Consider the following 576,716-nt stretch of genomic DNA (forward strand, 5'->3'; position numbering starts at 1 on the left):
CCACAGCGCGGATGATATTCAGAGAGGTGTAGGTGAAGCTGAGCACCAGCAGCAGTGGCAGCTGGTTCTGGATGGCCAGGATGAAGACGTCGTAGATGAAGGCTGGGTAAGGGAAGCGGGCCAGCAGCACTTGGGCTCGCTTGAGGAGGGCCGCCGCTGCCGTGCTGTTGTAGGCCTTCATGATGGCCCGGTCCACCGCGTGCTGCACCTGCAGGAAGCCCTCGCGGTAATATCCTGTCCAGAGATGCCAGAGACACACACAGTACTCATGAGATTCACTCAATCAAACTTATGAGGGTTTTAATTAAATCAAACTAAATTAGGAGAATATTCTGGGTTCTGTACAAGTACAAGCTCAATCGACAGCATTTGAGGTTTAATATTGGATACCATAAATATTAATTTCCACTTGCCCTGCCTTTTCTTTAAAAGAGCAAAAATCTGGGTTACAATGCAATGCAAGTGAATGAGGCCAATTTGTACATGTTAAAACTCACTGTTTCCATAGTAAAGCCAGTAAAGACAATATGTGTGACAAAATGTATTCATCTTTTGTGTGTCTGAAGTTACATTCAGTTTTAAAAGTTTAACACTACAAACTGCCATCAACAAAAAAAAAAAAAAAACAACTAAAAAGACTGTAAAAATTATTTAAACGAAACTTAATACAGAGCAACAAAAAAATAAGCACAACCTAACCTACACAAAAACAGAAAAATGTTGATTTACAGCGAGGCACTTACAATGAAGCACCATTTAAGCAATATGCATGATACAATATATGATACAATTATTTAAATGCAAAAAACTTTTTAAAAATCACTTTAAAAAAAATATCTAATTTTACAGTGTTGTCAAGACTATGCAATGTCATAAACAAATAAAACACAATAAACGGCTGTAAAATGATGATTTAAAGCAAAACAAAAACAAAACAAAAACAACCCGGAAGAATTAATGTAAATGCTTTTATAAAATTATAATTTAAATAATTATCTAATCCAATCTAAATGCAAAAATATCAGATACTGACCTTTTTATGTGCAAAGTAAGATATATTCCATTTTAAAGCGTCGCAATGGCGATGCAATGTAATGAACAAAAAACAAAAATGACAGTAAAAATTCAGAATTTGCAGCTTTTAGGTAAAAAAAAAAAAAAAAACATTTTTAACAGAAGAATTAATGTAAATGTTTTTTCTAATATTATAAGCTCCACATTTTTGCTGTTGCATCCTCACCCAAAAAAAAACAAAAACAAAACAAACACATTGTAAATACCTCACCGTAGCCTCAATCTTTGGTCATTTTAGACCATAAATATTTAAGATTGTCATTTTTTTATTACAGTTTCTCTCGATTGCTAAAACACTATAACCAGGCTTTTGAACTCAAATTTAAAAACCATATCGCCGTTTTTCAAAAAGCACACCCATTTTGCTGAACTATAAACATTATTCCCTGCTTTGACACACGAGTCAGATTTGGTGAACGGTTACTGTAAAACTCTACACACAAATCCCTACATTTCTCAGTGCTTACACCGTGTGATCATTTAGAAAGCACTAGCTTTCAGTATTGTTCACTCAAGTCTGCACAGTTTGTGCTCAATTAGCACACAATTACCCAAGTGGAAACACTAGGAGTCTAAATTTATCACACACCAATCAGAACCGTCGACAGATAAAGAGCCAAAGTCAGCTTACAGTGTTTCTCAGAGGCTTTGGTGCATTTCTCGAATCAGAAATTAAATTCTCAAAACTACTCGTTCAACCTCCACATCATCTAGTCACTTGTGCACATCATAAAAATGTATCATTCTTTTGAACAAGTTGCGATTGCTTTGGTGCATTCAAGCAACTGATTACTGCATGTACATTTGTCTGCGGTTTCCTACATTATCAGTTGCTAATGTCATGTTGCTCAAAATGTATAGTTCTCTATGCTATAGTCTTACCCCTCAAAACCCATTAAGTCATTAGTTCATCGTATAAATCATTACGGTAAATGCAAAATGGTTGATCTAGTTGTCAAACTGTCAAGCATATTTTCTACACATTTCTATTAGACTTTTTATAAATTTGCCATGAATTGTTCAAGTGAATCTTGACTTTCACTAATGAAGAGAATATAGATCAGCCAATGACAAGCCAGTTCTCTGAAATAGCTCAAAGGTGCATCTCATGAACCTTCAATTGGAAAGCATATATAGACAGATTACAACACAAGACTTACAAATTCTGATAGTGGACTTTCTCATTTTTATTTTCGTTTCTGTGCACATATTTCTTTTTTATATTCTATTCATAATGACGTTGTAAATTTTATTTTTTTTTGGTCAGACCACTAGTAAGTGTAACTGTGAATCATATCCTGTCTTTTTCAATCAATATCCCACATACAGTAATGAGTAAATTTGTACTTTTGAAAGGATATATGACATACAGAAGAAGTGCAGCCTTCTGCATTTCAGTACAGTAACTGTCATCCAAACTGTTGCCATAGTTTACATCAGGTAATACTGGGGCAGAATAATTATTTTAGTCGTTTGCTGTATTGTACTGTACTCTACAGTACATTAAATTGAAGAATAAAACACTTGGGGAGTACCACAAGTAACACTTATTGTTTTGAATTGCTCATCAGTGTGTAAAACTGTGTTGTAGTGTGTGTTTTTGTCTGTTTGTGTGTCATGTCTGAGAGCAAAGTTTGGTTTTTCAGCAAGATTGAGTTGTTTTGAGTGGATAGCTTCATTTTGACCTGAATATAGGAAGTTTGGGGAATTGAGTTAGAAGTTATGGATTCGTGTTTACTGTTTTGAGAATACAAGGTATAGTTTCAAGAAATGTGTTTAAGCAATTGAGAAAAACTGTAAATGTTTCAATGAATCAGAATAGTACAAAACTTTTGAAATACTTGCTATATGAACTCAAACAAAAAAAATTGGACATGACTTGGAAAGGCATAATTATCTTTTAAAAAAATAGTCACACTTATGTTCTTAATGGTCAAAAATGACCATCATAGGAAATTAATGGGCAAAATTAAAAATACTTTGGGTTACAATCTTCAAATCACACAGCAATGAGGGGTTGAATTCTAAAACATAGGGCTGCACGATTAATCGAATGCGATTGTTATGCACATCTTGTCAGCAGTGGCGCCTCCATGGGGCGGGGGGGCCACGGCCACCCCTAAAATGACACTGGCCACCCCATTGGTCCCCCCAACCAGAAAGAGTGGAGTTTTTTAGAATAATTATTTTATTTTATAAATTAACACGGATATTGACAAAACACTATATTTTTTGGTGTATCAAGTTTGGGGAAGTCGTGGCCTAATGGTTAGAGAGTCGGACTCGTAATCCGAAGGTTGCGGGTTCGAGTCTCCGACCGGCAGGGATTGTAGGTGGGGGGAGTGAATGTCCAGCGCTCTCTCCACCCTCAATACCACGACTGAGGTGCCCTTGAGCAAGGCACCGAACCCCCAACTGCTCCCCGGGCGCTGCAGCATAAAATGGCTGCCTACTGCTCCGGGTGTGTGTTCACGGTGTGTGTGTTCACTGCTGTGTGTGTGTTCACTGCTGTGTGTGTGCACGTTGGATGGGTTAAATGCAGAGCACGAATTCCGAGTATGGGTCACCATACTTGGCTGAATGTCACTTCACATATTAAAAACAAATATAATAAATTTGTATGATTGATGTGTACTACTGTAGAATACGCTCTCAACCCCTCCCCCTCTTTACGTGTTTTGCGGCGCCTTCGTGCGTGCACTCACACGCACAGCCGCACTACAGCAAAGCATACTGCAGCTGCACATGGTCTGTTCAAGTTCGTAAATTTCGAGAGGAGCAAGCAACGCTGGAGAGGAAACTTACAATGTAAGTAAAACTTAGTTTTCTTATGTTATATAAAATATTGTGTCAAACATAATACAATACTGTTTGGCTAACAGAGATTAGGCGTCACTAAGGCATTTAGAAATGTATCCGTTTCTGTTGCTCACATATGGATCGAATACTTTAAGTTTTTGGTAGATTAATATAATATTACTCCATCAGTTGATCTGTAAATTAGTGCAGATTTGGGCAACATTTAATGCATTGTTTCAACATTCAATCATTGGCTCTTAAAGTCACACATGTAACAGTTAGCCAGTGTTTACCTGTGACCCGCCCGCCATAATTCTTCCGCCAGTTTTAAAACAAGTTGTATGTCACTCACACGGTCCCTCATGGTGCGTTCACACCAGACGCGAATGAAGCGTTAAGCACGAGTGATTTAAATGTTAAGTCAATGCAAAGAAGCGAATAGACATCCTGCGGCGCGAATTAAGCGTTTCGGGCGTTTGCCGAAAAATCTGAACTTTGGCGGATAGTTCACCGCCGCGCTAACCAATCAGGAGCTTGCTCTAGTAGTGATGTGATTAAGAGGGGAGGCAGAGACATCAGAGCCAGTGGCAAATGTCAGAAGGACTAGCCAAGGTTATGCTCCGGTGATCGCCTGGAGCTCACGGCTCCGAAATTGGCGAAGCACATTTTCAAATTGGCGCTGTTTTTATAAATAAACCGCAGATTTGAGTTTTAAACAACTACATTCTCGGCTGAAATACACGCGTCCAGTGTTTCCATAGCACATAAAGGGCTGATTTTATTCTATATATGCTCTCTGTGGCAGTCATTGTCTGTGCGTCATTGCACTCGCTGTGCGGTCTCTCGCACTATAAAGCAACTCAATGCAATTACATGCAGATGAAAGGACGACGGTGAAGCGTGAAGAGTGGTGCAAGCAGAGATCAAGATGTAATTTGTAGCACTGTGCCAAAAATAGAGGTCGACAGTCATCAAAGTTCAGAGCCGATGCCAATGCAACGCTCATGATTAATAACAGACACGCTACAGGCGTTTGAAGCCGCTGGCAGTACTGTAGGCCATCAGACGAAGAGAGCGCGGACTAATCCAAATCACTTCCTAATCAATAGCTAGCACTGTCACGGGAAATCTCACGTACAGGAAGAGATTATTAAGGAAGCAAAAGAACAAGCTGGTTTATCTCATCTGTTGACGGTAAAAGACAGCTGGTGTATCACGTCTGTTGAAGGAAGAAATCGATCGCAAATGAAGACGCTACCAGGTCCAATTTGCACGTTGATGGGCGATTTGATTACAGAGGGTTTTTTTTTAAAGAACTGATACTATTTTTTTAGCCTATAATTGTAGTTTTGCAGCTGTTAGCTTTACCATCATCTATATTTTAATGCATAAAAATTCAACATTATGCACATAAATTTACAGACTCACTCTTGGAGAAATGTAGCATTACATCAGTTGTTCACCAATGGATCCTTTGCAGTGAATGGGTGCCAACAGAATGAGAGTCCAAACATCTGATAAAAACATCACAATAATCCACAAGTAATCCACACCACTCCAGTCCATCAGTTAATGTCTTGAGAAGTGAAAATCTGTGTTTGTAAGAAACAAATCAATCATTAAGATGTTTTTAACTTTAAATTTTCGCTAATGGCTAAAATACAAGTCCTCTATAATATTGCTTTGTCCAGTGAAAAAGTCATCTGGTCTGAATCAGGAGAGAAATATGCACAGATCAAGCATAGTTTACAAGTGAAAACAGTCCATAATATTTCTAAACAAATATGTGGGTGGACTTTGGTGTGAGAGACAACAGAGGATAAACAGTTTCACTGGATGAAGCATTATTATGGATTATGGACAGACAAAACAGTTTGAAGTATAAAAAAAAAACGTCTTAATCGTGGATTTGTTTTTTACAAACACACAGCATTTCACTTCACAAGACATTAGCTGATGGACTGGAGTGGTGTGGATTATTGTGGTGTTTTTATCAGCTGTTTAGACTCTCATTCTGACGGCACCCATTCACTGCTGAGGATCCGTTGGTGAACAAGTGGTGTAATGCTAAATTTGGCCTGAGGGTGAGCACATTTTCTGCAAAGTTTTGAAATTCATGGCCTGTAATTTTCTTATACTGGGTTTATTGGTACTTTACAGCAACATTTCCCACAATGCATCAGTGCGGACTGACCTGGTGTGCCCCCGCGTGGCTCGTGTTGTTCTCTGGGCCCGGGCATCTGGATCAGAGGAAACAGTCTGAGCGTGTGCCAGTCCAGATCATTGTTGGGGTTGAGTTCGGACTTCTCGCGTGCCGGAGCATTTCTGGGGCTGTACGTGAAGCGCAGATGATAGCTGACCTGCCACACACCAGATCAACGGTTACTTAGCAAATGATTTTCATATGACGTGAATCAATATTTCATGTAATACAGGGTCAAACCTCAAAGTAACATGAGTGTCTTGATTAATGGCCCAATAAAGACTGAATAACTCTTGTGAGGTTTGAACCTACAACCTTACACTTACCATACCAGATAATACTGAAAATTACAGAGCCTATAAAGGGACATGGTGGTGAAAAATGGGGGGGGGTGAAAAAAAAATGTGTTCCCTCGCTAAACCAGTTGAGTTCGGACAAACACTTCCTGTTTACTTTACAGCTTGGTTCATACAGCTCGTACGTTCACAATGGAGCGTTTCATTGAGTTTTATTTTAAACTTGGACACAAGTACAAATACAGTCAGCTTTGCTTTTAGTTTAAGGGACGGTTTCAGGACATTCTAAAACTCTTACCGTGGCTTATTGTACTATAACAGTGACATTAGAGGCCTAATTCGGTATTAAGGAATACTATTAATACTAATAGCATTTGTAATATTAATAACCTTATTGATAGCATTGCTATCAGTAAAGCAGATAGCCATGAGTGCAACGTTAAGCTTTTTCTCCCCCACAGAAAACCGTTAGGCTATAGAAAACGCTTAAGGGAGGCTAATGGACAAAGACGCTATAAAACCAAAATATGGTAAACAATTTATTAATAAATATTATGCACAGGAAAGAAGACAAGCCCAGAATAGGTAAAAAAACAAGCCAAAACCTGATTTTGTTTCCATATTCACAATGTATCTGAAGCTAAACCATTATTTATTAAATTAACTAGGCTTTGTATGTTCCAATATGGACAGAAAAAAAAAATCATAATGAACAAAAATATGCCGCACTGGAGTGGACCGGGCCTGTAGCTACGGCACAGACTATAAGTGAAGTGAAGTGACATACTGCACATAATTTGTGCTCTGCATTTAACCTGCATTTGCAGTTGGGGGGTGGGGGTTCGGTGCCTTGCTCAAGGGCACCTCAGTCGTGGTATTGAGGGTGGAGAGAGCGCTGGACATTCACTCCCCCCACCTACAATCCCTGCCGGCCCGAGACTCGAACCCGCAACCTTTGGATTACGAGTCCGACTCTCTAACCATTAGGCCACGACTTGCCCATATAATACAGACTATTTCAATTTACTGTGTAGCATTTTATCTGTATTGGTGATTTTATGTTTTATTTTAATAAAGAACCGGCCGCGCTGTTTGCGCCGGCACGATCAAATCGCTGAAACAAAATACTCTGTCACTTACAGTAGGGTATAATTTGGTCTTTTTTTTAAATCACCATCTTCATTAAGCCACATTTTCTTTATGGGAGGAAAAGGTTTCTATTCATATTCTGGGTTTACCTGCTTTCATGTATAATTTATTAATAAACTGTATACCGAATTCGGCCTCTTAATCCATTATTTAAGCATTTTCTTTCTATGGGGGATACACTTAACATGCAATTTACCGTGTTACGTTCATATTCTGGGCAATTCTGCTTGTCTGTATGTTTTATTAATAAGGTGTGTACTGAATTTAATCCTCCTGTGTTTTAAATTAAGGCCCAGTTTCACAGACGGGGTTTAGCTTAAGCCAGGACTAGGCCATAGTTAAATTCAGATATTTAAGCAGCTTTTATAAAAATGCCTTAGAAGAAATGTTACATGTGTGACATCTTGAGACAATGGAACTGACATATTTTAGGATATATCAGAGCAAGATATTTTCAGTTGAGACAGCTCAAACATGCATTTTAGTCTGGGACTAGCCTTAAGCCATGTCTGTGAAACCGGGGGAAAGCGTTTTAGAATGTCCCAAAACCGTGCCTTGATAAGCATGCACTGACTATTTCGTCCATGCTACTAGTTCAAAATAAAACTCTATGAACCGCGTCATTATGAACGCATGGAGCTGTATGAACCACTGCAATCTGTGAAGTAAACAAAAAGTGTTTGTCCAAAAAGTTTTGCGAGAGAACGCAAATATCTTTGCATGAGAACACAAAAAAATCTTTTTTTTCCCTCCCACCCCAAATTTTTTAACTCACTCTGATTTTTTTCCACCACCATGTCCCTTTAGGGGCTTCGTAGAATATAGTGCAATATACATTTGTGATATTTAATTTGACATTCAGAAATAAAAATTATAAAAAATAAAATAAACAAAATAATAATGAAATACTTAAACTTTAAGCCCTAGGTTTGCTGTGGCAGTTTGTAGGGCTGCATAATATGGTCAAAAACTGTCAATATATCAATATGACTATGTATTATTATTATTAATATTAATTATAATAATAATAACTTTTGTTATTAAATTTAAATTTTACACAAGCATATTTTAACTGTAAAGTCAAGTGTTTAATAATAAGAATAGCAAAATATGATTTTTTTCTGTTGTAATATTTCACAGTAAAATACAAAAATTTATTAATAATCATCATCATTAAATATTACTATTATTAATAAATAAAAATACTATGCAAACCAATTTTACTATAAAATAAGTTAAGTGTTTAATATTAATAATTAAAACAAAATAAGAAGTATTTCTGTTGTAATATTTGACTGTAAAAAAGAAAGTGAATAGTATTAATAATAATATTAATAATAACAACAGAAACAACAATGATAATAACAATAATTATTATTTAGTTATATATGAAATTTAATATATTGTTAATATATAATCAATACACGATATTATCATCATTATTATGAATACGAATAATAATAAATTGCACAGGTGTAATTATTCACCCAATAAAAATTTATTTTGTCCACTAAAAATATGAATCTCCAATGTTTCATGTTTCAATGTTTCAAACACTGACAAACAACCTGAAACACTGAATGGACTTAACACACAGCCTCGTTTTTTTATCTGCATAAAATTCAGTTCAGCAACCGCTCTAAATTTTCATCTGACAAAAGTCATCTGAGAAAAATGGATTTGCGGAAATCCATCATATTGGGAGAATCAGGTGTCATTTTGGGCTTTATTCATGACATGAGGAAAACTAATTGCTGTGCATTTTAACCCATCCAACGTGCACACACACAGCAGTGAACACACACACACCGTGAACACACACACAGCAGTGAACACACACATACCGTGAACACACACACAGCAGTGAACACACACACACCGTGAACACACACACACCGTGAACACACACACACACTGTGAACACACACCCAGAGCAGTGGGCAGCCATTTATGCTGCGGCGCCCGGGGAGCAGTTGTGGGTTCTGTTCTTGCTCAAGGGCACCTCAGTCGTGGTATTGAGGGTGGAGAGAGCGCTGGACATTGACTCCCCCCACCTACAATCCCTGCCGGCCCGAGACTCGAACCTGCAACCTTTGGATTACGAGTCCGACTCTCTAACCATTAGGCCACGATTTCCCAAATTTTATGAAGGATTTACACAGAAATGTGCTCTCTTCCTCGACGCGGATCCAGGACCTGCACTGGAGTTGTGGTAAACTCATTACAGCGTCAGTGAAGGACTGCCGTGAGTGAGGGCTGAGAGCTTTCATCACGAGAGATGATGATTCACTTGTGTCCTCATGAGGAGAAACCAGAGCGGACCTCAGCTCTCCATTAGCCACATGGAGAAACCTCAGCAAGTGCATCTCAAAATGGCTGAAACTCTTCAGTCTGAAGATTCAGTGGTTCATAAACACAAGTGCAGGCGCCGGAGTCATGAAAGCAATATGGCTTGAGGGTATTTGCTGCCAGAGCACTAATGGCCCGATTCCTCCAGCTAGATTCGACTGCACTCTTGATTTCTGTGGAAAACAGGTTATTTTGTCCTCAAATGCTCAGAAAAGAACATTTCCTTCAGGAACACAGGCTTTAAAGGTCCACTGAAGTGCCTTGAAGCATGCAGTGTTATTCTATGTGGTGACGTAATTTCAACTGAAACAGGAAAACAGGGCGGGACATATCGATCGGCCCTGCCCCCTTTTTAAAATAGCCAATAGCATTTCATTTATATTTGACAGCTTATGACAGCCACAGTCTATTACCCATAGATTAAATATGAAACTCTTACTAAAACAAAACAGTGATCATAATCATGCTGAGGCTGTGTAGTTTTAAGTGTTTAATATATGCCGACTCGTCTCTGGACCGGAGCCAAAGTCCGGATCAGACTGTGCGCGATGCCGCGGTTCGTGTGAAACAAAATACTAACACTGTGAACAAGTGACTGATCTCAGCCGCAGCTTCAACATCTGTTTACAGTGTAGGGGCGGGACGCTTCAGATTCTAGAGGGCATCTGATTGGACAGAAAGTTTGCTGAGAAACTAAAGTGCAGGGTGATGTCATCAAAATCGTTGATTCATATTGGCAGAAGTGAGAGACAGTTAAGTTTTGAATGCTTATATCTTGTAACTGTGAATGTTGTCATTATTTAGGAGCACACTACCTTATAGATCACCTTAAGGCAAACATTTTCATACTAAAAGCCAAAAAACTTTCATTTTGATTTCATGGGGACTAGTAACAGTTATCGTAACTGGACGACTCTCTCACGAATGGGTTTAATATCATGCACATTGATACAAATATTGTTAGAATGGAAAAAGCTTCATTTTCTTTATGCAAAATATAATTTTAATATAATAATAATAATAATAACATTTCAATCATAATTAATTATAAATTGAATACATTTAATTATTGTATTTAAATAATTAAAAATAATGAGCATTATATATTTTGTGATGCAAGAGTGAAATACATGAACATTTCTTCACGAGATTCATCCACATAATGATTTAAAGCGTCTGCTAAATGACTTTATCCTTGTTCAGACTGTCAGCCCAAATCCGATTTTTGTGCAAATCCGATTGAAATCCGATCATATTTAAATAGTCTGAACAGCAACGAACTACATGAAATCCGATTTGTGCACATCCGTTTCAAGCTACATTCGTATGTGGCTTGGAATCCTATTCAAATCGCATTTCTGGAAATCCGTTTCAGTCTGACCGGTCAGATCGGATTTAGCCTAGCTTTTTCACGTCCTCACGTCACGTAAAACGTAAACACATCAGACGTATTTGCAGAAAACATGCTGAACATCTTTGCAAGTCGCAGCACGGAATATAGCCGCACATTTAAGCTTCCTGCGTTTCTGTATAGCAAACTGTATTGCTGTTACTGTTGTTTTTAGCGTAGGCATAACAACACAATGGCATTACCATAGAAAGCAATGCACATTCAGTAAAACGAAAGAGCGCTTATGGACACACAAATCGGATATGAACAGTTACGATATGCTGTGTGAACAGAAAGTTATTCAAATCAGATTCCATCCGGATATGCACAAAATTGGATTTGGGCTGACAGTCTGAACGAGGCTTAAATGTAATGTAATGTAAACTGTTAAGCATTCAGTTTTATAGGTTAAAATAATGTTGTAATGCTTCACTATAAAAGAAATGGAGTAATTAATAATAATAATAATAATATAGAATGATTTTCTTTACTGTAATACTATTATTAGTAAATAGCTCATGATTTATACCCAAATAAAATTTATAGCTAAATAAAATAATAAAAAGTGAAAAAATAAAACTTTACTTTTAATATAATAATAATAATAATAATAGTAATAATAATAACAACAACAATTAATATATTTAAATTATATTCAAATAATAATAATAATTCTATATTGTTTTAATAATGTTTTGGGTTTTTTCAGCTGATGCTGGAGTGAAAACATTTCTTCACAAAACTCATCTACATAATGATTTGAAGTGTTCAGCATGCAGTTGATCAGGTTGATCTCGGCTAACAGGAGGAGGTAAACAGGAAGAGGGTGATTGGGAATGCTGATGCATTAACACACAGGTCTGTCCGGTTCGTGACATCTCACCTGCAGAGGAAGTGGCTCATCGTCGTGTGTGAATTGGTGCTCAAACACAATGGCTGCCAAAATCTTGCCCGACTCAGGGTCAGTTTTCACAAACTCCTCAAACTGCTCCTCTGTTTCAAAGCCACGCACTGGAAAATAAGATCAAGACACATCATTAATACCTCACTATTACTGTTACTATAGCTCATACGTGAACAAACATAAACAAAACTTGAATCTTTTCACTCCTGACATGAAGAAAACACCTAAAAGACTTGAGCATCATGACAGCAAAACAATCATTCCTCAGACTAATTTAAAATGTTCATATTTTTGTGAGCAACTCAATGCACAAAAAGTATAAAATGCAGTAAAATGATTATCATGAATTTTGCCATAAAACTTCATTTTCTTTATGCATATAATTTCATTTTTAAAATAGAAATAATTAATAATAATAATAATAATTATTATTATTATTATTATTATTATTAATCATTTTTGCATCATGGACACAAAATTGTTAATTGTAATATGAACTAATTGTTCATGTTTTTGTTTAAATATGCAACCAATGCATTGCACATTTATTTTAATTATCATGTAACCAGTCCAAAAAGCACATTTTCTTTGGGAAAAAAATTATTTACATTTTAGCATCATAATTTTACAACCCAGACTGCCTTAGCAACACCATAGCAACCACCCACAACATTTCAGCATCATGGCAGCAAAGAATGCGTTACTCCAACAAACACAAATTGTTCATATTGTTACATGCGATCAATTCAGTGCGCAGAAAGTTTGAGGGTTAAACTGATAAAAATAGATGGATCGATGAGATATGTAACCATTTAAGCAATCATACGAAACAATGGGACCTTTAAAGCAGATGTGTGGACACTGGCTCACTGTTTGACCTATAAAATAATCAATTTTAGGATTTGTCAGCCTACTGGAAGCATATGTTAATGATATCACCATCACCGGTGGGCTTTTTTTTTTTCCAAGAGAAAATAATGTAATTTTCTAATTACATTATTCTAATAATAAAAGGAAAAGCTAATGAGACACTAGGCAACACTGGGAATTCAGCCAGGTCACGACTGGGATTTACAAACTAAATCCAATTAAACACACACACACACACACACACACACACACACACACAAGCATGCTTTTGACCCCATAAAGCGAGGAACTTTAAAGCAATATTTGACCAAAAAAAGAAAAGTCTGTCATTATATCACCCTCGTGTTGTTGTGAACTCATATTCTTATTTATTTCTGTGCAAAAAAAAATCAGAAATAGAAAGTGTTTTATTATTTGGATTTTATAAGGTAGGCCTACTTTTTATTGTCATTTTACTGCTCTTTGTTGTTCCACAAAACACATAACATCATAAATAGTTTGAAATATGTGAGGTGGACTAAATAATAAGTTTTCATATCTGGGTCAAAAGTTGGTCTAACATGTCACCAAGTCCTCACATGATTCTTTATTGTGAGCTACAGTATCTCTCTCTATGAAAGCAGGAGTTGTCGGTTGAGCCGGTTAAACCGGCTCAGAGAGTGTGACACCGGTCTCCTGTAAGGTCTGCAGTGCTCTGTCCTGTCCTGTCCTAGTTCAAGTTCAAGTTCAAGTTCACTTTATTTATATAGCACATTTAAAACAGCCACGAGACTGACCAAAGTGCTTCACAAAAGATACAGCATCATAAAAGTAATTAAAACAAGCAAACAGATTAAAACAAAGAACCCAAAATAAAACAGTACCAGAAAAATTATAATAGGCAGGAATAAAACCTAATAAGCCAATGAAAACAGATGGGTTTTTAACAGAGACTTAAAAATGGTCAAGCTCGGGGCCATTCGAATTTCCACTGGCAGGTCATTCCAGAGACGAGGACCAATTACAGAGAAGGCACGGTCACCTCTACGTTTAAGTCTGGAGTGTGGTATTAAAAGAAGATTCTGGTCACCAGATCTTAAGTTTCTTGAGGGGATATACTGATGCAACAGTTCAGATAGGTAGCCGGGTGCTTGATTGTGCAAAGATTTAAAAACAAATAGTACAATTTTAAAATGTATTCTAAATTGTACTGGCAACCAATGAAGGGCCTTTAAAAGTGGAGTAGCGTGATCCCTTTTTTTCTTTTTCAAAAGAAATCTTGAGGCAGCATTTTGGATCAACTGAAGTCGGGCAATTTGGGCTTTAGAAATGCCACAGTATAACGAATTGCAATAATCAAGACGTGACGTGATAAAAGCATGCACCGCCATCTCCAAAGTCTTATCAGTGAGGAAATGTTTAATTTTTGCAAGTATACGGAGCTGACGAAAACTGGACCCAATTACTGAAGAAATTTGTTTGTCGAATTTTAATGAGTCATCCAAGATAACTCCCAGATTTCGTACCTGTGGAGACCTAAAAGCCGATAGGGATCCCAAGTCAAAATTAAGTGCTTTCACATGTTCTGAAGGGCCAAAAACAATTACTTCCGTTTTCTCCTTATTTAAGGATAAAAAATTTTGAGATAACCAGGATTTAACCTCACCTAAACAGGATGAAAGAGCAGTCATGGCCAGTGGATCATTTTTTCTAAAAGGTAGATAGATTTGAGTATCATCGGCATAAAAGTGAAACGATACCCCATGTTTTCTAAAGATAGATCCCAGAGGTAACATGTATAATGAAAATAGAGAGGGGGCCAAAATCGAGCCTTGCGGAAGGCCACAGGGGAGAGAAGCAGTGGAAGATAAAAATTCTCCTAACCTAACCACAAATTTCCTATCAGATAAAAATGACTGGAACCACTTTAGAACTGTGCCAGAGAGACCCACCCAAGATTTCAATCTATTAATTAATACAGAATGGTTAATGGTGTCGAAAGCAGCTGATAGATCTAAGAGAACGAGGACCACAGAGTCACCCGTATCAGTTGCTAAATAAATGTCATTTAACACTCTCAGAAGAACACTGTCCTGTCCTGATCTGATCTGATCTCCCCGCACCTTGAGGATCAACAAGCAAATTCAGCGTCCTCAATAACAACACACAACCAGGAAGCATCTGTGCTACACATGCCAATGTAAACACAACAGCGAGAGTTAATAACAATAAATAAGCAATTAAGGCACTTTTGAGGTCCTGCTGAAACTGATTATTGTGTCTATGGTTAAAATAGGGAACCAGTTCTAATTCTGAACCATTCTAGTTTTTAAATATTAGAACAAACTACCAAAAAGACAATGAAAGTGTTGTTACTGTTAACTACCAAAAATATTCATCTGTTTTGTTAGTGACAGAGTTGCCATTATTCTTAGACTAATTAAAACTACTACTAATAATTTATTAAAATAAAGCTAGAATAAAATTGAAATTAGGGGTGTGCGATATGACGATTTTTGATCGTGGACGATAAAAATGTCTCCACGATCTGCTTTTTAAGAAATATCGTAGTATCGCGCTACCGCGCACATTGTCAAATACAGTTCTGGCGCCGCCGTATCTATATACTGTACAACACGACATACAGCAATAGAGTTACTCTGACAGGACACTGCACTTATTCGCGATCGCAAAAGTACATTATTTGCACACAAGCCTTGCTGGTTAAATGTTTAATTCGCGCGCTGGTCTGACATGCGCTTGTTCTGAGCGCATACACCTGAAGCACGCGCACTAAAACGCCTGTCTAACAGCGCCTGATTACTCAACTAAGTTATATTTACTGTCAAAACACACAAGGTTTACATACAGACTGAGTTGGTTATCTCTAAAATGAAAGTAAATAGTTAAGAGAGAAACGGATGCGTGCCTGTATATTAGATGCGTGCAGCTCTTAAAGGGACAGGACACTAAACGTGCTGTCGACTGTCATTAAAGGGATATTTCACCCTAAAATTTAATTTCTGTCATTATTTACTCAGTGGAAAACCAAACAGTTGCTGGTCCACATTGACTTTGATAGTAGGAAAGAAAAATCCTATGGAAGTCACTGAGGACCAGCAACTGTTTGGTTTTCCACCTTCTTCAAAATAGCATTTATAAATGTTCAGCAGAAGAAAGAAACTCATTCCGGTTTAAAACAACTTTTGAGTAAATGATGGTATAAAAATAAAACATTATGACAGAATTGACAGACAGATGACAGAATATTAATTTGTGGGGGAACTATTCATTTAACGTTAACAAAACAACAAAACGCAAAGAGAAAAATCCCTCACTATTCTTGACTGAAAAACTTTAATACAGTTGCTTTAGGAATCAGTCTATCTAGTGTTTTATTTTTATATTTGTTCATTCAATTTCATTGAATGCTCTGCTAAATACACCTATTGTACCTGAAAATAAAGCACTGTTTGTTTTATTTGTATATTATGTGTATTTGTAATGTGTATCTTTGTTCTTATTTTTTAATAAGAAAAATAAAATAATGACAAAGATTTTTTATCTTCGCCCACTTTGGCCTAAATATCTGCCATGCATCTTTGTCTTTCTAGTTTGGCTGTAATGCTCAGACAACTTGTAAAACCAAAATAATAAAACTAACAAAGAATCGTGATAAAAATCGTGAATCGTGATATTTCTATAAAAAAATCGTGATATGATATTTTTCCCATATCGCCCACCCCTAATTGAAATATTAGATGAAAAACTTAAGAAATAACGAAAATAAGGAAAGTAAGGAATAACATCACTAAAATGAAATACAAATAAATTAAAGCTAAATAAAAATGTAAAAAAACTAATAAAGATAACACTAAACTGAAAAAATATAAATAAAAGCCCATTTAAAAATCACATAACATTACTAAAACATAAAATAAAATTAAAACTGAAAATATAAAGAGCAAAATCTAATAAAAAAAAAAAAAAAAAATCACAAAAAAAGAGAAAAAAACTGAACAAATGAAAAATTAAAACTGAAAATATAAAAATAAGTCAATTTAAAACATTAATAAATACAATAATAGAATGAAAATAATACTAAAATAACATTGGTTAGTGATTATGAAAGTTCTGCATTCTTTCTGTGTTAACATACTATAAATGTTTTGCAGTCTGAGCTGCAAAATATTATAAAGACAATAAATAGACAAAACGTATTTCTAGTTTGTTGTTTTTGAACAATCACACAGTGTGATTAATGCTGCTCATGAACAAATGACCTGGTTATTATAAATGAAACAGTCCAAAAAAATCTGTCAAAATGATCTGTTTGCCTCGGTCAAATGAGACGTCACTGAATCAGAACCTGCATTTATCCTCAAGACATCACTTTCATCATCACATCCATCTAGAAATGAACTGCTACTTAAAGCTCTGTAATTTCCTCCTCATCTCAGTCTGGGTATAAAATGTCCAAATCGCTGACTTTCATTACATCAGCCCTGCTGCAGACTCTTAAAGCAGGATCTTCAGGCAGTGAGTCATTTGCGAATATCACACAGGACTTTAACACCATCAAGCTGTTCATTTTACAGTCAAAGTTGAGGCATCAGATTATGGATCAGCTTGCTCAGAGCGACAGGAGGAGGCAAACAGTGTCTGGCATGAGTCACATGATCAGGACGCAGCCCAGAGAATCGTTTATTACGTGACTCATCACCTGCATATTCCCCTGCAGGCCTTTATGACAGCACATGAACACAAGCACCAGGGCAATTCAAGGGTCAAGCAGAGGCTATTTATGTCAGGAAGCGCAGCCATGAGGTTTCTGGCAAGGTCACGATGCTCCTTATTCACAAAACCTCAATATATGCTTTCATTTCAACTGCAAACTCAAACATATTGTAGAGCCAACAGAGCAGTTACACAAACGGCAGGCTTTACACTTTTGGACCAATGAGCTTCCATGACTTATCTGGTAATGCGTCATTTCCGAAAAGTATTATTTTTGAGATATTGCACCCACGAGGTGCAACTTCTAGATGTTGAGTGTGAGAACATTAATTTATAATCATTATAGAAATATTTTTTCAAAGTTTTTGTTTTTAGTAGACATTTATGATTTCTGGAAAAGGAATTTAAAAACAACTGCCTTCAAGAGAAGCAATATCTATACAATTAAATATTTTAGAAATGAGCATAACAAAAAAAACTTAATACTATAGAAAAATGTAATACTATATTTTTTACATTTTTGACAGCATCAATAAAATGCAATAAAACATTGTTATTTTATTTAATGGTTTTTTTTTATTGTTTTATTTTTATGCATGTTATATATACTACATCTTTGTTCCGTTTTTGGAAACTAATTAAAATTCTCTATTTCCAACTTTTATATTTAGTCAATTTGTTGCATGTTTGCGCATATATTTTCATTAGTGTCATATTTGACAAGATTAATAAAATACAATAATAAAAGATAAAGCATGAAATAAAATAAATATTTGATGTATGTTATGTACAGTACAACTTAGTTTTTTGCCATTTTTGACTATAATTAGAAAAATTAAATAAAATAATCTATTTCTGCTATTATTAGATTTTCCATATAGCCAATTTGTTGCATATGTTTGACGTTTATATATTTTTTGTCATTTTTTTGACAGTATAAATAGAATATTATTTTCCATGTAGCCAATTTAATGCACAAATTATATTTGCTGTATGCATTTATCTTTGTCATTCTTGACAATATTATTGAAAAAATGTAATTAAATACAATAATTCTTTGCTATTTCCATGTTTTCTGCTTTTCTCCATTTCATTGTCCATATGGAGAGAGGTGATAACGAGATCGGCCAATGATTCGAGGCACAGCTCAGACGTGTTAGCTGTCTTTATGAACACACTTCCACACTTTAGATGGTTAAACAGCCCAAAAGCCAAAGCTCTCACCAATTCTGATGCAATTCTGCAGGCTCTGCTGCACGTCCTCTGTGATCTGCCGCACCACGCTGGCATTTGCAGGCACGTAGGCCAGCTGCAGGTCCTGGAAGCACAGAGGGAACGGCAGGTCGCTCAGAGCGAAGCTGTGGTAGTGCGTTGCATTGGGGTAGTTGATGGACGACACGTTCTGTCGCAGGACGATCAGGATGGCTGAGAAGAGCAGCGGCAGAGCGATCTCCACCAGAGTGACCACGATCTGACGCTTCTGCAGAGCAAGAGAAAGAAGATGAGTGGATTGTTGGATGGATGCCTAGTTAGACAGCTTGATATGCATGTATGGAAGATGGTAAAACGGGATAACGGTTACGTACATAACGATGGTTAAATGGTTAAAGTAACAAAAGACAAAACCAAGAAAATAAAATATAATATACCAAGAGAAAGCAGGAACTGATAAAATGTAAATGTGTATCTTGAATGCAGTGCATGCCGCTTTGGATAAAAGCATCTGCCAAATGCATTAAAGTAAAGTATAAAATAAAATAAATGTACTACTCGCTAAATCAGGGCTGTCCAGACTCGGTCCTGGAGGGCCGGTGTCCTGCAGAGTTTAGCTCCAACCCAAATTAAACCCACCTGAAGCAGTTAATCAAGCTCTTACTAGGCATACTAGAAGAAGAGGTGTGTTGAGGCAAGTTGGAGCTAAACTCTGCAGGACACCGGCCCTCCAGGACCGAGTTTGGACAGCCCTGTGCTAAACCATAGCTTTTAAGCTATGCTTAAAAAAATAAAAATGCTCCAAAAATAAAAAGTTAAATTTAATGAACATCTTGCTTTTAAAATTCTTGACAGAGGATGTACAGTACTGTAAGAGTTTTAAATAGAATTAAAAAAAAAACAAATTAATCTTATTTAAATGAATTATTATTGTGGTGGAATTTTTTATTTTACAATGACGTTTGCTGCATTTTTATGATTTAATTTAGATAATTTAGACTGTTATAATGAAAATTTGTAATTTTATTTATATTAAAATAAAATAAAAAGTAAAATTTCAATTAATTGTTTGCGGTACAATTGAGGATTTTACAATCATGATACTAGGCCACAGCTCTGTAATGTTAGCTGTATTTCTATTAATATACATCCATACTTATAAAGTAAAATATAACAAAAAGTATAATTAACAAATAAATAAATAAATAAATATTTTTGTGTTGTACAAATGATAAATGTATATATATATATATTAGGGCTGCAACTAACGATTATTTTGATAATCAATTAGTTGGCTGATTATTTTTCCGATTAATCGGATTAAAAAAAAGCTACATGTTCTTTTTTTTTTTTATTGACAAAAAATTCTGCCCAATGTCCTTCAAACAAATGTGCCAATTGAATGCTATGAAAACATACAGTGCTTAATTTATTAGACCACCTGTCATAATAAAGAGAAAACTAATATTTTAGGAATTTATCAAAGAATTGTTTCTTTATTTGATAAATTCAAGAATTGTTTATCAAAGAATTCTTGCTGGCATCGTTTAGGTCATTTTTGACTGTAATTGGGTATCTGAAAAAATCTTTCATTCTTTCAGATACCAGAAATAATTATATTACAGCATTAGAAATAGCCTACTGTTACTAAAGAGCTTATGCGTATTGAAGGACTAACAATAGATAGCAAAAAAATGATTTTAGTAAACACCAATACTGTTAGTTTAGAGCAGCAGTGGCACAAACCTTACATAATTGTTATAAACCTTACATAAATTTGTTAAGCACTGTATATAGGACTATAGTTTAAATCTCTTCATCAAAAATAAAGATAATAAATATAGACAAACACAAACTCAAATGTTACCAACAGGTGAGAGTAATGTTCTGCAAGAACACGTTCACTTTTTGATCACAGTCACGTACTGTAATTTCTTTATCCTGTAAAAGGCGGTTATGAAACGTCTGATATTTATATTCAGAAAATGACACGCTGTTATCCCTTTACAGTTCCTACTCTCATAAAATACGTGCACTTTCAACAACAGATATTTCATCACGTTTTTACGCTGAATATTGTCTCCCTCTCTGACGCGATAATGCAAAATCTCATTCTCTTTCCACCACTATTTTTAGATGATTTTTGTCCATAGAAATGCGTTATTCAGTGCTGTAATTTGACGAGACTGGCTGAAGTTGGACATGCACTGTGGGCAGACCTGACTAATCGATAACGAGAATCATTGTCTATCATTTCATTATTGATAATAATCGATTTTTTCGATTAGTTGTTGCAGCCCTAATATATATATATATATATATATAAATAATGAAAATGGTGTTTATTGCATATATTTGCTGTATATTTTAATATTTGGTAGTATTAATTGATGGTTTTACCATCACGATACTAAAATAAAACAATGCTCTCAGCGTTTATCAGCTTCCATGTGCAAGCATATGCTAACAGGTGCATTAGTCACATTCATGTTGCAGATCTAGTGTCAATCAATCAATGTGTAAGCAAGCAGGATCCCACACAGCACCTGGGGCTCGATCTCGATCGATGGAGAACTTTAGACCTCTGATCTGGGTCAGACAGGCAGCGCTGTGTGCCATGATGAGGCATGAACGGCCCAGTGTTTACACCTCGGCTGGGCTTGGGTTTCCTAGCAACAGCTGGAGCCCAGTAGTGTGCAAACAGCCCTCTATCAGGAGGGAATTGGGAAGCTTCCCGCAGCACTTTGATCCAGCTCAATTGACTGTTTAGAAAGTTCACTTGTGATAGACTTCAGCTGCACACCATCGCACACAAGACGACAAGTGTGTGGAGCAAAGGTCCGGCATAACGAGAGCCAAAAACACAGGCAAACACGACCAAAGCGATGCATCAGCATTAAACAGAGCTCCTGTTGTCTTGCGTTTATGAAAGAGAGTCTCAAATCTAATCTAAATACGGGAAGGAGCATAGAAGTCATTCAATACAGACGAGTTAAATGATTATAGGAAGTAAGGTGAATGGGGTAATGATTAAATTCAACTCCACGCCTTTGTTTTGCTTGTGCGTTTTTATTTGCCGCAAACTAGTTGACATTTCCTTGTTTCTTTAAAAGGGTAAAAGAGATTTGATTCTGTGTCTTGCTGCTCAAAGGCAAGGTTTATAACATTTTCAACTAAAATATGAGGTTTCTTTAATTGAAATATTTGATCTTTATAGATTTACTCTGACAATTTTCACACTTTAAAAAGTCATTTTTGACCATAACTTTGGATTATCTTGTTCCATTTTTCACATCGTCCATACTTTGCCCTAAATGATTCATCTGAGGTAAATTCGCATTACTATCTGCATACTTACAAGGTTAATCAACATTAATTTGATGAACAAAACATGCTGTGGTTGTCTTAATTATTTTAAGACGTGCTACAGTGGCATGCGAACGTTTGGGAACCCCTTGCAGAATCTGTGAAAATGTGGATAATTTTACCAAAATAAGAGAGATCATACAAAATGCATGTTATTTTTTATTTAGTACTGTCCTGAGTAAGATATTTTCCATAAAAGATGCTTACATATAGTCCACAAGACAAAAAAAATAGCTGAAATTATTAAAATAACCACATTCAAAAGTTTGGGAACCCTTGGTTCTTAATACTGTGTGTGGTTACCTGGATGATCTACGACTGTTTTTTTGTTTTGTGATGGTTGTTCCTGAGTCCCTTGTTTGTTCTGAACAGTTAAACTGAGCACTGTACTTCAGAAAAATCCTCCAGGTCCTGCAGAATCTTCAGTTTTCCAGCATCTTTTGCATATTTGAACCCTTTCCAGCAGTAACTGTATGATTTTGAGATCCATCTTTTCACGCTGAGGATGATTGAGGGACTCAAACACAACAATTAAAAAAGGTTCAAACATTCACTGATGCTCCTGAAGGAAACACGATGCATTAAGAGCCGGGGGGGTGAAAACTTTTGAACAGGATGAAGATGTCTAAATTTTTCTTATTTTGTTGAAATATCATATTTTTCCATTTAGTACTGCCCTTCTGATGCGACAAAAGATACTTGCATGTTTCCTGGAAGACAAATGAAGTACAATTTACCTTGATCTTCAAATTCAAAAAGTTTTCACCCCCGGCTCTTAATGCATCGTGTTTCCTTCAGGAACATCAGTGAATGTTTGAACCTTTTTTAATTGTTGTGTTTGAGTACAATACGTGAACGTTTAATGAGGCTAGTTTGAAGGAAGTTTATAATGTGGCTGCCTGAATCTAATTGACATATGATATTTCAGCACTGCATTTCTTCCACACACTTCACCTTCGGCAGCATAATTTGTGGGCTTTATAACCAAAGGGTTAACTCAATACATTGCAGGTTTTATGAAGATACATTTAAGACGTTTTTGAGACCAAGTAAAGAAAACGTAAGCAATAAATTCAAGGGAACACAAGTTAATATGAATACAATAAATAAAAAAAATGTTCTCCAGTGCAAGATTCTTAAAACAAGATACATTTATTTGAGATGCATGATGACATAAGATGTCTTGTTTTGTGGGAAAAAAAAAAAGTCTGATCAAAATAAAGACTATGTTTCTTGATTTAAGGACGTTTAGATACTTGTATTGGATAACAAGACAAAAATAATGAAGATGATATTATTAATTGTTTTAAATATTATTAAATTATTATATACACCACTGCCACTGGTCAAAAGTTTGGAGTGTGTAAGATTTTCTTTTTTAATGTTTCTGGAAGAAGTCTTTTATGCTCACCAAGGCTGCATTTATTTAACCTGTTTTGTATTTGAATATATTGTAAAATGTAATTTATTGTGATCAAAGCTGAATTTCCAGCATCATTACTGCAGTCTTCAGTGTCACATGATCCTTCAGAAGTCATTATAATATACTGATCTGCTGCTCAACAAACATTATTATCAATGTTGAAAACAGTTGCGCTGCTAGTGTTTATCTGTGCTCTAAAACCCTTGATGTTTGTCTAGAATCATGACACAACTGAGCTTAATACGATCTAACATCCAGCAAAAAGAAAGATACCAACACATACATTGCAAATATAAGACAAATACTCACTTGCTGAATATAGTTCTTCCACAGAAGCAATCCAAACTGCTGCCAAACGGCCATTTTCAGATTCACAGAGCTTCAAGACCTGGACGAAAATAAAGTTAACATCAGGTCACAACACGAGTCTTTAGAGAAACTTATCAGAGCTACTCCAGGAATTTCACATCGATTCTGAGTTGAGTGTAAACAAGAGCGTTTTGCAACTCCATCCCGAGACAACTATACTCGTGCTTCCCATAAGAAACAAGAAGTTCAAACATTTATTTCACTTCTGATTGCACAATGTGATCAGACTACTGAAAGTTACTTAAAGTGATAGTTCACCTAAAAATAAAAATTTTGGCAATCATATACTAACCCTCAAGTTGCTATAAAACTGTATGAGTTTCTTCCTTCTGTCGAACGCAAAAGAAGGTATTTTGAAGAATGTTAGAAATGAAAGAGTTGCTGGTAGCCATTGACTTCAACAGTAAGGAAACAATACTATGGAAGTCAATGGCTTCCGTCAACTTTTTGGTTACCAACATTCTTCAAAATACCTTCTTTTGCGTTCAACAGAAGAAAGGCACAAGTGCAGGGAGAGAAATTATGACAGGTTTTTCCTTTTTGGGTGACAAATCGCTTTAAGATATTTATCTAAATGAGTATGACTACAATGTCATTTCCAACTAGGGCTACAAAACGATTAGTCACGATTAATCATGTGCTGTGTATAATTATGTATATATATATATATATATATATATATATATATAAATAAAATACATAATAAATAATAAACAAATGCATAATAAATATACACAGTACACACACATAGTATGCAAACATAACTATTTCTGAATCGATTAATCGTGACTAATCTTAAACACCATTAAAGGTGATTAATATTCAGATTCAAATATTAGTACTATATTATGAGCTTTCCTCATATAATGATCACAAAATAGCACATTTTAAGTGTCCCAATTCACCTGCTTTGACCCCAAATAAACTGCTTGTTTGTATCTGTGAGTAGTATGTAGGTGACTATTTTGCACCTGTCATCTTTGCAGCACAGCTCGTGAATGCATGTCAATATTACACAGACGGCAGGGTTAATATTAGCGTCGATGATACAGCTTTGGAGCCTGTTTGTCTGTCTGGTGACTTTATGCCATTTTTCTGCATTGTCTGCTTTTATTTACGTCGTGTTTGCATTCGCTTATTTTGAAATTAAAGCAGTGTTTTCTATCAAACGTCTCCGTCTTATGGTTTTCATTTGCTTAAACGTTGCAGGGGTCTTGTGATTGAATCAAGAACTTGTTTATTGACTCAAATCCGACAGAAAAGCACAAAAGACGACGCGCAGCTCACCTTTCACTCGTCTTTCTGTCCCGCACAGGGCTCCAACTGCGGCTCTTTCAGGCGGGAAGCATTGAATAAATGTTCGCGATCGGCTCGGCCCTGCCACGGATGCGTTGCGTCGGGAAATATCGCTCATAAGGGCGATAATAATGAGGAATATGGTGATGGTGATGACATTGCAGCGGACGCAACAAACGCGGTCACGTGATCTGCTCCATCTGGGCGGCTGCCTGCGGTCACGTGACCGGCGCTTTGCGTGAAAATGCCAGTACCTCACCTTCCTTTTTATTTGATATATTATTATTTTTAATTTACCATCGTTTATTATTATCATATATACATATACAAACCATGCATCTTCTCATCAAACGAATACAAAATGCATTTATGTGTGTTGCATTGTGCCTTTATCAGCTGAATTTTTAAAACCATGCAAATATATACCCATTTTATCCGTAAGGATTTGAATAACACATTTGCATGTTCCAATATTATATAATTTTGAATTCAATACCGTAATCAAAACATAACAATCTATTTTTTCCTATATATATATATTCTTTACTAGTTTCAATTTTTTAAACATGCACATTTTGGATCACATTATTTATGCAAGCATTCAAGTGCAACAGACCCAAAAATACCTTTTTTGTGTGTTTAATGTGACCCACAACTGTTAATAATTGTTGACTAACATTATTAATCTTTTAATGAAACCACAGTTTAACCAGCAACATGCTCATGAGGTCACCAAATCACAGATAAAGTGTGATCTTTAGCGATACTAAATCAAAATGGTGTAAAATATGCAGTGAAAGACATGAAATGGTTGCAAACCACAAGTTCCCATCTGTATGCAAGAGAAACACAGCGGTCATGCAAATGTAACTACTGCATTGTTTTATTGTGGTTTTCAGAATATAACAAACGCGTCTGTTTTTAAGTTCACATGGCCTTTCACAGCTTCATACATTTATATATTTACACGTAAACACAAGAACTAATTATTTACAGTTGCAATCCTTAGTGATGTTCAACATACAGTACCAACAAGACCTGCGCAAAAATAATAACTTAATGCTTTTAGTGTCATAACCTCAAACAGATGAACACGATCGAACACTCACAAATATATACGTACAGTTGATTGTTCAAGCATATACAAAGATAAAACTTCGAGACTCATAAAGTTTTGGGTCATAAAAAGTGCTCGGAATCTCCAGAGGTCATTACGAAAAAGCATGGCAAACGATCACATTCATCGGCTGTTGCATCGGATCTGTCGTAAAAGTATGTGAAAAATTCATACAGATTTACTGTACGTTTAGAGGTTTCTATGCAAGCTCATTTCCGCCACAGGATAAAAAAAAAGGCCAATTGCAACTTTTTATCCCACTATTCTGACTATTATTTTTTTCTCAGAATTTTGAGATACAAGTACGCAGTTGCAACTTATAAAGTCAGAGCTGCGAGATATAAACTTGGAATTCTGACCTTTTTTTTCCTCGTAATTGCGAATTTGTATCTCACAATTTGGACCCTTTTTTCGTACAATTGCAAGTTTATAGCAATTTGGACCTTTTTTTCCACGCAATTATGAGGTTACATCATGCTATGCTGACTTCTTTTCTTGGGAAAAAAAAAGTCAGAATTGTGAGATATAATTTCATTTTTGTGAGGGGGGAAAAAGTCTGAAATCCAGAGTTTTTTCCCTTCACAATTGCAAATTTATATATCATAATTCAGATTTTATTACAATTTCGAGTTTATATCTCGCAATTCTTTTCCTTGCAATTGAGAGTTTACATTGCGCTATTCTAACTTCTTTTCTCAGAACTGACAGATATAAACTCGCAATTTAATTTTTTTCCCCCTTGCAATTGCAAATTTCTCACAATTCGTTATTTTTCTTACAATTGCAAGTTTACATTGTGTAGTTCTGATTTAGATTAGAAAACTTACAATTGTTCTTAATATAAACTGACAATTGTGAGTTATAAAGTACAATTCTGAGGAAAACTATTTATCTAAATTCTGATTTTCTTAAAATTGCGAGTTTACATCTCATTCAATTCTGAGAAAAAGTCAGAACTGCGAGATGTTAACTCACAAATGTGAGAAATAGTTGCATTTTTTTACTCTGTGTCGGAAACATGCTTCCATAGGTTTCACAGGTCAAAACATCAGTGGTATCAAGCAGAAAAACAGTATGAAAGTCGTTAATGCGAGAACTTTGGCAGATTTGTGGCGAACACAAAGCAATGCGCAAATATAAAAACACTGGAGTCGTTCAGGCCAGTTCCAGATAAATAATCAAAATACGCGACGAGAAACATCCACGTAAATGAACCAGTTTTGTTCAGACAGCGCATTTGTTAGCATGAAACTTCATGGACTGAGTGGGTTTTCTCCATAGCTGCATGTAACTTCGTAAAAAAACATATTTGATAAACTTTAAGTTCTTTTATGTAAACAGTCCGCTTTTTAAATACGAAGACGTAACAATGTACAAAAGACTTCAAAAACAGCAACAGTTCCAGTGATTTTAACACACTTGAGGCATTAATCCCTTTGCCTGTCAACAGCAACAGTCGGGCGAAGGCGCTCCCGCCATCGGGAGCTGAGGTGAAATGCATTATGGGAAGGAAAAAAACATGACTTTGTTCTTCTAATCGTATTTAAAGCTCAGAAATGGACATTTCAGCCGCTTTATCTCACTCTCGCTGCTCTGAGATAAAGACCATCAGCACCCGTGAACCAAAGTGCTCCTGGCAGGCGGCCAGGAAGTGATGCATTAAGGGATGACAGCTTCCTGTCAATCAATTAGAGGCTAAGAAAGGCCACGTTGGCTGCGTCCTCATCACGCTCTGCCTCTCCTCCACTGTGTGCCGCCGTGTTTTTCCTCTTCACCTGTCGGCGAGTCCTTTGCGCGGAAGGTAGCAGGAGACAGAAACCGGCGGGATTTTGGGGAGAGACCAGAGAAGAAGAGACGGATGGACTGGGACCGCTTTGGATAGACGAGTAGCCCGAGCTGCAGCGGTCTGTGCAAAAGGTGCTCGAGGAAGAAGAGGATGAGGAGGAGGATAGGTGGCGTGTCCAGGGTCTATCGCTCCCGCCCGTTGCCGCCTCCTCAGTGGGCTCTTCACAAAGGTTGTCGTCATCGCTGGAGAGTGCGCAACAATGCATCTTTCTGTCAGCGGACTCGACCGCCGGCTCCATCTGCACCTCCATAGCCGATACTGTGGCAGAAAGAGATTCAATTACTCATCAAACTGCCTTTTCAGACTTAAATGAGTGGGACCGAAGAGGTGCTTGGACTATTCAAATATCATGAAACTTAAAAGAAATAGCCACGAAAATGTACATTATTTATTTTTGCTCACATTGTAGCATTTTCTTTTTGTACATAAGGCACAAAATAAAGCAAAAAAATATAATATAATAACAAAAAACTAAGTCTGTGCTTCAACAAGATTCTGTAATATTTGACAAAACAGCATAAGTCACCCATACATGCTGTGTGCTTTATTTCAAATCTTCTCAAGCCGAGCTTTGTGCGAGGAACAGCCACAGATTTAACTGTCATTTGATTATAATAATCACATTTTTAAACACTTTCTTGAAGGTAAGAGTTTTAATAATTTAATTAAAATTATTATATATTTTTTTAAATATAACAAATTAAATGATAATATTAATTAGTAATACATTGTCTAAACAATTTAACAAATAAAATAATCAGTTTAATGATTTCAATATTAATTCATGTTAATTTAATTGGGAAATAATCAATTTTAATAATTTGTAAAAAATATTTTTCAATGAATGAAATATTAACAATGTTATTATTAAATTAATTAAATAACGAATTTCATTTATTTAATCATTTTAATTAAAGAGTAATTCGTTTTTCAGTTAATTTAACAATGAATGAAACAATTATGATTTTATTTTTCAATGAAGACAAATGTTTTAATAAAAAGTATTAAGTTAACAACAAATTATTTAAGAATTTCAATAATTAAAACTTTTTTAATATTTCTAATAAAGAAATTATTTTAATAAATCATTTAATGAATTCAAATTAATTGAATACATTTTTAATTAAGTTTGTTACACGTTTTAGTGGGAAAAAACAAGTTTCACAGAGTAAAGGAAATATAGGATTGGAATGACACGAGGGCAGTTTCTAGGTGTACTAGTCTTATTTAGTGAATGAGCACTGTGCTATGTTCAAACTGATTGCTCTGTATTTTATGTATCATCCTTTTCTATTTCTATTTTTAAATCCTTTCAAATTTTTAATTCCTTGCTTTTATTGTTGTGATTATTTTAATTCCTTTTATGTAAAGCACTTTGAATTACCAGTGTGTATGAAATGTCTATATAAATAAACTTGCCTTGCATTAAAAATTATATAATGTATATGCAAATTTTTAAATATATTCTATAAAAAAAAGAACTAAAACTGAAGTGGCTGCTCAGAATCCATGCAATATGAATCTCAAGTTGATGAACTCAAGATGTCGTGACTCATGCATCAATAACAACTGGTTTTGTCTAATTGTTTTTATGGAAGATGATTCAGAATATGATGTACATGATATATGAGCCATTTCCCCCCACTCACTTTCTCCGTCCTTCTCGCCCTCGCTCTCCCGGTCGCCCTCGTAGCCGGAGCAGGAAGTGTCCAGGCTCCAGTCCAGGATGTCTCCCAGCAGCATCTCCTCCTGAGTGGACAGCTCGGCTGTGGGCGTGGCCAGGAAGCTGCCCCGGTGCTCCTGCATGCTGTCCTCGCGCCTCCTGATCAACAAAAACATTATAAAAAACTATGCATTCAAATAATCTGTTCTCCACCCACATTTTACAAAACAACATCTTAAGGATGCAGAAAAAACATCAGTATTAGAAATGCATTGATATAAATATTTTGGCAGACAGAAATCTGGAAGAATTTTTTTTTAATGAACAGTAATATGTATGATGGCTAATCTTCAAAATGTATTGTTTAATTTTTTAACAGCATTCACTCTAAAACTGTCATTTCACATGCGTCATCTGACATCAGCCATAAAAACATTTTAAAACAAACAAGTTAAACATTAACTTCAAAAATATTGATGCAGGTTAATCAATTCATAACTTGGCACAGAAAACACTTTTAGAAAAAAAAAAAGATTATTACTTTTAGAAATAATCAGATACTTTAACCCAATCTTTCAATACTTTGAAAATATGTAAGCATTGATGCAGGCAAATATATGTTTGGGTCAGTAAGATGTTTAAAAAAAATAAATAAATAAATAAATTATGCTCACTAAGGTTGCATTTACTTTATATTTTTAAAAAAAAGTAATATTGTAAAACATTATTTCTAATTAAATTAAGCAGCCTTGATAATTTACTTTGAATAAATAAATATTAAAAATAAATACTAAAATAATTTTAAATGTTTTACAATTAATGCAATTATTATTTAATAATAAAAAATATTAATTACTGATAACAAATAATATAACTAATAATTCATACAAAAACATACATTTAACTAAGAATACGGATTATATTATATATACCTAATATAAAATAAAAATAACATGTAAAAAAAAAAATGGAACGAATGACATAACCAATTAACTAACATTATATTAACAAACAATCATTTTTAAATTATCACGATTTGTCTGTTTATATATGACATACAATATTTTCCCTATTATCGTTCAGGGTCCTAGCACATGGAAAAAAAAGAAAGAAAACTTATGCAAAATGTAGAAGAATAAATTGTGTATACAATCGTGGCAAATTTCAACCATTAGAGTTACAGAATTTAAAGGATTTTCTTAAATTACAGCGCCCCCTACAATCTGAAATGAATCAAATTTGATGTTTCTTCAAACGGTCTTGGTGTTCATGTAGTAATATTGTGACTCCAAGATAGTGCTCACAAGATGAAGACCGTTACTCACTATAGGCTACACATGAAAAATGTAAAAAGTCAGGGTTCAAACACTATCGTTATCCTGCATCTCTAGACGGATTCAGGCATATGTACGTTAGTTCCCACCTCTTGCTGTTGCTGGTGGGAGAGGACAGGAAGGTGTGCATCTCTGTTAGCTGACTGCTAGTGCTGGGCGCCTCCACCTGCGGCTCCACCTCTGGGACCTCCAGCACCTGACAGAGCTCCTTAAAGCCCATCACCTGACACAGAAACAAACTTCACGTCACACACACTTCACTGGATGAACTACAGCGGACTCTGAGAGGAGTTGAGCACACTCACCGCATCTCTGCTAATCTGATGATACGCGTCATCCTCAAACCGCTGCTTGACTCCGGTCAGAGACTCGTGTCTGTAGTCTTTGGGCACATCCTGACCGAAACTGTGAGTGGAGAGAGAGTCACGTCAGTGAGACTGAGCATAAGACTCTGATTCGATTGAAAGCTATTGATTTTTGCATTAGCTGTAACGTTGTAAAGATGCAGACCACAGAAAATGATGAAACAATAAACATTTTGCTAGATTTTGGTCACGACTGATGGGCAATTATCAGCCACTGATGAGCTTGTCAAAGCAAAAACACAAATACTTTCTGACTAGCAAAGTATTCTTAGAAATCAAGAGGCTTTAAAGACACCATTAAACCAAATCATTTACTTTGTAAATAATAATAATAATTTAATATAAACTAAAATTACGACAAATTATCATTAATAATATAAAACCACAAACTATAAATTTATACTAAAATTGTAATAATAATATAACTAATATAAAAACAAATAACAAATTAATAGCTAAATTAATAATGATGAAAAAAGTTATGTAAACAAGATGTTATAATATTAAACTAATAATAACATTAAAATAAATAAAAATATATTAACTAATAATAGATTACAAATATTCTAAAATAATAAGTGTGTATGTATGTGTATATATATATATATATATATATATATATATATATATATATATGTGTGTGTGCATGCACGCACACACGCTAAATATAAAAATCAAATGCATAATAAATAAAATATTTAATAACTAAATTAATAATAAATAAAATTATATAACTAGTTATACATATAAACAACATTAATTTTTTTTACAACTCATAATTAATAAAATAAATAGTATAATAAAAAATATTACTAACATTCTAATATTAAAACATATAATAAAAATTATATTTCATAATAAATATTCTGAATATTACAATATTAAAAAATAAAATATTTTAAACTAATATATAAACATAATAATAATAGTAATAATAAATATTATAACATATGTAAACAACAATAATGAAAATAATTAAAAAATATAACTAGTAATGATAAATATAACTATATTAATTGTCATGAATCTGGTCTATGAACTTCCGTTAACTCACCACCAGAGGTCACTCACTGGACTTTTGCACCACATTAACTGTTGCACGCCACCTCAGACTACAATTCCCATCATCCATTGCACTGACGACACACAGTTGATTGCACTGATCACACACCCTACATAAACCATGGACTTCCTCTTCCTCTCTGCCGAGTATTGTTTAGCGTATATCCTAGCGATAGCTACTCTACGGAGCCCACTCAGTTGTTATAGTCTTTCCTTGCCAGTTTTCTCGTGTTTGATACCTGCCCGTGTTTCCTGGATTTACCCTTTGCCTTGCCGTTCGTACTTTGTTTGTACCTTGTTTGGATTATTGCTGTGTACCTGGATTATCTCTCTTTGCCTTGCCCGTAATATTGTTCGCCGATCTAAAACCCACGCTTGCCCTAGGACTACTCTTTGTCTTGCCATATATATTCCTGTTTGCCAATGTTTGACCCATGCTTGTTTCTGACCACTCGTTTTAATAAAGCCTTGCAAATGGATCCCCATGACTCACGTGTCGTTACACTAATTGATACAAAAACAGACACATTAAATGAATTATACGATCACAAAAATTAGAATACAAAAGCACTATTAGTAAATATTAGAATTTGTAATCATTATTTATTGAATTATTGGATATAAAAAAAATTTTAGTTGCAGTTTATAACCATTATAATTTATAATAATTATCATATAATGTTTATTAATATTAATGTTATATTAGCCTAGATATATTAGTAATTAATTTACATCTTACAGGCCATATATAACCATAAAAAACAAATCCTATCATAATATTATTATTATTTTAACATTTTTACTTTTACATTCACAGTTTCATAAATGTCAAATCATGCAGATTTCAAGCATTTCATGTAACTTGGAAGCATTTATTTTTATAAAACAGAAAAATAAAAGTTTAGGGTCAGGAAGTGAGTCACAGCTGAACCTGAGACAGAAGTGTTTCATTAAGACTGTAGAGGGCAGATCAAAACTCGCTCGACTGCTCAGCATTCATCTCCACTGAGAGAGCAGACAGCTCAATCTCACCCGCATCCTCAACCAAACTACATTAACCTGCTCCTCACGATTTAGGACCCCACTGAGCTCAATATCAGTGTGACATCGGCTCATTATCCCGCTTCTTCAACTCAAAAGATCACTCAGAGAGAAACCGCTGTAACTTGTCTCAGCTTGTGAGATCTGAAGACAATGGCAGAGCAATATATAAAAGTCAGCGCCGGAAACGTAATGTACAAGAAAACGCTGAAGACCCACAAGAAAAGACAACGGCATCGCTACAATTTTTTTAAAGCATCAAGGTCTAAACCAACCTGTAGGCAGGAAAATTACGCCTTGTTTTGGCAAAAGCCATTGTCCTTGAATGTATGCTCAGTGTAGAAAACAATCCCAGCATGCACTGCAAGCTCAATGAACACTGAAGACGGCAGGAGGAAACAGGAAACGAGAAATATATTTCATTAGAAACTGAAAAGTTCTGAGCGGCCATACATTATTATAATTTTTTTCTTTCTTGTTTTCTCGTGATCTATTCTCAACATGACAAAAGTTGTTTTCTCGTTATCACGACTTAATTTTCTCATGATTTCGACATTACCGTTGCTACAGTAACGAACGCAACCTTGACAGGAACATTCTAAAATACTTAACCTGGCTTAATGCGTTAATTGAGTGTTTTTAAAAGACAAAACTCAGTATATACACACAGTAATTCATACAGACAAGAAAATGAGCCCATAATAAGAACGCAATTCGTTTAATTCCGCGTTAACCGTTTTCTTCCCATAGAATAGGCTTAATGCGTTAAGGCAGTGTTTTTAAAAGACCAAACTAAGTAAACACATCATTAATAAAGCATTCCATGTACAGACAAACAAATAAGCCCATAATAAGAACGCAATTCGTTTAATTCCGCGTTAACCGTTTTACCCATAGAAAACAGTTAGGCAATAAAAAAAACGTGTTGCGTTCGCATCCTCGACTCATCTGCTTGTCTGTACATAGGCTATTATAATTTATTAAAAATGTGTTTACTGAGTTTGGTCTTTTAAAAACACTCTCTTAACGCACCGAGCAACGTTAAGCGTTTTGGAATGCCCCCTTTGAGGCGCAAATGATCGACAGATAACCGTGCGCTCTTATACTGTATCTTGAGGATATAGAAATGACGTCTACAATAAAATAAATAGGCTAATCAAACACTGCTGATTTTGTCCAGAGTTAGGCTATGCTAAACATTTTGTGTAATTAACATGCTTAAATGGTCCAACAACAAAGCATTTAACGCCGCAAGCGCAGACGGAGCACCTTAGAAGAACTATTCTAAAACGTCTTGGATTAAACTCACTTCATTTTCCTCGTTCGTTTAAAATTATATGTAATAAAATTAAATTGTATATAAGATTATAATAACTTGTTTGCGATTTTAATTAGTCATGTAGGATATGCTGTGATATCATGTGCGTTACAAGCTTCGTGTGTGTGTGGTTCACAAAGAAATGTAGAAAATACTAAATATTACAACACTGTATAACATCACTGAACTAAATTGTATATCTTATTAATATACATTTATTAACAAAAAAGATAAAAAATAAGAAAGATGCACATTATAAATGGGCTACGTCGTTGTAAATGAGAAACAGTGATGAGTTTTAATGTCGAGATCACGAGAAAACAAGAAGGAAATCAATAATAATGCATGGCCGCTTAGAACTTCCGTAGAAAAGTAATGAAAGAAAACAGGTTTTTGTTTAAATGCTCTTGCAGACAGTATTTGTGTACAGCGTTTTACTTTTGCTGATTACAGAATAACATTTTTATCTTAGCAATAATGCTAACAATTAGGGGTGGGAGAAAAAAAAAAAAAAGTTTACCTCAGAATCGATTTATATTTAATTTTTTGATATACTGATATAAAACAACACATAAAACAATATATAAATTATAATCAGTGTTATTTTAAAATAACTGATATTTGTTTAATATTTGAATGATATTTTCTGTTAATACATGTAAACAACAATTTTATTAGAAATAAAAAATAATCATTATAAATATTATAACTAATAATCGATACAAAATATAATATACAAATTATGATTACAAATATTATAATAATAACAAATATGAGTTTATATTAGATTACTTGTAATTATGATTTGTTTATAATAATTGTTTTCAAATTATTAGTTAAATGTGTTATTAGTTATAATTTATCATCGTATGCTTGTTTAGTAATGTTGTTGTATCGGTTGTATTATTAATTTAGGTATGAAATTTCATATTAATACATTGCATGTAATAATACATTAATTTTAGTTGTTTAGTAATGTTTTGCTTGTCATTTTCATTACTTTGTGCTTTTTAAAAATGTGTTTTTTACTAGTTACTTTAGTATTTCAACTTAACAAATTAGATAAGTTGACTTATAGATTTTATTTTAGTTAGCATTTTTTTCCAAGTAGCAATTTTTTGATGGTTTTGGGTTTAGTTTAACAGCAAATATTATAACTAATAATCTAAAATAAATAACTAAAAATTCATGACGATAGCAAACATTATAACAATATAAAAATGAATAATAATAACAGTCCATCACATGCTACAGAACAGCGTTTCAAATCAGCCACATATAAGGTTCCTCTTCAGCGAAGATGCTGCCTTAGAAGGGAGCTGTCTATGTACAAAGCAAGGCTGCTTACTAGGGTTGAAAAAGGCCGATGTGTGCATCTTCCCGAGACGCTGCGGGACAGGAGTTTAATCTCCCTACAGCAACAAGGGCGCGACTTCTCAAACCCAGGGGAGCGCTAAAGCAGCCGCTGATTGTGTGCCTCAAAGGGCAGAAGCGGCAAGCACAGATAACTCGTTAACACCTCGTTAACATAACGATTGCCTGACTGCACATTACTGCCTCGATGGAAACACTGAGGAGGAAACAGACCAGCCGCGATAAACGACAACAGAGCAATGCTGTGAGAACTCTGCTTCTCTCAGGCTCAGAATAACCATAAACGTCCTCTGTATGAATTAATTAGACGGATAACGATTGACACGGACACTCACCACTTGACATAGAGCAGTAAAGCGCAGGAGACCAGGTCGTGCTTGGAGAAGCTGGTGTTTTCCTCCAGCTGGACAGGCCACACGGGAACTGTTGAGAAACACACATTAGAAAACCTCGAATAAGGCTCGTGGAATGATTCATAGGGATGTAACGATGAACCGCGAGCCGGTTGAAAATCGATTCAAATAAGTTGAGATGCCAAACAAATCACGATACGATTGGAGTAGGAGTTTATAGGAGGGGAACTGACTGTCTTTAGAAAAGTTTACATGGTATTTTCTTTTCATCTTGGCTCTGAACGATGCATATTAAAATCGTGTTCATATACTTGTTTACAGCGGTAACTCAGGAAACACTGTGGGCCCTATCATACACCCGGCACAAGGGTTTTTGCTAGATTCAGCCCGACGCATTTCTAATTTTCCTGTCGTGCGCCACGTTGTTTAAATAGCAAATGCATTTGCGCCCATTTGTGCACTCATGGGCGTGCTGGTCTAAAAAAGAGGTGTGTTCAGGCACATTGTTGGCACGTTGCTATTTTTCTGCAGCTCCTGGACTAAATTGTTGTAAGGATCATACTGTTTCCTTCCTGTATAATGGTGCTTTTCCACTGCATGGTACGGCACGGTACGGTTCACTTTTGGGGGGGGTTTTCCACTGGGTACAGTAAAAAAGTGCTTGTCAAAAAATAAATTTTCAAGGTAATTTTCAAAAATCCATAATTGGGGCACTTTAAAATTTCAATTTAGTTTTGTTATATTTCAATTTCACAAAGAAACGTGCTGCAATAGCCTAGTAAAAGAACACCTTCTCATTTACTGTATATTTTGTCTTCAATCTCATTTTGTTAAAAAAAATCGTGAGAAAGCCGAATCGTGAAATCAAAATGTGAATCGAATCGAATCGTCAGTTGAGTGAATCGTTATATCCCTAATGCTTCATGTGTTCAGTGTGACGGCAGCAGTACCGTAGTTGTGTAGCGCTCGGGTGAGCAGCAGGATGGCGCTGGCGAGTCGGGCCGGTCCCGGGACGGTGAGGGGCGAGCAGAGCAGAGAGAGTTCACAGATGTAGCTGAAGAGGTGAGAGCTGCGCCGCTCCACAGGCAGCAGAGACTGCAGCACCTCCCCATAATCCAGCACTGTGGGGGTCTGTAACACAACATTAACATCTTCATTAGTTAGTCAATACAAAAGCACCATTAAATAGGTAATCTAAATGAAAAAAGAGCCTCTTTTAAGGCTCAGAAAGCCTGGCTTTGAACATCTGTGAGATAATCTTTTATTAGAGACAGACTGATAATCTGTCTTCCATGTAATTAGTTCTTAAATATCTGTATTACAGATAAAATGGCACCATTTGGTACTTTGTCATTGCACTGCTGTGCTTTCAACAGGAAGTCACATTGACTTTTTATTATTATTATCAAATGCAAAATTAGTCTTAAAACACTGATTCTGCATATCAGTTATTGGAAACGTAAACATAAGTATCAGATATAAAGACAAAAATTAATCTTAATTGACAAGTGTTTCCAGTTTCTTTTTGTTTTATTTTAGGATGCAGCTTAGCACTCTAAATAAAAGTCTGTTTGTAGCAAGCCAACAATACATAGTATGGGTCAAAATTATCGATTTTTCTTTTATGCCAAAGATTATTAGGATATTAAGTAAAGATCATGTTCCATGAAGGTATTTTGAACATTTCCTACCGGAAATATATCAAAACGTAATCTTTGATCAGTAATATGCATTGCTAAGAACATAATTTGGACAACTTTAAAGGTGATTTTCTCAATATTTTTTATTTATTTGCACCCTCAGATTCTACATTTTCAAATTGTTGCATCTCAGCCAAATATTGTCCTATCCTAACAAACCAAACCATACATCAATGGAAAGCTTATACATCTCAATTTTAAAAAAATCACCCTTATGACTGGTTTTGTGGTCCAGGGTCACATTTATAAAATGTTTTAGTATATAATACTCCAATAGAGTAATATAATTCTATAATAGATGAGGTATATTAATACAAATGAAATAAGTAAAAAATTATATAATATTATATTAAATACTTTGCTATATATTTTTTATCAAATTTATTTTAAAAACTATATATTTTAGTATAAAATACTAAAAAATAGAGTAAAATAACCCATTTGTAACTATAAATATTACAAATGTACATATATTTTATATGATTTAATATCCAAGATTTATTAAAAAATATATATATTTTAGTATATAATGCTCTAAGGGTAAAGTTAAATAATCAATTTATAATTATAAATAATAAATTATTATATTACTATATAAAATAATATTTTTTTATAATATTTTAGTTATATCTAAAAAAACTATATTTTATGATACCTATAATAAAGTTTATATAATATTTGTATATTCCTGTAATTTCAGTTAAACTGCTTGTCAGTATTGAATGAAATGCATATATTTGACATCCCTCTGGTCTCATTTTTTTCTTAAATGCATCGCAATGCCTTCAGGAATAACCGTTGCAATGGCCAATGTGCTCTTAAAATGCCTCGTAAGAACACAGCTCTCTCAGTTTTGGCACTGAACTCTGAACTTCAGACTCAAGGTTATGTTAACTGACCCGTATCTTCCCGTCCAGCACAGAGATGACCTCCCCCATCATGCGCACCAGGTCCTCGTACTGATAGGTGTTGTCTGTGAGCCACACGGCCTCGCGGATGGTCAGGATTTCTTTGCTGATGTATCTGAGGGGTCAGACGAGTCAGAGAGAGTTCAGCTGAGCACAGAAACAGCGTTCACAGGGCGTCTATGTGGTGTGTGTCGGCTCACCGTGTGCTGATCACCATGCAGGCGATGCCCAGCAGCTGCAGCTGGGCCTTGGGTACCGAGCGCAGGCTCAGATAGCGATCCACACAGCCGATGGTCACGTGCAGCACCTGACTGGAGAAGTCCTTCATAGTGGTCACCTCCACCAGCCAGTCCACCAGAATATACCTGCCAAAATACAGGAGTGATGAGGGGGAAACATGGATCCAAAAAAAAGCAAAGGATACAAGGATTTGTTCAATAAATCTGATTTAGCTTTTAGCATTTTTAATAGTATTTCAGTATTTCTATAGTAATTTAATGTGCTTTTGTCCTATTTTGTCCTATGCTTTTGTCTTATTTTTAGTTAAATTTCTATAGCTTTACATTTTCGTAATTTTGTTGTGCGCTTCTGTCATTTTTATTGTGTTTTTATTTTATTATTTTTATATATAAATATATATATATATAAATATGTTTAGTATTATTTCTATTTTGCTTTCAATTGTATGAACTGTTAAGTGCTTTTGTTATTGTATTAGATTTTAAAATAATTCTAAAACATTAAGTTTTAGTATTTTTGTTATAAACTTTATTTTATGTTTTACATTTCTATATAGTTTAATTCTGTTATTTGTTTTGGTCATTTATATTTAAATATTTCTGTAGATTTAAGTTTTAGACATTTTGTTATGTGCTTTTGTAATTTTGTTTGTCTTTATAAAATATTTCTAAATATCTTTGTTTTAGTAATTGTGTTGTTTAGAAATTTTCATTTTTATTAGTTTTCTTTTTTGAATATTTCTATATTGCTGTTGTTGTTTTTTAGTAATTTAGCCACTTATTTTGATTAGTTGCTAAAGCAACATTTCTAATCTTTCTATTTAATCTTTATTTTAATTTCACTTCAAAATATTACTTATAATAATAATAATAATAACACTAATAATAATAATACACATTTCTAAATCTTTTAAATTTGAGGAAAACCAAAACAATTTATAAAAAATCTGCAACTGTAACTTTTCAATCCTAGAAATTAGGGACGCTCCGATCAGGACTTTTGCAGCCGATACCGAGTACCGATTTCTTGTCATGGTGATCGGCCGATACCGATGCCGATTCTAATGCTTCAAGCTTTATATAGCATATGTAATAATATTATATAAATAATCACAAAAATTATTCCTTATACAGTGAATTTTAATATTCCTTTAAAATGGTGTTTATTCATAACATGTGTATCAAGATACTCAATATAAAACAAAAATAAATGCAAACAAAATGTTTCTGATGCAACCCAAGGCAGAGATGGGCTTGGACTCGAGTCGCATGTTTATAGCCTTCAGACTTGACTTGACCTGAAATGACTCCAGACTTTACTCGACTCGAGGAAAAGGACTTGTGAATATTTAAAAGCAACCCGGCATCCGTCCGGACCGCGAGCCGTAACAGCAGCACCATTTTAAGTGAGCAGCATGTCAACAGCAGAGCGATTCACATAACAAGCGCTCCGGGTTGTTTATGGTAAATATCTTTCTGCGCTATATACTCTAGTATTTTTTATCTAAAGCTAAACACGCTTTATTCGAGCCCTTTCAACTCCGTGCACTTTCTCTCTCTCTCCGGACATGCGTCGGCACCAAGTTCAAGAGCTTCCGCAGTTATTTTAACAACGACAGAAACATGGCGAGAGGCAAAATTATAGATTACTTTCACTAAAATACAGCAACAAAAAAAAAAACAATGCTGCAAATATAGTTTTTCTTACTATCTATTTATCTATCTATTCTATAACCTACGACTCAAACCAGATGTAACAAGACGTTTCTGATCTACATTTAGCATCATTAATCTGTAGGCTAAGTACATTTATATATATTTAAACACCAATATGGAGAAGTCTGATGTAACTTATAAGGTTTAATACTGTTCAATATAAGACTGAAGAGGCAAAAAGAAATAGAAACATTAAAACTACTGAAAGAACAAAACGGAGTAGTTTGATCACGGTTATCCACGGGCGCTGCGGATAATCCGCAGGTCGGGTAATAAAAAATGCATTCTGATTATTTGCAGGTGGGTCGCGGGTGGATAAAATAAATCATAAATGATGCAATATTAACTACATTTTTTTAAAATACATTTTTTCATTAGGCAGATGATTTCATTTTTGTGTGTGAGTGTGTTCGCCTGATCGGGAAGTTGCAGTGACAGAAACAGTGACATTCCAGATAAAGTTTAAAAGGAGTAAAGCCTCTGTTAATGCTATTGAGTAGGCTAATATGGCCAAAGAAGATATTATGTTTTATAAATAAATGTTCATGGAGCAGCCGCGATCAGCTCCAGTGCCCGTGCCGTAAAGCCTGGGCTCTGCAGACACGTGCAGTGATGCGCAGATCAGCTCTAACGTCACTGAATCTGCTGTTAAAAATGAACCACCCATTCATCATATCATCATGCAAAACATACACGACATAACAAATTTTTCATTGTTTCTCGAAACGTTATAGCATTTCCACACTGGAGATGACTTGCAGCATATGTCCCCACGCATCATATACATCGTCACGCGTTGACATCATCAAATTGCGATCGGTTCGTGAGATCGGCCAAATGTATGAGTACCAATCGAGTCATAAAATGTGATTATCGGCCGATACCGATCTCCGGCCAATCGATCAGAACATCCCTACTAGAAATCACAAAATGCTCTTTTAGTTCCAGGTTTTCCATGTCTATTAACTACAGGATAATTTTGAATCAGGAGGTCATCTGAAGCATTGATGTTGTACCTCTTAGTGGTGATGTCCTGTCCCTGCAGGTTTTGTGGGTATCTCAGGGGCGACGGTCCGGAGTGGAAGAACTGGGCCACGAGTTCAGCGCAGGCCCGCGGCTCCAGACCCAGAGGGTTTGTGGTGCCACATGACTTCGCAAATGCCAGCTGGGAGACCAGAACAGGCAAATTAGACAAACAGAATATGTGTGTGTTCAATATGGCGTCACACATGTACAGACTATGGCATTAAAAAGATCACTCTTCATTTGAAGCCCCCATTCAAGCTTATTTACACACTCAGAGTGGCATTCAATCTGGCACAGCTGCTGATTATTATAAATAAATGTCAACAATGGCAGAGAAAAGCTCCAGATGAGATGACAGGAATTATGACGCAGCTTTCCCAGGCCGTGCACTTCCATTATGAGCTCAGAGAACAGGCATCGTGAGAATGGAGGTATAATGGAGACGGATGATTGGTAATGACTTCACCAAACACAAACATGAAAATAAACTGAAAGCTGAGCTGTCAAACAAAAGACAAGATGTTTGTTTACAATTCAGCATCATACCATCTACCATGGCTTTATTCATGCTAATAAATACAACAAATCTGATAAAAGTGATAAAAAAATGTTGTTTTTTTTACTAAATGCAGTCCACAAAAGACTAAATAAATATATTTTAATATATAAATTTTACATAAATGTTATTCGGAACATAAATGGCTGCCCACTGCTCCGGGTGTGTGTTCACGGTGTGTGTGTTCACAGTGTGTGTGTGTGTGCACGTTGGATGGGTTAAATGCAGAGCACAAATTCCGAGTATGGGTCACCATACTTGGCCGTATGTCACGTCCCTTTCACTTTCATATACTTGAAAGAAATATCGTTTAAAATATTTTTATACATTTAAAAAATAAAATCAAGTAACTGTTTTCATTCTCAATGATAATGAAATGAAATGCTGAACAAAGTCTAAAACTAAATCTGGTCCACACAATATAAATATATTTACACAATAATGTATACAATTATGTAAAGAAACATTTTTCCTTAAAATATTTACATACATAATTTGTTTTTGTTTTAAATCAAGCAATTGTTTTCATTCTCAATAATAATAATGAAATGGTGAACATAAAATGCAAAAGAAAAGAAAATAGAAGGTAAAATTTGGTCCTCAAAGGACAAAATAAATATATTTTAGTATATATTTACATAATATATACAATATTATTTTATATATTAAAAATAAATATTTATTTTAAATATTTTATTCATTAAAAACAAGTAATTGCTTTGATTCTTAATGAAAGTGAAATGAAGAACATGGAATGAAAAAAAATAATTCTGGTCTACAAAAGAGAAAATAATATTATATACATTACTATGTAAATATATATTTATGTTACATATTTAAAATAAATATTTCTGCAAAAAATAAAATAACTTTATCACGCACATTAAGATTAAAAATATGCATCAAAAAACCAAATGAGGTCAATTTTGAATGTAATTTTCTATGCACATGACATTTTCTGCAGTCACCTGAGCTTCCCAGCATCCTTTGGCAGAGTAGTCCCTGAGCGTGCGCATACATTGCAGATACCTGCCGGGGTCAGCCGTCTGCAGACAGATTATCAAACCAGCCATCAGCGTCAATAGCAGAGAAACAGGACTATCAATGATCAACAAGTCCTGAGGAAACTCTTACCGACGTCCCGCGGTTCATTTCCCACAGCAGATACGAGCTCTGCACACTCCCGCAATGCGCCGACTTCCTCAGCATCGCCGTAGCCTCATCACGCTTCTCCTCATCCTGATAAACACAGAGTCACAAACCGTGTTTAACATTTGATATGGATTCAGTCTGAGGGGTTTTGATTAGAGAAGTTTAGGACCTTCTGACTGTAAGAAGTACAAATGATAAAACCCCTTCACAGAAGACATAACATGAGCAACCCAAACCCAACATGACCAGGTTGTCTATAAGCATCTCGTGGATCTCGACTTTGAGAACAAGCAATTCAGTGATGCTACAAATAAGATTCCATCTTTGAAGTCTATTAGAATCTTTTTACACAATCATTCTCTTAACAGAATTGCATTTTAAATCGAGTTTTAAATCGACACTCACGTCAAACAGCTGAAGGACTCTAGCCAGACAATACAGTAACGTCCCTCTCCGGCCCTGGAAAGACAAATTAGCAGAAAGAGAAATTAGAATATTTATAATGAGATGGTAACAAATCTTGCAAATATAATAACACATTTTCTTTTAATTTTGTAGAAAGAAAATTACCCAAAATTGACAAAATATATATTTTAAAAAATTATATATATATATATATATATATATATATATACACACACACATACACATTTAAAATTTTTAATAAAGATATAAATTTAAATATAAAATGTAAACCAAATGAATAAATCATTAAATATGGAAGATAAATATTTACCAATTATTGTGTATTTTATTTATATAGATATACACATTAACATTTAAATGTTCATCAGTAATTTTTTTTTAGATAAGTCTTTAATGTTCACCAAGGATGTATTTTATTTAATCAAAAAACACAGTAAAAACAGTAATATTGTGAAATATTACAATTTGAAATAACTGATATTTGAATAATTTTTCAAATGGAATTTATTCCTGTGATGCAAAGCTGAATTTTTGGCTTTTTTTTTATTGGTGCTGTATTTAGTTTTTTTTTATTAAAAACCTTTTATTATCAATGCTGAAAAAAGGTTTTTGCAGCATAAAACAATGTTTTTTTTTTTTAGGAATATTTGATGAATAAAAAAAGTTCAAAAGAACAGCATTTATTGTAAATAGAAAAGTTTTGTAACATTAGAAATGTGCATATAAAATGCAATTCATATTTAAAATGGGAAGTCAATTAATAAATACATTACATGCAAAATAATCATATATTATATATATATATATATATATATATATATATATATACACACACACACAAACACACACATAAATAAATCAATGAAAATATTCTGGTTATAGTTCCCAATCAGAATTTTGTCTGATTAAATATCCCTTTTAAAATGTGAATAGCCATTTCATATTGAATTCAAGTAAGTTTAATGCTTACATTAATATCTTAAAGGGATAGTTCACCCAAAAATGAAAATTCTGTCATTAATTACTCACCCTCATGTTGTTCCAAACCCGTAAGACCTTCATTCATCTTCGGAACACAAATTAACATATTTTTGCCTTGTGTTCAACGTCATCACGCTGGATCTGGATCAGCGCTTGCGTCATGTACTGTCATAAACGCGTGTCCACAAGAGAAACAGCAGAGACGAAAATGTGGAATAAAATCATTATATTTGGCTTTGGAAAATTACAGTTGACAGACTGATGTCACATGGACTACTTTGTCGATCATCTTGGCACTTTTCTGGACCTTGATCTTGTAAGGACCCTTGCTGTCTATGGGAGGGTCAGAGAGCTCTCAGATTCCATCAAAAATATCTTAATTTGTGTTCCGAAGATGAATGAAGGTCTTACGGGTTTGGAACAACATGAGGGTGAGTAATTAATTACAGAATTTTCATTTTTGGGTGAACTATTCCTTTAATAAAAGAAAACAGAAACATTGGTCCCGGAGGAGGTGTAGTGGCTATGAATGCTGGGATATTCAGGCATGACTCACCAGGTTGGTCTCGCACTCAGCTTCGAGTCGGTCGTACACCACAGCCTTACAGCAGCCGCCAGACATGGACCACGGCGGCCGGATGAAGAGCCAGATGAACGGGTCGGAGAGCGGGGACCTTAGGCTCTCGGCCAGACTGAAGAACCGCGACGCCATGTGGCCGCACAGATCGGCACGTCCCTCCTCACTGAGCGAAGCTGCAGAACATTCACTCGTCATTACAGCTTTGATCAGTAGTCAGACAATTAAATCAACCAAACCACACCTTCAATCAATCAATCCATAAAGACACAGGAACACTGGGAATGAGAGCAGAAACTTACGTCCTTCATTGTACAAATACGCAATCCCTAGTTTCACAGCAGCTTCGAAGTTCCCTTTCTCCGCAGCTCTGGATATTGTCGAAGACAATGAGAAATATTAAATCAAATGACATTAAAAATAAAGTCAAAAACAAAAAAACTTGTACTAATCTGTCTTGAAAGTAATAAGTTTTAAAATATGGATATCAAACAGGCACTAGCAAGCACAATTTAGGCAAAACTAAAGAATTTTTAACATAAAATAATATTAAAATAATAAATGCTATAATTATAAACAAATCACACTTTAAATTATATATATATATATATATAAAATCATCTTTATTTATTTTTATTAAATCATTCTATTCTCTACTTTATTTCTTGTGCATCTATTGTGATTATTTGAATTCCTTTTTAATGTAAATCACTTTGAATTACCGTTTGTTATATTTAAATAAACTTGCCTTGCCTAATCATTTTACATTACAGCTATTAAATAATAATACTAATCTCTCTCTCTCTCTCTCTAAATATATATATATATATTGTCTTAATTATTCATTTTAAAATGTTAAACCACCAAACTTTTATTTTGAGAAATAAACTCATTTTTGAAACACGCAGCACATATTTATTTAATTAAATAACAGTCTTTGTGACTCAAGCACTATAAGCTATAATGTGATTTTGGTTTTATTTGGATTTATCATGCAGCCCTAGCTCCCACAGTAATTTAAAACCTGGAAATATAATTGAATTTGAAAAAAAAAGTGTTTGCCATGCCTGAAAATTGTTCAAATCAAACCATTTCTACAGTGAATCTATCTACACGAGGTCCTTTCGATGCACTTGCTTTGAATAAATTTCACAAATTAATGTGAATCACAAGCAAATTAATTTTAAGGTCCTCATCTGTGGTCACAAACAACTGAAAACAGGGTGGAAACTGGTGAAAATGTTGGTATATATCATACCTCTCAAACAACCAAACGGTATCAGGGGCCGGCCAGCGGTCTTTGAAACTCACTCGTGCCCAGACGCTTGAGTTACTATCAATAATGTCTCGAAGATGAGAATGAACCTGTGGGATCAAATGACATTCACCATTAGAAAACCACTTTTTGGTAATGGCGGCTTTATAATGTTAGATGCTTGCATCTGGCTGGACTAACAGCTCTGACGGCGAGGAGATCCTCAGCGGAGAGGCATTGGAGGACACACAGGAGCAGCTCTTCAGGAAGAGACAGCAGCGTGATGGCAGATGCACGCTTTCGCACCCGCTTCCGGACAGGCAGAGAGAAACATTTGGCACATCGACAGTGGAGCACTGGAGATGAGGAAGAAGAAATTCACAATTAACACAAGCACATTGCATCCAAAATGCAATAAAGAAACTGAAAATGCAATTACAGTCTTCATGAACTGCAATTTTGCAACTGTTTCTTTCATCGCCGTTTCATTGGCCTAGCCGATTAACTGGCCATTTTGAGATGATCGATATTAATAACTGTGTCTCTCGTCAACAGAATTATTCATATTCATCAGCATTAAACTGCATTTTATATGGCATGTCTTCTAAATATTGGTCAATCCGCCCACTAGATATTGAAATTGGCCATTAAATATAAATAAACACAAAAGATAATTGGTTGAGCAATGCAAAAAGTGCTTTATTAGTAACATACTTGTATAGGCCTAGAGATGACAATACCATATTGTCACTATATTTTTCACTATAACATTGTACTTAGATGCACACTATGGTGCCTATATAGCTCTATAATCATAAGCAATGATATTTATGTTATACCAATGTACTTCAAAGAATATCATGGTATTACCATGGTACAAGACCAATAAAACAAGGTATTACCGTGGTACTGGCCTGGGATGATAGTAAGTTACACTGGGAAGCTGCATTGCGAAATATAAGTCACCCAGAGAGATTATTTACATCGTTTTTGAGTCTAAAATGCTTTAAAGCTTCTTAATATTACTAGGAAACACACATTTTATATAATAACGATGAGTTTTGTTGCTTTGCAATGGCAGTTTTGACATGCTCGCTAAGGTTAGCCAGTTTTCCCTCCTTATTGATAAACCAGTCATGGGACAGAGGATAACTGACCAAAATTTAGGAGATATTATATTAGTATTTACTAAAAACAACTTCACCAACATTGTAATGATTCATAGAATATTAATATTTCGGTAAATAAAGTTTATTCCAAATACATAACTTACTGGTTAACGGGTTAGTAATATATCTAACTAAAGTCTACATTTTTCTAGCTATTTAATAAACTTCAGCTCTGATTATGATGAAATAGAAACTGAAATGTTTATAACTGTCGACGAAATATGTAATTATACACTTATTAGGGTTGAATAACTGAAAATCAATCACTTAGTAAGTTAGTTACTTACCGCCCGCTTTCATTTCAAGGAGGGATCTGAGAAGTCAACTTACAGCAATAAAGCTTCACAGTGAACTGAAATTAATGTTTAAAATCTTGAATACTAGACCCTAAATGAACAGAATCAGCTTTACTGATTAACCTACTAAATTACTGTTAACTAATAGTGTTGTACAGTTTAAAACACAACTCCTCTGACTCGACCACGCAACTTCCACTAAACCCCTCCCCCCGAGCGCGTAGCCACGCCTGCGCGGACAGTTTAAACATCAACTCTGAGCGCTCACTGGCCAGAAAACAGATACGCCCACCGCGACCGCTGCTGCGTTCTGATTGGCCGTCGTGCAAAGCTCGAAGCGCCATTGGTCCGTTTTTCTGAGCGGATAAAAGGCGTCGATGTATTGGCTGCAAAGATGCTATTTCGAATTACGCGCTTACAGAGCTGTGGGACAGGACTGGTCGAGGGGTTTCACTCGGTGGATTCTGGGAGACGTAGTATGTAACATTAGCTAAATAAATCAGAGGAAATGTATCATTTTAATTTGGTTAATACCTATTTTTTTACAGTCTATGGTTAATACTCATACACAATGCAACAATCCTCCAAACAAGCTTGTAATGCAACACTAAACGGAACATGCTAAATTATTAAACAGTAAATTAAGAAAAAGTGTGTGTGTGTGTGTGTGTGTGTGTGTGTGTGTGTGTGTGTGTGTGTGTGTGTGTGTGTGTGTGTGTGTGTGTCACTTACGCCTTTCTGGTTCTCACCCCTCGATATGTTTAAAAAATATATAAAACATATATAAAATATGACACACTTTTTTAGCCAAAATAAATTAAATATATATTTTTACTTTTAAAAAAGTGTTTATTCCATTCCTCATTTGTTGTTAAATTTTTTTAAATAATCTAAATGAGAAATAATTTATTTGTAACAGGTTGCATATTTACTGATGACAAACTTTTATCACCAGCGAAAGACAAATAGTCAAATATATAGCTATTAATTCATTTGGTTGCTGTCTTTTTGTAAAATCAAAACAAACCAAATAGATGAATAAATGGAAATGAGATATTGATTCTAGTTTAAATTATTTTGAGAATATATGTGAGAAGAAAGAGACTGCAGAGTAATACAAAAACATAAAAATAATGTGGGGAATTGATTGCTTAAGTCAACATTTGATGCAGTTCAACAATCATTTTCCACAAATATTGAAAGTGAAATGCTGCAAATGAATAATCAGAATCATGTATTGCAGTGAGGAAGGAGTGTAGGTTGAAGATGTCACAAACAAGACCTTTGACGCAGCTTTTTTCATTTCATGAAGGCAACGTCTTTTTCTGTTCATCATATGTCCAGTGTTTGGGCGGCACTGTCCCTAAATGTCAGACTTCTACTCAGCCTGTTATCTGCTTTGAACACAGGACTCAACCACATGTCAGGCCATAATGAGACTTTGTCATAAATGGGGGTTTTGTATTCATGGTAACCATCACAAAGTGCTGACGATTCACTTTCATCAAGCCTGTCACATCTGACAGAGTGGCTTTCACTACAGACAAAGAGAAGAGGGAAAAAAGCAATACATACAATGTAACGATTATTCAGTTGAGTCATGTCAGATTTGTTTGGTTATACATGATGAGTTTCTCAATATTCAAAGAATGGTTCACCCAAAAATAAAAATTTCCTGAAAATATTCTCATCCTCAAGCCATCCAAGATGTATGAGTTTGAAATTGATTTGATGAAATTTAACATTACATCACTTGCTCACCAATGCATCCACTGCAGTGAATGGGTGCCGTCAGAATGAGAGTCCAAACAGCTGATAAAAATCATCACAATAATCCACAAGTAATCCACCAATCAATGTCTTTGGAAGCAAAACCTGCATGTTTGTAAAAACAAATCCATCATTAAGACATTTTAAACCGTCACTCGTGTCCATAATCCAATAACACTTCCTCCAATGAAAAAGTCTATTGTCGTCTTAAATCAAAATCCCCTGAAGTATTTGTTTAGAACTGTTTTTGCTTATAAACGGATCTGTGCATCTTTCTGATTCAGGCGAGGCGATTTTATAACTGGAGAAAGCAATATGAAAGAAAATATCTCTCATTCTGACGGCACCCATTCACTGCAGAGGATCCATTGGTGAGCAAGTGATGTAATGCTAAATTTCTCCAAATCTGTTCCCATGAAGAAACAAACTCATCTTGGATGGGCTGACTTTTTTTTTTTTTTTTTAACTCTAACACTAATATCACAAAGGGTGAATGAAGTGCATGCAATACTGTTTGAAGTGCATACATTATATTCAAGTCATATAAAATGCTTCCATCTTATTAAATAAAGCAACTTGGATGCATTTGTCCCTGTAATCTGCTCATGTAATCTAATAAGGTGACTATGTGAAGAGCCAGAGGTGCTTTAGGTGGCGAGAATTAGATTACTGGTAAATGAATGAACAACACTAAACAACTGCATTTAACTGAGTTATTACAGGTGCAGAGAAAGCTTGCGTAGATAGTAGTGAGTACCTTTATGTGATACAATATTTTTATCTGTTCATTGCTTTTCTCTTTGTAAGATGTTTTTTGTACACTTCAGTGTTTGACTTCACTTAAGCCTGAACGAATGTTTGAAGGTTTTTGAACGGGTGCAGAGTTAACAGCCTCAGTTGACGGCATAAAGTAGGCTTACAGAAAGCCGCAAGATAATTGAGAAAAACACTTGCCATTTACAGAAATATGCCTAAGTGATCAGCATTAAATGGGAGTGTATACGCACCTGATGAAGAATGAAAGGGTCCAAATGAGGTGTGGGTTTCCATGGCAACCTGAAACAATAATATAGTTGGAAATTGAGCTGTAACAGATTGTGGCTGGTTCCAGTTGATCGCCAGTGTTTATTGGCTCTCGTTTGTGAATTCACAACAGCAGCACACTTAAAATTCTTCATACAGGTCATTCAAACAAGACTATTGAACTCTGTAATCTATAGAAAAATAAATATCCGTGGTAAGTAGTTAAACAGGCTTTCAGTAATATGCTCAGACACTTTAACGTTCATAAATAAAACCTTGATTATTTACACAATGATGAAGAAATGGAAACAGACTGGAAATAAATCTGTGAGGGACTGATAGTTTGCTTACATGAGGACATCAACTTAAAATTTATTTGATATTAGACTTATATCAAACAGCAACTGAATTATATACACAAACCAACTAAACATTACAAAATCCATTGTCTCCACTGTTAATACTTACTGACATAAAAAAAATTCAATTAAAAAAACTTACTGTGCTGTTGTGTTTTGCTCCAAAAAATTATTTCACTTCCTGGACGATGATGTAATCGAACAACTGGCTTTTGCAAAAGACCTAGGATGGACACTGAGGACACAGGAGAATAATTATAATAATAATAATATTATTATGAGAAGAATTTAAAACAACATTCCCCTAAAAAACATGCTTTGTTTAAAATGTTTCATTTAAAATGGCAACCAAAACAATCAAAAATACTGAAATTATTATTGTTCTAAAATAAGAAATATATATTTATAACTACTATTTAGGCCTATTATTACTTACAAGTATTGTAAAAAATAAAATCTAATATGATTTCCATCTCCAAAAAAAGTGCTCTTAATTATTCAGGCACGCTTTACACTTTTTACCAATGGTGTAGGATCACTTTTCCCTCTGAAATTGCGAGCAAATTTCCTCAAAAACAAGTTCAAGGAACACTCCGAACATGACATTTTGAAGAAAAAAAATACAGTTTTCTTGTAAAATATATATTATAATTTTTGTTAATGAAAAATAATTTTTACATTGTAGAAACGTGATTCAATAACTTGCACAGTAAGATTCTTCAAACAGCTGCTCCTAATAAACTGCAGAAGAAGAGTTTATATTTATGCAAACTACGGCGCCTATTGGGGTAATGTTGAGAATGTTCTTGCAATCATTTGCAATGCACTGATCGATCTGTACCTGCCAAGTCGTGGCCTAATGGTTAGAGGGTCGGACTCGTAATCCAAAGGTTGCGGGTTCGAGTCTCGGGCCGGCAGGGATTGTAGGTGGGGGGAGTGAATGTCCAGCGCTCTCTCCACCGTCAATACCACGACTGAGGTGCCCTTGAGCAAGGCACCGAACCCCCAACTGCTCCCCGGGCGCCGCAGCATAAATGGCTGCCCACTGCTCCGGGTGTGTGTTCACGGTGTGTGTGTGTGTTCACAGTGTGTGTGTGTTCACAGTGTGTGTGTGTGTGCACGTTGGATGGGTTAAATGCAGAGCACGAATTCCGAGTATGGGTCACCAAACTTGCCAGTATGTCACTTCACTCACTCACTCACTTAAAGTGTATGTGTCTGAGCTATCCTTTTTAATAAAAATATAAATGTTATCATCAGTTAAAGCTGGAAAACCTTTCATCTTTCCATCAATAAGCACGTTCATGCATTTCCTGCATTTTTATGAAAGATTTCATGCTTATTTGTAATGCAATAATCAGAGCACATTTCAGCAATCATGCATTGATCCAGCTGGTTATTTCAGGCGCACTGACCCATATTAGTCCAAATATTTGCCTTGTTGAAACAGGAAATGGATCATCCTTATTTGTTTTGACATTCCTGCTGTGCAGTTCCTGCCGTGTGAGCTGAATCTGAGGATAATTGAAGAACCCCAAGCAGGCGGTTTTCCAGGAAACTCTCGCTGCTTAATTGGTGGATAAATGATGGGGAACATCTGGTAGAGTTCACCCTGCCATCTGATGCTACAGTCAATTTAGCGCCTCCATTTACCCTGCTCAAGTTCTCCTCACAGGGATTATTCACCCCCCGCCCCCTCAGAAAAAAGATTGTTTGATGGAACAAAATGGGACGTCTAAAAGCCATGCAGGGATTTCTAAGACACTGTAATTTCATTTGCTGAGAAAGATTATATCAAAATGCAGTTTGCCTCCCTTAGCTGTCACTGTGCGTTCAGGGACAGAGATGTTGAATGTTCAGGTGATAAAAACAGAGAGGCACAGCTGTCAAAACACACATCCTGCATTTTTATCTTAATCGTTAATGAAATTATCACATGCATTTCACCTATTCAGCTTCGGGAAGAGAATCATGGACTTTTTTTTATATATATATATTAAACAGGATTTGAACTATATGTAGTGATGGTTGTGGATAAAAAAAAATCCTCAGACTGATGCTGCAAGGAGGGAACCAAATATGTATGTATGTGATGTCTATATTTTTTTATTATTTTTAATTTATTTACACATTTTTATGATGCATATAAGAGCTAGGAAAAATTTAATAAAAATACAAAATAAATATAAAATACAATAATAAAGGACAAAATAAACGAATATGTATGTAATGCAATTTTATTATTATTATTACTAGTTTATTTACAATTTTTTTATGCATATAAGGGCTAGGAAAAATACAAATAAATTAAATAAGATTAAATAAAAATTTTATTAAATTAAAATACAAAAATACCAAAAAAATAATAATAAATGAGTAAATAATATAATATTTGTATATGTAATAAATATTTGTATTACTGATTAATTAACAGATTATTATGATGCAAATAAGGGCTAGGAAAAATAAAATAATAAAAAATAAAATAATAAAGGAGACATTAATAGAATATGTATATAAATTAAATTTAAATGCATAATATGTAACTTAAACAAGTGTATAAAGAAGGCCAGTAAGCAACCAGTAACTACCCAAAAACATCCCTAGAAATCTCCTCCCTACACCCTAGTAACAGTTTAGAACATCTTAATGCCCTGGAAAGCAGCCAGACACTCTAGTGATGCCCTAGCAACCACACAGAATATACAAACAGCAAAGAAATACCCTAACAACTGAATAGCAATGCCCTGGTAACCAAACAAAACAGCCTAACAGCATAGCAAACACATAGCAACACCCTAAATACTGCATACTGGCCCTAGTAATAGGGGCTTATTGCTATAATAATAAGGTGGCTTTTTTAATCGCGATTCTTATTTATCTTGTAATTCTGACTTCTTTTCTCAGAATTTTGAGATATAAACACATTATTGCGAGTTATGAAGTCCAATGGGGGGAAAAAGACAGATTTATTTTTTCTCAGAATTGATAGTTTATATCTCACAATTCTGAATAACTTACGAGAATTGTGAGGGAAAAAAATCAGAATTGCGAGATATAAAGTCGCAAATTGTTTATATCTCATAATTCTGACCTGATAACTAACAATTGTTTGTTACAATGTCAATATTGTGAGATAAACGCGCAATTGCTAAAAAAAAAGCCTGCATATTTTTTTTTATATCTCGTAATTCTGACCTGACAACTGCTTTTTTTTTTAATGTCAACATTGTGATATATAAACTCGCAAATTCAAGAAAAAAGTCAGATTGAGATTTTATATCTCGTAATTCTGACCTGACAACTTGCAACTGCTTTTTTATAATGTCAATATTGTGATATATAAATTCGCAAATGCGAGCAAAAAAAAAACTGAATTGCGGGTTTAAAGTTCTAAGAAGAAAAGTAAGAATTGCGAGTTTAGCCTATCTTGTAATTCTGAGAGAAAACGTCAACTGTGAGATATAAACTCGCAAATGCAACAAAAACGCAAGAATTGCGAAAAAAAAACCCCACAAAAACGCAATTACCTTTTTGGCCTAAACGGGCTTCCATATAACGGTATGTATCTTACTGCCACTCTGAGCAAAAAAGCAAGAATATTGAGGGAATACTCTAAAACCTTTTTTCATTTTTAGGAAAAAGGAACGGAAAGCAAAAAACGTTGCCTTTTATCACTACTCAATTAACAACTTCGAGTTCACCGAAGCGTGACCTATTTTTTCCTCCGCGCTGGGAGAGGAAGCAGGCGTGCTGAAGCGGCGCTGAATCCATCCGCGCGCCTGTGAGGAGGCAGGAAAGGGAGCTGCTGTAATCGATCGGAGAGTTCAGCGGGAGCGGGACAGGTCAGCGCCGGCCGCCTCTGAGCTCACTGGGTGGAGCGGAGAGGAAAAGCTTCACTGCCAGGATTTCTGTAATCTAGCCTGACCATCACACGCCCAGAGTCGCCTCCTGTGGCCTTTCCCCTTTTCCCTAAATCAACCTGTTTCCTTCTCAAACATTTAGGGCTGAGGGCACGCCGTTTCCACACGACACGCTCCGTTACCTGCGGTTTGGTAAGTGCTCCGGTCCATTCGGGAATTGGAAAGCGAGAGAGGACGTGGCTAGAAAGAGTTCGAGGTCCTAATTACATAATAAGAACAGCACTCTCGATCCTGAAGAAAAGATGTTTGTGTGATCAAAGAGTGGATATATCGCGCAGTCCGCACTTCTGGAATTTCCCCAAACAAACACGAGGCCGAGATTGGATTAGCCAGGGCAAAGGTCAACAAATTAAGCATAATAACTAGCAATTTCATTAGTTGAAACAAATGAATGAATCAAATCAATCAATAAGTATTAGGCTATGATAATTATAATATCATATATTTATTGTATACCAAGGCTGCATTTATTTGATCAAAAATAGTAATATCGTGAAATATTATATATTTTTTAAACTGTTTTCTAATATGCTGATTAGATTTTTTTAATGGAAACTGTGATGCATATTTTCAAAATAATATTTATAAATGAATTAGTAATTTTTATAAATATATTTAATATTAGATTGAATATTGATCAACAATTACATTTAAATACTTTTATATATAATGTTGCATATACAAATGTTTTAATTTATTTTTCTATAAATTAATGTTTAAATATGACCAATTATTAACTTTTCTGACCAATTGCATCTTAATTTAAATGTAATTTATTACATTTTATTTCTGTAGGCTATACGTGTGTGTACCCTATGGAAAATAAATATAGTAGATAAATTATATATTTATATTAATTATATATTTTTCCTCCTTTCTTACAGTAAAAATAGGCTATCATATTAGTCAAGTATAGTCAACATTTGATGTGGATAAAAACCTTTCATCAAAGTTATCCTAAAAACCAAAATGTGTTCTTGTTTTAGGACAACTTTGATGAACGTTTTTGATCCACTTCAAATGTTGACTTCTGTGTGTTTGTGTGTGTATGTGTATATATATATATATATATATATATATATATATATATATATATATATATATATATATATATATATACACACAGACACACACCAAATGAGAGAGCAAAAGAGATTTTTACTGGTTAGTAAAGTGTAATGATTGTCCATCTGCGCCCAGTAGATGTTGTGTCTGACTGGAGCACTTCAGCTGACTGGAGGGATTAATCAGTACATGCTTTTGGATTTACATATTGAGATTGTTTTTCCATTGGCACTGACTGTGACGTCCAAATCAGTTATCTCAGATTTAACACGTCTTGTCTGAGATGCTTGCAGTAACCCAGGAATTCCTGGCTATTGATAGTGTAAAACTTCACAGCTGCTTGATGAGGTTGATAAAACATCTTCATCTGTGAAAAAAAGGCATCTTCAGTAATTTAAATTTGTAAAAGCATCAAAAGCGTCAGTATTATTTCCTTGCGGTGAAGCGAACACCAACAGCCAAACAAAACAATGTTCAAAGCTCAAATTTTTCAAACGATTTTTCAAAACCCCTCCCGTTCATGAGCACACATGCAGAGAAAGCCAGCCTTTAAAGAGAAAAGCCCTGTGACTCACTCACTTTCTGTCTGTGTCTCTCTCTCTGAAGATATTTATAGATCTGCCCGCAGGGGCCAGAGTTCCTTATAGAGCTATGAGAATCAAAAGCTGGAGGGTGAAGCTATAACAATCTTCCACACAACCCCCCCTGATTTGAACGTATAGGCTTGGCATATTGCTTCTATATTTCTCAGAACGTAATTGTTCTTAAACTAGTGTCTACATTAAAACTTGCTACCCAGTTAACAATATTTCTAGGAATGTTTTGCTGATGTATCCATTAAGTTATGAAATCGTTACTTTTGAATGTTCAAATCATCCAGTTTTTTAAAATGTTTTAAAAACGCTTCTTTCGTGGTTATTCGAATGTTAAGGGAACGTTCCATTTTAGAATTGTTTCCTAACATAATGGGAATGTTAATTTTGAATGTTTTGTGAACGTTCTGAAACAAGCAACAGTTAAAAAAACCATTAATGTCCAACTAAAAAAATAGTTCCATAAATGTTTTTGTGAGAACGCTTTGAGAGCATTATCAAAGACCAGACTGCTTTGATCTAACCTTTAATATCAGAGTGTAATTTATGTTTAATAAAGTTAGACGCACGTCAGACTAAATTATTTCAGAAAAAAAAGTGTTCAATGAACGATGTATTAATGTATTTGTGCTAACATTTTGAGAACATTATTAAAAACCAGATTCTATTAATGTTACCATGTAACATGGTACAATGGTACATTACCATGTGCCATTGTACCATGTTATGTCATCATTTAATCACCCTCAAGGTGTTCCCAAACCTGTATGATTTTCATTCTTCTGTTGATCACAAAAAAAAAAAAAAAAAAAGGTATTTTAAAGAATTTTGGTAACCAACATTTAACGGTAGCCATTGACTATGAAAAAAAAAAAATACTATGCAAGTCAATGGCTACCGTCAAATGTACTGTTCTTATATAACCCTGGAACAACATATAAAACTACCAAATTTAGCTAAATCGCAACGTTTAATCGCAATCGCAAAGTTTAATCTCAACATATAATCATTGCAGTTAATAGTGTTCACGGTCTGCTCGATTACGTGTAATTTGTAACTAACTGCATGATTCTTACTGTACATTTCTGCCATAGTCACCACTAATAACCTACTCCTAAATATAATGTAAAAACATAATATTTTCTGTAAAGCTGCTTTGCAACGATTTGTATCGTGAAAAGCGCTATACAAATAAATTGACTTGAACTGAATTGAATATATTTACACCTGATACAAAAACAATGGATACATAAAATGTAACACTCAATTTGTGTAGTATGATTACCCTAAACTGATCAATTTACACTAAACAAAACTAATATTGCATAACTGAGAAGCATTCAAACAAACTAAAAAGATTCCTAACGCTATACAAGAGATAAATTAAAATCTTGCTAGTTTGAAAACAGCTAAACTTTCTCGTTACTCAGAAATTTAGTTACAGTAAGTTAGTAGCGTTCTGCTACTTACTTTTTTAGTAAAAGCTGCTGTTACTTTCTTCACAACACAGGTTACCACAAAGTAAAATGACACAGTGATAAACTATTTCACATAAGTTCTTTAATATAACTTTTCAAAAGTATTTTTAATATGAATATAAATGTAAAAATATAAATAGCTACTATTTACATCACATAGTTTTACACAGAATACAGATTTTGGCATTTGTTGCCTCCAGCTTAAAGAGAAAAAGCATTCTGGAGAATGTAAGGACGGCGAAAACACGCTCTCAGAACTAGAGAGGTAGATTTACTCTTTCTCATCCCATGATATGAAACAGCAGAACAGGGATTCATTCACGACTCCATCAGTCCACGTTTGACATTAAACAAGAACAAAACCACATGGACAGTTTAGTACATTGGGGGTTCAGATGTGGATTTATGTACAGCAGAAGACTGCGAGGTGATAAACGAAGCCAAGCACATAATATATGAGTCCAGTATGTCTGCGATTGTGCAGCCGTGACATTCCACTCACGTATTTTCAATGAAATTGCACAACTCTGTGTGTTCACCCTCTATAAATCTCCCTCCTTCCAGCTCTCGTAAAAAGGGCTGAAGAAAATCTGAAATCTGGAGGAAATCAAGCGAACAGCTACTTCCAGATATGCATGGAAACAATCTGTGGAAGGCCAAAAACTGGATTATAAAGTAATAAAAAAGAAACATTACATGTTTGTGTTTATTTACCCTTGACTATCTTTTCAGATATCAAAACATAAACTGCACTCCACTTCTTTAAGTATTTTTGCAAAAATATCTAAAAATCCTTTACTTTCAATGATAAAGATTTATATATGTATGTAGAAACTGTAAGATTTAAAGATGTATTTTATATATATATGCTTTATGCTTAAAACAATATATACATATAAGAAATATAGAATAAATTTATTTCAAGATACATTCTTTGCCAAGACATCTTTAAATCTCACACAATTTTATTTTTTAAGGATTATTAGGTATTTTTCCTGAAAAATGAGGCAAAAAAAACATTGCATTTCTTGTTTTGGGGGGAGCAGCACCATGTTTTCCTGCTGACTCAGATCTGAACGTCTGATCTTGATTTGCTCATGTAAACAGCTATGTTAGATTACTGGCTTTCCATGATCCAATCAGATGCTCCATTAGGGTCGGTCACTGATATCCCAACTGAACTCATCTGGTCCCTTTTCCCACTCAAACACTTCATCCCTGATTCTAGTCTGTGTTGTTTGTTAAGATCATTGTGAACAGTGTTTAAAATGCAGTCTGAAACTCTAGATGCCCTCCCTTCGCTGCTTTTCGTAGCACGCTGTGGAAAAACACAAGAAGGCAATCTGTTTCTGTTAAGGGACAAAAACCACATTCTGGTGTGAAGCAATAAAAATGCTAAAGGAGGCACAGGCAGCTTTACAGCACGTACATCAGTCGAGAAAAAGGCACTGTGTTTATCCATAGCCATGTAGTCAGATGTCACTGTTAGAAATCAATTACACCTGAACATGCCCCAAGCGCAGGACTGCCGTGTTGGATGCCATGCGCCCACGTTCACTTTAGAAACATGTTTTTAGTTACAAAAACCATAATCTCAAACTTGCATCTATTTAATCACAAATGAGATCTTGTTAATATCTTAAAATGTTTCTCCCTGACAGCAATGAGATTAAATGAAGGTCAAAATGAAGAAAAAGAGCCAGTAATTTCACACGCGTTTTCTCAAAATATGCAACCAAATGTCAGAGATTGCAAAGAGAACACAGATGTTTTCTTGCGAGAGCAAATGATGTCAGATATCCAGATTAGTTTTATAGCTCTATATGTTAGTTGTATTTTAGCAGTTGTCTGCATTTGTGTCCATTTTAATTTTTTTTAAGTAATTTTAGGAGAAACATCTTAGACACAATTGAAAATGAAATCTCCTGAGCTATGAAAGAGCAATAAAATCTTCCTCAGGGCTCAAACAAGTCCAGAAAGGCGAGCATAGCACATTTGCTAACAGCTAAATGCTTCAAAAACAGCCTTTTTCAAGTACTCAAGGTTGTTAATCCTGTCTCTTTTCTCTCTCTCATGCACAAGGATTCTCAAATCCACTCCTCAACATGGTGGAAATATCTCGATCGATAAGCTTTTAAGCGAAAGTAAAAGGGTGTTAACCTCTGAATTGGTATGGATTTTTGTCCGTCTCTGAATTTTAGTCTTCACACAGAGTTTTCTGAGTGTTAGCCGGATTTATGAGACATCTGAAGGCTAAACTTTCCCAAAAAGGAAAATTCTGTCATTTCCTCACCCTCAAATTGGTACGACTTCCTTTCTGCTGTGGAACATAAAAGAAGATATTTTGAAAATTGCCAGTGTTTTTTTTTTTGTTTTTTGTTCATGCACAGAACATCAAAAGTGTTGTTTTGGATCTCACCGAGTTTCAAAACACATTATTTTGTCTTCCTCAGAAGAAAGTAAGTCATACAGACTTGGAACGAGACAAGGATGACAGAAGGTTCATTTTTAGCTGACCTGTCCCTTTAATTCATTATCTGTTACCCACTCACTGTATCCATAACAAATCGTGCCAAATGCTTTCCTGCTCAAGGCAGTGTAAATAAGCAGTATTCCCATTGTGAAAACCGATGTAAGCTCCAGCCTTTGTGGGCTCTGACCAGGTCAAAGTGACAACGTATTCATGCGTGTTGTTTTTGGGGGCGACGAGACTGCTAAAATAGCTGAGTTTGAGTTTTAAAACTGGCACTGTAAGAGGAAAAGAGAGATGGAGGGGTAAAACATAGCCACTAGCTATAGCTACCCCCCAGTAATCCTGCTTATCTGTCAGACAGGAAATTAATTTTCTTTTCTGGCTGTCTCGAACAAAAGGCTCTTCGGTTTGCTTGCCTTTCTCTGAACCGTGTCCATTATAAAATTCCTCTGCGGTTGTTTTTCCAAATACCAACTATATGAGATCCTTGAAGAGTCCTGGATTTGCCAGATAGAATCACATACACTCACTCGCACACACACAGCTAACACACCAATGCTAAACTCTTTCAACACACTGTGCACTGTGTAAAACTCCCCAAAAAATCAAGCTTGTGTCTTTGCGTCCTTCATATCAGGTGCTGCACCCCTGTCCTAAGTCATTAGCGTCTACGATTGACGGAGGGCTGACAGCGAAAGAGGCCGAACAGGTGTCTTGTCTCTCTAGTCCATCCAGCACACATATTACACACACATGCAGATGGACACATTCTCGACCTCTCCAGTCCGTGCTTTCTTCCTGCCGGTTCTAGCTAGCAGACGCAGGTTCAAGTTCCACTCCGTAAAAAAGCTTGTGCATTGCTACGGTGTCACCGGACGGGCGAGTGACAGTGACGGAGGTGAACTCCTCTTTCGTCGCGGTGTCCGGTTGCCGCCGCTGGCCCACTTCTTCTGCGTCACAGGAATGCAGGAGACTGACAGCAGCGTTGAAGGCAGCAGAGGCTCCGCGAGAGGCTCACGGCTAGTGTTAATTGTCCTGTGGGAGTGTGTGTCCCTCTCCCAGCTTGTTTTGATACCAGACACCTGCTGAGCAACGGTAAACTGCATGCGTGACTCCGGTGAACCCTCATGCCAGCCTTGCGCCGTATTTTCCATGGGATTCTCAGAGAGGACCTGTCCTTCGCAACTTGTCCACCATGGATACCTGAGTGGACGGAGATCCCGGTCTATTATCCGCCACCGTTGTTTTTTTTTTTTTTTTGGGGTGGGGGGGTGCTCTCACAAGGGACACTGTTCGGAGCTGAAGGAACCCCCTTCCTTCTTTTTCCTGCGCTGCTTCTTATGGACCGTCCAGCAAGTGGTCGCCATTAGTACCAGGACCAGCCCAACGATCAACAGGATCACAGAAACCACCTTGGTCTGCGGGAGATCGTTGTACGTGTACGTCACCCCCGGTTCCAGCCACTCCGATCACCAATGAGATGATCCCAAATGGAAAGATGCAGCGGTACCAAGACTTCTCCATCCCTCCCGTGGCTTGCGAGAGCCTCTCTAGGGACGACAGCACATCTGGGACTTTGGGTGCTCCTTGCGGCTGACCTTCCAGGGTTGGGGCCGCTGTCGTCTGCGGTTGGCAAGTGAAGTGCCCCGTGGTGCATCCCATCTTGCGACTGGATGCTGGGAACACAACAATAAATATGCGCTCAGTATGAGCAAGACGCTCTGGGAGGAAAGGCAATTTAGGGAAGGAAACGTGGAAATCCACTCACAATGTCTGTGGGTTTGTCAGTGCCACGGCTCTCTATCTCTCCAGCCCACAGCAGCACGTTGAACACTCGAGCAGAAAGAATGAGCACTGCTATATATGTGGCCAGAAGGAGGGGCGGAGTCCTGCTCCTGATTGGCTGCAGCTGCACTCTGACGTAAAATGCCATAGTATGAGACTGGGCAGCGGAGAGCAAACAGGAAGGAGGAGGGGTGGAGTTAACCATTCAAGCACCGTTCACTAAAATCCACCCACTCCTTCTCTGTTCTCCTGCTTGAGAATGAGTGCATGCATCCTATAGAGGGGATGCCGGGATGGGAGCTGGACTATTTTAGTGCTCATTAAATAAGGAGATTGCCAGATTATTTTATTAAGTAATGCAGCCACGGGAGTATGTGATGCAGCATTTATTCATTCAACCCGACAGCATGGCAAAACGCATGCCGGCAGATAACTAATGAATCCAGTGACTCTGCTTGTGCATGTGCCTGCTGTGCACCCACGCACTTTTGGCCTCCCACGTCTCACTAACACAAAACACTGCCAAACGCTTGATAAGCAGGCTCTGAGCGGATGTCCATTTTTAATCCTATCGAGTGCTTTCCCCGTCACGAATTGTGCACTGGAGGAAAAATCAATTTGAAGGAGAGCGAGCGAGAGAGAGAGAAAGATCATACGCGCTCACGGCAATGCCGATGTAATTTATCACTCGGTCTCGTCTATCACGTGAAATCATTTCTCCATTTACAGTGAGGCAGTATTGATAAACAATGAAGTGTGAGGATTTGTGATTATTTCAATAGGTGATGACAACAAAGGGTGAACCACACAAGTCACACACTCCTCCTCGGGTAAAAAAAAAAAAAATCAATTTGCATTGTAAATGGCTCTAATACCATGTCCTAACAGAAGGCTTTCAAGGGGAACTAATGCGTCCGTCCACACTAAGAGCAAAAATTAAGCACAACATGATAAAATCAGCCAATCACAATGTACTTAAGCAGGATTAAGGATTCACTTTGGGTGCAAACCCTGCATGACTCCCAGGGGCGGACTTAGTGATTTGGGGGCCCTAAGCAAATTTCAGGCACGAGGCCCCAACACAATAACTATGTGCTCTTTTACATGTAACCCTTATTTTGCTCGCTAGCTCTCTCATTATAGCTATAACTATTATTTATTATAACTATTAACCTACCCCTTGACAACTTAAGTAGCCTAAATAATTAGTCAACCTGATGCTATTCTAAACCATATTAAGCTACCTTATTTTTTTCGGATCACAAAAGAATACAAAAAGAAAATGCTTGCACTTGTCCATTTAATGAATTGTAAACAACTTCAATCAATTTACTAAAAGGATTAAAATGTCATAAAAATTATCCCATGCAACTTGTTCTGTATTCCAAGTGTTCTTAAGGCATACGATAGGGTTTGCCGAGAAACAAATCGAAAATGTAATCTATTAAGCGAAAATCTCCATTCATTGAATTCGTGCATTTATACGCGTTTTTATAGTTCATTTGCATTTATAGTTTGTGCTGGCATGCCTAGGAAAAGCACAAAAGAGAGTCATTTTGGAACATCAAGACAAATTAAATTGACTTGAAACACAATTTCTACTGAGGTGAATATATCTGTTCTGAGACAGTCAAAACAGCTTAGAATGCGCGCAAAGAGCGCTCCATCTATAATCACTAAAAGCGGTCACTTCAGTTCATCGCGATCTCACGACGTTCCGTTAATAAGCTCTCTGCACAATGAATCTCTTATTTACATCTTATCTACACGTTGTTATAATGAGAGGATTCACAAGCTTGCAGAACTCCGCACCTGATAAAAACTCGCCTTTTTTAGTGGTGAGTGAACATTTGACTCTTTCCATAACACAAATACATACTGGTGCATTTGCCAAGTATGTTTTGCGAACATCAGACTGGGCCCCCTTGATTCCCCGGGGCCCTAAGCGGCCGCTTACCTCACCTATTGCTGACTCCACAGAAATCAAAACCAGGTGGCTGGAATTTTTGGGTTTGGACAGAAACTCGGATTAACATGGTAATGCATCATGTTTCACTTTATCTCGCTGTGCCTGGTTAGTGTTCCTGTAACTCAAACTGAAGAGCATGGTGTTCAAAATACATGGTCAAGGGTTTGGACAGGAACTAAGAATGCGCAAAATTCCACACTCGACCGAATTCCGAAACTGGCTTCCTTTCAGCTCATGAGTTGGAATTTTAAGTGAATTAGATACAACACATTTTGAGATTGTGAAATTTGAAATATCTATCTATGTCTGTCTGTCTGTCTGTCTATCTATATAAATTACAGTTAAAATTTCAATTTGAATTCTACTTCCCTACATTCAAATCTGAATTGGAATTCTGCATCCTGTTTGCTATACCCTCAAATCAAATGCAGGAATTTAGAATATGCACAGAACGCACAACCCTGACAGAAATGAGCAGTAGCACGCAAGGCATATATTGTATTACAACTGTGCATCATATCTTCATCCATTCGCAATATAGCACAGTCTTTCACCTTATTGATTAAATAAGGCTTAAAGGATCAATCATTGATCACTATGTCTTTGTAAGTCAGACATTACTGATGCTGTCTGCTGTAGAAAACCCCATCCATTCTGCTCATGCCATCAATTAAAGACAACAAAGCCTGAAAAGACCATAACGACGGTTTATGAAAGCCATTGTCAAATACACTCAAAATGAGTTCAAGGAATAAGCAATGAATCCAAGCCTGTCCTCCATACACAGCCAAGTATTATGTCTAATAAGACTCTGACATTCATAATAAGTGGTCCCCGCTCGGTTTATCCCACTGGCCAAATGAGTGGGGTGAAACCAATTGAGGAGCGTAAACACAGGGTTAACTGATGTCTGGTGACTCAACACTCGCTGATGTAGCCCCACGCCAGCACGGACATACTGTTGGGAGAAATCAAGACGTAGGAGAGAAAGAGAGAGACTGGGTGGGAAAGATGGTTAATAAAGAGAGGGGGTGGTGAATGAGTGAGACAAGCGGACAGAAAGCGTGACAACTGAAGGACTGCATTCAGTAATGTTTTTCTCCTGAGCTGTTCATTTACTACTCTGCTAGTACTGTTGGTTTATGTTGTAAGATGAAATCTGCTGAATGAATAACTGTAATTGTGCCGCAAACAATTTCAGCTCAATAAGTTGTTTAAATGAACGGGAAACCCATTTACTGTAATATACTCACTGTCTCGTACAGCTCAGGAGAGTTGATGAGTCTGGGACTGTAATCAAAGACTTTCAGTCATGTATTAAGGCCTCCTTGTGCAGTTCCTCCACCTAAAAGTACAATTTTATACACTTTCCCGTTTAAGAAACTTATATTGTGAAGAATACCAGTTCACTAAAATAAAGCTTTACCTCCCATTCAGCTGCTTGCTAGCTCTCATCCTAAGCAAACTGTTAATGCATTTCCTGTTCGGTTTTACCAAATGATTGATGGAAATCAACAGTGTGCAATCTGTATAGACTTCAAGTTAAAAATTACATAAAATATTCCTCTAATAGCATCTTTACAGGAGAGAAAATATAAAAGTAATATAAATCGGATCATAAAAATGTGCAGATCAAGTTGATCATCGATATGCACTAAATACACAAATAAAACTGTATAATTTAGACACTTTGCTGCTCAATTAAAGTTATATAAAATACAGCAACATTAAGTATATGTACTGCTAATGTTTTTCTTATGCATTTTTACAAAATGATAATTTTCTTTCATAAATCAACAGTATGTAATCTATACGCAGACTTAAAGTTGAAAACAACAAAATATTATTATAATAGCATCTTCTACAGGTGATTTGTCTCAAGATGTCCACAAGATCCAGGGAAGACGCATAAAAAGCACAGAGACCTTTGAACGTGTGCCAGTCTTTATTACGTCCACCAGATTTGAAGATTTGTCTCCATGCGTGGACAGGGCAATTTAAGGATTGCTATGTGACTTCACTGTTCCTTTTCCTGAACATTAGCATTGTTTTTCCCAGGAAGGGTCAATGGTATTCCTGGGAAGCTTAGGATGAATGTTATTACTGGACTTACATGGAACAGACTCTGTAAACCTTGGGAATTCATGCTCTGGCATTTCAATGATCCCAAACAGCTCACGCACAACCTTTTCCTTTTTTGACAACACTATTTATTCTGTTCTGTTCATTATTATTCCTTCCTTTCTCAAAGCATTGTACAACGAGGAAGACCCCTGGGGCTCCGCTGAATGAAGGCCTGTGTGAATGAGAGAGCAGAAAATGTTTTATTGACACGGTTTGAGGAAAAAACAGCAGAATGTCGCTTTAAAGCTGTTGGAAAGGCAAATGTGATGCACGGAAAAGCTTTAAAGTCAAGAGCTGATAAGCCCATCACTCTGCAATATGGGTTCAAGTCATGCATTTGTAATACTTCTTGGCTCTTATGCTGCAAATAATATTCTGCACAGAGTGCAGTCATTCTGTTAAATAGCAAAGAAAAATGAAAATTCTGTCATCCCTTACACACCATTATACAATTTCATATTGTATGACTTTCTTTTTCCTGTGGAACACAAAAGAGGTCAAGGTGAATGTCTGAGCTTTTGTCAATGAAATAATGACGAAAAAAAACAAACAAAAAAAATACTAATTGAAACTGTCATTTCAATTGTATTGAATAAAACCTAAATATGTATATATATATATATATATATATATATATATATATATTTTAAAAAATGTCTTTATCTGCTGTTTGTCTCAATTATTGCTCCTTGTGTTCTTTGTTTTTTTAAATAATTTGTGTTCATTTATTTTACGTTTTTCCTGGAGGTTGTGTCTTACACTATTAGATATTCCCTCCTGTCTTGTGTTGAACAATAAAATAATTAAATAAATATAAAAAACATGTTTTAAAATAATATAAATCAGCAATCAGAGCGTTTATCTAACACAAAAGCAGTAAGGATCTCAAACAGGTTGACGGCATTTGAATAGATCAATTTACACTAAATACCAGGGTTGCCAGGTTTTCACAGCAAAACCCTCCCAATTGCTACTCAAAAGTAGCCCAATTGCTTTTCAGGGGGATCCCCTGGTAAAAATCGTATTCCGTGGGGTAAAATACACATTTTTTGGTGGGGTTCCCCTGGTAAAAGTCGCATTCCAGGGGCCAAATATCATAGTAATGGGGTCGCCTCAACCCGTGGACATGAAAAACATCCCGCGGAAAGAGTGTTAAAGTAGACTTTGCAACACTGCTAAATACCACCAGTGAAAATAAACAAAATAATCAATTTCTGATTTTTAAATCTGATGGATGTTTCAAAGTGCTTAACTCAGTGTTACATTATATAGTATTCAATATTACAACATTATTTTGTATATCCCCATAGTAAAATACAATGAAATAAAATAAAATCCCATGCAGGTGACTTGTAGGGACTTAAATGAACTGCCATTTTGAAGTGGTTAATTTAAATAATATAATACTAATAATAAAAATGTATTTAAGTATAATATTTAATATAATATATATATATATATATATATATATATATATACACACACACACATTTCAAAATATTATGAATCAGCAATCATAGAATTTATCCATCCCACAAAACTAATTTGGTAAGTAATTTTTAACAGGTTGAATGCTTCTGAACAGGCCAATTTACAATAAATACACCAATAAATCTAAAAGTAAAATCAAAATCAAGAACAAATTAAATATATGACTATTATTTTTTTTGGAAAACAGCTTGTTACTCACATCAATCAGTGACATCAAACTAGGCCTCGTTTACTTTCATGTGTAAAATGTAAAAAGAGCAGGATGTTCTGCCTCACATTTCCTTTTGTGTTCTGTGGAAGAAAGATGATGACAGTCTGAGTGAACCACGATGCCTTTGTTCCAAATCCAAACCGTTGAGAGTCTATACAGGCAGCATCCCAAATGATGTAACCTCACAAATAACTTACTTGGAGCGCAATACACAGGCAGCGGCTCAAAAATATCACTTAGCATGAGAGAATCAACCACAATGCTTTTTAAGAGAAGTCAGTTCACTTGGTGGCCATCTTGACATCACCTTCAGGCAGCTGTTTTGGTTTCATATCAACACTATCTAACATAATCTGTCTAGTTAATGTTGTTTCTTACATTCAAATAGCAGTTAGTTCATAGACTAGTTAGGTATTCTCACTATATCATACTATACTACCATAAAAGCCAGATGCATCAAATATGATACTCAAAAACACATGCAAGGTTTCTGTAAATATATTTCTAAAGTTTCAATTTGACAGCAAAGACCCACACTACACTTAGGGCGAATTCCAAACGGCTTTTTTGCGCCCTTGAAGGGCACTTCGGGAAGGGGACGCCATTAGTAGGGAGTAGGGACGTTCAAAATGAAAGTGAACAATTGAACCCCTTCACGAAGGGCCCTTTCAGTAGTCCGTTAGCGAAGGGAACATGCGATGGTCACGTCACAGGAAGTGATTTCCGTTTGTGATCATGTGATCTTCGGGTTAGGAGATTGTGCGATACATTTTGGGCTTGATTTCGACTTCACATACAAACGAAGTAGAATAGGCTAATTAAATTTGTCTTTAATTTAATGTAATTCAAAATATTTTTTGTCAGTGACAGAAATATGATTTAAAATGGTAGTGAAAGCAAGTTTAGCTTGAAAAAGTGTAATAGTAATAAGACAATGAGATAATATTTGAATGAAATAAGAAGAAATATTTGCAACAACTGTTGAAATTGTTGAATGCTGCACGCACGCGCAGCGGTGTCAAGGTAACATTTTGTCAGTCATTCCCTTCGCCAAGGGAGTTCCAAACGCTTTTACAAGATAGTAATGCCCTACATCCTTCAAAGAACACGCATCAAGGGCTCTACCCTTCGAAGGGAGTAGGGCACTTCCGTTTGGAATTTGCCCCTCATGTTCTCACAAACTAAAAACTATATCGCGGAGCTGACAGACAAGGTTGTGACCAGGTTACTTCTGGTATGAAACAAAGTCTCAGCTTTCAAATGTAATTTTTGAAGAAATTCAAACAATAAATACTGTTTTGTGTCTCTGTAAATGTGTCGTGACAGATTGCTGTATTGCTTCAGTTCAAGTGACATATGAACCAATCGTCTTTTCATAATTACTATAAAAATTAAATAAACATGAACATCAGATGGTCATTTATTTCAACTGAAAGACGTCAATACAAACAATTTTTCAAGTTTAAGTCCACCGAAGTTAATCTGCTCTTCTGTCTGATCTGTTTATCAGACAAAATAGTGGATTCAGCGTAATGATTGGTCAGATTGCCTGTCAATCAAACTCCCTGCGAAGAGTCAAATTAAGTGTTCCATTTCCAAAAAATATATTTCTAACAATAATAATTAAAACTTTTGTCAACCATCCATATTGTCTTTAACATTTAGGTTCTTTTTTTATTTTAAATTGCACTTCTGCTCATGTCTCAAATTTCAATTTTTATTGTACGTGAGTGTATTTATATCTATTTAAATATGTATGTGTGTGCATGGATGGATGGATGTGTATGCATATGTGTATCTTTATTATTTTTTGGTTTAATATTCTTGATTGTTTGGAATATTTGTTTTTATTTTCCTGTGTTTACTTGCAATTTAATCCTTGAAGTAAATAAACTTCAAACATCTTGTTAACAGAGCTCATCGCAGTGTATTCTGGGATACACGCACAGCTAAGACGACATCTTAAAAAGCTGCCAATGGAGGGAGCACACTAGGTTTTGGATCGAAGTGAACATGTCCTGGTTGAACTCGCTCAGACAGACGCCCAATGCACTCATCTGTTGTTTTTTACTTTTTCCCATGATGGGAGCTTCAATCCGTTGAACGTGCTCCCGGGTGAGTCAATGACATCAGCGTGGAGTGGGCGGGGGCTGGAGGAGGACGCCCACCCACGGCCCGCTGTGTGAACCCAGCACCACCTGTCTCCCAGTCTGTGCTTGTGCCTCCTGTCTGTGGTCCACCGTCTCCATACTGGCCCCGTGGAGCCTCTTCATCGCAAAGTTTCACACGCTCTGCTTGAATCTGACATAAATAAACATTTTTAGCACTCTAAAATGAGGTTTAGAACATAAATGAACATCCCGAGCATGCATACCTCACCGCAGGCGATCCCGGAGCGCTACACATGGTGGGTTGCACGCAAAAATTAATGTCCGCTCATCAATTTGCCTTTCCAATGACAGCTTTGTGCTCCTGGCCTGTGTGAAAACCATGTGGGACTCTAAAAGTGAGATGAAATCAATGAGAAGTACCTCCTTTGTTCTCCACTTGTGGTGACTCAGAGGTTTGAACAGTCAGAGATGAACTATCAACCATCCCAACCACACAAACCAATGGCATTTTACATAGTCAAGGTGGAAAAGTAATACTCAGTGTGACTAATGCAGCTCGTCTGACATAATTTCAAACTTTGATATTCATGCTCTCATCATAAGTTTTAGAGAGCATTTGGCTTTTTTTTTTAGTTAACTTCATACTCACTTTGTTTAGAAAAGCAGCTGTTTTTGCTGTATCTGACGGAGTCTGTAATCTTAAAAACTCTTGATTGGTATATAACATCAGTCTGAACTGAAATCAGTCCTACATTTAGGGTTCCCCAAATGTTTTTAGATTTAATGAATGTTCATGATTTTTTAAATAAATATTTATATACATTTTTATATAAAGCAATTTTAGTTTGAATTTCAAGCCATTTTGGAGCCAACCTTAACTAGAAAAATGTATATTTACTACATAAATTTCCATGACTTCTCTATTTAAAAAAAAAAAAAGAAAACAAAATTCCATTACTTTTCATGAAATTACAACTGGAGTATATAAATCTTTTTTTTTTTTTCTATGAATGTGGAAACCCATATCCATAATTAATGTGGATACCAAATATTACATTTTATGCTGATTTTTAGTTATACAGAGATGGCTCGAGTTCTCAAAAAAAAAAAAAAAAATTGGTAAAAAGTGGACAAATGGTCCAGTTGGAGTTTGAAAAACTAGGTTTTTGTCTCAAAACTCAAAGTAAAAATAAACATGGAATATGATTCTTACAAACAGTATTAAAATAAATATATAAAAAAAAAACAAAAAAAACATGTAATATGGTTCTTTGAAAAAATACAAAAAATATAATAGAAATAAAATAAACAAATGGAATATGATTCTTAGAGACAATCCTAAAATAAACTAAACTGGAAAAAAATAAAAGAGATCACATTAAAACAGATTTTTAGAAACATGTTTCAGTCTGATTGGTCAGATCAGATTTCTTGTTGTTTGACTTTCTAACATTATACACAAGGAGCAGTAATAGGATTGATTATGTTCTGAATATTGAATGAAGAAACTATTTCAGTCACATCATATAACAGCACCGCTGCGAGATGTCACGATGGCCGTGATCAAGAGCAAAATTTGTCTTTCCACAATGACAGCTACTCTCATAGTCACTATGGCAACTGATGCAGACACACCAGATATTGACTACAATCTGTCTGAGGCAACAGATGCAGTTTCATTCCTGTTCAGGCAGTCCTAAAGACCAGATTTGATTGTTACATTCAACTCAGACCGTTTGAATTTCCTACTTGGGGAAAAACGTGCAGTGGAGCAACTCAAAGTCAGATGAGATGGATTTAGATTGAAAACAGCATAAGTGATTCAATTTCATTATTAAATCTTTTAGTCTTCCGAAACACTGGTAATTGCTTGAGGACAAAAAACCCCAAAAACAAAACAACTTTCAATTCTGAGTTCATATCTCACAATTCAGACATTTTTTCCCCCTCGCAATTCCGAGTTTACATCTCACAATTATTTTTTTTAGCTTGAACAACATATTTTTGTACATACAATGTGGCTCCAGAGTGTTTAGATGTTCATTATACATAATTGCATTGGTGTAAACACAACTTTTGCTTGTTTTTATAAACAAAGGGACGAGTCTAAATGACTTTCTGTCCTAACAGACGTCATGCCGCAGATTCAGAAAATTTTCATTGCAACAATCCACATAAAACATTGAGTTTTGGCCTCCAAATCTTGTACAGTGTACAAGGTTACAAGACTAGACTGTTTGCAAAGACGCAAATCCAAACACAGGAACTGCGTCAGTAACACTCACAACTCTAGATTCACCCCTAAAAGCATGATTTAGACACTTAGCTCGAATAACACATTTTTTATACGTACGACGTGGCTCCAGAGTGTTTAGCTGTTCATTATAAGTAATTGCATTGGTGTAAACACAACTTTAGTTTGTTTTCATAAACTGAGGGACGAGTCTAAATGGCTTTCTGCCCTAACAGACGTCATGCCACACACGCTGTCAATAGTGGCTCTGGAAGACATTCAGGACAGCATTAACAACACATCACCCTCTGCTGGCACAAACACCACACCACAGGCTTCAGCACATGCTACTCGTATGCAAAAGATGCCAGTGGTTTGGCGCATTGAGTAATGAATTCAAACAGGAAGAACTCATCAGAGAGCCAAATAATATATGCGGGATGGAGGAGCATGACACGAAATGAAATCCTGACTCACGGATCACGAGAGACGTCAACTGGAAGCTTTATTTGAGTTTCTTAGCAGAAGCTGCACTCTCCAGTCACGTGATCGATTTTTAAACTTCCGAGCCAAATGCACATGCCAAACACGCTTAAAGTTTTTCGCAGGAGAAGAGTTCTGGAGAACAGCTTTGTGTCAGTTCACAGGAAAACTTCCCTGCTGTGCTTCAGGGAATTCAGTCCACTAACCCTGAAATACAGTCTTGTTTTCGCTCAGTCTGACTCAGAATCCAAAATCAGAGATGGGAACTGAACCCCTCCCTCCGCCAGCAGCGAGTACAAGCCACGCAGAACCACGGCACTGGGTCCAGCGGATTCGGGACCAGAGCTCCAGTAAGACGCAAGGCTATCAGACATCGCCTAAAAACAGAAAACATGGCAACATTTGATTACTGCTCTGCTATTAAACTAAGAATGAAACTGGAACCATAAATCATTACATGAAATAAAATAAACACGGACTGAAATAAACTAAAACACATAACAAAAAATATATTTTATTTCAACAAGCAGCTTATTTAACATTTGTCATTTTAATTTCGTTTAAAAACATTCAAAACGTGATGCACTAAAACTATTAAAACTGAAAAAAAAAAAAAAAAAAAAAATTATATATATATATATATATATATATATATATATATATATATATATATATATATATATATATATATATATATATATATATATATATATATATATATATATATATAATAATTATAAGTAAGATAATTAAGATTCTTCTGATCACCAAGGCTTTATTTCTTTGATCAAAAATACAGTAAAAACAATAAAATTGTGAAATACTATTACAACTTCAAATAACTGTTTTCTGTTTGAATATATATTAAAATGTAATTTATTCCTGTGATCAAAAGCTGAATGTTCAGCATCATTACTCCAGTCTTCAGTGTCACATGATCCTACAGAAATCATTCTGATATGATGATTTGCTGCTCAAGAATTTTAATTTTTTTTATCATCATAAATGTTGGAAAAACTGCTTAAATTGCTAAAACTATAACAACAGAAATGGATTTATCGCTATTTATTAGGGCTGCAAAATTATTGCATTTGAAATAAAGGTTTATGTTGACATACTGTATGTGTGTGTACTTTGTATATTTATTACGTATATATAAATACACACACAGGTATATACTAAGGAAAAATATGTTAGATTTCTATATAAAATATTTACATTTCTATATAATATATATTATATACAAGCATAAATATATTTCCAAACAATTTCTTTTTAAATATATACATGTGTGTGTATTTACATACACAGTACACACACATATCATTTGTAAACAATCTTATTTCCAATGCGATTAATCGTTTTGCAGCCCTACTATTTATATTTCATCGCAACTTTAATTCTAACCATTTTTAGTATTGAATAAGACAGCAAGTTCAGGATCCATGCAATGCATTGTGGGACTTGCTAATGAGGGATAAATGCAATGCTGCCTTAAATTCCAGCCAAATTAAGGTATCGTACAGCAGAATAATTTTATGACTGCTGTCTAGGGTTTAGAACAGAAGCTGATGAATATAAAACAAGAAGAAAAAGCTACTTCCTGAATATAAGAAAGAAAGACAAAGTATATTAAACCTGCTGAAGACGAACGGCCTGCTGAAGTTGTTCTACTCTGAGCCTTTGGCTTTCCAGCTCTCTCAGTTCAGCTTCACTGCTGTACGACAGGATGGGCGGCAGACAGGAACGGGCCGGGTCACCCCATTCACCTCTCCTCCGGACGGGACACAAAGCTCCAGAAATCCTCATATCCCATCTCTCCCTGTCTGAGAAACACAGGGAAGATTTGCATTAGAACTACAGTTTATCACCCCATGTGATCTGGATGAAGCTGTATGAACCGCACAGTGAACCAAATTCACAAATAAACTGCAAAATCTGTAATATGATTTTAATAAATTAGAATATTAGTGCTGTCAAATGATTAATTGCTAAATAAAAGTTTGTTTATGTAATATACACTCACCTAAAGGATTATTAGGAACACATAATAATACTGTGTTTGACCCCCTTTCGCCTTCAGAACTGCCTTAATTCTACGTGGCATTGATTCAACAAGATGCTGAAAGCATTCTTTAGAAATGTTGGCCCATATTGATAGGATAGCATCTTGCAGTTGATGGAGATTTGTGGGATGCACATCCAGGGCACGAAGCTCCCGTTCCACCACATCCCAAAGATGCTCTATTGGGTTGAGATCTGGTGACTGTGGGGGCCATTTTAGTACAGTGAACTCATTGTCATGTTCAAGAAACCAATTTGAAATGATTCGAGCTTTGTGACATGGTGCATTATCCTGCTGGAAGTAGCCATCAGAGGATGGGTACATGGTGGTCATAAAGGGATGGACATGGTCAGAAACAATGCTCAGGTAGGCCGTGGCATTTAAACGATGCCCAATTGGCACTAAGGGGCCTAAAGTGTGCCAAGAAAACATCCCCCACACCATTACACCACCACCACCAGCCTGCACAGTGGTAACAAGGCATGATGGATCCATGTTCTCATTCTGTTTACGCCAAATTCTGACTCTACCATCTGAATGTCTCAACAGAAATCGAGACTCATCAGACCAGGCAACATTTTTCTAGTCTTCAACCGTCCAATTTTGGTGAGCTCGTGCAAATTGTAGCCTCTTTTTCCTATTTGTAGTGGAGATGAGTGGTACCCGGTGGGGTCTTCTGCTGTTGTAGCCCATCCGCCTCAAGGTTGTGCGTGTTGTGGCTTCACAAATGCTTTGCTGCATACCTCGGTTGTAACGAGTGGTTATTTCAGTCAAAGTTGCTCTTCTATCAGCTTGAATCAGTCGGCCCATTCTCCTCTGACCTCTAGCATCAACAAGGCATTTTCGCCCACAGGACTGCCGCATACTGGATGTTTTTCCCTTTTCACACCATTCTTTGTAAACCCTAGAAATGGTTGTGCATGAAAATCCCAGTAACTGAGCAGATTGTGAAATACTCAGACCGGCCCGTCTGGCACCAACAACCATGCCACGCTCAAAATTGCTTAAATCACCTTTCTTTCCCATTCTGACATTCAGTTTGGAGTTCAGGAGATTGTCTTGACCAGGACCACACCCCTAAATGCATTGAAGCAACTGCCATGTGATTGGTTGATTAGATAATTGCATTAATGAGAAATTGAACAGGTGTTCCTAATAATCCTTTAGGTGAGTGTATGTGTGTCTACTGTGTATATTTATTATGTATATATAAATACACACACATACAGTATATTTTGAAAATATTTACATTATTGTCATTACAGTATATATTTATATAATTTATATGATACATAAACATATTTAATATACAAATATACAATTTTTCTTAAATATATAAAAAATAAACTAGACGTAAAGTAGAATAAAGTTGTCACAAAAAATGGTTTTGTATGTTGGTGTTCTTAAAGAACCCTAACCAACATACAAAACCATTTTTGTGACAACTAATTTGTGACAATGTTAAAACATTCAGTTTTTAAGTAAAATTACAATTATCTGTTGGTGGTGTAATATCTACCTTTTTATTGATTAACAAATTAAACCAATAAAACCACACCAACATATTCAGACAAGAATCCACTATATAATAAAGGCAGATTTCAACTGAAAGGTTTAATTGTGACAAAATAATTTTTCATAAATGCCAGGTTGGGAAAAGCTGACATATGTGTTAAATAAAATTATAATTTATTTAATAATAATAATATTAAAATAAAAAGTAAAATATCATTAAATTACGATTTTATATTAATATTATAATTTATTATATAAAGATTATATTTATAAAAAATATTACTAAATAAATAAAATTACATTCTATAAATTAAAATGTATTAATTACAGTTTCTGCTGGTAAAAAAAATGGTTTAACATTTCGTAATATTTAATATTTGTTTTGTGCTTTATAATTGTTTCACATGTAAATATAGCTGAGAAGCTATTAAATAACCTATAACTGTTACAATTTACCTGATGTTACATAATTTGCTACCGAGGCATGTTGTCACAAAAGGTCAATGTGTGTTTAATAACTCTTTAACACACTACTTTTTTCTTGACCTGCACACTGAAAAGGTTTTGGTAAATTTGCAATATTTATAAAGCAAGTGACTATCAAATGAATAGCATCAAAAGCAAGGAACCCTGACATGACAATGACGTCAAATGTTTTGTGCAGCTGGAGATTCTGAAGTACCTTTCTTCTGATGATCAGCACACGCAATAAATTCTGTCGTCATCCTCTCCAAACCCTCAAGCATCTGCAAGGACTCATATTCTCTCTCACGCAAGGTCCCTGTGACACACACAAACACACATATCTTGGTCTCTATCTACTCTAAATGAGCTTCCTGATTCTGAAACGTTCTGTGACTCAGATGAATAAAGGCTAGATGACAGTGTTATCCTTGGAAGGATCCTTATTGTCCAGTTGCTCATTTCTCAGCCCCCTACTTCCACCCACACACTTCTGTCTTCCTGCAGCCCTCCATCTTTCTGCCCCAGGCGCTGGCACCTGAATTTGAGTCCTTCTGGGCCTGTAGCTCTGCGCTGAAGCAGTGCGTCAGGTCAAGACAGCGCTGTGTAAGCACGTCCAGCTCTACTGTGATATCAGCAGGACATACAGAAGGCAAATCGGATGGAAACTGATACAACAGCAGCTCAGGAACATACAACAACAAAATACTACTAAGATGTAGATGAGTTTGCTTCTTCCTCAGAACAGATTTGGAGAAATTTAGCAATTCATCACTTGCTCACCAACAGATCCTCTGCAGTGAATGGGTGCCGTCAGAATGAGAGCCCAAACAACATCACAATAATCCACAAGTAATCCACACCATTCCAGTCCATCAGTTAATGTCTTGTGACGTGAAAAGCTGCATGTTTGAAAGGATTTGTTGCTTACAAACGCACTTTTTTTTGCTTTAAAAAACAAACAAACTGATGGACTGGAGTGGTGTGGATTACTGGATTATTGTGATGTTTTTATCAGCTGTTTGGGCTCTCATTCTGACGGCACCCATTCACTGCAGAGGATCGATTGGTGAGCAAATGATGAAATGCTACATTTTTCCAAATCTGTTCTGATGAAGAAACAAACTCATGTACTCATCATCTTGGATGGCCTGAGGGTCCACAACAACAGGAGTAATGATAATTGCACGGATACACTGATCATGTCTGAGTTGATACTGATCAAACTTAACAGGACTGATCTGAAAAGGATACAGTGTCTCGCAGTCTCTCTGTGAATTTGGTTCTCTCTGGTACTGGCTTTGATTGCTGGGTTAACACTTTCTTCCATAATCTGAAAGAAAATGCATTTTTTTCTCTCATCAATAAGTGTAATTCATTATATTTATATATTATAAGAACTATTTTGTGTTTAATGCAAGTAAAGCTCTATCAACATCTGTTTAAAGTGAAAATCATGGTTATGAAGGTACAACTGAAGTCAATGGAGCAAGGCATTTACATGAAGCACTTGCATGAAGTCTTCCTTACAAATGTGTGTTATTCGAGTTATGATGCTTTCTAAATTATAACTTGGCACTATAACTATTCCTCTAGGCAGTTAAACCTCTACTAATAAGTCACTGGCATCATTTTAAGATTTTTCTCAGTTTAAAAATAATACTTGTGTGTATTGTGTGAAAAAAAATAGATTTACCTGCTTCATAACAAGACTAAAAATACTGATATTTCAGACAAGATGAGCAAGTGATTTTTAATACACTAGTTTCATGCTAAAATGTATGTCCTGTGACTTTAATTTCAAAACAGTATTTTAAGGTTTGAGTTGTTTTATTTAGAATGATCCATTGTAAGTGCCTTTTTGTGACACGATTTTAAAGTATGAATTATTTACTAATTAATGTTATGCCTCAAACGCTACTGAAAGTGCTCAGCTTGTAGTGAACCCACAATATTCCTTTAATTTTTAAAGACAATTTCAGACTAACCGCTTCTGTTTTGTTCTCTGTGCTCGGCAAGCTGGTAGCAAAGGAGATGGTATCCTACAACAACAACAAAGAAAAGCCAAAAAGCTACATTTGAAAATATTTAATATTTATACAACACATTTACCATACCATTCAAAAATTTGTGGATGGTAGATTTTTGCATTTTTAAAAAAATATTTTTTTTATGATCAAAAATTTAGTAAAAACAGTAATATTGTAAAATTTTATTACAATTTAAAATAACTTCTCTATTTAATTATATATTAAAATGTCATTTATTCCTGTGATCAAAGCTGAATTTTCAGCATCATTACTTCTGTCTTCGGTGTCACATGATCCTTCAGAAGACATTATAATATGCTGATTAACTGCTTAAGAAACATTACTTATTATTATCAATGTTGAAAACAGTTCTGCTTGACTTTTTTTTGGATGCGATGAATAGAAAGTTCAAAAGAACAACATTTATTTAAAATATCAATCTTATATAACATGTCTTTACGGTCACTTTTGATCAATTTCATGCATTCTTGCTGAATAAAAGCATTAATATCTTTTGAAAATATAGTGTATGCATTTGATTAAAGAACAATTTCATGTTTGCACACAACAAAGATGATCTGTTCATATACATACCATTGCTCCTTAGACTGCACACTTCCTGTTGTGACTTTCCCATCTTTACCAGATGCTGACACTTCTTGGCAGGAGACTGATGGGGAATTATCTTCAGATGACTCTTTAGCATCTATGGCTTTGACACACACCTTCTGCTGGGATCGTGTGGAAGTGATCTTCGCTGAAGTGCTCTTTGGGACTGATGCCCTTCCATGGACCAGAACCGGCCGCGTCCAGGGGGCCTCATGGGTCACATTCCCTCCGGCCCGTCTGTGATGAATGGGTTTTTTGTACGTCTCAGAGAGAGGGACAGATTTCACCAGCTTTCTTTTATCTTCCTCTTTAACAGTAAAATTAATGAGTGTTTTATTTTTTCTCTCATTAGGGTGTTTACTGTCAGGGTGAACTTCTTTATGAGCCTCAGATGTGCTGCGGATTTTCAGTGCTTTTTTTAAAACCCGCTCCAACAATTCAATTTTTCGTTTTTCTTCAGGCAGAATATCTGCTTTAGAAGGCAGACACAAAGATCGATTGTGTAATTTATGATGTGGCATGATATGACAACTAAATTTAAATATATAAATGATTTTCCTCTAACCATCTTTAGTACCGATGGCTACTGCAGTTTCCAGCTCACTGGTTTCTGTAACACGGGTTCTCCTGCAAAAATATGGCATAAATTAAGCTTTTCTAAATAAACTTGAACTTACAACACAAGAACATTATAACAACAAGATAACCATTTAGATCACCGCACATTGAGCGTAAAATCTCCTTGCACCGTCGGATGTTTTCAGTGAGTCTTGATTCTTCAGCTTTGCACATCTTGACAGCTTCATCGACAGCATGAAGAAGAGACATGCTCAATATCTGGGAAAAATACACAATAAACAAGATTTTAGATAAACATGTTTATGAATGTTTGGAACTATAGATGCTACATATTTGGGATCCGTTAATGTTTTTAATGAAGTCTTCACATTTTAATGATGTGAAGAAGAAAAAAACCCCCAGTAATATTGTGAAATATTATTTCAATTTCTAATGGTTCTGTATTATTAATATACTTTAAAATATAATTTATTCCTGTGAAGCAAAGCTGGATTTTCAACATAATTACTCCAGTCTTCAATGCCAACATTTATTCAAAATAGAAAATAGAAATCAAAATAGAAATCTTGTTTCAGTATACACTACCATTCAAAAGTTTGGGGCCAGTACATTTAAAGTAAAGACTTATATTGTTTTAAAAAGATTTATATTTTAGATAAATGCTGTTCTTTTAATTTTTTATTCATAATATAATACTGAAAAAAATATCACAGGTTCCAAAAAAATATGAAGCAGCACAACAGTTTCCAACATTGATTATAAATCAGAATATTAGCCTGATTTCTGAAGGATCATGTGACACTGAAGACTGGAGTAATGGTGCTGAAAATACAGCTTTACATCACAAAAATAAATTATATTTTAAAGTATATTAAAATAGAAGCTGTTCATTTAAATTGCAATAATATTTACCAAAATTACAGTTTTTTTCTGCATTTTTAATCAAATAAATACAGCCTTGATGAGCAAGAAACTTCGTTAAAACACATTAAAAATCTTACTGATCCTAAACTTTGCAGATGCTTTTGAAGCACAAATGACTCTAAGTTCAGTTAGAAATCCACTAAAGCGTATTAAAGTACAGTAAGTCTACATTCAGTCAGTATAACATTATATTTATGAAGATTCAAGACTCTTATCATGGAGTGATTCAAGTTACCCGTCAGGAAGCGCACGTTAGCGTCTAAAAACACAGCTTTCGCTTTCCTTTAGACATCCTTTATGTACCTCCAGCTCGTTGTGGGATTTAAATGAATCCTATGTAACTCAGACTGTCAAAATAAAGTCTGACAAACGGAAAAATTTGCAAACTTCCGTGCGCTCCATGTTGTTCACAGCTCGACTTCTCACATATCGCGAGATTGACGCGCAGCGTCGTTTCTATGGAAACAAGCGAGAGCTGAGCAACAGTTGTTTAGCGTTGAGGAGAAAAGTCGTTTTGTCTGTCAACATGGAGAATCACAGAGAGTTTGGGAGAGCTGTGCCGGTGCAGATCAGTGTTCTGTCGGGAAATCATTTGGTAAGAAGTCACTAAAATCATTAGAAATGTTACAATCAATCATTCAAATAAAATAACTATCGAATAATGGTAAGCTTAACCGGGGCTAGTTGTCACACGAGGAACTGCTATATAAATGTAGAGTTTCTGTCTCTAGCTATATGGTTTAAAAATTCTTGAATTTTAAAAAAAGTTAAATTTCAAAAATAATCCTACCATGAGAAATAATATTCACTGAAGTGAACAGTGTGACAACTTGCCCCGGTCTCCACTACAACTGTTGCTGCAAAAAAACTGTGGTAATATGAATCAAATCTAATATAATAATAAAAAAACAACCTTGGCATTAGCCACCACTGACTTTAAGAAAGTGAATGTACAAATATACAAAACAGAGAGATTATAAAAGCCTCTTGCACTGTTTGAATGTGAATATTAATTTATTGTTATGATTTTCACACTAGTGATATAATAAAATCTTTGCTGTTGTGTGTTTTGGTGTTATAAGTACATTTTTACGCTCATTTTTGATTATTTCAGAGGGGCAGTAGGACTGATAGGTGTCTCAGTTTTGTTCGGGTGGAGTTTAATGGACGTGTGCTGGGAGACTCACAAAAACTGGACGTTTCTGTGAACAAAGATGTGGTTTACAACTTCACCTGTAGTTTCGAGTGCTCAGAAGTAGCACATACACTGGATGATGTGGCACATGCACCTGTCATATGTGAGTATTTTTGTCTCGTTTTCTGTTACAAATATCTAAAAATTCTTAAACCAAGCTACATTTACTTGAGGGGCAAAATGACTTCTCGTTTCTAAAAAAAAAAAAGATCAAAATGAAGTGTTTTTTTCTTGTTTTAAACATGCAGTTAACTCACTTCTGATCATTTTTTTCAGACAATTATTTAAGAGATTTTTTAAAAGTCATTTAGCTTCTTAAGCAAACACATCCTGGATTAAGAATTTTTAGATATTTGTAATGGAAAATATATCCAAATGACAAAAATAAGAAAAAATTTTGTGCAGTGTAAATTTAGCAACAAATTAAATGATGAATATTCCATCTATCTATCCATCCATCCATCCATCCATATATACATACAGTATAGGCTTGATTTTAAATGTTAAATAGTTCATGGTTAAATTTAAACAGAAATGTGTATTCTCAGTAACGGTGTTCGAGAAAAGAGAAAAAAAACAAAAAGAGGAGAAAAGCACTGTACTAGGACAAGCCGTCATAGATCTACTGCCACTGCTGCGAGGTTAAACTATTTCATTTTACTCATTTGATTCAAACTTTACACATTTTAAGGCACTTTTTATGGATTCTCATATTGGTGATGTTTGATATCGGTGATATCACCTAGGTCAGTGTAGCTTCTCATCCACTGTGCTTCTTCACGCGGTGCCCGAATCACCGGCAGACCTTGCCGTACTTGAGGATGGTGTAAAAGTAAAGACCACATTTTTACACCACTACATAAGTACTGTATGTTTTGATATAAGGTAACGTTATATATTTTGTATGTATTTCAATGCACAGTCCACAATCGATGTGACGGTGAATGTTCCTGAGCCGTTGCTCTCTGATGCCCAGCGCTCTGACTCTAATGTGCTGATGGTCACTGTGGAGACGGCGTATTCTGTTCCCGAAGTCTGGAATCCTGCCTCCACACCTCCATCCCACTTTGTAGCTGCCCTGCAGATGCCTGTCTCAGCCATGGTAAGAGACAAGTGTTTGTTTTTATTGTATTTTTAATCAAATAAATGCATCCTTGGTGAGAATAAGATTTTTCCCCCCAAAAAAACATGAATGATTCCAAACTGTTGACCAATTGTGTTTCAATAAGATTTATTCTTGACTGTTTTGTATTTTGGGGGGATTTCATGGTACTAGACAATATTCTTCAATATACCTGTAAATTACAAACCATTTATTCTTTTCATGTAAATACTTTTTATATAAAATAATTAGTGCTGTCATACGATTAATCGCATCTAAAATAAAGTTTTTGTTTACATAATACATGTTTGTGTATTGTGTATATTTATAATGTATATATTCAAGAAAAATATCTTACGTATATATATTAAATATATTTATATATAATATAAATTATATGAATATATATACACATGTAAATATTTTCAAAATATATACTGTATGTGTGTGTTTATATATGCATAATAAATATACACAGTACACACACATATATTATGTAAATAACTTTTATTTTGGATGCGATCAATCACGATTAATCGTTTGACAGCACTAAAAATAATTAAAATTCTATTCATATTTTTTTCAATTAATACATTGCTTAAGTTGTTCATATTGCAAGTGCCAAAAAAAGTAAAAAAAAAAATGTAATTAAAAAAATTTTAAAGCGTAAAATTTGTTGGTCTAAAAATAACAGATGCTTAGATATATGCAAAATATTTTTATGTCTAAAATAATAATTCGCCTAAAAGTAAAAAAATTTTCATTGTCTGTTCATTGTTTTACAGAAAGAGCAAGTCTTGTTATTCTCCAATGGCGTCTTAAAAATGGGTGGTGAAAAGGAGCCAGTGCCAAGACCCAAAAAATGGCCCTTGGTGTCTCTTCTCGCACCAGGGGCCGAGGTCATTCAGGGCTCATTGATGCAGAACCCACAGACATGGATCACGGAGACCTTACCGACATAGAGGTGACTTGAGCCATTAATGGACACTTCAGTGATGGATGTGGAAGGAATATGTCACCACATTGATCTGTTTGCGTGTAATAGGACAAGGATTTCAGAGCAGATGCTGACTGTAACCAGAAAAGAGTGAGCTGGGATATGGCACGTCGTTGCTTTATTGATGCAGGAGGTGTGACCTGGTGAGCAAACAACACTTTTAATCAATGCACTCACTCCTGTGTCCTGAAATTCATTTACTCCAATCACGGCTTCCTATTTTTGTCAGTCTTTCCCGCAGGATTGCAGAATGTAGAGTGTGGCCCATTGAGATCATGAAAGCCATACAGACGGCACCAACCAAAGGTGGGAAGACAAGACAGATGAGAAGTATCCTGGACTTTTAACATAAGCGATAGTTCACCAAAACATGAAAATTTGCTGAAAATGTACCCTCACCTTCAGCTCATCCAAGATGTAAATGAGTTTGTTCCTTCCTCAGGACAGATTTGGAGAAATTTTGCATTTCATCGCTTGCTCAGCAATGGATCCTCAGCAGTGAATGGGTGCCGTCAGAATGAGAGTCCAAACAGCTGATAAAAACATCACAATAATCCACAAATAATCCACACCACTCCAGTCCATTAGTTAACATCTTGTGAAGTAAAAACTATCGCTGCGTCCCAATTCGCATACTATCTAACTATGTCTGTTAACTGTTAAAAACTCATCTTTTCTCCATGTGCTTTTAATGATAGGTGATTGGGTTGTTTTAAGGTTATATGGATTTTACTGTTGTATTCAAGCCTATGCAATACTAATTGCTGCGATTAGGTCTGTGCATTTTTTAAATGTTGTAATTAGGTTTATGCTTTATGTACAGCACTTTGGTCAACTAAAGTTGTTTTAAATGTGCTTTATAAATAAATTGAACATTGAACATTTTTCCCTATAGATTTAGGCTATATTACAAGTGTGCCATGTTGTAGCTAAATGTGCAGGCGGTTGTTTCTTCATAACAAATGTTATATTGATTAATTTAAAAAACTCATTATTGGCCTGGTAATGATTAATAGGCTAGTCTTATTATAACAAATACTACAGTTAAGAGCTATGGTACATGACCTTCAGATATTCCAGAAGATGGCATAGATTAAATCATTAAGAGCCCGATGAACTGTTAAGGAGTAAGAAATAAACAATATCAATATATTGATGTTCCCATGGCATGTTGAATTAGAACATTCTGTCAAACTATAGCCTATAAGTGCCTAAATAATATAAAATACATTTGATATATATATCCTATGTAAACAAGTAATTGTTAACTATGATGCTAGTGATGAGCAAGTGATGTAATGCTAAATTTCTCCAAAACAGCTTGAATGGCCTGAGAGTAAATTCTCAGCAAATGTTAATTTTTGGGTGAACTATTCTGTTAAATGGCACTCAAAACCCAAAACAAGACAGCAATTAATTTAGATTACATTATTGTGCTTGCCTGTTTATAAATCACAAATATTGCTTTTGTGTGTTGTAGGGAGAGGATGAGGTACAGATCTCATTCCACGGAGTGGTTTACATGGATCTGGTGCCGTTATTGTACCCTGGAGTGCGGCGTATACACGGGGTGTACAGAATCTACCCGTTACCCGTTAATAAAGTGAGAGAATATGAGTCACAACCACATAAAATGATTCATGTTTCAAATCCAAATCAAATACACTTTCAGATCAATGCAAAAAATTATTTTATTTTATAAAATGACTCAAGATATTAAATCTTGTTTTAAAAAATGAAAATTAAGTTTGTGTTTAAAACAAGAAAAATATCTGCCCACGAGGTAAGAAAAATAACTTTAATTTAACTTTAAAAATAACTTTAAACGCTCACATTTTTAAAAGAAGGATACATAATATGCTGTGTAACTTTACTTCTCATCTCAAGTAAATGTACCTTGATATAATAATGTTTAGATATTTGTACTGTAAAATAAGATAAAAATAGTATTGATTAAGAAAATAATTTTTGCTGTGAAGAAGCTAATGTCTCCAGTATCATTTTAAGTCTGGGATGGTGCTTAGAGTTGCATTAAATTAGTTTTAAATTTGGCTTCTTGCCATTGTTGCCTCTGTCTTGCTCAGTTGTGGTTTAAAATACATTTCATATTCAGTAACATTATCGATTTAGCTGCACTGACACTATTGGATGAAAGCCAGATTCGAACTAAACTGAGCTGGATAATGAAACTTACTTTGCAACACTAATGCGGTTATTGAACTGAATTGAGCTGAATAATGACACTATTGATTTCTGCAGAGCTGCTTTACAACTGAAATGTCATTTCTTTTCATAATTGATTTGACATTAATAACACTGTGATTTTCTTGTTTATTAATGTGAAGCTGCTTTGAAACAATCAGCATTGTGTTTATAAATACTGCAAATGTGACTTGACTACTTTTACAGTAACAAAAACATACATACTATCTTAAGACTGATGGTTTGACAGTGAATCTTATCTTCTGTGCTGTTCCAGACTCAGAGGACCTACAGTGTTTTGAAGGAGTGCAGCAGAACACCGGGAGCACTGGGCCGAAATCGAGCCAATTCCTTCATCAACTCCTTAAAGGCTTTTCAGAGTAGAACCACGGAGAACCAAAGAGGAAACAACGATGTTTCCAAAAAGGTACAGAGAAAAAAATAAAAATCACAAGTCAGATCGTATTAATATCCTAATTACTTCTTCTTCAGTGTTAATATGTATTCGGAGATGATACCTACTGAGAACCAGTGTTATTTTAGTATCATTCACTACAGAAAATTATTTTCTTACTTTTACTTTTTGTCTTTGTTTTTTTAATACCAATATCTACATATATGCACTCAAAGCATACGTTTTTACTCAAATGAGACCTGATAAGAGTTCATGCCGTTAAGATCATTTGGAGCAGATGCCATCTCTTCCCCTCTCCGTGCTGCAGTGGGGCTCATTTTCGATAGCCCCCTAATTAATTCCGGATCTGTGGCTGAGAGACGCTTCCCAAACTAATTAGCAGTAATAGCAGCAGATTGCTGGGTGAATCATCTCCTTTGCTCATCTGCCCCTTTCTGACACCCCGTGGCTCCACAGCAGATGGAGAGAGGCGAGGAACACACAGCCGCTCCACCAACTGAGCATCTGACGCCGCAGCTGCCCGCGAGACAAATAACAGTCGCTCAGTCAACACACACAAACACACACACCTTTATCCTAGTCCCAGAAGAGACACTCAGATGTGTTTCGGTTAAATCAGCCATGTCAGTGGAGAAACAAGTGAGACACCGGTATGAGTTTAGAGTTATAAAATTAACATCGATTATTTGATCTTGAGAGACTTTGATGAAAAAGTTTGTATTGAGATCTCAATACAAAAACTGAGCGCTGTTTAAAACACTGAAATTAAAAAAATATATATATTTTTTATAATGTCTATTTACTCTAATTAGACTCTATGTGTACTAATTGCTGTCTAGAACAATTGAGAACATAAATCTCAGAATGTTTGGATTAAGTTTTTTTATTTAATCAAAAATACAAAAAATACTGTAACTGTAAAATAACTTTTTTCTATTTGTTTTCAAATGTGATTTATTCCTGCGATCAAAGCTGTATTTTGTGAAAAATGTAGGATGTAATTATAGTATCTCATGCATATACAATGAATTCCTTTGAAATGGCATGTTCTAATGACAGTGTGGTATTTCAAACTCATCATTTGTGACATGATAGTATCATTGGATGTGAGTCACGTCTCTCTCTGTAGTGTTTGATTCGAGAGCGCAGCGAGCCGTCCCACTGGTGTGATTATGGGGCATTTCACATGCTGACCGCTGACCACCTGAAAGCAGAGGAGTGCTTTCAACAGGCCTTATCCATCGAGCAAACACACATACCGAGGTCAGCAGACACAAATGACTCAGACTAGATTTCTAAGTGTGTGCTTTGACTCATTCTTCTGTTGTGTTCGGTGCAGTTTGCTCATGTGTGGCGTGCTGTCAGAGATGAACAGACCTTATGAGGACCCCGAGACCTTCTTTGAAAGGGCGACTTGTGTGGAGCCCAACAATGTGATTGCCTGGGCTTTGTTTGGTGAGAATAGATTATACAGTACATAAAAATTTGGGGTTAGTAAGATTTTTAAAAAAGAAATTAATACTTTTATTCATCAAGGATTCAATAAATTGATCAAAAATGAAAATAAAGACATTTAAAATGTTGCAAAAGATTTCTATTTTAAATAAATGCTGTTCTTTTGGACTTTCTATTCACCAAAAAAAAAATATATATATATGGAAAAAAAGGTTTCTACAAAAAAGCAGATAATAATCAGAAATGTTTCTTGAGCAGCAAATCAGCATATTATAATGATTTCTGAAGGATCACGTGACACTCAAGACTGGAGTAATGATGCTGAAAATTCAACTTCATCACAGGAATAAATTACATCTTAAAATATATTAAAAAAAAAACAGTTATTTGAAATTGTACTAGTATTTCACAATTTTACTGTTTTTAAGGTATTTTTGGTCAAAAAATGCAGAAGAGACTTTTCAAAATACTTCTCTCTTTTTTTTTTGCACAATACTGTAAAAATGTGTGTCAAATTGTCCTCAGGTATATTCTGCCAAACTCAGGAGAAGTTCATAGAGGCAGAAATGGCTTTTCGGGAAGCCAATAAGTAGCTTAATGCAGTCCTGCAGAATGAATCAGCATCTAGACCAGAAATAACCTCAGAGACTCAGTCTGGTCAGAAGAAGGACCAGAAAGATAAAAGCAGTGAGACTCCAGCTGGAAACACAGAGGAGACAGGTGACCACCTCATGTCCATCTGCTCTGTGACAAAAGCTTATCATTTATAGCTGATCTGGGATCATTTGTTTAAAGGTGGCGATACTGTTACGGGGCTGACGAGACGTGAGACGTGCGGATCCATTTGCAAAGCTTTATTGTAAAACATGGTCAATACAGGCAGGGTCGGGAGACAGCAAACAGGTATGGCAGAGGCAAGACAGAGCAATCCGTGGAGCAAGCATGGGTCGACGATCGGCAAACAGTATCCAAACAGGGCAAAGCAGAGAGAATAATCCGGGAACACAGGCAGGAATCAAAACACAGGAACTCTAACTCGGAAAACAGAGACCGCTTTGTAAAGAGACTAGGCTAACAACACTCGGCGGTGAGCAAGAGCAAGTCCCAGGCTTAAATAGTGAGTGGTGGTGATTGTGAAATGATGATCAGGTGTGGGCGAGATAGTGAACAGCTGTGCATGTCGTCAGTGCAATGGATTGTGGGAAATGGAGTCCAATGTGTGTGAGTGAAAATAGTCACTGTGGTGAACGGGTGACCTCTAGTGGTGGTTAACCGGGAGAGCATGGACCAGAATCGTGACAGATACAGAAGAAGACCCGCCACAGAACAGCCAGGAGAGCAAACAGGACGTACAACAGCAAATTCCCCCAACCAGCATCCAAACCACTATCTACATGGAGACAGTGTGGTTTCTCCTGCAGAACTACGCATTACAGGTCACGACAATAGATCACTTTTACATTAAAGGAGACATTTGTTTTCACAAATGTATATAGAAGGTTTCTTGCACCAAAATTTTGTGTCATAATTTAGTGTTTTATGGCTATTTTACACACACACACTCTCTCTCTCTCTCTGACACTTTAGTTGAAAAGGCTGTTTTTGCTGCTGTTCCTTTAAGACTTCTTAATATAAATTACTTACACTACCATTCAAAAGTTTAGTGTCCGAAAAGACTTTTAATGCTTCTGAAATAAGTTTCAAGGCTGCATTAATTTGTTCCATGAAGATATTTAGTAAATTTTCTACCATAAATATATTAAAACTTTCTCAATATTTAGATTTTTGTTGCACCCTCAGATTCAAATAGTTGTATCTCAGCCAAATATTGTCCGATCATAACAAACCATACATCAATGGAAAGTTTATTGTTTCAGCTTTCAGATGATGTATAAATCTCACCCTTATGACTGGTTTTGTGGTCCAGGGTCACAAATTCTGTAGGTTCTGATTGTTTAACCTCTGTTTACTTGTGTAATTCAGGATCGAGTTGCAGAATGTGGCTGTTACTTCATATCTGAATTATCCATTTTTTTGCCGTTCATTCAGAGTGGACTTCAGTAGTTTTTCAACATAGCATACCAAACTCTTTGATATATCAAAAGAGCTTTTTTTTTAGCTGAAGGCGTAGTAAATGCTGGATTGTGTTTGTGTCCTCAGATGGCCCAGCGTACTCTGGCTCTAGAGCTGCTGTCTCCAGACAGAGGCAGCATCAGCTCATATCATCTCGCTCTCGCCAAACTACACCTGCTGAGAGGAGAACATGACAGCGCTGAGGCCAGCCTGAAGGAGGCGCTGACCGACAACTTCCAGGTCTGCATCTTTCCATTTCCTTTCTACAGATTTCAATTGAGACACACTTCAAATTCATTACTTTCGCCTGCGATTTGATCCTCACAGAATCCAGACATATGGGCCCTGTGGGGTCACTTGCATTACGAAAAGGACGATTACGCTCAGGCTCAGAGGTGCTGTGAACGGACGCTGGATTCTGTGCTGGACGCCTCAGACACACACTCCATCTACCTTCGCTTGGGCTCCATCTATCTGCAGAAAGGAGAAGTGAGTTCAGATCAACTGCTTTTGAGTATTTGTAGTTTTCATATAACAGTTTTCATGTGTGCTTCATTCCCTCTGTAGTATGAAAAAACCAAACCTGTATTCCTGCGTGCCTGCAAACGCTCACCGTCCTGTCTGACTTGGCTCAGACTGGGAATCGCCTGCTATAGAGTGAGTACAAACCCATAATGCATTTAGAAAAGCTGGACATCTCTGGCTTGTAGCTTGTCAGCATAAGCAGAAGAGCTTTGCTGGAGCCACAATAGAAGGAGAGTCAAAAGTCAAAGTTGACCCTAGTTACACATCCCTAGTTACACTGCTCCGGGTGTATGTTCACGGTGTGTGTGTGTTCACTGCTGTGTGTGTGCACGATGGATGGGTTAAATTCAGAGCACGAATTCCGAGTATGGGTCACCATACTTGGCTGAATGTCACTTCATTAAATGCACATTCCTGCTCTTATTGTGAAGATGCATGTAATTTTTAAGAAAAAAATACATAAAATTCATATGAATATCAGTTATATAATGTCTTAGTAAGATGATATTCAAATGCTTAGTTTTATGATCAAAGCTCTGTAGTTTTGAAGCATTTAAGACAATAATACTGCATTTCAACAGAAGCATTATTTTGACTGTAGTTTTGACTTTAGTTGCTTTGTACTTTCAGACTGGCAAAAAAACTAGAAGCAGAGCAGTCATATAAATATGCCATAAAGGTTTGTACTGTTTAATATCAATGTGTTTGAGAAGTCTGTGGTATCTAATTAAATGTTTTTGTTTTACAGATGAAATTACAAGAGGAGTCACTTCTAGAGGAGATTCACGAGCTGCAGTCACGTGTTGGGTTTGGAAACCCTTCCTTCTGATCTGTCTTATCCACACAAATGTCATTTTCAACTATAAAAAGGTTCATTGTTTAATCCTCTTGATAAAAAAGGTGTAAAGGATAATAAAATGTCATTTTAACCATAATCAGCTATAGTCTTTTTTTGTTTGTTTTTTGTTTTGGCCTTGGTGAAAATGGTTTCACATTGAAGGTTCACACCAAGGATGATAATATACAGTATTAATGTTATTAAAACTATACAGTAATCATTTCAACTCTGTGAGAATAGGGAAGTCCACAACTATGATGTACAAAATCAGTTATTTCCAACTAATAAACGATAAAAACACTGACAGCCAAACAGAATCTATCTGATAGTCTGTTCAGGGATAAAACAAAAATTATTAAACTTTACATAAAATTCAAGTGAAAACAGGAAAACTAAACAAACAACTATACTGAATCAAAGTGAATAATTGGCAACAAGTCAGAAATCCATTTTTCACATAAATATTTTCTTGTATTGAACAGAAACGAGAAGTTACAGAAGGACGCATTCTCATAAAGTCTGCAGGGGTCTTTCTTATGGTCTGTTCATGTGTGGGTCAGGTACATAAGAACCATGTGGTGCAACCTTGAATATAGATGTTTGGATTCCCTTAGAAAAGTAGTTTAGGAAAGCCCTTTGCTCAAAGGGAGAAGTACTGTAGGTGATCACTGATCACATGCCTTATCTTGGCCATATCTCCGAAGTGACGACCCATTGTGCCAAGAAAGCTGATCTGGCTGCACCCTTGGATTCACATTAAACTGTTTTTCTCACAAAAAAGGCTTGAATTTAATGGTCGCTGCGCCTTTAAGCATCAGCTCTGACAGACACGTGGTTTCATCCGGCAGCTTCCTGCTTTCAGTTCATAACGGAGAGCCTGATCTCCGCAGACAAAAGCAACGAGAATCCGACTATAATCAGATACCAGTCTGTTATCATTCCTACAGCCTGATCGGACCAATCAGTATTATCATTATAATCTGATCTAACAGGATTCGCCGAGGAGCTGGATCGTAAGTACTGGTTTCAGTTCTCAAGTATGCAAATGAGAGCGCATACTTGTGCTATATGAGGGCTAGTGTGTTACACTGATGTCTAACGTAAGCAATAGTTCATTTGTTTAATGACAGCTGATTATTTTGATTCGTTTGAAGCTGCTTGTGCATTTGAAACGGATGCTGATCACAGGACTGTGAGGTTAGGTGGCATTTTCTCTGGCAAACACCAGAACGCTCATGACTGCTCTTTTGTTGGGATTGCACACATCTGTGTTTTCATTTCCCTGCAAACAAACGTTGAACAGCCTCTGTGTGTGTGTGTGTGTGTGTGTGTGTGTGTGTGTCATCAGGAATTTAGCTGTTGTCATCTCTAACAATCATCTGTAGCAGTTACAGTCTCTGGAGGTAAGAGGCTTTGTTGGTTACATTTCAGTGGATAATGTCTTCTTCACAAACTTTAAGACTTTAACCCCCGGTTTCACAGATAAGGCTTAAACCTAGTCCCAGACTAAAATCTAAATCTGAGCTGTTTCAAAATAAAGAAACTTGCATTGACTGATCTTAAAATAAATCAGTGCCTTTGTTTTGTCTCAAGATGAACCCCAGTAAGTTAATGTTTTTTTCCAAGGCATGCTTATAAAAAGTACTTAAATGTCCTAATTGAACTATGGCCTAATCCTGGTTTAGGCTAAACCCTGTCTGTGAAACCGGGCCAATATCACATTTCCATAAGAACAATGAAAACATGAGACAGCCTTTTTGGAGGTCATACTTCAAATCTTATCGAATAGATTTGAGAATTATTTTTACGTAACGAAAAGGATAAATGAGTTTTCTAATTTGTGTTATATTGATTGTGTTGAACAGAAATTTGCCTAGATAAATAGGTAGAGAGAGGTATGATAGTTAGGCAGCAGTGTTATTTTTACTTTTATTCATTTACTATTATTGTATTTATTAATAAATTGAATTAGCTTTTATTTTTTGTGTTTCAAGTTTTCATTTTAATTTCATTTTAGATTGTTGTAGTCATTTTGTTGTGTGCTTTTGTTGTTTTTCATGAAATATTTTTATTTAAATTGTCATTTGTCAGTTGTATTTTTTAAAAATTTAGATTTATCTTTTTCATTCATTTTTTAAAATATTTCATTTAATTTATCTTTTAAATAATTTCAGTATTTCTACCTAAACTTCAGTTATTTGCCAAGCTAACAATTAAATTTTTTCTTAACTTTTTACAAATAGATAGATAGATAGATAGATAGATAGATAGAGATAGAAAAAGATAGATAGATTTCAGATAGATAGATAGATATAGATGGATAGAACTGTTTGCAATTTTGATGTTATTTCTAGCTAGAAATCAGTATTACAGTAATTAAATATTTGTTTAGTTATCACCAAAACTCGTTCTATTTTGTTGTAGATTATTAAACCGCATCTGGCGTGACGTTGTGAATGTGTTTGAGCAGTCAGAGATCAGATCTACACAAGACGCTGGGATGAGTGCTATGAGGACAGAAGATGCTGCTGACGGGAAGAGCACAGCTAATGGAGGAGGAGTCGTGTGTCAGGAGGGAGGTGTCACCGTCCTCAGGTACACCACACACTGAAGAGTGCTTCCTCTGAGAACATGCTTGAATTGTGCTCGGTGCAGGGGTGTTATTGGTGACTAAAACCGTTAAAAATGTAAATAAATAAATAAAATGAAAACGTTAACTGGAACACTTAAATAAAAACTGGAAAAAAAATGTAAGGAAAATATAAATATTAAAAGAAACTAATAAAAATAAAATAAAACACAATTACAAATTACTAAAATAAAAAAAAATAAAAAAAATAAAGCTAATTCAAAATACTAATAAATACTATAACAGTATATAAATAAAACTAATGTAACCGTTTTTGTTTCATTACTGAACGCTGAATGTCATCTGATCCCTACAGTCCTACAGATCTCTCAGAGATGTTGGCGGCAGGAACCAAAGAAGTTCACGAGAAGGCCGAAAACACTGAGTTTGTCAAAGACTTCCTGAGGGGACGCATCCGCAAAGAGCTCTTTAAGGTATATGAATTTTAAAGACCATTTAGAAATGCCATTCACAACACATTTCACTTTCATAATGTGCCATGTTTCTGATTAAAACAGGACATTTAGTGGCAAAAATGTGCTGGGATCTGATTTATTATTTTATCATATTAAACTTTGGCATGTATTACTTTTGATGCATGTTTTTTGTCTGGCGGACAATAAACTTGGGAAAAAATCCTTTATACTTATAATAATAGACTTAGACTAGTTAGCGTCCACATACCCACGGTTATTATTGTTAACTAAAAATAAAATAAAATATTTTTGTTACTTGAAATAAAATAAATGTGAACTGAAATACAACCCGAATTCTGGAAATGTTGGGATGTTTTTAAATTTGAATAAAATGAAGACTAAAAGACTTTCAAATCACATGAGTCAATATTTTATTCACAATAGAACATGGAGAACATAACAAATGTTTAAACGGAGAAATTGTACACTTTCATCCACTAAATGAGCTCATTTCAAATTTGATGCCTGCTACAGGTTTAAAAAAGTTGTCACGGGGGCTGAAAAGGAAGAAATTTTGAAAAGATTCAGCTGGGAGAACATCTAGCAACTAATTAAGTTAATTGACATCAGGTCTGTAACATGATTAGCTATAAAAAGAATGTCTTAGAGAGGCAGAGTCTCTCAGAAGTAAAGATGGGTAGGGGCTCTCCAATCTGTGAAAGAGTGCGCAAAAATATTGTGGAATACTTTAAAAACAACGTTCCTCAATGTCAAATTGCAAAGGCTTTGCAAATCTCATCATCTACAGTGCATAACATCATCAAAAGATTCAGACAAACTGGAGAAATCTCTGTGTGTAAGGGACAAGGCCGAAGACCTTTGTTGGATGCCCGTGGTCTTCGGGCCCTTAGACGACACTGCATTACTCATCGGCATTGACATTACTAAATGGGCCCAGGAATACTTCCAGAAATCACGGTTGGTAAGCACAATCCGCCGTGCCATCTGCAGATGCCAACTAAAGCTCTATCATGCAAAAAGGAAGCCATATGTGAACATGGTCCAGAAGCGCCGTCGTGTCCTGTGGGCCAAGGCTCATTAAAAATGGACATTTAAAGTGGAAAATGTTCTATGGTCAGACGAGTCCAAATTTGACATTCTTGTTGAAAATCAGGGACGCCGGGCTAAAGAGGAGGGAGACCTTCCAGCGTCTTATCAGCGTTCAGTTCAAAAGCCAGCATCTCTGATGGTATGGGGGTGCATAAGTGCATATGGTATGGGCAGCTTGCATGTTTTGGAAGCCACTATGAATGCTGAAAGGTATATAAAGGTTTTAGAACAACATATGCTCCCCACCAGATGACGTCTCTTTCAGGGAAGGCCTTGTGTATTTCAGCAGGACAATGCAAAACCACATACTACAGCTATTACAACAGCATGGCTTTGTAGTAGAAGAGTCTGGGTGCTGAATTGGCCTGCCTGCAGTCCAGATCTTTCACCTATAGAGAACATTTGGTGTGTCATTAAGCGAAAAATACGTCAAAGACGACCACAAACTCTTCAGCTGCTGGAAACCTATATCAGGCAAGAATGGGACCAAATTCCAACACCAAAACTCCAGAAACTCATAACTTCGATGCCCAGACGTTTTGAAAAGAAGAGGAGATGCTACACCATGGTAAACATGCCCCCTTCCCAACTATTTTGAGACCTGTAGCAGGCATCAAATTTGAAATGAGCTCATTTTGTGCATAAAATTGTAAAATTTCTTTTTAAAATGTTATTCTATGTTCTATTGTGAATAAAATATTGGCTCATGTGATTTGAAAGTCTTTTAGTTTTCATTTTATTCAAAATTAAAAATTTCTTAATTTCTTTTCAGCTTTGAATTTTTTCATTTTTTTATTTAGGTTATTTGCCAAGGCAACATTTTTCTTTTATCAATTTTTCTTTATTTCATAAAATATTTCTATTTTACTTTATTTCAACTAAACTAAAACAAAGAAATCGGTTTAGTTTGTCTTGATTGTGATATCTTTACCTGTGTTTGCGTCGTCAGCTCGGTCACGTGGCTTTATACTTCACATACTCCGCTATGGAAGAAGAGATGGAGAGAAACAAGGAGCATCCTGATTTGGCGGCGCTCTACTTCCCTCATGAGCTGCACCGACGGGACGCTCTGGCTCGGGATCTGCGGTACTTCTATGGCGAGGACTGGCAGGACCAGATCAGCCTCTCTCCCGCCACTCGGCGCTACGTGGAACGCATCCAGCAGATTGGTCGTGAGGAGCCTGCGCTTCTGGTGGCTCACGCTTACACCCGCTACATGGGAGACCTCTCGGGCGGCCAGGTGCTGAGGAAGGTGGCCCAGCGCGCCATGAAGCTGCCGCCCACAGGAGAAGGCCTGAACTTCTACCAGTTCGATGGCATCCACAGCGCCAAGTCCTTCAAGCAGCTCTACCGCAGCCGGATGAACGAGCTGGAGCTGGACTCGCACACCAAGCAGAAGATCGTGGAGGAAGCTGTCTTGGCCTTCCAGTTCAACATGGAGGTGAGCACTGCTGGAAAAAACAATCAGTTGTGATTTAAAAGGGTTCAAATCATATTTGCCAAACTTATATATAAAATTATGTAATTTACTTTTATATAATTTTCATATTTTTTAATTATATTATTAATTTTATTTAAAAAAAAATCATTTTCAGTTTTGAAATTTAAGACAATACATATAAATATATTTGTTTATTTTATTATTTTCAATTCAAGTTTATTTGTATAGTGCTTTTTACAATACAAATCGTTGCAAAGCAGCTCTACAGGAATTTAAGTTTCCACAATATATTTATATATTGCAGAACCTTAATATATTTAACTTATGGCAAAATTTGGTAATTCTGTATGTTGTCTGAGCTCTGGCATCCTCCGAAGTCCTCTGAGGGGTTGGCATCATCTTTCTCAGGTGTTCGGTCATCTCAGATAATTTACGGGTTTGATCCAGACTGAAGCTTCTGTAATTCCTAGTTACCACTGGATGTTAATCCCGTGGCAGAAACAGAGAAACAAATATAGACATAATTAGCGTAGCTGCTGTTCCATCCAAGCAAAAATTATTTGTTCAACCCAAGCTAAAGAATAATAATAATAATGGACATTTGATCAGATATAACTGCAGTACAAGATTATAAGATGCATTATGTGTATGCTTGGCTAAAGAGATGTGTCTTTAATCTAGATTTAAACAGAGAGAGTGTGTCTCAACCCCGAACGTTATCAGGAAGGCTATTCCAGAGTTTGGGAGCCAAATATGAAAAAGCTCTACCTCCTTTAGTGGACTTTGCTATCCTAGGTACTACCAAAAGTCCAGAGTTTTGCGACCTTAGGGAGCGGGTTGTATTGTAGCGTGGTAGAAGACAAGTTAGATACGCAGGAGCTAAACCATTTAGGGCCTTATAGGCAAGTAATAATATTTTGTAAATGATACGGAACTGAATCGGTAGCCAGTGCAGAGACTGTAAAATTGGGGTAATATGATCATATTTTCTTGACCTGGTAAGAACTCTAGCCGCTGCATTTTGGACTATCTGTAGCTTGTTTATTGAAGATGCAGGACAACCACCTAGCAGTGCATTACAATAGTCCAGTCTAGAGGTCATGAATGCATGAACTAGCTTTTCTGCATCAGAAACAGGTAGCATGTTTCGAAGCTTGGCAGTGTTTCTAAGATGGAAGAATGCTGTTTTTGTAACATGGGAAATATGATTTTCAAAGGACAAGTTGCTGTCTAATATAACACCCAGATTTTTTACTTTAGAGGACGTAACAGTACATCCGTCTAGTTGCAAATTGTAATCCAAGAGATTCTGTGTACTGTTTTTTGGTCCAATAAGTAATATCTCTGTCTTATCTGAATTTAATAGGAGGAAATTATTGGTCATCCAATCTTTTACATTTTTTACACAATCTATTAGCTTTAGTTTAGAAGTTTCATCTGGTCTTGTTGACATATATAGTTGAGTATCATCAGCATAACAATGAAATCTAATCCCGTATTTTCTAATAATATTACCAAGGGGCAACATGTATATTGAAAATAGCAGAGGACCTAGGACAGATCCTTGTGGTACTCCATACTTTACTGGTGATAATTGTGATGACTCTCCTTTTAAATGAACAAAGTGGTAGCGATCGGACAGGTAGGATCTAAACCATTATTTGTATTTTTTTTTTTTTCTTCAAATAGCAATTTATTTATTTTTGTTTGTTATTTACCTACATTTTAAAATTCTGATTTTTTTTACATTTCTGTTTAAAATGATTTATTATTATTAGGGATGCACGATATGAAAAATTTTAACGATAATTAAGTCCTTCTCATGGCTGATACCGATACCGATAAATTCATATTTTTATATTATAATTTTCATATAATCTGCAGTTTGTGCACCCAGGAGAATACAAAATCTAAGATTCACTGATTAAACTGATATTTTAGTAGCTCTGGCCTAACTATAGCAAACATCAGTCCTGACTCTTCAAATGTTTTTTATTGTTTGTGTAAGGCACCACAATACTTTGTAACAGAAATGGTTTAACTGAATTATGACAGAACTATGGTTTATCTGCAATTAACAGCTCATTAACAAATTTATATTCAAATATTTCATGCATAAAGAAATGCATCTATTCAATGTTTTTAGTGTACGAGGATGAGAAAGTTATATAGTCTTTAAGCAGTGTTGGGAGTAAGGCGTTACAAAAGTAATGCATTACAGTAACGTATTACTTTTTTGCTGTAACGCAGTAGTGTAAGGCATTACTAATCAATTTTCAGTAATATTTTACTTGGTACATGTTCAGTAACGCTTGCATTACAGCACACTTTTAGCCCCCAATTATTATTATTATTATTATTATTATTATTATTTAAAATTTAATTTAAAGTCGGGCTCCTACTTTTTTATGTCCCTAGGGCCGGGCTTCGGGCCAATATTCACGTCATAGTTCAGACGCAGGCCGGGCCTCGGGCCTGTGTTAGGCTTCTCCTTATCTTTATATTTTAGACATCCATCAATTATTGATGAAAAAATTGCCGCGCTGGTGGAAACAACATGAGTCTGTGCCGTGACTGTCAAGAGCGACTCGACGGTATTTAGTGTCCCGCAGCAGCAGCGAGCCGTCAGCACAGATGAAGAGAGATGCTTCAAATACACACAATAAAGTAAAAGCCCCAGCAAAAGTAATTACCATGAATGTGTCCGCAGGAAATAGTAAGGATTCACCATCTCCTCGTTAGACGCGCCTTTAGATAGAAGTGCATCTTCACGGATAACGATTGTATTAAATAGTTTTTGTTTTCGTTTTTATTTATTTCGTTAAGTAGCAATTTAAAGCTTTCTTTAGATATATTTATCATGTCTGTAAGGCATGTATTTCGGTTCATTTTTGTGAACAAACGACAGTCGCGCATCACAGATCAGATTTCATTTATCACCTGAGGAGAGTGAGTCGATCTGACTGACAAGAGTGAGGTGAAAAAGACAAGACGAAGACAAGCATATTTAAAATTTGTAAGTTGTCTATTTTATATTAGGCATATAGCATGGTGCATTTTTATTTGTTTTGTTAATAAAAGTTAGCTATATGTTGTATGTTGTAATTGATGCTACATTGCCGTTAATTTAAAAGTGAAAATAAAATACGCACAGAGCTTACAAGCTATTTAAAACCGAAGGAAAGCGAGGAAAAGAGAGAAGACTCAAACGACGTCCACCCCCCATCCACCGAGGTGATACCGGTAAGGTGTTGACACACGTCGATTAACCAGTGGGAAAATTTCCTCACTGTCACAACCCTAATTGATACCTTTTTTCCTCCTTTCGGAATCCTTGCTGAACATGCGTTGGAAATAGCAATGGCATTGTCCTCCACCGAGAAAAACTTCCAGACCGCCGAAGACATGTTCGCAAATGATGATGTAATGAGCACAACACATGCTGAGAGTCACTGCAGTTTAAAGCTGCAATCACTTGCACTCGGAAAGAAGATGAATCTCAGATAAATCAGACTGATTGATTGATTTACCAACAAGCACACTTTATCGGATCTAGTTATCGGATATCATTTATTTATCGGAGCAATAAAAATGACGTCATTTTCCTCTCATATCGGTTGAAAATTTATCGGTCCGATAAATATCGTGCACCCCTAATTATTATTATTATTATTATTTTGTTTGTTTTTTGTTTATTATTATTATTATTTTTTACATTTTTTTTTTACCATTTTATTTGCAAATGCAGAAAGGTAAATGCAATTACATTTAAAAATTTCATTGTATTTAATTTAGTGTTACATTTAACTACATTTTAAAATGAAAAGTTATTTATTAATGATGATTTTTATTTTATTTTGACATTTTTCAATTTGAAATAATACATTTGTCATTGGATACATTCTAAAAGTTGAACTTTTATTAAATAAGGTAAAATTCGATTCTTCTTGGTAAGACTGCTTTAAAGGATGATGATGATTGATTCAAGGTCTGCTGTTTGTGACTCAGATCATTATATCGGCATTTACTCTGAGGTTTTCCACTAACACTGAATGAATGAAAGCATGAATAATCATTCTCTCTGTGATTACCTGGAGTCTCTCTATTAGACTGATCGGTTCGGCTGAGCCTGCTGTCACTGTGTTAGTATCACTTCTCTCTACAGTGAGCGTGTAATTAAACGGGAGAGTCTCTCTGCTCTGTGTAATCTTTGTCCTCACAGAGGATTACAGATGAGTGCTGAAATTAAATGGACAAAACTGGGTCAAAACAGTATCTCGCATTTTGCCAGCATCCTTTAACAAAGTGTTTGGTTGTTTGCAGTGAGATGTAATTGAATGTGTTTATGTAATGCCGCACACATGACAACAAGCTTTTCATTAAATGCTTGTCATTTCCTCATTGCTCGCTCATTGTTTCCTGTCATCTGTTACTGTAAATGTCCTTTTGTGTTGCCTGCAGATTTTTGGAGAACTAGAGGATGTTGGAAAAACGCTTCAGGACGATGTTTTGGATGCCGCTCCTGCTCATGGCGAGATGCAAGGAGACATCAGCCAGTGTCCGTATTATGCAGCCAAAATGGGTAAACATGATCAGATTATTTAATCCCCATATAAATATATTTAATTATTTCTTGTTTAATTTTATTATTTTTTATTTCTTGTATTTTTTGTTCTTTTTCATATTTTTACTTTTTTTTTTTGACGAGTTTAAAATAAAAAACTGTGTATGTATATATATATATATATATATATATATATATATATATATATATATATATATATATATATATATATATATATATATATAATAATATTTTTTTTTTTTTTTTTTTTTTTTTTTTTATATCATTTTTTGTATACAGTGCCTTCCAAAAGTATTGGAACAGTAAGGCCAATTCCTTTATTTTTGCTGTAGACTGAAAACATTTTGGCCACCAGGGCAACAAAACACACCTGTCAGTCACATGTTCCAATACTTTTGGAAACATGAAAAATGGGTGGGTTCAAACAAAAGGTGCTATCTTCTAAGTTGTGTATCAGATCCAGATGAAAATACCTGTAAATAAAAGCTGAAATGTTCATCTCTCATCTCATATTTATCTTTTGATGTCAAACCCAAATGTTTTCAGTCTACAGCAAAAATAAAGGAATTGGCCTTACTCAAAATTGCTCTGTTGGCTGTGGAATCAAGACATTTAGAAATATGATTAAAAGATGAATATGAGACAAAACTACAGAATGTCACATTTTATTATTAGTCGTTTCAACACATACTGTATATGTTTTACCAGCTAAGAAGTTCAGCACTTTTAGAGTTGTGTGAAAATGTGTTGGGCCCCATTCCTGATATTTTTTAATTTTTTTTGCATGTTTGTTAAACTTTAGTGTTTCAGATCATCAAACAAATTTAAATATTAATCAAAGATAACACAAGTAAACACAACATGCAGTTTTTGAATTAAGTTTTAGAAACCGTACATTAACCTAAGAAATGAAACTGTTTCTATATACATTTTATTTTTTCTATTTCAGCTGCCAGCGGTGGATCGTCTTACATCTGTCAGATGGCCATGACCATGCTTAAAAATCCCTCCGGTCAAGTCATATTGGCTGCCTGGATTGCTGCACTAGCCGGATTGGCAGCTTGGTACCTCATGTGAGCTCCTGTGATCCAATGAGAGGAGCAGATAATAGATGAGAACAAATGGTTTGCTCTGCTTTAAAGTTGTGAGGCATTCCAACACATTTCCCTCTTAGTGCATCCCATTTGCCCCCCCGTTCTTGGGTAAATGTGACTTATTCTTGATGTATGAAAATAAACTGTTTAAACGCAGGATAGCATAGTTTATGCATAGACTTTTACTGTGGCAGGTGTTACTATTGCACCTGTCAGTGTTGATGAAGTTAAAGGAACAGATCACCCAAAAATGAAACTTTGCTGAAAATGTCCTCGTCCTCAGGCCATGCAAGAGGTTGTTTGTTTATTCACGGGAACAGATTTGGAGAAATGTAGCATTTCATCACTTGCTCAGCAATGGATCCTCTGCAGTGAATGGGTGCCGTCAGAATGAGAGTCCAAACAGCTGATAAAAATCCATCGCCTGTTGTCCTCTCACATCAAAGTCCACCAACATATTTGTGTTGGACTGTTTTTCGCTTGTAAATGGTGTTTGATCTTTGCATATTTCTCTCCTGATTCAGACAAGATGACTTTTCACTGGAGAAAGCAATATTATGAATTATACTAAGTTAAAAATGCAAGTGATGAAATGCTACATTTCTCCAAATCTGTTCTGATGAAGAAACAAATTCATCTACATATTGGATGGCCTGAGGGGGAGTAAATTTTCATTTTAGGTGAACTCCTTTAAGGCTGGAGAAGAGCTGCAGAAATATGCAGAAAGTATTTTTATAGTTTATCGCAGTATCAAATCAACTTATGGGCCGAAACATACTCTAGCAAGTACGTGAATGCAAACGCTTCTGGCTACGCAAGCTTGATTTCATGCGTCTTAGTAATTGTTGCATTCTCATTCATCACCATAAGGGGTGCTATAGTGGGCATTAGTGCAAATTGATGACTTCTAGTCAGTTTCTCATGGTAAGGAAACTCCATCGTCCCCTTAAGGTATGATATCGCAAAAGTATAACAAATGTGCATGTACAACAGAACGAGGCACATTTGTGCACTTGTACATGTTCAGAGTATGTTTATACAGAAAAGTAGATGATTCCATTGGCACATTTGTCAAGCATGCTTTCAAACGAGATATGCTATGCATACATGCAGCATTTACACAGAAAAGCAGTGCTTCTGCAAACCAGACTACTGAGACGCTGCGTCAAGAAATGACTGGCACAACGGTTCATGAAGGAAAGCCTTTTAGAAGAGGTTTAGAATGTAAAAGATGGAAGACTTGCACATTAAAGTCATTTTTGTCTCATCACACATGATATGTTACAGACTCGGCATTAAGGGTTATTCTACACAGATGTTAAAGCACAAGATTTTAGATTCACTGATAACAAATATCTGAGCCAAGATGAACTGTTTCCTATGGAAGCCCGTTTCTGCCACTGAATAAAATATAAAGTCGCAATTGCGAGTTATAAGGTCAGAATTGTGGGAAATAAACTCACAATTCTGAGTTTTTTCTCGCAACATTGAGTTTATATCTCACAATTGCAACTTCGTTTCTCAGAATTGGGGGTTATAAAATTTTCTAATTTTTTTTGTTATTATTATTCAGGGGCGGAAACAAGTTTCTGTATTTTTCATTAGTGGTTGACCAGAAATTAGTTTTTAAATGGCCAATGATATCGAGAGGGCATATATAACCAATAATCCCATATAATTAGGTTATTTGAAAGCAATTAAAACAAGGGAACAATGCTGAATTAGTATACTGTATTTGTACAAGCTAGAATTTAAGTTTTCTTTTAGGTGATTCATTCATCTGACTTAGCGATAACTATAATATTAGTATTTATGGATGCAGTAATTTCATGAAAATGTTACATATTAACACACTAACATGTGCAATGTTCACAAAAGCACTGTGACACGATGCATTTGAAAAGGATTGTGGGGGTGTGTGTATCCGTCCTCATTTACTGAGGCATGTGTTTGATAACTAATGGTATTTTTCTCAGAAAGGCATATACTGTATGATTTAGTTTTATATAAGAACTAACACAATCACTTCATTATACTGATGAATACTGTTCCTGAAGAGTGTTACATGTAATACCGAATCCTGAGGGACCGAACATGAACGGTTTTGAGCAGGACTTGGACTATTTGAACCAAAGGAATTGTTACTTATAATAATAAGATCATAAAATAGACCCCCTGCATGTAAGAATGAGCATAATTGGTTGTGTTTGGGTTTTTATGAATATTTTGTGTTTTGAGTTACTGACAGCTTTATTTTTTATAAAGCACATTGAGAGCAATGGTGATGATATACAGTAATGTTTTAGAAATTTCCTTAGTATTATATAAATTTTAAGGTTTAGAAGAGTTTTTTTTAAAAATCCTTTTCTCAGATTTATGTTAGAAAAATCCCTCCAGCTCTGTTCACTGTAATAATAAATTCACAAATGTGCTGCATTCACTATTTGTTCATGTTTTATTTGAATCAATTTAAGTAGCCTTCACTTTAAATAGTTTAAAATTCAATTCAAACGTTACTTTTCATTTCTTAATTTTGAATGAGTTTTGCACACTGATGTGTGTTCTGTCGTATTTTTTTTTTTTCATATGTCATCCTTTTCTATCAGAATACTAGCTATGGATGTGAAAACAGAACATTTTATTTTAGTTTATTTTTTGATTGAGACAAAGTGAGATCGTTTTATTTTTTAATGTGCAAAAATTTTGGTCATGAAAGCTGTAATTCCTTTCATGACCAACATTTTTGCACGTTAAAAAATAAAACGAAATTTTGGTCATGAAAGGAATTTTGGGCAAAGAAGTGACTTTATCGAGTTAGTCTCATATTAAATGCATAATTTTAATATATTTAATGTTTATATGCAGTTCAGAGTCCTGTCACATAAGCTTCCATAAGTGTGTTAGTATAAACACGATTTTTGTGTTATTTCTTACAAACTGAAGGATGTTTAAATAATTTTCTATGGCAAATGACAGTATATCATTTCTATGATATACAATAGCCTACAAACCAGGAAATGTCCACTTCTAATCATTCAGGATGTGGTTACAGCTAAACTTGCTATTACTTTAGCTTTATATATAGCTGTCCTACTATAAATATTGACAATTTTCTTCTATAGCAAACACATAACTGAGGGAAAAAAGCAATTTAGAAAGATTATGGTCAGTAGTTTTAAACCTGTTATTTGGTTAATCTTAAGTGTAAAATTTTATTTTTTAAAAGACAATGTAATTTTTTTTTCAGTAAGTACTAGCAACATTTACCAGTTTGAGTTTCACAAACTTTGTACTAAAGCAAAAACAGTTTATTTTCTGTGAATAATGCACCAGAAAGTTAAAAAACACCATATATTCAACAACAAAGTCATTTACAGTTGTCACACAGAGAGTTTATTCATTATTGCATATTTATCTCTACCACACCACATTAAAATGATTTAATATTAACAGCTGTCTATGTACACTGCTAATCAAGCAGAAGGATGTAACGTTCAGCACAAAGATCTTGAACATTGGACTTTATTATTCTGAAATGATATTGTTACTGAAGTAAAGATTTCCAATCTGTTTGTGAATCGCTTCAAAACATCAGAAAAGGAAAGACCTGACTATGTAAAACCTTAATGTAAAATTACAGACCAAAGACAAGATCTATGGTTCATGTTGGTGCTAAGGCTGATATCACAATGTTTCAGGTAAGACGGGTAAATGTGTGTAGATCATATTCCTCTGGGATCTGGAGGGATCTTCTCTTAGAAATCAATAATGCATCCACAGATCTTCCTTATTTGTCGTTTCTGAGGAGCGTTCAAGATGAACTCAATGCTGCGTGTGTCCACAGAAGAAGACTCGCTTCCTTCTCCCGTATGTCCTTCAGGATTACTATGAATCTCAATCTCCACTACAGTCTCAATTTCCAGTGGATCTTTTACCTGTAAAAACAAACAAATACAAGAATGAATCCGCGATCCAATAGGGTTTTACAGTCTTTTAAATGCCACAGACGCTCATCTGAGAGCAAGAGATCCGTTTATTTCACACAATTTACACTGAAAAATTAAAATGTAAAAACATTAATATTTGACCATTTTTATAGTACTGTATTTATTTACTCATTTTAATATATTTGTATTTACTTATTTGCTTATTCATGATTTGTTTTAATCTAATCAATCTAATGTTTAATTTAATTTCTATTTTTTTTATATTCTTACTGTGTTTATTTATTTTTGCTGTCAAACAATTAATTGTGATTAATTGCATCCAAAATAAAAGTTTGTTTACATAATGTGTGTACTGTGTATATTTATGTATATATAAATGCACACACATACGGCATGTATTTTGAAAATATTTACATGTATATATTTATATTCATATAATTCCTATCATATATAAATATATTTTTCTTAAATACATACATGCATGTGTGTTTATATATTCATAATATATACACACACACACACACACAATACACACATACTGTATATTATGTAAACAAAAATTTTGACTGGATGCAATTAATCGCGATTAATCCTTTGACAGCGTATACATGTATACATGTATACATGTAATCAATTCCAGCAATCCTTTGAGGTCCCAGTATACAAAAACCCCTAATTTGATATTAAATGCAGAGCTGACTATATACCATTAATCTACTTATTGTTAATTTTATTATCTAAAAATGTATTCAAACATTTGTGTCTAACTACTTTTTTGGAGGCACTGAATTCACAAACAGCCACAAACCAGATACTGAACCTCGGAAATAGTGCTTTATTCAGGTTTTCCCAATTCTTACAATCATTAAAAAGGATTTAAGGGAGTTATATCTTAAAACAAATCATCCTACCTACCTGGCTTGTGGCTGTCAGGAGGAGCTAAACATTCTCTTTAATTTGGAAAAAAAGCCTTGGTCTTTCGGTTTGTGCCCTGTGACGGTCTGATTACTGCCCCCTCCTGGACAGAGACAGGAACCGGTTGTAACATTAGCACCTCAGACTCTAGATGTGACTAATCTACTGATGACTGTACCTGTGGTGGTGCTGGTCACTCCATTGACTGTTCCCTCCACATCGGTCTCGTCCTCTGCGTAACTCATCACGAGGGCTCGCTGCCGGTCTGTCAACATCCTGGACAGAAGACATACGGATGGATCAGTTTAACCTTAAACAGCAGCAAAACAAGTCCTTATAGCCCCGTTTCCACCGCAGGAACCAGGACCTAAATAAAGTTCCGGGTAAAAAATTGCCCCTCAGAAGATCCCTGCTAACAAGGTATAACTTTTTCAAAGGTTCTGAACTTTTGGGGGCAGGACTTGGGTGCTGAGCATGCTGATTGGTTGAGTTCACGCAGCATTGTATTTCAACCACCATTTACTAGCATAATTTTCAAAATATTACAGAAATGTAGTTTTAAAAGTATTTCAGGCGAGAATGTAGTTGTTTAAAACTCAAATCTGCGGTTTATTTATAAAGACGGCTCCAGGCGATCACCGGGCGCTCAGTGCTCATGTATCCCACTGAGAAGAGCATAACCTCGGCTAGTCCTTCTGACATTTGCTGCTGGCTCTGATGTCTCTTTAGTGGTAAAACATAAGATATAATTCGTTTTGGGTAAATGTAAATCTTTGGTCTTTATTTTTTATTCTATTAATATGTTAAATTGAAAATGAAGAGAGGCAATTGTTCAATAGAATCTTTTGTTTTGTAATGTATGCCTATACATACGTTCCCTAAACTACATTTCTGCAACTATTAATATTTTTAAATGAAAACGAAAAGCGGCAGTGGTGTTCGATATCATATTTCGTCTTATCGAAAATACAAAAATTGCAGTAGCCGAGGCGAGCTGACTGATGTTATCAAGTACGTTGCTTTTGCAGAATTACCGTACTTGCGTCCCCGGGAGTTCACACTCCCGAGTCGAACATACATGGTATTGAGAAATGCACGCAGATCTACATCACCAGACTATTTGCCTATTCTTCATGGTACTTTAGATAGCAACAGGTCTGGGGGGAAAAAAAGTTCTGGGACAAATTGTTGCAGGTAATTTCGGTGGAAAAGCGGCTTATGTCGTGTATAAACTTACTTTGGGATTTTGATCTTGACGTGGACGTAGTGGTCACCACAACCGTAGCCACTGACCCGTGGAATACCTTTACCAGAGAGCCGGATCCTCTGGTCGGCCTGGATCCCAGATGGGATCTACAAAAACATTCACTGAGTGAATAACTGTTTTTAAATGCAGAAGAATATCTAAAATTGAGTAGTTCACTCAAAAATTTAAATTTGCTGAATATGTACTCACTCTCAGGCCATCAAAGATGTAGATGAGTTTGATTTTACGTTTGACAGATTTGGAGAAATTTTGCATTTCTCACTTGCTCATCAATGGATCCTCTGCAGTGAATGGGTGCCGTCAGAATGACAATAATCCACACCACTCCAGTCCATCAGTTAATGTCTTGAGAAGCAAAAACTGCGTGCTTATAAGAAATAAAACCATCGAGACGTTTGAACTTTGCTTTGGCCAAAATTTGAGTCTATATCCATAATAACTTTTCTTCCCATCAGTGAAAAAGTTTATCCCTTGCTGTCCTCTCATATCAAAATCCACCAACATATTTAAGTGGTTTGGACAGTTTACACTTGTAAATAGTGCTCGATCTGTGTATATTTTCTGTATACATTTGTGAACAACTGATGAAATGCTACATTCCTCTGAATCTGTTCCAATGAAGAAACAAACTCATCTACATCTTGAATGAGCTGAGGGCGAGTACATTTTCATAAATTCATTTTAGTTGAACTGCTTCTTTAATTTTACAATATGGTCATGTTAAATGTCCCACCGACAGATTGATGGTCTCATAGAGTCCTTGTGCTCTGACCGTGCCGCCCAGTATGGCCTGAGCCACAGAGATCATGACATCAGAGTGAATGTCAGCACCGTCTCTCCTGAAGATCGGACTTTTCTGGACCTGAGAGTATCAACACAGACAATGAGTGTCAAATATACAAGCATGTATATACATGAAATATCAAATATATACACATGATCACAACGGCCAACAGCCCAGAATGTTCCTGCATAATCCAGTCCATTCACTACAAAGAGACGTCAGTCTTCAAACAGAGAGACTAATTAAGTACTGATAGTCCTTATATAGGGACAGAAAGCTCTGCCAAGGGCACACAGCAGATCATTTAGATGGGTACATAGACATGATAATCTGAATTGTTAACAAATATTAGCTTCATTTTCATTGTCAGTCTAATTTGAGAAGCAAATAAAATAATTTCCCCAAATATTTCAAAGGTATTAAACACTTCTCTGCTGTAAATTATAAATGTTTGGAAACTTTACTGGTATCAAATAAAATTGTAAATTGGAGCTATAGTCTGATTATTATTAATAACTATAAAGAAATAAATCTGTCGAAACAGTACATTTTTAACACCAGTTATCAGCAAAGACAGATTTTTTTAATCAAATTGTAGAAACACTATTGAGAAGTACTAATACATATTTAAAAATATTTATGTTTTTTTTTATTATATGTTAACAATGAAAATATGTAAAATAACACATTATATATGTATTATATGTTAAAGGGGTCATATGCCAATTTTCCAAAAGTTTTTTTTGGTAGTGTAAAAACCACCTTTTTTACCGTGTGGGTATTTGCATAAGGCAATCTGATTGGCTGACGCCTGCGTTTGGTGCTTCAAAAGTTGAAAAGTTTTCAAACTTCTGCCGCGAGCAACGACCCAACGCGACGCGATGGACCCACAATTCAGTTCGGCAACGCTTGATATCACTCCATTCAAAGTAAATGAGAAGCGTTAATGCTGATGCCCCGTGTGAATGGGGCGTAAGACACCAGTGCAGTCTGTGCTAAAACGCTACTGTCAATCAAACTATTGTGGGATGGGCTTCGTCCGTGTGATGTCACACAGACAGACGGCTGGATATGAGAAAGGGGTAAAGATTTTAGTAGATTTATAAAAAAACACTGGGTGGATTTTTATCATTATAGGGTGGTTGTGTACACACACTGCCAACACATTTCAGTTCAAACAACTTGTAAAAGTGCATGCAGCATTATATGACCCCTTTAAAGAAATGTATTATAGTACAATAATATTATAAACACAAACACATTTTCAATATGGACTTTGACTTTTGAACACAACTGTACCTATATACACTCTTATATGTGAAGTGAAGTGAAGTGAAGTGACATTCAGCCAAGTATGGTGACCCATACTCGGAATTCGTGCTCTGCATTTAACCCATCCAACGTGCACACACACAGCAGTGAACACACACACACCGTGAACATACACCCGGAGCAGTGGGCAGCCATTTTATGCTGCAGCGCCCGGGGAGCAGTTGGGGGTTCGGTGCCTTGCTCAAGGGCACCTCAGTCGTGGTATTGAGGGTGGAGAGAGCGCTGGACATTCACTCCCCCCACCTACAATTCCTGCCGGCCGGGGACTCGAACTCGCAACCTTTCGATTACTAGTCCGACTCTCTAACCATTAGGCCACGACTTCCCCACAGGGCTGTAGAATTATTCATTCTGATTGGTTGACTTAAATGTAATCTCTACAACGAATGCTTCTGAAACCTGAAAACAGTGGTTATGTACTCACTCTGAATGTAATGAAGATCTCTTTCTTCCCCACAGGCATTCGGACCGTCTGCCCATCCTCGATTCCTGAACGTCACAGTAAACAAACCCTCAAAACTCAATCCATTCCCTCCAGCCAGTATCTCTTCACTGAATAGAAGCAGCTAACTCACCGGCAGGAACTGGCACCGTGACGGCCCTCCTCTGTTTGGTCTGTCCCGTCCCCCGGCACGCTGTACAGGGCGAGGTGATGACCGAGCCCCTCCCGCTACAGCGCCGGCATGTGGAGCGCATCACGAAGGGCCCCGTGTTCACCGTCTCCTGCAGGGAAAAAAACCACAGATGCCGAGTCATCAGACACGTCTAAATGAGCTGATGCGCTCGAGGGCGTCACTTACCATGCCCGTCCCGTTGCAGCTGCCGCAGTGCTGGACTTTGGATCCGGGCTCATGGCCTCTGCCACCGCAGCGCTGACACATGTCCTCGATTTGGACCGTTATCTCCTTATTCACTCCTTTGGCAGCCTGAGCGAATGTGAGCTCCATCACATACTGTTAGCAAACAGAACAGAGGAGAGGGATTTCAATAATGCAGACAGAAATGCAGACAGAATTTCCATGACATCTGTATAGCGCAGGATGTCATGGAAATTGACGCATTTTGAAATAAATTAAGCAACGCTACACAATAAATCACATTCGAAACCGTGAAAGAGCATCAGTAATTATTAAATTCTTGAATAGATAATATATATATTATTAAAAAGGACTGCTATTTAAATGTCATGTTCTGCGTGTCTCGGCACAGTTTTAAAGACCATTTCACCACTGCAGTTGAATAAATCATAATGGCATGTCAAACAAAGAAATTCAATGGTTTTCATGACAATCAGCAAAAATAAAATTCCAGTTAACTAGGAATTATTATAAGATTCTACTAATATATTGTGCATTAATTAATATATTACGAAATCTATTACTATTGTATAGTAAAATTTACTTCTCAAAGAAATATTAATAAAAATAGCTATTGTTATTATAATTATTATTAGTAGTATATAATTATATTATGGAACATTAAGAGATTTTAACATCCACGTTTTAATTTATACAGTAAAGTTCCAATGTGTAGAACTTTATTTGACACCTCCAAAAATAAATTAAATAAATAAATAATGCAATGTTTTATCATAAATTAATGGTCATTTTAAAGGATTGATTAATTTGTGAAGTTTTATGAAATCAATTAGACATCTTTAATGACAAAAAAATTTAATAATAATAATAATAAATCTATATTTATACGAAAGATCGTAACTCGTTAGTGTGTGAAACTGAGAAAAATTACTTTTAATTTTTTTTATTTGTCCAGCCAAATTAGTTATAGGTAGGACACTGGAAATTTGGCAATTAGATGTTTTAGTAATGAAAATGATCTACATAAAAAAAATTTGTGGGCTCAAACTAGTTTTTTACCCTTATTTTGAAGTTACTGTACTCTGCTTTTGCATTCTCTGCAAAAAGTGAGAAGTCACACCGAGGCAAAAGGCAGTAACTTCCACATTATCAATGTTTGGTTGCTGATCACCATTTACAAAATCGTTATAGTAACACCTGTATAAAATCTACTGATCATGGGCTGTCTCATATTGGCTATTGAATAGTAATGTGACCGTTTTAAAGTTTTTTTTGACTAACAAGCAGACTGAAAGTAAAACATGTGACCGTTTTGCAAACAATTTATTTGCTATGCTCCGCAACGTAAAAGAATGCTGACATAGCATAATTGCTTTTATTTTGACTTGAATGAAATAGCCTAATGAACGACTTGTGGATTTATGTGAATGTCAGCAAGCAGGAATAATGCTCAGAATGCTGATTAAACATCTGCAATGACGTTCATCGCCATGGATTGATTTTATCTGGTTACAAGAAAAGGTAGGATTTGGATTTAATTGCGAACTGTTAGTAGGCTACTGATTTTATAATCGATCATTCGATCATTTCAAATGAATATATAACCTTGTATGAAAATACCACATGAACCGTTAATGCAGGATTTGAAAATGTTTTACAAGACGTGAGGGCACAAATTTAGATGAAAAAGTGAGGCTTTCCTGGACAGAGTTCTCAAAAACCGCTTTTTTTCAACATCGCATCATATTACGTCACATAAGGGAGTCGTGTGCCGCACTCTGCTTTGAGCGCGCGCGAGTCAGTGTGTTTTCGGTAGTTATTTTTATTTCAATTTATCATTGTCATGGTAAATTATTGTGTTTGTGGAGGTTGCAAAAAAAATTAAGAGGAATTTATTTTTTGGGGGGGGGATACAAAACAAAATTTTGTATAAAAAAAACTAAGTTTGGGAAAAAATAAAAGGGAGTTTGGGGAAAATAAAACTGATTTCATAGAGCCCTTATTGTCCAGTGTATACCAAACACAGACCACATCTGACCTCTTGTGGCTGATCAAAGATGGCGTTGAAATCCCCAAAGCCTCGAGCTCCAGAAAACTCGCCAAAGATCTTGCGGAAAAGCTCCTCGGGGTCGATGCTGCTCCCTCCACTCCAGTACTGCTGATGTCCCGTGCCGGCCTGACCCGCGTCAAACCCAGCAGAGCCGTACGTATCATACTGTTTCCTCTTCCCCTCGTCACTGAGCACCTGAGGACAAAACATTCAGTCACTTATTATTCCACACCGATGCCAGAACAAGCTTTCACAGAGCAAACGCTTCAAACCTCATAGGCCTCAGCGAGCTGTGCAAACTTCTCCTTCGCTTGAGGGTCGTCTTTGTTAGTGTCGGGATGATACTTCTTTGCCATCTGAATGAGGGAAAACAATAACACAAACTGTCAAATGCAAACAAATTAGACTGGAAATAGTCGTCACACTTTTTACTCCAGTGAACATTTCATCTAAATGTGGAAAATTCATCTAACACTAGAAATCTGCTGTTTATAAGCTTTAGTTTGAATGCTGTAAAAAAAAAGAAAATAGTAGTATTTATACATTTATAATACCAGCAAACACAGTTTTTTTTTTTAAAGTATAATACTAAAAATTATTTTTTATTACAAATAGATTTAGTACTAGTAAATATAATTCAAATATATGAATTATATGAGCAATAGTTATTATATATTAATACAATAGTATTAATGTTATATATTAATGTACTTTTATGCAATATATTATTATTAATCTATTTTATATTATAAAATAAACAGCAAACATTTAGGGGAACCTATATTTGCGAAAAGAAAATTCGGAGCTGAAAAACGTACATAAATTTGAGATGACATTTAGTTTTTCCTTCATTTGCTTTGCAAACCTGCTGTTTATTAACAATGATTTGAGAACAATATTCTTTTCTTATATTATAAACTACCATCTCGAGTACAGCAGTCATTGTAAGGTATTATAGACTATTTTTAATTACAATTTAAGGGCCATGTTTTATCTGTTTATTGTTGTATTTATAAATAAATTAAAAAAAGAATTATAGCAAAAAAACAATACAGCAAAAAAACAAAACCATTATGGCCAACAGAAAATATAAATAATTTATATGTATAAAACATGCATCACTGCTAATTATACTATATCTGACTCAAATCATAGTTACTAAAATACATCATTTTTGTGACAACTAGCCCCGGTCGCTATTCACAATAAGATGCCAAACACACAGTAGTCAGGTGTCTAGCATTACCTGGTAATAAGCTTTCTTAATCTCCTTCTGCGTAGCTGTGCGTGGAACTCCTAGGATCTGGTAGAAATCCTGTTTTCTAGCAGGAGAGCTGGTGTGGAACGACATCTTACAGATGATATGAGCAGAAGGGCTCAGCGCTGTGACACACAATAATATCATTACAATTATGAACAGCATACTCACTATTGTTTTAATATAGCAACATTTCATGTAGCAACTACAGAATTTTATAACAAATACCACAGACAGAACCCTTATAAATCTGATACACTGCACACTGAAGAATTTAGTAGTGTTTCCCACATTAAACACAAGCCAATAAATAGTGAAATACAATATTCAATGTAAAGCCAGTACAAGTGCAGCTAAGAATATGCTTTAGAAAAATAACTGCTGAAGTCAGCCCCAATTTGAATTAATTAATCAATTCATGAATTACAAATATGTGGATTACTATTATTATTATTGTTGTGCTAATATTTTAATTATTAAAGTATTAATTATAAAATCAGTAGTTAAGTAATTAAATTACTAAGATTATTATCATCAATTATACATTATATTATTTTTAATATACTTTATTTTACATTAATATATAATATATAAAAATAAAAATAAAACATACCGTGTATATATAGGGGAAAATATTAGCAAAACATTTTTGGTAACAAGTAAAGCTTACATACATTTGAAAATGTAATTTTAGCTCGTCCTCCATTTACTTAATTCAATAATAATAATAATGATTAAATAAATAAAAACCATGGATGAAATTGAAATGAAAATGTTTTGATTACTTTTATTCATAACAGGACTAATAAATAAGATTAGGCTGCTCTTGATCAAAGTGATCACGTGTGCATGTGTTGCTTTAGAGCTGAATGCAATAATATAACGTGTTTGCTTTCTGACCTAACGTTACAAGTGCGCGTTTAATGGCTTCATCATCATATCATGTCATCTATCACATGAAGCTGAATGTAAGTCAGCCCTGATTTATAAACGCATATGTTGAACTCTGTGTGTGGTTTGATGCTCAGGCCTCGGTCTCTCACCTGTCATGCCTCTCAATGTCACCGCAGTCCCGGCTCCTCCGCCGCGCTGCGTCCACACCCAGCGGCCCAACAGCGTCGAGAGACTCCTGTGCGCTCCATCCGCGCTGGACAGGAGAGGAGAGCAGGCCCGTCTGTGGCCGGAGGACACCGCCGCCGCGATCCAGCGCGCAGAGCTGCGAGCCGCGGAACACGCCATCTTTGCCACTCACAGACACGAGAGCGACTGCGCATGTGCAAGCAGCAAACGCATCCAAGTAGGGCTCGCTGCAGCCCACAAGATCCAGGGGGCGGGGTTGGATCCACATCTAGGGGGTGGAGATGGGTAGGTTTATGGGAGAAGATGGGTGGGTTTAGGGGATCAGGAGTTGGATCTGGACCCAACCACGCCCCCTGGATCTTGTGGGCTGCAAGCGAGACACTCCTCCACGCATGCGCACTACTGTTAAGAGTGCGCTTCTTGGTTAGTTTAGCCAATCCTATCCTGATGAACGCGTGTGAGCTGAAGTAGAGTGGACGGGCTCGTGAAGATGAAGTTGAGGAATTTATTCCAGCATTAAACACAATATAGTGAAATACCATATACAGTGCAAAGCCGATATAATTCAAACGCGTTATACAATTCAAGATTATAATAACTTTCAGACTGACTATTTAATGAAAAGAAAAATAAACAGGAAATAGACTGAATAATAGAAATAAATTACATAAAAATACAAGTACAGTGCAGCACAGTTCTTATTTTTTATTATTATTATTATTATTTTTAAATGCACAGATATTATTTCACACATTATGACTACCATTTTTAGACCATTTCGTTTTTTCTCCAACAAGAAAGGTGGTTGTCTTGACTGAAATAATAATAATAATGAAATTCCAGAAAATCGATGCAAATATAAATTAGCTAATACATATTATATGTTTATTTGATACTTGAAATAAATACATTTTAACTGAAATAAAATAGACATAAAAAGAAACATTTTATTTCAGCTACATTTCACTTTTAGTTTAATGAAATAAAATTAATCAAAATTAGAAAAAGAAATAAAAGAAAGAAAATATAATAAAAACTATATATACATGCATTTTTATAAATGCAGCAAAAACTAATGAAAATGATAGACAAAATAAAATGACTAAAACTTTAACTAAAAGTTAAACGAAAACAGAAAATATAAAAACAAATATCAAAATATTAATAAAATATGTCACTAGTCATACTAAAATAGGCTAACACTGGTTCAAAGTGTTTAGTCATGTTTATTTTTTATTTTTTTTAGAAATATGTATTTTTTCCAGAAACACATGTATTTAGAAATATACTGTTACTATTATTCGTATAAAAAAATGTAGTATGGTATTTCCGTGTAAACACTTTACTGCCAATTTAATGTAGCCTGGCGGAAACTACGGATCCCGGCAGCGTTTTTATTTCGCAGACGCACACGATATATATAGACGGCGTGGTTTGCTGCAGCGCCTGTAGAGAGAGTCGATGGTTTGTAGATCTGAGCTCTGCGTCACAAGAAACGCACAACGCACTCATTCAAACGCACGCGTCGCGATCATCATCACAACACCGAGACACCCGGAAGGTTCAAACGCGCGGCCAGCAGCTCAGCATGAATCGCTTCAAGACCTCCAAATATAAGAACACCACTCCCAAAATCCCCAAGAAAGATGTGAGTAGAGCTCTGCGCGGCGCGGAGTGTCTGGTGTTTTGGGCTCCGAGGTGAAGGAGTGGTGCAGATGCACTGATCAGCTCCAACTTCCTCTATCCTCAGCTAGACATATGTGAAGCTTCATACACTTTGATATGCACGATCATGAGGCATTAGATGCATATGAATGTGTGCGATATGAGCGGGGATCATGCTGTCATTCGTCTTATGAGGATGCATTCAGTACAGTTGAATTGGGATTGTTTAAACTTGATATGGGTTCGCTCTGATCTGCACCGTATTTTACGTATATGATTGGAAGAAGGTAAACAAAACGGCGTAAATGCATAGAATAAATTCACATGACAAACAGGGCGTTAGGAAAATATGGGAGAAATGCAAAAAAAAAAATCATTAAAAATTAAACGTTGTATATGTCATTTGGTGACCAGCTTCACTGCGATAATCAAGGACCAAAGACTTCAATATGAAATAATTAAATGAGTTAATAATTACGTCATAAATTATACCAAAAGTTAAATGTTCTAATTTATTTTATGAATAATTAAAATTATAAAATGAAATCATTAAATAATTAAATCAATTTGTCTCGCAAGACTATGAAAGCACAGAGTACGCCTTAAAATATTAACACTTTTTTTTTTTTAAATCGCTGCATTTTAATAATTTTCTTTGCATAATAATTTTTGCCTCCTTTTAATAATAAAATACCACAAATGTCAACACTGTAAATAAAATCCACCTACTTCAACTTAAAAACTAGCTTGTAATTTTTAGCATAAAAGTCAAATTGGAGTCATCTTAACCAAAATTATATTTAAGTGACTTAAAAAAAAAATGATAGAAAATGATATAGAATAAATAAATGTAAATTAAATATGCTTCCAAACCATGATTTCTAAGAACTTTTTTAAATATTTATTTTAATTTAAATTTGAGTAATTTTCTTATGTGCTTTTGTCATTTTTACTTTTTAATATATTTATATTTAGCCTCAATTTGTATTATTTCAAGTTTTAATCATGTTGTTTTTAGTACTTATTTTGCCTTAATTTGTATTTATTTTAGTTTAAGTTTTAGTAATTTTATCTGCTTTTGTCATTTTATTTTTAAAATGAATATTTAGCGATTATTCAAGTCAACATTCCAAGACAAATGGGTGAATTTGAATGATTAACTTGTTTAATTATTTATTGTTTTAATTGTTTGACAGTAAATCAGAACATTTGACTTTTGGTTTATATAATTATTAATTAATTTAACAATTTTATTCGGAGCTCTTCTGCACATTGGTTTATCATCTTGGCACTTTTTCACCTGACTGCCTAGTTTTTGGCTGATAAAACTACAACTTTGCATATTCAAATCAGATGGAGTGCTCTGCAGTGATTCTGGTTTTTACGGGGACAAACAGGTTATGTGTGGTGTTGTTAAATAACAGCCTGAGGTTCACAGTGAATGCTTCACATGCCTGAGCTTTATATGATCACATGTGTGCAGTGTGCAGTGTACACATACAACGGCCCTAAAGATACTGAAGCACATGTGGAAGTGTGTGAATGCATTAGATATAGACCAAATATATATATATTTTTTTTCTGATATAGGTGATTTATTATATATTTATCAGTCGCGAAACACTGTGATTGTCATCAGGTTTTTGCTTTATGACCCCAGAAGTGGCGACTGATGATCTCTTATGAGAAATGCAAGTGCAGTTCACCCAAAAATGAAAATTGTCATCATTTACTCACCATCCACTTGTTTCTTCTGCTAAACACAAAAGAAGACATTTTGAAGAATGTTGGTAAACAAACAGTTGATGGTACAAACAGTATTTTTTTTCCACACTATGGAAGTCAATGGGTGCCGTCAACTGCTTGCTTACCTATATTCTTCAAAATACGAAAGAAACTAAGGATTTTCATTTCTGGGTGAACTGTCCCTTTAAGACTGAACGGTTGAGTGGATTGATGTTACAGTGTTGGATGGATTTGGATCTCACTGAACATGAATATAGCGTACAGTATATTATGTAGTTGTTGTCATTGGTCTTCAGCTGTACTGTATGTCTTCATTCTGTTTTGAAGAAACACACGGTGTAAGTCACATGACACACTGTTAAAGATTGACAGTACAAATCCAGCGGCATTAAATGTCAATTTGTGGTGCAGAAGTTTAGCCGAGTGTCTGGATGCAAAACGCTGACCGATGCCACTGTAAGCGTAACGTGAGATCACGGCAGGATGGAGAGTTTTTTTGCCAACATATATTTTCATTCAACAAGGATGCATTCAATTGATCAAAAGGGACAGTAAAGACATTTATAATATTAAAGATTTTGGTTTTAAATAAATGCTGTTCTTTTGAACTTTGTTCATCAAACAAACCTGAAAGATAAATATGTTTCGGTAGTTTCCACAAAAATTATAGGCAGCACAACTGTTTTCAACATTAATAATAATAATAAATGTTTCTTGGGCAGCAAATCTTCATATTATCGTGAATTACGAATTAGCCACCTCGTAATATACATAAGAATTGGTCGTGGTTTTTACTGTATTTTTGATCAAATAAGTGCAGCATTGGTGAGCAGAAGAGACTTCTTACAAAAGCATAAATAAAAATAATAATAAAAAAAATCTTAATTGTTCTTTTTTAGCAGTTTTGTCATTCGGCAGGGGAAAACTGTTTGGTCCGTGTGCTTTGTTAGAACTGGTTTTGGATGGTTTGGGGCTGGATTTCAGGTTTAGGGTTTCAAATGCATATTCTCTGTGTTGTTTAAGAAGCCAGAAGGCCTTATTTTCATGTTTTATTTGTATCTTGTCTCGTAATGCACTGGCTCATCGCCTCTGGTGTAGGAGTGAGTGTGATTCTCTGTAATGCATCACGAGCAGAAGAACTCAAACCAGAGCAGGCGTTTGTCTCGGACGCCTGAGTGGAAGGGTTTGAAACCGTTCGGCTGTTCTTCTGCATTTCCTCAAGTGTGTGTTGCACTGTTGGGGAGAGAAAGTGCTGTATTTCTATCCGTTTCCTCTTTCCTGTTTGTGATGAAGTCAGATGTTCAGTCAAGAGGCATCAGCTGGTTTGATTCAGTTGTGATCAGTGCCATCTTTTGTCAATATCTCAAGACTTTTGGTGTGTTTCAGTGTTATTTTAGTATAGTTTATGAACTAAAATAGTATTTAATAATGTTTTAAATGAGATTTTCATATTTTCAGTAAAATTTTAGTTTACTGTGTTGTAATTTTTTTATGCTTTTATATTTAGCATTAATCTATATTTATTTTTGTTAACTTTAGTAATTTTGTGTTTCAGAATTTTTATTAGGCTTTTTTGTTTAATTTTTCTATTTAGCTTTAATATACAGGTCCTTCTCAAAAAATTAGCATATTGTGATAAAGTTCATTATTTTCTGTAATGTACTGATAAACATTAGACTTTCATATATTTTAGATTCATTACAACACAACTGAAGTAGTTCAAGCCTTTTATTGTTTTAATATTGATGATTTTGGCATACAGCTCATGAAAACCCAAAATTCCTATCTCAAAAAATTAGCATATCATGAAAAGGTTCTCTAAACGAGCTATTAACCTAATCATCTGAATCAACTAATTAACTCTAAACACCTGCAAAAGATTCCTGAGGCTTTTAAAAACTCCCAGCCTGGTTCATTACTCAAAACCGCAATCATGGGTAAGACTGCCGACCTGACTGCTGTCCAGAAGGCCATCATTGACACCCTCAAGCAAGAGGGTAAGACACAGAAAGAAATTTCTGAACGAATAGGCTGTTCCCAGAGTGCTGTATCAAGGCACCTCAGTGGGAAGTCTGTGGGACGGAAAAAGTGTGGCAGAAAACACAGCACAACGAGAAGAGGTGACCAGACCCTGAGGAAGATTGTGGAGAAGGACCGATTCCAGACCTTGGGGGACCTGCGGAAGCAGTGGACTGAGTCTGGAGTAGAAACATCCAGAGCCACCGTGTACAGGCGTGTGCAGGAAATGGGCTACAGGTGCCGCATTCCCCAGGTCAAGCCACTTTTGAAGCAGAAACAGCGGCAGAAGCGCCTGACCTGGGCTACAGAGAAGCAGCACTGGACTGTTGCTCAGTGGTCCAAAGTACTTTTTTCGGATGAAAGCAAATTTTGCATGTCATTCGGAAATCAAGGTGCCAGAGTCTGGAGGAAGACTGGGGAGAGGGAAATGCCAAAATGCCTGAAGTCCAGTGTCAAGTACCCACAGTCAGTGATGCTGGTGTTGGTCCACTGTGTTTTATCAAGGGCAGGGTCAATGCAGCTAGCTATCAGGAGATTTTGGAGCACTTCATGCTTCCATCTGCTGAAAAGCTTTATGGAGATGAAGATTTCATTTTTCAGCACGACCTGGCACCTGCTCACAGTGCCAAAACCACTGGTAAATGGTTTACTGACCATGGTATTACTGTGCTCAATTGGCCTGCCAACTCTCCTGACCTGAACCCCATAGAGAATCTGTGGGATATTGTGAAGAGAAAGTTGAGAGACGCAAGACCCAACACTCTGGATGAGCTTAAGGCCGCTATCGAAGCATCCTGGGCCTCCATAACACCTCAGCAGTGCCACAGGCTGATTGCCTCCATGCCACGCCGCATTGAAGCAGTCATTTCTGCAAAAGGATTCCCGACCAAGTATTGAGTGCATAACTGAACATAATTATTTGAAGGTTGACTTTTTTTTGTATTAAAAACACTTTTCTTTTATTGGTCGGATGAAATATGCTAATTTTTTGAGATAGGAATTTTGGGTTTTCATGAGCTGTATGCCAAAATCATCAATATTAAAACAATAAAAGGCTTGAACTACTTCAGTTGTGTTGTAATGAATCTAAAATATATGAAAGTCTAATGTTTATCAGTACATTACAGAAAATAATGAACTTTATCACAATATGCTAATTTTTTGAGAAGGACCTGTGTATATATATATATATATGTATATGTATGTGTATATATATATATACACACACACACACACATATATATAATTTTAGTAGTTTTACAACTCAAACATTTTCACATTTGTCATAAACTCATAATAGTTTAATAGTTAAAATTATTGGGGGGGGATCACGTGATGCTTTCATGAGCCAAGTCGCACATTAGCTAAGCTCTGTGTATATTACTGTCTTTTACTGTTGTTTGTCTTTTTTTACATTTGGGGTAGTTTTTCATTTGTCGTTGGTCTGGAGATATCACGCAGTCGGAAACTCGCTTATCTTTCACTATCATCCTCGCCAATTAAGAAGAAAACAAAACCAGCAGCCGCGGCGGGCCGAGCCGACATTGAAGACAACATGGCGATCACTATAAAGCGATTTGAGGACATTTTGAAGGCTGAATTAGCAGCAATGCGCACCGAATTTTCTCGAATTTTTCTCTCCCACGACGGCAAAGAAGCGGAGCTCCTTCAGAAAGAGGCAAGTCTGCAGACCTTCTTCAGTATCCTGCTACGCTGAAGATCGTCATGAAACACGGCGAGACCAAACTAATGCACTCCCCGGACGAAGTGCGTCAATTCCCGAGCTCCAATCCCGCTCCTCACTCTCCTGGGATGGACGTGGCACAAGGGTTTGATAATAGCCTACCGAGTGACTGGACTTCTGATTTGCTGATCTAGAACTTCATGTGACAATCGCTACTGGCAGTTCTTCATGTAAGCTAGGAAACTTGGTATCACTAATGTACAGTTTTCAATGTACATGATACAATTATTTATGTTTGTTTCCTTGTTATGGAAATAATATTTTTTTTTATTACTTGTGTGAATTTGAAGTTATTCTGTTCTCTTATAAAAGGGCTAATGGCGGGGGTTCTAAAGAATGGTACTGGCTGTCATGTTACTGTCACTGATTAAGACAGGGGAGGGTTTTCACCCCAGTCTGTAAAAGTTTGATGGGGTGGGTTTTCTTTATGTTAATGGCTTTTTAAAGGCAGACTTGAGTTAATTCATTTGCAGTGGTATAACGTTCTCTCATTTGTTCAGTTCACTTATTTATTTGATAGAAATTACTGAAATTAATATAATAAGTTGTAATGCCAATGGTTTAAATGGCCCCCATAAACGTACAAGTTTTTTACAACTACTGCGACAAAGAAAGGTTAATGTTGCTTTGATCCAGAAAGCTCAATTGTGGAAGGATGATGTTCATAGATGCAATAACAAATATTACGAGGTGGTCTCTTTTGCTGCGACTGACAATAAAACTAAAGGTGTTTTGATAACTGTTTGAAGAAATTTAAATATTTTCATTTTGGACAGAAATGGTGATAATGCTGACAGAATTGCCTGCACATCCCTTGTGAAGAGTAGTTCTCCCTGATCCTAACTGATAATTCTGTTGTTTCTATCTCAGTTGTTTGCTTTTTCTCCTCGTGCAATCATGCAGACCATTGTTGTTCTTGTATTCATGTATGTAATTTTTTTTTTGTTTCTTTTAATGTACAGTTTGCCTTTTAAATAATAAAAAAAACATAGTATAGTTACAACACAAAATAGTTAAAATTATTTACTTTCATTTTACTGTATGCTTTAATTTTAGTGTTATATTTTAATTATTTTAATTTTAAACAATTACTCATTTTAATCCTACAGTTTTTATTCTAAAATTATTTCAATTTTACATTATGCTTTTTAATTTATTTGTGATATTTTCATTATTGTTTTAAAATGACTTATTTTAGTTTTACATAATTGTATTTTTGTTGGTTTTAATTTATAAATGGATTTGAATTGAACATTTTATGATTTAGATTAAGTTTATTTTAAAATTTTGTTTTCATTTAAAATTGATTTTTAATGTCCTTTTTTAGCCATTTTTTACTTTAATTTTTTTATTTGAAATTTTATGATTTAAATTTTTAATAAGTAAAAATTTTTTTACTTATTAAAAGTAAAAAAGTAAAAATTAATAAAAAGTAATAAAGTAAAAATTTTTACTTTAATTTTTTTATTTGAAATTTTATGATTTCAATTTTTAATAAGTATATTGAAATTATAAAAATGTAAAAGTAAGGTAAATAATTTTATAGTAAAGACACAAAATAAGTAATTTTAAAAAATACTTTTTTTAAAAATTATTTAATTTGTATGAGTTTAATTTTTAGAAAATGTATTTTAAAGTAACTTAATTTTAAATTTTTATGCTATTAATCTTCAGTGTTTTTATTTTGAAATGATTTTTCTGGTTTTCTTATTTAGTGACTCGAGTGAGATGTCTAGAGATGACACATGTAGATTTGTCTGTGCTGTAATGAAGACATGTTGAATATTTCTGATCATCTTCATGTTTTCCTGCAGAGATTTGTCTTTTTTTGAAGATCCCACTGATTTACCGATACTCCTGTGTTTCTGCACAGGGCTGGATTGCAAATGTGCGAGGAGATTCCTTCTCTTCTCAGGGCAACCACATCAAGTCCAGCTGCAGCCTCGTGGCCTTCAACACCGATCATGCTGGTATGAACATCTGAGCTCCTCTGACAGCATTCACACATCAGATTAAACACCAGGAGAAAGCAGTCTGTTTTGCGTTTGTAACCGTGTCTGTTGTGTCTCTGGAGGAGGTGGGATGGTCGGTCTGTCTTCTGTGAACGCCGCCGCGTCTGACGGGAAGTGGACCGTGACCCAGATTTCATGCCATGCTGGTGAGATATTAACAATTACAGGTCTAACACACTTGGCTCATTCAACTTCATTTGGGGCAAAAACGGATGTCCGTGAGGATGCTTGGAGCAAATAAAAGCAGTGTCCCGCTGCGCCAGGCCAATGTCACGGACTCACAGTTAACTAAAAATAAACCCCAATGCTTGCGACCCATATGAGTTTGTCCTAATTCTCTTTCTCTTCCTGTCCCAGACCTCGTGACCGACATGGACTACTCACCGTTTGACGACTATCTGCTGGCGACCTGCTCGGCTGATGAGACGGTGAGTCCCCATAAACCAGTGATCGCTTATTCTGAGCAAAACCTGACCGCTTCAACAGGAAGGAGATGTCTGAGTCACATGGAAGATGAACAACCTTGTTTAGGGATGAGATCTGATACCACATTCCAATACCAATTTAAAAATTTTTCTTCATTTAAAATATTTTTTATTTTGTAAAATCAAATAAATCCATAAAAATAAATCAGTAAATGCATACATTTAATATTTTGATATTTATTTTAAATTTAATTTTAATATTTTTTTTTTCAAATCAATTGTTTTTAGTTTAAAGCTATTTATAAGTCAATGTATTTATTATTAAATCAATATAATTTATTAGTTTATTTTTAAAATTCTGTTTTTTAAAGAGCTTTATATATTTATTGTTTAATTTATTAGTTTTTTATGCATTTTAAATCAATTAAACTAATAATTTATTCATGTATTTATTTTAAATCTATTTTTATTTTTAAATGTATTTCTTTATTTAAAATGTTTATTTTGTAAAATCAAATAAATCAATCGAATTTGGTTAATTATTTTTTTTTATTTAATGTTAAAGATTTTTTACTACTTTTAATTAATATTTAAATCAATTTATTTAAAATATTTAGTCCACTTATTAATTTATTTTAATTAATAAACTTAATTAAAACACTTAACCCTCATCCATAAGTGTATGTACAGATGCATAGGTTTTGATTTTTAGGGCTTTTTATCTTCAAATATTTTTTTCTTCCTTTCCTTCATTCGATGTGCATCGTTGGCCATCAGCAGTGTGTTTATCTGTGTACATCTGCTGATCTCTTCAGCTGTTTTGTCTGTTCAGCTTGACTACAAAACAGCAAACACACACAGTCACGTTTAGTTTTGGTTCAATAAATAGTGTTTTTTAGCAGCTATATCAGGCTGTGCAGAGGTTGAGGAGGTTGCTCAGGTCAGGGTTTGAAAGCTCAGCAGAATGAAGAGGCAGACCGTCCTGACGAATCATATTCCAGCACATCTGGCCTCCACCTGACATCTGCTCCAGCGTTTGTCTCTCTCTGAGCTTGGCTTTAGCAGTCTGCTCACACAGTGAGAGTCGCTCAGTTTGGGATGTTTCCCAGGGTAACCACGCTTTCTGCCAAAATACCATGCTAACATTTATTACTCCAGTTGAACTGCTGTATTATTGGTATCAGTCACTTCTGACAGCAGAAAATACATTCAAATCACTGTAAAAATTAAAACTTCTTTTACTTCTTAAAGATCCCATGTTTCTTTTTTTTTTCTCTCTTCCTCTTTCCTTTTCTTTTTCTGTTTTCTTTCTCTTTCTCTTTCGCTTTCTTTCTTTCTTTCTTTCTTTCTTTCTTTCTTTCTTTTTCTTTTTTCATTCAGAAATACATCCCATTACAAATACCGAAGAATAAATAAATAAATATTTTACGCATTGTTTCATTCAGAAATAAGTCAAATCATTTTATATATTTATTTATTTATTTATTCATACTTCAATTTTGTAATGGGATGTATTTCTGAATGAAACAATATTAAGTGAAATCAAATCAAATGTAGGTGGGACTACTTGATTTTATTTATTTTAATTGCATCTTAAAAAGTAGGCTGTAATATTATTGTTTTATACATATATAATATTTTAGCATGGCTTTGAATACATCAGCAGAAGGAAAATGTATTTTTTCTTTTTTTTTATTAAAATCATAAAAAGTATATTATAATTTTTTTAATAAGTACACATTGATTAATTAAGCACCATTAGACCAGGGACATTTTTTAAAACTGTAAATTTTGATGTCATGTTGTGTTTAGGGGTATACCAATGATTTAATGGATTAGAAGATGTAGTGGATTTATTTAGGATCTGGCCCAGTGCAGTGTTCGGTCATGTGACTCTGTGTTGGTTCAGGTGAAGCTGTGGCGCGTGTGTGATCCGGATCAGGAGCAGCCCAGTAATGCGGAGGTGACTCTTAGCGCCGCAGACGGCCGTCTGGAGATCGTCCTCTTCCACCCCACGGCCTCAGGGCTGCTCGCCGTAGCGTCTGCGAAGGGCGTCCAGGTGTGGGACGTCTCACGGGACACCGCTCTGACAGGTACACCTTCTGCATCATACCTACAGCCATCACTATCAGATTCAATCTCGTCTTCAATTACTTTACTTTAAGTGTTCACTTAAGCCCTATTCAAACGCTAATTGTTTTTCACGAGTTAACTAACTGTTATTTGTTTGTTTGTTTTGTTTTTATTGTATTTTATAAATTTTTATTAATTAACATTTTTTCAAATTTTTAGAATTTTATTTCTTTATTTTTCAACCTATCTATCTATCTATTTGTCTGTCTGTCTATCTGTCTGTCTATCTATCTCTCTCTCCATCTCTCTCTCTCTATTTTTAATTTAGCTGAATTCATTTTTTTTTCTCCACACAAATATGAGCCAAATTACTTGCTGTTTTTTAACAGGCAAAAAGATTGTGTTGATTCACATCCAAGCAGATTTACAAAGACTAAAAATCAATTTGAATTTTTTTTGTTGACTGTTTATGAATATTTTGTTTATTGGAGCTCTCAAGAAGAATAAGAATCCAGACGGGTTAAATGTTGAAATGGTCTCGTCGTCTGAATCGATGAGTTGTAATTGGCGTCTGAATAAGGCAGTTCATGAGGGTTTTGTCTGCAGCATTTTTGTCTCTGCTGTGTGTTTTTGTTTGTTTTGTTTCTGTGTTTTTCACTGTTTGGTTTCATCTGCAAGCCTCTGGTGGTTTCCAGGGCTGTGTTTGTTACGGTCCTCTGGGGTCTGGCGTGGAGTGGCTGAGGTAAATGTTTGAGCTCAGGAGCCCCTCAGAGCTTTGGGCCGCGTGGCCATGATGGCTGCTGGCCTGCTCAAGCTCACATCACTGTCTGCCTTCATCTGCTCTCATGCGCTTGAGTCCCTGCTAGCCTGCATTCACTCTGTCTGTCATTGTACACCAGTCACCTCAAGCAAAACCAATTCAGCGCCACATAACTGGATCTCTGAGAACAGGAGAAATGTTACATTGACAAATAGCTGAAATAAAATGTAATTTAATTTAATTTTATAGTAAAGTTTATAGTAAAGTTTTTTTTGTTAAATATATTTTTTTATTTAATTAATCAATTAATTAAATTTATATTTTTATATAATTTATAAAATGTATAAAACCAATAAACTACCAGTGTTATTTTAGTATTATTTGCATACTACTAATCAATCAATCAATCAGTTAATTAATTAAAATGTTTTTTATTTGTTTATTTTTATTTTGAGATGTATTTATTTCATACATTATATTCATATGTTTAATTTTTTTTATTTGATATATTTATATATTACATAACTGGATCTCTGAGAAACTGAGAAATGTTGCATTGGCAATTGACTTAGCTCTTACTTTTTATATTTTCAGTTTTGTTTTTTATTTTAGTTTGTTATAGTAATTTTACGTGCTTTTAAAAAAATATATTTCTTTCAGTTTTTGTTTTTATTTCAGTGATTTTAGTATTTCAACTTATTTCAGTTAGTTGCAAAGGCAAGATTTCTAGTGTAATTTTCAATTTTTGTAAATGCCTAGTTTCTCCTCAGCGGCTCTCTGAGATGTGTTTGAGCTTCACAGCAGCTTTTCCCAGTGCATTGGTTTGCACCAGCAGACTCTCCTGACATACACGCGTGTGTGTTGAGCTCAGATTCCCAGCACTCTCATGCTTTTCTGTGTGTGTCCTCCCTGATATCACGTCTGAGAGTTTGTGATCTTGCATTAAATGTTGATCTCCTGAATGTGTGTGTGTGTGTGTGTGTGTGTTCGTTCAGTACTGCAGCAGCATGAGGATCAGCTGCAGGGTTTGGCCTGGAAGGAAGACGGATCTCTGCTGGCTTCATCCTGCAAGGTAACAGCTCTCTACAGCACCGGCTCTTCTAGATACTGTTTTAAAATATGGGTCACACGTCTGTTCTGATGGCTCTTAGACAGCAGGAATAATCAGTGCTAAATGCAAAAAAATGAAATGCAGCTGTAATTGTGTGTAGTTGCAAAATACCTGTGTAAGTAAGTAGGCTTATTCACTTGGAAATGGAGATGTTTCTGATGTTTTATAATGTTGTGAATATTTAGAATAAAAATAATTTATTATTATAGTATTATTTTAGTGACATTTGAGATGCTGTTATAGTTTTCATGAATATTTTTAAATGCATCTAGTTTTTATTTCAGTTTTAGTTGTTTAAGTACATCAAGTTAAACTAAATGAAAGTGAGATGTTGCATTGGCAAATAATAATAGATGAGATCAAATACGTTTTCAAACTTAGAGATCAAACTTTTTTTTGTCATTTGTTTTTCAGTTAATTTATTTTATTTTTGACTAGTTTTATTATTTCAGCTTCTATTTATAGCTATAATAATCTTGAAATTAATTTATTTTAATTTTGGCCATTATTTGTACATTATCACTATATTTAAACAATATATTTATTTATTTATTCAGTTTATTTTAATTTTAGTTGGGAAGTTTTAGTAATACTTATGTGCTTTTGTAATCGTAATATTTAGTTTTTATTTAATTTTTAGTCATGGTGGTAATTAATTATTTAATATATTTATTTATGCAGTTAGTTGTTCCGGTAACATTTTTTTTAATTTCAGCTTTTTTACAAAATGAGAACATTTAGCTGTTTTAGTTTAGTTAACAGTAACAACACTGATTCAGTTAAATTTTTTTAACAGTGAATTTGCATAAACCCAGATTAGAATATATTTGAATTGATTTAATAGTAGTGAACATCAGAACCTCAGACAGCAGCACATTCTCATCAATAGATGTCGCCAGAGCATGTGTTTTTCCCATCATGCGGATCATTGCACTGATTGGTTTTATTAGAGAAACACACATTATCACGTCCACAGGGTGAAACTCTGCAGAGCGTCCTTTACATCTAATTTGAGGAAGTTGATTACATCTGGCCTCTGAAAATCTGTTAATTGCACATCAGCTGCTATTTCATTATGCAGGACAAACTCTTGCTGTAGCCAAACGTGTCAGTATGACACATGTCTGTGACTCATCTGAAACGTTAAACCACATGGCAGAAGAGTTTCTATTTTTGGGCACAAAGGTTTGTTTGGCAGGAGCAGTGTTTTGATTTTGAGTTTATGAAAAGAGCTTTGTTAAATCAACTGGAGGGACTCAGTTTAGTGATGGAAATGGAAATTTGATGACGTTATTTTCCACTTAAATCTTGATACTGCAGTCATCTTACAAAAAGTGTAATATATTAATATAAATATAAAATAAAGATTTTTATATTCATGTATTATATTTACATATTTATAAAGTTAAACATAATTTAATAAATAATATACAATATTTTAAAAAATATTATAAATTGATGTGATATAAATAATTTAATACATTTTAATATTTTTATAGAAGTGTATTAAATTATTTTAACTTAATTTGTTTTAAAAGTAAAATATTTAAACCTACAGTGGTGTGAAAAAGTGTTGGCCCCCTTTCTGATTTATTTTTTTGCATGTTTGTCACACTTTAATGTTTCAGATCATCAAACAAATTTAAATATTAATCAAAGATAACAAGTAAACACAACATGCTGTTTTTGAATGAAATTTTTTATTATGAAGGGAAAACTAAATCCAAACCCACATGGCCCTGTGTGAAAAAGTGCTTGCCCCCTAAACCTAATAACTGGTTGGCCCACCCTTAGCAGCTACAACTGCAATCGAGCGTTTGTGATAACTTGCAATGAGTCTGTTACAGCGCTGTGGAGGAATTTTGGCCCACTCATCTTGGCAGAATTGTTGTAATTCAGCCACATTGGAGGGTTTTTAAGGTTATGCCACAGCATCTCAATAGGATTCAGGTCAGGACTTTGACAGGCCATTCAGAGGTGGATTTGCTGGTGTGTTTTGGATCATTGTCCTGCTGCAGAACCCAAGTTCGCTTCAGCTTGAGGTCATGAACAGATGGCCGGACATTGTCCTTCAGGATTTTTTGGTAGACAGCTGAATTCATGGTTCCATTTATCACAGCAAGTCTTCCAGGTCCTGAAGCAGCAAAACAGCCCCAGACCATCACACTACCACCACCATATTTTACTGTTGCTATGATGTTCTTTTTCTGAAATGCTGTGTTACTTTTACGCCAGATGTAATGGGACACACGCCTTTCAAAAAGTTCAACTTTTGTCTGGTCAGACACTTTTTCACACAGGGCCATGTGGGTTTGGATTTTGTTTTCCCTTCATTAAAAAAAACCCTTCATTTAAAAACTGCATGTTGTGTTTACTTGTGTTATCTTTGATTAATATTTGAATTTGTTTGATGATCTGAAACATTAAAGTGTGACAAACATGCAAAAAAATTAGGAAGGGGGCCAACACTTTTTCACACCACTGTATATACTCGTCAAATTGCCTCAGAATATATTAAAAAGATCAGTTGATTGATATATATTAAGATAAATTAAGACTGCCAAAGTTAACGTATAACTTTTGAGAATAATTAATCTCGTTTTTCATTATTACAGTTATTTATGCAACATAATCGCCACATCTACCTAATATGAAAAACGCACATCAGTCTTTAGCCAGAGCTTCATTAAAATGATGGAGAAAAACTTTTTAATGACCAATTAATTTACAAATCTAATTCAAATGGACATTTAATAAAATAGTTTAATTGCTGTTTATTTATTTGCTTACAGTAATTTAGTTTATTTATTTTTCTGTTTATTCTATTTATTTATTACTTAATTTAATGTATTTAATGTTTGTTCTTTTTTTGATTATTATTTTATAATTGTTTGTTTTTTGTTTATACTTATTTAAGATTCTTTTTTTATTTATACTTATTTGTTTTCATTCTTTATTTATTTATGAGTCTTGAGACCATTCACAGTTTGAAACTTGTGTCATGTCTGCTGAGAACTGAAAGCACACCTGATTTAGGCGGCATCTACAGCTAGACTTTGTTGCGTTTGAAGTATTGCAGAGAAAGGAGCGTTTTACCCGGCGCCAGACCCCCAGAGCGGCTGATTTAGCACCCTAAAACACAGAGTCTGACCCGGGTACAGAGAGTTACGCTCAGCCGCCCCGGTGGAGGAAATGGGGTGCGATCCATAAAGAAATAATAACAGAGCTGCAGAGCTTTTCCATCAGCCTGTTTAATGCTCTCAGAGGTGCAGAGCCAAAGGATGCTGGAGTTTATGGCTGCATGATGGATTTTAGGATTACTTTATGAGGAAAAATGAGGCCGTCTGTGTTTGCATTGAATGCTTTGTGAATTTTATTTACTTTTTTTTTCTCTCTCTCTCCCTCTGCTTCTAGGGTAGTCATTCCTGTATTAACACGTATCATTTATATTGTGCAAAATACTGGACAATTATATACATATTATTTATATTTAGGTATTTTAAAAGTTTCTACATTATTTTTTATTTAATTTCAAAACAGTTTCATATTAAATTTATATATTTTAAAATTTATATATAATTTTATTAAATGAATTTTAAGCGTATATGTTTCAATTAAAATAGTTGAATGTTAATTTAATTTTTATTTATGTATTTTAATTTTTTATATTAGTTTAATTTGTTTATTTTTATATTAAAGTTTAAAATGATTTTTAATGCATTTTAAAATAATTTTATATTGTTTTATTTATTTAATTATTTATTAAACTGTTAAGAATAATAATGACAGTGTAATAGTGGACCAGAATTCATCCTAAAATATCAAGAGAGAAAAACAAAAACAGGGCAAAGTGGAAATGTGAGACCGCATCACAGACTGAGCTCAGAGGTTGTGGCCTCAGTCGAGTCTAGCTGTAATTTAAGCAAATAGACCCTTTAATCTCCCCAGATCCACCTTATTAAAGCAAACCAGCAGCGCCGCCAACATGTGCGTTCAATTGCAGCCGTTTTCCCCCGTTAGGTGAACAGGAGAAGAGAAGCGCGGCTTGTGACAGGCCTTGTTTGGAGGCATGGACGCGCATATTTTACAACACCAAACATTCGCCACGTGAACACAGACGCTTTCATCCACTGGGACTCGGTGGACGGTTATGATTAAAACACAAAGCATTAAAGCAGGTGTTGATTTATGGGCTTGTGTTTTTGAATGTACATACTGTAGTATAACATTTATTTTTTGCTAATTTTTCAGTTTATTTTCTTTGCAACTCGACACTTTCACTAAATCCCCATGTTTAAACCAGTCAGTTAGTGGCATTTGCTAAGTTAAGCATCATTATTACTATTGCTAATATATAAGGTTAATTTATAAATAAACGTCTTAAGTATTAACTAGCTGGAGGAGAAGAAAAAATGTATCTGAAGTAAATAATAATAAAAAAAAGATAACATGACGAATTTTAGGATTAGTTTGAGGAAAATTTATACATTTTAAAAAATTTTATTTTAAAAACCTCCATTTGCCAAAATAGAGTTTTCTCCTATAATGCCTGATGAGGTTAGAGAACACCTGATAAGAGATCAGAGACCATTCCTTCATCCAGAATCACTCTAGACCCTTTAGATTCCCAGCTCCATGTTGGTGGTGCTTCTCTTCAGATCAGGTCACTCATTTTCTACAGGGTTCAGGTCAGAGGACTGGAATGGCCAGCAGAAGCTTGGTTTTGTGCTCAGTGACCCATTTTTGTGTTGTTTTTGAGGTTTGTGTTTGGTTTATTGTACGATTGGAAGATCCAAACATGGCCCATTATAAGATTTCTAACACAGTCAGTCACTTGTTGATTTTTTATCTGTTGGTATTTGATAGAATCCATGATGCCATGTGTCTAAACAAGATGTCCAGGACCTCCAGCAGAAATATAGGCCCACAATATCAAAAATACAGCAGTATATTTCATTGTACACATGGGGTACTTTTTATCCCTGTGTTCACCAAACCCATCTTGAGTGTTTGCTGCTAAAAAATTTCATTTTATTTTCATCTGACCATAGAAGCCAGTCCCATTTGACGTTCCAGTCGTGTCTGACAACTGAATATGCTGGAGATTGTTTTTGGATGTAATAGGAGAATTTTTCTTGAAACCCTCCCAAACAACATGTGGCGATGTAGTGCTGTTTGACAATTTTTTTTTTTTTTTAAGGTTTTCTGACCCCAAGACTCAACTATTTTCTGCAATTCTCCAGCTGTGGTCCTTGAAGAGTCTTTAGCCACTCAAACTCTCCTCCTCACCGTGCATTAGGACGATATAGATACACATCCTCTTCCAGGCAGTTTTGTAACATTTTCTGTTGATTGGAAAATCCTAATTATTGCCCTGATGGTGGAAATGGGGATTTTCACTGCTCTAGCTCTTTTCTTAAAGCCACTTCACTAATTTGTGAAGCTCAATTATCTTTTGCTGCACATCAGACATATATTCTTGGTTTTTCTCATTGTGATGGATGATTAAGGGAATCTGGACTTTGTTTTCCGTCTTGTTTATATTTCTGTGAAACAGGAAGCCATTGCTGGATAATTTCAAGTTCATAATCACCCTGGAGCGCTCAAAATTGTGAATATCAGGACTTCTAGGGGTACCAATAATTGTGTCCAACATGTATTTGAGAAAAACATTTATTTCATAATGAGATTTTCCCCCTTTTTAAATACTTATTCTCCAATGAAAGGTTAGATTTTTGTGATTTTAACAATGCACATTTATTTTCACAGCCTTTGATCATTCTATTTTTTTTTCAATAAATGTTTCTATTTTAGATTTTTATTTATATTTAGATGGAAACAGACTGTAAATGGAGTGTACAGTATGTGTAATACTAAGCTATATTCCACCCTAAAACCCTAAAGAATATAAGACCTCATGACCAGACAGTGTAAGAAGAAAATGCCCATTTTTAATGAACAGTTTTAGTGAAGTTTCTAACATTTAAACAAACTGCTGGGATATTATCTTACTAATTCATTAAATCATTGAAGTTTTTTTTAAAATTATTATTGAAGTACTAGAGCAACAAGGGCTGCCGTTCAGTTTGTTGGCAGCAAAAGAGGATTGTGGGATGTTTACTTGAGCAGGAATGAAGCTCATTTAAATGAATGTGAGCTGAAACGACACGCACTGATTAAACGTTGCAGGGGTCGGACGTGTAATAAAAGCCTCCTCTCTGTTTAAAGCCTCACAGACTCTGCTGTGTGTTCACACTGTGTGTTCACCCAGCCGCTGCTCTGGGATCAGTGCGGTCTACTCTGAGTGCTCAGGGGTGAGTCTGATCTCTCTCGGGACTGCAGGGCATTGTGGGTGGGCTGAGCAGCGTCAACCTATAAACAGCATAACTGCACAGTGCATGACATGACAGATAATTTCAATAACAGACTCTATACAGTGAGGGAAGCTGCTAGTCGCTGCTGGTTTCACAATACGGGTTTGCTGAAGGCCACTATGTAGACTGTTCAGAATGGGACAGTAGCTGACTGCATACTGTGTAGTGCACACTCAATACGCAGTCATAATTATTATTATTATTTTATTATCACACATTTGAAATACTACCGCAATGATGGTCATCATACAACCTCAATACTACCATGTTTAATGATGTAAATAAGGTTTTAAATGCAGTTTGTGATTAAACATCAACTTTTGGTCATCTGATCGACTCGAGTGTCAAATTAAGAGTGTTAATTTACAGTTGATATTATTATAATAATAATAATAATAATAATAATATTACAAATAATAATTCATAATTATTTAAAAAGAATGTCATAATAATAATACTAATAGTTTATTATTATTATTATTAATAATAATAAACAGTTAATTATAATTTTTTAAATTATTTTAACAATTATAATAATCATAATCACAGATTTTTTATTTATTTATTTATTATTATTTACAAAACTACCAAACCTGTTTTTGTTTTTTTACTTTGAACGACAGTATATGTAATAATAATAATTTTATCAATGTTATATTATTATTATTATTATTATTATTATTACAAAAATGATCTAAACATTTATTCTACTTTAAACCAAATAATAAAAGCTATATTTAATATTTTTATCAGTATCAATAAGTCACAATAAGTCAAGTAGTATAGTAATGTAGTATGGTAGTATCCTGTTCCAAGTAATGTTAGTTTTCACTTTATAAAACTCTCAAATCCATTATTACTCATTTCACATGCAAAGTCCTTAGCCAGTTATAACAGAGGTCAGAAACAGCTAAGAGATGTGAAATAATGACCATTAACCTTGACTAAGATCAGAAGAAGAGTACAGTAGTGTTTGAAAACCTCTCCATCGTTGGTGCTGCTTGTGCTCTTTTATTTTTTACTAGTCGCAGTGAAACTGTGTGGCTCTTGTGTGTGAGCCCAGCGACTGCTGTTTGTGTTTACGCTGTTGTCTTGGTTTGGATGACTTGTGTCTGCTAGTGGTTATTGACGATGTCTTATGGGTGCATTGTGGGTAAAAAACATTATTCCCACTGTCTGTCTCTCGGCACTGAAACCACACTAGTGAGCTGCCTATGTAGGTGGAATTTAAAAGCTAAAAATAAGCTTCTAAGCTAAAAATACACTTATTTATTGTGTTAAAAGAAAAGCATGTCACCGTAATACTAAGAATATTCACAATAATTGTTAATCCCGATTAGAAATGGAGTATTTATCTCATTGTCTGTGTATTTTCTGGTTCTTATCTGTATTGATGTGGTGTGTGAGAACATGTCAGTCTCTGCTCTTCATTACGGATCTGTTGTGTCGCAGCCTGTTCCCATTAGCGCTCGTTTCCTCTTGCTGATCCCGCTCTCCGTCCTGATTGGCTGTGTTTGAGAGTGACGGGGTCGTCTGATGGTCACTGATTGACTGAACTGATTTTGACGGCGAGCTCAGTCTGCAGCAGGATTTACGCTGCCAGTTCTGTTGACAGACTCATAACAAATCCCACATGAAGCTATTTCTACCGTATCATAATAATCCAGACACAGCGGACTCAAACAAATGCTTAAAGAGTCACATTACAGTCATTAAAAAAGGCTTATAATAAGATTTGATGCAACAGTATCACGAGTGTGAGAAAATGTGGCATGGTGTTGATGTTAGAGTGTATACTTGTATAATTTTTTTTGATATTTATGTAGTCATTTTGACATTTGATTATTTATATATATATATATATATATATATATATATATATATATATATATATATATATATATATATATATATATATATATATATATATATCAAGTGTTAATAAATAATATTTTACATAGTTAAACTTAGAAAACGGACTTTTTGAAATAACATTTCTTCAGTCAAATGATTAATTGCATTAATTGCATGTCAAATGTTTTTTTTGCATAATATAGATGTGTGTGTGTGTGTGTAATGTGTATAGTTATGTATATACAAATACACAGGCATGCATGTATATATTTAAGAAAAATGTGTTAAGTTTATTTAAAATATTTATGTATTATCAATTATATTAATATAAATACATACATGGAAATATTTTCAAAATATATACTTATGTGTGTGTATTTATACACATAATAAATATACACACATTTATTATGTAAACAATCTTTTATTTTGAATGCGATTAATCACAATTAATTGTTTGACATCACTATTATTAATGCTATTTATTTACCTTTGCGGGTGTTTTGTTTATGGTATCTTTTAATCTGTTGTTGACGGACTCAAATCCAAAAGAAATGCCACATTAAGCCATGTTTACCATTATCATAATTGAAGCCCTTCAAAACAAAATCATAATAAATCATTTTAGAAATGATTAAAGTGTTATATTAAAGATTTTGGACCAGTTTAATGCAACATTATAGGGATTGTGGCATGAAGAAATCTAGATATAGATATTTTTATGCTATAATTTAGTTTAATGGTGGGAAATAAATTATTCTATGATATGTATAATCTATAATATCTATAATATTTTTAATAATTGAAGAAACAAGCTTTTTTTCTTTAATATTAGAAAAATATAAGCAAATATTAAATATTTAAAAACTTATTAGAACCCCTCCCCCCCATTATTCCTCTCTAATATTGCCTTAACTGTATTATTAATAATAAAAAAGTATTTATTTTTGCTTCTATTTCTCATGCTATAATAATATCGTTCTGTTTTATCCTCTGTGTTTTTGTTTCCTCAGGACAAGAAGCTGCGTCTCTTCGACCCTCGGGCCCAGCCGTCAGCGGTTCAGGTAACGTTCAGACATCATCTGTTAAACTCTCACCTGCTTCTGCTCGAACACTCAGAGACTAGATGATTATTGTTTTTATTCCCATATTATCTGCTATACTACTGTTTACAGGTGAAACATCAGCACAAACACACTGGTTAGGGATCTTGATGACCGTGTCTAACGTCTATTTATTTTTGTATATCATTTTATTTCTAACTACTACGTTTCATTTAGTTTCTTTTTTTTGCGATACTTGCATGAAAATGTTTTACATCAAAAGCACCTTTTGTCTTTGAGTTAAGTTTTCCAGCACTGTGTGGAGAGCTGTAAAAAAGGTGCCAAAACTTTTGACCAGTGAACTTTTTCTGTCGTTCTTTTCATTTATAAATGAAATAAATCATTTTATAGAAATGGGACTTAAGATAAGTGGTTGTTACTTTATATTATTATATTCAGAGCTGAGCATAGGAAACATTATATAAATATTGACTTAAATAGAATGTGAATAAGTGTACAGCACCTTTCAAAAGCCGGGCATTGGTCCGATTTTTTAAAAAATGTTTTTGAAAGAAGTCTCTTCTGCTCACTAGGGCTGCATTTATTTGATCAAAAAACAGTAATAACAGTAATATTGTGAAACATTATTACAATTTAAAATAACTGTTTTCTATTTGAATATATTTTAAACTGTAAATTGTTGCTGTGAATTTTCTTCAGTGTCACATGATCCTTCAGAAATCATTCTTATAAACTGATTTGCTGCTCAAGAAACATTTCTGATTATTATCAATGTTGAAAACAGTTGTGCTGCTTAATATTGTTTGTGGAAACCGTTATACGTCTTTGTTCAAGATTTGATTAATAGAAAGAACAGCACTGATTTGAATGTCTTTATTTGATCATTTTAATGCATCCTTGCTGAATAAAAGTGTTAATTTATTAAAACAAACAAACACGTTCGAACACTCCATATGTAACACTTTATTTGTTAGTTAGCCTACTCTATTTGCTTCTTTTTTTTTTTTTGCTGCATTCACCCCTCAGGTTTCATATTCTATATTTATCCAATCAGATCAGGCTGTTGCTTCAGCAGCTCATTCTGATTGGTTGATTGATTCACTCATGAGCCGGTGGGAAACCGCTGAACCCTGGGAATCAATGCAGCACGATGCCCGTGTGAACATGACTGTGATTTTGACTGTCGAAACCTGTTGAGCGTCTGTTTGAGAGCCCATCAATCCCAGCCATTTAAGCAGGAACGAGGAAGTTGGGGTCAGATCAGACCAAACATTCCCACAGTCCTCAGCGGAGGTTTCTCTGTGTTGGTGCTCATGGATTAGATATTACCCTGCTCTCTGAGCGAACAGCGGCAGCTCTGACACGTCTGGATGTGGCGTGATCTCTGACACACACACTCGTGTTATCTGCTGCTGGATGTTTCCCAGTCTTTACTGTCGGGCTCTTCTCAGGTGTGTTGTCAGATTTGAGTTTCTGATGCTTGTCCTGTTCAGAGTGTTTCCTTTATACCTCCTGTCTTCTCATCTCAAGCTCAGTTGCTTTGGATGTATGTAGTGTGCATGATTTGTGTTGAGGCATTTTAATGGTAGTCAAGCCTGGAAGTCTTGTTTGTGGACTTTCCCAAAAGGTTAGGATGCATTAAAGACAATGCAGCTATATTAATTTCAAATGATTGCTTGTAAGAAGAAGTTGCATAATTTTGTACTTTTACATGTTGTAGGCATCTGTTGACCAAAGACGACTTTAGAGGCACTGTTGGAAATCCAGCCCACTTTATGCATTTTTGAATAACTTTAAATGTGTTCTGATTGCTGGATCACTACATGCATTTATACTTTGTAAATAATTCAAACATTTTTCAAATAATTTTAAAACAATTATTCATTCATTTTAAATAATTAAGCAAAAATCTAATTTCTTTGATTTATTCATTCATTCATTCAATTAATGAAGTAAAAATCACAACTATTTTATTTTTCTTTTTTTTACATTTTCATGAAGAAAATTTATTTGTAAGATACTGCATACAATGATGACAGAATTTATTTTTTCCTTTTAATTCCATATTCATTCATTCATTCATTCTTTCTAAATAAATAAATAATTAATCAAGCAAAAATCACAATTATTTTATTATTTGATATTTATTTTGTTACATTTTTCACATTTTCTTGAATTTGTTTTTAAGATATTGTTTTAAATAATTTTAATTTTCCCCTTTCAGGATTTTTCTTAAATTTTTTTTAAACACATTGTCTTGTTTCGAGCATAAACCTCACAACATTTAGTTAGTTATATGATTAAAAAAAATAAAGATATTCTCTAAAGGGCTAAGAGAAAATGAATTAATTAAAAGCAGTAAAATAAAGTTAATTCAAGATCTTTTAAAACAAGTTCTAATTTCCTACACTCAAAACAACAACAACAAACTATTTTAGCTTCTTGTTCTTAAACCAGAAAAGTATATGTACTTATTCACTTCATTAATTTTAAGTGAATTATACTTGCAAAATGTGCAAAAATGGGGGAAAAAGTACATTTCAGGTACTTTTTTGCAGTTTTGCTTTGCAAGTGAATTTATCTTGTAAAAAAGACAAAAACAAAAGTCTTTTTTGTTGTTAGTTTTCCTCTGCACTCTCAGAAAAACATACAACTGTAGTGGTACCTTTTCAAAAGGTACGTCTTTGTACATTATTTACCTCTAAAGGTGTATCTAAGTACCTTAAAGGTACATTTTAGTACTAATGCACATATTAGTACCTAAATGGTATGCCTACCTGTTTGAAGGGTACTGCTAGTGATAGCTTTTATACTTTTAAATCTTTTTTTTTTTTTTCTGGTCAGTGATGGATTCTGGATAAAAAAAAAAAGAAAACACCTCAGGGATCTGAAACTTTGCAAAAACATGAGATGAGAAGTCTGGCTTAGCATCTCTCTCTCTCTCTCTCTCTCTCTCTCTCTCTCTCTCTCTCTGTCTCTCTGTCTCTCTGTCTCTCTCTCTCAATTCAATTCAATATGTGCTTTATTGGCATGACAATTGTTACAATGTATTGCCAAAGCATAGTGTTTACATTAAATATAGAACAAGTATGTAAAAATAAATAAATAAATAAAATAAATAAAAATAAAAAAATACATGCATGTGTATATATAATTAAACAAAATAGAACAAATCAATTCTAGACTTCTGTGAACAGTTTAAAAGTGTGTGAGTGTGTGGGCGCATCACTGATTTGTTGACTCCTCCCTCTTTTTGTGACAGGCATCAATGTATCTTGCTGCTAGTGAGATACAATCTTGTTTTTCACCTAATAAATACTGAAGTTGTGTTTTCTTGTTTAACATTTTGAAGTCAGGGTAAAGTGTTTCAAATTTGGGATAAAATGCCTCTCTCTCTCTCTCTTTCTCTCTCTCTCTCTGTGTCTCTCTGTCTCTCTCTCTCTGTCTCTCTCTCTCTGTCTGTCTGTCTTGACCCCTCCAGCCTCTCACACTGAGTCTGATTCCTGACAGAGTGGCTTGTTTTCTGACCACATCCAGCTGGCACCACAAGAGCGGCGTGTGCTCCACCGCCCCCATTAGCATCACATTCACTCCAGCGCCTTTAATGAGCCGTCACGGGCCAACCCTAACAAAACACACAGCCCGACCTCTGTTTACTCACAAAAACGTGAAACGCCACAGCCACGCTCCTTTACTGACAGCTCCACAGCGATGATGCATGGGCCACAGTGTAAACAGAGATGCGTCTGATCGCTGCAGTGTTGTTTATAGACTCCAGCTCAAGCCGAAAGCAGCCGTTTGTCATCGCAGAGCACGTATAACAATGCTTTCATGCGCCGGGCGATGAAAACTGTCCGTTTATGGAGCAACCGCCGTTCTTCGACAGATCATCTGATTTAGACAGGTGGGGTAAAAATAGAGGCTAATTGTACATGGTATTTAGAAAACTGTGTAATTTGCGCTTTTGGACGGCACGAGTGCGATCTGTAATCAGTGCTTGTGTACGCTCGAGCACACGGCTGTATTTAGGTGGCTGGCACGAGCGACTGTGCTCCAAACTGTGGTTTCCAGTGCCGCTCGCTTTGAGATTTCCTGCTGCGTCTTGATTTTTAGATGATAAATGCATATTTAGGGGCCTCACTCGCACCAAACCGCTCCAAGCTCAGACTAGTTTTTGTTTTTTAGACTTTGGCTTGTGGTTTGGTGCATCCTTAACCTCCTCATCACCGTGAGATGCATCTATCCATTTTTAGTTATGTTTATGTTTTAGATGTAATACAACGTATAATAAACAAGATACAAACTATGTGAACAGCATATCTGACACTATTTCTAGAGAAAATAATATTGATATTATTCTTCATAGTAGGCCCCTATGTTTTCAAAATATTAATTTATTGTTTGTTTAAATAATGCCATTATATATTTTTATTTTATATATAATATTCATTTTTCAAAATATTCATTTATTCATTTGAAAAAAATAGTCAAGTTAATATTAATTTAATTTTTTATTTTAATGTATTTATATTTTAGATTTAAACTGTTAATAAAGGTGAAATCATAAGTATTTACATATTTATTTAATTGTATTTATTTTATTTAGACATTTATAGGAGACATTTTATTATTTTTTTAATATTTGTCAAAATATCAGAATGTAGCACAATTTACCAAAATCAGTTTAATGAAAAAATTATTTTAGATGAAATTTAATAAATAAACATTTTTAGTTTTTATTTTATTTTATTAATATATTTGTCAAATATCACAATATAGCACAATATATCAAAATCACAATGTTTAATTTTATTCACATCATTTTGTTAATTTTTAATTTTAATTTATTTATTTTTATTTTAGATGTAATTTAAGTATACATTTAATAAACATTTTATTTATTTTTTATTTTATTAATTTTATTAACATAATTGTCAGAAACCACAATATAGCATGATATTTCAAAATCAATGTTTAATTTTATTTAATTTGAATGTATTTTAGATTTATGCGAGATGTAATTTAATTAAATAATAATAATAATAAGTAGCCGTTATTAATCAATTAATTTATTTATTTATCCATTAATACATTTGTCAAATAAGTCACTATGTATTTACTTTTTAATGAATTAATTTTATTTTATTGTATTTTTAATTTAAACTATTATTCAAGTGAAATGAAAATCATAATTATTTACTTTTTTATTATTCATTTTTGATTGTAAATAAGTAAACATTAAACATTTTTTATTCATTTTATTTAATATATCTAAAATCACAATGACGGTTATGCACATAGAGTGGGTAAAATTGCACTCTATATTGCACTTATAGCCATAACAGAAAAGTTACATAGAATTTTAAAATTCATGACTCTGTAAACCTAATAACCTGATAATTTTCCCTCATTTCCCTTGGATTCCAGCAAGGGACTTGACAAAACTATCCATACAGCATCTGTTTTCACCATTTCAGCTCTGCAATTGTCAGTAGTTCATCCATCTAATCAGTCCCACCGCTAAAAGAGCAATTTAGACACTTCACAGCTCGAATAATAAACAGTCGTTTACTGAATGATTCATGTAAGCGCTTTAACAGAAATGGCCAAAACCATGGCCGCTTGTCTTCCTTTGTACGTGCATTATTGTTTATTTGAGGGATGAATTTAAATTTTCTGTGGTAATCCATATTAAATATGAACGGCTATCATCAGAGCTAGTATCTGGAACATAATTCATAACCTCTGAAGGGTCACCGGGTTTGATGAAGTTTCATTCCCAGCATGCTTTGCTGTCACGTTCTGCGGGTCTTTTGCAGTTTGCATTCATTAGGGGACTCATGGTGTCACGCAGGTCTTTAGGAGACTCTTGTTTTCTTGATGCATGTGTCTGTGTGTGTGTGTGTTTCAAATTACAGAGCTGAAAATACTCCTCATAGTTTCAGGCCACGCTGGTGCGGTGCGGTCCCTGGCAGCGAGAGGAAACAGGAAAGGGAATATTTTCTGGACACAGGGGCCAGATTTCTCGATTTCGTCTTCGGTTTCTGCTGCATTTTGTGAAATCAGAGAAGCTTTGGAATGGAGGGGGCAAAAAACGCAGACTGAGCGACTGCAAGGGTTTGTGGGAGACACACACAGACGCTTCACAGAAGAAGGAACAAGTACACTGGGTTATATATAAGTCCCGCAGGTTACACTTAAACCAGAATACACTGAAAACAAGTAGTGTACGCTTCAGCAGGAGAATGGAAGAAGTCCATAATTCACAGCAGATAATAGGAGAAGCATCATTATATCCAGATAAAGTATAACGGAAAGTACTTTCAGTAGCAACATGCTAATTCTTATCATTTGAGACCGTCTCAATGGGACCTTTTGATATGAGCGTCTTAAAAGAAGATGTTGGACTACTGCATTTTGTGATTAAAGACACAGCAGACTTGTGGTGTGCCATGGAGCGTTTGCTATGGGTTTATTTCCATATGTAATGTTGAGCGTTATTAATATATATAAAGATGAAAGTTTTTTTTAGTGTTTCTGAAAGAAGTCTGGCTGCATTTATTTAATTAAATATACAGTAAAATTAGTCAAATTGTAAAACAAATGTGAAATTTAAAAGAACTTCTATTTGAATATATTAAAATTTAATTTAATATATATGCTCAAGAAAAAAAGTAAAAGTAAAAAGTAAAGTCATGACGTATTGTCAAGTATGGTGACCCATACTCGAAATTGGTGCTCTGTGTTTAACCCATCCAAGTGCACACACACAGCAGTGAGTAGTGAACAAATGCACACACACACACACACACAGCAGTGAGTAGTGAACAAATGCACACACACACACACACACACCGTGAACACACACCCGGAGCAGTGGGCAGCCCGGGGAGCAGTTGGGGGTTCGGTGCCTTGCTCAAGGGCACCTCAGTCGTGGTATTGAGGGTGGAGAGAGCGCTGGACATTGACTCCCCCCACCTACAATCCCTGGCGGCCGGGGACTCGAACCCGCAACCTTTCGATTACGAGTCCGACTCTCTAACCATTAGGCCACGACTTCCCCCTTTATGATTATGCTCAATGTTGAAAACAGCTGTGCTGCTTCATATTTTGGTGGAAACTATGATGCATTTAAAAGTTTGGGGTAAGTAGGAGTTAAAAAAAATACTATTATGCATTAAATTAGTCAAAAGTGACGGTAAAGGCATTTATAATGTTACAAAAGATTTCTATTTCAAATAAATGCTGTTCTTTTTAAATATTATTTGTAAAATAAAATCTCAGGAGAACGTCCACAAAAATATAAACTGTTTTTGATAATAATCAGAAATGTTTCCTGAGCAGCAAATCATCATATCAGAATGATTTCTGAAGGATCATGTGACACTGAAGACTGGAGTAATGATGCTGAAAATTCAGCTTTACATCACAGAAATAAATTACATTTTTAAACACACTCTCATAGAAAATGGTGATTTGAAATTGTAAAAATATTTAACTTTTTCCAGTCTTTACTGTATTTTTGATCAAATAAATGCAGCCTTGGAGAGCAGAATCTCTATGAAAACTTTAGTAGATTTTAGATTACTTTTAATGCAAGATGCACTCTGTATTTGTATTTTTGTAGACTTTACTATGATGCTGAAACGTAATCATGCGGTCAAATTTATGGGTTAGCAGCGTAGGCTCGTGGTTCATGAAGTCCTGCATCTTTTCTGATTTAAAATGATGAGTAGCTGTTGAAGTGAGCAGCTGGATCTTAAGGCAGTCTTGGACAAGTAACAGTTCCAGTGTTTCTGGCTTCTAAACGTCTTTCTGTCGAAGTTTGAGATGAAAACAAATGTGAAACGTTCACAGCTCGAGTCATTCCCAGTGAACCTGGCTGTGCAATTTCCATATGGAGGAAAAAAAGTGTTTACTGTTAGGGGATGTGTAATACAAACATTACGTTCTATACTATCAACATTTGTAAATATGATATGCAACATTTATTGTTTTGCTTCAGGAAAATTTTACTGCATTGTGCAAAAATGTGACGTTGATTTATGTGGAAGGGGATGTTTGCTGGTAATGGTTTATCAACTATTAAATATAGCCCATTTAAGAAAAAAAATATGTTTATAAAATTATAAGTTTTTATATTAATTGATTGATTAATGCTATGCATTTATTTTTGTACTTTTTATGCATGTATTTATACTCTTTTTTTTTTTTTTTTTTTTTTACATTTACGTTTACTTGTATGTTTTTATTTTTAAATGTTTCATCATTTATTTATTCAATAATTTCACTTATTTAATTACTTATTTTGTTTATTTATTTACCTAGTTGTATTATTTATTTATTTATACATTATGTATTGATTTGTTCTGTATTCCTTACCCATTTATTTATTTAAAGAAATAAACTAAATTGGTATGAGTAAAATATATTTAACACATTTATTTTTATAATTTGTTTTTGTTTGGTTTTTGTCAATTTATACTTATTTTCTGTTTTACATATAGTTAGTTTTAATTATTTTTCCTTTTTATTTTGACTTATTTATTAATTCTTTAATTTATTTTTACTTATTTTTGTTTATTAATACATTTTTATGTATTCAAACATTTCACTTAATTACTTATTTTATGTTTATATGAACCTATTTTCATTTATTTATTTGTTTATTTATTCATTCATTGATTTTAATTAACATACATTTTTTATGTATTTATTTGTTTTGTATTTTTTTACCTGTTTGTTTGTTTGTTTTTCAAATTTATTTAAAAATATAAACAAGGAAACATATAGCTGTTTACATATGTGTTTATTTATTTTTACTTTCTATTTAATTATGGATTTAGGTATACTTTTTTTGTTTACATTTAATCACTGACTTATTTTTGTTTTTAATTGACATTTATTTTTTTACATTTTAATTTATTAATTTTCTATTTTTTTATAATTATTTACTTTTAGTTATGTTTATTTATATATTTTATTATATATATATATATATATATATATATATATATATATATATATATATATATATATATATATATATATATTAATTTATTTATATAATCTCAATGTTTTTTAATGAATTTGTTTATACTTATTTTGTATATTTATTTAGTTTTATTTTTTATTAATTATATTTTCACTCACTCACTAACTTTCCTTGAGTCTAGTATCCATATAGTGTTATGTATATGTGACCCTGGACTACAAAACCAGTCTTAAGTATCAATTTCATTGGTGTATGGTTTGTAAGGATAGGACAATATTTGGCCGAGATACAACTATTTGAAAATCTGGAATCTGAGGGTGCAAAAAAAATCTAAACATTGAGAAAATCTCCTTTAAAGTTGTCTAAATGAAGTTCTTAGCAATACATATTACTAATCAAAAATGAAGTTTTGAGATATTTACGGTAAGAAATTTACAGAATTTAATGTCCTAATGATTTTTGTCTTAAAAGGAAAATTGATAATTTTGACCCATACAATGTATTTTTGGCTATTGCTACAACTATAACCCAGTGACTTAAGACTGGTTTTATCGTCCAGGGTCACATATGTATATTGATCCTGTGACAAAATAATCAGCCGTAGGCCCGCTATCACAGTGTTTAACAGAGTAATTGCATGAATCTATAGCTGTGGATATATTTCTCTGTAGTGATGCAGAGCTCATGATTTACTCTTTAACATCTGTCATTGTCCTTGCAGATGAAGCAGGCAGTTTTCATAAATACTCGACTGCCAGGCAAATATGTGATAAGCGGATAATTGTTTTACCAGCACTTTCTAACCACTGACCGTCTGTGTCGTCCAAATCGCCGTCTCAGCCGTAGTTTCGCACAGGCATGTAAATATTGATTCTGGATCAGTGTGATGTTTTTTCCATCAGGTCTGTTTGAAACGGCTCCTTTAGCTCGTGTGAATTCAGAAACAAGCAGGTATTCAGCGTCACCTGCCTGCTGATCTTCATCTGCTCACGGCTGAGCTGTTTTCTCATCCTTCTCCACACTGTCTGCAGTCGTGTGCTGTGTTTTGGGGTCTCTCAGGCCGCTGTGTTTGCTATGTTAGTGTTGCCCGTCAGGTACAGGCCCGTGGCTGACCGCCAATATGACACACATGCTTCTCATTTGTCTAATGATTTCCAGCAGTTAAAAAAAGCGCATGTAACACATTGTGATCCTACATATCTGAGATCTGTCTTGTGTAATTTTGGACACCAATGCAAGCTTTTTTTTTTGTTAAATTGGTAAGTTAGCAGATTGTATAGATAAGTATTTAGATATACAGTGCCCTCCAAAAGTATTGGAACAGTAAGGCCAATTTCTTTATTTTTGCTGTAGACTGAAAACATTTGGGTTTGACATCAACAGATGAATATGAGATGAGAGATTAACATTTCAGCTTTTATTTACAGGTATTTTCATCTGGATCTGATACACAACTTAGAAGATAGCACCTTTTGTTTGAACCCACCCATTTTTCATGTTACCAAAAGTATTGGAACAGATAGAATTAAGAGATTAAAGTGAAAAAGACTTAATATTTAGTTGCAAATCCTTTGCTTTCAATAACTGCATCAAGCCTGTGACCCTTTGACATCACCAAACTTTTGCATTCTTCTTTTGTGATGCTTTTCCAGGCTTTCACCGCAGCTCTTTCAGTTTTGGGGGGTTACTCCCTTCAGTCTCTTCTTTAGCAGGTAAAATGCATACTCTACAGGGTTTAAGTGTGGAGATTGACTTGGCCAGTCTAAAACCTTCCACTTCTTGCCCCTGATGAACTCCTTTGTTGTTTTGACACCATGTTTTGGGTCATTATCTTGCTGCATGATGAAGGATCTCCCAATCAGTTTGGTTGCATCTTTCTGTAAATTGTCAGACAAAATATTTCTGTAGACTTCTGAGTTAATTTTGCTGCTGCCATCATGTTACATCATTAATGAAGATTAATGAACCCGTCCCAGAAGAAGCGATGAAAGCCCAAGCCATTACATTACTTGTGTAATATGTACTATAATGTACACCTGTGTACACTGTGTTTCAGATGAGCTTGTATGTTTGGGATCATGAGCAGATCCTTTCTTTCTCCAAACTTCTTTCTCCATAAAACCTTGTCCCAGAATTTTTGATGCTCGTCTCCTATTCTTCTTGCTAATGAGTTGTTTGCATCTTCTGGTGTAGCCTCTATACTTTTGTTCATGAAGTCTTCTGCGAACAGTAGATTGTGATACCTTCACTCCTGCCCTCTGGAGGTTGTTGCTGATGTCACTAACAGTTGTTTTAGGGTCTTTCTTTACAGCTGTCACAATGTTTCTGTCATCAACTGCAGATGTTTTCCTTGATCTACCCGTTTGAGGTGTGTTACTTGGTACACCAGTGGTTTCTTTCTTCCTCGGGAGATTCCAAATGGTTGTACTTGCTATTGCCAGTGTTTGTGCAATGGTTTGATTGAGTTTTCATCTTCTCTGCTTCACAATTGCTCGTTTTTCACCAATAGACACCTCTCTGGTTTTCATGTTGGTTACACGTCTAACTAACTATAAATGCAGTCTGATCTGAAACTGAGCGCAGACATTCAGTGCCATTTATTGTTTGAATAATCAATTAATAGGACACACCAGGGCAACAAAACACACCTGTCAGTCACATGTTCCAATACTTTTGGTAACATGAAAAGGTGCTATCTTCTAAGTTGTGTATCAGATCCAGATGAAAATGCCTGTAAATAAAATCTGAAATGTTCATCTCTCATCTCATATTCATCTGTTGATGTCAAACCCAAATGTTTTCAGTCTACAGCAAAAATAAAGGAATTGGCCTTACTGTTCCAATACTTTTGGAGGGCACTGTATGTATGTGTTTTTATATATATATACATATACATATACATATACATATATACACATATACATATATACACATATACATACACATATATATATATATATATATATATATATATATATATATATATATATATATATATATATATATATATATATATATATACATACACACACATATATATATATATATATATATATATATATATATATATATATATATATATATATATATATATATATATATATATATATATATATATATATATATATATATATATATATATATATATATATATATATATATATATATATATATATATATATATATACACACACATACATATTAACAGTTTATATGAATTCTGTTTTTCTTTGTATTTGTAAATATAAACTTTATATAGAGAAATTGTCATTTTATATAATTACTCATAATGATATATATACATTGCATACATGATATTCCATCCATAATATAGATTATTCGAAAAAATAAATTATGCATATTTTAATTATATAATATTCTATTATTTTATAGAATATGAAATAATATTTTATATATAAAATATTAAAACTAAATTTTAATGTTATACCATTTACTGTATAATTATAAAATAACAAATATTGTAATATTAATATAATTTTTTTATATTATAACATTTTATATAATTAAGTAAAAAAGAATATACTATACACATGATTTACATGGTATGCATAATATACCAATATACATATACTAAATACATATTAAATATAATGTATTTAGTAAATACATATACTTTTTTTATTTTATATAATAAAATTAAATTCTGAATAAATGAAAAAGCATACATTATGTACATAGTGTACATGGTATACATTGTTTCTTTATATGATATAGTTTTATTTAAAAATAAATCATACATTTTGTAATATTTGATATACTATATTAAAATAGAAGTCTGAATAATAAAAAAGCATACATTTATTTAATTTAAAATATTATCTAAAAATAATGTTTAATATAATATTTACTATAGTTTCCCATGTATTATTCATAATATTTTATTTTTTGTTTTTTAAAGAATGCACTGTACACAATTTAATTTGTACAATAGTTTACTTGTACATCAAAGCAATTCTAAAGATAGAAGGACTGAATTATGTTTTGGTCCTTTAGAAATGTGGTTTAATTAGTTTTTTGAAGTTCATAGACTCGTTTGGCTCTGTATGTTTCTCTCATGTTTTGTGGTAGTTTTAGTGCATTTCCTCTTTTTTCACTGAGAACATGTTGAGCTAACTGGTAAAATTGCTAGCTACTGTATAAACAAGCATATGGCAGTATCTGCATTCAAGCTCATCATTTACAAAATTATGCACATCCACTTCATAAATCAAACAGATTCCACTGATTTTCCCGCCAAAATCAATAGAGAAAATTCTTTAAAAATCTGGAGGTTCTGTACGGGTTTGAAGCGGCTAAAAATCTGGAGGTTCTTTACGGGATTGAAGCGGCTGAAGGAGTCTGGAGATCTTTGCTATGGTGGTGCTAATGAAGAGGCTCTGTGAAGTCTGTGAGTTGTGTGTTTTTGGGCCAGCTGGCAGTGACTTGTGTTTTTCAGTGCCGAGGCCTCATTAGCAGAGCCGTTGCCCAGAGACGTTCCTCGTCTAGCTAATTATCCCAGCGCACACATGTGTCCGACACCTGGAGCCAAGATGGAGGCTGTGCGGCGGAGCTCTGGGAGGGAATCCTTCTCATCCCACGCCACGCCACACGTCCCGAGGACTCTCAATCATCCACTGGGGCCTGAAGATGACACCCTGAATCCCTAGGGAACCGGAGGAGAAGAGCAGACCAGATCAAGACCTGTGGTTCATGTGAACTCCAGCTCTTCCCAAGCCTGATCTCAGTGGCGTTGGTTAGAGTTGAGATTTTGAGAGGTTTTGTGACTCGGGGCCTGAATGTTTGGGACACTGTTTGCATTCGGTCAAACTTCTGTGATGCATTACCAGAGGAAATTATATCCTTGTTTTGCTCTGAGAACGCATTGTACTGTACACCATCTCTGTGCTGAATAGTGTTCATGGCATTGCTCTGTTACTGCAAACACTTCAAAGTAGAGATGTAGAGACACTGAAAGAATACAGGACACACGGAAGAAAAAAAGATATATTTAAAATATAATAGAAGTTTCTATTTATTTATACTTTCTTTCTTATTTTTGTTTCTTTATATTTGTTAATTCTTTATTTATTTATATTTACTTATGGATTTATTTATATTTTACATATTTATTAACTCTCTTATTTATTATTTTACTTTTTCTTTATTGATTTATTTTGTACTTTTTGTTTACATATGGATATATTTATATTACTGTTATTTGTATTTATTTTGCTTATTTAATTTTTTTGTTTATTCATACTTATTATTTATGTATATTACTTATTGTTATTTATTGGTTATGTATGGATATTTATATTTTTTACTTTTTTAATTTACTTTTTAATTTAGTTTTTTTTCTTATTTGTTTATTCGTTATTGTGACGAGTGGGGCGGGGCCGAGAGCCGTGGGACTCAAGACCGGTGAGTGGTGCAGGTGTCGCTCCTTATCATTAACCCCATCGGCCTCACTCTGTTCCCACGGCTCTCGGCCCCTCTCCACTCGTCACAGTTATGTATTCATTTATTTATATGTACTTATTTTTATTTATGAATTTGCAGTTATGTATTTACTTCTACTTGTACTTATTTTACTTAATCTTTATTTATTTTTATTAATTATTTTTACTTTTTATTTGTTCATGCTTATGCATTTATTTACTTTTTATTTACTTTGAGTTTAAATATACCTATTTTTGTATGTATTTACGATTTTATTTGTACTTATTTAATTTTACTTATTTTATTATTTTATTAATTTCTACTTGCATAAATACAAGTACATCTCAAAAAATTTGAATATCGTGAAAAAGTTCATTTTTTCTTGTAACTTATTTCAAAAAGTGAAACTTATCACTATATATTTTATATATATATCATATATTTTAGATTCATTACATGTAAAGTAAAACATTTCAAAAGTTCTTTTTGTTTTAATTTTGATGATTAGAGCTTACAGCTCATGAAAGTCAAAAATCAGTATCTCAAAATATTAGAATATTTACATTTGAGTTTCAATTAATGACCATCCCTACAGTATAAATTCTGGGTATCTCTTGTTCTTTGAAACCACAATAATGGGGAAGACTGCTGACTTGGCAATGATCCAGAAGACGAACATTGACGCCCTCTACAAAGATTGTAAGTCACAGAGGGTCATTACTAAAAGGTGTGGCTGTTTACAAAGTGCTGTATCAAAGCATATTAAATGCAAAGTTGACTGGAAGGAAGAATTTGGGTAGGAAAAGGTGCACAAGCAACAGGGATGACCCCAAGCTTAAGAATACTGTCAAGCAAAGCTGATTCAAACACTTGTGGACTGAAGCTGGAGTCAGTGCATCAAGAGTCACCACGCTCAGACGTCTTCAGGAAAAGAGCTACCAAGCCACTTCTGAACCAGAGACAACGTCAGAAGCATCTTACCTGGGCTAAGGAGAAAAAGAACTGGACTGTTGCTCAGTGGTCCAAAGTCCTCTTTTCAGATGAAAGTAAATTTTGCATTTCATTTGGAAATCAAGGTCCCAGAGTCTGAAGGAAGAGTGGAGAGGCTCAGAATCCATGCTGCTTGAAGTCCAGTGTGAAGTTTGCACAGTCAGTGATGATTTGGGCTGCCATGTCATCTGCTGGTGTTGGTCCACTGTGTTTTCTGAAGTCCACAGTCAACGCAGCCATATACCAGGAAATTTTATAGCACTTCATGCTTCCTTCTGCTGACAAGCTTTATGGAGATGCTGATTTCATTTTCCAGCAGGACTTGGCACCTGCCCACACTGCCAAAGGTATCAAAAGCTGGTTCAATGACCATGGTGTTACTGTGCTTGATTGGCCTGCAAACTCGCCTGACCTGAACTCCATAGAGAATCTGGGGTATTGTCAAGAGGAAGATGAGAGACACCAGACCCAACAATGCAGATGACCTGAAGGCCGCTATCAAAGCAGCCTGGGCTTCTATTACACCTGAGCAGTGCCACAAACTGATCGCCTCCATGCCACGCCGCATTGATGCAGTAATTCATGCAAAAGGAGGCACAACCAAATATTGAGTGCATAGAAATCAACATACTTTTCAGAAGCCTGACATTTCTGTTTAAAATATCCTTTTTTTATTGATCTTATGTAATATTCTAATTTTCTGAGACCCTGAATTTTGGGTTTTCATTATCTGTAAGCCATAATCATCAAAATTTCAAGAAATAAAGGCTTGAAATGTTTCACTCTGTGTAATGAATCTATATAATATATGGGTTTCACTTTCTGAAATGAGACAAAAATATTTACCTTTTTCACGATATTCTAATTTTTTGAGATGTACCTGTATAACTAAACATAACTAAATTAATAATGTAAATATAAATTATAAAGTAAATATAAATGAATGAAAACATACAAAAATAAAAAAAAATATTTATGACATTTTTTATGCTTACATATTTATTTACTTTGACCTCCTTTTATTTATTTATGCACTTTATCTTTTCCTGTTTTTTGTATCTCTATAGTGTTATGTCTATGTATGTTTAGTGAGATCATATGGCCGTTATCACAGTGTTTAATAATATAACAGGGTGAGTTGATTAGCACTGATGGCCTGAATGATTAGCACTCATGATTAGCACTGATGGCCTGAATGATTCGGACTCTGTTTTCAGTCTGTCCTTTGCGGGAAAGCCGTTGACGGCCGTATCCATCATGAAGATGGAGAGGGAGGTTCTCCTAACGAGTCTTTTCCTCAGCGGTTTATTTGTGTGACGTGTTTTCACAGGCTGTTCACACTGATTATAGCTGATGCTGAGGTTGTTAAAAGTCAAGAAATGTGTTACGCTTTCATTTAGAGTGATGAAGTCTAAGACTTTACTCTGCGCACAAATCTGATTTGGTTTTCAAATCCAATTTTCAGGATTAGCTTTTCATTATGCAGATGAAATCTGATCCTTTCACACAGTGTTGTCAAGATCAGATGTATCTCCAGGTGTAGTTTCTTCATTAATCACTGCAAAAATGACATTTTAAAGGTTTTATTTAGTATTTTGTTTTTACTTTATTTTCTAGTTTTTTTTGTTTTTTTTGTTTTTTAATATAAGTGTATTTTGTATTTTTAGAATTAAACCAAATGAAGCAAGTTGCCAAAAATCTAACTTTTGTGTTTTTTGTTTTTAAAAACAAATAAACAAGCCCAGCCCAGGTGACAAAAAGTAACGCAAAAGTAACGTAATGCATTACTTTCAATAAAAAGTAACTAAGTGACACAATTAGTTACTTTTTCATGGAGTAACACAATATTGTAATGCATTACTTTTAAAAAAAAATCACTTTCTCCAACACTGATAGTGGGCCCTTTGTTTGAGTCTTCACAGCCACATAAAGCACTACTGCGGATGAAACCAATACTCTCTTCCAGTTCTGGTTTTGGATAGGAAAGCGTCTGCTAATATGACAGATTTTCCGTTGGCGGTGGCGAGGCCAATTCAAGCCCATCAGAGCTCATTTGGAGGCGCTGGTCACATAACGCACCGCAGAACGGCTGGACTTCAGCTAATAAAGCGCTGGCTGGGGCATCTGTGCTCTGCTGTTGAGCAGGATTGTGAGGTGGTGGCCAGATGCTTACTCGCTCCCCTGCAGGAGTCACATGGTCGTCAGGTGTGCGGCCCACAGCCGAAAACACAGACAGTCGGGGGGAAGATGCGGTTAGACCAGATAAAGTGATGATGATGTTCAGCCAGAATTAGCAAGTTAGCGTCACCTACTGGGGAGTGAGCTTATTTAAATGTCCATTAAGTTCTATTGCCAACATTGCTTGTTTGCTTATCTATTAAGTAATTTAGTGATTTATTTTTGTATTTATGTATTTATTCTAATCTTGATCTCAAGAGTATATTTTTTCTTAAATATATAATATTATATATATAGTATACAGGTCCTTCTCAAAAAATTAGCATATTGTGATAAAGTTCATTATTTTCTGTAATGTACTGATAAACATTAGACTTTCATATTTTCGCAATATTTCCGGCAGAGCAGACCCTCCAATTATTGGTTCATAGGGTCAAAATTAACAGAAAAAACACAAATAAAAAGTATGACAGACCATGTCAGGTTCAACCCATTTTTGAGACTTTGGCTCCCCGACTATATATTTTAGATTCATTACACACAACTGAAGTAGTTCAAGCCTTTTATTGTTTTAATATTGATGATATTGCCATACAGCTCATGAAAACCCAAAATTCCTATCTCAAAAAATTAGCATATCATGAAAAGGTTCTCTAAACGAGCTATTAACCTAATCATCTGAATCAACTAATTAACTCTAAACACCTGCAAAAGATTCCTGAGGCTTTTAAAAACTCCCAGCCTGGTTCATTACTCAAAACCGCAATCATGGGTAAGACTGCCGACCTGACTGCTGTCCAGAAGGCCATCATTGACACCCTCAAGCAAGAGGGTAAGACACAGAAAGAAATTTCTGAACGAATAGGCTGTTCCCAGAGTGCTGTATCAAGGCACCTCAGTGGGAAGTCTGTGGGAAGGAAAAAGTGTGGCAGAAAACGCAGCACAACGAGAAGAGGTGACCGGACCCTGAGGAAGATTGTGGAGAAGGACCGATTCCAGACCTTGGGGGACCTGCGGAAGCAGTGGACTGAGTCTGGAGTAGAAACATCCAGAGCCACCGTGTACAGGCGTGTGCAGGAAATGGGCTACAGGTGCCGCATTCCCCAGGTCAAGCCACTTTTGAACCAGAAACAGCGGCAGAAGCGCCTGACCTGGGCTACAGAGAAGCAGCACTGGACTGTTGCTCAGTGGTCCAAAGTACTTTTTTCGGATGAAAGCAAATTTTGCATGTCATTCGGAAATCAAGGTGCCAGAGTCTGGAGGAAGACTGGGGAGAGGGAAATGCCAAAATGCCTGAAGTCCAGTGTCAAGTACCCACAGTCAGTGATGCTGGTGTTGGTCCACTGTGTTTTATCAAGGGCAGGGTCAATGCAGCTAGCTATCAGGAGATTTTGGAGCACTTCATGCTTCCATCTGCTGAAAAGCTTTATGGAGAGGATGATTTCATTTTTCAGCACGACCTGGCACCTGCTCACAGTGCCAAAACCACTGGTAAATGGTTTACTGACCATGGTATTACTGTGCTCAATTGGCCTGCCAACTCTCCTGACCTGAACCCCATAGAGAATCTGTGGGATATTGTGAAGAGAAAGTTGAGAGACGCAAGACCCAACACTCTGGATGAGCTTAAGGCCGCTATCGAAGCATCCTGGGCCTCCATAACACCTCAGCAGTGCCACAGGCTGATTGCCTCCATGCCACGCCGCATTGAAGCAGTCATTTCTGCAAAAGGATTCCCGACCAAGTATTGAGTGCATAACTGAACATAATTATTTGAAGGTTGACTTTTTTTTGTATTAAAAACCCTTTTCTTTTATTGGTCGGATGAAATATGCTAATTTTTTGAGATAGGAATTTTGGGTTTTCATGAGCTGTATGCCAAAATCATCAATATTAAAACAATAAAAGGCTTGAACTACTTCAGTTGTGTTGTAATGAATCTAAAATATATGAAAGTCTAATGTTTATCAGTACATTACAGAAAATAATGAACTTTATCACAATATGCTAATGTTTTGAGAAGGACCTGTGTATATATATATATATATATATATATACTATATATATATACTGTATCAGAATTAGCTTTATTGCCAGGTATGTTTGCACATACGAGGAATTTGTTTTAGTGACTAACTCCACTGTGCGACAGAATGACAGCGACAGGACACAGATAATAAAAAAATGTACAAATATACAAAATAGACAATTCAGTATGTACTGGTATGTTAGGTGCAAATTTGAAATGTAATAAGTATGTGTGTTAAATAAAAAAATAAATAGTATGATAGTGTTGTGTGTTTCATGCTGAACCAGACAGTTATAGAAGTGCAGAGGACGGATTCAATGATGGCGGAGTAGAACTGTTTCAGCGGCTCTTGTGGCAGGTTGAACTTCCTCAGCTGGTGAAGGAAGTACAACCTGTGCTGGGCCTTTTTCACAATAGAGTCAATGTGATTGTCCCACTTCAAGTCCTGAGAGATGGTGGTGCCCAGGAATCTGAATGACTCCACTGCAGTCACAGTGTTGTTCATGATGGTGAGTGGGGGGAGTGCAGGGGGGTTTCTCCTGAAGTCCACGATCATCTCCACAGTTTTGAGCGTGTTGAGCTCCAGGTTGTTAAGACTGCACCAGACAGCCAGCTCTTTAACCTCCTGTCTGTAGGCAGACTCGTCACCGTCCTGGATGAGGCCGATCAGTGTGGTGTCGTCTGCAAACTTCAGGAGCTTGACAGAGGGGTCTTTAGATGTGCAGTCGTTGGTGTAGAGGGAGAAGAGCAGTGGGGAGAGAACGCAGCCCTGAAGAGCTCCAGTGCTGAAGGTGCGGGTGCTGGATGTGTATTTTCCCAGCCTCACTAGCTGCTGCCTGTCTGTCAGGAAGCTGGTGATCCACTGACAAGACGGAGGTGGGGACAGAGAGCTGAGTTAATTTGGGCAGGCGGAGGTTTGGAATGATAGTGTTAAAGGCCAAGCTGAAGTCCACAAACAGGATCCTCACATAAGTCCCTGGTTTGTCCAGGTGTTGCAGGATGTAATGCAGTTCCATGTTGATTGCATCATCCACAGACCTGTTTGCTCTGTAGGCAAACTGCAGGAGGTCCAGTGATGTCCTTCAGATAAGCCAAAACCAGTTTTTCAAATGACTTCATGACCACAGATGTTAGAGCCACAGGTCTGTAGTCGTTAAGTCCTGTTATCTTGGGTTTATTTGGGACGGGGCTGATGGTGGATCGTTTGAAGCATGAGGGGACTTCACACAGCTGTTGAAGATCTGTGTGAAGATTGGGCCAGCTGGTCAGCACAGGATTTCAGACAGGCTGGTGTCACACCATCTGGGCCTGGTACCTTCCTTCTCTTGTTCTTTTTGAAGACCTGGCACGCGTCATCTAAAATGCCGGTAAATCAAAAATGTTTACAAACATTATAAACACAGTTATTAGTTTCTCTCCACAACAAATCCTCTAAACTTAAGGATAGCCTATAGGCTATAAAAACGTCATTCCAAAAACAAATTAAAGGTGAAACTGATGCCTACCTCTCTCACTCGGCACGAATCCAAATGTTTCCATATTCTCGACGTATACTAAAATATTATTTATTGGCTTTTACTTTCATCGACGTAAAACATCATCCTTCACATCCTGCGGCAATAACAGCACAGTGAGGTGGTGGTCACGCTGAATGCAACGGATTGGACAACGGAACACTAACTTTTTACATGTTTCTTTAACTGTATTTTATGTTGATAATGAACTTGCTGCAATGTCACAAAAATATGTGTCTTAGTCTGAATATGTTTTTAAAAGACATAAACACTAAAAATATTTTGATAAATTCTATCTTCTTCACTAATTAACTGCTGTACTGTTAGTGAGTTGTTATGTGGATGAAGTGTTCCCTGTCTGTTCCCTCTGGGCCCCTGCGTCCCGTCTGAGACAGCTGGTAGTGCCAGGTTCTCCCTCCACATGTGACCAATCTGCCGTCCCCCATCCTGAGGTCGACCGCAGTATGGCAAACACTTCCTCAGAGCGATTCAGGACGATTAGTGTCGTGGCAAAATAACGAGAGGCTTTTCTTCCACTTTTGTGCTGTTTCATTTTACACTGATCCGTTCGGTTTCACACTATTAAAGCCTTAAATTTAACAGCTCAGGACAAAGAGCACTAATGGATGATATACTGTTTTATACTTTTATATTTAATAATTAATAGTAGATATTTATAATATTTTATTGTACTTTTTTATTATTTTATTATTTTTATTATTATATTAAATTGTATTGATTTTATTTGTATATTTAATACTTAATTTTTTACTGTTTTCCTTTCAATTTCTATTATTATTATTATTAATATTTTGTCTGCCAGATTACAGATCTAATACATTTATTTGAGATTTTATTTTATTTTTATTCAAATGACAAACAACTCGTATATACTTCGAAGTTGACAGTCAGTCTCTGGTTTGGATTAGTTTAAATGAGGTATTCCCCAAATCTTCTGTGTTGTGATCTGCTGTTTCTGCAACCTGTCCTGATTTGGGAAAACTGTTCTTGGCTCTTCATGATCATCGGTATGCGATGTGTTGTTTAAATCCAGACTAGTTATCAGTTTTGTCAGTTTTACCGTTTTCATCCCCCCCGAGCAGCTGCATGAGAGTTATATGAGAAAGTTGTTTTTATTGTCCCCTTTTAAAGCTGTTGAGCAATGTAGCCTCAATGAAAATTAATTCTGCAGCCGCTGGTGGTTTTTCATGACTCGATATGACTTTCAACGACTTGGCGTTCGCGATCGCTAATGCTTTTTGCACCGTGACGTTTTTCCCAGCAATCACAGGACCTGGATTGAGTTACTTTCCCCCTCCATTTGCGTCAGGCCCCGCTGCCCCGGACACCCTGACCTCCTCTTGGCAAAGTGCTCGTCCATCCATCGTGATTCGATGCTTGTTCTGGAAACACGGCTTTTAAATAAAACCAGGACTACCTTTAAAAGGTTGATGCTGAAATCCTCAGGTTACTTGTTCTGTTTAAGGGTATCACTTGTGACGTGTTAGCTGTGTGTGTGTTTGTGTGTTATCTTAGCACACAACCTGTGATGGACTATTTCTGAAAACGCTGCGTCAGCCTACGTGCGAACAGCACACGTCTGTGCTAACAGAGTATGACTTTCCCACCGGTGTTTGTTATCAGAGAAGTTTCATGAATGCTAATCTGTATCTTCTACTTTATAGGTAATTTAAAAGAAGCTGACATTATATGCTCTGTGATTATGCTCACCGGACATGTTTACTTATATAATGTAACTGTATTGGTTGTGGGCCTTGCTGCTGGATGATAAGGTATAGAGATTTTCAGGAAGTGAGCGAGGCCGCAGGAGTTGTTTGGACGTCGAGTGCCAGGCGCTGTAAGTCAACACCGGTGAGAAAGCATCTCAGAGAGTGAACGTCTGTTCAACCTCTGTCTTTCTCTCTGTATTTTTAGCCTCCCTCGCAGGAGACATGGAGCTAGTTAAACGGCAAACCTTCTGCCTGCTCACGTCTGACCCCTTGACCGATAGATGGAGTAGGTAGGAAGATGGATAAATAGGCTGTTCGGTAGATAAATGTGTTTATGGGTAGGTAGATATATAAATTTTTTTAAAGTTCAATGAAGAAAAAACAGAAGTCATGATATTTGTACCTGGTAACACATGTGACCCCCCCCGGATTTAGATTTGAGTATTATAAAACCATATGTAAAGCCAAATGTTAAAAACCTGGGTGTTATAAAGGATAGTGATTTTAAATTGGATAAATTAATTCAGTAATTAAATAAAACATTTTCCAGTTGAGGCAATTATCCAAAGTGAAGAATCTTTTTTGTCTTTTAATGATTTTGAGAGGGTCATACATGCTTTTATCTCGACCCGTCATGACTTTTGTAATGGCCTGTATGTAGGTATCAATCAGGCCTCCCCAATCAGACGTTTACAGATGGTACAAAGTGACGCTGTTCGTCTGTTAACAGGGGCATGCAGATTACACCCATACTGGCATCTCTTCATTGGCTTCCTGTTCATTTTAGAATTGATTTTAATGTTTGCATTAGTATTGCACACCTGAATATAAGGAGTTTTGACTTCTAGCCTTCATGGACAATTATATATCACTTATAAATGATTAAATACAAAATGAATAGTAGTTATTAAGACTGATGTGGTTTGGAATTGGTAAAATGTTCTTGGAAAAAAAAATATGACCAGAATATCAATTTAAATCAGCCTAATAATTCTGCATGCGGTGTAGATAGATATATGGGTAGGTATAAATATTGGTAGGTAGTTGGATGGGTAGATATATGGATATAATGTATTTAGATGGCTACGTTGGTAGGTAGGAAGATATGTAGTTGGTAGCTGGATGATCGATTGGTAGATATATACATCGATTGGTAGATAAGTAGTTTGGTAGTATAGTTTGATGGATTGAGGGATTGGTTGGGAGATATAGAAATGGATAAATAGGTAGATGGGTAGACAGATTGACAGTAGATAGGTAAGTAGGTACAGCGGGTTGGTAGATAGTTGGGTAGGTAGATCATAAATCATAGCTCTGGTTAGGCCTCTTTCTGGTTCCGTTACTGATTTGATTCCCATCACTCTCTGTCTGCACCTCATAGTCAAACTTTTTCCGTTTCCTTATATTATTCCTCTTCTGTCTTTTCTAAAGCACTCATTTGATCGGTTTTTCCCTTCTTTTTGATTTTTCCATCTGGCAGTTTGAGCCCGATGCCAATATTTGTCTTTCTTTCCGACAGCAGGCAGTGACGTCTGTGTGGTGAGCGGTTATACACCAATCAATCTCAAAGGAAGAGCAGAGTTTAGAAATTGAGCCCTGTGTCAGTCAAAGAGCGCAGACCTTTAATCCACACAAGATGCCTTTTCAAAATAGTCCACAAGTGGCTCCTGCTGTAGGTGTGTCTGTGCGTCTGCATCAACACACGTGAAGAGCCATAGCATCTCAACAATTATTAGTTGTTTCCAACTAAGATCAGCAATGTTGTAGAGGTGGCTGGTATTTATTTATGGAAAGTTTCTTCAGCTGTGGACTGTTCTGATCATGTGGACGTTCAGAGATTAAATACTACTTGTGCTATAAAAAGGGATTTTTCTAAGTTGTAAGTAAGATGATTGGAGTACTTTTACAAAAAATACTATTTTTACTATTTCTACAATTGCGTGACACAACTTGCGAGTTAAAGGGGTCATATAATGCCCATTTTCCAAAAGTTGATATTATTCTTTAGGGTCTTAATGAAACGTCTGTAACATAGTTTGGTTAAAATTTTTCATTGGTAGTGTAAAAAACACCTTTTTTATCATGTCAAAAACAGCTCTTGTCAGAGCAAGCTGTATTGTGTCATTCTCCTTTAAATGTTAATGAGCTCTGCTGACCCCGCCCCTCTCTTCCAAGCTGCTCTCTGAGGGATTGTTTACTTTAGCCGCATTCATCGTGAAACTTTCTAATTAGCACATTATTAGGAAAGGCGATTTGCAAAGATTCATTTGAAAAACCTTGTACTCACTTTTTCTGGATGTGAAGCTGGATCTCGAATGATTCGCGCGAACATAGACGCATTTAGGTAGATCGAGGGCGCATTCCCTTCAGAACCAAACATAATCCTCTTCAGCTGCTCAGATGACGGGAGTAAATGACGACTGCTATGTTCATTATTACATCCAACAACAAAACACCTCAATCGTTTAGGAGTCGTTCTTGTCTACATCTGCTCCGGCGGTGAAACAACTGATGACAGCTCACACCAGTGCAGTCTGTGCTAAAACGCTACTGTCAATCAAACTATTGTGGGAGGGTCTTCGTCCGTGTGACGTCACACAGACAGACGGCTGGATATGAGAAAGGGGTAAAGATTTTAGTAGATTTAAAAAAAAAAAAAAAAAAAAAACACTGGGTGGATTTTTATCATTATAGGGTGGTACACACACTGCCAACACATTTCAGTTCAAACAACTTGTAAAAGTGCATGTAGCATTATATGACCCCTTTAAGTCAGAATTGTGGGGGATAAACTCGCAACTGCTTTTGCAAAAAATCTAAACTCTTTGGTCATTTTTGAGCGAGATGCTAATGGTCTAATCCAATTCAATGATCTATGCTAAGCTACGCTAAAAGTGCTACCGCCAGACCTGGAGATCGGCTGAATGGATTCGAAAACGGTAAAACTCAACTGTTTAACTCTTGGGGAGTTGGAAAATTAGCCTATTTCCAAAAAAGTGGAAGTTTCCAGAGTGTGTCCCAAGCTAACAAAAAAGGTCCCCAGGACGTCCCCTAAATGGCCTTTGCTAACGTCCCCTTGACGTCGAGCGGACGGTCACGAAGATGTCCTCCGGACATTCACAGGATGTGCAGCGGCCATTCGGGACATTTAGGGGACTTTTGCTTTAAGTCCTCTGATTGTCGTTTTATTTTACTTCTAGGCTAATCAAAGACAACAGACATGTTGTATGGAGCAAAATATGTTTATTTTAATTGAACAATTGTAAAGGTGTGTGTGTCAGCTGTGGGGTTAATCCGATGCAATTCTTCCCGTTGTCTTCTAACCTAAAAAAAATGAACTCATTAATTATGATATATATGTCTGGCAGATCGTTTTAACATAAAAAAAAGATTTGTAAAGATTGTTGACACATTTGGATTTAGACCAAGCTGTCCAAATTTGCGCACATATGAAGATGGGCCGTCCCAAGACTTTTTGCTGAATATAGTGTGTATTTTTACCATATGGAAATTCAATATTTCAAGTTAAATATTTGTCAATATTACATTTAATCAGTTCAGCTTTACGTGCTAACGTTAGCGTCGCAAGTGTTCAAATAGGCTAATGGTGAACAGCCATACGGACAACTTCAACAAGCTTTTTAAAAGGTAAACTTTTCGTAAAATGTAAGCATTACGAGATACACAGTGGTTACGCTAGATAATGTTTATAAATATAAAAGTAAAAATACCTTTTCGGCCGTGTGAGAAAATCTGCTCGCATGCGTGTGAAAAAATCTGGCCGCACGTGTGATAAAATCTGGCCGCACGCATGCGAGAAAATTCAAGCCAAGTTTCCTCATAAAAAGGCAAATGAGTCTCACAGTTGTAACACACAATACATATATTTGTCCATACCTCTGCATTTTCTCTCAATTAGAGTTTTGTATTTGCAAATCACTTTGCGTTTGTTTGAAAGTCAAGTTTTTCTTTGCAGACTGTGCAGATTGTGTTTATTTGCAAAACACTGGATTTGTTTGATGAATATTGGCACAAAAATCACTCCATAGAAACACCAATTATCAAAATACAAACTCATGGGAAATTCAGTCATCCAAGAGCAGCAGGGTGGGAAACTTTATTTAATAATTTGAATATACAAAACAGCTCTCCATTTATATGAATGTGAACAAATGCTCTGAGGTTCATTTCACGGACTGTTGAGGCACATCTTAAATGAGTTTCATGACAGTTAAGTTGATGGCAAGTGCAATTCTCCATCGCATTTGTTACTCCACTGAAATGTTCCTGGCTGGTGCGGTTTATGAAAATATGTGCTAGTGATACATGCACATCTGCACTATTGCGCACACTGAGTTCATATGAAAATACGACTTTCTGATTTCTGCAGTATTCATTTTCCTAGCCGACATAAATCAACAAAATAATGTATTTTCGTGATGTGCATCTTCATCTCCAGATCATCAAATTTAGTGTTTAAATGGACTCGTTTGGCCACTCCATCTGTCTAGCTGTCTAGTGGGTTTGGCGTCCTGTGACTCTCCGTTGATCTTTCTGGGAGGATGGTTATCCCAAAGTCTTTCCTGCTGTCCCATCTTTATTTTCCGTCTCTCATACTGTATGTTTATTCTTTCGGTCTTAATTCTAGGTTTATTCATATTATAATCAGTGTCAGTCCTTCTTTCCTGATAAGAATCATAGAAATCATTAAATGAAATCATGTTATATTCCTTAAGTACTATGGAGAAGATATCAATGCTATATACTGCTATAAGTAAAAGATAAAAATAGCTTCTGGTAACATTTCAATGTTTTTTTTTTTTTTTTTTTTTTTTGCCATATGAACAATGTCAGTAATTTTTACTGATGTAAGTGCACATAAATCAGTTCAAATTCAACGCTTGCTGATTTTGACTTTCATACGAGGACATTAATGACTTCATGTACATGAAGTGAGTCTGATTCACACGGATAACTCTGATGAATCTTTCTGACCGATTCATTAAATGAACCAGCTAATAAGAGTCATTTGTTCATGAGTTGTTTTAGTCTTGCTCTACTGTTTGTTTGTTGCACACCAGTGAGGTCATTGCACTTGAAAGGCATGTTGTCTATTTATTCTCATAAACGTGTCTTTGCAGAGTGGGTGAATCATTTTCTAAACTGAAATCAGTTGAACAGTGTTGGGAACTATGATATATATAAAAAATAAACACATATTTACTTATTATAATATACCAGGGGTGGCGAACGTCGGTCCTGGAGAGCCGCAGCCCTGCGGAGTTTTGCTTTAACCCTAGTCAAACACACCTGAACAAGCTAATTAAGGTCTGAAGAGTTATTAGGAAGCCACAGGCAGGTGAGTTTTTATTAGGATTGGACCTGAATTCTGCAGGGCTGCAGCTCTCCAGGACCGGAGTTCGCCACCCCTGTAATATACTATTACATGCTGCTAAATAATTTATTTATATGAATTAATTGTTATTTTTGTCTGTATTCAGGAGGGGGATCATGTTTTATTCAGTCCTTGTATTCTAAATAAATTCTAAATATTTATTTATTGTAAAATATTTAAAAACAAACAAGTAACTAAATAATATAATTATTTGTTATATTAATATTTATTTATTATTTGTAATTGTTCTTTTTATTCAGAAGGGAGCGTGTGTTTCGCGTGCTTACTAAGCAAATAGGTCAAGAGTTTCTGCCACAGGCGCTCGATCTCAGAGAAAGCAATCTCTGTTACAGTACAAAGCATGATCGGCTCAGATCCTGACCCTGCTGCGTTTGCATGAGTGTATGTATGTGTCCCCACCTTGAGCCAAAATCACATGTTGGCACGACCCGCCATATACTGTATAGAAGCCTACAACAAGTAGATGCTTTCACAGCTGTTTGCTGTAGTTTCTGATGCTCCTGGAAAGACTTGCAGTCCGTTATGCTTTCTGAATTTTCCATCTGTGCCATCTTTCTTGACAGTGTAGTTTTGGTTGGGGAAAAATAGCAGCGGACAGCAGGAAGATGGTTTTAATCATCAGGCAAAGTAGCAGTAGACTGTACAGGAAATGGAGGAATTAAATGGATGGTTTGCATTTTGTCTGTTCCTCTCGAATTCGGTTTTCTTCATTCCGTCCGTGTTACGCCAACTGAACATTTACAGAGGGAAGGGGTCGCCATTACTGCAAATAGTGCTTGAGAGCAGCTTTATCCTAATTAAACAAACGTTGAAGAAAACATCAAGGACGTCTGATTAGAAGAAAGAAAGAGGCCGATGGTTACAGCGAAATAAGGCGCAGGTTGATAGGGAAGGACAATCCCAGATGCAGCGCGAATGACGTACACCAGACACGCCGTCCAAATCACTTTGGGACAGGAAACAGTCTCTTTAATCAGGACGTGGATCAGGTGAATAAATCCCGCTCTGCTCATTAACCCTGACAAAGCACAAGCTCATGTTACAGTCCCAACAATAATCACATTTTCTGGGGAACGCAAGAGAAGACATTAGGCAAAATATGTCCATGCAATAAAAGTGAATGAGAATGGATGCCATCAAGCTCCAAAATATACAAAAACAACACTTGTCTGCTCTTTTGCAAGTCTTATAAAGAAATGTACTGCAAAACATGGCTTTTTAATGAGCTATTAATTCATGTTTTTGTCATTTTCCTGTAAAAATGTCTAAAAATCATTAAAATAAGATAGATATTTGTCTTACTGCCTTGATCGTTTTTTTTCAGTTGTTTAAAGTTAAATCTCATTAACTCATTTACAACCTCTGAAAACAAATCTTCTCAAGTACGTTTTCAACGTTTTTTTTTTTTCCTTTTTATTATTTATGTTTTTGAAAGAAGTCTTTTTTGCTCACCAAAGCTGCATTTATTTAATCCAAAAACAAAACAAAAAAAAAACCGTGTAAAAATAAATATTGTCAAATATTTTAATAATTTAAAAGAACTGTTTCGTATTTTAATATATTTTAAGATGTAATTTATTCCAGTGATTCAAAAATATATTTTTAAGCCTCATTACTTAAGTGTTTAGTGTCACATGATCCTTCACAAACTATTTTAATATGCTGATTTGAATAATTTTTTTTAGGAATATCAATGTTGCATATCAAGTATATGAAGAACAGAACAGTTAATATCCTGCTTTGTCACGTCAGAAAGGGATAAACTGGGTTTTGATCAGTAAGGTATTACATTTCAGTAAGGGATTAATAAAAAAGTATTTTCTTTTCAATAACATGCACTGAGAAATCGCAATAAGACCAGAAGCATGTATAAAGACAGTGAATAGGGTCGGTTTTGTTTTCATCTTGACTTCAGGGTTCAAAAACACAGAGCTATTTAGCAGCAGAAATAGCTGTACTACTGTTACATGTCAAACAACCCCATTATGCTGGCATTTAGCAGCATTTTTCTTAAGCAGACCAGCAGAAAGGAGTTGTTTGGAAACCTCATGCTGAATCAGTTTGACGGAGTTCAGCAGAAGCAGCAGCAGCAGCATCAATGACAGATGCGATACACGACTGGAAAAGCAATGAAAGGAGCGATATGGTTACACAGAGGGGAAAATATGAAGTCGCACTAAATTTCTGAGGCCTGCTGCTCACTGATCTCTCTGCCACAAGTGTATGAAGTGCGGGAGAAGAAGAGAAGTCGAAATTGCTCCCACATGTGCTGGAAGACACCTGATAGTCCTCTCGCTGGGTGGATCGACATTTCTCTGTCAGTGACACAGCTGCGTTCTCCGTCTGTTTAACCTCGCCACGCAAAAAAAGCCCTTCAGCGGGCCTTCAGGTTGTTTTGGTTGGGAGCGCAGCTCTACATAAATCCCCGCTCGGCCAGGAGCTGACTTTGAGCTTTGGCTTTCTCCTGGTGTTCAGGTGTTTTTCGCTGTTATTTTTATCATCTCGGGTTCTCCTGTGTGTTTTCTCAAACACTCTCCAAACGGTTTCTGCGTGGATTTTATTTGATCTCGGCTCGTTTAGCGTGAGCTGAATTCTGGATGCTGTGCTTTGTTCCTCAGTTAAAGAGAAAACAGCGCTCTCAGGCTGCTTCGCTCACATGTGTTTCTGAAGGGCCATGAAGATGAATCTCAGGGACACATTGGATGTGTCAGAGTAGTTTGTAATTGAGTAGTGAGTTGAAGACCCATCAGGGCATCTTGGTAGCACCTCGGTCAGCTGTTCTCTAGTCTTGCGATGGGATGTGCGATATTTAGTCTGTTGTCTGCAATGATATAGTAATTGTTGTTTTAACGCTGTGCAAGCTGATATTATCATGTATGTCAAGTCCAAAAGCATTCACTGTGTGATGAAACCTATTAGAATGCAGTTAAAATGCACCTATAATTCAACTTATCGATCGCTGTGATTATTTTATAAAACTGTCTAACAAATAAGAAGTTTAAAATTGAGTGAATAACATTTTAAGGCCTTTCCACACTGAGTGCAAAAAAGCGAAAAGAATATCGGATGCGATGACACGCTGGAATAAAACAACAGATTCCTATGGATGCTTCATCATAGACCGCGAACATTCGCGCACCGAAAATGCGAATGCTTTTTTTCGAACCAGTCTGACGAATCTTTTCAGTTTCGCAAAGTGAAAACACGGGCCGTCCAATACGATTTGAGCTTTACACCATGTGCCTGGAACAGCTGCTGTTGCACAAAAGGCTGAGAGTGGTGGCGCTATTTCGAAAACCAGTGTAAACAGGCAACAGAAAAGAGTATTACGGTAGAGAGGAGAGAATGGATTCTGAGTTCTTGTTATCTTTGGTATCTGAGAACAGAATTATTCTTACATGTTCTTAATAGAATTTCTATTAATTCTCCACTGAATTACGTGATCTGAAGAGCACTGTTAGCTTTCTTCCACGTGCGCGAGTGTTATGAGTCAGTGCGTTCACTCTCTAGATCTTCCGTATAAAAACCCCCCGAGTGAAACATGTTTCTACACCTGAAATATTAAAGCAAATAGACACATGAATATGATGATACATTTTCTGTATGTGTTTTGTATGCAGCTCATGGTATTTTTTTATAACAAAGGATGATTATGACAATGTTAAATCGATATACGAGATACATATCTGAGGAAAAATGCGTTTTTGGTTGGCGCCACTTAGCGTGCAGGCGTGAATTAGCAGAGGGTGAACAATTGTTTCGCGCTTGGTGTGAAAGCACTGATTCGCCTCGCTTTTTCGCATTGCGCTCAGTGTGGAACGGCCTTTAGACCGCTTTTCACCAACGAAAATAGTTGTAAACAAAGCTGGAGAAGATTATTTGTGCATATCAGAGCAACACTGCGGTGTTTTGTTGAATTTCATTCTCATTTTGAATGAATAATTTCAGTTAATGATTAATTTAATTGTTTCTAAATTAATTAATCGTTTGAATGAACGATTCAATGAATGACTCATTAAGACGGGGGCTTACTGCCACCTACTGGCAGTTTTTGTGTCGTATTTTGTATTGGGTTTTTTACGTTTTTAAAAGTGGTCTCAGCACTTTGTTTCAATAAAATCATTGGCCAAATTTGTTAATTTGTTGTTCTAGAATCTTTGAGTATTGATAATTTTTGTAGCGTCTTTATTTTGTAGTATTTGATATGTATACTTTTTATACTATATTGATAAGCATACTTTTTTTTCTAGTTTACTTATTCACTTTGAAAATTACCACTAACACAACGGCTCAATCCCAAATGACACGCTTGAAATGAACTGCCAGCCTTGTGGCCTTTGCTCACATTCGTAAGCTTCATAAGATCGCAGGATTGATTGTAGATTTAGGTTTCAGAAGGGTTGCCGTGGTTTCTTGTTTCACTTTTTAGTGTACTTTTCAGTGAGCTTTAACAAATATGAGGTGCCGTGCATGTAAAGGCTGATATGTGCACTTCTTGCAAGTCTCTTTGGTAAGAACTCCTGAACTTGAACAGAAATAAGACTGAACATCTTAGGATGAGTTACTGCGGATACAGTATCAAGATTGATTGATTCCTGTGATGCTATTGACGGCATGTCTGTAAAGCACATGTGAAGGAGCTAATAGTTTACCACACACACACACACACACTCCAGCTGTCCAGATGTCTTCAGCTGAGGTGTCATAAGGCACAGGCCTCACACCCTTCATGTCAACCACTGTTTATTTGGTGCATAAAGCCAAACGGGATGATAAATGGCTCTTTCTCTTCCTGAGCCCAGCTGCAGAAACACTCGCCATGACATCATCCTCCAACGTCTTTATCTGCTAAACATTTTATGGGTGTATTTATGCTTATATTCTTAGCAGGTACATTCGTATGCATCTTACAGTGAAGTACTCACGATAAGACTGTGACGTCAACTTCATGTGCTGCTGTGTAATACAAAAAAACAAAAACACAACAAACGCTTGCATGAGCATTTCTAAACTAATGCAACAGGCTGGCATCAATTATTCACTTTATACCACAAGATGAACATATGTGCATGTGGTAACAAAGATATTATTCAGGTTTTTTCTCCAAGTATGAATGCATAATTGTAAGGAAGTACTTTAAAGCAGCCTAAGCTGGCATTAATACACTAGAAAAAAAAAAACTTGATAAATGAAAACAAGAAGCAACACTGCATAAGATATTAAGACTTGTTTTCATAGACTGTATTTTGAATACTTAAGTGCTTTAAAGTGTATTGTTAGTATTAAAGAAATGTAAGAACTTGAGTGTCTGAATGTAAAACTTGTGGAACTGAGCAACTAAAAAACAAAAAAAACAAAGAAATTGTTACTCAAAATAAAAAAACTTTAACCAAAATAAAATATAAACAAAATTGAAGCTTATTTAAAATGTAATTTTTTTTTTATTATTATTTTTTTTATTTAGTTTACCTTACTGTACTAAAATAACTAAAACTAAAAATTAATGTAAATTAATAAAAAATTATAAAAACATGTTAAAAAACTAAAAGTAATAAAAATGAGATGAAATAATAAAATATTACTACAACTAAAATGAAAATTATAAAAATATTTTTGGAGTATTAAAATATAAAAATTTCAAAATATTAATACAAACTATAATTATATAAAATTATATATACAAATTATATATATCTGTGTACAAATATCCAAAATATTATTTTTAAAATAATATTTAAATATAAAAATAAAAAAATTAAGTTTTTAAATGATAGTATTATATATATATATATATATATATATATATATATATATATATATATATATATATATATATATAGTATTATAATAATAAACTAATAGTATTTTTGTGATACTAAAAATAACACTGAAGTGCATGCACAATATACAGTGTATATATAATTAAATACAATTTTAAATTATATCTATATTCACTTGCAGCTTTTAAAATGATTGATTTTTATTTTATTATTCATTTATTATTGGAGTGCCTGCCAGCCAGTAAGAATCAATAATTCCACTGTGTTGTGTTATAAGATGAATGCATATTGTTAGAATCATGATCAGAAATGATGTTATAGTCACAAAAAAGTATGTCCGACTGTTTAAACAGCATTATCGATAACGGAAACTTAATCAGACACACAATAAATCTCTGAAAGAGATCATGCCTGGTGAATGATCCACTATTATCGGTCACCTCGGTGTGTTTTCATTTGTAATCACGGGTTCATTTGTGCCGTGTGGTTTGGTTTGGCAGGACGTTGATGGATGTGAAGCGTGAGTCAGCTCAATCTCCAGTCCTAAGTTTCATCTTTTCCTGAACACTGCAGTCAGACTCAGTGCCAGCAGTCTCTCTCAGGACGAGTCCTGCCAGTGTTTGTTCTAAGCGTTGCGAACACAATGTTGCAGGTCGTTTGGAGGCCTGGCTAAAGCAGTTCACAGAGGGAGGACAAAAAGGACGAAAGGGAAAGGAGGGGGACTGGAGAGTAAGAGAGGTTGAGAGTTCACACAGACTGATTAATGTGTGTGTTCTCAGCCATCGATCTGCAGACAACACACTCAAACGACCTACCAGGGACTCCTGCCACGTCTGCTGTCTTCATCTTTTGTTCCTTCTCACTTTCTTCTAACTGTGATTTGTCGCTCTTTAAGGTTCAGACTCTTATTCTCAACAGGGGTACAATGGTTTTATAGTATGTATGTATGTGTATATGTATATAAATTTAACTTAATTTGTCTTCTGGAAAACTTGTAATTATCTTCTGTAGCTTCTGAAGGGCAGTACTAAATGAAAAATGAAAAAATATGATATTTAGGCAAAACAAGAAAAATGTACTCATCTTCATTCTGTTCAAAAGTTTTCACGCCCCGGCTCTTAATGCATGGCTTTTCCTTCTGGAGCATCAGTGAGCGTTTGAACCTTCTGTAATAGTTGCAAATGAGTCCCTCAGTTGTTCTCAGTGTGGAAAGATGAATCTCAGAATCATACAGTCATTGTTGGAAAGGGTTCAAATACACAAAAATGCTGGAAAACCAAAGAGTTTGTGGGACCTGAAGGATTTTTCTGAAGAACAGCAGACAGTTTAACTGTTAAAGACAAACAAGGGACTCATGAACAACTATCACTAAACAAAACAAACACAGCTTTGGATCGTTCAGGTAACAACACAGTATTAAGAATCAAGTGTATGTAAACTTTTGAACGGGGTCATTTTTATAAATTCAACTATTATTTTCTCTTGTGGACTATATGTAAACATCTTTTATGTGAAATATCGTATTCAAGTCAGTACTAAATAAACAACAACATGCATTTTGTATGATCCCTCTTATTTTGGTAAAATAATTAACTTTTTGCATATTCTGAAAGGTGTATGTAAAGTTTTGACTGTGTGTGTGTGTATACGCACAAACATATAATTTATTTTTAATTATTTATTTTTTAATTTAATTGTATAAGTTCATTTCCATTATTTTTAACGTTTAGACACTAACTGAAAAACAAAATAAACATACGTACACTGTGTGTTTCTGCTTTTCATTTATTATATTTTTATTTATTTTTATTCTTTCAATGATTTATTTATTTTTATGCAATTTTGCTCATTTCCACTATTTTTGCATTTAGACACGTAATGTTAGTTTTTAAAAATACTAATAATTTAATAAATGATTTAAACTTAATTTTTAGCAAATCACAAAATATGCATATACATTTTTCACACTGTATATATTTAATGCCATGATGCCTAAATTCACTTGTCGCATTTAAAAGGACAGATTTTTGTTTTAGTGTTTTGTTTGTAGTTTTTTAAACAATTAATTGTGCACAAAATAACGTTTTGTAAGTACATTTTAATATCTGATAGCTTATAGGTATTAATGTATTATTATTTAAAAGTTATTGGCCACTTGTCCAATCCAATATCCAATTTATGCAGTATTTGCAGAAAACTGGTGCATGCCTAATTTTCACAGCTTACAATGTATAGTCAGTTAAACAATGCGCAAAGAGCATCTTATGTATCAAGCTTAAAAAAAAAAAATCCTCTTATTACTTCAATTGCGAGCGATTACAGATCTGAGCCATGTTCTGCGATTATCTCCTTGCACATCCTCGACCCTGAGCTTGACTATGTTTGGTCCTCATCCAGCAAACATATTTCTTCCTGGATGTGAACCAAAGACCTCCATACCTTCCAGATGAGGTCCGATGGAGCACAATATAGCCCGAGAGCTACATCCCCCCTGAGGGACATATATTGAGAGCGTTTTTATGTGCTGGGCGTGTGCGCGGCTGATAGATGCCTGTGAACTCCAGACCGCATCCATGAGGACCAGAGATTCAGGGCGTTTCACACCAGAGCTCTTGCCTTTGACGTCAGTGCTTTGATTGTTTGGCGAAGTTGTTTTGTGAAGTCGGGTGCTCGAGGAACAAACCTGAGTCTGTCTGAAAACTAATCTCAATGACATTAAAATAAGGCTATAGTGCAGGGATCCTCAAATCTGGCCCACGAGATAACCCTGATCAAACACACCTGAGCATGCCAATCAATGTCTTCAGGATCGTTAGAAAATGACAGACCGGTGAGTTTGATCAGGGTTGGAGCTAAACTCTGCAGCGCATTGGACCTCCAGGGCAAGATTTGAGGAACCCTGCTATAGTGGAAAACAAGTTTCTTTTGTATTTTATTCATCTTAACATTCATTTTATTCAAGTAGTGAAAATACATGTTTTACTTTTAGTTTCAGCTTTAGTTAAATATAATAACCATGATAATAAAAAATATAAAATAAAAAAAATTGAACTTTACCATTTTAACTGTTTTGTTTGTGTTGTAAGAATCATGAGAGTATCAATTTCTATAATTTACTAATATTATAATTTAATATATTACACTGAATTTCATAAATCAGCTTCTGCAATAATTCTCTTTTGGTGTTTTTTTTTTATTTTATCTTTTTTGCAGCAATGCAATGCATTTTTGGTTCCTCATAAAACCATTCAGTGAACAGTTCTTAAAACAACCTTTTTTTTTTTCTTAGAGTGAAGAACATTTTTTAAATCTAAACAACATTTTTCTACTTTAAAGAACCTTTTGTGAATTTGAAAGGTTCCATGGATGTTTACTGTTCTTCCGGAACCATCAGTGCCAATAAAGAGCCTTCATTTTTAGGAGTAAAGGAGCAATCAGATGTGGGTTTGGTCCAAGCAGACAAATGGATCTTGTCTTTCAAAGTATAACATTACTGAGTCTTTTGTCCAGTTCAGATTTCCAGAGTCAGATTTGGTGATTCAGGTCAGGGTGACTAAAGCTGCAAGAAATGATTCTTACTCTTGTGAATGTGTGTGGTTTGACTCCTCCTGAACTAATGAGAGTGGAGATAAGATTCCATTCAGATGAAATCAATAAGTGCTCACATCCAAACTCAGATGTTCACCTCCGCACCCAAACTCACACTAACCCTGCTCTGACACCTCCTTCCTCTTCTGTCATTCTTCAACCCGTCCGATCAATACTCCAGCTTCAAAAACACTGTGTAGTGCTTTCAGAGACATCAGTCAGGCTGTTTTTCTGTGCTACAGTGTGAGAAATCCGGAAATAGATGTTAAATGGATAAATACAAGTTAAGATCCCCTTGAACTCTTAAAAAAAAAAAAAGCTTCAAAGGGTTTTCATTTGTAGTGCCTTCAAAGAACCATTTTGGGTTTCTCAAAGAACCATTTTTTTCTTGGTCTGATGAACATTTTAATAATCCAAAGAACCCTTTTCCGCTGTAAAGAACCTTTTGTGCTTTTGAAAAGCTCCATGGATGTTCATGGAACAATCAATGACAATAAAGAACTGAGAATGTAAGGTAAAGGTTTCAAAGGGTCTTTAAAAAAAAAACAAGAAAACATTCAGAACGTTCTTTCACACGCTCTATCAAACTCTGTTTTCTTTTCAACTTTCTTCCACTTTGTGTTATTTGTGTCAGATCTTTCTTGCGGTCTGTTGTAGTCATGGTAGTGTGCGTTTGTTATGTATGTATTGTCTCTGTCAGTGCTGTTTGTCAGAAATTCCTGTTTTTCTCTGTTCTGTTGGTGCGGATCGTCCTATTCTGAGTGTCTCTGATCATATTCAACACAGACATCTCAACACACACCTGTACAAAACACTGACTGACTTGTGTGGCGATGTCTGAGGTGATGAATCACCAGATGACGGTCAAACATCTGATCGAACTATGAATTTTCTACATTTGATCCTGGTAAACATTTATGTTTACCAGTTTATTATATGTTTATTATATTTCCCAGCATTCAGTTGACACTTAATGAAACCTTGCCATCTGTGCAGTGTTGTTCTTCCATAAGTTCACAGATATATAGTCTTGACGTGTGTCATTTGCATGAAAACATTACTGTAGTCTGCTGTAAAGAGACTATACAGACAAAAAAAAACGCATTGTGAACACTTTTTTAATTTCATTTTATAATATGTATTTTATAATTATTTTCCTGAATCTTTTGCTTGCTTATTTATTTATTTTAGTGCTGTCAAACGATTAATCGCATCCATAATAAAAGTTTTTGTTTACATAGTGTTTATACTGTGTATATTTATGTATATATAAATGCAAACATGTGCATGTATATATTTAAGAAAAATGTTTATATATTAAATACATTTATATATAATATAAAATAATATAAATAAATAAACGTAAATATTTTCAAAATATATACTGTATGTGTGTGTATGTGTATATATATATACAGTACATAATAAATATACACAGCACACATACATTTCTAATGTAAACAAAAACTTTTATTTTGGATTATTTATCGTTTGATAGCACTCATTTATTTAAAATTTCTAACTTGCAATTTTGAGTTAGATAAACACGTAAATGGTTTTTATGACTCTCTCAATCCACCATCTAGACTGGCAGAGTTTGACCTTTGACCGTTCAGAGTGAATGTCATAGTAGTGCCTTTAGAAATCTCTGCATCAAATACAGACAGACGTCATTTCCCAGCGTCTGAACTGTGTTGTTTTGCTGTTAGTGATTATGGCAGCATTGTTTCAGAAGTGTCGTTATGATGTCAGAGTGATTTAGTCGTCTGTCATTCACATCACAGACAGGCCCTGATCTACTCGCCATCATACAGAGTCAACTTTAAAGGACAGGAAGAGGAGGTATTTTTAGATGTCATTCGTTCAGTCATCAGGGTTCAATACAGACTGCTGTCACACATCTGCTTTCAACACAAGCCATTCATCTCTATACATCTCTCTGTTCTATTTCATTGGAAAACAGCTTAAAAGCATTTTCATTTTTTAAATAAAAAAAGATAATGTGTCTCTCTGTGTCTCCACAGTGTGTCCAGGGTCATCAGGGTAATAGAGACTCACGCATCCTTTGGGTCAAAGATGACAACTTACTCACTACTGGCTTTAACCAGGTAATTCTGAAGTTTTCTACATGCCTAAACATACAGTTTTAGGAAGAAAAAAAACATGATTAGGTTTGATGTAAATGTAATAATTCACTAATTTATAATGGGCCTGTGTTTGCAGATGAGGCAGCAGGAAGTGAGACTCTGGGACAGCAGGAAGTTGAGCTCATCTCTTAGCTCGCTGTCTTTGGCCACCTCCAATGCGTAAGTCAAACACAGCAAACCGATTCATGTGCTTTACATGTGACAGGATTTGATGGATTTTGCAGTCTGCAGGTGTGTGAATGTGTGTGCTGGACAGAACAGAAGCCTGGTCTTTGGGAGCATCAATGACCATGTTTACATGCATATAGTTCATTAATACTTTATTCTGAAAAAAACATTTTGGATTGTTAGTAACTTAATCAATGCATTGATTCTTTAAAACAACATGCAAAAGTGCAAGAAATTGAAAAAATGCATGCCATTTTATGATGCTTACTCCTGTATGCATATTGACTAATGGTTATTTATTTTAATATTTAGTTTGGAGTCATTGTATATATATATATATATGCGTGTATTTTTTTTAAAGAAATCAATACTTTTATTAATCGATGATATAAGTGACAGTAAAGACATTAATAATGTTACGCAATATTTCTACTTTAAATAAATGCTGTTCTTTTGAACTTTATAGTTATCAAAAAGAATACATATTTCACAGTTTAAACAAAAATATGTACAAGCACACCTGTTTTCAACATTGATAATTATCAGACATGTTTCTTGTGCAGCAAATCACATATTAGAATGATTTCTGAAGGATCATGTGACACTGAAGACTGGAGTAATGATGCTGAAAATTCAGCTTGGCAACACAAAGATAAATTACTTTTTAAAATATATTAACATAGAACATGGTTATTTTAAATTGAAAAAAAATGTTGCATTATTAGTTTTTACTATATTTTTAATCAAATAAATGCATCCTTGATGAGCATGAGAGACTTCTTTCAAAAAAACAATCTTACTGGCAACTTTATGATGAATTCAAAATCTGAATATGTAGTTAAAATATAATGTAACGAAGTATTCAGGAATATACTTGTGCATGTGAATGTGGTCGTTGATGGAGCTGGTTGTGAATGAGCTCTTGAGGAAACAGAAGTCTTTCTCCAGCTTCTGCGTTCTGGAGTTTATTTGTGAAGCGTGGCTGTACGCTCTGATTGTGATGGCGGAGATTCAGGCGGGCAGCGCTCGTGTGAGGGATCCCATATGCCTCGGCGCTCCTGCAGCCGTGTTTACAGTAGAAACCCTGCAGCGGTGGCCCAGTGAAACGCGCTCTTCACACGGCTCTGTTGTAGCAGCACCTCTAGACAACGGTCCGGCGTGCCGCTCAGCCGTAGAGGTGTGTATGGGAGCGATCCAAGAGGGGATTTTCCAACAGGAACACCCAGAAGTTATTCTCTAAGAATAATGCTTTGTTTGCGTGAGTTTTACACAGTAGGGTTTTAAACACCCAGCTCTCTGGTCAGGTGGATAACAAACCCTCTGTGTGGATCAAAAAATCCCCCCTCATAAAGAAACTGCTTACACTACACTTTTTTTGCAGCAATGCTATAGAAGAACCATTCTTCCCAGAAAAGGACCTTGTATCGATCAGTTCTTAAAAGAACCATTTATCAGAGCACTGGCTGTTGTCAGATAAAAATCTCACTGGATTATTACAATGAATGACAAAATCAATGTTTGGAAATGTAAACTGATATTTCCTACTGACACACTATAGCAAAAGATAGAAATAACTGACTTTAAACCATTTTTTTAGCTGCTGAATATACTAGTGTTCTAATAATTCTGACCACCACTGTATGAAATAGTTGTAAAATATTATTAGTTGTATCTAATGTAGAGTTATGCATTCAAGTGTATTGTAACTCTAAATGAGATATGTTTTTTTTTTTTCTTTTCTTTTTGGTGCTAGATAAATATAGTTGCATCATCTGATATCTTTATATTAAAAAAAAAAAGCATTTAGAAGATAGTTACTGTTTATATATCAAAGTAACATGGTATTATAGGCTTCGCATAGTTAATTTTTTATTTAATTTTTTATATTTAACATTAAAAATAATAGTATTACTATATATACAATAGTTTTTTTTCTATCTAGATCTAGTTTTGCATTCAATTTATATTTGTATATTGATAATTAATTATAGAAATGTCGGTAACACTTTAGAATAGGGAACACTTGTTCACTATTAACTACGAATTTTCCCTCAATAAATTCCTAATTTGCTGCTTATTAATAGTTAGTAAAGTAGTTGTTAAGTTTATGTATTGGGTAGGATTAGGGATGCAGAAAAAGGTCATGTAGAATAAGGCATTAATATGTGCTTTATTACTACTAAAAATGGCTAATATTCTAGTAATATGCATGCTAATAAGAAACTAGTTAAGAGACCCTAAAATAAAGTGTTTGCCGAAATGTCAGTCTTTTATTTATTTATTTTAATTTAGATGAATTTTTAATATATTTTTTGTATTTGATAAATAATAATAGACATTTTGTTTTAACTATATATTTTTTTGTATCGTTTTATGTGTAGCTTGAAGTGTTGCTACTGTAATTACACATTCAAATGGCAGCTTGACGGCTTGTCAGGCTGAAGTTTCAACACAGATCCAGCTTCCCTGAAATGTCTTTAATATCTTGGCCCGTTTTGTAGAGTGAGCTTTGGCATAATTCTCATGTCTTCTGACTTTTTTATGTGCACAGTGTGTATGGCTATTTCAGAGACACTTTTCATGCGCTTCTGCTCAGCTGAATTGACTCCAATTTATGGTGATTATAGTGGCGGGTCAGTTATCTTTAAAATCTGATGCCAGCAGATGTGAGCGAGGGCTTTATTTTCACCTGTCCGAAGTCTTTCCCTGTTGCATTTGCCTCAATCTAGTCCTCTTCAGCCGTACGTGAGATCTTGGTGCTGTGTTCCTCTTAAAACTTGCCTGCTGTTTCATAATCTGCTCATATCAGAGTGGATGGAGTGAAAGCCGATCCTCCATCAACTCTATTACTCTTTATTTCCCGAGTTTTATTCTCCAGAGCCGAGTTTCTCTGTGCTTAATTGCGCAACTGGTCGCGGTCCAGGACAAACTGGAATCAAGAAGTAAATTGGGGGGAGAATACAATCCCCACGCTAGCAAAAAACAGGAGGTCAGCTGTTGTCCGCTATCTAAAAATGTGTAGCGTAACGAGCCAGGAGAGATACTGCTAGATCCTAATCTCGGTGTCTGGCACTGGCTGCGACGCAAACTGATGTCTCACCGCATTACCGCTGAAATACCAGCCAGATAATCACCGCATTACCTCTGAGACTGTTCACGCTGCTCTTGTGCTTTATTCAGATTGCAGGAAACCTCCTTTAAAGTCGCTAGAGTTTCACTGAACTGATGATCCATGTACTGGCTTTAACAGTCCTGTTTGCTCACTTGTTGATAAAGCAATTAGATGTGGATTTTAGCAATAATGTGCTGTAAACGTCCGTTAAGGCAAGATCATGCTGCTGAACCTCTTTGTGTTTATAAATGAGAATAGCCACAAGTAACTGCGCTCCTGTGGCTCCTGAAGAGGAATTACCCTTTTGTTTGCTTTGTTTAATAACGATTTTATGGTTCTTGCCTGTTTTGTGTTGTGATTTACTTTGCAGCCAAACGTTGTGGTGCGATTGATCTTTCGTTACGAGCAGTTTCTCAGAAGGATGGAAAGAAGGCTGATTATGCGTGTTTGTAGTTCTGCAATTAGTCTGGATAAATTGGTGTTTGCATAAATATTAAGTCATATTAAGTCCTGGATTGAAAAAAATAGACTACGTACGTACATATATATATTTTACATACTTTTATTATATTTTAATATTATTATTATTATTTTTTTAATCAAAATAATTTTTTTCAGTAAATGTATAGTTGTATATTTATATAATTAATTATTGAAATTGCCATAATTTATATTTATTTTACTTGGTTATATTTTATTTTATTTTATTTTTTGCATTCAATTTATATTTTTATATTTGATAATTATAAAAATGTCTATTTTTCTTTTCTTTTTTATCGTAATTGTTTTAAATTTGTATATTTAATAATTCATTATAAAAATGAACATTACTTTTTAATTTCATATTTATATTTAATAATTATTAATAGACATTTCTAATAATCTATTATTATAATTTTAACATAATTGTATTATTTTATTTGTCAAGTGCTGCTCATTTCTTACATGCATACACACGCAGACACTTCCCCCCACCCCCTTTTTTCCATATAGTGACTTTACCCTGATACTGTATTATTTATTTATTTATTTTTTCTGTAATGAACGCATTGCAGTCTGCATATTCCATATGTAGGGCTGAAGTTTGACTTGTTGTGGGTAAATGGATGGGTGTTTTAATTGGTATGGAGTATAACAGTCCTCATGCTTGTTTTCCATATTGAACTGATTTTAATCTCAATTGGGGCTTGTTGCGTCCACACCCCCACCTCATAAACATAATTATGATTACTTTAATTGGACCTTCTGGCCCGGTTGCAATCAGCAAACTTTACAATTTCACTCAATTGCAACCAGCTTTTTGAGAAAACATTGGCAGTGTAGTTCATGAGACTCACTTCCTCCAGGACTCAAACTCAGGTGGACAATCACAGGCAGTTGATCATGGATATGGGGTTTAGTGACTGTTTGTTGCTTTATAGTTAGTCTTGCTGTGGGGAATTGAGGTCTGTCTGTTACGGATGTAGCTCAAAAACCGTAAACTCTGCAGGAGGCTTGAGTTTCGCTTGCTAATTGTCCGCAGTTGTTGCAAATATCCACAAATATATGCATCCATGTGTACTGCTATCATGCAATCGCATGAATCTGTGTCCAACTGTGAAGCACTGGAGATGTTTAAATGTTTCTCGCCGTGCTCTGATTTAACATAGTCTACAGTCTGGAAAATGAAGGTTCTTTATTGGCATCCATGAAGAACCTTTAACATCCATGGAACCTTTCCATTCCACAAAATATTATTTAAAGTGCAAAAAATTCTTTAGATTGTTAAAATGTTCTTTATACGAACCAAAACGCATCACAGTGAGTGTAGAGGACGGAAAGCCCGTAGCTTTTTCTCCACTGAGGACGTGTTGTCCAGCTGTTGACAGTGAACAAAATAGTCAAGTCCTGGATCTCCACGGGTCTTTTGTGTTTAACAGGGTCTCAGGGGTTTGGGTGGGGTTGCTTTATTTGACTTGCCTATTCATTCCGCTCCTGCTCCGGCCACGGCACGCTCAGGCATCTGCTGTAATCCATCCAAACTCGCTTTAATCAGCCGGATTGAGGAGCCTGGCTAATAAAGGCCCCCTCTTCCTCCCCTCTTCTCAAATCAAACCCAGATGAAGCCGGCAGGCCTGGGTTACCGGCAGCTGTACTCCAAGTACCAGCACTGCAGAAAGAGGGGGAAACGCTGTGCTTATGTTTGGCGTGTGTTGGGCTGTACAGTAGTTTCATTTTCCTCCCTCGGTGCTCTTTTCTGCTGTCAGTTCCTTTTCTTCTGAGATACTTTGTGTGGACGGATCCAGAGCTGCGGTCGCGCTCCGATCTGGACGCGAAGGTCACGTCAGGTCAGAGTCCAGGTGTTGAGGTGAAACGGCCCAGTTTTGAGGTCAATGGAAGCTGTTAGTCATTTAGGGGGCTTTAGTTTGGAGAAATAAAGAGTTTGGGAGCAATGGGGGGTGATGGGAAGACGTTTTGAGGTCAAAAACTCGCCGCTTTTCCTTCACGTCTGCGCTTTTTACCTGGTGACCTCCAACTCAAACGCAATGGGATTCCAATTAAACGGCGCATGCCGAGGACTAATAAAGAGCTCTCGGGCCTCTCGGAAAGATGGATGTGGAAATATTTGACAGCTGGCGGTTGAAATCCCCCATAAATCTCCTGTGTCTTTGTATCCGTCCTGCAGGTATTTTCAAAGTGCCTGTGGAATAAGTCCCTTTTTGTGCCGTCGAAAAAGAATAACAAAGTAAAAGAAGAAAAATGCTCCCTTTTCCACCTTTTTTCCCTCCACAAATATGGTTTTAATTAGGAATTTTCTTGTTCTTCCATCTGCTGGGCTGCTGTTATTCTTATGTGGCGTTTTAAACTGCCCTGCCGCTGGTTTTGTTTGGTACTGGAAATTATTTTGTATTGTTTTGTTAGTGTTTTGGCTGTCTGTTAAACGGGTTTATTATAATATTGGCTTTCTTGTTTGTAGTCGCATGTTGGAGAGTCTGGCAGAGTGTAAATGTGTAAGAGCACCTCCCTGCTGCACTATATGCAGCCGTTAACGGCCATGTGTTGAATACATCTGCCGTGATCACATTCATCCATTTACTGTACTGCGTAATATAGTTGATTATAAATATAAAGTACCATGAAAAACCTGAAATATTGTGATATATTATTTATATATATTTAATAGTTAATTTTAATATTGTGTTTTTATGGAAATTGATCCATAAAATGTTTTCATATTTTTATGTTTTCATTGTGTTTTATGTTTTTCCAATTCCATATGGTTTTACCTTGGAAAAATATATATATATTGTAAAGATTATTTATGTAAATATATATATGCAGTACACACACGCACACACATATATATATATATATATATATGGAAATATAAATGTATCTGGAAATATAACATATCTGAAATTAACCAGTAGCAGATCTATACAGGTGGAGCTGGGGAAGGTGGAGGGTTTCTGAAGTGTGCTGCAACTGCTACAGCAAACATATTTGAATGTTGAGTAGCGAACTCATTGGCTGCTGATACAAAAAGATCAGCTACTTCATGTGAATAATCATATGATTGAGTTAGAATCTACCGGCCTGCGCCATCTACACTTTCATGACAGAAATTTGTATTTTGTTTTCAGTAAAATATATATCAAAACTTAAAACAAGATAAATTTACATGAGAAGCAGCTCTGCTTTTTTTAAGTTTTAGATTTCAATTAGGTAAAAACTGTTTGAAAAACAATGTAAAAAAATGTGCTATTGCAGTAAAAAGTTTTAATGTTGTTGATTCATACTGTTTAATGATTTTTAGATATTTTAACTAATTATTACAATTATTCTTAAAGAGGATCAGCAAAAGAATCATCAGAATACAGAAAAAAATTCCCTTTAAAAAATATATATATTTATATATATATATTTATTTACCATAAATATATAAAAATTAAGCAACAAAACGATCAAGTTAAAAACACTGATTTTATGAACAAATTAAACTTTTTTATATATATTTTTATTACATTTTCTCAGAGTCAGAGATGATTGGCACTTATGAAATTATGAAATAAATGAAATTATTTATTTAAAAATTGTTAAAATTATTTAATTAAATTTTCAATTGAATGTCATTCCACAACCTGTATTACATTCTTTCTTTCTATGGAACAGTTTTGTTGTTGTTGTTGTTGTTTTTTCAAACAACTGAAATCAATGAGCTCCAGTGTTGGTGGACACCAGTGTTCTTCAAAGGATGTTCTTGTGTGTTCCGCAGAAAAAAGAAAAGGTGATAATGTTGGATTATAAATACTAGCATTGGTGGTCAGTCACTCTATCACACTCTTTCAGTTTTGCTGGTGTGAGTGTTCCCCGTCACTAGGTGAGGAAGATGACTGACTGCATGGGGTTTGGAGAGTGTTTGACCTCTTAGTGTGTGTCTATCACACTTCACTAGCGCTGTGTGCTCCTGCGTCACACATGAGCTCTTTACACACGCTCAGATAAAGACAGTAGCTTTAATTCACATCTGTCTTCAGGACCTCCAGAAATCAACAAACGGCTTTTGTGTTGTACTGGATTCTGTTTTGTTTTGTTCAAAGTCCATCATCCCGCAAGTGCATATTATGTCTGAGCTTTCTCCTCACTCCTGTTCAGCGGGTTTCAGTCATGCTTTGGGTCTCTCAGAACACCTCATGCATCTTTTCTGTCTTTGAATTTATTCTTCAAACCAGTTTTGTTATAAGTTGGTTTTGTTTTGACAGTTTAGTGATATTTCTATCTAGCAGCATTTTCATGTTTAATTAATTTGTGTCGGTTTATTATAAATAGTTATTTATTATTTTAATATTATTATTTTTGTTTATGTATTATTATAAATTTTATTATAATTATTCATTTATATATATTAAACACTTATTATTTATATATATATATATATATATATATATATATATATATATATATATATATATATTTATGTATTATTAATTTAATTATAATTGTTCATTACATATAAAAATATATATGTTATTAAATGTCATTCCAATGTACTGTACGGTATGTTTCAGTTTGCTCCAGTAATGTTAGGTTTTTTGACAGTACGGTTTGACGTGTTAATCTGTCTGTTATTCTTTGTATTCCAGCAGTGATTTGCGGAGATTGGTGCTCATTTGATGTCTATTTCGCTCTGACGCTCCTTTACCTCGTTTGTGAATGTTGGTCTTCCTCTGGTACTTTTCCCTGTACATAACGCTCTTCTTGTGTGCGAGCAGGCGGTGAAACCACAGCCTCCTGAAGCCCACCGGAGCAAAACTGCCCCTCAATTTGAGCGTGATGGAAAACATGAGAGCCTAAAAAAGAAAGGCTTCTTTTGAAAGCAGCAGAGAAACCGCGCACACGCACCAACACGACACGTATCTCAACTCATACTTCACAAACCACCTTTCTGGAAGCGATCCTGAATAAATAGACACCTATCCTTGCGAGAGAGGACGGCCGCTCCAGTGTTGACCTTTCTGTGGTTCATTTTAAATTACATCTCTTCAGAGGTAAAAATGCTGTGGCGAGGAGCAGAGTTTCCCCGGCCCTCCTCTCTCTCTCAGGAGATGGATTTAGAAGCTGTTGTGGTCGAGTGCCCGTGAGCCTGTGAGACGAGGGGCATTAGGGCTGATCTGCATTTTCCACTGGGGAGTGGATCGGCGTCAGGCAGTGTGTGGACGCTGGTATTTGTGTAGCGCAGTGCTGCGTTTGGCGGGTTCATTACAGAGAGAACAGACGCTTTGAACCGCACACTCATGAGCCAGGCCATGCTGTGAGCTGGTGGAGCCCACGGCCTTGAGCTCGTGAACAAAAACCCTCTTAATGCTGGATAGTGGTTGCCATTTTTGGCCGTTTGGCCGTGTTTAGAGATGGAGATGTTCGAGAGAGGACTGCTCAGTGTGTGCTGGACACAAGGACGCACTGCAGAAATGAGTTTTAGGAGTTTTAATTAGACATAAGCTGCATTTGCTGAAGAAGCAACAGTGCATTAGATATAAAGATTTGTTTTCATAGATCGTATCTTGAATTTGAATGGATTTCAACTTATTACAGATTGTTTTTCTCTTATTTTTTTGCTTGAATTCCAAAATAATTGTTAGTTACGGCCCTAGATTACATAAAGCATTTCAAAATACAACTGCATTGTTTTACTTTTTGTGAATAAAATAAATATTTTGTCATTGAAAATTTCTTAAAAATAGTATTAAAATATTGTCTTGTTCTAGTGAACCAATTATCTGTTTTCTTGTCTCATCTCATGAGCTAAATGTATTGTCACATCCCTAGTGTCGATAAGCGGTGAAATAGCTTTCCAAGTGCATGATATAGCTTTCGTTCTTGAAGTCAGTCATATATTCATTAAAATAGAAAATCAGTTTAGAATAAGAAAAGCGATAGCTTTGCCATAGTATCCTTTCAAATGTTAAAGATGCCACAGTCATTGCATGCTTTGCATATGCTGCACTTTATTTATACCTTTTTGTTTTATTAGTTGATTTATTACAATTTGAAAGATAATAATGATATTGTTTGAAACAATAACAATATTGTTTGTTGATTGGTGGTGGATGAGGGGATATCCCCTGACAATGTAAAGTGTAAAAATGCTTTCAGTGCCTAGAAAAGTGCTATATGAATGTAATTAATTATAATTATTACTATAAGTGAGATCTCTGATTTCAGTCCTTGAAAACCAAAAAAGTAGTGCTTGAAAAGTCCTTGAAAGTCCTGGAATTTAATTTTGCAGTATCTACGAACCCTGATACATAAAGTCATATATATATTTATATATATACATTGTAATATTATATTATATATTATTATTATTATTATTATTATTTGGTGACCAAAATTTATCATTTTTATATAGTAAATAAAGCAGAGTATGAATTCTGTCATTATTTGTTGCCCTCATTTCATTCTAAAGCTGTTTGTTTTTCAATTTAACACAAAAGAAAAAAATTTAAAGAAACAAATGACTATTTTCCAGTTCATGCAACAGTGACTGTAGCTATCAAGTGCTTTAAAAAGCATCATATAAGTAGTCCACATGACTCATATGCTACAGAAGAGTCAGAAGTCACACGATAGCTTTGCGTGAGGAAACTAAAACGTAAGTTAACTCACGATACACTGACAGTCTTCCTAAACTGTCACAGCTCATTCACAATTGTGTACTGTACAAATAAAAAAATGGCCGATTTTGATGCAATTAATGCCAAAACTGCATTGGTTTTCTCATGTGCTGTAAGCAAACACGACATGTCAGTTCAGATTTGCAGATGGAGAATGAGATTTGAGCACAGACAATTCATCTGCTCCTCACACAAAAGCTATTGTATGACCTCAGAAGACTTCAAATATATCATTGTGTGGAAATGAGCTTTGTAAAGATTATTCCTTTTGTGCTTCATGGAAAAAATATCAACATACGGGTTTGGAACGACTCGAGGATGAGTAAAACGTCCATTTTGAGTGCACTTTAACTTAATTTAGTTGATTTTTGGCTAATTTTTAGCGTTTGTTTTCTTCTTTCTCCTCCTTTTCCCCATCAGTGTCATTCTTGTGCTCGTGTTTGATGGTTCTGCTGGTTTAAACTGCTTCTTAATTGGCCTGACAACATCTCATAAAGCTAATGTGCTTCCTGAGCTGCCATTCAGGCTCTCAGTGCGAATCAGACTCGGACAGCATGTCAATGTCCAGACTCTTCCTGCAATTAAAGTCCAGCTCATGCGTCTCTCTGAATAACTACCTGCTCTGTGACTGCATGTGAGCGTCTGTTTGTTGAAGCACTCGTCGAGGTCACGCCGGTCAGAGGTTACGTCTCCTCCTGGCTCGCGTATATAAGACTCTTTATGAGCAGTTCAGCGTGGGAGGGCCGTGCATTTGTTGAGTTTGGGCTTTAACTAGATTTGATGTTACGGCCCACCCAAGCATGTGTTAGTGGAGTTAGTTTGACTTCATTTCGCTTGAAATGAGCAAATCTTAGAAGATCCTTTTAACTGTTATGCAGTATTGTGTGCTTCAGAAGAAATTTGAGTACTTGATACTTAAATGGTCACTGATACTGAACATCTGTCATCTGATTCCTGAACAAATGACTCCTATGAACTGGTTCTGTTTAGTGAATTAATACACACTAGGACTTTTTAGTGACTTTTTTTCAGGCATAATTTTAAATCCAATAAATTGGCCTTGGCCATATATTAAACATTTGTTTTACCAAATGTGGTAACACATTTCATTGATTATTATTATTTTTTTTTTTTTTATATAAAATCCTACTGACAACTCTGGACTCTGTATTATGAACAGCCAGTGAGTAACTACACTGATGTAAATTTGTAAGCTGGATGTGTTTGATTCACTAAAAAGGAAAATCAAAGAAAAGAGATGCTTATAAGTGTCATTTGTTTAAAATTTAGTTTTCATTTGTTTTCTTTAAAAAGAATCAGCTCATAATTGAATTGAACTATACTGTTTGATTCATAAAAAAAAAAAACAGTTGGTTTGAAGAGAGACCCCCCCCCCCCACACCACAAGATTGTAAAGTGCTTTGGGAGTACAGCAATACACAATAAAGCACTATTTAAATGCATCATTCATTCATTCGTTCATTCATTCATAAGAGTCATTTGTCTGGGAATTTGACTCCACTGATTATGCTGCATGTTTTTGATTCACCAAAAAGAACTGCTTCATAAGAGTCATTCATCTGGGAATTGGTCTGCAATTCATATTCGTTTCTGAATCTACTGAAATAAACTGTTTGCACGGTCTGTTTTTGATTCAGTGAAAGGAACCGACTCCTAAAAATCATTTGTTTGGGAATCGGCTATACTGGTTGTGCTGCATGGTCTTGATCCTCTAAAAAGAACCAGCTGACAAGAGTCCTTTGTTCAGGACTTGAACCTCACTGGTTGCATGGTTCAGTATGTTTTTGATTCATTAAAAAGAACCAGTTCATAAGACTCATTCACTTCTGAATCTAAAGTTACTACTTGGTTGACTACACTACACACAACACATCTTTTTTTGTTCGGTTCCGGTTCTAATATTGTTTTTAAGAATGGGACTGGTTCTGAATAAAACCTGGTTCTCCTCCCTGATGATTTCACAAGCTTCCTGGATGGTTTTGTATGGTCAGTTTTGACACACAAGAAAATAGCCCTTTTGGTGAAGGCAGTAGAAACACGAAGAACAGACCCATTGTAATTCCCAGGGTGAGTCCAGTCTTGGGCGTAGGTGACCAAAGATGTGTTTGTGTTGCTGTCAAACTAGTGTCTGTGTGGTCCGACACAGCTGCTTCTGAATCCCGCTCAGGCTTTGTCTGTGAGGGACAGTGAAGCACGAATGCACACACACACACACTCGCAAGATATTGTGCTTTCATGAGCAGAAGCGATGACTGCAGGCTGTGTTTTTGGGCCATGTTCCTACTGTCACGCTCTGAGTCCCTCTAGCTGCACTTCTTTATGAGGCCTGTGTTTGTACTTCCACACTGTATGTGTGTGTGTTCAAGTCACCCGCAGTGCAAAAATGCATGCTCTCGGGCTTCTTGTTGGAATTCAAGGTAGGCAGCAACTCTTGCCCTTCACAGCGTTTCTTTGTCTATTAATTTTTCACTATGAGACTAGAACTGGCTGAAGCTGCATGTGGTAATGAACTAGCCATGCAAAAAACGCACAAGGACACTTTGTACAACAGAAATGAACCGCCTGTTCCTGTAACAGTTGATTTAAAATGACTGTAAAATAAATTTGCAATAACTACTGCAATATTATTATTTAGATGTAATGGAAATACTGTGCTATAAGTAAAAATTTGTTAGCATTAGTTAATGGTGTATGAATGACATCAAACAATGTTTTTACAGTATTTATTGATCTAGGGTAATATTAATTTATCAATTCACATTTACATTCCTTTATGTATTTGAGAAGTATACACATTTAATTAATTTAAATAATGTTCAAATTAAATGGTTAAAATAAATAATGACTATATTATATTAAACAAAATATAAATTTAATAACATTTATATTTATTTATTAATCACATATTTATTTATCTTGGTTAATGTTCATTTATCAAGTAACAATGCATATATATATTATTAACATTTATATATGCATTTAATAAATGTATCCATTTGATGAATTTAAATAATAATGTTAAAATTAAATAGTTAAAATAATAATAAATAATATATTAAATTAAATATATATATTTTAGATCCATTTAAAAAAATATAGAAATTTTAACAATTTTAAAGATAATACTACTACTACTAATAATAATAATAATCAGTAATTTAAAAAATATATTATAATACATAAAACAATAAGTGATTTAATGATTTATTAGTTATTTATTTATTGATCTAGGTTAATGATAATTTATCAATTAACATTAACATTCCTAGAGAAACTAGATCAACCTAGATTATTATTTAAATGCATTACATTTATTTATATATTTAATAAAGAAATTGAATGCATTTAAATATATTTACTATTATAAATAATATATTTACATTTATATTTACTATATATATATTTATTTATTTTTAATTGTGTATTTTTTTATTTGATTAATATATAAATCTAATTAATTGAAATAATAATAATAATAATAAATATAGTTTTATTATTTAACTGGACTACATTAGACTACAAGAGTGTGGTTTTGTTGTTCTGGAGGTGGTCTTTCTCTGCTTTTAGGTGAAGGTAGAGGCAATTAGCTGATGTTTAAACTTCTGGTCTGCCAAGACCACATTCCTCACCCAAAACCGAAGCAGGCCAGAAGACGTCTGTGAGTGTGGCGTGTGAATCAGCTCTCGGCACGGTCGGCTCTGTTGATATAGGTCCAGGTCATTAGGTTGCAAGATGTTCTAAACATTGACTAATGCGCTTTTGTCATTTGTTTTCAGTTCAACTTTGTGAGCTCACACTTGCTTCATCTTGCCTGGCACTGATTTGCATCTAAACCGCTAAGAAGCTGTGAAATAATGCCGATGCAGATGTGCGAAATATTCAGCTCTTGTATTTCACTGCCTGTCTTTATTCTAGGTCACGTTCTGCTGGCTGACGGTGCATCGAAAGCTCTCCGTTTTGGGCCAAACACGTAACCAAATTGAGAACGAATGTCTGATAACGAAAAGCAGGCTTTCCCACGCTAACATGAACATGCGTTTGCAAAAGCTGCGGTCCTCCAGGTGAGAGTGCTGTGTTTTGGGTTTTAGACGGGCTACGCCTGGAGCTGGCAGCAGCACTGAGCTTTATTACGTGTGGGCCGTTAATGCTTTTATTCCTTGAGTCACAGCACCTTTTCCAGCAGTGCTTTGCTCTGTATCCTGACAACAAACACCCTCAAATCGCTTTTAAATCATCCTTTATAGCGTGTGGAAGATGTTAGACGGGTGTTAGTGATTTAGAGCAGCCGTGTAGTTCAGCAGAACTGTTCTAGTCATCACTGACCCCGACTATCACTGGACTTAATGTCCGTCTCAGCTCATTCAGTCTCTGGTGATCCGGTTTCAGGTGATCCGAATTCAGGTGATCCGGTTTCAGGTGATCCATTCTCAGGTGATCCGGTTTCAGGTGATCAATTCTCAGGTGATCCATTTTTAGGTGATCCGTTCCCAGGTGATCCATTCTCAGGGGATCCATTCTCAGGTGATCCATTTTTAGGTGATCCGTTCCCAGGTGATTCAGGTTACGTTCACACTGCAGGCGAATGTGGCCCAAATCCAATTGTTTTGCTTACATGTGACTCAGATATGTTTTTGTCATGACAGCGTGAACAGCACAAACCACATGGAATCTGATCTTTTCAATTCCGATTTGTGCCACTTCCATATGTGGGACTAAATCTGATACAGGTCAGTTGTTTTGCAATGCGACCGTCAACAAATCATGTTGGATTTCATGCGACTTATACATCACTCTAGATCGACATTCGTCACAATTCCGCGCTGACGGGAGACGCTTCAAAGATTTTACATGCCCAAAGTTATCAAGACAGTTGTGAAAGGTAATCAGTGGAAGTGTGATGTGTTGGAACTCATAAGTATTACAGTGACAACTCTATATACAAGCAAAACATGAAATCATAAATGTTTCAACTCTGCTCTCTGTTATCACATCCTTGGCTTTATTTTTCAAACAGTTTTTACAGCATTTATTGATCTAGATTAATTTATAAGTGTACATTTATTTATTTATTTAGCTAGTTTATACTTAAACATTTATATATGTAATAAATATTTACAGCAATATAATTTAACTAATAATAGTAATATTTCTAAATGAATTAATTTAGATTAAATGTATGTAAAGTTAATTCACATTTGTCTATTCATATCTATGAACATTTACAGATATATATATATATATATATGTGTATATATATATATATATATATATATATATATATATATATATATATGTGTGTATATATATATATATATATATATATATATATATATATATATATATATATATATGTATTTGTGTATTTATATATTTATTGATAGAAATTAATTTTCTTTATAATTATTAAGTGAATAATGAACTATTTAATTGTTCATTATAATACAGCTGCTTATAATTTATACAAAAAGGTTTTTAAAGTAGTAGTATATTAAGAAATGAACAATAACCAATATTATTAAATGCTGTAAAAGTAGTGTTCATTGTTAGCTCATGATACCTAATACAACTTTATTGTAAAGCTTTACCAAATTAATTGTTCTCTCTTTTAAGGAAATGGTCAAAATGTCAGAGAATTAACTAAATTAAAATAGTATAAATTTGATTTGATTGGACACCCATTTTTATGATAAAATTGAATAAAACCATAAAGCACTGAATAAAAAAATGCCTTTAGAGGAAAACTGATCTGGAAGTTTGGAAAGCCTGTTCATATAGACTTTGTGGAACCGTTTTGGTGTAAAAGACATCAGCATATATAGTGACACGATGAGATGGCTGTTAAAACCAGGTATAATAGGTCAATGATTTCTCTATTTGATGCATAAAATTATTGGCCAACACTCAAACACAAAAATTATTGGAGCATGTTTTCAAAATTGTTGTTAATTCAGAGGCTGGAAACCTTTGTCTGCTAAAAGTGGACGTCCCTCCAGAAGCATCTCTGGGATCCAGCACCTCTGAGGTTTGAGCATTAGTATCCCAACTTGTTTTCCTCTCATGCCTTTACTCCTCTCCATTGTTCAGTGAAATCCCCCTCCATCCTCCTTTCACATTTGCGGTTCATAACATCCATAGGCCTCATGCGGAGCTCAGTGTTCACTGCATTCTTCTGTCATTATTCTTTCACATTCCAGTCTTCCCAGTCCCCATCTTCTCTATCTGCGATGCTAGCGTCAGCATTCCTGTGGTCTGTGGCCCCGGGGCCGGATTCAAACCCAGCAAGAGGACAATCTGTACAACTCAAGTGCCTTTCAGAGTCTATGCAGGGTGTATATATGGGGGAAATATCTTTATTTGAGAGAAGTCTCTATTTTGATATCTTCAGAACAGCTTGAACTGCTGAGGAACTGGCCTGTGGGGTTTTGCGGCAGGATATCTGATAAGAGCAAAGGCAAAATCTCCTCCATGACTCTCTATGACTCTCCTCCAGCATAACCGTGAGTCATGTGATGTGGTGGGATGTTGATGGTCTGTTTTCCCGCTACTGTATCACACACATCAAACAACAGCCTCAGGTCACAAAGGGCACTGTATATATATATATATATATATATACAGAGCTGGGTAGTAACTGATTACATGTAATCTGGATTATGTAATCAGATTCCAAAAATTAAGTACTTGTAATCAGAGTAAATTACATTTTAAAATACTCGTAATCAGACTACAGTTACTTTTTTATGGATTACATGATTACATATTATTCACACAATAGCAATAAATTATTCATAAATCATTGATTCCCCTAATTTCTCTTTTTCATCTTTTAAATTTTCCTTTCTAAAATAGCCTACTGATTATATACTTATTATATATATATGTATAAATAGTCCAGTCTTGCGGACATTCACACAAAGATCAGTCATTAGTCGGGTGGCGACAGCGTTTGAGCACTGGATTTCCAAAAATCATTTCAGGTTTAAGAAGGGTTTCAACATTGCATCAACTACTGATGAACACATTCATTTTTATTTGAATTATTACTCTGTAGGTTTTTTAACCATGTATTATTAATTATAACTAATTAAAATGAACATATTCACGTTATTTCTTAGATACATGTAATGCAGGCATTCCAAAACTTTTTTTTGGTCATCTAAACCTTATTCACCAAATATATTTGCTTTAAGTACCCCTGAGATTTTAAAATAAATATTTCAATAATTAAGTATCACATTTGCATGTTCACGGTTTCTTTGATTAATGATCACATGGCATGCAGGTAAATACAAATATTTAATCTTTTTTAGTAAGTGTTTTATTTAAAACAAAGACTATAGAAACACAAAGACGGTTCACTCCTATACTTATGAATGGGAGAAACTGCAACACGCAATATGGAGGAATAGTCCCACCTTCGAAATGAAAGAGTCAAATTTCCCATAGAAACCTGACTAGACTAACCAATGCATATGCACAGTATAAGCAGGTTATGATTCTGCATGCGCATTGCCTGGTCTAGCCTGAAAAAGAAGCTTTTTAAACGCTATTTGAGCATAAGAAACAACATTCATGGGGCAATTAATTTCAGATTTTTGTTGCTGATTCGACATAATGTGAGTTCAGCGAGCAGTTTTTGAGATTTCAGAATTCCCCTGTTCATTAAGATTGTATTGTATGAGCTGACTGGAGGCGTTGCAAATATGGCCGCTAAGTGAAGAGACTTTCCTCAAAAGGGAAAGATTTAAATAAAAAAAGGGAGTTTGTTTTAAAATGATTTATTTAAATTTTATTTTTTATGATTTAATTAATTGTCAGCTTTTCATTAAACTCACAACCCCCCTGCAGTTCCTTTACGAACCCTAGTTTGGGAAACTGTAATATAATGTTTAATGCGCTTCATGTTGTAAATTACAATGAAGGGAACAAGTTTTCTTACTCTTTGCATTTTTTACATCATTATGGTACAAGATAATGCTATTTAAATCAATGTGATAAACGAGTTAACTCAAAAGTAATCTAAAAGTAATCTGATTATATTACCTAAAATGTGTAATGTAACAGATTACGTTACTGACTACAATTTTTGTCATGTAATCTGGAATCAGTAACGGATTACCATTTGTAAGTACTCTACCCAGCTCTGTATATACAGTATATATATATATATATATATATATATATATATATACAGTATATACAGTATATAATTGGGACAGTTGAACATAAGGCAGATATAAAAGATTAAAAGTTATTATTTAGTTGCAGATCCCTTGCGCACAATCACAGCAGTGAGTCTGTGACCCATAGACGTCACCAGACTCTTGGTCTCATCCTTTGAAATACTTTTCCCAGCCTTTAATGCAGCCAATCCCAATTGTTGCTACCTTTACTCTCCCCTCCAGCTGGTGAAATTCATGTTCAATCGGATTTAAATCTGGAGATTGACTTGGGCAATCTAAGACTTTCCATTTCTTTGCCCTTATAAATTCCTTGACTGAACTGGCAGGGTGTTTTGGGTCATTGTCCTGATGCAATATGAAGCACTTCCCAATGAATCTGGTGGCATTTTCTTGATTATTGGTAGGCAAGATGGCTTTGTACCCTTCCAAATTCATTCTGCTTCTGTCATCATACTTTAAGTCATCAGTAAAGATAAGAGAGCCTGTTCCAGAGGCAGCCATGCATGCCCATGCCATGACACCACCTCCACCATGCTTTACAGATGAGGGTGTATGCTTGGGATCATTGCAGTTCCCTTTTTTTCTCCACATTTTTGCTTTCCCATCACTTAAATAAAGGTTGATTTTTGTCTCATCGGTCCATAAACACAGTTCCTAAACTCTTCTGGCTCACCTTTGTGCTTTTTTGCAAACTCTAACTTTGCCTTTCTATTTTTGGTGCTGGTCAGAGGTTTGCATCTTGCTGTGTAGCATCTGTAATTCTGTGTCAAAGTCTCCTGAGGACAGTAGATTGTTAGAGCATCACCCCAGCTTTCTGGAAGTCGTTGGTGATTTTACAGACACGTCTTTTAGGATTCATTTTTACAGCTTTTATGATTTGTCTGTCATCAACTACTGTTTTTTCTCAGCTGATCAGGTCGTTGTTGGTTGCTGGTGTCTCTGGTGGTTTCCAAACTCTTGATTTCTGCATGCCCTTTGTTTTTGCTATAGCTCTAACTGACTTCCTCTTTTCTTTTCTTTTAGCATCCAAATCTTCATCCTGGTTTGTGTGTGTCATCATCGAATGCAAGATTTAGAATGCAGAAGTAATGGATATAACTGATACAACACGTTCCCTGCTTTTAATATCTGAAGAATTAATGCAACAGGACACAGCTGATCACTTAGAAAGACCTGTGAGGCAACTGTTCCAATACTTATGCTCACATCAGATAGAGAGATGAAACTCTAAAAGTGCTGAACTTCTTAGCTGGTAAAACATCTATGTGTTGAATCAACCAATAATAAAACGTGACATTCTGTAGTTTTGTCTCATATTCATCTCTTGTCTCTTTTCATAAGACACACGAACCTGTGTTAAGGCCTGGCGTCATCACTCTAGAACTGAGTTTGGAAACAAAACCTCTGCAGCTTGACTTAAAAAAAAAAAAAAAAAGGAGCAGAACAATATTTACTCAGCAGTAATTTTCTGTGGAATTTTTGGAAGATAATTTGAAAAAGTCAGCTCGAGTGTCTACAATAGGCCCTTTGAGCCGCTCAGTTTGTGTCTGGCTTTGGAGCGCGGCCAAAGGACCAGCTCTCTTAAAATCACAGAATAAAGGAGGCCTTTTATTGAAAAGCTGGAAAGCAGACGCACACACACACACACGGCTGTTTCTCCCGTGACTGACGTGCGCTTGTACGCTTTCTGGCCCAATTTGCCTCCATCTGATGCCTTGGCTGTTGTTCTCTCACTGTTTGAGCTTTTTTGTTGTTTTTAATTGTTTGACATGATTGCGCTCATTACAAATGGAAATGCTATTAGTGCTGGACAGCGGTGGGCTGTTTTATGTGTTTGTGTTGTTAAACGGGTTTAATATACAACAGATTGCAGCTGGATGCTTGCAGATAAGCAGACTTTGGAGGCGGTGTGTGTGTGTGTTTGTTGCAAACCCGTCCAAATGTACCTGTAAAACAGGTGGGTGGTCAGTCTAAGGATTTGCGTATTAACAAACAATGCTCATTAGGTTCAGTCCAGTGACGTAAATGGAGGCCAAACAGCACCTATTGAATTTGGCAGTCGTTTGTTTTTAATAAAAAATCCTGTTTACCTCGAGCTTTCTCCATAAAGGGAAAATCTATTACCTTTCCCTGGCACTCAAACTCTAAAATTCCTCATAAAAGTTTGCTTTGGGTGGCGCGCTTGCAGATGGTGTTGAGGATGCTAGTGCTCTCTTTCTGTGTGCAAAAAAAACATTTGTTTTCATCTATTAAATCGTATTAAATGCATACAACGTCAGTGAATCTAATTGACTCTGCTGTTAATCAGACCAGCAAGCTTGAGCGAGAAACAGAATATGAAACTGTAGTTTAATTTTTTTTTTTTTTTTTCTTTGCAGCTTTTTGAAAATACATATCATACATATATACACACATCTCCATATAAACAAAAAAAGTATAAAAAAGAGCTTCCCAAATTAAACAGGGAAAATTAGAGGCAGATCTAATCAAAAATATTCACAAATATTTTCAATCTTTTTTTTTTTTTTTCCCCAGTTTGGATATTCCAACAACAACAACAAAAATATTTGAAATTGCAAATCCTCCTCCTTTTAAGCAGGTTTCAGATGCACTAAAACAATTTATTTTTTAATTTGATTTATTTTCATTTTATTTTTGGAAACACCATTTGACAGGTTTGTAGAACAAGTGCTAAAATAATAACACATTTCCTCACAGAGGTAAATCAGCACAGCTTCCCACTGTCTCTTCTGAGTTTGGCAGTTTTTGGTACACTTAAAGATTCTTAAATTTCTTAAATTTAACAGCGTCATCAATGGCTGCCTGGATTGTTTTTAGGTTGTTTAATGCTCTTTCATTATATCTTGCACTTGAATGGTAAATTCTGGATAGTTGGGAGTTAGAATGCGTGTTTTTACACTGGTTTAAATATGGTAGACTGCTAATATTAAAAGCTATCTAAACATATGCTTTAGTGTTTTTGAACATGTAAACCTGTCTTGAGGCAAAATGGTGTTGACTGGAAATATCTGCCAAGCAATGTAAATATTAAAAAATCTAATTTTGCAGACTGGTCTAGGAAACAACCCCTTTTTCGGTACATAAATAATTTAAAAGATCCCACCAGTTTGTAGCTTTCAATTATATATTTCGAGCATAATTTGTTAATCTGCTTTTGAATTAGCCATCTTCCTGTTTGAACTTAGTTTAGTCTCTTTTTCTGAGGGCACAGGGGGATATGGGCTACAACATAGAGGAGGGATTTAGTTTCAAGTCTGGATAGACTTTCAACTGCTTAGACTGTTTCCAAACTAAAGCCTTTGATTCACTTGGTGGTACAAGTAAATTTTAATCTCCAACGTTTTTAATCTGGTGTTTTGTCTGCTTTTTAAGTCACGAGATATGGGGGAAGAGCAGGCGCCTGGGAACAGTAACATATTTGTACAAAAACATTTACAAAAAGGGTACAAATATAAAACAAAGAAACAATACGTATCAGTTAGACAAAGCATCATAAGAGTCAGCCTCGTAATTTAAATCCATAATCTTCAATTACCCACTCACATGTAGGGTTTACCGTTCACAGTTAGTGCAGCTCCTAAGAGTTGCACACAGGTGCTACACATCAAAATTTCACCTACATTTTTTTCAGTCAGCCGTATGTCCTTTGTGCAATTGGCAGCCATTGTAAAATGCACCAAAATCTTTGGTTGAAAGTTTGGCATGTAAAGTCTTTCAGATCATAAAAGGCACTTAGGAAGATGTCATTTTGACAGAAATGCCCTTACAGGATTGCACCAGGAATCACCTAAATGCCACCGTCTCTTTACAAAGAACCTGGTGGCTGATCTCACTGTCCATAGTGGTACCATGTAAGGCCGTATTGTTCATGCTTTAGTATGCAAGTAAGTCACAAACCTTTTGCAATTATCAGAAATATGAAGGTTTCAAACTGTTCTTGTTGTTGTTTGCAGTACAGTGATCCTGCATGAGGGGCATCTCGTAGTCCAAGCCACCGTTCTGTGTTGTTGACGGACAGGAGATAATCTCTTGCTTTTGGGGTAGCTCCCCATTTTCCAGACCCTCCAGCTCCAGCTGTGATGGATCACATTCTAAGTCGAGGTGTCCCTTTGATTTCTTTTTGTGCATGTAGCAAGCTATCCCAACAGCCACGGCTACTAGGACTAGCAGAAGAAGGATGGCAACTGCAGGGATGAGCATTGTAGTGAGCTTCGGGTCCTCCAATCGTGCTCCAGTGGGAGTTAGCTGCTGACTGATTGTCTGGGTTTCTATGCATAATCTGTCCACATCCCCAGGTTCACCCAGCGGACTGGCACATACAGAATACGTAGAGTTTGGCTGAAGTCCACGGATTGTGTATTCCAGGTAACTGGCCAGAATGTTGAGGTGCTTGGCACGTTTATCCAGACCAGAAAGGTTCTTGTAAGTTAACTTTACACCACGGATGTTGGGGCGTATATCGATATACCGGTGAAAGTCTAAGAGTATTGAAGAGCTGGTTACCAATGTTGCTGTTATTTCAGGTTCTGGTACAGTAGGGTCCTCTGTATGGTCCTCATGGGGTAGTGGGTCTTCCTCTTTTTCACAGTATCTCCCCGATGTTCCTGGTAGACAAATGCACTCCAAACGTCCTTTGTTGTCCAACCAACATGTTCCTCCATTTAGGCAGATATTGGGCGGGCAAAAGGTTGACCTTAGGTCAGGGTCAATAGTAGAACTTGGGGTGGGAGGTGGAGGGTCATTGCCAGTTTCCGTAGAGGGGTTATCACTAGGTTTGGCAGGGAGGACTGCATGAGTTGTATTTGGTAAGTTGGTGAGCGGGGCAGGAGGTACTGCAGTGATCTTTACTGTCCGAGTCGTAACAGTTGTGGTAATCGGACATCCAAATTCTCGGTGCGAGAGCCTCTCCACCACCTTACCAGAATTGAAAGGAGGAAAGTGGCAGCGTGTCTCTTCCGTCCTACCCAACTGAATTTGCTTGATTCGAAGCCAACTAGGAAACCAAGCCAGATTGCAAAGGCAGTTGAAAGGGTTTTCCGCAACGGTCAGTTTTTGTAAGTGAGGAAAGAGCTGGGTTAAGGTCTCCGGCAACCCTTGCAAGCTTAGATTGCTGATATCCAGCTCCTGAAGCTCTGAGAGTTTCTCAAAGTCCTCCCATTTCACAGGTCCCATGGGATTCCCAGCCAAACTCAGAGAAACCAAGACCCTTGCCTCCCGCAGTACCCCTGGAAAAGTTGTTAACTGGTTGTTGGAGATGTCAAGCTCATGGAGGTTCTTGAAGCTTCCCAAGAGCTCCTCGTCCAGACTACTAAGCCCCAGCCCACCCAGTTTCAGTGACTCCAACTTGGGTGTCTGGAGGTCATTTGGCCCCGGCGATGGGATGCTGTTGAACCGTAAGTCTAGCAGAAGCAGATGGGGCATTTTCAGAGCAGGCATTATTGTCAGTTTGTTACCTTGCAACTTGAGCTCCAGCAGCTGCTGTAGGCCATCAAAAGCAGCAGGATGGATGCTCTCTATGAGGTTGCTGTAGAGATATAACCTCTCCAGATGCTCCAATCCAGCAAAGCTGTTCTTGGATATGTGGACGATCTGGTTAGCAGACAGGTCCAGGTTGTGGAGAGAGGACAGGGGTTCAAACACATGATCTGGCAGTTCGGTCAACTGGTTCTGGCTTAGATCCAGCATTTCTAGGCTTTCCAACTCAAGAAAGTCCTCTTGGGAAAGGGACTCAATGCCGTTCTTGAACACATAGAGATTCTTAGTCGTTGGGGGTACTTCGCTGGGCATTTTAGTGTCTTTGCGGCTAAAGCAGAATATGGAGTCTTGGACATGGCAGGTACAGTCCTTCAGACAGGAGTTGGCCAATGCCGGGGACCACAAGTGTTGATAGAAGAGGAGGGGCAGCAGTAGAGAGAGGCAGAGCTTCATGTTGCTGCCTACATTCACCCCTTTCAAGCCTGCAATGCAACAAGAAAAAAAAAGTAAACATTTGCACGATTAACTTCACATTGTATTTATTTTTTTACTATGAAACATTTTAACACATCTGTCTTGAACTTTGACTTTGAGTTTAGAAATGACATGAATCAATGATCAAACCTTTAAAGTAAATTGTCAACGGTTGGTAAAGTTACTATTTTGTTTCTAAATTCCTTTTAGCAAATTCAAAGCATACTGCAGTACATGCCATGGTGTTTGTTTCTCTGCTCTTCTTGACTCTATGAGCTCAGCCTTTTTATGTGGCCAAGCAAAAGGCTTGCTTTAGACCAAGTGCTTTCAAAGGGTAATCAAAGGCGAGGTCTTTTGACATGGTTGTACTCAAACAATTGGTTGTGGTAGTGACGTACTGTCCTGCTGGAGCCTCATACTGGACTTAAAGGTGATGTTGACTTTATTTTTCTTTATCAAAAAATAGCATTTTATAATTTAATAATATTATTTGATGTAACCTTTAGCAGATTTTGAAATGATAACTCCATTTTTCATAATTTATGATGCTTAAATTAACATTTAAAACAATTGATTCGAGTTGGGTTACTTGGACTCGGGACTTGGACTTGAACTGCAATTGTGAATGAACTTGGACTTTGACATTTTTTCGGACCAACGCTACAATTGATTGTAGTTCTTAATTCACTTTAAACAAAATTGAATAATATTTGAAAATTAGTGCATCTCTAATTACAGCTGTTTGTTGGACATTTAGTTCCATCTTTGTTTTCAGCACACATACTGAATCATTGTTGAACATTGTGGCCTTAGAGAGGCTTTTTGGGAGTGATTTGTACACTTTGTGTCTTTCTACAAACATTCGGTCATTTCATATTCATCAGTTCCCTATCAGTCGGTCACTCCGAGTCACGTCGGTGACCGACGAATTGGGATCTCGCTTAGAGAGACCAATCCCCTACGAGAGTATCTAAACAAGCCAATGGATATTGGCATGCGATTATTGCATCCAGCTGCCGCTAATCACAGCGTGAGTATAATTAGGCAGCGGGTGCAGCGCATATTCAGCTTTTCGCTTCGGAGCCGAGCGTTCTTCGTTCTGCTCCTGACCAAATCTTCAAAGTGTCTGCAAGTCAGTGTGTTGGTGTGACGGCGCGTCAGCGGTGGTGGTCTCCCTTTGTCGAGTGGGTTGCACACATCGGATTGCACTACCCTCTGATCGTGCTGCAAGCGGCCATCTCCCCTGTGCGCTTCAGCACACTAAAAGAGTGCTTTTCTCTGAAAGAGCATTCACGGGTGGAACGTCTTTTTAAAGACGCGTCTTTTTCAAGATGCCTTTCCACCCGTGCGTTTCTGGATGCGGTCGTTACCTGGCGCCGGGTGATGGTCACGATCGTTGCCTCTCGTGTCTGGGCTTTGATCACGCTGAGGCAGCTTTCGTGGATGAGTCATGCTCTCACTGCGGGAGTATGAACATCGCGGAGTTGCGGACCAGGCTCCGTTTCCTGCAAAGGGGCGGAGTGCCCGTGCCCCTGCCTAGATCTAGGGCTCCCCCTGGCGGCAGCCGAGGGACCACTACCTCTGACAGTGGCCGGACTGGTCTTACGGTGACAGTGAGGAATTCCCCTCAGGGGGGGGTCCTTCCTGCCACCGGCACTTCGCAGCCTGTGGAGCTGCCAAGGGAGCATGCTGGACCCTCTCATGGAGTACCAGCTGTATCCTTTGGTGCTCCCCTCAGTGACCAGATGTCAATCGCTGCATCGGAGGGTGAGTCTGCCCTCTCTGGAGATGATGATTCGGCACCGTTGCCACCCTCTGGGTGGTCAGCGGTTCCGGATTCGGATCCAGAGATGGTGGCTATGCTTGCCCGGGCCGCCGAAAGGGTCGGGCTCGAGTGGAATCCTCCACCGCGTCCCGAACCCTCTAGGTTGGACGATTGGTTTCTCGGGGTGGCTCGCGCTGGTTCTCAGGGCCCCACCCCGGTGCCTTTCTTCCCGGAGGTGCATGATGAGCTCACTAGATCATGGAAGGCACCTTTTACTGCCCGAAACCGGTCTGGTGGTTCGTCCTCCCTCACCACCCTTGATGGTGGGGTAGCGCGGGGGTATGCGGGCATCCCGCCGGTGGAGCGGTCAGTTGCGATGCAACTGTGTCCAACTACTGCTACCACTTGGCGTGGGGTTCCGTTGCTCCCCTCCCAGGCCTGTAGGCACTCGTCGGCCCTGACCGGCAGTGCGTATACGGCTTGTGGCGAAGCTGCTTCCGCCTTACACGCTATGGCGTTGTTGCAGGTCCATCAGGCTAAGGCACTGAGAGACCTGCACGAGGGTGGTCACGACCCAGAAGTTCTCAGAGAACTTCGTACCGCCACGGACCTCGCGCTACGGGCGACGAAGGTTACGGCGCGGTCTCTGGGCCGTGCGATGTCCACTATGGTGGTCCAGGAGCGCCATCTCTGGCTGTGTCTGGCGGACATGAGGGAGGCAGAAAAGAGACAGTTCTTGAACGCCCCTCTGTCCCAGGCCGGCCTTTTCGGCGACACAGTGGAGAACTTTGCCCAGCAGTTCTCCGCTGCACAGAGACAGACTGAGGCCATCAGGCACATCCTGCCCCGGCGTGCAGCTGCTGCCTCCACCCGGCCGCCGGTGGCAGCGCCTCAGCCTGCTCGTCGCCGAGGGCGGCCGCCTGCCGCCGCCCCCGCTCCCGCGCTGCAAACGCAGCAGCCTCCAGCAAAGCAGCGCCGTGGAGCCGGCCGCAGGGCAGCCGCCCCGCCCGTCCAGGCCCCCGCCAAACCTGGTGGTAAGCGTAAGAGCAAGCGGCCCTGAGACGGGCGACCCGGAGATGGGGGGGGATGCTCTTCGGGAGATGGTGAACGCACCACTCCCTCCCCCGGAGGAGGGCCGGGCGGAGAATCTTTTGTTTCTTTTTTCCCCGCCACTGACCTCTCGGTCAGTGGCACCCAAAAACTCGACAAAAGAGCAGTTTCCTCTATCTCTGGGTCCCCCGAGGGGACGGGAAGTTGTGGACGAGTCAGTCTTGATCCACACTATCCCGCCTCTCTCGCCAGTGAGCAGCTGTGGGCGGTTCGGGAGTGCGGTCAACCGTACTACCCACGCACCCTCTGCCAAAACGCAGGTTGGTGTTCCACACACGCTGACCCTGCTTCGGACCGGCAAAGAGACGCCCGAGCACGGTCCCTGCGTTTCTCCTCGCTGCCCCGCCGCGGGTACGTCAGTGGTCCCGCTGGTGCCACTTGTACGGTTTCTGGGGGCCTGGTTAGGGCTTCCCAGTCTGTCTCGTTGGCTCCGCCAGACCATCAGACTCGGCTATGCGATTCAGTTCGCCCGGCGTCCTCCCAAGTTCAGGGGCGTCCACTTCACGTCAGTGAAAGCGTTAGATGCTCCTGTCTTGCGCGCGGAGATCGCAGTCCTACTGGCGAAGGATGCGATAGAGCCGGTCCCTCCAGCCGATATGAGGTCGGGGTTTTACAGCCCCTACTTCATTGTACCCAAGAAAGGCGGTGGGTTGAGACCGATCTTGGATCTGCGTCTCTTGAACCGGGCTCTTCACAAGCTTCCGTTCAAGATGCTCACGCAGAAACGCATCTTCGGGTGCGTCCGTCCCCGAGATTGGTTTGCAGCGATCGACCTGAAGGACGCGTACTTCCATGTGTCGATCCTTCCGCGCCACAGGCCATTCCTGCGGTTTGCGTTCGAAGGACGGGCATATCAGTACAAGGTCCTGCCCTTCGGGCTGTCCCTGTCGCCCCGTGTCTTCACGAAAGTTGCGGAGGCAGCCCTAGTTCCCATGAGAGAACAGGGCGTTCGTATTCTCAACTACCTGGACGACTGGCTCATACTGGCTCAGTCTCAGGACCAGTTGTGCGAACACAGGGATTTGGTGCTCTCACACCTCAGCCAGTTGGGCCTTCGGGTCAACTGGGAAAAGAGCAAACTCTCCCCGACGCAGAGGATCTCTTTTCTCGGTATGGAGTTGGATTCGGTCAGTCAGACAGCACGCCTCACGCAGGAACGTGCTCAGTCGGTGTTGAACTGCTTGAATGCGTTCAAGAGCAGGACAGCGGCCCCACTGAAACAATTTCAGAGGCTCCTGGGGCATATGGCAGCTGCAGCGGCAGTCACGCCGCTGGGGCTGCTTCATATGAGGCCGCTTCAACACTGGCTCCATGGCCGAGTCCCGAGGTGGGCGTGGCAACGCGGCACTCACCGGGTCCAAGTCACACCGGCCTGTCGCCAAACCCTCACCCCGTGGTCAGACCTTTCGTTTCTGCGGGCAGGAGTGCCCCTGGAACAGGTCTCCAGGCATGCTGTGGTTTTCACGGATGCCTCCACCACCGGCTGGGGTGCCACGTTCGACGGGCTTGCAGTGTCGGGGGTTTGGACGGGCCCCCAACTGCACTGGCACATCAATTGCCTAGAGTTGCTAGCGGTACGTCTGGCCTTGATCCGTCTCAGAAGGCGCTTACGAGGCAAACACGTACTGGTCCGCACGGACAACACTGCGACCGTTGCGTACATCAACCGACAAGGTGGTCTGCGCTCCCGTCGCATGTCGCAACTCGCCCGCCACCTCCTCCTCTGGAGTCAGAAGCATCTGAGGTCGCTTCGTGCCATTCATATTCCGGGCTTGCTCAACCGGGCAGCCGACGAGCTGTCACGAGCTGCGCTCCCCGGAGAGTGGAGACTCCATCCCCAGACGGTCCAGCTGATTTGGAGACGTTTCGGACCCGCTCAGGTAGACCTGTTTGCTTCTCTAGAAACCTCTCATTGCCAGATGTTTTACTCCCTGACCGAGGGAACACTCGGCACGGATGCACTGGCACACAGCTGGCCGCGGGGCCTTCGCAAGTATGCATTTCCCCCAGTGAGCCTTCTCGCACAAACAATATGCAAGATCAGGGAGGACGAGGAGCAGGTCCTGCTCGTGGCGCCGTACTGGCCCACTCGGACTTGGTTCTCAGAACTAATGCTCCTCGTGACAGCCCCTCCTTGGCAGATTCCTCTGAGGAAGGATCTACTGACTCAGAGACGGGGCACCTTATGGCACCCGCGTCCAGACCTCTGGAAGCTACATGTCTGGTCCCTGGACGGGACGCGGAAGTTCTAGGTGACCTACCCCAAGGGGTAGTTGACACCATCACTTCGGCTAGAGCGCCGTCCACGAGACAGGCCTACGCCTTGAAATGGAACCTGTTCGTCGAGTGGTGTTCTTCTCACCGAGAAGACCCCCGAAACTGCCCGATCAGAGTCGTGCTTTCCTTTTTGCAGCAGGGGTTGGAGCGAAGGCTGTCTCCCTCCACCCTTAAAGTCTATGTGGCTGCGATTGCTGCCAACCATGACCCCGTGGAAGGGAAGTCGGTGGGTAAGCATGACTTGGTCATCAGGTTCCTTAGGGGGGCGAGAAGGTTAAATCCTCCACGGCCCCCCTCTATACCCTCTTGGGACCTGTCTCTGGTGCTCAAAGCACTACAGCAGGCCCCATTTGAGCCTTTGCAGTCAGTTGAGCTGCAGTTTCTTTCAATGAAGACTCTGCTCCTGCTTGCATTGGCCTCCATCAAGAGGGTAGGGGACCTGCACGCATTTTCGGTCGACGATTCGTGCCTAGAGTTCGGGCCGGCTGACTCCCAGGTAATCCTGAGGCCCCGGCCTGGCTACGTGCCCAAGGTTCCCACTACTCCCTTCAGGGACCAGGTGGTGAGCCTGCAGGCGCTGCCCTCGGAGGAGGCAGACCCAGCCCTTGCTTTGCTTTGTCCCATCCGAGCGCTAAGATGCTACGTTGACAGGACACAAAGCTTCAGGACCTCAGACCAGCTCTTTGTCTGTCACGGAGGCCGGCAGAAGGGGAAGGCCGTCTCCAAGCAGAGGATGGCCCACTGGATAGTGGACGCCATCACCCTGGCTTATCAGGTACAGGGTGTGCCCTGCCCGTTCAGGTTGAGAGCTCACTCTACTAGAGCTGTTGCATCCTCCTGGGCGTTGGCTCGTGGCGCCTCGCTGGCAGATATTTGTAGAGCTGCGGGCTGGGCGACCCCTAACACGTTCGCTAGGTTCTATAGCCTTCGTGTGGAACCGGTTTCCTCCTGTGTTCTCACCTCAAACGGGTAGAAGCACTGAGAGGTTCCGTTTTCGGGTCGGCTTGCTAAAACTGCTCCAGAGAGTCCGTACTGTAGACCCTGTCGAGTTCCTCCGTCCCCTCGGCAGTCAGATGTGGCGGAGCATCTGACGCCAGGCCCTCACTCGCTGAATCCATGAGAACCGGTAGAGGGCTGGGTTCCATATGAAAGGCCTTTTGGACCCCATATGTGTATAGTCCACGGTATAGCCTGAGAGCCCGTGTTTCCCCGGCAGGTCTTCTGCCAATCTCCATGAGGTACAATTTCCTCTAATTCTCCATATGCGCCTAAGGTTGATCATATGCGTAATTGCTCCGAACCTCCTACGGGAAGGGCGAGCTTCCGTAGCGTCCGGTTCCAACTAGAACGGGTACGTTTTCCCAGTGTTATCCAGTCTTACTGAGTGGGTAGTGCCATGGCAGCAGTAGCTGGTCTTCTGCGGTAGCCCTGACCTGCGCCAAAAAATAGGGGCTCAGGAGGCTTCCACAGGACACTGGAAGGGGCAGTACCCGTGGCCTTTTGGTAGGGATCCCAATTCGTCGGTCACCGACGTGACTCGGAGTGACCGACTGATAGGGAACGTCTCGGTTACGTATGTAACCCTCGTTCCCTGAAGAAGGGAACGGAGACGTCACGTCCCGTCGCCACGGCTGCTGTACCACCGCTGAGCGGCCGGGTCACCGGCTCGGCTCCTCAGCGAAAACCTGAATATGCGCTGCACCCGCTGCCTAATTATACTCACGCTGTGATTAGCGGCAGCTGGATGCAATAATCGCATGCCAATATCCATTGGCTTGTTTAGATACTCTCGTAGGGGATTGGTCTCTCTAAGCGAGATCCCAATTCGTCGGTCACCGACGTGACGTCTCCGTTCCCTTCTTCAGGGAACGAGGGTTACATACGTAACCGAGACGTTTCATATTAAGATCTAGAGATGCACTGGTGTGTGCCAGTAACAGTCAAGTGTGACTCAAATTTTACAAAGGTTTGACCTTGAACACCAGATGAGCTCAGACACCTTTAAGGAGGAACGTGAGAGTCAGGGAGGAGAGCCAGAACAAGAAAGATAAAGAGCTATGAAACCAGGAGACTGAAGTGAGCTGGGGAAACGGTTTATCATCTGCTGAGAGATCAGTCGTTGCTGTATCTGGCCTTGAAAAGCGGGGTGGAGATGTTTCGTTCTCCCTCATGATTTTCCTCCTCCTGTTTCTCTCCGGGACAGTGTGGGGGGTTTTATATTAGAAGTTCATTCTGAGGTGAAATTCCCTCACTTGGTTTTATTGGATAGTACAGAGAGATAGTAGGATCATTATGTTCCCTCCTGCTGCGTTATTGAAGCATCACTCTCGTTGCCCTGCTGCTGATCCCTGTGTTGTTCTGCTGTTATTTACAATAGGAAATGTCTCAGAATCAAGTTAGCTTTTTTAGGCGTATTTTATTCTGTGTTGGCTGACAGAAATTTGCTAGTCTTCTTGTGAGGTCAGTGCAAGTTTCTAAAGTGTAGTGTTATTTTTAGTATCATTCAGATACTATTATAGCATTTATTAATGAATTTGAATCATTTAATTTTGAATTAGCTTTTATTTTTTAGTTTTCATTTTTATTTAAAGTTTGAGGAATTTTATATGCTTTTGACATTTTTAATAGTTTTTAATATTTTTTATAATATTTATAATATTACATTATTTCACCTTTATTTCCTAATATTTAAATAAACAAATATTTTAAATAGTTTCAGGGTCATTATAGCAATTAAAACCATAAAAAATGTTAAATAAAAACCTCAAATTGTGTCAGCTTGGTGCCAAGGCAACATTTTTTTTTTTTTTTTTATCATTTAGTTTAACTTGATCTACTAAAAAAACTAACTTGAAATTCAACTAAAATAATTATATATATATATATATATATATATATATATATATATATATATATATATATATATATATATATATATATATATATATATATATATATGGACATTAAAAAGCAAACAAACAAACAAAATCACAAATAAAAAGACCAAGAACACACAACACAATTATTGAAACTGAAAAAAAAAAAATATATAAAATATTCAAATAAATTATAAACACTATAATAGTATCTCAATAATAAAAAATATATATAATGATTTTGTTAATCATTTATTTATTTTTTATTTATTTTTTTATTTAATTTTACAGTGATATTATGGTACTATATATATTTTTCTTTGTTTTAACTGTGACTCCCCCAAACCTCACGATACCAGTTTGCATTTGTTGAGGAAACTGTAATCCTTACATCACCTCTGTCAGCAGCACATGGTTTCGTATGTTCAGCCAGGGACAGTCATCCTGAGAGAGAGATGATTTGCTTGTCTTTTGTCTTTTTTCTCCTCTCTGTTTAAAAAGCAGTGGAGCAGGTTTAGACATTCCTGCTGCTGCGTCCCATTAGCTTGCTGGCTATGATGCAAGCGTCTGTCTTTCGACACTGGCTGTAGTTGATGCTCAGTGCAAATAAAGCAGGAAAAAAAGCTCAGGCCTGCAGCCAAGCACACTTATACTTTTCTGAAACTAATCCTCGGCTTATTACGTGTGTGCTGCTTTGGTCTGTCTGCCTTTTTTCCTGTTTAATGAAACTTTTTCTCGGCACAAAAGCGAAAAAATGTGTCTGAAATGTCAGTACTTGGAAGGAAGGTCACATAAGGTTCAGAAGGGCAGAAAGATGGTGTTTTGTAATGTACGTTAACTGATATTGATTCTCTGGCGTGTTTTGGCACCATATACCTGTTGTTGTAATAATCTCTAGCTGTGATCTGTCTTGTTGAAATCGACAAAATCTTACAACAGGGGGTGGGTGAAAGAGTAACACATGCACCGTTTCCTTCACTCACAGCTCTCTATTCAGCGATGCATGGCGCTTCACAGTCCGTGAGAGCTGATTAGTTGTTTTACTGAAGGCAGTGATGGGGAAAAAACACGCAGACCTTCCAGATAACCCGATAACAGGTGGAGCGCAGTGCTTCATGGGCAGTTAATCATGAGTGGGTCAGAGGTCACCCCTGTCCCATGGTGTTTGGCTCTCAGAGTACCGTGGGAATGTCCTCAATTGAATTTGTGCGATATCAGAGGAGCAGAAATGTTTTTAGAATTGCTATTGCTAATTTTAGGGTTTATGATATTCATACAGTGGGTACGGAAAGTATTAAGACCCCCTTAAATTTTTCACTCTTTGTTATATTGCAGCCATTTGCTAAAATCATTTAAGTTCATTTTTTTTTCCTCATTAATGTACACACAGCACCCCATATTGACAGAAAAACACAGAATTGTTGACATTTTTGCAGATTTATTAAAAAAGAAAAACTGAAATATCACATGGTCCTAAGTATTCAGACCCTTTGCTCAGTATTTAGTAGAAGCACCCTTTTGATCTAATACAGCCATGAGTCTTTTTGGGAAAGATGCAACAAGTTTTTCACACCTGGATTTGGGGATCCTCTGCCATTCCTCCTTGCAGATCCTCTCCAGTTCTGTCAGGTTGGATGGTAAACGTTGGTGGACAGGCCGCATTCATTTTTCCCTCGATTGCAACCAGTCGTCCTGTCCCTGCAGCTGAAAAACACCCCCACAGCATGATGCTGCCACCACCATGCTTCACTGTTGGGACTGTATTGGACAGGTGATGAGCAGTGCCTGGTTTTCTCCACACATACCGCTTAGAATTAAGGCCAAAAAGTTCTATCTTGGTCTCATCAGACCAGAGAATCTTCAGGTGTTTTTTAGCAAACTCCATGCGGGCTTTCATGTGTCTTGCACTGAGGAGAGGCTTCTGTCGGGCCATTCTGCCATAAAGCCCCGACTGGTAGAGGGCTGCAGTGATGGTTGACTTTCTACAACTTTCTCCCATGTCCCGACTGCATCTCTGGAGGTCAGCCACAGTGATCTTTCGGTTCTTCTTTACCTCTCTCACCAAGGCTCTTCTCCCCCGATAGCTCAGTTTGGCCGGACGGCCAGCTCTAGGAAGGGTTCTGGTCGTCCCAAATGTCTTCCATTTAAGGATTATGGAGGCCACTGTGCTCTTAGGAACCTTAAATGCAGTAGACATTTTTTTGTAACCTTGGCCAGATCTGTGCCTTGCCACAATTCTGTCTCTGAGCTCTTCAGGCAGTTCCTTTGACCTCATGATTCTCATTTGCTCTGACATGCACTGTGAGCTGTAAGGTCTTATATAGACAGGTGTGTGGCTTTCCTAATCAAGTCCAGTCAGTATAATCAAACACAACTGGACTCAAATGAAGGTGTAGAACCATCTCAAGGATGATCCGAAGAAATGGACAGCACCTGAGTTAAATATATGAGTGTCACAGCAAAGGGTCTGAATACTTAGGACCATGTGATATTTCAGTTTTTCTTTTTTAATAAATCTGCAAAAATGTCAACAATTCTGTGTTTTTCTGTCAATATGGGGTGCTGTGTGTACATTAACGAGGAAAAAAAATGAACTTAAATGATTTTAGCAAATGGCTGCAATATAACAAAGAGTGAAAAATTTAAGGGGGTCTGAATACTTTCCGTACCCACTGTATGTAAATTGTAATTTATTTAAAATGTTATTATTTTGTTAGGCATTTTCCCATTACGAAGCATATTTCTTAGGCCTCTTGTTTTTTTGTGGAGACCATGATAGTTTTAATTGAAAATTTGCACATCCCTAGTAATGACTCTCAACATCTTTTTTAAGTTCCCCCTTTTGGCCATCAGGTGTCGTTCGACTGGCTGGTTCATTCAAAGAAATGTAATTGCCATTGAAAATGTGTTAATAAAAGCTGGTGATAAGGACGTTAGTGCTCAAGGCTTTAACCAGAAAATAAATCTAAAGAAAAGTTGCCGGGAAAGGAAAAGTCTTGCATTTCATGCTCTCTCGCTTGGCAAAAACTAGGAGTAAATATTGGCTGTAGGAAACAAAATGTAGTTCATCAGTAACTTTTTGCAGTTATTAATAATATATATTTGATATTATAAAATAAAAGTATAAAAAAACTTGATATTGACAAAAAAAAATTATTTAAATTTTTGTATTTAATTTAAATTGTTAAAACAGATTTTTTATATATATATATATATATATATATATAATCTGTTTTAACAATTTAAATTAAATAAAAAAATTTAAATAATTTTTTTGTATATATATATATATATATAGAGAGAGAGAGAGAGAAATTGTATAATTTTTATACATTTTATATTTTTGTGTCTGAGTTGTTTATATAATTTAAATGTGTTGTTTTCATGTGTATGTGTGTGTAATTTTAAATATTTTCAGAAATTCTATTTTATATTTTAGAAATGTTATCCATTTTATACATTGTATACCTTTTCACATTTTACAAGTATAATTTCATATAAATTATTAGTATAAAATTAGTTAATTTATCAGCTATAAATGTTTAAATATTCTATAAAATATTAAATTCTTATTAACTGCAAAAAGTTAACGACAATGAAAAAATGAGAAGTAATTACACAATTTACATTATATATGTAGTTTAAAAAAAAACGACTGAGGATAAATATATTTGTTCTCTGACAGCATCTCATTTCATTGTCACATGCACATCAGCTACTATAAAGATATTTTTATAGTTTACAGCCACTGAGCTCTTGCTAGAGTAACATACTTGAGGGTTGATTCTTTAATCCTAAACACCCACATCCCTGTCTCTGTGAGATGAAACAAAGACTTCCTGTTAGCCGCCTCACCTGTCCACAGCTGGACCCCATTACCCACAATGCACCACTACATCCCTCAACCTGACAGCATGCAGCCATAAAACACTGATTCATGGCAGCAGGAGGGAAATGATCATCGTCATACAGAAACATGTCAGTTTGCACATGCCCCTTTAACAGCTACTATTGACGGGAAGAGTTTCAGTGTTATGTAATGTGACTATACCTGCCAAACCTGATGTTGTGTGTTTTTCCCTTTGTTGTGGACTGTGTAGTAATTCAGTCGAGTAGAGAGTATTGTGTTTTGAATAGGACAAAGAAGGCTTCAGTTCAAGTTCACTGGGTTAAACACTCACTCTGATATATTCATGCGACCACAACAAAACAGCACACATCAAAGCTGAAGGTATCGCTGAGCGATTGATGATGACTAGGACGGTTTTGTTTTCACCAGAAGAGACGTCCATACAAACGCCTGTGCTCTACTGCTCTCTTGTCAATGTTTTTGTGAACCGTGGCTTTCATTAGTTGAAGAATGCTTTCCTTTGGTTCAGGATTTACAGCTGTGACCTGGATAAGAACGTGTCTGCGGTAAACATAAAAGATGGTGCTGTCTGAATAAAACACTGTACTTTTTCTGCATTGTGATGAGAGTTAAAGGAGTAGTTCACCCAAAAATTAAAATCCGTCATTCATGTTGCTCCAAACACATATGACTGACTTTCTTCAGTGGAAGATGTTTTCTTAAGTGTTTACCATTTCCCGTACCGTGACAATTATACAATGACCATAAAACTAGTTCAGATTACTCATTCGCTGTATTAATTTTATGATATGGCCTTAGAAGACTTAAAATAATATATTCACTCTTGGTGTGACAGAACAAAGTCCTTATGTGATTCAAAATCACATATATTCAAATACAGTAAGGTCTAATCATAAAGTATTTTTAATTGATAAATGTAAATATACTTTAAAAATATATATATTAAATCAATAGTTTAAATTGTTTTAATTTATTAACCTTTTATTTAGTCAGATATATTAAAGGGGTCATATGAGGTTGCTAAAAAGAACATTATTTTGTGTATTTGGTGTAATGCAATGTGTTTATGCGGTTTAAGGTTAAAAAAACACATTATTTTCCACATAATGCACATTCTTGTTGCTCCTCTATGCCCCGCCTTTCTGAAACGCGTCGATTTTTACAAAGCTCATCGTTCTGAGAAGCCAGGCGTGCTCTGATTGGCCAGCTATCCAGTGCGTTGTGATTGGCTGAATACCTCAAGTGTGTGATGGAAATGTTACGCCCCTCACCGTATTGTGATGGAATTTCCCGGCGCGACGAGACTAAAACAGAAAAACCCATTATAAATGAGGCATTTGTTGCAACCAGTGAGGACATAATTACTGATTATAATGATTGTACTGTCTTTTTATGCGGTGCGGTGCGCTGCGCCACGTAAACATAACACCATGTCTGCATTTGTGATCAGAGAAACGACAAACAAGCACTACTCTACACTGCTCAAAACTCGCGTTTGAACAGTCAGTAGCAGAAATGTACTTACAGGCTGTGAGTCAGAAGCGCCAGACTGTCCTTGCAAAGTTGGAATTGCCCCACTTTATGGAAACAGCCTTTGTGCAAGCCAGCATTGTAGGCTACTATTCCAGGTTCAGGAAATAGTCCTCCGTAAAATTGCACACACTCAAATAATTGGGTTGAAGTGTTCTGGAACAGTGTTTGTAAATACAAATTAACCACTGATTTCTAGTTGTGTCCTCTTTTGGAAGCCCAAACTAAGTACTTTCGCTTTCACAACGAAACACAGCGTCTCCACAACATGGCGCCGGTGGCAGCAACAATACAACAGCGAGAATAAAAGTTACGCCGCCTTTCATTGCGTATACATTTGGGCGGTGTTTTGCAAATCTTCCTACACCGTGACGTAGACATGTGGGGGCGTGTTTAAATTAGCTGTTTTAGGGGGGTGTGGTCGAGTCTTAACTTTTATAAAGAATATCTCTTTGGGTTTGAGCCTTTAGTCTTTGTAACTTCAGGGATCTTATCTATGCACAAACAGCTTGTAACCCTCCAAAGAGAAAGGAAATCTTGAAATCGCATCATATGACCCCTTTAAAATACAGAATGATCTAATAATAAATATAATAGGCTATTAAATGATAAAATAAAATGACCAAATTGGTATATTTAAAAAGTATATTACATTTTAAATATACATTTAATTAAAATGATATTTTGTCTCACATTTAAATACAGTAAGAGCTAATAATGAATAGAATTTTCATTTAAATATATTTAAATGAATATACCTGTTATTTATTACAATTATGTATAGTGTCATATTAGCCAAATTGACATTTAATAAATATGTAATTGTTTTTATGCAACATTTAATTTACATTTTGAATTTGTAATTTATTAAAAATTATATGTAGTCACATATATTCAAATAATAAATAGTACATATAATTTTAAAGAAATATTTTTAAATCTTAAAAATTATATATTCTTAAATTTAATAAATACATTTGCTTGAGTAAACTATTTCTCATAAATCCAAGCTAGCTATAATTACCTGGACAGGGACCATTAGACAAGACATAAAGGATTCATTCTACATTTTCATAAGAGTTTGGAATTGTTGCATAAGCCCTTAACGGTTCAGCTTCAGTCATAGTGAATGCATTGAAAACGATCCCCCAGATCTTTCATGGTGGTGCTGATAGCATCTTTGCCCATAACCTCAGCCTGACACACTCATTTACGAAACAAAGAATCGACAGTGTACACCGTTCAATTAGCTGCTCGTCTGCAGGCTGCAGGAGGCATGTCTGGACCCTGTGTTTTGGCTGCAACCAGATCTCATCAGGCCCTTTTGTTGGCGATGCCTCCGACATCAGAGAGATGTTTCGCTGCAGGTACGATCCCGGGCACGGGCAGGTGCTTTGAGCCTGTTGCCGCCCTCAGGCTGTGCTGAAACACAACACTCCAGACGTGTGCCTGCGCAGACGCCCCGGCCCGTGCCAGACTGCAGCCGGAGCGCTGCGTGCTTCTCCTGGGACCAGCCGTGTGGGCGGCCGGAAAGGAAGGGACGGACAGACTGCAGATGTCTGCCGTACACTTTGGAATGAGCAATCCAAAAGGAAATGGATTTACAAGTGCTCGCTCTGAGGAATTAGCATTGCGTCTGCCACTGAGGCCAGATGTCAGGCTTCTAGCAGGCTCGCGCACTTTTTATTTCATGTTTGTGTAGGTCTTGATGCATGCCTGGCCCTGATGTCCCCCATCAGCACTGATTGATCAATGATCTCAAAGCTCTGCTGTCAGCGCACCTCCATTTCACAGAGATTCTTCAGTAAGATTAGCTCTCTAAGAATCTGCTGTGTATGGAGAATATCAGAAAATGTATCATTTCTGCCCCGGTAAAAAAAAAAAACTTATGCTTTGATAAATCAGAATTATGAAATAGAAAGACATAATTATGGCATAAAAAGTAAAAAAAAAAAAAAAAGAGAAGTCATTACTATGATAAAAAATGAAATTGAGATAAAAAGTCTAAAATTTGACAACCTCAATTATGAGATTAAAAAGTAAAAAAAGACACAAAGTCAAAATTGGAAAAGTCATTATTATGACAAAAGGTTGAAATTATGAGATAAAGTCATAAATATGACATAAATTGAGATTGTGAGATAGTCATTATGACAAAGTTGAGATTTTGAAATTGACAAATTCAGTTATGATAAAGTCAAAATTGACAAGTTGAAATGATGAGCTAAAAAGTCATAAGAGAAAGTTTAAATTACAACAAACTCAATTATGATAAAAAAATTATGATAAAAAGTCATAGGCTAATTATGAGTTTAATTTACGACAAACTCAATTATGAGAAGTCATAATTATGGCAACTTTAAATTGAGATAAAATCAACATTGACATTAAGATAATATAATCACAATTGTGAGTTTAAAAGTCTACATCGACAAAATTATGATAAAAAGTCATAATAATGAAATAAAAGGTCTAAATTATGACACTGAAGAGAAAAGTTAAAATTGAGATTTAATTGAAATTACAAATTTAGTTATGAGATAAAGTGAGATAAAGTTATGAGTCTACATAATGACAAAAAGTCAAAATTATGAGTATGTCATAGTATTTCATCATTTTATCGCATCATTTTTTCTTTTGTGGCTAAAATTGTTTTTCTATAGTTATGAGACCCACAAGTCAGCATTCTAGGAATTATTCTTGATGTAGATCGTTAAAATCCATTTTGGAGTGTCTACACTGCCAGTTGCATGGTCTGCAATCTGATTGGAGATCATTTGAGTGGGGTTCAGGTTTGTTCCTCAGGTCTGCAAAGGTCACAAGTCACTCAATGACAGGTAAACACAGGACCTTTCAGGTTTGCTCAGGTTACACAAGAACACTGCTGATCTGTGGCCGCCTTTGAAGTGCATCTAGCGAGCTAGCAAAGTTTGCCAGTTATGTTATTTTTCTCTCTTAAAGGACTGACAGCTTTTTGACGTGCCGATATGAACGGGAAGCAGTCTTGAATATTGGCCGACATAACCGTTAATGAAGCAACAAAACTGAGCAGATTAAGTGAAAACAAGTTTGTTTTTCTTAGCCCACTGGTAGTTATAGATGTATTTTATATATAAAATGCCATCTTCAATTGTTTGAATGCCAAAAATAAACCTTTTGATGTCGTTTCTTCTCATGTCCTTCCCAAGTCCTTCAAAATCTTCTTATTTCTTCCACTTAAGAAAGTAAGTCACACAACATATGAAACGACATGAGTGTGAGTAAATGATGACAAACGCTGAGCTGTCCCTTTAAGTGTCAGGAAAGCGGCGCAGTCTTGAGGTCTGAAGTGTTAATGTGTGTGAGGCCGGCACCGGGTTTGTGGTCCCCACTGGACCGAAGAGGAAGTAGAGGCACTGTTCTCTCTAACGTCCACAGCTGTGATGGCTTTAATACAGAGAGACAACGGCCAACTAGAAAGTTAACAGAGGATGAACTTACGTAACCCACTGTGTGCTAAATTCCTCTGTACCTCTGTGACTTCCTCGCAACTCCAAATATTAGTTTGAAGTGACTCTACCTGTTCTGTCATTCAAACAAGCCATCGCACGCGCTTCCTATTTATCAATTGTTTTCTGATTGTGATCGCTTAAGCAAATTGCAGCTCATGTACTTGCAGCTTCTGTGGGTTGCAAACACACAAATCAAACAGAACCTTCACCTTTTCGGCCATAATGTCGCTTGTGACGGACATCATAAAAAGTCGCCATCAGGTGAACACTTGGCATTCTTTGTCGTGGATGTCATGTATGCCTGTTTACACATGCAAAGACGTTTATTGTTGGTGCAGCAGGTAAGAATGCGTGGAATCTGAAGGTGCACGAGCGTCTGAATCTCTTGTCACACTGAGAGCTCCTCTTTTAGACGATCATAAGCCCACCATCTGCGTTATCTGCTAGTCGCACATACAGGTGACAGCTACGCTACATTTAGCGTCTTTTGGGTCACTTCGCATGGTCTTTTGTGCGTGCCGTGAATGCTAATACAATCCCCTGTCAAGAAATATCGCATTTTGCCCCAAAATCAAAAGGCAAAAATTAAGAAATTATGTTTTGCATAAAGATCATTTGATCTTCTAGGAGCCTTACAATTTTATTTGCACTGTGATATTATCTCAGGTCAGTTAAGCGCATTTTTCATTGTTTTAATAAGGATTCTCATTATTGCGATACTTTTTTTTGTATCATTTTTATTTAAATTATTATTATATTTTATAGGGGTTTTTATATTTAATTTTTATTTATTTAATTTTTTTTTTAATTAATTTTTAAAGACAACAAATGATACCATGATGTAAAAATTATTTAAAAGTTATATATTAATAACCCTTTTCATGTTACACTAAAGAAAATTAAAGTATTTTGTGTAACAGGGGTTGAATGAGCTTAAATGTCTTGAAAATAATGCCACAATGTATAGAATTTCCTAACAGTAGAATTATAGTACAATATTCTTAAAAAAAATAAAATTATATTAGCATAACATTCTTATTCTATAAAATATTTAAAGTATTGTATTGTATTATATTATACACAGTTTCTAAAAATATCAATTTATCTTTTAAATTTGACCTGCACTGCGTCTTCATGAGATCTTCAAAGTCACTTTTTTAAGTGGAAATTTACTTTGTGTCTATTTTATAAATGTCACCGATCTGAAGACAGTGTTGCAAAAGTCCGTGGGTTTAAGCAACCCCAATAACGTGATATTGGAATTAAAATTTTACCAGGTAAATCCCACCAAAAAAAAGTGTATTTTACCACTAAGAACGCAATTTTTACCAGAGGACCCCCACCAAAACACGATTTGGCTAGTTTTGGGCTAGTTTCGAGTTCCAGTTGGGTGGGTTTGTTGTGAAAACCTAGCAACTCCGTATGAAGACCACACTCAGGACTTGTCATTCTCCAGATTGTCATCAGAAGCACGTTGGCCACAGCACACGAGCGCTGACTGGTTTGTTGAAAGCCAGGAGCTCATCACGACATGTAATTGTCTAGGAATGTCTTTATGTGTTACCGTTGACAGCATCGGTAAGGCTGCGTTTTTCCTCATTCCAGCTGACTGTGATGTTTGCCCACCGATAACCTGCTTGTGTAACTTGCCTTTTTTCCGTTGGTGATTTTTCGAGTCTGGTTGCCCTGGGGCCATTTTCCAGAACTCACACACACACACACAAACGTCTTATACTTGAGGAAAAGATAAACATGCCATGCATAAATGGCACAATAAATGGCATTGTTTGACGTGAGACCACGCAGACAGCCGAGACAGATGACAGATGCGCCACCAGTACGGACTGTTGTTACCATCCATGCGAGAACATCAGGACTAACATGTTGCAACCTGTAACACTTTCTAGTACTCCTGTATCCTAAAGAGCACTCACAGAACCACAAAAAATGGCTTTCTATAACGGGATTTTCATTTTTCAGTACATATAGCTAAATATTCTTAAATAAAGATACATTTATTTGAGATGCAAAATGACTGAAATCAAGTGAGTTTAAACAAAGACTATAGAATACCCAAGACGTGTCATTCGTATATAGAGTTTTGTATGTGAAAATTGCAACACTCAATATGGCCACTCTATTGAACGAAGCCCCGCCTTCTGCGCCAAAGAGCCAAACGCTAATCGGTAAAGCCAGCGCATTTGAAGTCGCGGTTGCTATAGAAACAGTCAGCGCTCTGAGACATGGGCTCAGGACTGCACATGCGCACTGGCTGATCTAGCCTGAAAAATACGCTTTTTATAACGCTATTTGAGCAAAATAAACAACATTTATGATACAGTTGTTGTCAGATTTCATTGGTGATTTCAAATATGCAATTTAATCGTAAGCTCGGCGACCAGTTTTGGAGAATTTGATGTTTTCCCATTTATAGAGCTCTGCACTTGCATGCCCGAGAGGCGTTTCAAAGATGGCTGTCGAGTGACATGACTTGCCTTAAAGGGACTTTGGTTTAAATCTACTAATGTTGTCAGAACTTAATTCAAAGGGGAAAAGAGTTTATTTTTCTTACAGCATTGGCAGATATGTTATTGTTTTATCTCGTTTGCAGTGACTTTTTTTAAATTCTTCTTTTTGTTTCATTAAAGAGAGTAACAACTTCTATAATTTTGTATAAATAATGTAAATATTATAAATTAATCACCTTTTTCATGTTACAGTAATGAAAATGACATTTGTGGTTTAATCTATTAATGTATAAATATACTAAATATATCATTTTATATATATTTACATTTATTCCTCTTTATAAATAAAATAACTATTAATTTTTTTAATTTGAAAAATATTTAATAAAAATGTTATAAAATATTTCAATGTTTATTTATATACATTTGCATGATGTATATAATTTCATTTTCAAAATAAAAATATAAATTTATTTCATTTTTTACATTTTAATACCTTTATATATATATTTGCATATTTATTTTAAGCAGAAAATCACTGAATTCAGTTTATTTTTTCAGACAATAACTTTATCTTGTGCAATTTCATCTTATTTAATTCTTATGCAAAATCTCAAGTGAATGATTTAAGAATGTTTAATATTTGGCTCGTTTTTTCTGTGAATATGAGTATTAATTTTTTTTTTTTTTTTTTTTTTGCAGTGTGCTTTAAAGCATAAAGGTGCAAAGGGAAAAAGGGGTCTCTTCCTTCCCAATATCCTCAGACACGCTAACCAAGTGCTCCATAAACATTCTACCCTGCTTTAAACATTCAATTTGAGCAATCCCACGAGCCCCTTCATCCATCAGCACACACACACACACACACACACACACACACAAGCGGCCTCTGGCTCTGCTTCAGCGTATAAGGGTTCACGTATCCGTCACACATCACTGTGGCTGGTGTGTGACAGTGTAAACATCAGGTGTATATGCAGGGTGTGTGTTCACGTGCACGGCTCCGTTGTGTGTTTTTAGGTTAGGTCAATCTTCATTGTACTGTAAGTCTGGTCTAATTCAACACCTTCGCTGTACTCTTGCGCAAACGGTGGTAATGCATCGAGACAAACTTTTAGTGTTGCTCAAGGAACTTATCCAAACACCAACACACCGCAACGTGTACACACGGGAACTGGATATGTAGCAGAACACTCGCAGGCTTAGTGTAAAACAAATACGAGCAGGATGTCACTATGTGCCCGAGTATCGAGTATCGCCGCTTCAGCTTTTATGCTAAACCCAAAGATGTCCTGTTGACACAGATGCTTCTTCCAGAAAGGGAAGAATTTCAGACCCCCTGAGACAGAATTCCTTTAGTTACAGGAATATTGGAGTGTTTGTACATGAACCTCACAACACATAATCGCCTTGTCCCTCTCTTTCTTTTTGCCGTCTCTCTTCACTTGCAGGACTCAACAATATGGTTATTTTAATTTATTATTTAATTTTTTTCCCATTTATTTTCATATTTGCTTGAAATAGCATACATTAGCCCACACATTAGCCCCAAAAGTCTATAACTTTTGTTTTTTAAATTGTTGTATAAAAATGTATTACTAAATTACTAAACAGAGCCGTAGTTTACTGACAAGCTAGGCAATATCGCGTTCAAAATCGAATGCGATTCATCTGCGATTTTGAACACGATATTGCCTAGCTTATCAGTGAACTACGGCTCTGTTTAGTAAATGCCACTCCATCTGAGAGCAGGTGATGGCGATTTAATGCCAATTATGGAACCGGCTTTACTGACGAGATTCGCGTGACAATCACATGTGATTAATTGCACAGCCCTACAGTATACCTATACAAACTATTTAGATACTGTCAACAATAAAGTTATTCATTTATTTCATATTTGCTTAAAACAGAATACAGTCTATGCTTAAAATAGAATGCAAAAATATCTATATTAGTTTTATAAAAATGTATTTATTATTATATTTATTATACACTTAGACAAACTTTATATACTCTCAACAATAAAGTGTATTTATTTATTATATTTCATATTAGCATATATATATTGTCTACAAATTAATGATATATGATGCAAAACTTATTGTTGAGTCCTGACTTGTGTTCAGGTCAAGAGGGAATGGAGGACACACAGTAGTGTGGGACCCCGGGCTGTTGGGACATGCCATGACGGTGAGGGGAATTAGTTGTTTTATAAACCCTCGTCCCACCTCAGGCAGTACAATACAGGAACCCCCATCATCTAAATGGGCTCAAGGCTTGACTGGTGCTACACGCTCGACCAGGCTGTGAAACGCCTCTTCTGCACTCGCTTATATGCTTGACTAAACACTCACTTGCCTTTATACAAACACAACCACAGCTGGAGGCAGAGAGGGGCGATTATAGCCAGCTCTCGCTATTGACAACTCCAGTGCACACTGGGCCTTTCAGTGCTCCACAAGTCACTAGTCTTGTTTCTGGAAGTCTAGACTAATTTCAATTGAAGTGAATTGAACCTATGGCCATGGTCTAAGCACTATAATTTTTGAGTTACAAGACATTTAGTAATATTCAGTTATAGAAAATTACTGAGGAATGCAATTCAGTTTAAATTTTAAATGTATGAATTGAAAAATTGTAAGTTAACAATGAATAATAATGAATTTTGATGTTAACACTTACATACAGCAAGTTTGTGGTATCAAATTGGAATTTTATGGCATTGTAGTTTGTGCCGGTATTTACAAGGTTTTGTAAATAATGTTTTCATAACTTAATGGTTCTCTCAACATTATGAACAAACATTCTATCCAGTAACATTAATAGAATGTTCATTAAATGTTATCTTGTCTTTAATAACATTCTCAAAACGTTTAAACATTGTTCATGGAACTTAAAAAAATATATATATTTTCTTAACATTTTTAAATGTTACTAATTGCTTGTTTAAAAAGTAACCAATGTTTGCAAAAAGATGAAATGGAGCATTCCATTAATGTTTTCTTTAATGTAAAAGAAAAAAATTGTCTTTTAAAATATTTAAAACAAACTATGTCAGACATAACATTTTCATAACTTAATGGGAACTTTAGCAAAACATTTTTAGAACATATTTCTGTTAGCTGGGTTGTTACTTTCATAACCAGCAGAGTTATGTCCTTTTAGCACCTAGCATAAGTATGCAAATTCAGAGCGAGTGCGCTGTATTTTTCCACTGAACCCAAAGACCCTGTATGGCTGGTTCAGGTGTGTTCGATTAGAGTTGGAACCGAAGCTGAGCGTCGCGGGTTCAAATGTTTACCTCACACTTGCATAGCTTACACACACATGTACTTACTAGATGACTTTTCATTAAGCTCTCAATCTGATTTCAGAGGGGGTTTTATTGAGACGGGATGTTTTGTGGTTTTTCGCTCCAGCTCAAGCCAAATGTGTGGTTTTGGAAGCTGCAGCGCCAGATTGTTTATGCATCTCCTCGATTCTGGCTCCTTAGTTTGTCTCGAAAACATATCATGTCAGCGCTATCTCACGACCAATTCGTACGTATTTTACGAGGGGGCTAATTCGTACGAATTCGTACAACCTCACTCGTACGATTTTGTACGATTTGTTTAACCCCAGTGACGGGTATGTAGGAATTGTTGTGAGATCGGGTTGGTCATCTGCACTCAAGACAGGTAGATGTGAGATGTGAGACTCACCGGGGTGTGTGATGGGACGCTGTCTTGTCTCTCCTCTCTGGTCGTGTCCTTCTCTCTGTAGGCTCTGTAAGAGTAGGAGAAGGCCAAAGGCTCAGTAAGCGTCACGCAGCTGTTTGTCCGACTGTAGGTCGGGGCTGGAATGCTTCAAGAAGTGTCTTTATGGGGGAGGAGAGGGTGGGCGCATGCACTGGCCTGTCTGCACGTTTGTGTCCCGCAGATAGATGACCACCTCCCTCGCTTTATAAGCGCGGTTTGCATCATTAGTACTAGATTTAAACAGACCCCTAACCTTAAAGGGATAGTTCAGCCAAAAATTTAATTTCAGACATTGTTTACTCACACTCATGAGTTTTTTCTTCTGCTGAACACAAAAGAAGATATTTTTTTGAAGAATGTCGGTAACTGAACAATTAATGGTCCCCATTGACTTCAATTGAATTTTTTTCCAAACTACGGACAAAAAGTAAAAAAAATAAAAATAAATAAAAAGTCAGTGTGGACCAACAACTGTTCGGTTATACACATTCTTCAAAATATCTTCTTTTGTGTTCAGCAAAAGTAAGTCATACAGGGTTTGGAAAACATGAGGGTAAGTAAATGATGACAGAATTAGCTTTTTTTTTTATCTCTTTAAATGTTTATGTTTTAGTGCATGCTATGGACATGAAGGTTTTTGTCTTGTGGACAATAAAGCAGATGTAAAAGTCCACTTTTTAGCTGTTTTATTATGCATTGGAATAAAATGGTGTAGAAACAATTAAATAAATAAAGAATTGGCAAGTAACACATTGAATTAAACATGACATTTTGAAGAAGAAAAAACTGAAATTGTATTTTCTTGTAAAAAGAACTCCAGTAACCTACTTAAAACAACACTATATATATATATATATATATATATACATATACGTATACATATATGTGTATATATATATATATATATATATATATACATACATTATATATATATATACATAATGTGTGTGTGTGTATATATATATATAGTGTTGTTTTAAGTAGGTTACTGGAGTTCTTTTTACAAGAAAATACAATTTCAGTTTTTTCTTCTTCAAAATAGTATATATGTATATGTATATGTATATATATGTATATGTATGTGTATATATGCATGTATGTATGTATGTATGTATGTATGTATGTATGTATATATATATATATATATATATATATGTATGTATGTATGTATGTATATATATACATATATATATATATATATATATATATATATATATATATATGTGTATGTGTATATGTATAATTATTATTATTTTTATTTTTTATAGTGCACGTGTACTTCATTTGTGTTGTGCAGCTTCTTGAATTTGTTTACAATTTCTCACTTGTGGTGAGCAGTTTTGGAGGTAACGCATTACAAGTAATGAGAGTTATGTAATCAGATTACTTTTTCAAGTAAACAAATAAGCAAACCCATTTTGTTAGAAAACAAATAAGCAAGCCCAGCCAAGGTGACAAAAAGTAATGCAAAAGTAATGTAGTGCATTACATTCCACAAAGAGTAACTGAGTAACACATTTCGTTACTTTAGTTATGAAGTAACGCAATATTGTAATGCATTGCTTTTAAAAGTAACTTTCCTCAAAACTGGTGCCAAAAGCACAGATTTGCCTTTGTTCTGGACAAAAGCATCTTATAAATGCGCAAATTTAAATGTGATTTGGATATTTTAGGTAATAGAGGGCCGTGTACTAAACTGTAGCATTCTGCTGGTAAAGGCAACATCAGTGTTGTATTTGCAATAGAACGTCTTTAGTGCAGATTCTAGAGGTGTTGAATGCAGTCGAGTGAAGCATTGCAGGCTGTCCGGCATGTTTATCTTACACACACACACACACACACTTAGTTCAGGAATGCAGGCTGACGGCTTCACTCGCAGTCTCTCCTGCAGTATCGATTCAGACGAGTAAAAGTATGTGTATTCATTTTGTTTCTTTCAGCTCTTCATGTTCAGCGGCTTCGGTTTTATTGTTATTCTGCATGTTTGCATTCGCTTAACTTGAATTTGGTTACAGAACTGTCCCCAGAAATGAGCTAAATCTAACAAAGACATCCAGTCTTAAATGTAAAATATTATTTAAAATAAAAATATTACTACTTTATGAATTGTTTTCACCTAGTTTTATGTAAAAGAAGGTTTTTTAAAGAAGTTTCTAATGCTTGCCAAGGCTGTATTTTTTGGGGGGGACAAAAAATACCATAAAAATAAAAATATTGCTAAATATTATTGCAAATTTTAAATAGCTATTTTCTATTTGAATATATGTTGTGATGTAATTTATTTCTGTGATGTAAAGCTGAATTTTCAGCGTCATTACTCCAGTATTCAGTGTCACATGATCCTTCAGAAATCATTTTAATATGCTTATTTGCTGTTCAAGAAACATTTATTAGTATTAATGATGAAAATAGTTGAGCTGTTTTTTAATGCATTCTTTCTGAATAAAAGTAATAATTTCCTAATAAAAAAATCTTACTGGATCTGACCTGCATCTTTTGGAAATATGACACCTAAAGTCATTTGATGTTTGAAAGGTTGGGGAAATTTATATGACTTTCATCGATGAGGCCCATGATAAATTCCTATTTACATCTGATTTGTTTGTGAAGTATGCAAGTGAAATAATCACACAACCTGGTCATCAAAGATGTGTTGAAAAGACTGTCAGAGAGTCACACATGACGAGCCCTGAGGAAAGCTGCGGCGCTCAACAGGTTGTTTGTGTATTTTGGACACGGTTTGATCAGATAACACAGAAAATCAGACAATCGCTGCTTTTCTCACTACATGTCAATTAGAGAACAGTTATCAGCTTCTGAGTAATAACGACACTTACATGGTATTCTTTGAAGTAACTTGGAACAGCATGAAAGAATGAACCTCACAAAACAAGCCTGGGTCATATTTCATACCAAAATAAAAATTTAAATAAATTCTGGCTACTATGAGATAAACAATTGCATATGATAATTGTAAATTCATGTATAATGATGATATGCTTTGTTCAAATGGAAAAATATGCTGAATTGTCATAAAAAATAATGCAAAGATTACTTATTTTCTTTGAATTTTGGGCTGAAATATGCCTTAATTTTTAAAACTGAGATTCAACCATAATTGCCATACTTTATGAATATGGTTATCGATCAGTAGTATGGTCTATATATATATATATATATATATATATATATATATATATATAAAAATAATATAATTTTCATCTCTGTAACATGGTATAACCACTGTATTTTTAAAATCACTCTCTGCCTTTATTTATTTTATAGTTTAACAACGTTTTATGACTTTTGAAACATATGATTGTGAAATGTGCGTCTGAAGTCTCCTGAATGAATGATTGCGAATGAATGTTACGGCTCAACAGAGGCTATTTAAGAGCAGTGATTCACTGTGGTATTTTAAGGAGGTATTGTGGTATTGTTATTTGATGATTATTAACACAAACACATTTTCTTAGTAACGTGTGTCAGGGTGATTCAGTGCCTTGAGTATTAAATATGAGTCGTTGACGTGCCTTTGCACTTCTGCAACACCTGAAACTGGATATTTGCACAAAGTGTGTCTGACTCGACACCAAAATACACTCCACGCTTCAGGCACACTCGCTCTTCGTTGCTTTAACTAGGTCATATGCTGCGGCTGCATTATGTTTCTCACTATATGATTAGCTGTATCTGTCAGAGACTCGCACAAGTTTGTTATGCGAAGTAGTAGTTTTCAGTTTTGGACGGTTCTGTAGTGATTTGCTGACAAGATGGCCAAATTACAGATGTAAACAACTTAAACTTGCTAACTTGTGTTTACAGATGCTAATCCTGTTGGAGTCTGTTTAATATCTCAGTTTTGTTTTTCTCCCAGAAAGCAATGAGAGTAAATAGAGACCTCCACAGTATTTATGTCTCCTGCTCCTCAGACATTTATCCTGAGGTAAAGAACCTCACATCTCATGAGATTGAGACAAGATCTCAACAATTTCACCTCAAATTGCACTCAGATTTGCCAAGATCCTGGAGACTGCAGACAGAAGTTAAATTTTCATGAAATCATATCAAGACCAAATTATTTAAATCTATATCTCTGTAGTCTTATATATGGCAAATGAAATCATATCAAGACCAAATTATTTAAATCTATATCTCTGTAGTCTTATATATGGCAACAATTCACTGAAACTATTTAGATAAATTAACATTAAATATAATATAATATAATTAATAATAAATATAATTCATAAATTGTATATAAGATAGATAGATAGATAGATAGATAGATAGATATTATAAAAGTAATTTTTAATTATTTAGATAAAATTACATGTAAATATAATCTAACATCTAATATTTAATTTGTTTAATGTTTTGAATTTATTTAAATTATTTAAATTGTGTTTTATATATATATGTATACACACAATTGGCATTATTTAAATAAAATGATCAACTGAAAAAAACCCAATGCCTATGACTAATTACATTTTATCTGGCATGATACTTTGAATAACTGCCATATTCATATCCCTGCATATCTTAACATGGTACAGAAATAAAACATGTTAATACAATGCTACTTTATTGCAAGTACTATAGCCGCACATTTTTATCGTATAACATGAATAAAGCTCCTTCAGTGCTGCTAATGCAAACTAGGTTTTGCAAACACACGCAGATCCAGAGCATCCGTGTCACCCATGCTGGCTGAAAGGAGATACGAGTGCCGTTAACCTCTGCTGAAATAGCTGCAGAGGAACGGCCGCATGACGGGACACGCGTCAGAGATACGGCCCGGCGTCCGCATGTGCTGTAGATGGACTAGCTGGATGGACTAGCTGGATAAACTAGCTGGATGTGTGTTTGCGCGAACTCACAGTCCATCGACACATTCCACGTCTCGACGCCGGCCGCTGACCCTCAGGCTCAAACAAACAGTGACACCACACACATCTTCTGCAGTACACGGCCCGAGTATAAACATTTAAACAAGAGCAGAGCATCTTAAACTAACACTTATTCTGCACTTATCGGTTTTTGAGTGAAGTCAAAGAAGTTAATGTTCATCGGGTGCTTTGTTTGAATTCACATTAGCCATTAATGGTGTCTTTGACCTGGTGTAGAGTTCAGGGCCGCGGTTGCTGGAGCTGCTGCTGCTCTGCATCTTCGGTTCAAGGCTCATTTCCTAATTACAGTTCAGTCAGGAGGTAATTACAGCCTTAGATTAAAGTCATTTTCTTTTTCTACTGCCTGGCGAAAATGCTGCAATTTGCGGCGACTCGCGCGGATGTGCTTGCTGATTTTTGACGAATGCCGGTGTTTTTGAGTTTTGGGGGGTTTGAGCTGCAGCTGAGAAGCCTGAAACCTTCGTGTGTGTGTGTGTGTGTGTGTGTACATATAGCGAGGTTTGATGTGGCTCTCCAGAACGCATCATTTGGCTCCATCCATCAAGGTCTTCTTGGGTTTGGTTTGGCAGCGGTGACGGGTGAGTCGGGCTGCATGGTCAGCACTGCTCTGCGGTTCTTTGAAGCCTGAGGATTGATTTAAGAGCGCCAAAGCCACCTGGAAGATCCTGAAAGCTCCTGTTTAAAAGCTCCTATCAGACATGCCATGTTGCATGCATACAATTAGAGATGAGGTTTGGCCTTACGCTGCTTTCCCTTTGCATTCTTTCACAAGTGTTGCTTTTTCTGCCCTGTCGACTCGGTCGAGCCGCCCGCTGTTTGAATAACCCCGTCTCTCCGTCCTCTTTATGGCCCTTCACCCCCTCCCCTGCCTTCACCTCCTGCCTGACTTTTAACCTCTTAATCCCGCATTGTGATGGACGGGCCGGCAGAGAACAGCCTGATAATTGGTGTAAAAGGGAACCGAAATCAGCAGGACGCCATAAATCCGATCATGTGGGAACAAGAGCACTGAAACACCCTTCAGATTTTGCCCATTACCATTCCAGCCCTACTAATAAAGCATTGTCATTTAATGGGTTTATTCTTTTATTTTACTATCTTTTACTGTAAAATAGTTTAGAATGTTCAATGTGTTCAAACTTTCAGAATGTTTTAATGTACAATCTTTTACAGTTGATTGTAGAATCATATAACATGTTTTGTTGCACACTATTTTAATCTTTTATTTTACAATGTTTCAAATCTTTTATTGTAGAATCTTTTAGAATATTTTCATTTTGAAACTTTTAATATAGAACTTTGAAATATTTTAAATTAGATTTTTTTTTAAGAGTTTGTGGAAAATTTTAGAACATGATTTTTAAAATATTTTATTATAGAATCTTTTCAAATCTTTTAATTTAAAATCTGAATCTTAGAGTCTTAGAATATCTTATTGAAGATTTTTAAAAAATGTTTTCATTAATCTTTTAGAACCTTAATCCTTTATATTAGAATTTTTACATGAAGTATCTTTTAGAATATTTATGAATATGAAAGTGTCATATTTCAAGCATTTTGTCTAGGTCTAAGTACTAGTCTAAGTCTAGCTTTCTAGGTAGTTTCTATTATATTTTGATATCCTTATAGATATGGATTTAATAAACCTGATTTCTAAGTAAGCAGCACACTTCTCCTTATTCAGCTGCATGATGAGAGATTATTCATGTCAGTACCACAAACTTTGTGAGACGAGTTACATACTGACATTTAGTACTTGGCAATGAACGCAACAGTAATTGTGACTATGAGGAGCCTTATAAGGAGAGACAGACAGAAGTATTATGTCCTGCATTCATGACACGATTAAGAAATACCGCAGCACAGAGACTAGGAGGTGGTCTTCAAGATAACTTTTAGATGTGCATGTTTGCCTTGGCAGAGTCATGTGTGTGTGTGTGTGTGTGTGTTTAGCACGAAAAGCCTGTGGTTCTGTTCTGAGCTGTGAGTGATGATGTTTGGACAGAACGGTAGGGAAATACTATAGGGATGTTATTTTGACACTGCGAGGAAAGCTGGCACGAGGAGCTTGATTTGCCACATACACAGCCTCGTCTGCTGTCAGATGCACATTCTAGTGGCGTATCAGATGATACCAAAACAGGAGCTTATTGTTTTACGTTATTGCTTTATGGAAGGTTAGTTTAAGGTTAAAGAGACTTTTATTTACAACAAGAAGTGCAGGTCTTGTAGTCGTTGTTTATGTACATGATGACAGAATTTTCATTTTGACAAAATAATTGCCTCAAGCTTACCACATTTATTTGCATGTTGGAAAAATTATCTTGTAAAGTTAATTTACAGTTAAAAGTTTTAGTCGTGCGCCCACCCTGCTCAAACCATCCAAGATGTAGATGAGTTTGTTTCTTCATCAGATTTAGAGAAATGTAGCATTGCATCACTTGCTCATCAATGGATCCTCTGCAGTGAATGGGTGCCGTCAGAATGAAAGTCCAAAAACACAGTAATCCGAATGACTCCAGTTCATCAATTAATGTATTGTAAAGTGACAAGCTGCATGTTTGTAAGAAGCAAACTGTTTTTATCAGCTATTTGGACTCTCATTCTGACGGCACCCATTCACTGCAGAGGATCCATTGATGAGCAAGTGATGTAATGCTACATTTCTCTAAATCTGTTCCGTTGAAACATCTTGGATGGCCTGAGGGTGAGTACATTTTCAGCTAATTTTCAATTTTGGTGAACTGCTCTTTTAATAAAGTTTCACAGAGAGGAATATTTGCTTTTCCCTCTAGTTTCATCCTCTCTCATATCCTCTCACCTTCCGCTTTGTCTTCTCAACATCTACACAATCTCCTCTCTTCTGGCCCTCTCTCTTTGACATTTGCAAGTGCCAAGGAATTTAGGAAGCCACTAGAAAGTATGAAACCTTGAACTGCACGCACACAGGAAGGTACTCTGGTCTCCTTCCAGTCTGATTCGTATTCGTTTACACTGTTTCACATATGCATTAAGATATTTTATGTATTATTCGTAAAGCCTTCAGCTAGGAAAGAGGATGCAATCAAAACAAAACTTCTCATTTTGTGCAAGAAAAGTAAAGTAAAGTTCAAAGTCCAGCCTGGTGCTCAAAAAAACTCTTCTCTGTGACAAAAAAGCATTGAATGGGGCTTTCAGTTGTTTTCGAAGGATTTTATTGCTTCTGAGTATAGTGTCGGGCTTTCCGCTGAACTTAATTAAATGCAATTAAATACTAAACAGCGTTCTGTGCCTGTTTCGAGCCACGCAAAGATGATTATCACATGTTTGAATGACACCGCTCACGAGGCGCCTGCTTTCCATATCAGCTTGCTATCATAAACTAGCGCTGAAATCTGCAATTACACCAGCAGAGATAAATATACAGAATATAAGACATGTGTTTCACATTTCCTTCATGCTCTTAATGGAAAGATCTCTGACAAACTGTAATATGTCACGTTTTGGTCACTTTTTGGTCTGAAAAAGTGTTTAAAAGTCTTATTCTTCAGGAATAAAGAGATTTTTGCAAAAGAAACTTCTTAACATCAGAATATGTCTAATATAATTGCAAGATTTATGGGTAAATTGTCTTTCTTTTTATTTATAACCTAAATGTATTACTTGCTCTTAGAAGAGCATCTGTACTTTGCTTCTGCCCTCAGTTCTGTTTTATATTAATTTTATATCACATAATTTATTATGTGACAGTTTTATGAGCCAGACAAGATAGTTGACGGCTTCCTCCCTCTCTTGGACTAATCACTGACACGCCACTGAGTAAGAATTAGAAGCACGAAATAAAGTCAGTAAAACCAGAAATAATAACATTTAATCTCCTTTACGCCTATGTGACTAAACAGATTTGTGTTTGAGCCGAAGCACTACCTTTGAACTCCTGTTGAGCGGACCAAAATAAACCTGTTTGTGGCCATTTGTTTACTGAACTTTTTGACTGCCAGAGTTTGATGTGGAACCAGCTCCTAAAAAAAAAGCAAACAGCACCAAAATATGCTTTCTCTGAGAGAAATAGAAGCCGGCGCGGTCCAGACGCAATGCTTTTGTCTTGCTGCGGTCAAACACTTGAAGTCACCGGCGTTTGCATTGGTCGTTCAGAGCTTTTAATTTATTCCACAATGATTATATAGCATTTAAGAGTGTGTGTATGTGTATAAAAGGCATATACAGTCTTAAAAATAAGGGTTCTAATTTGAAATAAACAGAGTTTTGCAGCCTGATTGCATAGAAGAACTGTTTTAGGTTCTACAAAGAATCTTTAGTTCTTTAGAAAACCATCTATGCTTTGGTGCCTTAAGGAACCCAGAACCCAAAGTACTGGCCTGTAGAACCTTCAATGAAGCATTAAGAACTTGTTTTAGTCTCCATATAGCAACTTAAGAACCCTATTTTAAAGCGTTTAAATACAGACTTTTGCTGAATAGTTGTTCTTATGCTTGTCTACAATGCTGGTAATATGCACAACATTACGTTACACATGCACAAGCATGCACACTGTACACTCAAGTGCACCAGCATCAAACCTTTTGAAACGCTCTGCACCAATGCAGTGTTTGTAAAACCGTAAACGGAGGATTGAAGTTTCAGTCTAACTTTGAAACTTTATTGCGGCGCATCTAAGATAACTCTTAGAGATCATTTCTTGTGTATAAAAAGCAATAGGGTTATTGCTCATTTGCCTGCTAAATGAATACATGCGTAATGTAAACACGAGCTGTAATATACATAGACTATGAGTTGTTAGTCTACACAGGAATTTGAGATCGGTAATGTAGGAATTTTCACACTAACACTGTGAAATCAACATCCAGATGTGTTAAAACACAACACAAGTGTTATTGCTCGTCTTTTTCACTCTTTAAACTTTGAGTTTCACTCACCAGCTCGAGCGCATCAGCGGCGCATTGGCGGTAAACGCACCGAGCGCGTTCTGTCAGTCCTGGGTTTATTTATCCAACAATTCGCGTTTCTTTCCGAACGATATGAAACGGGCTATGTCTCGTGTGCTCGAGTGGAGTTGATATGCAGTGGTTTTGATAGAGAGTCCCTTTGTAAAGTTCAGCCTGAGTGTCCGCGGAGAGACTCCGGAGCTCTGTGCTCGCCTCGCGCTTTAACTTCACTCTGGGAGGAGCGGCGGGAGCGCGCGAGCGCGTTAAACGAGGCGACGCTTATGGACACTCCTGTCGTGTTTTTTTTTTATATTTATTTATTTATTTATTTATTGCATTTCAACTCGCCGGACCGGTATTCGCAGACACGCGCTGACATTTGTGCTTTTGCATACCCTTCATTTACATCACTGTAGTATTTGTGTTAAAAATATAACACATTATTTAAAAGCTTTCGAGATGTAGGCTACTACATATTATTCATGCGCAGACACACGATATTTGTGCTTTTGCATACCTTTAATTTACCACCATTTTTTAAAAGCTTTTAAAATATGCTACATATTAGGCTATTCTTACATTTAATCATTTAAACTATCTCTCTCTCTCTCTCTCTCTCTCTCTCTCTCTCTCTCTCTCTCTCTCTCTCTCTCTCTATCTATCTATCTATCTATCTGTCTATTTCTCTATCTATCTATGTCTCTATCTATCTATTGTTCTGTCGTTCTATCTATCTAGCATTCTGTCTAGTTCAGTAGTTTCTGGCTCTTAATGGAATCAACAAATATCTCTTTGTTACTTGTGAATGGATTTAAAGGATATTGTTGAAGTTCTGCAGTCTCCATTACAGTCAGTGCATCTTAGGTCATGTGTTATGAACCCAAAACCACAGAAAGCTGCTGTCAAGACGTGATTCTCATGCTGAAATCTTCCCTCGCAGCTCTTGATGGTCCAGTAACTGAGCTATAAACCATCAGCTGTTGTGTGCATGCGAACAGTTTACAATAGTAACAGTTACTCTATTGAGACATGCATTATAGTGATGAGGCTGCTGTCTTATTCCATGTAGTTTTTAAAACTACAAATGTTCTTATTAATTTGAACATACAAGCTGGATGCATAATGATGAAATTACAAAATGCTATTTAACTATTTAATAAGTTTTAGCATGTCGGCTTCTCAGAAATATGTCATCCAGCCCTATATATCCTTTCTGTGATATGTATTTACAGTAGGCTATATGAAGCGCACATGCAGACAGCACATCTGTAACACATTACGTTGAACGGCAGGAACAGATAAACGATTTTATGCGTGTTTAGCACAGATCCGATGCACAGATGATGCGGGGCTGAACTGTGTGTATTCACACTAAATAAATCCTCATGCAGATAGAAGAACAGAGCGTCTCTCTCTGGCTGTTTGGAATAGCGTACTACCATACTACCCATACTAGTTCAAAGTATAGTGTGCACGGTATTTCTATGACTGTTTGAATTAAACATACACAACTGGTTTTTGAAATGGCGCATGCTATTTTTTGACAATAGTATGCAGTTTATACTCTGCATTAAGCGGAACATATCCATCTGATGTCACTGATGATGGATCCTTCATCCTGTTTAAGGTGTGTTTACGTCTCGAGCGCTCAGATGAAAGCTATTGGCGCTCGCCAGATTGGGTTTTAGAGCAGTAAATCTCGTAAGATCAGGGGAAGTTTAGACAGTACAGACAGGCTGTTGATGATACTGAAGGATTCAGTATGTGACAGGTGACAGCAGGACAGAGCAACAATGCATGTGTTTATCAGCTCAGTATGCAAGTGTGTGTGTGTTGTTTCCACATTCACATCCAAACACTCATCACTAAAATAAACATTTGAGGTTTCTTCCTCCTGCACCAGTGCTTTAGTCCTACACATCATTCTCTCATTCTCCGCATTTCCACTTCACTCAGTTTCAGTTTTTTGGCATGACAAATATTTTTCGCCATATTAAACATTTGTATTACCAAATAATTTGCATACTAAAATACAAATTAAACTGTGCAAAACAGTATGCAAGTAGTGTTTTACTGTATATTTTCCTTTTTTCACTTTTGATTTTTTTCTTTTCTTATTTCAATTGTTCTATTTTAAAGTCCATTTATTAATTTATTTATTTCATAAAAAGTATAAAATTAAAAACTGCAAAAAATAAAACAAACAAAAACAATATATATATATATATATATATATATGCTAAAACATACCATAAGATAATTTTTTTCTTCTTTTTTAATTTTCACTTTGTAAAATGTATTTATTTATTCTTTTCTTTTCTTATTTTAATTTTCCTTTTTAACTTCATTTATTTAATTGTTTGTTTGTTTATTTAATAAAAATATACAAATAAAAACAGTGCAAAAATAAAACAAGCAAACAATATTTGCATATGCAAAAACATACCATTAGATCATTTTTTTCTTCTTCCTTTTTAATTTTCCCTTTGTAAAATGTATTTTATTTATTTATTTATTTAAAGAATGTTCATACAAAGATGAAAAGAAAAAAACTGCACAAAAATCATTTCATTTGTTTTCTTTTCTTTTTCCGGTTTTAAATTCTACATTTGTTTGTTTGTTTGTTTATTTATTTTACAGTTCTGACAATGAATTAATATAAATTTTTTAATTAAATAGTCTTTTATGTCTTATTTGCTTTGTCTAAATTTAGTAGCTTTGTATATTTTAATTGCACTTTTACTTTAACTTGCATACTTCTTGTTTACCATTTTTTCCATTATTTCTACTTGCTTTACTCACATTCTTACTTAAATTACTCTATTTTGCTGTACTTACTTGCTTTGCATACTTACTACCTGCATCTTAACAAAGTTCTCAGTAACGTGGTAAAACATGTATTAGTTTATCAGTGTTTTCTGGATTATTTTTGTTTTGGTCTCTGCTCACCTGGTTCTTCAGAGTCAGTCTGAGGCTTTGAAACTCACAAAGGGGAAGTTTGGAAGTGCTGAAACATATTTAGTGTTTTCAGAGACGGCCATTAGCATGAGCAACAGAAATTCATTTGGTTTTTATGGCCATAGGCTGACTCGACTTTATAGCGCCAAGATTGGTTGGCCCACAGCGGCGTACTGTAAAAACCAGGTGTTCATGTCCAGATGCCAAACTCCTGTCTCACCCGCTCATGTGAAGACGACAGTATGTCAGTATTTATAGAACTGACTCCTATAATGACGTTTCCACCTGGTCCTCTCTGCTCATATAATGACACGCTCAATTGTTGGCGATGCTTTCTATGGCGTATTCATTGATAAATGTGAAATAAAGAGCTCAGACAGAGATAGAGAGCTTGAGGAAAGCCTGCTAAGTGCTGATGGTTAAAGAAGTGGTTTAAACAGAGGCAGACGCTCCTGCTGATAGACCCTGACCCCGTAACCAGAGCCCACTGAGCCCATCAACACCACGCTTTTGGCCTGGGATGTGTCAGATGTCATGAGATGTCACTCAGGGTTCCCACAGTCCTTTTAGAGACTTGGGTTAATGCTTGTAAGTGGGAGAATCTCATGAAAGAATTGGTTGTAAAATCAAAATGACTTGAAATGTATAAAGAAAATAAAAAATATTTTAGAGCATTTAAGATTTTATTGCATGATTGCACATTACATTATCCTTATGTAAAAAAAAAAAAAAAAAAATCTCATTCTTCTGTCTTGGCATAGTTTATTTTGATTAAAATGTGCATAAATTCTGTACATAAAATATGATATACGCTTAAAATTGTACTTAAATGTATTTTATGATTGAAATATATTTTTTGCAATGCAATATTGAAAATTGGAATGAAAATGTTCTTAATCATGAAAATAATGTCACAATGTGAAAATATTCATTAAAAATATGCTTTCTGCAAAATATATTTTCCTGTTTATAAATTCCTCATATATGCAAATGTATATTCATTCATTTTACATATCTAACAGTTGTTTTAATATTTTTTTCACATTTTACTTACTTGTTTTGTTTGTTTATTTACATTCTACCTTTATGTATTGCTTGCTTTATAAACTTAAATTGTAAAATTGTTGCCACAAAATATAGTTGATCTATTTCTTATGATTTAAGCATTCCATGACACATCCTTAAAACTGTACTTAAAATGTGTTTTATAATTTAAATAATATATTTTTGGAATATAAAACTGAGAATTGGGTGGGAAAATGCACTTACAGTAATCCTAATTGAAATAATGTCACAATGTGAAAATGTTCCTATAAAAATAGGCTTTTTACAAAAAAATATTTTCTTTTAATGTTCCTTTAAAAAAAAAAAAATCCTCATATATGTATTCATTCATTCATTCTTTCATTTTAAATATCTATCAGTTGTTATAATTAACTGTTTCATTAATTGTTTTAATTTAAAATAAACTCACAATGCAAAAAATTTCCTAAAAATAGGCTTTCTGCAAAATATAATTGATCTTTTTCTGGAGTGAAATATGAGCCTGTCATGTTCTTGATGAGTTTGGTGAGATTTGAGTGAGAACTCACACTGAAGCAGATAGGATGAATTAGCCTGACAGAGAGGAAGCCCTTTATCCGTGTGGATAGGACTAGTGTGAAGGAACGGGAGAGAATTTGAGTGAGAAACGCTGTGATGACAGTCAGAAGAGTTATGTCATGTTGCCAGAGAGAGAGAGAGAGAGAGGAGTGGTTTGTTCCCACGGGAGAGGCTGGGAATCTCAGCTTTTTCCTTCATTTCAGTGGTTCTCAACACTCAGTCACTGCACATGTTGACTGGCACATATAGGGGGCGCCATTGAGCACCTCTTTTATGTGGACCCCGGGAACTCAAATAACACGATGCACACAGAAGACTTGACTCATTTGATTTCAGTAGAGTGTCACATTAATAGAGTATGTTTCTAAACTAACAATATAATACTCTGATATAATGCTCAAAAAAAAAAGACAAGTATTTTTTTAATTTGATTTCAATTAAGAATTTTTAATTTGATTAATTTTAATTAAAACAACATTTTGAAGACATTTTTATTGTTGCAAAAGATTTCTATTTCAAATAAATGCTGTTCTTTCTATTCATCAAAGAAATGTGGAAAAAAATAAATCACGGTTTCAAGCACAACAACCATTTTCAGCATTGATAATAATAATAAATGTTTCTTGAGCAAATCGGTATATTAGAATGATTTCTGAAGGATTCTGCAATACTGAAGACTGGAGTAATGATGCTGAAAATTCAGCTTTGATCACAGGAATACATTTGAACATCTATCCACATACAAAACAGCTATTTCAAATGTTAAATATATTTCACAATATTACTGTTTTTACTGTATTTTACAGTACATCAAATAAATGCAGCCTTGGTGAGCAGAAGAGACTTCTTTCAAAAGCATTTAAAAAATCTTTTTGTCACCCTAGTATTTATAATTGACTTGAATATGCATTTGTAAGAGTTTTCCACTCGATCTGTAAATTTATGGAATCACCCAATGCGATTTACTAAGATTTGCGCTTGTCAATTTACTGGTATTTGCGTCATTATTTAATGGCCAAAAAAGCATGTCTTAAAAAAGGCGGTAATTTGCGCTGCTCTTGGTAGATTGCGCTGGTCATTATGGAAATGATCTGGCTGCATCAGTGTTCTTTAATGTGCATCTTGACAGTAAAGCACACACAGAATTTTCCCCTCCCATCGACGCTTTAATGGAACATAGTACACATAGTATGTAAACAAAAACTTGTATTTTGAATGCGATTAATCGTTTGACAGCACTAAATTCCATTAAAGCGTCGATGGGAGGGGAACATTCTGTGTGTGATTTACTGTCAAGATGCATGGAATTGCGTCTTTAGTAAATCTGGCCCTTAAAATCCAGTCTATGTAGTCAGCACACCAGTGTTTGGATGAGATCTGCTGCTTCTCTCAGTGTTGTGTGGTATGTGTGGAATGAGCGGCCTGATGTTTGTGGTTTGTTTGAGGTATGATCTCAGCAGCTCTCAGCAATGATCGCTATGTGCGGCCCGATGTCTTCGCGTGTGCATCCAGGTATGATGAACACTTGACAGGTTAGTGAGCCGTGCTCAACTGACTAATCCGGTCTGCTTTAGAAAGAAAAGACAGGAATGGAAGGATAGGACAGAGACAACGGGATGGAGGACAATGTGGTGTGTGTTTGTCTGTCAGACCTCTATGGCAGACAGCTGAGGTGATGTTCATAAACACACACACACACACACACACACACACACAAGCTGCACACATGGTGACCTTATCATGCACTCTTCCAGAAACACACACAGATACTGCACAGCAGATAGAGACAGATGAAGAGAAAAAGAAACTGATAAACACTGATAGGAGCAGTGGGTTATGGAGAAACTCGGTTTATTTTATTCGCTCAAGCTGTATTTTGTTTATTTCCAGTGCTGTTGCCAGTGGTTTTATAATGCCAACCATGCCTGTTAAACGTGAATACAAGAGAGACCCAGAAAACAAACAAATGAAGCTGATGAACAACCACCAGAAATGCACACATGCTGCAACAAATTGCTGAATCTGTCATTTGTGACTACTAGTGTTTGTGTAGCAGTGCTTGTTTTTGTGTGATGTGGTATATGAGTCTAGTAAATTGTACTTATTGTACTTCGGTGACTGAGGTTAACTGAGGTGTTCATTGGATTAACACGTTGCTATACAGTTGCTCTACAGAGGCCGAATTCACAAAACATTCTCAGGAATAAAATTTTTCAAGAACTGCCTTTGAGGTGTTTTTGATTGAGCTGATTTGTGACTCTTTGGCAAGAACTGCCATGTAATCAGATATGACCAAATCCTTTGATTTCCTTCTTAAGAAAGAAAAATAATTAATAGAGGTTCGTAAGAAAATCATTGAGAACTTCTTAAGAATTTTTCAAAACTTGCACTTTGGAACAAAGTTCTTATCATTTAGCTTAAGAAATTGTTTAACTTCTTTGTTAAGATTTTTGTAAATCTGAAGCTGAATCTGTACTGAGCAGTTTCTTGAGTGTCTTTGTCCCCAGCATGTGTTTGCAGGGAAATCATCATCATCACTCATCATAACTGGAGCTGGACTGTCTGTGTATACAGTTATTGATTTAGTATCTGAGATATGATTTTATCAGTTCCAGTGTTATCTGAAATCTGACTGGAGTAATTTGTGCAGGTACAGATAGACTGTGGTTTGAAATATGAGCTGGACCAGCCCACCAAAACAGACCATACAGTACATACAAACACATAACTAGAGTTAAGAAATATAGCCTAAAAATTATATTTTTTATGTATGGCTTTTATGATATCCAGTATATTTGGATATTTACGTGCAAGACTGTTCACTGTTCATCAAGGCTGCATTTATTCGATCAAAAATACAGTAAAAACAGCAAAATTGTGAAATAATTTTACAATTTAAAATAACTGTTTTCTATTTGAATATACACTCACCGGCCACTTTATTAGGTACACATGTTCAATTGCTTGGTAACACAAATTGCTAATCGGCCAATCACATGGCAGCAACTCAATGCATTTAGGCATCTAGATGTGGTGAAGACGACTTGCTGAAGTTCAAACCGAGCATCAGAATGGAGAAGAAAGGGGATTTAAGTAACTTTGAACGTGGAATGGTTGTTGGTGCCAGACAGGCTGGTCTGAGTATTTCAGAAACTGCTGATCTACTGGGATTTTCACGCACAACCATCTCTAGGGTTTACAGAGAATGGTCCGAAAAAGAGAAAATATCCAGTGAGCGGCAGTTGTGTGGACGAAAAAGCCTTGTTGACGTCAGAGGTCAGAGGAGAATGGGCAGACTGGTTAGAGATGATAGAAAGGCAACAGTAACTCAAATAACCACTCATTACAACCAAGGTATGCAGAATACCATCTCTGAGCGCACAACACGTCGAACCCTGAAGCAGATGGGCTACAGCAGCAGAAGACCACACCGGATGCCGCTCCTGTCAGCTAAGTACAGGAAACGGAGGCTACAATTCGCACAGGCTCACCAAAATTGGACAATAGAAGATTGGAAAATCGTTGCCTGGTCTGATGAGTCTCGATTTCTGCTGCGACATTCAAAGAGTAGGGTCAGAATTTGGCGTAAAGAACATGAAAGCATGCATCCTTCCTGCCTTGTCTCAACGGTTCAGGCTGGTGGTGGTGGTGTAATGGTGTGGGGGATATTTTCTAGGGACACTTTGGGCCCTTAGTACCAATTGAGCATCGTTTAAACGCCACAGCCTCCCTGAGTATTGTTGCTGACCATGTCCATCCCTTTATGACTACAGTGTACCCGTCTTCTGATGGCTACTTCCAGCAGGATAATGCACCATGTCACAAAGCTCAAATCATCTCAGACTGGTTTCTTGAACATGACAATGAGTTCACTTTACTCAAATGGCCTCCACAGTCACCAGATCTCAGTCCAGTAGAGCACCTTTGGGATGTGGTGGAACGGGAGATAGACATCATGGATGTGCAGCCGACAAATCTGCAGCAACTGCATGATGCTATCATGTCAATATGGACCAAAATCTCTGAGGAATGTTTCCAACACCTTGTTGAATCTGTGCCACGAAGAATTAAGGCAGTTCTGAAGGCAAAAGGGGGTCCAACCCAATGCTAGCAAGGTGTACCTAATAAAGTGGCCAGTGAGTGTATATTAAAATAGAATTTATTCCTGTGATGCAAAGCTGAATTTTCAGCATCATTACTACAGTCTTCAGTGTCACATGATCCTTCAGAAATTATTCTGATATGCTGATTTGCTGCTCAAGAAACATGTATCATTATTATCAATAGTTGTACTGCTCCATATTTTTGAGGAAACTGATACATTTTACGGATTTTTTTTTTTTTATGAATAGAAAGTTACCAATTTCATGCGTAGTAATTTGACCCCTACACAAAAGTTTACACAAGATTAATCATGATTAGTTATTATAATAGCTTTAACGTTGCAGAATCTTTCCAAGTACACTCTGTCTGTATCCTGAGGTTGATAGTCACTGTTTTGGAAGTGTATTGCTGGACACACAAACACACGTGTGTGATGATCTGCAGGCGTCTGTAGGACCAGTTGTCAGGATTATATTGTTTGGTTGGTTTGTCTCTCTGTGTAGGTAAGCAGCTGATTTACGGTTTGCTGTTGTTAGGGGAAGGGAAGGGTAGATGGGAAAGGGCACAGTTTGCAACACTGACCTGACTCTGACAGAGATAGACACGCACACTATACACTGCAGCTTATTATATGCACTGAAAAAAATTATTTTCCAAAGCCGTCAATAAAATGAAGATTACTGCAGTACGTTTTATTAGAAAATACTATTTCAGTCTTTCAGAATCTCAGAATTAAAGTGTGCCTTTTGAAAAGGTGGCCCCATGACAGCATTTGTACCTTTATTTCTGAGAGTGCACTTGCCGATTCTTAGTGATTATTTGTGAAATTTACTAGCAATTTCTGAGTGAAAATTGTTGCAGTCAGTGTACTAATACAGTGAATGCACTTTAATGCACTATACTTTTAAAAAATCTGTAAAATCTACTCTAAAAAAAGGCAGCTGTGGTTGCCAGAACTTTACTGTAAAAAATACAGTAGCAACATGTTAGGTTTTATGGATTGAACTTAAATTTACAGTAAAAACAATTACTGTTTACTTACTTTACTTTTGTCATTTAGCAGACGCTTTTGTCCAAGGCGACTTACAAATAAGAAAAAGTAACTAAAACTAAAAAGTTACAACTCTATAAATACTATATACCCACATATTTAAGAAAATAAAGAAACTAAATAAAATTGACACATGCATATAACAACATTTCAATAATAAACATATAAATGAAAAAATTAAATAAAAAGCGATACTACTATCCCTTGCCGGTGTCCCTGCCCGGTGGAGTCGCACGGTAGAGTCGATGGTCTTTACACTCTTTAAAAACTCTTTACACTCTTTACACTCTTTTTTTTCAATTATTAACTGATATACTGTAATGTTAATTTACGAACCTAAAACACCATCACGATAACACACACGACACTAAAATAATGTGATAAGTGTAATAAAATAAGATATAACATACAGCTGTAATGTGCATTACTAAAACTGAGAAGAAACGTTATTTAAATGGAAAAACTAAACAAAAATTTAAGTGATTTCACCATAAAAAGTGAAGAATTTCTGGGAATTTTGATTTGTTTTTTCACTGTTTGTTTTTTTAATTATTGTTCTTTTATACTCCAAAAACTGTAAATTTGATAGTATTTTAATAGTATTTAGGTTATTATACCGCGGCAGCGGTCGCGGCAGTCGTCGTGTGAAGCCCTCCTAGTGTGAAGACCGAAGAGTGTAAAGACCATTAACTCTACCATGCGACTCCACCGGCAAGGGATAGAAGTATCGCTTTTTATTTTAGTTTATTAATTTATATGTTTATTATTGAAATGTTGTTATATGCATGTGTCAATTGTCTTTATTTTCTTAAATATGTGGGTATATAGTATTTATAGAGTTGTAACTTTTAGTTTTAGTTACTTTTTCTTATTTGTAAGTCGCTTTGGACAAAAGCGTCTGCTAAATGACAAAAGTAAAAAGTAAAGTAAAGTATTTTAATTTACTTCAGAACAACGTTAAATGTCTATTACAGTAAGGAAACTGACGGTTAGTAGGTTTTTACCGCAGCATTTTACAGTCTTTTGGCATTAATTTAAGCACAAAACAACTCTCTAACTTTTCTTGTTGTCTAATATCACCTGTGTAACGCCATCTTACCCTACTAACTCAAAACATAACTATATCTGCACTATATCTGACCATAATATGTCCCGATTTGACGTTTTACTCATTTGTATCTGTTTTTTTAATATACCAGTTTTTTGTTTGCGTTTAATTTACGTTCTTGCTAGACCGTTTTTGCTCTTTTGAGCCTTTAAAGAGCAATTTACCACAGTACTACTTTAGCTTGCCTGTTTATGTTAGTGAGATATACACAATGAACCTCAGCTGAGTAGATGTCATATTTAATTTGTCGCAAATGAAAGAAATACACACACAGTCTGCCGAGTAGGTTTTGCTGTTGTGTACTTTGGGTTTCTGCAGACAAAACATGGAAAAACATTTCCAAAAAATTTCCAGGGGACAAACTGGAATAAAGACCAAACCTTAAGACTGTATGACAGCTTTGTTGTTACTCCAGTGAAATTAAATATGACATCTACCCATGCATTTGCGAGTTATTTTGGCATGTTAGAGTGGTAAATGTAAACCTGAGTGCGATCTGTAAGAGTATCCGGACATGCACAGACATGACTCATGTGTGTTTGCAGCATGTGTGTGTTCTGCATGTCTCAGGAATGTGTCCATGCGATGTGTTTCCTGATCCTGCAGAGAGAGAGCAGGAGATATCAGCACACGACCCTCGGAGAGCAGAGACAAACACATGCGAATATGGAGAGGAAACTTTGCTAGTCCAGTCACACTAAGCATTTCACAGGACAGAAGATAGTGATCAAACAGAGCAGGAGATCGTATCAGTGTTAAAACATTTGTGGTGTCAGATGATGAACCTGCACCTTGCATCTGTTTATGTCTCTTTATCCATCTCTTTTTCTCGTGGGGGTTAGAAAAACTTAAAATAATATTAGAAATGTTGCTTTCTACAACTATCTGTAATTAATAAGTTGAAGAACTAAAATTAATAACTGAAAAAATAAAGTTAAATAAAAACTAATAACAATGACAAATGCACATAACAAATTTACTAAAACTTAAATTAAAATTAAAATATACAAATGTGACGATTAGCCATGGCTAATACTTTAAATCCAAACAAATCTGAAACAACTTTTCTTTTTCACCAAACAAAGAAAAACTCAATTAAAAATCCTTTTTATTAATTGAAGTAAAGCTGAAATAAAATAAAAAATAATAAATATAAGATGAAAAACGTAATCTTAAAAAATATTTATTAGAACTGTTGTTTTGGCAACCAACTGAAATAAAACAGGTTGAAATGCTAAAATTACTAAAACTGAAATAAAATGAAATTAAAGCAGAAATATTATTTAAAATTTAAACTAATAAAATATATATAAAAAAATACAAATATAAAATTAAAATAAAAACTAAATATAAAATTAAAATCTAATTCAAAATATTAATACATTCTAAAATAGTCTATAAATAATACTAAATTACTACCCCTGAGACCTACTTTCCATAAAAACTTATTTAAACGTTCATGGCAAATATTCAGTCTCGATTAAAAGACCTTAAAGTCAACATAGAATATCAGTTGCAACCCATTTTATGTGACGAGACATTTTTATGAGTGAAACACTAATGTAGTCAGGGACTTTCTTTCATCCACTGGGAAATGATTGGATAGAGCAAGAATAGTCATTTGAGGAACATTGCACCTAAGGTGGATGAAGTCGTTTTGGGTTTTTTAAAACATTTTTGACGTTGTTTCTCTTTCTCGAGTTAATCATGCACAACATTGGCTTAAAGACATTAAGTAGGGCCAATTTTGATTTCATTTTGAAGACATGTTCTATAAAGCTCAATGACTGCTTACTTGCAGACTTTCTCCATTACGCGCTGAGTGTCATTGTGCCAAAACAAAGCCCATGGTTCAGCGCTGGTGTACACACTGATGACGTGTCCCCTAATTCACCCTCTTCCTGGGCTTGTAACAGTATGAGTTTATGATGTTCTTGGCACAGCTGAGCTGCGCTGTTTTCCTTTCTGAGCTTGTCTTCCTGGAGAAGCGCCACGCTCCGGTATTTGCAGACTTAACCGGTGGCCCGTACTTATACGTTAGTCTCTTTTAATTTCACACTGAAATGAGTTTGGCTTTGGTCCTGTTGGCGAGAAACGGGCTTAGCGTCAGACGAGGTTCCCGAAACGGCGCAGAAAGTAGTGATGTGACTTTATTTAAGTGTCAGTTCAAACGCTTGACTGCACTGAAGATATTTACAGGACGGATCTCGTGGAAAAGATCCCCTTCGCTTGTTACTCCATCATCGCCGTGATTTTCAGGCCTGCTTTGGAGGGAAGATTTATGACGTTGCGGTCGGCCGTCTGTAATCGAAGCCCGACTGGTTTTAACCAGACCTGAGCGCTTTTAGCTTGTCGCATCAAAGCTGAAATAATGCAACAAACTGCATTTAGATGTGTTTAAGCATCTCAGAAATAGGCTTTTCTGTTTATACGAGTGCGTTTTATGGTGGTATATGCGTGACTAACAAGTTCACAGCGAGTAGATGGGTCTCTTCCTGTGACCCAGAGCATTGGGGGTTGTTCTGGTCGTGACCTCCCATCTACTTCCTCCATCTATCCCTGGTTCTTGTCCTCAGCTCTCTTCTAACTCGCTCGTCTGGTTCTCAAGCTCCGCTGACAGGTAGTTTAACGCTTATATCCTGCTGCCCCTTGAAGTCGATTGCCATCTGGATTTTTACCACTTAGCTGCTCGTTTCCGGGACTTTCTGGGGTTAGGCCTTAAACTCTGAATGGTACCACACACACAGGCAAACATGGCCATAACAGACCATTCACCCCATTATTTACATATTTATTTAAATTAATAAGTTTTTGTCATTTATTTTGATTAATTTTTCACACTGTTATTAATTAATTCATTAAAAAAGACATAACAATCATAAAAAGACAAGTTTGAAGACCTAAACTTGTTTATTTAAAAAAATGGCTATATGCATTTTAATTTAAATGGTAATTTAAACTGTTTAATTTTTTTTTCCGACTTTTATTAATTCTATAAAAAAAGAAATAAGACATGAAGTTTGAAGTCCTAAAGGCATGTTTACTTAATTTAAATAATTGAAGGCTACATGCCATTTTAATTTTATTTAAATATAAATTTAGTTTGTTTTTTTAAATATTTGAAATATTTTTCTTCTTTAAAATTATATATATAAAGCCCGCCGCCGTCCGTGGCTCTCTCAAGCTCGCCGGCTCCAGCCCCAGACCTCCTGGATACGGCGTTACCCTCGGAGTTCAGCGCCCATCCTCACTCCAGTGCCTGCTCCTCCAGTGCCCGCGCCTTGAGAGCGCCTTCCAGAGCCCGCTCCTTCAGAATGCCCCCCAGACTTCTTAGATTTACCCAATAATTTTTTTTGGGGGGGGGCCATATGCCCGTGGCCAAGCCGGCTAGGGCCACGGTGGATCCACCAAGGTCTCCCAAGTCCCCAGACCTGCCATGGCTCCCTGGACTCCCTGACCCGCCCTGTACCCCTTTTCCACCAAGGCAGTTCCAGTGCTGGTTCTGAGCCAGAGCCTAGTTTCAAACCGGTTCTTTGTTTTTCGACATACAAAGCACCAGCTCCGAACCAGAAAAAGCGTTTCGTAAGTAGCACCAAAACATTGCTGGGCTAGAAGGAAGAACCGCTTGCGTCAGGGGCTGGGGGCGGGGTTACCGTGACCAACAAGACAAACAGAAACTTGAACCACCATATTTGAAATAGCAGCTAAACGCTAACACGTTTGATTCCCCGTGTTTGGATGCCGATGTAGGTTTGCAAAGCCATGAACATCAATAGCAACGCAACGTCCGCCATTGCTGATAGTTTGTTTAGACTTGTTCGGGATAGATCGGCGCTGCGTGGACCGGTCGGTGCGAGGCATATCGGGGTGCATATGCGGGAGCGACTGAAAAGCAGACTGCTCTTTATGCTTTTGGATCGCTCTCGTGGTGCTTTAGTGTGTTGTGTGCTGATCGATCGATCTGCGGGGCGCTGATGCACCTCGAACAAGCCTGTTGTGCCGCACTACCGAACCGAAACATGAAACGTATTGTGACGTAAGACCTGGCTCTGTATTGGCTCTCTAGCCTGTGGAAAAGCAACCGGTTCTTAAAGCGCTCGCCAGTCAAACCAACTAAGAACCGGCAATAGCACTGACTCTGAACTAGCACCTGGAACTGCTTTGGTGGAAAAGGGGTACTGGAGGCCTTCCTTGGCTCCCTGGACTCCCTGACCCGCCCTGGAGGCCTTCCTTAGCTCCTCCCTGTTCCTGCCCTGCACTGGCCTCCAGGCCCCCCCCTCCCCGGTAGAACTGTTGCTGCGCGAGACACGCCTTCCGGGAGGGGGCGATATGTTACGTGTATGTGTTCCGTTTTTTTCCTTATTTGGTTCTGTCCCTGTTCTTATTAATTCGTTGTCTAATTATCATTCAGTCTTATCACCTGTGTTTGATTAATAATTTCGTTTGCTCCTTGGTTCCCCTGTCTTTTATAAGCCTTCAGTTTCGTTATGTTCTTAGTCTCGGTTTAATGTTATTTCAGTGGAATGTGTGTTAATGCTTATTAAAAACTCCTTTCGTCAAATCTTTCTTTGTGCGCTGCTTCTACCACCACGTCCCGTAACACTAGTTTGTTATTTCTTGGTCATTTTTAATTAGATTGTCATTTGCAATGCTTCATGGGATTGTAGTCATTTTTCTCATTAAAGCTGACTTATTTCCGAAACCAACATTTCCAAAAAAGTGGGTGACTGTTGCACTTTATAAATTGGTATCAAGCATCATGATATTTGAATGGATAATCCATTTACTAAGGAGGCACTCATTTTGAGTGTGTATCCAGACGGTTTTTACTCCATCAGTGTGTGTTTATGAGGTCCGTCATGCTCCATTAGTTTATGGGACAGTCTGGGACATGTAAGCTGCTGTTTACGACGTTTCTTGCAGAGGTTCTCCACTGGTTTTGCTTCAGAAATCATATTTATGTTGAACATCAGATGACGTTTCAACACAGTACTAAAAGTGCTTATTGTATCAAAGTAAAAATCAATATGAACTATTAATATGATATGAATATTAATATGAACTGCACAGAACCAACATTATGCAAAATTATGAACGTGACAGAATCAAAAGCAAAATGGACAAGGTGTTAAGGTCAATACTGTTGGACTAAAATCCATTTACAAAAAGTCGCTATTTGGAGTTTTATGGTTGAATGAAATGACAGTTTGATTTTGCATTTGTTCCAGATAAACGTCCAGAGCTGTTGTGTAACATGAGGGACATTCAGACTGGCCGAGTTTGATTCCCTTTTTTAGGGTTTTTTGTCTTCTTGTATAAATAAGAGTTTGGTATTTAATTTTGCCATCAACATTATTTGAAACAGATTTTTGTTTTCTGATGCGGTTGCGCTGAAAGCTGAAGTGGATTGAATGGTGTCAGACCAATAAGGCCCGTTTAGTTTTTGTGAATTTTATTACATTAATTCTTTGAGATTCATAAAGCATTGTGGACATGAAGGCTGAGACATCTGTTCATCATTTCTTTGTTTTTTGTCGGTGTGTGTTGTCAGGTGTGTTGGCAAGGCCACCCTCCAGTTTAATTAAAAAGCGAGGCCCGTGCGTATGTTGGGTCGGCGTAAGTGGAGATCAGTGGCTGCGCTTGTCACCTCATCTGATGCCGCCGCAGCTGTCCGCATTCTTCCCTCCCGCCGCCTCGCTGCCTCTCTAAGCTTTTTTAAATGAAGTGCCTGGCGGATCGGAGCAGCCGCAGATATCTGAGGATTAGCAGAACTACTGAACAGCCCGGCAAACTCTTACAATGAGTTTCTGAGTGTGTCGAGCATCAGTGCAACTTCCTTAAAGGTGCAATAGGTAATTGTCTTCAGAAACATTTTTTGTAATGCTGGTTGAAAGTCTCTTCACATCCCGAAGTTAAGTGGTCTAAATATATTTATATGTAATTATATATTCTGTGGAAGGTATAGGACCAAGAAATGTTCGATACATGGCAGCAGGAAGTTCGAGGAGGAGTTATATGAAACGTAGTTTGCGATTCTTCCTATTGTAAAGTCATGCAGTGTGTAACCTCCTGTCGCCGATCCATCGTGCAATGTGAACAGCATATTATCATGTCACAGTAATGATGCTAAAAATTCAGCTTTGCATCACAATAATAGATCACATTTTAAAACATATTCAAATAAAAAAATAAATTATAATATTTTGCAATATTACTGTTTTTACTGTATTTTTGATCAAATTTTTTTAAACCTCTAAATGATCAAATTGTCAAAACGTTGCTGAATAACCTGTCGTACACAATCTAGTACATGCTTTCTGTCGCCTGATTGGTACTTTTTTTTAGCAGTAAAAGGCCCTTTAGAATAACTGTAAAAAAAAAATTCAAATTTCAATGCATGAAAAAAAAAATTTCACTGGAAAAAAAGTTTAAATGTTGATTATCAAAGATGAGTTTTAAGGGATAAAAGGGGGGACTGTTGTAATTTATTTATTTAATAATTTTTTTTTTATTATTTTAAGAGCAATTTTGATTGTCAGATTTTTAAATTGCTATATTGCTTTATGGAGATTAAAATAGTTTTAGATATTTCATGTCAGGTTCTTCAGATCAGTGTTTTGGTTATTTTAGGCAGCAATACCCAGAGAATGAAAAGCTCTTGTGATGGTTCTGTGTTTTTGGTCTGGTTTGGATGGGTGTCTCAGGCTGCAGGTGGGCTGTTTGTTCTCAGTCTCCTCTAATCAGATCTGGATTTGTTTCCAGAAGTCTTGTCATGGTTATCCCACGCACACCTGTTTGGCAGGACTAATGCTGTGTGAGAGAATCACGTGTTCAAGGAGCCTGTTTGTTTCTGATTGACCCTCGTCTGTCCCAGTGGATGAAATTTAAATTCCACCCTACATTTTCTACTGAATATTCTGTTTCTCGTGCAAATGTGTTACGTTACAGGAGTCCGTAAAGTAATCAAGGTGTCAGGCTACAAATCGACCGCTCCTGGAAGAGGACGTTGTCGTGTTCTCTCACGTAGATGATGATGGGGATTTACTGCTGATAGTGACTGAAGCGGTTCAACAAGTGTTACACGCGGCACTCAACAGCCCACGTCCTTCCCAGACACACACATGTACACGGGCCCTGAGGCCCAACTCTTAAATCATACAGTAAAGTGTTCATTACAGCAAATAATTTACTGCAAAATACAGTGAATGATGCTAGTGAAGAGCTTTTTCATTAGCGTAAAAGTATGTTATTGACGACTCACAAGCAACGTTGAAACTTTAATGTAGAATTAAATCAATGTGATGTTTGTGACTTGAAGCATGGCTCATCCAATCATAATTTACAACTTTTTATTTTATAATATGTGATTTCCGAAGAAAGAAGAAATGTGCAACTTGTGTGTTCTTCATGTATTGTTGTGTTGTGGTTGAATTACAGAGGTGTGTGTGTGTGTGTGTGTGTGATGGGACAGGCTGAGATCCGGTGACTGAAGGCAGTGGACTGTAGCAGTGACTTTCTTCAGCTCTGTATAACCTCCAGACTAGCCTTATTAACTTCCTCTATTACTGTGCTTTGTCATGCATACTACACCACTTTTTCGGCTGTGTGTGGAATGAAACACTAGCATACTACTTACTGTACTGTATACTGCCTGCTCTATTTTTAAATAGTAGATTAAATGTACACTTTTTGCAACAACAAAAGTTTCAAACTGTAGCTGTCACATGATGTATTTTTATATACATGTAATTCAGTGGGTTGTTATCAAAAGGTTATGTTGCATAGTAGTCCAATTTAGTGTAAAAAGGGCAACTTTTCACAGTCTGATTAAATCAGTAAAGATATAGATAATTATACCCTACCCTAACCCAGTGCTTAATATTTTTTCCATGATTCTTTGATGAATAGAAAGTTCAAATTAACAACATTTATGTGAAATAGAAACCTTTTGTAGCATTATCTGTCTTTACTGTCACTTTTTAACAATTTAATGCATAATTTCATGATAGAATTATTATTAATAATAATAACAATAACAAAAATATTATTAAATTAATTACAATTATTATTATTAATAACACCAACAGCATATTAAACACAACATAGTGAAGTTATGTGACAATTAATTTTTGTTTTGATAATTATTTTACTATTTAGTCATTTAAATTTTAATTAATTGCTAAAGAATTAATAATAATGATGAAATAAAAATTATAATAATTGTATTTTTCATGATTAATATTATTAACAACACAAATGATAATTAGTATTATTACATTGATTAATAGTTAATTATGACCAGTTTGAAAATGACTGTCATGCTCACTCTGGGCGCAGGGAAAGGCAGAGGCAAGGAACTTCTCTTGAACACAGACTTTAATTTGGCAAACTTCGAACTCCCAGGAAACGTGGAGACAGCAACTGAAGATAGGGGTTTGACGATCAGACTGGACACAGAGGCAGGGAAACACAGGGTTTAAGAACACTGGGAAATTAACGAGGAAGAACAGAAACAGGTGCGGAGTAATTAAACACAGGGCTGGGGACTAATTAACTAATGGACAGGGAATGAGGACAGCCAAATAGGGACACGAGAGGAGGGGAAACACAAGACAAGGACTGACAATTACATTATGCTTCATTCATCACAGTGGAAATTAAAGGCATTAATATTATTTATTATTTATTTAGTCATTGAGCATACACTTTTATCCAAAGCGACTTACAAATGAGGACAACAGAAGCAATCAATTGTAGTATTAAAACAACTAAAAACAGATCCAAAACTAAAAGCTAAAACTTTATAAATACTACCTATACACATTTTAAAAAATAAAGAAATTAAATAAAAATGAAAATTTCAAAAATTTCAAAACTTAACATTTAAACTTAACATCGTGCAATGTGAACAGCATATTATCATGTCACAGTAATGATGCTAAAAATTCAGCTTTGCTTCACAATAATAGATGACATTTTAAAACATATTCAAATAAAAAATTTAATTATAATAATATTTTTCAATATTACTGTTTTTACTGTATTTTTGATCAAATAAATGCAGCCTTGGTGAGCAGAAGAGACTTCTTACTTTATCATATTTGTTACATACATTTTTAAGCCTCTAAAAATTGTCAAAATTAAATAATGACAAATGTATACAACAAAATTTAAAAACTTTACATTTAAATAAAAAAATAAATAAAAAAAATATAAAAACAATTCAAAATATTAAAGAACAAAAGGTATGAGTACAATAATGATTATAACATAACACTAAGCCCAAACACCACAAAAAAACTATATATGTATATGTACGACCACACACACATACATACATAAATATATATACATACACATTTATAAATTCAATATATATATCATTTCATTTCCATTTAGTTTGTTGAAGTATTAAAATAACTCAAATGAAATAAATCTAAAACTTAATAAAAGACCTATACAGACATAATAAATTTAACTAAATTTATTCAGACATTTTTTCAGACATTAACTAAAATTAAAATAGATAACAAATACAAATCACAACAGTATAGTTTATCAGTAATCCTAAGAAATAACACTGCCAAACACACATGCTAAAAACAACAACTTAATTACACATAGTAAGAAATGGTTATAAAAACTGAAACAGAAGTGAAACAAGTAGTAGAAAAGAGGAGAAATCAAAAATTATACTAATATCCTTTGCCAGTGTCCTAGCCCGGTGGAGTCGCACGGTAGAGTCGATGGTCTTTACACTCTTCGGTCATCACACAAGGAGGCCTTCACACGACAACTGCCGCGGTAAACTAAGCTTTTTTATACCCATCTAACAAAATACTAATTGAATTTAGCTGGACACACTTTCCTTATTTTTCCACAACAAATGGCCAAGCAAGCGCAGACACTGACAAGATACGCGAGACAGAACGAGACCAAATGCATTTTGCATTATGCAAAATTAATTATGCATTACATCATAGGATTTTACTACGGAACATTTAAAAATTCTCTAAAGGTCAAGGTAAAAAGGTAATAATGTTTGGTCACACCCACAGCACTTCATCACAGATTAAAACCCCTCCCACACTCCTGTGTCACACAGCTGTCTGTCCATCTCTCTATTCCACCTGCAGATCCACACCAACACACGGCTGCTGTGTTCAGACCTCAGGGCCTGTAGTGTAATCATATAATCCCAGCCTCCATCATCATAATGAGAGTAATAACGTAGCTTTATCTGCGGATCTTGAACGCACCTGCAGGTTTTATCATGGCTGAATTGGAGTTTACTGACAGCTATGATGCTCCTGAGGCCACTGCTAGGATGTTCCTGCCAAAATCCTCGTACCTTTCTGATAGGAATGCTGCGCTGTGAAGAGAAAAACACATTTCACCCTCTGACGCTCACATATTTAGGGCAGTGCTGGCACGCTACTTGAACAGTTTCTGTGGTTTGTGGTGGGCGGTATGCAAAATTTCTGTATGCATTGAAAAAATACATAGATGACCTATGACATTTGCAGAGGAGCGCAGTACACACACTTTCCAGGTTCAACTTCCAGTTTCAGCTCCAGTAACAGTGAATGAACCGTAATATCAGCTCTGATTTTTATCTCCTTCTTGACAGATTACTTCACTGAACATACAAAAGCTAAATGCATTTTTACACAAAACTGTTTATAAAAAGTTGTAAAAAAATAATATATATTTTTTTTTAGTTTGAATTGATAATTTAATTAATAATTAATTTTGCAGTATTTTATTATTAGTAGTAGTGTTATTATTATTATTATTATTATTATTATTATGTAAAGTAATTAATAATTATTATTTAAATTATTTAAAGTAGAAACAATTAGCTGTCAAATAACTTCACTATGTTGGATTTGAAATATGTGGCATTCAATTAACAAAAATGAAAAAACTAAAGAAAAAAAATGAACTAATATTTAAATAAAGAATATTATTATTATTATTATTAATGTAATTAAGAATTATTATTTAAATGAAAAAATTTTAAACAAGAATTTATTGTCAAATAAATTCACTATGCTGCATGTTTAATTTGAAACTTCACTATGTTTCACATTTAATAATGTGTCATCCAGTTAGCAAAATAACTAAATATCTAAGAACATTTTTATTTTATTTTATTATTTTGCTTACTTGTATGCACACATTGAGGTATGTGACAATGTATTTAAGACGATTTGATGTGTTTTTATAATTGCACATTTTAAGTATACAGTATATATACTTACTACAAGAGGCTGTGCTATACTGTAAATATAATCACAACTGAATATAAGGTATTGATTATGACTATAGACATATAGAGAATATTAAGGGTTTACAGACATTCTTCTGTTCGCAGGTAGTTTTCCATTTAAAACAAAGCCAAAAGCCTGTGCTATTTGAAATGTTCTCTCTCTTTCTTTCTCTCTCTCTCTCCCCCTCCCTCTCCCTCTCCCTCTCTCTGTCTGTGTCCAAAGACGGCTTACATCTGGATTAGAGGCTTTGTCATGCGTGACGTCCCTCCGGCCCTCAGTGCAGTGGCACACGTGTGTGTCGTTGTGTGTGAGTGCTTACAGCTTTAGCCACTCAAGAATGACGTCTCTGAGTGTTTTAGCATTCATTCATGACCGGACTACTGTCTGGAGCTCCAAACACACACACGGCATCCGCAGGCATTCGCTGGTGTGGGAAAATCTGTCCTGCGTGGGTTTAGTTGCACTTGAGGAAAGCGGTGAAGTGAGGCATATCTGCCTTTATGTGTGCAGTTATTCGTCCCACAGGACAGTACAGTTGCTCAGAGGCTTCTCTTTCATTGCTTAGGCTTCATAATAACTCTCACATGTGCTTCATTTAAATATCAATTTGTGGCTGATGTCTCACCTAAAATTATTCTGGAAAAAAATAGACATGAATTAAAGAATAGTACGAGTATAGACCTGTAAAATATCAATAGTGTATGATGATCATTTCATAAATAATGTAATTAAGCATCTCAGATCGTTTGGTCTTGGGACGTTGGATGAAACTTTTGATTGCAAACTTAATTTGGCAAATCGGAGCATGGTTTGAGATGTTGTGAAGATCTTGTCTTGTTTTAAGGAGAAACTGAGAAGAAGTAGACTTCAGCAACAGAGAAATATAATGAATTTGATGATGTTTACATTTCTATTGAAATCTTTGACTTTTGTTTGTAGACTTTGAAAGCAGGAGACTTCTCCGTTTGCTGTCTGTTGCTGTTTAGGAGAAATGTTTGAGTTCATATTGAGATCTCTGACTTTTGATTGAAAATGTTGGTAATTTGGCAAATCTGAGCACAGTTTAAGGTATTGTTGAGCTCTTGTTTTGTTTCAAAATCGTGAATCGAATCGAATCGTGAGTTGGGTGAATTGTTACATCCCTATGATGAATTTGATGAGATGTTTGTGTACTTAAAAAATCTCTGTTTGCTCTCTATTTGATCCATTGCTGTCCAACTAGTTGAGAAATTAAGGAATTAAAGAATATTGTCTATATATATACACTCACCTAAAGGATTATTAGGAACACATACTAATACTGTGTTTGACCCCCTTTCGCCTTCAGAACTGCCTTAATTCTACGTGGCATTGATTCAACAAGGTGCTGAAAGCATTCTTTAGAAATGTTGGCTCATATTGATAGGATAGCATCTTGCAGTTGATGGAGATTTGTGGGATGCACATCCAGGGCACGAAGCTCCCGTTCCACCACATCCCAAAGATGCTCTATTGGGTTGAGATCTGGTGACTGTGGGGGCCATTTTAGTACAGTGAACTCATTGTCATGTTCAAGAAACCAATTTGAAATGATTCGAGCTTTGTGACATGGTGCATTATCCTGCTGGAAGTAGCCATCAGAGGATGGGTACATGGTGGTCATAAAGGGATGGACATGGTCAGAAACAATGCTCAGGTAGGCCGTGGCATTTAAACGATGCCCAATTGGCACTAAGGGGCCTAAAGTGTGCCAAGAAAACATCCCCCACACCATTACACCACCACCACCAGCCTGCACAGTGGTAACAAGGCATGATGGATCCATGTTCTCATTCTGTTTACGCCAAATTCTGACTCTACCATCTGAATGTCTCAACAGAAATCGAGACTCATCAGACCAGGCAACATTTTTCTAGTCTTCAACCGTCCAATTTTGGTGAGCTCGTGCAAATTGTAGCCTCTTTTTCCTATTTGTAGTGGAGATGAGTGGTACCCGGTGGGGTCTTCTGCTGTTGTAGCCCATCCGCCTCAAGGTTGTGCGTGTTGTGGCTTCACAAATGCTTTGCTGCATACCTCGGTTGTAACGAGTGGTTATTTCAGTCAAAGTTGCTCTTCTATCAGCTTGAATCAGTCGGCCCATTCTCCTCTGACCTCTAGCATCAACAAGGCATTTTCGCCCACAGGACTGCCGCATACTGGATGTTTTTCCCTTTTCACACCATTCTTTGTAAACCCTAGAAATGGTTGTGCATGAAAATCCCAGTAACTGAGCAGATTGTGAAATACTCAGACCGGCCCGTCTGGCACCAACAACCATGCCACACTCAAAATTGCTTAAATCACCTTTCTTTCCCATTCTGACATTCAGTTTGGAGTTCAGGAGATTGTCTTGACCAGGACCACACCCCTAAATGCATTGAAGCAACTGCCATGTGATTGGTTGATTAGATAATTGCATTAATGAGAAATTGAACAGGTGTTCCTAATAATCCTTTAGGTGAGTGTATATCTCTCTGACTTTTGGTTGAAAATGTTGGTATTTTGGCAAATCTGAGCACAGTTTAAGATGTTTTCTAAAACTCTACTGGAGTCGTTCTTGCAGAAGAAACATCTAAGAACAAGGAAACTTTATCAAAGTTCCCAGTTTAATCTTAGTGGTGTCTATAAGAAACAACTGAGAAATATAATGCATTTGATGAATTGTTTCACTGTGAAATCTTTGGTTTTTGAAAACTTTTCTTGGCAAAACTGTTTGAGAGTTGGTTGTTGAGATCTTTTCTGAAACTTTGTAGACTTTGAAAGCAAAAACACCTGTTTGCTCTATAGCAGTCTAGGAAAAGCAGTTGCGGAATTGAGGAAGTCTTAAGATTGTGATGAGAAATGTGACTTCATACTGAGATGTTTGACTTTTGTTTGTAGACTTTGAAATCAGAGAAACAGTTGAGAAATGGAGGAATTAGAGAAGATTTAAGAATTTGATGAGAAATGTTTGAGTTTATATTGAAATCTCTGACTTTTGTCTTGACAAATCAGTTTGAGATCTTTTCTGAAAACTCTTCTGGAGTTTTATTTGCAGAAAAAGCATCTGAGAACAAGAATGTTCTTCATTTGCTCTCAGTTTAATCTTAATGCCGTCTAGGAGAAACAACTGAGAAATAATTAATTTGATGAGGAGCTTGAGTTCATACTGAAATCTCTGACTTCTTTGTTTGCTCTCCGTTCAATCTCTTGCTGTTTAGGAGAACCGGTTGAGGTATTAAAGAATTTAAAAAGATGAATATAAAGAATTTTATGAGAAATATTTGAGATCTCTGAGTTTTGTGCAGATTTGCCAAGACAGTTGTTTTGAGATTTATTTCTTTTTTTGAGGAGCTAAATCTGAAAAGTCTCCTGTCTTTATGGGCTGTTGCAAAACCATTGAGAGAGATTTTTCTTTTTCTTTTTTTTCCGGGTCTCTTGTATCAGAAGTCTGCGGAGTAGTTTAAAACAGCGAGGGACGTTGTTGAAGTGTGCTGATGTGTGGTAGTGCATTGTAAGAGGGAACACTGTGGGAACGCAGGAGCTGTTTGTGTATTTCCTGCAGAGAAACTTCGACATGGGAACGCAAAGTTGCGCTAACAAAGCGTGGCAACCCCTTACCGACTTCAGAGGCCCGGGGCGAAGACGGGGGAGGGGTGAAGTCAACCGTCAAGAACCACCCCACCAATCACTGCAGCCAAGAGAGGCGCAGGAGGCAAAGCCTGCCGATCCACTGCAGGGCTCGGATCCAAGCATGCCATTCAGCTGATAGAGATGAGCGTGGCCTGACATGTCGAGGTCTTCATCGCTAGCTCACTTCTGCTTGACACACTGTGGGAGAGATGAGAAATTAGTAATTCATTAGTGAATAAACACGAGGAATAATGGTCTTCATGAAGTCCTGTAGGTGTTTTCTCATCCTGCGTGTTTGCTGAAGGTTTAGTATCCGTGGATTGCGCTGAAGGTCACAGTCGTGTTGGCTTGTAAAGTTTGTGTAGTATCACATGACTTATAAAGATTATGAGCGCTTTCATACAGGGCACTAGGTCTGCCAAACTGTGAAAATATAGACAAAAGCATCATAAAAGTTGTCTGTATGAGTTGTGAGGTATATATCAAGCCTTAAGCCATAGCTTTGTGTAAGGAACAGACCAAAATGTCAGTCATTATTGCATAAATGTCAGGTTTTCCTTTGTTTAAATAATATATATATATATATATATATACACACACACTCACTGGCCATTTTATTAGGTACACCTTGCTGGTACCGGGTTGGACCTCCTTTTACCTTCAGAACTGCCTTAATTCTTCGTGGCACAGATTCAACAAGGTGTTGGAAACATTCCTCAGAGATTTTGGTCCATATTGACATGATAGCATCACGCAGTTGCTGCAGATTTGTCGGCTGCACATCCATGATGCGAATCTTTCGTTCCATCACATCCCAAAGGTGCTCTACTGGACTGAGATCTGGTGACTGTGGATTTTGGTGAGCCTGTGCGAATATCAACAAGGCATTTTCGTCCACACAACTGCCGCTCACTGGATATTTTCTCTTTTTCGGACCATTCTCTGTAAACCCTAGAGATGGTTGTGCGTGAAAATCCCAGTAGATCAGCAGTTTTTGAAATACTCAGACCAGCCCGTCTGGCACCAACAACCATTCCATGTCATATCCCACGCTCTGAGCTGATTGATGTGGGTGAAAGGTTTGATCTGGTTTCTTCAAGCGAAGCGGAAACACGCCCCGCTCCCAGCAGCATGTGACTCCAAATAGACGCTCGTGTTCTTGCCGTGATCCCGGGCCCTGTGGCGCCCATCGGTGACCCCCGCTCGAGCCTCGGGCTTCAGAAAGCGGACGGATCAATGTGGCTTTGTATGTGTGAAAGGGTACCAGATTCCAGTCCGGGGGCAAACAGACAGGTTTAATGACTCTGAAGTGAAGTTTTCACATGTTTTGTGTCTGATCAATGCAATATTTTGTTGAAGAGCTGATGCAGATTTCTGTGTTGATGTGAGCTCATTTCGCTGCTTATTCTACCACTTAGTGGAGAAAGGACATAACTGTTTATTTTCCCACTGCAAACATACAGTACATACGCACTTTAAACTTCAGACTTGTTGGATCTACTTACGTTTTCCTCACACTGTCTTCATTGTCTTCTTGAATCCTCTTTGAGCTGGACAAATTCGTCCTGTGTTTATTAGTGTATAACATATTAAATTTGGTGCATAACAATGTACTACAAACATTATTCCTCAAATTATTGTCTTGTTTAAGCGAGATGTTAATTTGCTAATTGAACAGTCAACAACCACATAGCAGGAGTCTTGCAAATGAATAGCAACACACTAAAACTAACCAGAACACCTTAGCAATTAGAAATGTATTTTTTAACATCGTCTCTTTTTTTATCTAAAAAAAATAGTTCATTTTTAAAAATGATAACATTGGATGAAAATTCAAATCAGTGGTCTAGAAAAAAGCAGTTATATTATGGAGTGTGTCGCCCTCCCATGGTGGCTGCCATGTTGAGTGTTTGAAACGGCAAGACACTTCATATAACACTTTAAAAATTATTTATTTATTGGCAACTAATATGTCTGCATATTAGTTAAATACACAAACAGCTCCTGCGTTCCCACAGTGTTCCCTCTTACAATGCACTACCACACATCAGCACACTTCAACAACGTCCCTCGCTGTTTTAAACTACTCTACTCTACTTAAATATATCTATTTTCTATGTGAATATATTTTAAAATGTAATTTTTATTATAATAGCAAAGCTGATTTTCCAGCATCATTATACCAGTCTTCAGTGTCACATGATCCTTCAGAAATCATTCTATGATGATTTGCTGTTTAAGAAAAAAATATTATTATTATCAATGTTGAAAACACTTTTTTTCTCTCTCTCTCTATTGATCTTTAATGAATAGAAAGTTTTTTTTTTTTAAAAACTGCATTTATTTGAAATAGAAATTTAGAAACATTTTAAATGTTTGTTTTTTAAATCAATTTAATGCATCCTTGCTGAATTAAAGTATTAATTTCTTTAAAAACCAGGAGTGTATAAGAAAAGTTTAACAAACTGTTTGCTTTGTGAGAAATATGAGTCCTACAGCATCAGTAGCCTAATCATTATTTGCATGTCTGTTTTTATCCGCAGGATTCTGATGCCTCTGTTTGATCCAGACTCTGGACTACTTATTGTGTCTGGAAATGTATGTGACCATTTATTAACATATTTTAAGATATTTTTTAATGACTGGATTTCTTTATCTTCAATATGAATACTATTATTAATGCTATTTTCTCAGGGTGAGAGTGTGATCGACTGTTTCGAGGTGAACAGCAGTGAGCCCTTCCTGTCTCAAGGTAGCACGGACTCTTTTTCTTGATGCTCTTGCTCTTTTTCATGTTTCATGAAGCTGATCTCTCTCTGTCGTTTTCAGTGAGTCACTGTTTGACGGATGTGTCGACTCGTGGCGTGGCTCTGGTGCCGAAGCTCGCTCTGGACGTCAGCTGCTGTGAGGTTTTGCGTCTGATGCAGCTCACCAATAACTTCATAGTGCCCATCAGCTACCAGGTGCCTCGCAAGGTGAGAATGAACACATCCAGGTCTGCTAAACTGACTGTAAATGTAAAAGCTCCTAATGTACTTTGATTATCTTACTCTGGTTATGATTGATAAGCTGAGAACATGTAGCAGGGAAGTGATTTCCGTATTTTCCGACCTGTATGATGTACATGAATTGCGTAATTCCACATTTGTAATGAGAATCATTTATACAAATATCAACAAAACTGAATCTGTAAAGTCTCATAGTGGTTTTCTGCTTTTTTATGGTTAAATGTTTGACAGCAAATTGAATCAGCTATAAAAGTATTGCTATTTTAATTTGACTATTCTGTAAAATAAAATATTTTTCTTCTTAATCAATACTTAAATTTTTTTACAGTAGCATTAATGCAATATTAATATATTTCTTTATTAATTTGCTTAAGTTTTAACATTTAAATAGTAATCAAATAAAACAAAAAACATTATTATTATTATTAATAATATAATAAATTATTATTATTAATACAAGAAGTTGATATATCTATAAAAAATAATATTATAATTTTCCTATTGTTTTATTAAAAATATATTATTTTTAATTATTTTATTTCAGTACAGTAGTATTTTGCAATAGTAATATATTTATTCATTCATTTGTTTAATTTTTAGAATTTAAATAGTAATAAAATGAAATTATAATATAATGATTTATTATTATCATTAATATTATTTCTTTATTATTATTATACTTTTTTTATTTTGACTACAATATTATTATTGCAGTAGTAATATATATCCTTGTTGAACTGTTTAATTTAATAATTTAAATACTAATAACACAAAACTACTAATGATATTATTATTATTATAATAGTCATACTGAATGAGTAGGTAAAATAGTTTTTCCTTCTTTTTTTGTACAAAATCAGCGTGTCTGAGCATGTTGAATGTTTTAGTTGTTTTGTGTGTATCAGGCAGGACAGGACTTCCATGTAGACTTGTATCCGGACACTGTGGGTCACACTCCGGCCATGACGGCAGAGGAATGGTGGAAAGGAGAGAACAAGCAGGTGCTGACCATTTCTATTTTAGTCATGGGGAATTCAATGGATAGCAAAGGATTTCTTACGGAAATTATAGTCAAGCTATATTAACTTTTTAAGATATGCTTAACTCCTTAACACTTTTACAGGTGGAGCGAGTCAGTCTTCACCCAAGCAAGAGGCCAAAACCGGCTGCTCCATCAGCTCAGGAGACAAAACCAAAGGATCTTCCCCGTGGCAAGAGCAAAGAGGTCTGTGGGAGGAACATGAGGAGAAAAGTTTACTTTACAGAAATGATGGTCTTACAGTGTATTTCTGTGTTTTTCTCAGGAGGCCTCGACCTCCAGCAGTCCCCTCAGCACCCCCAGCAGCAGTGCCGCCCCGTCCCGCTCCCCGTCCTCCACCAGCGGCCTGTCGTCCGGCTTCCTGCCGAGCCCCAGCCCCAGCCAGAGCTCCCGCGCCATCCAGAGCATGCTCGGTCACTCACACTGACTTTATATGCATTTGCATTTAATTAAGTTAAAAAATATATGTTTTTTTTTTTTTTTAAATTAATAATAATATTTTGATAGTATGTCTTTAAATAATAGAATAAAAGTTTGTAGTATGTAAACCTCAGTAGCAAAAATTGCCAGTAGAGGTGAGAATGTTCTACTATACAATATTATTATCACACTTGTAAGATATTACTTTATTAGTTTGTTTCATCATTTCAGAAGTGATAAGAGGAAACCATAATAATGATAATTAATAGTAATAATTTTTTTTGATTCATTTCTGTGAATCATTTCTTTCGCGCTGTCCATTTCAGTCAGTAGATTTTATAATGATTGATGTGCATAATCTCCCTATATATTAATATACTCTTATTATTATGTCTTTTTATATTATTAAAATTATTCAGTTATTAAATATGCTTATTATTAAATATGGATATAGAAATACATTATTACATATATATAGTATATACACACACACACTATTATAATGTACTCTTATAATATAAAAGTTATCTGATGAACACACAGTGTAAAAAAACAGCCATTTCTGTAAATTTTGATCAATTTAATGCATCTTTGCTAAATATACAAAGTCTTACTGCCCCCAAAGTGATGCCAAATATCATCAAAAAGCTGAACCATATCAAGAAAGAATGTTTTTGGCTGTGTAAATCTCCCAGCTCTTGTAATGAATGGCTTTCTGTGATTCTCAGGCCCGAGCTCCAAGTTTCGTCACATCCATGGGGCCATTTTGCACCGGGACACTCACATCACCAACCTGCGCGGGCTTCATCTGACCACACCAGGAGAGTGTGACGGCTTCTGTGCCAACGGCCAGCGTGTGGCAGTGCCTCTCGCCATCGCCGGAGGGCAGATCGCTGTATTTGAGGTGCATTACTGCATTCACTTCACTTTTCTTCTAAGTCTTTGATTCGTTTACAGTATCTAACTGCTCCGTCTGTCTGCTTCTACAGCTGTCCCAACCTGGAAAACTGCCGGACACCGCCCTGCCCACCATCCAGAACTCCGTCAATGTGGCCGACTTCTGCTGGGACCCCTTTGACACACACAAGCTGGTTGTGGGTGAGTTTTCATTGGCCATTAAAAATAACTATATAAAAGTGATTGCTCTGATTCTGGATTCTGATTGGTCAATACAGAGTTACAGCCGTAATGCTATATAGTAACAGCTATTCACAGTGCCTGGTTACATCATGTAATCTGGGTTAATCATATTCCAAAAATTCAATACTTGTAATTAGATTATACAGTATTACATTTTAAAATCCTCATAATCAGGCTACAGTTATTTTTTTTTTATTGATTACATGATTAGATATTATTCACACAATAGCAATAAATTATTCATAATTTATTGATTCTCCCTAATTCTTCTTTTTCATTAAACTCAAAAAACCCCTGCAGTTCCTTCACAAACCCCAGTTTGGGAAACCTTGACGTAATATAATATTTAATGCACTTCATTTTGTTAATCATAATGAATGGAATATATTTTCTTTCTCTTTGTATTTTTTATATCAATGTGGTACAAGATTATCCTGTTTAATCAATGTGATAAATGTGTAAAGTAGTCTGATTATATGACCTAAAATGAGTAATGTAATGGATTACGTTACTGCCTACAGTTTTTATCATGCAATTTGGAATCAGTAACGGGAATACAATTTGCTTGTAATTTACCCAGCACTGGCTATTCATCTACATGTACCTCCGTGATTTTCAACCAGGGATACATGAGTTTAAATCTTAGGAACACATCCAAGTCATAGTTTTCCTCAAAATCAAAAGAAAATGTACAGTAGTTTGTAGCAAATTAAGTGTTTTAAGAACAGTTGTATCTTTAGGCGTCTCTTGAAAAGAAACCTAATTACCTGCTGTCTGAGCACTGAAATCTGAATGTCATCACTGCTCTCTGATGTGTCTGTCTCAAAGCTGGTGATGATGCTAAGATCCGCGTATGGCAGATTCCCAAAGAAGGCCTGACCGAAACCCTGACTGAGCCAGAGTGTGTGCTGCGTGGTAAGAAACTGGCTCATGTGACCTCTGAACTGTATAAGTAGTCATTCTGTAGTGTTTGATTGACACACACCTTGACCAATTACAGGACACACGGAGAAGATTTACTCCATCAAGTTCCACCCCCATGCGTCCGGCCTGCTGGCGTCCTCCTCCTACGACCTCACAGTGAGACTGTGGAACCTGGAGACGGGAGAGGAAGTCAAACGACTCAGCGGACATCAGGACCAGGTCTGTCTGTCTGTCTGTCTGTCTGTCTGTCTGTCTGTCTGTCTGTCTGTCTGTCTGTCTGTCTGTCTGTCTATCTATCTATCTATCTATCTATCTATCTATCTATCTATCTATCTATCTATCTATCTATTTGTCTGTCTGTCTGTCTGTCTGTCTGTCTGTCTATCATCTGTTTGTCTGTCTGTCTATTGTCTGTCTGTCTGTCTTTCTGTCTATCTATCATCTGTCTGTCTGTCTGTCTGTCTATCATCTGTTTGTCCGTCTGTCTGTCTGTCTTTCTGTCTATCTATCATCTGTTTGTCTGTCTGTCTGTGTGTCTATCTATCGTCGTTGTCTGTCTGTCTGTCTATCTATCTATCTATCTATCATCTGTTTGTCTGTCTGTCTGTCTATCATCTGTCTGTCTGTCTGTCTGTCTGTCTGTCTGTCTGTCTATCTATCATCTGTCTGTCTGTCTGTCTGTCTGACTGTCTGTCTATCATCTGTTTGTCTGTCTGTCTGTCTATTGTCTGTCTGTCTGTCTATCTATCATCTGTCTGTCTGTCTGTCTGTCTGTCTGTCTGACTGTCTGTCTATCATCTGTTTGTCTGTCTGTCTGTCTGTCTGTCTGTCTGTCTATCTATCATCTGTCTGTCTGTCTGTCTGACTGTCTGTCTATCATCTGTTTGTCTGTCTGTCTGTCTATTGTCTGTCTGTCTGTCTATCTATCATCTGTTTGTCTGTCTGTCTGCCTATTGTCTGTCTGTCTATCTATCATCTGTTTGTCTGTCTGTCTGTCTGTCTATCTATCATCTGTCCGTCTGTCTGTCTATTGTCTGTCTGTCTATCTATCATCTGTCTGTCTGTCTGTCTGTCTATCTATCATCTGTCCGTCTGTCTGTCTATTGTCTGTCTGTCTATCTATCATCTGTTTGTCTGTCTGTCTGTCTATCTATCATCTGTCTGTCTGTCTGTCTATCTATCATCTGTTTGCCTGTCTGTCTGTCTGTCTATCTATCATCTGTTTGTCTGTCTGTCTGTCTGTCTGTCTGACTGACTGTCTGTCTGTCTGTCTGACTGTCTGTCTATCTATCATCTGTTTGTCTGTCTGTCTGTCTATCTATCGTCGTCGTCGTCTATCTATCTATCTATCTATCTATCTATCTATCTATCTATCTATCTATCTATCTATCTATCTATCTATCTATCTATCTATCTATCTATCTATCTATGTGTCTGTCTGTCTGTCTGTCTGTCTATCGTCTGTCTGTCTGTCTATCTATCATCCATCTGTTCATCTATCGTCTGTATGTCTGTCTATCTGTCTTGTCTAGCCAATTTTGTAGACATCAAGGCAGCTTACAATGTTCTCTCTTAGATATTTGGCATGGCTTGGAGTCCAGATGGGAAACTGCTGGCCACTGTGTGTAAGGACGGAAAAGTGCGGCTGTACGACCCACGCAAGTCCACCTTGCCCGTCCAGGTTAGTTCAGCATCCGATTAATAATATTAAACTTCAAAAGCAAACTAAATTGTATCTTTTTGACAAAGTTTTACCTTCTTTTTCTATGCAGGAGGGCCCAGGACCTGAGGGCCATAGAGGAGCCCGTGTAGTGTGGGTCTGTGATGGCAAGTACCTGCTGGTTTCAGGATTCGACAGGTACTATATACCGCAAATTTAGCCAAAATGATCATAATATTGTTGCTAGCAGTACCTCTCTGGCGCTAAAAGAGTTTTAATGGCTTATTTCCTTTACAGCCGCAGTGAAAGGCAGCTGTACCTGTTCTCCACTGAGTCCTTGGCATCCGGGTCTGTGGCTTCAGCGCCCGCTGATGTGTCTCCCTCGACCCTTATCCCATTCTACGATCCCGACACCAGTGTCCTCATCCTCACTGGCAAGGTGTGTGAGTGTGTGTCTTTGCTGAGCATTAAAATTGGCTATTGGTTTATAGTAACAAACAGATTCATGCAACAGTTTGTGTATTTGTCCTTTGGTCTTTCAGGGTGACACACGTGTTTATATATACGAGATCGTGCCTGAAGCGCCGTACTTCATGGAATGTAGTAGTTTTCATTCCTCTGAACCACACAAGGTATTATTGTTGGTGCTGTTGTGATATTATTGATGATACGGAAAGCAGACTGTTTAACTAATGTCTTACCGTGTCGTCACAGGGGTTGTGTTTCCTGCCGAAGGCTGAATGTGATGTGCGTGATGTGGAAGTGGCTCGAGCCATCCGACTTGGCAAGACCACCATTGAACCCGTGGCCTTCAGAGTGCCTCGTGTCAAAGTAAGAGTGACCCTCATACCAGAATCTGAAAACTAATTATTAGTATTATTAATTTTATTATATTTTTAAATTACATTGTATCTATATTTCTGGAAACCTTAAGCTTGATCATTTTTAAGTACTTTTTCAGCTTTATATATAGTGTTTGTTTCTCATGCTGAATGAACAAATGTAAACATTTGAATCTGTCTTCGCTCTACAGAAAGAGTTTTTCCAGGATGATGTTTTCCCGGAGACTGCAGTGTGGTGGGAAGCATCTCTGACCGCTGCTGCCTGGCTCTCTGGATCCAACGGACAGCACCGCAAAATCAGCCTGCGGCCCAAAGACATGATGCCCGGTACAGCTCAACATCCCCAAACACAACTCAAAGAATACCTGTCCAAGAATCTGCTCTATGCATGTAGTGTTACAATACCCTTCCTTATGATCTGTTTTCTTTCAGTGAGTGAAGCACCAAAAGAGGCTCCTGTTAGGAAGTACCTGCCCTCCTCTGTCTATCTGGAGGAAAAAACTGATGAACAGAAGAAAGAGGAGGTATCTCTGTCTGTCTGTCTCTCTGTCTTTCTATTATTTGTTTGTTCATTCACTCTATATACCTGTCGTTTGTTTGTTTGTCTGTCTGTCTGTGTCTGTGGGTCATTCCATGAAATCGGTTCCTTTTCCACTTGGAAAAATTTAAAATAAAATAAGCTTAATCGATATTTTTAAAATAGCCACGAAATGAAGACACCTTAAAATGACAAGAAATCGTATTGTGCTTCTCAGGCTATGTAATTTATTATTTTATGACTATTTTTCTACCTCATGTTTTGGTATTTTTGTCGACCCTGTTACAGACACAAGCGTCACTAGATACGATAGTTTAATTAGAACTCATATGCCACTGAATGAAAAAGGCATTAGCTCAATAATATACAGAGGGTGACCTTTAAAAGGTTTTACACAGACATCTTTAACAAAAGTAACAGGTTGACAGTAACAGGTTTGACGATTTCAAACTAATTTGTTAATTGCTAGCTAATAGTCAAGTTCACAAAAGCACAATGTACAAAGGATTTTACTTGCAGATATTGATTATATTAAATGTAAAAAATAATTGTTTAAATTTCAATTTAAAAAATGGTAACAGGATTGACACTGCATGATGCCCCCCCCCCCCCCCCCCCCCCCTCAGTCAAGCCTCATAAATCATCAAAAACTGAACATTATAGAGGAGTGAGAAAAACATGCTTGTGTTTTATGTGTAGGAATCCTGGTTGAGAGATGATGTAACCTCCTAGAAATGTCACTTTAATGTACATTATTTTACAGTTTTTTTCGTTGTTTTTTTGATGAGGGTAACAGGGCTGACATGAAATAAGGGGACACCAATAAAATGATTTATATTTTATAGAAAAAATGCACACTTATGCCAAAAACATTGCTTAACAATGATACTATATTTAGAACAATATGCTAATGTGATTTTTATATCATTTTGCCTTCATTTTGCTAAATAAAAGTCCTGCTGAAAAAGAAAAATCATAGTCAAGGACAGGCCAAAAACCTTACCCTTACCAGCATACATGGTATTTAAATTATTTAAAATAATATTTAATTTACTTTTTTTTATATAATATTGATGAAAGCATAACATAGTATTGTTATGTTTTTAAATTGCACATTTATTTGTTGTTATATTAAGTCTATGTTTGATTATTTCTTAGGGATGCAAAAGGCACTAATTTCGTGGAATGACCCCTGTCTCTGTCTATCATTTGTTTGTTCATTCTGTCTGTCTCAGTCTATCGTTTGTGTGTGTGTGTTGGTGTGTGTTTGTGTGTGTGTGTGTGTGTGTGTGTGTGTGTGTGTGTGTGTGTCTGTCGGTCGTTTGTTTGTTCATTCTCTGTCTGTCTGTCTGTCTGTCTGTCTCTGTCTATTGTTTGTTTGTTCTATGTCTAGTTTGTTTGTTCATTCATTCTATCTGTAGTTTGTTTGTTCTGTCTGTCTGTGTCTGTATATCGTTTGTTTGTTCGTTCATTCTGTCTAACGTTTGTTTGTTGTCTGTCTGTATATCGTTTGTTTGTTCGTTCATTCTGTCTGATGTTTGTTTGTTGTCTGTCTGTATATCGTTTGTTTGTTCGTTCATTCTGTCTGATGTTTGTTTGTTGTCTGTCTGTATATCGTTTGTTCGTTCATTCTGTCTGTCTGACATTTGTTTGTTCTGTCTTCCAATCAATTGTTTGTTTTTTCTGTCTGTATGTTAGTCCTTTGTTTGCTCATTCTGTCTGTCTCTGTGTCTATTGTTTGTTCTGTCTGTCTATCATTTGGTTGTTCGTTCATTCTGTCTGTCTGACATTTGTTTGTACTGTGTGTCTTTCAATCATTTGTTTGTTTGTTCTGTCTGTCTGTCTATCATTTGTTCGTTCATTCTGCCTGTCCATCATTTGTTCTGTCTCTCTCTCTCTGTCTATTACTTGTTTATTTTATTTGTCTGTCATTTTTTTGTTCTGTCTGTCTATTGTTTGTTTGTTTTGTCTGTCTCTGTCTGTCTGTCTGTCTGTCGATTGTTTATTCTATCTGTCTTTAATTAGTTTGTTCTGTCTGTGTGTCTCTCTCTGTCTATTGTTTGTTCTGTCTGTCTCTATCATTTGTTTGTTTATTCATTCTATCATTCTATCTGTCCATCTGGCGTTCCTTCATTCTGTCTATCTATCTGTCTCATTTATTTGTGTGTATGTGTTTATTGCAGTTGCTCAGTGCCATGGTGGCGAAGCTGGGAAACAGGGAAGACCCTCTGCCACAGGAGTCATATGAGGGGGTGGATGAAGACGAGTGGGTGAGTAAAGAACTGACCCTACAAACATACACACACCAGATGATTCATGGCACACTGTAAACCATCTAAATCCTGTCTGTGTGTTTCAGGATGACTAACACACAAGCCTTGCCTCGCGGTCCAGTCAGGGTGCCAGCAGCAGACATGGGACGTGCCTGCTATATTTGAATCTTGCCATTCCAGGGTGCCAACGTACCTCTGAACCTCCGAAACGCTCCTCATCCCATTGGCTTCATCTCCATACAACCTGCTGATTCACTCTCACACACTCCTCCATTCGTCTTTTAGATAATCCACCCGTCATCTCTCTGCATTGGTTTAACTGGAGTATTAATATCTGTTATTAGCGGTTAAAATGATTCTTCACAGATTAACACATTCCTATGTATAGCTCAGACGTTCATCTCAGATGCATGACACACATTTACAATATGACAGTTTTAATGATGGACATCAGCTTTGTACTGCTGTAATTGACTGTATAATGACTGCATGATAGCACATGCCTTCCTCAATCTGTAACACAAAACCTCTCTAGATATTTTCATTGGTGAAAAGTGCATTTAATACAATCATTTGACTACTGAAATGGTTAAATATACGTTTTACCTCTATATTGTGGTAATTTGTTGGATTAAATGTCACCTCCTTTAGATTCTTAGCAGTGTTAGATATCCTTTAATAAGTCTTGAGCAAAAATGTAGGTGTACCTCTAAATGAATGATCTGGAGACTGTTGAAAACACTCCTTTTTAAACTGGAAAATACTCCTTTCTGTATATTTCCTTCTGCTCAACCTCATCAACAGTATTAACACAAATCTACTTGACAAGGGTATTTTCTCCAATAATCAGGTCTATCACAAGGCAATAAAACTAATTTTGTTTTTTTAACAGAACATGTTTACATATGCCAGGTAAGGAATTGTGCATGTTATGGCACTTGTACCGTGTCCACATAAATGGTAGATGTTAATAGACATGGTAATGATCTGCTAAGTGTTTTTTAAATGTGAGCTCATTTTGTTACCAATCTGATGTTTTTGGGATGCTTTTTCACAGCACTTGTAATCGCGTGCATTTTAATACTTTATAGGCAATAATGTTTTTCACTCCTCTTTTGAATGGAATCAGTCTTGTGGGAATGTTGCCTCAAAATAAAACCTTGAGAGCTAAGACATATGCAATTGAGTGGTGTATTTATTGATGATCATCACAATCATATTGTAATTGTTGCAACTGTAAGTGGTATTGTTGCATTTATCATCATTATTATTTTTATTATTATCATAATCATCATTATTATGCACTGTATTATTAATTATATAATTATGTATTTTATATATGTAAATATAATATACATACACATTAATAATACAATATTATACAATGTATTGTTAATACAGTATTTTATTATTATTATAGTTGTTGTTTCTCTATATTGTTTATATATTCAAGAACTGCTTATAGACAATTCTTATCTGGTAATAATAAATATACATTTCTTTTGATTATTGTTATTATTATTATTATTAGAAAAAGTAGTCGCATTTAATGTATTATTAATAATATATATTCTATATATATTATTAATATTTCTCTCTATATATGTATATTTTATTAAATAACTGGATATAGCCAAGATTCCCATCTGGTGATTTTAAATATATTCCATTACTTATGTTTCATTATTACTATTGTTGTTATTATTATTACTACTACATTTACAAGCACAATAAGAATAAACAAAATGTATAGATTTACAATAGGCTACGAGAAACTATAAATTAACTAATTTGACTAAAATGAGTCTTTTAAAGAATGTAAATATAGATCATCAATTTTCTTAAAATGTATAATGACTGTATTTTCTTATTGGCCACCTGGATTTGTCCTGCGTAATGATGTCTGACCGTACGCCTCCATTGACTCAATCTGAGCAGATCAAAATGAACTCCTCTCTGCTTAAGCATGATGAATCGAAGAAAATAATTTCCTTTTTGATTCAATAATATTGGGCCAAAGCTTCATCTCATAAAAAAAAAAAAAAAAAAATTTAACTGGGAGTTATTAAAATATGAAATAGGATTGTGTGTTAGGCATTTCAGCAGCAATTTGGCAAAACGGAGAAGGTACGAGGAGGAAAAGGTAATCTTAAAGATCATAACACTTCAGAGCAAAATTCAGGAAGATTTAAGTAATGCGATTTAACAGAACTTGCAGTGCTTCGATCTAAATTAGATAGTATCTATAAGTACAAAGCTGAAGGATCCTATGTTCGTTCTAGGAGGAAATGCTTAGAATAAGGAGAACAAAGCTCTGCTTATTTTTTTTTTAAGAATAGAAAAACATAATTCTAGGAATCTTACTCTTAATTCATTACAAGTTAATGGTACTTTGACAGATAATCCAAAGGAAATTGCCTCTTTCTGTAGTAACTTCTATTCAGAACTCTATAAGTCTAATTATTGTAAAGAATCTGCTTCTCTTTCTTCCAGTCTTTAAAGAAAATTGATCTAATATCTAGAGATGAGCAGTTTGCCTGTGATAAAAAAATAAATATTACCGATATAACTGATGGTATTGAAGGCCTTAAAAATAACAAGTCTCCCGTATGGATGGCCTATAACGGCTGAATTTTACAAATGCTTTGAGGAAGAATTGGCACCATTCCTGCTAGAGATATTTTCGGAGAGTATTCAGTCAGAAAATCTGCCTCCAAGTTTAACACAAGGACTACTAACTCTTAATACCTAAACCCAAAAAAGATACTTCTTTGATAGATAATTGGCGGCCTATCTTTCTGCTCAACGATTATAAAATATTAGCCTGGATTCAAGCTAAAAGACTTAAGAGTGTTTTAAACTGTTACTGATGAGACTCAATCAGGATTCAAGCCAAAAAGACACATAGCTAATAATATCCGACTTGTTTTAGATTGAATAGGTTATTCTGAGTTAGTTAATGATGACAGTCTTATTCTCTTTATAGATTTTTACAAAGCGTTTGATTCTCTCAATCATGAATGTATCTTCTTATCTCTCAAAAAGCTTGGATTTGGTGATCCATTCTGTAAATTCATAAGAACTCTCTACAATAACGCCAATTGCTCTATCAATCTTAAATGGGGTACCTCTCCTAGATTTCAGTTGTCAAGAGGAGTTCATCAGGGTTGCCCTGTCTCGCCTTATTTAGTTCTTATAACTTCTTTCCTCCTCCCTTTCAAGTAGTGATCTACAGGATATTACTGTTGCCAATAAGCATCTACTTATTAGTCAGCTAGCCGATGACACTACTTTGTTTCTTAAAGATAAATCACAAATTCCAGTCGCTATCGACCTCAAGTTTGTCTAAAGCTTCCAGTTTAAAGCTAAATCTTGATAATGTGAATTATTAGCTATTAAAACTTGTTCTTCTCCTCCTCTTTAAAGTATCCCAGTTAAATCACATGTGACCTATCTTGGTGTGTCAATATAAGAATGATAAAGCCAGATGCAGATTAAACTTTGACCCAGTTGTTGGAAAAGCTAAAAGGAAATTCAATTCATGGTTACAGAGAGATTAATCATTAAGAGGCCGAACCCTCGTCGCTGAAGCTGAGGGTATTTCAAGAATGACTTACCCCGCTCTTTCTTTATACGTAGATAAACCTGAATGTGCAGACATTGATAGAATGTTATTTGACTTTCTGTGGAAACATAGGTGACGTTATGTCGAGAAATCTATTGTTATAAATATGAATAAGAATATGGTGGTTTATTTTGTTTTTTAGATTTTGCCTCTTATAAATAATACTCTTAAGATAAATTGGTAAAAGCAGTATTTAACAAATCCTGATTCATTTTGGAATATTCCTAATATTGTTTTCTCTGGGAGGTCTTCCTTTCTTATTGTTATGTAATAACAATATCACTAAATTACCCCTTAAATGATCAAATTTTCATAAACAAGTGCTTTTGGCGTGGCATCTGATTTATAAACATAATTTTAGTCCTCACAGTTATTTTATTTGGAATAATGGTGATATTCTTTATAAAAGTAAATCTTTATTTTTCCCAAATTGGGTCAATAATAATATTATTCTAGTTTCTCAGTTATTAAACTGTGATGGTTACTTATTCAGAGTACCTATTATATTCCTATTTATATATAATATTTATAAGTAAGTCTTCTCAAGACCTCTGCTAGATCCAAGTTTTCTTTGTCAAAGATTCATCCTTTTGCTTTTCCGGTCAGAACAAAAGAATTAGACAACTGTTTCAGACTGAGATCATTTCTCTCACTAGAATGGCCTATACGAAAACATTCCATGGAAGAAAGTGTGGTCTTTTTCATCTAAATATTTAATAACTAATAAGGTAAAGGATGTTTCTTACAAATTACTTCATCTTACATATACATAGTACATATATTCATTTATTTTGGAAGGATTTTTGTACATGCTTTCTCTTCACAGAGTTTCTTTTTGTTATATAAAGATGTTTTATTTGGTTGTCATAACTTTACTAAAGAAGACCAGGACAAATATTGATATCTGATAAACTTGCAAAATTCTTTTTACACAAATGTAAGTTAGGTGCTAATTAGCTCTACTTTCCTGTTTTCTGTACCTGGACACTCTTCTTACATCCAACAATTCCAAAGCCCTTAAAACTGTCTCATTGTGTCATTTTCATAATATTTTCTTATAATAGCTGTATTCCCAATTGCACTCACCCCTGGCATTGGTTGTTTAATTTGTACGTTCTTTATGGCAATTAATAATAACAACAACAAAACCACTCTGAGCAGATCGTGCATGTCCTCCAGCCAGCAGGTGTCAGTGAGTGCTCGTCTCGTTTCTTCGCCGGTTTCATCAACCTTGATGGAGTTACACGTGAAAACATTTGTCCTGAACAGAGCTGTTTAACATCATCACAGCAAATCAGTATGGTATGTTCATATATTTACTTATAGATCATAATCGTTTTATGATTTTATGTCGGTAGCTCTGTATTTCATCTCTAGAAATGCTAATAATGGATCATTCCATATCAGATGATCTTATGCAACGACCTTGCATTTCATGTTCATAGTGGGAGAAATGTCATATTAACTTATTAATAACAGTTGAATGAACGATTAATGAAGTGATCTGAAGATGATTTAAAGAGGCTGTGTGTTTGTGAATCAGTGAATTAAATATGTTAGCTCAAATACATGTATTTATTATTTAATGTCATTTATTTCATTCATAACGACACATGATTTATCATGAAACTTTTGTATTCAAACGTTTTTTTCTGAAAAGAAGGCGTCAGTCTAAAATGTGTCTTTGCCTTTGTCTCACATGCAATTGTTTATGCCACTCTCTTAATGTTCTGTGCTCTACTTTGTATATTTCTTGTGTTTTTGTGTTCACAGGCCAAGTATCTGGCTCAGATCATTGTGATGGGGGCTCAGGTGGTCGGACGAGCTTTTGCAAGAGCGTTACGTCAAGAATTTGCAGGTCAATTCAAAGAAATGCTATATTATGTTCATTCATTTATTAATAATTAATAGCATATTAGTAGTAGTAGCATTTATTATTCATCAATTTCTCACCATTAGGTAAATGGTATTTGTTCTTTTTGTTAATATCTACTTGATGCATACATTAAATAAATGCATTTATACGTGTATTTATTTATTCTTATTTAACAACCAAATATTACAACGTACTTATTATTGTAAATCTTCTATTTTTCTTATTTTAGGAGCATTGCAATGTCTTAATACTCAAATGTCTTACCATGACTGATGTTAAGTTAGTTAGTTTAAACTTTATTGTCCACCACTGTGGAAATTTGTAATGATTTCCAATATGAGGAATACTCTTTATGTGAAATATGACTGTAGTATTTGAATATGAATGCAGCCAGTCAGGCGGCTGCTGAGGCTCGGGGGCAAGCGGGCAGACAGTCTGCGGCTGCGTCTAGTTTCACAGGAATGACTTTACAAGAAGCCCAACAGATACTGAACATCTCCACATTAACACCAGAGGAGATCCAGAAGGTGAAAGTCTGTTTTCACAGTTTGTAATATAGGGCCTAATTTGGATAAGCATTACAGTATTCACCCTCTAAAAAAGAAATGTGTTTTTATTTTCTCCTCAGAATTATGAGCATTTATTTAAAGTCAATGACAAAGCTGTTGGCGGTTCATTCTATCTTCAATCAAAGGTAAGCAATGAGACAATCATTCGGTCTGGTCATTGTTGTTGTTGTCTTTTTGTTAACATCACAATAATGATAAAGCAGGTTTGTGGTCACAGAAACTCTTGGTTCAGGGTCACTTATGGATTTTCATCCCACTGAGCCCAGATCTTTAGATCAAATAATAATTATATGTGTGTTTGTCATGGACATGTTTAGGTGGTACGGGCTAAAGAGCGTCTGGATGAAGAACTCTCCATTGAACAGCAACACCAAACCAAACCACCAGACCAGCAGCAGCAGCAGCAGACATGAGCTCCATCCTCACACCCCTCCACTTTAATTATGACCCAGACCCACAATAAAACTTCATCTTTTGTACATTGAAATGTCAAGTCATTTCTTTATTCATCCGTCAGAGTGGAGAAGTATTTTCTGGACATTACTTGGAAGGTAATTTATCCTGAGGCCTTGTTGGACTTGAGCTCATGGAACTTTCTAACATGCTTTTACTCGTCAAAAGAAAAAAGATTTTTGAAAGAAGTCTGTTATTTTCATCAAGGCTGCATTTATTGGATCAAAACTACAGTAAAAACAGTAATAATGTGAAATATTGTTACAATTTAAATTACCTGTATATATTGGAAAATGTCATTTATTAATTCTACAGTCTTCAGTGTCACATGATCCTTCAGAAATCATTCTAATATGCTGATTTGTCGCTTAAGACATAGAAACCTTTTGTAACACATGAATGTATTTACTGTGTTTTTTGATCAATTTAATGCATCCTTTTTTTTTTTTTTTGGCTGACCTCAAGCTTGTAAAAAGTTGTGTATCCATCCATTTCTTCATGTTGAAAGGAATGATCTGGATTTAATATAAGGTATGAACTTCATAATGTATATTACCACAGAAGTCATTTAAAACTGTCAAAACTAGGAAAATGTTTGCAGTAATTCAACAAATTAAAGTCTAGGCAAAACCTTGGATATAAAAACTTATGAAAGGAGATGAGAGATTGTCCAGACAAGGTTAATAGGTGATGCTATCACACCTGTCATGGTGTTAAAGTCTTGTGGCTGTACTTTAGGAACAGTAATTTATATTTATCTCAGTATAATAAAACATGCTTTTCCCAGTATAATATTATGCCCCATAGACTTCTGTGTAACTGTAAACAGTCCAGTCTGGATGATGCTTGTCTGTGGTAATCAACAGTGCAGCAGATGAAGTATTTATTTATTTTTTTAATCCGGAACTTTCTGTAAAATCTTGATACACTTATAGTCTTCATTTAAGGTCATTCTTTTACCTTCATTTACTACTGTCAGATTCACACCATAAATACTGTCAGTGAAGCAATATACAACATGTGTTGCTATTTGAGTCATCAATACATTTTTGCTGCTTGGTTATTACTGTAATTCATATATTTAAATATTAATATAATATGTATAGATATATTTGTTATTGTATTTAAAATTTTTGCCCAACCCTAGTATATGTATTATGAATGTAGTCTGTACATTAAAAAAAAAAAAATCACACTGGATCTTTAGCAAAGAAAATGACTGAATATTGTTCAAATTATACAGTGTTTTTTCTTCAGGATTAAATATCAAATGTTAATGAGGATTAGGTCATAAGTACTGACTACTGAAATTTGTTTTGGGATCCTCACAAACACTGTATTTACACTAAAATGACTGTTATGTATATTTCAGTTATTCAAATGGGTCATTCAGACAAGTCGAGCAAAAGCAAACAGATGAAAGAGTCAAGAAAAATAGTTCAACATCTCATCCGAGGCTAAGACCCTGATCTGAGTTAATACTGTAAACATTTCAGCCCTCTGTACATGAATAAACCCAAACATTCAGCCAAAAACCAAAAACAAAACACCGCAAAGTGCAATATATCAAATGCAAATTTATTAAACATTTGTTTCTTTTATTGTCATTGACATCCATATCAATATCGTAATAAAAATCCTCTAAAACAGGAGCACACACCTATGTTGTACCAACTGGAGACTTTTACAGCTCTAAAATTCTGCATGTTCAGCTTCAGAACATAGTGCTGGGGAAAAAAATATATATTTATTTATTTTCATATACTGTATTACATCTACATTTCAACTATAATAAAAGGCACTTGGAAAAAAAAATTAAATACTGATATTAAAATATCTCAAAAATGTGCAAAAAAGAAAAAAAAAAAATGGATACTGGCCTTTCCAGGCCATAGTCTTTTTGTTAACCCTTTGTGCATCTCTGTGGCACTTCAAGAAAGTATCCTATTATTAGTTAATTTTAGAAACATATTTACTTTTAATGTGAGCTTTTTTCTTTAGATTCTAAAATGGTGCTTTATTTATGTATCATATATAGTTTCTTGCATCATTGCATGTTTTACTGGAGTGAATATCTAAATTGAAATATCTAGCTCTGACATCTTCCCTGCCCTTCAGTTTATTGCTTAAGTCTCTCACATACAGTTGCAGTAAATTCAGAGTCATTGGGGATGCACCATTGCTTTGTTAAGGCCTTTGGAGTCTTCTGTGTAAAACAGTGTGGCCGTTTTCAGAGTGCTCAAAGGGTTAAAGGTTCAAACAGCTTATCTGATATTGAACATTGATGTAGACCTTGACAGGTCTGTGTCAGTATCAGCTTCCTCCAGCCAACAACATGAGAAAAGAGAGTAGGAGAAGGTGGGCAAAGATATTTCCAACTTGTTTAAAGATGCAAGGGTTAATAAACGTCATTACCGGTAAAGCCTCCTAAATACATGCTGATGTCAAAGCTCTCCAAACCTGAGAGGATTGTGTTTGATTACTGCATGTATTTGCATGTTATCTCTACTTAAAGGCTTTATAGAAGCACAGGGTTAACCTTTTCTTGGCTTTAACCGAATAAATAAAAATAATCTGGGGCCGTGTAAGTGTCAGTGACCTACTTTTGAAACTTGGCGCACAATCAAGATGTGGACAGTGGGGACTTGTGGACATGTTGATTGCTTGAGTGTCCATTATAAAGAACATTATACAGTATGTAAACTTCAAAAATCGCGTTATGAATATGGGCTAAATGTAAGGGCTTCTTACTCAAACCCTTCCCACAAACTTGTACATCACCTCCTGTCATTTCTCCCTCTTTCCTCGCGATTCATCTGCTGGAGAAAGCTGAACACAGAATAGCGATAGCACAAATGAAGCAACTTCAACATCAGGAAATGTCACGTCCAAAAACAAAACAAAAAGTCAGTAAAACAAAACAGCATTAATTGTATAGTTTCCACAAACAATAAAACTAAAATAATTATGGAATAAGACTCTGAGTGTACAAATGGTTTGGAGGGGAGGGCAGGGTACATGCTTTAAGGAAGTGCGATTATTTCAGTCGGAATGTTTTTACATTACATTCGTTTGTTATATCATTTTTTTTCTCCCAATCTATGAGTAATGGACATTATTGAAAGATGCTCTAAATATGTCATCTCTGTTACAAAAGTACTTCTCCTGAGAAGACAGAAGCTGTTGCGTGCCTGAGTTCAGGAGAGAAGACTTAATCAAGAGCGTTATTTTAATCTGAATGAGATCGTGATTGCTACATTTTTATCATCAATGGAGGATGACAAAGACTGTGTAAAGTCTCTCACATGACCCACTTCAGAACTTCAGTGCACCTTTCAACACAAGAATCATACGCCGCTTTAACGTTGTAGATTGCATCAAAAAATGTACAATATGAATATCTGCCTTAAAGGTTGTTGTACAACTTGATGTGCCTAAAATCTAGCACAGAATCTGTCTTTTGAGTTTTGATTTTCAGTTTGTATGATGTACCACATAATGACACATCATGCAGCTGGGGAAAATCAGAACCAAATGGGGTCAAATGTGAAATTTTTAGTATTTGGAGCGTCGCATACAACTCCATTTGTGTAAGGTGGCGTCAGGAGTAATGCTGAAACTTGATGCCTCGCTCTAGAGTTTGATGCATTGGAGAATGTTGATGTGGATCATGAGAAAGGGTCTTAAATGAAAATGCTATCTTTTGGCCACCTGAATAGTGCTTTCTACCCTTTATTATTAAGTCCCTACTTTAATCTCTAATATTTAGCACAGTGATTTAACGTGGGGCAATCTGTGAAAGCAAAGTTACTTTATCCAACTAGGCCCTTAATCATTGCAGTACACTTAAACTGGTGTATTGCAAGTGTCAGCTTGCAAGTGTCCACTGGGTTGTGGAAAATGGTTTAACATTCCACTATTATGCATCAGCCAATGGTCCTTTGTTTTACCCTGCCGTGCTAGTATACTGCAAAGCAGGACAATACTGTTAAATCTGGCCCTTGGTTCAGCTAGTAGTGTGCAGTACAAGTGATGAACATAAGATGGCACTATTTACCAGAGTGCCATGTCCTAAGGGGCATTAGCATGACCGTTTGGTGAGTTTGTGCCCTTGTATGACTTAAGACTCAATCAGTCTGAGCCTTGTGTCTGTAAATTTCTTATTCAACAAAATAGAGCTAGTCAAGGTTTCTATTTCCTCCTCCTCAGAGGACAGATTGTCGTTCATACTTTGTCTATTTTTTATTCAAAGATGTATGCTTACATTGCAGTGACACAGCTAGCAGCAAATGCAAGATTTTTCATATAGCTTGCAATAGCATTGAGCTAAGGAAGTTCACTTGCAAGGGAACCCGCTGACCGAGGTGGGACTCGGGACAGTCTGAAGCAGTGGTGTCCATTCCGCTTCTAAAGGGCCACCGTCCGGGAAAGTTTAGCTCTAGCCCTAAGTAAACACACCTGTACCAGCTAATCAAGTTCTTCAGGATCACTAGAAACTTGTATGTAGGAGCTGAACTCTGCAGGAAAATGGCATCTCAGGGCCAGAACTGGACACTACTGGTCTAAAGGGTACATCAGATGTTGATTGACGGCAAGTAAAGAGCTGCTCTCGCCTGACCTATGACCTCAGCACCCCTTTTCAAACCTGACCAAGCCCATGCGATTTAGCCTCAAAGATCTCAAGCTCGCTATGCTCAGAGGTCTTTTCATAATGCACGGAATGGCTTGAAAATCAGTTCCTGAAGAATAATAGCATACATTTGTATCTTTAGTGTGTTGCGTACACTGGCGTCCAAAAGTTTCTCTTACACATAAATACAATTGTCTTTTGAAGCAAGGGCACAGATTCTGAAGTCTGCCATTTAGATCAATGCTCTTGTAAAACAGAAAGCAATGTGTATAAGACTTAGGGTCCAATCTTGATTCTGGAGAGCCACCAGAGTTTAGACCGGGGGGGACTCAAGGTCCACTGTCCTGCAGAGTTTACCTCCAACGAACTCACCTGGCTGTAATTTATCTAGTAATCTTATAGACTTTGATTAGTTTAGTTTCTGTTTAGTGAGGGTTGCAACTAAACTGCAGGACAGTGGACTTTGAGGGCCAGATTTGCCCACCACTACTTAAGCCCCAACGCTAATTAAACACAGTTAATCAAGCTCTTCAGGATTACTCAAAACTTTCAAGCAGGTGTGTTGGAGCAGGTTGGAGCTAAACTCTCCAGGAGCAAGATTGGATAACCCTGGTAATAAGATAAGCCAGAAAGAAAGAGAATGGAATGGAGGTGAGTGTTTGGCCACTTTCTAGATTGTTACGAAAATTTCGCTTCAAGATACCATCCCTATTACCACAAGAAACAGGTAGCTGTGTCCGACCATAAGGTACAAATTAGAACTGAAGTAGCGCTAAAAGTTGAAGATGGTATCACCTCCAAGCAGAAACGCATTTGCTTTGTGAAAACCCCCCATAGGCTTGCCTCTGACCTCTGACCCCTGTTCCACCCCCACCCTTCCCCTGCCGTTCCTCTGGAATGTGGCGCTCAGTTGACCACAGCTGGCTTCAGCACCACCGGCCCAGAAGGGATGACAACCCAAGACAGGGGGTCGTGGGACGCCCCCCTAGACAAGTTGAGCACTCCGCCGTGGATCTCGTCCTCACCCTCCTCGCCTCTGGCCTTGCCCTTGCCATGGTCCTTGCGCTCCGAGCCCAAAATGGGCACTATGGGCAACCCCAATGTGGAAGATGAGAAGGTATGAGACAGCAAGGGTGACTTGGCCAGGCCAAGCGGGGAACCACTGAAGGACAGGATGGAGGTCCCCCCAAGCCCAGCTGGAGGGGAGCTTGGGCAGCCCAGTGTGCTCAAATCCAAGGGGCGGGGACTGAGGGAGGACAAGGGGAGGGAGCCTCCGAGACCTTGCAGACCGTGACCGCCCAAGAGAGCAGCGGCAGCACCAGGAATGATGATGTGGGCCCCACTGACGTAAGTCAGCTCAGATTCTTTCCCTGCCCCTGCAATCTGCCCTGGCTTCATCAGAGAGCCCACCCCACCCGGACCTCCCTGCTCCTGGGCTACAAAGTGCCCGTGAGCCTTGATATGCTTCCTCAGGGAGCTGGGGTCCGTGTAGCGTTTTAAGCAGCCCACCATCTTGCAGTAGTAGGGCTTGTCCACATAGTGCGTGCGCGTGTGTTTGAACCGGTCACTGGAATTGGAGTAGCGCTTGTTGCAGCCCTCGTAGGGACAGATGTAGGGCTTTTCTCCTGAAATACAACCACCAAGTTAGCCAGGTCATGCAATCTTCCCGTATCTATCCATACAATTAACTTGGTACAGACCTGTGTGTGAGCGGTTGTGAATCTTGAGGTTCTCCAGGCGGGAAAAGCTCTTGTTGCAGGTGGGACAGCGGTGAGGTTTCTCATTGGTGTGAGTACGGATGTGTATCAGCATCTTGTACCTAATGATGCAGACATTAGATTTAAGGTGCATGCTTTAGAATTAAAGGGTCGGTTCACCCAAAAATGAAAATTCTGTCCGTCAAACCCGTAAGACCTTCATTCATCTTTAGAACACAAATTAAGATATTTTTGATCAAATCCATAAGCTTTCTGTAGTAAGGACATAGATAATATAGTCCATGTGACATCACTGGTTCAACCGTAATTTTATGAAGCTACGCGAACACTTTTTGTGTGCTAAGTAAACAAAAATAAATATTTTATTCAACAATTCTTCTCTTCCGTGTTAGTCTCCGCTGCGCATTCACAAGAATACCATGACGCATGCGTATGATTGTGCTGATGCAGGAGCCGGCGTTCTGATATAGAACCCGGATACACTGCCCCTTGTTCGCAAGCAGAGGAATGCACACATCAAAGTCTGACACGGAAAAGAAGAAATTGTTGAATAAAGTTATTTTTGTTTTCTTTGCGCACAAAAAGTATTCTTGTAGCTTCATAGAATTAAGGTTGAACCACTGATGTTACATGGACTATTTTAACAATGTCCTTACTACTTTTCTGGGCCTTGAATGTGGTAGTTGCATTGCTGTCTGTGAAGGTTCAGAAAATAACAAAAAACAAAATCTTAATTTGTGTTTCGAAGATGAATGAAGGTCTTACGGGTTTGGAACAACATGAGGGTGAGTAATTAATGACAGAATTTTCATTTTTGAGTGAACTATCCCTTTAAGGTAAATGCTTACATTGCCACTAGCTGTAACTGCAGAATTTTCCTTTCCAAGGAAATGAACCTAAAATTTGTATTTTAAAATTTAAAAAAAGACTTGTTATACTAGCAACACACCAGTATTTCTCCATTAGTATCTTTGACGTGTCAATATTCAGTAATACAATATACCTTTAAAATTACAATTTATTTGTACATTTCAGAATACCGTGAGATAATCTATTAGCCAAATTGTTTACTTTTTTCTAAACACACCATAGCTTAATTTCAATCAAGGAGTCAAGATTAACACAACGTTCTCCTGTCTAGCTTTTAAATGTAGCTTTCTTTAAAATGGATCATAACTATTTTTAAGTCTGTTACAAAAAAAAAAAAAAAAAACGTAGATTGGCTGAATTTGAATCCAAAAAATAAGACTCGTTACCCCTTGGATAACTGCTAATTGAGTTTGTTCTTAAGACTAAGTCTTGACATAGAGGCTAAGTTTATGCAACTGGCCCCTGCTGGTGCTAAATGATTCATAGACAGCCTGATTTAGAGAATGCAGTAAACACACCTGGCGTTGAATCCCCGTCCTTTGCGTGCACATCCCTCCCATTGGCAACAGTACCCAGAATCCTTCTCAGGCTTCACATGGAAGTCATTAACGTGATCCACCAGGTCTTGCAAGGAGTCAAAAAGTAGGTGGCACTGTGACAAGAAAACATGCACTATAAGCTCAGGTAAAAAAAAAACACATTAGCACCTGCATTAACCTGCTTCTATTTCTCACCTTCCTCCAGCGACAGGCCAGCTGTTCATCTGCAGAGAGGTCTGGAGAAGCTCGTGTGTCCTTGGGCTGCCGAATGAACATCGAGGATGGCAGGTGAATCCCCCCTCCTCTTCCAATGGGCACGAAGAACTGGAACGCTTGAGACATCGCCCCTCCCTCCACGTAACGGATATGAGCCGAGTCCTGCGGGAACAAAACCAGAAAAAGCAAACATAACTCAAGCCTCTTTATCACCGATTCTAGTAATAGTTGTTAAAATCAGTAACAGGAGCTACAGGAGGTCCGTGTTCTGTAATCGCCCTCTCAGCGGGAGACACTTATGAGCGTTTTGCTGGATGTGGCGGCTCGTCCTCTCCATGTTTCTGCCCCCAGCTGTGCTGATCTGAGCTAATGCCCTGCCAAACTTTGCACTCCACCACAGATGTGAGACTTTAATGAGAGAAAGCGAAATGGCAAGGCACCAATAAACGTAACACAATAAGAACATACAATCTTATACATGGAGCTTGATTTTGCACAAGTGCCCTATTATGAGCACTCTGATAAAAGTAATTTTAGATAGCATGACTACAGAGTAAATTATAAACTAGAGATTGTTTTGAAGGAAATGTGAGTAGGTGGGAATCAGCAGGAACCTGGTGATATTATGTTGACATTTGAGACACGTTTTGATAAAATTGTGAGTAATAATGCCGTGTTATACTCAAATGTTACATTTTCATATGTTTGTTAAATTCAGTTCTTTGTGAAATTAAAATCTAAGTTAAGAATATGAGCAAGTAAAAATAATTGAATATGTGTTGGATTGATGACAATATTTTGCCCTACTTGGTGGTCAGTTGAAAAAATGTAATTTAAATAATTTAAATTCAATTATATTTATTTAATACACTTAAGATTAAATATTTTTTCCATTTCTAGTGGTTTTGTTGTTTTCAAAACTATTAAACTGATAAATGCTATTAAATTATTTATTAATTTGTTATTTGTCGTAAATTTTGAAAATATCTTAATATATAATAACTGTATACGTGTAAATATTTTCCAAATATATACTGCATGTGTGTATTTATATATACATAATCCCATAACATCTGATGTACTTGTTACGAAGAATGGCATCTATGCTAATATTAGTCTGTTTCTTTCTTATTCCGAGATCACCATAGCCACCCGATCCAGTCCATATCCAGATCAAATGGTGGATCAGCACCTAGAGATGGCCTCTACAGCCCTGAACGTCAGCGGAGTTTAGGACACCTAGATGAGCCCCAGAGACAGATCCCCAGTGAAGACCTTGTCACCTAGACAGCCATCAGGAAAGACCACTGGAACCAGTTGAGCCCTTATAATCTGACTTTGCTGCAGTTAGAACAAACTGCTGGTTCGTCTGGCCAGAGGAGAACTGGCCCCCCGACTGAGCCTGGTTTCTCCCAAGGTTTTTTCTCCATTCTGTCACCGATGGAGTTTTGGTTCCTTGCCGCTGTCGCCTCTGGCTTGCTTCGTTGGGGACACTTCATTTCCAGCGATATCGTCGACTTGATTGCACAGATACTATTTAATCTTGTCATTTTACATTATTGATACTATTTTCCTATTTTGATATTGGAAAGTTGCTTTGGCACAATTTGTATTATTTTATTATACAATTTTTTAAAAGCGCTATATAAATAAAGGTGACTTGACAGCACACATACATATATTATGTGAAAAAAAGATTTATATTTATAAGATATATTTATATACTTCTTTAGTATTTATTAATTAGTTTTTATTTTAGTTTAAGTTTTAGTAATTTTATTGTGCTTTTGTCATTTTTATTTTAAGTTCTTTTTAAAAATATTTATATGTAGTTTTCTTTAGTTTTAGTCAATTTATTAATTCAACGTCAACTTATATTATTTCAGGTGCCAAACCTTTAAAACTAATTTTTAACAAAGATTTTTAGGTTTAGGTTTTTCATCTAATATTTATATTTCATTTTATTCAATCTTTGTTAAAATGTCAATTAACAAAATTGATATATATATATATATATATATATATATATATATATATATGTGTGTGTGTATTCTTGTCATCAGAATATTTACAAAATGCCATTAAATAAGATACTGTGATATGATAAAGTATATATATTTCTTTATTTTACCCTCACTAGTTTTTTAGTGTTTAAGGGTTTGTTCATGTTTCTGCCCCTAACTATGAGCAATAGTAATAGTGATGCTTAAGGGTCAATTAGAGTAGAGACAATGATGGTTTTGACTGGACCACAGTGTCAGGGCTGTCTGGGAAGGTTTCAGCTATGTGAGAAATGTGCATAGAAAATCATAGAAAATGAGGCTCAGCGGTGCCATCATCAAAGACCTGGCTGTTATTCATTCATTGGCTTAAAGGAAGGGTGGCAGGCATCAGAGTCATACACATAAGCACACAAAAAGCCATGCGTCTCGCTCCCAATTCAATTTTGAGCGAATTAAATTAAGCAGAAAGAGCTCTGTGTGGCTGTACTTCGCTGTAAATCTGATTTAACCTCACGTCCCATCCGTCAGCCCCACAGACAGCGAAAGAGAGACACTTTTGTGAAGGGACACAGGGGGCATTTGATAAGAAACACCAGTTCTGGGTCACTGAGGGTAACAGATCTGAATGTCTCGTTTTGAGGGAAGATGGGGAATGTTCCTGTGCATTTAATGACCAGTCTTAAGTCGCTGGGGTATATTTGTAGCAATAGCCAATAATACATTGAATGGGTCAAAATGATAGATTTTTCCTTTATACCAAAATTATTAGGATATTAAGTAAAGATCATGTTCCATGAAGATATTTTGTAAATTTCCTACTGTAAATATATCAAAACTTAATTTTTGATTAGTAATATGCAATGCTAAGAACTTCATTTGGACAACTTTTTTGTAATCAGATGGACTACAGGACACAACCCAAAACATCAACATAACATATCATTAAACTGAAAAAAAGGCTGTTTATGCTTGCATTTTAGAATATTTAAGCTTAGATCACTGTAAAATATTTTAAAGTTGTACTTCTGAGTGTCCATGGACATGTGCCGTTCCCTAGTGTTGAGGACTCACCCCGGGGAAAACAGGAGCTGAGCCGTTTCCATTGGAGAGATCCGGAGAGCAGGCGGTGTTTCTGGAGGACGGGGACATGCTGAGGTCCACGGCAGGCGGTGTGGGGGTCTCCGATTTATCCTGCAGGACACCTGTGGACATACACACCTCTGTTATATTCTCTGCAATTACAGTGTTGTATACGTCACGCTGTACTGATTTGTTTACCTGTGTGTGGAGAGGCAGGAGACGCTGGAACAATGACTGCGGTTCCGTCGTCTGCCATGCGCAGTTGCCCTGCCCCCTTGGCATGAATGGGAGAGGGAGTGAGAGTGGGCGGAGACCTGGCACCTCTGTCCCACCCACTGACCCGCCCCCTTGGCACTTTCAGGTCCAGTGGCTCGTCTAAGGACAGCATGACGGCATGCGGTCAGGAGCCTGCAACCTGCACAGACAGACACAGAGAGCAATTTAGGTGAGAACTCTGAAACATTCACACAGATCCTGTAACAGCAGGACAGTTGCATAAGAGCAGTGAGCATTCATAACACCACCATGACTTTCATGCTGGAACGATTCATTCAGAAGTAGCTGCCTTAAATGGACCAGAACCGTTCCATAATTTAATGGTTGTCATTCAGATGGAGAGGTTGTGTTGTGGATTTCAGCATCTCTTTACTGACTGAGGCACATTTGCGTATTTCACTACAATATTATACTTTTATTACTATTTTGAATTAGCTCTAAATTTAATATTTTCCGTTTACATTTTATTTGCAGTATAGTTTAATCTTCAGTAATTTTGCCATGCTCTTGCAATTTTTATTAGTTTCAGATGTTTTTAAATATAACTATTTCGTTGGAATTTATTTTAGTTTCAGTTTTAGTTTTCATCTCCCTTTTTTTAATTTTAGTCATTCAATTTAAACTTGTTTTCAAATTCCAAATTTTCATTTCCTTTTTTATTTTTTTCATCTAATAACTCAGATTTTATGTCAGATATGAGCATTAAAACTAATAAATGTTAGGGATGAATTTAGGAAAAAATTGATATCAGATTATTTAGAACAATATCTGCCAATTCTTATATTTTGGTGCTTCTGCTTTTTGTTAATAACTTATAGATCACTTATAATTAAATTGCACAGCTTTGGAAATAATGTTTTTTTTTTTTTTATAAACTGGTGGTGGTTGAGGAGATTCCCCCCATGTAAAGCGTTTTGAGTACCCAGAAATGTAACAACTTATTATTATTATTATTATTATTAATATTAATAATTACAAAATCAGCTCTGAACATGAGCTGTTTTTAAACAATTGTCTGATGTTTTATTACTATTTAAATTGATAATTGACAATTTAATATTGAATATATTGAACATATATTGAACTTTCTATTCATCAAATAACACTGTTTCCACAAAAATATGAGCACGAATGCTTCCAACAGAAATCCAGAAATGTTTCTTGAGCAGCAGCAAATCAGCATATCAATATGATTTCTGAAGGATCATGTGACACTGAAGACTGGAGTAATGATGCTGAAAATACAGCTTTCATCACGAAAAAAAACCAACATTTTACAATATACTTTAAATTATAATAATATTTCACAACATTACTGTAAATATTACTTGTAAACCTCTTTCAAAACCATAAAAAAATAGCATATATGTGTTTATTATTAGTACGTTTAGAAACAAAGTGTTTAGGTGGTACAAAGTTAATTCAGCGAGCACTTTTGAGGTACTCTAGGTAGTTTACATGGAAGCAATTTGCATTCTCTACATAGTATGCATATACAGTTCAGAAAGTAGTGTGACAGAATGCAGCTGCATACAGAAACACACACACAAAAGGGTTTAGATGCTGTTGTCCTGAATTTCACTTGGCAAGAAAGTTTTTCCCCTTTTGCTCATTGTCTTTCTAAACACCTCACACACACACGGTCAGCCCGTCTGAAAAAAACATCCCCGATCTCACACAATTACTTCCACTAGCTTCCCCTCATTCCCCCACACAAACCGTCCTCACAATTACAGCCATTACAGCTTCCACATTCCTGCCGACTGCATGCGAAATACAACGTTCACTGAGCTCCACCTCAAAGCACAGTTTCACATCTCTTTTTGTGTGACATACATAAGCGCGTACGCATGCTTCCAGCCGCGCTGAATGGCTCTTTGAGAGTGTTTAGCTTGAGCCAACAGCAAGAAGGACAGCAAGGTGAAGGCAGCGGGTCACTGAGTTCAACAGCCCAGCCAATAATCAGCAGATAACCGCACACAGAGCTGCATTATCTAGCAGATCTGCATCCTCGGCCCCCTACAATGTCTCAACCGCGTCCTGAAATTATCTGTGTCCTCGGAAAGATCTCAAACGCTCCAATTTTTGGTCTTTGATGCCATGCCAAAGAAGCAGACAGGCAGTTTTACAACAACTAGCAATGATTGGTCAGAAGAATAAACAGGTTGCATCACGGCAGGAGTTAATGTGCAACCTGAAGTATCTCGAGCCGTCTGGTATGTAAGCGTCCTGTGTGGACTGAACCTGTGCTATCTCAAGCCGGGGTGGGGTTAGAGACGTGATATGTGTGGTATGTTAAGGGGTTAGTTAATGATTTTCACATAATTGTGTCTCAATACGGCGGATAAAGACTCATTGCTTTGGTACTCAACTCTATTGTGTGGTCTGAGCGTTCAGTCAGAACCTAAAAACAGCATTCACAGCCCATATTACTTTCATAATGGCACTTATGCAGGGACTTGATTTTATCTATTAGGTTTACTCCATCAGGTGGCTGAACAGTAAAAGGCATTGGGACGTCAGTTAAAAAGGACAATTGTTTCAGACTATGAAGGTTAACATTTATTTATTTTGGAATAACATGCACTGATGAATTCTGAACAATAGAAACAGGAATGTTTTTAAGTAAATAGGGTGAGTTTTAGGAATACACAATAGCATATCACTTGTCATTTTATTTTTTTATTTTATTTTATTTTATACTGATACTGAATATTGTCCAGTATTTAGTACTGAACAGGGCATGTTCATTTCTGCCTATTATTGTTATTTTATTATCACTGATTACCTATTATACTTTTTGTTAATATTTTGAATTCGTTGATTTTGTCTTTTCATTTTGTTATTTTTTGCCATTTTTATTATTTCTTTATATTTCGTTATAGTGTTTAAGTTTTAGTTCATGTAGTTTTAGAACTGCAAAGTAAATAAAAAAGAGAAATATCGCCTTTGCAACTAGTCAAAATATTAATAAAACAAATTTTTTAATATATATTTTATTTAATTTCAGTTAATGTTTTTTTAAGTAACAAAAAATTAGTTTTTATGGTTTTAATTAAAAATAATCACCCTGCTGCCTATTTATATATCACTAGTAATTTCATAATAATAATAATTACTATTTATAATTTGAATATTCAAAATGAATATTCATCTTTTATACATTTAATTATAATAGTGATGTCTAAATTCTCTTGTGCCATTTTGTTTTAATGTTATTCATTAAAAGTATCATTTTATTTATTACATTTTTAACACAAAATACTAGCATTTTAAAATGAGCCATTTGTTGGTTATTGGCCATAACACTAAATTCATTATCCATGTGAGCTAGAATTAAAATATCAGTGCATCTTCTAGTCCATTTTGTTTTATATTAAGTCTGTTTAATAGCCGCCATAAGCATCAAGCTATTAAAACTACTTTTCTGAAGATTACAGTAATATGCATGAAGTGCTGTTCGTTTCTTGTGATGGAGAAGAGGGAGCTCAGCCCTGGTCCTGGTTATCAGCCTTCCTGCTGTTCAGTTTACTGCTAACACACCTGCTTGTAATTTTCCAGTGAACTCAAAGACCTTGATTAGCAGGTGTGCTTGATTAAAGTTGGACCTAAAATCTGTCAGAAGGTAAGACCTCCAGAGAGTTTGGAAATCATATTTATAATGTGTGCTCAAGTCATTTTGGTCAGTCTGATATAAACACGTCAGCCAATTTAACATTTCCTTCTCTCTCTTTCACCTCCAGATAAAGAAAACATTTGGAGCACAAGAGCAAAAAAGTGAAGAACAAAGCATGTGCATTATGCATGCAATATCATGCATAATGCACATATAAAATGCGTATGTGCTGCCACAGTGATCAAGCTAAATGTGGTTGCGCAAACCTGTTGTGGCTAAATGAATTCACACAAACTCAACTGTATACAGTTAAGAAGATTCACAATGAAATCTTATGATCAATACCAATTACAGTAGCTTCTGCATGAGTCCTGAGCTCCCACATGGTTCGGTCAGGAGAGCCAGAAGTTTCCATAACAAAAGAGCTCCTTGCGCTGGTCACAGCTCCATGTGTAAATCATTACTAGTCCATGAATAAGGCCAACTGCAATAAATCATCTCTTCCTTATTTTAATTAGCCCCCCAAACGGTCCACGTCTGACCCTCCCACATTTCCGAGAGACTGTTCGGGAACGGTTTGATCCAGCCTGTTTGAGGAGAAGATTCGTGTTCATTTTTGTGCTGAAAGGTACTGATTGATAAATGGCTCTGAGGCATGAGGCAGGTCAGGGTTGTGTGTTTTTTGACAGGATACAGATATATAGTGCAAGACAGTCATAGGGCTTCATACATGCTTGGATCAGCCACATCCCATCTGGGGTTAAAGATCAGTCATAATGCTACACAAAAGCAATCCTTTCTATGAAAAACTTGGAACTTGACATGATAATCTCATTTATAACATTGCGGGGAAAAAAGCAGCATATTAAGACATAATGTGTTTTTTAGACACAAATACAAGAAATTTAGAATTTCTTTCAACCTGCATAAAAACCTGTTGATTATTATAATCTGTGATAATTATGTAATAATTATGATTATTTAGCTGTTTTCTTACTTTAGGCTATTGTTTTTGTAACCACTATTATTTATTGTTTGTATTTTTACTGTTTTTATCAAGAATTATAAAATTTCACCGTTATCAAAACTTTTATATCATAGCAAAATACATTTGATATATATCCGTATTAGATATGTCATATCCCCCAGTCCTCGTTATTAAATAAGTGTTTGCAGTATTGACCAAAATAATTGTGATTATGATTTTTGCCATAATCAAGCAGCCTTAGTGTCTATATGCCTCTTTCAGAAGAATCGCTTGATGCATTCCCCATAAGTTGCTTTGGAGAAAAGCGTCTACTAAATGAATAAATGTTGTAATTTATGTATTTGTATGTACTTTCTAAGGATTTTATTAAAATAAGACAAATTTCCTTTGGCTCTCTCTCTCTTTTTTTTTTTGGAAAATTAAAATGATAAATTTAGTGGCAATATTTTCCCACTTATAAACTGTTTTTAACTTGTTTGTACTTGTTTGGAACTTAAATAATAATAATAATCAGCAGTAAAACATACATAAAGAGTGTTAAGATATTTTATTTTAACATTCTAAAATAATTTATTAAGAATAGGATGTTTTGCAGTGTAAGGTAAAGTATTACATACTGATATTTGTTGGTAATATTTGTTTTTTGAAATAAGTCTATTTTATTATATATTAAAATGCCATGTATTCCTGTTATGTAAAGCTGTATTTCAGCATCATTACTCCAGTCTTCAGTGTCACATGATCCTTCAGAAATCATTCTAATATGCTGATTTGCTGCTCAAGAAACATTTCTGATTATTATCAATGTTGAAAACTGCCTAATATTTTCATGGAAACTATGATCAATTATTTTAGGATTATTTGGTGAATAGAAAGTTAAAAAGAACAGCATATCTCTTTACTATCACTTTTGATCTACTGAATGCATCATTTCTGAATAAAAGTAGTTATTTCTTTCAAAAAACATCTTAATGGCCACAAACTTTTGAATGCATGTTCACAAGATGATTTCTCTGTCAGAGGTTGAAGAGTTCACTTTCTGTTAAGCGTCATATAAAGCCATAAACAGTAAAGTAATGATTACGGGTGCTAAACCAGATGTCTGTGTTCGTCTTGATTAACAAATTTAAACTGGCAAAACACACTGGTTTTAGTGAAGACTGTTATTAAGACGTCATGATCTTTCTTCTCAATTTCTCTCTCGCAGTGCACATGTGCCGACTGGAGAACGTAAATATTAGCCTCAGACGCTACGAGGGCTGTGCTATATCTTTCAAGCTTTATACATCTCAGGTTTTGTTATGTCTACATCATATTTAAACACTGCATTTGTTTTTTCACCTCAGAAAACCTCTGAACGAACTCAACGGTTTGTGTCGCGGGGAGTTCTTTCACTGTGGAGGTGCTGGGCTGAGACGGAGCCAAGCAGTAGCGCTCCAATGTGAAGTTTTGGGAGAAGGTGTTGCTCTGCCCCATGCAGACTTCTCCACCCCACCATGGGTTTGGCAGGGCTTTAAAAGGCAGCATTGTCCGTGTCCCGCCACCCCCTTGCTCCTATCCCCTGCAGAGTAAACATGGGCCGCAGCAGCTGAAGGAGAGCGTTTGGAACGGGACGCTGGCTTTCACACGGTGCACCGCTGAATGAAATGTTTGTGCCTCCGCTGTAACCCCGGCGGCCAGAGGCCTCGCCGCCGGACCCCCTTGCCCTCCTCGGCCCCTCAGCGGAAGTCACCAAATCTGCTATTTCCTGGGTAGAGGCGATGTGGGCAAAGAATGGGATCAGGATGAGGCTGGGTCAACGGGAGGGTATGGGTTTCATTGGCCCTGTGAGGTCAAACCTCTGAGCTGATCCTAATTAACCCAAGATTTCAGACAGCCACGGGTCACGACATGCTCAGCGTGATGTATTTCTACTCTCAGGTCATGTCGAATGATCGTTTTTGTGAGCTGAGTGCACCTACAACTAAATTACAAGTGGGAAGTTTTATGTCAGAAGCTTTATTTGTAAATGTACAGCTCAGCTTAGTGATATTATTGTTAAGTACAACTCCAAAAAATAGTATTCGTTAATTAAAATAATACAATTTTGCATTTTGCCCAGGCAACTAACTAAAGTAGTTGAAGGCACTTTTAGTTGAAGTACTAAAATTACTAAAACTTAAACATAAATAATTCAAGATAAATACAAATATTATTATTCGTTGAAAAACCTAATCTAAAAAATGTACGTGAAAATTAGAAATGTTTCCTTGGCAAGTAAAAAAAAAAAAGTTTAAGTACTAAAATTACTAAAACTAAAATATACATTAAACTTCAATAGAAATATTTATTTAAAAAATGACAAAATAATAACTTCATATTTAGCAGATCTCAAAATGAATGTTAATTTTTGTATACTTTTACTTAAAATATTGTGATGTCTAAATTCTCTAGCTTTTAAAAATATTGGTTTGATTTAATTTTATTAATTATAAATGATTTTATTTGTTTTATTTTTTAACACAAAATATAATAGAATTTTAAATTCAGAAAATAGAAAAATTAGAAATACAAATAAAACAAACAAAGAAAAAAAACTACTAAAAAAATTTATTACTAAAACTTAAACATAAATTATTAATGGAAATAATAAAAAAACAAATAAAAAATATTACTTACCTGAAAAATACAAAACATTTCCTACTAAAATTAAAACTTAAATATAAATTAAACCTAAATAGAAAAAAATAAAAAATACAGAATAAAAATGCCAAATGCACATAAGACCTACTAAAACGTAAAGCTGCAGTCCATAACTTTTTTGGTTTAAAAATGATCATAAATCAATATTTGAGCAAGTACATAACCAGTCAGTGTTCAAAACTATCTCCTTAATTTAGCCCAATTCACAACGGTTAGTTTATAATAATGTTTTCTAATTTGAGTGGTACGGGTAGGTTTTCATAGGAAATTTGAGCATGGCACTGCGTCATTACGTCACGTCTGGAAACATAAAGAAGTGTTCCCAGCTACTAGGCTATCGCATGTGAGGATCCTGCAGGTGGCGGATCATTTATAGCCTTATCTTACAGCAGCTGGAATAATTAAATGTATCATTTTGATGCCGGATTGTAATCCATAAAGGATTACGTGTTTATGAAATACATGTGACTTAAATTAAATTATATTTCAATTTTAAATGTGCATCTGATTACAGATAGCCTACGTGGGATTACAAGAATTTACAAGGATTACTTTTTTGGATTAAAAGAATTTCTTTATATGAAATTTGAATGGTATGACAATTAGAGATTAGACTGTACAGAAACTGAAATCTACATGTAATGCTAATACACACTACATACACGCGATGCTGATGTTAACATGAACCATTTGAGAAAAAAGTATAACAATAATAATAATTTACACGGTTTGATGTACTTCTATAGATGACATTATTCTGTGAAAATTCTTATTTTGCTCATATATTCCAAGATGTATGCTAGAATCTGTGATTTCGAACAAAATAACACTGATTTAGCTTTTGCATTGTGATACAGCGATGAGGTGATAAGCTGATGTAACCAAACTACATTTCCCATCATCCTCTGTGACTGCAAAATGTGGATTAAATAATAATGCACCAATTGTGCACTAAATGCACATTCTTTGCTTTTAATTTTTTTCCATTGGTGCTAAAAATATTTAAAATGTTGTAATTGAAGTTTTGAACTTGTAAGTTTGAGCTTCCCAGGAGGACTTGAGTCTGGGTAATGGCTGTACTCGTTGGTGAATGGTGGCCGGTTTGCGATTGTGTGTTTTATGAGCCAGCTGTTGGGTGTGAGTGTGAAGCGCATATGTTTTAGAGTTTGAGTTCCTTTGTACTGAGCTGTGGGTGTAACTCTATATTCCCAACGCTCAGGCCCTGGGAGGTCGTCTGCAGGAGAGCTCCTTACCCCTACAAACACACAAACCAGATTGGACACATATTCCGACATCCAAAAACCTTACATCACAAATACATGTAGAAACATGTTTGAGATGCATTCTCTCATCACTGCCACACCAATGTTGTAAGGAAAGCGGACCTGCAGGTGTTCAAGGACTCCAGTTCACCTTCCCTCAGATACTGTATAATGTGCATAAAGAAAGCATCGCCTTCTATGTGTTTGTGATATTAATGTAACTGCAAAAAAATTACATTTGCTGAAATGTGATTCTCAAACATTAGCGTTGTATTAGACGTGTAACGAAGAATTTCAATGGCTTGGTTTTGTTTTAGCACAACATTTAACCTGCTAGACGTAGCTAGAGGAGATTGCATTTTAGGTTCAGTATGTAATATCGACAGCTAGTGGTTGAAATGCAATCCAAATTCAAAATATTGGAGAGAGTTTCTCCCGGCCTCCTCAGAGCAACAAGAATGCAACAAGAACGAGCGCAACTGACAATGGAAGGCAAAGAGCCCTACACTAGAGCCCTGCGTGGAACTGTTTTCTTAATCCCGCACCCGCCCACTGATTTTCTGACCAGGACCGCAACCTGCGCGCCTGCGCCTGCAATGTTTATGTCCACTCCCGCCCGCTCCCGCAGACTTTCTCTCAGAGCTTGTAAAAAATCAGTGCTACACAAATACTCAGACTAAACATTCGTTCAACTTAACATCCAGAATAGCAGGCTTTAAAAATGATTGCGTTTAAATAAGATGAAGTAATGTTAAACCAAAACACCAAAAGTGGCAAAACATTTTTTTTTTTAGCGTTATAAAACATTAATTGTTAAAAAAAGTTTTTAAATGTACTGCATGATACACAGGCACCAAACAATTAACTAAACAAACAGTTTAACTGTTAACAAACAGGTTTAAGTAAATAAGCCAAAGCACAATATGAAATAACCTTAACTTATTAAGTAAACAAACACATAGAACTTAGAAAATAGGTATGTCGCCTCAGGGCAGGGGTGCCAGATTTATGTCTGTTGTAAACTAACACTTTTGCACATTTATCGCAAGTTACGAAGTTGAACTCTTTCCCATTTTTTTCAGTGACAATTGAGAATTGTTCCAGATGTCTGACTTGCCTTGCTTTGCTTTTGTCAAGTAAACAGCTGCTTTAATTTTCTTCTCAACTTAATGTGTTGACTCCATTTCAATTACACAGCAAATCCCACCATTTCCAGCGGGTCTCCCGCAAAATTTTCTGACCGCCCACTCCCACCCACAGCAAAGGTAAAACCGCCCTCTCCCGCAAGATTTGCGTTGGGTCCCGCGGGAGCCCAAACCCAGTGCAGCCCTCTACCCTACACTGTAAGGTGATGAGTTGACTTATCCGTGTTTTAATATATCTCAGTTTATAGATCTTTTTAGATGAATGCCGAGGCTTTTTGGGTCGGGTGGAATCTGCGATCACTGACCCATTTCATACTATTGTGTAAACTATCAGTGGGCGGAGTCACACAGACCAAAACAAAAACGGCCATTCCGACAAAGAACACACATTTCAAAGTAGAATAACTGTCTGTAACATTGTCTTTCGGAGATACAATGTAAACTTGCAAGTTTATGCTTTAGTACAGTCAAATTGGTACAACACAACAGAACAACATATATTAATAAACACCCTATTATGAGATACAAAATAAGCTTATTAAATAGCGTAAATAATTAAAATTTATTTAAGAAAGAACACAGCAGCTGAAATATTATACATGTGTAATTTAGTGGAAAAGTGTCTGGATCTGATTTGTATTCATAAGGCTACCCACACAATAATTCCATGTCTGCATTGGCATTAGTACCGCTGCGTTTTGGCCAGATTTAATGAGCATGTGGCCAGCTGGTTGAAATGTTGGTTATAAATGCAGGCGGTCAGCTGGTCGTGTTTTTTAGTCACCTGTATGTGTCTGCAATCATGAGTTTTCATGAGCGACCACCAGCAGGTGATGAAACCTGCTGAAATTCTACACCGCTGCTAAAAAAAAAACACACCCTTCATCAGAAACAAGAGTTTTTGTTTTTTTCTCTTCAGAGATGTCCCGCACCTGAAGGGCTGTGTCTGGACCTGCTAGATGGTCTGGCTTGGGGGTTTAGTATGGCCATTAAAAGGCCTCAAAGAAACTGCCATTTGTTTTAGCAGATTTTTAGACTCTGAGGCAACAAATTATTAATTATTTAACAGCAAATGTCGACACTCTTAAAAATATCGGTTTCTAAAAGAGCCTTAGAACCCAGTGCCAAGGGATTTTTTTTAAATACTCAAGATTTTGCCATAGACTTATAGACTGCTATTGAAAATAATTCCTCCAAAAATTATATTTCATCATTTACTCACTTTCATTCTATTCCAAAACTGTGCAATTGTGTTTTTACATTTTTACAAAATCTTTAAAAAATGAAAAACAGTCTGCGTTTGACAACAAATGGCATTGTGTCTCATAACTGAATGTAATGCACCACTTTAAATGTTTCAAATTGCAAAACAGATCTGAGAGATACTTTGGAAACTGATGTTTATCTGTGAATGACAACTTGGGCCTTTTATTTTGCTTTTTTGTCCTTATGAAGCTCGACTTCACCTAGTCATTCTATGCTTTAGTTATATGGGAAAAAAATCAGTGTCAACATTAAAAATGTCTTCTTTTGTGTTCTACAGAATGTACAGGACAGAGAGGACAGTGAGTAAATGAACTTTTCAACTTTATTTTTTTTTAAATAATATAAAAATGGTTTAAAGCATATTGCTAGAGATGACAACTTCATTGATCCTTTAAAATACCTTCTGTCTCTGAGCATCATCTTTCCTGCTAATGCATAATACCAAGAACCTATATAATGTATACTATATAATGTATTGATTTTTTTTATCTCCAATATAGCAACTCAAGAACCCTAAAGAGAAAAGCCTTAGTCTCCGAAGAACATTTATTCTCTAGTTCTTTGGAAAGCATCTTTGTTCTGGTGCTTTAAACAACCCAGAACCCAAAACACTGATCTGAAGAGTCTATTCTGAAATGAAAAGAGCCATTCAAGATACAGCCAAAAAGGTGTTGCAAAGAACCCTTGAGGAACCTTTAGGAGGTCTTATCGCTTTAACCATATTTCTCTCTCTCTCTCTCTCTCTCTCCCTCTCTCCTTTCCTGACCTTCCCTGCGGCAGACTGACCCCACCTCTCCTGACACACATACACCCAAACCATAGTACCCCTCCTCCCCTGGCACACACACATAACACAGTCCCGAAGCTGAGAGATTTTTTCCTGCCGCCCCTCCACCTTCAGCCAGCCGCCTTCTCAGACAGGAAACCTCAGTTTCCACTCCGCCTCCACAGGGCCCCTCTCCCGCTTTCCTTTCTCTTTCTCCATCTCCCTCTTTGGATTTTCTTCTCCCACCCCTGCTGTTTTCCCATCATCTCTCTCCCTCCCTGAAAGTGTTTCTTTCTCCGTACAGTTCACAGGGTGCACAAACGCATGGCCCCTTTCTCTCCCCACCTTCTTATTTTCGCAAAACACGGCAATCGATCTGTTTCCCTCAAAGGAGCTCCTGCTAATGGAGCCTGAAATCTGTTGAGTGCGGCACTTTTTTTTCGTTTCAAGCCCTCCACAAGCCCTCTTCCTGTAAAAAAATGCTTTGAGAAACTTACACAACGTTATGTAATTACCCAAAACGGAGCGGGAGGGAGAAACCAAGAATGGATGAAGGAAGGAAAAATGGTGAGGAGAGAGCCACATAAATCGTGGAAGGATCTGAGGCGAGCGTCAGCGGGGGCTATGCACGGAGAGCTGCCAAGCAGCGAAAGTGGTCCAATTTCTAAAAAATGTGTGAGAGAATGGGAAAAAAGGAGAAGAGAAGAGAAAAAAGATGCAAAACAGAACGAAATGCTCTGTTCCTAAACCTAGTGAGCTGCCTTGCTGTCTATACATGCAGCTGTCTTCTAAGAAAGCATCATTAGTGAAGCAAAATATCACAAATAAATGATTAAGAACACAGGCAGCTACTCTAAATAATGCTCCTCATGCAAAGTTGAGACTCAATTGCAATCAAATCTGTTAGCATGTTGCTAAGCTAACCATGTGGTACTCTAGAAGAAATAAAAAGGACCAGCTTTAACCAGACTAAAGTGAAGCCAAATATCATAAATTACTGATTTACAACATGGGAAGCAACTCTGTATAATGCTACTCAAGAGATTCAAATTACAGTTGATTCCAATAGAGTTTGCTGCAGTGCATTCTGGGATTGCCTTATATACAACGACTTAGAAGGCAGCATAATATTATTGCCTATATTTCATAAGAGACTTCATGTTCAGAAGCATATATGATGCCTTGAATGCTGTCTAAGTAGGGAGCTCAAGAGAGCAGGAGGGAAGCAGGCAAGGTGAAGGCCTGCAATAGGAAGCTTCTTGCAGCCTACTGATGGCTCTCGGACAGAAATCTCAGACACTAAGGAATTCCTCACAGAGGGTTGGAAAAGAGAGAAGGAGGGAGAGAAAGACAGAGCGAACTGCATGTGGGAAGAGAGTGTGACCTGGGAAAGACCCAAAATGACCAAAAAAGAAGCAATTAAACACCACTTATGCCAACCATACAATCCTAAATGCCACTGTAGTGCTGTTGTTACAGTGCTGACAGACCATTAAAAAATGTGAAGATTTCTAAAGCTAACCGATTCAACATCATAACAAACTAGAACTGAAGCGATTCGGCAAACTATTCTCTCAGCTTCTGTCTCTATCAGCACTCCTGAGAACGGATGTTATATTAGAATCAGCATGAAATTTCATAATTTTCAGGTCAAAAGTATATGTAAATGAGACCGAATTTAAGGCAGAGGTTTATTTTATTATTTAGAAATCCACTGGATTGTGAAAATGGGTGTGGCTTAACAGAATCAGTGGTTGGAAGGGAGGAGTCAAAAAACTAGGAGGGATTTAAGTTGTTTTAGAGATGGATCAAGTTGTTATAAATAATTATGAATACAAAAGTATGGGCTTTTTGGTTATTTACAGTTTTCTGAACTGCCATTGCTTTGGAAAAGACCTCCTTTTGCATTCCACAAAAAAATAACAGCATGCAGCAACATGATGGTAAGTAAATGAAAACAGAATCCTCTTTTGTTGGGTTGAACTGTTGCATTAAGAAAGTAAATATGCTAAATTTTGATCTATTTTTTTGGGTTTGTTTGTTTTCTTTTTTTCCCCTTCAGCAGACTAAACGTCACTGGAGGACTGGAGACGTGTGAGGAGCAGGCACAGAATAAGACAGACGCTGACGGTTTTACACTCTGTTTTTATCGTTCCTGCAGTAAACAGAGTTGAGGGTGGGATTGCGAAACACAAGCTGACCTGACGTGACTCGGGGTCTGAGCTCAAGGGTGGATGAAGAGTCACGCTTGGGGTTTTTGTGTCTGTCACAAGATTCAACAGCTCTGCTACATGCTGTTCTATATTACAGTCTGTCCTACCGTTTCTTTTTTCCCTCATCGGGAACAGTCTCAGATGTAAAAGAAAACACTTTGTCCCCTAAGCTCATAAAATGTTTAAAACCAGTTGTAAACTACAAATATTAACATACAAATCTTGACTCAACAGCTCCAGAAAGTGATATTTACCTTTTAAAGCATTTTTACATTGTATCAATCGAGGTTTAATGTTTCGTAATGAGTATTTGGTGACAGACTGGATATAGGCCATGTGTTTGTGGAATGTCTGATGTGTTTTCAGGGCGTTTTTCCATACATTGTGTGAGGCCATGTAGAATTAAGGAAACAGGAGGTATTGTGGGACGGCTTTGGGTTCAGCTCTTTGGCAGAAGAAGTGTAAATGCCTTCCAAGCAGCAGGGAACTTTTATATTAGACTCTCATAGCTGAGTTCTGACATTTAACCCTGTCCATGTATGTGAATTGTAACTCAGTTAGTCTCTCATATATTGGTCTTCATGATGGAAAAATGTCAGCAAACGATATCAGATATTTGATTTCTATCAATCTAAATATTTAAAAATCCTTTATACAAAATGAGTTTACTTGAGAGGCAGCGCTACATGAGAAATTAAGACTTGTTTACCGAGAATGTGCTTGTATCTTATATAAAAAGTGTATTTTGTCTTACAAAACATCTTACAGTCCATGGAAATAATATCCTATGCAGAGTAATTATCTGGAAAAAGGATTTTTAATTTTTTTACTGAAAAACAAACAAGCTAAAAACTACTTAAAAGCTCATTAGGAAGTCGTTTGTGCAGTGTATTATAATAATTTGAATAATCAACTTTTTTCTATTACTACAAAATCTCTTTGGTGGCCATCTTTATGACACAACCAGAATGCAGCTTTTAGTTTAGATAGTTAGTTAGTATATTTATGTAGTTTGTTTGTTTGTAATAGCCATACAGTTTAAAAAAATGAAAAAAAAAGACTGTAATTCTTCACTTTTATTAATTATCTTCATCTATCAAATCATTGCTGGTGTTGTATTGCTGAGCTTAAAGGAATACTCCACCCCAAAATGAAAATTTTGTCATTAATCACTTATCCCCATGTCGTTCCAAACCAGTAAAAGCTTTGTTCGTCTTCAGAACACAATTTAAGGTATTGTAGATGAAAACCGGGAGGCTTGTGACTGTCCCATTGACTGCCAAGTAAATAACACTGTCAAGGCCCAGAAAAGTATGAAAGACATCATCAGAATAGTCCATCTGCCATCAGTGGTTCAACAGTAACGTTATGAAGCTACGAGAATACTTTTTGTTCGCCAAGAAAAGAAAAAAACCTTTATTCAACAATTTGTTTCCTCTGATTCAGCGTAGTGCCATTTTGGAGAATATCCGCTGGACGCAAACTGCATACGCCGCACCACACGGATACGTCTTCTACGTTTGTTTACGCTTTGATTTGAACAAAAACAGCGTATCTGTGGGGTTCGGATGACACAGAACAGCATACGCAGTTTGCGTCCAGCGGATACTCTCCAAAATAGGAGTAACCCTTTAATTGCTGTCCTTTTGAAGGCCAATATGAGTAAACAAACTCTTTCAAAAAGAAAGTAGCTTTTTAACTGAAAAGCTCAATTGCTACAACCACCATAACAAGTGTTATGATTTTCTCCCATTTGTTTTTATGCATGGGCCCATTTTTACTGCTTCTGATTACTATTATTTACTGATTTTTACTGTTTTCTTCTTACTTTAAGTGCCTTTTATAGTCAATGAGGGGATTTCCCTTAAAATTACATAACAGAACTTTAATGCAAATACAGAACAAAAGGAAAGTATAGAGTAGAAATGAATCATTTATAACACCGTAATACTTTTACTTGCATGACAAATTAGTCACTTTGTTTATATCTTGTCCTATTTCACAATAGTTGTTTAAACATCATCACTTTCAATTATCACAGCACTGTTATGTGATTTGTTACGACCAGCGTGCGCATTGGCACTTAAAGCTCGTCAGAGGAACACACAATCAATGCGCCTTGGCAACAAAGATAAGATTTCATCAGAGCAAGCTGTGCAAATGCAACAATTCTGTAGCTCACTGCATGATTGCCTTATTAGCTGAGATACAATGCACCACATACACCTGATAATGGGGCTGTTTGAACTGAAATCAGTGGGCTAGCAAACACACAGAGCCAGGAGTAGCCAAGGTTTATACTGAACAAACCGCCTAGAATCGGGGAAATTAAAAGGAAGAGGATTGGATAAACTATACAGATGAATCACTTTCTGACAATGGTTAGCAGCATCATTGGGCTTTATTAGCAGAGTATGTCGACGACTGTGGCATTCTTAGGCGTTTTTTGGTCCATTTTACATATTACATAGAGTATGATTCACATTTGCTGCGAAAGCAGTCCATATGCATTTACTATTGATGATGTATAATTAATAACTTTGCATTCTCAGTCTCAATGTAATGCAGTGTTATATTAGTATGATTGATATATTATATTAGTTTTGTTAATATTTTGATTTAGATTTTATTTTTCATGTTTTCTGTTTTCATTTTCACTTTAGTTCCAATTTTGTTTTGTTTGTTTGTTTTTATTTTTATTTGTTTGTTTTTTTAATATGTAGTTTATATTTTGTTGTTTTTTTTTTTTTTTTTTTTTTTTTAAATATGTCATTATTAGATTTATCTTATTTATTTTTGTTAATATTTTAGAAATTACATTTATTTGAAATCTATTCCTACTACTAATAATAATAATAATACACTTTCTTTAAGTATTTCATTTAATTTTGGGTAATGTTTATTTTATTTCAAGCAAGAAAATGTTTTCAGTTTTTAGTTTCAGTTAACGATAATAACCGTTATGCATTTCTTATAGCTAATATAATTAGAGTAATTAGTAACCAATCACACTAAGTAATGCAGTGTTATTTTAGTATTTTAAATTAGATTTTATTTCTATATTCGGATTTATTTTTAATTTAAATTTTCAAATTTAGTTTTTTGTTAGTTTGCTTGGTTTTTGCATTTTTATTAGTTTGCATTTTTTAAAATAAGTTTTTAGTTTATTTAGTTTTAGTAATTTTAGTGCTTAATTTTAAATAAAGGAAAACGAGAAATGTTACCTTTGCAACTAGCTGAAATAAAATGAAAATAAAAATACAAAATAAAAAATGGTTTTGTATGTCTCATTTTATTTCAGTTAATGTTTATTTTATTTCAAGCTATGTTTTTATTTTTTATTATTTAATTTTTTTTAGTTAACGACAATAACCCTGGTTTAGTGCATTTCTCATTGCTGCTTATCTCTGAAGAAATTGCCTTCGGAGAAAACAGTTTGCAATCTTCATGTCTCTTGCAGACAAGAGTTGCTCTGTTAGTGAAAAACATTTGGTGGTAAATCCAAAGGGACAAATACTCCAGTTGTAGATAAAACTATATTTGTGAATGTGGAAGAAACCCGCAGTTTAGGGGACGAAATCAAACCTGGGTTTCGAGTGTGAGAACAGCCTAAGTCTCTAGTTCTCTCTCTGCTTATGTAATAAACCAAAAACATCTATCAGAGCAATGGGCTTGCTTTACGTCAAATATATTAAGCTTCGCCACTACAATCTCTCAAGCAATTTGTCTAAACAGGCATTGGTCAGCCCCTGACTTATGTTTTTTCCAACTCTGTATTATTTGGGTCTGTTTCTCTCTCCCTGCTCTCCCCTCCCTCGATCGGTTTTGATTCCCGCCGCCTACAGCCACAAACAGTGATGCAATCGGCAGACTCCTGCGTGCAATAACAGGGCCTGGAGAGCGCTAGCGGGGCAGGGCGCTCTGCATTTCTCTCGCTGTCTGCAACAAATAAAAAGAGAGCACACAAGAGCAGGAAAAGGAGAAGCAGAGGTCTGGGATGGAGAGAGCCAGACAGCAGAGAGACATCTCACATTAAGAGCTCATTGTTTGGTTGTGGTCAGGCTTTCTTTGCTAATTTGTGCTTTTAGGACAGAAGCGGATGGTTTCCAGTGTTTAAGCATGAGGGTGGCGTATTGTCAGTGTTATTTGCTTTTCTTCAAAGTTTGACTTAATCTTAAGGCATCTCCTAAATAGGCTAGACAGGAATGTAATCTTGGAGAAGTGGAAAGCACAAGAAGATCCATTCCTGACTAAAAGGATCTCCAGAAAATGTATATCCCAGTCTTCAGTGAACTTTACTTCAACTTCAGTTTGGAGTAGATGTTCACAATGATCCTCAAAGCTTCTTCTAACCAGTCTAACCAGTTATTTTAGCATAAAATATTTTGGTATTGTGTTAAATGTTGAGTATAGTTGTATTAGTATTACAGTTGATGTTTTTTTCAACTGCACACATTTTCAAAACATTGCTTCTTTTTATCAAAACTTTACACACAAATCCAAGAATCGCACACACAAAATGCAAAATCTTTTGCAAAATGAAGCACTGCATTCAAAATATCACAAAAAAATCTCAAAAGCAAACATTTGCAAACACCTTTGCCACCTTGTGTTGCATAGAGAATTTTGTGTTGTGTTTTGCAAAAAGTGTTTTATGAAATTGAAAACTGAGTCAAAGGCCGAGAATTAGTGTCTGGTTTTGCAGATTTGGTGTGTGCTTCTGGTGTTTGAGTGTCAGGTTTCAGAAACTGTGTGACAAGTAAAGATTTGTGTGTAAGCAGTTGAAAAAAACTGTAATATTTTGCATTAGCTTTTATTTGATATTTTCAGCTTTCTTTTTCATTTTAGTTTAATTGTTTAGTAATTTTGTTGTGTGCTTTTGTCATTTTGATTCATTTTTGTTTTTTGTTCAAATAGTTTTCATTATTTTTTTTATTACCGTTTTTTTCAGTTGGTAATTTTAGTACTTCAAATTATTTTACTTAGTATTTCTAATTATCATTTAGTTTAAGTTTTTAATGAAATATTTATATTAAATTTATTACAGCGTTACTTAAAATAACAAAAATGTTTTTTTAATAGTTTTAGTTTCAGATAGCAATAACTTTTCATGAATTGAAATAAAGATGAAACAGAATAAACTATAAATATTTGATGTAAAACTTGAATGCAAATTAGATATGCTGCCTTGGCAAATATACTTAAATAAAATAAATTTAAGCTAAATAGAAATATTAAAAAAATAAAATAAAAATGGCAAATGCACATAACAAAGAATGAAAATAAATGTTATACTAAATAAATGCTAATAAATTAAAATGTACTTAAAATGTAAATTGTAATAATTTACATAAATAATAATAGTAATAAATAATATATATATATATATATTATTTGTTTACGTGACCATTAACCAATGCCAGCGAACATGCAAATGTGTTCCTAAATTATACTAAATATTAATTTAAACAACTAATAAACAATTAAAAATGAATCAATTAAAATATTCAGAAATAAATAGTACCTATAATATAATATTATAATAACACTGAGTCTGACTGAAATCAAACTTTTAAAGTTCATTCAAATACAATTCCTGTATTTAAATCATAGGGTACTAGATTTCCTATTAGAATTTACTACAATCTGGCTGTTTAAGGAAACGATGCATATTTTTTTCAACAAAGATATGTGTCAGTGTGCTTGTCGGCTTCATGCAGTTGAAGCAGAACCCATTTATTCCATCCTACATTTTTGCAGTTTACTCTCTAAAAACAGGTTGTGAATGGCCTTTGACTGCATAGACCTTGTCTCTCCACTCACCGGTGAACTCTAATGGACCTCAGCGTAGATGGCGAGAACGATTATGGTCAGTTTATGATGGTGTTTGTGCATTTTTCTGCTGATTGTTCCTCCCTGGACGGGAGTCTGGCCCGGCTGGCCGTGCTGAGACAGACCTCCCCTGGAGGCGTACAGGGTCAGCGCAGGAATGCCGGGGGATTGGCACCTGGCTAAATCCTACACACGCTCACTTTTTCCACTCTCTTCTGAGACTCCACGTGGATCCTACCTATGAAAACATGGCATTCCTGTGCGTGCAGTCAAACAGTATTCCACAGCCACAATACAGCATGTGCAGACACGCAATACAACGCGTCTGTAAAATCAACAGGTCAGTGAGTGCGTGAAAATGCCAGTCGTTTAAGAGAAATTGTCATCATTTAGTCCCCATCATGTCATATTGCTTGCTTTCTTTCACAGAAAACAAAATCTTTTTAAGAAAGGAATTAAGAAATTTAAAGCTAAATTTAAACAATAAAATACATTTTAATTTAAATTTACGTTAAATTCTAACAAGTTTGTGAGAATGTTGAAAAATTCTTAAGAAGGTCTCAAATATTAATAAAGCAATCCTAACTTTAAGAAATTATTTATTATAATTTTTAGTAACACTCCTAACTTTAAGAAATTATTTACAGTGATTTAAGAACAATCCTACCTTTGTTATTTATGATTTTTAATATCAACCCTAACTTTACGTTATTTATAATGATTTTTAATATCAATCCTTAATTTGTTATTGATGATTTTTAAGATCAACTCTAACTTTATGAAATATTATTTACAATGATTTAGAACTATCCTAACTTTAAGAAATTATTTAATTATTCAAATTCTTCTAAATTTTTGTCTTTTGACAAACCACTAAATTCATTAAATCTTCATATTCATAATATCTTCCCTTTGAGGGTTTAAGACAAGTTGGAGATTTTTAAGAAAATTATTTTCAGAAATTCTAATTCTTCCTCAGTTTGCCTTCCTTAAGAAAACAGATAAGAACATTCTCAAGAAATGTTTTTGATGATACAAATATTCCTCCCTTTATTTTAAAGTTACAAAATAATTAATTTATTAATAATTAATTTTTCGTGAATCCAGCTCCAGAACTTTGAAGCTCTAAAGGGATACGAAGATAGTGTGAAATGAATTCATATGACCTGACCGCTGTATTGTAAGTTTTCTGAAGCGAAACGGTCACTCTGCATGATGAACAGATCAAAATCGAAGCCTTTATTCACATTCAAATCAAACCAAAACACCGATCAGCACATGCATACAAAGACTGCACTAAATATGATGACACAAACCTCAAAGGTCGTGACATGTGAGACATTTGGTCATGTGACATGCCAGAACCAATGAGATTTAATTTTAGTTGACATTTAAAGTCGCTGCCATTTTGGTTTAGTCTTTATATATGTGCAATGATCAGTTATTTGATTCAAAAATGAATAAAGGCTTAAATTTCAATCTGTCCATAATACTAAGTGATTGCGTATAGAAAAGAAGACTTTTTGGAGCTTGAAAGTTTCAGCTCCCTTTGATTTTCACTGGATGGGCGAAAACTGCTGAAACACACACATATATATATATATATTTTTTTTTTTTTTTTTTTTTGAAGAAGAATCATATGTTATTTTGTATGGACATGAGGATGAGTAAATCATTTTTCAGTGAACTAACCCTTTAAATACAAATGAGATTATCAGGAAACTCGAGAGTTCCCACGTTTGGTTGGGGTCTGTTTGAGACTGTCCCGTCTGGAAAAGCAAACCCATGCCTCAACCCTTCGTTCTTTGGGTGGAGTGGCAAACGTCTGGGCATAGAGTGAGGGTCTGGCGCTCCCTTCCATCCCACAGCGTTAACAGACTCCCGGCCACAGATTTACGGGAGCTGACGAGCGCATGGAAACTCGGCACGCTGGCCGGCGACCTTCTGCCATATTTCAGTTCGCTGTAGCGAATATCGTGACAAATGCGAGCCTAGCCACTCAAGGGGATCTCGCTTTCATAAGAGGCATAAAACATCCAGAAGGCAGGCTCCGCTTTGAGTTCGGGCCAACACTGGGCGCAGTGGGTATACTTCAAATTTTAGGAGTTGCCGTCTCAGACTTGCACTCATTTCCTGGATCCGAAATATTACGGCAGCGCCACATGAGAGGCTCAAAAAAACCCTTTTCTTGGACTGAAAAGCCCAGAATGGGTGCACAAAGCAGTTAAACTGAAATCAGGCATAATTTGATAGGAGATGTGACTCTCAGCCGCTCGGCCTCGAGGGACGCCAGTATGATAGGATCCCGGCAGTGCATGTGATAGTGTGCTGTGTAGATTTTCTCATTTGGCCAGGATTCCTCTGTTGATGGACACCTGTGTGCCGGGCTGGAGCCGACGGCACAGTTTCTGGGAGCAGGGAGCTGGTCAGGAGCAGGAAGCGGGACCGCTGTTCAGTTCTCGAAACCCAAACACATTGCGGTGGAAGGAAAACAGGAAGACGAAGGAAACTCAGAACAGAAGAATGTAATTAGTTGACAAACTGAAGTAATGGTAAATCAGGCACTCTGGTGATTGTTCAGACCAGGGATTCACAGTCGTTTTTGTCAGCCGATCCCCTTCGAAGTTAATATTTCAATTATTTAAAAACATATTCATATGTTCACAGTTCTCTGTTGACTGTTAATGGTCACATGACATGCAAGTAAACAAACTATTTTTTTTATATTTAAAACTATTATTTACTGTTTTTTTTTAGTGTTTTATTTCAATTGTTTTTTAATTATTCTTCTTCTTATTTGTTTTTTTGTTAATTTTACATTTAACCATAGTGACAAGTGCTAATTAAAATATTAATTAATATGTGGAACACAATTAATTTTTATTTTATTTTTTTAACAGAAAGAAATAAAAACATATATATTTAAAATATGGGTGTTCATCTGTCTTTCCTACACTTAACAATATTAGTTTGTGTTTGGAAGTATTAGTTAGTTTGTGTATGAAAAAAAAAAAAATTATTGAAAAAGTTTTTCTTTGAGGTTATGCATCTAAATAAAATGTATAATAAAGGGTATAAAATGTTGTCTTAATACAAAGAAAATATTTAAGACATTTATTATTATGTATTTAGATTTTTAAATATATATACTTAAATATTTATAAATTAAAAATATTTATGAATGCATATTTATAAATATTCTCAAATATATGTTATATAATATATGTGTTTGTAATTATATGTAATGTGTAATTATATTTGGTAAGTTGATATTCTGGTCATATTTTTTTCCAAGAACATATTACCAATTCCAAACCACTTCAATCTTAATAACTACTACTGACTTTGTATTCAATTATTTATAAGTGATATATAATCGTCCATGAAGGCTGGAAGTCAAAAACTCCTTATATTCAGGTGTGCCGAATTATTAGGCAGGTTTTGTTTTACAGATAAAATGAGCCAAAAAAGAGATTGAACTCAAGAATAAAAGTAAAACAAAATATGAAATGCCCATGAGAAGGATGCAATACTAATGCAATAGTAGAATTAGCAAAGTTAAGGCATGACCATTGGGCAGCGAAATGCTCACTGGGTCAGCACGGTCAGAAAACACAGGTGGAGAAGAAAAGACACATTAACTGCAAAAGAATTAAGAATTAATGTGAAGAATTAGGTGAGAAACTATCAGGAACCATTTATTCTCCAGCACCATCATTTTCCAGAACTGCAACCTTCCTGGAGTCTCCACAAGTGCAATGTGCCAGGTTCTCAGAGACTTTGCTTGGGCAAACAATTATTTAAAATGGCCCTCACTTAAGAATATCATGCTGAAGTGTTGTGAAATACATGAAAACTGATTTTTTTTATAGATTTTATTGACAGATAAGTTGAGAGTGACTCTTGAAGAACCAGCATCACATACATCCTCTTGTGCCACTGTTTGAAGAATTTATCAGAATCTGGCAGTAAGTTTTAGGAGCTCATTTTACTTCATCTCCTATCCTGAAAAGTCTGTCTTGCAGGATTGATTAAAAATGAGCTCCTAAAACTTACTTCCAGATTCTAATGATTAAATACAAAGTCAATAGTAGTTATTAAGATTGATGTGGTTTGGAATTGGTCAAATGTTCTTGGAAAAAAATATGACCAGAATATCAACTTGCCTAATAATTTGGCACACAGTGTGTATATATATATATATATATATATATATATATATATATATATGTATTTTATCCTTAAAAAATATATAGCTGCCTTAATATTTTCTCCCTCACAAGGGTATCATCAAATTTGGGGGTCCTTGAAATCAAAAAGCTTGAAAACCCCTGGGTTGTACCAGCATCACAACTTTTTAATTTATATCAACATGGTTGGACCATGAAATGATTTAGCGGAGCCAGGGCCGTCAAAACTTCAAACCACACATTTCGAAATGGCCAAAAGAAGCTGAGGCTCCAAAATGTGTGTCTAGGGACTAGGCAGGACCACGATCTGGCCCTGAAAACCACAAATTAATGTTTATTGTCTTATAAATACATCTTTACGAGTCGTTGGAGGACATAATGGACCCTGGTAGTTACTAGACCTCTGCTGATGTTGCCCGTCGTTGCTCCTCTTTTCCCTTTCAGACACCTGCACACACACACACACACACACACACACACACACACACAAAAACACACTCTTTTCTTTTCTCTGCCTCTGTTCTTCTTCCCATCTGTGTCTCTGCCAGCCTCACTGTGTGCCTGTGTTCTCTTGTTCCCCTCGCATGGGGCGCCTGTTTTCTCAAAGCGAGGCCGCCCTCCCCTCAACACTCGCCCCCTCCGAGGCCTGGCAGCCAGACAAGGTCAACATGACAGGATTTTCCCCCCTCCTTCCCTCTTTCTCTCACCCTTTATCTCCATGCGTTCCTTTGACTTCGCTCAGCTGAGCGGCAGGCTCCTCCCAAACACAAAGGGCCTTTCATCTTCTGTCTCCGTCAGAAAAAGCAAATAAGGGACAGAGCCATAGAGAGATGGGAGGAGCGCGTACGTATAGAGCTTCATCTCAGTGTGAGGGATGGACTGATAGTTTGGCATGCAAAACAACAAATAATGCAGCACAGTTGTTTGTAGTCGGATGTACAGTTCAGAGGCAAGCAGCTAAAATCAGAGCCACATTTATAGAATATACAGGTACATCTCAAAAAATTGTAATATCGTGAAAAAGGTTAATTTTTTTTGTCACTCATTTCAGAAAGTGAAACCCATATATTATATAGATTCGTTACACATAGAGTGTAAGCCTTATTTCTAAGCAATAAGCCTTAATTTCTTGAAATTTTGATGATTATGGCTTACAGATAATGAAAACCCAAAATTCAGTGTCTCAGAAAATTTGAATATTACATAAGATCAATAAAAAAAGGATATTTTAAACAGAAATGTCAGGCTTCTGAAAAGTATGTTGATTTCTATGCACTCAATATTTGGTTGGGCCACCTTTTGCATGAATTACTGCATCAGTGCGGCGTGGCATGGAGGCAATCAGCCTGTGGCACTGCTCAGGTGTAATAGAAGCCCAGGCTACTTTGATAGCGGCCTTCAGGTCCTCTGCATTGTTAGGTCTGGAGTCTCTCATCTTCCTCTTGGTTCAGGTCAGGCGAGTTTGCTGGCTAATCAAGCACAGTAACACCATGGTCATTGAACCAGCTTTTGGTACCTTTGGCAGTGTGGGCAGGTGCCAAGTCCTGCTGGAAAATGAAATCAGCATCTCCATAAAGCTTGTCAGCAGAAGGAAGCATGAAGTGCTCTAAAATTTCCTGGTATATGGCTGCGTTGACTGTGGACTTCAGAAAACACAGTGGACCAACACCAGCAGATGACATGGCAGCCCAAATCATCACTGACTGTGGAAACTTCACACTGGACTTCAAGCAACATGGTTTCTGTGCCTCTCCACACTTCCTCCGGACTCTGAGACCTTGATTTCCAAATTAAATGCAAAATTTACTTTCATCTGAAAAGAGGACTTTGGACCACTGAGCAACAGTCCAGTTCCTTTTCTCCACAGCCCAGGTAAGACCCTTCTGACGTTGTCTCTGGTTCAGAAGTGGCTTGGTAGCCATTTTCCTGAAGACATCTGAGCGTGGTGACTCTTGATGCACTGACTATTATTGTGGTTTCAAAGAACAAGAGATACCCAGAATTTATACTGTAGGGATGGTCATTAATTGAAACTCAAATGTAAATTTTCTAATATTTTGACATACTGATTTTTGATTTTCATGAGCTGTAAGCTCTAATCATCAAAATTAAAACAAAAAAACTTTTGAAATGTTTTACTTTACATGCAATGAATCTAAAATATATGAAAGTTTCACTTTTTGAACTTTTTCACGATATTCTAATTTTTTTAGATGTACCTGTACATAACATTTATATAATAGAGATATAAAGTTTTAAAATTATATATCGCAGCTATGTTTATTTATTTTTTTGCTAATTTTATTTGGCAATTAAGTTTTCTTAAAGACATAAGACTAGTTGTGTGCCCCTTCATTCATTTTAAGACTGAAACATTTTAATAGACTCCCTGATTTAGTGAAATTAGCGGCAAGTTGGATTCATTCCTGTGAATCCCTTCAAACCAATTGTTTCAATGAATCAACTGAACTCTGATTCGATTCATTTGCATCAAAACATAAAAAAAATGTTCACAGGTTTTCACATATTTAACTGTTTTCATTTAAATATGTCACTCAATATTTCTATTTAGCATTTTTTTGTTTTGTTTTATAGGCGGATATAATGAAAACATTGAAACAAACACTTTAGACTAGATATTTTACTGTTTTACTTCTTTATAAATACAGTAACTATGAGTAAATACATAAATATGACATTCAGTATCATCAAAAGGCTGAAAATATCAATATAACTTTCTGGCTGGTTTTTGGGGAAATGCAGTACTGTTTTTCAATACTGCAGTGGTTTTATTGCACATTTTTATTTGCTCATTAAATTTTCTTAAAGACATGAGGTTCGTTTCATGACCCTGCTGTCAGCAGATAGACATGGGACACAGAGGTAAGTACAATACAAACAACAGGTTTATTGAAAAGCAGCAGAGGGGAATGAGATGAGCAGTAAGTCCGGGTAAGCAGACGGGCAATGGGAAAGTCTCTTGGGGCTTATCTGAGTGTTAATGTACTTGTTTCTTTATCCAGGGGATAAAGAACAGTGGAGAGTGGAGACGGTGGAGCACAGGAGCGATGGAGAACGGGGATAGGAACACAGGAGCAACTGGTAGGTAGACAAAAGGTAAGTGGGTCAGGTTAGTCAACATAGAATGTTTGAGACCAGACAGTGAGTGAACAGGAGGAGTGCAGGGATATAGTGCTGACAGGTGGCGGTGATCAGAAATCAGGGGATTGGGATCTGGTGAGTGTCATTGGTGGAGACTGCGGTGACTGTGGTGACTCTCTGACAGTACCCCCTCCTCCAGGGGTGGCTCCTGATGCCCTATTATGGCGACGGGGTCGGCCACGGCCTCTGGGTGCGGAACGGTCAGGGTGGTTCTTGTGAAACTCAGCCAGGAGAGAGGGATCCAGCACATCATCCCGGGCCACCCAGGATCTTTCCTCCGGCCCGTATCCCTCCCAGTCAATAAGATATTCCAGGCGACCACCCCATTGCTGAGAGTCCAAGATGTCCTGCAGCCTGCAGACTAGGGGCTCCTTGATGATCTCGTGAGGAGGAGGTACTGCAGGCTCGACGGGTTCTGTGACAGAGGGAGAGACAGGCTTGAGGAATGAGACATGGAATGCTGGATGGATAAGATAATGTGCAGGGAGTTGGAGACGGAAGGTGACCTCATTGATCTGCCTCTCGATGGTAAAGGGGCCGATGTAGCGGGGACTCATCTTCCGGCAGGGCAGGCAGAGATGCAGATCCCGGGTGGAGAGCCAGACCTTATCTCCAGGACGATAGACGGGGGTGGCAGACCGACGGGCATCTGCATAGGTCTTGTGTCTCTGCACTGCCTGCTGGAGTTGGACATGAGCTGAGTCCCAAACTCTCTTGCTCGCTCGAAACCAGTGGTCGACAGCTGGAAATTCGGAGGGCTCTTCTGTCCAGGGAAACAGAAGGGGTTGGTAGCCGAGTATGCACTGGAAAGGGGTGAGGCCGGTGGTGGTTTGCTTGAGGGAATTGTGCGCATACTCAGCCCACGGGAGGAAGTAGTTCCAGCTGTGCTGGTTGTCATGACAGTAGGCCGAGAGACATCTCCCAATCTCCTGAATCTTTCGATCAGTCTGGCCGTTAGTTTGGGGGTTATACCCTGAGGTGAGACTGATGGTGACATCGAGGAGTTTGAAGAATGCCTTCCAGACACGGGAGACAAACTGTGGCCCATGGTCGGAGACGACATCTTACGGGATGCCGAAGGTACGGAAGAGATTATGGAAGAGGGCCTCTGCTGTTTCGAGGGCTGTGGGTAAACCCCGGAGGGGAATTAACTTGCAGGCTTTGGAGAATCTGTCAACTGCAACGAGTATGCAGGTATAACCTTCTAACTTGGGGAGATCTGTGACGAAGTCGACTCCGACGTGGGACCAGGGGCGACATGGAATGGGTAATGAGACTAATTTTCCGGCGGGTAAGTGATGTGGAGTCTTGGAGATGGCGCAGACTGAGCATCCACGAACGTACTGGGAAACATCCCGGGCAAAACCTGGGCCACTAGTACCGAGCTTGGAGGAGCGAGAGAGTACGCTGGCTGCCTGGGTGTCCAGAGCCCGGCGAAGCATGCAGGGAGCCCATAAGGGAAGTCCTCAAGGAGGTGGGCACATAGGTTTTGCCCTCTGGGCCTCCCAGCGGAGCGGGTTTGGTGATGGAGGCGATACGGATCTGTTCATCCAGGGCCCACCGGATGGGGCTCACAAGGACGGCTGGAGGGGAGTATGTGTTCAGGTGTGGAGGGTTCGATATTTCCAATATCGTAGTTCCGCTCCGCTGGGGAAAGCTTCTGGAGAAGTAAGAGCAAGGGTGGAGTCGGGGAGGCTCTCCATGGTATTGAGACAGCACTGCTCCCACGCCGGTGGTGGAGGCATCCACTTCCACTATGAATGGTAGTTGGGGTTCGGGATGTGAGAGGATGGGAGCAGTGCAGAAGGCCTCCTGGAGCTTCTTGTAGGCGGCTTGAGCTTCGGAGTTCCAGGACAGAGACTTGGGTTTCTGACGGAGCATGGAAGTGAGGGGGGCTGAGAGGAGACTGAAGTTCCGAATGAACCTCCGGTAGAAATTTGCAAAGTTGAGGAATCGTTGAAGTTCCTTTACTGACTGAGGCTGGAGCTAGTCCCGGATGGCTTGGACCTTCCCCTGGTCCATCTGGATCCCATCCGCACTGAGGATGTAGCCGAGGAACTGGGCCGTGGGGCGGTGGAACTCACACTTCTCAAGCTTCAGGTAGAGGTGGTGTTTCCGGAGTTGGCGTAGGACCTGCATCACGAGATGGTGATGTTCGGCCAGGTTCCGGGAGTAGATCAGGATATCGTCTATGTACACGATGACAAACCGGTGGAGAAACTCCCGGGAACACCTCATTCATAAACCCCTGGAAGATGGACGGAGAGTTGGAAAGGCCATACGGCCTGACCCGATATTCATAGTGCCTGAGGGGGTAATGAACGCCATCTACCACTCGTCACCTTCCCGGATACGAACGAGGTTATAGGCGCTCCACAGGTCCAGCTTCGAGAAGATGCGGGCCCCACGGAGTTCCTCGAGGGCGGCCGGGACCAGGGGAAGAGGATAAGGGAGCTTGACAGTGTGATCATTGAGGGTCCGGTAGTCGATGCAGGGCCGCAAGCCTCCTTCCTTCTTGCCCACGAAGAAGCTTGAGGTCGCCGGAGAGGTGGAAGGGGGCGAATGAACTGTTGTTGGAGAGCCTCCTTGATGTAATCCTCCATCACCTTGCACTCCGGGATGGACAGAGGGTATACTCGACCCTTGGGGAGTACAGCTCCAGGCAGCAAGTCGATGGCACGATCCCATGGCCGGTGCGGTGGTAACTTCGTGGCTGCCTGTTTGCTGAACACATCCTAGAACGCCAGGTAGTCAGATGGGATCGTCGGAACCTCACGAGGTTCGGGGTTCTCCACTAGGGTGGAATGAACTTGGAGCTTCAGGTTACTAACCAGGGTTACAGGGACGTTGGAGAGACAGTTTTGGATGCAGGTTTAGTCCATCGGAGGATCTCTGATCTGTGGATACAAGCCCTGACGGTAAGTAGTGAGTAGCGCTGCCTCGTTCCATCCACACGAGGCCACCAGAGTCCGGAACTTCAGAGTATAGTCACTGGCCGAAAAATCTCCCTGGCGGAGGCGGATGAGTTGGTCATCAATGGAGAGCGAGCCGGTAGATAGGCCGAAGACCTCCTTGAAGTGGGAAGAGAAAGCATCGAAAGAGTTAATTATAGTGGTCTGTGAGTTCCAGATGGCTCGTGCCCAGAGCAATGCTCGTCCAGTTAGCAGGGAGATCAGGAAGGCAACTTTAGCCTGTTCGCTGGAAAATTTATGGGTTTGCAGCTCTATGTAGAGTGAAACTTGGAGTAAAAAACCGCTACATTCAACCGCCTCACCCGAATAGTTTGCTGGGATGGCCATGGGACTGGCAGAGGCAGACTGAGGGTGTGTGACCGGAGAGAGAGCTGTTTGAAGAGCGCTGACCAGCTCTTCGAGGGGATCCGCAGCGGCGGGGTTCGGGAACTCCATCTCCGGTCGTCGGTTCTGGTCTGGTCTTCTGTCAGCAGATAGACACAGGACACAGAGGTAAGTGCAATACAAACAACAGGTTTATTGAAAAGCAGCAGAGGGGAATGAGATGAGCAGTAAGTCCGGGTAAGCAGGCGGGGAATGGTAAAGTCTCTTGGGGAGTGTTAATGTCCTTGTTTCTTTATCCAGGGGATCCAGAGGGAACAGCAGAGCGTGGAGACGGTGGAGCACAGAAGCGATGGAGAATGGGGATAGGAACACAGGAGCAACTGGTAGGTAGACAAAAGGTAAGTGGGTCACGTAAGTCAACATAGAATGTTTGAGACCAGACAGTGAGTGAACGGGAGGAGTGCAGGGATATAGTGATGCTGATTAGTGCTGACAGGTGGCAGTGATCAGAAATCAGGGGATTGGGATCTGGTGAGTGTCGTTGGTGGAGACTGCGGTGACTGTGGTGACTCTCTGACACCTTCTCTGTTTTGTGACTCATTTTAAGACTGAAACATTTTAATAGAGTCTTTGATTTAGTAACAAGCGGCGAGTTGGATTCATTCCTGTCAGTCACATCAAACTGATTGTTTCAATGAATCAACATGACTCTGATTTGATTCATTTGCATCAGAACATAATATAAAAATATAAGTTGCTAAATATTTGTTTAGTATTTTGTTGTTTTATTGGTGCATATAACAGAAACGATGAAAATAATGTCTTTGTGTTCATTTATTTATGCTTTTTAGATTGATATTTAGGCTAGATATTTCACAGTTTTATTTCTTAATACTTACACTAAATATGAGTCAGTGCATATATATGTCATATTGAGTACAATTCAGTTACAGTTTTTTTTATGTTTATGAAAACATCTTTTATATGCTCACCAAAGGCTGCATTTGTTTGGCCAGTAATACAGTAAAAACAGTAGTATTGTGAAATATTATTAAAATTTTAAATAGCAGTTTTCTATTTACTTTAAAATTTAATTTATTGCTGTGATCAAAACAGAATTTTCAGTCTTCAGTGTCACATGATCCTTCAGAAATCATTCTAATATGCTGATTTACTGCTCAATAAACATTTATTATTATTATCAACAGTTTTGCTGCTTCATATTTTTGTGGAAATCGTGATTTGTTTTTTTTTGACTAGAAATATTATTTATTTGAAATAGCAATCTTCGGTAACATTATAAATGTCTTTACTGTCAGTTTTTATTAATTGAATGCATCCTTGCTGAATTTAAATATTAATTTCTAATCTTACTGACCCCAAACCTTTGAATAATAGTAGAGGTATGGTCTAGTCCCTAGTTTCCAAAACAAAACATCTAAAAGCATGGTACTTTCTTGTAAGGCTAAATTCCTCCTAAGTAATCAATACAATGTCTCTTTATCTCATCAGCTCTTGCACAAAAGCAGTTTCAGTGAAGGCATTGAAACTTTAACACTGTTTTTCAACCATAAAGCTACTTACAGAAACACTCCTCTTGCTCACAGTTGAGTAGACTCTGATAATGAGCTACAATTCACTGTAGAATTAACAAAAAGTACCAAAGATTCCCATTCAAGCCATGTGCCAAAGTTAACAGAGTTACGAGAGCAGCGGGACAGGAAGACTGGAAAAGAGTCGTACCCTCTGATCACTTTATAATGAGGCAGAACGCACAAATATTCGGTTCAGCTTTCTTTCAAACTCAAGACATGCCGCTCGTGATGAACAGCTGCGGAGTAACTGCAGGGAACAGCGGATCATGGAAAGAAGGCGGCAGTCTCGGGCTCTCGCACACATTGACGGGAATGAATTTGCCCAGACACGGAGCCAAGCCCAGGCCCAGACTTGAGAGAGCCTCTTTTCTCTTTCTGAAATGCTTTACCTCCCACCCTGCCCTCTTTCTTTTCATACGACAGTCTTATGTGCTTATTGTGTTCCAGTCGCGTTATTGTGGCTGTACTGGAAGATCCAGGCTGTTGGTTTTGCAAGTAAATAATAATAAAAGCCAGCTGTGCTTCCAGTTTAACTGCTGAAGCCCTTGGCCCGTTACGATCCAGCGCGCTGCTTATTGCTAACAGCTTACAGTTGGAAAACAATGGTGGTGATGTTTTATTGATATATGACTGATTTTATGATATTTTAGCATTTAAGCATTTCAAAGGGTCTTTAAGATAATGAGGAACAAAAATTCAGACAAATATTTAAAAATTAAAGTATACACACACACACAAACACACACACACACACACACACACACACACACACACAAACACACACACACACACACACACACACACTATATATATATATATATATATATATATATATATATGCATGTGTGTAACTATTTAGTTTAAATAGATATTTATTTATTAATTTAAAATTTTAAAATGAAACTATATATATATATATATATATATATACACATATATATACAGGTACATCTCAGAAAATTAGAATATCGTGAAAAAGGACAATATTTTTTGTCACTCATTTCAGAAAGTGAAACCCATATATTATATAGATTCATTACACATAGAGTGAAATATTTCAAGCCTTTATTTCTTGAAATTTTGATGATTATGGCTTACAGATAATGAAAACCCAAAATTCAGTGTCTCGGAAAATTAGAATATTACATAAGATCAATAAAAAAAGGATATTTTAAACAGAAATGTCAGGCTTCTGAAAAGTATGTTGATTTCTATGCACTCAATACTTGGTTGGGCCTCCTTTTGCATGAATTACTGCATCAATGCGGCGTGGCATGGAGGCAATCAGCCTGTGGCACTGCTCAGGTGTAATAGAAGCCCAGGTTGCTTTGATAGCGGCCTTCAGGTCATCTGCATTGTTGGGTCTGGTGTCTCTCATCTTGACAATACCCCATAGATTCTCTATGGGGTTCAGGTCAGGCGAGTTTGCTGGCCAATCAAGCACAGTAACACCATGGTCACTGAACCAGCTTTTGGTACTTTTGGCAGTGTGGGCAGGTGCCAAGTCTTGCTGGAAAATGAAAAGAGCATCTCCATAAAGCTTGTCAGCAGAAGGAAGCATGAAGTGCTCTAATATTTCCTGGTATATGGCTGCGTTGACTGTGGACTTCAGAAAACATAGTGGACCAACACCAGCAGATGACATGGCAGACCAAATCATCACTGACTGTGGAAACTTCACACTGGACTTCAAGCAGCATGGATTCTGAGCCTCTCCACTCTTCCTCCAGACTCTGGGACCTTGATTTCCAAATGAAATGAAAAATTTACTTTCATCTGAAAAGAGGTCTTTGGACCACTGAGCAACAGTCCAGTTCTTTTTCTCCTTAGCCCAGGTAAGACGCTTCTGACGCTGTTTCTGGTTCAGAAGTGGCTTGGTAGCCCTTTTCCTGAAGACGTCTGAGCGTGGTGACTTTTGATGCACTGACTCCAGCTTCAGTCCACTCCTTGTGAAGCTCTCCCAAGTGTTTGAATCAGCTTTGCTTGACAGTATTCTTAAGCTTGGGGTCAACCCTGTTGCTTGTGCACCTTTTCCTACCCAAATTCTTCCTTCCAGTCAACTTTGCATTTAATATGCTTTGATACAGCACTCTGTAAACAGCCACCCCTTTCAGTAATGACCCTCTGTGACTTACCCTCTTTGTGGAGGGCGTCAATGGATCATTGCCAAGTCAGCAGTCTTCCCCATTATAGTGGTTTTCAAAGAACAAGAGATACCCGTAATTTATACTGTAGGGATGGTCATTAATTGAAACTCAAATGTAAATATTCTAATATTTTGAGATACTGATTTTTTACTTTCATGAGCTGTAAGCTCTAATCATCAAAATTAAAACAAAAAAAACTTTTGAAATGTTTTAATTTACATGTAATGAATCTAAAATATATGAAAGTTTCACTTTTTGAAATAAGTTACAAGAAAAAATTAACTTTTTCCCGATATTCAATTTTTTTTAGATGTACCTGTATGTGTGTGTGTTTAATTATATATATATATATATAATTAAAAATTAAACTATAATTGCATGTATGTGAAAGACCTTTCTCCACAAAGAGTCATAAACTCCTGACCTTTGACCTAGGGACTTTTTTTGGGCCTCTTTTCCTGTTCTGTTAATAATTTTTCTGTCAAATTTCCCCTCATTTTGTTGCAGTGGTTGTAAGGAGAATGTAAGTGGCTGAAAGACATAAAAAAAGACATAAAGTGGAAAGTGTGTGGACGCAGAACTCGGTCTGTTTATTTTGGAGGGCTTGCACCGGAGCACCAGGACTTTGGCGGCACAGAGGCGCAGGGACGGGTGGCGTGGACCATCCTCGCGTGTCCCGTGAAGGTGCCGAGGGGGAGAGAGAAAGAGAGCGAGGGGTCCTCGGGCTGGGGCGGGACTGGGCTCTGCACAGCAGGGAGGACGTGAGCGAAACGTTCCAAGAGGAAACGGTGAGGCCACGCTGTGATTAGTGGTTGCAGTTTAACTGCAGAAAAATGCATGGTCCAAGCCCAGCGAGAGAGGGTGGTTTCACTGGTCTCAGCGAGCCCGTATGACTCAGGGTCTCTGCACTACTAGCAGCCCTGGTGAAAGTTTGTTTACGCAGCTCTTTTCTGCACAACTGTCTTAAAACAACGTTTTGTGGCATTTCAAAGCATAAAAAAAAAAAAAAAAAAACGGCTTTTCCGGAACTTCAATAAACAGTCACATTTATGTATTTAGCAGATGCTTTAATCCAAATGGACTTATAGCACTGGAACAAAAGCCATTTGTCAAAGTGCCAACAATATTTATGCCAGGTTTATTAGACCACAGTTTTTCCTAGACTATTAAAATAAAGGTTTCACAAGGGAGTTTTCATAGAACCATTTTTGGTTCCTCAAAGAACCTTTTTGTGAACTGTTCTTAAAAGTGTTTTTCTTATCTTTTCCACTATAAAGAACCTTTAGTGTATTAAAAAGATTCCATGGATGTTAAACGTTCTTCATGGAACCATTGATGCAGAAATAGAACCTTTACTTTTTTTTTTTAAGTGTAAAAGCTGGAATTTTACCGGAATCTCTGATCATTTCAGTCTGGAATTCCACGTTCCGGTCTTTGTTAAATTCCCAGCCGAACTGACCTCCCCAGGCCCTCCTCCCACCTTTTAGCAAATGCTAAACATTTATTCCAAGTGGATGTCAGCTGTCTCTGTCCTGAAGTAATGCAGAAGACCATCTGAAATTCCCATCACCGAGACCATCTCATACTCTCAATACTCTCGATTCCATTGCCGAACCCTTCTGAGGTTGTAAATCTAGCCCACGTGGAGGATCATGGGTGTCAGTGTGAAGGCTGAATGCCCTGTATGGGTTGCAGCCTCTAAATACCTTAAGGGTTGTTTAATTGTGGCTTCAAAAAACCCATAAAGCAAATTACTTGGTGCTACTAGATATTTAACAACCACCAGAGACACCCAATAATGCACTTTTGGTGCACAGACAAGTAATTACCAACAGAAAATGGCACAAATAAAAAGTAACAGTTCACTCAAAATTCAATTCTGCCATTGTTTACTCATGTCTTTCCAAATCTGCTTTCAGAAGATGTTATCAAGAGTCCAATTCATCGTAATGGCGAAAGTCCAAAAAATGCTCTGAATAGATTTAAGTTTAATCTGATGGACACACAAAAATAAAGGTTCCAAAAGATGGTTTTCACAGTGATGCCACAGAAGAACCATTTTGAAGATCCACATTTTTCCAATTATAAAGAACCTTTTGTAGAATGGAAAGGTTCCATGTTTAAAGGTTCTTTATTGGCATCAGTGGTTCCACAAAGAACCTTTAACATTCACGGAAACTTTCCATTCCACAGACCGTTTTTTATAATAGGAATAGGTTCTTAAGATTTCTAAAATGCTCTTCACACTAAGAAGAAATGGTTTTCACCTAAACATTCTTTAGGGAAGCCAAACTGGCTCTTCTATGGCACCTTTTGGATAGAACATTTATTTTTAAGAGTGTGGATGTTAAAATTAAAATTTTGTCATCATTTACTCACCCTCATATCATTCCAAACCTGTATAACACTTCCGCCACCTCCCCACCCCAACCTTTTCTATATATATATATATAAAATGGTATTCTAGTGTTATTACCTTTTTAATTCCATGTAATTATTTTTAAACTAAACAAATTCAAGATAGACTTTAACATAGTGTTCTATAGACCCCTTTTTCTGTTAGTAAACATCGTGACGTTTTTCTGTGGGCTGAGCTTAGCTGGAGGCAGGAAGATTAACGCTAGCTATGAAGTCAGTTTAGCTTGTTATTTTTAATAATAACTGGAGAAGTTCCGATTTTACCTGCATATGTAAGGTATAGCTGCACTATCCAGAACCGCGATTGTTATTTGAAAAGGTTAACTTTAACGGACGAAGCCAGATTGGCCGACCCTCAAAGGATGGACGATCTGACAGGATTCCCTTAAGGTGTATAGTTAAGACAAACTCACAGTGTCTATCTAGTCATGAAGATGTATATATATTTCAATTTCAGCAGGCAACTATTTTTACAGCTACATTATTATTCCAAGCCACAGTTAATCACAACAATGTATATGCAATTACATATGATTAAGTATATAAATCGTCAGTTTGTTGTTTTACAGACATGCACACAGACATTATTTCATACACGACATAGTGAGATGCATAAGAATCTTTAGACGCGCCCATAACAACAAAAGACAATACTTTACTGAACCTTTTCTGATAAGAAATGTGTGCTGCAAATGCGAGCATTTTTGACAATCATTTCTGTCGCTTCTGCTCATTTTATCTCGTTTGACCACAGCTGTCGTCCTTTTTTTTTGTTTGGCAGTGGCATCAGTTATGCCTTAAAATTTCAAATTGAAGCCTTTACAACGTCGATTCGGGCACCCAACATCACAATAAGATGATGTTTTAAGCTCCTTATGCAGCCAAATCTTTTCTAAAATTTTCTAGAATTTTAAATTTCTTTGATATATTAATCATAACATTTGTGAGTTGAATATAAATATACTTGTAGTCTTAAGTTATCCCGGTTGAGAACCAGTGCCATAGAGTAACCGTTTTTGAGCTCTTAAAGGAACCATTTCTTTCTTAGTTTGAAGAACATTTTAATAATCCAGAGCCTTTTTCTACATTAAAGAACCTTTTGTGGAATGGCAAGGTTCCATGGATGTTAAGGGTTCTTTTTGTAACCACAGATGCCAATAAAGAACTTTTATTTTTAAGAGTATGAACAAAAAAGGCTGAAACCTGTTTTGAAAAATCTTCTTTTGTGTTCCACAGAAGAAAGAAAAAGCGCTTGGAACAACTTGAGAATGAGTAAATAATGACTGAAGATTTTCTTGAGAAGATTTTGCATATAGCGCACAAATTTTATGGAGCTTTTTTGGTTTTATAGACCCAGTGTTTGATCATGGTGCTGGTGTTGCACTGATTCATGGGTAAATCTCTCCCAAACATCTTCAAACGCAAACCAAACCAAGCACTCCTTTTGGTCTTTTGTCAAATGTTGTGTTTAGGCCTCGCAGCATGCACGCATAAGAACGTCTCCAAAGCCTTGTGTATTCTCTCCGTTTGGCCCCACGTTTTGAGTAAAGACCAGCCCAGGGCCCCTCTTTAGTCACTGAGCATTAGAGAGCGTAATGGGCATGAATTCACAGAAGCGCTTTAGGGTGGGTCATATTTGGCAAACCATTCTGAGCATCGAGAGGAACAAGCGGTATATTCACTGGCCAGACCCCTCACAAAAGTACGCCAAAGTCTCGGCGTGCCAAGATATGCAACGTTCAGCTCTGCTTTAGCTTATGGAGCTTCACTTCATATGTGAGCCAGAAGCCTTTCTTTCCAGTTCGTCTTTGAGCACATCGTGAAACAGGCGGCCCTATCGCGGAGCCGTCGGTTCACACGACGAAAACACAAGTCATCGCCAGCACACACAGCTGGAGGAGAGCATACAGTGAAGTAAGGACTCAGCAGCAATAATATGAGATGTTTGCACAGCGGCATAATGCAGAAAGCTGTGCACATATACACACACTGCTTGCTGTCTCTTAAAAGGCCTGGATTTCACCAAAGGATGCCACCTGGCCAGTTCGGGTCACTTTAGGGGCACCTCAATCCAATTCAAACAGTGATTTCAACAGTGCATGCATTTCTAAACAAAAAAGCACAACATGAAGAGGTCAAATGTCATGCAAACCATTGGACAAACTACACAAGCTTGGGCTTCAATGAAGGCAGTCACCTCTAGGCTCAACTAATAAATCAACCCCATGCACAAGCTTTATTCAAGAGCGTTTTTGTCCGAGATGCCCCTCTCGCAGTTGGTTAACTATGTCCTGGCATGCATCTTCTTTATCAATGGCCCCATGTGTAGCAGCCAATGAGGATGGGCTCTGTTCCAACCCAAATCTCAATGTGCTCACAATTAAGCGCAGGGACACTGGAATCGCCTAATTGGATGATGACTGCTTTATGTCCAAGCCTCAACCACTATGGACAATAACAGTAACTTTGCCAGAATGCATCATATTTGCATGCAATATTTCAGTTTTTTGCACATGCACCCTTCCCCATGTGAAGTGTTTCATTTGTATCCTGCACCATCTGAAGTATTTCTTGCCTAGAAATAAGAAAACGACAACAAACTCATCACATGATGCTAGATTTAACATGTGCCTCCAGACATTCTGTCTGCTATTAAAGTGCTTTAGTGCAAGCATCGTTTCTCATTCTTTGGAGGCACTACAGACGTCAACTGCTAAGAGACTGGGGCATAAACCGAGATCACGCTCTTGGAAAATAGGTCAGGGTCTTTCTGCTACCCTGAGTGACCGTGCTCACTGGACAAAACTAAATATGCATGCTTATATTGGCACAGCAATGCACTGGAGATCAATGATGCAAGGTTGCAGTGCCATCTGAGTTCATTAGACTGGCTTACCTTCTGTAAAACCTCCTGGATGTGTTATGGCCCAGCACTGGTCTCCACCTTAAACTTTCCAGAGGGGATGTTTGCTCCAATTCCCTTGGATTGCAAAATAAGGAGTCAGTTTTTAAGCAAGGCCCGGCAGATTATGCAAAAGGACCTGTAAGACACTGTCACCAGTGGCTGAATAATCTACTGCTGTCTGAAAGCATCAGACTGTTGTCTGGACACGCATGACAGTGTTCGGAAAAGCAGAAAACTCAAGACTTGCGAGGATAAAAAGGCGTCAATCCAGAGTGAATGCGACGGATTTAGTAGTTTATGTCAGTTTCAGGCCATGAGGATATTCTCATGAAGAAGAAACCCGTTAAATGCATATGTGTGTGTGTGTGTGTCAACACAGTGTCCGTACTGTTATTATCGACTATGGAATGACTGCTTAAGAACGATGCGCTAAAAAAACTAACAGAAACCGATCGGAGTGATCGTTGTCTTGGCATCAAGGTGCATCGCTTGCTGGCGGCGCTGGTCCAGAGGGGATTTTAATGGGTGGTCGTGCGCAAAAGGCGATGGAGAGGAGACGTCCCCCTTTTCAGCTTCGTGTCCGGATGGTGTCTCCGTGTCAGGTTCGCGGTTTCCTCAGGTCGTTTCTAGTCCCGGGGCCTTAATGTTGTCCTTGGAGACAGTGTGTGGTGAGGTGGGTCTCCAGCACCCCGGACTCAAGCCTGTCCGTGTCTCCTCTCCTCTCCTCGGGCGCAGCGGGCGGAGGGATCAGCCCTGACTGACTGTGACTCTGCCAGCTCAGCGCATGTGTGCTGCTCCGCCCCATCCAGCGCTGAGGAGGCCGGCCTGGGCTCCCATCCAAACAAACTCCCCTCCCTTTCTCCCTCCAGCGCTCTCAAGATTTTTATTGGCATGGTAATAAAGCTTTTTATCGACGAAGCTTTAATAAACATTACCTCCTTAGACCCTTTCCTCAGATCTATTCATTTTGCTCTAGCACAAAAATATATGTAAGTTATATAATATTAATATAGTGATTAAAATCAATACTTGCAATATGTTTCTTTATTGGAGTATTACATCATGTATAATTATATTATAGATATATATCATATATTTTGAGCATGTAATTGAATTAAATTTAAATATTTTAATTATTATAGTTTATATTTATATAATTATTTACACAATTATTTTAAAATAATTTAATCATTATTTTATAATAAATAATATTAAAAACATTTGCTGTGTTTCAAGCAACAAAACAAAAATTTGAATAATATAGAATTAAAAAAATTGAAGAAATATTATGTATAGTACTAAGATATATATACATACATATAAATTATAATGAATATAATAATATATTTGTATAAAAATACTGATACTCATATTGAAAATGTAAATGAAAATAAAAATTCAAAATGCCGAAACATCATTTACTCACCCTCATGTCATTCCAAACCTGTATGACTTTGGTGGAGCACAAAAGAAAATATTTGGAGTCAAATACCCATTGGACTCGATTGACTTCTATTGTATGCACTCTTAAAAACAAAGGTTCCAAATGCAATGATGCCATTGAGGAACCATTTCTGAATACAAGAGTAGTCAGTAGTAAAAAAATAAAAAAAATAAAAATGAACATATATCTAAAAAAAGCAATTTTACACTCAGGGAACACTTTCTGAGGTTTCATCTTGGAGGTAAATATGAGCTTTTGCTTGATTTCAGCTGAACGTTTTTGTGGTGGCTGGTGAACGGACCTTTATTTAAGTAATTAAGCCACAAGGGGAGCACTATATCATAACAAGGATTTAATTTGCCGTATTTGTATACATTTTGTTGAGCTGATCTGTATTATGATCTTCAGTTTCCAGGCTCATTAAAGTTTGATTTTACTAATAGTCTTAATAAGCCTTCACAGAATACCATAACATCATATTCTCACACACCCTAATGGTTTACTTTATTTTACCCGTTATTTTTTTTTTTATATTTTCCTTTTCCTTTTGTAATATATCTCCTCTAATCACCAAAATCTCAAAGGCAGTTTTGATTGTAGTAGAGCTGAACTGGGTGACCACTAGATGGCAGCTGCTCAAAGCAACACAGCTACTCAGCATGAGGACAAAAAGAAAGAAGATATTGTTTCTGTGGAATCAGACGGAGAAACGGACTGAAAGCAAAACAACTATGTGACCTCGGACCACAAAACCAGTCAGTTTTTCAAAACTTAGACTATGCCTAAATAAGCTTCTAAATAAGCCGAGATACAACTATTTGAAAAACTGGAATCTGCAAAAATTCAAAATATTGAGAAAATCACCTTTAAAGTTGTCCAAATGAAGTTCTTAGCAATGCATATTACTAATCAAAACTTAAGTTTTGATATATTTACAGTAGGAAAATTACAAAATATCTTCATGGAACATGATCTTTACTTAATATCCTAATGATTTTTGGCATAAAAGAAAAATCTATAAATTTGGACCCATACAATGTATTGTTGGCTATTGCTACAAATATACCCCAGCGACAAATTTCTTATTATAGTTGAGCATATGAGCTAGGCTACTAAAACCTGTAATACAAGATCTAATTTTGCAGTGACTATAATCATTATTTTAAGTATGACTATTAACCTCTCTACATTAGCAGCTGTTTTAATATATTACATGTTAATTAATTGTTTTTTTTTTCAAATAAAGCTTAACCAACATCTAGACTATTATTTAATATTATGTATTCTATTGAATATATTTACTATTATTTAACTTTGACATTATTTATATAATAAATAATGACCTTTCATGACCTTTCTCCTTTATAGAGGGTTCAGTATGTTTCCTAAACCCAATCTGTTCATATATATATATATATATATATATATATATATATATATATATATATATATATATATATATATATATATATATATATATATATATATATATAATCTTGTATTATTAAATAGTGGGAATTTTACTCAGACTGCAAATTAGAAAATTATATAATAGATATAATTTGTATCATTGCATTATGATACCAAATATTATTTTACTGCATTATGTATAAAATAATGTATAATATTTCCTATAAAACAGTGGACATTGCGCTTTTAACAATGCATGTTTCAAAGCAGCTTCACAGAAACATTTCATGCAGAACTTGTAACAGATGAAAGATGTAAACTGTCGTTTCCTCCAGAAGTTTGTGTTCATATATATCACAACCTGTATGTTCGTCCACGATCTCGCCCTCAGCGTGTGTTGAGTCACAGTAAAACACATTTCCGGGTTCTTCATGGCCGCTCCCATTTTGTCTGTTTGTGTGATTTGTGCTTCGAGCATGCGATTAGGTAACTCCAGTTCCTCCTCCTACAACTACAACTTTCATGCACCCAAAATGGTGTGTGAGTGTCAGCCCTCTCTCTTCTTTTCTCTTCTTTTCTCTCCTCCTCCTTCTCCGGTCGGTGGTGTTGTGTTGTAAAGCCCTGCCAGCATGTCAGCTGATCCCGCATGTTTCACCCCCCAGTCAAAGAAAAAGATTCACTAAGCGACATAACAGACCTAGAACGATATTATCACTCATTATGAATTGCATCGCGCATTGATTTTTAACGTGTTTACATTTACATTCGCTTTAAAATGAAACGCGCCGGTACTAATAAAATAATCTATTTAAACACATGCAGACAGAAGATTTTAGGGTGTGCATGCTCTGTGCGTCGATATTTTACATATGGTAAACTGTAAATATATGATTAATGCTTTTAAACAATCAATCAATAAAGCTAGCTTATAAAAAAAATACAACCTGCATCATTTTAACATAGGGAGATTAGTAATTGTGTAACAAAAGGCAAAAAAGAGACCTGTTTACATGCACTAATCATTATTTGTATATTAATTAATATATAATTAATATTAATATGCAACACATATAGATTTATATTTTAATATACGTGCATTGATTTTTATTTAGGTACATGCTTTAAACGTTATGTAATGTAAACAACAGCAACAACAACAACAAAAAAAACTTAGTAAATGTACACGCACTGACCATGCCAGATCTAAATCACTATTTTAAGATATGCATTAATTTATATTTAGGTTCATGAACCATCAATATATTTACGTGCAGTATATAGAAACACTATGTTTAACGCATACAATGAATTTATGCACAGAATGTTATTGCACAAGAGGCAGGTATTTAAATGCATTTAAATGCATAAATTACAAGACCCATTCTGTCATGCAATCAGCATGAAACTGATTTCAGGAGAACATGGTCGCTGTTGCAATACTCCTTTGTTTACATGCAAGTCCTCCTGTTCGGCGGAAGGAGGCTTTTTGGTAGTGCAGTGCTGTGTGTGATTCCTACCAGCTGTTTCCCGCCTTGAAAGACATCCGATCAGCTGCAAACACACACATGCAGAAGGAGGGAGGGAAAGAGAGCGAGCGAGCGCCACACACACACTACGAGGGAACCCCATCAGCTGGAAGAGTAGAGTAACCTTACAACTCAACACTCATCTTACGCGCTCATGCCCCAAATCAGCAGGACACGCACAGCTCTGCTTCTTAAACGAGAAAGAGACACGAAGAAGCTGTTTTGTTTTTAAACCGATAAAGTACAAGAATAATCGAGGAGCCAGAGCTGGAGAGAAGCGGGGAAGCATGGAGTATTTCATGGTACCAGCTCAGAAGGTGCCCTCCTTGCAACACTTCAGGAAAACCGAGAAAGAAGTAATAGGGGGCTTGTGCAGGTACGTGAGAGCCTCTTTTAATAAATGCGCACACATATGTGCGCGTTTCTTTAATAGCGCGCCAACAGCAGCTGCGCTACTACGAGAGTAACATGCGTGCATGATTTCTGTGTTATTGTGTACATGCGCCTATCTAGTGGCTTAAGACGGGACGGAACCCATGCGAGACTCGGTTTTCTAAATTTAAAACATCTCGCGGGGGTCTATGGAAGCCCCTTGGCTTGTCAGGTCAGTGTTACCTATGAAATATCTCGGCGAAATCGATGCATTTTGTGTCCAACAAACACAAACCACGTGGTTGCATGCACAGACACCACGCTGCTGGTCTCGCGCGTGTATTTAATATCAGAAACCGCGCTTATTTCGTCCCACCAGTGAATTTGTCGTCGTATAGAGAGGTTTGTGGATTAAAAGTGCGTTTGGGCTCAAGTTCGCGTGTTTTTGGGGCTTAAGTTATTGTGGGCAGTGCGGCCATGCTTGCGGCTCGTGCATTTGGCGTCGTCTGTTTCTCATTGCTATCAAATATTAAGTCTCCAGACTGCCATTGCATACGAGTATCCCCCACATATGAGGCTGAAATGGGCGTTAAGCGCGAGAAATCTCGCTGTGCGTGCGGCGGGAGAGAGAACAGATGATTTTGGACTGCGTCGCTACTGCCGCATGGACGGAGGAAGCGCATTGTTGTAATGGCGGACCGTATCATCCGCGAACACGATGTTTTTTAATTAGGCCAGCGAGTATGTTGATCATCTCGCTCGATGTTTCAATTTCGGCCCATTGTGAGTTGAATATGGGGTATTTAGAGGTTAGTAAATTAATAATTGTTGTTATTTTAATAAGGGGGTGTGTATGCTGTTGAAGGAAGGCCCCGTCAATGTGTCTGCGATCCATTCTCAGAAGGGGGCGGGGCCAGTGAGCTGATTAGCGCAGGGCGTTCTGGGAATTGTAGTTTTCCCCCAAAGTAAATCGCATACAAATGATGCGTATGGTCTTAGATATGTTTGTCCTGCTGTTATTCACTGGACGCAGATTTACATGGGTTTCAATCGGTTTCAATATATATCGGTTGAAGTGATCCAAAGTACATAGAATAGCATGGTTTTGCCATTGTGTAAAACACCAAGGTAGTACTTTTTTAGATGAGTCTAATGTTACTGACTGTACTTATAAAGTATACATATTACTAGCAATCTGGCGATTTTATGTTTTCCTTTTTGGTTAAAACCATGTTTAAGTTGTCTGTTTTGAAAATGTAGAAAGCAGAGGCAGTTGTTCCTTCTCTAATAGTTATTTAAACTGAGGAATGCATATTTTTATTATTTTAAAAGCAGTTCATTTATTTAATAATGTTTTGAGTAAAAACACCCAGACATATGAGCAGTGTTCAGTAATATTTTATCAATCTTGCCATATATCATTACTAAGCTTGTACCCTGGCCTTTTGTCAACTTTAACCAAATTTGTTAATATTATTATTATTATTATTAAAACATTAGTTGTAAATTATTAATTACTTTTGTTATTGTTTAAGTATTATTATTATATTAAAATATTATTTGAAATAATAAAATTATTATTTTAAATTGGTCTTATAGGTTGATTTACATTTAATATAAAACTTGTATCTATTATTACTTACTATTGTAAATGTTATTTATATATATTTTTTTATGGCAGCTTTAATTACACAAATGCAAGGTCTCGCACCCCAAACTGAAATTTAAACTCCCTTTTGACCATTCTATTTTCATGCATACAATAATTTGGGTCATATTCAATGCATGGCTGGAAAGGGCTGATCTGACCGTATCTCTCGTTCCACAGTTGGCTATAGTTGTGATTTTGGCATTGGATCTGTTTGCTGGGTTTTGAGCCGCTTGGATGTAAGGAAGTGAGCAGGGAAACCTCTCTCTCTCTCCCCTCACAATTGTTCGCCATGTTTGTCCTGATGCAGCTGAGGCGCTGCTGATAAGAGAGGCTTTCCAGAGATACCCCGTGAGATGCCCAGACAGGGAGGAAGTTCAATTAGGGTTTGATTTCCATGGCCAAAGCGCACGTGTGATCGTGCGAGGCAGAGATTTCCAGGGGCTCGAATTTAGAGACAATGGGCTTCAATGAGCATTCAGGAAAGTCAATATTTTCTACTTCGCACACTGATGTTTCTCTCTCTCAAGATTGCATCCTGTTTTAGAGATGTAAGCAAAAGGAAAAAGAGCACTTTTAGTTATTATATAAACAGCATAACTTACAAAGATAATTCAGTTAACATTATTCAACTTTCTTTGAATCTCAGTGTTTACATTTCAGACACATTGTCCAAAACAAAACTTCTTGCAAAGTTTCCTTCATAAAAAGTACCCTAAAATGGGGGAACTTATCATGGTATGGCAGTACCATGATATGAGTACATTACAGTATTATTTAAATAATAAGTAATCAAACAGTGCCATGATATGGATTTTAATTATATACCATTTTAACCTGTTTTTGCAATTTCTCTTAGTGCATGATTATAATACATGAGGTTAAATGTAATAATTATACTTTTAAAGTAAACTAAAGTGCTGTAATGTCTCCTCTTCACAGCTTAGCAAACATTCCCCTCACTCCAGAGACGGCGCGGGACCAGGAGCGGCGTATTCGGCGGGAAATCGCCAACAGTAATGAGCGCCGGCGCATGCAGAGCATCAACGCTGGCTTCCAGTCTCTGAAAACACTCATCCCGCATACTGACGGAGAAAAGCTAAGCAAAGTGAGTCAGAGAGCTCTTGTAAACAAACTGGGATTGATTTGAATGAGTAGTTCACTTAAAAATGAAAATACTTATGCACCCTCAGGTTGTTCCAAACCCATATTTGTTTTAAGCTCTAAACGAAGTTGGAGAAGCGTCTTAGAAGTACAACAGAAGTAGTCATCATAGCTTATAATGCTATAGTGCAAATCTTCTCAAGTAATGCAGTAGTTGAGTGTGTGAAATTGTCTTGGTTATTCTCTCCTCCAGTGAACTGGAAATGGATCATTTACTCACTTAAATGATCCATTGAATCGAGTTGAATCGGATCAGTCCAGTGTGTCAATGAATCATTCAGAAAAGCTTTGAGAACCCGATCAACCGATTCATGGAACTGATTAAAAGTGATTCGCTCACAAATCAGAGGCTGTTCACTGAAAATCTTGACATGGAAGTATCACTGGTGCGGATGTCGAGATTTCAGTACATATAATATCGTCCATATTACAGTCTTTGGTCACTATGATAGCTTTTTTTTGTGAGAAAAAGACTGAAATATAAGTCGTTATTCATTGATAATCTCACCGTCTGTTTTGTTGCATTGGAAAGATCTAAACAGATTTGTGAGGATGTGTAAGTAACGACAGTGTTCATTTTTAGGGTGAATAATTTCTTTAAATATAGATTTTATTTAAGTGTAAATGCTTCCACAAAAATAAAATATTAAATATGATTTTCTTTAAGTTTAAATGAAGTCTGCTTGATTCTTTTTTTTCTTCTCACCAGTGTTACCACACATCATACATCAGTTATACTTGTAATTTTCTATTTCCCCCTTTTATTACTTTATATTTGCTTGTATATTTTGAAGCTATATTTACTTTATTTCTTAACATTAAGTAAATATTAATATATTAGTCAACGTAATTATTTAAAAGTAGCCTGCTTAAATGAATAAAAGTGCACAAAATAAATTTGATATAATCGTGATGAATTGTGATATCGAAACGTTGATACGATAATCATAATGGAATTGAATCGTGAAGCCACTGCCAATTCACACCCCTAATCATTACGCCAGTCTTCAGTGTTACATGATCCTTCAGAAATCATTCTAATATACTGATATGATGCTCAAGAAGCATTTCTTATTATTATAAATGTTGAAAACAGTTGTGTTGCTGAATATTGTTGTGGTCACTGTATAAAAATATGGTTTCTCAGGTTTCTATGAACAAAGTTCAAAAGAACAGCAGAAAATCTTTTGAAACAGGAATCTTCTGTTAACTTAAATGTCTTTACTGTCACTTTTGACTGATTTAATCCATCCTTGCTGAATAAAACTATTCGTTTCTTTTTTTGAAAAAATCTTACTGACCTCAAACTTGTGAACGGTCGTGTACTTCTAGCATCCATCACTTAAGATGTTTGGCATCACTTTGAATGAAACTGTGGTCCAACATGCCAATACATTCAGATCAGATGGATGTAATGCAATCTTTTTCTCTCTCAGGCTGCCATCTTACAGCAGACGGCTGAGTACATATTTTCTTTGGAGCAGGAAAAGACGAGGCTGCTTCAACAAAACACCCAACTCAAACGCTACATACAGGTGAAGCTCTTCATATAAATATGATATCTTATCAATATAACAGATGAAACATGATTGTTATGACGACAGTCCTGTCATCTCATGTTTTCCTCTTCCTCCCATCAGAAGGAGTTCAGTGGCTCATCCCCGAAGAGGAGGCGCGCCGAGGAGAAGGATGAAGGCATTGGATCTCCAGACATTCTGGAGGATGAGAAGGTGGAGGATCTTCGGCGAGAGATGATCGAACTCCGACAACAGCTGGATAAAGAGCGCTCTGTTCGCATGATGCTGGAAGAACAGGTATTATTGATAATTATTGATAGTTAAATATTTTTATGAGCTATTTAAAATGATATTATGATCTATAGAGAGAGATAATTATATTTAAAATAACATTATAGGTCAATTGCAGATAAATGTTAATATACAGGTGCATCTCAATAAATTAGAATATGGTGAAAAAGTTCATTTTTTCTTGTAACTTATTTCAAAAAGTGAAAATTTCATATATTTTAGATTAATTTCATGTAAAGTAAAAAATTTCAAAAGTTTTTTTTGTTTTAATTTTGATGATTAGAGCTTACAGCTCATGAAAGTCAAAAATCTGTATCTCAAAACATTAGAATATTTACATTTGAGTTTCAATTAATGACCATCCCTACAGTATAAATTACGGGTATCTCTTGTTCTTTGAAAGCACAATAATGGGGAACACTGCTGACTTGGCAATGATCCAGAAGACGAACATTGACGCCCTCCACAAAGATTGTAAGTCACAGAGGGTCATTACTGAAAGGTGTGGCTGTTCACAGAGTGCTGTATCAAAGCATATTAAATGCAAAGTTGACTGGAAGGAAGAATTTGGGTAGGAAAAGGTGCACAAGCAACAGGGATGACCGCAAACTTGAGAATACTGTCAAGCAAAGCTGATTCAACACTTGTGAGAGCTTCACAAGGAGTGGACTGAAGCTGGAGTCAGTGCATCAAGAGTCACCACGCTCAGACGTCTTCAGGAAAAGGGCTACCAAGCCACTTCTGAACCAGAGACAACATCAGAAGCGTCTTACCTGGGCTAAGGAGAAAAAGAACTGGACTGTTGCTCAGTGGTCCAAAGTCCTCTTTTCAGATGAAAGTAAATCTTGCATTTCATTTGGAAATCAAGGTCCCAGAGTCTGGAGGAAGAGTGGAGAGGCACAGAATCCATGTTGCTTGAAGTCCAGAGTGAAGTTTCCACAGTCAGTGATGATTTGGGCTGCCATGTCATCTGCTGGTGTTGGTCCACTGTGTTTTCTGAAGTCCACAGTCAACGCAGCCATCTACCAGGAAATTTTAGAGCACTTCATGCTGACAAGCTTTATGGAGATGCTGATTTCATTTTCCAGCAAGACTTGGCACCTGCCCACACTGCCAAAAGTACCAAAAGCTGGTTCAATGACCATGGTGTTACTGTGCTTGATTGGCCTGCAAACTCGCCTGACCTGAACCCCATAGAGAATCTATGGGGTATTGTCAAGAGGAAGATGAGAGACACCAGACCCAACAATGCAGATGACCTGAAGGCCGCTATCAAAGCAACCTGGGCTTCTATTACACCTGAGCAGTGCCACAAACTGATCGACTCCATGCCACGCTGAATTGAGGCAGTAATTAAAGCAAAAGGAGCCCCTACCAAGTATTGAGTACGTGAACATACTTTCCAGAAGGCCAACAATTCACTAAAAATGTTTTTTTTATTGGTCTTATGAAGTATTCTAATTTGTTGAGATGAATTGGTGGGTTTTTGTTAAATGTGAGCCTAAATCATCACAATTAAAAGAACCAAAGACTTAAACTACTTAGTCTGTGTGCACTGAATTTATTTAATACACGAGTTTCACAATTTGAGTTGAATTACTGAAATAAATTAACTTTTCCATGACATTCTAATTTATTGAGATGCACCTGTATTATACTATAGAATATGTAATCGTATAGGCAAAAATTTCAATATTAGTGTATTTGTAAAGGATATGCTCAAGAAAAATTTAGGGATTTCTTAAGTCCTAAATTGATTGTAAACTCCCTTTTTAGCTTAATTTGTACCCCATTACACAAAGAGTTCTCAGTCATAATTCTTTTTTTTTTTTTTCGTTATTTTGCAAATCTTCAGTAGAACTCATTGGGAGCTGTTTGATCTGTCACTCGCAGTTTTGCTTGACTAAATCTCGCATATCTGTATTCATCATGGCCTGGTGCTGAAGAGTTGTCATCTGTGAAAGCCGTTATCAAACTTTTCTTTTGCTGCATCAGTTTAAATGCTAAAATTAGCTTGCTTTAGTCTTTGCATATTTAATGAGATATCACAGAAGGTGCGCAGCTCCCCCGAGAGCTTGAATCGTATCTGAACATCACACTTGAAGTGCAAATTACACCCCAATCTCTCCTGCTATCCGTGAAATGAGCTAGAGAAACTTCCTCAGGCAAAAAAAAATATTAAGAGGAAAGATTCTCTCCAGTGTTTTCTGGATGTGTATTGACCCCTGTTTCTTTGTGTGTTTCTGTTAGATCCGCTCGTTGGATGCCCACTTGTACCCAGAGAAGCTAAAGGTGATCGCTCAGCAGGTCCAGGAGCAGCACGTGCAGACGCAAACTCTGATTCGTCTTCAACAGCAGCAACAAGAACAGCTGGGAAAAGAGACCACAACACCTGCTCACAGCCCGCTGGTCAGACAGACTCTCGGTTTTTATTGATAAGCCAAAATTGACTGAAAATATGAATCCGTATATGAAATACTTCATAAAAGAGAGGTTTTGCAGTGCAGTTCGTAAGTGTTGATCTGATGTCTTGATCCACTAGAGGGCATTAGAAGATTTAAGACATCAAATTGCATTTCCATTTAACTTCTATAATGTGACAGATATCTGAGTGACATCATTTTCAGAAAATAATGTAGGGTGGGACTTCATTTAGCCTATGAATATTTGACTAGTATATTTTTGTATTGTTTTTATGCATAGAGAAGCTGGTTTAGAAGCAGAGAACATTATTCAATTATTACATTTTGATAAAGGATTACAAACTACTATTACGCTACTAAAAAACATTTGAGGTCAGTGTGATTTTAAAAATTTTTTTTTTTTTTTAAGATATTAACTTTTTATTCAGCAAGGGCACATTAAATTGGTCAAAAGTGACAGTGAAAACATTATAATGTTGCAAAAGATTTCAATTCCAAGTAAAATCTGTTCTTCTGAACGTTCTATTCATTGAAGAATCCTGGAAAAAAAAAACTTGTTTGCAAAAATGTGGTTTCCTCAAAATATGAAGCAGCAAAACTATTTTTAACATTTGTGATCATTATTAAAGGTTTTGTGAGCAGCAATCGGCATATTAGAATGATTTCTGAATAATAAAGTGACACTGAAGACTGGAAAATTCAGCTTTACATCACAGAAAATTTCATTTTAAAAATATATTCTTATAGAAAACATAGTTCAGATAGTTCTTTTAAATTGCAATAATATTTCATAAAATAACTTTGCATTTTTAAGTTAATTAAATGCAGCATTGGTGAGCATAAGAGACTTCTTTCAAAAACATAAAAATCTTACTGACCCCAAACTTTTGACCAGTAGTGATATTTTTATTTTTTTTATTTTTTTGAATAATGTGAACTAGGGTAGCGCCGATGGCTGACAGACATCACGATGTTGAGCCGGCATCGTGAGACCACCCCCCCCCCCCCCCTTCCACAATCTGCAGCATCCCAATTTCGTGTTCGGAAAGGAAATTAAGTATACTACGGAACCCCTAAGGGGAATAAATAGCCTATGAGATGAGAGGATAAAGATAAAATAAATAAATACTTTCTCTCGCAATTGGGAACCGCTACTAATATGCAGGCAGGGCACTGAAACTACTTTCGAGTGCGCTCTCTTATTTTACTTTCACTTTCGAGATTCGCGATCACACAGACTCTATATTACGGAGCAGCAGTAACATACATTTTACAAGATTAGATGTTTGTCAGTGGTGCTCAGTATCTGCAAATTATTCGCCATTGTCCTATCAGTCATCTTTCCTTAATCTGTGTATGTGGTAAGTGAACTTTCATGTACTGTAACAGGCTGCTACTGTAGCAAGCAGCTGACCATGTCCCTTTAGTGACTCCGTAGAACGCGTTATTTGTTTTCCGTGCGTTTCTGCAGACAGATTCAAGCTTCGAGCACACCCCTAACCCCGCCCCCCAATGTCATTGTCCATCACGATGTTTCACTATAGACATCGTCCAATGCCAATTTGGTAGACATCGCCCAACCCTAATGTGTACTTATGAATCATGCACAATACGGCCATATGCATTAAGTGTATATATACATAATACATATATCATGTATACATATACATATATCAGTTCTGATTTCTAGTTCACTTTGTTCATAGAAAAGGTCTCTGTAATTTATCGTAACCCTCCGTCCTGCTGTGTTGCTCAGGTGTTTTCTCCTGCCACGCCGCCTGCGCCCACTCATCACGCCACAGTAATTGTTCCCGCACCTGCGCCGCCGCCCCCTCCTCATCATGTCACTGTGGTAACCATGGGCCCCACCTCCGTGATCAACACAGCGTCCACATCACGACAGAACTTGGACACCATTGTGCAGGTAAAACACATTCCTGGCCAGCTCAAGGAGAAAGTCCTGATGGAATGAGATTTAACTACCAGATTCCCATTGTAGAGATGGTAAAGCTTAGTGGCCATATATGTATGTGTGTGCGTGTTTGTTAAAGGGGTGGTTCACCCAAAAATAAAATTTACCCCATGATTTACTCGCCCTCAAGCCATCCTAGGTGTATGTGATTTAAAAAAAAAAATGTCCTAGCTCTTCCAAGTTTTATAATGGCAGTGAGTGGCTGTTTATATTCTGTAGTCCAATAAAGTGGACTTCATCCATCATTAAAAGTACTCCACATGGCTTCTATATATGTGAAGAGGAGACTGGTTTCCCTTTGCTGTAATAAAAACTTGGTTCTCGCAAGACTAGCATATTCTCACTGGAGTTTATGCTTCGCTTACATCATCCGCTGAATCACCACTCTCATGTGAATAAGCATATGACAGTTAGCCGAAGCTAGAGATTACTGTTTATACAGTTTGACATGGATATTTTCCTTACATTGATTCAGTTCGGAGGGCCTTTATTAACGCGCCCTGAGCCATGTGGAGCACTTTTTATGTTGATTGGACACTTTATTGGACTTCTATTGGACTATTGAATCTCATCAGCCATTCACATATTTTAATATAACTCCGATTGTATTTGTCTGAAAGAAGAAAGTCATATACACTTTTGATGGCTTAATGGTGAGTAAATTGTGCGGTAATCTTAATTTTTGGGTGTGAACTATCCCTTTAAGTGCATATTCACACTTCATAAGTTTTGGTGTGGACACTAGGGAACTGCACATGAAGTCGTAGATTAAAACGTGAAAATAGCTTGAGTTTATGTTAACCACAGACCAAATGTAAAACCAGCAGTTTTGGATAATAAAGTGAATAATTTGGATGCTTAAGTCAACTGACAGTTTCCTGCCGTTTTCCCACAGGCTATCCAGCACATTGAAGGCACGCAGGACAGGATGGTCGTGCCCGAGGAGGAAAAGCGCCGGGCGGTCATAGTCAACCCGGGCCGTGTTCTCACAGACACTGGCGACTCCGACACCGCCTCTGACAACGAAGGATCTGAGGACTGTTAACTACCCTGGTCACCCCCACCCCCATATCGCCCCACCACATGTGGTCTGTGGTGAAGGGACTCCCGCAGAAATACTTTCTTTCTCTCTCCTCTCTTCCTGTCGCTGTCTTCTTCACACTCGCATATGGAACTCACAGACTCAATGACTTGAAGGTTTCTTTGGGGGGAGAGGGGTTATGTAACCGGAAATGTGCTACAAACAGAATGAGCGCGCTTAAGTATACTGGCACAGTACACTATAACCCCATAGCACTCTGGTAACTTGTTGATACATTCATATTATACAGCTCTTACTCGTACTCTGTCGAATTGTCCTGAGTTTCCACAACGCACGCTCCTAGGTAAGCGATTTTGTAAGGGAATCACAAAATCTCCGTCAGAATCTGCCACAGGTCTTCCAGGCCTCTGCTTCATCACTTCCTGTTCTACATCCTGCCCATAGGAGGGGAGTAGAGTGTTCTGATTGGAGGAATCCCATTACCGCGTCTCATGTCTCAAAATGAACCTTTGCCCCGCCACCCTCTGGTTGCGTCATATTACTCTTTCCGTTCTGGGGAGGCTTGAAGCATCACTGTGAGCCAATGAGACTTCAGAAACCTGTTCCACACCATGGCTTCCGAAACTTTAGAGGAAATGTTACCTTTCTTTTTAGTGTTTTTTTGGCGCAGACGCGCTCCTAGATTTCCATTTGCTGGTGGGCACCTTTGATTGTCATGTTCTCAATGGAGGGACAAAGACCGCCACTGCTTCGATGGGCTTTGAGCACTTTGTAAATAACACAAAGTTATTACGCAAAGAGGGGGGACTTTGTGCACTTAATGTCGCTCACCTTTACTGGGCTGGGTTCCCAGTATGCTTGTTGGTGTAGGGTGAAGCACTCCCTCCATCGTGTCATACGCGTCCTGTCCTCACAGATCTGATTTTGAAATTCTGGCCGAATTTTTGTCATTTGTGTGTCAAATGGAATAAGCTAACTGTCAGGTACTCGTACCTGCGAGGAAATTTGTGTCGCTTTTAGCACACTCGCTAATTTAAACGTAAAGGTCTTGTTTTTTTGTTGTTTTTTTAGAAAGTGTGAAAATAGCACTACCAGGGTTGTTGTGGCCCGATTTTAGCCTATGCAGCTCTTTTGGTTCTCGTCCCCCTTTGAGAGCAACTTCGTGAACCCCTTTGGTCCTCTCCCGGAAGTATTGTCCTGTCCATTTTTCATGTCTGACGTTCTGTAACGATGTTTACGGCAACACCGAAGAGTGACTAGCCCGTAATCATGCGCTCAAGCTCTATGCACTCGCTGGTTCACTCTGCTCGCTTGAATGTTTCAGTTTCCCTGTATCTTTCAGCATACGACAAGGACGTTTGTACATGCCGCAGATAATCATGTGCAAGGTGGTGCTACTCCTGCGTGAGCTCTCCGAATAAGCCAAGGATGTCCAATCCAGGCTTCCAGAGGGCCACTGTCCACTATAGTTCGGCTTCAACTCCAATTATACAGGATTACTACAGGTATGGAATGGGACACGTTGGAGCTAAACTCTGCAGGACGTTGATTTTTGGACCAGGCTTGGACACTCCTGGGATAAGCCATGCGATACTGTGAGCTCTTCATACCCCTGGTGGGATCGAGAGACAGAGCGTATCAGTGCCGAACAATGGCCAGTGGCTTGCCTTAAAACAGCTTCGGTGTGCACGGTGAGGCACAGAGGCCTGCCTTAAACTAGCCCTGAAGGTGGCGCTAGAGAGCAAGGCTGGAGGATGCGGTTAAGATACGGCACCCCACGTTCATCTCTTCTCACAGTTCACGTTTCCAAACATTCCAGAACGGTCTAACGTGTTTTGCATTGAGTTGTCGACGCTAAAGTAGGCAAGATTTGGCCATAGACGAAGGTGAGAGGTGTCTCGTTTTTTTAATTGAAAATTCAAAGTGTGCATGTCCCCCTTATGAAATATTACAGGGAATCTTTTTGCTGCTGGACAGATTTTTAGGTGCTGTCAGCACGCTGGACCTTGTCATTCGTATTGCGGCGAAGACTGCAGGGAATCAGGGCTTTCAGAAGAATGAGTTGGTCTAATTTTGGCAGATTTTCTTTTTTTACTTTTTTATTTGTACTCGTGCTTTTTTATTTTGGATAATGGGTCGTAGAGACTAGCGTCCTGCTCATGCTGTCGTCTCATGTGTAAGTCTGTAATAACGGTTTTTGTCTTCGCGAAAAAGTCTCTTTCCCCCTCCAGCGTTTGAACATTTCCTCTACCGAAGCCACAGGGTGTCTATTTTTTTTGTGTATTTTCTACTCCCAGAAATCACTGTAAGAAATCTTGTGGACATATCAGAGATTGGGTGTGTCGAGGGGAATGGGGGCGATTTTATGAACCTGAAGCACTTACTGTAGTATAACGAGGAACAACTCTTGTTTTCAAAGAGATGTTGTCCTCGACCGAAGCTCTTCTCGCTGTGATTTTTGAACCACACGGCTGTGTTTAATCCTCAACGTTTGTCCTGGCACACCACACGTCCTCTGGCCGTCTCCGCAGTCTCCAGACTTGTCCTGTCTCTCATTCTCTCCCTCTTTTATTGTCTGTCATCTCTTTTTTTAATATTTTTTTGTTTTCGATTTTTGTTGTTTTTCTTTATGTGGGACAGTCAGTCCATTTGGTTGAGAAGCTATTGTATTTTTTTTATTTTTTTTTTTAACTGGGGAAAAGAGGCTTGTGCCTTTTGTAAAAACAGAATAATAAAGTTTGTACTTTGTTTTTTACAACTTTTCAGTGTATTGTGTAAACATTTCTGTCTTCAATATGAATTGTACAGTATGCTTTGCCTGCATTACACTCACATTAACAATTAACATTATAAAAAGCTTGCTAGGTTACACATCAAATAACAAATCAGTTCAACTATTAGTATTGGGAGTGTGTTGTACGTGAGTCAAATTCAGAGTACTCAAAGAACATTTTATGGTTTGCTTGAAAATCTGACATTTAAGCGATCAGTAAGGTAAAAAGCTGTTTTTCATCAGGAAATCGTGTCAAGGATAAGTAAATGGTTTAATACAAAAATAGATTTACCTAAATTTTCAAACGATGTCCAAGTAAACTCAAAATTAGCTTATGTATTATCACCTGGCACCAAATTAAAAGCTCATAAAAAGTTATAAGTTCAGGTGGCTAACCAGTCACCAAGATTTGGATGTGTTCCTTGAAATTTAGTTTTTAAACATTTTTCAAACCTAGTCCTAACCTGCCCATAAATTTGGTACAACACGCAAAGTTATACAGAAACTTGTTTCCGTTATGGGTTTAAAAAAATAATGTTACTGCACAATTCTGACTTTTTTCCTCACAATTCTAAGTTTGTGTCAGTTCTGAGTTCATATCTCATAATTCTGACTTTTCCCCCAGAATTGGAATGCATAAGTTCTCATTACCTTTTTATTGTTTTTAGTTCTGTGTTGGAAACCGGGTTCCATACATCTTACATTGCTTAAAACTACTTACCGAATGCAAGTACACACACTGGCCAAGTACTCACTATGCTACTGCTTTCGTGTACTTGCGTTATGTTTCTAGCCTAAGTTCACTATGAGCATGTCTGGGGAATCACAGGACGTAGGAGTCATGAAGTTCATTAATTGTAAATGATTATTATTGTTATTAAATTGCTTCATTTATAACGGATTTGCATAATTTTTCAAAATCCCAGAACAACAGAAAACCATAAACAAAAGAAACAACCTTCTGCTGTTTTTCACATTTGTCTTTTACAAGTGAATTTTTCCATGAACACTTTGTAGTGTATTCACAGATTAATGAAGGGAGTTAATTTGCCTGTGAAGTGCTGGAGTCGGTGTCTGCTGTGTAATGATAAGGCGTTAATCTCCACTCTCTGAGGAAATGATGATGCTGACTTTTACACCTTATTCTCGACTGTCAACTCCTGTAATCCTACCCAGCATGACAGCTGGTGATTAACAGCACCGACTCAAGCCTGTGATCAGGTTAAAGTTCAATTAATAGGACAATAGTTTATAATGACCAACAAGCTATTTGAAACCACAAAATCAAGTAAATTCTTCGTAAAAAATGTTTTTTTTATCAAATTCATCGTGTCTTTTTAAAAAAGTGGAATACCATGTCACAAATAGTGTTGTCTTGTCATACCTCTTGTACAACATTCCTTCTCAGTTGCCAAAATCAACACCAGCTGAAGTATCTAAGCGCTCTTGTGCTGGAGATGGCCGCACACCCTTGATTTGACGTCACTGCCATGATGGCTCTGCTAAAAGAGACAGTCAGCTGCTCGGGTGCGCCCTTTTCTGACACCTATGGCACCTGCTCCCTCCATGTAGTCCTGTCTATAAGACCACCCTTTTGCTGGCGCCCTCTGACCTTATCAGCCCAGTATATATAGCCAGAGAGGCAACCAGAGGTCTCCTGGCAGCCAACATGAAGGTCTTAGTCTCGCTCTGCGTCTTTGTTCCCCTGCTGGCACTGGCCACAGCAGGTAAGAGCATTTTACAGTTTGCTCAGTTCAGTAATACAGATCTGAGATGAGGTTTACTTGAAGTTGTCAAGAGAGTACTATTTCCCGTCTAGTGGTTTGAAAAATTTTAGCGGGAAAACGCTTGGATTCAAAGAGTGGTTGAAACTGAAAGTTGAAAGCATGTTAAGGTTGTTCTTGTTGTGCGATATGTTATATAGTCATTTTTACATGAAACTATAGGGCGTTTGAATGTATTAGGCATGGCAGCATGCCTTAAAACTGTGACGGTCACCAGCAGGAGATGGGCCATGCCACCATCTGCTTAGCTATTTAAACCCGCAGTGTTCAATAATAACTCTGGACAAGGATGAGTTATCTTAAGACTTGGCATGTGCAGTTTAACAAAAAGTTGTCTTAATGCTAAACTAATCCTTTATCATTTAAATTTTACGATATGTCTTCCAGTTTAAGCTTGTAGAATCCCTGAGTTGACTGTGGGACAAACAACAGGGCATTTATTTTCGTTCGGTAGACGTTTTAGCCCATGCATTGTGTGTCAGCTGTCGTGAGGCAAGGCATTAGCTTATGGAAAGAGCTAGAGCCTTGGGACGACTGTTAACCAGTCGCTCTGCTCCTGTTTCCAGGTCTTCTTGAGTCCCAAAACGTCCCATATCCTAATTTAGAGGTTTGATAGAGGGTTCAGCTGGTATTTATACAATGTTTGAGGTGCTTGTATTCACAACTTTGGTATTATGGATTTGCCAATGTGAGACAACTAAATCCAACCATTCTATTTCATTCAAGAAGGTCTTGCATTTTTAACCCTTGCTCTTAAAAATAAACATTCTTAATTGGCATCAATAATTCCATGAAGAACCTTTAACACCCACTGAACCTTTCCGTTCCATAAAAAGGTTCTTTACAGGAGAAAAATGTACTTTGGATTATTTAAATTTTCTTTAAAAAGTTATTTTCAGAACTTCTTTTCACTGAAAGGTTCTTTGGGGAACCCAAAATGGCATTGCAGCGAAAGCTCCATTTTAGAGTCTTTATTTTTAAGTGTGTCAGCTATAAAAGTCCAGCTACTCCAGCTTTGGATGTGATTTCCAAGGGCTCTGGCAGCCGCCGTTACCCTTGTTCCGTCCTTGGGTTCCTCTCGGGCCCGGCGTAGGCCTTCGTGGGCCCAGGCTGCCGTCAGGTGTCTAAGATTGGAAGTTGTCCTGTAACTGGACACTGTCTATTATAGATTTCCCTATCGTTCTCTTCCTCTCTCCCCTCCCCTCCCATCCGCACTTGTCTTTGGATCCAGCGTGCAGCTGCTGTCACCCTGACACAATCACAATTTATTTATTCCCAGCCACTGGCCATAAAAGGACATGCATTATCTAAGCAGGAGGAGCCGCGGTGATCTATGCCAGTCTTGCTGCATTAGTGTGTGTACAGCTAGAGAACCGAAGTGCTAGTTGCTTCAAATGGACAAAAATTTGATGATTTTAGTGCCATTGTTGAATGACAGTTCAAATTAGTGCTTAGGCTTCTGAGCTTTAGTTGATTTATTGGTGAAAAGGAGTTTTCAATCTGATTATGTGCAGTTAAAACTTTAAGAATTTTCCATGAGACAGTCTTCACTTCATGTTCATTATTGGCATCTATGGTTACATGAAGAACCTTTAACATCCATGGAACCTTTCCATTCCAATGGGTTTTTAATTGTAGGAAAAGTTATGTTTTAAAATGTTCTTAATCGTTCTTTGAAGAAAACGAAACTAAGAGATTCTTTAGTGAACCAAAAATGGTTCTTCTGTGGCATCACTGTGAACCATGGATGTTCAAGGTTTTTCATGGAACCATCAATGCCAATAAAGAGTCTTTATTTTTACGAGCGAACCACGAGTAACGGAGGAAGTCGTCTTTATTGACTACACATCTGATATGGGTACGCGCCTCGAGTAAGGGCTCTCCCCACCTTTCAGCAATGTAGTACAGCAGCCATGCGGTGTCCCTGCTCTTTAGGGACTTCCCTCTGCTAGGAATTGTTGGACGGGCTGCCAAGTGCTTATTCCATAAAAAGGCCAATGCGACATGGCTTTACAGAAACGAGTCATGCTTTCAATCCCCTTTACCCCCTTGATTCCATGTGATGTTCTTACACCGTCCTAACTCTGATACCCATGATTCCTCTGAGGAATTACCACCCGGATATGATCCTGGTTCTCGGAATCAAAAATGTGTCACACAAGACACTGCCATTTTGTCACGCTATTAAAAGCTTTGAAGTAACAAGCTAAAAACAGTGCATGGGAACTTCTGGAATCAATTTCTACAACAAAATATTACTGTAATATTTTGATCAGTTTTGATTCATTTAGATGTATTGCTTCTGTTGACTTATGTATGTAGATGATGTTAACTATTGAAGAGATAATATCTTCATCAATTGCTAATTTTGGAAGTGTAGAATCACACCTCTGATTGACAGAAAAAGGCCAGTTAGACCCCCCTGGGGTCATGATCCATTATGGAGCTATTTCTGTCATCAAGTGAGGCCAGAACCTTGGCGCCTGTTGCTATTTATGTCTCCGTGATTTCCCCCATAGATAGATTAGATAGATAGATTAACATTTGCAGGTATGCTTTGCTTTGTATATGATTTTTTTTAAATTATATAATATATATTACAAGTATGTATTTTAAATTATTTATATACATATATAAATGTTGTTTTATGCTGAATTTAATTTATATTTTTAATATATTTTCTATTATAACTTATTATAATTTTGCTATATATATATGCTGTTTTATGCCTGATTTAAAAAGAAAAATCTTATTATAATATTTCTAAATATAATAATAATATTATTTCATTATATGTCATATTTCATTTTTTACTCATAATATATTCATATTAATAAATTTATATTTAATTTTTCATTTACAATATACATATTTTATGCTACATTTATTTTACATATGTCATTTTATGCACTATTAATATTATGATCATACAGTGTATAGAAATACCATGGTATTGTCATTTTATACCATTATTGTACTGGACTTTTTTTGTAAGGCCTTATGTAGTTTGATTAACAACATTTGTAGTTATGCAACATAGTTAGTTAGTTAGTTTGTTCATTCATTTAATTTTTTAGTTTTAATTAAAATTTTATGCAAGATTTAATTTATATATGTAATTTTATATAATATTAAAATTGTAAGTGTACTGATGTAGGCCTACATCAAAAGACCATGGCAGTGCCATTTTTAGTATGATACTTTTTTATAAGGGCTGTAAAAGCATTTCAAGTGAAGTTTAGCTTCTGATTTTGTGAAGTTTAGCTGCTGTGTAATGCAATACATGTAATCTAACAGCAGCTTTGTTCACTTGGAAATCCCTTGGCCCGCTGTAAAGGTTGTGTACCCTCTCCCTCGCTGCCGGTAAATCCTACGGGTTCAGACGGGTTCAAGGCTCACCTCCCTAATCACACTCACATTAATTCAATTTACCTCCTGCATCCGCCAGCACAACATGATCAGGGGCTTTAACCCTGATCCACTGAGGAAAACACACCTATGGGCCGCAGGATGGAAACTAGATCATTTGCATGAAAGTTGCTAGTAAGAGAATGAATCCATTTTTGTATTTATTGCCTGCTGTCAGAAGTCTAAACGATCACCTGCAGCTTTTCAAGGATCTCCATCTGTGTTTATGCAATCATAAACATCGAGAGAGCCTAAACCGACCGTTATTTAAACACCTGTAAGGTCATAGATGATACTAAACCATGTTTCCTCACAAAAGCGCACATGTGTGTATTTGACCAATAAGCCGCAGTCTACAGCAGTCCGATGGCATTCCGGTGGGATGAGCTCTAGCAACAGCTGTGTTTTTTCCAAAGCCACTGTTGCTAGGCAACAGGCTCATTGGATGTCCGTAGACCCTGCAACAGATGATGGCGGTTTGCATATTTGTCCTTCCAGTGCGTACAGGGTTAAATGAAAGCTAACCCCCGTCGATTGAAATTGTGCACGCCTGAAGTGGATATATTTGTAATTGTGTTGGTGCTATATTAGGTGCTGGAGCTGCTGTCGTTGCATACTATGCACCCGAGGGCACTGAGTACTTTAAAAAAAACATGAGTTTTCCTTTCCTTTTTTAACATTTATTAGATAATTTTTACACATTGTCTCTATACCTGTGTGTTTCACACTAGGACTTTTCTATATCATCACATTAGCCATTAAAAACCCCACATAGTTCACAGTTCCTCCATTTAAACTGCACACCTTGCCGCTAACCTTTCGCCGTTTTAGCGCCATGCTGAGCTCAACATTACAGGGCTGTATTTTTAGCAGCTTGACTTGGCTCACATCGGCTGAGCACTTGTATGCTTTAACTAGCACATTGTGTCATCACAACAGGCCTGCAGTCTCTGCACTGAAAGCCCATCTGCTCTCAACAATATGGCATTGCGTTCAGCGGGGCGAGTCCTCAGCAGGCTGGAGAAACGTGTCAATGCTGAGCTGTAGAATTTGACGGCGGCGAGCCGCTGTAAAGTCTACAAAAGATGAAACATAGAAAAAAGATCACAAAGGGCAGCTGTGGAAAATGTGTGCTTTGTTAGCCACCTCTGTTGGAAAATTCAGCTACCAGCTTTGAACACTCATTTTTACATGGTTTCTAGCTAGTACATGGTGTTAGCTAATTTGGCTAAAGATTTTTTAAAAATAGAAATGAATACGTTTCCTCAGCAAAGATGTATTAAATTGATCAAAAGTGACAGTAACGTTACAAAAGATTTCTGTTTAAAATAAAAGCTGTTCTTTTGTACTTTCTGTTCATTAAATGAATGCTGAATAAAAATATATCACTGTTTGCTCAAAAATATTAAGCGGCACAACATTTTCGACACCGATAATAATCAGAAATGTTTCTTGAGCAGCAAATCAGCATATTAGAATGATTTGAGTAATGATGCTGAAAATTCAGCTTTGAATCAGCTTTTTAAAATATATTCAAATAAAAACAGGTATTATGAATTGCAATATTACTTTTACTGTATTTTTGATCAAACAATGCTGCATTGGTGAGCATAACAGACTTATTTCAAAAACATTAATAAGCTTTTAACTTTGGTATTTATTTATTTATTGTTTATTTGCTGTTTATGTATTAACATATTTTTGCTAAGTTTTAACAGATTTTTTAAAATGGCTTTTTTTGTTTTGTTTTTTTATAATTAATAAATAAATGTATTAATTTATTTTCTTTTAACATTTATTTGTTTGTTTATTTAAAATATATATATTTTTTGCCATAGATGCAAAGAATTTAGCATCGACACCTAAAGATAAAAATACGTTTTCTTTCAAATCTGTCTTATTTTTTTCATTGGATCGACAGACGGACGGACGGACAGACAGACATAGACAGATAGATAGACAGACAGACAGACAGACAGATAGACAGACAGTCAGACAGACAGGCAGATAGACAGACAGACAGACAGACAGGCAGATAGACAGACAGACAGACAGACAGACAGACAGTCAGACAGACAGGCAGATAGACAGACAGACAGACAGTCAGACAGACAGGCAGATAGACAGACAGACAGACAGACAGACAGACAGATAGACAGACAGACAGACAGTCAGACAGACAGGCAGATAGACAGACAGACAGATAGACAGACAGTCAGACAGACAGGCAGACAGACAGATAGACAGACAGTCAGACAGACAGGCAGATAGACAGACAGACAGACAGACAGACAGTCAGACAGACAGGCAGATAGACAGACAGACAGACAGACAGACAGATAGATAGATAGACAGACAGACAGACAGACAGACAGACAGACAGACAGATAGATAGATAGATAGATAGATAGATAGATAGATAGATAGATAGATAGATAGATAGATAGATAGATAGATAGATAGATAGATAGATAGATAGATAGATAGATAGATAGATAGATAGATAGACAGACAGACAGGCAGATAGACAGACAGACAGACAGACAGACAGATAGATAGATAGATAGACAGATAGATAGATAGATAGATAGATAGATAGATAGATAGATAGATAGATAGATAGATAGATAGATAGATAGATAGATAGATAGATTTAGAACTTTTAAACAAGACATTTTTCAACCAAATAAATGTTTTGTCTTGACAAATTTTGCTCTTCCAGTTAAACATTTGTCAGAATTTCAGTTCATTTGACTTCTGTCTTGCATTATAATTCTATAATAAAATATTAAATTAAATAGAAAATTCTATAATAAAGTTCAATTCAACTTCACTTATTCATAGCAAACAATGTGAACCCATGGCTGCTTTGATCAGCCTGAGTTGAAGTCTATAGATGTAGGTAAGATGTAAACAGATGCCGGACTCTTCAGAATCCTGGCTGGCCCACATTCACAGATGGTTTTTAAGTTGTGCTGATGCAGGTTGATTAAGCATTTATTACTTGACCTGTCAGTTATTTCCGTCGGCAGCCAGCGAGGAAGGCTAACGGATGCCCAAGCAAGTAGATAAGCAAACAAATGCCAATGGACACCTGAGAACTAAATAAATACGCAGTTTAGCTGTGTGGGCCACAAGGGGGATTGTGGGAAGGGATGACAAATGAGCTGGTCTGCATGCAGATGAGCCAAACTTCACTTCTAGAGCTTTCCAGGCAAACTGCATAGCAGCAAGTACATAACAATCTTTGGTGTATTGGTTGAATTTAACAATGATAATTTAATGATTCAATGTTGTCTTAATCTTAAATTATATTTCAAAAATAAAAAAGTTTAAGATTTTTGTTTTTGTCTCTTAAGTCCCTTATGCTCACCAAAGCTGTATTCATTTAATTAAAAATAAAAGCAGTAATATGAAAAATATTATAAAATTCATTCCTGTTATGCAAAGCTGTGTTTCAGCATCATTACTCCAGTCTTTAGTGTCACATGATCCTTCAGAAATCATTATAATATACTGATTTGCTGCTCAAGAAACATTTCTGATTATTATCAATGTTGAAAACAGTTGTGCTGCTTAATATTTTTGTGGAAACTGTGATAGATTTTGTTTTTCATGATTCTTTGATGGATAGGAAGTTCAGCATTTATTTGAAATATAGGTTTTTGTAACATTATAAATGTCTTTACGGTCACTTTTGATCAATTTAAAGCATGTCGTCTTATGCAAGTACATTTTGATGCCAGCACATCACCTTATACTCCAACTTCAAAAGATACAATATGATAAAATATGGTACTTCAAAAGATACCATACATAGTGAATGGCAGAAGTAGGATTTTTAGGCACCACTAGCATCCTGGGGTAAATCTTCATTTTGCTCTGCTGGTAAACTTGCATGGAAAACAGTATAAAGCAGAAGTGGTACAGGGTGCATAATGGCAGCTGTCCACTGCTGGATATATTTAGGGTCTGTTATCTCTCTTATCAACATGTAATCCAACCATTTGGTAGCCATGTGTCCATCATTGAAGCTCCAGCTTGTTATGAAACCAGAGAGTCCCCGTATACACCAACCGTTGTGTTATGAAACCAAGGCTACATTGCACTTGACCATTGGCTGTTGGCTGTGATGGTTTTATTTTTAGATTTAATACTCTAAAATAAATCAGATGATAGTTAAAATTTTTTACATTGCTACAAAAAAGATTGCAGTTCTTTTGAACTTTATATTCATCAACAAATTCATCAACAAATCCTGAAACAATGTATCACGGATCCCGCAAAAATATGAAGCAGCACCACTGTTTTCAACATTGATAACAATAAGAAATGTTTCTTGAGCAGCAGATAATGGTTTGATTTCATTTTTAAATTTGGTACTCTAGAATAAGACTGATTAAATTGTCAAAACAAAACAGAAATATAATTATAAACAGGATACGTAATGGATGTTATTGTGTTCTCTCATCTCCTTCCTCCAAAAGAGATGTTGTGCTGTTAATATATGAGGAACTTGTAATGAATGGCAGCGCTGCTAAATATAAATGTGGAGGCACGGTGTATTCCCATTTGGCTCCATTTATGTCTTCGGTCTTGATAACAGCAGCCTGGCAGGAACGCCCTGAGGCATTGTGGGTAAATATCTATGAACAGAGGGGGGAAGATTGTGGCATGAATATCAATAGTCTGACATTAATAGTACAACAATGCCCTGATGAGAAGTGTGCTAGACAAATGTCGACGGCAAATAACTGCATTCATAACAGCTAAGCATTAGGCTACAAGTGGCAGTTGTGGCCTAATGGATAGAGAGTTGGACTTATTCACTGGGGGAGTGAATAACCAACACTCTCTCCACCCTCAATACTACGACTGAGGTGAGACCCTTGAGCAAGGCACCGAACCCCCAACTGCTCCCCCAACTGCCTACTGCTCCAGGTGTATGCTCACTGCTGTGGGTACACTTGGATGGGTTAAATGCAGAGCACAAATTCCGAGTATAGGTCACCATATTTGGCCACACACCACTTCCCTTTCCCTTTCCTTTCCCCTACAAATGCTGTTGCTCATGTGAACTATTTAACTTGTGTTACGGACATAAATGATAACTCAAATTAGGGATTTTAACACTGTGCTTAACCCCGGTTTGTTGTAGTTCTAAACCTGGGTAACTCCGGGTAAAGTAACATTTCACAATTGTTATTTACATGCGGTATAGCACCACTTTTTACCAATGGTTATGAAACCAGCTTTTGCGTTTTTAACCCACATCATGGTGCCAAACGTGTACAGTGTGAAATGAAACTTGGTCAGAATATTATGACTAGTTGCTCATTTACATGCTTTGGACAGTTACAGAAAAACCGCGCATTAATTAAACACTTATTTCAGCGTTTGAGTTATTTCAGGAAGAAATATATAAAATGAGGAAGCTCTATGCTAGAGGTATTTTGTAAACCGGTGGCGAGCTGCGTTTGTCCAATCAGTGACACTGACAATGCAAATATTCAACTGAGAAGGTTAACCAGAGATTTAAGAACGCACAGAGTGAAACGTAAATTTAGCAATAGGATTAATGGCTGACCCCAGGTAAATTATGAGCAGTATGAAACGTGTAACAAAATTACCCAGGATTCTGTTTATCAAGTGTTATTTAAAAAAACCCAAGGTTAAAGGGATAGTTCACCCAAAAATGAAAATTCTGTCATTAATTACTCACCCTCATGTCGTTTAAAACCCGTAAGACCTTCATTCATCTTCGGAACACAAATTAACATATTTTTGATGAAATCTGAGAGATTTCTGACCCTCCGTAGACAGCAACTCACCTGCAATGTTCCCATATAGGTCCAGAAATGTAGCAAGGACATCGGTAAAATAATCCATGTTACATAAGTGGTTCAACCGTAATTTTACGTATACTTTTTGTGTGCCAAGAAAACAAAAATAATGACTTTGTTCTACAATTCTTCTCTTCCTCGTCCCATCCGTGCATTATGGAGAATACACGACGCATGCGCATTGTGTTCCTCTGCGCGTGAACAAGGTACAGTTCTACATCAGCAGCAGCAGCATGCGCAAATGTCGTGGTACTCTCCATAATGGTGGAGGGCAGTCCCGGGAGAGAAGAAATCGTTGAATAAAGACTTTTTTTTTCTTTGCATACAAAAAGTATTCTTGTAGCTTTGTGAAATTTTTTTTAACCACTGAAATTTTGTTTTTAACCACTGATTTGTTTTAACCACTGACTATTTTAATGATGTCCTTACAAACTTTCTGGGCCTTGGTAGGAAACTTGCTGTCTATGGGAGGATCAGAAAGTTCTCAGATTTTTTCAAAAATATGTTAATTTGTGTTCCGAAGATGAATGAAGGTCTTACGGGTTTGGAACAACATGAGGGTGAGTAATTAATGACAGAATTTTCATTTTTGGGTGAACTATGCCTGTAACTATTTAAAGTATTAACAGTTCTAATATGTTATTTATTGAGAAAATTTGTGCTTCTTTGTCTGTTGGACAGTAAAACAGGTGAAAAAATCCCAAATGTACAAAGGACATAGTAACTGCATCACATCATTCTTACAAGTTTTTAAACAAAAATGTGTTAATAGAGTTGGTTCTGAAATTGGAAATAAAAGCGAATGATTATACTGTTATGGCCCATTCACACCAAGAACGATAACTGACTATAAAGATAACTATATTAATTGGTATTCCACACCAACAAACAGCAATCTTGTTTTTTTATGAGCATGCGATTCAGTTTTGTCATCTGCCACTTTAAATGTTTGAGCTTTTTAAAGTTAGTTGAATTACGATTGGTTGACTCAATCGATACTGTTCCTCTGTTTTGTTTTTGGTAGTTGTGGTGTGAACTCTGCTATTCCTCGTTATACAGTGGGGAAAAATTTTTTTTGATCCCCTGCTGATTTGGTATGTTTGCCCACTGACAATGTCTATTTTAAATTCTAATTTTAATGGTAGGTTTATTTGAACAGTGAGTGACAGAATAACAACAACAAATCCAGAAAAACACATTTCAAATAAGTTATAAATTAATTTGCATTTTAATGAGTCAAATAAATATTTGATCCCCCTATCAATCAGCAAGATTTCTGGCTCCCAGGTGTCTTTTATACAGGTAAGGAGCTGAGATTAGGAGCACTCTCTTAGAGGGAGTGCTTCTAATCTCAGTTTGTTACCTATAGAAAAGACAACCTGTTCACAGAAGCAATCAATCAATCAGATTCCAAACTCTCCACCATGGCCAAGACCAAAGAGCTGTCCAAGGATGTCAGGGACAAGATTGTAGACCTACACAAGGCTGGATTGGGCTACAAGACCATCGCCAAGCAGCTTGGTGAGAAGGTGACAACAGTTGGTGTGATTATTCACAAATGGAAGAAACACAAAATAACTGTCAATCTCCTTCAGACTGGGGCTCCATGCAAGATCTCACCTCGTGGAGTTTCAATGATCATGAGAACGGTGAGGAATCAGCCCAGAACTACACGAGAGGATCTTGTCAATGATCTCAAGGCAGCTGGGATCATAGTCATCAAGAAAACAATTGGTAATACACTACGCCGTGAAGGACTGAAATCCTGCAGTGCCCGCTAGTGATGCGCGGGTCGGGTATTTTTCCAACCCGCGGGTCCCGCTTTTATGAAATTATTTGGCCCGCCCCGCACCACTGTATATATTTTTACAACCAGCACCCGCCCAGCACCCGCGACCATTAAATAGACATACTAGGCACTGTAATTCAAATGAAAACAGCCTTTATTTCAACCTGAAAGTGCTTGGAAACATCGCCCTGTAAACTGGCAACAACATATGATTATGAATATGAACGATAAATCAGGTCATATTAATAACAAGATAATGATACACATTTTAAACATTTACAAAGCAGCGTTTGTAATCTAGGCTAAACAATTTTTTATTTTAGATTTGTATAGGGCAGGCCTACAGTTTACAGCCTACGCTAAATAACCACTGACATTTTTTTTTTTTCATTTATCACACAGAAATGTTCATTTAGCGTGTTTACGTTCGCTGTGCAAAAAAAGAATGGCATCCACTGTACCGGGGTTTAATCTATTTCGCCTGGACTCCAGCACCCGGCCAGCAGAGCTGAATGTGCGCTCGCTTGATGCGCTTGTGGCTGGGATACAATTTCTCCCGCACCTCGTCTTCCATATTAACTTTTATTTCTTTGTTTTTGTTGTGACTGGCAGCGGTAGCTGCTTGGCGCTTTCGTGACTTGTCACGTGACGTAACCTTATCAAAGAACTTAATAAAACATGAAAATAGATATTCCCAAATATTTAATATAGGCTATAGGGAATTGCACGCAACATACATGGATTTTTTTTTTTTTTTTTTTTTTTTATGACCCGCCCCGCAAATAAAGTGACAATTTCTTTACCCGCCCCAACCCGACCCGCGGGTTACCCGCGGGGTCCGCGGGTTACGAGACGACCCGCGCATCACTAGTGCCCGCAAGGTCCCCCTGCTCAAGAAAGCACATGTACAGGCCTGTCTGAAGTTTGCCAATGATTCAAAGGAGAACTGGGTGAAAGTGTTGTGGTCAGATGAGACCAAACTCCAGCTCTTTGGCATCAACTCAACTCGCCACGTTTGGAGGAGGAGGAATGCTGCCTATGACCCCAAGAACACCATCCCCACCGTCAAACATGGAGGTAGAGACATTATGCTTTGGGGGTGTTTTTCTGCTAAGGGGACAAGACAACTGCACCGCATCAAAGAGACGATGGACGGGGCCATGTACCATCAGGGCCAGGGCATTGAAGCCAGCCAGGGCATTAAAAATTGGTCATGGATGGGTATTCCAGCATGACAATGACCCGAAACACATGGCCAAGGCAACAAAGGAGTGGCTCAAGAAGAAGCACATTAAGGTCCTGGAGAGGCCTAGCCAGTCTCCAGACCTTAATCCCATTGAAACTCTGTGGAGGGAGCTGAAGGTTCGAATTGCCAAACGTCAGCCTCGAAACCTTAATGACTTGGAGAGGATCTGCAAAGAGGAGTGGGTCAAAATCCCTCCTGAGATGTGGGCAAACCTGGTGGCCACAACAAGAAATGTCTGACCTCTGTGATTGCCAACAAGGGTTTTGCCACCAAGTACGAAGTCATGTTTTGCAAAGGGGTCAAATACTTATTTGACTCTTTAAAATCAATTTATAACTTTTTTGAAATGCGTTTTTCTGGATTTTTTTTTATTGTTATTCTGTCTCTCACTGTTCAAATAAACCTACCATTAAAATTATAGACTGATAATTTCTTTGTCAGTTTAAAACGCACAAAATCAGCAGGGGATCAAATAATTTTTCCCCCACTGTAGTTATGGTCCTTGGTGTGAAGAGGCCTTTAAATCATGTGCATTTGTTATTATATTTATTCTAAGACAAATTACTACGGTCTGGGCTAGCCATGCACATTTGGTCATATTAACTTTTTACAAGGTGTTTTAAAGTCTGTAAAACTCTTTGTAAATCCCTGTTTATCCCTCCAGAAAGCACACAAATAACAGATAGCTTGTTGATGGGCCTTGGCAAAGACTTAAAGGACTGTTTTATCACAGGATACTAATCACAGAGACCTTAGGAAGACCTGCTGCAGTGAATTATGGGCCGTCGTGGCTCACTGGGCAATATTTCCTCAGGCTTCGAAGGAAGTTTTAATGTGTGTCCTTTTGGTTTCTCTGCAGAGGAGGAAGCCGTTCTGGAATCCATCCTGAGAGACAGATCTCACATCGAGGAAACTCTGAGGCTCGCGGCGGATGACAAAGCAGGAGATTATGCTGGTGAGGACATGAAGCCTGTGTTTTAGACCGATACACACATAAACAGATCGTTAGCTAGCAAGTAAATGTTGCTTTTAAACTTGAGTTAAGCATCATTTCAACCTAGCATGCTGTTAAGAAACAGCTTAACCATCTTGGTTTAAACCAAGATTTTGCTAACTTTCCAATGTCTAGGACCCAGAAATAGGACGATTTGCTAGCAAAAGTGTGAGATAAATATTAAGGGTGATATTATAAAGAAAACATGTTTCCTAAAATAAATTAAGTGGTTTCTGTGTGGACAATTACGCTACAGCCAAAACAAATTATTAGGGTTTTTAATATTATTTATACTCATTATTAGAGTAATGTTAGCTATGTAAACCTGAAAAGAAGCATTTTCCATTCAAATTTATTCACAATAAATATGATGTCTTATGATTTTTGTAAGTATAAAATTGTAATGTGAATTTGATAATGAATTTAATAACAGTAATACAATTTCTGTAAATGTGCTAAAATTCAACCATTATATTTTATTAATGAATACAATATTTTGATATTAATATTAAAATACTGTAGGAGTATTATGATAACTGTGATATCGTAAAAAAAAAAAAAAAAAAAAAAAAAACGTTTTAACCCCTTTTGGCACTTTTGTTGTTGTTTACTAAAGCTATTAAAAACACTTTTCGTTGACTGAATTGAATAAAAATATTAGATGAAAAAAATTAAATAAAAAAATAGTCAGCTAAATAAATAAATTTTTAAAACAGTTTATCTATAGTCTTATCTATCTATCTATCTATCTATCTATCTATCTATCTATCTATCTATCTATCTATCTATCTATCTATCTATCTATCTATCTATCTATATATAAATTTCAGTTTTATTTTCAGTGATTTTATATATATATATATATATATATATATATATATATATATATATATATATATATATATATATATGGTGAAATGACAACATCACATAAAATTGATAAGTCTTAAAATAAAATTCAAACAGTCAATATTTTAAATAAAAACTAAATCAAAATATGAATAAATATACTAATAGTAATTAAGATACACTAGATACAGATGTCTCTGATTAATATTTAAATACACAGTAAAAATGATATAATCAGTAAGTCAGCTTATGTAAGTTATGGCAACATTAATTCTGTTTGTGGAGGCCAAATCTTGAGTAGCTATCACATAATTTGTTTTTACAATCACAGCAGTATTTCTCTGGCACAAAACAAAAACCTTCAGCTAAACTACTTTTTGAGCAGCTTGTAGGCTGTGAAGCATGACACCATGATGAGTCATTGCTGCTTGTGAATTGAACTCGCCATAAAAGTTTAACAATGGATTATTTAGTCCATATGTCAGATCAGCTAGAAAGTTTTTATCTGACTCATGGGATCCGTTCCAAACTGAACTATACCTCAGAAAGGCACGTAGATGTTTTTAGGTTTGTTTACATTACCGTCTCCTCTCATTTCCTTCCCAAACGCTTTATCCACAACACCATCTGCAGTCTTTCCTCTCTGCACTCTGCCCCAGTGTCTTGTGGTGGATGTCATACTCAGCGTTCACTTTTTGTTTGTTCTCTGTTTCATCTTTCAGCTGCTTTGCAGAGGCTGAGGAAGATCTACCACAACTCCATCAGGCCCATGGAGCAGGCCTACAAGTACAACGAGCTGAGACAGCATGAGATCTCAGGTACTGTCAGCCTGCTTTCCACTGCTGTCTCGTGTGTGTTTGTCTACTCTCAAAAAATATTTAGCTCTCAGTTTAAGATGTATTTGAACTGCATGTTCACATAAACTAATAAATTGTTATGCGATGCATATTTGTCTGTCATACACAAATGAAACAGGTAAGAAACAGGTTTCTTAAGATTTCTGCACTCAAAATCAAATAGATGCAAATCCTCAATAATAAACCATACCATGATTTTTTTTTTTTTTTATATATTTTTTTTCAAAATGCATTTATTTAAATGGTATAGAATCAGAGTTATTACAGTTAACTAAAACCATAAAAATCATTTAAATACAGGTTAACTAAAATAAAATGAGAAATAACATATAAAAACCTTAACCTTTGTTTAAGCTTGTTTCCAAGGATACATTTCTTATTTTTATTTAACTTGATGTTCTAAAATAACTCAAAGTAAAACTAAAATAAAAGATTTTTAAAAAAAAAACAGAAAGTAGTAAAAATGGCAAAAAAACCCCCAGCTTTTACTAAAATTTAAATAAATAAAAATGAAATAAAAATTACAACAAATTACTAAAACTTCAGCTGAAAATAAAATGAAATCTAAATTGTTTTTTTTTCATTGAACTTGATTGTACTTAAAAAGCTCAAACTGAAATAAAAATCATTCAAACTATACGGATAAAAAACGAATAAAGCTGACAAAACACAACAAATCAGTAAAACTTTCAAATTTAAACGAGAACTGAAAATATCAAAATAAAAACATCAAAATATTCATCATAAATCTGTTCGCTGTGAAAAAATTGCATTTATTCAGTTAAAAAGTATGAATATGGTTCAAATATAGCTATAGCTGTGGAACAATATTTAATTAGTTAAAATATATGAGATTGAAAGAAGGAAGATATACAAAAAATGATCAAAAACTAATAAACATTACAACACACACACACACACAAAATACTAAAACCTTAAGTAAAAATAAAATGAAAATTGAAAATATGAAAAAGACTAATTCAAAATATGAATAAAAATTATAATAGTATTTCAGTGATACTAAAATAATACTGTTTTGAATCAGCATAAATCTGTTCACAGTAAAATGAATAAAATTTAGTGTGAACATGGCTAAAATATGTCTATAACTGTGAAACAAGCAATATTCAATTAGTTCAAATGTTCAATTAGTTGCATTATTTATGAGAAATATAAACCAATTACAGAATTCTTACTTGTTTCGAATATGTATGCCTGACAAATATGCATCACATTAAGTTTAGTAGTTTGTCAAAACAGTCTAATCTAAATCGATGGAAATTTTATATGCAAATACATCTCAAATTTAGGCTAAAATATTTTTTGAGTGTAGTGTAGCATTATATGAATATTGATTGATTATTCATCTCCATTATCTCATTCTCCATCATCCAAACCATCCCACTGTGCATTCAAGCTGCCATAATCATATTCATAAGGAAGAACCTAAGGCTGCTGTGTCAAATTTCAATGTCTTTAATTAAATACTAATGTAATCATTTATTAATGATTTTGAATTACTTGTCCTAAACTTGCACTATTTGTGTTTCCAGCCCAGTAATTGCTGCTCGCAGCTTTATTTAAACATCATTTTCTGTGTAATGTGTGCAACAGCAAATGTGGTTCTTTCATATGAGTATTTCATTTCTCTCACAAAGTTCCAGATACATCAGAGCTGGTAAATAAAACCCCTCTAGACAATGAACTGTAGGATTAATTTAGGCTAAAGGCTTTTTTTTTCCAGTTGGCGTATATGAGTATCGTGGCTTCTTTGAGCCGACACATGTGCTTTTCGTCATTCCGCAGCTGTAGCACTGGTGCTCGTCCAGAGTAATAGAGGAAGAAAGACAGAGAGAGAGAGAGTTAAAATAGAAAACACAAGGCTTTCTTATTACTGCCGGAGGAACGAAGCCTCCATCTGAAAGCAATCAAGAGTTTCTCAACAGCCCTTGCTTTATATAAGACCTCTATGTGCTCGAGTCCTCACAAGTCTGTACAAAATTCTCAGGAATACACATGAAATATCCTCTGTGCAGCTTTTCTCTGTTTTTAATTGTTTATACAGTAATACCTTATAAAAGAGGAGGTTCTGCAGACATACATTGTGCTTTTGGATTGCAATATCTGAAATAATAAGTGGTAATATGTATAATCATTTACATTTATAACTAACACTTATATCACTTTCAATAAATAAGTTAGGCCATGGCTTTAAAAAATAAAATTTTTAGACCTTTAATTTTCGATTTTTGCATTATGATACTGTTATTGATCAGATTTGATTAATTTATTTATTTATTTATAACAGTACACTTTTTTGTTGTTGTTGGCGATAATATTAAAACCCAATAGTTTTTGTGACATTTTCATAATCTGCATATTTGATACAATTTATTATGAATTGTGCATAATTTAAATATTTAAACATTTTTAAATGGACAATTACACAATAATAAAATATTAGTTTGGTTCTATTATATTATGCTTTTAGATGCATTGAACTTTTGACTTTCAAAAATATTTTACAACTTCAAACTTTTAGAAAATATCCCAAATAATAAATGACAAATTTCAGATTTTATATAGTTAAAAAAAATTATATATATCATTTTTGGAAAAATTAATTTTTTACCTTTATTTTTGGGTTTGTATGTATATATATATATATATATATACAATAGCCCAGAAAATTTTTTTTGTGTATATTATATTGTGTTTTTTATATGGTGAAGTTTCATTTGGTTAAAAGCAAATCTCATGTTTGAACCCATTCACTAGATTTACTTATTCCCTTAGTAGTAGTTTGAGTGTGAAAATGATGTTTAGATAAACAAGGGCGAGTGATTATTGTAGAGGTGTTGGGTGTATGTAGGTTGTGTCCACTTTCACAGTGTTGCGTGTCCTGCTAACCCCTGACTGAACACTGGGATCCAGCTTGCCCCCTTGTGGTTCAGCATGGTATTTAACCCCTACACTCACCACAATAATGCACAACTGACCTCTACACTCGTGAGGAAGTAGAAAGAAGCTGAAACAAGCTATCAAATATCATCTGAGTGCCACTGTGATCAAAGGCTGCTGCTGGTGATCAAAGGACGAAAATGTGTCCTAAACCATCTTCAATATGAGTACATTCTGCATGCAGGGGCTTCTGGGTACAAGCATGGTTTTCCCACCAAACATTTGACAGCACATCCATAAATTAATATACAGTATTTAGTGGGATTTATGCAAAATTTGGTATATTTAGGCTTCTAGAGATCAAACTGTTATAAAACAATTTAGCGAGGTATTTATTTATATATTTTTACTTGAAATGATCTTTTACATACATTTATCTCGTTAAAAATATAATTAGGTTTAATCAGATCATATTTCACCACAAAATCAAAAGCAAAAAAAATAAAAATTAGATTTTGCCAATAGAAAATGAAGCTTGTGTTTTTTGCTTTATAATGTGATGAACAATGTTCATTACTGTAAAACATCTTATTCTTATTACTTTAAAACTGTAATAAAAATGTGCTGAAATATATTATTATATATTTTTCATGAATAAATACCACATTAATGTGGTGCAGAAACAGTTTTTGCTAGTAAGTTTTACACACAATTATAAAGGAAAGTGAAGTAGCACATTATATTCAATGTAAAATTTGGAAGTTAAAAAACAAAAAATATTTTCCATTTTTATTTTATAAAACACAATCATTGTTATGTGTACAACTTTGAAAAAAATATATTTTACAATTGTATAAATACTTAATTTAAATGAAATATTATATATTTTAATTATATATGTAATCTTCACATTAAAACAAAGAGATTTAGGTTTTTTTTTTTTTTTACATAGCAGTAATAATGGTTTCACTTTATTTTGATGGTCCCTTTAACACATTCTGTTGACTATAAGTAACATTGCACCTACATTTCTACTAACTCATTAGTAGACTGGTAGGGTTAGGGTTAGATTAAGTTGACATGTATTTGTAAAGTTACTTACTGTCAGTAGAGTGTCTGTTGGGAGACCATCACAATAAAGAGTTAGCAGATATGAAGCAGACAGTCTACTAATACTCTAATGAAGTTGCAACATTACTTAAGTGTCAATAAAATGTTCAAAAGGGACCATCAAAATAAAGTGTTACCCAATAGATAAATTTATATAATAATGTGTATGAAAAATATTAGCTTTACTTTTTAATGTCATTTTGGGTGAAATATTTTCAATGTGTTTTTGGCAGGTTTCACAAATTTATTTATTTTCTGTTTAAAACAAGATAAACATTATTTTTTGTTTTGTTTTATTTACCTTTATTTATAAGGTTTTCCAAGATTAACCCATCTTTATATTACACTTATATATAAATATTATACATTTTTGCAGGGCTGTCGCTAGTGGGGTGAAAGGTGGTGATTTTAGGGGCCCACGGCTGAGGGGGGCCGCCCGGCGATCTCAACTGACTGGCTGAGACCAGCCTAAACAGACACTCAGGACAGTGGATTGGTCACTGCTGCGCGTCGTCACGAAAGCTTTTCATTTGCACGTGTTAAGCTTTGCCAATTTATATAATCAAAATAGTTTAAAGCATTCAAACACAAGACGCGGAAAAGCTGCATTGAGTACTCGCGCCCCGTTCACCAGATCCTCCTCCTGCACCTGAAACGAACAAGTACAAATCGCAGTTTAAACATGCAAACAGAAAAATATGTGAATGAGCCCAATTCAGCACCCGAATGCGGTGTTCTGTGCACACAGGGCGCACAAAGAGAGACACGTCTCGCTTAAACACTGAATTTGCCTCTTGTACAAAATCTTGTACATCTTGGATCCTTGAAAAAACTGTCGGTTATGTCTTAAGTGAAAGTAAACAGTGGAGAAAGTCGGATGTGTATCATTATAATGGATGTATTGTCTCTTAAAGTGACTGCGCCTAATTTACTAGCTGCTGTCGATGTCCTTAATGTTAATAGAAGAAAATGAAAGAAAGAAATTCACTCTCAGCTCTTGACTGAATTACTTTGCAGTTTTAACAATAATTAATCCACAGTCAAGCCAAAAATTATTCAGACACCAGATATATATATATATATATTTTTTTTTAATAGTGGGTGCAGGACACCATAGTTAATTCATGTGAGTATAGCATAGCAAAATAAAGTAAACTGTGACAAATCATACCCAAATATTCTTCATACAGTGGAGTACCAGTAAAATTGATAAAAAAAAATTGGGACCAAAAATTATTCAGACACTTTGACCTGACCATGTTTTGCTTAAGTGTTTTTGTTTAATTGCTAATGCAACCTTTTTACACGCCATAGTTGTGTAAATATTGTCATAGTAACAGTTGTCAGAATTTTTGGTTGATTGTAATCCATTGCATACCTTTCTATCAACGTTATCTGACATTGTGAATGAATCTTGATAAAGTTTAACTCTGAGTTCTTGTCATATTTTATTAAAATGTTCTAAACTTTATCAAATAAACTGTGATAATGTGAGAAATGTTGAAGGGGTCTGAATACATTTTTGTTTGGCTGTATATTTAACTTTTACAGTGAAGACTATGCAGTGCTATTTTACATTTGATTATTCGGTTTCTGTACCTGGACACCTACAAACTTGAAAAAAACTTAAACATTGTGTAAATAGGACAAATAAATAAACAGAACGAATATATAAATTAAACAACTTCAAACAGGGCCCACTGGTACAACCTGCACCGGGGCCCGGCAAACCTCAGCTACGGCCCTGCATTTTTGTGTAAAACAAGTCAAAATATTTAAATTATTATTATTATTATTTTTTACATTTATTTGTAAGAATAGGATTTGTTGCAGTGTGTGTACAATCTCTTCTAGAAATCATTGTATCTGGACAAGCATCAATCTTCATCCACACACATTTCAGCTCATCACTGTCTCCCGCTTCACAGGAAAAGTGTCCCCTTCTGTCCTCCTCCTCAGCTTCTCTCTTTGACCTCCTTCACATTCTCTTTCTCTTTCTGTCTCTCTTCCTCCTCTGCCTGCACTTTTCCTCACACTTGTCATTTTCATCCCTTTCTCCTCGCCCGACATCACCCGTCACTAAACAGCCTATCCTGGACGCACACTGGGGGATTCTGCCACAGGTGGGTATGACGGGGCGCTTCACTGCATGGCACTGCCTGCGTCTCTGATCCCCTTCAGTGTAACGCCAGCTAGCGCTCATCTGCCCAATTACCATCATCACTGAATGAGCACTAATTACAAAGTGCCATTATATGTCAGCGTGTAGCATTGCTCTGTCGACATTCAGCCAGTGCATTTTTTTTTTGGAGAATATAAAACTAACAGACAAATTTGGTGCTTCAAATCATCCAGTGGCACGTGCAACAATTCAACCAGCAGATTTGGGTGAAAGTCTAGATTTGGTTCAGCTATTTTTCTTCATCCGACTAATCAAATTGTCTAATTAATTCTGAACACTAATCAAAGTCTTTGTTTATGAGAATAATTTTATTGTGCCATATTGTAAGATAAACTACTGTGCTCATTGTATAAATACTGGAAAATGTGGGTTGCATAAGTGTTGTAGAATGTTGTGTGCAATAAACAGTGCTTGGCAATTAATCATGATGGATCTGTTACAAACGTTTGGGGTCAATAAGATTTTTTTCTATTTTAAGAAATTAATAGTTTTATTCAGTAAGGATGCATTACACTGATAAAAAATGACAGGAAAGACATTTATAATGTTAAAAAAGATTTCTATTTTCAATAAATGTTGCTGTTCATTTGAACATTCTATTTATAAGACAAGCCTCAAATACAAGATGCATCACGGTTCCCACAAATATATTAAGCAGCTCAACTGTTTTCAACACTGATAAAAATAAATGTTTCTTGAGAAGCAAATCTGCATATTAGAATGATTTCTGAAGGATTATGTGACACTGAAGACTGGTGTAATGATGCTGAAAATTCAGCTTTGCATCACAGGAATAAATTACATTTTACAATATATTAAAATAAAAAAAAACTGTTATTTGAAATTGTAATCATATTTCACAATATTGCTGTTTCTATTGGATTTTATATCACATAAATACATCCTTGGTGAGCATAAGAGAGTTTCAAAAATCGAAAAAAAAAAATCTTACCGACCTCAAAATTTTTACTGGTGTTATGACGTGTCTAGTAGACAACGTGTCTAATTTGATGCAAAAAAAAAAAAAGCGAGGGAAAGAAGTACAATCTGTTAATATGTTGTACTGTTGTGTATTTGGGTATTAATTATTAATTTGACAGAACACAGAAAATGACAAAAACTCCACATAACACAAGTCATGCAAATTAGACAAAACTTAAAGACAGCACATATTAAATGGTCTGTACCTCCGTCCCTCATAGCCTTGATTTTATTTGCATTATATTAAATATATAGCATCTACTCTGGCTAAAGTTCATTGACGGATGAGTGTTGGTTGCATGTGCAGGCCTTGCATGACCATATGTGTGAGGGGGGGGGGGGGGGGGGGGGGGGGGTTTACTTGTCATATGTTGGATGCCTATATCAAAATTGACTTGCACTAATTGCAATAAAGATCACTCTTAACAAAATAAAGGTTCCAAATCCGATGTGACAGAAGAACCATTTCAGGTTCCCCAACCTTCCAGCTGTTAAAAGAACCATTTTTTCTTAGTGTGAAGAACATTTTAATCATCTCGAGAACCTTTTGTGCATTTGAAAGGTTCCATGGATGTTAAAAGTTCTCCGAACCTTTATTTTTTAAGAATGTAGAGTCACATGATTTGTCTGAAGGTTTGATGGTGGCACTCAGATTATCTTTATTGTGACTGGGTTCAAAAACCCTACATCTTCTGAGCTGCTAACCGAGCTCCTCGACCTCTACACCGCTGTAGAGCTGGAGGGGCCTTGAGTGATTGTGTTTGCCCTCTTCTGGAGTACTTCATAGAAATGACATTCTCTGCAATTAATTAAACAGAAATTAGTTTCTTTTCCTACTCAGAGTTCCTACAGAACTCTGTCCTCAGGTTTTATAACAGAAAAGATGAAGTTAGTGAAATGGCCTTCATTCCTTCATCTGAGCTCTTAAATAGGCACTCATTATTTATTAAAAATTCAAGAAATCCAAGTTAGATTCATTGTAAAACTTATTTTTCGTTATCTAGAAAGGTTTTGATGAAAGGTACTGGGTTCAACAAAAAATTACCACATTAAGAAGATAATCTACATGTATTCACACAACAATTTAAAGACTTGTTTTGGGTTCCTTAATGATTCTGACACTCAACGATTCTGCATGGCACATTCATCACTCTTTACGCTTGCTGTTTCTGCTGGCTCTTCTGCAAATGTGCACCCCAGTGTGATGGTACTTAACTTTCTGTGGTCTAAGGTGAACGATGAAACCCAGTTAATCAGCAATATGCAATATGTATAAGCAACAAGCACCAGTAAAAAACCCTTGCAACATCATTTTCCCTTTGACAGATGGAGACAAAGTTTTCAATAATGACAGATTCATTATCGAATATTTAAATTCATACACTCATAAAAACAAAGGTTCCAAAAGGGGGTTTTGTAGCAATGCCATACCAAAACATTTTTGGTCTCTCAAAGAACCTTTCGGTGAACAGTTCTTAAACCATGTTAAATCATGAAGAACATTTGAAAAACCTATTGTAAAGAATCTTTTGTGGAAAGAAAAGGTTCTATGGGTGTTTGAGGTTCTTCATGGAACCATCGATGCCTATTAAGGACATTTATTTTTGAAAGTGTATTAATATTATGATTTCCATTTGCTTTATAAAAGAGAAAAGGGGCGTTTTCATTCATGGTAGATTGTGGTTCTTGCCCTTAGTCTCAATTTTTTTAATAGTAAACACCATTGTTCTCCAACTCTCTCTCTCAAACAGATGGAGAAATCACCTCCAAACCCATGGTGCTGTTTCTTGGACCCTGGAGCGTGGGCAAGTCCTCCATGGTCAACTATCTGTTGGGTTTGCAGGACACTCCTTACCAGCTATACACAGGTAAAATGCCGTCTGTGCTGCTTGCCAAGTGGTTTTCGGTATTAAAGTATTGTATTGCTACAAATTGGCATTATCTTCTGTTCATCCAGGTGCTGAGCCCACTACCTCAGAGTTTACCGTCATCATGCATGGCGAGAAGATCCGCACCGTGGAGGGCATCGTCATGGCTGCCGACAGCTCTCGCTCCTTCTCCCCGCTGGAGAAGTTCGGCCAGAACTTTTTGGAGAAGCTGGTTGGCATCGAGATGCCCCACAAGCTTCTGGAGCGGGTCACATTCGTGGACACGCCTGGAATCATTGAGAACCGCAAACAACAGGAGAGAGGTACAGACTTCTCTATCATCGCCATTGATTTCTGTAATTTCTGGGATCCCGTGGCTCCTTAAAAAGTCTTAAACCCAAATTGAAGGTCATAAAAAGTCTAAGATATGTGAAATGGTACAGTCTTTATTATCATTTTAAGAGGACTTCAGTTTAAGAGCTGATCATTAAACTCATTCCTTAAACTGATTTAATAAATTGTAAGTGCTGCTCTTTTCACTGTTGCATGTTCTACAGGCTCACAGTTTCAGAGCAGTTGTCAATCAATAATGCATTTATGACTATTTATGATTGTTTATGACCTACTGTTTAGGAATTAATTACAATGTTTAGTGCATATTTTTTCTGTTTGAAGGAGCAGATGGAATAGTGACACCTAGATATTTCAATATAAGAGTCCCGGTGTATCTCAGGCTCCTTAATAATTAAAAGTTCAACATTATGCATACAATCTTTTTCTGGGTATTATGGCATGTTGTCTACACAATAAACCACATTTTACAGGAAGGAAAACATTATTTAACATATTCAGTATATAGATTTGACTAGTTCAGGCACCAGGGTTATTGTAGTTAACAAAAAAAGAAAAGAAAAACATATATATTTTTTTTGTAACATGAAATAAAATAAAATGTTTTATATATTTTTTTCAAATAAATAAATAAATATTTGATTTATTTCAGCTAGCCAAAGCAAAAAAAATTCATTTTAATTTAGTTTAACTGAAATTAATATAGTATATATATATATATATATATATATGTATATAAACTATACAGGCAACTAATAAAAATGAAAAGCACACAACAAAATTACTAAAACTTTAAATAAGAAAATAAAAACTAAATCAAAATATTGTTACATATATAATAGCATCTCAGTAATACGACCCCACACCCACTGATTTGCAAAAAAATAAAAATTAAACTCTTTGCTGAATATGCAAAGACGGAATATGAGATATGTTTTGCAGTTGTATAGGTTTAATCTTAATGGATATACGGTATTAATTTTGTTTGTCAAGGTCTTAAAAAAGGTCTTAAAAAGTCTTAAAAACCCTCCAGATACCCTGTATTTAACATCTCAATTAATGAATAATAATTAATTCTTTATATTTCTTCTCTCACTTCAAGGTTACCCATTCAACGACGTATGCCAGTGGTTTATCGATCGCGCGGACCTCATTTTCGTGGTTTTTGATCCCACCAAGCTGGACGTCGGTCTCGAGTTGGAGATGCTCTTCCGACAGCTGAAAGGTCGGGAGTCCCAGATCCGTATCATCCTCAATAAGGCCGACAGCTTGGCGACACAGGACCTCATGCGCGTCTATGGCGCCCTCTTCTGGAGCCTGGCGCCCCTCATTAATGTGACCGAGCCCCCGCGCGTCTACGTCAGCTCCTTCTGGCCCTACGACTACGCGCCAGACACCAGCCGTGACCTCTTCAAACGTGAGGAAATATCCTTGCTGGAAGACCTGAACCAAGTGATCGAGAATCGTCTGGAGAACAAAATCGCCTTCATCCGCCAGCACGGCATCCGCGTTCGCATTCATGGTCTCCTGGTGGACCGCTACGTGCAGACTTTCAAGGAGAGGATGAGCTTCTTCAGTGACCCCGAACTGGTCTTCAAGGAGATCGTGGACGATCCTGATAAGTTTTACATTTTCAAGTCCATCTTGGCCAAAACCAATGTCAGCAAGTTCGACCTGCCCAACCGAGACGCTTACCGCGACTTCTTCGGAATTAACCCGGTGAGCAGCTTCAAGCAGCTGTCGGCTCAATGCTCCTACATGGGCGGTTGTCTGCTGGAGAAGATTGAGCGTGCCATCACCCATGAACTGCCCTCTCTGCTCGGCAGCATCAACTCCGGCAAGAACCCGACCCTGTCCTCCTGCGAGGCCACCGGCTGTGGGGAAAAGCCCAAGAATCGCTACCGGCGAAACTGAGAGAAGAAAACCAGGCAGGAGGGAGACTGAGGAGGTGGACGAGAGAAAGAAAGGAGGAACGGTGGAGCAAACAAACCGAGGAGGAGCAGTGGAGCTAATCCTGTTCCTGCCGCGGGTCCGTTTCGAGTCAATGGAGACGGATCTCACGGGACTTTTTTGGCGTGAAGAGGTTGTGTGTGGGGATGTTTGTGGGTGGGGGATTCTGGGACGGGGCGGAGGGTGGTTCTTGTGAAGTCTTGAGGCGGAGTTTCTTGTGAATGCGAGGAGAGCGTGCCAAAATAACTCTCCTCTCTTTCCGCGCTACTTTTATAAACTGTCTGCAGTTTTGAAGGGGAAAAATGTGTACGCATGGAAAAACAAAAATGGCTGGCACACACTTAAAAAATGTAAAAAATTGCAAAAATAAAATATCCTGAGACTGAAAATGGGTATCAGCTGCCTTGAATGTGAACAGTGATGCAATTGTCATGTTTTAAACTTACCGAATCAGTTCCCCAGTTGTGCGTTTTCCACTGTCTTTTGGGTTGATTTGTTCACTTTTATAGGTTAATAGTAACTATGGATGATTATTTCTCTCTCTTCAGACTAATAAGCTACTAGCATTTTTACACCGCATGTTATGATACATATGGGTTTGGTTTTTTCACATTTTCACTTATCCACTTTTGTATACCACAATAAAAAAACGATCTACACTCTTAAAGCTGCAGTCCGTAAGTTTTGCCTCTTTGTCGCCATCTCTGTTTGAAAACCTGGAATTGCAGTTACTTGTGGAATTATCTTTATTACGTGGGTTGTACTTCGGCACGGCTCCAGCGCGGATGAATCTAATGTTTTGAGGTGAATGTGTAGCTGTCAGTCACCGCACCAGTGTGGATACTGTTCTTAGTAATCACAGATTCTAGCCTATGTCTTGGAATATATGACCCAAATAAGAATTTTCACCATATATTGCCATCTGAACAAGTAAGTAACAAGTCTGCCACGCTTGTTCAGGCCAACTGAGAAAAAAGTATTACAATTTCGCACTATCAATGGTGATTAAATCTAACGATCGGTTAGCTCATATCACATCTAACCGTGGAAATTATTATTATTGTTATACTTTATTCTCAAATTATTAATGTTAACAGCATCAGCATTGCGTGACAATAAGTATAGCGTATATTAGCGTGTAGACTTCAATTTCTGTACAGTCTAATTTCTAATTGTCATGCCATTCGAATTTCATATTAAGAAATTCTTTTAACCCAAAAAGCAAACTATGCTCCCTTCGAACTGGTTGTCTTTAAAATACAAATCGTGTGTAATCCCAGGCTATCTGTAATCAGAAGCACATTTAAAACTGGAATATAATTTAATTTCATTCACATGCGTTTCATATAATCCTTTCTGGATTACAGTCCGCCATCAAAATGATTTTTTGACATTTCATTTTTCTAGCGGCTGTAAGAAAAGGCTAAAGTTCCAGGGCTGTCCAAACTCGGTCCTGGAGGGCAGGTGTCCTGCAGAGTTTAGCTCCAACCCTAATTAAACCCACCTGAAGCAGCTAATCAAGCTCTTACTAAGCATACTAGAAACTTCCATGCAGGTGTGTTGAGGCAAGTTGGAGCTAAACTCCGCAGGACACCGGCCCTCCAGGACCGAGTTTGGACAGTCCTGTGCTAAACGATCCGCCACCTGCAGGATCCTCACATGCGATAGCCTATTAGCCGGGACAACTTCTTTATGTTTACAGACGTGACGTAATGACGCAGTGCCATGCTCGAATTTCTCACGAAAACCTACCAGTACCACTCAAATTAGAAAACATTATTATAAGCTAACCGTTGTGAATCGGGCTAAAGTAAGGCGATAGTTACACTGACTGGTTATGTACTTGCTCAAATGTTGAATTTGGATAATTTTTAACCAAAAAAAAGTTACGGACTGCAGCTTTAAAGATTCTGAAAGGAGGTTTTCACAGCAATGTGATAGAAGATCTATTTGGGGTTCTCTAAAGAACCTTCAAAGGAATAATTCACCCAATAATGAAAATCTGTAAGATTTGAAAATATGTAGATGAGTTTTTCTTCATCGGAACAGATTTGGAGAAATTGAGCATTGTATTCAGTGAATGGGTGCCATCAGAGAGTTCAAACAGCTGATAAAAAATCACAATAATCCACAAGTAATCCACAACACTCCAATCCATCAGTTAATGTTGAAAGCTGTGTGTTTGTAAGAAACAAATATGTTATTTAGACATTTTAACTTTAAACTGTTGCTTCTGGCTAAAATACGAGTCCATAATAACGCTTCCTCCAGTGAAATTGTCCATCCTCAATGTCTTCTCAAATTAAAATTAACTGATAGATTTGTTTAGAACTGTTTTGTCTTGCCAACGGTGCTTGATCTGTGAATATTTTTCTCGTGATTCAGACAAGGGAACTTTTTCACTGGAGTAAGCAATATTATGGATAGAGGACTCATATTTGAACGAGAGGCAATGGTTTAAATTTAAAAATGTATTAATGATGTATTTGTTTCTTGCATACATGCAACTTTTCGCTTTTTCATTAATTGATGGACTGGAGTTGTGACGGCACCCATTCACTGCAGAGGATCCATTGATGAGCAAGTGATGTAATGCTAAATTTCTCCAAATCTGTTCTGTTGAAGAAACAAACTCATCTACATCTTGGCCTGTGGGCAAGTAAATTTTCAGCTAATTTTCATTTTTGGCAGAACTATTCCTTTAACTGAACTGTTCTTTCTTAATGTAAAGAACATTTTAATAATCTTTTACCACAAAAAGAACCTTTTGTGCATTTGAACAGTTCCATGGATGTTAATGGTTCTTCACGGAACCTGCGATGCCAATACAGAACCTTAATTTTTAAAAGCGTATTTAAAATTCCACAACAAATAGCCAGGTCTTATGTAATGGTGTGGGTTTTGTGTGGAAATAATCACATTAATCTAGATATCTAGATAGATGTTCCCTCAGAAAGCTGCATCTTTGTAAGCTGTATGCTTTTTTGGAATCCTAATTATGATGTATGGTAGTCAACAGTGAACATAGTGCAAACAATGCAGTTCTGTGGGAGTGACAAAACTGCAATAAAGTGTTGTTAACCGAGCGGTCTGTTTTTTTGGAGTTGGGTCGTGGGGGTTAATAGACTCAGATCTCTTCTGAAAGACCTGTCTAAATATCAAGGTCACTCTTTGTTCCCACCTCCAAAAATAGACACAAGATGAACCATGGTGTCGCTATCAGATTTAGATTTTAACCACAGGTAAGTGCTGAAAGGTGCTCAAATCAGCTGTATATTTAGCAGGTGTGTTTTCTGACGCAGGTGGGAGATCACAGGGGTCGTCATAAATGTAGCAAGCCCATTAAAACATGCAGAGGATGCAAATATTGCTCAATCCCTGAGCCTGATTTGTTATTCTGACAGGTGGCTTGTTTAAAAATGTGACAAAATCTCTGATGTTTAAAAGTATTATACTACAGCTCATGAGCTGTAAAAACTACACAGATCACCATAACAAGTGCACTAAAATGACTTGGCAACCAACCACAACTTTTGCATGTGCAAACGCCCCTCTCATGTTCTTTATGCAATGTAAAACTCAGTTTCATAAAGTATCTTGAGACTATTAAAGTGTAAATATTTTTTTCAACACTTCTAATTAGCCGTGGGTGAGTGTCCATATGTGTTGAAATTGCTGTGGCAGTAGTTGTCCACTAGAGTGAGCACAGAATGTGAAGAGCTATTGCATCCCATTGACGTGAGGACAAAGCAACATAAATTGCACAATATAATGCTGAAGCAAGGAAGATCATAGCGCAAACCATTTTTTTTTGCCAACATGAGGTGAACGAAATAATGCAAAATATGAAATGAAAAAGTTAAAGCATTACAAAATGCTCATTATGAAACCGTTTAATGAGCAAATTGGGGAGAGCTTTAACATTGCATTGGAAACCTCTTAACCATGATGCAGTGGAGAGAGTCTTATCATTATGTGTGAGGTTAACATAAAAATAAATCTTTTTGACTGAGAGAAGAGAAGAATGTGCCCCCCAGGCCCTTCAAGATGTAGATTAGTTTTTTCTTCATCAGAACAGATTTGGAGAAATTTAGCATTATATCACCAATGGATCCTCAGCAGTGAATGGGTGCCGTCAGAATGAGAGTCCAAACATCTGATAAAAATAACATCAATAATCCACAAGTAATCCACACCACTCCAGTCCAACACTTACAGTCTTGTAAAGGGAAAAACTGTGTGTTTTGTAAGAAAGAAACCCATCATTAAGACATTTTTATCTTCAAGCAATTGCTTCTGGCTAAAATATGAGTCCTTTGTTCATAATAATGCTCTCTGCAGTGAAAAAGTCCATCTCCTATTGCCCACTCACATCAGAATCCAGCCATATATTTGCTTAGAACAATTTTGAAATGTTTTCACTGTAAACTGTGCTTGATCTGTGCATATTTCTCTTCTGATTCAGACAAGACGACTTTTTCAAAGGAGAAAGCAATATGGATAAAGGACTCATATTTTAGCCAATAGCAAGATGTTGATGGACAGGAGTGGCGTGGATTACTTGTGGATTATTGTGATGCTTTTATCAGATGTTTGGACTCTCATTCTGACGGCACCCATTCACTGCAGAGGATCCATTGGTAAGCAAGTGATGAAATGGTACATTTCTGCAAATCTGTTCCAATTAAGAAACAAATTCATCTACATCTTGGATGGCCAGAGTAAATTGATAGCTAATTTAAATTTTTGGGTGAACTATTCCTGTAATCAAGGTACTAAAATGGCACTAATGGCAAAAAATAACAAAAATTACTCCTATATTTCAAACAGTAAGGCATGGTACTTGAAATGCCAAGATCATGGGTTTGATTCAATGCATGAACTGATAAAATATATGCTATGAATACAGTATAGGTTGCTTTGAATAAATGCAGACTTGAAAAATAAATACAGTAGTTTTAGTGAAGTGAAGTGAAGTGAAGTGACATTCAGCCAAGTATGGTGACCCATACTCGGAATTCGTGCTCTGCATTTAACCCATCCAACGTGCACACACACAGCAGTGAACACACACACACCGTGAACATACACCCGGAGCAGTGGGCAGCCATTTATGCTGCGGCGCCCGGGGAGCAGTTGGGGGTTCGGTGCCTTGCTCAAGGGCACCTCAGTCGTGGTATTGAGGGTGGAGAGAGCGCTGGACATTCACTCCCCCCACCTACAATTCCTGCCGGCCGGAGACTCGAACCCGCAACCTTTGGATAACAAGTCCGACTCTCTAACCATTAGGCCACGACTTCCCCACTTCCCCAGAATTTTACCTCAATTCTGATAAAAAACGCAAACTTTACACCTTCATATCATTTCCTGATGGATAAAATCAAGTGCCATCCCACACAAATATTCTGTTTCCCTCTGAAATACGTCACATAACCGAAGTAAATTGGGATGCTGATGTCTTTCATGTTGCTTCTAATGAACAGATAATCAAGGAAATTTCCTCATTGTGTTCTCGTATCTGTTATTCAGTGTTTAACACATTGAATAGAAGATGTAACAGCTCATTTTGCAGCACTCCTCGAGAAACAAATGTGCAATATGGCCATCGCATTCAATAGCATAATGAAGCCAGTGTCCCGTCGCCAAGCGATATTAATCTTAATGAGTTAATAATGGCATGGGTCTGCGTGCCTGTGTGAGGACACGGCCCAATGATCACATATTTCAAAACAGACTGTGCTATATTCCCCCCAGAGCGAGGGAAGCCCCCACAACATCAGGGCTGCCTCTGAAAGCGTGTGAAGTCACACTCACACATACACACGTTTCAGACGGCAGGCTGAAGTTTGCCTTGAGCTCAGACGTGATTGGAGAACAGGTCTGGAAGCTGCATTGCACCAGCTCGGGGTCGGTCGTGACTCCAACTCAAAGGGAGGTGTGCGAGTGAACTGTAACGGGGGACTGTGTAACATGTTCAAAGGGAATGGTGTTTTTCAAGGCCGTTTCTCCATATTTCAGTCTTTGTGAGTTTCAGTAAACCGTAAACCGAAGCATATGTTTTATTGAGTGAATATCACAAATAGATGTCTGGGTTCAATTTCACCCCATAATCAAAAGAAAAAACAAAAACAAATTATGTTTTGCTAAATTTATGTCTATTTTAATTTATTTGATTTTTTTTTTTTTTGCACTGTGACATTTTTATTAATCACATGTATTTCTGGATGTGATTTCTGCTATGCATTTGTATGCAATGTATAGGTTTGTTTAATTCAATATGAATTAAAGGCAGATGCACCTAGATGTTTTTTTTTAACCATAATTCTCTATGGATTTCTGCATCGCACAATTTTTATTTTTATTTATTTTATTTTATTTTTTTACAGTTTTTTTAATCAAAGAAAATATATCTGTGATGTATAGCATTACAGTCTCTATAGCTTATATTTATTATTATCATTAGCAATATATTTAATTGCCATGAAAATAATGAACTTGAATTTGCTCCTTTATTTTCCTCAAGGAAAATATCCCCTTTGACTTTGTGATTAAATATAACCTGGACATGTTCTTGAGAGGCTTGCATAGGAATGTATTCCATAATGCTCTTCACTTTTCCAAAAACACTCCTTTTTTCCCAAAAACAACATAATCTACCCTAATAACAAGCAGTGTACTTCTGTAAGAAACCTGTCACCTTTCTGTGTCTGGCCTGGCCTGCTCTAGAGACACACACAGCTACAGTTCTCCAAGGAATTCCTTTGAAACAGTCTTCCGAAGCTTTTTAAGCATCTTAGCCTCTCACTGGCTTCCAAAACAACATAATCACTTTGATTCAGGCACAGTTACTGCTGCGTAGCGCAAGCACAACATGGCAGCCGAGCAAAGAGATTCTATTAATTAAAACATGCGGATTAAAGATTTATGGTTTATTTTGGGAATAATTTCATAAACTGGGATCAACATTTAATTACAAAATTGGTGGATTTGGTGAGTATTACGGAAAACATCGTGGAAAATGTTTCATAAATCCTTTGGCCCTCAAGCAGAGCTGACCTGGAAAGCAAAGACTTTCTATAACCAAGAAATTATTATTTAATTACAATATGATTGATATGTGACCTTGGAGCACAAAACCAGTAAAAGTCGCTGGGGTGTATTTGTAGCAATAGCCAACAACACATTGAATGGGTCAAAATTATAGATTTTTCTTTTATGCCAAAAATCATTAGGATATTAAGTAAAGATCATGTTCCATGGAGATATTTTGTAAATTTCCTACCGTAAATATATCAAAACTTCATTTTTGATTAGTAATATGCATTGCTAAGAACATTTGGACAACTTTAAAGACAATTTTCTCAATATTTAGATTTTTTTGCACTCTCAGATTCCAGATTTTCAAATAGTTGTATCTATCTATCAAAATAATGAAAAGAACTAGACAGACAGACAGAAAGAAACTGTTTCTATCTAGTGGTGTGAATGCTAAATTGGTCTGGTTGATTTCATATTGCTCTCAATATGACAGCTGTGTCTCCCCCTGCATTACACGTCATTGATTGGACCCCCCCCCACCCCACCCCCTTTTGACAGCTCTCGGTGACGCGCGTCAGCGTTGGGGACGAGTTCCGACGCGAACACTGCGGTTTGAGAAGAGCCCACCTCCATGAGAATGCGTGCGTGCTCGCCACCCTTCTGTTATTCTCCCTCCGGAGCGTGCACGCACGCGTTTATCCCCACCTCTCAATGTATTTCCAACGTCCGCTGGACTTGTCCAGACACCGCGTCGGATTGCGAATACAGATGGAGATCTCACTGATGTCTGATGGCCACCGGCGCACCCGAGCTGCTCGAAAGCACACAAGTCAGCTATGATACAGTGGCATGTGTCACGAGTGCCAAGCTGTGTGCTGATGGGGAGCATAGAGGAACCGGCTGAGAAAGAGATTTGTTTGAACATCACAGGAAAAGCTGCCAGTGGAAATGGGTTCTGAAGAGAAACCAAAGAGGCACTTTACCACTGTGAGTCTATGTTGAGAGAAGTGCAGACTTTCTGTCTTCTCTACGAGGAAAGGAAACTTAAATGACTTCTGACCATCAAGGTGAATTCATTCTTCATTTGAAGCATTGAAAAGTACAACGTGCATTGAAATAAATGGCTAAAACTGGTTTCAAACAGCCGCACCTGAATTAAGATCACAGTGCTTTAAGTCTATGGAAATATACTGGACAAACAGGCATTTATGCATCTTGAATGATAAGTTAATCCATATGCGCAATCCGTTACGCACGTTTAATTCGCAATAGAAGCGCCTGCAAGACCCGGAGCGGGAACTCAGGAAAGGTTGGTGCTCCTGTCAAGAGAATATTAACGCGACAGGCCGATTAAGAAAGAAGACTGGTTGAATTTTTCTACGTATTTTTTAACAACAGTAACGCTGTTGTGCCCTTTATGTCCGTCTGACAGGACGTGGAGTCTCCAGTGAACGCTTATTCTGGATCTGAAGAACAAAAGAGGGCGGAAGGTTTATTTTTAAGAAACCGTGTTGAGTTATTTTTTCTTAAGTAGCCTAAATAATGTAGAAACACATTATGTTTTAAGTTTGTACTTTTTATGACATACTCATCCCCTGCTGGACATTTTTAATGTTTATTTGATCAAGAGTTTTTGGACTTTATTATGCATGACTGTGTTGGATATTAGGAATGCCATAACTTACGTCAAGCATAAATGCTGACAGTCCTCTAAATGGTCTTATAAATACAATTTTCTTCTTGAAAACCAATGTAATGGCTCATTTATGGGGAAAATTGGCATCAGAACGGAGTTAAGAAGTTCCCTAAGGAGTCAAAGCAAACAGTCCTTGACTTGAGTCTTCATTTTTGTGGTGTTATTATGTAACTTTGATTCATCAGTGAGAGAACATTTTTGATTCACTTGTAGTAAGTCGAAAGATTCCATGCGCTTTGGATAAACCTCTCCGACCCATGTGCGTCAAGAAAGACAGAAGAGAAGAGGAAAGCGCTATTGACGTCATGAGGTGAAATAAACAAAACTCAAAATCCTGGAACTGTCTAAACACATGAGTAAATTTTTCGTCATCTAGTCGTCAGAGCTGTTTGGTGCCATTTCCATTTGTTTCCACCTCTTGATTCTTCCACTCAAGCACCTTATTTTCATAATTTTTTGCATTTCTCTCAGCTTGCCTCTGATCTGAACGGTATCATGGCTTCTCCTCAACATCAACATCTCCTGTATCACAACAGCGAAGTAAGCTGTGACTCCAGCGGCGATGGTGCCGTTTCTGTGAGGATCAGTGGCACAAAGCCGCACAAACAGCAGCGTGGGAGTCTGGGCGCCAGCGCCATGTGCAGCATCATCGGGGGCTCCAAACATTGCAAGTACAGCATCTCCTCCAGCTGTAGCTCAGGCGAATCCGCCATCCGCAAACCAGTGGTCAAAGGCCTCCGGACTCAAAGGAAGATGCCGCAGCTGTTCGAAAGGTCGGCCGGACATTTCTGGAACCCCAAGTTTGACTCCAACATTCTGGAGGAAGCCTGCCGCGAGCGCTGCTTCCCTCAAACGCAACGCCGTTTCCGTTGTGTGTTGTTTTACTTGGCGGCCGCCAGCCTCCTCTGGGGGTTGTTCTTCATTGCTAATGCTAATCGATGTGAAAGCACTGCCTTCTTATTGCCCACAGCTGCCTTCCTACTCCTCTGTTCTGTTCTGTTCGCCTTCACGTTCACCCGGTTCTACACCCACTGCTACAATCAAGCCTCGCTGTTGCTCATCGTGGTGACATTTGCCCTCACTCTTGCACCTCAGATCCAGACTTCAGGCTTTAGTGACTTTAATGTTCCTCCTTTGAAGGATGAAGAGGATGCAGGCGATTTCAGTGGCGCTGAGGATAAAAACCTGACGTTCGCAGCCACCCGAAGTGGAGGTCTAGTTGCTCCTTGTTTGTCCCCAGTTGGCACCTTCTCTCTAGGCATGGAGGTGCTTTCGTTGCTCTACAGTTTCCTCCACGTCCGTTTGTACGCTTCGCTCCTGCTCGGCTTGCTCTACTCAGTGCTTTTTGAGACTCTTGGCTGGATGCATTTAATTCAAGGCAATGGCTGGAGGAACTCCACTGAGGAACATTTGGAAACGCTCTACTGGCTGATCCCAGGAAGGGCCATTTTGCATCTTTGCGCCCACGTCATTGGCATCCACCTTTTTATTATGTCTGAAGTGCGTTCACGCAGCACGTTCCTCAAGGTCGGCCAAGCCATCATGCATGGGAAAGACTTGGAGGTGGAAAAGGCCCTGAAGGAGCGGATGATCCACTCAGTGATGCCTCGTAGGGTGGCCGATGAGCTCATGAAGCAGAGCGACGATGACAATGACAATTCGGTTAAGCGCTACTCGACGGGAGCGGCCATTGCGGGCGCCTCCAGCCCAAAGAGCACCAAATGCAAGAAGACGTCGATACCTCGAGGCCAGATCATCTTTCGGCCATTCAACATGAAACGCATGGAGCCGGTCAGCATCCTGTTCGCAGACATTGTGGGATTCACCAAGATGAGCGCCAATAAGTCAGCGCATGCCCTAGTGGGACTCCTCAACGACTTATTCGGACGCTTCGATCGCCTGTGTGAGCTCACATGTTGCGAGAAGATCAGCACGCTGGGAGATTGTTACTATTGTGTGGCTGGCTGTCCGGAACCAAGAGAGGACCACGCCTACTGCTGTGTAGAGATGGGGCTTGGGATGATCCAGGCCATTGAGCAGTTCTGTCAAGAAAAGAAGGAGATGGTGAACATGCGTGTTGGCGTCCACACTGGCACCGTGCTTTGCGGGATCCTCGGTATGAAGCGCTTTAAGTTCGACGTCTGGTCCAACGATGTCAACCTAGCCAATCTTATGGAGCAGTTGGGTGTTGCCGGGAAGGTGCACCTTTCAGAGGCCACGGACAAGTTTTTGGATGACCGGTACTTGCGAGAAGACGGGCGAGTCACAGAAAGGATTGGACCAAGTGTGGTTTCAGATCAGCTTAAAGGTAAGATGTGTCTAGTGACTAACATAGTGTACATGAGTATGTTTCCTTGTATAGCACTGTGCTTAATATTTGTTGCGAAACCGTGCCTCTGAAGGCTGAGTGAGACACTTTTGGCTCTTGGCTCATGTGGCTGTTAAAAGTTTCGTGCTGCATTGAAACTTCAGCCTGGGTATTGTCAGTGTCCTCAGTGTTCACTTGTCAAATCGTTTTGTTGAATCTTTGCCCCTATGGTTTCTGTGACATATTCGGTTAACAGAGCAGGTCTTTTAGGCAGTAACATGCTGTCTAACCTTTTCTGCAGACTTCAGAAAGGGACTATTAGGGATTTGTGCAGTCAGTTTTTCCTCAAAAAAGGCCTGAAATTTTCTATGTATTATCATGTTTTCCGTTTAGTGGTCAACAAAGCAAAATAAGCATTTGCAAGTGGCAAATTAGCAAAAATCCAGTCATGTTAGCATGCAATGCAATGTTTGCATACATTTGTTGCATATCTATCCTTTCATTTAAAGAGAGAGTACAAAAAATTTAAATTGTCATTTACTAACCGTCTTGTAGTTTAATATGTATGACTTACTTCTGTGGAACACAAAAAGAGGGATTAAAAAAAAAAAAATCAGCCATCATTTATATATTTTCCACAGATTAAGTCATACCAGAATGGAACAACATAAGGGTGTGAGTAAATGCATTGTTATATAATATTAATTATTTATATTGGTTTTAGTTTACGTTTTATTATTTTTATGTGCATTTTTATATGCTACTTTTATTTTTCTGGCTTTAATTTATTTAAACTTTAGTCATTTAAAATTTATATTATATATTCATAACATTTACACTGTAAATTATGACAATTTTCATTTTTGAGTGAACTGTCCCTTTAATAGCTAATAAAGAGATGCAGGGGCGCAGATGGGATTTTTTAACTGGGGGGGACCAAGCACAAAAGCATATTCAAGCAAAAGCTAACAAGGATAAATTGCGTGAGACAAAGCAAAATCAATGTTACTCACCTATCAAAAAGAAACACAACCTCGGTATCCAATTCGAGCCCTTCCTGCTCCTTGAGTTTCTCTCCACCGCCAGAAAGCTGCTCCGATCTATATTTACACGGGTCCTACCTCTTGCCTGATCGTAACCCTTCTTTTTAATGTTTTGTTTCTATGATATTTTCCTCTTTTTTTATCTGCCATCTCTCTCTATCTATAGTCAATCTGCTAATATCCGTCCTGACTCCTGTGCACTCAAATAGAGCGCTCTCTTCGCTCTATCAGTACAAGACACGCCCCCTTACTGCTGATTGGCTACACGTGTTTTGGGACTCGGTCAGACACTGCGGTCAAAAGCGTTTTTCAAAAATGGCTTAGTGCATGTGGCCTGGCCGCCACTACTTAGGCTAATGTACATAGCGGAAACCCTGATTTATCCTCCGTATACTGATGTTGCCTTTCGTAGAGACAGTGAGGGGGACGGATCGGGTCACTGTGAATCTGGGGGGGTCGTGTCCCCCCCGTCCCTAGTGCCATCTGCGCGCCTGAAGAGATGCATGTTGGAGATTTTGTAGATTCATTTCATCTCGCAAAAGGGCTGTAATTTTCTCTGTTACCTGATTTCATATGCTTTCTGATCAGCAATCAACAAAGAAAAATTTGCAAATTAGCAACCTTTTTTGCATGCTAATGAGGTTAGCATGCAAGCCGTATTTGTACATTTGTTTCTTCTGCATATTTTTAATTTCAAGCTAACCATTCCTTTTGCTTAATGGCTGGTCACCTCACTTACATCAAGTATTGGATTCTCAAGGCACTTGACATTTGTATAAATGTGTCCGAAAGGCTGGCATTTTTATGTAATTAACTTATGCAAATGGTTCCTTCGTTTTGTTAATTGTACTTGAGCTCAAGCAAAAGCCAATAATTGGGCGTTAAGTGATACATTTTCCTAGCTGTACGGAATATGAATGTCCCAGCGTGTTATTAATCCTTTCAGGTCATAATTATGGTTACTTAATAGATCCTCTTCATTTAATGAGGAATGCCAGACTGTAATTAATATGGAATAATGGAATTCTCATTTTGACAGTATTGGTAATGAGTCGAATGACTAAACCTCTTATAAAATTTGCAAAGTGGCATATTCAGGTTTTTAACAAGCCAAAACTGACCCATGCGTTTCCACAGGACTTTTGACATCTTTATCCGCCGTGCTAAGATCTAAGCACTGAAGGATACCAATCGCTTGTTTGTGAGTGGATAAAGTCACTTGGCGAAATCGAAATTGCTGTGCCTGAACAAATCTCTATGCTGTCAGAGCATCATCTCGCCGTGGCAGCGCAGGTGTCTTTGTAGGTCCTGCGGGTCAACTGGAATTGACAGTGCGGCTGTCGCCCTTGAGAGTCTCGCTTCATTTCGCTGGTGTTAGTTGCCAGCATTTGTCCTCAATCAGAGAGGATATGAGACTCTTGAGGAACTCAGCGTCATTTTTTTTTACTCTGTCATTCCCTCAGCCTTTGTTTAAAAGGGTAAAATAGCCTCCTTAAAACGGTCCCATGGTGCTCGTTTTTGAATATCTGTCAGTTCCTCTCTAAATTTGTTTCCTTCACTCTCTGTTTTTGTGTGCCACTCAGTACTGTAGTCGTTCCAGTGGATAGCTTTGCTTTTTATTTTTTTATTTTACAGTTTCATGAATAATACAGCAAGGTTAAGCGTAACATTGCATAACAACCTTTCTTTTTCTAACACCACTGAACTCTCTGTTGAATTCACTGCTTCTCATTTCGCTCAGTTTAACACACACTGTACCAGAGGCCAGAAGCTTTAATATATGACTTCCTTTCTTTAATCATCAACAACATGATTAAAGTGGCGACATTCCTTCATATCTTGTATTCAGTTGATTGCCCCTCTTCAGGCGTTTTTTTATTCTTATTTTTTTCCCCCCGTTCACTGGCTGAAAGCTTAATTTTCCCACTCTGGAGTGATGCATTCAGTCCAGCGCTCAGGATTTATCTTTCCCTCTTGGATTTGCAGGCGCATTGAATGAGCTCTCCGTCAAGAGAGAATTCAACTCCAGAACGGCAAAAAATCTTCCAGCTGCTCACAGTAGCTGCGTAAATCACAGAAGGAAAGTAGCCAGCTCGTGTGGAAACCTGGCAGACCTGGGAATAGAGATTGGCCGGGTCTCGAGTAAATCACACCGACCTGGATGCTAATAACAAAACAGCAGTCTCTCTTCAGATGCCGATGTTCTTTTGAATTGGACATGCGTTTAAATGAAAGCGTTGGCTGCGTTGACTCTCGCTGCAAGGTCTTTCAATTTGCTGGTGAAATCAAGCTGCGCAAACCAACAAAAACAGCACACCTGGGTCATTCCTACTGTGCAGTACATTTTCCTGTGAAATCACACCATGAAACCAAGAGCCCATCGAATCTAAAATGTTTTTGGAGATTTTAGTCCTTGTGTGTTAGCTTTTGAAGTCGTCTATATGTTAGTCTACTGCTGAAAGAGCAAAGTCATTTATGTATAATTTTAAAATGAACAGTTCTTCCGCTTTTGTGAAAATTAGACAAATATATAAATATTTTGGATAAAATACACTACAAATGCTAAAAATGGAATGCAGTAGTTCACTTTCTTCTAATACAATATGTGACCCTGGACCACAAATCCAGTCATAAGTGTCAATTTTTCGAAATTGAGATTAATACACCATCTGAGAGCTGAATAAATAAGCTTTCCATTGATGTATGGTTTGTTAGAATAGGACAATATTTGGCCGAGATACAACTATTTGAAAATCTGGAATCTGAGGGTGCAAAAAAATCTAAATACTGAGAAAATTGCCTTTAAAGTTGTTCAAATGAAGTTCTTAGCAATGCATATTAGCAATCAAAAATTAAGTTTTACTATATTTACGATAGGAAATTTACAAAATGTCTTCATGGAACATGATCTTTACTTAGTATCCTAATGATTTTTGGCATATAAGAAAAATTTATAATTTTGACCCATACAATGTATTTTTGGCTATTGCTACAAATATAACCCAGTGACTTAAGACTGGTTTTGTGGTCCAGGGTCCCATACTATGATTATGTAAGTTAATATACAGTGCTGTGAAAAAGTGTTGGCCCCCTTCCTGATTTTTTTTTTATTGCATGTTTGTCACACTTTAATGTTTCAGATCATCAAACAAATTTAAATATTAATCAAAGATAACACAAGTAAACACAACATGCAGTTTTTAAATGAAGGGTTTTTTTTGTGAAGGGAAAACAAAATCCAAACCCACATGGCCCTGTGTGAAAAAATGTTTATCACACCTGAGTTCAGTTTCTCTAGCCACACCCAGGCCTGATTACTGCCACACCTGTTTGCAATCAAGAAATCACTTAAATAGGACCTGCCCGACAAAGTGAAGTAGACCAAAAGATCCTCAAAAGCTACACAGCATGTTGAAATCCAGAGAAATTCAGGAACAAATTAGAAAGAAAGTAATTGAGATCTATCAGTCTGGAAAAGGTTATAAAGCCATTTCTAAAGCTTTGGGGCTCCAGCGAACCACAGTGAGAGCCATTATCCACAAATGGCAATGGAACAGTGGTGAACCTTCCCAGGAGTGGCCGGCTGACCAAAATTACCCCAAGAGCACAGCGACGACTCATCCAAGAGGTCACAAAAGACCCCACAACAACATCTAAAGAACTGCAGGCCTCAGTTAAGGTCAGTGTTCATGACTCCATCATAAGAAAGAGACTGGGCAAAAATGGCCTGCATGGCAGAGTTCCAAGACGAAAACTGCTGCTGAGCAAAAAGAACATAAAGGCTCGTCTCAGTTTTGCCAGAAAACATCTTGATTATCCCCAAGATTTTTAGGAAAATACTCTGTGGACTGATGAGACAAAAGTTGAACTTTTTGGAAGGCGTGTGTCCCATTACATCTGGCGTAAAAGTAACACAGCATTTCAGAAAAAGAACATCATACCAACAGTAAAATATGGTGTTGGTAGTGTGATGGTCTGGGGTGTTTTGTTGCTTCAGGGCCTGGAAGACTTGCTGTGATAAATGGAACCATGAATTCAGCTGTCTACCAAAAAATCCTAAAGGACAATGTCTGGCCATCTGTTCATGACCTCAAGCTGAAGCGAACTTGGGTTCTGCAGCAGGACAATGATCCAAAACACACCAGCAAATCCACCTCTGAATGGCTGAAGAAAAACCAAATGAAGACTTTGGAGTGGCCTGTCAAAGTCCTGACCTGAATCCTATTGAGATGCTGTGGCATGACCTTAAAAAGGCGGCTCATGCTCGAAAACCCTCCAATGTGGCTGAATTACAACAATTCTGCCAAGATGAGTGGGCCAAAATTCCTCCACAGCGCTGTAACAGACTCAATGCAAGTTATCACAAACGCTCGATTGCAGTTGTTGCTGCTAAGGGTGGGCCAACCAGTTATTAGGTTTAGGGGGCAAGCACTTTTTCACACAGGGCCATGTGGGTTTGGATTTAGTTTTCCCTTCATAATAAAATAACTTCATTCAAAAACAGCATGTTGTGTTTACTTGTTATCTTTGATTAATATTTTAATTTGTTTGATGAGCTGAAACATTAAAGTGTGACAAACATGCAAAAAAATAACAACTCAGGAAGGGGGCCAACACTTTTTCACACCACTGTAAATTACTCCACTATGAAAAAATATTGTATTGTACTTAAAATGTCCTATTTGTCAGAAAATGTGCACTGTAAAAAAAGTTGAGAAAACGTAACAGTTTAAGGCAACCAGATTCAGCAGATTTTTGAGTTTTCTCAACTTATTTTTGTAGATTTTTGAGTTTTCTCAACTTGTTGTATAAACTGAATACAACAAATTGAGAAAACTCAAAAATCTTCTGAAGCTGGTTGCCTTAAACTTTTAAGTTTTCTCAACTTTTGATTAAAAAAATATATTTTCAAATTCAAAATATGGAAATTAATTAATTATTAGTTATTATAATTAATACTTTATTTTTAAAAATGTTCAACAATTTACACTGCTTTGGAAGCCATTTATGTTAGTATACCGAAAAAGTCCAAATTAACTTACATATATTTAAAATGTACAGTTTTCTTTTATCACAATATAACAGTGCAGCAGTAATCTTTAACACGTTACTTCTTTGATATATTTATATAATGTCTTTGGGAGTTTTGCAAAATCTAAAATGAAAAACTGGCATTTTTTTTTTTTTTTTTTTTTAGGAAACATTCCAGGTGTTTCGTATTTTTCATAGTCAAAATATTTGAAACATATTTGGGGGGGGGGGATTCTGTATTAGCAATGGTTTGATGAATTCTGTAAAGGTGTCTCACTATAAAACATACATCTTTGTTACTATAACTCTAAACCTTTTTTTTTGTTTTGTTTTTGAAGACATACCGAGCTGTTACTGCACAACAGGAACAACCCACCAGCAATGGTCTCCGCTAATGCTAGGAAAACAGGTCTGAAGTAAATAGAAGGGGAATGATAAATGTGTACTTATACAGTCGCCTCCAGTGCACTAGTCAAGAAAAACAATGTCCTGACCTCACCTGCAAGCGGTGAAAGTCGTTTCTACAATGCCATCTGGTGCACTTCTAATAAACCACAGTCTGCCATATAAATAGCAAAAATAAGAATAGTCATAACTGCTGGCCTGGATAAACAGCACCAGCATCGATGCATCGCCCAAGGGAGGACAAGGCCTGACCGTTTGGCTGCTTTTTGGAAAACAAGTGCATTTCTTGTGGCTCCATGATGAGATATTAAAGTGTTTAATAAAATAACCTCTTAGCACAAGTGTTCTTGAGTGTCACGGGTGCATGTATCTTTGTGCTTTCCTGTTCCCTCCGGTGCTTCCGACTTCCCACTGCGTGTGTGTGTGTGTATTCAGGCCCCTGTTGTGTGGAGTGCTCGTTTGAGTGGAAATGGTGGCTATTTTTGGCTGTTTCCTTGGAAAGTACCTGACTATGCCCTGGTCCTCCTGCGGTTTCAGAGAACGATGCCACCTCCCTTATCATCGGGGTTATCCAAATACTCGTTTTGTCAGGCATTTCAATTCCCGCTGAAGAAAGAATATGGGTCATATTTTTGTGGCCCACAATTTTTCATGTGAACTCAATTTAGAGGATGCAGCCTGTTGTACCACCAAGTAGGTTATGACTGTTCATTAAGATAACTTAGCGTGACTGTAGCTTGGTTATTTTCAGAGTAGCTTTTGCCTTAACAAGCTGCTTTTTCCTATAATTAGCATTACTACAAAAACTTCACTCTCACATGAAAGTCATTTTAGTGAATTGGTTCGTTTTGAACGGATTGTTTTTGTCAATAAATGATTCATTAATCAAATGAAAGGTTCCTGTGACATTTACTGACAGATTGACTGTAGTTTAACTAGAAATATTAGGAGCAACTTGTTTAGAGAAAGTGTGGCTGTGAAATAGTTAAATGTTGTACTATATTTGTAGCTAAACTTTTATCATTCAGCTATGTAAATGACGGTGCTTTATTAGTTGCATTTAGTTTAAATTGATCTGTTTATTTGACTGCTGTAATGCAATTACAGTGTGGTTGTGAAATGGTTAAATGTTGTTGTTCTTCGCTAAGTTTTTACTGTTCAGCTATGTAATGACTGCATTTGCTAGCTCCCTGTCGATACTACACTCGTACTGCGTCGCTAGACGCTATGGGAAAAACTCCTTTTTCTCCGAGGACTGAAGACTTTTTCAATCACGCAGTGTGACTGCACGACCATTGGTTCGCGCAGTAATAAAAAACGAACTGCACGAGCCTATGGCGGCAAAGCCCGCCAGAGCCCGCCAGAAGGGGCGGGGTCATCTGGCTATATAAGCGGGTGCTTCGCCATAGGAAAACAGATCAATTCTCCTTCAGCGACGACCTCTTCGCTGATCCAGGACTCCAGACGCTCGCCGTTGACACGCATCGCTGCGGATTGGAAGGCTGCCTTTTTTCCCCGCTCCCCGCTGATCCAGCCCGCTTTGCCGAGCCGCTTCAGCGATCAGAGCGGACGTCAGCTCGTCCCCTGCTGCCATCCGGCGAGCCTTCAGGAAGAGCAAATTTCTTCTAAAAGAGCAAGCGGCGTTGTTGCAAATGCCGCGCCGTCAGTGCGTCTCGTGCAAGCTTTCGCTGCACGATGCCGACGGCCACTCAGAGTGTGTTTCCTGCTTGGTTAATTCCCACGCAGAGGCCGCTCTGAGCGAGATGGAATGTTCATACTGCATGAACATGAGTCTCGTGACTCTGCGCGCTCGGATCGCTTTCTTTTCAGAGAGCGACTCCGCCCCTCTCGCTCTCCCGTTTTCTTCCTCCCAGGGACCTGGTGGGAAAAAACGGCGGGGTAAAGGGCTTAAGCGCTCAGCGGCGAGTGAGCTCACGCCGGCTCAGACCCCGCGTGCCTCGCCCTCGCTATGCAGAGTGGATTCTCCCGTCCTCTTTGAGCACGCGGATCAACGTCCCTCGGTTGGCGCGAGTGACGTGATCTCGTTCGGTGCTTTTGAGGAGGAGCTATTAGATGACAGCATGTCTCTAATAGCGTCAGACGCAGAGGATATCTCGGGCTCTACCATCGACCCCGCCCCCTCCTCGTCTGCCGAACCCAGCGAAGCAAAGCAAGGGATGGATGCCGAGCTCTTCCGCATCATCTCTAAGGCCGTTGATGAGCTGGGTTTGGAGTGGTCTACGCCGGAGGAGCCCACTCATAGTCGTCTGGACGAATGGTTCCTGCCGGGGCGCCGCACGGCCCCTCGTCAGCGAACTTCTCCGTTTTTTCCGAAGGTCCATGACGAACTCACGAAGTCGTGGCGTTCTCCGTATTCGGCCCGACTCCGCTCTAACTCTTCTTCTGCTCTCTCCTCAGTGGATGGCGCCGAAGAGAAGGGCTACGAGAGGTTGCCCCCTCTTGACGAAACTGTGGCTGCGCACCTTTGCCCGCCCTCCGCCATCGGATGGAAAGCAAAGGCTGCTCATCCCTCCAAGCCGTGCAGGACGACTTCCGCCCTCGCTGGACGAGCATACTCCTCCGCCGGGCAGGCCGCCTCAGCGCTTCACTCCATGGCTGTGCTCCAGGTCTTTCAAGCCAAACTCCTCCGATCCATGGACGAGTTCGGACCTGATCCCGCAGTTTTTAAAGAACTGCGCAGTGCCACCGACCTGGCTTTAAGAGCTACAAAGGCTACAGCACAGTCCATTGGGAGGTCAATGGCCAACTTAGTGGTGTTGGAACGCCACTTATGGCTAAACCTCACGGAGATTAAGGAGGCTGACAAGGTCCCCTTCCTCGACGCACCGGTCTCCCCTGCTGGGCTCTTTGGACCTGCCGTCGAGGGCTTTGCAGAACGATTCACCACGGCTCAGAAGTCGTCCCAGGCTATGCGACACTTCCTGCCTAAACGGTCCAGCTCTGCAACGGCCACCAGTCGCCCCAAGCCTGCTCCAGCGCAACAGCCAGCTAAACCTGCGCCGTCGCCCGCTCAGCCTACAAAGAAGCCTGAGCCTCGGCAGCACTCCCGCTCGGCCAAACGCTACCCCTATCCAAAGCGTCAAGGACCCCGGCCCAGGCTGACCCTGGACCCTGCGCCTCCGGCGTCGTCCTGATCTGATAGGAAGAAAGAGGAAGGGTCAATGTCCCGCAGACGCTGGACCAACCCCAAAACGCCCTCTGTTATGCCTTCAAGCACCCCGTTCAGTTCTGGGTGCCAAGGCAAACCGGTTTGTTTCAAATCCTGTTGTGAATCACAGGCCCTTTCCAGAAGTGCCTTCACATACAGCCGCTGTTATAGCGAGAAAAATAAAAAACAAACATTTTCAAAAAGAGAGCAAATTTCCTCTTCCAAATACCAGGTGCGTCGGGTTCCCGCAAGGCAACTCGCCACCCGAGCTAATCCAACCCCTTTCCACACGGGCCAAGGCCTGGCGGGCCATCCCCGGAGTGTCACAGTGGGTTCTGGGGATTATAGAAAGAGGTTATACACTTCAATTCGCTCGAAGACCCCCGCGGTACAGCGGCAGGGTCCCCACCTTAGTGCGAAGCAGCAACGCTCACGTTCTGCGAGCCGAGGTGCAGAAAATGCTGGCAAAAGGAGCTATAGAAATAGTTCCGCCAGCTCAGAGCGAGTCAGGCTTCTACAGCCGTTATTTCCTCGTCCCCAAGAAGGATGGCGGCCTCCGGCCCATCCTCGATCTCAGACGTCTGAACCGCGCCCTCATGAGACGGCCATTCAGAATGACTACAGTGAAGCAGATCCTCTCGCAAATTCGCCCAGAGGACTGGTTCTTTTCGCTGGATCTGAAAGACGCTTATTTTCACATCCAGATAGCCCCCCATCACAGACGATTCTTGAGATTCGCCTTCGAGGGTGTGGCTTATCAATACACGGTCCTGCCCTTCGGGCTGGCTCTAGCTCCCCGCACTTTTACGAAGTGCATAGACACGGCTCTCTCCCCTCTGAGACAGATGGGAATCCGTGTCCTGAATTACCTCGACGACTGGCTCATTCTGGCACAGTCAGAGGCAGAGCTGGTAGCACACAGGTCCCTCCTCCTCGGGCACTTGGAGAACTTGGGACTCAGGATCAATTTAGCCAAGAGCTCCCTGTCCCCCAGCCAACGAACATCGTTCCTGGGGACAGTTTTCGACTCCGCCTGCATGACGGCGAGAGTTGCGCCAGATCGCGTTCTGGCCATACGGCAGCTCGCGGCTTCCTTCAAGATTGGAGCCTCCTACCCACTCAAATCGTTTCAAAGAATGCTGGGCCTCATGGCCTCCGCATCGCCAGTTCTTCGGTTGGGCCTTCTCAAAATGAGACCCCTTCAGTACTGGCTGAAACCTCTAATTCCGCCTCATGCGTGGCGTCATGGACGCATTCGTGTCAGGGTGAACCGGGCCTGCGTGTCAGCCCTGGTCCCCTGGAGGAACCTACAATGGTTCGAACAAGGCGTGACAATGGGTTTGGTTTACAGAAGGAAGGTTGTTACAACAGATGCTTCCAACACAGGTTGGGGAGCTCTGTGCAACGGCAAGCCGACCTTCGGCTCCTGGACGAACGCAGAAGGACAAATGCACATCAACTGCCTCGAAATGGAAGCAGTATGTCGAGCTCGAATGGCCCCACGAATGGCCCAACCTCCTTCTTTACGCTTTTCCCCCGATCGCTCTGATTCCTCAGGTAATCAGGCGGATCAGGGAATGCAAGCACAAAGTGCTTCTAGTGGCCCCACTCTGGAAGAACCAGCTTTGGATCCCGGAGTTATCGCAGCTGCTAATAGCAGCGCCGTGGCCTATTCCCCTGAGGCGAGACCTCCTCTCCCAGGCGAACAGAACGATCTGGCACCCCCAGCCCAAGCTGTGGGACCTACATCTATGGGCACTCGATGGGACTCAGTAGATCTCCCCGAGAATGTCCTGAACACCATTGAACAGGCTAGAGCCCCGTCCACGAGACGCCTCTACGCCTCTAAATGGTCGGTTTTCTCCGCCTGGTGTCAAGCCCGCGGTAAAGACCCGACAACATGTGACATATCAGTGATATTGTCATATCTACAGGAGCTGCTGGATAAGGGCCGCGCCCCTTCCACGCTCAAAGTCTATGTGGCAGCTATAGCAGCCTCTCACGCTCCTATAGCCGGACAGTCGGTGGGCCGGAACAACCTGGTTGTCCGTTTTCTGAAGGGATCTCGGAGGCTCAATCCGCCCCGACCCCTCACAGTCCCTGCATGGGACCTGCCCACGGTCCGGAGAGCCCTTAAGGGCCCTCCTTTTGAGCCACTACAAGCTGCAAGCTTAAAAACACTGTCGCTCAAAACTGCTCTGCTACTAGCGCTAGCATCGGTAAAGCGAGTAGGTGACTTGCAGGCTCTCTCTGTAAACCCTGCCTGTCTTGAGTTTGGGCCTAACGACTCTAAGGTCGTCCTAAAACCAAAACACGGCTATGTTCCTAAGGCGCTCTACACTCCGTTTAGAGCCCAGGTTATTACGCTCTCTGCGCTCCCCTATTCTGAGGAGGACCAAGAGCTCAACCTTCTCTGCCCAGTCAGGGCATTGAGAATGTACATCGAGCGTTCCACGCCATTTAGGCAGACGGAACAACTCTTTGTCTGCTTTGGCGGCCGCACCAAGGGGTCTCCGGTCACAAAGTACAGAATATCTCGATGGTTAGTTGACGCTATCGCACTAGCATACTCCTCCCTGGGCCTCCAGAGCCCCATTGGAGTGAGAGCTCATTCCACAAGAGGCGTGGCCTCTTCTTGGGCGTGGTCTAGTGGTGTGTCTATGGCAGACATTTGTGCGGCGGCCGGCTGGGCCTCGCCGTCCACATTTGCCAGGTTCTATAGCTTGGATGTCCCGGCCTTACAGGCTAGGGTTCTCTCTGCTTAGATGGCACACACCTGTCTTAAAGCGGTCCCCTCAGGCATTGCCTGATTCTCCAAGAACGCTCTTGGCCCCATTCCTGGTGCTGAGGCTGTACTTATGACCGTTGAAACGATTTCTAGGCTGGACTGACCTCTGTAGAGTTCGGTCCTCATGCCTCCTGCAGGATGCTTCCTGCTCATAATTGGTCCCTCTGAGCCTTACTGCTCAAAGACCAGTTTTACGGTTGTCGTTTCTCTTCATGGCATGGCGGGATTGTATTTGTTCCCCATAGCGTCTAGCGACGCAGTACGAGTGTAGTATCGACAGGGAACGTACTCGGTTACTAACGTAACCTCGGTTCCCTTAGATACGGGAACGAGTACTGCGTACTATGCCATGCCATGCAGCTGCACGACTCAGGTCGTCGCTTCAGTCGAATTGGCCTGTTTTCCTATGGCGAAGCGCCCGCTTATATAGCCAGATGACCCCGCCCCTTCTGGCGGGCTCTGGCGGGCTTTGCCGCCATAGGCTCGTGCAGTACCTGACGAGCCATTGGTTCGTTTTTTATTACTGCGCGAACCAATGGTCGTGCAGTCACACTGCGTGATTGAAAAAGTCTTCAGTCCTCGGAGAAAAAGGAGTTTTTCCCATAGCGTCTAGCGACGCAGTACTCGTTCCCGTATCTAAGGGAACCGAGGTTACGTTAGTAACCGAGTACGTTTTCTTGGCTTGTTTATCAGTGTGGTTGCGAAATTGTTAGGCTATGTTGTTTTTTGTAACGCTTCCTCTGCTAAGTTTTTAGCATTCAGCTATGTAAATGGCGGTTTTTGTATTTTGTGTAAATTGATCTGTTTTTGTTGTTGCTTTAATGCAGTCACTTCAGTTTAGCTACTTTTTGCATTAAGTTTGTAGTATAACAATTTTATTATTTTAATCAAAGTAGTTTCACTGTAAGCTAATTTAAATGAAGAGCAGCTTGTTAAGAGTTAGTGCCATTACGAAATACTTCAGTGACGTTGGTCTTTGTTATGTTTTTAGCATTCAGCTAAGTAAATCATTGTGTTTGTTCAATTTTTTGTGTGATTGCGAAATAGTTAAATGTTGTTTTTGGCTAAGTTTTTAACATTCAGCTATGTTAATGGCATAAAGGCATAAAAGTGTTCGCTAGTTTCATTAGTTGTATTTAGTGAAAATGTTTTTGTTGTCTGTTTAATGCCGTCACCTCAATTTAGCTACTTTTCGTTAATAGTCTGTAGTGTAAAACAATCTTATTCATTTTTGTTTTAAACAAAGATTTAAGCTTAACTGTAGTTCAACTAATTTAATGTAGCTAAGCTTGTTAAAAGTTAGTGTGGTTGTGAAATAGTTAAAAATGCTTAAATGCTATCAGTGTGGTTGCAAAAGAGTTAAATGATGTTGTTCTTTTTAGGTGTTTTTAGGTGTCTGCTAATTTTGTTAGTTGTACTTATTGTAAATTGATCTGTGTATTGCTGATCACTTTAGTGCAATCACCTCAATTGGCAATATTATCACAAAGTGGTTGCAGAATAATTAAATGTTGTTCTTTGCTAAGTGTTTAGCATTCAGTTATGCAAATGGCTGTTTGCTAGTTTCATTAATTGTATTTAGTGCAAATTTATCTGTTTGTTGTTGTCACTTTAATGCTATCACCTCAACATTTCATTAGTAGTTTGTAGTGTAGAATGAGATTGGGTGTAATTTCACCATAAATTATGAGCAGCTTGTTAAGAGACACTGTTGCAAAATAGTTAAATTGTGTTGTTCTTATGTATCCTGCAGGATACAACACATGCAAACTCCTGCATAATTTCATACATATCCTGTACAATAGTCCTGTTTTTATTTCAATAGACTTGGAGGACATGATTCCTGGAGGATACAATTCCTGCATATAATTCTTTCCTTCATAGAATTCCTGCAGGTATTATTTCAGGAAAATGAGCCAGAAATCCTGTAGGAAATCTGCACAATATTCCTGCAGGTATTATTAGTTAGTTTTTTTGCCGGTATTATTAATTGTATTTAAGTGTACATTTATCTGTTTATCTGATAGCTTTAATGCTATGAGCTTAATTGAGCTCATTTTTGTAAGTAATTTGTATTGTAGCTAACTATTTTAAGGTACCCTTACCAAAAAGTAGTATACTTCGTTTATTTTATTAAGTATACTTAAGTAAAGTTCAAGTATATTTTTAAGTATACTTTATGTAGTAAGTATACAAAAATCAGTGTACTAGGGATGTAACTATTACCGGTTTGACGATAAATCATGATAAAATTCCCCACGGTTAGTATTACCGTTTCATATTTTAATTATCATTAAAACCGTATTCAATTACCGCGATTTGAACAACTGACGAAATATAAATACTGTCCAGCATAAAGCACAGTTTTAATAAACAGTCTCACGTGCGCACAGCAGCAGAGATGTTTCGTTTTGAGTGAAACTAGGGTGGAAAAGCTTGGAGGTTTTAAAAGAGTCCTGAGGGAATTATACAAATTAATTTGTGAATGAATTAATTATAAGAATGTACCTCTGAAGGTTCTGACTGTCTTCAGAAATTCGATTTGATTAATTTGTATATACTGTATTCTGTTATATGAATATATGAACATACAAAACATCCAAAGAAAGAACAGGGTATCTGCTTGTAAACAAAAACGTTTTATTCTAGCTTCATGCATTCTTTTTTGAAACACTTGAATGTGGGTAAGTTTCATAAATAAAAAAATTAAGAAATAAACAATATTTTGAACAAAAAGCTGAAAAAAGACTATGAGTTAGATTCAGAATGATAATCAAAATGTAGATGGAGTCAATCAACACCACAAAGCTTGACCCTGATAGCACACATACATCTCGGAGACATCTATTTGACATCTGCATTTACATCTGCAAGATGTATTTTTTTAGGGTGTTTGCTCATCTGCAATACGTCTATAGGACGTTTCCTTTTAGATGGAATGCTTTCCAGATCAAGAGATCTTTAACAGACATCTTGCAGACGTACGTGTGCAAGGTGAGAGGTAATAATGAATGTCCCCAGATAGCACACGCACGTCTGCAAGATGTCTGTTAAAGATCTCTTGATCTGGAAAGCATCCGCTGTCTACAAACGTCTGACAGATGTCTTTCAGATGTCAGTTTTACATACATTCTAAATCATAAACATCTTAAAGACATCTAATAGACATATATTTGACATCTAAAAGGAAACGTCCTATAGACGTATTGCAGGTGAGCAAACACCCTAAAAAATACGTCTTGCAGATGTAACTGCAGACATTAAATAGATGTCTCCGAGATGTATGTGTGCTATCAGGGGGTTGACATTTTATTCCATAACATTACACAGTTTTGATGCTGTTTTATGTCAGATGATCGTGTTAGATTATATGCAGAAGTATCTTTTGTTTCTTTTTCTTCTTCACTTGTGTTTTTTGGAAATTCTGTACAGAAGATGTGCAGTAACGCCCCCTACCATATAACAATGAAAACACTGATTCTAGGAGCACAAGTATAGCTCAAATATATTTAGACTTTTTCTATGTCAAGTATACTTAAATGTCATTTTAAGTATATTTGTGAGAATTACATAAAGCCCATTTCTGAGAAGTACATAAAAAGTAAACTAAAAGTATACTTTCTAATTTTTTTGTTTAAAAGAAGTATACTAATAGCACACTTGAATAAACTTCTTTTTCGTAAGGGTAGCTTGACTGTAGCTTTAAATTATACTTATATGACTGAGTACTAGCCTACATTTTAATTAGGCCTATACTACTCTAAATGATAAATTGTTTAAAAGATACAGTTTCAAGTTAGCACCCCAGCACTGGTCAAGTGTTAGTCGATATGCCTTGCACGTGTGAATTTGAAAGTAGCAGACTGTTAATTGCATATCAATCAATATATCGCCTGTGAATTTCCATAAACCACTCTGTGTGCATTGTACGGCTAGGCTTTGATTTTTGTCGCTGACATGAGAGTGACCTCTTATCAAATCATTCCAACTGAAAGAGCAACATTGCAACCATTTGGTTTATGCTCCCAAAGGATTGTTTTTCAATTAATCATGACAGGGATTGTAGAAGAGCCTAGAAAATTATCGTCAGTAGTTCATTTAAACTATATTTTCTGCATAAACCATTACCATGATGCTTGGATGTTTACAGGACATTGATATAACATTGTTATGGTTTTCAAAGTGATTTTTAGTGCTGCTGATAGTGTGTTTTGGGTCATTTGTTTCTGGCTTCTGTGGTTCAAATCTATCTTCAGATAGTATTGATTCTAGGCTGTCCCATATCCTGAAATCCAGTTATTTTTCCTCTCTCAGTGCATGTATTTTCTGATTCCTTGTTCTGGTTATACAATGTTATGTTTGCATAAAATAATTGGCCATTTGTTTCACCTAGATGTTCGATTCAATAGCATTAAAATGAAAACCCATGATTAATCACCTACGTTCTTCTCTGTTCATCTGCAAATGACTCATTTTCCATTAATTTCACTTTCATCTCTTTCATCCGATGGCAGCCGTTGTGCAGCGTGTGTGTTACTGTAGAACAACCTTCGATGTGAGGACTGACAATGTGGCGCAGTGACCTTCACAAGGAGGACTGAAGGCAAGCAGGCAGTCCAACTGGAGAGTGAAGGAGTCCTATAATGTGTTCATTTGATGGACGCCAGAGGACGGTCTCCATATAAAATGAACCTCTGCGCTTTTTCTCTCAGGGGATTTTGGAGAAATCTGCATAAATGCACAGAAGTGCAGTCATATATTCAGAAAATTCAGTTCTCCAAAACTGCATGCTCTCAAGAGAGCGTAGGTTGTGAATTGATCAACTTAGATTTGTTTGTTTATATCTCAGTGTGCAGCAGCCTTTTATCATGAAGTGGAGATTTTGACATTGTTTTAACCTTGAAGGGGTGGTAGTGGGTGTTAGTGGTTAAGGACTCTTGACTGGTGATTTGAGGGTAGCTGGTTCGATCTTAGCAAATCGTGAGTTTGCGCTAGTTATAGATTGATATATCGTTCTGCCTATTGTTTGGCCTTTTTGAGATTATTGTTACTCTTCATTATAGGTATATCACCCCATAAAGTCAATTTCAAAATCTATTGATGCACATATTTATTGAAATGTAATGGGATAATGGAAATAATGGGAACTAAAAGTCTTAGAAATGCTTCAGTTCTTTACATTGCTATTGGGTTGTACGATCTTTTTATGTTTTTGAAAGAAGTCTCTTATGCTCATAAAGGCTGTGTTTATTTGACCAAAAATAAAAACATTAATATTGTGAAATATTATTAAATTTGAAATTAACTGCTTTCTGTTTTAATATATTTTAAAATGTAATTTATTCCTGTGATCAAAGCTGAATTTTCAGCATCATTACTTCAGTCTTCAGTGTCACATGATCCCTCAGAAATCGTTCAGCTATGCTGATTTGCTCCTCAATAAACTTTTTTTTAATCATTATCACTGTTAAAAACAAGTGTGCTGCATAGTTTTTTGTGGAAACCCTGACACATTTTGTTCAGAATGTTTTGATTAATAGGAAGTTTAAAAGAACAAATTGTATTTGAAGTAGAAAAGGTTTTTGTAACATTATAAATGTCTTTACGGTTACTTCTGGTAAATTTAATGCATCACTGGTGAATAAAAATGTATATTTTGTTAAAAAGAAAAATCACACTGGCCTCAAGCTTTTGTACGGTAGTGTATCAGCATGCAACTTTACATAAATATTAAATGCATTTTAATGAATAATTTGTAAAATCATCATGAATTTGAATATGTCTCAATATTTAGTATTTTAGTATTTAGCATATTTCAGGATTTTGTGTGTAATTTCTTTTGTTTTAATGACAGCAGCACTGGAGCTAACATGAACCAAACCTTATGATAATTTTCTCCATAATATTTGGAGATTTTCCCAAAAAAAGTTTGTGCTTCATTGGAAGAAAGAACATCTGACCTTCTGTACAAAGAATTTGCAGAATTTTTGATATTTCTTTATTTTATACCAGGATCTTTGTTTTAGTCCTAATACTATCAGTGTATTTTCAGACTTTTGGAAACCCATCAATATTATATTGCACCCTGCAGCCTAGATATAGCTATCGACTCAGGCCATTGAAAACCCATAGCAGTGCAGTGGACTGCTGGTTATCTGCTGGTTGTGCTCTTGATGAATTGTATAATGTCAAATGAATTTGTCAGAACAAATTCATCTTGATAATGTCAGATAACTTTGATAGAAAGGTGAGTAAAGAATTGGGTTGAATAGCTGTCAGCTGTTGAATTTAAACACAGAATTAGATAATACAAATTTAGGGCAACCAATTACCAAGCAATGCTTTATTTTGTTCAGTCTGTGGTGTAAAAAAAATGTTGAATTAGCAATTAAAGAAAAACACTCAAGCAGAAAATGGTCAGGTCAAAGTGTCTAAATGATTTTTGTCCCAAATTTTTATCAATTTTACTGCTACTCTGTATGAAGAATTTTTGGGTATAGTATGTCACAGTTTACTTTATTTTGCTATCCTCACTTACATCAATGAACGATAATGTCCTGCACCCACTAGTAAAAATATATAAAAAATAATATCTGGTTTGACTGTTGTAGTTAACTGAAACTAAAGCTCAAAACATTAAAAAAAAAAAACACACAACCAAATTACTAACATTTTAACTGAGATTAAAATCAAAACAGAAAGTATAAAAATAAAAACATGAATGAATGAACAAGGGGTCAAAATTTGTCTGGTTACCAAAGGTCATTTAGCCCGTGCTGCTAGCTGCTTGAACTACACAGTCTGTTGCTAAAAGCATCTTTCTCCATTGACAAAATTATCCGCTAGATTTCCCCAGGTATTCTTGATGACTGGTGAAACAGAACGAGGGCTGTTTGGTGTCAAGGAGCGAGTCGACTGTGAAGACAAAGTAACTTAAGTTCTTTCGGCAGCTGCGATGACAGCTATTGAAACAGCTAAGAGTAAATACATCCTGCTGTGATACTGATTCCCAGCATGCCAAGGCAGCTGCTGCTCTTTGATGTGTGATTGTACAGCATCTGAAGGTGATAGGAGAAGCACACTAGCGCCATATCTGCTGTGATGCTGCAGGGACCGCTGACTGTCTGCACTGTTCTGACCTACTGACTCCAAGTATGTTCTCATAAAGCCATTAATAGAATATGAAAAATTAAAAGTGGCAGTGTTGTTTCTCATTCTGACGTAGTCTCTTTCCTCTTGTCCCTGCGGTGTTTGCACTAGCAAAAGCAATGTTCTGCAGCCGTGAAACAAGATGTTATCTGTTTTTTTTCTCCCTTGAATGACCTGTGATTGAGTTTCTTGCTCAAGGGCACCATGATTATACAGTAGAGCCGCACTTCACGATTCAGTCTAACCAGGGTTCAAACCAGGCGATCGAGGTTAGGAGTTGGATAGATTTTTTGTTAAAGTTTTCTGTTTATTTACTCACCCTCAAGCAATCAAAATTAATACCCGTGGCTCCTGATGATATATATTGAGGTCTTATGAAGCGAAATGATCGGTCTGTGCAAGAAACTAAACATTATTTATAACATTATTAGCTGTAATCCAGAGCCTCAGGCAAACAGTCTAGAGTGATATTTGGTTCGCAAACTAATCATTCTTTTGAATCTTTCTAGTGAACTATATGAACCAGTTCACCAAATCGGACTGGGCTGTGTTTCCCAAAAGCATCGTAAGCTTAAGTACATCGTAGACCCATTGAACCCAATGGAGCTATGATCAACTGAGGCTTATGATGGTTTTTGGAAACTCAGCCCTGAACGGTCTAAAACTGTTCACGGCTCGAGCAGCACAGATCTACAAGTTACTCAATCAAGCTCACTTTTGGATGTGTCACTATGACTCAAAATGAGCACATGAGCCAGTGATATGTGCATGCATGAACCAAGCACTTGAAAAAAGGGGTTGAAAGGAAAGTTTTATGGTTTCACGATATTTCTGTAAAAAGGGTTAGCTGAAGAAGGCTAATTTATTCATTTTATATGCTTTAGACATGTAAAACATCCAAGTTTCACATCATAACTTTACTTTAATGATTTAAAGTGATTATTTAAATAGTATGTGATTTGTCATTGCACGATTATGTAAACGAACAAGTGAATTGAAACAAACTGTCCGAAAGAATCAGTTCATGGAAAAGAATCAGATTTCCCAGTTTGCTCTGGCTCTGGATTACAAGTAATAATGTTGTGAATAATGTTTTATTTCTTGCACAGACCGAACGCTTCGCTTCATAAGACCTCAATATATAGGCGTCACATCCCTATAGGTAGACGTGGATCAGCTGACCTGCCAGAACTAACGCTGATGCTAGATTTCACCCAAAAATTAAAATTCTGTCATTAATTACTCACCCTCATGTCGTTCCAAACCCGTTTTTCTTTTGCACACAAAAAGTATTCTGGTAGCTTCGTAACATTACGGTTGAAGTCCTGATGTCACATGGATTATTTTACCGATCTCCTTGTTACGTTTCTGGGCCTTGATCGTGTAAGGACACTTGCTGTTTATGGAGGGTCAGAGAGCTCTCAAATTCCATCAAAAATATCTTAATTTGTGTTCCGAAGATGAACGGAGGTCTTAACCAGAGCCAACCCTCCCTATACGCAGAATACGCAAGCTGCGTAGGGCCCCCGAAACACCCTTGCTCTCAAATATGTTTTAATTTTAGTTTCGTTTTTGAGTTTGGCCAGTGGTTATGAAAACATGAATGATCATTTCTTTTAATGCGGTGCGCTGTCACCCTCTCTACGTAAAAATCAGGCAAATCATAAAACGTGAATGTCGTACAGTCTATTGCTCGAGACTACAAAAACGAGTTGAAAGCATACCGAGCCGCGGAAGAGATACTGATTCTCGAGTGCTTTCCACGAGCACGATTCGAGGCAGAGTGAAACACGGACAAATGCGTTAGTTGCATCCATTCAACCCCCCCACCACGACATGAGGGTGAGTAATTAATGACAGAATTGTAATTTTTGGGTGAACTAACCCTTTCATTTGACTGTAGCATACGTTTGTCACTGTCGTAAATGACCGAATTGTGTTTGTACAGAACAGGATTGAAGCCCTGTTCACACCAAGAACGATACCTTTAAAGATAACTATAAAGATAATATTAGACGATAAAGATAACGTCTGCCGCATTAAATTCTCAAGCTCGTTATAGCAGGATGGATTCTGATTTGGTTTCAATATTTGTATCGTTCATCAGCTGGAAAAAATTATTCTGAAAGTGATTCCAACGATATCGTTTATCTGAGCCTTTATCGTTATAGCTGTGGTGTGGACTCTGCTATTCTTTAATATTGAGAAAGATTTTTTGAAATATATTGTTATCTTTATAGTTATTGGTCTTGGTGTGAACGGGGCTTAAGCACTAAAAGGCTAATTGATTTGAATGTACTCTTTTAGGCTCTTTGGAAATACATGCCTCAACCTAAAGTTTTGTTAAACCCCAAAAATGTGCCTATACATAAAATTTGTGGCACCGTTTATGTATAGCAATTAACTGTGGTGCTTATGTATGAGATATGGGTTCGAGTTGGCTTATCTTGTGTCCTAATTTCCTCTGCATCGTTTCCTATTATCTTTCATCAGTAGCTGCTAAAACAAATGAGAAAGAATCCAAAACTTAATTATGTACTGTAGCCAAGAGTGTAGCTTTGTTCATAATTAGCCCTCATTGTGTGTTTAATGACCGTGGAGAGTTGCTCTGCTATTTCAGATTTCCGTCAACTATGTGGACTGAGCCGAGAGCGTGTCGTTTCCACAGCTCAGCATAAAAGTACACCAAAAAATCTTGAGTCAGCATAACCTTGTCTTTATCGCTTACGACAGACATGTCTGGTACCTCATATTTACTGTCTAGAGAGATGCAATATTAGCCAGCCAACCTGTTCTCCAGTTCTGAACCCTAATCAGACATCTTCTCTGATAGTCTACAGCGCCTGTGAAGTGTGGGTCGAGGGGAGATAGTGAGCAGGTGCGTCTGACGTCTCAAGTGCAGTGTTTTGAAAAGCATTTGTCTTAGACGATCATAAGTCACCTACAGGCGATAGGATGCGATCAGAGCCACCTGGAGTCTGGCAGATATGAGCCTTCGCCGCCACATAAACAACTTGGATTGTCTATCACTGCAGATCAGAGGTCATATGCGCTGATTTTGATACGATCCACCGTCCGCTGGGCTCAGGTGTGTGTGGCAGCTGTCATATACCCACGGGTCAGAGACCGGCTGCCTGGTTATGCAATTATGATGGGAGTTTGTCATGGTGATGTGCTTGCCATCTTAAAAACTCTATTTACCTTTCCCCACAATGTTTCGCTGAAAATAATTTACATTTACATTTAGTCATTTTGCAGACGCTTTTATCCAAAGCGACTTACAATTGGGGAATACATAAAGCGATTCATCTTGAAGAGGCAAACAGACAGAGGAAGTGCTCGTAACACCAAGTCTCAGGCATTGTTCAAATAAGTACAAGCTAGCAAGAGAAGGAATAAATAAAGAGAAAGATAAAAAATTATTATTTTTTTTTAAGTTTAGGATGAAGTCAAGTAGTGTCGAAAGAGATGAGTTTTCAGTTGTTGCTTGAAGATTGACAGAGATCCAGCATTCCGGATAGGGGTGGGAAGATCATTCCACCAGCCAGGAATGGTGAACGAGAATGTTCTGTAGAGTGATTTTGAGCCTCTCTGTGATGGTACCAGGAGGCGTTGCTCACTAGCAGACTTCTGGAGGGGATGCAGATTCGTAATAGTGAGTGGAAGTATAGGCGGGTGCTGAGCCTGTAGTTGTTCTATATGCAAGCATCAATGTCTTGAACTTGATGCGAGCTGCAACTGGTAGCCAGTGCAAGGAGATAAAGAGAGGTGTAACGTGGGCTCTTTTGGGCTCGTTGAAGACCAGCCGTGCCGCTGCATTCTGAATCATTTGTAGAGGTTTGATTGTGTTTGATGGAAGTCCAACCAGAAGAGCATTGCCGTGCTCATAAATAATGAGACAAGTACAGGATTTTATTATTTGTGCTTGACAAATTAAACGTCAGTGCATAATTTGTCCTACGCTGCTGGTGTTACAGACATTAATGAACACAAATGAAGTAGAAAATATACTTTCTAAGCAATGAAACCTCAATTTTTGCTTGGCAGGTGAAAAAAAAAACAGGCACAAAATTGTTTTTAAATATTTTAAATGAAATTTAAATAGAATTAAATATTTACAATTAAACAATGATATATAAATTTTATTTAGAAATAAATAAAAATATAAAAAATATTATTACTTTCAATTTTCAATTTATTTATAAAGCACCACCAAACACTACTACCGTTGACCAGTGTGCTGTACAAAGAAAGTAACCACAAACAGAATTTAAAACAAAGACAAGGTCACAAATAAAACTGCAAGACACAGGGCAGAGCAGATGCACTTCACGAATAATAGGCCAGATCAAATAAAAATGTTTTTAACCTGGATTTAAAAATGGATAGTGTAGGGACGGTTCTGATTTCTGTGGGAAGACTATTCCAAAGTCTCGGAGCAGCTCCGGCGAATGCTCGATCACCCCTAGACTTGAGTCTGGTTCTAGGGACCACTAAGAGCCTTAAGTTGGCAGACTTAAGAGCTCTTGCAGGTTGATGATCTATCAAAAGATCCGAGAGGTTAGAGGGTGCTAGACCATTTAAATACTTAAAAACCAATAAAAGCACTTTAATATTAATCCTGTAGAACACAGGTAACCAATGTAATGACTGAAGGATAGGGGTAATATGCTCACGCTTTCGAGCTCCCGTCAGGTCTCTAGCAGCCACATTCTGGACCATCTGAAGGCGATTTAAGGAGGACTGACTGATCCCCAAATAAAGAGAGTTACAATAATCAAGCCTAGTGGTGATAAAAGCATGGATTACTCTTTCAAAGTTAGTAAAAGAAAGAAAGTGTTGTTTTACTCTCATTAAGACTTAAAAGAATTTGAGACATCCATGCTTTAACATCCAAGAGGCAGGCGGCCACTGGGTCTAATATTTGAGTGTCATCTGCGTAACAATGATAGCATATACCATACTTCTCAAAGATAGATCTGAGGGGAAGCATATACAAGGAAAATAACATGGGAGCTAGAGTAGAGCCTTGAGGGACCCCACAGGTCAAAGGTACAGAGGAAGAGTGAAATTTGCCAATATTAACTGAGAAACGTCTGTTTGTGAGATAAGACTGGAACCAATTTAAGGCTGAACCTCTAATGCCCACTATCTTCTAAGCGGGATAGAAGAACATTGTGGTCTACAGTGTCAAAAGCAGCACTCAAGTCTAACAACACCAGTGCTACAGAATCTCCAGAGTCGGTAGCTAAAAGAATGTTGTTAAACACTTTTAAAAGAGCCGTCTCAGTGGAATGAAATTTCCTAAAGCCTGATTGGAATGCATCAAAAATTTTATAGTCTACCAAGAAACTTTGTAGTTGATGAAAAACCACTTTCTCTATAATTTTTGCTAAAAATGGAAGGTTAGAAATTATGCATCAGAGGAATCTAACTTAGGCATCTTAAGTCTGGGTTGTACCGAGGCATGTTTTAAATAATCCGGAACCACTCCAAACTCAAGGCATTTATTGATCAAATTTAAAAGTGTCAGACCCATTACGCTGTTGTTACATTACGCCCCATAACAATTGTTTAAATAACCGTGAGGGAATTATATCTAAAGGTGAACCAGTTGGTTTGAGTTGATTAACAATGTCATTTAAAAAAGAAAGCGAAATAGGTGTAAACTGACTAAAGACACCTGTATATTTTAAATGGCCTGCAGGATCGCCAGCAACTGATTTGATGGTATGACTGATCTCAGAGACCTTATTAATAAAAAACTGGCAGAACTGCTCACACATAGCTACTGACTCTGTAGGATACACACAGACAACAGGATTTAACACTGCGTTAATGGTATTAAAAAGGGTTCTAGGATTATTATGATTTTTATCTATAAGAGTTGAAAAATAGTCTGATTTGGCCACTCTCACCGCCTTCTGATACTTAATAAGTGAATCCTTTAACGTTTCATAAGAAATCTGTAGTTTGCTCTTTTTCCATTTCCTCTCGGCCCTTCTACAAGCCTGTCTCAATGTCCGAGTAGTATTATTCAACCATGGCTCAGGAGTTAACTTGTAATGTTTAGTCCTCAGAGGAGCCACTGAATCCAAGATAGTAGTACAGACAGAATTAAAACTAAAAAGCAATTCATCAGGACTAAGCTCAGATGAAGCAAGAGCAGTAGAATGGGAAAACTCCTCAAACAGTGAAGAAAAAGAAGCAGAGGTAGCAGCAGTGATCCTCCGTGTCAGGTGAACTGAAACATGAGATTTTACAGCATTCAGTGACAATGGTGTGTTGATTAAAATAGGATTGTGATCAGAAAAGCTCAGATGACATATCTCAATATCACCCATAGAGAACCCATGAGACATTATAAGATCGAGAGTTTGTCCATGAATATGAGTAGGTCCTTTAACATGCTGCACCAAATCAAAGGCTTCTGTTAGGCTAATAAATTCTTTTGCAAATGAGTTTTGGGGGCAGCATATGTGAATGTTAAAATCCCCAATAATTAAAAATTGAGACCAAACCGCCACCCCTTCTCCCAGAGTGGGGGGAATTAAAAAAATTACAATTGGGCTGTTAAAGCTCAGAGAGAGGAGCTAAATTTTCATTGGGAAGCCACGTTTCCAGGATAAATAGAAAGTCCAGGGCTCGTGAAGTGAAGAAGTCTTTAAGAATAATAGTCTTATTTACCGCAGACCTTGCATTGACCAACGCCATCCTTATCTGCACAGAGTCTTCAAGCAGCAGCGGGCGAAGATGATGTATAAAAACGCCACGACGGCGGAGGCGTAGTGAACAGCATAGAGGCCGTTGATCCCGCGAGCTCGGTAGAATCACCTGCAATCACCTTCCCTCGTAGGCAGATCCCGAATAATGTTCAACTCGCGGCTTGTCCGAAGTAGAAGCTTGAGCTTGACGACCGCACCACCCCACTTACCCCGTCTTTTCCGGCGCTTTTCGACAGGAAGATGATATGGTGACTGGTGCAGACAAGCCGGCAGGGATCCTAGGAAGGGAGGAGGCAAGTGCCTTTCTGAATCTGATTAAGTAACACTTCTGAGGAGATTCGCAGATTTAAGAGCGTTTGCCGGTCGTAGACTAAAAGAGGCGATACGACTTGCGATAAAAGAAGCCAAAAACACATAAACAAACTAAAAAAACGCAGACGACATCAGACGGCAGGCCACACACAACGGCACCATCTTGGAAATATGTGATAATAATATACTATATATAAAATACTTTATGAATCATTTTCACATTGTGTTATGAATGAAAACTATTTGTTTTAATTATTTAATTTTATTGTACATTACGTAAGATTTTTATGCTCAGCAAGGCTGCATTTATTGTTGAAAAGTACAGTGAAAACACTAATATTGTGAAATATTATTTCAATTTCAAATAGCATTTTTTCTGTTTGAATATATTTTGAATATTTTAAAATGGTTTTTTTTCTCCAAAATTCAGCATCATTATTCCTGTCTTCAGTGTTTGATGACCTGATCCTTCAGAAATCATTCTAATATGATTTATATTTTTTTGCTCAAGAAACATTTATTATTATAAATTATTACCTATTATGATTAATATTGAAACTAAATTTGAGCTGCTTGATACTTTTGTTGAAACTGTGAATTTTTTTCGATGATGAATAGAAAGTTCAAAAGAACATAATAAAATGAACATAAATTTCTTAAATTTCATTTTTGACCAATTTATTGGGTCCTTGCTAAATAAAAGTATTGATGTTTTTTCCAAAAAATTGTATTTATTACTAAATAATTTTTTAAAGATTTTTTGACTTTATTGTGACAGGACAGTTCAGAATTGACAGGAAGCGAAGTGGGAGAGAGAGGGGGAGCGGGAGCGGGAGCGGGACAGGGAAAGGTCCTCGAGTCGGGATTCGAACACGGGAAGCCTGTGGCGAAATGGCGCTGTATGTCGGCACGCTGCCCACAAAGCTATCGGCGTGAACATTTTTTTTTTTTTTTACTAAAACTTTAAAATTCAACATGAATCAGTGCTGCAGAGAATTTCTGTGCATGCCTATTGTTCACGTCTCTGTAAATATCATACATGAAGTCTAGAGCTTCACTCTGCTTAAGTAGGTCCATTGGATTCATTATCCCACAGTCCTGATGGTGACAGATTCTTGTGTTTTGAGAGTGACAGCATCTCACTGTAATGAATGGAGTAAATCACTGCAAAGCCATTACAGCGGCGCATCGGCTCTGGCCTCTGGGAAGCCCACGCATTTGACCCCGCTTACCATCATTTATTTCCACTGTCCTTCGGCTCAGGCCTCGCTGAAGACACTGATATCTCGCCCTTCATCTCTGTAGAAGGAATTGAGGTGGGTGTTGCTGCTCGGATCTGAGCGGATGATGGATTTGCTGTGAAACGCGTTGGACTGTAGGTTATGCTGAGGTTATGTTGTTTGTGGGCTGTGTGCATGCTGGACACTAGTGGAGCAGATTTTGCATAGAAAAACCTTGCCCAGGCAAGCATGCCGTTTGCATTCATAGCTAAAGTGTTTAAGATTGTTTCATTCTGTCATAAGTGTAGCAAATTAGTTCAAAAGGGAAATGTATATAAATAATAACAATTAATTATGACTAATTACAATTATTTATATTAGCTGCAAGTAGTAACTGTAGCAGAATTAAATTGCCATCAGCTAATCTGTTCGTCCAGCGAACATTCAGTGTAGGTTCATATCAACTCAAAGAAAGGATATTTTCGTGGCCACAGAAAATACTTTCCTAAGTATTAATGCATTAGAGCATGTAGTTAGAATCAAAATCGTAAAGGGACATGGAAGGCAGAATCAGAAACTCATGTAATTTGTGCACAAGAGTTTTATTAACTAAACACTAACACAAACTATATTAAGGGAGCTAAAGTGGATGAATGAGGCCATTAGAGAAACCAGAGAATGCAGTTATGGAAAATGAGTCAGAACCATCAGTGCCGTTTTACAACGGGGTCTACTGCTTATACTAAACCTCTGTTTCGTTTAGTTAAATGTACGATACTCATATGCAGTCTCGGATGAAAGTTCTGCTGGTTTAAAGGTTTGGTGGTGTTGGAGTTCTTCAAGGTCTTCCGGGTTTGAAGGGTGATGAACTCCAAAAGATGTCATTCTGGCTCTGTGGTGATTGGGAGAGTTTTCTCCCAGATGAAGGTGATGAGAGAGCTAAGAGAGACATCAGATGAGATCCTAGGATCTTGGATGAATGGAAAATCAAGGCCGAAGCCTGGCTCAAACTTAAGGTACAGAAGACTTCTAGCTCACATCCTCATCTTCTCAGTATCTAACAAAACCGCAGACTGGCTTGTGTCGAGGCCTGCCAGGTGTGGCAGCGCCGGCCCTGTGACTTAGCAACCAGAAGATGGAGAGGGGATGAGAGACAAGTGAAGAGACTAAAAAGCAAGGCGGGTCACTGAAGTGAGGCCTTTTAAAGCCTATGGCGGTCACACCCCTCGGGGGTCAAAGAGCCAATGGTGACTTTCACTTTTGGAGGGAAAGTTTACGACTCTTTGTCTTAGACCATGGTATTTTGTGGTGATTCACTGGGTGTTGATGCCAAAACTACTAAAGATTCTTAGACACTAACATGTTGCATAGGTATCAACATGTAATATACACTCTCAATTAGATAATCCGAAGACAAATTCATAGATACTAAACATGCCATAGGAAAGGTTACATGAGCGAATGGTTCTATTGTAAGCATGCATAAAACAGTATACAATACACAATAAAAAAATATACAAGAACAGTATTAATAGACACAATGACCTGAGGATATGTGATAGGAAGGTCAAAGAAAAATGTGTCTATGAATTAATGAAAGAAGTTGTTTCCTATAGCAGTATGTGTCTGTTTTAGAGAGAATTGAGTAGGGGGAAGATTCTCTCTGCATACTTTTAGGTTGTAAAGTGTATCTGATCTGGCTGAGATGTCCTGGTTGCCATGGTAACCATGGGTCTATGGTCCTTCACAGACATCCTGGCACCCAGTATGTTTATTGGGTGAGGGGTCTGTGATTATTTGTTAATCTAATGAATCATTGATTTTTTAAATCTAATTAAAAATTGTGTGTTGGATTGGTCCAAATCCTACATAAGCATTATGTGCACAGTACTGTACAAAGTTTTTAGCTCAATAAGAAAAAAAAAAAAAAAGAAATTAATACTTTTTAATTCAGAGAAATTAATTCAGCAAGGATGCATTAAATGGATCAAAAGTGACAGTAAAGAAATTTACAATCTTACTAAAAATATGAAGCAGCACAATATTTTCAACATTGATAATAATAATAAATGTTTCTTAAACAGCAAATCAGCATATTAGAATGATTTCTGAAGGATTATGTGACACTGAAGACTGAAGTAATAATGCTGAAAATTCAGCCTTGCATAAAAAAAAACAGAAAAATTGAAATAAATTACATTTTAAAATGTATTCAACTAGAAAACAGTTTTTTAAAAAGGTAATATTACTTCCCCGTTTTACTGTTTCTACTGCATTTAGATCAACAATTTAAACCTTGGTGAGCATAAGACCCCAAATGACCCCAAACTTTTGAACAATTTTTGTATGTCATGTTCAATATTACAACTAGATTTGTCTCTTGTAGGGAATCGGTTGATTTGGAAGGATTGTTTCAACGAACTGGTTCAGAACTGGTTAATTGAGTCATTAATAATTTTTGGAGAAACTTTTTGAAAATTTTTGCTTATCCTTTAGCTAAATTACCTAACTTAATAATAAGCCTAGTGAACATATATAGATTGAGTTTTACATATCTGTCTATCTACTGTATCTATCTGTCTGTCTGTCTATCTATCTAAATATATTTTTGTTAAAAAATGATGTTGAATACGTTAGATGATTATTTATTTATTTATAGAATGTTGTGTTAGTGACATTTACAAAGGTAGCTTTTTCAGTTGCTGAATCTTCTCTAAGCTATCAGACGTACAGATTAAGTCTTCCAGCAGGAGCTCTATATGTTCTGGTGTTTTATCTCAAGCTCTTTGTGTTGTCAGAGCCGGAAGTCTAAATGTCAGCGTCAACTGTATACATGGCTGCTTTTCCCCACATTGGTCCACAGTGGATCCTCAAAGCAACCATGTCTGCTGTGGCTGTGGACCGGTTGGTTTCATCTGAAGCGTCTGTGGGAACATGGGTGTGTTAAATACAGTCAGCTTTCTTTTAAGAGTTACTTAGCTTCTCATCAACACTCTCATCCCATATTGATCCTTCCCAGATTCAGCATGCGTGAACACACACGCTCATCCTGCTCTTCAGCGGCTCCGCACTGCTGCTAATACCTCGTTAGTGCGCTCTGCGGGGAGGTCGTGTTATAGATGGCGGTGTGAATGAAAAATTAGATGCTATGAAGGGAAAGTGGTCCATGAGAGGCCCTTCTGAAATAAGCATGAAGCCGCACAGATGTGTGGGACTCATTATAGAAACACCACTGCACATGGAAAAGACGTAAAGAAAGTGACATCTGTAGCAGATACTTGAAACTTCAGGTGAAATGTGTCATTTTTGGATGTGAAAGTACTTTGAGTATTTCGATAAATATTCATTATGAATCTGACATGTCAGAAAGAGACAGTTCTTGGTTTAATGAGTCAGTGAGCTGTTGATTTGTGAATTAATTAGACTATTCAGTCCAATTTGTGACCAAATTGTTCAGCCTAATCCATGAATGAATCATTTTGTGAATCAGTTTGTATCGGTTTGTGAAATTGTGAATGAATCGTTTTTTGTAATCGAGTTCAACCAATTAATTGACCAGGTCCAATTCATAAACAAATTGTTCAGGCTAATTCATTAACAATTCATTTTGTGAACCAGTTCAACCAATTAACTGAACAGGTTCAATATAAATACTTATTCATAAGTGAATCATTTTGTGAACTAGTTCAATTAATAATTTGAAATGGAACTATCTACAAACATGTTATTATGTCTGATTAATGACTGAATCATTTTGTCAACCAGATTAACTGATTAATTGAAAAGGTACAGTTGAAAAACAAATTGTTCAGTTGTTCAAAACTTCGAACTGTTCATTGAAAAGATCCAAGTCACAAGAACGATTAGTTCATGAATCAAACATCAATATTACTGTTGTTCTTACTAACCTTAGTCTGATTTGCGAACAAATTGTTCAGTCTAATCAATGAGTGAATCATTTTGTGAACTGGTTCAACCGATAGTTTGAAAGGGTCCAATCCATAAACAAATTGTTCAGTCTAATCAATGAGTGAATCATTTTGTGAACTGGTTCAACCGATAGTTTGAAAGGGTCCAATCCATAAACAAATTGTTCAGTCTAATCAATGAGTGAATCATTTTGTGAACTGGTTCAACCGATAGTTTGAAAGGGTCCAATCCATAAACAAATTGTTCAGTCTAATCAATGAATGAATCATTTTGTGAACTGGTTCAACCGATAGTTTGAAAGGGTCCAATCCATAAACAAATTGTTCTGTCTAATTAATCAGTGAATCATATTGTGAACCAGTTCAATTCAAAGTTCCAGTTCATCAAAATAATAGTTCAGTCTAATTCATGAATGAATGATTTTGTGAACTAGTTTAACCGATTACTTAAATGGGCCCATTTCATAAAAAAATTGTTCAGGCTAATTAATGAATGAAACATTTTCTGAACTGGTTTCATTCATAACAAATTATTCATTCCAATTTGTGAATGAATCATTTGGTGAACCAGTTTTAGTGATTAATTGAAAAGGTCCAATTCAGTAACAAATTGTTCAGTCTAAATCGAGAATGAATCATTTTGTGGACCAGTTTAACCGATTCATTGAAAAGTCAGATTCATAAACAAATTGTTCAGCTGTTCAAAACTTTAATCTGATAATTGAAAAGATTTAGGTCACAAAAATGATGTTCATGAATAAGGCAATGTTTTAAGCATCAGTTGTGTTATTGCTCATGCTAAAGGCTAGTGATTTGAACAAACCACTAACACTTATTAATCTGCAACATGTAACTCATTTGTGCAACAGACATGAATGATACTGTTATCAGCTAGCAACCACATAGCAATACCTTGGCAAACAGCAACACCATCATAGCATCCTGATGCTCACATTTCTTTAAGAAAATGTAAATTCTAGTTAAGTTTGCATTGACATTTGGTTTCAATGGTGATGCAGAAGTGAGAAAAATCACATTCGTTTTATGCAAACTTGCAGCCGAGGCAGAAGCGAGCGATCTTGAAGAATGTGCATATTATGGGATGTGGCCTCTTGTGTCTGATGAAGGTTAAACCTCTCTGGCTCTCCTCCAGAGCACTTCAGATGTCTGCTCGCACATTCAGGGGATTTTCTCAAGGATTTCCCACAGTTCAGACTAGGGATGCATCGATCCGATACTCGTTATCGGTATCGGCTCCGATACGGTCATTTTCTGCGGATCGGGTAACGGTCAGACGAGACCGATCCAAATCCGATATTGTGCGCATACTATTCTGTGTTATTGTTGAGCCCCACGAAAGGCACAAAAATATTATAAAGCACCATAAAGTTTTCGTGCACTATATTTCAAGTGTTCTGAAGCTGTTCCATAGTTTAATCTGAGGTACAGATGAATATTTAAGTCTTTAAATTCAAGTTCCGGTAAACTCTTCTCTCCGCCGCGGCTGTCTGTCATCCTCCATTCAGCGATCAAACTGCGTGCCGCGTTCGGTTACTACAGTCAACAACAATTTTACAACAATTCAAAGAGCAATGTGTATAATTTCACCAGATTTAGTCCTACACTTATTCACTTTTAATTGTAAATAAAAATGTTTCACTAGGTTTTATAAAATTATTGTGCACCCATGATTTTTATAGAGTATCTTTTGCTGTATTATAAATCAAGTTTATAATAGTATTTTTGTCATAGATTATGATTATATATTTTTTTATTTGTTATTTTTCATTAAAATGATGTTATCTATATGTAGTAGATTGTGTTTAACACACCAAAAAGTAACACACACAGACACACAGAAGTATAGAAATTCTACATCGATTTAAAAAAAACTGCACTGGTATCGGATCGGATCGGTATCGGCACATACTCAGAATTTTCAGGATCAGATCGGATCGGTTCTGAAATAATGGTATCGTTGCATCCCAAGTTCAGACAAGCGCTTCTCTCCATTTGTGTGCTGAAATGCATAAACGCAGGCGCACTTGCCCAAGCGTGGTGCACATTGTCATGCTGTCTTCACTCTTGCTGCTGTATTTAGGCAGAGGTCTCATTTGCTTTGACATGCTGTATAATTTACATTTGCTTCTAGTGCATTTCTGCCAATTGTCATCTTCTCTCTCAGTCTCTCCGCTTTCTAACATATAACAGTTCTTTCCCTGTCATATCTGCCCGTTTTTGTGTGCGTCTGCATGGTTAACCTCTGTCTAAATGAATTTATACATGACATCGTTGTTGAATTCTTCATTCTGATTGGTTGGTAGACATTCTGAGGTGATTATTTACAGAGGTGCTACCAATAGAGAATGTACACCTGATAGTTAACTGTGAGTGTGAATGAGGATTTAGGCCTGTTTTATTTTCTACACCTTTATAGTTATAGAAATTTAAGAATAAAGTTCAGCTTTTTGGAATCTGATGATGTCAGTGATGATGTCAGTGTAATATTTGCACACAGAGTTCTGATTGGTCTTTTTTCTTGTATGTGTCTGCATATTGAATTGACCTATCGGTAAGCCGATATGCACAATTTTGGACACAGAAGGCCACCAAATAGGAATGAAATATTCCATGGAGGGATTTATAAAATATTTCAAAATAAATACGGTGGGTAACTCGAAGCGAGGGTTTACAGATCTCAATGCAAGTAGGAGAAGTCTCATATTACGGTCGGATGACAACATGCAGGATCAATACTGTTTATGTATTGTAGGGTACGATTAAATTAATTTACATTTAGCCAGTTTAATATGGAGAGGCACTGAAATGTAGACCTTCGTTTATGTGTTTTTGACCTACACTGTACAAGACGCCAGAACAGTCCGCTATTTAGGTTTGTACATTAGCATGGACTCACTAACTTTAACAGTAACTTAGATCATTTTAGCCAGAGATGCCTTGCTGAAGCACAAGATAACATTAACGTTCTGCTTGAGCGGATGAAAATTAGTGTATGACAACCATGAACGTTTTTGTCTTCGTTTGTATTGGGGTTGAATACTTAGGGACATTTTGCTCTGTTTTCTTTGGATTCAGGAAATGTAATAAAATAAATTATACTACCCATACTGGAATCAGTGTTACAAGTACCACAGGCACATTTTTTTTCCATTTTTGAAGCATAAACCCCATAAAACCGATGCGAGCTTCGGATCTTCCAATGTTTCTCTATGGCGCTGAAACCTACAGATGTACGAGTTCCGCTCCCTGTGCAACTGATACTCGTCTGCCATTGGCTAGTCTGTGTTCGAGGGGAGGGGCTTACAAATTTAGTCATTTTAGTCACTTTTGTGCTGCAAAGTGTCTGTAGGGCAGCAGAACTAAGAAGTACTTCCAGATTTATCAAATTAGTTTATTTCTGAACTAGTAACAGCTGTTTGTTTTAAGCAAAATGCTTCATCATCCATATGAATATGATAAAGTTGTTTCAGAGAAAAGCTTGTGTAGCATTTGTTTGCCAATGTGATGTGATATTTAGTTACTTATTTATTTGCTGATTTACATTCATTCATCATTGGCTTATTTTTTTTTTCTTTTCTTTTTTTTTTTCTTTTTGTCTACTTATTTTTATTTCTTTGCTTTGTTTGAATTTGTTTTGTTTATTAATTTACTTATTTTAGATTTGTGCTTATTTGTGTTTCATTTATTTGCTTTTATTTATTTAGTTTGCATTTATTTAGCATTTATTTACTTGTTTGCATTTATTTATTTACTTATTTACTTTTATTTACTTTATTTGTATTTATTTATATAGTTGTAGTTCTTTATTTGCATTTTTATTTATTTAATTGTTTATTTGTTCATTCGTTTGAATTTAATTATTTATTTCAATCTAATGCAATGATTAATGCAAATCTAATGAAATCTAAAGAACTACTGTTGGGGACCACTGTTTAACATAATTTTTCGAGCAGACTATGTGTTGATGGTGTCGATCTGTCAGACGGCTCTAAAGAATACGCCATGGTGTTGTATTGGATTGAATTGCATGCTCAGATCTCAGATTACAGAATGAAACTGTTTCATTTATTATACTGCATCCACTATTGTCACCTTAGCTTGTAGTGAAGACTGAACAATTTTCACAGAGCTCACAGCAATCTGTATAAAGAGCTTGTCTCCCATATCTACCCACTGTTGAACTCGTATTTCGTTTTTTTCCTTCCTTATCTCCCAAGAGTCCTTGCTGCTTAACAGCCATGGCCATGCAGGAGAGATAGTCAGAGCAGTGTATTCAAGGACAGTGTGTGTGTATGTGTGTTTGCAGTAATGACTGTGTTTATGAACTGAGCATCAGCATTATTATAGAGCTTCTGCATGAAATCAGCTTATGCTCTTTGGAGTCTCAGGAGCAGCAACCAGATCCCTGATGGAGATCTATAACCATATGGAAAGACAGAGAGAGGGCTGGAAGAGCTGCTCCTTATCTGATATTACACAGAGAAAAAGGCCTTGTGGTTAAAATGACGTGGCCAATAATGCCATTTATTATATAATTAACATTGGTCTGATTAAGCTTGTACTGGAAGTAGGGCTGAACAAAGTAGAAAGAAAAGTATCAATTGATATTTTATCAGAATTTTAGCTATTCAGCTTAAAATTATAAAATAAATAACAGTTAAGACATTATAATGTTATAAATATTTCTATTTCAAATAAATGCTGTTCTTTTGAACTTAAAGATTCCTGAAAAATAAAATGTCTTACAGTTATCACAAAAATATGAAGTGGCACAACTGTTTTTAATATTGATAATAATCAGAAATGTTTCTTGAGCAGCAAATCAGCATATTCAAATAATTTCTTTAGGATTACGTGACACTGAGGACTGGAGTAATACAAAAATTCAGCTTTGCATCACAAGAATAAATGACATTTTACACTATATTCAAATAGAAAACAGCTATTTTAAGTTGTAGTAATATTTCATAATATTAATATTTTTACTGTATTTTTGGTCAAATAAATTCAGCCTTGGTGAACATAAGAGACTTCCAAAAACATTAAAATGTCATACCAACCCCAAACTTTTAAACAGCACACTGAAAAATGTGGTATAGAAACTATTTTACCTCATACAAATTTTGAAGTAGAAAAACTGAAATAATATTTTCTTGAAAAGATCATAACTTGAAAATAATTACTGTAGCATTCACCACTAACTAGGGTGCTAGAAATTGGAACAAACCCATAACTGTAAGTATTAAAAGTTTGGTGCATAATTCATGGATGTTGCATATAATAATGCAGCTTGTGGAGTTATTTTTCATGATAACAGCTAAATAGCTACATGCTTGAAACCAAACTGAATGCATTAGCATAGCAACGCCACCCAGCATCCCTGAGTTTATAGGAGAAACCGTTACTTAAATTAACTTTGTTTTTATTTCATAGATTTTTTTTAGACAGATTTTGAAAACATGAAAATGTATTTTTTTCAGATATCACTATATTCGACTGTAAGACCACATGACACAGATATTACAGCTGAACAATTTGTGCTCAGTGGACAACAGAGTGGATTTGTAAGGATTTGTAATGGCAAATAGTTTGTTTAGCCTTCAACATCTGCCTACACTCTCAAACAGAGTCCAAATAAGGATGTGTTTTCCACAATGCATGCCATGTTTACTGGGAAATGGTGGGAGGGCTGAACGCAAACACGCCACTTGACTTGACTGTTTGAAGAGCAGAGAATTTATTGACGCTGCAAAGTAAATCAGGCTTCTACTTCTCCTCAATCAATTGAAGCACTGTTAATTGGGGATTTCTCTATTGTCCAGAGGAATTAGACAGCTCACGAGACTTTCTCTGCTGTTTCACCTAAAATTCCTTACTTAGAAATAAAAATAGGCACACGAGTCAGTAGTTGACATACAGTAAAAGCATTAAAGGATCACTTTTAAAAAAACTTTTGCTGATAATTTACTCACCCCCATGTCATCCAAGATGTCCATGTCTTTCTTTCTTCAGTCTAAAAGAAATTAATGCTCGCCTTGCTCTGTTCTGTGATGCGCGTTCGTGATGTCACGTAATACGCAATTACGTTGAAAAGGTCACGGTTGACTTAGGCTGAAGTACCGAGTCAGTGTTTACAAATGTGCGGAAGGAGGACCATATACACATATTCAAATGTCTTTGTGTCAGTTTATGGTTTAAAATGCCCATTTCGTGTGCGTATCCTGGGTGTTTTAATATTAAAAAGCCTAAAAGAACATTTTGGATTTTACGTCAACCGTGACCTTTTCAACGTAATTGCGTATTACGTGACGTCACGAACGCGCATCACAGAACAGAGCAAGGCGAGCATTTGTGCTTATAAAACTTAAACTTTTTTATTTATTTTTGAAATGACCGATCATTTCGCTAGATAAGACCCTTATTCATCGTCTGGTATCGTTTAAAGCCCATTGAAGCTGCACTGAAACTGTCATTTTGACCTTGAACCGTTCGGGTCCCATTGATGTCCATTATATGGAGAAATGTTTTCATCAAAAACCTTAATTTCTTTTCGACTGAAGAATGAAAGACATGGACATCTTGGATGACATGGGGGTGAGTAAATTATCAGCAAAAGTTTTTTTTAAAAGTGAACTAATCCTTTAAGCACTATAAAATCAATGTGGATAGTAAGTTAGATAGTTTGAGTTCATAGTAACATCTCTGACCTTTGCTATGTTTAGTAGGGTACAACGGGGCTAAAGGCACACCTTAAGAAAAAATGTGCTATTCCCTGCACCTAAAATGCATAATTGCAGAAAAAATATATATATGCTTGTATTGAACATTAATGGAGCAAGTCATTTATTTTGTTTAAAAATCTTATAAATGTATGAGGTGGCAAGGGGTAAAAGGCACACGGTATTGATACAAATACTTCAGCTAAAATAATGTTTTTTTTTTTTTAAATAATGGTAAATAAAAGTTCATACTTGTTCAAAACAATCACTTTAGCAAAGTTTGTACTATTTTTCGCTTACTTTGGAAAAATAAAAGAATTAATTTTTGTTCAATAAATATACTGTCATTAAAATATATTATAAAAATATATTTTAAAATACAGAAACAAAATCATTTTAAAATTAAAGATTCTGAAAGCACTGAGATCCCATAAAAATGTATATAGATTTACAGTAGTAACAACAAATGATATGATTAATAGCATGTTTTTAAATATGATGGTTTCATTCTAAACATGGTGATTATCTCTAATATGGACACCCAACATTATGTCAGCCATCTATTAATTATCATGTTAATTACTGTGTGTCTTTAGCCCCAACAGCAGGGGCACTTTTACCCCAAATACCATGCTTTTAGATATTCTTTCATTATATAAAAACTGTTGCTTTAATTATCTTAAAAAAAACGGAAAATCATTAAGAAGACTTTTGTCTCAAAATGTATGCATTAATTTTAGCGATTCTCGTTTGCTACTTAAATCTACAACATTTTAAAAAACAAATGTACACGTGCATCTTGAAAAGCGGATGTTTTGGAAAGTGCTACGCCACGTTTTTGTGCCATCTAGTGGTATAGAGGAAAATAATATAAAAGGCGCCTTTTACCGCGGGGCGCCTTTAGCACCGTTGGACCCTAATGTGGAGTCTTTTTTATCATGCAGACTGTGAGAAGTAGAGAGCAATTTGAAAATTGTAATTATGTAAAACGTTTGTTTTCTACTTGAATATATTTTGAATTTTCCGTGTCACAGGATCCTACAGAAATCATTCTAATATGATGATTTGCTGCTCAAGAAACATTTCTGATTATTATCAATGTTGAAAAACAGCTGTGGTGCTTTTTATAGAAACCATCATGCATTTAGTTTTTCAGGATTATTTGATAAACAGAATTTTCAAAATAAAATCATTTATTCAAAAAAGAAATATATTGTAACATTACAAATGTCTTTAATGCCACTTTTGATCAATTTATTTTGCACAGTGTTTTTAGTCACACTTTTTATTTTGTATATTGTATCCATCAATATGTATTAATTTTATTACGTCTAACTCTGACAATATATTAATATAAATGATGACATCATCTTCATTCTTGGGTGAACTATTGCTTTAACACTATTTCCAGCCTGCCCTTTATGAACAAAACATTGCTAGAGTACCTGGGATAGAGAGAAAGGAGAGATTATGCTGAGATCCATTATTAGCTGCCAATTAAATGCACACACTGTGTGAGCAGCTTTTGTTCTGGTGATTGTGAAGATCCCCGACTGAGCGCTGAGGAAAGTGTCCCTGCTGTTTCAGCCCAAAATCTCCCTCTGCTCTTATGAGAGAGTGGACAAAACCTCTGCTGAGTCACAGCAACATCTGCAGATGGGCTAATATTCACTTGGCCTCCTCCTGAGAGAGCCACGGTCACTAAATATAAGCATTTGTTTCAACTGACTCACACACTTTCTGTTCACTGAGAGCAGATTCAGCAACATAATGCCATGCGTGAAGCATCTGCTAATATAAATAAAAAATATAAAAAAACATACATTTGTTTGAAAAGGCCACACTACTCTGCTGGAAAGACCGTCTTTGCATGTATTTCCTTGCTGGTCTAGACTAGTTTTTGCTGGTTAGTGCTAGTTCAGCACTGGAGAGTAACATACTGTTGATGTGCTGCTTACACTGTAAAAAGAAATTCAGTGGGACCTGTTGCCACAACTTAAAGGTGCAGTATATAATATTGATAGCTAGTGGTTGAAATGGGTACTGCAGTCAAAATACTGGTGAACTCACCCACCCCTCCTTTCAAGACTCAACGCTTACACAGGTTGCCAGATTGAGGACACACAACAGCAATGAGTGCATTTCACAATGGAAGGTGACAAGTCTTACACTGTAAGCGGATGATTTGATTTATCCACGTATTAATATTGCTCTGCTCATAGAGTTTTTAGATGGATGCAGAGGCTTTTTAGGTTGAGTAGAATCGGTGATCTCTGATCCAGTTTGTTTGCTGGCTTCTACAGTTGCAAAACGCTGCATTTTCCACTAACTAGCAACCCGGGGTGTCGAAGTACTCTTGGGTAAATTGTCAGTGGGCGGAGTCACAGACCAAAACAAAAACAGACATTCCGACACAGAACACACATTTCAAAATAGAATAACTGGCTGTGGCATTGCTTTTCAGAGAAACAATTATGCAAACTTAGTATGTTTACTAAATATCTACCAGCATATTGTGGTATTGTAATGCTTTAGTACAGTCAGAAATGCGGCCTCAAATAAATGCATGGTTGCAAGTTACAATTCAAATGTACTGATTTATTTATACTAGTGCTGTCAAATGATTAATTTCTGTTAATTGCATCCAAAATATTTTTTTTTTACATAATATATGTTTTTGTATACGTAATATATTTGCACTGTGTATATTTATTATTTATATATAAATGCACACACATACAGTATATATTTAGAAAATATTTACATGTATTTACATTTATATATTTATATTCCCATAATTTATTTTATATAAATATATTTAATATATAAACATAACATATTTTTCTTAAATATATACACGCATGCGTGTTTTTAGATATACATAACAAATATACACAGTACACACATAATGTAATGTTAATCATGATTTGTTGTTTGTCAGCACTAATTTATACCTTTTAAGTTGTAAACATTATTTTAATGAGTAATGTTGATCATTACGACAAATTAATATTGTAATTTTAACTGAAATTTCTGTGTTAATTCATTTTTTGTAAAATAAAAAAAGTTGTCGATACTTGTATATGAAATTTGCATGACAATTAAGTTACATGTAGCATGCATAATGCATGCTGCACCTCGCAACTAACTATTAAAACTGCTTCTTCAAACTTGTAAGTATTTCAAACTTAAAACTTTCTGACATAAAGCTATTAAATTGACTTCAGATTTTCTGGTCAGGCTTTCTTAAGCCAAATTTTTATTTTTATTTTAAATCTAGTTTAATTTGAAGTTGTCATAACTCAGATAGATTGATGCCAACTGTTATTTTTTGTTGTTGAGCCAAAACATTTTTTAAACTCGCAGAAGGTTGTTTGTCAGTGTGGTTCAGCTAGTAAAAGGTTTTAGGTTCGCTCAGAAATGTCAAATCTGTCATCTTTTACTCATTTTTTTTTTTATCTTGTTTTGCACTCTGAATGGCATAAGGGTCAGTAAATGATGACACGTTTCATTTTAGGGTGCACTGTTCCTTTAAGAGCCTTGCTCTTCCATATGCTGCTGATGGTTTCAGCAGCTTAAGAAGCTCACATCGAGTCTTATGACATTCATGTTCATTGTTTTCCAAGGTTATGAAACACATGGAAAATTGTTAATTGATTTTGACAGACTGTTGGATAAACCAACTTTTGTTTATGAAATCGACGTGCTCAATTTAGTTTAACCTACATTGCAAAATAATTTTCTTACTTAGCATTTATGGCTTGTTTTCCATTATAAATATCCAAAAATTCTGACTTAAAATCTTAAGTCTTGTTTCCTGAAAAAACTTATCACCTTGTGGTGAAAGTGAAACAAGAAACAATATGACAGTGGGATGCGAAAAATATTAGTTTTTCCCCCTTTTATCATTATCATCATCATTATTATCATATTGTAGATATTTGGTCTATTTGGTATTTTGATACAGTTTTCAGAAACCAAGACTTAATATGTAATAGACCTAATAGTCAATTTGCTTCTCTTGATTTAAGAATGTTCTGGAAAACAAGATAAAAATACTGAATAGGAAAATCATTATTTTCAGTGTATACCATGCAGTGAAGTATAAAGCATTTCACTTTGTATTGAGAAATAATGTCCCTGTCCAAAATTCACATCTTGCTCTTTTGTGGTTTGCTGGCAGAATGTGTGCATCCATCATATTGTGCTCTGATTATAGCAAACTTCAGGGATTAACAAACTAATTTTTCTTCTGGCTCAGTCCGTTAATCGCTCTCCTTTTTGTCCCCCTGTCTCTTTGGTAGAGATGCTTGCATAGGTACACATCAGCATTATTATTGCTAATGCTTAGAGCTGAGTGGTTTGAAAACTGTTCTCCTTATGTTAAAGCTCAGTTCGTGCATCATCCTGCAGTATTTGGGCTCCAGACTCGAATGATTTCATCATGTGTGGAACAGGAATGTTGTTCATTTGTAAGGTGTGAAAGTGTATTTAATAAAGCAGCCGTGTGCTCAGGTCACTCTCTCAACACTCCCCCACCCTCCTCTACAATCCGGTTGCTTATCCAACTGGAAGTGTTGAGATCCAACTGTTGGCACTGCCATCGTGGCGCATGAGCCCACCTGCCAGCCTGGCCCACCTGTTCTGTGCTCAGCCTGCATGCAAAACAAACCAAACAGACCAGGACTGTGTGTTAGTCAGAGCTGAATCACAAATACCTGCTAAATTCTAATTCAGTTCCTTACTAGAATTGAAATTGAAATGTGTTAGCAAATGTGAATTTTAATTTGAGAAAGCAGAATTAATATATTTCAGTGTTTTTCTTTTCAGCATGCATTACCCATTACCATGATTTCTAATGTTTCAGAAAATCAATAAGAATATATAAATAAGAATATTATCCAATAGTTTTAGAATATATATTATTATGTGTGTGTGTGTGTATAACATATAAATGTGATAACCATTTCTGAAAATGCCTTATACATTATGCATGAAATATGTTTATTGGTAAATTTATACTAAAAAGAAGAAACACTATTAATAAATAACCAAATGAATGAATGAAGTAATTTTGGTATTTTAACTGTTAAATATTTTATGGACCATGGTGGAAGAACACCTTTGAATTTTCTATTAAGTTATATTAATATATGTAGAATAATATATCTTAATTAATAGAATAATGAATAAAGAAATTACACACACACACACACACATATATATATATATATATATATAAATATACATAAATTTTTTTTTAATTTTATGTATATTTTATTTTATTCATATTTTATATATTTTATTTCCTTTTACATTTAAATGTTTTATAGGTTCTATTAATATATGTAGAAAATATATAAAAAAATAGAAATATGAATAATTAACTTGAATGCAATGTTGTAACTTGAATGCAATGTAAGTCGCTTTGGATAAAAGCGTCTGCTAAATGAATAAATGTAAATGTAAATGTAATTATATATAGAACGTTTATATATACATATACATTTTAAAATTTTAGAATTTGATATATATATATATATATATATATATATATTTTTTTTTTTTATAGATTATATTATATATTATATCGATAGTTATATTTTATAGTGGGGTGGACGGTTTGTGTTTTATTGCTAAATTAATCTGTCCTGATGGCTGTGTAAATTGTTTTGAAAGCACTTAGATTAGAGAAGTATGTCTAATGAGCTGAAAAATGAATGCATTTGTCTACACAGCGTACAAAAAAGCAGAATTAGTCCAAATTAATGATTCTGAATTCTGCAGTCTTGTGCTCAGTGTCTGGTCAACAACAGCCTGTTGCTGTCTCCATCTCATCTCTCCAGACGGGCGGCTCAAGCGTGGGTGCACACAGCGCTGCAGTCTTAGATTTTATGGGTTCCTCTCTCAGTGTCATATCTTTCTGTTCTCATTTCAGTGGACAGACGCTTTTTGCCCTGTGTGGTGATATGGCAAGTGTTGTGATTGTATTTTTGTGATTGTGGAGTGCAGTGTGGTTGACATTGAGGAACTCTTGATATTGACCCGTTTGGCGCTCTGGATGGGACGGGGTCAGGTTCTTCTATTGTCCTGTGAATATGGCCAAAGTGTGGATGGACAGCATTGGTGTGAAGTGGTACTTTTCTGTGCACTGTGCTCTTGTGGACAAAGCCGTTGTTGGGTGTTGAATGGAAAAGCAGACAGTAGTGTGGGTGAGCTGATGGGATATTCATCATGTTGGCCTGTGGGAAGAGACCTGGCTACTTTACACCCACACAGAAGATTATCAGTGAACTGGAATGTACAGTATATACCACAGTTTAACCCCCTGGTGTCTGAGGGTGTTTTGGGGGCCTGGAAAAGTTTCGACATGCCCTGACATTTGTGTTTTTTTCAGTTGCTTATAAAATATAAATGGCTAAAGTCTTATTACACATGTTAGGAGCATTCATGTACATGATTGTGTTTTTGAGAAAGCTATGTTTATGCATGGTTAGTGAAAAACTAAAATTTTGCAATCACTGAAAATAAGACCATAAAACAGAACATTTGTTTACAAGAGGGAAAACAATATATTGACAATATATTCATTTAAATTTTTAAAGACATGTTTTGTGATTGAAAGCCTATATGCGAGGGAGTGGCAATGGCCTTGAATATTAGGTGATTTTCACCTGAGAGAAAAAGGGCCCTCCCCTAATGGCCCATAATGGCCCATCAGTGTGACTGTGACTTTGAGGCAGGTAAGAGAGAAAATGTTTTTTTTTTATTATTATTTGTATTTTATTTACAACACAGTATAATCAAAACATACATAATGAAGGTCAAAGACACATTATTGTGCACACCGATCTAACCTCAGCGATGTGAACAGAGTTTGAGTCATTCCTGCAGCAGATTCTGTTCAACAAGAGAAACAAGTCAATCATAACTGATATTTGCTTGTTTTATTTAAGTGTTTCTGCTTCTTTCCATGGATTCAAGAAGAAAAAACATAATCAGTAGTGAAGGATCTTGTTTTACCATAGAATATCAGTGTAGTTGAACATCTGATGTTGGTATAGAGCTCTCAAAGGAAAACACTTTGAAGAGACTGAAAGTCAGCAGGATTCATCTGTGGTGCAGGTATCTGATTCAATAAAATACAAACAACCAAAAAAAAACAAAAAAAAACATTTGTGATCATGTTAATATCAGGGGCATCTGTATATATATATATATATATATATATATATAGGTTTTGTAGCCATAGACTCACGCATGCTTTGTACTATCATAAAAAAAAGACATTTTATATCTGAGAAACTAATTATTATTGTTTAGTACGTTATTAAAATCTATTTTTGAACAGAGTAGGCTATTAATAATAAACATGTTCTAAACATACTTAGACTCGTAGCATTCATCATGTTACAGTGTACACTCATTTTACTTTTATTGTTTTATATAGAGCATGAAAGCATCATCGCGCCATAAGAAATTTAAATACAATGAATTGCCTATCATATTCAAAAATGTTTTACTCAATTTCAAACATTTTAGTCAGGCATTAAAGTTTGGGAAAAACCCAACTATGATTTTGTAGTCATATAGCCTAGTATGTATGATTTTATAGATATGGTTCTGTAGCCATACTGCCCTACAAAGGCAAAAGACCTTAACTCGTTAGAGTGTGAAACTGAGAAAAATAACTTTTAAAAAATAAGTTTTTTACTTGTCCAGCCAAATTAATTATAGGTAGGACACTGGAAATTTGGCAATTAGATGTTTTAGTAATGAAAATGATCTACATTAAAAAATTGTGAGCTCAAACTTGATTTGTACCCCTATTTTGAAGTTAATGTACTCTGCCTTTGCATTATCTGTAAAAAGTGAGAAGTCACACCAAGGCAAAAGGCAGTAACTTCCACATTATCAATATTTGATTGCTGATCACCATTTACAAAATCGTTATAGTTACACCTGTATAAAATCTACTGATCATGGGCTATCTCATATTGGCTATTGCATATAGTAATGTGACTGTATTAAATTATTATTATTATAATAATAATTTTTTTTTTTTTTTTACCGAAACAAGCAGACTAAAAGTTAAACATGTGAGTGGATACCATTTTGCAACCAATTTATTTGCTCTGCTCAGTAACGTAAAAGAATTCTAGACATAGCTTATTTTGACTTGAATTAAATAGCCTAACCTAGAAGAACGACTTGTGGATTTATGTGAACGCCAGCAAGCAGGCATGCTCAGAAATGCGTGTGGATTAAACATCTCAGACGACGTTCAGCGCTATGGATTGATTTTATCGGGTTACAAGAAAAAGTAGGATATGGATTTAATTGTGAGCTGTTAGGCTACTGATTTTATGATTGATCATGCTACATGTATTGCTGCCAAGGTGCCTAGTCTTTACAGTGCTTTATGGAGCTGTTTGGTAGATCGCGATCTAATTCGTTTGTCTACACTGTAATTAAAATGCGGCAGACTTTAATGGACAGAAAAAAAGGCAGAACACTGTATAACTCCAAGCCGGCACCGTAACTTCATTTTGACGCGTGGCTAAACAAAGGCAGAATGCCGTAACTGAATTTGAGCGTTCCAAACTAAGCGAAAGTTTTATACTGGTGTTATACAGTGTTCTGCCTTGGTTTATTCAGGGACCATAGAAAGTGTATTGACTCTACAGAGAGTTGTGCGCTTAGCTGAGTGCATCTCAGGGTCTGCTCTCCCCTCTCTGCAGGACATCTACCTCAAACGCTGCAAAAGTAGAGCTGTCAAAATTATCAAGAACTCAAATCACCCTGGTAACCGACTATTCACTTTGCTTCCATCTGGTAAGCTCTTCCGTAGCCTGATGGTAAAAACTGAGAGACTTAGGAGGAGCTTCTTCCCCCAGGCCATCAGGCTCCTAAACTCTAACTCTGTGTCATAACATCACTTGACTCCATGTATATATCACCATATCAATAAGCTATTCATAATTTTTTCTACCTCATATGCTGCTATTTAAATACCCTGTACAACTTTTTTTGCACATTCCTGTTATATTACTATGTATGTCAACAACATACTGACCTGCACATTTATATTTATATTTTTTTATCTTTTATTTTATTCTTTTTATTTTTTTCTACTTTTCTTTTCCTTAATATTTGTCTATACAATTGCACTGTCCTTGGAGCGGACCTGACTTACATTTCACTGCTGGTTATACTCTGTATAATTGTGTATGTAACAAATAAAAATCTTGAATCTTGAATCTTCATTTTTGGTTCATCCCAAGAGCCCATGACCCACTAAATTCTACTCATTTTATTTTAGTAGCCTACTTATTATGAGACATTTTCAAGACTCCACTGCTATATCAACTATCATCAAAAAAATGAAGTGGACCGTGATAGGAATGGTTCACCTCATAATGAAAGTGGTCATTACTTACTCATCTTCATGTCAATCCAAATTACAAAAAAGGAGATGTTCTGTGCTTCATCTATGCAAACAGAAAAAAAGAGGTGCTATAAGTGGATATATATGTTATGGGAGTTAAAAGCTGCCAAATACAACAGGATATTAAAATAAAATAAATAAAATACAATAAATACATACATACATACATAAATAGTGTTTAGTTCTTTACAGTTGTTGGCCTGTAAGCAACAAAATTATATATAAAACAATTTTAAAAATAAAAAAATATACATAGATGGTATTAAAAATAAATATGAATATTTAAAGCATAAATATAAAAAAAACTTCTTTTTTTTCTTACAAATTAATGAATACTTTTATTATTGATAAAACGTGACAATAAACACATTTATAATGTTATAAAAGAGTTATATTTAAATGCTGTTCTTTTGAATTTTTTATTGATCAAAGTATCATGAAAAAAGGTGTATAATGATTTCCACAAAAAAATATGAAGCAGCACAACATTGATAATAAGAAAAAAAAATTATTGAGCAGGAAATCAGTATATTAGAATGATTTCTGAAGGATCATGTGACACTGAAGACTGGAGTAATGATGCTGAAAATACAGCTTTGATCACAGGAATAAATTACATTTTAAAATACATTAAAATAGAAAACATCTAATTAAATTGTAATAATATATCACAATATTGCTGTTTTTTACTGCATTTCTGAGCAAATAAATGTAGCCATGGTGAGCATAATAAACGTCTTCTTTTGATAAACTTTACTTGACTATTGAAGTAAAATAGTAGTTCATATTTTCGATTCACAAACATATATTTTGTTTCTGTTACTTTCCAGACCTTTGTGCAATATCAACAAACAAGTGAACACAGGCTATTAGTGCCATAATGTACAGTATATGAATAATGCAAATAATGTTTTAAGCGTCCAAATTAGCTGAGACCTCTTTCTTTCTTTCTATCTTTCTTTTTTTCTTTACAGCAGCCTATATGGTGGCTATAGGAGCTGGAAAGTTGCAGTGTAGAAATGCTGATTCAGTGAGCCACTTTCCACGCAGGTACACAGTGTTTGTGAAAGCGTCGGTCCTGAGGGAAAGCCTAAAAAAGGCCCATGTATCAGAACTCTCTGACACACTTCTCTCTCTCTCTGTCCGGGAAAGAAGAGGTTTTTGAAGGCAGAGACGAGTGATTGATGGGGCTCAGCCAAGACTTGCCCCATAATCAATGCGATCGATCGCTCTGTTACTTGGCTGTCAGAGCAGCGCCACGTTAAGCGAGAGATCTAGAGCATCCGTTTGGAATAAATGACTTGGCGTGTTAGAAGCCTTTGACTGGCCCAGCTATTCATCCTGACATCTCTAAAGGAATGACAGCTGAACGCAGTTGCTCAGGTCAAAGGGAAGCATTGTTTGCAAACTATTTTACTTCTGCAATCTGATGTGTAAATACATTGATTGGAATGGGTTTTGTTAACATTGAGTTTAATGGCATTACACTGAAGAAAAAAATAAAAATATTTAGGGCAAAATTTAACATTTATGTATTTGAATTGCATAGACAATTTGGAGACAGTTTTTACATAAACAAATAAACTTAATGTGATACATATTTGTCAGTCATACATAAATGAAACGCGTAACATTTCTGCACTCAAACATTGTATTTTATTTTATTTTATTTTAATCATCATATTTTCAAAATGCATTTATTAAAATTGCTCAAAATGACCATAAATCTGTTCATTGTTAAAAACAATTACATTTATGGAGTTAAAAACAGGATTGTTATAAACTAAAACTAAAACCGTAAAAAAGCATTGTTACTTGAATTGAAATAAACATTAACTGAAATAATATAAAATATACAAAATTGAAAATATATAAAAACTAAAGCTAAAATAAAAATGGATAAAAACTGTTTAAAAAAAAAATGTAAAAAAAAATAAAAAAAATGACAACTTCAATTTAAAATGAAAACTTTTCATTTTCAACTTTCAATTTTTAAATTAACTTAAATTAAAATGAACTGAACTTTAATTAAATTATTCAAAATATTAGTAACATTTCTGATGTCAATGCTACTTAAGTGACACTGCTAAAAAGTATGAACATGGTTAAAATATGACTACAGGCGTGGAACAAGCAATATTCAGTTAGTTAAAATGTATATTGAAACAAATTGGATTTATTGAACTTTCAACGTGCACAATAAGATCATGGATGAAGAAATTAAATGGGTCAGTTGTGATTTGATGATGGTGAAACAGTGTGCTAAATGAGAATGGAGTGACCTCACCTGTGGCTGTCTGACTGCAGCAGTACTGATCTCTGTCTGCTCGGACTCGCTCTCTGCTGTTTGCATCATTTCTTCCTGCAACCTCAGGCAAAATGTCAGTAGCATTGAAACGATGAATCATAAAACAGTCTCATTTAATGATAAAAGATGACCAGTGACAACAGACAGTGACAGCAGGGTGTGATTCAGAAACACGGTCATTGCTTATTCATTCAGAGCTGTCGCTCCATGTTTTCAGAGTGAATGTTCCTCGCCTTCAATCAATCAGAGCACAAAAATACTGCATCAGGACAGATATTTTTACTTTAAAAAAGTTTTCCAGAGTTAAGAAATAGTTTATGTAAATTCTGTCATTTATTTCACATAGTGTCCTTCAGAACCTGTATGATTTGCACATAATTTAAGTGATTCATGCACTGTATTTCCAAGTAATTATTAAGTGTAAAATTAAGTTGAATGTATACAGTATACACATACAGTATACACTCACCTAAAGGATTATTAGGAACACCTGTTCAATTTCTCATTAATGCAATTATCTAATCAACCAATCACATGGCAGTTGCTTCAATGCAATTAGGGGTGTGGTCCTGGTCAAGACAATCTCCTGAACTCCAAACTGAATGTCAGAATGGGAAAGAAATGTGATTTAAGCAATTTTGAGCGTGGCATGGTTGTTGGTGCCAGACGGGCCGGTCTGAGTATTTCACAATCTGCTCAGTTACTGGGATTTTCACGCACAACCATTTCTAGGGTTTACAAAGAATGGTGTGAAAAGGGAAAAACATCCAGTATGCGGCAGTTCTGTGGGCGAAAATGCCTTGTTGATGCTAGAGGTCAGAGGAGAATGGGCCGACTGATTCAAGCTGATAGAAGAGCAACTTTGACTGAAATAACCACTCGTTACAACCGAGGTATTCAGCAAAGCATTTGTGAAGCCACAACATGCACAACCTTGAGGCGGATGGGCTACAACAGCAGAAGACCCCACCGGGTACCACTCATCTCCACTACAAATAGGAAAAAGAGGCTACAATTTGCACGAGCTCACCAAAATTGGACGGTTGAAGACTGGAAAAATGTTGCCTGGTCTGATGAGTCTCGATTTCTGTTGAGACATTCAGATGGTAGAGTCAGAATTTGGCGTAAACAGAATGAGAACATGGATCCATCATGCCTTGTTACCACTGTGCAGGCTGCTGGTGGTGGTGTAATGGTGTGGGGGATGTTTTCTTGGCACACTTTAGGCCCCTTAGTGCCAATTGGGCATCGTTTAAATGCCACGGCCTACCTGAGCATTGTTTCTGACCATGTCCATCCCTTTATGACCACCATGTACCCATCCTCTGATGGCTACTTCCAGCAGGATAATACACCATGTCACAAAGCTCGAATCATTTCAAATTGGTTTCTTGAACATGACAATGAGTTCACTGTACTAAAATGGCCCCCACAGTCACCAGATTTCAACCCAATAGAGCATCTTTGGGATGTGGTGGAACGGGAGCTTCGTGCCCTAGATGTGCATCCCACAAATCTCCATCAACTGCAAGATGCTATCCTATCAATATGGGCCAACATTTCTAAAGAATGCTTTCAGCACCTTGTTGAATCAATGCCACGTAGAATTAAGGCAGTTCTGAAGGCGAAAGGGGGTCAAACACAGTATTAGTATGGTGTTCCTAATAATCCTTTAGGTGAGTGTATATGTATATATATATATATATGTGTGTGTGTGTGTGTGTGTGTGTTTGTGGCATATGAGGACACAAATTTGTATAATGACATGGGTATGACAGGTATTACAAGGAGAAAGTGATTAACGAGGACATTTACCCATGTCCACATATTTCAAAGGCTTATAAATCATACAGAATGAGTTTTTTTGAGAAAGTAAAAATGCACAAAGTTTCATGTAAGGGGTTGGTTTAGGTGTAGCGTTGGAGTGGGGCGATAGAAAATACAGTTTGTACAGGATAAAAACCATTACGCCTATGGAAAGTCCCCACAATTCACAAAAACAAATGTGTGTGTGTGTGTGTGTTCATGTTCAAGTTCAAGTTTATTTGTATAGCGGTTTTTACGATACAAATCGTTGCAAAGCAGCTCTACAGGAAATTAAGTTTCCACAATATATTTATATATTACAGAACCTTAATATATTTAACTTATGGCAAAATTTGGTAATTCTGTATGTTGTCTGAGCATTGGCATCCTCTGAGGTCCTCTGAGGGGTTGGCATTATCTTTTCTCAGGTGTTTGGTCATCTCAGATCATTTAAGGGTTGGATCCAGACTGAAGTTTCTGTAATTCCTAGTTACCACGAGATGTTAATCCCATGGCAGAAACAGAGAAACAAATAGAGACATAATTAGCGTAGCTGCTGTTCCATCTAAGCAAAAATTATTTGTTCAACCCAAGCTAAAGAATAATAATAATGTACATTTGATCAGATATAACTGCAGTACAAGATTATAAAATGCATTATGTGAATGCTTGGCTAAAGAGATGTGTCTTTAAACTAGATTTATACAGAGAGTGTATCTGAACACCGAACGTTATCAGGAAGGCTATTCCAGAGTTTGGGAGCCAAATGTGAAAAAGGTCTACCTCCTTTAGTGGACTTTGCCATCCTAGGTACTACCAAAAGTCCAGAGTTTTGCGACCTTAGGGAGCGGGTTGGATTGTAGCGTGGTAGAAGACGAGTTAGGTACGCAGGAGCTAAACCATTTAGGGCCTTATAGGCAAGTAATAATATTTTGTAAATGATACAGAACTTAATAGGTAGCCAGTGCAGAGACTGTAAAATTGGGGTAATATGATCATATTTTCTTGACCTGGTAAGAACTCTAACCGCTGCATTTTGGACTATCTGTAGCTTGTTTATTGAAGATGCAGGACAACCACGTAGCAGTGCATTACAATAGTCCAGTCTAGAGGTCATGAATGCATGAACTAGCTTTTCTGCATCAGAAACAGGTAGCATGTTTCGAAGCTTGGCAATGTTTCTAAGATGGAAGAATGCTGTTTTTGTAACATGGTAAATATGATTTTCAAAGGACAAGTTGCTGTCTAATATAACACCCAGATTTTTTACTTTAGAGGATGTGACAGTACATCTGTCTAGTTGCAAATTGTAATCCAAGAGACTTTGTGTACTGTTTTTTGGTCCAATAAGTAATATCTCTGTCTTATCTGAATTTAATAGGAAGAAATTATTGGTCATCCAATCTTTTACATTTTTTACACAATCTATTAGCTTAGTTTAGAAGTTTCATCTGGTTTTGTTGAGATATATAGTTGAGTATCATCAGCATAACAATGAAAACTAATCCCGTATTTTCTAATAATATTACCAAGGGGCAACATGTATATTGAAAATAGCAGAGGACCTAGGACAGATCCTTGTGGTACTCCATACTTTACTGGTGATAACTGAGATGACTCCCCATTTAAATGAACAAAGTTGTAGCGATCGGACAGGCAGGATCTAAACCATCTTAAAGCCTGCCCTTGAATACCAGTATAGTTTTGTAATCGTTCTATGAGTATGTCATGGTCTATAGTGTCAAATGCAGCACTAAGATCAAGTAATACTAGCAATGAGATGCAGCCCTGGTCTGAAGCAAGAAGCAAGTCATTTGTAATTTTAACAAGTGCAGTTTCTGTACTATGGTGAGGCCTGAAACCTGACTGAAATTCTTCATAGAGATCTTTTTTTTTGCAAGTAGGAGCACAATTGAGTAGACACAACTTTTTCTAAAATTTTAGACATAAACGGAAGATTTGAAATGGGTCTGTAATTTGCCTGTTCATTAGAAGCTAGTTGTGGTTTCTTAATAAGAGGCTTAATAACCGCCAGCTTGAATGGTTTTGGGACGTGACCTAAAGATAATGATGAGTTAATAATATTGAGAAGCGGTTCTTCTGCAACAGGTAACAACTCTTTCAGTAGTTTAGTGGGTACAGGATCTAATTAACATGTTGTTGGTTTAGATGCAATGATAAGTTTATTTAGCTCTTCCTGTCCTATAGTTGTACAGCACTGCAGTTTTTCTTTGGGTGCGATGAATGAAGCTGAAATACTAGACGCAGTAGAATATACATTTGTTATTGTATTTCTGATGTTATCTATTTCATCAGTAAAGAAATTCATAAAGTCATTATTATTAAACTGTGAGGGAATATTTATATCGGGTGGCATCTGTTTATTTGTTAATCTAGCCACTGTGCTAAATAAGAACCTTGGATTGTTTTGATTATTATCTATGATTTTGCAGATATGCTCTACCCTGGCAGCTTTTAGAGCCTGTCTATAGCTGGACATACTGTTTTTCCAGGCAATTCTAAAAACTTCCAAGTTAGTTTTTCTCCATTTGCGCTCAAGATTACGAGTTTCTTTCTTGAGAGAATGGGTATAACTGTTGTACCATGGCGCAGTACGTTTTTCTCTAACCTTTTTCAATTTGAGGGGGGCAACAGCTTCTAATGTATTAGAGAAGATAGTGCCCATGTTGCTAGTCATTTCGTCTAGTTCATGTGTATTTATGGGTACACAGAGCTGTTGAGATAAATCAGGCAGGTTATTTGTGAATCTGTCTTTGGTGGCTGGAACAATAGTTCTGCCCGGACGATAACGCGGAGCCATATAACTAATATCAGTAATACGCAGCATGCACGATACAAGGAAATGATCTGTAACATCATCACTTTGAGGTACGATATCTATATCGGTAAAATCAATACCTTGGTGCTTGGTGGAGTAGACTCATTTAGACCAATATATTCATTTGGTTTAAGCCAGGTTTCAGTCAGGCAGAGTACATCAAAATTATTATCTGTGATCATTTTATTTACAACAACTGCTTTGGGTGCGAGTGATCTAATGTTTAGAAGCCCAAGCTTTAAAAATAGTTTTTGTTCATTTATTTTGCGTTTTTCTGGTTTAATCACGATCAGATTTTTTCTAGATCCTGCATTAAATTTATATTTTGACCTCGCTATTCGGGCAACAGACACAGTCTGTATAGATTGGACAACGCAAGTACTTCTGTCATTTAAGTGAGTAAAACAAAAGTCATCATAGTAGTTATTTGAGAATTGGCTTACTAGTCAGATGTAGCGTAGGGTCCTGGAGATGTTGTCCGACAGGAGTTCCGCTCTGACTCTGCTGGGGTGCAGGCCATCAGCACGAAAAAGCCTAGGACGCTCCCAGAAAAGATTCCAATTATTAACAAAGAGCAGTTTCTGTTCTTTACACCATGACAATAACCATTCGTTTAAAGCAAACAATCTACTGAACCTTTCGTGTCCTCGTCGATACGTGGGAAGCGTCCTGACACGATGATCGCCGTCGCGGGCGATGTGCTGCGTACCGTCTCGATCAGGCTCCTGAAGTCCCTCTTCTGTGTCTCTGTCTGCTGCAGCTTGGTGTCGTTAACCCCCGCGTGCAGCACGACAGCACCGATGCTCTCATCGCCCTTCAGGATCGAGGGGTATCTGCGCAGAAACATCGAGAACACGAGCACCGGGGAAACAGTGAGTGTGCACTTTACCTTCAGCTAACGTAGCACGGACGTGCCGGACGATGGAGTCTCCGACGATCACAGCGTCGCGTTCTGTCTCACGGAGGGCGGCGAAACGGTTCCGGGTGGAGATCTCGAAGACCGTCCCGTCCCGTCCCGGCGCCGGAGTGAAGGACATCTGAGAAGATCGCATCCTGGGTCACAGGGCCTGTGCAGAGAAACACACAGAGTAGAGATGGTGGGAGTGTTAGCAGCATGCTGTAAACTTACCACACACATTACAATGGTAATGTGTGTGAATAGAGTATTAGCAATCTAAGCGAGATTAGTGGCAGCCACACTGCCGATGCTAACGGGCTATAAGCTAATAGCAGACTCGAGAAATCAAAATAAAACTAGTGATAACAAGGCGCTTTGATTGGTTTTGTTTTAGAATGCTATAGGGGATATATTCACACATTATGAAAATGATAGTTTATAAAATTGTTTTTAAGATAGAAAATAGACGATAAAGAATTAATTTGATGGAGCTCAAACTCAAAACACGCAGTCACAAATCAGCGCATGCGTAGATTGGGAAGCTATGTATATACAGTGCCCTCCAAAAGTATTGGAATAGTAAAGACAAAATTGCTCTGTTGGCTGTGGAGTCAAGACATTTACAAATATGATTAAAAGATGAATATGAGACAAAACTATACTGAATGTCACATTTTTTTATTGGGCGATTCAACACATAGATGTTTTATCAGCTAAGAAGTTAAGCACTTTTAGAGTTTCATCCCTCTATCTGATGTGAGCATAAGTATTGGAACAGTTGCCTCACAGGTCTTTCTAAGTGATCAGCTGTGTCCTGTTGCATTAATTCTTCAGATATTAAAAGCAGGGAATGTGTTGTATCAGTTATATCCATTACTTCTGCATTCTAAATCTTGCATTTGATGATGACACACACAAACCAGGATGAAGACGAAGGAGCTGACTTTGAGAGAAAATCAAGCAATTTGGATGCTAAAAGAATAGAGGAAGTCAATTAGAGCTCTAGCAAAAACAAAGGGCATGGAGAAATCAAGAGTTTGGAAACCACCAGCGACACCAGCAACCAACAACGACCTGATCAGCTGAGAAAACAACAGTAGTTGATGACAGACAAATCATAAAAGCTGTGAAAATGAATCCTAAAAGACGTGTCTGTAAAATCACCAACAACTTCCAGAAAGCTGGGGTGATGCTCTAACAATCTACTGTCCTCAGGAGACTTTGACACAGAATTACAGATGCTACACAGCAAGATGCAAACCTCTGACCAGCACCAAAAATAGAAAGGCAAGATTAGAGTTTGCAAAAAAGCACAAAGGTGAGTCAGAAGAGTTTTGGAACTGTGTTTATGGACCGATGAGACAAAGGTGAACCTTTATCTAAGTGATGGGAAAGCAAAAATGTGGAGAAAAAAGGGAACTGCAATGATCCCAAGAATACAGCCTCATCTGTAAAGCATGGTGGAGGTGGTGTCGTGGCATGGGCATGCATGGCTGCCTCTGGAACAGGCCCTCTCATCTTTACTGATGACTTAATGTATGATGACAGTAGCAGAATGAATTTGGAAGGATACAAAACCATCTTGCCTACCAATATTCAAGAAAATGCCACCAGATTCATTGGGAAGTGCTTCATATTGCATCAGGACAATGACCCAAAACACCCTGCCAGTTCAGTCAAGGAATGTATAAGGGGAAAGAAATGGAAAGTCTTAGATTGCCCAAGTCAATCTCCAGATTTAAATCCGATTGAACATGAATTTAACCAGCTGGAGAGGAGAGTAAAGGCAGAAACAACTCCCCAAAACAAGCAACAATTGGAATTGGCTGCATTAAAGGCTGGGAAAAGTATTTCAAAGGATGAGACCAAGAGTCTGGTGATGTCTATGGGTCACAGACTCACTACTGTGATTGTGCGCAAGGGATCTGCCACTAAATAATAGCTTTTAATCTTTTATATCTGCCTTATGTTCAACTGTCACAATACTTATGCTCACATCAATGAGTGGGATGAACTCTAAAAGTGCTGTTCTTTTTATTTGGTAAAACATATATGTGTTGAAACGGCTAATAATAAAATGTGACATTCTGTAGTTTTGTCTCATATTCATCTTTTAATCAAATTATTAAATGTCTTGACTCCACAGCCAACAGAGCAATTTTGTCTTCACTGTTCCAATACTTATGGAGGGCACTGCAAGCTTTTTCTCTGTAGAAAGATTCAAGTTCATCTCGGCTACTTTTCGTTTTTAGAAGAAGACGCGCTGTGAGGAATAAGCCTTGAATTGTGATGCCGACGCGGTTTAATCCAGCGGTTGATCTCATTCTGATGAGTCTTTTTTTTTTTTTTTACTTTATTAGTGTTACTGTGACATAAACTTGTACACATTCACTAGTTGAACTTTTCCCAAACTATAATGCCAGACTAAAATATGTAGAGTGTAACATTTTGAAATATGATAGGCAACCTTACATCGCATCAAATGTTGTAGGACTCGTCTGTTTTTTAGCTGGCATTCTCCAGTGATTTATTAAAGGGCATACTGACGTGCAAAACATGATTTTTACTTAATTTAATTTTAAGACTGCATCTGTAACTTAAGTAACGTAATTTTATTGGCATAAGTAACTGTAATCAAATTACATAAATTTAAAACTCATTACTTTACGGTGTTATACCCAACTCTGTATGTATAATTTTTACATACACAATAATCTAAATAATTAATCATTTTGTAATATTTATAAAATATTTTATTAATTATATTTATCATTTCGTTTTTTACATTAGATTTTATACATTATAAATTGAAAATTACAAATAAAAAAATACTATATGGGTCACTATCACTGTAGGGTGCCTTTTGGTGTCCTGTACATAAATAACTGATAGCTTAACATAAAAATGACTATGAAAGGGTGTGTTATATTAGGCTAAGTTTTTATATTCATAACAAAAGCATTACTTGGCTCTTTAGATACATTTCCTAGATTTGTTTTAGATTTGTGTAAGAGGATGTGTGTTATTTTGCTTTGTCCCATGCACTGCTCAGTAAATTTGAATGAGAGTAGAATACAGTCAAATCATAAAATTAAATTTTTTGTTCTCTACTTATTTTCTTAACTTTTTGTTAAACTCAATTTGAGTGTATTGATCATTTGGTAATAAAAACAATATTTTTATTTAATAAAAAAGAAGAGTTTGTCCATGTCCCTTGAATTGGTTGTCCACCCTGTTGTATTGGGAAATCTGCCCATTTAAGAAAAGGCCATCCCCTTTAGTGACATCAGGACTACAGAGTTTTTGTCTCTTCAGTGACGGGAATTTCAACCGCTTAGGTGAATAAGTTGGTGACTTTTCAGTTGAGAAATTTTCTTCGTATGAGTTTGCTTACTTGCTCTCGGCCATTTAGACTCGATAGAGTGGACAGACACATGACAGGGTGGACTGAATGAAAATGAATGGGGAGGGGGCGTTATATCAATGAGATCGAGGATGTAATTACATTATTTATTATTATTATATTATTATTTTTTTAGAAGTTGAATAAATGTTTCATTTTCATATTTTGTAATGATTTTTGTCATATTTTGTTACACACCGTCATATGCTGGTCCACCCTGTCATCTTGAAATTTTACAATAATATTTTAAATAATTCAATAATCTAGTGTGTTCAATAGCTAGGTGTGGGGGCAATAACATGCAAAAAAAAAAACTGCATCCAAATATCATAGTTTTCTCCAAATAAGAAAACATATGTGTGAATTGTATGAGTTTCTTTAAAAACACATGGTTTACATAAAATATTTGATGCATTTATAATTTTAAAGCAAAAAAATAACCCTCTTTAGGAAAGGGACATCATACCTATCAGAAAATATAATTTGAATCTTAATATTGCAATGAAAACGTATTTAACAGTAATACATATGTCCATAACAGGGTGGACATATCTTATGGTTTATGCTTCGAATAATGGCCCATAACTATCTAAAAAAATGTGTGGGAGCTCAGGTAATATGTTTCTATAGTACATGAGTATCTACTATTTATGAAATGACATCTAGGAAATTAAAACCAAAATTTGAGGGTATTGAGTATTGTGAGGGTTGAAAGGCACTCATTGACCCATATGCTTTTTTTTATTTATCACACACACACACACATGATTTACTTAAAATCATAATAATACATAGAAATTGCATAAAAAATTCTATAAAAGTGGTCCAAATCACACACACACACACATACAGTATATTCACATATCTAATTTATATATATATATATATATAAATGATGAGTTAATTAGCAAAAACTGATAAACGCCACTTTTAAAAAAAAGAGCTAATTTCCGTGCATTATCCTCCACATATAGCGTGATCTGAACCCTAAACACGTTTTGTCAAAAAAGCCGGTACTGTCCACTTTCAAGGCATCGCAAGTTCATGTTTTACTGCAGAAGCCGACAAGCACCCGTGTTGTTTTTGAACAGAAGCCGATAAGTCCATTTTAGCGAATCAGTGCGCTGTATTCAGGTCAGGTGACAAGGCTACTTTCACTTTGAAAAGACGTGCTAGCTTAGAGGAGTTTCATCAAAGCTGACTAAAAGTGATCGAGGATGTATAATTTCGACAAACTTGATGAACCTTTGATATCGTCTTCAGGGTGAAAAATAAAAATAAAAGCTGAACCGTTTTCATGTATCTTTGTGATAGTAGCGCGTTATAATGGTGAGGGAAAAGCTCATCAGTATTGTGTGTAATCACATACATAATCTATGATCACAACAACAACAACGTTTGTCAGGCATCTACATTCTCATCTGAGGAGATTACAAAGATTAAACGAGTCTTTTTTTTAAACTCTAAAACATGAAATGTGGAGTTATCTGCTTTTGCTATAAAACAAACTTTTAATTTGAAAAAAAAAACTTTCAATTAACTTTAATTTAGTAGATTACCTGTATTTAAATTATTATTTCTTAATCAAAAAACAACCTAACTGCAGTTTGATTGATTATTACTTGGAATGCGCAATAAAAAAACATGATTTCTGAAAAAAAAAAAATGGAGTTATCGGTTTTTGCATATGAACTTTTCATATATTTCTTATGTAATATTCTATAACAAATGTTTCCCTATTTAAAGACTCTCATGATGAGCTCCTGCTGTCAGTCATATGCAGTAAAAGCCTTTGACTCGCTGGTGTTTCTGCTCTGGCTCATAGATTGAGCTCTTTCATTGAGCCAGGTGTGAATTGACTGTCTTGTTGGCTCAGGGTTTGGAGTTCGTCTGGAGATGTGACCCGTTTGTCATCCCTGCTCCGACGTTTTTAATTATGTGCCGGTTTTTTGTGGGAGTTGAGGCTTTATTGTCTGTTAATTAGGTTGAAGATGGATCTGAGATGGTCCTCGTTCCCATGACTGCCTTTCTCTTCTGCGCTCACGAGTGGCAGAGTGTGAAGAGAGCTGAAGGAGTAAATCTCATGAAGAAACGGCCGGGCCATTTTACACACCAACATAGAGAAAATTAAGTCTATTTTAGAACCATTCAGATTATTATAGGCTTTGTTTTGATGGCATAATACAGTATTTATGTTTTTTGGTTTTGATTTTGGGGTAAAATAGGAGCCAGATGCTCATGCATGTTTTAAGATGTGTGCACTGCAGCTCTGGCCTTGTCACTCATTCAGAGAGCGTTTCTTTGTGGCACATTCACGACGTCGTGACCCTGAGAGAAGAGGAAGTCTGCTCACAGCTCCGCTTGATTTGATTGCTCTGGTGAAAGGGTGACACATTAGCGATCCTTAGCGTTTTTCTGTTCTTTGACCTTTTCTAAAAATAGCCCCTGCATAGGACAAACATTTAAAGCCTCTAAGATACAGAGCTAGTACTGACTGATCTTCCATTCCTTACTTATATATTAACTGTCTTTTGACTATACACACGCACACACACACACACACAGACACAGTTGCACTCATAAATTTACATGCCCCTTGCAGAATATGCAAAATGTTAATAATTTTCACAAAATATTTAATACTCTCCTGAATTTAACATAACAGATGTTTACAAATTCTCCACAAGACAAAATAATAATTGAATTTATAAAAATGACCCTGTTCAAAAGTTTACATAACCTTGAATCTTTATACTGTGTGTCATTTCCTGGATGATCCACGACTATCTTTCTTTTTAGTGATAGTTGTTCATGAGTCCCTTGTTGGTCCTGTGCAGTTCAACTGCCTGCTGTTCTTCAGAAAAATCCTCCAGCTCCTGCACATTTTTTGGTTTTCCAACATTTTCTGCATATTTGAACCCTTTCCAACAGTGACTGTATGATTTTGAGATCCATTCTTTCACATGGAGGACAATTGGGGGACTCATTCATAACTATCATATAAGGTGAAAACATTTAATGATGCTCAAGAAGGGAACACAATGCATTAAGAGCTGGGGGTGTAAACTTTTTGAATTGGATGATCAGGGTAAATTGTACTTATTTTGTCTTCTGAGAAACATTGAAGTATTTATGTAGCTTCTTAAGTGCAATACCCCAGCTCTTAAAGGGGTCATATGATGTGATTTCAAGTTTTCCTTTCTCTTTGGAGTGTTACAAGCTGATCGTGCATAGATAAGATCCCTGAAGTTGCAAAGACTAAAGTCTCAAAACCAAAGAGATATTCTTTATCAAAGTTAAGACTCTGCCACGCCCCCCTAAAACAGCTCATTAAACACGCCCCCACATGTCTACGTCATGATGTGGAAATATTTGCTTAATGCTACCCAAATGTTCACGCAAAGAAGGAAGGCGTGGTGTCAGTAACCGCAGTAGTGTTGATGCAGCCATGTCAGGGAGACACTGTGTTTCTATGTGAAAGCAAAAGCACTTTATTTGGCCTTCCGAAAGTAGATGCATTTAGGAATCATTAAGATTACTTACAACAGAACATCACAAACCAGATGTTATCACAACGCATTTTACGACGACCGTTTCGTGAACCTAGGAGAGAAGGTAATTCTGACTTTGCAATGACAATCTGGCACTTCTGAATCAGTGACTGTTTTGTTATTAGTTTAAGTATTTGCTATTGACTGCTCAAATGCGGAGTTTTGCGCATCGTGTGTGTGTGTGTGTGTGTGTGTGAGAGAGAGAGGGAGACACGGTCACACAACCGTGGCTTGTGTACTGCAAACACATACGAGCATCATCACTGTGTCTGTCACACGACTCTGTTCCCCTTTCGGGCTTGAACTGATGGTAAAACTAAGACATATAACATTATTAACTCTCTTTACATTTATTTTGAAAGCTAAAGCTCGCAATTATGGAAAGGGGCGTTACATTTCCGATAAGTGCTTGTGGTGTTCGGCCAATCACAATGCACTGTGTCAGTTGGCCAATCAGAGCAGACTGCGCTTGTCGGAAGGAGGGACTTTGTAGAAAACGAAGCATTTGAGAGAGGCGGGGCATAGAGGACCTACAATAATGTACAGTATTTGAAAAATGATGTGTTTTTTGAACATTAAAGCATGTCAACATATTCTGTTACACCATATACACAAAATAATGATCTTTAAAAAAGCATCATATGACCCCTTTAATGCATTGTGTTGCCTTCTTGAGCATCATCAAATGTTTCCACCTTTTGTAATAGCTGTGTATGAGACCCTCAATCGACCTCAGTGTGAAAATATGGATCTCAAAATCATACAGTCACTGTTGGAAATGGTTCAAATATGCAGAAAATGTGCAGGAGCTGGAGGATTTTTCTGAAGAACAGCAGGCAGTATCTGTTATGCAAAATAGCTTATTCAGGAGAGTACTAAATAAAAATAACATGCAATTTTCATGATCCCTCTTATTTAGAGATCCCTCTATATCTTATTATTAACATATTTGCATATTCTGCAAAGGGTATTTACAGTGTATATGTATATATATATATATATATATATATATTAGGGCTGTCAATCGATTAAAATTTTGATTGTCATGAGTTAACTTGTGATTAATCGCAACTTAATCACACATTTTTATTTGTTCTAAATGTACCTTAAATTAATACTTTTCAAGTTTTAATACTCTAATCAACATGGGCATGGACAAATATGGATACTTTAATGTATGTTTATTATTATTGACACCATAGTCAAGATAGAGCATGAAGAGTAGACATGTTTCAAAGGTCATAGTGTTTTTCAAAGAACATGTTCATGTCTATTAGACACATGAAAAAAGAAATACCAGGTTCCCATTACTTCTCTTTCTTTGCACTGAGCAATTTACTTACACTTACATTTACTTACCTGTTTACATTTTTGCAGGACAGGGCAGCTCTTCTTCTGAACATGCAAAATGTACATTTATTATTTATTATTAGATTTGTTTGCCTCTCTGTGCCCACATACTGTATTTTGATGCAGCTAAATTGTCAATAAAACTGTTTTCATTGATATAGTTGACTGTTTCTGTTGTCAGACAACGGAATGAAAATGAAATAATGACTTAAATTAATTACGACCCATTAATTATGACTACATACATTTACATTTTACATTTATTCATTTAGCTGACGCTTTTATCCAAAGCAACTTACAATTGCTATATATGTCAGAGGTCGCACGCCTCTGGAGCAACTAGGGGGTTAAGTGTCTTGCTCAGAGACACATTGGTGTCTCACAGTGGATTCGAACCCGGGTCTCTCACACCAAAGGCACGTGTCTTATCCACTGCGCCATCACCACCCCTGTATATACATAACCAGCTCTCCCTTCCAAGATGTTAATCTGCACAAAAATCCTGATAATCGAGCCGTCGTCTGATAAAATCAAATACACATAAGATAATGACAATAGCTGTACTGTGATTTCGGCTATACTTGCATGGAAAATTAGAGAAGCAACTGTTTAACTGTTCAGTTATCTGTTTAACTGAAAGCGCTGCGCCTGTCCGCCGCTCGCTGAACAGAGCAGATGCACAGAAAGACAAAGAAAGGGGTGTGTGCACGTGCTGGGACAGCAAGTCCTCGCTCTCGCGTGGCAGTACCAGCGAGTCTCAGAAACTAAGTTTGGGCAAAGTAAAGATTTGTCGCTAGGCGCTTTTTTGAAGAGGGGGAAAAAAGTCGCTAAAGGGGTTTGCGAAGTCGCTAAGTTGGCAACACTGTACATCTCCATTTCTCCAACTACGGGTGTTGCCACGGGTCAAACAGAAAATGAGCACTGTGTTAATCGCACATTAATAAAATAACCGCCAGCAGAAGAACAGCAAATGCCATGAGTTGCGCACTTGCAAACAAATCCCCTAGACAGTGACCATGTGCTGATTCTGAACGCGTCTCTCACATAGACTGATAAAGGAGTATACTTTAAAGGCTTACGCAATCAACTGTTTGCGAAATGGAGCTTTGTGCTTGTGTATCCTACCTCTCTCACTCGGCACAAATCCAAATATTCCATAATATTTCCCTATTTGCGTTGTAACGTATCTGAATGCTAAACTATTATTATGTAAATTATAGGCTGTGTACTTCAGTTGCGTTCCAACAGTGACATAGAGGCGGGCGCGCTGATGTTTGTTTCACTGTATTTTATTTTGATAAAGTACCAACTGCGCTGTCAAGTTAGCAATGCTGGAACTGATATGTTTTGTGTGTGTGTGTGCATCTAGGTGGAAAAAATTGTAATTTGTACTACTGTCTGTTCAAAATAACTCCATTTTAATTTTTTTTCAGAAATCACGTTTTTTTTTATTTGCGCATTCCAGGTAATATCAATCAAACTGCAGTTAAAGTTAATTGAAAATATTTTTTTTTTACATATTAAAAGTTTGTTTTATAGCAAAAGCCGATAACTCCAACAGTCGTTTTTTTTTTTTGCAAAAGCAGATATCTCCACATTTCATGTTTTAGAGTTGAAAAAAAGACTTGTTTAATCTTTGTAATCTCCTCAGATGACAATGTAGATGCCTGACAAACGTTGTTGTTGTGTCAGATTATGGATGTGATTACACACAATACATGGTGCTTTTCCCTCACCATTGTTTCGCAAAGAGCCATGAAAACGTTTCAGCTTTTATTTTCCTTTTTCACCCTGAAGAAGATATCACAGGTTCATCAAGTTCGTTGTAATTATCCGTCCTCGATCATTTTTAGTTTTTAGTTTTTTTACTCAGCTAGCACCGGGGGTATAAATATAACTCAGCAGAGGCAGGGATGCATAAACCGGGGGGGGGGGGGGGGGGGGGGGGGGGTCCCCACCCCCCACCCCCCCGGCAATATCAGTCAAATGAAGATAAAAAAATTCTCGCATCTGGAGTGTTTATTGAACCAATCAGATAAGAGTAAATCGAGACTCAGCGAGAGCCTCATTTGATTGGCTGCAACAAGAAGGTCACGCCTTCCACTCACCCTTGCAAATCTGAAAACAGTGAGAGAATCGTGGCAAAACAGCAAGCGCAAAGATGCAGAAGTACAAATCAGATTATTTGGGGAACATTTTGGCCTACACACAAAACAAGTCATTTAGACAGTTGCAACAATTTTTTTTTTCTCTACACATATTGGTTTTACATGGTCAATCTGTTTTGCAGTTCTTGATACAGTTGTTTTCGCTTGCAAAACGCTGTGCACAAGCTTGCAATACTATTGGCTGTATTTGGGCGAAACAACAGTGCCAAAAGTGTAAGCGCGGAAAACTGGAAGTCAGAAGAATACAGATCATATTTATTTTGTCTTGGCATAAAGTTGCAGTTTCACAATACATGAATTACACTTACAAAAAAACAGTAAAAGGCTGCAAATCTTTTTTCTTACACTTGAAACGCAATTAACACTTTTACAAATATGTTCTTGCGCATTCAAAATTAACTTACGCTTGCTATCTTATGTACACTTTCATAAATCTTACCCTGCGCATGCAAATCACTTAGGCATCATTTTATCTTCATACTGGAGGAAGACCGGAGAGGCACAGAATCCAAGCTGCTTGAAGTACAGTTTGAAGTTTCCACAGTCAGTGATGATCTGCTGTGTCGTGCCGTGACGTCTGCTGGTGTTGGTCCATTGTGTTTTGTCAAGTCCAGAGTTAATGCAGCCGTCTACCAGGAGATTTTAGAGCACTTTATGCTTCCATCTGCTGACAAGCTTTATGGAGATGCTGATTTCCTTTTCCAGCAGGACTTTAGCACCTGCCCACAGCTGACCATGATATTACTGTGCTTGATTGGCCAGACAACATGCCTGACCTGAACCCCATATGGAATCTAGGGTATATTTTCAAGAGAAAGATGAGAAACAGTCGATCCAACAATACAGACGAGCTGAAGCCTCAATAGTGCCTCAGCAGAGCCACAGGCTGATCGCTTCCATGCCATTCCTCACTGATGCTGGAGTTTGTGCTAAAGGAGCCCCGGCCAAGTATTGAATGCATAAATGAACATACTTTAAAGAACTTGAACTTTTCTGTTTTGCAAATCCTTTTTTTTTTGATTGATCTATTGAAATATTCAAATATTTCAATACTGGATACTGGATTTTTTACTTCCATAAGCTGTAAGGTCTAATCCTCAAAATTAAAACAAAAAAACTTTTGAAATGTTTTACTTTACATGTAATGAATCTAGAATATATGAAAGTTTCACTTTTTGAAGTTGCCAAAAAAAAACACTTTTTCACGATATTCAAATTTTTTTTAGATACATCTGTACATATGTAAAACAAAAAATATTTCCAGGGTTTTACAGTTTCCTGGATGGAGTCAGATATTTGTTTGAACAGCACTGTCAGTGAGATGTTTACAGTGGAGTTGATACCAGCTCTGTTAGATCAGTATTGATACTTAATCGATACTTTAAGTGCCAAAATAACAGTCTTAGATCTATGTGCAGATTCAGGGTTTCAAATGTGAAAAATTATTATTACTATTTTTTAGGAATAATAAATTTTTTATTACAGAATGCGTGTGTGTGTGTATTGGCTGCATTGGCAGCGGATTGCATGATCATATAAAGCAATCATCAGTCGTGATTATTGATTAATTATATATATATATGTGTGTGTGTGTATGTATATATATATATATATACACACACACACACACTCACCAGCCACTTTATTAGGTACACCTGTTCAATTGCTTGGTAACACAAATTGCTAATCAGCCAATAACAAGGCAGCAACTCAATGCATTTAGGCTACAATTCGCACAGGCTCACCAAAATTGGACAATAGAAGATTGGGAAGATGTTGCCTGGTCTGATGAGTCTCGATATCTGTTGCGACATTCAGATGGTAGGGTCAGAATTTGGCGTAAAGAACATGAAAGCATGGATCCATCCGGCCTTTTCGCAACGGTTCAGGCTAGTGGTGGTGGTGTAATGGTGTGGGGGATATTTTCTTGGCACACTTTGGGCCCTTAGTACCAATTGAGCATTGTTTAAACGCCACAGCCTCCCTGAGTATTGTTGCTGACCATGTCCATCCCTTTATGACTACAGTGTACCCGTCTTCTGATGGCTACTTCCAGCAGGATAATGCACCGTCACAAAGCTCAAATCATCTCAGACTGGTTTCTTGATCGTGACAATGAGTTCACTTTACTCAAATGGCCTCCACAGTCACCAGATCTCAGTCCAGTAGAGCACCTTTGGGATGTGGTGGAACGGGAGATAGACATCATGGATGTGCAGCCGACAAATCTGCAGCAACTGCGTGATGCTATCATGTCAATATGGACCAAAATCTCTGAGGAATGTTTCCAACACCTTGTTGAATCTGTGCCATGAAGAATTAAGGCAGTTCTGAAGGCAAAAGGGGGTCCAACCCGGTACTAGCAAGGTGTACCTAATAAAATGGCCAGTGAGTGTGTGTGTGTATATATATATATATATATATGTATATATATATATACATTTACATTTACCTATGTTACAATTTTAGCAAATCTGTTAGGACTACTGGGTTAATGTCCATATAAATTTAAAAAATAATATATTTATGAGCCAGGCTAATAATATGTATCATATTTCCTTCCATTTTCCAGATTGTTCCTTCACCCCCAATTGAGTGTTAATATAGTAATCATTATAAATTAAATTCAGTATTTTGCTCTTAATTTTCATTATTAGATCATTGCATTGTTCTTTTACACATTGCATAAAATCATCAGGTCACCATTATTACCTAGGTCATCAGGTAGGCCATTGAAATATGCAAATTGATTGTATTGTACTAATAATCCTTTTTTTGCATCAGTACATTGAGAAGCCCATAGTTAGTGGTAAAGTAATAAACTAATAAATCCCAGCACTTGTTTTATACCAAGGGTTTGTTTTTTCAAAGTTGTCTTCTTGGTGAAGTGGCCAAATTATAATCCCGTTTTCGAACCTTGTTAAATATTCATTAAGTTTTAAGAGCATTTTACGTCGGGCCCCATACGGCACGGCACAGTGACTTTATGCCAGATCTGTTGGTCCGTGCCAGATCGTGTATCCTGCCGCTGACAGGTGAATTATGTGCGTGAGGACGAGAACACAGACGCTTAGTCCAAACATTGACATTGGCTCAGACGTTTTTAGTTCCTCTGCTGTCAGCCAAAGCTGTCTGGCTAAAGCTGGCAGTATTTTGGTGTAAACTGACTCTTTTAGTTGCAGCTATAAAACACTTGACCTCTCACAGTTGGTCTTCTTATTTTCTCTTCCTCCATCAAGCTTCCCTGTGGATTTTTATTTGTATCTCCAGCTTCCTTGCAGAAAATAGATGCATTCAGCAGGTGTTTGATAGAGTGACTGTGAGGATGTTTCATCATTACAGTGACTGTGCATTTATTTAACTTTCTCAGTTGAATGTCTGATTACTGATCAGAGACAGACTGAGCTGCTGCTGATGTATGGAGATACCAACACAAACAATCATTTAAAGCAATGTGTTCTTTATATACCCTGATGCCAGTCTTGCACTAGTCAAGGTGGTCTGGTTAGCTGGTTTTAGTGGCGTTGTGGGCAGTTGTTATTTGAGAGACCAGCTAAACCAGCTTTTAACCAGGGTTGAGTAAGTCTTGATTGTATTTGCCTATTTCCCTACCAAATCGTGGGTTTTTGAAAGGCTGATTGGATCATAACACAATATATCTGACTGTCTTTTTTGGTTATTGCTTGTCAGATTGTATAATATGACCAAAGTGAGATCTTGGGCAAAGCCCTACAGAAATTCCTGAAAAAACTGTATTTAATTTCATCATATTATGACAGCCAGGAAGTGACATCATTTGGATGCCTTTTACCTCCTGACCAGGAATACATCTTAATTTTTACACAATTGCAAAAATTGCAAACCTCATCTAAAATAAGTATACAATTCATATAATAACTCATATAACACCTGTTTTCACTGACCATATATATATATATACACAGTATCTCACAGAAGTGAGTACACCCCTCACATTTTTGTAAATATTTATCTTTTATATAAAATATATCTTTTCATGTGACAACACTGAAGAAATTACACTTTGCTACAATGTAAAGTAGTGAGTGTACAGCTTGTATAACAGTGTACATTTGCTGTCCCCTCAAAATAACTCAACTCACAGCCATTAATGTCTAAACCGCTGGCCACAAAGGTGAAAATGTCCAAATTGGGCCCAAAGTGTCAATATTTCGTGTGGCCACCATTATTGTCCAGTGCTGCCTTAAACCTCTTGGGCATGGAGTTCACCAGAGCTTCACAGGTTGCCACTGGAGTCCTCTTCCACTCCTCCATGACGACATCATGGAGCTGGTGGATGTTAGAGACCTTGCGCTCCTCCACCTTCCGTTTGAGGATGCTCCACAGATGGCTCAATAGGGTTTAGGTCTGGAGACATGCTTGGCCAGTGCATCACCTTTACCCTCAGCTTCTTTAGCAAGGCAGTGATCGTCTTGGAGGTGTGTTTGGGGTCGTTATCATGTTGGAATACTGCTCTGCGGCCCAGTCTCTGCTTCAGTATGTCACAGTACATGTTGGCACTCATTGTTCCCTCAATGAACTGTAGCTCCCCAGTGCCGGCTGACGGGCTGAACCCCCACCCCTTCAACCTCTGCAGCAATGCTGGCAGCACTCATATGTCTATTTCCCAAACACAACCTCTGGATATGACGCTGAGCATGTGCACTCAACTTCTTTGGTCGACCATGGCGAGGCCTGTTCTTAGTGGAACCTGTCCTGTTAAACCACTGTATGGTCTTGGCCACCGTGTGCTGTGGCTCAGTTTCAGGGTCTTGGCAATCTTCTTATAGCCTACACCATCTTTATGTAGAGCAACAATTCTTTTTTTCAGATCCTCAGAGAGTTCTTTGCCATGAGGTGCCATGTTGAACTTCCAGTGACCAGTATGAGAGAGTGAGAGCGATAACACCAAATTTAACACACTTGCTCCTCATTCACACCCGAGACCTTGTAAGACTAACGAGTCACATGACACCGGGGAGAGAAAAGTGAAGTGACATTCAGCCAAGTATGGTGACCCATACTCGGAATTCGTGCTCTGCATTTAACCCATCCATAGTGCACACACACAGCAGTGAACACACACACACCGTGAACACACACCCGGAGCAGTGGGCAGCCATTTATGCTGCAGTGCCCGGGGAGCATTTGGGGGTTCGGTGCCTTGCTCAAGGGCACCTCAGTCGTGGTATTGAGGGTGCAGAGAGCGCTGGACATTCACTCCCCCCACCTACAATTCCTGCCGGCCGGAGACTCGAACCCGCAACCTTTGGATTACAAGTCCAGCTCTCTAACCATTAGGCCACAACTTCCCATGTCCAAATGTCTAATTGGGCCCAATTTGGACATTTTCACTTGTGGCCAGCGGTTTAGACATTAATGGCTGTGTGTTGAGTTATTTTGAGGGGACAGCAAATGTACACTGTTATACAAGCTATACACTCACTACTTTAAATTGTAGCAAAGTGTCATTTCTTCAGTGTTGTCACATGAAAAGATATAATAAAATATTTACAAAAATGTGAGGGGTGTACTCACTTCTGTGAGATACTGTATATATAGAAATATTTTTTCCCCTTTTTGTGGAAAATACCATTTGCAATCTGCAAATGTTGTCTCAATCGTGACAAAAGTGTACAGTGTGCTCTCGACACTGCTGTGTGTTGGTGTAAGTGTTTCTTCACACGCCCTGTGTTTGCTCAGAGTTGATTGATGAATTCATTCGAACACTGTCAACTCAGGTCAGTGTACAATGAACCAAACTAATCTGGACAAACACTGCTGGGACTTGATGGTCACTGTGTGTGTGTGTGTGTGTGTGTGTGTGTGTGTGTGTGTGTGTGTGTGTGTGTGTGTGTGTGTGTGTGTGTGTGTGCGCGTGTCCTCTATAGGTCTTAAGACGTATCTGATATCCGGGAGGAAGGTGAAGCACACCCAGTGGAGCTGCCCTCCATCTGCTCTGGTGGCTCCTGAGCTCAGAAAGTCTCTCAGCGCCTCATCCTTCAGCCACAGCCCTGACATCACATCTTCGGCCTGCGCTCTGACCCCTGCCCCAGACAGAGCTAAGGTCAGTCCCACACCAAAATTTATGCTACATAATTAAAAGTGATGTTTTAATGTGCAACCTTGTAATCACATCACAATTAATTGATTTAGTGCAGCAGTACTCAACTTTCTTTTTTTTTGGAGACTCTGAGGCCTACCACTGTCAAAGACTATATTTGACAGTGAGGTCAAAGATGTTTCTGGTACTTTTGCCATAATGACAAAGCTGCTCATTTTTGATAAACTTTTTTATTTACAAAAACTTAAAATAATTAAATGATCATTTTAATTGTATTTCGATAAATAATAAATTATTATCATTATTACTTATTATTATTATTATTAATGTGCTATAATTATAAATTATACATGATCAATAGTGTTTATTATTATTATTATTATCATTATTAATTCATTATTTTAATATTTACAATGAACAATGTTATGATATATCAGAATCAGAATCAGAAAGAGCTTTATTGCCAAGTGTGTTTGCACACACAAGGAATTTGTCTTGGTGTTATGAGCTTCCAGTACAGAAAGTACAAACATAGTGCAGACAACATATAATTAAGGTGATAAAGAACACTAATGAAGAGAATATACAATAATTAAGAATAACAATAGTAATAAAAATAAAAATATACAGAAAAGAGACATGACCATAGACAGAACTGTGAATGTGCATGTGTCCTATGTACAGATGAAGGTTTGATGAGTTATTTACAGATGTACAGTACCGGGGTGTGTTATGTGTTGTTCAGGTGGGATACGGCCTGCGGGAAAAAACTGTTCTTGTGTCTGGCTGTTCTGGTGCTCAGTGATCTGTAGCGCCGGCCAGAGGGCAACAGTACACAGAGAGAGTGAGCTGGGTGTGAGGGGTCCAGAGTGACTTTCTTAGCCCTTTTCCTCACTCTGGAGGTGTAAAGTTCTTGGAGGCTGGGCAGAGGGGCACCGATAATCCTCTCAGCAGTCCTAACTGTCCGTTGTAGTCTTCTGATGTCTGTTTTGGTAGCTGAACCAAACCAAACAGTTATAGAAGAACATAGGACAGACTCGATGATTGCAGAGTAGAACTGTTTCAGCAGCTCCTGAGGCAGGTTGAACTTCCTTAGCTGGCGGAGGAAATACAGCCTCTGCTGGGCCTTTTTCGCAATAGAGTCAATGTGATTGTCCCACTTCAGGTCCTGAGAGATGGTGGTTCCCAGGAATCTGAATGACTCTACTGAAGTCACAGTGCTGTTCATGATGGTGAGTGGGGGGAGAGCAGGGGGGTTTCTCCTGAAGTCCACTATCATCTCCACAGTTTTGAGCGTGTTCAGCTCCAGGTTGTTAAGACTGCACCAGACAGCCAGCTGCTCAACTTCCTGTCTGTAAGCAGACTCGTCACCGTCCTTGATGAGGCCTATGACTGTAGTGTCGTCCGCAAACTTCAGGAGCTTGACAGAGGGGTCCTTTGATGTGCAGTCATTCGTGTAGAGGGAGAAGAGCAGTGGGGAGAGAACGCAACCCTGAGGGGCGCCAGTGCTGATGGTGAGAGTCCTGGATGTGAGTTTGCCCAGCCTCACTAGCTGCTGCCTGTCTGTCAGGAAGCTGGTGATCCACTGACAGATGGAGGAGGGCACAGAGAGCTGTCTCAGTTTGTCTGAGAGAAGGTCAGGTATGATGGTATTGAAGGCCGAGCTGAAGTCCACAAATAAGATCCTTGCATAATTCCCAGGTTTGTCGAGGTGTTGCAGGATGTAATGCAGTCCCATATTGACAGCGTCATCCACAGACCTGTTTGCTCTATAGGCAAACTGAAGAGGATCCAGCAAGGGTCTAGTGATGTCCTTCAGGTAGGCCAGGACCAGTCTCTCAAGTGACTTCATGACCACAGATGTGAGTGCGACAGGTCTGTAGTCATTAAGTCCAGTGATTTTGGGCTTTTTGGGGACGGGAATGATGGTGGAGCGTTTGAAGCAGCAGGGAACTTCACACAGCTCCAGAGATCTTTTGAAGATTTGTGTAAAGATGGGGGCCAATTGGTCAGCACAGACTTTTAGACAGGCAGGTGAAATACCGTCTGGTCCTGAAGCTTTCCTAGATTTCTGTTTTCTGAAGACCCGGTTCACATCCTCTACACAGACTTTAAACGCAGGTAGAATGGTGGGGGATGGAGTAAGGGGGGTTGCAGGGGGGGAAGGTGAATGTGTGAAGTGCAGATCAGAGCGGGTGTTGGGTGTCAGTCTGGCCTTTTCAAATCTGCAGTAAAACACATTGAGATCGTCAGCCAGTTGTTGATTCTCTGCAGACTGTGGGGGTGGTGACTTGTACATGGTGATGTTCCTCAGACCAGTCCATACCGACGCCGGATCGTTGGCTGAAAGTTCTTTTTTCAACTTCTCAGAGTAGTTCTTTTTAGCCACTCTGATCTCCTTTGTTAGTCTGTTCCTGGCCTGGTTATACAAGATTTTATCCCCACTTCTGTAAGCGTCCTCTTTGGCCTGACGAAGCTGTTTGAGTTTCCCAGTAAACCACGGTTTATCATTATTGAATGATAAGAATGTCCTGGTGGGGATGCATATATCCTCACAGAAACTGATATATGATGTTACAGTCTCTGTGAGTTCATCCAGATCGGTGGCAGCAGCTTCAAAAACACTCCAATCAGTGAGGTTTGGAGGTCATATTGTAGGTCATATTGGTCATATTTGAGGTCATATTGTCATGATACAATATGAGTTAAAATACAATTATAAAATAAAAATACAATTATAAAATTAAAATATTATATAAAATTTAAACAAATATAAAGTAATAAAATAAATTTATGTGACTTTTTTTTTGGTTGTATTAAAATCAGCAATTTCTACTCAATAAAATATTTTAGAGCTTGACAAACTAGAAAAATGTATTCTTATCACATAATTTAACGACTTTTTAAGATTTAATTATTGTCCATGACCTGTCCCATGTTTAGAAATATAAATACAACCCGAATTCCGGAAATGTTGGGATATTTTTTAAATTTGAATAGAATGAAAACTAAAAAAAAATTTTAATCACAGCCAATATTTTATTCACAATAGAACATAGATAACATAACAAATGTTTAAACTGAGAAATTTTACAATGTTATGCACAAAATGAGCTCATTTCAAATTTGATGCCTGCTACAGGTCTCAAAATAGTTGGGACAGGGGCATGTTTACCATGGTGTAGCATCTCCTCCTCTTTTCAAAACAGTTTGAAGACGTCTGGGCATCGAGGTTATGAGTTTCTGGAGTTTTGGTGTTGGAATTTGGTCCCATTCTTGCCTGATATAGGTTTCAAGCTGCTAAAGAGTTTGTGGTCATCTTTGACGTATTTTTCGTTTAATGATGCGCCAAATGTTTTCTATAGGTGAAAGATCTGGACTGCAGGCAGGTCAATTCAGCACCCGGACTCTTCCCAGAAAGCATGCGGATGTGGGCCACATTTGTAAGCCTGAAGTGGCTCACATGTAAAATAGCAAAAATGGCCCAAATGTATCAAATCACATGTGGGCCTCTGTAGGCAAAGATGTGGTGTTTACGGCAATGTATAATCTGAATGTGACCCTAAAGTGGCCCATGTGGTAATTAGTAAATATGGCCCAAATAGTGCCAACCAAATGTGGTCCACCTTTGGCAAAAATGTGGCACAATTGACAAAGGTTAATCAGGGTGTAAACCAAATGTGGTCCACATATGTTTCAACAAATGTGGCCCAGTTATCCTCAAATATATTTGGGCCAGTTTTGGCAAAGATATGGCATGGTAAGCACTGGCTATAATGTGGCTGTGATTCTAAAGTGGCCCGTATATGATGCCACAAATGTGGCCCAGTTATCTTAAACCGTATCTGGGCCAGTTTTGGCAAAGATATGGCACAGTAAGCAATGGCAATTGTGGCGGTGAGCTTAAATGAACCCTTATATGATGCCACAAATGTGGCCCAGTTATCCTAAAACATATTTGGGCCAGTTTTGCCAAAGTTATGGCACAGAGAGCATTGACTAATGTGGCTGCGAACCTAAAGTGGCCCACCACAATACTCAGACAGCCTCAATACCCAGACAGCAACCAGTGTCGGCCCAGATCCGGCCCACATCTGGCCCGCGTGGATTTCACACCTGTGGGCCTGATCTGGGCCTCAGGAATTTTGCTATCGGAGATTCTACTACGAAGCCATGCTGTTGTAATAGCTGCAGTACGTGGTTTTGCATTGTCCTGCTGAAATACACAAGGTCTTCCATGAAAAAGAAGTCTTCTGGAAGGGAGCATATGTTGCTCTAAAAACTTTATGTACCTTTCAGCATTCATAGTGCCTTCCAAAACATGCAAGCTGCCCATACCATATGCACTTATGCACCCCCATACCATCAGAGATGCTGGCTTTTGAACTGAACGCTGATAACATGCTGGAAGGTCTCCCTCCTTTTTAGCCTGGAGGACACAGTGTCCCTGATTTCCAACAAGAATGTCAAATTTGGACTCGTCTGACCATAGAACACTTTTTCCACTTTGAAACAGTCCATTTTAAATGAACTCTGGCCCACAGGACACGACGCCGCTTCTGGATCATGTTCACATATGGCTTCTTTTTTGCATGATAGAGCTTTAGTTGGCATCTGCAGATGGCACGGCGGATTGTGTTTACCGACAGTGGTTTCTGAAAGTATTCCTGGGTCCAATGCCGATGAGTGATGCAGTGTCGTCTGAGGGCCAGAAGACCACGGGCATCCAACAAAGGTCTTCGGTCTTGTCCCTTACGCACAGAGATTTCTCCAGTTTCTCTGAATCTTTTGATGATGTTATGCACTGTAGATGATGAGATTTGCAAAGCCTTTGCAATTTGACATTGAGGAACATTGTTTTTAAAGTATTCCACAATCTTTTTGCACACTCTTTCACAGATGACCTCTGCCCATCTTTACTTCTGAGAGACTCTGCCTCTTTAAGACATCCCTTTTTATAGTTAATCATGTTACAGATCTGATGTCAATTAATTTAATTAGCTGCTAGATGTTCTCCCAGCTGAATCTTTTCAAAATGTCTTGCTTTTTCAGTCTTTGTTGCCCCCGTGCCAACTTTTTTGAGACCTGTAGCAGGCATCAAATTTGAAATGAGCTCATTTAGTGGATAAAAGTGTGAAATTTCTCAGTTTAAACATTTGTTATGTTCTCTATGTTCTATTGTGGATAAAATATTGGCTCATGTGATTTGAAAGTCTTTTAGTTTTCATTTTATTCAAATTTAAAAAAGCATCCCAACTTTTCCGGAATTTGGGTTGTATAACTTTTAATTCCCTCATATATCTAAGTTTTCTGAAACTGTAGACTTAAAATAAAATAAAAATAAATAAATAAAATAAAATAAATATCTTGTTGTTAAAGGGGTCATCGGATGCCCATTTTACACAAGTTGATATGATTCTTTAGGGTCATAATGAAAAGTCTATAACATACTTTGGTTAAAATTTTTCAATGGTAGTGTAAAAAACACCTTCTTTACCCTGTCAAAATCAGCTCTGTTTTCAGCACGCTGTTCTAGTCCAAATGCTAGTGAGCTCTGCTCCGCCCCTCTCTTCCGTGGAGTGACGAGTAGACCATTGATATGTGTAGATTCCCTATTTGACCACTCCAGATAAGTTGACGCATCAGCCATCACGCATTCACCATAATAATCAATGAATATTCAAAGAGATACAAACTATAACTTGCTGTTGTAGACGCACACAGTCAATGCGCTCAAAGATTCGCAGACCTTTCCAAAAATGGCGGATGGCTTACGTATCACTGCCCATAGAAACAGTCCATAATGAGGCATCTGGTATATATATATATATATATATATATATATATATATATATATATATATATTCATATATCTATGAAGCATACTAAACTTCAGCCGCGAAACTGGCTAACTAGCATATTATTAGTAAAGGCGATTTACAAAGATTCATAAAGACTCTTATACTCACTTCTTCTATAGATAAAGCTGGATCACGAATGATTCGCGCAAACGTAGACGTATTTATGTAGATCGGGGATCGGCACATTCCCTTCAAAATGAAAGTAACGTTAATCCTCTGCGGCTCAGATGTCGGGGGTAAATGACGACTGCTATATTCATTATTACATCCAACAACTTAACACTTCAATCGCTTAGTCGGAGACATCTTGTCTTCACCTGCACCGGAGTCGACACGATGGACTGATGACAGCTCACTCAGGGCGGGTCTAAGGTAAGAAGGCCTTATCAACTATCGTGGGAGTGTGTACACACACTTCCAACACACATTTATGTTCAAACAACTTGTAAAGTGAATTTAGCATCCGATGACCCTTTTAATGTCTTGTAGCTTATTTTATAATATTTGTTATATTTGTCTTTATTTTTAAGTAGTATAGCATGAAATTTGACATTTGTTTTCACTATATGTGTGTTGTAATAATTTTAGAACTATTATTTTAATTTTAGCTTTTGGAAATCGAGTCGTATGGATGCTATATTCATATGATTAATTGATATTAATCAAAACGTCCAACTTATACCTTATTAACGACTTGTCCAGCAAGCATTAAAATCAGTACCTCTTAACAATTCAGTTTATTCCCGTGGCCACAGTAATACAGAATTGATTAGGTAATTTTTGAGCATAGGTAACACGATCTTTGGCAAATAGTTTCAAACTTGAAAATCACATAGCAAATAAACTTTGATTTATAAAGAAATCTTTTGTCTGGTGCTACTCTACAATACTACTAAGCTAAATAACACATAACAGAATACGTACACACACATACACGCTGCAGGCAATGAATTGTTTTGATTTGAAGAGAGTTTAAGGTTCTAATGCTCGTTTTCAAGAATGCTCTAACTTCAACCTGAGGGAGTCACAAGCAAGGAACTTTACTAGCTTTACTCTTAAAGATGAATGCAACACAGGTTCAGCAAGATATGAAGGTAGTTGTTTGATTACTTGCTTTTCGAGTTGAGTCGATCGCTGGGATGTTGTTTTCGCGTGTTCCTGCGTGGTCCAAGAGAACCCTCCGAGACTGTGATTGACGTCGTTGCGTGATGTCACTGGGGATACCCTCCGGTGAGTGGTTGGTTTCTCTGTGACGTGATGACGCTCTTAGGAAGTCTGTTTAGAGTTCTTTTGGCTTCAGGTATTAAAGTTCCTTTGGTCAGAACTTTGAAGGCATGTGTGGATCCTTGCCAGATGCTATATGGCTGAGAGCGCATAACAGTGCGATCAAATGAAGAGCCAAAGTTTCAAGCAGGGCAGCGCGCAAGCAAGCAGCACAAGCCAAAGCTGGGTGTCTGTCTTTAACGGGCTGATTTCAGTCCGCCCCTTTTGCTATTTGATCCAATCACAAGTGTTTCTGTAGGACGGAGCCCCGCCCCGCACGGCTCAGTTTTCCGTGCGTAAATCCTTTGCTGAGTTATTTCATCAGATGAAGAACATATCCTAGCAGATTCCTATAAGTGTTTTAATCATACATTATGATGAGAAAAGTCAACTTTCATCCACCCCAAATTATCGTTGACGCAACTAGCTTTCATTCAAAATCAAACAACGGGTATTTGGCATACACAAAGTACATATCTTAATTCTATATACTACATGGGTCAATGCATGGATCAACATCCTACCTTCTAAATAATCACACCAAGCATATGAAAGACATAAAATAATATACAACCTTAATATATATTGTCTATATATATATACACTCACCTAAAGGATTATTAGGAACACCTGTTCAATTTCTCATTAATGCAATTATCTAATCAACCAATCACATGGCAGTTGCTTCAATGCATTTAGGGGTGTGGTCCTGGTCAAGACAATCTCCTGAACTCCAAACTGAATGTCAGAATGGGAAAGAAAGGTGATTTAAGCAATTTTGAGTGTGGCATGGTTGTTGGTGCCAGACGGGCCGTTCTGAGTATTTCACAATCTGCTCAGTTACTGGGATTTTCACGCACAACCATTTCTAGGGTTTACAAAGAATGGTGTGAAAAGGGAAAAACATCCAGTATGCGGCAGTTCTGTGGGCGAAAATGCCTTGTTGATGCTAGAGGTCAGAGGAGAATGGGCCGACTGATTCAAGCTGATAGAAGAGCAACTTTGACTGAAATAAACACTCATTACAACCGAGGTATGCAGCAAAGCATTTGTGAAGCCACAACACGCACAACCTTGAGGCGGATGGGCTACAACAGCAGAAGACCCCACCGGGTACCACTCATCTCCACTACAAATAGGAAAAAGAGGCTACAATTTGCACAAGCTCACCAAAATTGGACGGATGAAGACTGGAAAAATGTTGCCTGGTCTGATGAGTCTCGATTTCTGTTGAGACATTCAGATGGTAGAGTCAGAATTTGGCGTAAACAGAATGAGAACATGGATCCATCATGCCTTGTTACCACTGTGCAGGCTGGTGGTGGTGGTGTAATGGTGTGGGGGATGTTTTCTTGGCACACTTTAGGCCCCTTAGTGCCAATTGGGCATCGTTTAAATGCCACGGCCTACCTGAGCATTGTTTCTGACCATGTCCATCCCTTTATGACCACCATGTACCCATCCTCTGATGGCTACTTCCAGCAGGATAATACACCATGTCACAAAGCTCGAATCATTTCAAATTGGTTTCTTGAACATGACAATGAGTTCACTGTACTAAAATGGCCCCCACAGTCACCAGATCTCAACCCAATAGAGCATCTTTGGGATGTGGTGGAACGGGAGCTTCGTGCCCTGGATGTGCATCCCACAAATCTCCATCAACTGCAAGATGCTATCCTATCAATATGGGCCAACATTTCTAAAGAATGCTTTCAGCCCCTTGTTGAATCAATGCCACGTAGAATTAAGGCAGTTCTGAAGGCAAAAGGGGGTCAAACACAGTATTAGTATGGTGTTCCTAATAATCCTTTAGGTGAGTGTATGTTGCTTTTGGTAGCAGCAAGAATTATTATTTGTCCCTTTGGAACACTTATAAAGGTCTGATTTTCTTTGTTCTGCCAATAAGAAGAAAAGGTGCGTTTCTCTGCTGGAGAGAAACGGAAGGTCATGGGAATGTCACTCTTGTGGAGATCTGGTGATTTTCTTAGCTCGGACGTCTGTTGTAAAACCATCATCTTTGTTGATACCATCATTGAATTACTGCATTAAACGATCAGGAGATATCAGGGAGGGTCTGTGCTGGAGCCTTTCCAGATGCCACATGCTTTGTACTGTTGATTATGCGACTTTTATTTATGGTAAACTGGTCAGGAACAACATTGAAGATTCTGTTCTAAATACATTCCAGATTTTCTCCACAAATCTATCCTTCTTTTAGGGGTCTCGTGAGACGTTAAAGAGAGCAGAGCAGGATGTTGAACGACCACAGATAATGAAAAGAGGGGGGTTCCTCAGGAATGTGCTGTCCTGTTAATACCTGTGTGTGTGTTCTTGTTTTGACAAGGTTCTACAGTGTGTATATGTAATGTCATAAGGTAATATTCATAAAATACTTGTCTGAATATATTAATATAATGAATACAAGTAGTCGGCGTATCAGGTGTTGTATTGGGTTTTACTTTGTTAATGCACAATCTGTCTCTGTGCATGCTGCTTTCTCTCAAGTGTTCTCCGAACAGCATTATTCCATTTACTGATGAAAAGACCATGCTGGAAACACACACCACGCTGATGCATTGTGTGAAACACTGCAGTGATTTGCAGAAGGCCGTGAGAGATCACAACGAACACGTCAATAAGTGAGCGTGGCCAGACCAGATCTATGAGATCATGATGTGCCATGTGCAATACATCCACCTCTCCTTTTAAATATGATCGATCAGTCGAATGCCCGATGCATTCATCCAGACAACCTTTCAGAGGACGCCACATTACCCAGCAGCCTTTGCAAAAGATACTCTCGTCATTGCACTTTAATACTGATGGGACCTTGGATTGCAAGCGATAGAGTAAAATAAGATAAGGGAGGGCAGGTGAACTGCTGCTCGCTCCTCCTGTGTAAACAGCAGAGAGGGAAAGCGAGATTATGTCTGTCCCCATCTGTAGTAATTATTCATCTCTGAGGCCAAATGCTGCTGATTTTTAATCCCTTGCATATTCAAACGGCAAATGTTAAATGGCAGATACAACACATTTTAGAGCTGCTTGCTAAATCTGGCATCACTACTGCTGAGATTTGAACAAACCCTTAGCTTTTAAACATTCTCTAAGCAAGAAGTTGAAAACCACTATCATCCCAAATAGCTTTAAATAGGCTAACATTCTGGTAAGGTTCTCTCAACATTATAAACAAACTTTATGAACAAACATTCTACCAGTGATGATAAAGGAATAGTTCACCCAGAAATAAAAATTTGCTGGCAATTAACTCACCCTCAGGTCATCCAAGATGCAGATGAGTTTGTTTCTTAATCAGAACAGATTTGGAGAAATTTAGCATCACATCATTTGCTTATCAGTGAATGGGTGCCGTCAGAATCACAGGAATCCACAAGTAATCCACACCACTCCAGTCCATCAATTAATGTCTTGTGAGGCGAGAAGCTGCATGTTTGTATGAAACAAATCCATAATTTTAACTTGCTTCCAGCTAAAATATGAGTCCTCTATCCATAATACTGCTTTCTCTTGTTAACAAAAAAATTAATAAATTATAAATCTAAATCAGGTGAGAAATATGCAGAGATCTACAACCAAAAACAGTACAAAAGTTCTAAAAATATATGTCAGTGGATTTTGATGTGAGAGGACTACAGGAGATGAACTTTTTCACTGGAGGAAGCATTATGGATTATGGGCTCATATTTGGCCAGGAGCGACAGTTTGAAGTTGGAAATTTCTTAATGATGGATTTGTTTCTCACAAACAGGCAGATTTTGCTTCACACGACATTAGTTGTTAAACTGGAGTCGTGTGGATTACTTTTAGATTATTGTGGTATTTTTATCAGATGCTTGGACTCTCATTCTGATGGCACCCATTCACTGCAGAGGATCCATTGGTGAGTAACTGATGTAATCTGCCAAATCTGTTCCGATAAAGAAACGAAGAAACAATCTAATTGACATATTGGATGGCCTGAGGGTGAGTACTTTTTCAGTCTTTTTTTTATTGCTAATCTATTCCTTTAATAGAATGCATATGCAAAGTTGTCTAGAAACAACATTCTCAAAACGTTAGTACAAAAACATTTTTTCTTTCTTATGTGTGAAGAATGTTGGTTACCAAACACTTGCTGGTCCCCATTGACTTCCATACTATTTTTTACTCCATACAATGAAAGTCAATGGCTACCGTCAACTTTTTGGTTACTAACTTTCTTCAAAATATCTTTATGTTCAGCAGAAGAAAGAAACTCACACAGGTTTGGAACAAATTTAGGTTGAGTAAACGATGACAGAATGTTCATTTTTGGTTGAAATATCCCTTTAATTGGAACTCAAAACAAAACATTCTTAGACTAAAACTCCTAGAAACCACCTAGCAATGTCATAGCAATCACTTAGCAATGCGCTAATAACACTAAGCACACTAACATTGTGAACAAAGTATACTGTAGCATCACTGATCTTTCCATGTGGAGTGTTGTTTTTAACTTAATTTTTATTTAATTAAAACAGTAAGTGATCGGCTCTGTTCTCTCTGCTACATGTAATTCATTTGATGATTTCTTCCTTCTCTTCCTTCAGTCTGTCTGTCCCTCGTGTGGTGCATTAGCTTCTGAAGACGGGGTGGTTCACAGCAACAGCTGCTCAGATCCTGATCACAAAACCGTCAACAGCAAGGTGAGTGTCTTATACCTGATCTCAGTGAGCAGAATGAGAAAATCCAGAATATTACAGTATTTTATGCCAATCTAAACTGTTTTGTTTTGTGCAATTTAGAATTTAGAAGGGAATTTCGCTCTTCTTCTCCCATATTAAAGGTCTTATTTAATCAAATTTCCTACCATGTTGATTAGACATGTTGAAGAGCAGTGCTTCATAACAAGGCTACCAGATAGCGCCACCTATTGGTTATTTATTCATTAATAGTTTTAAGATGAATAATTGAATACACTGTTTAGTGTTTTTTTTTAATTATTTTGTGAAGCTGTTTTATGTTACTATAAACATTTCAAACTATAAACAATCTTGCTACATGATCTCATTATTTTATACACTGTGCATGTTTAATTCAGTGAGTGTCATTCAGTCACCATCTCGGATATAAAAATAGCTTTGCATTGCCATCATTTTTTGAATAAAAAAATACAATTTTCACAGTCTAATAAATAATGCATCAAGAAAATATAAATGGTTTTTCCATCTTGATTGTAACATTGGAAACATGCGGGGGGTTTTTTGCTCTGAAACTATAGCCTTGTTATGCATGGTGAAAAGCACTATACAAATAAATTCGGAATGAAATGGGAAATCGTAGTTGACTTTTTTTCAGTTCATTTATCACTTTGGAAATGGGAGTTTTAAGCCACTGTGCATTGAAGTATTGCATGCAGTGTGCTGTGGTTGTGTGCTGCACATTTCAGCAAATGTCCGGTTGTCTTGGTCCTCTCGCGTACAAAAGATTTGCATATTCTGCACAGTATATGCACTGCATAAGTAGTGTGGAGGTGTGCTATTCTGAACACGAGTTGTACAATCCTGATTTCTGTGTGGTGAAATTTGATTTAGTGTCTTATAGGGGTGTAACAGTACACGTATTTGTGTGTACCAAACGAATACAGTATTTTTTTTTTTTCAGGAAATTCAAATAATAAATGACGTTTTGACCGTCTTTGATGTGGCATGACAGATCGCTGTATAAACGCCTTGGAGAGCCGCTTCTGGGACGGTTCAGAAACGTGCTGGTATAAACCCACCACAAGCATTGACTCGGGCGGCCGCGATCAGCTCCGGTTCCCGTGTCTGAGCCGTGATGCGCCACACAGTGAACGCGATCATGCCTTCCTCTGTACTACTAGTTTTAACACGAATAAACATGACTGAACATCTGATGCCTCATGTAATTGCTCTATCAGTGTTTCAACCGCGGAAAGACATCAACAAAACAGCGTGGAAATAAAATGTCATGTAGCATTTAATTTTACCTCAGCAAGTCATCAGTGTCCACAGCTCGTTAGTTCACTAGAGAAATTAAGTCTAGAGAGGAGCATTTTGTGAAATATTACACCATATACTCATATTTTATTAAACCTGTTAGTCTTAATTATTTAATGTATGTATAAATTAATCTGTTAAGAAACATGCTATGACAGCCAGTGTGTAATTGAATATATTTTAACAAATAGCCTAGAAATTGTATTATTTACTATATTATTACTATATTATTTATATATTTTAAGTTAATTTAAAAACTGCATTATGTGCAATTTATATGTTTGCATACTATTTTGTTTTTTAAAAGTTGAGTGTTGATCGTCTATTTAAAAATAAATAGTAATTCAATTTAAGTTTGGGTTAAGTTGTTAGGCCTAATGTTAACCTTATAATCTAAAATGGCTCCCTATAGTTTTAAGCATAAACTAAGGTAGATTTTTATCACTAAGAAAATTTTAACTATAAGTGTTTAAAGAAAGAGCAACTTGTTCAGTAAACCACTGTTTTTACCTTGCTGTACCGAAATCATACCAAACTGTGACGTTAAAACCGAGGTACGTACCGAACCGTCATATTTGTGTACCGTTACACCCCTAGTGTCTTATGTATTTTGCTTATGTTTTAGGACTATTTGTATAACCATTAAGACTTTTCCCATTGTGACATTATTTTTGTAAAAAACCTTTCTGTAACGGGGTGAACGAGACGTGAGACGTGCGGATCCAAGTGCAAACTTTTATTTATAAACATAGTCAATACACAGGCAGGGTCAAAGAACGGCAAACAGATATGGCACGGGCAAGACACAAGAGTGATCCTAGGGCAAGCGTGGGTCGACGATCGGTGAACAATATCCAACAGGGGCAAGGCAGAGAGATAATCCAGGTACATGAGCAATGATCCAAACAAAGTCCGAACGGCAAGGCAAAGAGTTAATCCAGGAAACATGGGCAGGAATCAAAACACTAGAAGACTAACAACTGAGTGGGCTTCGTAGAGTAGCTATCGCTAAGATATACGCTAAACAATACTCGGCAGAGAGGAAGAGGAAGTCCATGGTTTATGTAGGGTGTGGTGAGTGAGTGACCTCTGGTGGTGAGCGAATGGAAGTTCATGGCCAGGATTCGTGACACTTACTCTGATAAAACCAAGATATATAATTTTTATAATGTATAAAAATATATTCCCCTTTTCATTTTTACTATTTGATTCTTTTAAAGGATCGTCTACCATTCAAAAATATGCTCACCTCATTTATTTGATTAAAAATACAGTAAAAACAGCAAAATTGTGAAATGTTATTAGAATTTAAAATACTTGTTGAAATGTGAATATGTATTAAAATGTATTCCTGTGATGTAAAGCTGAATTTTCAGCATCACTCCAGTCTTCAGTGTCACGTGATCCTTCAGAAATCACTCTAAAATACTGATTAGCTGCTCAAAAAAACATTTTAGCAGTGTTAAAAACAGTTGTGAAATATGAATATGTGGGAATTTTTTCAGGATTCTTTGAGGAACAGAAAGTTCAAAAGAACAACACTTATTTGAAATAGATCTTTTGTAACATTATAAATGCCATTTATGTCACTTTTGATCAATTTAATTCATCTTTGCCGGATAAAAGTATTAATTTCTTCAAAGTTTTAATGATCCCAAACTTTTGAACAGTAGAGTACATCATAATTGTATATAGTACCTTTTTCGTATGATAAAGAATTACCATTGAGAATAAAGAAGAGTAGAGAAAAAAAGAAATCTATCAGTCAATCAATAAAAGGACTCATCATGAGAATGTGAGGTGAAATGTACTTAATTGTCATCTAGAGAGGTCTTATTTGAGAGAGTCTTATATATTGAAATGCCTTTTTATTACAACATTGTGCTGCAGTTCTCTCATTGTTTGTATCTTCCATCTGAATCTTCTTCAGGGGCCGCCTGGCAGGAGTCCCAAGACCCTTAATGGCCTGTTAAGCCCTCATCTGGAGCAGCCGCTGACACACAGCCAGACCTCTCTGTGTGAGATGCTGCAGGAGAAGGAGAAGAAGTGGCCCGGAGGAGGAGGCATTGGCAGCATGGGAAACATGGACCACTCCGCCCTCATCCCACTGCGCTCCAAAAACTTCCGTGAGAGGAGCGACGCTCACTTTGTGGACGTGATAAAGGAGGACAGGTAGGAAACGACAGCACTGAGGATGGGGCCCACTGGGACAAAAATGTCAGACAAGATGGAACGTTATTGCTTAACGGCCGCCAGTGGAGGTCATGCTGTTCCCAGAGGGACACTTGATGCACTTTGATGTTGTGTGCTGTGATGTACTATGTGTGTCCTGCGGTCCTGGTCGGTCCATTTTTCTTGTCTTCCTCTATAAACGCTATCATTGTACTAAATAGTTGTGCGTACTTGTGTGTATAGGATTTTAGCACAAAAACTTGATCTGTAGCCATTCATTCCAGTTTAACTAGGTTCAAATTTACCCCTACAATTCACCAAAAGACACCGTATGAAAATCTGTAAAAAAAGACAAAGAAAGAAATCTGGTAAAAACATCAAACATTTAACATTAATTGTCACACATTATCAAAAAACAAGTGAAAATATCATTTTAAAGGAATAGTTCACCCAAAAATAAAAGTTTACTCACCATCAGGCAATCCAAGATGTAGATGAATGTTTCTTTATCATAACAGATTTGGAGAAATTCATAGTTGCTCACTTGCTCGCCAATAAAAACTGCTGTGAATGGGTGCCGTTCTTGTGAAGTGAAAAACTGCATGTTCATAAGAAAAAAAAGCATTACATGTTTTGCTCAACAGTAGGTCCTTTGCAGTGAATAGGTGCCGTCAGAATGAGAGTCTAAAGAGCTGATAAAAACACCACAATAATCCACAAGTAATCCACACAGCTCCAGTCCACCAATTAATGTCTTGTGAAGTCCATAATTAAGGCACTTTAAGTTTTTAACAAGACCAAAATACGAGTCCATAATTCAACGCTTCCTGCTGTGAAAAAGTCCATCTCCTATTTTCCTCTCATTTCAAATTATAAATACATTTGTTTAGAAATATTTTGGACTGTGTTCACTTGTAAATGGTTCTTGATCTGTGCATATTTCTCTCCTGATTTAGGCTAGACACTTTTTCACTGGACAAAACAATGAAGAGAACTCATGTTTTAGCCAGAAGCAATGGTTTAAAATGAAACAGTTAATTATGTTTTTATTTCTTAAAACATCCAGCTTTTTGCTTTACAAAATATTAATTAATGGACTGGCATGGTGTTGTAATGGAACCAGTCAGACACAGCAGGTGAGTAAACGATATAGGGTTTATTCAGGTGCGTGCAAGGTGTCAGGTGAAGGATCGTCTTGAAGACAGGTGAGGAACAGTTCATTAGTGACAATAGTGCTCCGTGCACAAAGGACTGATCCAATGCTTCTCCTTCTCACAGGTCTCCAAGGTTCCCGTGTCCAGGAGGCGAAGGAGAGCGTCCCGTGAATCTTCGTAGTATACTTCAGGAGCTGGGAGGATGACAAGGAGCAAAACAACAGGTAAGTAACTTCAGGTAGGATACTCAGCTAGTAGGGCTAGTTGAGAGCGTCGGTCCTTGAGGTGTCTCTACGTCATGTTACTTTACTTCAAGATCGGACGATCAAGTGAGCTGAGGGAAGTGCTTTTATGAGTGCAGGATGATGACGGTGACGATGATCAGGTGAGCATGATGATTAGTGAGGAACAGGTGAAAGTGATCAGTGAAGGTGAAGACGGGCCATTCTGTGACATTACCTCCCCCTCCCGGACGGCGCGTCCCGCGACGTAACAATACCGGGGAGGGGGGGCGGGCGTCCTGGAGGCTGGAGCAGAACCTGGACAGGACAGGGAAGCCTCCAGGGCGGATCAGGAGTCTTGGGAGGCCATGGCGGATCAGGAGCCTTGGGAGACCATGGCAGGACTGGAGATTCGGGAGACCATGGCGGATCTGGGGCCTTGGAAGGCCATGATGGATCTGGGTCCTTGGACGACCATGGCGGATCAGGGTCCTCGGGCGACCATGGCGGATCTGGGTCCTCGGGCGGTCTTGGCGGATCGGGATCCTCGGATGGCCATGGTGGATCGGGGTCCTCGGGAGGCCATGATGGATCTGGGTCCTCGGGCGGCCTTGGCGGATCGGGGTCCTCGGGCGGCCTTGGCGGATCGGGGTCCTCAGACGGCCTTGGCGGATCGGGGTCCTCGGGCGGCCTTGGCGGATCGGGGTCCTCGGGCGGCCTTGGCGGATCGGGGTCCTTGGGCGGCCTTGGCGGATCGGGGTGCTCCGTGGCCTTGGCCCTTGGCCTGGCCACACAGACTGAGACTATATGGCCCCCCCCCAAAATTTCTTTGGGAAAGTTCCCCTCTGGGGGCCACATTGGAGGAGAGGGTTCTTGAGGGCGCTCTGGAGGAGCGGGCGCCGGAGGGCGCTCTGGAGGAGCGGGCGCCTGGGGGCGCACGGGAGGTGCGAAGCTGGACGGGACCAGCGTAGATGCAGGAGGGCGCTCTTGCAGAGCGGACTCCTGAGGGCGCTCTTGCAGCGCGGACACTTGAGGGCGCTCTTGCAGCGCGGACACTTGAGGGCGCTCTTGCAGCGCGGACACTTGAGGGCGCTCTTGCAGCGCGGACACTTGAGGGCGCTCTTGCAGCGCGGATTCAAAGGGGCGCTCTTGTAGCGCGGACATTAGAGGGCGCACGGGAGGCGCGGGGCTGGACGGGACCAGCGGGAACTCAGGTGGGCTGGACGGGACCAGCGGGAACTCAGGTGGGCTGGACGGGACCAGCGGGAACTCAGGTGGGCTGGACGGGACCAGCGGGAACTCAGGTGGGCTGGACGGGACCAGCGGGAACTCAGGTGGGCTGGACGGGACCAGCGGGAACTCAGGACGGCTGGACGGGACCAGCGGGAACTCAGGACGGCTGGACGGGACCAGCGGGAACTCAGGACGGCTGGACGGGACCAGCGGGAACTCAGGACGGCTGGACGGGACCAGCGGGAACTCAGGACGGCTGGACGGGACCAGCGGGAACTCTGGACGGCTGGACGGGACCAGCGGGAACTCAGGACGGCTGGACGGGACCAGCGGGAACTCAGGACGGCTGGACGGGACCAGCGGGAACTCAGGACGGCTGGACGGGACCAGCGGGAACTCAGGTGGGCACTTGCGAGGTGCCGGAATTGGTGGGCTCAGACGAGGAGCAGGCACAGGAAGGCACTGGCGAGTAGCTGGCACTGGAGGGCGCCTGCGAGGAGCAGGTACTGGATGGCACTGGCGAGGAGCAGGCACTGGATGGCACTGGCGAGGAGCAGGCACTGGATGGCACTGGCGAGGATCAGGCACTGGAGGGAATGTCATGCCCTCAAACTCAATTAAAATCCCTACCGGCACCTGTTTTTCCTTCCTCGGTGGTTCAGGGTGAACCGTTATAGGCGGCGGGATCCTCTCCAGCGCGGACGGCGCAACGTTCATCGCCCTTCGCGGCGGAATCCTCTTCGCCGCGGGCGGAACATTCATCGCCGTCTCAGGCGGAGCGAATTTCTCTTGGGCGGGGGGTAAGGGCGAGCGGCGAATGGCGACCCGTTCTCCCCAAAACGGGTGGCCTGGGTAAGCCGCGACAGGCCGCCCGACATCCCACGCTGCACGGGCAGGGGCGAGCCGCGAACGGCGGCGTGAACCCCCGCAAACGACGGGAACCAGCTCAAGCATTTCGAGCGGCTATCTCGTCTTCGGTTGTTGGTCCGATCTTCTGTAATGGAACCAGTCAGACACAGCAGGTGAGTAAACGATATAGGGTTTATTCAGGTGCGTGCAAGGTGTCAGGTGAAGGATCGTCTTGAAGACAGGTGAGGAACAGTTCATTAGTGACAATAGTGCTCCGTGCACAAAGGACTGATCCAATGCTTCTCCTTCTCACAGGTCTCCAAGGTTCCCGTGTCCAGGAGGCGAAGGAGAGCGTCCCGTGAATCTTCGTAGTATACTTCAGGAGCTGGGAGGATGACAAGGAGCAAAACAACAGGTAAGTAACTTCAGGTAGGATACTCAGCTAGTAGGGCTAGTTGAGAGCGTCGGTCCTTGAGGTGTCTCTACGTCATGTTACTTTACTTCAAGATCGGACGATCAAGTGAGCTGAGGGAAGTGCTTTTATGAGTGCAGGATGATGACGGTGACGATGATCAGGTGAGCATGATGATTAGTGAGGAACAGGTGAAAGTGATCAGTGAAGGTGAAGACGGGCCATTCTGTGACAGGTGTGGATTACTTGTGGATTATTATGATGTTATCAGCTATTTGGACTATTTGCGTATCATTGCTCTTTTGTTGATTTTGATTGCCTCCATTTTTCTCATTTGTAAGTTGCTTTGGATAAAAGCGTCTGCTAAATGACTAAATGTAAATGTAATGTAATTCTGACGGCACCCATTCACTGCAGAGGATCCATTTCTCCAAATCTGTTCTGATAAACAAACTCATCTACATCTTTGAGGGTGAGTACAGTTTCATTTTTGTGTGAACTCCTTTTCCAAGTTTCATTTCTTGGTGAAATAATATATTTTTTGTGTTTTGTTTTCTTTTGATTTAGAGTGTGATCTGGATGTGTTTTTGTGTGATTCACCCATAAAAGGCGCTGTAAAGTGTATATACACTGATATACAGTAGCTCTTCTCCATGTGCACTTAAAACCAGTATTTTTTTCAGATTGCCTCTTTTCAATGCAAATGCTCTGCATAGATATAAACAGTGGATGCATTGGATTCTTAGTGAATTTCCTTCACAATCTAATCTTGTTTTCTGTGCTTCTACGTTGCAGTCTGATGAAAGATTACTTCTTTAGACCTCCCATCAACATGTTGAGCCACACTTTCATAGACAAATCCCTGGAGTCAGCTTACAGGACCAGCTACCAGGATGAGGTATGATGTTCATTCCATTTATGTGTCACTTTTCATTTGTTATCACTCTGTCACAATGTTTATAACGGGTTTTAACTCAGTCAGGGTCTGTAACTGGTCCGTAAGAAAGAGAAAGCATCACAAGGACAAAGTTTGTTGCACTGTCTGTACTGCCCTCTGCTGGTCTGCCTTTTGAAATGCATAAATGCTTAATGGGATGTATTATACTGGCAGTATTTTTTCAAATCAAAGCTCTTGATTTGATTAATAATTCTGATGTTTTATTTCTGATTGTTGTCAGGTTAAAACACAGGCTCCTGTTCAGACGTTTGCCAGTCCAACGTTCAGCACTTTCTTAGACATGCTCCTGTGCTGTTGTGTTCTCCTGGCTCTCTCTGTGGCCTGCCTCCTGCGACCGCTGGTTACCCAACAGCCCCTGCCCACACCTGCCCTCATAGTGGCTGCAGTTGCAGCTGTGCTTGAATGTTTGGCCCTAGTGCTGGCAATACGGTGAGTGTAAAAATTACGATCATTTATTCACCCTCATGTCGTTCCAAACCTGTTCAATTGATTGGTTTTCGTGCAATATAAAAGAGAATATTTTTCTGAATGTCCTAATTGTTTTTTTTTTTCTGTACATTGATGGTGAATGGATTTGGCAAAACTACAAAAAAAAAAAAAAAAATACAAAAAGGTCATATAGATTGTTCGTATTTTAAATTACATTTTATTTTTTGTATTTTCTGTTTTCACTTTAATTTTAGTTAAAGTTTTATTAATTTTGCTTTGTTTTAATTTTTCAAGTAATTTTTATTATTATTATTATTATTAAATATGTTTATTTAATTTTAGTTGGTTTAGTAGCAAAGAGAGCTAAACTAAATGAAAATTAAAAATGTTGATTTGGCAGCTAGATTAAATCAAATAAGAAAGTTCTCTTAAGTATTTAGTTTTATTTCAATTATCAAAAAACAATATATAGTTTTATACACTATAATAACCCTGGCGTATAATCAAATGTTGCATCACGTAATTTTAGGTTTAAACAAAATTAATTTTTAATAGTTTTACAATGACATTAGGGTGAATTAATGATTTAATTTCTGGATGTATATGTAGATTGTTTATTTAGTAGTTTTTGTTATTGTCTATAGTTTATAAATTTTTATTTATTAGTTGTAGTTAATTTAGTTTTAGTTGTTTTCGTACTTAAAATATGAAATGTGGCCTTTAATAAAAAAAAAAAAAAAAAGGCCTAATTTTTTTTTTTTTTTTTTTTCATTTCAGTTAATGTTTACTTTATTTCAAGTAACCATATTTTTTGGTTTTAGTTTAGTTCACTCTAATACCCCTGATGTATGATCAAAATGGTGCAACATTTGATCTAAATTTCTCAATTTCATTCTAAACGTGTGAAAATTGTACACGTTTAGAATGAAATGGTGAATAAACTATTCTAGAAATTTAATTTTTGAATTAACTATGCCTCATTTAAACCTGCCTGTGTAGATGAGGCCAAAAGGTTTTTTTTTTTTTTTTTTTAAAAAGGGGTTTACTTGCTGTAAATATTCAACAGATCAAATTGCATTATCTTTTTAATATACAGAAATGTCTCTGATGCTTGTGATCTGTCAGGCCGAATTTAGAGTTTTCAATAAGAATTTCATGCCTCTTGAGATTAATTTTTTTTGCAGATATAGCTGCTGTAAAAGAATGGGGCTGAGCTCAAAAAAAAAAAAGTGAAAGAATGATACGTGTGCTAAATAATGTAGAGGAATTACACATTTAGCCTCCGTTTCAACCAGCAGGCGTCTGGATCTGTTCCAGGCTTATACAGATGTTTGTTTCATATTCAAAAGCTTTAGCATCCTTTGTAGCTAAAATTTTAATGTTTAATTTGCTTTCAGTGACTTTAAAAGGATCATTCACCCCAAAATGAAAAATCTGTAATTTACTCACCCTAATTTGTTCTAGATGATTTGTTGGTAAATAAACAGTCTCAGTTCCCATTGACTTTTTATTGCATTAAAGCATTTTCTTACATACAGGTTTGGAGTAACATGAGGGTGAGTAGATGACAGAATTTTCATTTTCAGGTGAACTATCCCTTTAAAGGCTGTAAAACATTGGCAGTAGTTTTTAAACAATATTTCTCTTTGCAATTTGGTTCAACAGATAATTGTTTACTTTCTGGAAATTGTGGGGAATTTGATTTTACTGTCTGAATAAAAATGTCATTATCAATATTTTCAGTGTTATATTGTCTGCATGATGGAATTGAATAGATACTTTTCCTACCGCGTTTTTGTTCATATAAGTGTTACTTTATTATTATTGAGATACTACTATAGATTTTATTAATATTTTGAGTTTTTATTTTTATATTTGTCATTAAATTAGAAGTTTTGGACATTTGTTTCTGTGTTTTTATTATATTTAGTAGTTTTTTGTAATGTCTATATATGTCCATGTAGTTTTCATTTTATTTCAGTGTTATTTTAGCACATCAGGTAAAACTAAATTAAAAAGAGAAATATTGGTTTGGCAACTAGCTTAAATTTATAAAATATTATAATATTAAATGTTTTTGTATTATTTTACTATAGTTAGTTTTATTTAATTTCAAATTATTTTATTATGGTTTAGTTTTAGTTAAATATAATAACCCTAGATTACATTAAATAAATATGGCATCTACTCTAATTAAGGTCCATACACACCAAGGAACCAACTGGCTTAAATTATGGAAGTTTGAACTCTTTTAACTCATATTCCAGTATGTTATTGAGATGTTTTGTTGTTCAGAACGGGCTATTACCTCAGTCTTAAAACGGGACCAAGGAAATAGCAGCATAATGCACAATACACAAAGCGCATATTTCTGTTGCTGTATAATCCTGAATCTGATGAAATGCATCTCATTGTATACTTTACAGACGAGCCTTTTACCTGGACAGTGTCCTGAACTGCACCAGGACCCTCCTCTGGGTCATTTCTGGCTGGGTTCCCCGTCACATGATCGGAGCGATGCTGGTGTCTTTACCTGCAGTGGCTGTTTTCTCTCATATCACCTGCAATATGCATGACTCCCTACAGGTAAACAACAGCAATGATATTGTGAAGGGGTTTTCATTTATGTCAAAAAGTTTTATTAAATATAAATTGCATTTGTTTAACAGTTCAGTCTTTCCCCTTTTAAAAAAAAAAGTACTGTAGCAGTACAGTGATGCTAATACCATGGTACTCTGATATCTACAAATAGCACTGCTCACATTCACTGGAACTTTTTAATTTTGTTCTAGAGTAACCCCTGTTTCAGATGGCAACATTTTCCTCCATTCATTTCCTCCATCTTTAGGATTAGAATAGAAAAAAATATTAATAAATGCTAAAATAGCATTTAAATAATAAAAATTGTAGTCACAAGTTTGTGAAACTGTGATTTATTCTTATAATCAAAATATAATTATTCTTAATCAAAATAAAATGTGACCCTGGACCACAAAACCAGTCATAAGGGTCAATTTTTCGAAACATCTGAAAGCTGAATAAATAGCTTTCCATTGATGCATGGTTTGTTAGGATCGGACAATATTTGGCCGAGATGCAACTACTTGAAAATCTGGAATCTGTGGGTGCAAAAAAAAAAAAAGAAAAGAGAAAATCATCTTTAAAGTTGTCCAAATGAAGTTCTTAGCAATGCATCAAATGAAGTTGATATATTTACAGTAGGAAATTTACAAAATGTCTTCATGGAACATAGTCTTTACTTTAATAGTCTAAAAATCGATCATTTTTACCCATTCAATGTATTTTTGGCTATTGCTACAAATATACCCCAGCGACTTAAGACTAGTTTTGTGGTCCAGGGTCACAAATGCATGCTTAATATACTGTTCAAAAGTCTGAGGTCAGTAATATTATTTATTTTTAAGAAATTAATGCCATTTTTCTGCAAGGATGCATTAAATTTATCACATATGACAGTAAAGACATTTATTCAAATAAACAAATCAATCCTGAAAAAAGTATCACTGTTTTCAAAAAGTATTAAAAAGCACAACTGTTTTCAACATTGTTAATAATAATAATAATAATAATGTTTCTTGAGCATCAAATCATCATATTAGAATGATTTCTGAAGGATCATGTCACACTGGAGACTGGAGTAATGATGCTGAAAACTCAGCTTTGATCACGGGAATAAATTACATTTTTTAAATTGTAAATATTTTTTAGAATATTAGGCTACAGTTTTTTTATTGTATTTTTGATCAAATAAATGCAGCCTTGCTGAGCATAACACACTTAGTTTGAATTTATTAATTTTTTTTTAATACCGATCATAAACTTTTCAACAGTAGTGTGTAATTGTTTTTAAATAATAAATATATATTTTTTATGTATACATACCAATTTGTTGATGCCTTTTAAAGCAAAATTAAATCCACCGAGTTTAGGATCACATATGTGTCACGGTTCAGTGTAGTAAGGACTCGCATGAAGCTCAAAGTCAAAGTGTTTTAATATAATCCACACAAGGCAATTCACAACAGAAAGGCAGCAAACACTTGTACACAGAGACGAGACTGGACCAAGAATCACTGAACTGAATACAGCTTATATGGGCAACGTAAATGAGGATAATGACTAGACACACCTGGGCATAATGACACAAATCAGACATGAGGAAAAAGTAGGTCACACAGAGCACATGGGGAATGAAACACAAAACGTCCATGGGTGTGACAATATGAGTTTAATAAACGAGTGTCCTCCTCTGCTGTCTGCTTGGAAAGATTCTTAGTCCTCATTGTGTAGATTTTCTTTAAAAGCACTGTAAAACAGCTGTAAATAGAAGGTATTTATTGTTAAAACACAAGAAACCATTTTATATGCAGTAAAAAAGTAAAGTAAATGTGCATGCTGGGCTAAACACCTTTAAGTGCGCACTAATGTATGGTACAGTACATATCTATTATGTAACATTTTATAGACATGTCTGGTGACCTCTAGACAACAAAGATGCAGTAATTGAAGCAATTTGATGCTGCTCTGAGTCAGGGAAGTACATATTTCTGTAAACTGCAATCCTGCACGTACTCTTCTGCGAGCATGAGCATGTTTAATTCATGTCATTCTTTTCCCCAGTTCACCATGTTCACCTGCTGTGCTGTCATAATTGCCATCATCCAGTACAGCAATTTCTGCCAGCTCAGTTTCTGGATGCGTTCAATCCTTGCGACGCTTGCAGGACTCACCTTTCTCAGTGTGCTCTGGAGCCCCCCTTGCAGGTTCAAACAATCACACAATGCACAATGTATAAACAGAACTTTTGCACACAGCAACAACAAAAGTGTTGTTTGTCATCTTTGAGTTAAATATTTAGAAAACCATTTACTTGAGAAACAGCACTGCAGAAAACTTAATTTCATAAGAAAATGTCTTAAATATGAGAATGTATTTTGACTTAATGCAGTTTTTTTCTTTTCCTTTATTTAAAAAAGCAAGTGAAACAAAAATGTGCTAGGACAAAAGATGAGATTTTTAGATATTTTAACTGGAAAACAAGTTGAAAAAGTATGGAAGCACATTTCCACCACTGAAAGCAAAAAGGTACGGTAATAGTGGCTTTTTATCTCACAATTCGGACTTTTTTTCCTCAGAATTGTAAAATAAAAACTCACAATTGCGAGAAGTAAAGTCAGAATTATGAGATATAAACATGCAAATGAGAGTTATAAAACAATTCTGAGGGGAACATTTTTTATTTTCTGATATTTTCTCAGAATTGTGAGTTTATATCTCACAATTCTGACTAAAGTGACTAGTCGCAATTGAAAGTAATAAAGTCAAAATATATATCTTGCAACTTTTGCTTTATTTCTCAGTTACGACATTATTTCTAAGAATTTTAAGTTTCACAATTCTGAGTAGTTTTTTTTGTAAATGCAGTTTATATCACACAATTGTGAGAAAAAAAGTCAGAATTGTGAGATGAAAAAGTCACAGTTTCCATAATAAAGACATTTAACATTAAAATAAATTTGAGTATTTATTTAAGAACATTGACTTGTTCAATTTGTTTGTGTATGTGTACTACCATTCAAAAGTTTGGGGTCAGTAAGATTTTTTTTTTTTTTTAAGTCTCTTCTGCTCACCAAAGCTGGATTTATTTGATAAAAATACAGTTAAACAGAAATGTTGTGAAATAATCACAATTTAAAATACCTGTTTTCAATTTAAATATATTTTAAAAGATCATTTATTCCTGTGATCAAAGCTGAATTTTTAGCATCGTTACTCCAGTCTTCAGTGTCACATGATCTCTCAGAAATCATTACAATATACAGATTTTTCAGGATTATTTGATTAAAAAAAAACAATGTTTATTTGAAATAGGCATAGGCAAATGTCTTTATTGTCACTTTCTATCAATTTAATGCATCCTTGCATTATATAAATATTTATTTATCCAAGTTTATGAATTGTGATGTTTTTATTGGATTTTCATAAATTAGTTATGCTATGCTAAAACTAATCCAAAGCTAACTTTTTGTTGTCATTTTTCTTATAGCACTTGGGAACGTTTATTTTTGAGGTAAGTTTAAGACTACAGATACTCCTTGTTGTTTCACATTTTAGTAGATTGATTTTATGCTAGCATACCACTGAAGCTAGAGTTTTAAGTTTTGTTTCAGCAATTGTCTTTCTCTGTATCCACCAGATCCAGTGACTTCAACAGCAGCTTTAATGACATCCAATCCCCTGCAGAAGATTTGACCCGACCACAGGAACTGCTCTGCCCGGAAGCTTTGGTTGCCTTCTTCTTATTGCTCCTCCTCGTTTGGTTCCTAAACCGCGAGTTCGAGGTGAGCTACCGTCTACACTACCACGGCAACGTGGAAGCAGACCAGCACCGCATCAAGATCCAAAACATGCGGGACCAGGCCGACTGGCTCCTGCGCAACATCATCCCCATCCACGTGGCCGAGCAGCTGAAGGTGACCCAGAGCTACTCGAAGAACCACGACAACGTGGGCGTAATTTTCGCCAGCATCGTCAACTTCAGCGAGTTCTACGAGGAGAGTTACGAAGGCGGGAAGGAGTGCTACCGTGTCCTAAACGAACTCATCGGGGACTTCGACGAACTCTTGCGCAAATCTGACTTTTCCAATATCGAGAAGATCAAGACGATCGGTGCCACCTACATGGCGGCGTCTGGGCTCAATACGCAACAGTGTAGCGATCAAGCCCATCCGCATGCCCACCTGCGAGCGCTCTTCGAATTTTCTTTGGAAATGATGCGCGTTGTGGACGACTTTAATAAAAACATGCTTGGCTTTAAGTTCAAGTTGCGAATCGGGTTCAACCATGGACCTCTTACCGCCGGAGTCATCGGTACCACCAAGCTACTCTATGACATCTGGGGCGACACGGTGAACATCGCAAGCCGGATGGACACGACTGGTGTGGAGTGTCGTGTTCAAGTTAGTGAGGAGAGCTACTGCGTGCTCAGTGGAATGGACTACGAGTTCGACTACCGCGGTACCGTCAACGTGAAGGGCAAGGGTCAAATGAAGACCTACCTTTACCCGAAGAGCCCAGACAGCGGACCTGTACCTCAATACCAGCTCTCGGTCTCTCCGGAAATCCGAGTGCAGGTGGATGGCAGCATCGGACGCTCGCCCACCGATGAGATCGCCAATATGGTCCCAGCAGCCAGTAGAGTAGGTGCGTCGTTCTCTGTGAGCTCAGGACTTACCGGACAGGGATTCGCACGTAGAGACTTTCCTGAGAAGACTGGAAGCAATGGTATGTCGAAGACTCAACGATCTGTGTCTGCGGTTAGCCTGACTTGCATACCGGAAACCAGCCTGAGTGCAAGTCCAGCGGTTTTCGGTAAACCACCGGACCCGACTCTGACCTCTCCTCCTGTCCGGGCGGGAATTGCAGAGGTTTTTGCAAAAATGGAGGGAGAAATTGCATACATGGGCGAAATGACAAAACTTTGACTTGAAACAAGCAACATTGTTATCGCTTTAAACACAGGCTCTCCATTGAGTTTGTCGGGATAGGTGTGTTTAGGGATGTATGCTAGCGTAGATTTGCATCCGCATATGTGTAAAGTTTAAGCACACAACCATGAAGTGTTTATAGCGCTAGCCAAACCTGGAGATACTTTCACATCTGGATGGTGGTGCTGGACCGTAAAAACTCAGAGGAGCCACATGAACCATTTCTACATGGGATACGAAATGCAGAGGAGATGCATTTGGACGACACAGACCTGAAGTCCCATCCTTAAATAGATAGCAGTTATTTCCGCTAATTTAATTTCGAATATTATTTCTTTCTAGCTTCTACTATTGTCTGCCTTTCGTGAATGGTTTTCTTTTAATGAAGTGCCTTTAGGATGATAACAATATGTATGAGGCATTTTTCAAAAAGTTTTCTGAGTCAAATCTTTCGCTGAAGATCTAAAAGATTTAGCATGTCAATTTGATGTTAGAAAGCGCTTTAATTTTTGTGAAAGTATTTGATATATTTTGGAATATTTGTAGATAATTTGAGTTCTCTCAGTTGGACCTTCATCAGTTAGTATTCAAAACAATTTACAAAGCAAAACTCTGTATTCCGATGATTGCTGTTTTAAAAAGACCCAAGACAAAACCATTGCGTTTGGTGCATGGCCAAAAGTGTCTGTGAAGAAGTATTAGCGAAATGTAGAGCAAGCTGTGGGCTAAAATCACCTACAATCAACAATATCAAACATTTCTACAGTGCTTTATCTTGATGCATGTATTCCTAAGTGTCTGATTATGGCCTTTCTGTCTCTTTTTTCGTGATTTTTCCTATTGCTCTTCATTCTGCAGCTAAATGCTTGGTTGGCTGACCAATGTCTGAATTTCTGATGAAAGTTCTAAGACAATGTGCAAGTTTGCCTTAACGCTAATCAGATCATAGTCTTAAAGGACAAAAATGCATTCATGCATAAGCTACTGTGACTTTCAGACTTTACACAAAATATTACATAAAATATAAAAATGGGCAGTCAGTTTTAAGATATAGGCAGTTTGTTTACAAGTCAACATAAAATCAACACTGACCCCATTTACTCTCCTAAAAACATTCCTAGTCTTATTCTGGATGATTCATTAGTGCACGTTGTTGTAAAAGCAAAAATGTCTGTAATCTTTCAGTCAAAATTTAAACTTGCGCTACCTCTGAAATGACTTTTCGGCTGGTGTCACCTAGGCTGTGCAGGCCTGGAAAATAATGGTAATCAATAGCTAAATAACATTGTTTTAGGTTACCGTTGTAGGTAGTGCAGCAATTTAATATTAAACTGATTATGGCAATAATAGCAAATAGGCCTAATGATAGATTTGAAAACAACGCTTTAAAATTGGACGTACTCTGGTCAAAAATCCTCACAAATTGGGAAAAAAGATGGTATCATCTACTTCCACCGTCTAATCCTGGGGTGCTCAATGCAGTCTGCATTCATTTTGTGGCCCGCATCATGCAGAAGATTAATGTATTTAATCAAGCAAGTCTTAGATAAGTGATAAACTGCATTTCTAAATCAATAAACTGCAAATATTGTCATAAATAAAGTCTTATGATGCAAACTGTAACTTCGCATTTTATGTGGTTTAAATCCAGCCTGCATGGCCTCTGAACTTGAGTACCCCTGGTTTTATCAATCCCTGATGGATCAAATTAAATCCTATCCTACTTTTTTTCTCATGGAATATAATGTTTCACTTAAAATTACGTCATAAGAGAGATGAGCGTGCCATTTCATGATGGCTTTGATTTCAATTATTGTGCGCTGACATCTTGAGTGTTAAAATTCAATTCAATTAGTTCAAATGGGAAAAAATCTAACTTTAACTGTACTCAAATCTAAAGAGACAAGAAATTATGTTGCCAGTTAAGTCACCATAGTGGCATAACAGTTTCAAGAACTGGCAATAATCTAGGTAACATATGTACCAGGCCAGTCAAATGTACAGACTCATGTGAATATTAGAATAGATTAGACCATAGCCTTGACTCTGCCTGCTTGTCTTTTGATGTGCAATAGTAAAGGGGAAAATATTGTATGGGGTATTAACAAAAGGAAGTAGATTTTAATCTTTTTAACATTGAGCTTTGTGAGTAACTTAATCTGCACTGATACTACATACATTTTATGCCTGTCTAATGATTTAAAAATCGGATGTTTTACATTTTGATAGCGGTTTAGTATCTTTGCTTTTTCCCTTACGTTTTGGCTTTATGATGGGTGACCTGTATTAGTTTAAAAGGGTTGTGTGCGCAAAGATTTGCTGTTGATTTGTCATACTTCACATTCAGTGGTGATATTTATGGGAATATGAGAAAATGTGAAATGTATAACTTTTCTTGACATTGCTGTGAATTTGCAAACTGCCAAGAACCTATACTTCTAAAAGGGAATTGTTATAAAAGGTGATTGATTTGTCAGTATTTCTCATTGTATATATTAGTGCCTTTTACTCATTTAGAATGCATTTATTAACATCATCCTGTTTATCTGTTCATTGTTATACACTAAATGCTTGTGTATGATAAATGTCTTCAGATTCAACGTGATCTTTAGCGCTGTGCCTTTTCTTAACGATTATCTTGACGTGCCCATTTTCACTGTATATTCCATTTGAATGTGAACTGCTCTTCATTTAAAAATGTACAGGATGAATATTGTCATTTTACTCCAAGGTGCCATGCTAATATGTCATTTTTGTTCTGTGCTGATTTCTGTTCATTTGATGTGTTTTTGGTGACACCAAGCATAGCAATCCATGTATTTATGATATATTTTATAGGGGCACGACTTTTGCTAAACAATAAAAGTGCCCTTGCTGTCTGGATGGGGAACGAGCACACAACCCTTATGGGCTCCTCTGTTTCAGAGTAGTAGAGCAATATAAAACTTGATCCAACTAAATAAGCATTACGCTTCAGCCTCCGAACTGCTGCTTGAACTTAGCTGGACGAAGCACATTTGGGTTTTTCATCAGTTATTTTTATGGAAATGTGCTCCTTATGAACTTTCCATTCCATTACTTCTGTTTGAGACTTTATTGTGAGGAAAACACATTTAGGGCAAATGAAAGTGCTGAACTAATGTATGATAACAGAAGAGCCACAGTTGGTACAATTGATGATTCCAAGCAATTTGACGTAGGAAATTTGTGTATGTAAAATTTGACTCACAAATGTGTGTTTTAATAGAAATATCTCAAACAGAGACTTCTTGCCAAAGAGCGTAAATTTATTCAAGAATGTATGATTTCGAGTTTCTCTCGCTTTCTTCATTTATAAACTCAATCTGTATTCATTTGTATAAAGTTTTTTTTCTCTCCTATGTTTGTACATATGCATTGCTCTGTGTGTTGACATATAATTAATTTTTGCATTATTTATATCAATGCATGTGCTATACTGTTACATCAAAGCTAATGGATGAAAAGGTAAAGCCAATAATACAGTGTTGAAGTCGGCTTCTGTCTGTTGATTTGTAATGAATCTGAAAATTTCAATGCCTGTTCACAGTAGCAATATCCTGCACACACACTACCACACGAGTGAGTTTAATTTTGTGATGAACTATTCCTTTTATTCTTATTAAGCACATCTTTTGTATACACACAGCTGTATTTACAAAAGTTACATGGTTCATGTAGTTTTACTGCAGTACTACACTGAAAAATCCTAGCACAGATCTCTTTCAAACAATGTTTTTATTTAATTTTAATAAAGAGATGTACTAACTGTGGTATTTGTTAGCATGGTACACTTTTGTAAGGGGACGACGCTCAAAACTGACTCGATCGAATATTACATCTACACCATTTACTTGTAAACCACGCCCCCTAGCGGCTGTTTTGGTTACGACCGCGTGACGTACGCGTTTGCGTAAGGGGCGGGCCGCGCAGCCCCTCCCCCTCCACAGTCTGGCTGGAAAAGAAAAAAAAACTTTTTGTATCGAAGGAATCGACAGCCGCCATCTTGTCGCGGATGAGCGTCAGGATTTCGGGAGAGCATTATATTATTTTTAACGCACCCGGCTCCATCGGAACCGGCCCAAATAGCTTCCCTGCGACGGAAAAGACAAGCTTCGGGCCGAATCGCGACCTTTGTGGCGAATATTAGCGTAATGGAGCCGTTTTTGTGGTCGGCTGGAAAACCCCCGTATATCTGATTTCCCCCTTCAGCGCGAGCGGCGCTCCTGTGCCACTCGCCTATATTAAAATACAATTATTTGCTCTCATTTTTCATTTATATTTCCGGACTTTCCAGATTATTCGCTTTGGGCTGGACATGGAGCTTGAAGGTCTTTGTTTTTATTCGCAGAAAATAGCCTTTTTGAACAGACCCACGCGAGCCACTTGAAGGAACCGGGATTGATGATTTTTCTCCCCTCGTCGTTTGTTTTTCGGTTTTAACGATGATATAATGTATTTCCGTGGGGTTTGGGGTGATCATTAAGGTTAATTATGCGGGTTTTGGGTGTTGGATTATCATGGGGTGAATGGCGGTGGCGGAGCGGGGCGCTGTTGAGTCGCGTTTGAGCCCCATCTGTTAATTATTGGCCCCTGATCGCTGAATAATAATAGAAAAACCCGAGGGTTGCTTTGATTTATTTCGCTTTGTCCCCCCTCCCGGGCTCTTGGAAGACGCATTTATTGCTTTGACGTGTTTTTTGTGAAGCGAGAGAGCACGATGGCTGATAATCTACTGGATATGGGTCCCTCCAGCGCAAAGCGGCCCAAACTCAACTCACCTGCGCTGTCCTCCTCCGACACTCCAGGTAAGATGCTGCTGATCACACCTGTCAAATCTGAAAGCCTCTCAGAGCTCATCCGCCACATCTGAAATCGAGATCAGATCCAGACGAAGCTCGCGTAGCCCAGGTCTTCTGTTTTAAATATAACACGCTCGCTCAGATGTCCGATCAGAAACCCTTTAGACCAGGTAAAACGGTCACGTGTTTGAGAAATCTCTCAGGCATGGTTCAGGTAGCGATCTCACCTGTCCTGTCAGAAACCCATCAGTTCAGGAAAGACGCTCGGTTGTCTATCTCAAACCCCTACAGGCCAGGTGCAGGTCTTGACAGTAGCTACTGACCAATCGTGCTTCATTTTTATGACCGATATCTGTTATTTTTGTGTTTCGTTTCTGAGCACTGATATGCAGAACGAAAATGTTTACACAATAATTCTCTACTTTTGAACACGTTTATGTGTGTGTATATATATATATATATATATATATATATATTTCTGAAAAAAGTTTTTTTGTTTACATATTTTACAATTGAGAATTGTTTGTTGTTTTTGCTAATGTTGCTTTTGTATAAATGTCAAATGGTGCCACATATTAATAGATGACTATGACTTTTTTTTTTTTATCTGTCAAATGGTCGCATTTAATCGGCAAACCTGCTATTAAAGAACCGATAACCAATGGACAGTTGTTAAGTGTGAATATCGGTAAAATATGTCAGTCAAAATGACTTCTGGTCACTCCCTATCTCTCACCTGTCCTGTCAGGTCAAACCAGGTTCAGGTGAGACACTTAACCTGTCCCATAAGAATCTTCTCAAAACTGGGTTCAGGTATGACTTTGCCCCAAAACCTGGTCAATGTGATGATCTTTCAGTCCATCAGAAACTGATTGTTTTTGTCAGCGTAACTCTGCTTCATGAAGGCAGTTCCAGCAAAAGCTCTTATTTCCAGTATGTGAGGTTTAGTCTGCAAGCAGGGATGCATGAATGTGTGTATACAACAAATCTGTGCACTTTAACATGTGCAACAAATGTTTGCATTGTGTAGATTAATTTTTGCTATCACAAAATGGCTTTATAAGACATAACCAATTCAATGTAAAGATGGTGCAGAATGTTTTTTTTTTTTTTTTACTGATAGTGACTTTTGAAGCCATTTAGCTGCTGAATGTGATTGTATTTCTATGGAATCTAATGGCACAGACTCTCATATGCTCTTTTGAGTGAGATCTTGTTACAAGTTATTCATATAGATGCGGCTACCAAGCGTCTCCGGATGCGGATTTCTGTGAGGGCTGCTAATAATCAGTGCAATGACAATTGACATCAGTCTCGAGGAAAGCAGAAGTTTTCTTTTCATCCCCATTTCGCTTGCAAGTCTTCATGCACCATCTGTTGAGGTTTCACTCAGCTGAATATTACTTATGAAGAGAATGTAGTGCAGTGATTCACAACCTTTTGCACTTGAAGGCCCTCTATTGTTCAACAGAATATTCAAAGCCTCCAAGAAATATGAATTCAGTTTAGGTTACATCTTGATTAAGCATTTTAATTTAGGGTTAGATTTTTAGTATGTAAATATTTACACATAATATTTTAATGTCAATTTATTAATTGAAATATTAAATACATTACATATTAAGTCATCCTGCAGATGTGAAATTATTTTTTAATTGTTGTATTAGACAAATATTAGATGGCATGCTTCAACGTTTGGATGTGTAGGATTGTAATTATGAATGGATGGTTTCTCTAGTCATTGTTTATAGAAGCAGCCACCCACTTGATAGCATCATAGCAGTGAGCTTTGCACAGACAAGCATTACTCATTCTCCAGATGATTTCTTATTCAAATGTGAAATTGTTTAAAATCTAATGATAGGCACTAGAAAAATGGACACACATTTAGTAATTTTAGTAGTCTTGTTTTAGTAAGCCGAATGTAGCTTGCCTTCTGGTTAGGATTTCAGGGGACATCCTATTGGGTTTCTTGTGAAGCAGCATGTTTTGTGTTGCAGAAAGTAGCATTTTGTTTAAGAGCATAACTTAAGACTCGCATCAGGAAATTCCACAGCTCAGAGTGGAGAGATCCGTTATTTCCTGTCTCCCTAATTCCTCACATGTTTTTGGATTAACATGCAACTTTAAGTACACTATGAAGTTTATTTGATACAAAACTAGCCATTTTCTAAATCTGACGTAAGTGGTGTTTGCTGCGCAAAAGCCGCAATCGTGATGCGAGAGTGGAGTCGTGGATAGTTGCTAATAGGGCTGGGTGTTGAGACAAATTTCACAATTAGTTCTGATCTCGATTCTATACGGATTCATTTGGCAATCAGGTGCAGTACATGTAAAAATAAAAATCTCTCAACTAATGCTGTAAAAGGTACAATAAATCCTGTCAGTTTGTACATTGCTATTTGTAAGTGATTTGTAAACAACATTTTAAATAGCACAAAAGGCAGTTTTTATCCTAAAATGTAAATTTAATTCAAACATACATTAAAAGTATAGTTCAAAGTAAATCATGGGGTAATTTTCATTTTTGGGTGAACTATCCCTTTAAATATTGAAGAACAGGTTAAGTAAAATATAAATATGTAATACAGTGTAATGCAGTAATTTTTTTTTATTCTTATTTCCTATTTCCATTATTCTTATTATTTGCTAAGAATTGTGGTTTATTTTTTTACTGCCATTATTGACATACCCCACTGGACAGCACAAAAGATGGACTCAGAAAGAGCAGGTATGTTGCTGGCCGCTGTTTTAATTTATTTACGTCTAATGAAAAATAATTTTGTATGGTTGTATTCCACGCTTTTTTGGCGCCATAGAAATGTGATGGCAATTTGTTTGCCTACATTGCCGTCGCGTTCTACTCGCCGTTTCTGGATGAGGCTAAGAGACTGGTGGCAACACATTGTTTTTCCCAGAAATGCGATGATTTCTTCTCCGCCATCAATTCTAGTCTGCGTATTATTACAGGTGCGTTTCACGTCATTAGGGGCTTTTGCACCGTGTAGTTCTAGAACTAGCCAGCAGGGTAGTTCCTAGAGAACCAATTTCTCCCTCGGGCCATTTTCCTGGTTGCGTTTGCACGGGCAGCAGGAACTCTGAAGCGGCTGACAGCGATGTCTTTTTGCGTGGCATTGACAAACGTCAACAACCGGTGAATGGAGGATGCAGTGATCAGAGCTGTTTTAGTGGTGTGTCGTGGGTTTCGTGATAACGGAGATGGAATGTAAACGCACAATTTACACGATTGCAAGAGGAAAAAGTTGGGCTAAAACTAAATTTCGGTGACAACTTGCAGTGTTACATATCATCAAAGCTGAGAAAAGAACACAACACTGCAGACAACAGGTAAATGCCATTATCGCTGTTTTCCATGTTCGTTGAGTAAATATTTTTACATGGCTTTTTAAAAATGCCGGGTAGCCAGTGTTTTGCGTGCGTTTGGCCAATCAGCGTACACTTTCGTCACTCATAGTTCCTAGAACTGTTTTAGACCCTACTCGGAGCTAATTTAGTTCCTCCAAACGAAGTTCCTAGAACTAAAACCGTTCCTGCGGTGCGAACACGCTAAAAAGTGGGTAGTTCCACAATTAATTTGGATGCTATGAAAAGGTTCCCATGGTGCGAAAGGCCCTATTGATGTCTGTCACAAGCACATGCGCACTTTGGTCAGAGCGGCAATACTGTGATTAAAGGGATAGTTCACCCCAAAATGAAAATTTGCTGTTCATTTACTCACACTCAGGTCATCCAAGGTGTGGGTGACTTTTTTCTCCAGTAGAACTGTAAAGAAGATTTTTAGGTGAAACCGTTGTCCTTTGTGATTCATAAAGTGCAAGTCAGCAGCTGCCGGTTTTTGAGATAAAAAAACAAAACATAAAAACAAGACCAAATCAATACCCGTGGCTCCTGGCAATACATTGAGATCTAATGAAGCGAAACGATCGGTCTGTACAAGAAAATGAACACTACTTACAACAGTATTACCGTTAATCCACAGCCTGGGTAACCGGCTGTCAGCGCGTTTACGACTGTCTATAGAGCACGACCTCTCTGTCGCATGACAATGGATACACGGGCGCGATACTGGAGCTGATGACGCTGTTTGTTTACAGTTAGAGTGAGAGAACGTTCCCAGGTCCAGAAACGGAACAAGGACATCGGTTAAATGGTTCATGTGACATCATGGTTCAACCGTAATTTTACAAAGCTGCGAGAATACTTTGTGTCCAAAGAAAACTAAAATAATGACTTTATTCAACAATTCTTCCTTTATTTCTTACTTCTTTATTCCCTCTTTTTCTCACTTTCCTTCGCTTATAAATAGCTTGTAAAAACTGTGCGCTCTTTCGAATTAGCAGCAATTCGGTGTCAATTGCATGAATGCAATTCAAGCAACAAGAAAAAACGGTCAAACTCACTTAGCCTAAATATAAATCATAGAACTTTTATTAACAAAAGGAATAATACACCATGCTATAGGCTATGCCTAATATAAAATAACAAATATGGCTGGGTATCGCCCAAAGATTTTCGATACTAGTAGGTGTTTTTGACTGTGCAGACCGATCGGTGTATTACAGTACCGCAAGAGCTACAGAGAGCAGACTGCTCCGTATGCTTTCGAATCACTCTCGTGGATATCAAACACCACTTGATCTGTGCCTAGTTTGGAACAACTTGAGAGTAATTAATGATAGAACTCACTTTTGGGTGAACAAACCTTTTAATGTTTTGTTTACACATCAACTGAAAACAGCATCGATTCTTGGTCACTACTCTGTCTGCAGCTGTAGTGTAGCTGTGAGCCGCATTGACTGTAATGTGGACCGCTGGTGTGAGAACGGCAACACATGCACGTGTCCTCTAGTATGCATGCTAGAGCCCTGCACGGGCCATAAATCTGGGCCCTAGCCCAGCCCCTGTCCGACAGCTTGTCAGAATTACCGACCCGAGCCTGTCGTTTTTGTCCCCTTATTATAGTTCTTATGCTTTTTCATCTATTAAATTAGTTCAGTTTTGTAAATAATGGCAAAGCAAATATATTTTGTTTCGTTATTTTATTATGTTAATTTAGAAAACCGTTTGGAGCATTTTTTTGTTCATTAAATTTTTTTTTTTTTTTTTTTAAGTGACGACAAACGATCAAGCGCAATAGCGCATGCGGCCAGCTGTCAGTTCATACAACGTTTGATCAATTTACCTCAAACCAACACTTGACTTGACTACAATAAAATTCATAAAAATAAAACACTTAAAGCATATCACAATGTTAGTTTAAACGTTTATTATCACCATCTCAGAACAAAGGCATTTTTGAAAAAACAAGATGAGCAGGCTGCTGCTCGCAACGGCATGAAGAATATGGCCAGTTTGTGAAGTGGCTGGATGTGGACTTTCTTTGTTATCCACTCAAGGTGTCGTTGGCGGATAATTGCTTGGGAAGAAGTGTCCGACACATTTGGCTGGCAATGGCGTTTCAGTTTGTGTAGCCAGGGCACGATGAGATTCAGTGTTGGGTATTTATCCCCCTCCAACTCCTTCTGTGCGTCGTAGAATGGGTGCAGAAATTGCACCAGGAAGGCCAGCACATCTGGCGACACATCGTATAGTCGCTGGCTCTCACCGCGGCTCTTAAGTATCTCCTGTAACTTAGAGTAGACTGACTCAATTGACTCCAGGGTGATGAATGCAGTGCTGTACCTGGTTTCTGCCATCTGTTTGACAGTTTTTGACAACTGGCTGGTCAGACCAGATTGCTTTAGATATCGGACTAAAGTCTTGGCAGCCTGAAGGGTCCCTGTTACTTCTGGGACTGATTCTGCAAGCTCATCTGGGTGCAAGGCATGTCGGAGGACAATGCTGTATATGTGGTCTTGACAGTCCAGTCGCCGGTATGGGCGAAGAGCGGCAATAATATTAGCCCCTGATCGGTCACCCAGACAACATTATTCATTACTGATGCGTGAAAACCAAGGATTGAGACTAATTGCTGCTGCAACTCTTTTCGGATGTTGTCTCCTGTTTTTGCCTCGTTTGGGAAGCTTGTTGTGGTGAGTACCCTGCTCTTCATGCCATATTGTGTTGTGACACAGTGAGATGTGATTGACAAGTAGCTTATTTTACGGTGATCATCTGTCCACATGTCAGTTGTCATGCCAACATTTATTAAAGACATGACCCCCATGATCTCTTCAACTATGTCCCCTCTCTTAGCAGTCGCCAATTCTTTGCACTTTCGGGAGATTGTGGTGGGGTCAGGGAGCAAACTTGTAGCTGACAGACGACCGTGAGTTGCGCCCACATTTATTGCGCTAACTGAATGAAACCGCTCCCTGCTACGGTTTCAAATAGCTGTATGTCCAAACTCCAAACAGCAGAAATTCACACATTTAGCTGTGATTTGTGATTTCACTGAAGAGGGAGTTGCCTTGCTGAGGAAATCACTCGTTTGTTTGCTGCTGCTGCCTGGTCCACTGCATCCGCCGCGCTCAATGTCGTTGTAAATGAGATGATCCAGTTTTCTTACTATTGTAGCTTAGCACAGCCTTGCAAGTTGTGCATTGTGCATAACCAGTTGGCTTATTTAAAGTTGTCACTATTTGAAAAGCTGCCCAGTAATTTGTCTTTCCTCTAGTGTTTTTCACAGTTTTAAGTTCGCCATTGGCGATTCTTCTCTTTATGTTCTCCATTGCACCTGAATCGTCTGGAAATATGCGCGCGTGACGTGTGCGCGTGCGTGAGTAGACTGTTTCTGTGTAATAGGTTATGAAATATATTTGTTTGGTTTACCATCATCAACTTGTCTTAGTTTCTTTTAATTTATGGATAAAAATATAGAATATAGAATTTCTAGAATATAGAAAGAGGAGAAGCCTAAAACAAGCCCGATGCCTGGCCCGCGTCTGCGCTATGATGTGAATTTTGGCCCGAAGCCTGGCCCTATGGGCGTAAATAAGTCGGGGCCCGTCGGGCTCAGGCTGAAATGCAGGGCTCTAATGCATGCTAATTTGTGGGTTTAAGTCTCTGTGGTCTTTTTTTGTTTTGCACTTTTTTTTTTTTTTCTTTTTTTTTTTTTTTTTTTGCCGTTTGCTGTTGTTGGAGACTCTTCCAGTGGGTGTGTTGTTTGCCAGCTGGGTGTTCCTCCTCTTGTTATTGTGAGCGTGTGGCAGCCGTGGGTGCGCTTTTATTCCAGCCGTGTTTGCATTAGTGTACATACAAACACAGCCAAGCGTGTAAACGTTGCCCTCCACCAGCTTCAGGCAGACGGCTCGCTGCGTGGTTTAATGTCTCGGCTGAAGCATGACTGATTTGGGGAAGGATGCTTTGGGGAGAACATCGCAACGCAGACGAGATCTGATGCCGTTTGAGCAACTGCCTGAATTCAATCACATAGTGCTTTTGCGGAAACACAAAGATGAGGACCTGATATTTGGGTTGACATGATATTTATTAGTTAATAAATGATATAAAATTTAGTTTGCTTACCCCAAAAATGAAAACCGTCATTTACTTGCCCTCATGTTGTTATAAATGACTTTTCCTTGAATTTTATGAAATCTCCTTGAAGATTGTCCTGGCAACTCTGTAATTCCATCTATTGAAAGCATCATAAAAGTGGTCCATGTGATTCCTGCACTATTCGATATTTAAAGGGTTAGGTTATCCAAAAAAAATTGTCATCAAATACTCCCCCTATATTGTTACAAACTAGGGGTGTTCGATATGACGATTTTTGATCATGGACGATAAAAATGTCTCCACGATCTGCTTTTGAAGAAATATCGTAGTATCGTGCTACAGCGCACATTCTATCAGTTCAGTTCTGGCGCCGTCGTCTCTATGTATTGTGTAGCGCCACATACATTCACATCAGTGTTAACGCGGCGGTAGAGTTACACTCACGGGACACTGCACTTAATTCGCAATCACAAAAGTACATTATTTGCGTGTTTTAAAGCCTTGCCGGTTAAGCTTTTCATTCACTAAAACGCCCGTCTAACAGCGCCTGATTACTCAACTAAGTTATCTTTTGAACTAATACTGTCAAAACACACAAGGTTTACATATAGACTCAGTTGGTTATGTCTAAAATGAAAGTAAACAGCCGAGACTGCGTGTCTGTATATTACATGCGTACAGATCTTAAAGGGACAGTACTAAACATGCAGCCGACTGTCATTAAAGGGATAGTTCACCCTAAAATTTAATTTCTGTCATTATTTACTCACTCACATGTTGTCCCAAACCTCTATTAATTTCTTTCGAGTGCTGAACACAAAAGAGGTTATTTTGAAGAACGTGGGTAACCAAACAGTTGCTGTTTGGTTTTTCACGTTCTTCAAAATTGCATTTATGTTCAGCAGAAGAAAGCAACTCGTTCAGGTTTAAAACTAATTTTGAGTGAGTAAATGATGGTATAAATATAAAACACTATGACAGAATCGACAGACAGATAACAATTTTTATTTTTTAATGTTAAAACAACAAAACGCAAAAAAACAAAACGCTACTCTTGACAAAAAAAAATAATACAGTTGCTTTAATAGGAATCAATCTAGAGTTTTATTGTTATATTTATTCATTAAATTTCTTGAATGCTCCTGCTAAATATGCCTAATTGTACCTGAAAATAAAGCACTGTTTATTTTATTTGTATATTATGTGTATTTGTAAAGTGTGTCTTTGTTATTTTTTAATAACAAAAAAAAATAATGACACAGATTTTTATCTTCGCCCTGTTTGGCCTAAATATCCACCATTCTTTTTTTATATTTTGTTACCTTGAAAGGCTTTGTCTTTATAATAGGGAAATTAGTTTGGCTGTACACTGTGCAGACAAAATAGTAAAACCAACATTATAAAGAATCGTGATTGAAATCGTGATATTTAAAAAAAAAAACAAAAAAAAAACGTGATATGATATTTTTGCCATGTCGCCCATCCCTATTACAAACCTATAAAACTTTCATTCATCCAAGCAAAGCATCAAATTTTTGGTTGTATCATGAACTTTCCTGAGGGACTGAAATCTGAGTATTCATATATAATACCTTTATTTGTGCTTCGAATGTGAGTGAAAGTCTTATGGGTGTGGAAAAACATCAGATGAGTATTTGATGACAATTTTAATTTGACTGAACTCTCGCTTTATGGACTTAATTCACTCAAGGCTACATAGTGATAAAGTCACCAGTAGATTCTGCATTTTCATTATAAAAAAGTAGCATTATAAAAGTTTTATAAGCAGGTTTTTAAGAAGCACCTTCAAACCGCATTCACATGCACCCGTTATCTCATTCAGTACCAGTAAACTATTGTTTATGACTAGTGTGATCAATCCAGATTTTTTTTCCAGGTGCTTTATAGGGCATGCATTTTCAATCATATTTTTCTTATCGTTCAGAATGCATTTTGTGTTTTGATTGCGTTGTCAGTAAACATGATCTGGGCCATGTTTTAAATGTTGGTCTTTGTACACGTTCAAATTTTTCTCAGTCTGAGTGCCATGAGTGTTGTTTTTACTGTAAAATGTTTTTTTTTTTTTTTTTTTTTTTTTTTATGAATTGGTGGTTTTTATAGCCATTGTTTATAGGGGCACAACCACTCAACTTCATAACCAGTGCTTCAACCAGCTGTTTTTTTAAATGCATGAACTTGTAAACTGGACTTGTAAAGTGTCATTTTTCTAATCTTGAGTTCGTAACTTCATCAAATTATATAGTTTATCAATGTGCATTATTTCAGTTCAGACCGATTCACAGTGCGTTATCTTTTATCTGGTGTTTGATTGGAAAGTTAGTCTAATTTTCTTTATTTTAACCCTAAAACATAAGCACACACTGTTCTCTGTCTGTACTGTACAACTGACTGTGTTGGTCTCAGTGGTGAGGAGGTAGACCAGACTGACAGGCAGCTGTTGAAGACTAGGGGGGGTACGAGGACTAACAGATGAGCGGCTGGAGTGATTCTTATTTTTAGCCATGAATCTGAGCGTTTCCCACTGAGAATAAGAAGACATTACAACAGTATCGACTTCCTCATGCAGTTTTCAAAAACCAAAACACAAAGTTGAGTGTGTGTGTGTGTGTGTGTGCAAAGGGTGACTTTTATTGGTCAAAACTTTGATTTCATTGTTAACAAGAGTCAAGATGGTCAGTGAAAAGTTAACTGTTATGAGCCAAAGCCATTGTTTAGATAGCAGGGTAAACTATTGATAATAAATTGCATTACATATCAAATTTATCACCATCTATAATCCTGTCAATTGAGGCAGACACAAAATTTACTCTCTTCACAAACTATTTCACAGCAAAAAAAAAAAACTTACTGTTGAGTACTCCTGAATTATCCCTTTATGGGCCAACAGTCAACGTAGTATCAACCCAACTGGCTTTTTTTTGGACCAAACTGATAAATCTTTTTCCTCTCTTTTTCTAGACTTTGTGTCCTTGTTTGACTTGGAAAATGATCTTCCAGATGAGTTGATACCCAACGGAGACCTGGGGCTGATGTCCATGCCCTCTAATGGAGACGGAGGGGTGGGGAGCCGGATGGGGGGCACCGCCTCGGATGCTGCTGCCAAGCACAAGCAGCTGTCCCAGCTCCTGCAGGCAGGGAGCGGCTCTGGTCTGGCTGGAAACCTCAGCCCTCAGTCTGGAATGGGTGGCCAACTGGGTGCCTTGGGGAAGAGTCCCATGGGCCAGGGCTCACCCGGTCACCAGACACAACCCCCGAAGCCAGTCGGCAACCCTACTGGTCAGGGCAATAACAGTCCGGGTATGGGCCTCAATGCAGGTTTCAACCCGGCCATGCTGAACAATAACAACCAGGCTCATGGACTCATGGGGCAGAGCATGGCTCCGCAGGGGCCGATGATGAATGGCGTGATGGGGCCGGCCGGGAGAGGCAGGGCAGCTCCAGGAATGCAGTACCAGGGTCAGGCCATGCAGGCAGCACCGGGCGCCGGGCAAGGGGTTAGCGTTTCTGGCAGCGCATTGGCAGAGACACTTACCCAGGGTGCACCACAGATGGGAGCACACAATGCCATCAATCCCCAGCAAGCGGGAAACATGAACAAGGTAAGTCGCCAGTGCTGTTTTTTAATGTCTTGCGTCCTAAAAATGTTCAGTGTGGTTGGGTGTAATGATTAGGCAAGCTAACACGAATACAGATAAACAAATTGTTTCAGTTTCGACCAGTTACCTGTAGTTTCAGTTTCAACCTATTATTTCCACTACAACTGGGGGAGTAAGAAATTGGTGGAGTTTGTTTCTTGGATTTTGGAAGGTTTACTACTTGTTGCATGACGGTTCACTTAGTTTTGCCATTTTTCCTTATCAAGTATCAAAGCCTTAAAGCAACAGGAAATTGTGGGTTATGTTCAGCTTGTCGGTGTATGGGCAGCTTCTGTGAAATGCTGTGGTTTATGATGGATATTTTCAATCCTAATATATGTATGTATGTGTATATATATATTAGGGGTGGGAATCGCAGGGTACCTCACGATATGATATAATCACGATACATTGCTCACGATAACATCACGATACAGCGTTTCTGCGATAATCTATATATTTCTAGAAAATTCTATAATGATACATCACGATATCTGTCTAAACAAAATGCCTGTGAAAAGGTTAAGTGCAAATTTTCTTTCTTTTATTCAAGTGCAAACTGTTAGAAAACAACAAAAAAAAGTTCTGTAAATAAATTTTAACATGTTGAGTTGGCTAAATTAATCATTTTATTCTTGGACTTGGACTCTATTGGTTTGCACGCACCTGGACTTACCATTAGCCTTCATCTGAGCGCAACAGTATTTCCTTGTATTCTTGGACTTATTAAAAGCTTACAATTTTCTTTTTCTCTGTGTGTAAACAAACACATTTAACGGCTTATCAAACAGAAAAAGAAAAAAAACTAGACAGATCGATCGCTATAATATAAACCTGGTACATTTCAAAATTTACCTGGAGTGCTTTCTCAACCTTTCTACTCCTCTCATCATAAAAACGGAGCACCACACAAAGAAATAGCCGTTAACATCAAGTCTTTTGCACGCTCAGGTTCGTTATTTCATAATTGAAAGTTCGTTATAGAAAATTATGTAGACGCGCGGCAAGCACACACACTGCACACTTTTGCGCCGCATTGTGGCTCCGACAAGGTTTTGTTTCATCCTCCATGCCATAGGTGCAGATTTATGTTTCTGCATAACACGCACTTGTAATATCTGAGAGAGAGAGGGAGAGCGTCCAGTTTTGGAAACCAAAACCCAAAACTGGATGCACCGGCAGTGCTCTCTCACTCATATAGTGAGGGAAATCCACCTGCGATCCAAGCGGAGCATAAACTGAATATGCTCTGCAATAATAACGTGATCGGTAGGGCTGGGTATCGAGTTTGATACTTTTTAGGCACCGACCGAATTGCCTCGATACCACCGAGTATCAAAAAACATCTTGTTGTTCGGTACCAAATTTCGATACCTAAGGGGTTAATCTCATTAACGTCAGTGAGCCAATAAGCCTGCAGCACTAGGTGTGTTTGACTAGAAGTGACGCGGTGCTGATTGATCAGTGTTTGACATCCGCGAGAGCGTTTCGAAAGCGTACGGAGCAGTCTGCTCTCTATATCGCGCAGTTTCGCTTACTTGACACAGACTGAAGCTCGCGTGACATTTCAGCGTCTGCCGTCTCACTAAATGAGGACATAAACACATGAACAACATCTCCAGAACTGCTCTGAGAGTCACTTCATGAGCATTTTACCGTTTGATTTGAGTAAAACTTGCGTCATATCATATACACACAGAACTGTAAAGTATTCCCGGAAACCCGTCAAAATAAAAGTTCGGATTAATTTGGAAGACACTGCGGCAGAAATAAATTAATATTGTCCAGCAGAGTGTACTGTACTGCATACTGCTACTACTAGGCTACTATTAAAATTATTAAAACTCTTATTTTTTTAATTAATGATCACACAACATTTCTTCCATGTTTTAATTTTAATAGTAAAATTTTGTTTGCCAAAATAAATAGTTTTATTTTCAATAATTTAAAAGAAAAATTAATGTTTTATGCCTTCATTTGAAAACCAGATACAGAACACAGAATTTCTGAGGAAAAAGAAAACATTTCATAAGGCTGTTTTAAGAATAAATTTGAATAAACTAAGTAGTTTTTTTTATGCATTCAAATAATTAGACATACTACAACATAGAATTTAATAACAATAAAACATATTGTGAAAGAAAATAAAACATCCACTTATGAAAGTGGATAAAGATTTTAAATTTCTTGAAGTCTTTAACAACCTAGAATAAATGAATAGAAATGATGATTCTGTCTGAGCTATGCGTTTTAAAACGAGCACGCACTAGTGTAAACTGAAAGCTATTTGAGCTTTATGAAAATTATTTGTACTGATTTATTGTGTTTGTGTGTATATATATATATATATATATGTATGTATATATGTGTATATATATGTGTGTATAATATATATATAAATATACGTATATAAAATAATTGTATTTGTAATTAATATTTCCCTTTTTATTTTAAAATACAACAGTATTATCACACTTTATTATTGTTTTCATTATTTTATTTAAAACGAAAAATCTTAACTAAATAAACTAAATGTGTTATATAATTATATTTATAACTCAAAAACAAAAAAATTCTCTCTCCGGCCAAGTAACTTTTATGCTTGGACAAGTAAATGACAAATTTACTTGTCCAAAGGACAACCACATGAGAATGCTTAATGTCAAGCCATTATTTTTTTTATATATATATAAAAATATATAATAGAAATAAGGATAATAGAAACTTTTGTTCAAATAAAGGTAGTTCATACAAAAAAAATAGGATTTTGACTGGTCATTTGGAAATTCTGCCTGAAATATTGTACTGCAGATTATTGCTGTTAGCATTTGTTTGTTGTTTGGTTTGGATATTTCAGTGGAGCTCAGTTACAATAGTTGTGTTGGGTGACGTATCGGTCATGTTTGAAGGAATAGTTCACCCTAAAATGAACATTTGCTAAAAATTTACACACCCTCACCCACTACATTGGATGGTGCCGTCAGAATGAGAATTTCTTAAAAGCTGATAAAAACATCACAGTAATCCCCACCACTCCTGTCTATCAGTTAATGAAACCATCATTAATTCATTAAGACATTTTAACTAAAATACGAGACCTTTGTCTGTAATATTGCCTTCTCCACTGAAAAGTTGTCTCTTCTGAATCAGGAGAGAAATCTGCACAGATCAAGCAAGCGAAAACTATTTAAACAAATGTCTGAGTAAATTTTCATGTTTGGGTAAACTATCATTATCATTACTATTTCATTATCCTGCTCTGCTGCTCATGTAATTTCACACGTAGACTATCTCATGTCCATGAAATGTACATTAAGATCATGAAAGCACTGTAAGTTCTCCCCGTTTTTACATTTACACAATTCCAAACAAATAAATAAACCTAAGTGGCTGCTGGCTGGAGCACTAAACGCATAGTAGTTTAAGCATTTAATTCTTTGTCCGTTTGCTTACATTTGCATGACTGGATTCTTCATATACATAAAAAAAAGTTAAAAGTAAGTTCTTCATTCATTCTTCACAAGAATATTGATCTCACTGTGAACAATTCATCCATGGTTATATATATTTTCCCCCCTGTAATTTCACAACTTAATCTAACGGTGAAACAGACTTCTCTTGTAATTTCTCCAGCCAATTAGTTCCATTCTTACAACCAACCTCAAGCTCACATTCAGATCCTCCTCAATCCAAACAACAACTGATGAATTGAACCAAGACGGTGTTTAACATGAATCTATGCCTGCTTGAGCTTTTCAGACATTTGAATGAAAGATTGCACAGAAAGAACCAACCTCAAGCTCACATTCAGATCCTCCTCAATTCAATCAACAACTGATGAATTGAACCAAGACAGTGTTTAACATGAATCTATGCCTGCTTGAGCTTTACAGACATTTGAAGGAAGGATTGCACAGAAAGGTAGTTGTGGCTATCGCATGTGTCTGACTGTTGTGGTTTTACAGGAAACCAATCGGAAACCAGTGTACTGCTCGCATTGTGCTTTTGTCACTAGTGAATGCTCTTGTGTTGAGAGGTTGGGTTCATATCGAGAAATCAGTCGATCGATGGAGTTTGCAGCTGAAATATTGTGAATAACATCACACAGGCTGCCAGAGCGATCACGGGTTTCCATATCTGCTGTGTTTGTTCTGAGGTGAATAGATGTGCTGTCGGCAGTGTGGCGTGTGTTTGCATTGCACACAGATTATGAGAGTCACAAGAGTAGGTGAAGTGTGTGAGATCAGTCCACAGCTGAGTGCCAGCACTCGTGTCTGTACTGTCCGCTCACTCTCAGCTCTCATGTGTCCTGTTCAGAGGAAATCTGCTTTAGATTTTTCACACGTTCTGTGTTCTGTTCATGGAATAATCCAGTCCATCATCATAATGTCTAATCAAAGTAGTTAATCTTTAACAGTTTAATAACAATGTGACATTTTAACCACATCTTTAATCAAATGAAAATATAACTAATTCATTTTAGAGCCTGGTGGTGTGATGTGTGTGCCATTGAAATGTGGGATTTTGCTTTTCTGTTTATTTTGCGGTGGATATATTTGTATGGCTGTTAGTAGACAGAACTGATTTATGCTATTTACACATGAGAATCAGCAAGGTTGAAACTTGCTGCATTAAAATTGGCATGAAATAATTCACTCTATATTTAACTTAGGGCTGGATGCTAAATCGATAGCGATAATTATCGCAATTTTAAAATAAAACAATATGAAGAGTTCGATATTGTTTTTGCCAAAAGTGTAACCTAAGGGTGCTACACGGACCGCTTATCCACTCGGATCAAAGTTTAAACGGCAGCGCGTGCTTACTAGAGCAGATGAGTCTTGGTCATGAGAGCACTAAACAGTGCTGTGAAATTTAGTGTGAAGCGATTTAATTCAGCAAACAAAACGAGATTCAGTGATTTAAACTAGTTTAAAGCTGGATGACACAGCGCTGACAGACAGGAGAAACACTGAGCAACGATACAGTAAGAAGGTTTTTCAATCTACAAATCGCCATTTATGGTTTAGGGATGGGTCACGATTATTGAATATTCGATAAGATTTAATTATAAAATATCGAATAGGATGTGCGATTTGTTTTTTAAATTTTATAATTTCTTTTTTTAAACAATAATTCTCCATGTTTTCGGTGCTGAATTGGTGGTGATGTGTTCATTTAACCAGAGGGTGGCGCTGCCAATAACGCACCTAAAAGCGGTCATAAACAACAGAAGAACACCACTTTGTCTCACGCGCGCACTTTAGATATGCGTCAGGATTTAACCCGTCAAAACTTTTTCTCAGGCGGCTGATTATCCTTAATCTAGCGCTAGGAGTGGCCCGCCTGTGACAAAACGAGCTCGGGCCGACGGTAGATGCACACAACTACACAGAGTGCGACGCTTTCAATCGAGATCGGCCCATAGAGAAAAGCCATCTGTTAGTCAGAAGTAGGGCTGTGCGATTAATCGAAAACGAATCGCAATCGCGATTTGAGATGTTGCGATTTGCTAATCGCAAAGACTGCAATGTGGATGCGATATTACTCTGATCCAGAGCATTTGACTGCCAGCCTTGAGTGGCAGTCTTACTAATCAATACAGTGAGCGCACCTCCGTTCTCCCCGATCAGCACTGCTCTAGCCAACTGAGTAAACGCCCACCATTTAAAAAGGGTCAGATCGAAAGTTAGACAAAATAAAACTAAAGAAAAACGTATGTAACTTCAGCTTCAAAATGACAGACAATGAACAAAAAAGGTAATTTGAATGTAAATTAAGTCTAACTGCTTGCCAATTTCACTTGGATGAAATTAAACATTCAGCACATTTCCCACTTGTTCTTAAAATCCCAAATACTTAAAAATGAATAAATCAGCCCGTGTAACATGTAATACATTAATAATTGACTAAAGAAATAGTTATTTATGTATAAAAAATAAACAAATCTTTCCTGTGAAATTCAGTAATTCTGTAAAAGTAGTAATATCATTATAATCTTCCTTGCATAAAAAAACAAACGCAAAAACAGTAGAACCCCCCTCCCAAAACACAATAGAAAACTTAATGGATTTAAGGGTTATAATGGGAATTGTATTGGTTTTAATGTAAACTATAATGGTGTCTACTGGTATTTCATGCATTCTATTGGTGGGATGTAATCTAGCAGATGGCAACCAATAGAACAACAGTAATTCCTATTGGAATAATGCCCAAAACAAAAAGGAATTTTGTAATGGTTTTTATGGAAACTATAAGAAATTCTGTGATGGTTTCCATTGTTTTTTTGTTTTCAGCAGGGTAACAATACTCATACTGTCCTGCACATTATTGACAATATTGAGCTGAAGCTTGACTTTGCAAATTTAAAATCGCAAATCAAATCGCAATCGCAATATGTAAAAAAAATTGTAATTAGATATTTTCCCCAAATCGCACAGCCCTAGTCAGAAGTCTTTTGTAGAGTCGGTACGGCTCTGGCCCATCATCTTCCCACCGATGCCGAGACTGAGCAAACAGTGCCGCATTTCAGCCGGAATCGGCCCAAATGTGCTTGCTATCTGGGATGTTCATGTTCATTTTTGATGTCCTAGCCTTATGAGTAGTTGATTTATGCTAATCGATGGACTATTATGTTAATAAGTGCCGTACATTCGGTTATATTATATTATGTTTCAGCACGTTACAATCATTATAGCTTTAGTTAAGAGCTTATTCCCTAATGAATTAAACAGTTTGTTAACAGATTGAAAGTGTGAATGGTCTCAATCTCTCGCTCTATTTATTGGTGTGTAGTGTACTGTAGCCTATGCGTCCGTGCATGTGGGGGAGGGTGCGAATAATAATCGAATAATACCAGGCGATTTTCAAATATTACTTTTGCCTGAAATGCCCATCCCTATTATGGATTTACTGTAGTAACACTAACTGCTCCATGGTATTGTAGCAGAAATGTGGGTATTTGTATAGAATTTTACTATATTATTAATGTATACATGAATGAACCCGTAAAGACCTAGAACATTTTTGGGGCACCTGGCACGCCTGCACTTTTCCTTGTTTTTTTTAAGACCTATTAGTTTTTTTAAAGGAGTCATATGATCTGGGGTCGACAATATAATTGGCCCGGTGGCCCGGACGTACTTTTAAAACCGTCAGGGCCACCAGATCGCTCCAACCACTAGCCCGGTGGGGCCAGTAAAAATAATGCCTCGATTAAAAAAAGTCTAATTTCACATTAATTACCTGTGGTTCTGTGTTTTGATTTCTGTTTAATCGTCTCGGTAACCACCGCTAACACGTTACGTGATCCCGACAGCCTTACGCTCCGTCTGCACCGCCTTGCTCGCTCCCGCGGTTGCACACTGCTGCTCAGCACCTACCTATAGCTACTATTAAGCTAGGCTACATGTTTCTGAAACCCACATCACCCGGCCAAACGCCGGGTAAAAAAGAGAAGGCAAGGAGGAGAAAATCACCAGAGGAATTGAGGGAAAGCGAAAGGGAATACGAAAAGAAAAGGCAGAGAAAGTTTCAGCCCCAGTGGCGAGACCGCTGGAATTGGCTGGGCTTAGGGGTGTGCGATATGACGATTTTTGATCGTGGACGATAAAAATGTCTCCACGATCTACTTTTGAAGAAATATCGTAGTATCGTGCTACAGCACACATTATGTCAAATACAGTTCTGGTCTCCGTCTCTATATACTGTACAACACGACATACAGCAGTAGAGTTACTCTGACAGGACACTGCACTTATTCGCGATCGCAAAAGTACATTATTTGCATACAAGCCTTGCTGGTTAAATGTTTCATTCCCGCGCTGGTCTGACGTGCGCTTGTTCTGAGCGCATACACCTGAAGCACGCGCACTAAAAAGCCTGTCTAACAGCACCTGATTACTCAACTAACTTATTTTTTGCGCTAATACCGTCAAAACACACAAGGTTTACATACAGACTGAGTTGGTTATCTCTAAAATGAAAGTAAATAGTTAAGAGAGAAACGGATGCGTGCCTGTATATTAGATGCGTGCAGCTCTTAAAGGGACAGGACACTAAACATGCTGTCGACTGTCATTAAAGGGATAGTTCACACTACAATTTAATTTGTCATTATTTACTCACTCACATGTTGTCCCAAACCACTATTAATTTCTTGTGCTGAACCCAAAATAAGATATTTTGAAGAATGAGGGTAACCAAACAGTTGCTGGTCCACATTGACTTTGATAGCAGGAAAGAAAAATCCTATGGAAGTCACTGGACCAGGAACTGTTTGGTTTTCCACCTTCTTCAAAATAGCATTTATGTTCAGCAGAAGAAAGAAACTCATTCAGGTTTAAAACAACTTGAGTAAATGATGGTATAAAAATACAACATTATGACAGAATTGACAGACAGATGACAGAATATTTATTTTGGGGGAAGTATTAATTTAACGTTAACAAAACAACAAAACGCAAAGAGAAAAATCACTCACTATTCTTGACTGAAAATCTTTAATACAGTTGCTTTAGGAATCAGTCTATCTAGTGTTTTATTTTTATATTTGTTCATTCAATTTCATTGAATGCTCTGCTAAATACACCTATTGTACCTGAAAATAAAGCACTGTTTGTTTTATTTGTATATTATGTGTATTTGTAATGTGTATCTTTGCTCTTATTTTTTTATAAGAAAGATAGAATGATGACAAAGATTTTTATCTTCGCCCACTTTGGCCTAAATACCTGCCATGTCTTTTTTTTTTTTTTTTTTTGTTACCTTGAAAGGCTTTGTCTTTCTAGTTTGGCTGTAATGCTCAGACAACTTGTAAAACCAACATGACAAAGAATTGTGATAAAATCGTGATATTTCTAAAAAAAAATCGTGATATGATATTTTTCCCATATCGCCCACCCCTAGCTGGGCTACGATCAAGAAAAAAAAAGAGGTTTACTGTGAGTTCTGCAGATCAATGCCCACATATGCAGACAAGTAAGTTAGAGAAAAGTTAACGTGTATGAAACCTATGGTATGAACATAATATAATGAATTGCTGTGTGACTACGGAGAATTAATCCTATGCAATAGGTTTATTTGCACTTGTTTCATGTTTTTGCACAGTTTTGCTGCACTTTGCACTAAACCTACCTTAAAAAAAATAAATGTTATTCATGTTGTTCAAGCAAACTGTTCTTTTTCATGATTATTGGGATCAATATCCGACGCGTTGACCTGGGCCAGTGAACTTCAAAAGACACTGGCCCAGAGGGCCAGTGGCAAATTTCCCTTATTGTCTACCCCTGTATGATGCTCATAATAAGATCATTATTTTGTGTAATTGGTGTAACAGAATATGTTGACACGCTTTAATGTTCAAAAAACCCATTATTTTTCAAATACTGTACATTATTGTAGGTCCTCTATGCCCCGCCTCTCTCAAAGTAACGCTTAGTTTTCTACAAAGTCCCTCCTTCCGACAAGCGCAGTCTGCTCTGATTGGCCAACTGGCACAGTGCATTGTAATTGGCCGAACACCACAAGCCGCGTCGGAAATGTAACGCCCCTTTCCATAATCGCGAGATTCAGCTTTCAAAATGAAAGACAGTGAATAATGTCCTTAGTTTTACCATCAGTTCAAGCCCGAGAGGGGAACAGAGTTGCGTGACAGACACAGTGATGATGCTCGTATGTGTTTGCAAACAAGCCGCGATTAAGACCATTTCTGATGGGCTGTACACTTTGCTGTGATGTGACCCAGTCTCTCTCTCTCTCTCTCTCACACGTGCACACACACACGACGCGCAAAACTCCGCATTTGAACAGTCAATAGCAAATACTTAAACTAATAACAAAACAGCCTACTTATAGTCGCTGATTCAGAAGCACCAGATTGTCATAGCAATGTCAGAATTACCTCCTCTCCTAGGTTCACAAAACTGTTGTCCATAAAATGCGTTGCTGTTCTGTTGTAAATAATCTTAATGATTACTAAATGCATCTACTTTCGGAAGGCCAAATAAAGTGCTTTTGCTTTCACCTAGAAACACACAGCTTCTCCCTGACACGGCTGTACTACTGCGGTTACTGAAACCATGCCTTACGCAAATATTTCCACATCGTGACGTAGACGTGGGGGCGTGTTTAATGAGCTGTTTTAGGGGGGCGTGGCAGAGTCTTAACTTTGATAAAGAATATCTCTTTGGTTTTGAGACTTTAGTCTTTGCAACTTCAGGGATCTTATCTATGCACGATCAGCTTGTAACACTCCAAAGAGAAAGGAAAACTTGAAATCGCATCATATGACCCTTTTAAGTGCCATATATCATTATAACCAGGGGAACTTGAAGTTTCAGTCTAGCTTATTTAAAGTCCCAATTTTCCTTTTTGTTTTATTTAAGAATGAATGAATTTCCATAATTTTAAGAAAAACGCAAGCAACAATTGGGTGTTTTTTACTGTGTACTCAAACTGAAACTCCTGAAGTTTGGATTTTTTTTCCTTTTAGAAAGTTGTATCTGGGTGTTTTACACTTCCAAATCAATTGTCTACATATAACATTCCCCAAACAAATTATAGCCATTTATTACAATATTGTCACAAGCGATTTTTAGTGGAAAAACAGGTCTATATAGTTTACTAACAATATAGATGTGTCTATCTATATAAAAACATTTAGGGAGTAAAGAAAATTCAGTCAGTGTTTATATAATAACAAAGCGCAGTAAAAAAGTGACTTTTTTCAGAGAAATATATTTTCAATCTGAGTATGAACAAACAAACCGTGCAGCTAATACTAAAAACAATTGCACAAATTCTTTTGAAACAAAAATAAAAGAATACAAACAGTGCAAATGATTCACAAACTTCACACAAAATGAGTGCGAAATATACAGTGCAGCAGATAAAATAGAGAAAATGATCTTTATGAACTATATAATTATTGTTTACATATAAATGGATCGATCTGCTGGCTGTACTCTGCCTCGGAATCGATTTTACTGGGACATCGCCTAGCGACGCGAAGACATGAATTCTTTTTTCGATAAGTACCACTGCTTCATCCTTGTTTTTGGTTTGTTTTGTCAAAGTACTCATTCGTGTGTTTTTCTTTGCTTTTTCAGAGTTCTCTCATGCACATGTGTAACTTTGTTTTTCATGCCCGCACGACAGACATTACTTTCGCTTTGTTCAAATTTCCAATGAAAAATCCTAAACGGTGGTATAAAAGACCAAAACCTATGTTTATTGGTTGAATATGGGACAGTTTGAACCAATCTGGGCATGGGGGTGGGACTAAGCGTCAACAATAGTTTATTTTGTCTCAGAGGGACGAAATGCATTGGTTTCTTCTGACGAATCAATGTTGTCAATGTGATGACGTAATCACGTATACTATGGAGCCTCTGAATATCCAAATGACACAAATGTGATATCTCCAAAAAGATACAACACTTTTTTAAAGCATTAGGATAGGATTAGCGGTTCAAAAGTTATGAAACCTTTAAAAATAAGTTATTTTTAAATTTTACTTATTAGGTGTGTTCGACTTGAAGCAGCGCTGCAGAACTATCAGTGTATGACATCAAAGTGCCGTGAGAGCGATTCGAAAGCATCAGGAGAGTCTGCTCTCTGTAGCTCTCACTGTACTTTGATGTCTCACACCTATTTAGTCACCTCACGATCCGATTCCGATTCTGGGAGTCACGATCCGATTCCAGAACTGTCCTTGATCTACTAACCCCCCCCCCCCCCTTATTAATTAATTAGCTTACCGACTTGAGAATGTTAAAATCCTTACATTTACATATCCTTACATAAGTGATTTAAGTACTTTTTAAAAATAATAATAAAAAAAAAATTATTAAAACAGTTGTATGTAGGGATGTTCATTTTAACCGTTAACCAACCGATAAGAATTTAGTTTTTGGAGAGAGAGAGAAACACAAGTCGCCTATAGCCTAAGTCGCATTTTATTATTTAATTCAGAAATAGGCCGACGCGAATTACAAACATTATAATAAACACTGTAAACATAGCTGGGCTACTTTAGTTCCCCTCACTCCACAACAAATCCTTTCAATTAACAGTAGGCTATTTAGAAAAGTACAAGAATTCGAATTAATTTAAATTCGAATTAAACTAATTAATTTAAATGAATTAGTTTAACTTATATAAAGCTTGAAGCATCAGAATCGGCATTGGTATCGACCTGTGACGAGAAATCGGTACTATGTATCGGCTACAAAAATCCTGATCAGATCATCCCTAGATTCAACAACTTTTTTGACAACAAAGTTTTGAGCAAAAATCTGGCTTTACACTTTTATTTGACATTTATCGTGATAATTATCTATATCGACTGATATGAAGAAAAATGTATCTATAAAAATTATAGTAGGTAATTTGCTCTGGAATTAATACAGAGGTTGTGTGAGAAACAGAGGTGGCAGATTCAGATGGGATTAAAATCACAAAGTATGTCTGTGAAACACAAACGACCCCCTGTAAAACTAGTCCCGTCCGAATAGGGCTTAAGAGATTTATTCATCATACAATGTAGATAGCTTCACTGATTATAACGGGAGTGTTTTTTAAAATGCATAAACTCACGTTAGACTGAGTCAGTGATGATGTTCTTTGGCATTTGCAACCATTTTTTGAGAATGTGCGACTTAAAATTTGACGTGGTCGCATTTGTGCGAGTGCATGGTCTGCGCTGCTCCAAAGCGTTTCATACAGCGCAAATCGCATTGGATTATGAACGCGAAATTGCCTAGCTTGTCAGTGAACTACGGCTCTGTGTATTAAATGCCGTTTAATTTGAAAGCAGGTGATGGAGATTTTGCGCTAATCACGGAACCGGCTTTACTGACAAGATGCGCATGACAATCTCGTGATTAATTCCACAGCCCTAATGGGGGTGTAAGAAAATATTGATACACGTGAGTATCGCGATATTTTGTTTGGCGATACTGTATCGACTCTCAAAAACAGAATATAGATATTTAAAAAAGAAATTATAATAATAATTCATACAAGATTCATGGCAGTTGTTTCGTTTTGAGTTCATATCCCGACTGCATCTCTGAACTTAAATAGTGACAGGAAATACTAGCATTAGGGCACGCAATGTTAGCGTTAATATAGTTCGCTGCCAGTAATGCAGGATGAAAGAATTCTTCCAGTTCCTGTTTCGGTGTACAAAGCTGAAGTGTGGCATCATTTGGGCTTGAGCGCCACCTCGTTTCCGCCACTTGCCGCATCCCGTGTTGAAGAGCGGTAGGCGGGCGGTAGGGTCGCTGCGTGGCTGCAGCTCTCTCTCATGTTGGGGGCGTTTTGTGCAGTTGGGGCGTCGCTGTCTCGGCGATTCCACGTGGAACATAAATACAAACTGAGAAACCTGTGAAATCCAAGTTGAAAGGTTCTGAGAATGTTCCACATCTGTATTTTTGTTTTACAATTGTTTTGGTTTCTTTAGGAATCCTGCAAGCACTTTATTTTTCATTGATACTAGGGCTGTCGCGATTCGTTGACGAGACGATTTTTAAAAATCGTCGACTTCATTTTGCTCGCGTCGACTAACCGGCAAAATACCGGAAGTGGCGCATTTCACAGACGAGAATCCATAAAACACATTTTCAGACTATTTTCCAAGGCTGCATGATATATTAAACCCATTAAAAATTAAGCATAATTGTGAATTCACAAACGCTATGATTTAATTAAATAATTATATGCGATGCAGTTCTAACACAGTATAAGCGCTTTATTTCCAAGCACGTGCGTCTCACAGCGGCTCTGTTCACAGTAGCTCCACAGAAACTGTTATCATTTACAAGTGGAGCATCTCAAACTCATCTCTGCATGTTGTTGTGAGTTTGGGTTTATTATAACGCTCATCTGGGGACGCAACCTGTGCCATTTCATCGGATTTGTAAGGTAAATCATTTATAAATCTACACAAACACAGGAGAATACATCGCGATTTCAAAATAAAAGCTCAAACCCTCACTCGGAGTTTACATGGTTTGATGTCCACGTATTCATGTAATTACAGCGGCTATAGCATTTCTGTCCTAAAGAAATGGCCAAATATTAAAGATTAAGTGTACGTTTGAATTAAATGGTGCTTGGTCAATATTAAACAGTAATGTGTAAAAATCATCCGGCCGTTGGCGCCCCCTGCAGGCCTTTGTTGTAATGCGTAATCTACATTAGCTCTATTGTTTATAATACATTATGTATTTTAACCCTCTAAGCGCCAAAGTCGCAAAATTGCGACAAGACGTCATACTTCATGAAATGGGCTATAGTTCCTAATCTGGTGTAATGGCTCATTTGTATTCCCTTCCACTAGATGGCAGACATATAGTACTTCGATTCTAGACCAAAATTGTTCGAGGAAATAGCAGAGTAAGCAGGGCTCCAGACAAAAAAATCGAGTAAGGAGCCATTGGCTCCTATAAAAGAAAAACTTAGGCGCCAAATTATTTTTTTAGGTGCCACAGAATAAAAGTGGTTTATTTTATTATTATCATTTTATTTTTCCCCCCTATTTTAACATTTCAATCATTTTGTCATGTGTTTATGTCTTATCTTTTCTAGGCTTTATCAGCATTTTAATCTATCTTGTAGATGATCAGGTCGACCGGGGGACTAAGGTTCACTTAAAGTGTGAATTAAATGTCTTTTACAACTTGAAATATACAGTCACAAAGAATTGTTCGTTACACAGAATCTGTACCAATATCATGGACCATAAGCATCACTTGGCAACTGAGTGCAGTGCATCCTATAAATGTTGTCACGTCTTTCACACATTCAGTCTGTTTTTCTTCATTAGTAAAATGCTATTTTATAGGAGGAGTTGAATCATGTACAACACAATAAGTAAAAATATTAATATGCAACAGCGCATAAATATAGCAAAACGCTCCTCTTTATAGTTATTTTTCTAGCTGACTGATGAGTTTATGGACACTGAGTGGTTATTCTGAGGTAAATGTATTACAATGCAATGTTTACAAGCTTTATACATTTCCTCAGTTTGAAACACTGAATGAGCTTTTACATAAAACATTTCAGTAAGTTGTACTATAGGCTTTCTTATTGCCTACCTTTTAATCATGTTCATTTCATACTATAGTAGTAAATCGAAATATATAATGGGTTCACTTGCTGCTTTAACTGAGGTGCTAAAGAGATCGCGCCTGCGCATTAAGTGCGATACTCTCCGCTCGCGCGATCCGGACGCATACACGGACCATGTGGACGCGGGGTACTGGTGTTTATATTACCGAAAGTGTGCGCTTGTGGTCCGCATTAAAGAGCACCCAAACCTCATCATTTGAATTTCGTAGCATTTTAAAGCTGATACTTTGTTTATTAAAAAGTAAGACAGCACAAAGCTTTTTGCGATTACTGGATGGCAAGTGCGCTTCAAATAACAGGAAGTCCATGCATTAACAGAACACAGCATATAGACTAAGATCTCGATAAGAAGATCGACCGGACAAGTGTAAATGCATCTGGTTGTTGAAACCACATATGGTAATTTTACTCCTCCCATAATATTAAAATAATAGACGTGTGAGAGCGTTTTATAGGCTATATGGCATGTTATAGTCAGATATGACAGCGCAATGCAACAAGCATCACCGCGGATGAGTAGCGGAGTATTTCTTCAGCAAGCGAACTGCAAACTGCAAATTGAATGAACCTGAGAGTAAGTCGCAGACGCTCAACACACAATCTTCTTCATTAAAAGTAGCGAGACTAGCCTATCTTTCCAGTGCTGATGCCGCGCGCTCTCTTGATATTGAAATTAGCTGATAATTAATAAAATTATCCATTGCTTTCATTGACGTGAACTCCGTTATATTTGCATATGAAGCGGGAATTGAAGAACGGATTTATATCCGTTTTGCGAAGACACATTTATGTGGCCAAGTGTAAATGGGGAAACGTTTTAACAAGTCATATAGATATCCGATCAGAGAAAATGCATGAAGTGAGCAGGTGTAAACAGGCCCTTTCAGGTCTCTCTCACTGCGTTCAGCAGACTGTGTGCGGCAGAGACGAGGACTGTTTGAAACTCTTTTCAGTAAAACTTTGATGCGCATCGTCTTATGTAAGTTTAATACGTGAACATAACAAAAGATGTGAGCGCAAAACAATTGGGAAAAAAGTCCTTTCATGCAAATTATATATAGTCGCCAGTGGCGACCTCAGCAAAAACTTCACTCGCAAATTAATATTTTTGGTCGCAAATGCGACCATTTTAGTCGCAGTTTGGAGCCCTGAGTAAGTGAGCTATCGTGTCATTGATGCGGAAGCAATTCAGTTCATAGCGTCTGAGTAAATTGTGAGATATGTGAGAGAAAATCACCAAACGGCTAATAAAAAGTTGTACTGTGAGGATGTGTTGCAAGTGTCATTCGCCGATTCTGACTCTGAAGGGGAATATTTGCCTTTTGGAAATGACGATCGGCCGTCTAATGATCGCGCTTCTCCCGGTACATCTTTTCCGTGCAATGGTGCCGCTGCGCAAGGCGCGATCGTTCACAAAGCACAAACAAGTGATCATTTCAACACTTTGCCCAACGGGGATGGGGGTGGCCAGGGGTGGACGTGGTCTTAGTGTCCATAGGAGAGCTGTTGATCTCTGATAATCGGCCAGATTGCGCTGTTTGTTCTGATCGCGCGTGCTCTAAGGGCTGCCGGCAGACAGTACAGGTGTAGTCAGTTTGGGGTAAGTCTGTGCGCTGTGCCATACAATGAGAGGTACCATACTCTCAAGAACTATAAACTGTCACATAGATACCTGATTGGGCAGATAGCTGGTCAACTGATCAAAAACTAGGCACATGTATTTTACTATGGCACAGTAATATAGTAATAATTTACTACTTTCTCCTGTTTTACTGTTGATTTCCTCTTTTCCTGATCATTTGGAATGAGGATAAAAAGACAAAAAAACAACAACAACATGCAAATAAGTTCAAACATCCATTCAATATCTATTATTTCCTGAATATTACTTATGAACTGATCAAAAAGTTCACATGCGTTTTACTACAATATAGTATAGTAATAATTTAGTACTTTCTCCTGTTTTATTGTTGGTTTCCTCTTTTCTGATTATTTGTAATGAGGAGAAAAGGACAAAAAAACAAACAAAAAAATCAAACATCAATGCAATATCTACTATTTCCTAAATATTATGAAATTCAAGAGGGCCTTATGACGTCATATGCAAATGAGATGAGTATATTTACACCCCACATAAACTTTGGGTCATGCCCAACATTTTTCTAACTTACAGTAGATCTCTATCTTTAAGCCCTTTCAAGCCACAAGCTTTTGAAATCTTGATGTCAAAATCCAGCATTTTTTCCAAAAAACCCTGGCGCCTAAAGGGTTAAAGTTTTGTTCAGTAAAACCATATGATTTCTTGCGTTTGATACTTTTTGAACTAATTATTGCATCATTGCTATTATATATGTATTTTAAGTCATTTTAAAAGCTATTGTTCACTTAAATCCATTTTTATTACCACAAAAAAAATTATAATTATAGGGCCCTATGAAATCAGTTTTATTTCCAAATTCAGTTTTTAAAATTTTATTAATCAAAAATAATTAATTAATTGAGTTTCACAGTTTTATCTGTGCCAAATTCTTTTTCCATTTATTTTCTGGATTCCATTTGAATTGTTCCATTAAATTTTAATAATAAAAAGCATCTCCAATTAATTGATTTTATATTAAAATATTTTTTCAGAAATACTGCACATTTACATTTTTCACCTAAATAAATTCTGGTAAATAATATTTCTGGTAAATGCTCCTTTAAACTGTTTTTTATTATAATTTTATTATTAGACTAGAACGTGTGGATATGTTGTCATTCTCACACTATAATGCTGAACTTTGATTTCAGTGATGGACACTTGCTTGTGGGTGGACACTTGCTTCTTGCACTCTGTTGCACTTCACTTTTGCTTTAAAAAATGATTTCATTTGGTTTAATAAAATATTTTAAAGTAGAATTGTTTTTTGTTTTTTTTTTACGGGAAATTAATCGTTTAGATTAATCGATTAATTGAAAAATTTGTCGATAGATTAATCGAAATAAAAATAGTTGTTATTGGCAGCCCTAATTGATACTAAGCAGATGTAATTTTTTGTTGAGATTAAAATGTAATGACATTGTATGTTACAATTGTAAACTTAAACTGTGAACCTTTTAAAGCAGGGTCTAAAATATATATGGTCTTTTTATAAAATACATTTTACACATACATTTAACTAAAGAATCCTGCAAGCACTTTTAATCCCCCCCCCCCCCCCCCCCCCCTTACTCGTACTGCACAAAAAGTGGTTCAATAATGTTGAATGTTATAGGGACTGATTATTGCAAATGCAGATCACAGTGTGTTCTGGTTAAACAATTTTTTTTAGTCATGTATTTATTTATTGCTTAGGTATGCATATGGTATTGTGCTCTTAATGACAGCTGTCCTAAAAATATATCCTATTCCTAAAATAACAAATATCCCAATTTATCGCCTTGCTTACAGTGTCGCAATGTATCGCAATATATTGTATCGCAAACCCTATCGTGTCGCCAGATTCTTGCCAATACACAGCCCTACTATGAACTATGATAAAAGTTCATCAGCTTGCATTGATTTAATCAAATGTTGTAGCAAAAATTGTGCTCGTGCGACCAACTGAGAAAGTTAGTCACAAAAGTGAGACCAGTGGGAAGAATGAGTCTAGAGCCCTGTTTGGTAATGTTTTTTTAAATAAGTGCAGTGTCCTGTGAGAGCAACTCTACCGCTGAGTTATCTCTGATGTGAATGTACGTCGCATACAGTATTTTGAGACGGAGGCGCCAGAACGTACGCTGTAGCACGATACTATGATAATTCTTCAAAAGCAGATCGTGGAGACATTTTTATCATCCACGATCAAAAATCGTCATATCGCACGCCGCTATGCTGGAGTTGGTTCACTTTCCAGCAGCAAAACTAAGTAAATAAATAATTAAATAAATTAGCATGGTGATATCGTGTATCGGCGATCTCACAGGCTGACGATATGAAAATTGAGCATATCGCCCAACACTAATGTATCATTTATTTCAGGTGCAGTTACATTAATGTAAATATTGTCGGTGAACTTTCATTGAGAAAATGAAAGGTTCATTGTCTGTTGTCGATTGTGTAGGGGCATATGAAGCGCAGCTTACACAGAAAGCAGTTTCAGACCAAGCAACTTTGTTTGCCGATGCGCTAATATCGCTAGGGATGCAATGATACCATTTTTTTCAGAACCGATCCGATACCGAAAATTCTGAGTATCTGCCGATACTGATCCAATCTGACACCAGCGCAGTTTTTTTTTTTTCTGTTAAATCAATGTATAATTTCTAGACTTCTCTGTGTTGACCTGATCGTCACTCTTTTGTGTGTTAAACACAATCTACTACATATAGACAACTTCATTTTAATGAAAAATAACAAATGAAAAAATATTTAATCATAGTCTATGACAAAAATACTAGATTAGTGGATAATTCTGCAGCAAATGATACTCTAGAAAAATCGTGGGTGAACAATAATTTGATAAAATCTAGTGAAACATTTTTACTTACAATTAAAAGTGAATAAGTGTAGGACTAAATCTGGTAAAATGTTACACATTGCTCTTTGTATTGTTGTGAAATAAATTCATAAAAAAACATTTAAATACATTTATATATAAATATATACTATAAAATTAAAATACATTTTAAATTTATAGCACAGTAACAAAGGCAGCAACATATGATTGATAGGATAGAACAAGAAAGACTATTATTAATCTTTCATTGCATAAAAATATTATAATACGAAAGGCTCCAATACAGAGCGGCGCAAAGCGTTTAATGTACATCCCGTGCGCAGAATGATGTGCTTGAAGCAACACTGAGTCACAGCACGCAAGCTGCGCAGCCCTCCGAGTCCACATAGAAAAGTTCAAAGTACAAAGTGAAGAGATTGATACGTAGTGTATTAAATCTGTGCGTTAGTTTATTGATCCTTTTCTTTTAACAGTCTTAAACCTCAGTTACTGTGCGCTCTTGAAGAGAGTTTCATTGTTTTGACTGTAGTAACCGAACGCAACATGCTGTTTGAATGCTGAATGGAGGATGATAGACAGCTGCAGTGGAATGAGTTTATTTGAACTTGAATTTAATGACTTAAATATTAATCTTTACCTCACATTGAACTATGGAATAGCTTTAGAACACTTTTAATATAGTGTACGAAAACTTTATGGTGCTTTATAATGTTTTTGTGCCTTTGGTGGGGCTCAAAAATAATACAGAATAGTAAACGCAGAATATCGGATTTGGATCGGTCTCGTCTGACCGATACCCGATCCGGCAGAAAATGCCAGTATCGGTGCCGATCCTGAGTATCGGATCGATGCATCCCTAAAATTCACATGACCAACTTGTGAAATCTTTTTGTGGAAATCTCACGTAAAATTCCCGTTCATGTCTATTCCTATAAAAATGTCCAGATTCGACATGCAAAAATTTGCAAAACGGTGATAAATGTGACCACTTTTTTTTTATGTTGGCCAGATCCATTTATTTTATTACTATTGAATCTTGCTATTTTTAGTCTTTTGTTTTTCATTTAAATGTTGCAAAACATTATGCTTTTTGTATTTGTTTATGGATAATCACATCTTTTGGTTTGTCTATAAAATTCAAAATAAGAGACTGTTTTTATTTTGTTGATTTAAGTTGTATAATATAAAAATGGACATCTGCCACATGTCTATTAAATATATAGATATTTTTTGTTGTAGTTGAGAGCTCTGTTTGGTGTCACAACAGAAATGTTTGTTCTTACTGAAAATTACATTTAATTTTAAAACGGCCAATGAGAACCTAGTATGTTGTTAATATTACAGCTACAGGAGTGACATTTTGGTCCAATGGCATTTCAGTTTTGTGTGGATTTATACAAATATTAAAAGGCAGATGACAGTTTCTTGTTACAGCTTGTTAGAAAAGTCAGTTTAATGTGGAAGAGAAGATTTATCACTTGCATGGACCGTGTTAGAGTGAAAGCGGGAGAGCGACAGGCAGCTGAGATGTGTATTGCTCAGGACAGGGAGTTCCTCAGTTCAGCAGTGGTGCGTGCAGCGCTAATGGCTGCAGGCTTGCATTAGTGATGGTGGGGGATGGGCAGGTTTACACACGCCGCTGGAGGAGCTCTGATCTGACGCTCTGCTGCAGAACCATGCTGTGAAAGCATCACTGAAAAGTGCTCTAAGTAACTCAGGTTTAGTACAGTTATTCATCTGCATGCACTTCATTTAGTAGCAGTAAATGATAGATTAAGGTTGGTGTGAAATTAAAATTAATGTTTTTTTTTTTTAATAAATGCACATTATAGATCATATTGCGAACAATTCATCCTTGTGTGTTTCTTTAAAGAAAAAAGTTAAATGAAAATGCAATTTTTTTAAAATATATTTTAAAATGCTCCATAAAAATTCATAATTGTTAATCTTCAGATGAACCTGCTCCATTTTATTTCTATTGGTGGATGACAGAGATATTTTTATATTTTTACATTATTTTGGAGTAACTTGAGCATTAAACGAGCAATTAATATCGTAATTGTTGTTTTAATGATGAGCAATATGACATTGAGTATTTTGCAAAAACCAAACAGAACACCTACATTAGGTGATGAAGTCTAGACTAGGGCACGTGTGCATTTCGAGTGTGTTCTTTCACTGCATGATTCAGTCTAATAAAATGCATTAAGAATGATCACAAAATTCAAGATAAGGGGCAGAAAATGCATATATGTATGTGTATGTAGGGGTAGACAATAAGGGAAATTTGCCACTGGCCCTCTGGGCCAGTGTCTTTTGAAGTTCACTGGCCCAGGTCAACGCGTCGGGTATTGATCCCAATAATCACGAAAAAGAACAGTGTGCTTGAACAACATGAATAACATTTATTTTTTTTAAGGTAGGTTTAGTGCAAAGTGCAGCAAAACTGTGCAAAAACATGAAACAAGTGCAAATAAACCTATTGCATAGGATTCATTCTCCGTAGTCACACAGAAATTCATTATATTATGTTCATACCATAGGTTTCATACACGTTAACTTTTCTCTAACTTACTTGTCTGCATATGTGGGCATTGATCTGCAGAGCTCACAGTAAACCTCTTTTTTTTTCTTGATCGTAGCCCAGCTAGGGGTGGGTGATATGGGAAAAATATCATATCACGATTTTTTTAGAAATATCACGATTCACGATTTTATCACGATTCTTTGTCATGTTGGTTTTACAAGCTGTCTGAGCATTACAGCCAAACTAGAAAGACAAAGCCTTTCAAGGTAACAAAAAACAAAAAAAAAGACATGGCAGGTATTTAGGCCAAAGTGGGCGAAGATAAAAATCTTTGTCATCATTCTATCTTATAAAAAAATAAGAGCAAAGATACACATTACAAATACACATAATATACAAATAAAACAAACAGTGCTTTATTTTCAGGTACAATAGGTGTATTTAGCAGAGCATTCAATGAAATTGAATGAACAAATATAAAAATAAAACGCTAGATAGACTGATTCCTAAAGCAACTGTATTAAAGTTTTTCAGTCAAGAATAGTGAGTGATTTTTCTCTTTGCGTTTTGTTAACGTTAAATGAATAGTTCCCCCACAAATAAATATTCTGTCATCTGTCTGTCAATTGTGTCATAATGTTTTATTTTTATACCATCACTTACTCAAAAGTTGTTTTAAACCTGAATGAGTTTCTTTCTTCTGCTGAACATAAATGCTATTTTGAAGAAGGTGGAAAACAGTTGCTGGTCCAGTGACTTCCATAGGATTTTTCTTTCCTACTATCAAAGTCAATGTGGACCAGCAACTGTTTGGTTACCCTCATTCTTCAAAATATCTTATTTTGGGTTCAGCACAAGAAATTAATAGTGGTTTGGGACAACATGTGAGTGAGTAAATAATGACAAATTAAATTGTAGTGTGAACTATCCCTTTAATGACAGTCGACAGCACGTTTAGTGTCCTGTCCCTTTAAGAGCTGCACGCATCTAATATACAGGCACGCATCCGTTTCTCTCTTAACTATTTACTTTCATTTTAGAGATAACCAACTGAGTCTGTATGTAAACCTTGTGTGTTTTGACGGTATTAGCGCAAAAAATAAGTTAGTTGAGTAATCAGGTGCTGTTAGACAGGCTTTTTAGTGCGCGTGCTTCAGGTGTATGCGCTCAGAAAAAGCACACGTCAGACCAGCGCGTGAATTAAACATTTAACCAGCAAGGCTTGTGTGCAAATAATGTACTTTTGCGATCGCGAATAAGTGCAGTGTCCTGTCAGAGTAACTCTACTGCTATATGTCGTGTTGTACAGTACATAGAGACGGAGGCACCAGAACTATATTTGACATAATGACACTTTCTCTGCCTTTTCTTTTCGTATTCCCTTTCGCTTTCCCTCAATTCCTCTGGTGATTTTCTCTTCCTTGCCTTCTCTTTTTTACCCGGCGTTTGGCCGGGTGATGTGGGTTTCAGAAACATGTAGCCTAGCTTAATAGTAGCTATAGGTAGGTGCTGAGCAGCAGTGTGCAGTTTGCGCGCGTAACCGCGGGAGCGAGCAAGGCGGTGCAGACGGAGCGCATAAACCCGCTGCATCTGTAAGGCTGTCGGGATCACGTAACGTGTTAGCGGTGGTTACCGAGACGATTAAACAGAAATCAAAACACAGAACCACAGGTAATTAATGTGAAATTAGACTTTTTTTAATCGAGGCATTATTTTTACTGGCCCCACCGGGCTAGTGGTTGGAGCGATCTGGTGGCCCTGACGGTTTTAAAAGTACGTCCGGGCCACCGGGCCATTTATATTGTCGACCCCAGATATGTATATGTGTGTATATATTAGGGATGGGACGATAGACCTACCTCCCGATTCGATATTATCACGATACTTGAGTGCCGATATGATATGTATTGCAATTTTTTTTTTAAGAATTTCTACAAGTATTGCAATTCAATATTGCTATGTTGCGATTTGTTTTTAACTCTAGACCATGGGAAAAAGTTGAATGATACACTTAATATACAGACAGTCACAATAAAAAAAACACATCTTAGCAGTCAGTATTTTGATTCGATATTACAATTTATTGTGTTTTTTGTTTGCTTATTAAAGACTAGACAATGGAAAATAGTTGATTATGCCCTTAAAAGAGACTGTATATGATGAGTCATATTAACAAAAACAATGCATCACATCTTTCTAAACTTTTATTTCAGGAGCATACACATACAGTGTATATTTAAAGTACTTTGAACCATGAAACTTTAAAGTACCAAAACCTTGAACTTGCACATGAATATAATAGTCAAATGTTCAACAAAATGAGCAGAAAAAATTATTTCTGAAATAGTGCTGTTACTTTGCATACCGTTTCAGTCATGTTTAGTCATGTTTCCCTCTGATGTAATTAAAAAGCGGTAACTTCTCAACACCATCTCTTAGGAAAAATAAAATAATTAAATAAAAATCGATTCAATGAATCTATTCTTTTTCTCTCACCCCTAATAAAAAAATAAAATAAATAAATGTTTTTTTTGTTTTTTTTTCATATGGTTAAAATCACATAAAAAAATCTTCAAAAATAAGCATGATTACAAATGTGATATTGATTTTATACAAGATCAATAAACAAGTTAATATTAAGAGACTTAAGTTTTAGACACCAAATCTGTTTTTGCTTTATTTCGCCAACAAAAAATAATTCTAAACAGCTACAGCACTGTTTTGCATCAATCGTTTAAATGATTCAGTTCAGTCGCAATGACTCACTTGTTAACAGTGACTTGCTGCCACCTACTGGCGATTTTAATTTCACATTCAAAGAAAATCTTTTCATTTTAAAATAATTTCAAATGTTAGTATTCAATGTTTGTTTAAAATATCAAAACATTATGCATTTGTAACTGCAGGTTAAAGCACTCCATGTCCCTCTGAGCTGCATTAAACAATGTGTAAATGCATCTAAATGCCACTTCAGATTCAATTTCTGCAAAGAATAATTTTATTGATATTGGTTTCATTTGTTTGGTAACAGCCTAAATGTCTTATTATTCTAATTGACTGATTAAATGTAACAATTTGATTCAAAAGATGCACACTTTTAGGGAATTTTTTTTTTTTTTTAAGGTGAAATTGCCCATAAAAGGTAAAAATGAATTTAAACATATGAAAATATTAATTTCTATCTCTGTGAACTGACCACACAGAATATGAAGAATATCAAAAACGGCAGCTGTCCACGGTAGTCAGATATCAGCACAATAACACACTCGGCAAAATATCGTCTAATCGTCGTTATCGAAAAAATCCCCAAAAAATAGAGAGATCATTTTTTTTTTCTATTTCGCACACCCCTACTGCTGATGCAAAATATTACACTACTGTTTAAAAACTTGGGGTCTATACATTTTTATTTCTAGAAATTAAAACTAAATCAAATTAAATTGATCAAAAGTGACCATAAATACATTTATGATGTTACAAAAAATGTCTTTCAAATTTTTTGATCTTTCTGTTCAACAAAGAATCCTAAATCCTGTTTTCAACATAGTTAATAATAAGAAATGTTTCTTGTTTCTTGAGTAAATCTAACTTTGTCTTTACAGGAATAAATTACATTTTGAAATATATTCAAATAGAAAACAGTTGCTTTACATTGTGAAATTATTTCACAATATTACTGTTTACATTTTGATCAAATAAATCCAGCCTTGATGAGAATAAGAGGAAAATCTATTTAAAAATCTTACCAACCCCAAATTTCTGAACGGTAGTGTATATTATCTAAAAGTTTTTATCTAAAATGTATATTATCTAAAATATTGTATCATCAGTGCATCTTTATTTTGGTGTTTCTATGAAGAGCAGACACTGTATTTTTGTTCTCAAGCTCTCCCCTAAAGGCAAGTCGGTCTGCACTGCTCGTACGTGAGTGGGCGGATGTCACTGAGCAGCTGATGACAGTATCTTTTAGTACGCTCTTTGACCTATGAATGTTTGGCTCGGCAGCGTCTGCTCTACACTGGCAGAGAGCAGGACCTCGTGCCTGTGTAACGCCTTGCCTGCTCTCTATGAATTTAAATTGAAACGCTACACTGGCAGCCGTTTTGAGCCACTGTTTCATGAACATTGGCTGAGGTATACAGATGCTGATGGTCCTTTTTTTTTTTTTTTTCTCTCTCTCCATAGATGGGTCTTGCAACCGCTAACGGCCCATTCGGGCAGCAGTACGCACAGGGTTCGGTCCAGCAAATGTCCGGCGCTGGATTAAACGCTCAGATCCAGAACAAGGCAGCTCTTCCCAACAGCCTCCAGCCCACCCTGAAGGGTGCTTCCAGCGTGCCAAATCTGGTGAGTAACCCTCCACAGCTGGCTCCGGTTCAGTCCAGAACACTTCAGGCCTCTCTTGTCTCTGCGTCACACATCTATTCAGCAGCTATTTATTCTTTCGAAGAGCTAATTGAATTGCACATGTTTAAACGCGACAGAATATGACGCAAAGAGTGGATACATTTGCGTTAATGAAGTCTAAAATTATTGTTTGAACAGTCATATCTGAAAATTGACCTAGACTGCTCCAACATTGTGTAATTAGGTCAACAGAGCCTATATTTATTTATATGTATAGCTGTATTTCCTTTCTTGTCTTTTTTTTTTACTAAATAGTTTGAGGTCAGTAAGAGTTTTTTTGTTTTGTTTTTTACATTAAAGGGTGCATAAATACGTTAATTGATTTCTCAAGGATCATGTGACTCTGAAGACTGGTGTAATGATGCTGGAAATTCAGCTTTGCATCACAGGAATGAATTACATTTTTTAAATATATTCAAATTGAAAACAGGTATTTTAAATGCAATACTATTTCACAGTATTACTGAGTTGTGGCTGGATAGTTTATAAATAAGAAATGTTAAAACAATTCTGTGTTGTTGAAGCCAAGAAGACAGAACACATTGTTTTGATTATGGCATAAAATGGACACTTAAGACCTCAACGAATAAAATCACAGCTTCACAGCCTCTCGTGGCTTGAGGCTTTATCTAACCAACTGAGAATATTTAGAAATATTTGTTTCTTTATATAATAACTGAAATGGAGCTTCTATCTAATCAAAACTCTTTCCTCCAGCTGCAGCAGCAGGTGCCCTCGGTGGGCATGGTCCCGGGACAGGGGGTGTCAGCGGGCCCCACGGCTGACCCAGAGAAGCGCAAACTGATCCAGCAGCAGCTGGTCCTGCTGCTTCACGCCCACAAGTGCCAGCGGCGAGATCAAGCCAACGACGAGGTGCGCGCCTGTGCCCTGCCCCACTGCCGCACCATGAAGAACGTCCTCAACCACATGACCCACTGCCAGGCGGGGAAATCCTGCCAAGGTGAGAGGCAAAATGAGACCAGTTATGTTAATGTATAACTGGACTCCGGCAATTTACCCCAAGCTCAGAATTTTATAGAAATCATGGTCTGTCAGGGCTCCAGACTAACATTTGTGAGCAGTGGCACAAGCGCTAGTAAGTTCTACAGATGGTGTCGCAAGAAGCAGATTTTGGTAGCGCTGGGGGGTGATATGCGGGGTTATTAAAAACAAAGATAATTTAATAAAAAAATGCTATTGTTTTGCATTAACAAGTGCAGCTACTAATATTACACGTTTATTTCTTGGTAATGCACAATTGACTGGACTTAATTCAAACTGGACTTAATTCAACTCAGTCGGTCTACACAGCATGAGGCAAGGGATTGTTGTGTGTTTGTTTTCACCGAAACATGGCTAAACGACAACATCCCGGACTCCGCCATTCAGTAGCACGGGCTAACCAGCTACCGAGCGGATAGAGATTCATCACTATCTGGTAAGACCCGCGGAGGTGGCTTGTGTATTTCAACAAAGACTGGTGTAACAATGCTGCGGTATTATCAAAACACTGTTCATCGCTGGTGGAGTTTATGTTTGTGAAGTGTCGGCCGTTCTATCTGCCGCGGGAGTTCACGGCCATTGTTATTGTCGCGTCTTACATTCCCCCGTGTGCAAACGCTAAAGACGCACTTCGTGAACTGTATAGCGCCATCAGTGAACAACAAACAAATAACCCCGACGGCTTTTTCATCATAGCCGATGACTTCAACCACGCAAACTTAAAGACAGTTTTGCCAAAGTTCTACCAACATGTGAACTTTGCAACAAGGGAAAACAACACACTGGACTTTGTTTACACAACAGTAAAGAACGCTTACAAGGCTGTACCCTGCCCCCACCTCGGGTACTCGGACCACATCTCTGTTATGCTAATCCCAGCATACAGACCACTTCTCAAATTTGCCAAACCGGTTCAAAAACTCATCACAATTTGGCCAAATGATGCTACCTCAACACTACAGGACTGCTTTCAGTGCACAGACTGGAACATGTTTAAAGAGGCAGCCACCTACAACAACCACACAGACCTGCATGAGTACACTGAAACTGTGACTGCTTACATCAAAAAGTGCACTGATGATGTGACCGTCACCAAGACCATCACCACACGTGCAAACCAGAAGCCATGGATGACAGCAAAGATTCGTGGGCTGCTAAAGACCAGAGATGAAGCATTCAAATCAGGAGATAAAGCAGCCCTCAAAACAGCAAGAGCCAATCTGTCCTGTGGCATTAAAAATGCAAAACGGTCTTATGCTCAAAAAATCAACAATCACTTCACAGACAGCAGAGACACACGGAGCCTGTGATGATGACACATCCCTCCCTGATGCACTCAACCACTTTTATTCACGGTTTGAAATGCAGAATGGCACACCTGCACAAAAACTGCCCACACCTCCCAACGCCTGCCCACACCTCCCTGTGAGCACTGACTCCAATCATGATGAAGTGCTTTGAGAGGTTAGTCATGCACAACATCAAAACCAGCCTCACCAACACACTCGACCCGCTCCAGTTTGCATACCGTCCAAACCACTCTATGGACGATGCAATTTCCTCCACCCTCCACCTGGCTCTTACCCACCTAGAAAATAAAGACTCCTATGTTAGAATGCTGTTCATTGACTTCAGCTGACATTCAACACAATAATCCCACAACAGCTCATAAATAAACTAAACCTGCTGGGCCTTAACAATTCCCTTTGTAACTGGATCCTGGACTTTCTAACTGGAAGACCTCAGTCAGTCCGTGTCGGCCACAACACCTCGAGCACTACCACACTGAGCACAGGTGCCCCACAAAGCTGTGTGCTCAGCCCGCTGCTCTTCATACTGCTGACCCACGACTGCACTGCCAAGTTCAGCTCCAACCACATCATCAAGTTTGCTGATGACACAACAGTGGTAGGTCTCATCGGCAACAACGATGAAACGCACTACAGAGAGGAAGTGGCACAGCTGGCTGAATGGTGTGGCACTAACAATCTGTCCCTCAATGTGGGGCAGACAAAGGAGGTTGTGATGGACTTTAGGAGAAACTCCGCTGACCACCCCCCACTGACCATCGACAGCTCGACTGTGGAGCACCAGCAGCACTAAATTCCTGGGGGTGCACATCACAGAGGATCTCACCTGGACCACCAACACCATGTCACTCTCCAAAAAGGCACAACAGTGCCTACACTTTCTCCGCCGGCTGAAAAGAGCAAGTCTCCCTCCACCCATCCTCACCACATTCTACAGAGGCACCATTGAGAGTGTGCTGACCAGCTGCATCACTGTCTGGTACGGGAACTGCAGTGCTGCTGACCGCAAGACCCTCCAGCGGACAGTGAACATAGCAGCAAAGATCATCGGTGCCCCTCTCCCCTCCATCCTGGACATTTTCCTTACACGATGCTCCAGCAAAACCAACAGCATCATGAAGGACTCCACCCATCCCTCCCACAGTCTCTTCCAGCTCCTACCATCAGGAAGACGGTACCGGAGCATCAGAGCCCGCTCCGCCAGACAGCTTTTCCCAGGCTGTGAGAGCCCTGAACTCAAACCACCCGCCCCCCTCTGAAACACCATGCAAACCCCTACCTCCTGAAACATGGACCACCCCAAACCTTACCACACCAAAGAAAAAACTGTATGGAACTTTTTTGTGCAATTCGAAGTGTGCTGCACACAGGTGAGTGGGCCTGTACAAACCACCTGTTGTAACACACTCTCCACTATGTGCGCTAGGCACTTTACACACACTGCTGTGTGCACACAATCCCACAAAAGACTCAGCAATATATGTATGTTTACATGCTCATGCTCTACAAATCATCCTGCACTGTTCCCCAACCAGCTGTTTGACTCAAAATGTTTCTCTTTGCACATGTACAGTATTTGTGACTCATTCGTATAGTTTGTATTTTTTATCTTTTATTTTTTTTAGTTTGTATAGGGTAAATATTTATATATAGTATACTTATAGTTAAAATCTGTCAGTAGGTTAGTTGTGTATAGGTTTATAGTGTTTTTTTACTTCATTGTTGTATGCCTGTATTTATGTAGCACCGTGGTCCTGCGAGGCACGACATTTCGTTCCACTGTATGTCCCCACATGTAGCGGAATGACAGCTCAACTTGACTTGACAGTAAAGCACTGAGCTTGAGTTAGGAAGCGTACAAAATTTACTTTTATTCAAAACCGCTCCAGATCACACTAATCTGGAGCCCTGTTTGTCATGTGCCATCTCTGAGTCGATCTGAAAGTGCTTGTATATTCCTCCGTCTCTTTGTCCGCAAGCATATTTCGGGGATGACTGTACATCTTAGTGTTGTTAAACAGTCTGGCCGGGCACTCAGACTTCATGTAAACTTGGGAAGTCAATCGTGGCTCTTGTGGTCTCACTGTCCAAGTATGAAGGAGTCTGGAAGTTCTAAACCGCACAAATGAAACCATGTCAAGGGATAAAAGCGGAGTGTTTTATTATGGTGTGAAAAACAAATGTCGAGAAGTGTTATGTCTGATTTATTAGTTGTACTTGTTTAGATGAGCATGATTATTTATATTGCTCTTGAACGCTTAGGTACTGCAGGATGGACCTTAAAATATCATAAACCATGTTTCGGCACCCATTCTGGAAACTGAGATGGAAAAATGTTTAAAGGGGTCATATAATGCTATTTTAAAGATGATCATTTTGTGCATTTGATGTAACAATATGCTTTAATGTTAAAAAAACAAATTTTTCAAATACTGTACATTATTGTAGTTCCTCTATGCTCCGCCTCTCTCAAACGCATCATTTTCTACAAAGCCCCTCCTTCCGACAAGCACTGTCTGCTCTGATTGGCCAGCTGACACAGTGCATTTTGGTTGGCCGAATATCACAAGCACGTGTCGAAAATGTAACGCCCCTTACCATAATCGCAAGCTTCAGCTTTCAGTGTAAATATAAAGACCGTTAATAATGCCCTTAGTTTTACCATCAGTTCAAGCCCGAGAGGGGAACAGTCACGTGACAGACACAGTGATCATGCTCGTATGTATTTGCAGTTCGCAAGCTGCAGTTAAGACAGCTGACTCCACTGCGATGTGACCCTGTCTCTCTCTCTCTCTCTCTCTCTCTTTCTCTCTCTCTCACGCGCACACACACACACACACGACGCGTTACTCTGCACTGCACAAAACTCTGCATTTGAACAGTCAATAGCAAACACTTAAACTAATAACAAAACATACTTAGTCGCTCATTCAGAAGCGCCAGATTGTCATAGCAAAGTTGGAATTGACCCATTTGTTTTAGAAATAGCCTTTGTGCACTGCCAGCCTTGTACTCTACTAGGTTCATGAAACTGTTGTTTCAATAAAATGCGTTGCACAAATTCGAACATTTAGGTTGTGCTGTTCTGTTGTAAACAAACCTTAACAATGATTCCTAATTGCATCTACCTTCGGAAGCCCAAATAAAGTGTTTTTTCTTTCGCATAGAAACACACAGTGTCTCCCTGACATGGCTGCATCAACACTACTGCGGTTACTGACACCATTCCTTTGCGTGAACATTTGGGCTGCATTGCGCAAATATTTCCACATCGTGACGTAGACATGACATGTGGGGCCGTGTTTGAATGAGGCGTTTTAGCCCGGTCTGGTTCAGCCGCCTCTTTTAGATGGAATAAATTCTTTTGAGGGAGACTTTGAGCTTTGTTACTCTGCAGATCATATACATGCACAAACAGCTACATAACACACTAAAGAAAAGGAAAACAAGAAATCACATCATATGACCCCTTTAAATAACCAAGTTGTCGCAAAACTACATTGCTTCCATTATAATCAACCACACTGCATTGCAAATGTGCAGTTTGACTCAAATTTGTTCTATTTCTGTATATCTGTGTTGTCTTGCACAGAAGCTCTCCCCAGTTTGTTTAAAATGATTTTAATTATAAATATATAATGTGAATAGTTTACTTTGAATTTTGATTGTTAGTAGATAAAACGGTTAATTCAAACTTAATGAGCTGCCAATAATGTAGACAACACTTATCTACCTGCAAACTTATTGCCTTTATTTTTTAAATTCTCCGATAAGACATTGAAATAAGCCATTCATGTGATGGGTGCAAATCCGAGAAGTTGCTTTTAAATAAATCACATCTGAAGGGTACTGACTGTCATCAGAAAAAGTTTGATGGTACTAGGCATCATATGGAGGTGTTTATAAGTGCAGAGCTGCTTTGTGTACAGGGGTCCGCTCTATTTCTGCTTTAACATAAGTGCCACCTACAATCAGCGTGTGACTTTTAACACACTTAACATGCTCAAAACAGTGTAGATGATCGTGGACTTAAGAAGAAACCCCCCTGCTCTCCCCCACTCACCATCATGAACAGCAGCACTGTGACTGCAGTAGAGTCATTCAGATTCCTGGGCACCACAATTTCTCAGAACCTGAAGTGGGACAATCACATTGAGTCCATTCTGAAAATGGCCCAGCAAAGTTTGTTCTTCCTTCGCAGAGCTGAGGAAGTTCAACCTGCCACAGGAGCTGCTGAAACAGTTCTACTCCGCCATCATTGAATCCGTTCTCTGCACTTCAATAACTGTCTGGTTCAGCTCAGCTTCCAAATCTGACCTCAGAAGACTACAGAGAGTAGTCCGGACTGCTAAGAGAATCATTGGTACAACCCTCCCCACTCTCCAAGAACTGTACTAATCCAAAGTGAGCAAAAGGGCTGGTAAAATCACTCTGGACCCCTCACATCCAGCACACTCCCTCTTTGAACTGTTACCGTCTGGTCGACGCTACAGAGCTCTGAGCACCAGAACGACCAGACACAGAAACAGTTTCTTCCCTCAGGCAATCCATCTCATGAACACTTGACTTTAAACGTGGAACCACAACACTGTTATACATTATTTATTCACCACACATACTTATTTTTTTATTTCAAATTTGCACATATCAGACCTGTACACACACAATTGTGTATATTATATATTGTTTTTGCTATTTTGTACATTGCCTATTTGTATATTATTATTGTTATTTTATTATCTGTGTCCTGTCCTGTTGCTGTCTTTCTGTTGCACTGTAGAGCTTCTGTCACTATAACAAATTCCTCGAAAGTGTAAACACACCTGGCCAATAAAGCTCATTCTGATTCTGAAAATTTGATATACTGATCGACCAATTTCGATATCTTGGAAAGCAGGGTGGCAGATATAAAGCGATACAAATTTATTTATTTTAATTAAAGGGGACCTATTGTACCCCTTTTTACAAGATGTAAAATAAGTCTGTGATTGTAGAGTGTTTGTGAAATTTTGCCTCAAAAATACCCCACAGATACATTTTTATAGCTTGTTAAAATTGCCTCTTTTTTAGGGTGTGAGCCCAAACGCGCTGATTTGGAGTATGTTGCTTTAATGCAAATGAGCTGGTGCTCCCGGAGAAGAGGGCGGAGCTTCAAGAGCTCAAGTTCTGGCATTAGCAGTGCTAGCCTTTGCAAATAAACATTCCACTTAGTACAAGCCTGTTATCTTTACAGAAAACGTACTCTGTTTCAAAGCCTGTCATCTGATTATGCTGTGCATAATAAATTTGTGTTTATGAATTACACAGATGGGGAGCACGGCAGGATAAAAATAACAACATAGCTGGTCTCATGCTGTCTCAAACTTTATAAGTCCCACTTCTGATTATGAACTCGACAACTTCAAGCGATCGACTCACGTTGCTTTCATACGCAACTTTTAACTACCACATTCCTAGTCATGATCATTCTGATAGCACTTGCAGCATCAGTGAAAACAGGCAGAGACAATGATAGTTTTAGCAGTTAGCCTACCGAGTGCCAAGAAGCTCTTTCAGAAGGGTAATTTGGAAAACAAACGCGTGATACTTTCTCTGGAGCTGACGTTCACGCCCAAAGCGTTGGTATTGATTCCTAAACATTAAGGGGGCGTTACCGATTTTTTTCCGGGATATTTCCTTCGAAAATTAAATTTAACCACAGTGTCCTCGTCTCAGATGAGGGGAGATTATGGCGACTCCTATGTTTATTAGTGTATCCCAAAACACAACACTTGTAAAGCCTCTTTGGCGATGACATTTGTGTATATATATCTCCAATAATGGCGGACCGCAGCTTCTCACTCAGGGCTTTGTTTATGCTAATAGGGCAGAGAGCGTCACAAATGGGCGGGACTTTTTCCCCTCGGTGACGTGAACAGAGGGAGAATCTGAAACAGTTCTTTTGGAGAGACTGTTCATGATTTATAGGTTTTATAAAAAAAAAGAGTTGATGGATTTTTAACATTATAGGCTGGTTGTTTTCACACACGACCGTCACGCAGAGAACACGCGATCATGCAGGATACAAATGCACACTTTATAAGATCTCTCAGCTGAATCTGACGAAAGTTTGCAAGGTTTGTGAGAAATGTTCATTAGTCATTCAAAGATTTGTTTAAATGATATAAATGCGTATTTGCTGAATGCTGACGGCAAACGAGAAAGTTTTATAATCTTTGCCTTTCTATTACTAATAATATAAAAGCAATCGTTATAATACTTTTTGTATACATTTTAATTCCTTTGTTTGACCGTTCTATCTGATTATTAGACAGACTTCTATCTGTATTAGACAGAACTGTTAACAACGATGGCGAACAAGAGGGAGAATGTGAGAGCTGTGTTCTCAGCGCTGTCAAAATAAAAGTCCCGCCTTGAACGCATCGGCCAAACAAAAAAACTTATCGGCCAGTGTCGATATTTAAAAAATTCCAAATATTGGTCGACCACTATTTTTAACATATATATAATCATTTATTAAGCTGAAATGTGATTTTTTTTTTTCTTTTTTTTTTCTTTTCTTTTTTACCATTATATAAAATTTCAAAAACCTGTATGACTTGAAGTGTGAAGTTCAAATAGTTTTTTGCATTTTACAATGTAGAATGTTACCATAGGCATGGGTGGTGTTTCAAAACAAACAATTTTGCTACCTTAGCATGTCATTTTATTCTAATATCAGAATTAGGGATGCACGATATTAGATTTTTGTCAATATCCGATATGCCGATATTTTCCACCTAATTTTGGCCGATGCCGAAACCGATATATTTCCTTTTGTTTGGAAATAACACCAACTCTCCTGTGCAGAAATTATAAGCAAAATATTTTTAATTTTGGTCAGTTTTTAACAAGAACTTATTAGAATAAAAAAAAAAAAAAAAGAGATATATATATTATAGTTTAACAGTACATTGAAGCTTTGAAAATAACTATAAATAAACTATATCGATCGCATTTTTTCCCCCAGAAAGATGCAGTTAACCCTAACATTTTATTTTAAGATTTAACATTTGTAGATGGTCTAAAACAGAAGTTGTAAATATTCTGAAAATCTTTTAGAGCTCATGATTTGTTTAAAAAATAAAACATTACACATTAATGAATAAATCAGCATATAAAATTATTTAATTTACAAGTGTCATGTTTGTGATCTTTTTTTTTCCATGTAAGCTATAGCTTCTGATCATTAAATAAAAACCTACTCATTATTTTATGACATCAATTGCTACTTTATTTAATCAGAAACACAGTCTTAATGTTATTTGTGTAGGCTATTTTACTTTTAATTTAATTAGAAGTAGGCCAACAGCGCCCCCTACAGATTAAAACTCCTTACCGAACAGGCGTTAGGACCTGGGGGAGGCTGTCACTGCTACCGCTGCACGTGCTATTACTGTTTAGTCTATTACACACCGAACACGTCATTCTGTACATGCTTTCACAGATTAAATGCAGCGATCCAAAACAGTTAATCTAATTGTCATTCAGACAAAACTTTGCTTCAAGAATGAGCCACACTGCTGACGTGATCTGATCACTAGCACACCCTGAGCACATGCGAGTAAACCAATTCCTCTTATCAACAAGACATATCAGCGTAATTTTTCATATCAGGCCAATGCCGATATTTACATTTAAAGCCATTATCGGCCGATTCCGATATCAGTCTGATAATATTGTGCATCCCTAATCAGAATGTCCAAAAGCGATTTCAAGATTCCAAGTTTTTGAAGAAAATACTTCCTTTCCCCAGTAACCAACCACCCTGTAACGTCCCCAGCAACCGTATAGTTGATCATTATTCCTCATTTTTATTCAGGTTTTTAATTCTTCAGGTTTTTTGGATTATTTTAAGTTTGTGATTGCTCAGTATTGTATTTTTAATGATTTTTTTCTCCGTTTCCTCAGTGGCTCACTGCGCCTCCTCTAGACAGATCATCTCGCACTGGAAGAACTGCACCCGGCACGACTGCCCTGTCTGTCTGCCCCTGAAAAACGCCAGCGACAAGAGAAACCAGCAGCGTAAGTCGTACTCATTTAAAATAAATCACCTGCACCGATACGTTCTCTCCATGAGCTTACTTTCCAAGTAGGATTTTGATCATATTTTTATAGATCAAGGTTATATTTCATGCCACTACATGGCAGCACTGCATATAAAACAATCAAACAAAAAAGATCCTTGCACTATCATGTGATTTTAATTGGTACAGTTAATGGCTGAATCTCACAAATAACTAAATATTCTGCATATAGTCTCTTATTAGGGCCATTGCAATTTGATCAATGCAAAAAAAAAAAGTGAAAATGAAAATGATCCTTTCTGCCCTGATACACAAAATTGACTATTTGAAAAGTATAAAAATATCTACATTAATAAAAAAAAAAAAATTAACTCTGGTTTGTTACTCTACTGATTATGTGTTTGCATTTCATGCTTTGAGATACGGGATACGTTCAGATGAGTGCTGCCACCTGTAGGTCGTGTGTGCAGCTCGGCTGGGCTCTGAATGTAAAAGCATGAGACCAGCAGCGGATTCCGGCAGGCAGCGGGACTGTAATCTGACACTGAGGGGGAGGGGCTCCACCCCTGGTTTTTCACAGGGGGCGGGGCCCACAGAGCTCCTGCTCTCTGATTGGACAGCAGATCACTGACTCGTTTAAATCCCCCTGTAGTGGCAACAGAAGCACGCTCTCTCAGTGTCTCTTGCAGTTCTGTTCTCTGCCGCTGTTCAAAGTGCTCTGTCTTTGCAAAATGGCTATTCCACTTCAATCACTTCTGTTTCCAGATCAAGTGGAATTACTGCAAGACTGAAATTATTCCGAATAGAAATAATTCTTGATTTTTTTTAAAAAAAAATTTTTATTTTGTTTCAAGGTAAGACAACCCAGATGACTAGGATAAATTAACTGATAGATATCACCGTACTTCACCTGTTGATTGGTTACATTAAGATTTGTAGACTTTTTTTTAGTATTGCATATTTCCTTAAATGTTATGTTTAATTTTCTAATTGTTTATGCACTAATTTTGCATACACTTCCAGAACAGAAATCTAAACAATGGATAAAGCCAGTTTGAAAGTTTTTATTTAGTGGACAAATGAAAGTTGAAGCTGAAGGGTTTTCGGATATCTCTCTTTATCAACAGTCAGATAAAACCATTTTTTTTCCAAAGAAATATATATAAAATTCACTTGATTTACATATTTTATTCCAACATGGAGAAAAATTTGTTTTATCTGACTGTTGATAGAGATGTCCGAAATCCCTTCTGCTTCAACTTTCATTTGTGTGTATATAAAAAAAATCTCTCTGTGAAAACTTTTGGAATATTTGAATAAAAGTAGTTTGATTTGATTCAAAAAACGTGGTTTCTTCTATTTGCAGCCCTGCTGAGCTCTCCTAACACTGGCATGCAGGCTCCGCTGGGCTCTGTGGGCACGAGTCAACCCGCTGTGCCTGCCATCAGCAGCGGCACTCACATAGACCCCAGCTCTATGCAGCGGGCGTACGCAGCACTCGGCCTCCCGTACGGTAACCAGCCTGCTGCGCAGACGCAGGTCGCAGGACAACAGCCCACGCAGACCCAGCAGCAGCAGATGCGCTCCATGCCTGCACTAGGTATCAACTTCAATTCGCAAGGAAATGTAAAAAGTGGTTTTTGAGGAAAAGCTGAATATTTATTGCGAACAATACAACGTTCCATGTTCATTTTTAACCTTGAAAGCTGCTGTCATTCTGTAACTTCATCTTGCATCGTATTGATTACTGTGAACCATTTACTAAATATACACACAAGTGCATTAGAATGTCTATTGAATAATTATATGTACTAAATGCAATTTATCAAATATCTTCAAACATGCCCACAAGTGCATCAGAATATTTAATGCGTAATTACGTTCAATGCAATTTATCAAATATCTTTAAGCATGTACAAGTGCATTAGAATCTTTATTGCGTAATTAAATTTGATAAATGCATGGTTAAAGATCAAAATTGACATCAAGGGCATCACGGTCTATAAATGATAGATTTTTATTGTATCTGCTGTCAGTTTGCATTGAAATGCCATGCTGTTCCTCATATTGTGTATCCGTGTGTAACCCATTAATGTTTCCCACAATGTCTTCAGGCACTAACCAGATGAACATCGGTGGTAACGGTGTGGCCGATCAGACGAACCTTCACTCTGATTCCTCTCTCCCCTCATCCCTCAACAAGTGAGTCTCTTCACCTTCACCCCTCACCTTTAACCTCTCACAGACACTGCAGAGCAGGAAATGTTCATCTGTAGAGTCCAGCAATGTAAGAGAGCAAACAATGTCATTGTAGAATGATATTACAGCACTTCTGTAGCAATAAGCGGTTGAATGTCAAAATCTGAGATGATAAAAGGGGAAAATATTTTAAAAACTGTCAAAGGACTACATTGAAACAAATATTTATTTTATTTTTGGCCTGATTTTGAGCGAAATGTCATCACATCAGTGCGTTCCTTGATTTTTGTTTGAAGAATGCAAGTTTTTGGGAAGGAAAAACTAATGTTGTTATCCTGCTCCCACAGTCAGATGATGCCAGACGGGTCGAACATGGGCACGGGGAACCTGCCCACAGCTGCGCCGCTGTCAATGCCTGGCATGAAGAAGCCCTGGCACGAGCACGTCACTCAGGACTTGAGGAATCACCTAGTGCACAAGCTGTGAGTTGAAGTCATCATGTTTCAAATTCATGATTTGTCAAGGGCAGTTCTCTTAACCCTTTGTTCTCCACAGAGTTCAAGCCATATTCCCGACCCCAGACCCTGCAGCACTGAAGGACAGACGCATGGAGAACTTGGTCGCTTACGCACGTAAGGTGGAAGGGGACATGTACGAGTCTGCCAACAGCAGGGTAAAGCACACAAACTTTCTTGCTATGCCTCAACCTTCTTTCAGGATGGAGTTTTGTGACTGTAAGAAGGCACCAGGTGACTCATGTTTTATATCTCTTAATATCTTGTGTCCAGGATGAGTATTACCACTTTCTGGCTGAGAAGATATATAAGATCCAGAAGGAGCTGGAGGAGAAGAGAAAGTCCAGGCTGTCGAAGCCCCAAATGGGCGCTCAGGGTCCTCAGCAGCCTGGACTTCCCCAACCCAACACTATGGGACCTGGACAAGCCATCCGGCCTCCGAGTTAGTGGCTTTGTTTTTTAATGCTTTGATCTTCTGGTTGTTAGATTTCCCTGGCTGCTCTCTTGATTAGCTGCTCAAAATATGCCTTATTTCCTCAGATGGGCCTGTTCCTATGTCCAATGTGCCAAATCAGTTGTTGACCCGGATGCAGGTCCCTCAAGGTATGGTTTTTCATTCTGTGTGTATGTAAAAAAAAAAAATATATATATATATGTATATATATATGTATATATATATATATATATATATATATATATATATATATATATATATATACTTACTTACTTACTTTACTTTTGTCATTTAGCAGACACTTTTGTCCAAAGCGACTTACAAATAAGAAAAAGTAACTAAAACTAAAAAGTTACAACTCTATAAATACTATCTACCCACATATTTAAGAAAATAAAGAAATTAAATAAAATTGACACATGCATATAACAACATTTCAATAATAAACATATCAATGAAAAAATTAAATAAAAAGAGATACTACTATCCCTTGCCGGTGTCCCTGCCCGGTGGAGTCGCATATATTATATGTGTATATATATATATATATATATATATATATATATATATATATATATATATATATATATATATATATATATATATATATATATATATATATATATATATATATATATATATATATTTTCCATGGTCTGTCTGAACACTCGATTCTGATTGGCTGGCAGGTGTTGATTAAATTCGTTTAACTGCACAGGTAGTTCCAGGTCAGTTTAATCACAGTTCCATATTAATGCGCTGCTTTAATTGATGCACACTAACCAACACACATCACTCACTCGCATGCACACACACACATGGAGAGAGAGCGAGAGAGGTCGGAGATCGCAGATTGTGCTGCACACACACACAAACTTGTCAACGCCGCCTCGCAAGTTTTCGCTACATTATATTCCTCAGCAACGAGGTGATAAAATCACTGTTTTTGAAGTAATTGTTTGTAGAGAGAGATGCACAGATGCAGCAAGCAGGTAACTTACACACAACTGTCATCTCTCTCTCTCTCTCTCTCTCTCTCAATCGACAATTATTTGAAATACATGCTATAATTCATTCAAATAAATGTGGTCTTACTGCACTATTTCATCTCTGTATCTGATTTGAAGCTGGCAAAATGGTAGCGTTAACGAGCCGTAACTGATGAAAATAACCGTAATTTTTACCCTGTCGGTCAAATATTGCGCTGCAAAGAGCAATATAAGTTTTAACTTGTCTATATCTTGGCAGATGACCATGGAATAAGCTGGATAATCAACGGCTAGCCGTGCATTAAAGGATTTTAATGCACTTCGTGGAGGCAACCACCCTCCACTTCGCATCAGGCGGTACTTTGCCTCCACGTCGTGCATTAAAATCCTTTAATAGTCTCTATTAAATGCAATTTCTATCAATTTTACCTACTGTATAATTGAAAGCCATTATTTTTTTACATGTAATAGGCTCTGAAATATTAAGTGATTTTAAAACAATCTTCACATAAACTCCCTGCTAAAAAAAACAATAGAAGCCCAATAGAAACCATCAAATTCCAATAGTTTCCATTAAAATACCATTATAAGACATTTACCTTTTTTCAGTAAAACCATTACAAAATTCCTTTTTGTAGTGTGTTTTGGGCATTTTTACAATAGGATTTAACATTCCACCCATAGAATCCATCACATACCAGTAGACACCATTATAGTCTCCATTAAAACCAATACAATTCCCATTATAACCATTAAATCCATTGCATTTTCTATTGTTTTTTTCAGCAGGGCTATAAATTGTATATGCATAAACTATACAGATTAATCTTTATTCGGCTACAAAAGTTAATTAGCAACTAGAGCAGTCTTGTGATTTCTCTTTTTTTTTTTTTTTTTTTTTTTTTTTTTTTGGGGATTTACATCAGTGACCGACTTCAGCAGGTTTCACTTTAAAACCTGATGCACATGACACGGATCTGACACATATCCTATTTTCTCCAAACTCTTTATGGTCATTTAAGACTTTATAGCTCATTAAGACTACGTTTACGAGGTAACTAGCCAAAACCGCGTATTTTGAAATAACTGTGTTTTTGTCCGTTGAAGCGCTACTGGTGCGCTGTCTGAAGCAGAATGTCTTTCAGCAGAACGCGCAGCCTTTCAAACTATAGCCTACTTCACTGCACCGTTTAGGCAGCGTACCCCAGGTATGTGTCGCCCCATTCTCAGGTTATGAAGAATAAAGAAGAGGAAAGTTAATCTTCCGAAATGCAGTAATCTCTTCTCAGGCAAAAGTTATTAGAACCGTGTCTATTCAATTCAAGTTTTCAATTCAAGTTTATTTGTATAGCGCATTTTACGATACAAATCTTTGCGAAGCAGCTCTACGGGAAGTTTCCACAATATATTTATATATTGTAGAACCTTAATATATTTAACTTATGGCAAAATTTGGTAATTCCGTATGTTGTCTGAGCATTGGCATCCTCTGAGGTCCTCTGAGTGGTTGGCATTATCTTTTCTCAGGTGTTCGGTCATCTCAGATCATTTAAGGGTTGGATCCAGACTGAAGCTTCTGTAATTCCTAGTTACCACGAGATGTTAATCCCGTGGCAGAAACAGAGAAACAAATAGAGACATAATTAGCATAGCTGCTGTTCCATCTAAGCAAAAATTATTTGTTCAACCCAAGCTAAAGAATAATAATAATGTACATTTGATCAGATATAACTGCAGTACAAGATTATAAAATGCATTATGTGAATGCTTGGCTAAAGAGATGTGTCTTTAAACTAGATTTATACAGAGAGTGTATCTGAACACCGAACGTTATCAGGAAGGCTATTCCAGAATTTGGGAGCCAAATGTGAAAAAGCTCTACCTCCTTTAGTGGACTTTGCTATCCTAGGTACTACCAAAAGTCCAGAGTTTTGCGACCTTAGGGAGCGGGTTGGATTGTAGCGTGGTAGAAGACGAGTTAGGTACGCAGGAGCTAAACCATTTAGGGCCTTATAGGCAAGTAATAATATTTTGTAAATGATACAGAACTGAATAGGTAGCCAGTGCAGAGACTGTAAAATTGGGGTAATATGATCATATTTTCTTGACCTGGTAAGAACTCTAGCCGCTGCATTTTGGACTATCTTCTAGCTTGTTTATTGAAGATGCAGGACAACCACCTAGCAGTGCATTACAATAGTCCAGTCTAAAGGTCATGAATGCATGAACTAGCTTTTCTACATCAGAAACAGGTAGCATGTTTCGAAGCTTGGCAATGTTTCTAAGATGGAAGAATGCTGTTTTTGTAACATGGGAAATATGATTTTCAAAGGACAAGTTGCTGTCTAATATAACACCCAGATTTTTGACTTTAGAGGATGTGACAGTACATCTGTCTAGTTGCAAATTGTAATCCAAGAGATTCTGTGTACTGTTTTTGGTCCAATAAGTAATATCTCTGTCTTATCTGAATTTAATAGGAGGAAATTATTGGTCATCCAATCTTTTAAATTTTTTACACAATCTATTAGCTTAGTTTAGAAGTTTCATCTGGTTTTGTTGAGATATATAGTTGAGTATCATCAGCATAACAATGAAAACTAATCCCGTATTTTCTAATAATATTACCAAGAGGCAACATGTATATTGAAAATAGCAGAGGACCTAGGACAGATCCTTGTGGTACTCCATACTTTACTGGTGATAATTGTGATGACTCTCCATTTTAAATGAACAAAGTGGTAGCGATCAGACAGGTAGGATCTAAACTATCTTAAAGCCTGCCCTTGAATACCAGTATAGTTTTGTAATCAATCTGAGTATATCATGGTCTATAGCAGGGATGGGCAAACTTTTTGACTCGAGGGCCACATCAAGTTTTCCACATTAAGTGAGGGGCCGCATAATGTTCATGACAAATGAAGCTTTGATTTTTTTTTTTTTTTCTAAATTGACACTCACTTACTACTGTACTATGTATACTTGTACATACATGGCAGTTCTTTTCTTGTACCATCTCTACCTATTTTTATGAGCACTTTTATGACACACAGATAAGTTGCATTGGTGTACAAGTCGATTGATGTATAAGACACATTTTATAATTTCATTCAGAAATAATGTAAAATAAACTAACGTTTACAAACATTAGAAACATGTATTTATATTCACTACACTCCACAAAAAGTCCTGTAAATTTTGCAGTGTTCAGAATAGAAAAAAGAACGGAAATATAAGTAAAAAACAAACACAAATTATAGTGGCATTCACTATAAACATATTACAAATGCCCAGTCTAAATATTTAAAGCGAAACTGAAACTATCGGCGTGGTTGCTGGAAAATGCACAATACAAACTCAAAACAAACTCACTTGCATTTTCTCATTCATCACCAATCCTAATGTGCGCGCTTTGCAATTGACCTTGATTGCGTTATACAAGTCGCCTTGGAAATCGCTGCACATTTCAGATGAAAAAAAACGCAATTTATAATCCAGAAAACAGTACTATATCCATTTTCATAAAAATGTGTGTGGAAAACAGAAGAAGAAATCATATCTTTGCGAGATAAAATGACAAATTATTTCCATGTTTTCCCCACAAAATTACAGCACCTGTGAGCAGGAGGATAACACTGGCATTTGATTTGATTTTGGAAAGTCTTTTAAGCATTTTTAAAACAGTTACAGTACAAGGCATTTTTAAAAACAAATGAACACTTTCACATTTTTAAAACGTAACTTATTTACTATTGTGCCAGTTTTATAGTGTATATAGCTATTTTGACTTTTTATTTTGTATTTGCTTTGCGGCTTGAACGCGGCGTCCGTCAAAAGTAGACTAGGCGCCTCTCTTTGGCGAAGCCGCGCGGAGAGCCGCTTCTGAAACGTGCCGCGGATTGACTGGAGCGGCCGCGATCAGCTTCGGTGGCCGCATCGGAGCGGCGGGACAGTGTAAATCGGGGACTATATACTGCACTACAGGCTACAGCGCCATGCCATCTATTGGATTTTACTGATATTGCATATTGGAACAACTGCCTCACGGACTGGATGAAAACGCCCGTAGTTTGCCCACCTCTGCAGATTCGGATCATGTTTTTAAAAATCCCTCGCGGGCCGCCACAGGAGTGATAGCGGGCCGTAGTTTGGACACCCCTGGTCTATAGTGTCGAACGCAGCACTAAGATCAAGTACTACTAGCAATGAGATGCAGCCCTGGTCTGAAGCAAGAAGTCATTTGTAATTTTAACAAGTGCAGTTTCTGTACTATGGTGAGGCCTGAAACCTGACTGAAATTCTTCATAGAGATCTTTTTTTGCAAGTAGGAACACAATTGAGCAGACGCATCTTTTTCTAAAATTTGACAAACGGAAGATTTGAAATGGGTCTGTAATTTGCCATTAGAATCTAGTTTCTTAATAAGAGGCTTAATAACCGCCAGCTTAAATGGTTTTGGGACGTGACCTAAAGATAACAATGAGTTAATAATATTGAGAAGCGGTTCTTCTGCTGCAGGTAACAACTCTTTCAGTAGTTTAGTGGGTACAGGATCTAATAAACATGTTGTTGGTTTAGATGCACTGATAAGTTAGCTCTTCCTGTCCTATATTTGTAAAGCACTGCAGTTTTTCTTTGGGTGCGATGAATGAAGCTGAAATACTAGACGCAGTAGAATATACATTTGTTATTGTATTTCTGATGTTATCTATTTTATCAGTAAAGAAATTCATAAAGTCATTACTATTAACTGTGAGGGAATATTTAGATCGGGCGGCGTCTGTTTATTTATTAATCTAGCCACTGTGCTAAATAAGAACCTTGGATTGTTTTGATTATTATCTATGATTTTGCAGATATGCTCTGCCCTGGCAGCTTTTAGAGCCTGTCTATAGCTGGACATACTGTTTTTCCAGGCAATTCTAAAAACTTCCAAGTTAGTTTTTCTCCATTTGCGCTCAAGATTACGAGTTTCTTTCTTGAGAGAATGGGTATAACTGTTGTACCATGGCGCAGTATGTTTTTCTCTAACCTTTTTCAATTTGAGGGGTGCAGCTTCTAATGTATTAGAGAAGATAGTGCCCATGTTGCTAGTCATTTCGTCTAGTTCATGTGTATTTATGGGTACACAGAGCAGTTGAGATAAATCAGGCAGGTTACTTGTGAATCTGTCTTTGGTGGCTGGAACAATAGTTCTGCCCGGACGATAACGAGGAGCCATATAACTAATATCAGTAATACGCAGCAAGCACGATACAAGGAAATTATCAGTAACATCATCACTTTGAGGTACGATATCTATATCCGTAAGATCAATTCCATGCGATATAATTAAATCTAGCGTATGATTAAAACGATGAGTGGGCCCGGTGACGTTTTGCTTGACTCCAAAAGAGATTATTAGGTCAGTAAACGCAAGTCCTAACGCATCATTTGTATTATCAACGTGAATGTTAAAATCTCAGACAATTAGCAGTTTATCAACATTAACCAATAGATCTGAGAGGAAATCTGCAAATTCTTTTAGGAAATCTGTATATGGCCCTGGCGGTCTATACACAGTAGCCAGAGCAAGAGACAGGAGAGATTTATTTTGCATATCTAACAGTGTAACATTAAGCAGAAGTATTTTGAATGAGTTAAACCTCCTGTATCCTGTTTACTGAGTAACATTGAGAATATCACTATATATTGTTGCCACACCGCCGCCACGACCAGTCTGACGGGGCTCATGTTTATAACAGTAGCTTGGTGGAGTAGACTCATTTAGACCAAAATATTCATTTGGTTTAAGCCAGGTTTCAGTCAGGCAGAGTACATTAAAATTATTATCTGTGATCATTTCATTTACAATAACTGCTTTGGGTGCGAGTGATCTAATATTTAGGAGCCCAAGCTTTAAAAATTGTTTTTGTTCATTTATTTTGCGTTTTTCTGGTTTAATCACGATCAGATTTTTTCTAGATCCTGCATTAAATTTATATTTTGACCTCATTATTTGGGAAACAGACACAGTCTGTATAGATTGGACAACGCAAGTACTTCTATCTTTTAAGTGGGTAGAACAAAAGTCATCATAGCAGTTATTTGAGAATTGGCTTACAAGTCAGATGGAGCGTAGCGTCCTGGAGATGTTGTCCGACAGGAGTTCCGCTCCGACTCTGCTGGGGTGCAGGCCATCAGCACGGAAAAACCTAGGACGCTCCCAGAAAAGATTCCAATTATTAACAAAGAGCAGTTTCTCTTGGTGTCGTTAACCCCCGCGTGCAGCACGACAGCACCGATGCTCTCATCGCCCTTCAGGATCGCGGGTATCTGCGCAGAAACATCGAGAACACGAGCACTGGGGAAACAGTGAGTGTGCACTTTACCTTCAGCTAACGTAGCACGGACGTGCCAGACGATGGAGTCTCCGACAGTCACAGTGTCGCATTCCGTCACGTGGAGGGGAGCGAAGCGGTTCCGGGTGGAGATCTTGAAGGGCGGAGGGGGAGAGGTCGTCGCCCGGGGCCTGGCTCGCGTCTTCCGCTGATGGTGCTCCCAGGTTCCGTGGCATCCCGGCGCTGGTGTGAAGGACATCTGGGAAGATCGCGTCCTGGGTGCACAGGGTCTGTGCAGAGAAACACACGGTGTAGAGGTGGTGGGAGTGTTAGCAGCGTGCTGTATACTTACCCCGGACTTGTGAGCGTCAGCCCGGGATGTTTCCAGCGTGGCTCTCTGCTCTCTCAGCTGGGCCTGCTTCTCCACCAGGTCGCGGATCTGCTTCTCCATGGCTTCCAGCTCCAGCTGCACCGAATGCAGCTCGAACGTGTCCTCACCTGCACTCAAAGGTAGACACAAATCTGCCATTTAAGCAAGTAACAGTGAAACAATGGTAATGTGTGTGAATAAAGTATTAGCGGCAGCCAATGCTAACGGGCTATAAGCTAATAGCAGACTCGAGAAATCAAAATAAAACTAGTGATAACAAGGCGCTCTGATTGGTTTTGTTTTAGAATGCTATAGGGGATATATTCACACGTTATAGAAACAAAAATGATAGTGTATAAAATAGACGATAAAGAATCAAGTTGACGGAGCTCAAACTCAAAACACGCAGTCACAAATCAGCGCATGCGCAACCAGGGGACAGGCTGGCCATCGCACTGCTATTATTTGATTCGATCTTGTCACTTATGAACAGCTAATCATGATGAACTCGTCTTCGGAAAAGATTTTTATTCGCGTGTCAAAAACAGTGAATATTTTTAAAAACTGGCTGTTGTTTTCACTACATTGCATTGTAATATTTCGTAAAAGTTGTACCCGCCAACTGGCGACTGACACTGTTACATGTACTCGCCATTGCTGATTTTTACTCTCATTTGGCGCTTGGCGAGTGTTAATTTTAGGCCCTGTATATATGTATATGTATATACAGTGCCTTCCAAAAGTATTGGAACAGTAAGGCCAATTCCTTTATTTTTGTTGTAGACTGAAAACATTTGGGTGGGTTTGACATCAAAAGATGAATATGAGATGAGAGTAACATTTCAGCTTTTATTTACAGGTATTTTCATCTGGATCGGATACACAACTTAGAAGATAGCACCTTTTGTTTGAACCCACCCATTTTTCATGTTACCAAAAGTATTGGAACAGACCGAACTAAGAGATTAAAGTGAAAAAGTGTTAATATTTAGTTGCAAACCCTTTGCTTTCAATAACTGCATCAATCCTGTGACCCATTGACATCACCAAACTTTTCCATTCTTCTTTTGTGATGCTTTTCCAGGCTTTCACCGCAGCCTCTTTCAGTTTTGGGGGGTTACTCCCTTCAGTCTCTTCTTTAGCAGGTAAAATGCATACTCTACAGCAGGGGTTTTCAACCTTTTAGGACATGCGCGCCCCCAAGTTTGTCTAATTTCACTCGCGCCCCCCCAGCACCCCCCCGCCGCGCGAGCCCAAAGTGTGCGAACATCATTCACATATTGTTTGCTGCGATTCCAGTGCGTAGCATTAAGAAACATAAACATATAACCAGCTTACCTGATTCAGTGTGATGGCTGAGCCTGTTTCTGAGATAACAACATGCCAATCCATGGTTGGATTTCTGACATGACTAACCGCAAATCATTTTATACCATTTTCACTGTCGCCTAACAGCGAGAGTCAGATTGCCCCCTAGCGGATGGCTGAAGATTTGAAAGCTCGTATTCATAAATCTTCAAGGCAATGTCTCTGAATTAATTGATGCTCGCGCCCCCCTTGACAGGTGCTGGCGCCCCCTTGGGGGGGGGGGGGGGCGCCCCACAGGTTGAAAACCCCTGCTCTACAGGGTTTAAGTGTGGAGATTGACTTGGCCAGTCTAAAACCTTCCACTTCTTGCCCCTGATGAACTCCTTTGTTGTTTTGGCACTATGTTTTGGGACATTATCTTGCTGCATGATGAAGGATCTCCCAATCAGTTTGGTTGCATCTTTCTGTAAATTGTCAGACAAAATATTTCTGTAGACTTCTGAGTTAATTTTGCTGCTGCCATCATGTTACATCATTAATGAAGATTAATGAGCCTGTCCCAGAAGAAGCGATGAAAGCCCAAGCCATTACATTACTTGTGTAATATGTACTATAATGTACACCTGTGTACACTGTGTTTCAGATGAGATTGTATGCTTGGGATCATGAGCAGATCCTTTCTTTCTCCAAACTTTAGCCTTTCCATCACTTTGGTCCATAAAATCAGTCCATAAAACCTTTTTTTGATGCTCGTCTCCTATTCTTCTTGCTAATGAGTTGTTTGCATCTTCTGGTGTAGCCTTTGTACTTTTGTTCATGAAGTCTTCTGCGAACAGTAGATTGTGATACCTTCACTCCTGCCCTCTGGAGGTTGTTGCTGATGTCACTAACAGTTGTTTTAGGGTCTTTCTTTACAGCTGTCACAATGTTTCTGTCATCAACTGCAGATGTTTTCCTTGATCTACCCGTTTGAGGTGTTACTTGGTTACAGTGGTTTCGTTCTGCCTCAGGAGATTCCAAATGGTTGTACTTGCTATTGCCAATGTTTGTGAAATAGTTCGATTGATTTTTCATCTCCTCTCAGCTTCACAATTGCTCGTTTTTCACCCATAGACACACACACACGCATACATGCATACAAATATACATACAGTCAGGTCCATAAATATTGGGACATCGACACAATTCTAACATTTTTGGCTCTATACACCACCACAATGGATTTCAAATGAAACGAACAAGATGTGCTTTAACTGCAGACTGTCAGCTTTAATTTGAGGGTATTTACATCCAAATCAGGTGAACGGTGTAGGAATTACAACAGTTTGCATGCGTGCCTCCCACTTGTTAAGGGACCAAAACTAATGGGACAGAATAATAATCATAAATCAAACTTTCACTTTTTAATACTTGGTTGCAAATCCTTTGCAGTCAATTACAGCCTGAAGTCTGGAACGCATAGACATCACCAGACGCTGGGTTTCATCCCTGGTGATGCTCTGCCAGGCCTCTACTGCAACAGTCTTCAGTTCCTGCTTGTTCTTGGGGCATTTTCCCTTCAGTTGTGTCTTCAGCAAGTGAAATGCATGCTCAATCGGATTCAGGTCAGGTGATTGACTTGGCCATTGCATAACAGTCCACTTCTTTCCCTTCAAAAACTCTTTGGCTGCTTTTGCAGTATGCTTTGGGTCATTGTCCATCTGCACTGTGAAGCGCCGTCCAGTGAGTTCTGAAGCATTTGGCTGAATATGAGCAGATAATATTGCCCGAAACACTTCAGAATTCATCCTGCTGCTTTTGTCAGCAGTCACATCATCAATAAATACAAGAGAACCAGTTCCACTGGCAGCCATACATGCCCACGCCATGACACTACCACCACCATGCTTCACTGATGAGGTGGTATGCTTAGGATCATGAGCAGTTCCTTTCCTTCTCCATACTCTTCTCTTCCCATCACTCTGGTACAAGTTGATCTTGGTCTCATCTGTCCATAGGATGTTATTCCAGAACTGTGAAGGCTTTTTTAGATGTCGTTTGGCAAACTCTAATCTGGCCTTCCTGTTTTTGAGGCTCACCAATGGTTTACATCTTGTGGTGAACCCTCTGTATTCACTCTGGTGAAGTCTTCTCTTGATAGTTGACTTTGACACACATACACCTACCTCCTGGAGAGTGTTCTTGATCTGGCCAACTGTTGGGAAGGGTGTTTTCTTCACCAGGGAAATAATTATTCTGTCATCCACCACAGTTGTTTTCCGTGATCTTCCGGGTCTTTGGTGTTGCTGAGCTCACCGGTGCGTTCCTTCTTTTTAAGAATGTTCCAAACAGTTGTTTTGGCCACGCCTAATGTTTTTGCTATCTCTCTGATGGGTTTGTTTTGTTTGTCAGCCTAATGATGGCTTGCTTCACTGATAGTGACAGCTCTTTGGATCTCATCTTGACAGTTGACAGCAACAGATTCCAAATGCAAATAGCACACTTGAAATGAACTCTGGACCTTTTATCTGCTCATTGTAATTGGGATAATGAGGGAATAACACACACCTGGCCATGGAACAGCTGAGAAGCCAGTTGTCCCATTACTTTTGGTCCCTTAACAAGTGGGAGGCACATATGCAAACTGTTGTAATTCCTACACCGTTCACCCGATTTGGATGTAAATACCCTCAAATTAAAGCTGACAGTCTGCAGTTAAAGCACATCTTGTTCGTTTCATTTTAAATCCATTGTGGTGGTGTATAGAGCCAAAAATGTTACAATTGTGTCGATGTCCCAATATTTATGGACCTGACTGTATATACACACTGCCGTTCAAAAGTTTGAGGTTAAAGGGGTTATATGATGCGATTACAAGTTTTCCTTTCTCTTTGGAGTGTTACAAGCTGTTTGTGCATAGATAAGATCCCTGAAATTGCAAAGACTAAAGTCTCAAAACCAAAGAGATATTCTTTATAAAAGTTAAGACTCTGCCACGCCCCCCAAAAATGGCTCATTTAAACACGCCCCGACATGTCTGCGTCACGGTGTGGGAAGATTTGCAAAACACCGTCCAAATGTATACGCAGTGAAAGGCGGCGTAACTTTTATTTCTCGCTGTTGTATTGTTGCTGCTGCCGGCACCATGTTGTGGAGACGCTGTTTCTCATTGTGAAAGCGAAAGATCTTTGTTTGGGCTTCCAAAAGAGGACACAACTAGAAATCAGTGGTTAATTTGTATTTACAAACACTGTTCCAGAACAGTACAACGCAATTATTAGAGTGTGTGCAGTGCATTTTACGGAGGACTATTTCCTGAACCTGGAATAGTAGCCTACAATGCTGGCTTGCACAAAGGCTGTTTCCATAAAGTGGGGCAATTCCAACTTTGCAAGGACAGTCTGGCGCTTCTGACTCACAGCCTGTAAGTACGTTTCTGCTACTGACTGTTTAAACGCGAGTTTTGAGCAGTGTAGAGTAGTGCTTGTTTGTCGTTTCTCTGATCACAAATGCAGACATGGTAATGTTTACATAAAAAGACCATATGAGTAATTATAATCAGTAATTATGTCCCCACTGGGTGCAACAAATGCCTCGTTTATAATGGGTTTTGCTTTTGTGTCGTCGCGCCGGGACAAGGCATTGCAATACGGTAAGGGGGGGGCGGGTAACATTTCCGTCTCATGCTTGAGGTATTCGGCCAATCACAACGCACTGGATAGCTGGCCAATCAGAGCACGCCTGGCTTCTCAGAACGATGAGCTTTGTAAAGATCGGCGCGTTTCAGAAAGGCGGGGCATAGAGGAGCAACACTGTATGTTTTGTGGAAAATGTGTTTTTTTAACCTTAAACCGCATAAACACATTGCATTACACCAAATACACAAAATAATGTTCTTTTTAGCAACGTCAGACCCCTTTAAGTTTTTTAGAAGTATCTAATGCTCACCAAGGCTCTATTTATTTTAAATAAAACTACAGTAAAAACAGCAATATTATGAAATGCAGTTTAAAATAACTGTTTCTATTTGAATGTATTTTAAAATGTAATTTATTTCTGTAATACAATGTTGAATTTTCAGCATCATTACTCCATCACTACTCACTGACTTTAACAGTAGTGTACATACTTCTATATCATATGTGATTCCTTTTTGGCAGAATGTAATAACTTCATCTCTGAAAACAGCAGCCTTTTGGCCATGCATTTGAGGTCAACCTTAATTGAATCATTTTTGGCAATATTGGCAAAAACCAATTATTTGCACTCTGAAATGTCATATTACAGAATTGAAATAGATTGTGGATGCTGTTTTATGTTGACTTGAGTAGGATAAAAGCAGTTGGGCAGGTCATACTGGTAGCACAGGAATTACCCAAAAGCTTCAATCTCCCATTGAACGGAAAACTCTTTAGCTGTTTTATATATATATATATATATATATATATATATATATATATATATATATATATATATATATATATATATATATATATATATATATATATATATATATATATATATATATATATATATATATATATATATATATATATATATTTTTTTTTTTTTTTTTAATCATGCTCTTCAGGGATGGGCCAGTTCAACCCTGTGACCATGCAGAACGTGCAGATGTCTCAGTCACCGGTGGGAGCTCCTCGGGCTGTGTCCCCTATGACTCACCCCCCTCAGATGGGCATGGGTACCGTTCCAGTGGTGAGCAGCATGAAGTGATTCCAGTTTGGGAATTTTATATTTTTTTTATATTTATTCTTGAGTTGTGCACCATTTTGGATTTGTATTTACAAAAACTAGCTTGTTTCACTAGAAAGTAAACTTATCGATAGCTTTATCACTCATGTTGTGTCAAACATACTTTTGTGGCTCAAATCTAATTTATCTTCATTCTTTTGCAGATGGGCATGTCTCCCTCCAGGTTGCCACAGGCACCAGCAATGATGGGAGGCCATGCTAACAACATGGTGGGCCATACGCCCAACCAGAACCAGTTCATGAACCAGACACAATTCCCTGCCTCAGCCGGGGGCATGAATGTGAATGTAAACCTGGCTCAGCAGTCGGGGCAGACTGTCCCACAGGTGAGGAGTCAGAATTGCTACATCTTCATTAGTTTCATTGTTTGTGGTGTTGCTTGGGTGTTCATAAGAGACCACAAACACTTCTTGTCTTCCTGTCATAGAGTGCATTAGTGCCTGCCCATTTTGTCAGCAGCGATGGTTCCAGAAGTGTTTTTTCCATTCATTTTTCAAAAAAAGTTACAAGCCATAAACTAAACTTGTGGTCGACCGATATTTAATTTTTTTTTTTTTGTTTGTTTTTTTGACAGCCGATGCCTATATTTTGGAAAGCAGGATGGCCGATATAATTTTATAATTTTTAAACACCTTTCTGATTGGTGGAATTTTCTTTGCGGAATTATGGGTAATGTAGTTTTTCAACAGGCTATGAAACACGAAACATAATTCTTATGTTTTAAAGTTGAAATAATGCGGTCTGATGGGTTCAACGAAAGCATATACCATCGATTAACAATCTCAGAGCTCACAGTAGATCTGACTTTAAAGGTTTATGGGTTAGTAATCAATTTCCCTTTCGAGTTTTACCTCTGGAACCAACTGTTGCAATCTGTTATAGTTTGTTGTGCAGTATCTGAGTCGGTTTGCCCTCCATCTCTTGTCTGCAGCAGCAGCCGAATGCTAACCTGACCTTGAATTCCATGGGCCCTCTGGGCACACCGTCTGCCCTGTGCTCCACCCCTCCTCCGCCCTCCGCCTCTACCCCATCAGCTGCAGCTAACCTACAGGCACTCCAGACCCAGCCTTCCACGCCGGCCTCGGCCGGGGGCCACGTCACGCCCACCCACATTCCCAGCGGCTTGCCCCGCCCTCCCTCAGCCCTGGGCTCCTCCCCCGCACCCTCCCAGCCGCTCACGCCCCTGCAGCCCCAGCCCGAGCCCTCCCTGCAGATGCAGCAGCCCACCTCTGTGCAAGCGCAACAGCCCAGCACTCCGGTGAGGATCGCCATGAAAACACAGCCTCGATTGCAGTTGTAAGCCATGACACCCTTAACTCATGTCCTTCCTCATTTTTCTGTCCGTTAGCTCTCTCAGATGGCTGCTAGCGTTGATAGAGTTCCCACGCCTGCATCCGTGGCCGAGACTCACTCCCAGCAAGCTTTGCCCCCCGACTACCCTGCTGCTGAACCCAAAACTGAGCATCAAGACGACGAGCAGGACTTTGACTCTGGGAAGAAGCGGCCCGATATCAAGATGGAGGTGTGACAAAATTGGCTTAAAAATGGTTCAGAAATTCTTGACTTTATTTGGTTGTGTTTCTTGACAGTTTTAAACTACCATTGAAAAGTTAGAAAATAGTGAATTAATATTACTAAGAAATTGCTATTTTTGTTCAGCAAGAGGCGTTAAATTGATCAAAAGTAACAGTAAAGACATGTTACTAAAGATTTATTTTAAACAAGTGCTGTGCTTTTGAACTTCCTGGTCATTCATTCATTCAATTCATTCGAAGGATCCTATTCAAAGAATCCTGAAAAAAGAATCTGTTTTCAACATTGATAATAATAAGAACTATTTCCTTGAGCAGCAAATCAGCATATTAGACTGATTTCTGAAGGATCATGTGACATGATAATGATGCTGAAAATTCAGCTTTGCGTCACAGAAAAAAAATGACATTTGAATATAGATTCAAATAGAAAACTTATTTTGAGTTGTAATAACATTTAAAGTTTTTTGTTGTATTTTTGATCAAAAACATACAGCCTCGGTAAGCAGAAGAGACTTCTTTCACAAACAAAATATTATCAACACCTAACTTTTGAACGATTCTGTATTTCTTTGCAGTATACATTTCTTGATTTGTTTTTTTTTGTTTTTGTTTTTTTCATTGAAGAGATTCATGGTCTCTGAATTTTATATTGCCATATCTATTATTGAATTTATTTGTTGAAACTCTTCAACTGATTTGTCTTGCTAGCTCTAATGCCAGTTTTTAACTCTTCATTCTCTAGTTTCTGAATATTTCATTGTCTCGTGACTTAATTCAAATGACACAGTCTTTAATAAAGATCTAAACATAATTCATGTTGTTCATTAGGATGAAGATGTCAAACCTCCTCAAGTAAAAGAGCAGCCAGTGTCTGTAGAACCTAAACAGGAACCGATGGAGACGGAGGAGAAGAAACCAGAGACAAAGACTGAGCCGAAAGAGGAGGAAGTGTCCAACAGCACCACACCATCCAGTCAATCCGCCCAGTCACGCAAGAAAAGTAAAACGATATTCTGAAAACATCGAAACCACAATCAGTAATATCTGGAAATTGATTAGTCGCATAACATAATGATTTGTTACAGTTTTCAAGCCGGAGGAGCTCAGACAGGCGCTGATGCCTACATTAGAAGCTCTGTATCGTCAAGACCCAGAGTCCTTGCCCTTCCGCCAGCCAGTTGATCCCACTCTCCTGGGCATTCCGGTAAATCCCCTACAACTATTTATTGGGCTAACATTTTATGGATGTCTCTCGAAATATATTAGATAAAATGACTCTGCATCTTGTAAAAAAGCAGATTTTGCCCAGTATTATAGTATGCCAAGTTAAAAAAATATATGTTTTTTTTAAATATCAATAAAAGTTTTCCATCCATTCATCAAATATTATATAGGGCAGTGTAATCACCATGTATTTGATGATTATTTGTGTAATGTATTTGTTGTTTTTTCTCCCAGGACTACTTTGACATTGTAAAGAACCCAATTGACCTTTCCACCATCAAGAGGAAGCTGGACACTGGGCAGTACCAGGAGCCTTGGCAGTATGTTGACGACATTTGGCTGATGTTCAACAATGCCTGGCTCTACAACCGCAAAACATCTCGAGTGTACAAGTACTGCTCGAAGCTGGCCGAGGTGTTCGAGCAGGAAATTGACCCCGTCATGCAAAGTCTGGGATACTGCTGTGGGCGCAAGGTGAGAATTGGAGCTTCTTCCTCAAGGAAAAGAGTGGTTTGGTAACCAAAAATATTCAGCCAAAACTTAATTTCTAGTTTCGGGCCAAAGTCATTGACGATTGAATGGTTATAATCAATCTTCATTTTGATGAACCAAGATTTTTTTAATTCTATGCCGTTTCAGTTGATGCATGAATAAACTTCACTAAACAATATTTGTAGAGCACTATCCAATTAATCGGATTAAGATTTGTGCTTTTTTTTTACTATTGATATAAAACAAAATCTAAGCTTTCAAATTCAAACGTTTCACTTAAACTTGTCTTCATTGTCAATCTGTCAATGAAGTAATATGTAAAAAAATTTATGACACCACTGTTTATATTTATATACAGTTTATATACACTGTTTATATAAAAACAACTTAAATGCAAATATACAACTCAGTTTTTCAGTGTTGCTTGTTAAATTAATAAGAAAAAAATATTATTAAACTTGAATTTTTCAGCTACATTTAAACTTTAAATTTGGTTTGTGTAAAAAAAAAAATAATTTTAGTGCATCACTAAAACTGACAAAAGGATGTAACAAATCACTAAAACGTGATCTTAAAAATTTAAACAAAATATAAAAATAAAAAATTGTTAAAAGTGCTAAAATAGAATAAGTTAAATAAGTTGCTTTTAACAATGGCTTTTTCTCTGTCTCCACAGTACGAGTTTTCACCTCAGACGCTTTGCTGCTATGGCAAACAGCTCTGTACTATCTCCAGAGATGGCACCTATTATAGCTACCAAAACAGGTAACCAATGGGATGATCAGTGGTGTGAGAAATGAGACGCCGATGAATGACTTTCCAAGTGGGACTGTGATGCACTGACATATACTTATGACATTTAGGCTGCATTTACACTGCAGGTCTTGATGACCAATTCTGATTTTGACTATCCGATTTTTTTTTTAGATGACGTGCTTACATTTCTTTTAAAAGTGACCCGTATCCGATGTGTGCATTTTACCCTGCACTTGTGTGAAACAAGCCAAAAATAGCGCATATGACATAACAAATCAATTTGAATAGTACATTGAGTTTAATTTATTGACATAAAATTCATATAGAAACATTTTTAATGCAATAGTTACATCTATACATCAAAAGAATTATGTAGCTTAGAACAAATTCTTCAGGACAGTGATGTACGCAGCCCCGCTGAGAGCTTGCGAGTGGATTAATACTCAGTTGGTAGATATTGTTAAGCATGTCACATTGTCTGTGTTTTTTTTTTATAATTAAAACCAAATGCATTCATCAGTGATTGTATATCAAAGGCAGGACATGTTTGTGTGCATTTTATTTTGTGGTTTCAATGTAACGAATGGGACTTAAGCGCTCGTCTGACAACAGCAGCAATGAGCACTCAGGGTGATTTCAAAAGCAACACATTTCAGCGTCAGATCGCCTTTTATTTAACACAAACGAACTAAATTAATACTCTGCTGCTCAACAAGAGATGTTTAATTTGTTACAGGTATGTCTGTACCGCGAAATGTAAAAAAAAAAAAAAAAAAAAAATCACTTTTCAATGACGCATTTACAGGGGAATACCCGATTTGTCCACTTACACGGCAGGCGCAAATGCACACATCTGATTCATATCTGATTTATTTCCACACATGAATGAGGCCTGAAACCGATCGGAGAATATCGGAATCCATGTGATTTTTTTTTTTTTTTTTCCTGCTTACACTGTTGTGGGCCATATCCGATCTGTGCCATATGGGAGGAAAAAAATCGGAATTGGGTCACTTTAACCGTGCAGTGTAAATGCGGCCTTAGTGCTCAGTTGACTGTTTGCACCTTAAAAACGGAGTCATACGGAGTCTTAAAATCAATCTGCAGAAGAAATTGTTCAAAACAAGTTTTAACTTCATTTTGTTTTGAGTTTCCCTTCTGGGATTTAATCTGGATTCCCCCCTTGGGGTTAAAGTGCAATCAGGAACAACAAGCCAAAAAGACAAGATGGCAGGCCCTGCCATAGTAAAAAGTGCGCTTTTCTTTTTAGGAGCGCATCAATTAAAAAATTTAAAATTCTGATCAAAAATTAACCTTCCCATTACGAGGTGATATTTGACTCAAAGTAATTTACAGGGAATTTAGTTTTTACCTTTGTAATGGCATTTTTCTAACTTTATTAAGCATGTTATCTTTTGTCAAATTAAAAAATATATATTAATAAGCTTTTTATCATTTCTAATGAAAACAACAGAATAAAAACAAGTAGAATAAGATACCATTCAAATGAAATCAGTATTTAAGAAATAAATTTGTACTACAGAGGTGGCACAGAAGAACACAAGTGGCTTGTAGGTGTATTTTCAGATGTTTAATGAGGCTCAGAGGTTGCATAAGTGCAATTAAATTAATAAATTCATGTTGAGGTTAATGTTTTAAATATACAATTTTGAATGTAGAAATATTAAGGCCTGGTTTCACAGACAGAGCTTAGACTAAACCAGGATTAGGCCATAGTTCAATTAGGACTTTTTATTAACATGCCTTAGAAAAAAAACATTACTGGAGTGCATCTTGAGACAAAAAGGCACTGATATTTTTTAAGATCAGTGCAAGTTTATTTCATTTGAAACAACTCAGAATTACATTTTAGTCTGGGACTAATCTTAAACCTTGTCTGTGAAACTGGGGGTAAATGATTTAAATAACAGAAAAGATACTTAAAAATGAAACTAAAGTAGGTGGCGGTATGTCAATGATTTGATGACTGAATCATTCATTTAATTGACTCGTTCGAACGGATGATTCATTCAGGAATGAAGTAGACTGTCTTTATGAATGGGTAATTGAATCATTGACTCACTAGATTTGTTTAAAAACGCAGTTCATTCATAAACGAAACACCGCTGTGTTTGAATGGAGATGCGCTGCGGCTTGGCTCAGGCTTTGTTTGAAACTATTTTCGCTGATGAAATAAAGCAAAAATAAGGCAATAGTTTTGTAGTCAGACAAGAAGTCATTTAATATTAACTTCTTGTTTAATGAACTGTTGTATTAAATCAATATCACATTTGCAAACTCTCTTAATAATCATTAAAAGCTGTCACTCATTTTAGTTAATCGCGATCTCACAAAACTGCATTATAATCAACAAAGCTCCTTACACTGTGTAAATAAGAGATGCATGCACTGTCTACACTTCTTTGGTTATGTGATACATTACTCAACGCTGCAAAAACACGCAAGTAGGTTAGATACAGTTAAAGCTCCCTCAGCACAAACACAAATATGCTGATCGGGTCAGTAACTGGTGCTCCTAAATATGTTCATAGTCGCACGCAGTAGTTTTCAGTCGCAAATGGGATCACGAGCGCAGGGATGCTCAGGACGCACTGAAGTTATTTAACAGTAATCAGTTTTTCCACATGTTCATGGCCGTTGTTCCACAGTTGAAAAGAGACGGACATCAAAATAGCTGGGACTGCAACAACGGACGCTCATGTTATCAGTCATGACTTAATGGGGAAAAATAGAGCAGACACTGAACATGGTTGAAGCTTTCTAGAGTTCGCGTACAACTTCAAATGGAGTATACTTTGAAAGGCTGCGCGTTTGCGTACAAAAACGAAGTAACGTTAGGCCTTTAACATCATGATGTCTATCAGGCATCGTCTATCGGCCAAACACTATATGGCAAACGCGCGAGGGGAGGGCTGAGCTCATTCGGAACTACGGAAGCTCAGAGGGGAGCGTCGGCGGATGTTAAAAAGAAAACCGATTTTCATTCAAACAAATCGATGTAAACTACACATTCGAGTTAATCGATAAAATCGATTTATCGCCCTGCCCTAAAATAGAGCGTCTTGCTCTAGGTTACAGTGGTAATACTTTGTGGGTCAATCGTTGTTGGTTTTGAATCTCCCAGTTTGCAAGCCTAGATCTTCGCCTACTAGGCTGTTCCACCCACCAGCCCACTAGTATTTGTGTAAATCCTGAAAACTTTGGCAGTAGTCTTTAGGGCTGCACAGTTAATCAGAATAAAATCAAACTTTGTGTGGTTATCAAATCACAATGGCTGCATTTTAATTAAATATATGCAGTGTGTGTTTCAGAATGAAGCATGCTCTTGTTATCGATGGTCATCGATGGTGTATATATACTTTTTTTATTAAATGCTTTAACAGTGAAATATCACAATTGCAATTTTTTTGTTCTCATTTAGCAATTTTCGATTTTTCTTTAGTAACAGTAATAAAATAATGATCACTATTATTATTTTAAAGTTATTGATATGTAATCACTGTTTTTCAGAACTGTGTTGCTCTGCAGACCTACAATTTTTGTTTTTAATTGCTTTTTCAAAATTGTAATTGTAATTTTTAATCAGAAAAATCACAACTAGATGTTTTCCCCCATATCTAGCAGCCTTAATTGTTAGTATATTAAAACAAATATGTGCCTGGAAAAGCTCTGGTGCATCACTTTTCCATAACTGGCATTAGTGCATGTTTCTCATCTCATCACATTGTCTTTATTTCTGTTTCATGCCTTTAATTTGTTCTTAAAATCAATCAGAAAAGGCTTGTGGTTACTTTCTAGTGCATTAAAGGACATGCCATCCTGTAGCTATCCATCATTTATTTTATTTAACATTCATTTTTGAGTTTGAATGCTAACCTGTGCTCTGCCTTGGCCTGTTTGCTGTGTGTCAATCTCTGCCCAACCCTGCGTTCTGCGCTCTTGTACTGTGCTGCTCTCCGTGTGCCGGTTTGCCTGTGCTCTTGTGTGCTGGCTCCAGTTCACCCAAATATGGCCTTGTTGCCGACAGGTATCACTTCTGTGAGAAGTGCTTCAACGAGATTCAGGGTGACAGTGTCACCCTGGGAGATGACCCAGCCCAGCCGCAGACGTACGTATCTTCTGCCGCCCAGAAGGCTTTGAGGTTTTTCTTTGTTAAATTACACAGTTTATACTCAAAAATGAGTTGTGCATGTACGAAGGTAGAATTTATCTTGTACGTCTCTCTGCAGTATGATATCAAAGGAGCAGTTTGAGAAGAAGAAAAATGACATGTTGGACCCTGAACCGTAAGTTTCATAATTTTAATGCTTATACATTTTTTTCATTTTTATTTAAATAGTATACAGTCATGGGCAAAAATATTGGCACCCTTGGTAAATATGATCAAAGAAGGTTGTGAAAATGAATCTGCATTGTTAATCCTTTTGATATTTTATTTTAAAAATTTACAAAAATCTAGCCTTTCATTAGATAAGAATTTAAAATGGGGGGGGAAATATCATTATGAAATAAATGTTTTTCTCTAATACACATTGGCCACAATTAATGGCACCCTTTTATTCAATACTTTTTGAAACCTCCATTTACCAGTTTAACAGCTCTAAATGTTCTCCTATAATGCCTGATGAGGTTAGAGAACACCTGACAAGAGATCAGAGACCATTCCTTCATCCAGAATCACTCTAGACCCTTTAGATTCACAGCTCCATGTTGGTGCTTCTTCTCTTCAGTTCAGGTCACTCATTTTCTACAGGGTTCTGGTCAGAGGACTGGAATGGCCATAGCAGAAGCTTGGTTTTGTGCTCAGTGACCCATTTTTGTGTTGTTTTTGAGGTTTGTGTTTGGTTTATTGTACGGTTGGAAGATCCAAACATGGTCCATTATAAGATTTCTAACAGAGACAGTCACTTATTGATTTTTTTTATCTGTTGTATTTGATAGAATCCATGATGCCATGTGTCTAAACAATATGTCCAGGACCTCCAGCAGAAATATAGTCCCACAACATCAAAATACAGCAGTATATTTCATTGTACACATGGGGTACGTTTTATCCCTGTGTTCACCAAACCCATCTTGAGTGTTTGCTGCGAAAATTTTTTTTTCATTTTTCACATTTTTTATTTTCATCTGACCATAGAAGCCAGTCACATTTGAAGTGCCAGTCCTGTCTGATAACTGAATATGCTGGAGTTTGTTTTTGGATGAGCTAGGAGAATTGTTCTTGAAACCCTCCCAAACAACATGTGATGTAGGTGCTGTTTGATCAATTTTTTTTAAGGTTTTCTGACCCCGAGACTCAACTATTTTCTGCAATTCTCCAGCTGTGGTCCTTGGAGAGTCTTTAGCCACTCAAACTCTCCTCCTCACCGTGCATTAGGATGATATAGACACACGTCCTCTTCCAGGCAATTTCTTAACATTTTCTGTTGATTGGAAATTCTTAATTATTGCCCTGATGGTGGAAATGGGAATTTTCACTGCTCTGGCCCTTTTCTTAAAGCCACTTCACTAATTTGTGAAGCTCAATTATCTTTTGCTGCACATCAGAAATATATTCTTTGGTTTTTCTCATTGTGACGGATGATTAAGGGAATTTGGGCTTTGTTTTCCCTCTTATTTATATTTCTGTGAAACAGGAAGCCATGGCTTCATGTTCAAAATCTCCCTGGAGTGCTCAAAATTGTGAATATGAATGGGAATATACTTCAGAGATATTTTACTCATAAGAATTTCTAGGGGTGCCAATAATTGTCCGTGTATTTGAGAAAAACATTTTTCATAATATTTCCTCCCATTTTAAATTCTTATCCAGTGAAAGGTTAGTTTTTTGTGAATTTTTTTAAATAAAAGATCAAAAATTAACAATGCAGATTAATTTTCACAGCCGCCTTTGATCATATTTACCAAGGGTGCAGATATTTTTGGCCATGACTGTGTGTGTATATATATATATATATATATGTGTATGTATATAACACCACCTTTAACACCACCTTCTGTTTAACAGCTTTGTTGAATGTAAAGACTGTGGCCGGAAGATGCATCAAATCTGCGTACTACATTATGACGTCATCTGGCCATCAGGGTAAGCGTCTTATCCACTGATCTATATATATGACTGGATCGCTCATTGCGTGCTAAACTGCAGTGAAGCCACCGGAAGTGTTCGAGCCGCCATCTTACTCTATTCCCTACCGGCAGAGAGCACCATTGAGTGAAAACACTGACCTAAAATCACCCGATTTGAAGTGAATCAGTCACACGGTAGTAGTTTTTATGTTAGGTGTATGTAAATTAATTTTTGCTTCAGATGTTATTGCCAATGTTTACGGTCTTTTTGGGCAGGATAAGCGATATATTTAAATCGTTTAGGTGGGTGTGTCTGCTGCGCACTGCCGACACAGGTAACGAAACGTTAACTGATCCAACACAAAATATAGCCAATTTATGTACGTAATTATTCAGGAATTATTAAACGTGAACGTATCAGTATCAAAAATTTATTTGAATATACAATGAATAATAGCCTGTTACTTTATTGCTTTGCTGTACTGAAATGAAAAGCTTAATTTACCTTGCATTATCTTGGAAATAAAGCTTCATGTCTTTAAATCCGAACTGTATGTAACGTTAGTCAGTTATTTCTCTGAATAAATTGATATGTATATTTTTAGTGTCCTGATTGAGCAGCATCTATTTCAGACTCTCCAAGATTGTGCAAATGTGTACTGTTTCCATGTAAAATGTTATGCTAAATTAATAATTAATTTAACCACCGTTTAAATCATTACCTGCTTCAAAACGAATGCTGTTAACAAATCATTGTTGAAACATTTGCAGTAAGCCTACTGTACAAATAAAAACACTATAACAAAATTACATAATGAATAACTACAAGGCGAATGAAGGTATATGTGTAGCCTAACTGTTATACAAAGCTTAAATCTTCAGATTTCAGAATAAGCACTTTTTCATTTGTTATATATATGTTGAGGTTGTGTCCATCTGATGTTTATCATGTTCATCTTATGTTCTCTACTGTAATGAATGTAACTTTTTAATAAGCAGGGGAAATTCCCGACATTAAATAAAAAAAAAAAAAAAAACGTTTACAGGCCAAGGGTGTTTGCATTGTAAGAATGTACAGGGATACTTCAGATTAAAAACGCTGACTTGTTAGGTGATGTTTTCTTGTTAGGTGATGTTTTCATACAGTGGAATGTATTGGAATAGTGGGGAATACCAATATGGCGGTGCCTAGGCATCACTTTCATGACATCATGAGTAATCCAGTTCTCTATTATAGATCAGTGGTCTTATCCCACTATTCTCCTGAAGTTTAGCATGACATAATCTTATAGCTGCTTTGTTTGTCTCTCCTTCCTATAACAGTTTCATCTGTGACAACTGCATGAAGAAGTCAGGGAAAACAAGAAAGGAAAACAAGTTTTCTGCCAAAAGTGAGTGCTTTTTAAGCTTCCTCCTGCTTGCTTCTCTGTCTGTTGCAGAGTAAAGTAACCCTCTATGCTTTTCTGATCAGGGTTACAGAGCACGAGACTGGGCTCGTACATTGAGGACCGAGTGAATAAGTACTTGAAGAGGCAGAATCACCCCGAGGCCGGAGAGGTGTTTGTGCGGGTGGTCGCCAGCTCTGATAAGACCGTGGAGGTCAAACCTGGGATGAAATCCAGGTAACATCACAGATAATGAATACGAATCAAGTGTAGTTAGGGGCCAAGCCCCATAGGGGCTGTAGCCCCTATTGTAATCGTATGTTTTATTATTTTCTTCCCATGGGGTTCTATGGCAGCCCTATGAATGGAACAAAGGAAAATTATGAAATTTGGCACACTTGTAGTGATGGACATGAATAGTGATCTGACCAACTTTGGGGTCTCTAGAACCAACTCTATAGCGCCACCACCAGTTCAAAAATTCAACTTTGAAATGGTAATAACTCCTGAACCCCTTGTTCTAGAAAAATGAAACTTAGTACACCTGATTACTCTCTTCATGCTGATCACATTCAATAGTGAACATTAAGACTCCACCCCTTACAGTAGCGGCCACTTTGAAAAGTACAGTATTCAGTCTTTTCTCTACTGCTCCTTCAAAATTGATCCAATTCTTCCCAAAATTGGCTCAGATGATCTTTGGACTGAGCCGCACAAAAATGACTGATCAGATTTTTTTTATTCATCTTTGTTCAAAAGTTATGATATTGTGAACTTCGAGGTTGACCCAAATTGGTTCAGAGGCTGTATCTCAGCCAAACTTTGATCAATCAAAACACAACTTGGTGCACTTCTTCAACTCCATGATCTGAGGGTCCTTGCCAAATTTGGGAACAGCGCCTCCTATGGGTCGTGAGATACCAAAAATTCACATTTTCACTCATAACTTTTGAACAGTCAGTCAGAAAATTATAAGGATGTCAATTTTGCCAGGATTGGCTGAACCACGTGTCCGCCACTTTGAAATTTGTTGGCTTATACTAGTGATCTTAGCATTCTTCTAAGTTACAGGCTAAACAATTACCATTCTGTTTAATGTGACCCTTCAGCTATCGAATTAAGAATAAGCTGCGTTACAATTAACTTTACTTTGTGTTACGCTGGGTAAAATGCTAAAGAACTTTTATGTCAGCTCATTCTCACACCTAAACCTCTCCTTGGCAGCCTGTCAATTGTGTACACAACCGAGTGGTGCACTCTTCTAAGCCACTTCCTTTGAAGGTCAGGGGTTGCTTTGTTGTGGGTTCGAATCCCACATAGAGCAACTTTATAAAAATGTGTGTGATGTTGTGCTATTTTGATTAGTTTCTTATCCAGACCAGCATTGTACAAATATTTATTGCTCCTGGATTAGAAATGCATGTTTTTATCCATGCTGTGATCATTTTTATTTAAACTTCTTTTCGTTTTAAGTTCATTCTCACCAATAATTACAAAGTGGCAATTTTTTCTCACCAATAATTACAAAGTGGCAATTTTTCACATTCGTTCAGTTTGTACCATCTTTTTATTAGTATATTGTTGCTCTTTCCGCTCTGTGCCGCGCTACAGCCCATTCACGGGCTTGGCCCCGGAATCGCTGCTTGCAGCTATATTTCTCCTATTAAAGTCATTTCAAAATGTATTCAGAAGTAAATTGGTTCGACTTTTGATTTCACATTGACTTAGAAAAGCCTAGCATGCACCTGAATTGACAGGAGCACTTATTTTTCTGCAGGTTTGTTGATTCAGGAGAGATGGTAGAAAGTTTTCCCTACAGAACCAAAGCACTTTTTGCATTTGAGGAGATTGATGGAGTGGATGTGTGTTTCTTCGGCATGCACGTCCAGGAATATGGATCTGATTGTACCTTTCCTAACACCAGGTATCATGTAAATACTGATCTTTGGGGGGGAAAAATAACTAAATGGGTCTTGAACGGGCTGTATTGACTAATTGTCTTGTTTTACTCCTCTTTCCAGACGGGTATACATATCATATCTTGACAGTATTCACTTCTTCAAGCCTCGGATGCTAAGAACTGCAGTTTACCATGAAATCCTCATTGGTTATTTGGAGTATGTTAAGAAACTTGGGTAAGTACCACCTTGAAGTTGAAATATAATGTGTAATTGTTTTTTAGTGTTCAAATATTTTATTTCTTCAATCTCAGCTTAAAATGACAAGTCCACTATAAATAAGCCATTTGTAGGCTGTTTGTCCAAACAAAGTTAAACCGGGAAATTGTTTGAACCTATTTATTTTTCACCATTAGCACTTTCTTTTGTGATCTAATGAGATCGGTAGGGTTATGATCTAATATATTTGATTTTTACCACCTACAGGTATGTGACTGGTCATATCTGGGCCTGCCCACCTAGTGAAGGTGATGACTACATCTTCCACTGTCACCCTCCTGATCAGAAGATTCCCAAGCCTAAAAGACTGCAGGAGTGGTACCGCAAAATGCTGGACAAAGCCTTTGCAGAAAGAATCATCCATGACTATAAGGTATGCCAGTGATGAATTTGTTTTTAAGGGATTTGCGGTCTGTTAGTTTTCATTCACAACGGATTAACGTCACACTGACACAGATATGACTCACAAAATGACTCACTTGTGTTATGCAGGACATATTTAAGCAGGCCACAGAGGACCGGCTTACAAGTGCCAACGAGCTGCCCTATTTCGAGGGTGATTTTTGGCCCAATGTTTTGGAGGAAAGCATCAAGGAGCTGGAGCAAGAGGAGGAGGAAAGGAAGAAGGAGGAGAATACAGCCTCCTCTGAGACAACAGAGGTTAGTAAGAGCCAAATGGTGTGAATGAGTGTTTAGTGTAGTCTGTAGCCATTTGTTACATGACTTCCTTTTCCACAGGGAACCCAAGCTGACAGCAAGAACGCCAAAAAGAAGAACAATAAAAAGACCAACAAAAATAAGACCAGCATGAGCCGTGCAAACAAAAAGAAGCCTGGGATGCCGAATGTAGCTAATGATCTGTCCCAGAAGCTATATGCAACAATGGAGAAGCACAAAGAGGTTGGACTTGACACATTGTCAATTTTATTATTATTTATATTTTTTTTTACCTGAATTCCATTTATTTCGCTCAAAATGTGGCAAGTGCTGACAAGAACCCCTCTTGCGTCCTAAAATCCAGGTCTTCTTCGTGATCCACCTGCATGCTGGTCCAGTGATCAACACCCTGCCTCCGATCATGGATCCTGACCCAATGCTGACCTGCGATCTGATGGACGGCCGTGATGCCTTCCTGACACTGGCCAGGGACAAGCACTGGGAGTTCAGTTCCCTACGCCGCTGCAAGTGGAGCAGTATGTGCATGCTGGTGGAGCTACACAATCAGGGCCAAGACCGATTTGTGTACACTTGCAACGAATGCAAGCACCACGTAGAGACACGCTGGCATTGCACCGTTTGCGAGGTCAGTCTTCTCTTTGTGGCTTTGACAGCAGTTTAGTGTGTTGCCGTTGTTTGCTATCCAACAGGTGTTTTTTAAAAACATATATGGTACTACTTTATCACCACTTTACTTACAAGTTATTATTATTATCTGAGGTTTAAACTAGTAGGTTGCAGATTCAAACCTCTCAAGGTGTAAAAATCTCCCGTTTTGCAGCAGTAAATTAACATTCTATGTTATGATTATCTAGAAAACATAAAATCTTCTTCTGATTTCTTTCAGGACTTTGATCTATGCATTAATTGCTACAACTCCAAGGGCCATGAGCACCAAATGGTGAAGTGGGGTTTGGGCCTGGACGACGACAGCAACCAGGGCGGCGAGGCCAACAAGAGCCCGCAGGAGAGTCGACGCCTCAGCATCCAACGCTGCATCCAGTCACTGGTGCATGCCTGCCAGTGCCGCAACGCCAACTGCTCTCTGCCATCTTGTCAGAAGATGAAGAGAGTGGTGCAGCACACCAAGGGCTGCAAGCGCAAGACCAACGGAGGCTGCCCTGTTTGCAAGCAACTCATCGCCTTGTGCTGCTACCATGCCAAGCACTGCCAGGAGAACAAGTGCCCCGTGCCCTTCTGTCTCAATATCAAGCACAAGCTGCGGCAGCAGCAGATTCAGCAGCGGCTGCAGCAGGCGCAGATGATGCGCCGGCGCATGGCACTCATGCAGGGCAGAGGAATGCCACCCAGTCTACCCTCCCCAACTACCTCAGGAGGACCGGGGACGCCCAACTCTCAGCAGCTGCAGCAGCCTAATACGCCTCAGACCTCGCAGGCACTAGCCAACCAGCCCCAGCAGACACATCCGAATGTGGCTGCAATGGTGCAACCCTTCCCCAACCAACCACCTACGCCCGGGTCGCAGGGTAAGTCAGGCCCGCAGTCCTCGCCTCTGCCCCAGCAGCAGTCCCCCCTGCCCATGCCTCCTCAACAACAGCCGCAGCCCTCTCCGCAGCAGCAGCAGGCTTTGAAGGTTGCGAAACAAATAGAGATAATGACCAAAGTTCAGCAGCAGCAACAACAACAACAACAACAGCAGCAGCAGCAAGACTACAGGATGAACGTGAACGGCATGCAGATGAACCAAACTCGCGTGATGACTCCCATGCAGATGATGGCCCCTCGTGGCCCTCAGATGGTTCAGAACATGCAGCCTGGCCAGTGGCCAGCTGGGATGCAAGGGTCCATGCAGAATCCGCAGGCACCTCCAACGCAGCAAGTGCCACCACAGCAGATGGCCATGGCCCCGCAGCAGTCTCAGGTAGTGCAGACGCCGCAACAGGCGCAAATGATGCAACGTGCCATGATGCAGCAGCAGCAGCAGCAGCCGCGGCAGATGCAGGCTGTCATGCCTCCCCAGCAGGTGCAACCACAGGCCCCGCAGCAGCAAGGCATGCAGCAAAGAGGAGTGACCAGCAGCATCGCTCCAGGAGCGCTGCAGGACCTGCTGCGCACATTAAAATCACCAAGTTCCCCTCAGCAGCAACAGCAGGTCCTCAACATCCTCAAATCGAACCCGCATCTCATGGCTGCATTCATCAAACAGCGGACAGCGAAATACCAAGCCAGCCAACCGCAGCAGCAGAACCCGCAGGCCATGCTCGCAGCTCAGCCGGGAATGCAGAACATGGCTGCGATGCAAACCGGTCCCATGCAGAGACCCGTCATGTCGCCTCAGCAGCCGCAGCCAGCTGCAACCCAAGCCATGGCCGCCCTCGGATCCCAGGGACAAATGATGAATGCTGCGCACAACGGAAACCAGCAGCTGTTCCGCCGGCAACTAATGCGTATGCAGCAGCAACAGCAGCAGCAACAGGGAGCAATGCCTCCAGGACAAGGGAGATTCCCGCAACCTCAAGGCGCAGCCAGTTACTCGCAAATCCGCATGCAGCAGCAGATGGCCATGCAGGGAGGTGCTGGACCCATGGGTCAGATGCCGCCCATGGCTCAGAT

At 37.4% G+C, this 576,716-nt stretch overlaps 13 protein-coding genes and 2 pseudogenes across 24 annotated transcripts in view; 8 read left to right on the plus strand and 7 right to left on the minus strand.

The window, feature by feature from the left end:
• The window catches only part of LOC306861797 (phospholipid-transporting ATPase ABCA3-like), a 58,132-nt gene extending 32,518 nt beyond the window's left edge, over positions 1–25,614 (minus strand). Inside the window, exons 1-6 of the mRNA XM_079404279.1 lie at positions 25,408–25,614; positions 24,061–24,139; positions 18,975–19,230; positions 12,144–12,271; positions 6,068–6,233; positions 1–234 (exon numbers count right to left, since the gene is read on the minus strand). The exon at positions 1–234 is cut by the window's left edge and continues 26 nt beyond it. Coding sequence (XP_079260405.1) covers positions 1–234; positions 6,068–6,233; positions 12,144–12,271; positions 18,975–19,230; positions 24,061–24,114 — 838 coding nt within the window. The 5' untranslated portion in view covers positions 24,115–24,139; positions 25,408–25,614. The remainder of the gene's footprint in view (positions 235–6,067; positions 6,234–12,143; positions 12,272–18,974; positions 19,231–24,060; positions 24,140–25,407) is intronic.
• Positions 25,615–26,040: 426 nt separating this feature from the next.
• LOC306860911 (cyclin-F-like) lies at positions 26,041–49,124 on the minus strand. The gene is made up of 17 exons (XM_079402932.1): positions 48,882–49,124; positions 47,627–47,781; positions 47,429–47,535; positions 46,473–46,540; positions 46,150–46,346; positions 44,592–44,645; positions 44,169–44,273; positions 44,003–44,080; positions 42,469–42,617; positions 39,698–39,862; positions 39,489–39,612; positions 37,840–38,020; positions 36,872–36,959; positions 31,682–31,781; positions 31,466–31,599; positions 30,029–30,201; positions 26,041–28,637 (listed from the first exon to the last, which is right to left on the minus strand). Exons 1-17 carry the CDS (start codon positions 48,892–48,894, stop codon positions 28,222–28,224), a joined length of 2,307 nt encoding a protein of 768 aa, XP_079259058.1. The 5' UTR covers positions 48,895–49,124; the 3' UTR covers positions 26,041–28,221.
• Positions 49,125–61,487: 12,363 nt separating this feature from the next.
• LOC306868672 (transmembrane protein 100-like) lies at positions 61,488–63,382 on the minus strand (annotated as a pseudogene). The gene is made up of 2 exons (XR_013785804.1): positions 63,343–63,382; positions 61,488–63,250 (listed from the first exon to the last, which is right to left on the minus strand). The product of XR_013785804.1 is annotated as a transmembrane protein 100-like (transcript).
• A 9,698-nt stretch (positions 63,383–73,080) lies between these two features.
• Positions 73,081–82,598, minus strand: LOC306862210 (uncharacterized protein). Of its 2 annotated transcripts, none has more exons than XM_079404944.1 (10): positions 82,401–82,598; positions 81,387–81,499; positions 81,228–81,289; positions 80,648–81,134; positions 80,012–80,065; positions 79,278–79,356; positions 78,562–78,691; positions 78,244–78,342; positions 75,620–75,807; positions 73,081–74,358 (listed from the first exon to the last, which is right to left on the minus strand). In XM_079404944.1, exons 2-10 carry the CDS (start codon positions 81,488–81,490, stop codon positions 74,212–74,214), a joined length of 1,350 nt encoding a protein of 449 aa, XP_079261070.1. In that variant the 5' UTR covers positions 81,491–81,499; positions 82,401–82,598; the 3' UTR covers positions 73,081–74,211. The 2 variants fall into 2 exon arrangements, with proteins under 2 accessions (XP_079261070.1, XP_079261069.1); XM_079404943.1 differs by having other exon boundaries at positions 78,511–78,691.
• Positions 82,599–82,691: 93 nt separating this feature from the next.
• LOC306868139 (cilia- and flagella-associated protein 70-like) lies at positions 82,692–92,958 on the plus strand (annotated as a pseudogene). The gene is made up of 19 exons: positions 82,692–82,760; positions 83,280–83,463; positions 83,909–84,001; positions 84,107–84,192; positions 84,283–84,462; positions 85,248–85,426; positions 85,508–85,602; positions 85,689–85,791; positions 86,940–87,062; positions 87,939–88,088; positions 89,206–89,339; positions 89,416–89,531; positions 90,057–90,120; positions 90,811–90,967; positions 91,692–91,844; positions 91,932–92,093; positions 92,172–92,261; positions 92,743–92,808; positions 92,878–92,958. The product of its transcript is annotated as a cilia- and flagella-associated protein 70-like (transcript).
• An 831-nt stretch (positions 92,959–93,789) lies between these two features.
• Positions 93,790–106,684, plus strand: LOC306865162 (heme oxygenase 2-like). Of its 2 annotated transcripts, none has more exons than XM_079409597.1 (7): positions 93,790–93,980; positions 94,316–94,370; positions 95,438–95,562; positions 95,913–96,030; positions 98,072–98,563; positions 103,025–103,145; positions 104,098–106,684. In XM_079409597.1, exons 3-7 carry the CDS (start codon positions 95,468–95,470, stop codon positions 104,223–104,225), a joined length of 954 nt encoding a protein of 317 aa, XP_079265723.1. In that variant the 5' UTR covers positions 93,790–93,980; positions 94,316–94,370; positions 95,438–95,467; the 3' UTR covers positions 104,226–106,684. The 2 variants fall into 2 exon arrangements, with proteins under 2 accessions (XP_079265723.1, XP_079265724.1); XM_079409598.1 differs by having other exon boundaries at positions 93,827–93,980; positions 95,392–95,562; positions 104,098–106,681.
• An 832-nt stretch (positions 106,685–107,516) lies between these two features.
• LOC306862805 (dnaJ homolog subfamily A member 3, mitochondrial-like) lies at positions 107,517–118,106 on the minus strand. Of its 2 annotated transcripts, XM_079405809.1 has the most exons (12): positions 117,657–118,061; positions 116,602–116,738; positions 115,628–115,711; positions 115,344–115,550; positions 113,288–113,440; positions 113,063–113,210; positions 112,912–112,976; positions 111,105–111,233; positions 110,342–110,457; positions 109,283–109,380; positions 109,105–109,207; positions 107,532–108,177 (listed from the first exon to the last, which is right to left on the minus strand). In XM_079405809.1, the coding sequence occupies exons 1-11, from the start codon at positions 117,850–117,852 to the stop codon at positions 109,119–109,121; spliced, it is 1,422 nt and encodes a 473-aa protein (XP_079261935.1). In that variant the 5' UTR covers positions 117,853–118,061; the 3' UTR covers positions 107,532–108,177; positions 109,105–109,118. The 2 variants fall into 2 exon arrangements, with proteins under 2 accessions (XP_079261936.1, XP_079261935.1); XM_079405810.1 differs by lacking the exon at positions 109,105–109,207 and having other exon boundaries at positions 107,517–108,177; positions 117,657–118,106.
• A 1,034-nt stretch (positions 118,107–119,140) lies between these two features.
• On the plus strand, positions 119,141–276,666 carry LOC306864209 (coronin-7-like). The gene is made up of 28 exons (XM_079408039.1): positions 119,141–119,341; positions 126,741–126,837; positions 126,942–127,025; positions 127,237–127,307; positions 129,214–129,397; positions 131,133–131,209; positions 140,490–140,540; positions 180,224–180,307; positions 180,423–180,505; positions 266,190–266,244; positions 266,341–266,398; positions 266,476–266,621; positions 267,560–267,655; positions 267,778–267,879; positions 267,959–268,106; positions 268,842–269,017; positions 269,103–269,211; positions 270,082–270,168; positions 270,254–270,396; positions 271,754–271,858; positions 271,950–272,035; positions 272,135–272,276; positions 272,380–272,469; positions 272,552–272,668; positions 272,871–273,006; positions 273,112–273,203; positions 275,401–275,487; positions 275,577–276,666. Exons 1-28 carry the CDS (start codon positions 119,282–119,284, stop codon positions 275,583–275,585), a joined length of 2,775 nt encoding a protein of 924 aa, XP_079264165.1. The 5' UTR covers positions 119,141–119,281; the 3' UTR covers positions 275,586–276,666.
• LOC306864227 (vasorin-like) lies at positions 201,305–238,157 on the minus strand. The gene is made up of 3 exons (XM_079408073.1): positions 237,912–238,157; positions 228,047–228,110; positions 201,305–204,962 (listed from the first exon to the last, which is right to left on the minus strand). Exon 3 carries the CDS (start codon positions 204,931–204,933, stop codon positions 202,915–202,917), a length of 2,019 nt encoding a protein of 672 aa, XP_079264199.1. The 5' UTR covers positions 204,934–204,962; positions 228,047–228,110; positions 237,912–238,157; the 3' UTR covers positions 201,305–202,914.
• Positions 276,667–280,315: 3,649 nt separating the features above from the next.
• On the plus strand, positions 280,316–283,027 carry LOC306864358 (mitochondrial import inner membrane translocase subunit tim16-like). Its single transcript, XM_079408344.1, has 5 exons — positions 280,316–280,417; positions 280,889–280,973; positions 281,382–281,518; positions 281,620–281,685; positions 281,878–283,027. The coding sequence occupies exons 1-5, from the start codon at positions 280,415–280,417 to the stop codon at positions 281,971–281,973; spliced, it is 387 nt and encodes a 128-aa protein (XP_079264470.1). The 5' UTR covers positions 280,316–280,414; the 3' UTR covers positions 281,974–283,027.
• Positions 283,028–283,571: 544 nt separating this feature from the next.
• Positions 283,572–333,618, minus strand: LOC306868890 (zinc finger protein GLIS2-like). Its single transcript, XM_079415348.1, has 7 exons — positions 332,820–333,618; positions 293,268–293,484; positions 293,061–293,191; positions 289,966–290,148; positions 289,750–289,883; positions 288,344–288,462; positions 283,572–288,268 (listed from the first exon to the last, which is right to left on the minus strand). Exons 2-7 carry the CDS (start codon positions 293,455–293,457, stop codon positions 287,550–287,552), a joined length of 1,476 nt encoding a protein of 491 aa, XP_079271474.1. The 5' UTR covers positions 293,458–293,484; positions 332,820–333,618; the 3' UTR covers positions 283,572–287,549.
• A 3,456-nt stretch (positions 333,619–337,074) lies between these two features.
• On the plus strand, positions 337,075–350,398 carry LOC306864320 (transcription factor AP-4-like). 3 transcript variants are annotated; one of them, XM_079408268.1, is made up of 7 exons: positions 337,075–337,584; positions 340,171–340,336; positions 341,829–341,927; positions 342,033–342,206; positions 344,451–344,609; positions 346,380–346,547; positions 347,491–350,398. In XM_079408268.1, the coding sequence occupies exons 1-7, from the start codon at positions 337,496–337,498 to the stop codon at positions 347,638–347,640; spliced, it is 1,005 nt and encodes a 334-aa protein (XP_079264394.1). In that variant the 5' UTR covers positions 337,075–337,495; the 3' UTR covers positions 347,641–350,398. The 3 variants fall into 3 exon arrangements, with proteins under 3 accessions (XP_079264394.1, XP_079264395.1, XP_079264396.1); XM_079408269.1 differs by lacking the exon at positions 337,075–337,584 and adding an exon at positions 337,648–337,812; XM_079408270.1 differs by lacking the exon at positions 337,075–337,584 and adding an exon at positions 339,648–339,779.
• Positions 350,399–351,941: 1,543 nt separating this feature from the next.
• On the plus strand, positions 351,942–379,188 carry LOC306866133 (sarcalumenin-like). Of its 2 annotated transcripts, XM_079411180.1 has the most exons (7): positions 352,072–352,137; positions 365,340–365,435; positions 367,046–367,141; positions 373,279–373,314; positions 376,106–376,222; positions 376,312–376,545; positions 377,676–379,187. In XM_079411180.1, exons 1-7 carry the CDS (start codon positions 352,080–352,082, stop codon positions 378,485–378,487), a joined length of 1,449 nt encoding a protein of 482 aa, XP_079267306.1. In that variant the 5' UTR covers positions 352,072–352,079; the 3' UTR covers positions 378,488–379,187. The 2 variants fall into 2 exon arrangements, with proteins under 2 accessions (XP_079267307.1, XP_079267306.1); XM_079411181.1 differs by lacking the exon at positions 373,279–373,314 and having other exon boundaries at positions 351,942–352,137; positions 377,676–379,188.
• Positions 379,189–387,752: 8,564 nt separating this feature from the next.
• On the plus strand, positions 387,753–489,988 carry LOC306868146 (adenylate cyclase type 9-like; the record flags this gene model as incomplete). Its single annotated transcript, XM_079414193.1, has 10 exons — positions 387,753–389,565; positions 461,757–461,932; positions 473,646–473,741; positions 476,986–477,227; positions 481,892–481,994; positions 482,275–482,483; positions 484,910–485,069; positions 487,125–487,267; positions 488,551–488,574; positions 488,701–489,988. 10 exons carry the CDS (start codon positions 387,753–387,755, stop codon positions 489,986–489,988), a joined length of 4,254 nt encoding a protein of 1,417 aa, XP_079270319.1.
• A 3,997-nt stretch (positions 489,989–493,985) lies between these two features.
• LOC306864149 (CREB-binding protein-like) overlaps positions 493,986–576,716 on the plus strand; it is an 84,249-nt gene continuing 1,518 nt past the window's right edge. Inside the window, exons 1-31 of one of the 4 annotated variants that reach the window (XM_079407891.1) lie at positions 493,986–494,817; positions 505,252–505,892; positions 532,257–532,418; positions 533,196–533,439; positions 542,741–542,854; positions 544,223–544,456; positions 544,971–545,058; positions 545,403–545,537; positions 545,611–545,728; positions 545,844–546,012; positions 546,111–546,173; positions 559,582–559,706; positions 559,907–560,089; positions 560,695–561,021; positions 561,112–561,285; positions 562,127–562,298; positions 562,384–562,502; positions 562,757–562,996; positions 563,691–563,779; positions 567,819–567,932; positions 568,021–568,077; positions 569,802–569,879; positions 571,187–571,254; positions 571,335–571,485; positions 573,026–573,172; positions 573,270–573,383; positions 573,633–573,798; positions 573,918–574,085; positions 574,164–574,325; positions 574,447–574,728; positions 574,990–576,716. The exon at positions 574,990–576,716 is cut by the window's right edge and continues 1,518 nt beyond it. In XM_079407891.1, the coding sequence (XP_079264017.1) occupies positions 494,730–494,817; positions 505,252–505,892; positions 532,257–532,418; positions 533,196–533,439; positions 542,741–542,854; positions 544,223–544,456; positions 544,971–545,058; positions 545,403–545,537; positions 545,611–545,728; positions 545,844–546,012; positions 546,111–546,173; positions 559,582–559,706; positions 559,907–560,089; positions 560,695–561,021; positions 561,112–561,285; positions 562,127–562,298; positions 562,384–562,502; positions 562,757–562,996; positions 563,691–563,779; positions 567,819–567,932; positions 568,021–568,077; positions 569,802–569,879; positions 571,187–571,254; positions 571,335–571,485; positions 573,026–573,172; positions 573,270–573,383; positions 573,633–573,798; positions 573,918–574,085; positions 574,164–574,325; positions 574,447–574,728; positions 574,990–576,716 (6,719 nt within the window). In that variant the 5' untranslated portion in view covers positions 493,986–494,729. The remainder of the gene's footprint in view (positions 494,818–505,251; positions 505,893–532,256; positions 532,419–533,195; positions 533,440–542,740; positions 542,855–544,222; positions 544,457–544,970; positions 545,059–545,402; positions 545,538–545,610; positions 545,729–545,843; positions 546,013–546,110; positions 546,174–559,581; positions 559,707–559,906; positions 560,090–560,694; positions 561,022–561,111; positions 561,286–562,126; positions 562,299–562,383; positions 562,503–562,756; positions 562,997–563,690; positions 563,780–567,818; positions 567,933–568,020; positions 568,078–569,801; positions 569,880–571,186; positions 571,255–571,334; positions 571,486–573,025; positions 573,173–573,269; positions 573,384–573,632; positions 573,799–573,917; positions 574,086–574,163; positions 574,326–574,446; positions 574,729–574,989) is intronic. The other 3 variants (XM_079407893.1, XM_079407892.1, XM_079407894.1) reach the window with 3 other exon arrangements.

Source organism: Barbus barbus (genome assembly GCF_936440315.1).
Source record: "Barbus barbus genome assembly, chromosome: 4".
Taxonomy (NCBI): domain Eukaryota; kingdom Metazoa; phylum Chordata; class Actinopteri; order Cypriniformes; family Cyprinidae; genus Barbus; species Barbus barbus.

Coding starts and splice junctions, on each gene's coding strand:
- LOC306862805 (XM_079405809.1), bottom strand. CDS start 117,852: ATGGCGTGTTCCGCGGCTCGCAGCTCTGCGCGCTGGATCGCGGCGGCG. Junction 110,458..111,104: donor ATGAGACCATCAATCTGTCG/GTGGGACATTTA, acceptor ATGTTTTTGTAG/ATCCCATCTGGGATCCAGGC. Junction 109,208..109,282: donor AGTGACCAGCACCACCACAG/GTACAGTCATCA, acceptor GTCTCTGTCCAG/GAGGGGGCAGTAATCAGACC.
- LOC306864358 (XM_079408344.1), top strand. Junction 280,974..281,381: donor GTTACGTCAAGAATTTGCAG/GTCAATTCAAAG, acceptor ATATGAATGCAG/CCAGTCAGGCGGCTGCTGAG. Junction 281,519..281,619: donor CACCAGAGGAGATCCAGAAG/GTGAAAGTCTGT, acceptor TTTTCTCCTCAG/AATTATGAGCATTTATTTAA.
- LOC306860911 (XM_079402932.1), bottom strand. Junction 42,618..44,002: donor AAGGATGCTGGGAAGCTCAG/GTGACTGCAGAA, acceptor CTGGTCTCCCAG/CTGGCATTTGCGAAGTCATG. Junction 36,960..37,839: donor CCGAGCGCTACACAACTACG/GTACTGCTGCCG, acceptor GTTTCTCAACAG/TTCCCGTGTGGCCTGTCCAG.
- LOC306864209 (XM_079408039.1), top strand. CDS start 119,282: ATGAATCGCTTCAAGACCTCCAAATATAAGAACACCACTCCCAAAATC. Junction 272,277..272,379: donor TCCTCATCCTCACTGGCAAG/GTGTGTGAGTGT, acceptor TTGGTCTTTCAG/GGTGACACACGTGTTTATAT. Junction 273,007..273,111: donor GCCCAAAGACATGATGCCCG/GTACAGCTCAAC, acceptor GTTTTCTTTCAG/TGAGTGAAGCACCAAAAGAG.
- LOC306866133 (XM_079411180.1), top strand. CDS start 352,080: ATGAAGGTCTTAGTCTCGCTCTGCGTCTTTGTTCCCCTGCTGGCACTG. Junction 367,142..373,278: donor GAGACAGCATGAGATCTCAG/GTACTGTCAGCC, acceptor GTCACTAAACAG/CCTATCCTGGACGCACACTG. Junction 373,315..376,105: donor ACTGGGGGATTCTGCCACAG/GTGGGTATGACG, acceptor TCTCTCAAACAG/ATGGAGAAATCACCTCCAAA.
- LOC306868890 (XM_079415348.1), bottom strand. CDS start 293,457: ATGCTGTCCTTAGACGAGCCACTGGACCTGAAAGTGCCAAGGGGGCGG. Junction 288,463..289,749: donor GGACGGGGATTCAACGCCAG/GTGTGTTTACTG, acceptor CTGCATCATTAG/GTACAAGATGCTGATACACA. Junction 288,269..288,343: donor TCACAACCGCTCACACACAG/GTCTGTACCAAG, acceptor GTTGTATTTCAG/GAGAAAAGCCCTACATCTGT.
- LOC306864320 (XM_079408268.1), top strand. CDS start 337,496: ATGGAGTATTTCATGGTACCAGCTCAGAAGGTGCCCTCCTTGCAACAC. Junction 337,585..340,170: donor GTAATAGGGGGCTTGTGCAG/GTACGTGAGAGC, acceptor TCCTCTTCACAG/CTTAGCAAACATTCCCCTCA. Junction 340,337..341,828: donor ACGGAGAAAAGCTAAGCAAA/GTGAGTCAGAGA, acceptor TTTCTCTCTCAG/GCTGCCATCTTACAGCAGAC.
- LOC306862210 (XM_079404943.1), bottom strand. CDS start 81,490: ATGTCTCTTCTTCATGCTGTCGATGAAGCTGTCAAGATGTGCAAAGCT. Junction 81,290..81,386: donor AAGGAGATTTTACGCTCAAT/GTGCGGTGATCT, acceptor ATATTTTTGCAG/GAGAACCCGTGTTACAGAAA. Junction 75,808..78,243: donor TGCTGATCATCAGAAGAAAG/GTACTTCAGAAT, acceptor TGTGTTTCTCAG/ACAGGGAGAGATGGGATATG.
- LOC306864227 (XM_079408073.1), bottom strand. CDS start 204,933: ATGAAGCTCTGCCTCTCTCTACTGCTGCCCCTCCTCTTCTATCAACAC.
- LOC306865162 (XM_079409597.1), top strand. CDS start 95,468: ATGAGTGCTATGAGGACAGAAGATGCTGCTGACGGGAAGAGCACAGCT. Junction 98,564..103,024: donor CCTTCCAGTTCAACATGGAG/GTGAGCACTGCT, acceptor TGTTGCCTGCAG/ATTTTTGGAGAACTAGAGGA. Junction 103,146..104,097: donor GTATTATGCAGCCAAAATGG/GTAAACATGATC, acceptor TTTCTATTTCAG/CTGCCAGCGGTGGATCGTCT.